This window comes from Pristiophorus japonicus, chromosome 1 (genome assembly GCF_044704955.1).
Source record: "Pristiophorus japonicus isolate sPriJap1 chromosome 1, sPriJap1.hap1, whole genome shotgun sequence".
NCBI lineage: Eukaryota > Metazoa > Chordata > Chondrichthyes > Pristiophoridae > Pristiophorus > Pristiophorus japonicus.
The window spans coordinates 108,351,627-108,928,342 of record NC_091977.1 but is presented as its reverse complement, the minus strand read 5'-3'; the positions used below and the strand labels follow the sequence as shown (position 1 = coordinate 108,928,342).

The following is a 576,716-nucleotide window of genomic DNA, read 5'->3' as shown; positions in this document are numbered from 1 at the left end:
GCAGCAGTGGCTGAAGTGGGGCGGTTTATATGCGTGCAGGAAGTTGCCGTGCCCTGAATAAGCATTTGCGCCCGGGATTTTTTTTACTGCACATGCGCAAAATGGCCACCTCCTTCTCCGCAGCAAGTTTTGCCTGAGGTAACACCAATGCTCCTCCAACTTACATTTTTGCCAAAACTTATAGTCGAAGGCACTAACTATTTTCAGGCGCTATCTTTAACCCCCCCCGCTGCGATTAACGTCCCGAAATCACAAAAGCCCAAAATCCAGCCCTTAGATTTAAGGGAAGCTTAAGTGTGAATGTGAATTGCGACCGGAATTCAATAAAATTCAAATTCAGATCACTGAATTATGTTAACCTAATGACGCACAGTTAAAGCTCAGATTTTTTAAATCAAAATGAAAGCTGTGCACAAGGGGAATCATATCAGACTGATGTAAACCCCTAGGAGCTCGAAATTCATCTTTTAATGAAAATGGAAGGATGTCTGTCTTTCTTTGTAATTAATGACTTGCTAGAGAAATCATGTCCTTAATTTAAAGCTCTGCATTCCTGAAATTTCATTAGTGAACAGTTAATTAAGGAAAAACTATCTTTCCCCTTTTTTGGGGGCCAAACAGCAACACCTGGTTGTAGCTAAAGTGAATGTCTTGCTACTTTCTGTTTCAAAGTACGGGGTTGGTATTTTAAAATATGAACAGTGAATTTTAGAGTAAATTATCCCAATCAGAACTGAGAAGTTTCCTATTCTGGCATCAGAAAAATCATTGCAATCTGATCTAAATATTGCACAGGCCACAGAACATTACTGGTTAGGTCTGGCTCTGATAATCACAATTGCAGTGAGATTAATGATGCCTGAGCTGCAGTATGAATTTTCAAAAATATGGGCTGCTGGCAAGGATAGTGCAGTTCAATCTTTCTTGGTCATATTTAGACAGATATCCATTCCTAGCTGACAGTTCACTAACATTTAAAATTTACTGCAAAATTCTCCATGGCCTCAGTTCATATTCAAAGACTTTCAGGAGTGAATACATAAACACCAAATTTTGACTCGCAAAATAACTTTTGGATAATTCTATCTGCAAGCAAGTCAAAGTATTACACTAACAGACAAATTCACTGCAATATTACATAATCTTTCATCTCTTTATAATTCCCTTCGCCTTCCTCCATCTTTTCTATGGGTATCACGTGAGCAACCAAAGCCAACACTCCACTCACAGGAAACATTTTAAACTCACAAATATGGTGCAGGAGTTGAGAATCTGGGCTGCAATACTTAGTCCTTTCTCTATTTTGACTAACAACAACAACTTGTATTTATACAGCACCTTTAACATAGTATAACATCCCAAGGTGCTTCACAGGAGTATTATTAGACAAAAAATTGACACTGAGCCACATAAGGAGAAATTAGGGCAGATGACCAAAAGAGGTAAGTTTTAAGAAGCGTCTAAAAGGAGGAAAGAGAGATGGACTGGCAGAGAAGTTTAGGCAGGGAGTTCCAGGGCTTAGGGTATGGGCAACAGAAGACATGGCCACCAATGGTTGAGCAATTATAATCAGGTATTCTCAAGACGGCAGTTAGAGGAGCACAGATATCTCGGGGGGGTTGTGAGGCTGGAGGAGATTAAAAAGATAGAGAGAGGTGAGACCAAGGAGGAATTTGAAAACAAGGATGAGCATTTTGAATTGGAGGCGTTGCTTAACCGGGAGCAAATGTAGGTCAGCGAGCACAGGGGTGATGGGTGAACGGGACTTGGTGCGAGTTTGGACACGAGCAGCTGAGTATTGGATGACTTCAAGTTTACGTAGGGTAGAACGTGGGAGGCCAGCCAGGAATTCATTGGAATAGTCAAGTCTGGAGGTAACAAAGGCATGATGAGGGCTTCAGCAGCAGATGAGCTGAGGCAAGGTCTGAGCTGAGCGATTTTACGGAGATGGAAATAGACGTTCTTAGTTATACCGCTGTTAGGTGGTCGAAAGCTCATTCCAGGGTCATATATGACACCAAGGTTGCGAACAGTATGGTTCAGCCTCAGACAGAAGTCGTGGAGAAGAATGGAGTCAATGGCTAGGGAATGGAGTTTGTGGCGGGGACTGAAAACAATGGCTTCGGTCTTCCCAACATTCAATTGGAGAAAATTTCTACTCATCCAGAACTGGATGTTGAACAAGCAGTCTGACAATTTAGAGACCGTGGAGGGGTCGAGAGAAGTGGTAGTGAGGTAAAGCTGGGTGTTATCAGCGTACATGTGGAAACTAACACTGTGTTTTTGGATGATGTACAGCATGATGTAGATGAGAAATTTAAGATGATTGGCAAAAGAATAAAAGGCGACATAAGAAAAAACGTTTTTCTCGCAGCGAGTGGTTAAGATTTGGAATGCACTGCCTGACAGGGTGGTGGAGGCAGACTCAATTTTATCTTTCAAAAGGGAGTTGGATAAGTATTTGAAGGAAAAACAATTGAAGGGCTATGGGGAAAGGACAGGGGAATGGGACGAGTTGAGAGACGGCACGGGCTCGATGGGCCAAATAGCCTTTTTCCGTGCTGTAACATTCTATGATTCTATGATTCTAAATAGGAGGTGGCCAAGGATAGATCCTTGGGGGAGTCCAGAGGTAACGATGCGGGGGTGGGAAGAGAAGCTGTTGCAGGTGATTCTCTGGCTACGATTAGATAGATAAATATGGAACCAGGCAGCCCCACCCAGCTGGAGAGACGTTGGTGAAGGATAGAGTGGTCAACCGTACCAAAGACTGCAGACAAGTCAAGAAGGATGAGGAGGGGTAGTTTGCCTTTGTCTGTCACTGGTACTGTGGCAGGCACAAAAACCGAATTGGAGGGATTCAAACATGGAGTTGCGGGAAAGATGAGCGTGGATTTCTGAGGCGATGTCATGTTCAAAGACTTTAGTGAGGAAAAGGAGATTGGAGATGGAGTGGTAGTTTGCAAGGACGGAGGGGTTGAGGGTTTTTTTTGAGGAGAGGGGTAAAGAAGACAGATTTGAGGGAATGGAGGACAGTACCTGAGGAGAGAGAACTGTTAAAAATTGACAGCTAACAAAGGAGCCAGAAAAGAAAGTTGGGTGGTCAGCAGTGTGGTGGGAATAGGTTCAAGGGAGCAGGAAGTGGGTCTAATGGACAGGATGAACTTGGAGAGGTCATGAGGGGAGATCGGAGAGCAATTGGAGAAAGATGTGAGGTCAGGGCTAGGGCAGGGGGGTCCTTAGAGGAAGTTTGGCACGGTGGACTAGGGGAAGGAAGGGAAAAGGCAGAGATGGCCGAACGGATGGTCTCAATCTTAGAAACAAAGAAGTCCATGAGCTCCTCACACTTTTTGTCAGAGGTGAACGTGGAGACTGGGAAGAGGGGTTTAAAAAGATGGTTAGCAGTGCAGAATAGAAGCCAGGGTTTATTTTTACATTCCAGAATGATTCTAGAATAGTGAGCAATTTTGGTAAATGAGAGCAGGATCCGATTGTGCTTTATGTGGTCCAACCAAATATGGCGGTGAATGGCTAAACCAGTTGTCTACCATATCCATTCAAGTCTGTGTCCCTTAGACTTAAGAGAGCAAAGATCAGGGTTGTACCAGGGGGTACAGCCAGGGTGAGCGAGAGTAATTGTTTTAACAGGGACTAGGGCATCAAAGGTGGTGGTGAGGATGTGATTGAGCAGATCGGTAGATGCAGAAATGTCACAGTGAATGGAGGGCCAAAGGCTGGTCAGTTGGGAGTTCATAAGTGCAGTTGTAAGAGAATTGGGATGAACACAGAAGGTTGGGGGTGGGGTTGTGGATGTGGGTGGGGAGCAATACAAGAAAGTGGTCAGAGATGGCATGATCTGCAATTGACGCAATGGGAGTAGCGAGGCCACGAGAGATGGCAAGGTCGAGGGGATGGCTGTGAATATGGATTGGGGGAGTTTACATGGAGGGAGAGATTAAGGGAGGATAGGAGGTGTTATGTATGTAAACCTGTAAATACCATGTCTAACCACTAGAGGGCTTATCGCCTGGAATCCCAAGGCATCCCACAATCCCTTGGGAGCACTTGTATATCAGGAGGCCTCACAGGCTGGAGAGGCACTCTGAGATCTGTAATAAAGGACTACGGTCACACCTTACTTTGAGCTTGCAGTGTAACTAGTCTGACTCTTTATTCAAGACGTAACAACTGGCAATGAGATACAAATGACGAACCCCACCGCAACAATGCAGAGAACCGTGGGCATCCTGGAGAAATTTTCGGAGGGAGATGATTGGGAAACCTTCGTGCAGCGACTCGACCAATACATGGTGGCCAACGAGTTGGAAGGAGAAGCGAACACTGCTAAACAAAGGGCGATCCTCCTCACCGTTTGCGGGGCACCAACGTATGGCCTCATGAAAAATCTGCTCGCTCCAGCGAAACCCACAGACAAGTCGTACGATGAGTTGTGCACACTGGCCCGGGAGCACGTAAACCCGAAGGAAAGCATTCTGATGGCGAGGTGTCGGTTCTACACATACAAGAGGTCTGAAGGCCAGGAACTGGCGAGCTACGTTGCCGAGCTAAGGCACCTTGCAGTACATTGCAAATTTGAAGGACACTTGGAGCACATGCTCAGAGACTTCTTTATACTTGGCATTGGCCAAAGAAACATAGAAACATAGAAAATCGGTGCAGGAGCGGGCCATTCGGCCCTTTGAGCCTACACCGCCATTCAATATGATCATGGCTGATCATGCAACTTCAGTACCCCACTCCTGCTTTCTCTCCATGTCCCCTGATCCCCTTAGCTGTAAGGGCCATGTCTAACTCCCTCTTGAGTGTTACCAACGAACTGGACTCAACAACTTTCTGTGGTAGAGAATTCCACAGGTTCACAATTCTCTGGGTGAAAAAGTTTCTCCTCGTAGAAACATAGAAAATAGGTGCAGGAGCAGGCCATTCGGCCCCTCGAACCTGCACTGCCATTCAATATGATCATGGCTGACCATGCAACTTCAGTACCCCACTCCTGCCTTCTCTCCATACCCCCGATCCCTTTAGCCGTAAGGGCCACATCTAACTCCCTTTTGAATATATCCAACGAACTGGACTCAACAACTTTCTGTGGTAGAGAATCCCACAGGTTCACCACTCTCTGGGTGAAAAAGTTTCTCCTCATCTCGGTCCTATATGGTTTACCCCTTATCCTTAGACTGTGACCCCTGGTTCTAGACTTCCCCAACATCGTGAACATTTTTCCTGCATCTAACCTGTCCAATCCCGTCATAATTTTATGTTTCTAAGAAATCCCCTCTTATTCTTCTAAATTCCAGTGAATATAAGCCTAGCCGATCCAGTCGTTCTTCATATGTCAGTCCGACCATCCAATGAATTAGTCTGGTGAACCTTCGCTGCACTCCCTCAATAACAAGCACGTCCTTCCTCAGATTAGGAGACCAAAACTGCACACAATACCCAAGGTGTGGTCTCACTACAACTGCAGTAAGACCTCCCTGCTCCTATACTCAAATCCTCTCGTTATGAAGGCCAGCATGCCATTTGCTTTCTTTACCGCCTGCTGTAACTGCATGCCTACCTTCAGTGACTGATGTACCATGACACCAAGGTCTCATTGCACCTCCCCTTTTACTAATCTGTCACCATTCCGATAATAATCTGAATTCCTGTTTTTGCCACCAAAGTGGATAACCTCACACTTATCCACATTATACTGCATCTGCCATGCATTTGCCCATTCACCTAACCTGTTCAAGTCACCATGCATGAAGTAATACTTAGCAAAGTTTTGACTGTAGAGACTCCAACCTTGAGTAAAGCCATGGCGATAGCCCAGACGTTTATCGCCACCAGTGAAAATATCAAACAAATTTTTCAGCTCACGAGTGCTGATGCAAGTAATGTGAACAAAGTAATGTTTTTTTCAAATCGAAATGTATAGGGCAGGACTTACACGCCTGCAGCTGCACGTCTGCAGATGACTCAGAGTCCACCATCAAGGGTGGTGAATACAAGACCATTAAACCTTGCTGGCGCTGTGGGCGTTATCATCGTTTCCATTCATGCCGCTTGAAAGGATACATTTGCAAGGACTGTGGAACACTGGGACACCTCCAACGTATGTGCAGGCGAGCTGCAAACCCTGCTAATCCGGCAAACCACCATGTTTCAGAGGAGAACAGATCCACAGTGGATCATGATGAACCAGAGTGAAGAGGCAGAGATATATGGGGTGCACACATTTACCACAAAGTGTCCCCTGAAGGTTGATTTAAATGGACTCCTGGTGTCCATGGAGCCGGTCCATAATGAGCAAAAAGACTTGATAAATAGTGGTGCAGCAAGGCCTTAAGGACAGTCCTGACTCCCATTCGTACGAAACTGAGAACGTACAGAAAGGAACTGATTCCCGTAATCGGCAGTGCTACCATAAAGGTCTCCTACGATGGAGCATTGCACGAGTTACCACTCTGGGTGGTACCGGACGATGGCCCCATGCTGTTCGGCAGGAGCTGACTGAGAAAGATATGCTGGAACTGGGACGACGTCTGAGCGCTTTCGTTCGTCGACTACACCTCATGTGCCCAGGTCCTAAACAAGTTCCCGTCGCTGTTCGAACCAGGCATCGGGAAATTCCATGAGCAAAAGTGCAGATCCATTTGATTCCGGGAGTGTGACCCATCCATCACAAGGCGAGAGCGGTACCTTACATGATGAGAGAGAGGATGGAGATTGAGTTGTACAGGCTGCAACGAGAGGGCATCATTTCGCCGATTGAATTCAATGAGTGGGCCAGTCCAATTGTTCCAGTCCTCAAGGGAGAAGGCACCGTCAGAATCTGTGGTGATTACAAAGTAACTATCAATCGTTTCTCAATACAGGATCAATACCCGCTACCAAAGGCAGATGATCTATTTGCGACGCTGGTGGGAGGGAAAACGTTCACGAAGCTGGACTTGACCTTGGCCTACATGACGCAGGAGTTGGAGGAATCATCGAAAGGTCTCACCTGCATCAACATGCACAAAGGTCTCTTCATTTACAACAGATGCCCGTTTGGGATTCGATCGGCCGCGGCGATATTCCAGAGGAACATGGAAAGCTTACTGAAGTCAGTCCCACGCACCGTGGTCTTCCAGGACGACATCTTGGTTACAGGTCGGGACACTGTCGAGCACCTGCAGAACCTGGAGGAGGTTCTTAGTCGGCTTAATCATGTGGGGCTCAGGCTAAAATGCTCGAAGTGCATTTTCTTTGCGCCTGAAGTGGAGTTCCCGAGGAGAAGAATCGCGGCAGATGGCATCAGGCCCACCGATTCGAAGACGGAGGCAATCAAAAACGCACCAAGACCACAGAACGTGATGGAGCTGCGGTTGTTTCTAGGACTCCTGAACTATTTTGGTAACTTCTTACCGGGTCTTAGCACATTGTTCGAACCCCTGCACTCTTTACTGCGTAAAGGAGATGAATGGGTATGGGGTAAAAGCCAAGAAAATGCCTTTGAGAAAGCTAGGACGCTGTTACGTTCAAACAAATTGCTTGTGTTGTACAATCCATGTAAGCGTTTGGTACTAGCATGTGATGTGTCTTTGTATGGGGTCGGGTGTGTATTGCAACAAGCTAATGAATTTGGGAAATTGCAACCGGTTGCTTATGCATCCAGAAGTCTGTCTAAGGCCGAGAGGGTCTACAGTATGATCGAAAAAGAAGCGTTAGTGTGTGTTTATGGGATAAAGAAAATGAATCAATATCTGTTCAGGCTCAAATTTGAATTGGAAACCGACCATAAGCCACTTATATCCCTCTTTTCTGAAAGCATCGGGCTAAATGCGAATGCATCAGCCCGCATCCAGAGATGGGAGCTCACGTTGTCTGCATACAACTACGCCATCCGCCACAGACCAGGCATAGAAAACTATGCCGATGCTCACAGCAGGCTGCCATTGCTCACTACAGGGGTGGAGATGGCACAGCCCGTAGATTTCGTCATGGTAATGGAAGCATTCGAGAGTGAGCAATCACCTGTTACCGTCCGATAGATTAGAACGTGGACGAGCCAGGAACCCTTACAGTCCTTAGTAAAAAACTGTGTGCTCCATGGGAATTGGTCTAGTGTCTCGTTAGAGATGCAGGAAATAATAAAGCCGTACCAGCGGCGCAAAGATGAAATGTCTATAGAGGCAGACTGCCTCCTATGGGGTAATCGGGTAGCGGTGCCAAAAAAGGGCAGGGACACTTTCATTAGTGACCTCCACAGCACCCACGCAGGCATTGTAATGATGAAAGAGATAGCCAGATCCCACGTGTGGTAGCCCGGTATCGATGCAGATATAGAGTCCTGCTTGCACAAATGTAATACATGTTCACAGTTAAGCAATGCACCCAGGGAGGCGCCACTAAGTTTATGGTCCTAGCCCTCCAAACCGTGGTCCAGGGTCCATGTCGACTATGCAGGTTTCAACAGAATACATATCATAATCGCGCAAATGTGTCACGCGAAATTCAGATAAATGATCCTGTATTTGTGTTGAACTATGGACAAGGTCCCAAGTGGCTTCCTGGCACTGTTCTGGCCAAAGAGGGATGTAGGGTGTTTGTGGTCAAACTCTCAAATGGACTTACCGACAGGAAACACTTGGATCAAACCAAACTCAGTGTAGTGTGTGGAGAAAGAGTCAGACTGAACACTTTGAGCTCAAAGTAAAGTGTGACCTTAGTCTTTTATAGCAGGTCTCCAGAGTGCCTCTCCAACCTGTGAAGCCTTCTTAAATACCTGTGATCCCAAGAGACTATGGGATCGCTTGGGACTCCGGGGAATGAGCCCTCTGGTGGCTGTACAGAGTAAATACTAGTCCACATATATAACAACATTCCCCCGCAAAGTCAATAGTGTAACTATTTACAATGTGAGTCGATCTGGGTCCCTTCTTGCCCTGGTTGATCGTCTCGGTGTGAAAGCTGGTGTTGTTGAATCATTTGTTGGGCCCTCGCTGGGCTGCTGTGCAGCTGGCCTGTTGTGTTGGGCCCTGCAGGGCTGCTGTAGATGATGGGTTCTGCTTCATGGTCAACCGTGGTGCCGGTTGCCACTGGTGTGTATGTTGGGGGATCAAAAAAGGTAGGGTCCGAGGTGGGTTGTTCAGAGTAGTCCGTGAATCTGATTTTGATTTGGTCCAAATGTTTCCGGTGAATGAGTCCATTTGAAAGTTTGACCCGAAACACCCTGCTCCCCTCTTTGGCCACGGCAGTGCCGGGAAGCCACTTGGGATCTTGTCCATAATTTAAAACAAATACAGGATCATTGATTTCAATCTCGCGTGACACATTTGTGCTATCATGGTATGCACTTTGTTGAAACCGCCTGCTCTCTACCTGTTCATGTAGATCAGGGTGAACTAAAGAGAGCCTTGTCTTGAGGGCTCTTTTCATGAGCAGTTCAGCGGGTGAGATCCCAGTGAATGAGTGGGGTCTCGTGCGGTAGCTAAGCAGGACTCGGGATAGGCGAGTTGCAGTGAGCCTTCAGTTACCATCTTCAAATCTTGCTTGATGGTTTGTGTTGTGTATCTGTAAAGCATCTCAGAGAGAGGAGGCAGATGCTGAAGTACGCGGGGTGCACACATTTTCGACGAAATGTCCACCTATAACGCTAAACGTAAAATTGAATGGCTTACCCGTAGCCATGGAACTGGACACTGGCACTAGCCAATCCATTATGAGTAAAAAGATGTTTGAGAGACTGTGGTGCAACAAGGCACTCAGACCAACCCTGAGCCTCATCCACACGTAACTGAGAACTTACACCAAAGAGCTTATCACTGTCCTGGGCAGCACCATGGTCAAGGTCACCTACGAGCGCGCGGTGCATGAACTGCCACTCTGGATTGTCCCGGGCGATGGCCCCACACTGCTTGGAAGGAGCTGGCTGAGCAAAATCCGCTGGAACTGGGATGACATCCGAGCGCTATCACATGTCGATGAGGCCTCATGTACCCAGGTTCTGAACAAATTTCCTTCCCTTTTTGAGCCAGGCATTGGAAACTTTTCTGGGGCAAAGGTGCGGATCCACTTGGTCCCAGAGGCACGCCCCTTTCACCACAAGGCGCGAGCGGTACCTCACATGATGAGGGAGAGAGTGGAAATCGAGCTGGACAGGCTGTAACGTGAGGGCATCATCTCCCCAGTGGAATTCAGCGAGTGGGCCAGCCCAATTATTACAGTACTCAAAAGTGATGGCACGGTCAGGATTTGCGGCGATTATAAAGTAACTATTAATCGCTTCTCACTACAGGACCAATACCCGTTACCTAAGGCAGACGACCTATTTGCGACACTGGCAGGAGGCAAGACGTTCACCAAGCTCGACCTGACTTCGGCCTACATGATGCAGGATCTGGAGGAGTCTTCAAAGGGCCTCACCTGCATCAACACGCACAAGGGACTGTTCATCTACAACAGATGCCCGTTTGGAATTCGGTCGGCTGCAGCGTTCTTCCAGAGAAACATGGAGAGCCTACTCAAGTCGGTACCATGCACGGTGGTTTTTCAGGATGACATATTGGTCATGGGTCGGGACACCGTCGAGCACCCACAAAACCTGGAGGAGGTCCTCCAGCGACTGGGTCGTGTAGGGCTGTGGCTGAAGAGGTCAAAATGCGTCTTCATGGCAACAGAAGTGGAGTTTTTGGGGAGAAAGGTCGCGGTAGATGGCATTCGGCCCACAGACGCCAAGACAGAGGCTATCAGGAAAGCGCCCAGGTCACAGAACGTCACGGAGCTGCGGTCATTCCTGGGACTCCTCAACTATTTTGGTAACTTCCTACCGGGGTTAAGCACCCTCTTAGAGCCCCCACATGTGTTATTGTGTAAAGGTGAGAAATGGGTATGGGGTAAAAACCAAGTAATTGCTTTTGAGAAAGCCAGAAACATTTTATGCTCCAACAAGCTGCTTGTATTGTATAACCCATGTAAAAGACTTGTGCTAGCATGTGGCGCGTCGTCGAACGGAGTTGGGTGTGTATTACAACAAGCTAATGTTGCAACCTGTCGCCTATGCTTCCAGGAGCTTGTCTAAGGCCAAGAGAGCCTACAGCATGATTGAGAAAGAGGCATTAGCGTGTGTGTCCGGAGTAAAGAAAATGCATCAGTACCTGTTTGGCCTCAAATTTGAGCTGGAAACCGATCACAAGCCCCTCATATCCCTGTTTGCTGAAAACAAGGGGATAAATACTGATGCCTCAGCCCGCATACAAAGGTGGACACTTGCGCTATCAGCGTATAACTATACCATCCGCCACAGACCAGGCACCGAGAACTGTGCGGATGCTCTCAGTCGGCTACCATTGCCCACCACGGGGGTGGAAATGGTGCAGCCTGCAAACTTGTTGATGGTGGCGCAGCCCGCAGACTTGTTGATGGTCATGGAAGCGTTTGTAAAATGATAAATCACCTGTCACAGCCCGCCAGATTAGGACTTGGACAAGCCAAGATCCTCTGCTGTCACCAGTGAAAAACTGTGTACTGCATGGGAGCTGGGCCAGCATCCCCGTTGAAATGCAAGAGCTAATCAAGCCGTTCCAGTGGCGAAAGGACGAGCTGTCCATTCAGGCAGACTGCCTGTTGTGGGCTAACTGCGTAGTGCTACCCAAAAAGGGTAGGGAGACGTTCATCTCCACAGTACACACCCGGGGATAGTAATGATGAAAGCGATAGCCAGATCCCACGTGTGGTGGCCTGGTATCAACTCTGACTTAGAGTCCTGTGTACGGCAATGCAGCGTGTGTGCTCAGTTGAGCAACGCATCCAGAGAGGCACCACTAAGTTTGTGGTCCTGGCCCTCTAGACCATGGTCGAGGATCCATGTCAACTATGCGGGCCCGTTTCTCGGTAAAATGTTCCTGGTGGTGGTGGATGCTTTTTCAAAATGGATTGAATGTGAAATAATGTCGGGAAGCACCGCCACTGCCATCATTGAAAGCCTGAGGGCCATGTTTGCCACCCACGGACTGCCTGACATACTGGTCCGTGACAACGGGCCATGTTTCACCAGTGCCGAATTTAAAGAATTCATGACCCGCAATGGGATCAAACATTTCACCTCGGCCCCGTTTAAACCAGCCTCCAATGGGCAGGCAGAGCGGGCAGTACAAACCATCAAACAGAGCCTTCAATGAGTCACAGAAGGCTCACTCCAAACCCGCCTGTCCCGAGTACTGCTCAGCTACTGCACGAGACCCCACTCGCTCACAGGGGTGCCCCCGGCTGAGCTACTCATGAAAAGGGCACTTAAAACCAGACTCTCGCTGGTTCACCCCAACCTGCATGATCAGGTAGAGAGCAGCCGACAGCAACAAAATGTAAACGATGGTTGCGCCACTGTGTCACGGGAAATTGATCAGATTGACCCTGTGTATGTGCTAAACTATGGACATGGTTCCAAGTGGATCGCGGGCACGGTGATAGCTAAAGAATGGAGTTGGGTGTTTGTAGTCAAACTAAACAATGGACAAATTTGCAGAAAGCACCTGGACCAAACGAGGCTGCGGTTCACAGACTGCCCTGAACAACCCACAGCAGACACCACCTTCTTCGAGCCCACAACACACAACCAAAGGATCAACGACACCACGCCGGACCAGAAAATCGAACCCATCACGCCCAACAGCCCAGCAAGGCCAGGCTCATCCAGCAGCCAATGCAGGGCTAACAACACGCCAGTCCAGCGAGTGCACAACCAACACACCAGAACAGACATTTGTACCGAGGTGGTCCACCAGGGAAAGAAAGGCCCCCGACCGCCTCACCTTGTAAATAGATTTAACTTTGACTTTGGGGGGGAGTGATGTTGTGTATCTGTAAAGCATGCACTCCCATGTTCCGCCACCAGGGAACACATCCCCTGAAGTCCCAAGGGATCCCAGCATCCCTTGGGAGCACTGTATGTAAGCTGGCCCCAAAGGCCTGTTCCTCACTCTGGAGTGTCTTAATAAAGACTGAGGTCACTGTTACTTTAATCTCCCTGTTTGCAGTCTCATCTGTGTTTGGAACATAATAGTTTGCACTGCTCTCTCTGCCTAACCATTGGATGCTGGTTTTAATGAGGCAGATGTGACATGATTGATCCCGTTATGGGTCATGAATTCTTTGAACTCAGCACTGGTAAAACATGGCCTGTTGTCGCTCACCAGGACATCAGGTAAGCCGTGTGTCGCAAACATGACCCGCAGGCTTTCAGTAGTGGCAGCGGATGTGCCAGCCGACATTATCTCACATTCAATCCACTTGGAGTATGTGTCTACAACCATAAGGAACATTTTACCCAAGAACGGGCCTGCATAGTCGACGTGTACCCTCGACCACGGTTTGGAGGGCCAAGACCATAAACTTAGCAGCGACTCCCTGGGTACGTTGCTTAACTGTGAGCATGTATTACATCTGTGAATGCAGGACTCTAAGTTCGCATCGATACCGGGCCACCACACGTGGGATCTAGCTATCGCTTTCATCATTACGATGCCTGTGTGGGTACTGTGGAGGTCATTGATGAAGGTGTCTCTGCCCTTCTTGGAGAGCACTACTCGATTGCCCCACAGAAGGCAGTCTGCCTGTATAGACATTTCATCTTTGCGCCACTGGAACGGCTTTATCTCTTCCTGCATTTCCAGTGGGACATTGGACCAGCTCCCGTGAAGCACACAGCTTTTGACTAGAGATAATAAGGGGTCCTGACTTGTCCAGGTTTTGATCTGCCGGGCAGTGACGGGTGATTGCTCACTCTCAAATGCTTCCATAACCATGGCTACATCTGCGGGCTGCACAATTTCTACCCCTGTGGTGGGCAATGGCAGCCTACTGAGAGCATCAGCGCAGTTTTCTGTGCCTGGCCTTGGCGGATGGCGTAGTTGTCTGCGGACAATGTGAACACCCATCTTTGGATATGGGCCAATGCATTAGTCTTTATCCCTTTACTCTCGGAGAACAGGGTTATAAGTGGCTTATGGTCAGTTTCCAATCGAATTTTAGCCCAAACAGGTATTGATGCATTTTCTTTATCCCATAGACACACGCTAACGTTTCTTTTTCAAACATGCTGTGGGCTCTCTCAGCATTAGACAGGTTTCTGGACGCATGAGCAACCGGTTGCAGTTTCCCGAAATTATTAGCTGGTTGCAATACACACACAACGCCATAGGATGATGCATCACATGCTAGTACCAAATGCTTACATGGATCATGCAACACAAGCAAATTGTTTGAGCATAACAATTTTCTCTCTTTTACAAAGGCATTTTCTTGGATTTTGTCCCAAACCCATTCGCCCCCTTTTCATAGTAAGACATGTAGTGGTTCTAACAGTGTGCTGAGACCTGGTAAGAAGTTCAAGAGTCCCAGAAACGACCGCAGCTCCGTCATATTCTGTGGCCTCGGTCCGTTCTCGATTGCCTCCGTCTTCGCACTGGTGGGCCTGATGCCGTCCGCCGCAATCCTCCTTCCCAGGAATTCCACTTCAGGCACCAGGAAAATGCACTTCAAGTGTTTTAACCTGAGCCCCACGTGGTTGAAGTTGACTAAGAACCTCCTCCAGGTTCTGCAGATGCTCGACTGTGTTCCGACCTGTGACCAAGATGTCGTCCTGGAAGACCACGGTGTGCGGGACCGACTTCAGTAAACTTTCCATGTGGAATATCGCTGCCGCTGATCGGATTTCAAACGGGCATCTGTTTGTGCGTGTTGATGCAGGTGAGGGCCTACGACGATTCCTCCAGTTCCTGCGACATGTAGGCTGAAGTCAGATCGAGCTTCGTGATCGTCTTTCCTCCCGCCAGCATTGCAAAGAGGTCGTCGGCTTTTGGTAGTGGGTATTGGTCCTGCAGGGAGAAATGATTGATAGTTACTTTGCAATCACCACAGATTCTGACGGTGCCGTCTCCCTTGAAGACTGGGACAATAGGACTGGCCCACTTGCTGAACTCGATTGATGAAATGATGCCTTCTCGTTGCAACCGGTCGAGCTCGATCTCTACCCTTTCTCTCATCATGTACTGCTCTCGCCTTGTGATGCATGGGTCGCGCCCCCGGAATTAGGTGGATCTGCACTTTTGCTCCTTGGAATTTCCCGATGCCTGGTTTGAATAGCGAGGAAAATTTGTTTCAGACCTGGGCACACGCAGTGTCGTCAGTGGGCGATAGCGCTTGGATGTCGTCCCAGTTCCAGTGTATCTTTCCCAGCCAGCTCCTGCCGAGCAGCGTGGGACCATCGCCCGGTACCACCCAGAGTGGTAGCTTGTGCACCGCTCCATCGTAGGAGACCTTTACGGTAGCACTGCCGATTACAGGAATCAGTTCTTTCGTGTAAGTTCTTAGTTTCGTGCGAACTGGAGTTAAGACTGGCCTTGAGGCCTTGTTGCACCACAACCTTTCAAAAGTCTTTTTGCCCATGATGGACTGGCTCGTGTCCGTGTCCAGCCCCATTGACACTGGAAGTCCATTTAATTCAACCTTCAGCTTTATTGGGGACAATTCGTGGTGAATGTGTGTACGCCATGTACCTCTGCCTCCTCTATCTGAGGCTCTGTTTCGTCGTGATCCTCTTCTGCAACATGGTGGTTTGCAGGTTTAACAGGCTTAGCAGCTCGCTTGCACACTCGTTGGAGGTGTCCCATTGTTCCACAGCCCTTGCAAATGTATCCTTTGAATCGGCATGAATGGAAACGATGATCACCCCCGCAGCGCCAACAAGGTTTTAATGGGCTTGCATTCATCACCCTTGATGGTGGACTCTGCGGCATTTGCGGACGTATAGCTGCAGGTATGTGTGACCTCTCTGTACGTTACGATTTGAAAACAATATGACTTTGTTCAGAGTACTTGTAGTAGCACTTGTGTGCTGAGAGATTTGCTTGGTATTGTCACTGATGGCAATGAACACCTCGGCTATCGCTATGGCCTTACTCAAGATTGGGGTCTCTACAGTCAAAAGTTTGCGAAGTATCATTTCATGGTCAATGCCAAGTACGAAAAAGTCTCTGAGCATGTGCTCCAAATGTCCTTCAGATTCGCAATGTCCTGCAAGGCATCTTAGCTCGGCGACATAACTCACCACTTCCTGACCTTCAGACCTTTTGTAGGCGTAAAACCGGTACCTCACCATCAGAACGTTTTCCTTTGGGTTCAAATGCTCTCGGACCAGTGTGCACAAATCGTCGTATGATTTCTCCGTGGATTTCGCTGAAGTGAGCAGATTCTTCATGAAGTCATATGTTGGTGCCCCACAGACGGTGAGGGGGATCGACCTTTATTTGGCAGCGCTCTCTTCCCCATTTAGCTTATTGGCCACGAAGTATTGGTCGAGTCGCTCCACAACAGTTTCCCAATCATCTCCCTCTGAAAATTTCTCCAGGATGCCCACTGTTCTCTGCATCTTTGTGTTCGCTATCTGTATCTCGTCACCAGTTGTAGTGTGTGGAGAAAGAGTCAGACTGTACACTGTGAGCTCAAAGTAAAGTGTGACCTTAGTCTTTTATTGCATGTTTCCAGAGTGCCTCTCCAACCTGTGAAGCCTTCTTAAATACCTGTGCTCCCAAGGGATTATAGGATCCCTTGGGACTCTGGGGAATGAGCCCCCTGATGGCTGTACAGAGTAAATACAAGTCTACATGTATAACACTCAGATTTACGGACTATCCAGAACAATCCACAATAGGCTCCACCTTTTTCAACCCTTCAACACACACACAAGTGGCAACTGACCCAGCGGTTGATCACGAAGGAGAACCTATCACCCGCAGCAGCCCAATAGGACTCAGCACCCCCAGCAGCCCAGCAAGGCCAGCTGCACAGCAGCCCAGCGAGGGCCCAACAAACGACTCACCAAAACCAGCATTTGTACCGACACGATCAACCAGGGAAAAGAAGGCCCCAGATCGACTCACATTGTAAATAGTTACACAATTGACTTTGGGGGAGGAGTGTTGTTATAGAAACATAGAAACATAGAAAATAGGTGCAAGAGTAGGCCATTTGGCCCTTCGAGCCCGCACCGCCATTCAATAAGATCATGGCTGATCATTCCCTCAGTACCCCTTTCCTGCTTTCTCTCCATACCCCTTGATCCCCTTAGCCATAAGGGCCATATCTAACTCCCTCTTGAATATATCCAATAAACTGGTATCAACAACTCTCTGCGGCAGGGAATTCTATAGATTAACAACTCTCTGAGTTTATGTATGTAAACCTGTAAATACCATGTCTAACCACCAGAGGGCTTATCCCCTGGAGTCCCAAGGGATCCCACAGTCCCTTGGGAGCACCTGTATATAAGGAGGCCTCACAGGCTGGAGAGGCACTCTGAGATCTGTAATAAAGGACTCTGGTCACACCTTACTTTGAGCTTGCAGTATCTAGTTTGACTCTTTATTCAAGACATAACAGGAGGCTAGTGAATTCAAAGAAGAGAGAGCATAATGAATTGAGATGGAGGTTGAAATCACCGAGGATGTGAAATTATTTGGTAAGAGACTGAGGGAGGAAAGTAGTGAAGAGAAAGCGGTACTTGGGTGGGCGTTAAAGAACGAGAATTTTAAATGAGAGGTGAGAGGGGTGGAATAAGATGAAATGGATTTAGGATTACATAGTATATACGGCACAGAAACAAGCCATTCGGCCCAACCAGTCCATGCCGGCGTTTAAGCTCCACTCGAGCCTACTCCCGTCTTTTCTCATCTAAATCTACCAGCGTAACCCTCTATTCCCTTCTCCCACATATGATTGTCTAGCCTCCCCTTAAATGCATCTATACTATTCGCTTCAACTACTCCCTGTGGTAGCGAATTCCACATTTTCACCACTCTTTGGGTAAAGTCGTTTCTTCTGAATTCCCTATTGGATTTCTTGGTGACTGTCTTATATTGATGGCACCTAGTTATGCTCTTCCCCACAAGTGGAAACATTCTCTCTGTATCTACTCTATCAAAAATTTTCATAATTTTAAAGATTTCTATTAGGTCACCCCTCAGCCTTCTTTTTTCAAGAGAAAAGATACCAAGCCTGTTCATCGTTTCATGATATTTTACCCTCGCATTTCTGGCATCATCCTTGTAAATCTCCTCTGCACCTACTCCAGTGTCTCTATATCTTTTTTATAATATGGTGACCAGAACTGCATGTAGTACACTACGTGTGGTCTAACCAAGGTTCGATACAGCTTTAACATAACTTCCCTACATTTCAATTCTGTCCCTCTAGAAATAAACCCTCGTGCTTTTTTGTGGCCTTGCTAACCTGTGTCGCAACTTTTAGTGATTTGTGTTTTTGTACTCCAAGATCTCTTTGTTCCTCTGCCCCACCTAGACTCTCACCTTCCAAGTAATAAGTGACCTCTCTATTCTTCCCACCAAAATGTACTACCTCGCATTTATCTGTGTTGAACTTCACTTGCCAATTATTTGCCCATTCTGCAAGTTTAGTAATGTCCTCCCATAGTTTGTTGCAGTCCTCCTCAGTTTTGACGATCTCCCCCCAATTCAGTATCATCCCCAAATTTAGAAATTGTATTTTTGATTCCAACATCTAAATCGTTAATGTAAATTGTGAACAGCAGTGGTTCCTTGTGGAACACCACTGCCCACCTTCTGCCACTGTGAATAGCTACCCTTTATCCCTGCTGTCTGTTTTCTGTCTTGAAGCCAGCTAGCTATCCATTCTGCTACTTGTCCCCTGACTCCGCATTCTCTGACCTTGTTCATCAGAGGTACCTTATTGAAGGCCTTTTAAAAATCTAGATAAATTACATCTACTGCATTACTATTGTCTACTCTCTCTGTTACCTCTTCAAAAAATTCCTTAAGGTTGGTCATGCAAGATTTTCCCTTTTGAAATCCATGCTGACTGTTCATTATTATACTTTATGTTTCTAGATGTTCTTCTATTATATTTCCTACCACCAATGTTAAGCTGACTGGCCCATAATTCCCTGGACATGTTCTATGCACCATCTTATATATAGGTATTAGGTTAGCTATCCGCCAGGCACTATGCCTTTTTCTGATGAATTATTAAATATGCGTAGTAATGCCTCTGCTATCTCTTCCCTCGAATCTTTTAAAATGCGTGGATGCAAACCACCAGGGCCAGGGGTTTTATCCTCTTTAAGTTTGATTCGTTTATTTGATATATCCCCTTTCTTTATTTTAAATGCACTTATCTCATTACTCATCGCATCATCCAATGTCATGTCCACCTGTTCTATCTCCGAATTGATACAATGATTTAATCTTTCTGCCTTCTCCCTATCGTTACTTGTGGTATTGTCCTGTCTATCCCTTAATGGCCCTATTCCCATCCCAATCTTTCTTTTTTCATTGATGTGCCTGTAAATTATTTTACTATTTTGTTTTATGTCGGTGCCGACCCCGCGGAGGTTGGTTCGACACAGCAAGACTGCTCCACGAGCAGCAGATCTAAGCGGGGACATGGTTAGTTTGTCCAGGAGGAATGTTGAAATAGGTCAGCAGATCCTCCAGACATATCCCAACAGCTGGCCACCATGTCCGCCACCATGACCGAGTACGTGCCGCGGATAGCGGAGGCCCTGGAGGTGATAGACAGGAATACTGGTGTCACAGGGCTACCAGTGGTCCCGAAGCACGACATTGCATCCCAAGGTGCGGCACCCCCATTGCCAACGACACATGCGAGACAGTCCTCGGGACTGTCCTCTCCAGTATCTGGCCAACCAGCGGATCTGCCGTCATCCCCCGCAATGAAGCAGCACCTGAAGAGCACTTTGGCAAGGCAGCTTGGAGTCGGGAGGGGAAGAGGAAGGAATAGAAGTGAGGAGGGGTAGCGGGGGGGAAAGGAAAGTGAGGTGCATGGCCGCAGGAGTTGTACTGGTGACAGTATTTTGATGTTGTTGGTGCTATTTTGTTGGGAGGTTTATGGGAAGGGGAGGGTTCTTTTGAAGTGTTGTTGGGAGTGTAAAAAATGTTACAGGTGATATAAATGTTTTAATTTTGTTGTGGGGTGGGGTTGGGGTGGGATGTTTTGTACAGTTTTCAGTATTACTTAATACAGATATTACATTTATTTTATTTGATATAACATTGTTGCGTATTTTCTCAGATAAGACCGCTTCTCCTGGTTGCGTTGGGTGTAAGTTCTCGTTCTCCTCCTCAGTCTGCCACCTCTTTGATTGGGCACATAATGCTCTTCAATAAACCTCTGCCATCTCTAGTCTGCAGCATGTGCGTAGTCATCAAGACAGGCTGAGAAATTACAGGCCCCATTACAATAACTACCTGTATTAGAACTATTGTTCACAAACAATAAATTTACCTACTAAAACAATTAAAATTAATTCAATTCGTCCACATTATGATAAGATGTTTGTTCAGATGTTCAAATCACCTTAAAATAACTCCAGATTACATCCAAACTCCCAGAAGTTGAAGAAACCTTTTTATGAAAACTCCTCCGATTTACAACAAGGCGTCCATACCACTGGGTTTAGTTCACGTGAGAGCAACCTTTTCTCAGCGTTTGTTTCAATGAACGATATTTTTGGCGATATGTGGTCGAGATGCCGAAAGTAACACTGGCCGATATTATGGGTGTTAGTCTCCATTTTTCTGACGTTTACAGCAGGAAAAAATGGGCGGGCGGTATTATTAATTCTCGGCATTAACTAAATGCCGAAAGTAACGCTGGGCAATAACTGAGCGATAAATGGGCGTTAGTTTCCATTTTTTAGCAAAATGGGCGATAGTTGGGTTGTATACCGGTTAAAATGGACGTTAAGTGGGTGGTAGCGATGCAAAACTAACGGAAAGTCTAGCCCATTATCTTTTATCTCTATTCACATGGATTCTATTTTTGTCTTGCTAATAGCTGCGTCCCTTTTTTCTGCTGCCATTATTTTATCCTAATTGTAGTGTATGGAGAAAGAGTCAGACTGAACAGTAAAATGTGATCTTAGTCTTTTATTGCAGGTCTCCAGAGTGCCTCTCCAACCTGTGAAGCCTTCTTAAATACCTGTACTCCGAAGGGATTATGGGATCCCTTGGGACTCCAGGGGATGAGCCCTCTGGTGGCTGTGCAGAGTAAATACAAGTTTACATATATAACAACACTCCCCCCCCCACCCAAAATCAATAGTGTAACTATTTAAAATGTGAGTCGATCTTCTTGCCCTGGTTGATTGTCTCGGTGTGGAGGCTGGTGTTGTTGAACCATTTGTTGGGCCCTCACTGGGCTGCTGTGCAGCTGGTCTTGCTGGGCTGTCTGGTGTGTTGGGCTCTGCTGGGCTGCTGTGGATGATGGGTTCTGCTTCGTGGTCAACTGGGGTGCCGGTTGCCACTGATGTGTATGTTGGAGGATCAAAAAAGGTAGGGTCCAAGGTGGGTTGCACAGGATAGTCCGTGAATCTGAGTTGATTTGGTCCAAGTGTTTCCGGTGAATGAGTCCATTTGAAAGATTGACCCGAAACACCCTGCTACCCTCTTTGGCCATGACAGTGCCGGGAAGCCACTTGGAACCTTGTCCATAATTTAATACAAATACAGGATCATTGATTTCAATCTCGCGTGATACATTTGTGCTATCATGGTATGCATTTTGTTGAAGCCGCCTGCTCTCTACCTGTTCATGTAGATCAGGGTGAACTAACGAGAGCCTTGTCTTAAGTGCCCTTTTCATGAGCAGTTCAGCAGGTGGGATCCCAGTGAGGGAATGGGGTCTCGTGCGATAGCGAAGCAGGACTCAGGATAGGCGAGTCTGCAGTGAGCCTTCAGTTACCCTCTTCAAGCCTTGCTTGATGGTTTGCACTGCTCTCTCTGCCTGACCATTGGACGCTGGTTTAAACAGGGCAGATGTTACATGTTTGATCCCGTTACGGGTCATGAATTTTTTTGAACTCAGCACTGGTAAAACATGGCCCGTTGTCGCTCACCAGGACATCGGGTAGGCCGTGTGTGGTAAACATGGTCCGCATGCTTTCAGTAGTGGCAGCGGATGTGCTTGCCGGCATTATTTCACATTCAATCCACTTGGAGTATGCGTCGATAACCATAAGGAACATTTTACCCAAGAACTGGCCTGCATAGTCCACGTGTACCCTAGACCACGGTTTGGAGGGCCAAGACAATAAAGTTAGCGGCGCCTCCCTGGGTACATTGCTTAACTGCGAGCATGTATTACATCTTTGAACGCAGGACTCTAAGTCCGCATCGATACCGGGCCACCACACATGGGATCTGGCTATCGCTTTCATCATTACGATGCCTGGGTGAGTACTGTGGAGGTCATTGATGAAGGTGTCTCTGTCCTTCTTGGGGACCACTACTCGATTACCCCACAGAAGGCAGTCTGCCTGTAGAGATATTTCATCTTTGCGCCGTTGGAACGGCTTTATCTCTTCCTGCATTTCCACTGGGACACTGGACCAGCTCCTGTGAAGCACACGGCTTTTGACTAGAGATAATAAGGGGTCCTGACTTGTCCAGGTTTTGATCTACCGGGCAGTGATGGGTGATTGCTCACTCTCAAATGCTTCCATAACCATGGCTACATTTGCGGGCTGCGCCATTTCCACCCCTGTGGTGGGCAATGGCAGCCCACTGAGAGCATCGGCGCAGTTTTCTGTGCCTGGCCTGTGGCGGATGGCGTAGTTGTATGCGGACAACATGAGCACCCATCTCTGGTTGCAGGCTGATGCGTTGGTATTTATCCCTTTACTCACGGAGAACAGGGATAGAAGTGGCTTATGGTAAGTTTCCAATTCGAATTTTAGCCCAAACAGGTATTGATGCATTTTCTTTACCCCGTAGACACACGCTAACGCTTCTTTCTCAATCATGCTGTAGGCTCTCTCAGTCTTAGACAGACTCCTGGATGCGTAAGCATCCTGTTGCAGTTTCCCAAAATCATTAGCTTGTTGCAATACACACACGACGCCATAGGACGATGCATCACATGCTGGTACCAAACGCTTACATGGATCATACAACACAAGAAACTTGTTTGAGCATAACAATTTTCTCTCTTTTACAAAGGCATTTTCTTGGCTTTTGCCCCAAACCCATTTGTCCCCTATTCGTAATAAGACATGCAGTGGTTCTAACAGTGTGCTGAGACCCAGTAAGACGTTACCAAAGTAGTTCAAGAGTCCCAGAAATGTCTGCAGCTCCGTCACGTTCTGTGGCCTTGGTGCGTTCTCGATTGCCTCCGTCTTCGCGTTGGTGGGCCTGATGCCATCCACCGCAATCCTCCTTCCCAGGAACTCCACTTCAGGTGCCAGGAAAACGCACTTCAAACGTTTTAACCTGAGCCCCACGTGGTTGAGTCGACTAAGAACCTCCTCCAGGTTCTGCAGATGCTCGACTGTGTTCCGACCTGTGGCCAAGATGTCATCCTGGAAAGCCACGGTGTGCGGGACTGACTTCAGTAAGCTTTCCATGTTTCTCTGGAATATCACCGCCGCCGATCGGATTCCAAATGGGCATCTGTTATAAACAAAAAGACCTTTGTGCATGTTGATGCAGGTGAGGGCCTTCGATGATTCCTCCAGTTCCTGTGTCATGTCGGCTGAAGTCAGATCCAGCTTCGTGAACGTCTTTCCTCCCGCCAGCGTTGCAAAGAGCAACGTCGGCCTTTGGTAGTGGGTATTAGTCCTGTAGGGAGAAACGATTGATAGTTACTTTGTAATCGCCACAGATTCTGACGGTGCTGTCTCCCTTGAGGACTGGGACAATAGGACTGGCTCACTCGTTGAACTCGATCAGGGAAATGATGCCCTCTCTTTGCAGCCGGTCGAGCTCGATCTCTATCCTTTCTCTCATCATGTACAGTATTGCTCTCGCCTTGTGATGGATGGATCGCGCCCTTGGAATTAGGTAGATCTGCACTTTTGCTCCTTGGAATTTCCCGATGCCTGGTTCGAACAGCGAAGGAAATTTGTTTAAGACCTGGGCACACGCAGTGTCGTCAGAGGGCGATAGCGCTCAGATGTCGTCCCAATTCCAGCGTATCTTTCCCAGCTAACTCCTGCCGAGCAGCATGGGACCATCGCCCGGTACCACCCAGAGTCATAGCTTGTGCACCGCTCCATCGTAGGAGACCTTTACGGTAGCACTGCCGATTACAGGAATCAGTTCTTTCGTGTAAGTTCTTAGTTTTGTGTGAACTGGAGTTAAGACTGGCCTTGAGGCCTTGTTGCACCACAACCTTTCAAAAGTCTTTTTGCCCATGATGGACTGGCTCGCGCCCGTGTCCAGCTCCATTGATACCGGAAGTCCATTTAATTCAACCTTCAGCTTTATTGGGGGACAATTCATGGTGAATATGTGCATCCTATGTACCTCTGCCTCCTCGGTCTGAGGCTCTGTTTCATCGTGATCCGCCGTGAATCTGTCCTCCTCTGCAACATGGTGGTTTGCAGGTTTAACAGGCTTTGCAGCTCGCCTGCACATACGTTGGAGGTGTCCCATTGTTCCACAGCCCTTGCAAACGTACTCTTTGAAGTGGCATGAATGGAAACGGTGATCACCCCCGCAGTGCCAACAAGGTGTTAATGGCCTTGCATTCGTCACCCTTGATGTTGGACTCTGAGACATCTGGGGATGTGTAGCTGCAGGCATGTGGGGCCTGTCATGTACGCTGCAATTTGAAAACAACATCACTTTGTTCACAGTACCTGTAGCAGCACCCCTGTGCTGAGAGATTTGCTTCGTATTGTCACAGGTGGCAATGAATGACTGGGCTATCGCAATGGCCTTACTCAAGGTTGGGGTCTCTGCAGTCAAAAGTTTGTGAAGTTGATTTCATGGCCAATGCCAAGTACGAAAAAGTCTCTGAGCATGTGCTCCAAATGTCCTTCAAATTCGCAATGTCCTGCAAGGCATCTTAGCTCGGTGACATAACTCGCCACTTCCTGGCCTTCAGACCTTTTGTAGGTGTAGAACCGGTACCTCATCATCAGAACGTTTTCCTTTGGGTTCAAATGCTCTCGGACCAATGTGTACAAATCGTTGTATGACTTCTCCATGGGTTTCGCTGGAGTGAGCAGATTCTTCATGAGGCGATACGTTGATGCCCCACAGACGGTGAGGAGGATCACCCTTCATTTGGCAGTGCTCTCTTCCCCATCTAGCTCGTTGGCCACGAAGTATTGGTCGAGTCGCTCCACAAAAGTTTCTCAATCATCTCCCTCTGAGAATTTCTCCAGGATGCCCACTGTTCTCTGCACCTTTGGGTGCGCTATCTGTATCTCGTTGCCAGTTGTAGTGTATGGAGAAAGAGTCAGACTGAACACTGTGAGCTCAAAGTAAAGTATGACTATAGTCTTTTAGTGCATGTCTCCAGAGTGCCTCTCCAATCTGTGAAGCCTCCTTAAATACCTGTGCTCCCAAGGGATTATGGGATCCCTTGGGACTCCAGGGGATGAGCCCTCTGGTGGCTGTATAGAGTAAATACAAGTTTCCATATATAACACGAATGTTATCACGAATATGTACAGCATCTTCTCAATGGCAATTAGCGATGGGCAATAAATGCTGGCCTTGTCTGCGATGCCCATATCCCATGAACAAATAAAATTGATGCTCACAGGAAGTGAAAGTGCTGGAGGAGTAGGGGGAGAGACAGATGGCTGGATTTTCTGGTCCTTTGCACTCCGGGTTTCGCCCCGGAGCGGCGCGAAAGGCACTGTTCAAGTCTCCTGTGCCCCTTCGCGATCTTCTGGTCCGTTTTTGCGGCGGCGCTCAGCAGCACTGCCGGGAAGAGCTGCGCCGGCTGTGCAACGCCTGTCCTTGTGACAGCAGCAGGAGTTTGGATTTTTCCCCGACCATCCGTCTGGGCAGTCAGTGTGGTCCAGCCATGCCGGCGATGGTGAGGAAGGTAAAGTACTCCGAAGGTAAGTGCGAGTGTGTGTTCTTTTCATTTTTTTTTTAGCGATTTGTGTTGTGCTGGCATGGCCAATGTTTTGGGAATGTTTTTGTGTTTTTTTTTTAAGGTTTCCCATCCCATGCCTCTCTCAGAGCGCACACGGCCCGGCAATTTAGTTCGCGAGTTTCCCATTTTTGGGGCTTAAAAAGTGTACAATGCCCCCCTTTGTGCTGCGCTTCCTGACGCAGGGCCCAGATGCTTACCAAAGCGCAGACTATTCCCAGTCAGTATTCCTGCCCCACCTCCGTTTTCGCCCTGAAAACAGAATAGCCTAAAATCCAGCCCCAAAGGTGTGATTTGCTGATGGGAGCCACACCGCTAACACGGCAGTCTGTTTTCACTTGTGGGGAAGAGCAAAACTAGAGGCCATTAATATAAGATAGTCACCAAGAAATCAAATAGGCAATTCAGAAGAAAACTTTCTCCACAGAAAGTGGTGAGAATGTGGAATTCGCTAACACAGGGAGTGGTTGAGGCGAATAGTATAGATGTATTTAAGGGGAGTCTAGATAAGCATATGAGGGAGAAAGGAATAGATGGTTACGCTGGTAGATTTAGATGAGGAAAGACGGGAGGAGGCTCGAGTGGAGCTTAAACGCCGGCATGGACTGGTTGGGCCGAATGGCCTGTTTCTGTGCCGTATATACTATGTCATTCTGTGTCGGTAATAGCTGAAATTCCCTTGATAGTAAGTTTCTGATAGCAGCGAGGCCAAAGACAGTACACCAACTGTATGATCACAGCGAGTGAGCAGAAACCAGATGGAATGCACTTCCTGTCTAACTGTAAAATGGCAGAAGCAAAGGCCTTGGCACAGCCAGAGTAGCTTACCCACTCAGGGAGTAGATCTGGGAGATCTAATCCATTACAAAGTTGGAGTTGGGGTGGAGGTTGGGGGACAAATGATGCAGCAGGGCTTCACAGTGTTATTATAAAAATTATTTCAATGATCAGGGTATGAATTATCGACAGACTTTAAGAAATTATCTACCTCATTGGTGAAGAAAATATTTTTCAGCAGAAACATTGAAATGTCAGGACCATTGCTTTATGGCAAATAAACTCAGCAAGGGCACTATAAATAGTGTAAGGAGCACTGGGGTAGGCAAAGGAAGATCAATGTGGGCTCTTTCTCACAGTGACTATTCAGTGACCTCTGCCGAAGGGCACGTGAGTCGATGTCAGATGAGAATCAGCTCTGGCTTGGCTATAATGCTCTTGGTAAAATAATCAAATTACACAGCATGTAAGTATTGGACATTTGGGTAAGTTACCAGAGAGTGATGGGTACCCTTTGCTCTATAGTTTAGCAAGGAGTTAATGTTTGAATATGAGGTAAAAGGTTCCTCTGCTGACTCTGTGACTGAAAGAAATAAAGTATAATGGACTAAAATCAATTCAGCACTGCGCACACATTTGTAATTTATTTCTGTCTCTCTGCATTCTCACTATATGAACTATCTATTAATACTTATTAATGGATGACTCATGGTCTGTGGGACACAGGACGGTGATACCAAGCAGGTAGTGGGAAAGCTGGGGCAATAGAAGGGTTGTGTATAGAATCAAGTTGGAAGCTAGAATGAAGCAACTGTGGGTGGTATGCAATGTTGTCACATCCAGTGCTGTGAGGAACAGTGAAAGTTGGATGAGGGCAAAACACAGGTAGATGCGTTATCAACAAAAAAAAGATTTTGTTTATTCATTTAGAAACAATAATGAAACATGGGTAAATAATGTTATAATTTATCTACTTAACTTCATCGAATTTTAAATTTGCTTTTGCAATTTTAAATGACAGATGGTGGCTACAAAATGCGAGGAAGAAAACCCCCCCAAGAAACATGTAACTGAAGAAAAATAATAAAAACAGTAGCTCAACATCACAATAGATACAGCAGAGCAGCAACATTGCAACAATAAGCAACAGTCAAACATCAGAGATTAATGGCGACATCAACCACTCAAATGAAACAACACAAGAGGCACTGTGCTGTCAGTATGGAGAAGCATTGAGCAAAATGAAACCTGTAAGAGCTATTCCAGGCCCATTACTGGCAAGAGAGGTTGGGACCATAAAAATCATGAGTGCTAGCATTAAGGAAGATCTTTAGCATGATCTCCAGGGGTCAAAAGGGAATGAGTATTTTGGGACAGACAAGAGGACATCACTCTATGGGAGGATAAAAATCAAAAGAAAATAAGCAGAAAATAATACAGAGAAAGGACGTAACAGAGTTAAGCAGGTCAGTACTGGGGTAGGGCTCCCTCCCTTTTAGCTACACACTAAGATGAATGGGGGTATGTACGAAAGGTTAGAATCAGAGGAACGGAGGGCATGGGGAGCTTTTTAATTTTTAAAAATTTATTCATTCACAGAATCCGGAAGTCATTGGCAAGGCCAGCATTTATTGCACATCCCGCATTACCCTTTAGAAGGTGGTGGTGAGCCGTCTTCTTGAACCGGTGCAGTTCTTGTGGTGAAGGTACTCCCACAGTGGTGCTGGGTAGGGAGTTCCAGGATTTTGACCCAATGACAATGAAGGAACAACAATATATTTCCAAGTCAGAATGGTGTGTGACTTGGAGGGGAACTTGGAGTTAGTGGTGTCACCATGTGCTTGCGGCCCTTGTCCTTCTAGATGGAAGAGGTTGTGGGTTTGGGAGGTGGGGTCGAAGAAGCCTTGGTGAGGTGCTGCAGTGCATCTTATAGATGGTACACACTACAGCCACTTTGCACCGCTGGTGGAGGGAGTGAATGTTTAATGTGGTGGATGGGAAAGCGATCAAGCAGATTGCCTTGTCCTGGATGGTGTCAAGCTTCTTGAGTTTTGTTGGAGCTTCACTCATCCAACCAAGTTCAGAGTATTTCATCACACTCCTAACTTGTGCCTTGTAGATGGTGGAAATACATTGGGAAGACAGGAGGAGAGTTATTCGCCGCAGAATATCCAGCCTCTGACCTGTTCTAATAGCCACAGTATTTATGTGGCTGATCCAGTTAAGTTTCTGGTCAATGGAGACCCCAAGGATGTTGCTGGTAGGGGATTCGATAATGGTAATATCATTGAATGTCAGGGGGCGGTGGTTAGACTCTCTCTTGTTGGAGATGGTCATTGCCTGGTGCAAATGTTACTTTCCACTTATCAATCCAACCCTGGGTGTTGTCCAGGTCTTATGGAATGTGGGCACGGGCTGCTTTATTTTCTGAGGAATTGTGAAGGGAGCTGAATACTGTGCAATCCTCAATGAACATCCCCACTTCTGACCTTATGATGGAGAGAAGGTCATTGATGAAGCAGCTGAAGATGGTTGGGCCGAGGATACTGCCCGGATGAACTCTTGCAGCAATATCCTGGGACTGGGATGATTGACGTCTAACAACAAAAAACATATTTCTTTGTGCTAGGTATGGCTCCATGGTGACTATGAACTCTGGTAGTTTCATAGTCACCATTACTGAGTCGAGCTTTTTATTCCAGATTTATTTAATTAACTGAATTTAAATTCCCCAGCTGCCATGGTAGGATTTGAACTCATGTCTCTGGATAATTAGGCCAGGCCTCTGGATTACTAGTTCAGTAATGCTACCGTACCCATTATTGGTGAGTAAGCAGTGCTTGATTGCATTTTCGACAAAACCTTCTGTAATATCTTTAGATGCTCTGATAATGACTCCACGAGGCAAAGTATTGCACTTGACCTGTAGTGACCTTGGTCCGTTTAATATAACTCCAGAGTGAGGATACCACATGGTGGATTCTCTTTTATACCTGGGTACCTGTGGTGTACAGGTGACCCCTAGGCTTCCACCAGTTGCACCCTCTGGTGGTGCCAGCATAGTGTATACGGTGTGAACCTTGTTGATGGTACCTCCGGTAAACAAGTCTCCATCTTATGCAACTATACAGTGACTACACAGAGAGTATATCTATAGTATGCATATATAACATTACTTTCCCCCAAGTCTTTAGTGCCAATACCTTTGCACTATGTGCTCTGGCTTGGCTCTCCCCAGACCTAAGTGCCAATAGCCCTTGCACCTTGGCTGTGCTTTGGCTTGGCACTCTTCCTGTTAACCCCCAAGTCCTTATTGCCACAATGTTGGGTAGTGATTACCAGTTGGGATGGTTCGATGATGCAGTGGGACTTCAGTGGGTTCTGGGTGTGATCCATGTGTGTGTCCATGGCTACATGCATCCATTCCCCCCCCCACATGTAGATCATGCTGGTGGCTCATCACATTCATATACATTCATATACATTCAAGTCCAGAAAAGGAAATTTGCATTTACATCATTGCATTTGTGGTACAGTTGTGAGGCAAGTACATTTGACTGGTGACATACATTGATGGTACAACTTTGGGATCAGTGCTGGGTTCAGCACTGGTGCGTGAGGACAAGCTAGTTCCAGAGCTGCTGGATGGTGTTCAGGCAGCCTGGTGGCGGCACGTTGCCCGGTGCTGGCAGTGGGAACCTGGTTGGCTCGAGTTGCCTGCTCTCGGGGCCTTTGTCATTGCTCCTAGCGTTGGGCAGGTTCACAGATACTTGTGACCTCCCTGTCCTCTCCTTGCATCCTGGGTCGCTGCTGCTCCCAGAGGAGCAGTTGTCTAGCGGTGCACAGAGAACTGCTAACTCACTTGCCTGGGCGTTATTTGGTTTGGGATCCTGGCTGGTCCCAGTCCCAGTTGGGAGAACCGCCGCGGGTGACCCCTCACTCCCGGGCGTAGCCTTGGCAGCGATGGGGTCTGGCGCCTTAGTGCAATTTGCTCTTTCAGGCTCGTGGTGGTTGGTACCATCAGGTGCCTGAGAGGTGGAGCCGATCAGGGGCAGGGTATTGATACTGGTGCCGTTGCCCTCCTGAGATCGCTTGCTCTACAGTTTGTCTATTTTAACTGCTTGTGGCCACACTCGGTGGTGCATCACCCTGGTCCCAGGGTCACAGGCTACAGCATCGGGTAGCCCGCTGGACCTGTGTGCTTCCGATGGGTGTTTGCCCGCTGCATAATCAGAATACAGTTGAAATCCTGCAAAGCACAACGTTTCATTGCTTATTGTAGATAAACTGTAGTTTCGATCACAATTGCCCGACTTTTCTTTGCTTATTACATGTAGAAAACTCTGATCATCAATTACAAGCTTTACATTTAGCTCACAGTTGTTACTACATTGTGTGAGAATGTGGGACTATCCCTTTAAGTGTGGTGGGTTGCTAACCTGCTTTAAGAGAGCCTTGCTATCTTTACCCCAATCCACTTCTTTGCTTGGTGCCACGTGTTGCTCCATCAGCGCTGCACCTCGTGGTCTGGCCGCCGCCATCTTTTCATTCAGCTCCTCACCTCGTGGTTTGGGCGGCATCTTTCTTCCATCCACGATGTCGGCTGCTGTGATCCTCTTCTCTCCAGGTTCTGCCACCGAAGCTGGGAAGTTGCCTTTGGATCCGATTTTCTTCCTCCGGAGTCCTGCCACTGGAGCCTGGAAGGTACGTTTGGGTCGTCTCAGCTGGATCATCTACACGCAGTCGTGCTGAGTGGTGTGTTCCTCGGGTGCTGTGCTGGTCTGCTCTCTGGTGCCGGATCCAACCTCAGGTTGGGGTTGCCTCTGAGCACTGGGGACGTCGATCGCTGGAGGGATGAAATCTTCCCAGCTCCAATTAATCTTCTCCGTCCACCTTCTTCCGAGTAGCGTTGGTCCATCACCTGCAACAATCCACAGTGATAACTTGTGCACTACCAACGACTGGGATGAGTTCATTGGTGTAGGTGAGTAGCTTTGCTTGAACCAGGACTAAATTGGGTCGTTCAGTTTGATTGTCCCATAGTCTCTCAAAGGATTCTTGATTCATTACTGACTGGCTCACCCCCGTGTCCACCTCCATGAAGACTGGAGTGCCATTTATCTCAACTTCCATTCTCAACGGGAACATTCTGTGGTACAGGTAAACATTCCGTACACTTCATCGTGGGGCTGAGCTGTCTCTCTGACCGTCTCTTTATAATCCGCGCTGTATTCATGACCCTCTGCAGACTCTTCATCAACACGGTGAGTCCTATTTCTTTTACACATTCGCTGGAGGTGGCCCTTTGTGCTGCACCCTTTGCGCACAAAGTCCTTAAAACGGCACTTTTGAGCCCGGTGATTTCCTCCGCAACACCAGCATGGTGCTAACCGATTAGCCCCCCTTGGCGGACTCAGAGATAAGGGACTCGGGGGCCTGTTCTCTCTCCCCTGAGAAGATTCACGTTCTACAGTCCAACCTCTAAAAGGCACCAGTCTGTATACAGTACTTGCCGGGTTTGAGTCCTGAGGATGAATCATCCGTTTAAAGCCGCAGGTCGAGGTCATGAATGCTTGGCTCATGGTGATGGCCTTCTGCAATGTGACTGTGCTATCCGCAGATAGTAGCCTGTGAAGAAGGCCCTCGTGGCCGATTCCGATGACAAAGATATCCTGCAGCGCTTCGGTGAGGTGTTCGCCGAAATCACACAGTGTCGCCAACCTCCTGAGGTCTGCAGCATATTTCGCGATTTCCTGGTCTTCGGGCCGTCGGTGGGTGTAAAACCGGTGTCTGGCTGTGAGGATGCTCTCTTTGGGCTTGAGCTACAAGCTCCTCGTATGTCTTGGTCATTGTCTTCGCTGGTGCCAGCAAGTCCCTGACGAGGCCATAGACAGTGGGCCCACAACTGGTGAGCAGGATAACTCTGCGCTTATCAGCCCGTGTGGTCGGGTCATCGCCTGCCAGGTCATTTGCTGTGAAGAAATAGTTGAGCCTCTCCACAAATCATCCCCATCGGCGAACTGCTGCAACGTACCAAAGTTAGCCATTTTCGCGTGGAAGTTCATAATCTCATCGCCAATTATTATGTTTTTAGATGCTCTGATAATGACTCCACGAGGCAAAGTATTGCATTTGAACTGTAGTGACCTTAGTCCATTTAATATAACTTCAGAGTGAGGATACCACATGGTGGACTCCCTTTTATACCTGGGTACCTGTGGTGTACAGGTGACCCCTGGGCCTCCACCAGTTGTGCTCTCTGGTGGTGCCAGCATAGTGTACATAGTGTGAACCTTGTTGATGGTACCTCTGGTAAACAAGTCTCCATCTTATGCAACTATACAGTGACTACACAGAGAGGATATCTATAGTGTACATATATAACACCTTCCATCACTTTGCTGCTGTTTGAGAGTTGCCTGATGGGCGGTAATTTGCCGGATTAGATTTTTCTTGCTTTTTGTAGACAGGACATAGCTGGGCAAATTTCCACTTTGTCAGGTAGATGCCAGTGTTGTAGCTCTCCTAGAACAGCTTGGCTAGAGGCACGGTTAGTTCTGGAGCACAGATCATCAGCACTACAGCTGGGATGATGTCGGGGCCCATAGCTTTTGCTGTATCCACTGCTCTCAGCCATTTCTTGATATGACGAGGAGTGAATCAAATTGGCTGAAGACTGGCAGCTGTGATGATGGGGACTTCACGAGGAGGCCAAGATGGATCATCCACTCGGCACTTCTGGTTGAAGGTGGTTGCGAATGCTTCAGCTTTTCTGTTGCACTCACGTGCTCTGCTCTGCCATCGTTGAGGATGGGGATGGTCATGGAGACTCCTCCTCCTGTTAGTTGTTTAATTGTCCACTATCATTCATGACTGAATGTGGCAGAAATGCAGAGCTTTGATCTTATCTGTTGATTGTGGGATCATTTACCTTTGTCTATAGTATGCTGCTTCCACTGCATAGCATGTAGTAGTCCTGTGTTGCTGCTCCGCCAGTATGACACCTCATTTTCAGTGTATGACTGGCGTTGCTCCTGGCTTGTACTTGTCCACTCCTAATTGGACAAGAGTTGGTTGCTTGGCTTGATGGTAATGGTAGAGTGAGGGATATGCCAGGCCATGAGATTACAGATTGTGGTGGAATACAATTCTGCTGCTGTTGATGGCCCACTGTGCCTCATGGATGCCTAGTGTTGAGCTGCTAGATTTGTTCTGAATCTATCCTATTTAGCACAGTCGTAGTGCCACACAACACGATGGAGGGTTTCCTCGGTATGAAGACGGACTTGGTCTCCACAAGGACCGTGTGGTGATAACTCCTAGCATTACTGTCACGGATAGATACATCTGCAACAAGTAGATTGGTGAGGATGAGGTCAAATAGGTTTTTCTCTCATGCTGGTTCTTTCACCATCTGCTGCAGGCCCAGTCTGGCAGCTATATACTTCAGGACTTGGCCAACTCCGTCAGTAGTGGTGCAACCGAGACACTCTCATGATGGACATTGAAGTCCCCTACCCAGAGTACTTTCTGTGCCCTTGCTACTCTCAATGCTTCTTCCAAGTGATGTTCAACATGGAGGAGTACTGATTCATCAGCTGAGCGAGGGCGGCAGGTGGTAATCAGCTGGAGGTTTCCTTGCCCATATTTGACCAGATGCTATGAGACATCATGGGGTCTGGAGCCAATGCTAAGGACTCCCAGTGCAACTCCCTCCTGACTGTAGACTACTTGGGTCTGTCCTGCCGATGGGACAGGACATACCCAGGGATGGTGATGGAGGAGTCTTGGATGTTGGCTTATAGGTATGATTCTGTAAGAGTGACTGTGTCAGGCTGTCCCAGTTTTGGCACAAGTCCCCAGATGTTAGCGAGGAGGACTTTGCAGGGTTGACTGGGCTACATGTGCCTTTGTCGTATCCTAATCTGATGTCTAGTTGTAGGGCTGGAGGAGGTTACAACGATAAGGAGGGTGAGGCAATGAATCATTTAAACATATGGATAAGAATTTTAAATTTGAGCTAGTGGGGGACTGGAAGCCAAAGTAGGTCCGTGAGGACAGGGGTGATGGTGAGCAAGATTCGGTGCAGGTTAGGAAATCAACATTAGAGTTACGATGAATCCTGGTAACTAGCAGTTCAATAGTCAATGCAAAAAGTAGGGCAGCAGAGGGAACCCCTGCATATTGCCTAACAATAATTTGAAGATGATACAATCTCGGTGGGAACAATTGTTGAGCAGAGGTGGGAATATAACAAGAAGGTCTATTGGGTAAAGATTTCTCCAAATGTCATGGACTCCAGTATCCATTGCATGAAAACCACTCTATTCTATCCATACCATTTGGGCTGAATGACCTGTTTCTGTGCTGTAGGTTCTATGGCCTTGATTTTTATGGGCAATGGGAGCGATGTGCAGGAGCCCGTTAATGGCCGGTGTTCCAGAGAGGTCGAGGCCATGGAGACCTTGCTGATCTTAACATTAGGGCTTAATATAAATATACATCTTGGAGACCTGCCTGACACTTGAACAGATTCACTATTTGGCTAGTGGGCGGGAGCGTGAATTTAGCCACAGGAGACTGCAACCGGGAACTCATGGGAATGTTCCCCGGCAGTCAGTGGGAAGAGAGGCTGTAGGGAAAACATGGTTGGCAATCAGGGGGGTGGGGCGCAGGTGCTTGGATTTCTTTCTGTTCGGTGATCGGGGTGGGGTGGGGGAAGGGCTGGGGATACCCTCATGTTCAGGGAGAAGCTAGGGCTGCAGAGGCCCAAGGACTCCATGTGGAGTCTGAAGGGAGCACTCCAGCTCCTCCTGGCACACAAGTACAAAGAGAAGGACATTTTAAAAATTTCCCTTGGACTCTTCTGGGCATTTGGCTTTTCTAGCTATGCTTTTGCTGCCAGGCAGCAGACATTGTGAGACTTCCCCAGGCTTGCCGTTAATATTACAGTGTGGCATGGACGACGTGATTGGGCTGTGACTTTTCCATCCTAAGTAGGTCTCCAACTACTTTTAGTGGGAGCCTCGTCGAAGTCCTGAATTGCTGCCATATTACAGTGGCTAGGAATGCTGTGGGTTGCACCAGGGTTTTCAATTTTCAAGAGGTTAGCCTCTCGCCCGATCCTTTTCTGCCCTTCTGGTGGGGTGATAGAAGGGGGCAGAGGCAATATTGAGGCCCATGGAATTCTATTTGACCCCCAAGTATTTCAAGAGAGAGGCAGAGTAGGTAAAACCCATTTGATCAGAGAGGAGCAATTTGGAAAGTGAAATGTTCAGACAAGTGGTAAGGATGTTTGTAATAATTTTGGACACACAATTTAAAAGAATAATAGTGTAGTGTAACAAAATTTTCAGATGACACAAAGATTAGTGGGAAAGCGGGTTGTGTAGAGGACACAAAGAGGCTGCAAAGAGATTTAGATAGGTTAAGCGAATGGGCGAAGGTTTGGCAGATGGAATACAATGTCGGAAAATGTGAGGTCATTCACCTTGGGAAAAAAAACAGTAAAAGGGAATATTATTTGAATGGGGAGAAATTACAACATGCTGCGGTGCAGAGGGACCTGGGGGTCCTTGTGCATGAATCCCAAAAAGTTAGTTTGCAGGTGAAGCAGGTAATCAGGAAGGCGAATGGAATGTTGGCCTTCATTGCGAGAGGGATGGAGTACAAAAGCAGGGAGGTCCTGCTGCAACTGTACAGGGTATTGGTGAGACCGCACCTGGAGTACTGCATGCAGTTTTGGTCACCTTACATAAGGAAGGATATACTAGCTTTGGAGGGGGTACAGAGACGATTCACTAGGCTGATTCCTGAGATGAGGGGGTTACCTTGTGATGATAGATTGAGTAGACTGGGCCTTTACTCGTTGGAGTTCAGAAGGATGAGGGGTGATCTTATAGAAACATTTAAAATAATGAAAGGGATAGACAAGATAGAGGCAGAGAGGTTGTTTCCACTGGTCGGGGAGACTAGAACTAGGGGGCACAGCCTCAAAATATGGGGGAGCCAATTTAAAACCGAGTTGAGAAGGAATTTCTTCTCCCAGAGGGTTGTGAATCTGTGGAATTCTCTGCCTAGGGAAGCGGTTGAGGCTAGCTCATTGAATGTATTCAAATCACAGATAGATAGATTTTTAACCAATAAGGGAATTAAGGGTTACGGGGAGCGGGCGGGTAAGTGGAGCTGAGTCCACGGCCAGATCAGCCATGATCTTGTTGAATGGCGGAGCAGGCTCGAGGGGCTAGATGGCCTACTCCTGTTACTAATTCTTATGTTCTTATGTTCTTATATCGGGAGGCACTGTATAAGGAAAATGAAAACATTTCTTGCGTTGGGTTGGAACTAGTATTAGTAACTTCATGAGACACTCTTAGGAGTGGGGAGTCAATTTGGGAGTCTTATTTTTCAAAGGTCAGCAATATTATTGCGTGGACCAGGACCCACATTAGCCTGAGGAGAGCTTATAGCTTGGAACAGTTTTTCCACATTGATGGGTCAATGCAGAGCCATACATTACACTTAATTCAGATTGATCAAAAGAAGCTTTTAGGTCGTCCTGAATTGCATCTGGGAGGATTTGGCATTTGACTCATACAAGTTAGTATAAACCTAATTTAATCTTGGTTAACATTCACATAACATCCCTGAGACTAGTGGCCACCAGTCCACTGCCAGGATGCAATGCTCATATTACTCACCTGCCCTACTACTTCCTCAAAATGTATGCCAGTAGATGGCCCATTTTATCCCTGTGACCATAGAAAGAAGCATTGGGAAGCCAATTTAATCATTCATTAGCGCTCCAGGAGAAAATCCAGTCCCGTCTGAGCTGGAAATGATTTTCAACACAATTTAACAGCTGATATTCCACTGCTATGGGAGGGAGAAAATGAAACAGTGAAAATTATATGGCTGAGTAGACAATGTGCATGACAACTCCTTCAATCTGTGACATATGGGTTTAAAAGCTGAAGTTGCTTCTCTGCTAAAAATAAAATGTAATTGTGAACAAGCAGGTGACTATGAAACATGGAGAAATAGTTAAACAATCCCCTGGACCTGATGGCTTGCATCCTAGGATCTTAAGAGAAGTAGCGGCAGGGATTGTGGATGCATTGGTTGTAATTTACCAAAGTTCCCTGGATTCTTGGGAGGTCCCAGCAGATTGGAAAACTGCAAATGTAACACCCTTATTTAAAAAAGGAGGCAGACAAAAAGCAGGAAACTATAGACCAGTTAGCCTAACATCTGTGGTTGGGAAAATGTTGGAGTCCATTATTAAAGAAGCAGTAGCAGGACATTTGGAAAAACAAAATTTGGTCAGGCAGAGTCAGCATGGATTTATGAAGGGGAAGTCATGTTTGACAAATTTGCTGGAGTTCTTTGAGGATGTAACGAACAGGGTGGATAAAGGAGAACCAGTGGATGTGGTGTATTTGGACTTCCAGAAGGCATTTGACAAGGTGCCACATGAAAGGTTACTGCACAAGATAAAAGTTCACGGGGTTGGGGGTAATATATTAGCATGGATAGAGGATTGGCTAACTAACAGAGATCAGAGAGTCGGGATAAATGGTTCATTCTCTGGTTGGCAACCAGTAACTAGCGGGGTGTCACAGGGATCAGTGCTGGGACCCCAACTATTTACAATCTTTATCAATGACTTGGAAGAAGGGACTGAGTGTAATGTAGCCAAGTTTGCTGACAATACAAAGATAGGAGAAAAAGCAATGTGTGAGGAGGACACAAACAATCTGCAAAAGGACATAGACAGGCTAAGTGAGTGGACAAAAATTTGGCAGATGGAGTATAATGTCGGAAAGTGTGAGGTCATGCACTTTGGCAGAAAAAAATGAAAGAGCAAGTTATTATTTAAATGAAGAAAGATTGCAAAGTGCCGCAGTACAGCGGGACCTGGGGGTACTTGTGCATGAAACACAAAAGGATAGTATGCAGGTACAGCAAGTGATCAGGAAGGCCAATGGTATTTTGGCGTTTATTGCAAAGGGGATGGAGTATAAAAGCAGGGACGTCTTACTACAGCTATATAAGGTTTTGGTGAGGCCACACCTGGAATACTGCGTGCAGTTTTGGTTTCCATATTTAAGAAAGGATATATTTGCTTTGGACGCAGTTCAGAGAAGGTTCACTCGGTTGATTCCGGGAATGAAGGGTTTTACTTCTGAGGAAAGGTTGAGTAGGTTGGGCCTCTACTCATTGAATTCAGAAGAATGAGAGGTGATCTTATCGAAACATACAAGATTATGAGGGGGTTTGACAAGGTGGATGCAGAGAGGATGTTTCCATTGATGGGGGAGACTAGAACTAGAGGGCACGATCTTAGAATAAGGGGCCGCCCATTTAAAACAGAGATGAGGAAAAATTTCTTCTCTCAGAGGGTTGTAAATCTGTGGAATTCGCTGCCTCAGAGAGCTGTGGAAGCTGGGACATTGAATAAATTTAAGACAGAAATAGACAGTTTCTCAAACGATAAGGTGATACGGGATTATGGGGAGCGGGTGGGGAAGTGGATCTGAGTCCATGATCAGATCAGCCATGATCTTATTGAATGGCGGAGCAGGCTCGAGGGGATGTATGGCCTACTCCTGTTCCCAGCAAAATCAAAGCACATGGTATTGGGGGTAATACACTGACATGGATAGAGAACTGGTTGGCAGACAGGAAGCAGAGAGTCGGGATAAACGGGTCCTTTTCAGAATGGCAGGCAGTGACTAGTGGAGTGCCGCAGGGCTCAGTGCTAGGACCCCAGCTCTTTACAATATACATCAATAATTTGGATGAAGGAATTGAGTGTAATATCTCCAAGATTGCAGATGACACTGAATTGGGTGGCGGTGTGAGCTGTGATGGGGACGCTAAGAGGCTGCAGGGTGACTTACACAGGTTAAGTGAGTGGGCAAATGCATGGCAGATGCAGTATACCATGGATAAATGTGAGGTTATCCACTTTGGGGGCAAAAACACGAAGACAGAATATTATCTGAATGGTGGCAGATTATGAAAAGGGGAGGTGCAATGAGACCTGGGTGTCATGGTTCATCAGTCATTGAAAATTGTCATACAGGTACAGCAGGCGGTGAAGAAGGCAAATGGTAGGTTGGCCTTCATAGCTAGGGGATTTGAATATAGAAGCAGGGAGGTCTTACTGCAGTTGTAAAGGGCCTTGGTGAGGCCTCGCCTGGAATATTGTGTTCAGTTTTGGTCTCCTAATCTGAGGAAGGACGTTCTTGCTATTGAGGGAGTGCAGCGAAGGTTCACCAGACTGATTCCTGGGATGGCTGGACTGACATATGAGGAGAGACTGGATCAATTGGGCCTTTATACATTGGAGTTTAGAAGGATGAGAGGGGATCTCATAGAAACATACAAGATTCTGACGGGACGGGACAGGTTAGATGCAGGTAGAATGTTCCCGATGTTGGGGAAGTCCAGAACCAGGGGACACAATCTTAGGATAAGGGCTAGGCCATTTAGGACTGAGATGAGGAAAAACTTCTTCACTCAGGAAGTTGTTAACCTGTGGAATTCCCTGCCGCAGAGAGTTGTTGATGCCAGTTCATTGGATATATTCAAGAGGGAGTTAGGTATGGCCCTTATGGCTAAGGGGATCAAGGGATATGGAGAGAAAGCAGGAAAGGGGTACTGAAGGAATGATCAGCCATGATCATATCGAATGTTGGTGCCGGCTCGAAGGGCCGAATGGCCTACTCTTGTACCTATTTTCTATGTTTCTATTTCTTATGTTCTTATGTTGATATGTATTAGCACAACACTGAAACTTCAGTGAAAGGATTACGTCAGTGGACTCTTGTCAGAAGAATGTCAGTTACTATAGCAACAAGTACACACACTTTTAATTGCAGTACAATAAGTGAGCTGCGTGGCAAACTGGGAAAATAAACGAACGTCAACGAAATGTAATACCCTCTTGTTTTTTTTGAGTATCTGATTATAAGCAAGGCTGATCTTTTCTGACAATGTCAAACGGCACCCTTATAGTAACCAAATATGAAAATAAAACAGCGATAATAACATTTGCCACGTTTTCACTATTTGACAAAAACATAGAATGTTCCTGCATCTTCAGCAAAAAATAATTTTGTTACTGCCAGCAACACAATGCAAATTGAACTGTTTTTCAGAGCCAGGAAACCACTCCGGAATAACAATAACAATGCTTGTTACTTTGTTGTTATGGCAAACATCTTTTTAAATTCCAAGAAAATACAAACAAAACATTTGTACAATTTTTGGAATATTACCATAATTACTTTTAATATATTCCTTGAATCTGGTTGCTATGAGGAAACATTTGTAATCTAGTTTGAAATGTTTTAATTTAGTAACTGAAATTACTCTTAGCACACATTGAATGGGTTAAATAATAGTTAATCTTTTGCATATCTTTACTGTGTGTGCTCCCACTAAGGTGGGGTCTGTTACAAAAGCTCAGCCGAGGAACCGATCAGAATCTAGCTGCAATAATAGCACCGATGGCCTATAAATTTGATTGCGCAGCCCCTGTTTTTCGGGCGCTAACCACCCTACTAAGTCTCCAATATGCCAGGCAGGAACCGCTTGCAAATGTTTAGCCAGATGTGCACCTCCCACCATATTGGGAAAGGAAATAAAATTGTGTAGTGCCATGCCTGAAACCAGCATTAGGCACTTTGCATATTCTTTTCATCCACTCTCTTATTTTCCCTCACTTTGGCCATGATTTTAATGCACCCTGATGGACTGGAGGGGATCAGAGGGGGTTAACTATCAGGATCGGGTAACCCGACTCCTTTCCCGCAAAAAATTAGGCCATGAATGAGGCTCCTGCAAAAGGCATGCAGGGCCTAATTAACATACCAAAGTCACGGCCTGAAGACATCATCAGTGCTGTGACTTAACTGTAACAGTTAGTGAGGGGAAAGCCCAACCTGTGGATTCCCGGGAGCTGTTAACTCCAGAAGGTAAGTGGCTGTTTTACCATTCCTTATGTGCCAGGAGGAGCAGGAGTGCTACCCCCAGATCCCTCAAGGAAGCTTTCAGCCTCCCCCAGCCTCAATTTCCAGCTTTCACCCCCCCTCCCAGCCCTCCCGATCGTGGCCCAGAGCTAATGTTCCCTAGCCAGTACTTGGGTCCATCCCCACAGATCCCTGGCTACGGCCTCCTGTCGCCAGTGTTTCCTTCCGTTGGCCAGGCTGTCAATTTGCCCAACTGCCGTGTGGGAGGCGGCCCTATACTATGCTAATCTTGCCACCTTGTTCAGATTGGCAGAGCCTCCACATTCTCCGCCTTGCCAGGTTTTCCCTGTGTGCTCCTGCACCCTCCCTGCCTCCCTGTAAATATCGCGGCCATTATTTCTTTTCATGCCCTATTTTGACTCCAGTTTACCCTATTTCTCCCTCTGTTATTTGCTCTATTTCTTTATCCTTTTCTTTCATTGGTTAAGGAAATAGACCATTGGGCATGACGTTCATGAGGTTCCAGATGTGACATGTACATCACTGCGCCATTATCATTTTGACACCCCAGCAATTTGCATCACAAACATAGCGCAATGTGAATGGTGAGGTTAAAGGTCAGATTAATGTTGTTCGCCGTAAGATGCGCCGTTGCAGCAATTTCTGGCCTATTAACTTGTCTTTTCTCTATAGAGATGCTGGCTGACCTGTTGTGTGATTCTAACATTTTCTGCTTCAATTTAATTTTTCCAGTTTTTTTAGTTTTGTTTATCTTTCTATTGATATAAATGGTATGCAGCGGCCAATCCAGGGGCGGAGTGCAGTACTTTGTTAAAAAATGGAAGGAAACATAGAAACATAGAAAATAGGTGCAGGAGTAGGCCATTCAGCCCTTCGAGCCTGCACCACCATTCAATAAGATCATGGCTGATCATTCACCTGAGTATCCCTTTCCTGTGCAGGAGTGCGCAGAACTTGCAAAATCCATGTCACTGAAGAAACCATAAAAGTTATGGCATGAGGGCCCAGCAAAGAGCTCTTTTGGGGCGCAGGGCCAACTCACCAACAAGAAGATACAACAGCCAAGTGGAGGAAATCAAGCTGGTAGTGAATGTAGCATTACCCAGCTGCTTCACATGGAGAATAAGATATGAAGTAAAGTGTAAAGGTGAGCAATGATACTGCACATGAGTAACCCGGGGCCAAGTATTAGTATTAAAGTAAATTGCAGATTTTCACCCAGAGGGTGGTGGGGGTCTGGAACTCACTGCCTGAAAGGGTGGTAGAGGCAGAAGCCCTCACCACATTTAAAAAGTACCTGGATGTGCACTTGAAGTGTCGTAACCTACAGGGCTGCGGACCAAGAGCTGGAAAGTGGGATTAGGCTGGATAGGTCTTGGTCGGCTGGCATGGACACGATGGGGCGAAATGGCCTCCTTCCGTGCTGTAAAATTTCTTTCTATGGTTGCATATGTCAGATGTGTTTTATTGAATGCCTTGACAAATAATGTAGAGTTAAATTCAATGGGGTAATTCTTGACATGGTGCTGACAGTTGATAGCAAGTCGGCAGCCTATTTTGTTTTATCTTTGGAGATGTAAAACAGCCTGCAGACTGGCTATGACCCGGTTTACACTATCGTCAAGATCTACCCCAATAAATATAGAAATTTGGTAGAATTGCAATATTGAGGGAACTAATGCCGACAGTTGCTGCACTTCATAAAGTAATTAATTGTGAAAAGTGCGTTGAGACATCTTGATATGAAAGGTTTTATATAAATTGAAGTATGATTATTGATAATATAGATTGTTTAGTATTGGAGTAAGCCAAAAAAATGGAAACCCAGGAAGATGAAGCAAAGAAAAGTTGATGATGGCCTATCATTACGTACATGTACAATTGACAATACCAATGCACTCCATCCACAGTTAGACGTTTTTCTTGAGACCGATGACCAACTTCTTGCAAAGGCAATAGTGCATGTGGCGCAAGGCAACGTGATCAGGCACAACATTGCTGCCAAAGCATGGCTGCGCAGCCTTGCAGCAGTCTGTAGGCCTCGCGCAGGTCATTCATGTGCTTTCACATGAGAGAAATGTGCGAAAATTTGAATGGGCCGCACAGCCATTTAAAGTGCACCAAAAAGAAATAAGAGGGAACATTGGTCAAGCATCCACAGAAGTAATGAGATAAGTGGACTCTCTCTGCTACTTCTCTCTGTATGGAAGATGTGTTGCTCACCTGCCTCCTCCAGGATACAGGATAGTGAGAACATCTTTCCTCTTCACACCACTCTTATATCCAATTGAAGGTATATGGCACATTTACAGCGGGGCACTGTTATACCTTTCATTTAGTACTTGCAAGTTGTATTCCAACTTAGTACTGCCACCACACGGATCATGTTCCAAAGTGTTAGCTCCAGGAGTACTGTGATCAAAACTGTGCTCTATGAGTTCCACTTTTTGTGTTCCTAACACAGATGAGGCTGCACACAGGGAGGTTAAAGTAAAAGTGCCCTCAGTGATAGAGAATTCAAGCAGGCTGCAAAGTTGAGAAAACACAGACCCCAGTCACAGACCCCTGCCTAGGTGAGAACCAGCACATTGCATTGAGCTATAACTCACGCTTGACATTTCAGGACTTTGGGCAGGGAGCCAATCATGGGCTAACAACACAGACTGTTGGATCAATTGAGCCAATAAGGTCAAAGGGGGCGAGCTCATGATTGTAAATTGATCCAGGATAAGTACAGCCATTTTTTGCCATGTGTTTCAGAAGGACAAAGGGTTGGCAATCAGCCAGCAGTTTGTTGTAGCTGCCAGAATAAAGTTAAATTAAACTACAACCGGATTCCGCACCTTATTGAAAATTAAGAGATCTAACACTCAGTCTTTAATAAGACACTCCAGAGTGAGGAACAGGACTTAGGGGCCAGCTTATATACAGTGCTCCAAGGGATGCTGGGATCCCTTTGGACTTCAGGGGATGAGCTCCCTGGTGGCAGAACATGGGAGTGCATGCTTTACAGATACACAACATCACTCCCCGCCTCAAAGTCAAAGTGAAAACTATTTACAAGGTGAGGCGGTCGGGAGCCTTTCTTTCCCTTGTGGACCGCCTCGGTACAAATGTCTGTTCTGGTGTGTTGGCTGTGCCCTCACTGGGCTGGCGTGTTGTTGGCCTTGCAGGGCTGCTAGGTGAGCCTGGCCTTGCTGGGCTGTTGGGCGTGATGGGTTCGATTTCCTGGTCCGGCATGGTGTCGTTGATCCTTTGGGTATGTGTTGTGGGCTCGAAAAATATGGTGTCTGCTGCGGGTTCAGTGCAGTCTGTGAACCGCAGCCTCGTTTGGTCCAGGTGCTTTCTGCAAATTTGTCCATTGTCTAGTTTGACTACAAACACCCTATTCCCTTCTTTAGCTATCACCGTGCCTGCGATCCACTTGGGACCATGTCCATAGTTTAGCACATACACGGGGTCATTCTGATCAATTTCCCGTGACGCAGTGGCGTGACCATCGTTTACATTTTGTTGCTGCCGCCTGCTCTCTAGATCATGCCAGGTTGGGGTGAACCAGCGAGAGTCTGGTTTTAAGTGTCCTTTTCATGAGTAGCTCAGCTGGGGGCACCCCTGCGAGCGAGTGGGGTCTTGTGTAGTAGCTGAGCAGTACTCTGGACAGACGGGTTTGGAGTGAGCCTTCTGTGACTCATTTAAGGCTCTGTTTGATTGTTTGGACTGCCCGCTCTGCCTGCCCATTGGAGGCTGGTTTAAATGGGGCCGAGGTGACATGTTTGATCCCATTGCGGGTCATGAATTCTTTAAATTCGGCACTGGTGAAACATGGCTTTCAATGGTGGCGGTGGCGGTGCTTCCCGACATTATTTCACATTCAATCCATTTTGAAAAAGCATCCACCACCACCAGGAACATTTTACCGAGAAACGGGTCTGCATAGTCGACATGGATCCTCGACCATGGTCTGGAAGGCCAGGACAACAAACTTAGTGGTGCCTCTCTGGGCGCATTGCTCAACTGAGCACATACGCTGCATTGCCGTACGCAGGTCTCGAAGTCAGAGTCGATACCGGGCCACCACACGTGGGATCTGGCTATTGCTTTCATCATTACTATACCTGGTGTGTACTGTGGAGATCCGAGATGGAAGTCTCCCTGCCTTTTTTGGGTAGCACTACGTAGTTACCCCACAACAGGCAGTCTGCCTGAATGGACAGCTCGTCCGTTCGCCGCTGGAACGGCTTGATTGGCTCTTGCATTTCAATGGAGATGCTGGCCCAGCTCCCATGCAGTACACAGTTTTTTTACGAGGGACAGCAGAGGATCTTGGCTGGTCCAAGTCCTAATCTGGCGGGCTGTGACAGGTGATTTATCATTTTTAAATGATTCCATGACCATCAACAAGTCTGTGGGCTGCGCCACCATCAACAAGTTTGCAGGCTGCGCCATTTCCACCGCCGTGGTGGGCAATCGTAGCTGACTGAGAGCACCCGCACAGTTCTCGATGCCTGGTCTGTGGTGGATGGTATAGTTATACACTGATAGCGTGAGTGCCTACCTTTGTAAGCGGGCTGAGGCATTAGTATTTATCCCCTTGTTTTCAGCGAACAGGGATATGAGGGGCTTGTGATCGGTTTCCAGCTCAAATTTGAGGCCAAACAGGTACTGATGTATTTTCTTTACCCCGAACACACACGCTAATGCCTCTTTCTCAATCATGCTATAGGCCCTCTTGGCTTTAGACAAGCTCCTGGAAGCATAGGCGATAGGTTGCAACTTCCCCGCAACGTTAGCTTGTTGTAATACACACCCGACTCCATACGACGACGCGTCACATGCTAGCACAAGTCTTTTACATGGGTTATACAATACAAGCAGCTTGTTGGAGCATAAAATGTTTCTGGCCTTCTCAAAAGCAATTACTTGGTTTTTTCCCCATACCCAGTTCTCACCTTTGCGCAATAACACATGTAGGGGCTCTAAAAGGGTACTTAACCCTGGTAGGAAGTTACCAAAATAGTTGAGGAGTCCCAGGAACGACCGCAGCTCCGTGACATTCTGTGGCCTGGGCGCGTTCCTGATAGCCTCTGTTTTGGCGTCTGTGGGCCGAATGCCATCCGCCGCAATCTTTCTCCCCAAAAACTCCACTTCTGTTGCCATGAAGATGCATTTCGATCTCTTCAGCCGCAGCCCCACGCGATCCAGTCGCTGGAGGACCTCCTCCAGGTTTTGTAGGTGCTCGGCGGTGTCCCGACCCATGACCAATATGTCGTCCTGAAAGACCACCGTGCGTGGTACCGACTTGAGTAGGCTCTCCATGTTTCTCTGGAAGATCGCTGCAGCCGACCGAATTCCAAATGGGCATCTGTTGTAGATGAACAGTCCCTTGTGCATATTGATGCAGGTGAGGCCCTTCGAAGACTCCTCCAGCTCCTGCGTCATGTAGGCCGAAGTCAGGTCAAGCTTGGCGAACGTCTTGCGTCTTGCCAGCGTCGCAAATAGGTCGTCTGCCTTAGGTAGTGGGTATTGGTCCTGTACTGAGAAACGATTAATAGTTACTTTATAATCGCCGCAAATTCTGACTGTGCCATTTCTTTTGAGTACTGGAACAATTGGGCTGGCCCACTCGCTGAATTCCACTGGGGAGATGATGCCCTCGCGTTGCAACCTGTCCAGATTGATTTCCACTCTCACCCTCATCATGTGAGGTACCGCTCGCACCTTGTTGTGAATGGGTCATGCCTCTGGGACAAAGTGGATCTGCACCTTCGTCCGGAAAAGTTTCCAATGCCTGGCTGAAAAAGAGAAGGAAATTTGTTCAGAACCTGGGTACATGAGGCCTCATCGACATGTGATAGCGCTCGGATGTCACCCCAGTTCCAGCAGATTTTGCCCAGCCAGCTCCTTCCAAGCAGTGTGGGGCCATCGCCTGGGACAATCCAGAGTGGCAGTTCATGCACCGTGTCCTCATAGGTGACCTTGCCCATGGCGCTGCCCAGGACAGTGATAAGCTCTTTGGTGTACATTCTCAGTTTCGTGTGGATGGGGCTCAGGGCTGGTCTGAATGCCTTGTTGCACCACAGTCTCTCAAACATCTCTTTTACTCATGATGGATTGGCTAGCGCCAGTGTCCAGTTCCATGGCTATGGGTAAGCCATTCAATTTTACGTTTAGCATTATCGGTGGACATTTCGTCGAAAATGTGTGCACCCCGTGTACTTCAGCATCTGCCTCCTCTCTCTGAGGCTCGATATTGCTTTGATCCACCATGGACCGATCTTCCTCTGCCACATTGTGGTTAGCAGGTTTTGCAGAGCTTGCAGCTCGTTTGCAAGCTCGTTGGAGGTGCCCCATTGTTCCACAGCTCTTGCAAACATACCCTTTGAAGTGGCATGAATAGGCTGAATGGAAGCCTCCACAACGCCAACAAGGTGTGAATTGCCTTGCATTCATCCTTTGTTGGGGACTCTGGGTCATCTGGGTCACCTGAGGCCTGCTGGCAGTTGCAGACTCGTGGGTTCTGCCCTGTACATTTCTGCTCGCAAACACAGTTCCATTTAATTTATGAACATTGCTAGCACTTGTGTGCTGAGAGATTTGTTTGGTGTTATCACTGGTGGACATAAACGCCTGTGCTATCGCAATGACCTTACTGAGGGTCGGTGTCTCCACAGTTAAAAGTTTTCGTAGGATGGTCTCGTGGCCAATGCCCAGTACAAAAAAGTCTCTGAGCATTTGCTCCAGGTAGCCATCAAACTCACATTGTCCTGCAAGTCGCCTCAGCTCGGCGACGTAGCTCACCACTTCCTGACCTTCAGATCGCTGGCACGTGTAGAACCGATACCTCGCCATCAACATGCTCTCCCTTGGGTTAAGATACTCCCGAACCAGTGTACACAGCTCCTCATACAACTTATCTATGGGTTTCACTGGAACCAGAAGATTCTTCATGAGGCTGTAGGTCAGTGCCCCGCAGACTGTGAGGAGGATCGCTCTCCTTTTTGCAACGCTTCCTTCTCCGTCCAGCTCGTTGGCTACAAAGTACTGATCTAGCCGTTCGACATAGGCTTCCCAGTCCTCACCCTCCGAGAACTTCTTCAGGATGCCCACAGTTTGCTGCATCTTTGCGTTGGATTCGTATTCTCGTCGCCAGTTTTTGAGTTCCTAACACAGATGAGGCTGCACACAGGGAGGTTGAAGTAACAGTGACCTCCAGAGTAAGGAACAGGCCTTAGGGGCCGGCTTATATACAGTGCTCCCAAGGGATGCTGGGATCCCTTGGGACTTCAGGGGATGAGCTCCCTGGTGGCAGAATATGGGAGTGCATGCTTTACAGATACACAACACCTATAATGTACGTTATCTTCTGCTTGCAGGCCAAGGCTGCTAAGAGTCACAAGGAGATGACAATGATTGACAGGCCTGCAATCCTACAGCAATTTACTTCACATGAGGAGATGTCCCCAGCTCTGTTCCTGAGACAAAAGGTTGAAAGCTAAATTTTAAGGCATATGACCATCATATTTCTTTCTAGCATCTTTTTCACAGTCATCGAATTCCTCCACCACTGAGTCCACACTTGCAAAGCAGCCCCATCACACACACAATAGGGGTGATTTTAACACTTCCCACATGGCAGAAACTGGGTGGACAGGCATTAACATCTCCCATAAGATCCACCGACTGACGTCCCACACTGATCCTGCAGGTTCTGATTTTAATCTATTCTTCTGAGCGGGCGAAAGGGACACCTGCCGACAACTGGTGGGGTCTTTCATTAAATATGCAGATCAGGCTTTTGATGATGTAATCGGGGCCTGACAGCTATTTTTGTTTTCTGAAGCATTTCCAAGGAAACATTGTGAAGTAGCCCCAGCCAGCTATGCAGACAGGAAGATGTGGGTACTAGCAGATAGGGACTTGAGGCTGCCTATGGTGCCTGATCAGCTTGGCATCTCTGCAGTTTCCTCTTGATATTTCTCTTCTTTCTCCTCAAAGCAGAGAAACTTGGAGAAGTAAAGCAAATGCCATTGTTTACTGAGGGCCAGATGTTAGCATTAATCACCTATGTTAAAAAAAAAGGCAATTTACTGCAGTTCCTGACATACTGGGGCCGAAATTTCCCACCGCCCGAAACGAGGCGCACCTATCACTTTTTGTCATGTATTACTGCTGCAATGGATGCAGCGTCCATTAAAGAGAAATTCAGCAATTTTGCTGAAAAAAGGTATGGAGCGGTATTGTTGATGGGAAGAGGCTGTTTGCTGTGGTGTGGGGGCGGATTGGTCGGTTGGGCCATGAAATTCAGCTGATGGCCATTTACTGTTCACGAGGCAGCTGCTCCCTGACCTCTCAGAGGGCAGGTTTTGCAGCCAGGCCCTGTGCATTGAGTTTGTCTCTGTTGCTTGCGAACAAATGGCAAATGCCAGAGTTTTAAAGAGGGCCAGCTGCTTTTCTGATGTGGAACTTGAGACGCTTGTCCGAGCTGTGGAGGGAGGGAGGCGTGTTCTGTACCCCGACACAGGCAGACCGACTCACACCGCCTTTGTGAATGCGTGGAGAGAGATCGCTGTGGAGGTGTCGGGGACCTCCATTCATGACCCCATCACCACCCAATGCCGCAAAAGGCTGAATGACATCATTCAACTGATGAAAGTGAGTACATGTTCCCCCAACTCCTGACCTTCCATCTCTGAGCCTCTCCTTCACCTTCTCTTATTTCCCAACTTCACTGTACAGTCACTGAAGCACCATTTGTTTGCTGAGGCATCTATATCTATGTGTACATACTCACAATGGAGGGTCCCTTTCATGTGAGAGTTACACCTGCATGTAATGGACCCACACTTGCACTAATTGCCAAGGCCTCATGACACTGCTACACAGCAACCCTTCTTTGCTTTGCAGGCCAAGGTCTCCCACAACCATTTGGAGCAACAGAGGTGAGGCTGATATCCAGCAGCTGACTAATCTAGCCGCCGGTCGTGTGGATCCCACTGGGGGCAGCATCGGTAAGTGAAGGCCTTCCCTTAATGCCATCTCTCCCTGAAAGTCCAAGTGCCTACCAGGCATTTGCTTATGAATGTATGCAAGTTGCAGGCTGTATCGTGCAATGCCCTACCTCACCATTTATGATTGCAGATGAGACCTCGAGTGTGAGCCAGAGCGAGACCAAGACCCTTGAGGCTGACTCCGAGCCAACGTCAGGACGAGACCCTAGAGCCCATTGCAGACATTGGTGGTGTATCCGATCAGGCTGAGGAAGAGGGGGAGACTGCTGCCAGCAGCACGTCACTGCTTCCTACACTTGCACGTGCCAGCTCAGATACTGGGAGTACGTGGTCGGGAATGTTGGATTTAGCAGAGGGGTCTGCACTGGGTGATGCACTGGGGCCTAGGGGGCTGCAGCTTGGTGACGGGCAAAGGCAAATTCGGGCACCATCTCTCCGGGGGGGCAAGTTCACACGCGAGTTCTGCTGCAGAGGACTCGGATGATCCCATCGATGTTGGGGCTTCTGAAAGAAGGGTGCAGGCCATGCATTCGCAGTTGTTGGGGGAAATGGCAAGGATGCCCGAGAACCTGTCACAAGTGATCAGGAGCATGGAGGAGTCCGCCTCCCTCATTGTGGACAGCTCTGCGCACACCATGGAGCTCATCATTGCCAGTGTGCAGACGATGGTGGACTCCCAGAGTGACCGTGTGGAACCAGCTATGATGACGCATGTCGTGGGCGATGTGACAGCTGCCATTACGGTATAGGCGCAAGGGAACGAACGTCTGAGTGCTGTCCTGAAAGCTCAGAATGCTCTCATGCACTCTCAGCAAAGACCACGGTGAGTCTTACTACTGTCGTCTCTGGTGGCATCGAGACTGTGTCTGCTCTCATGCAGTATCAGCTGGATGCCACACTAGATCTGACTGCTGCCATCACAGCTGGGTCCACCAGGGACCTTCCGGTGTCGCTCTACCCCACCGACCTGTGCTCCAGGAGATTGGTGGGGATGGTGAGGTGCTGCCCCGGGGGAGTGGCTCTGGCTCCTTGGATCAGGATCCTGATGTGGTCTCTCAGGATCACAGCAGTCCTGAGCCGAGACCTGCCACTCTGCCATTGCTGCCAACCATGGAATCGCCTCAGCCAATTCCGACTGAAGGCGCCAAGGAGGATGCGGCCCAGTCTGCGGCTGGCCCTTCCAGGGCCGGAGCTGGTCGAGGGCGTCCTGGAAGGACATCTGTAGCTTCTACATCTGAAACCTAGCAACCTTCCCAGAGCCATGATGCAGCCACAGGGGAGACACTGCGGCATAGTTCCAGAATAGGGATGCGTAAGAGGAGTTCTAAGGAAATGCCCAAGGGTGAAAACTGATAATGTATACGTTTTGTGCGTACATTATTTCTGGTGTAATAACTCTTTATTTTGTGTTTCAATATCTGTGCAGGTCTCTCATTTCACTGTAGGCAATGATGCGTGAAAGGGCTCATTGGTTTGGCCATGGAGATGCACAGATGAAGTAAAGTGGGCATGAACTCAGTGGAAACAGGCAGCAATGAGATGGTTTAGGACTTCCCTTGCAGGGTCGGGATGGCGATGATGCTTCCAGCGTTGCCACCGACCTGCATCCAGCTCCTCCTCCTGCACCACCTCCTCCTGCGCGTCATGCTCCTGCGCCTCCTCCTCCTCAGTTGGTACTGCTTCCATGTCCTCCAATGGTTGTACCCTCATGGTTGCCAGGTTGCAAAGCATGCACCAGATGACAATGAATAAGGACACCCACTCAGGCAAGTACTGCAGCACGCCTCCTGAGCGATCCAGGCATCGGAACCTCTGTTTAAGGATTCCGATGGACTGCTCAATGATGCACCTGGTGGCTGAATGAGAGTCATTGTACAATTGCTGCGCTGCAGTCCTGGGGTGACGAAGGGGAGTCAGCAGCCAAGTGCAGAGTGGGTAGCCCTTGTCTCCAAGGAGCCAGCCGCAATCTTAGTTTGGGCCAGCAAAGACACCGGACACACCGGTCTGCCGCAGGATGAAAGCATCGTGGCTGCTGCCAGGATACCGGGCATCAACGGCCATGATTTTGCGGTTGTGGTCACACACCAGCTGGACATTGAGGGAGTGGAATCCCTTGCAGTTACGGAAGATCTTGGGATTGTTTTGTGGCACCCTCAATGCGACGTGGGTGCAGTCTATGGCGCCCTGGACCATGGGGAAGCCTGCTATCCTCACTAATCCAGTCTGCCGCTTCAACTACTTCTTTCTGTTCATAGGAAAGGATATTTTGCCCCTCCTTCTCTTATACAGAGCATCTGTCACCTGATGGATGGAGCTATGTATGGCAAACTGGGAGATGTTGGAGATGTCTGCTGTTGCAGCTTAGAAAGATCAAGTCGCATAGAAATTGAGTGCGATGATGAGCGTCCTCCTCCGTTTCGGCTGCCCCCAAAAGTTAGTCACCATCCTCCGTCTGCTCCACGACGACATGCAAGCCGTGATCCTGACCAACGGATCCACCACAGACCCAATCCACGTCCGGACCCGGGTCAAGCAGGGCTGCATCATCGTGCCAATGCTCTTCTTGATCTTCCTCTCTGCAATGCTCCATCTCACGCTCAACAAGCTCGCCGCTGGAGTGGAACTAAACTATAGAACCAGTTCAACTTTCGCTGCCTCCAGGCTAGATCCAAGGTCATCCCATCCTCTGTCATCGAATTACAGTACGCAGATAATGCTTGCTTTTGCACACACACAGAGGCCGAACTCCAAGCCATCATCAACATCTTCACCAAGGCGTTCGAAAGCATGGGCCTTACGCTAAACATCTGTAAGACAAAGGTCCTCCACCAACCTGACCCCGCCACACAGCCAGTCATCAAAATCGGACAACGTGGACCATTTTCCATACCTCGGTAGCCTACTATTAGCAAGGATAGACATCGATGACGAGGTCCAACCCTGCCTCCAGTGCGTCAGCGCAGTCTTCGGTCACCTGAGGAAGAGAGTGTTTGAAGACCAGGCCCTCAAATCTGGCACCAAACTTATGGTCTACAGGGCAGTAGTGATACCCGCCCTCCTATATGGCTCAGAGACGTGGACTACACACAGCAGACATCTCAAAGCGCTGGAGAAGTACCAGCAACGCTGCCTCTGCAAGGTCCTGCAAATCCACTGGGATGACTGACGCACCAACGTCATTGTTCTCGCTCAGGCCAGCATCGAAGCACTGACCACGCTTGACCAGCTCCGTTGGGTGGGCCACATCATCCGCATGCCCAACACGAGGCTCCCTGAGCAAACGCTCTACTTGGAACTCCTACATGGCAAGTGAACCTGAGGTGGTCAGAGGAAATGTTTCAAGGATACTCTCAAAGCCTCCTTGATAAAGTGCAATATCCCCACCGGCACCTGGGAATCCCTGGACCAAGACCACCCAAACTGGAAGAAGAGCATCCGGGAGGGCGCTAAGCACCTCGAGTCTCCTCGCCGAGAGTATGCAGAAATCAAGCGCAGACAGCGGAAGGAGTGTGCGGCAAACCAGACTCCCCACTCACCCTTTCCTTCAACCACTGTCTGCCCCACCTGTGACTGAAGCTATAATTCCCGCATTGGACTGTACAGCCACCTGAGAACTCACTTTTAGATTGGAAGCAAGTCTTCCTCGATTTCAAGGTACTGCCTATAATGATGATGATGGATGCGACGGTCAGAGCTGTACTCAACCTTGTTTGAGGCTGCAGGTCTGGCTATAGGAGATTGCACAGCTCCGCCACGATGTCCTTGCGGAATGATAGTCTCTGGAGACACTGGTCATCTGTCAGATCCATGTATGAGAACTGCTGTCTGTAGAGCCTTTAACGATAAGACCTTCTGTCCCCACGTCTATGTTCGCGATTTCTCTGACAGCTGCATCATTGCCTTCTCCCTCCTGCTCTTGTTGGTCCTCACCCTCTGCAGCCTGGTGCTGGCAAGCATTTGCCTCCTGTGGATGCTGCCTCCTCTCTATCTGGACCACTATGTGGTACGGAGGGGTTCTGCATATCTGACCTTCCTCCTGAAGGCAGGCCCTTCCTGAGGTGTTTCCTGGTGCACCTCTCTGGGTTCAGCTCTGTCGCCATCTCCATGGCCTTCTGCATGTTGGGCAGCCATGTGTGTTGCGTCCCTTGCCCGCTGACCCTGGAGTTGTTGGAGCTGGTGCCGCCTTCTCCTCCATGCCTACCCGCTGCGCACAATGTGCAGGAGGTGTTCCGCTGCCAGCACGGACCCCATTTAGTTCTCCTCCGCAAGCCCAGCCTCCTCAATCACAGCTCTCTGTTGTAGAGTATGAAGAGCCAGAGCCATTATAACTCAATCCCGCTGTCAACAAGGCTACTCACAATGGTTGAAAAAGGCCGAAAAAGTCTCCCCAACAAGAATGCTGCTCGATGCAACACACCTTTAAAGGCTGCTGATGGTCTTGAGCAAGCAGTGTGTACCGATCCAAAAACCTGTTGTTGGCACCGACAGGTGCCGGAAGAAGATTTGAGGTGAATTTTGCATCCAGTGCGGCTCCGAAGCGTTGAGCGATCTGATGATGTCATTAACGATGCAGGAGCAGGGCGGAAGTGGGGTGGAGCGGGGCGGATATCTTCACCACCTGGAAAATCCATCAGGGCAATGCCGCGAACGTCGGCCATTCCGCCGCGACCCGACGGCCATTCTGCACCGACCTGTGGCCACTGCTTTCAGGCGGTCAGAGGCCTTATAGAAAGGGGCAATTATGGCCGCACTTAGTGATGGGCAGTTGTGTTCTGGAGCTAGCTCCAGTACCTTTCTGCCCGGGGTTCACCACAAGCATGCTCGAAAGTCTCTTAGAAATGAGCATACTTTCCCAGAGTCAGATCATGCACAGTAAGGGGGCAGGGGCTGGGCATTGTATTTGACACCAGTGATCATGGATGAAAATTGTTCTGCCAGTTTTTTGGGGCAGGGATTTGTCAGTAGGTCTGCTCACCTCGTTTTACACTGTTTTCTACCCTAGCTGTACCTGAAAGTGGATTATATCCCAGTTTTCACAGAGCAAATGGATATTAGTATTGCCGAACCACAGTTTAGACAGTTAATAAAGAAGATTAATCAGAGAGAAATGGTATCAAAGAAGCTACTCAGATTCAAGTCAAAGGGACCTGATAGTTTACATCTGAGGAACCTGAGGTAAGCTAATGAAAAATATGGAATGAAAAGAGAATAGATAAAAGAAATACAGTGGAGGTGGTTTATATGCATTTTCAAAAAACATTTATTAAGGTACCAGGTAATAGACTTGTGACAAAGATAATGGGACATGGAATTAACGGATCAAAAATCCCAAGATTTTCTTCTGGGCATAGCTGACAAGTGGGGCTCGCACTGGTAGCTCATGTTCATAAAATGATCCCGTATGTCTCATGTGGTGGAGTAGAGTGATGTTTGGCAGAAATAGACACACCTCTCTGACATAATGGGAGCATAATTGCATATTCATGCTCCTGCATATCATTTATTAACTGTTGCATTTTGAAGTGAAAAAGGGACTGATTTTTTTTCTTTCTTTCTATTGCTCCCCTGCCCAGATTATTGTCATGGACTTCTTTATCATCAGGATAAGACGATTTATGTTGTTTTTCTGGGTGTTCAGCAGTGTAGGGTTGGTGGAGGTATGCCAAGGAGACCAGTCATATCCTGCTGACAACCGGAGAAAGTGGGGCCCACCTGGGGTCCAGGCCAGGATCATGACATGGACCCCTGAGGTAATTAAAAAAAAAAAGATTGATATTAATGTGGTCCCCTGGATGACTCATGTCTCTTCTGAGGATCTGGGGAGTGGGGTGAGGGGGAGGGTGGGTGGGAGGGGAGAACTGGCAACCTCAGCCAGAAATTTCAGCCTCTCCATCATAGCAAGGGCCTCAGGTGCATCCTTTGTCATCCTAGTACATCCCTAGGAGTGTGTCAGCCTTAGGTCAGTAGTGGTACTCTTGTCTCTGAGGCAGAAGGTTGTGGGTTCGAGTCCCACTCCAGCAACTTGAGCTTAATAGGCTGACAACCCACTGTAGTACTGAGGAAGTGCTGCACTGTTGGAGATGCTGTCCTTCGGATGACACATTAAACCTAGGCCCATGTGCTGATGGTGCAATGTAAAAAATCCCATGACACTATTTCAAAGAAGAACATGGGAATTCTCCCCAGTGTCCTGGCCAAAATTTATCCCTCAACACCTAAAACAGAGATGTTCTAGTCATTATCACATTGCTGTTTGTGGGATCTTGCTGTGTGAAAATGGGTTGCCTTGGTTCCTACATTACAACAGTGACTACACCTCAAAAAGTACTTTGTTGACCGTAGCGCTTTGGGACATCCTGAGGTTGTGAAAGGCGCTATATAAATGCAAGTTCTTTCTTTCGAGTGGTGCAGGCGATCACCATAGCAGTGTGAAGTGTAGAACCTCTTCCTGACCTTAAAGTGCCTGAAGTTCCATTTTTTCTTTTCATACTGATTTGTATTTGTCTCTTTTATCAGTGTTACCCAATTTATTTTCTTGTTTGTGACAGTATATATGACAATATGTTCAGATCACACTAGGAATGTTAAATTGCCCTTCTTGTTCAACCTGTTATTATTTTATAGCATTTTCTGGTTTTATTATGCATTTCACTAGGCTTGTAGGTGGAGAGAAAACCAACTGGCGCACTCACGCATGATGCCTGGTGATGAACCTCGCAGCTTCATTGACTGTATCCATGGAGACATTTGTCTATTGGATTGTTCCACCTTCTTGACGGGGGATGGGCAGAAAATAAAAATAGATATCAGCAAAAATAATACATGGAAATTCAGTTTTAAAAATGTGCTATTTGGTGCTGCAACATATCTTTTTACAGAAGAATCCACTGTGGGAGTTGTATCCCAGCATAAGTGCCAGGACCTACCCTCCAGCCACTGGCCCTGCCAAAGTTGGCAGAGTCCGAGGGAGGTTCCCTAGGTTGCATGGCAACGGACAGTGCACCTTGTATGCATACTACAGTGCACTGAGCGGGACCAGGGATGAGGGGATGTCAGAGTCCTTGGAAAGGTTAAGCAAATGCTTTCTTGGCTTACTGTGTAACGTGGCTACTTTCAACAGTTAAAAAAGTGGTGCCATCTTGAAGTCTTTGAGAGTCCAGGCTACACTCCTCAGCCTGGGCTGCTATCATTTGGTGACCTGGTACACCTTCTTCCGATGATACATGGGGAGCTAAATTTGGCCGAGTAGTGCCCATTTTTTTAGGTGCTATGCAACCACATAAGTATTGAAAATGGGGACTGAGATGGGCACGCACACGTCCAATGGGAAGTGCGCAAGATGCCATTTGGTAAAAGGATTTGTGCACTCACCTAATGACCACCTGCAATATGTAGAGCAGCGAGATGATGACACAAATCAATGTGCAATGCTGATTTGATGCCAGTGTTGCCATACATGAACTCCAAACTCTATCCTACACCCTGTCTTAACCTCGCACAACTCAACTCGATGTTAAATGGAATGAAGGAACCCCCAGCAGTGCTATTTAAATGGATCATGAACTACTTACAGATCAGTTGCTGGTTTATTTCTTCCGGCTGCTGGTGCAATTGTACGGGCTCTTTGGTACTTTCCTGTCCTTGGTTAAAGTTTGAATATGTTACAGGTGCCTGGATTGCTCTAGAGGAGTCCTGCAGTACTCAACTGAGCGGGTATCAAGATTGTGGTAGTATGCTACACAACCTGGCCATCATGAGAGATCAGCCCTTGCCACCACCTATCAGGCGAGAAGCTGAGGAGCATGTGGAAGAGAAGGAGGAGGAGGAGGAAGTGGAATAACAGGAAGAAGAAGGGAGGCTACAATATAGACAGCCCCTTTCTGCCCGGGCTCTACATGATTAGATATTACATGAGTGATACCAGTAATGTCAACCACAGCTTCCCATTCACCAACAGTCCGACACTCCTCACCTTTCCTCTATCACCGACCAATACATTGTCCTCTTTCCGACGTCACATGAATAAAAACCACCATAAAATGCACATTCCAATCCAATCTTACAAATTTAATCATGACATAATGCATACAAAATTAAACTCATCACCCGATGTCTCCGCAAGATCCTGCAAATCCCCTGGGAGACAGACGCGCCAACATTAGTGTCCTCGACCAGGCCATCATCCCCAGCATTGAAGCACTGACCACACTCGATCAGTTCCGCTGGGCAGGCCACGTTGTCCGCATGCCAGACACGAGACTCCAAAAGCAAGCGCTCTACTCGGAACTCCTTCACGGCAAACGAGCCAAAGGTCGGCAGAGGAAACGTTACAAGGACGCTCTCAAAGCCTCCCTGATAAAGTGCAACATCCCCACTGACACCTGGAAATCCTTGGCCAAAGACTGCCCTAAGTGAAGGAAGTGCATCCGGGAAGGCGCTGAGCACCTCTAGTCTCTTCACCGAGAGAATGCAGAAATTAAGCGCAGGGTGCGGAAGGAGTGTGCGGCAAATCTGTCCCACCTGTGATAGGGACTGTGGTTCTCGTATTGGATTGTACAGTCACCTAAGGACTCATTTTAAGAGTGGCAGCAAGCCGAAGGACTGCCTATGATGATGGTGATGTTGATTTTACAAGGTGCTTCCCCACTGGCTGCAGCATGGCTGGTGGAAGGCTGCTAATCTTCAATTGATGGAACTGCAGATGGCCTTGGAGGACGATCTCGAGCAGCTCTGGGTCTAGAGGGCTCGGCTTCAGAATGCACCATCACCATAAAGCAGTCTGGGCTGGCTGGCCGACAGGCACTGGCGGAATGGCAGGGGTGGGAGCAGGAATGTTGTAAGAAAGTAAGAAGTACATGCTTACACTATCTGCAGCTTCTGAGTCAGAAGAGATTGTGGAATGAGGGAAAATTGGGTAGATGGCAGGAGGAATAAGTATGCAGATAGACTCATCATCAATCCCTTCAGCATTGCCAATGGCCATGGTCTCAGCGATGTCCCTTCCCATGATGGCTAGCACTGCCTCCTTCATAAGTGTTATAACATGCAGACGCGCTGTCCTCCTCCAGTTCTTTGCTGCTGCCTTCTGTTATGCGCCATCATTTCCTGTACAAAAGAGAGAAGTATGTCAGTGAGTGCCCAGCAATATGTTTGGGTGGTGTGGCTATCATGGTTGAATAGCTGCCAATGTCTGTAAGCTGTGAGTTGTGGGTGAGTGGCTTGCAACATTGCAAAGTGTTTGAGGGTGATGTAAAGCATATGAATTGAAGGGTTGAATAGTGATTGATAGGGATTGTTGGTAGGTGGGTGATTGGGGTGTAGTGAATTGAGCAGTGGATGAGGCAGTTGGTAGGATATGCCATTTGAAGATTGAGCTCACTGACCTTGACAACTCGTGCCAGATCATTCAACTTCTGGCATTGACATCCACCATTACTTCTTCCAACTGCCTCCTGAGCATATGTGTGGTGGGCCTTCTGGACCCCTGTGGCTACAGGCCATCTCTCCTTCTTGCCACTTCTTGCACGAAGGCCTTTAGTGCATTATCAGAAAACCTTGGTGCATGCACTCTCACATTTTTAGCTATTCTTTAATCCTTCACAGCACAGATTCACTTTTCAAAGGATTCACACCCCTTCATGCAGCCACAATTCACCTCCCCATTAAGTGGTGCAGGCTGCCTTTAAGTAGCGCTCGCCACTTCTACAAACCATCATCGTCATAGACAGTCCCTCGAAATCGAGGAAGACTTGCCTCCATTCTAAAAATGAGTTCCTAGGTGACTGAACAGTCCAATACGGGAATTACAGTCTCTGTCACAGGTGGGACAGACAGTCGTTGAGGTAAGAGGTGGGTGGGACAGATTTGCCGCACACTCCTTCTCCTGCCTGCGTTTGGTTTCTGCATTCTCTCGGCGATGAGACTCGAGGTGCTCAGCACCCTCCTGGATGCACTTCCTCCACTTAGGGCAGTCTTTGGCCAGGGACTCCCAGGTGTCGGTGGGGATGTTGCATTTTATCAAGGAGGCTTTGAGGGTGTCCTTGAAATGTTTCCTCTGTCCACCTGGAGTTCGCTTGCTGTGTAGGAGTTCCGAGTAGAGCGCTTGTTTTGGGAGTCTTGTGTCAGGCATGCGAACAATGTGGCCCGCCCAGTGGAGGTGGTCGAGTGTGGTCAGTGCTTCGATGCTGGCGATGTTGACCTGGACGAGGACACTAACGTTGGTGCGCCTGTCCTCTGAGGGGATTTGCAGGATCTTGCGGAGACTTCGTTGGTGATATTTCTCCAGCGACTTGAGGTGTCTATTTCTCTGAGCCATGCAGGAGGACGGGTATCACTACAGCCCTGTAGACCATGAGCTTGGTGGCAGATTTGAGGGCCTGATCTTTGAACACTCTTTTCCTCAGGTAGCTGAAGGCTGTGCTGGCGCACTGGAGGAGGTGTTGAATCTCGTCGTCAATGTCTGCCCTTGTTAATAAGAGGCTCCTGAGGGACGGAAAGTGGTCCACATTGTCCTGGGCCATGCCACGGACCTTGATGACTGGGGGGTAGTGCTGTGTGGCGAGGTCAGGCTGGTGAAGGACCTTTGTCTTACGGATCTTTAGTGTAAGGCCCATGCAGTGAAGATGTTGACTATGACTTGGAGTTCAGTCTCTGAATGTGCGCAGACGCATGTGTCATCCGCATACTGTAGTTCGACGACAGAGGCTGGGACTGTCTTGGATCTGGCCTGGAGACGACGAAGGTTGAATAGGTTCCCACTGGTCCTGTAGTTTAGTTCCACTCCAGCGGGGAGTTTGTTGAGTGTGAGGTGGAGCATGACAGTGAGGAAGATTGAGAAGAGGGTTGGCGCGATGATGCAGCCCTGTTTGACCCCGGTCCTGACATGGATTGGGTCTGTAATAGATCCGTTGGTAAGAATCACAGCTTGCATGTCGTCGTGGAGCAGGTGGAGGATTTTTGGAGGCAGCCGAAATGGAGGAGGACACTCCATAGTCCCTCACGGTTGACATTGTCAAAGGCCTTTGTAAGGTCAAAAAAGGCCATGTACAAAGGTTGGTGCTGTTCCCTGCATTTTTCTTGCAGCTGTCGCGCTGTGAAAATCATGTCCGTTGTACCCCGTAGAGGAAGAAATCTGCACTGTGACTCCGGGAGGAGCTCTTCAGCCACAGGGGGAAGACGGTTGAGGAGGATTTTAGCGACGACTTTCCCAGTGGCTGATAACAGGGAGATTACTCTGTAGTTGCCGCAGTCGGACTTGTCCCCTTTTTTAAAGATGGTCACGATTACGGCATCTCTGAGATCTCCCGGCATGCTCTCCTCCTTGCAGATGAGAGAGATGAGATCATGCATTCGTGCCAATAGTGCCTCTCCGTCATACTTTAGTGCCTCAGCAGGGATTCCATCTGCTCCCGTTGCCTTGTTGTTCTTAAGCTGTTTTATGACCTTTTCTACCTCATGCAGGGCTGAGGTTTTGCTGAGATGGTGGCGGGTAGCATGCTGTGGGATGGAGTCGAGGACACTTGAGTCAAAGGCAGAGTCTCTATTGAGGAGATCTTCAACGTGCTCCTCCCAGCGGGCCCTGGCTGCCTCGGTGTCCTTGATGAGTGTCTCCCCGTTCTTGGCCAGTAGTGGGGTGGGGCCTTGGGTGTTTGGGCTGTAGGTAGGCTGGACTGTGATGAAGAATCCTCACACATCATGGCTGTCGGCCAGCTGCTGAATCTCCTCTGCTTTCTCCACCCACTATCTGTTCTTTAGGTCACGTTTTTTTTTGTTAGACCTCTGCCTTAAGCCGTCTGTAATGCTGCCTTGCTGCTCCCGAGTTGGGTTGTTGTTTAAGGTTCAGAAATGACTTGCACTTGTGATTTCCTGGTCGTTCTCATCAAACCAGTCCTGGTGTTTCCTGGTTGAGTGACCGAGCGTCACTTCGTAGACATTGGTTATGGAGGCCTGGAGGGCAGACCAGGGTCATCAAGGGTCGCCAGGTTAGCAGTGAGGCATTGGCTATATAGGGCTCCCTTAGCTAGGTCTTTGAGTGCCCCGGCATTGACTTTTTTGCGGCACTGGTTCTGCTGCTGCCGCCGCTTTGGGGCTATGTTGATGTTGATGATGGATTGGATTAGGCGGTGGTCCTTCTAGCAGTTGTCAGCTCCTGTCATGGCGCAGGTGATGCACACATCCTTGCGATCCCTGGCTCGGACGATGACATAGTTGAGCAGGTGCCAGTGTTTGGAGTGAGGGTGTTGCCACGATGCCTTGTACTTGTCCCTCTGGTGAAACAAGGTGTTAATGATGACAAGGTCATGCTCTAGACATTTTGTCAGGAGCAGGGTACTGCTGGAATTGGTTTTCCCTACCCTCTCTCTGCCGATCACGCCTCCCCGGAGGGCTGTGCCCTTGCCGACCCTGGCGTTGAAGTCGCCGAGGAGGATCAGTTTGTCGTCCGTGGGGACGCGGGACAGGAATTTTTCGAGGCTGGAGTAAAAACCCTTTTTAGTCTCAACTGTTGCATCGAATGTTGTGGGGTACGCACTGATGACTGTGGCACATTGGTTCCGAGATAGGGTGAGTTGGAGAGTCATGAGACGTTCGTTAATCCCACAGGGGGAGTCTCTGCTGTTCTACAAACAGCAATGTGATAATGAACAGATAATCAGTTTTTTAGTGAATTTGATTGAGGGATAAATATTGGCCAAGGTGCTGGGAACCTAGAATAAAAACAGAAAATGCTGGAAATACTCAGCAGGTCAGGCAGCATCTGTGGAGAGAGAAACAGAGTTAATGTTTCAGGTCGATCACCTTTCGTCAGGACTGGAAAAATTTAGAGAGTAAGCAAGTACAGGGGCAGGGAAAGGGGGACGGGGAGGAAAGAACAAAAAGCAAGGTGTGTGATAGGATGGAAGGCAGGCTTGATTAAATGACAAAAGGGATGATAGTACAAAGCAAAAGAAGATGGTAATGGGACAAGTAAAGAAACAAAAGATGGGTCTAGAAGAGGTGTAAATGGGAATGGCAGAATCATCCACAGCTGCCATCTGAAAAAATAGGGGCAGAGGTTATGGTCTGAAATTGTTGAACTCTATGTTGAGTCTTCTAGTTCTGGTCTCCCCCACAAATGGAAACTTTTTCTCCACATTTACCCTCGCAAACCCTTTCATAGTCTTGAAGACTTCTATCAGGTCACCCCTCAGTCTTCTCTTTTCTAGAGAATAGAGTTCAAGCCTGTTCAATCTTTCCTGATCATTCTAGTAAAATGTTTTGCACCTTCTCCAGTGCCTTTATATCCTTTTTATAATATGGAGACCAGAAGTGTTCATAGTACTCTCAAGTGTGGTCTAACCAATGTTCTATACAAGTTTGACATCATTTCTCTGCTTTTCAATTCTATCCCTCTAGAAATGTACCTTAGTGCTTTGTTTGCTTTTTAGTTACAGCTTTATTAACCTGCGTTGCTACTGTTAGTGATCTGTACATCAGTACCTTTAGATCCTATTGTTCCTCTATCCAATTTAGACACTTATTTTCCAAGGAGTTTGTGGCCTCCTTATTTTTTTCTATCTGTCATAACATGTGGCAGAATGGATAGCAATCTAGCTACGAAACAGAAAACAGAGAGTAGAGATTAAAGGTAATTACTCGGATTGGCAAATGGTGGGAAGTGATGTTCCACAGGGATCGTTGCTGGCACCTCTGCTGTTCACCAATTACATAAATGATTTGGACTCAGGAATCGGAAGAAAAAAAGACTTACATTTATATAGCGTCTTTCACGACCACCGAAGTCTCAAAGCGCTTTACAGCCAAAAAGTACTTTTTGAAGTGTAGTCAGTGTTGTGATGTAGGAAACGCAGCAGCCAATTTGAGCACTGCAAGCTCCCACAAACAGCAATGTGATAATGACCAGATAATCTGTTTTTGTTTTTGTTATGTTGATTGAGGGATAAATATTGGAAGACATTAATAAACTTGCAGAATGGGCATGTAATTGGCAAAATAAACTTCAATATAGTTAAGCGTGAGGTAAATGCCCATTTTCAGTCATTTATGCTGGTTCTCTGGGGGATTCGCCTGTCGTTCACCAAAGATACAGCAGGCGATCAGGAGAACCTGGTGTAATTTCCATGCAAATGTTTACATGGGATCACATTTATGATTTTTAATCCTTTTTTTCTTCACTGAAAGAATTTTGAAGCTAGTTTAAAGTGTTGAGTTTTAAAATAAAGTGAATATGCACAGGTTTTTTTTTAAAGGGCCGCAGGCTGTAGGCCTGGAAGATGTGTATTAAAGCCAACATGTTGAATGTTGCAGCTCACAGTCTTTCTCAAATTGATACAATGAAGGCTAATTTTATCATTATAGACCCATTCAGTCAGGATTTCCTCTATTCATTCTGAGAATATCAGGGGATATTTACTTTAAACCTGCAACTCAAGGGGCAGCATGGGTAGCTGGTTTTACTGACATCATCATCATTGGCAGTCCCTCGGAATCGAGGAAGACTTGCTTCCACTCTTGGCATGAGTTCGTAGGTGGCTGTACAGTCCAATACAAGAACCACAGTCTCTGTAACAGGTGGGGCAGACAGTGGTTGAAGGGAACCAGGCTGACAGGCCGACTGTTGAATCACTGATTAGGGAAGAGGTCAGAGGAACAACCACCCAACAAGCTAGGTCAGGGAGGAAAGCCAGCCCTTTGAGGGGAAACTTGCTTTTCTCAAGCCCAGAGCAAAATGCGATCAGAATGTTGACCTGGAAGAAGTTAGGTCAGGCCAGATCAGAACATAAGAACAGGAGTGGGCCATTCAGCCCCTCCAACTAATGTGTTATATTTTTATTATTTTCTTGTTCTGGAGGAGGATTGTGTAGTTCGTTGAATCAAAGTGAGATTTAAGTATAAATGAGATGGTAGTGCCGCTAAAAAGGTGGGGAAAGACTTACAGCTTTGCTCCCGCCATCATTTCCGCTGGAAGTCAAGCAGTAGTCTCATTTAATATACAAATCAGGGTCTATGATGTACATAGGATCCTGATTGCCATTTCAGAACAGTTCTGGGTGGAGCATGCGGTGTGCACACTCTGCACAGTTGCAACCAGTGGTCCAACAGAAGAGAAGCTCAGCCAGAGCAAGGCAGAACATGGGCTGCTGCAGCACCGTGTCCCTTTCCCTCTCAAGAATGGAATTCCCTCCCCCAGCCCCATCACCCCATTCCCAACCCCTGGACCTACCTACCACTGGCCTGGAGGCTGGCTGGGTCGCCCACTATTGCAGGGCACTCGTTTTCCTTCCCACAGTCTCAAAGGGCTAGAACCTTCACTTTTTTGGTTATCGCCAAAAATGGGCATTATTTCCGGCGTGGGCGGTAAAAAAGGGTTTCAAATAGTTGGCTTCTCGCCCATTCTCAAAGCACCTAGTTTCCATTTTTGAAAATGGGCCTTACCGCGAGCGATATCAAATGGGCTGCAGCGTTAAATTTTTTTGACCTTCTGCCGTAAAGTGTGGCTGTCCTTAGCAATGGCATGGCAACACTCGATTCCCGCAATTCAGGAGGTCAAGGATCATCATGACATGCGCAGAAGAGGAGACAGAGAGAGAGGGAGCTCAGAGGCACTGAAAGCATGTGTAGCTGTGGTGTGTGCTTGTGTCGGCTGTTGTGGGAGGCACGAGAGAGATTCACCAGTAGCAAAAAGCCTACTAAGCACCAAGAACATAGTTGGCACTGAGTTTTTGTCCAACAAATAATATATAACATGGAAGGGATGGAGGAGGCCCTGGAGCTGGTAGCCAGGAACATTGGTGGCAGAGGGCTCCCAGTGGTCCCGGAGCGCGGCACTGCACCCCAAGGTGTCGCACCCCCATTGCCAACCACACATGAGAGCCAGCAGCAACATCTTGCTTCTGGCTCGGAGCACGTTCCCCACTTGGGACCATCCTTCGGCCGTCACCCCGCCCCCCCCCGCCCCCCCACCACCCAATTAACATCTCCTGAGGAGCTCCTCGGACAGGTGGCTTGGAGTCAGGAGCGGAAGGGGTAGAGGTGGGGAGGGGAAGCGGTGCGGGGGGGAGGGTTGGTTTGTACAGAAATACTGATGATTTCAGACTAATGTTTGGTTTAAATGTTTTTTATTTAACAAAACCTTGTAGCGCATTGGCTCAGATAGCTGGACCGTTACATGCAGGTGATTCCTTAACATCAAAGGGTATAATGACACTTAACTTCAATCAACTTAAACTTTAACTGTCACCAAGGTGATGCCCATCATTGATGTATGACCTGCATACCCAACAGTGTGTCAACCTTGTAAATAACACCAATGTTCTTTCAGGCAAAGCGATCATTGATGAGTACCTGACGTAAGGCTCTTGCAGCTATCATGCCACCACGGGCCTTTTCATGCAGTCTACAGGGGGGCATGGCTTTAGCATCAGCTTGATTGTCTGGGCCGATATCAGCGCCCGCCTCCTCGTCCTCTTTCTCTGGTGAGGTGGACTGTCAGACTCATCAGGCAATTCTTGTCCCCTCCTGATAGCCAAGTTGTGCAGCATGGAACACACAACCACGAATTGAGCTACCTGCTCAGAGTGGTATTGGAGCTCGCCTCCTGAGTGGTCTAGGCATCTAAAGTGCTGCTTCAGCACTCCAATGGTTTTCTCCACGATATTGCGAGTTGCTCTGTGGCTCTCGTTGTATCGCCTCTCGGCTTTCGGTTTGGGTGTCACGCAAGGAGGTCATCAGCCAGGTGGCGAGGCCATATCCTTTGTCACCAAGCATCCAACATTGACCTTGTGGCTGATTGTTAAACAAGTCAGATACAGTGCTCTCACGCAGGATCTGTGCATCATGGATGCTGCCCGGAAATTGAGTATTCACTGCCAATATAATTTGCTGGTGGTCGACAACCAGTTGGACGTTCAGGGAGTGGAATCCCTTGTGGTTCCTGAAAACCTCTGCATCCTGAAAAGGTGCCCGCATCACGATGTGTGTGCAGTCTATTGCTCCCTGCATCTTGGGGAAGTTTGTAATTCTGGAGAATCCTGGAGCCCTCTCAGTCTGTGCCTCCCTGGTCATAGGGAAGCTGATCAAGTCCCTCCTGTGTGCGTACAGGGCTTCAGTGACCTGTCTAATGCAGCGATGTCTGGCATGCTGAGAAAGTCCGCAAATGTCTCCAGCTGTGGCCTGAAAAGATCCTGAGGCATAGAACGACAGTGCCGCGGTGACTTTGACCTCGACGGACTGATGGTGCTGGCTGGCTGCAGATCTGCTTATGAGCCAACATACCTCAGTGATAACCTCTTTATGGAAGCGCAATCTCCGAAGGCAGGTGGTGTCGGGCAAGTCGAGGTAAGACTGCTTCTCCTTGTACTTGTGGGGGATGTAACGTCTGGTCCTCCTCATCAGTCTGTCACATCTTACATTGGGCACATAATGCAGTGGTGCATTCCTTCAGCGATGTTGTGTCTGCTGCATGTAATTGGTCACCAAGAGAGGGTGAGAAAGGACAGGCCCCATTGCAGTAGCTCTCTGTTTTCCGCCGATTGGTCACAACAAGGAATGTCCCGATGAGCACATCTATTCAATTCCAATCGGTCACTGTATGGTCAAGATGGTTGTAGAGATGTTCACATCAACTCCAACGACCTGCAGAGTACATCCGAACTCCGCCGAGGTTGAAGCATAGCAGCCTTTTAAAGGATACGACGTGATCTAGAACATGGCATCCATAATGCTGTGATTAGTTTCGGTTAGTTCCACTTTTTCTGGGCATTTTTTTGGGCGACTGATATTGTGGGCAATATGTGTGCAAGCTGGTGAAATTGATGCTGGGCGATCTCATGGTTTTTACGGCAAAAAAAAAAGTGGACGGGTGTTAATATTGAATCTCGGCGTTAAATCTGTGCGAAAAGTAAGGCTGGGCGATATGGGCGTTGATTTCGCCCATTCTGCTGATTCCGCCTAAAAAAAGTGGGCGAGCGGTAATATTTTTTCCCAGCGTTAAGCACATGCTTGCCGATAAATTTCCTAAAAATGCCCATCAGTTTCCATTTTGTGCCAAAATCGGCAATATATGGGCGTTATACGTCATTTCAGCGGTAAAATGGCCGTTAAGTGGACATTAAATATGCAAAAAAAGTGGAGGTTCTAGCCCCATAAATCTTTCAGTCCGCCTTCACAAAGATTGGAGAAGCGCACATGAGGGCACTTGTGAATGACACAGACCCTGAAATTTCATTGGTTCTTCTGGCCTCCCATTGTAACGCTGTTGGGAGGTCAGGAGAACCCTCAAAAATATCTTTCTCTAGTTTCTCTTTGATCTCCCCTCTTGATCTCTCCAAACTCATCTTGTCCATGAGACCAACTTCCTGCTCTCTTGACCCTATTCTTACTAAACTGCTGACCACCCAACTTCCTTTTTTGGCTCCCATGTTAGCCGACATTATTAACGGTTCTCTCTCCTCAGGTACTGTTCACCTCTCCTTCAAATCTGTTGTCATCACCCTTCTCCTCAAAAAACCAACCCTTGACCCCACTTTGCTTGCTAGCGATCGCCCCATCTCCAACCTCACTTTCCTATCCAAAGTAATTGAACGTGTTGTCGCTTGCCAAATCCGTGACCATCTTCCCATGAATTCAATGTATGAATCCCTTCAATCTGGTTTTTGCCCCTGCCACAGTACCGAAACGACTCTTATCAAAGTCACAAATTACATCCTTTGTGAGTGTGACAAAGGTAAACTATCCCTCCTCGTCCTTCTGGACCTGTCTGTAGCCTTTGACACAGTTCACCACTCCATCCTCTTCCAACGCCTCTCCACCAATATCCAGCTAGGTGGGACTTCACTTGCCTGGTTCCATTCTTATCTATCTAATCATAGCCAGAAACTCTCCTGCAATAGCTTCTCTTCCCACTTCCATATCATTAGCTCTAGTGTCTCCCAAGGACCTATCCTTGGCCCCTTCTTATTTCTCTTCCATATGCTGCCCCTTGGTGATATCATCCAAAAACACGGAGTCAGTTTCCACATGTACACTGACGACACCCAGCTCTACCTTTCTACCATTTCTCTCGATCCCTGCTTGGTATCTAAATAATCAGATTGCTTGTCCCTCATCAAGTACTGGATGAGCAGGAATGTTCTCCAATTAAATATTGGGAAGACCGAAGCCATTATCTTAACTACGGTCCCTAACCACTGACTCCATCCCTCTCCCGAGCATCAAGCTGAGGGTGAAGAAGACTGTTCGCAACCTAGGTGTCATATTTGACCCGGAAATGAGTTTCCAGCCACATATCTGCAGCATAACTTGTTATGGATGTAATAACTCGATAGACTGAATACTGTAAACTAACAAAGTTACAAACCTGGCTCTGCTTTATTAGGGCTCAAAGGGATTATATTACATGATGGCTTGCCTTTTATACCTGGGCCGCACATACGTGCGTACAGCCCAATGACCTCCAACAATGGCACCACCTGGTGGCTAGTAACCCCAAGCATACATACATAACAATATCCCCCCTTAAGATATTAGTAACAGTCTTTTTACTAATTGAGACAGTCCAGGGCTTTCCTCTCCTGAGTTGATCATCTCAGTTCAACTCCAGCCTTGGGCGAGTATTCTGAGTCTGTTATGACTGGGGGCTGGGTAGCCAATCTGATGGGAGTGGCAAAGACCATGTCAGGGATTGAAAGTCCAGATTCATTGATGACAGCGGAGTCCTCTGATGACTGAGGGTAGGTTGGTTGGTCACTGATTGTGTCTTCTTCAGACTGTTCCAGTTCATCCGTGTGCTGCAGCTTTATCTGATCAACATGTTTGCAACATTCTTGAGCTTGATGATAAACACTCTGTTACCCTCCATGGCCATAACAGTACCGGCGATCCACTTGGGACCCTGACCATAATTTAGTACATACACAGGATCGTTAACAGAAATGTTGCGTGACACGGCAGCGCGATCATGATACCACCGTTGACTTTGACGTCTGTATTCAACATGATCGTTCAAATCAGGGTGGACAAGAGAGAGCTTGGTTTTGAGACCTCTCTTCATCAATAGTTCAGCAGGGGGGATCCCGGTAAGCGTGTGCGGTCTTGTCCTGTAACTAAGCAATTTGCATGACAAGCGAGCCTGCAGTGAACTGTAGTGTATGAAATGATACAATGAACTCCGTACTGTGAGCCAGTGACCAGGTGTAACCTGGTCAGTTTTAATGGCTTCCAGAAGTGAAGATACAAAGGTGAAGTTCAGGTTATATACCCCGCCCAGCATGAGTGTACCTATGATCCTTGGACCTCCGACGGTAGTGCCCCCTGTTGGCATGCAGACCTTATGTACATACATTACATCATTCCCCCCCTAGTTCTTGGCACAAGTCCATATTACAAGTTCAGACAGTCCGGAACCTTTCGCTCCCTGGTTGACTGCCTCAGTACAATCCCAGTGCTTTCCGAGTTTCTCACAACTTAGGGCTGGGCATTGACCACAGTGGGTTCTTCTGATGGCTGGACGTGAGTTGGTTGGTCGTCTAAGCTCGCGTTGTCCTCTTCCAACTGTTCCGGTTCGTCAGTGTGTCTTAGCTTGATTTGATCAATATTTTTCCTGCATATCTGCCCATTCTTGAGCTTAATCATATACACCCGGTTACCCTCCTTATCTGTAACATTTTCCGGGAGCCACTAGGACCCTTGACCATGGTTAAGTATATACACTGTGTCATTTACAGATATGTCGTGTGACACTGCAGCGCAGTCGTGATACCACTGCTGGCGTTGACATCGGGTTTTGACATGATCATTAAGGTCAGGATGGACTAGAGACAGCCTGGTTTTGAGGCCTCTCTACATCAATAGTTCCACAGGCGGGACCCCGGTGAGCGTGTGTGGTCTTGTCCTGTAGCTGAGCAGTTTTCACGGCAGGAGTGTCGGCAAGGAACCGTGAGTTACGCACTTCAGGCTCTGCTTGATGGTTTGAACTGCCCACTCCGCTTGACCATTGGATGCGGGTTTGAACGGGGCTGACCTCACGTGTTTTATGCCGTTGCGTTTCATGAACTCTTGAAACTCCAGGTTTGTGAAACACGGTCCGTTGTCGCTGACAACGATGTCTGGCAGACCATGTGTGGCAAACATGGCTCTCAGGTTCTCAATGGTAGCAGTGGAAGTGCTGGATGACATGATCACACATTCTATTCATTTGGAGTATGCATCCACCATCACAAAAAACATCTGACCAAGGAAGGGGCCCACAAAGACCATGGTTTGGATGGCCATGACCACAGACTGGGCGGAGCTTCCTTTGGGGCATTGCTTAACTGTAAGCAAGTGCTGCACTAATGCACGCATGACTCTAAGTCCGAATCAATGAGCCACCAAACATGAGATCTGGCAATGGCCTTCATCATGACAATACCGGGATGCATACTATGTAACTCCTGTACAAATCTTTCCCTGACTTTCTTGGCATTACAACATGATTACCCCACAGTAAACAGTCGGACTGGAAGGAAAGCTTACCTTTGCGACGGCTGTACGGTTTGGTTTCATCACCTATTTCCTTGGGGATGGTCGACCAGTCCCCGTTAAGAACAGAATGTTTTACAGCCGATAGGATCCGGATCCTGGCTGGTCCAGGTCTTAACTTGTTGAGCATTGACAGGTGACCCTTCACTCTCAAAGGCATCCATGACTATGAGTAGCTCGGCGGGCATTGGCATTTCCACCTCCGGTGTGGGCAACGGTAACCGGCTCAATGCATCTGCGCAGTTGTCGGTGCCTGGTCTATGGCGAATGACATAATCATAGGCAGATAATGTCAGCGCCCACCTCTGGATGCGGAACGACGCGTTGGTATTGATACCTTAATGTTCCGAGAACAACGATATAAGGGCTTGTGATCGGTTTCCAGCTCGAAGCGAAGCCTCAATAGGTTACTGGTGCATTTCTTTTACCCCATAAAACATGCTAAAGCCTCTTTCTCTACCATGCCATAGGCTCTTTCCACCATGGACAGGCTTCGAGACGCGTATGCAACTGGTTGTAGTTTGCCTGACTCATTGGCTTGCTGGAGTACGCAGCTGACCCCATAGGACGACGCATCACAGGTCAAAACTAGACGCTTGCATGGGTCATACAGTACCAGTAGCTTGTGGGAACACAACAGATTTCTAGCCTTCTCAAAGGCTCTGTCTTAATGTTCACCCCATACCCAGTCATCTCCTTTCCTGATCATCTTGTGCAAAGGCTCTAATACTCTGCTGAATTTGGGTAAGAAGTTACCAAAGTAGTTGAGAAGACCCAGGAACGAACGCATCTCCGTCACATTCTGGGGCCAGCGCACATTTTTGCTAGAAACATACAAACATAGAAAATAGGTGCAGAAGTAGGCCATTCAGCCCTTTGAGCCTGCACCACCATTCAATAAGATCATGGCTGATCATTCCCTCAGTACCCCTTTTCTGCTTTCTCTCCATATCCCTTGATCCCCTCAGCCATAAGGCCATAACTCCCTCTTGAATATATCCAATGAACTGGCATCAACAACTCTCTGCGGCAGGGAATTCCACAGGTTAACAACTCTCTGAGTGAAGAGGTTTCTCCTCATCTCAGTCCTAAATAGCCTACCCCTTATCCTAAGACTGTGTCCCCTGGTTCTGGACTTCCCCAACATCGGGAACATTCTACCTGCATCTAACCTGTCCAGTCCCATCAGAATCTTATATGTTTCTATGAGATCCCCTCTCATCCTTCTAAACTCCAATGTATAAAGGGCCAGATGATCCAATCTCTCCTCATATGTCAGTCCAGCCATCCCGGGAATCAGTCTGGTGAACCTCCGCTGCACTCCCTCAATAGCAAGAACGTCCTTCCTCAGATTAGGAGACCAAAACTGACACAATATTCCAGGTGAGGCCTCACCAAGGCCCTGTACAACTGCAGTACAACCTCCCTGCTCCTATGCTCAAATCCCCTAGCTATGAAGGCCAACATACCATTTGCCTTCTTCATTGCCTGCTGTACCTGTATGCCAACTTTCAATGACTGATGAACCGTGACACCCAGGTCCCGTTGCACCTCCCCTTTTCCGAATCTGCCACCAATCAGATAATATTCTGTCTTCGCGTTTTTGCCCCAAAGTGGATAACCTCACATTTACCACATTATAATGCATCTGCCATGCATTTGCCCACTCACCTAACCTGTCCAAGTCACCCTACAGCCTCTTAGCGTCCCCCGCACAGCTCACACCGCCACCTAGTTTAGTGTCATCTGCAAACTTGGAGATACTACACTCAATTCCTTCATCTAAATCATTGATGTATATTGTAAAGAGCTGGGGTCCCAGCACTGAGCCTGCAGCACTCCACTAGTCACTGCCTGCCATTCTGAAAAGGACCTGTTTATCCCGACTCTCTGCTTCCTGTCTGCCAACCAGTTCTCTATCCATGTCAGTATATTACCCCCAATACCATGTGCTTTGATTTTGCACACCAATCTCGTGTGGGACCTTGTCAAAAGCCTTTTGAAAGTCCAAATACACCACATCCACTGGTTCTCCCTTGTCCACTCTACTAGTTACATCCTCAAAAAATTCATAAATCCATGCAGGCTTGGGCCGATCCTGTCACTGCTTTCCAAATGAGCTGCTATTTCATCCTTATTAATTGATTCCAACATTTTCCCCATGACTGATATCAGGCTAACCGGTCGATAATTACCCGCTTTCTCTCTCCCTCCCTTTTTAAAAAGTGGTGTTACGTTAGCTACCCTCCAGTCCATAGGAACTGATCCAGAGTCGATAAGACTGTTGGAAAATGATCACCAATGCATCCACTATTTCTAGGGCCACATCCTTAAGTACTCTGGGATGCAGACTATCAGGCCCCGGCGATTTATCGGCCTTCAATCCCATGAATTTCCCTAACACAATTTCCCGTCTAATAAGGATAACCTTCAGTTCCTCCTTCTCACTCGACCCTCGGTCCCCTAGTACTTCTGGAAGGTTATTTGTGTCTTCATTCGTGAAGACAGAACCAAAATATTTGTTCAATTGATCTGCCATTTCTTTGTTCCCCATTATAAATTCACCTGAATCCGACTGCAAGGGATCTATGTTCGTCCTCACTAATCTTTTTCTCTTCACATATCAAAAGAAGCTTTTGCAGTCAGTTTTTATGTTCCCGGCAAGCTTCTTTTCGTACTCTATTTTCCCCCTCTTAATTAAACCCTTTGTCTTCCTCAGTTGAATTCTAAATTTCTCCCAGTCCTCAGGTCTGCTTCTTTTTCTGGCCAATTTATATGCCTCTTCCTTGGATTTAACACTATCCTTAATTTCGCTTGTTAGCCACGGTTGAGCCACCTTCCCCGTTTTATTTTTACTCCAGACAGGGATGTACAATTGCTGAAGTTCATCCACATGATCTTTAAATGTTTGCCATTGCCTATCCACTGTCAACCCTTTAAGTATCATTTGCCAGTCTATCGTAGCCAATTCACGTCTCAAACCATCAAAGTTACCTTTCCTTAAGTTCAGGACCCTAGTTTCTGAATTAGATTCTGAGTCAGAGGCGGGAGTTCGTGGCGTTGGTGAAGCCCTCAAAAGGCCCAGCGACAGCGAGAGGTGGCGGTAGTCAGAGGCGGGAGTTCGTGGCGTTGGTGAGGCCTACAAAAGGCCCAGCTAGTGCAGCTCCAGCCGGGAGAAAAAGCAAAAAAGAAGTAGAAAGAAATCAAAAGGTGACGTCACAGCCAAAGGGGTAAGTGATTGGCTGGTGATTGGTGAGTAGATTTTCTTTTTCTTTTTTATATCACTACGTAACCTGTTAACATTGTTGTCACCAAATTAAGTGTATCGAAGGGTTAAGTCATGGCAGGAGAGCTTGGACACGTGATATGCTCCTCCTGTACTATGTGGGAACTCAGGGACACTTCTGGTGTCCCTGATGACTACATGTGCGGGAAGTGCATCCGCCTCCAGCTCCTGACGGACCACGTTGCGGAATTGGAGCTGAGGGTGGATTCACTCTGGAGCATCCACGATGCTGAGAATTACGTGATTAGCACGTGTAGCGAGTAGGTCTTACCGCAGGTAAAGGGTCCACAGTCAGACAGGGAATGGAAGACCAACAGGAAGAGCAGTGCAAGGAAGGTAGTGCAGGGGTCCCCTGCGGTCATCCCCCTGCAAAACAGATACACCGTTTTGAGTACTGTTGGGGGGGATGACTCATCAGGGGAGGGCAGCAGCAGCCAGGTTCAATGCACCGTGGCTGGTTCTGCTGCACAGGAGGGCAGGAAAAAGAGTGGGAGAGCTATAATGATAGGGGATTCTATTGTAAGGGGAATCGATAGGCGTTTCTGCGGCTGCAACCGAGACTCCAAGATGGTATGTTGCCTCCCTGGTGCAAGGGTCAAGGATGTCTCGGAGCGGGTGCAGGACATTCTGAAAAGGGAGGGTGAACAGCTAGTTGTTGTGGTGCACATTGGTACCAACGATATCGGTAAAAAACGGGATGAGGTCCTAAGAGACGAATTTAAGGAGCTAGGAGCTAAATTAAAAAGTAGGACCTCAAAAGTAGTAATCTCGGGATTGCTACCAGCGCCACGTGCTAATCAGAGTAGAGGGAGCAGGATACTTGGAATAAATACGTGGCTTGAGCAGTGGTGCAAGAGGGAGGGATTCAAATTCCTGGGGCATTGGAACCGGTTCTGGGGGAAGTGGGACCAGTACAAACTGGACGGTCTGCACTTGGGCAGGACCGGAACCAATGTCCAAGGGGGAGTGTTTGCAAATGCTGTTGGGGAGGAGTTAAACTAATATGGCAGGGGGATGGGAACCAATGCAGGGAGACAGAGGGAAGCAAAATGGAGACAGAAGCAAAAGACAGAAAGGAGATGAATAAAAGGGGAGGGCAGAGAAACCCAAGGCAAAAAACAAAAACAAAACTTGACAGCAAAATTCTAAAGGGTCAAAGTGTCTTAAAAAGGCAAGCCTGAAGGCTCTGTGCCTCAATGCAAGGAGTATTCAGAATAAGGTGGACAAATTAACTGCAGATAGCAGTTAACGGATACGATGTGGTTGACATCATGGAGACATGGCTCCAGGGTGACCAAGGCTGGGAACTCAACATCCAAGGGTATTCAACATTTCGGAAAGATAGACAGAAAGGAAAAGGAGGCAGGGTGGCGTTGCTGGTTAAAGAAGAAATTAATGCAATTGTAAGGAAAGACATTAGCTTGGATGATGTGGAATCGGTTATCGGTGGAGCTACGGAATACCAAAGGGCAGAAAACGCTAGTGGGAGTTGTGTACAGACCTCCAAACAGTACTAGTGATTTTGGAGAGGGCATCAAACAGGAAATTAGGGGTGCGTGCAATAAAGGTGCAGCAGTTATCATGGGTGACTTTAATATGCATATAGATTGGGCTAACCAAACTGGAAACAATACGGTGGAGGAGGATTTCCTGGTGTGCATAAGGGATGGTTTTCGAGACCAATATGTCGAGGAACCAACTAGGGTGGAGGCCATTTTAGACTGGGTGTTGTGTAATGAGAGAGGATTAATTAGCAATCTCGTTGTGTGAGGCCCCTTGGGGAAGAGTGACCATAATCTGGTGGAATTATACATTTGGATGGAGAAGGAAACAGTTAATTCAGAGACCATGGTCCAGAACTTAAAGAAGGGTAACTTTGAAGGTATGAGGCGTGAATTGGCTAGGATAGATTGGCGAATGATACTGAAGGGGTTGACAGTGGATGGGCAATGGCAGACATTTAGAGACCACATGGATGAACTACAACAATTGTACATCCCTGTCTGGCGTAAAAATAAAAAAGGGAAGGTGGCTCAACCGTGGCTATCAAGGGAAATCAGGGATAGTATTAAAGCCAAGGAAGTGGCATACAAATTGGCCAGAAATAGCAGCGAACCCGGGGACTGGGAGAAATTTAGAACTCAGCAGAGGAGGACAAAAGGTTTGATTAGGGCAGGGAAAATGGAGTACGAGAGGAAGCTTGCAGGGAACATTAAAATGGACTGCAAAAGCTTCTATAGATATGTAAAGAGAAAAAGGTTAGTAAAGACAAACGTAGGTCCCCTGCAGTCAGAATTAGGGGAAGTCATAACGGGGAACAAAGAAATGGCAGACCAATTGAACAAGTACTTTGGTTCGGTATTCACTGAGGAGGACACAAACAACCTTCCAGATATAAAAGGGGTCAGAGTGTCTCGTAAGAAGGAGGAACTGAGGAAAGTCCTTATTAGTCGGGAAATTGTGTTGGGGAAATTGATGGGATTGAAGGCCGATAAATCCCCAGGGTATCTGATGGTCTGCATCCCAGAGTACTTAAGGAGGTGGCCTTGGAAATAGCGGATGCATTGACAGTCATTTTCCAACATTCCATGGATTCTGGAACAATTCCTATGGAGTGGAGGGTAGCCAATGTAACCCCACTTTTTAAAAAAGGAGGGAGAGAGAAAACAGGGAATTATAGACCGGTCAGCCTGACATCGGTAGTGGGTAAAATGATGGAATCAATTATTAAGGATGTCATAGCAGCGCATTTGGAAAGAGGTGATATGATAGGTCCAAGTCAGCAGCATGGATTTGTGAAATGGAAATCATGCTTGACAAATCTTCTGGAATTTTTTGAGGATGTTTGCAGTCGAGTGGACAAGGGAGAACCAGTTGATGTGGTCTATTTGGACTTTCAGAAGGCTTTCGACAAGGTCCCTCACAAGAGATTAATGTGCAAAGTTAAAGCACATGGGATTGGGGGTAGTGTGCTGACGTGGATTGAGAACTGGTTGGCAAACAGGAAGCAAAGAGTAGGAGTAAATGGGTACTTTTCAGAATGGCAGGCAGTGACTAGTGGGGTACCGCAAGGTTCTGTGCTGGGGCCCCAGCTGTTTACATTGTACATTAATGATTTATAAGAACATAAGAACATAAGAATTCGGAACAGGAGTAGGCCATCTAGCCCCTTGAGCCTGCTCCGCCATTCAATAAGATCATGGCTGATCTGGTCGTGGACTCAGCTCCACTTACCCGCCCTCTCCCTGTAACCCTTAATTCCCTTATTGCTTAAAAATCTATCTATCTTTGACTTGAAAACATTCAATGAGCCAGCCTCAACTGCTTCCTTGGGCAGAAAATTCCACAGATTCACAACCCTCTGAGAGAAGAAATTCTTTCTCAACTCGGTTTTAAATTGGCTCCTCCGTATTTTGAGGCTGTGCCCCCTAGTTCTAGTCTCCCCCACCAATGGAAACAACCTCTCTGCCTCTATCTTGTCTATCCCTTTCATGATTTTAAATGTTTCTATAAGATCACCCCTCATCCTTCTGAACTCCAAGGAGTAAAGACCCAGTCTACTCAATCTATCATCATAAGGTAACCCCCTCATTTCTCGAATCAGCCGAGTGAATCGTCTCTGTACCCCTTCCAAAGCTAGTATATCCTTCCTTAAGTAAGGTGACCAAATCTGCACGCAGTACTCCAGGTGCAGCCTTACCAATACCTTATATAGTTGGAGCAACACCTCCCTGCTTGTGTACTCCATCCCTTTCGCAATGAAGGCCAACATTCTATTTGCCTTCCTGATTACCTGCTGCACCTGCAAACTAGCCTTTTGGGATTCATGCACAAGGAAAAACAAAAAAAAGGGGGAAAAAAAAAAAGGGCCTTGTAAATGTCTGCTGTGTCACCCAGGTCGGGTGGCACAGTTTTAATGTTTTATGTTTTGCAGGTGAACTCCAAAAAGAGTTTCATGCACAAGGACCCCCAGGTCCCTCTGCACCACAGCATGTTGTAATTTCTCCCCATTCAAATAATATTCCCTTTTATTGTTTTTTTCCCAAGGTGGATGACCTCACACTTTCCGACATTGTATTCCATCTGCCAAACCTTAGCCCATTCGCTTAACCTATCCAAATCTCCTTGCAGCCTCTCTGAGTCCTCTACACAACCCGCTTTCCCACTAATCTTAGTGTCATCTGCAAATTTTGTTGCACTACACTCTGTCCCCTCCTCTAGGTCATCTATGTATATTGCAAACAGTTGTGGTCCCAGCACTGATCCCTGTGGCACACCACTAACCACTGATTTCCAACCGGAAAAGGACCCATTTATCCCGACTCTCTGCTTTCTGTTCGCCAGCCAATTCTCTATCCATGCTAATACATTTCCTCTGACTCCGCGTACCTTTATCTTCTGCAGTAACCTTTTGTGTGGCACCTTCTCAAATGCCTTTTGGAAATCTAAATACACCACATCCATCGGTACACCTCTATCCACCATGCTCATTATATCCTCAAAGAATTCCAGTAAGTTAGTTAAACATGATTTCCCTTTCATGAATCCATGCTGCGTCTACTTGATTGCACTATTCCTATCCAGATGTCCCGCTATTTCTTCCTTAATGATAGTTTCAAGCATTTTCCCCACTACAGATGTTAAACTAACCGGCCTATAGTTACCTGTCTTTTGCCTGCCCCCCTTTTTAAACAGAGGCGTTACATTAGCTGCTCTCCAATCCGCTGGTACCTCCCCAGAGTCCAGAGAATTTTGGTAGATTATAACAAATGCATCTGCTATAACTTCCGCCATCTCTTTTAATACCCTGGGATGCATTTCATCAGGACCAGGGGACTTGTCTACCTTCAGTCCCATTAGTCTGTCCAGCACTACCTCCCTAGTGATAGTGATCATCTCAAGGTCCTCCCTTCCCACATTCCTATGACCAGCAATTTTTGGCATGGTTTTTGTGTCTTCCACTGTGAAGACGGAAGCAAAATAATTGTTTAAGGTCTCAGCCATTTCCACATTTCCCATTATTAAATCCCCCTTTTCATCTTCTAAGGGACCAACATTTACTTTAGTCACTCTTTTCCGTTTTATATATCTGTAAAAGCTTTTACTTTCTGTTTTTATGTTTTGCGCAAGTTTACCTTCGTAATCTATCTTCCCTTTTTTATTGCTTTTTTAGTCATTCTTTGCTGTTGCTTAAAATGTTCCCAATCCTCTAGTTTCCCACTAACCTTGGCCACCTTATACGCATTGGTCTTTGATTTGATACTTTCCTTTATTTCCTTGGTTATCCACGGCTGGTTATCTCTTCTCTTGCCGCCCTTCTTTTTCACTGGAATATATTATTGTTGTGCATTATGAAAGAGCTCCTTAAAAGTCCTCCACTGTTCCTCAATTGTGCCACCATTTAGTCCTTGTTTCCAGTCTACTTTAGCCAACTCTGCCCTCATCCCACTGTAGTCCCCTTTGTTTAAGCATAGTATGCTCATTTCTGACACAACTTCCTCATCCTCAATCTGTATTACAAATTCAACCATATTGTGATCACTCATTCCGAGAGGATCTTTTACGAGGAGATCGTTTATTTTTCCTGTCTCGTTACACAGGACCAGATCCAAAATGGCTTGCTCCCTTGTAGGCTCTGTTACATACTGTTCTAAGAAACAATCCCGTATGCATTCTATGAATTCCTCCTCCAGGCTACCCCCTGCGATTTGATTTGACCAATCGATATGTAGGTTAAAATCCCCCATAACTACTGCCGTTCCTTTTTCACATGCCTCCATTATTCCCTTGATTATTGCCTGCCCCACCATGAAGTTATTATTTCGGGGCCTATAAACTACGCCGACCAGTGACTTTTTCCTCTTACAATCTCTAATCTCCACCCACAATGATTCAACATTTTGTTCATTGGAGCCAATATCATCTCTCACAACTGCCCTGATATCATCCCTTATTAACCGAGCTACCCCACCTCCCTTCCCTTCCTGCCTATCTTTCCGAATCGTCAGATACCCCTGTACGTTTAATTCCCAGTCCTGGCCACCTTGCAACCATGTCTCTGTAATGGCCACCAAATCATACCCATTTGTAATGATTTGTGCCGTCAACTCATTTACTTTATTTCTAATGCTGCGTGCATTTAGGTAGAGTGTTTTCATCCTAGTTTTTAAACCATGATTTTTAGTTTTTACCCCTCCAGCAGCCCTTTGATATTCAGTGGCTCTTTTTGTTTCTTGCCTTTGGTTTTGCTGCCCTCTACCTTTACTCATCTCTTTTCTGTCTTTTGTTTTTGTCTCCTTTTTGTTTCCCTCTGTCTCCCTGTATTGGTTCCCATCCCCCTGCTATATTAGTTTAACTCCTCACCAACAGCACTAGCAAACACTCCCCCTAGGACATTGGTTCCGTTCCTGCCCAAGTGCAGACCGTCCGGTTTGTACTGGTCCAACCTCCCCCAGAACCTGTTCCAATGCCCCACGAATTTGAATTCCTCCCTGCTGCACCACTGCTCAAGCCACGTATTCATCTGTGCTATTCTGCGATTCCTACTCTGACTAGCACGTGGCACTGGTAGCAATCCCGAGATTACTACTTTTGAGGTCCTACTTTTTAATTTAACTCCTAGCTCCTTAAATTCGTCTCGTAGGACCTTATCCCTTTTTTTACTTATGTCGTTGGTACCAATGTACACCACGACAACTGGCTGTTCTCCCTCCCTTTTCAGAATGTCCTGCACTTGCTCGGAGACATCCTTGACCCTTGCACCAGGGAGGCAACATATCATCCTGGAGTCTCGATTGCGGCCGCAAAAACGCCTATCTATTCCCCTTATCATTGAATCCCCTATCACTATCGCTCTCCCACTCTTTTTTATGCCGTATTGTGCAACAGAGCCAGCCACGGTGCCATGAACTTGGCTGCTGTTGCTCTCCCCTAATGAGTCATCTCCCTCAACAGCACTCAAAACAGTGTATCTGTTTTGCAGGGGGATGACCAGATGGGACCCCTGCACTACCTTCCTTGCACTGCTCTTCCTGCTGGTCTTCCATTCCCTAGCTGGCTGTGGATCCTTCTCATGCGGTAAGACCAACTCACTACACGTGCCACTTATGTCATTCTTAGCATCGTGGATGCTCCAGAGTGAATCCACCCTCAGCTCCAATTCCGCAACGTGGTCCATCAAGAGATGGAGGTGGATACACTTCTCACACACGTAGTCGTAAGGGACACCGGAAGCGTCCCTGAGTTCCCACATGGCACAGGAGGAGCATATCACGTGACCGATCACTCCTGCCATGCCTTAACCCTTAGATACCCTTAAATTGGTAATAACAATGTTACAGTTTACTTACTGATATAAAAATAAAAAGAAAAGCTACTCACCAATCACCAGCCAATCACTTACCCCATTGGCTGTGACGTCACCTTTTAATTCCTTTCTACTTCTTTTTTGCTTTCTCTCCCGCTGTAGCTGCACAAGGACGCTTTTATAGGCTGCTCCGATGCTGCTCCCACCTCTCACCAACTGTCGCTGACTCTCGAGCTCCCGCTGAGCCTTTATAGGCCGCTCCGACGCTGCTCCCACCTCTCACCAACTGAGACGATTTAGACGAGGGGATTAAATGTAGTATCTCCAAATTTGCGGATGACACTAAGTTGGGTGGTAGTGTGAGCTGCGAGGAGGATGCTATGATGCTGCAGAGTGACTTGGATAGGTTAGGTGAGTGGGAAAATGCATGGCAGATGAAGTATAATGTGGATAAATGTGAGGTTATCCACTTTGGTTGTAAAAACAGAGAGACAGACTATTATCTGAATGGTGACAGATTAGAAAAAGGGGAGGTGCAACGAGACCTGGATGTCATGGTACATCAGTCATTGAAGGTTGGCATGCAGGTACAGCAGGCGGTTAAGAAGGCAAATGGCATGTTGTCCTTCATAGCGAAGGGATTTGAGTACAGGGGCAGGGATGTGTTACTACAGTTGTACAGGGCCTTGGTGAGGCCACACCTGGAATATTGTGTACATTTCTGGTCTTCTAACTTGAGGAAGGATATTCTTGCTATTGAGGGAGTGCAGCGAAGGTTCACCAGACTGATTCCCGGGATGGCGGGACTGACATATCAAGAAGGACTCGATCAACTGGGCTTGTATTCACTGGAGTTCTGACGAATGAAAGGGGATCTCATAGAAACGTTTAAAATTTTGACGGGTTTAGACAGGTTAGATGCTGGAAGAATATTCCCAATGTTGGGGAAGTCCAGAACCAGGGCTCACAGTCTAAGGATAAGGAGTAAGACATTTAGGACCGAGATGAGGAGAAACTTCTTCACCCAGAGAGTGGTGAACCTGTGGAATTCTCTACCACAGAAAGTTGTTGAGGTCAATTCACTAAATATATTCAAAAAGGAGTTAGATGTAGTCCTTACTACTCGGGGGATCAAGGGGTATGGCGAGAAAGCAGGAATGGGGTACTGAAGTTGCATGTTCAGCCATGAACTCATTGAATGGCGGTGCAAGCTCGAAGGGTCGAATGGCCTACTCCTGCACCTATTTTCTATGTTTCTATGTTTCTATATTTCTAACTGTGTCACTCTGCATCTTAATAAAGAATTCTACCATGTTATGGTCACACTTCCCCAAGGGGTCTTGCACAACAAGATTGCTCATTAGTCCTTTCTCATTGCACATCACCCAGTCTAGGATGGCCAGCTCCCTACTTGATTCCTCAACAGATTGGTCTAGAAAACCATCCCTAATACACTCCAGGAAATCTTCCTCCACCGCATTGCTACCAGTTTGGTTAGCCCAATCAATATGTAGATTAAAGTCACCCATGATAACTGCTGTACCTTTACTGCATGCATCCCTAATTTCTTGTTTAATGCTGTCCCCAACATTACTACTACTGTTTGGTGGTCTGTACACAACTCCCACTTGCGTTTTCTGCCCTTTCGTATTCCGCAGCTCCACCCATACCGATTTCACATTATCCAAGCTAATGACCTTTCTTACTATTGCATTAATTTCCTCTTTAACCAGCAATGCCACCCCGCCTCCTTTTCCTTTCTGTCTATCCTTCCTGAATGTTGAATACCCCTGGATGTTGAGTTCCCAGCCTTGGTCACCCTGGAGCCATGTCTCCATGATGTCAATTACATCATACCCATTAACTGCTATCTGCGCAGTTAATTCGTCCACCTTATTCCGAATACTCCCCGCATTGAGGCACAGAGCCTTCAAGCTTGTCTTTCTAACACACTTTGCCCCTTTAGAATTTTGCTGTAATGTGGCCGTTTTTGTTTTTTGCCTTGGGTTTCTCTGTCACCCACTTTTACTTTTCTTCTTTCTATTTTTTGCTTCTGCCTCCATTCTACTTCCCCCTGTCTCCCTGCATATGTTCCCATCCACCTGCCATATTAGTTTAACTCCTCCCCAACAGCACTAGCAAACACTCCCCCTCGAACATTGGTTCCAGTCCTGCCCAGGTGCAGACTGTTCGGTTTGTACTGGTCCCACCTCCCCCAGAACCGGTTCCAATGTCCCAGGAATTTGAATCCCTCCCCTCTACACCACTCCTCAAGCCACGTATTCATCTGAGCTATCCTGTGATTCCTACTCTGATTAGCATGTGGCACTGATAGCAATCCTGAGATTACTACTTTTGAGATCCTACTTTTTAATTTAGCTCCTAGTTCCCTAAATTCGTCTTGTAGGATCTCATCCCGCTGACTTCTGTTTTCACGTCTGTTGGCCTGATTCCGTCTGCAGCAATCTTTCGTCCAAGGAATTCGACCACTGATGCCATGAAAACGCACTTTGAACATTTCCGCCTGAATCCCACTTTGTCCAGACGACGCAGAACCTCTTCCAGATTGTGCAGGTGCTCAGTGGTGTCACGAGCTATGACTAGGATTTCATCTGGGGACGGCTTTCAATAGGTTCTCCATGTTTCTCTGAAATATGACTGCCGCCGAACGAATGCCAAAAGGGCACCTGTTGTAAATAAACAGTCCTTTTTGCGTGTTGATGCACGTAAGTTTCTTTGATGATTCAACCAGTTCCTGTGTCATGTAGGCTGACATTAGATCCAATTTTGTGAACGATTTTCCCCTGGCTAGTGTTGCAAACATGTCATCAGCTTTCGGTAGCGGGTACTGATCTTGTTTCGAAACTCGGTTGATCATGACCTAGTAGTCTCCACAAATCCTGACCGTGCCATCGCTCTTTAACACCAGAACAATTAAATTCGACTGGTGAGATGACCCTCTCGAGTTGTAGCCTGTCCAATTCAAGCTCGACCTTTTCTCTCATCATGTGTGGGACCGCCCTGGCTTTGTGATGGATGGGCCTTGCGTCTGGGCCTCGGTGAATCTGCACCTTGGCTCCCTTGAAGCTGCCAATTCCCGGTTCAAACAGTGAGGGAAATTTGCTCAGCACTTGAGCACACGAATCATCATCCACTGATGACAAAGCTTTGATATCGTACAATTTCCATTTTATTTTCTCGAGCCAACTCCTGCCGAATAACGATGGGACGTTGCCTGGGATAATCCATAATGGTAGATCATGAACCGCTTCCTCGTACGACACTCTTACTGCTGCACTACCGATCATTGGTATGAGCTCTTTCGTGTAGGTACGCAACTTCGCATTTATTGGACTCAGCTTCGGTCTCTCTGCCTTGGTCTCCCACAGCTTTTCGAAAGTCCTCTGGCTCATTATTGATTGACTTGCACCCATGTCTAATTCCATGGATACCGGCACGCCATTTAATTTTACCTCCATCATTATCGGTTGGCTCTTTGTTAGGAACGCACATACGCTAAACACTTCCTCCTCGGAACTCTCAAATGCCTTGGGCTGCATCGCCAGATCCACACTGGATTGATCATCATTCACGTGGTGTGTCGCAGCTCGCTTGCTCTGCTGTGGACACGTCTGCTGAAGATGCCCCGTCTTCACACACCCTCTGCTTACATACTGCCTGAAGCGGCACTGATGGGGTCGGTGATTGCCCCCGCAACACCAACACATTGAGCTCAGATTTGTGCACGATGGTGGGCTTTGAGTGGCTCCCGTTCTCGCATACGCAGTCGAGTAGGCCCTCGATGGCGAACTTTGAGCGGCTCCCGTTCTCGCATACGCAGTCAAGTAGGCCCTCAATGGCGAACTTTGAGTGTCTCCTGGTCTTGCAGACGCAGTCGAGTAGGCCCTGCCATGTGTAGCTCTGCTGGCCGTTAATACAATTTTGTACACAGTAGTTGCCGTGGAGTTCCTGTTTGTCGCGATATCTGCTTTGTGCTTTTCTGCATGGACATGCAAGCCTGGGCGATGGTGATGACCTTGCTGAGGTCCGGCGTCTCCGCATCCAGCAGCTTACTTAAGATCGCCTCGTGGTTGATCCCGATCACGAAACAGTCACGCAACATGTCTTCCAATGCAGGCCCAAATTTGCAAGGCCCTGCAAGACGTCTCAGGTCGGCAACAAATGCTGCTACGTCCTGGCCTTCTGGACGAACATGCGTATAGAAGCGATATCTGGATATGAGGATTTCTTCCGTGGGTTTAAGGTGTTCTCAAACTAGAGCACACAGTTCTTTGTAATCCTTTTCTGTAGGAAGATTGTGTGAGAGTAGATTCTTGATGAGTGCATAGGTCGTGGGGCCATAGATGTTGAGAAGAACTGCCCTGCGCTTCTCTGCATCCTTGTCTTTGTTTAGGTCGTTTGCCATGAAATACAAGTCAAGACAATCCGTGAAATCTCCCCAATCCTCTCCCTCAGTGAATCTCTCGAGAATTCCATCAGTACTCAATCGTGCTGTGCTAGCCATACTTTTGCATGGGTTCGTATTTGCCTCGTCGTCAGTTGTGGTGTATGATATGATACAATGAACTCCGTACTGTGAGCCAGTGACTAGGTGTAACCTGGTCAGTCTTTAATGGCTTCCAGAATTGAAGGTACAAAGGTGAAGTTCACGTTATATATCGGGCCCAGCACGCGTGTTCCTATGACCCGAGGATCTCCAATGGTAGTGCCCCCTGTTGGTGGGCAGACCTGATGTGAATACATGACATGAACTTTGAGTTACACGTTTCATACTCTGCTTGATGGTTTGGACAGCAGGCTCTGCTTGACCATTAGATGTGGGTTTGAACGGTGCTGACCTCATATGTTTGCTACCATTGAGTTTCATGAACTCTTGAAACTCCAGACTAGTGAAACAAGGTCCGTTGTCGCTTACAACGATGTTGAGCGGACCATAAGTGGCAAACATGACACAAAGGCCTTCAATGGTAGCTGTGGATGTACTGGATACACTCTATCCACTTGGAATATGCATCCACCACAACTAAAAATATCTTTCCCAGGAAGGGACCTGCAAAGTCGATGTGGATCCTGGACCATGGTTTAGATGGCCACGACCACAGACTCAGCAGCGATTCTGCTGGTGCTTTACTTAGCTGCATGCAAGTGTTGCACTTATGCACACGTGATTCCAGATCAGAGTCAATTCCAGGCCACCATATATAAGCCCTGGCAATGGCTTTCATCATGACAATACCAGGATGAGTGCTATGTAGATCATGTACAAATTGCTCTCTGCCTTTCTTAGGCATAACAACACGATTACCCCACAGTAAGCAATCTGATTGAATGGATAGTTCGTCTTTGCGATGGTTGTAAGGTTTGGTCTCATCACCCATTTGCTTGGGTATGGCAGACCAATCACCACTAAGGACACAATGTTTCACAACCGATAATATTGAGTCCTGGCTCATCCAGGTCTTAACTTGTTGGGCCGTGACAGGGGTTCCTTCACTTTCAAAAGCATCCATGACTAACAGTAGGTCTGCAGGTTGTGGCGTCTCCACCTCCGGTGTGAGTAACGGCAGACAGCTCAGTGCATCGGCACAATTCTCGGTACCAGGTCTATGGCGAATGACATAATCATAGGCAGATAATGTCAGTGCCCACCTCTGAATGTGGGAGGATGCATTGGTATTTATACCTTTGTTTTCTGAAAACAATGAAATGAGTGGCTTGTGATCTGTTTCCAGTTCAAGCCAACGACCAAACAGGTACTGATGCATCTTTTTAACCCCATACACACAGTCTAATGCTTCTTTTTCTACCATGCTGTCGGCTCTTTCTGCCTTTGACAAACTTTTAGAAGCATATGAAACAGATTGTACTTTACCCGACTCATTAGCTTGTTGGAGCACGCAACCAACTCCATATGACGAAGCATCACAGGCCAATACTAGACGCTTACATGGATCATAATGTACCAGCAGCTTGTTAGAGCAAAGCAGATTAGTAGCTTTCTCAAAAGCTCCATCTTGAGATGCACCACAAACCCAGTTGTTTCCTTTTCTTAGCAGCATGTGCAGTGGCTCCAATAAGGTGCTCAATCTAGGTCATAAATTACCGAAGTAATTGAGTAGACCAAGAAACGAATGCAGCTCCGTCACATTCTGAGGCTTGGGGGCATTTTTGATGGCTTTGGTTTTCGAGTCCATAGGCCTGATACTGTCAGCAGCAATTTCCCCCTCCAGGAATTCAACTTCCGGTGCCATGAAAACACACTTCGAGCATTTCAGTCTGAGTCCCACTTTGTCCAGATGATGTAGACCCTCTTCCAGGTTTGGCAGAGTCACGACCTATGTCATCTTGGAACACGACAGTTCTGGGGACGAACCTCAGTAGACTCTCCATGTTCCTCTGAAATATGGCTGCAGCCAAGCGAATTCCAAAGGGGCACCTGTTGTAGATAAACAGTCCTTTATGAGTATTGATGCACAAAAGTTTCTTCGACGTGTCGACCAGCTCCTGTGTCATGTAGACCGATGTCAGATCCAGTTTTGTGAACGACTTCCCCCCAGCTAGCATTGCAAACAGATCATCAGCCTTCAGTAACGGGTATTGATCCTGTTTCAAAACTCAGTTGATCGTAACCTTGTAGTCTCCACAAATCCTGACAGTGCAATCACTCTTCAACACAGGAACAATGGAGCTGGCCCATTCGTTAAATTCAACCCCTTCACGCTGGAGTCTGCCCAGTTCGATTTCGACTTGCTCCCTCATCATGTACGGAACCGCCCGAGCTTTATGATGGACGGGTCTTGCACCCGAGTCCACGTGGATCTGCACCTTGGCTCCCGTGAAATTGCCCTTGCCTGGTTCAAACAGTGAGGGGAACTTGCTCAGCACTTGAGCACATGGAGTATCATCCTCCGACGACAATGCTTTGATATCGTTCCAATTCCATTTGATTTTTTCTAGCCAATTCCTGCCGAACAGCATTGGACCATTGCCTGGAACAATCCATAACGGTAAATCACGAACCGCACCATCATACGACATCTTGACTACTGCACTGCCAATCACTGTTATGAGTTCTTTAGTGTACGTACACAACTTGGCATTGACTGGACTCAGCTTAGGCCTCACAGCCTTGGTATCCCACAGCTTGTCGAATGTCCCCTGGCTCATTATTGATTGACTCGCACCCGTGTCCAATTCCATCGATACTGGCACACCATTAAGTTTCACATTAATCATTATCGGTTGACTCTTTGTTAGGAATGAATACAGTCCATACACTTCCTCCTCTGGTATCTCGGATTGCATATCCGGATCCGCGCTATACTGGTCATCATCCTCCACGTGGTGTGTCGCAGCACGCTTCCTCAGTTGCGGACACATGCGCTGGAGATGCCCCAGTCCCGAACAGCCTTTACAAATGTACTGTATAAACCAATACTGATGAGGCCGATGATTGCCTCCACAACGCCAACACGATGAAATCGGATTCATTCCCATTGCCGGACTTTGGGCAGCCACAGGTTTCGCATACGCAGTCGAGTAGGTCCTGCCATATGCAGCTCTGCCAAACGATGATACAATCTTGTTTACAGTACTTGCAAAGTTCCGATTTTTCAATGATATCTGCTTTAAGTTATTGTCCGTCGTCATGCATGCCTGGGCAATTGTGATGGCCTTGCGCAAATCCAACGTCTCCGCTGCCAATAGCTTACACAGGATCACCTCGTGGTTGATGCCGATTACAATGAAGTCCCGCAGCATGTCTCCCAACGCGTTTTCGAACTTACACGGTCCAGCTAGAAGTCTTAGGTCGGCAACGAATTTCGATGCATCCTGGCGCTCAGAACGAAAGTGCTTGTAGAATCGATATCGTGAGATGATGATGCCTTCTTCTGGTTTGAGATGGTCATGTACCAGAGCACACAATTCGTCATGGTCCTTGTCCATTGGACTTGCAGGCGAGAGAAGATTCTTTATGAGTTCCTAGATTTTCGGACCGCAAACCGCGAGGAAGACCGCCCTGCGCCTAACTGCGTCAGTGCATTCCTCCATTTTGTTGGCCACGAAATACTGGTCCAGGCAAGCTACAAAATCTGCCCAGTCCTCTCCCTCCACGAATCTCTCCAGAATTCCGATTGTGTTCATTTTTGCATGCGAAGGTTCTTAAGTTACCTCGTCGCCAAATGTTATGTATGTAATAATTCGATAGACTGAATACTGTAAACTAACACAGGTATAAACCTGGCTCTGCTTTATTAGGGCCCAAAATGATTACATTATATGATGGCTTGCCTTTTATACCTGGGCCGCACACATGTGCGTACATCCCAATGACCTCCGACAGTGGCACCACCTGGTGGCTAGTAACCCCAAGCATACATACATGACATGACTAAAACTGCCTTTTTCCACCTTCGTAACATTGCCCGCCTCCGCCCTTGCCTCAGCTCATCTGCTGCTGAAACCCTGATCCATGCCTTTGTTACGTCTAGACTTGACTACTTCAACTCACTCTTGGCTGGCCTCCCACATTATACACTACGTTAACTAATGGTCATCTAAAACTCAGCAACCCGTATACTAACTCGAACCAAGTCACGATCACCAATCACCCCTGTGCTTTCTGACCTATATTGGTTCCCGGTTAAACAACACCTTGATTTCAAAATTCTCATTCTTGTTTTCAAACCACTCCATGTCCTTGCCCCTCCCTATCTCTGTAATCTTTTTCAGCCTCATACCCCATAAGATGTCTGCGCTCTTCAAATTCTGGCCTCTTGAACATCCCTCATTTTCACTGCTCAACCATTGGTGGCCGTGCCTTCAGCTGTTTGGGCTCTAAGCTCTGGGAACTCCCTCCCTAAACCTCTCCGCTTCTTTACCTCTCTTTCCTCCTTTAAGACGTTCCTTAAAGCCTACCTCTTTAAACAAGCTTTTGGTCATCTGCCTTCTTTTGTGGCTTGGTGTCAAATTTATCTGTTTTTTCTTGTAACACTGTTGTGAAGCGTCTTGGGACGTTTTACTACATTAAAGGCACTATATAAATAAAAGTTATTATTATTTTTATTAATAATAAATATAATGGAAATCCGGGTTTAATAAAATAAATATTGAAAATCAAACTGACTGCTGTCTTGCTTGTTGTACATGTTTAGTTATATTCTCATTTATTTTTGCTAATTTGTACTTTTTTGCCATAATTGTACAATAAGCAGTGATTTCTTATCATCATGGAGTATTGCTATAAGGCTAGTTGTCATAACGATTCCAGGAGACCAGAATCGTGAGGTATTTGTTTCATGTATTCCCCAAAGATCCGTGAAAACAAAAATTGCTGGCTGCAATGAAAAGAACCAGCAGATCAAACTACAGGTGCTGCTTCTCTACATTTCAATAAAGATTCATTTGAAAGTAATCTTTACTTAGGGGGTGAAATTGGGCTGCTGTGCGCCTGCCGTTAGCGTATCTAGGGGGTGCAAATAGGATATCGCCCGGGGGGGGGCGGGCGCTACCGGCTCCCGCAGAATTGCGTGGGAGTTAGCGGAGGCACAGCGGCAGAAATTGGCCAGCGCCTTGCGAGGCTGCGCGGGCAATGTCAGCGCCAGCCTCGTGGGCTACACACCACTGGCGGGGCGAAAGTTAAAGGGGAGGTACGCGGTGCCATTTTGCGTTGTCCTCCGACTTACTGGTCCGGCCTCCGTGTGGATTTTCGCGGGGTCTGCCACAGTACCGAACGGCTCTCATCAATGTCACAAATTACATCCTTTGTGACTGTGACAAAGGTAAACTATCCCTTTTCATCCTACTTGACTTGTCTGTAACCTTTGACATGGTTGATCACTCTATCCTCCTCCAATGCCTCTCCACTGTTGTCCAGCTGGGTGAGACTGCAGTTGCCTGACTCCATTCTTATCTATCTAATTGCAGCCAGAGAATCATCTGCAACGACTTCTCTTGCTGCTCCCACATCCTTGGCCCCCTCCTATTTCTCATCTACGTGCTGCCCCTTGGTGACATCATCTGAAAACACAGCATCAGTTTCCACATTCACATTGATGACATCCAACTCTACCTCACCACCACTTCTCTCAACCCCTCCATAGTCTCTAAATTGTCAGACTGTTTATCCAACATCCAGTTCTGGATGTGCAGAAATTTTGTCCAATTAAATACTGGGAAGTCCAAAGCCATTGTTTTCGGTCCCCGCCACCAACTCCGTTCCTGAACCACTGACTCCATCCCTCTGCATAACATCTGTCCGAGGTTGAACCACACTTTTCGCAACCTTGGTATTTTATTTGACCCTGAAATGAGCTTTCGCCACATATCTGCGGCATAACTAAGACCGCCTATTTCCACCTTTGTAACATCGTCCGTCTCTGCCCTTGCTTCAGCTCATCCTCTGCTGAAACCCTCACCCATGCCTTTGTTACCTCTAGACTTGACTATTCCAATGCATTCCTGGCTGGCCTCCCACAACCTACCCTGCGTAAACTTGAGATCATTCAAAACTCGGCTGCCCATGTCCTAACTCGCACCAAATCCCGCTCACCCATCACCCTTTTTCTCGCTGACATACATTGACTTCCAGTTAAGCAATGCCTCAATTTTAAAATTCTCATTGTTGTTTTCAAATCTCTCAATGGCCTCGCCCCTCCCTGTCTCTGTAATCGCCTCCAGCCCCACAACCTCCCGACATATCTGTGCTCCTCTAATTCTGCTCTCTTGAGTATCGTGATTATAATCACTCAACCATTGGTGGCCGTGCCTTTTGTTACTTGGGCCCTAAGCTCTGGAATTCCCTGTCTAAACATCTCTGCCTCTCTACCTCTCTTTCCTCTTTTAAGACGCTCCTTAGAATTAACCTCAATGATGAAGCTTTTTGTCATCTGCCCTAATCTCTTGTTATATGATTCAGTGTCAAATCTTTTGTCACATAATACTCCTGTGAAGTGTCTTGGGATGTTTTACTGTGTTAAAGGTGCTATATAAATACAAGTTGTTGTTGTTGTTGCCCGCCTCCCCCAATTTCCTGATGGTCAAACCCGGCAACCTAAAATGCACTTGCCTGTATGACTTGGGTGTAAATGATGTGCTCATCATGGCAGCACATGATTCGCATTATGTTGGGGAGTGGGATTAACTGTATAGCTCTACCAAAATCAAAGAGCCAACACAGGCACGATGTGCTGAATGGCCTTCTTCTGTGCTGTATCATTCTATGATTCCATGATTTTCAACAAGAAGGAGGAAGGAGAGATACATGGAAACTGAAAATACAGTGATATTGCAAAAGTTGCAAAATTATACTTTAAAAAATTGGGGTTCTGTGACAGAAAGTGATTCTGGATGGAAAACACAAGAACATAAGAACATAAGAAATAAGAGCAGGAGTAGGCCATACAGCCCCTTGAGCCTGCTCCGCATTTAATACGATCATGGCTGGTCCAATCATGGACTCAGGTCCACTTCCCTGCCCGCTCCCCATAACCCCTTAATTCCTTATCGGTTAAGAAACTGTCTATCTCTGTCTTAAATTTATTCAATGTCCCGGCTTCCACAGCTTTCAGAGGCAGCGAATTCCACAGATTTACAAACCTCTGAGAGAAGAAATTCCTCTTCATCTCAGTTTTAAATGGGGGCAGCCCTTATTCTAAGATTATGCCCCCTAGTTCTAGTCTCCCCTATCAATGGAAACATCCTCTCTGCATCCACCTTGTCAAGTTCCCTCATAATCTTATACGTTTTCATAAAATCACCTCTCATTCTTCTGAGTGAGTAGAGGCCCAACCTCCTCAACCTTTCCTCATAAGTCAACCCCCTCATCTCCGGAATAAACCTAGTGAACCTTCTCTGAACTGTCTCCAAAGCAAGTATATCCTTTCGTAAATATGGAAACCAAAACTGTACGCAGTATTCTAGGTGTGGCCTCATCAATACCCTGTATAAATGTAGCAAGATTTCCCTGCTTTTATACTCCATCCCCTTTGCAATAAAGGCCAAGATTCCATTGGCCTTTCTGATCACTTGCTGTACCTGCATTCTAACCTTTTGTGTTTCATGCACAAGTACCCCCAGGTCCCACTGTACTGCAGCATTTTGCAATTTTTCTCCATTTAAATAATAATTGCTCTATGATTTTTTCTGCCAAAGTGCATGACCTCACACTTTCCAACATTATATTCCATCTGCCCAATTTTTGCCCACTCACTTAGCCTGTTGCAGATGTTTTGTGTCCTCCTCACACATTGCTTTTCCTCCCATCTTTCTATCATCAGCAAACTTGGCTATGTTATACTAGGTCCTTTCTTCCAAGTCGGTAAAATAGATTGTAAATAGTTGCGGTCCCAGCACTGATCCCTGCGGCATCCCACTCGTTATTGATTGTCAACCCGAGAATGAACCATTTATCCTGACTCTCTGTTTTCTGTTAGTTAGCCAATCCTCTATCCATGCTAATATATTACCCCCAACCCCGTGAACTTTTATCTTGTGCAGTAACCTTTTATGTGGCACCTTGTCAAATGCCTTCTGGAAGTCCAAATACACCACATCCACTGGTTCCCCTTTATACACCCTGTTCGTTACATCCTCAACGAATTCCAGCAAATTTGTCAAAAATGACTTCCCCTTCATAAATCCATGCTGATTCTGCCTGATCGAATTATGCTTTTCCAAATGTCCTGCTACTGCTTCTTTAATAATGGACTCCAACATTTTCTCAACCACAGATGATAGGCTAACTGGTCTACAGTTTCCTGCTTTTTGTCTGCATCCTTTTTTAAATAGTGATGTTAAATTTGCAATTTTCCAATCTGCTGGGACCTCCCCAGAATCCAGGGAATGTTGGTAAATTACTGTCAATGCATCCACTATCCCTGCCGCTACTTCTCTTAAGACCCTAGGATGCAAGCCATCAGGACCAATTTATCTGCCTTTAGTCTCATTATCTTACTGAATACCACCTCCTTAGTGATTGTGATTATGTTAAGTTCCTCCCCCCCGTAGCCCTTTGACTATCCACTATTGGGATATTGGGATTTAGTAAGTAAATTAATTTAAGGGTTAAGTCATGGTAGGAGAGCTCAGGCCCATGTCATGCTCCTCCTGTGCTATGTGGGAAATCAGGGACACTTCCAGTGTCCCTGACTACTATGTGTGCGGGATGTGTCCAGCTGCAGCTCCTGACAGACTGCATGACGGCACTGGAGCTGCGGATGGACTCACTCTGGAGCATGCGCGATGCTGAGAATGTTGTGTGTTGGTCACACCGCAGGTAAGGGTCAGGACAGATAGTGAATGAGTGACCAAGAGACAAGGCAAGAGCAAGAAGGTAGTGCAGGAGTCCCCTGCGGTCATCTCCCTCCAAAACAGATATACCATTTTGGATACTGATGGGACAGATGACTGACTTATCAGGGGAAGGCAGCAGCAGCCAGGTTCATGGCACCATGGGTGGCTCTGCTGCACAGAAGGGCGGGAAAAAGAGTGGGAGAGCTATAGTGATAGGGGACTCTATTGTAAGGGGAATAGATAGGAGTTTCTGCGGCCGCAACCGAGACTCCAGGATGGTATGTTGCCTCCCTGGTGCAAGGGTCAAGGATGTCTCGGAGCGGCTGCAGAGCATTCTGGAGAGGGAGGGTGAACAGCCAGTTGTCGTGGTACATGTAGGTACCAACGATATAGGTAAGAAGCGGGAAGAGGTCCTACAAGCTGAATTTAGAGAGCTAGGAGTTAAATTAAAAAGTAGGACCTCAAAGGTAGTAATCTCTGGATTGCTACCAGTGCCATGTGCTAATCAGAGTAGAGGGAGCAGGATACTTGGAATAAATACGTGGCTTGAGCAGTGGTGCAAGAGGGAGGGATTCAAATTCCTGGGACATTGGAACCAGTTCTGGGGGAAGTGGGACCTGTACAAAAGGGACGGTCTGCACTTGGGCAGGACTGGAACTGATGTCCTGGGGGTAACATTTGCTAATGCAGTTCGGGAGTGTTTAAACTAATATGGCAGGGGGATGGGAACCTATGCAGCGAGACAGGGTGAAGTAATATGGAGTCAGAAACAGATGGTAGAAAGGTAAAAAGCAATAGTGGAAGGCTGAGTAAACAAAGACAAGAAACAAAAAGGGCCACACTATATCATAATTCTAAAAGGACGAAGGGTGTTAAAAAAAACAAGCCTGAAGGCTTTGTGTCTTAATTCAAGGAGTATCCGCAATAAGGTGGATGAATTAACTGTGCAAATAGATGTTAACAGATATGATGTGATTGGGATTACAGAGACGTGGCTTCAGGATGATCAGGGCTGGGAACTCAATCTCCAAGGGTATTCAACATTCAGGAAGGATAGAATAAAAGGAAAAGGAGGTGGGGTAGCATTGTTGGTTGAAGAGGAGATTAATGCAATAGTTAGGAAGGACATTAGCTTGGATGATGTGGAATCTATATGGGTAGAGCTGCAGAACACCAAAGGGCAAAAAACATTAGTGGGAGTTGTGTACAGACCTCCAAACAGTAGTAGTGATGTTGGGGAGGGCATCAAACAGGAAATTAGGGGTGCATGCAATTAAGGTGCAGCAGTTATCATGGGTGACTTTAATATGCATATAGATTGGGCTAACCAAACTGGAAGCAATACGGTGGAGGAGGATTTCCTGGAGTGCATAAGGGATGGTTTTCTAGACCAATATGTCGAGGAACCAACTGGGGGGAGGCCATTTTAGACTGGGTCTTGTGTAATGAGAGAGGATTAATTAGCAATCTCGTTGTGCGAGGCCCCTTGGAGAAGAGTGACCATAATATGGTGGAATTCTACATTAGGATGGAGAATGAAACAGTTAATTCAGAGACCATGGTCTTGAACTTAAAGAAGGGTAACTTTGAAGGTATGAGGCATGAATTGGCTAGGATAGATTGGTGAATGATACTTAAGGGGTTGACAGTGGATGGGCAATGGCAGACATTTAGAGACCGCATGGATGAACTACAACAATTGTACATCCCTGTCTAGCGTAAAAATAAAAAAGGGAAGGTGGCTCAAACGTGGCTATCAAGGGAAATCAGGGATAGTATTAAAGCCAAGGAAGTGGCATACAAATTGGCCAGAAATAGCAGCGAACCTGGGGACTGGGAGAAATTTAGAACTCAGCAGAGGAGGACAAAGGTTTTGATTAGGGCAGGGAAAATAGAATACGAGAGGAAGCTTGCAGGGAACATTAAAACAGACTGCAAAAGCTTCTATAGATATGTAAAGAGAAAAAGGTTAGTAAAGACAAACGTAGGTCCCCTGCAGTCAGAATTAGGGGAAGTCATAACTGGGAACAAAGAAATGGCAGATCAATTGAACAAGTACTTTGGTTCGGTATTCACTAAGGAGGACATAAACAACCTTCCGGATATAAAAGGGGTCAGAGGGTCTCGTAAGAAGGAGGAACTGAGCGAAATCCTTATTAGTCAGGAAATTCTGTTGGGGAAATTGATGGGATTGAAGGCCGATAAATCCCCAGGGCCTGATGGTCTGCATCCCAGAGTACTTAAGGAGGTGGCCTTGGAAATAGCGGATGCATTGACAGTCATTTTCCAGCATTCCATAGACTCTGGATCAGTTCCTATGGAGTGGAGGGTAGCCAAAGTAACCCCACTTTTTAAAAAAGGAGGGAGAGAGTAAACAGGGAATTATACACCGGTCAGCCTGACATCGGTAGTGGGTAAAATGATGGAATCAATTATTAAGGATGTCAGCATGGATTTGTGAAAGGGAAATCATGCTTGACAAATCTGCTGGAATTTTTTGAGGATGTTTCCAGTAGAGTGGACAAGAGAGAACCAGTTGATGTGATGTATTTGGACTTTCAGAAGGCTTTTGACAAGGTCCCACACAAGAGATTAATGTGCAAAGTTAAAGCACATGGGATTGGGGGTAGTATGCTGACGTGGATTGAGAACTGGTTGGCAGACAGGAAGCAAAGAGTAGGAGTAAATGGGTACTTTTCAGAATGGCAGGCAGTGACTAGTGGGGTACCGCAAGGTTCTGTGCTGGGGCCCCAGCTGTTTACATTGTACATTAATGATTTAGACGAGGGGATTAAATGTAGTATCTCCAAATTTGCGGATGACACTAAGTTTGGTGGCAGTGTGAGCTGCGAGGAGGATGCTATGAGACTGCAGAGTGACTTGGATAGGTTAGGTGAGTGGGCAAATGCATGGCAGATGAAGTATAATTTGGATAAATGTGAGGTTATCCACTTTGGTGGTAAAAACAGAGAGACAGACTATTATCTGAATGGTGACAGATTAGGAAAAGGGGAGTTGCAACAAGACCTGGGTGTCATGGTACATCAGTCATTGAAGGTTGGCATGCAGGTACAGCAGGCGGTTAAGAAAGCAAATGGCATGTTGGCCTTCATAGCGAAGGGATTTGAGTACAGGGGCAGGAATGTGTTACTACAGTTGTACAGGGCCTTGGTGAGGCCACACCTGGAGTATTGTGCACAGTTCTGGTCTCCTAACTTAAGGAAAGACATTCTTGCTCTTGAGGGAGTGCAGCGCAGATTCACCAGACTGATTCCCGGGATGGCGGAACTAACATCTCAAGAAAGACTGGATCAACCGGGTTTATATTCACTGGAGTTCAGAAGAATGAGAGGGGATCTCATAGAAACGTTTAAAATTCTGACGGGTTTAGACAAGTTAGATGCAGGAAGAATGTTCCCAATGTCGGGGAAGTCCAGAACCAGGAGTCACAGTCTAAGGATAAGGGGTAAATTTGGGACCGAGATGAGGAAAAACTTCTTCACCCAGAGAGTGGTGAACCTGTGGAATTCTCTACCACAGGAAGTTGTTGAGGCCAATTCACTAAATATATTTAAAAAGGAGTTAGATGTAGTCCTTACTACTATGGGGATCAAGGGGTATGGCGAGAAAGCAGGAATGGGGTACTGAAGTTGCATGTTCAGCCATGAACTAATTGAATGGCGGTGCAGGCTCGAGGGCCAAATGGCCTACTCCTGCACCTACTTTCTATGTTTCTATGTTTCTAACCCACAAAAAAGGTGTTGAAAGTGAGTGAGACATTTGCCAAAACATTTCTACCATCATCCCAAAATGTTGTAAGTACCATACATGGGATGATGATCGAGTAAATTTGGACTCTAGGATTGGATTTGTTTTTATTCGATACTCTGAATCAAATGTATGAACTTCAAGATAATATTGGGGAAGACGAAAGCTGCTTACTATGGCACTTTGGGGCTTCATTATGTACTCAAAATGCAATTCTAAATGCTAGACGTCCTTATCGGTAATTGTTAGTGTCGATAAAGACGTTGTGTAGGATTATCGTGCAGCTTCAGCTATACGAAGAGGTATAGTGTTGGAAAATGTGCTGTTTGAACTTGTAATCACAGAGTCTTCTTAATCGGGGCAGGGCTGGTGTTGAGAAGTATTTTAATTATGATCCATTTCACAGTTCTGATATCTCTGATCTAATAAACACTAAAATTCAACAATAAGTGGAAGAAAAGATTGGGACAAATGTTAATTCAGCGGAATGAAACTCAATTGCTCCAATTAGATTATGTCAGATTTAATCATCCATTTGGAACTTATCCCCAGGGTCACAACAACCAATTGCAGCTTTAGCTACACTGTGTTCTGTGCCACCAGAATGAAACCATTTCCTGAATATTTGTGGAGAAGGTAAAATACTCCCTCTGCCTGTCATACATATGCAATCCAGATCTGAGTTTATCCATGTAACAATGAACAGACACTGTATTTCTCAGTTGTTTATCACCATGGACTGATATAGTTGCAGTTTTGAGTCTTGTTTCCCACAAATGGGGATGGCAATATTGGATTTGTTTCACATTAGTTAATTAACTAGTGATCATTAATTTTAAAAGCTGAAATAGGGACAGAACAGATAATAAAAACTATTAAGAAACTGGTGGCTAAATTTTGCTTTGTGGAGGTGGGTCAAGGTTGGACTTTCAGCCGCTGCCTGAAAATCCTGTTACCCCAGCTGATCTTCCTTAGTAAGTGTAATGGCTGGCTGCAGTGTTTCACAGATAGTCTGTTTGGATTCTGGCGGCCACGGACCATCATGAACTATGCATAGTTCAAGGTGGTCCGGGACTGTGGTGGCTAAATGGTGTTGGGTGCTTTAAGCTGCCTTGTTAAGGTGAGGAGCGGTAAGTAAAGAAAATTGTTGGAAGAGAGGAAATGTGGAAGGATGATAAAGAGTCAAAAGAGAAGCATCCAATCTTGCTTTTAGCTGCAGCCAAGCAATTTGTCCAACCTGAGAGTGGAGTTTGATTTTTGTGTAATAGGTTTTGGAAGAAATTCTCACATTTGTTGCTCTAATAAGGTCATTATAGAGTCAAATCTTGGAATATTATTTCTTAACACTTATCAAGGCACAGGGGCTTAATGATACCATTGCGAGGAAATTCCTCGACACTTCTGAGTCAGAAGTTGTGTGTTCAAGTCCTACTCCAGAGACTTGAGCGCATAATTTAGGCTGGCACTTTTGAACAGTATGGAGGGCGTGATGCATCATCGGGGGTGCCGTCTTTCCGATGAGATCTTAAACCAAGGCCCATCTGCCCCCTCACGTGGACGTAAAAGATCCCACGGCCATATTTAAAAAAGAGTATGAGAGTCCTGGCCAATACTTAATCCTGAACCAACACCTAAAAAACAGATGATTGCTGTTTGTGGGAGCTTGCTATGCACAAATTTGCTGCCATGTTTCTTTCTTTCAAAAGTACTTCATGGCTGTAAAGTGCTCTCGGATATCCAGAGCACGGGAAAGGTGCTATATAAATATTTCGGAACAGGCTAAGTCCATTAGGTCAAGGAACTAAGCAAAACTATAGACACTTTTTGTTGTATCAGACTCTGAAAGTTATTTGTAAATTGAATTCTATCATACATTACATGTTTTTTTTTAAATAAACTGGTCAGAATAAAAGCCAACTCTGATTGGAAAATAAAATACATTTATTTTATGTGTAAAATGAAGGCTGTCAATGATGCAATGGTTCACCAACACAGAAGTTCATATAGTGGCAGGAGATGACCCCCTGCTAGGTGATAGGAAAATAGATCATAAAAAAGTTATTAACTGTAGCAACTATATGTAGTTTTATGTGACTAACAATATGCCACAGGGCACCTGACACGGCTTCCTGAGAAGTCAGATAGCAAGGCACACAGCTGTCACATAAATCCTGGCTTCCTGTTTTTCCCAGCTCCCTGTGAGTACAAGAGATGGTACTTCACCAAGCTATATTTGCACAGAGAATCAGAATAACACTCAGCTGGCTTTGTCTGCATTTACTAACTCCTTTACCGCTGTCTCCTTCATTTTCTGTGCCGGCAACATGACTGGTAACACTGGAGCAAAACAAGGCAGTCAGGGAGTATTCTCTTGCAGTTAGGGATGAGGAATTTTTACAACTCATGGAGGAGTCACGGCTGAAAGAGAAAAAAAATAAAAATCAGCTGAGGTATGATTGTAATTGTAGGGGGTATGATTAAGAAGTTTGCAGATGATACAAAAATTGGCTGTGTGATTGATAATGAAGAAGAAAGTTGTAGACTGCAGGAAGATATCAATGAACTGGTCAGGTGGGCAGAACAGTGGCAAATGGAATTCAATCCGGAGAAGTGTGAGGTAATGCATTTGGGGAGGGCTAACAAGGCAAGGGAATACACAATAAATGGTTGGACACTGAGAAGTGTAGAGGAATAAAGGGACCTTGGAGTGCATGTCCATAGATCCCTGAAGGTAGCAGGCCAGGTAGATAATGTGGTTAAGAAGGCATACGGAATACTTGCCTTTATTAGGCGAGGCATAGTATACAAGAGCAGGGAGGTTATGCTTGAACGGTATAAAACATTAGTTAGACCACAGCTGGAGTACTGCGTGCAGTTCTGGTCACCACATTACAGGAAAGATGTGATTGCACTAGAGAGGGTACAGAGGAGATTTACGAGGATGTTGCCTGGACTGAAGAATTTTAGCTACGAGGAAAGATTGGATACGCTGTGTTTTTTTTTCTTTGGGTCAGAGGAGGCTGAGGAGAGACCTATTTGAGGTATATAAAATGATGAGGGGCTTAGAGTGGAATTACCTATTTCCCTTAGCAGAGGGATCAACAACCAGGGGGCATAGATTTAACGTAATTGGTAGGAGGTTTAGCGGGGATTTGAGGGGATATCTTTTCACCCAGTGGTTGGTGGGGCATCAGGAACTCACTGCATGAAAGGATGGTAGAGGCAGAAATCCTCACCACATTTAAAAAGTACTTGGATGTGCACTTGAAGTGCTGTAACCTACAAAGCTCCGGACTGTTATATATGCAGACTATAGATATACTCTCTGTGTAGTCACTGTATAGTTGCATAAGATGGAGACTTGTTTACCTGATGTGACTGTCAATAAGGTTTACACTGTGTATATACTATGCTGGCACCACTAGAGGGTGCAACCGGTGGAGACCGGGGTTTCCTGCCCTGGTGGCAGGGGCTGTATAAAAGGGTAGCCACCATGTAGCTGCCTCATTCTGGAGTTACGAATAAAGGACCAAGGTCACTACAATTTGAGTACAACACATTGCCTCATGGAGTCATTAAGTACATTACAGACATAATACGGACCAAGAACTGGAAAGTGGGATTAGGCTAGTTAGCTCGGCTAGCGTGGACATGATGAGCCAAAATGGCCTCCTTTCGTGTTGTAAATTTCTATGATTCTATGAATTACTCTGCTCATTTTTATGCAGAGGAATAAATTTACTGTTGTATGACTGCATACGAGAATCTGAGATAACAAGCATCAGTCAACAAGCCATGCTGATCTATTTTAATGCTCAGGGAGCAGTAATATGTAATGTGTGATATACTCCACTCATAAATTCAGCCATACTCAAAATGAGAACCATGCACTTTGAAAAATACATTTAACCCATATCTTTTTATAGTATCAAACCACCTCCTTTTTGTGCCTTGTTGACTGCTAAAAAACAAAATCAAGCTATAATCTTTTTGTTAATTAGCAATCTCCAAACTGGTGTGCGAGTCTGGAGTCCAATCTCCTGTATGATACTTACTGCTCATTTTTGGGTATTGTTTGGCTATTTTCCATTTGTATTTGCCCCTAAATTTTCCGACTGACAGCAATTAATTATATCCAGGTTATACCTCAATTCCAGATGCAAAAAGTCCATTACAGATTTAATTAAGCCTCCCAAACTAATTGACGCTCCAATTGTGTATCTGAATATGGATGGTGATATTGGTGGGGTTATGCTGGGTTATGCCAGGTGCTGCAGAGAGAAAAAGGTGACATTACATCAGGTCTCTGCCCTCTTTATGTTGCTCTGAGATTTCCCCAAAGAGGAAGCCCTGGGCTTGTGCCTACATCTACAACAGGCGTAGGGCTATGGCAGCCATTGAAATTAGGTGAAAGGGGCACTTTATTTTCACTACAAAACTGAAGGGCACCCATTTTCAGATGTGCCCAAAGAAGCTGGTGGTGAGCCTTGCACTTGGGACCCCCTCAGAACTTCTAAACAGCTGCCAGAAGGCTTTGAGTTTGACAGTCAGTAATGCAGCAGCAGGCTTCTTGGGCCTGCAGCTATGCCTGTGTTCCTGTCCCCTTTTCCCAATGCAAGACCTATCTAGGATTTGGCTTGTACTGTGGGTGTCACTGGCACATGTTCATGATCTCATTCACTAAAATCGGACGCTCTGAGGCCTAGACTTGCATAGTACACTTTGGGTGAGCTGCAGCTGTCCAGCACATTTTGAAAGGAAGGAGAAGAATATCAGGGCTGTACTTAACTAATTTCCACCATTTAAAAGGAGTGTAACAATGGGCCAGTCATATACATAAGATAATAGTCACTGTCACTTGATTGTGGAAATAACAAAAGACAGTTACGCTCATTCAGGATCTGGCTGCTGCTGGAGAGTTTAGATTCAGAAGAAAGAGGGTGAAATACTACTTGCTTGACCCCTGAACAGATCTATACACTCCATAGGAACTATCTGTTACTCTTAGAACATTTAGATGTAGCAGAAATGTTACTGTCAGTGGTCATGACTTGCAAAAGGTTTGAAAATCTAAGTCAGTTGTCTCTATAGCTTTGAGCTCACAGCCGTAATCACTTTATTCATGACATGATCCCTTCAGATTTCAGATGTCAGTCAATTCACCATTTGTAGAGCTGCACAAACAAATGAAGTGCAATTGGGATCACAAAGGATATTGTTTATGTTTAACTTATCCATATACATGTTTAATATAAACACTGCTCCAGATATTAACGCAGTACAAATCATATCATCATAATCATAGGCAGTCCCTCGGAATCGAGGAAGACTTACAAGCTGCCGACTGACATATAACTTTTGTCATTTCTCCCGCCCCAAATAAAAAAAGTTTTGATTTTGTGAAGGTGCTTCCTCTCTCACACGTAACAAGAATATTTTGTAACTTTTGTCACATTTTATGCCACCTGATGCTCTGAATTTTTTTCCATATACTGTTGTACTCATAGTCATTGTAGTGTCTCTGCACTGTATTATAAAGTCACACAAGGCATATACTACAGACAAGGTCACTCATGACCTGCACCTTTATTCCCAGGACCAAGGAGTGCTGAGCCTGCGTGGAACCTCCCCTTAAGTACCTGGCTGACCAGATGAAGAGTGTTTCCCACAAGTTCACCCCTGTGGTCAAGGTGTGTATTTCACAGTTGTATACAGTGTACAGTGTTGTTACATATTGGTTACAGTTATGTGAAGGTTACAAACATGACATCACCATCCCCCTAATGTCTTTCGGTCAAAGATTGAGTCTTTCAGGTGGTCGACGCTCTCTCGTGGAGCGCCGCAGTTGTGGCTCTGGTGATTGAGCCTTGGCATGCGTCTCTGTTGCCTGAGTTGGTTCCGGCCTGTCCGGGCTGGCCGCAGGGACTGTGCATGCTGTTGACTGCCCTTGTTGCTCGTTCACTGGCAGTGGTGTGGTTGACATCCCATGGTCTATTTCAGGTTCCTCAGTGTCCATGCTGAACCTTTTCTTACCTGGTCCAGATGTTTGTGGCATATCAGCCCTTTGTTTAGTTTGACCACTATGACCCTGTTCACCTCTTTGCCTATTACAGTGCCCTCAAGCCACTTGGGACCCAATGCGTGATTGAGAACAAATACCGGGTCATTGATTTCTATGCATCTCCCCACTGATTGCAATCATGGCATTCGATTTGTGACTGGCGCTTGCCCTCAACAATGTCTGACAGAGCAGGATGAATGAGGGACAGCCGCGTTTTAAACGTGCGTTTCATGAGTAGTTCCGCGGGCGGGACTCCCGTGAGCGAATGCGGGCGGGACCTATAGGCCAGCAGGAGGTGTGATAGGTGGTACTGAAGAGAGGGTCCTTGAATCCGCAACAAGCATTGTTTTATGATTTGAACCACACGTTCCGCCTGGCCATTGGAAGCCGGCTTGAACGGCGCTGTCCTGACGTGTTTGATACCATTACCCGACATAAACTCCTGGAATTCATAGCTACTAAAGCACGGGCCATTGTCGCTAATTAGGCAAGCCGTGGGTCGCAAATACTGTGCGCAGACTCTCTACAGTGGTGGATGTCGTGCACGAATTCAATATGATGCACTCGATCCATTTCGAGTATACATCAACAACAATCAGGAACATTTTTCCCATAAACGGGCCCGCGTAGTCTACATGAATGCGTGACCATGGCTTGGTGGGCCAGGGGCTGAGTGGGGCCACCCTAGGGGCATTTCCCAGCTGAGCACACATTGTGCACCTGCGAACACAGTGTTCCAGGTCTGAGTCAATTCCCGGCCACCATACATGTGACCGGGCAATGGCCTTCATTAGCACAATGCTTGGGTGCTCGCTGTGGAGTTCCCTAATGAAAGCTTCCCTTCCTTTCTGGGACATGACTACCCGGCTGCCCCATAGTAGGCAGTCGGCTTGGAAGGAGAGCTCATCCATCCGTCTGTGAAACCGTCTAACCTCGTCGGGGCACGCTCCGTGTGTGGGCGCCCAATCCTCAGATAGGACACATTTCTTTATCAGTGACAGGAGAGGATCTCTGTTGGTCCAGATTTTGATCTGGCGGGCTGTGATGGGGGAGCCTGCGGTGTCGAAAGCCTCAACCATCTCCGCGCTTTGCTCCGACGCCCTCTCAGTGGTCGCTAGTGGGAGCCTGCTGAGCGCATCAGCGCAATTTTCGGTGCCAGGCCGGTGCCGTATGGTGTAGTCATATGCAGCCAGCGTGAGAGCCCATCGCTATATATGAGCTGACGCATTGGCATTGACAGCCTTGCTGTCGGACAACAGGGATGTTAATGGCTTGTGGTCCGTTTCTAACTCGAACCTTCTGCCAAAAAGGTACTGGTGCATCCTTTTTACCCCATAGCCACATGCGAGTGCTTACTTTTCAACCATCCCATATTCCCATTCTGCCTGGGAGAGCGATCTGGAGTCATAGGCCACAGGTTGAAGTTGGCCTTCATCAGTACTCTGCTGCAACACACACCCAATTCCATAGGATGATGCATCACACGTTAAAACCAGTTTCTTACAGGGGTTGTACAAGGTCAACAGCTTATTAGAACAAAACAGGTTCCGCGCCCAATTGAAAGTTCTTGACAGTCGCCCCAAAACCATTCGCAACCCTTACGCAACAGTACGTGTCGTGGCTCCAACAATGTGCTTAAGTTCGGCAGAAAGTTCCCGAAGTAGTTTAAGAGTCCCAGAAATGAATGCAACTCCGATGTGTTGCCGGGCCTGGGTGCACGACGAATCGCCTCCGTTTTGGATTCGGTGGGCCGGATCCCATCTGCGGCAACCCTCCTGCCCAAAAACTCGACCTCTGCGGCCAAAAACACATACTTGGACTTCTTTAGTCGCCGGTCCAGTCGGCGTAGCACCTCCTCCAGGTTGTGGAGGTGTTCCTCGGTGTCTCGACCCATGATTAGGATGTCATCTTGGAATACAATTGTGCCAGGAATGAATTTAAGCACGCTTTCCATGTTCCTCTGGAAGATAGCAGCCGCTGAACGAATGCCAAATGGACATCTGTTGTAAATGAATAGCCCCTTGTGCGTAGTGATGGTGGTTAGTAGCTTGGATTCTTCAGCCAGTACCTGGGTCATGTTGGCTGAAGTGAGGTCCAACTTGTGAACAGCTTCTCACCTGCCAGTGTGGCAAAAAGGTCCTCCACTCTCGGAAGTGGGTATTGGTCTTGTAGTGACACTCGGTTGATAGTGGCCTTGTAGTCGCCACAAATCCTGACCGAACCATCCGCTTTAAGGACAGGGACGATGGGGCTTGCCCAGTCACTGAATTCAACAGGCGATATTATGCCCTCACTTAGCAGCCTGTCCACCTCACTCTCAATTTTCTCACGCATCACATACGGCACGGCTCTGGCTTTGTGGTGCACTGGTCTGACGTCCGGGGTGATGCGTATCACTACTTTGGTGCCCTTGAAAATCCCGACCCCAGGTTGAAATAGTGATTCGAATTTCTGTAGGACCTGTGAGCGTGAACTTTGCTCCATGGATGAAATGGCGTGCACATCCCCCCATTTCCAGTTAATCTCGGCTAGCCAGCTCCTCTCCAAAAGCGCAGAACCATTCTCCAGGACAATCCAAAGTGGCAGCCGGTTCTCTGATCCATTATGTGTGACCACCGAGCACTGGGATGATCTCTTTGGTCTACGTTCGTAATTGCGTCTCAATGCATTCTAGTTTGGTTCTGCTAGCTTTGAGTGGCCATAGTCCTTCGAATTGTTGGACACTCATAAGTGACTGGCTAGCTCCTGTGTCCAATTCCATGCGTACCGGGATGCCATTTAATAGAACTTTCATCATCATAGGCGGCGTTTTAGTGTATGAGCTATGGATGTCTGCCACGTGAACCCTCTGGACTTCAGCGTCCATGGCTGTGCCCCAAGCATCCAACTGCCTTGTAGACTCTTCGCCTGGTTCCTCTGCCTCGTAAACTAACCTCGCTACGGGTTTTCTGCACATTCTGGCCAAATGTCCCTTGAAATGGCAGTTTCTGCAGATAAATTGTTGAACCCTGCAGGTTTTCGCATTGTGTCTGCCCTCGCATCTCCAGCATGAGCTGAGATTGTTGTGGACAAAGGGACTGTTACCAGGCATTCCTCTCTGATTGTCTCTTTGATTACTCCTGATCACTCTGTTGCTGTGTGTCAATGGTCCCATCCCGGGACACATTGTCCCTTGTGATGGTGTGAATTGTCGATCCTCCTGCCATTGTCTCTGTTGCTGTCCCACCCTGGAATCTGTTGCTGCCTGGGCGGTGTCGAATTGCCCTTGCCTGCCTGCCTGGGCTGGTGTCGCATTGCCCTTGCCTGCCTGCTTTTACAACATTAACTCCCTGGTTCATCGCCACGTTGAAACCAGGGCTGCGTGCGTAAATTATCTTGGTCTCCTCTTCCCCTGCCAAGAAAGTCTGAGCTATCAAAGCTGCCCTTTCCAAAGTCAAGTCCTTGGTCTCAATAAGCTTCCTGAAAATCCCGGCATGACCCCCAATGCTTTCAATGAAGAAATCCCTTAACATCTCCCCTCTGCAGGCATCTGTGAGCTTACAGAGGCTGGCCAAATGCCGAAGGTCTGCAACGAAGTCCAGTATGCTTGGCCCTCCCGACGTCTGTGTGAATAGAATCGGTGTGGGGCCATGTGTACGCTGCTCGCCGGTTTGAGGTGCTCACTGATCAGTTTACTGAGCTCCTCAAAGGTTTTGTCCGCTGGCTTCTCAGGTGCGAGCAGGTCTTTCAGCAGCGCGTACGTCTTAGGCCCACAGCTGGTCAGTAGGTGGGCCCTTCGCTTGTCGGCTGCTGCCTCTCCCAGCCAGTCCTTCGTTACAAAGCAGTGCTGAAGCCTCTCAACGAAATCGTCTGAGTCCTCACCAACACAGTACCTTTCATCTGTGCTACCGGTGGCCATTCTCGTGATTCGCTGATTCCCGTTTCCCGTCGCCAAATGTAGTGTCTCTGCACTGTATTATAAAGTCACATGAGGCATATACTGCAGACAAGGTCACTCATGACCTACACCTTTATTCCCAGGGCCAAGGAGTGCTGAGCCTGCATGGAACCTCCCTTTAAGTACCTGGCTGACCAGGTGAGGAGTGTCTCCCACAAGTTCACCCCCTGTGGTCAAGATGTGTATTTCACAGTTGTATACAGTGTACAGTGTTGTTACATATTGGTTACAGTTATGTGAAGGTTACAAACATGACAGTCATAGGCAGTCCCTCGAAACGAGGATGACTTGCTTCCACGCCAAAAAGGATAAGTTCACAGATGTTCCAATGAAGGACCTAAAATTCAAGGTCCTGAACTATATCCTGGAAGATGCCTGTGCGTGGATTTTTTTTAACATGTGCTGGCCGTTGCACACCAGCCACCACACGGCCTTGACAGAGCTGGATCTTGGTCCAGTGACAAGGATTACCCAAGACGACTGGAGACCTGCTATGCTGCACGGACCTAGTGCGCACACATATCGCAGTGTGGGCTGGCCCATGCTGCTCCTGGGCCCCTGGCCCCGAACTCACACCTCTCCTGGGCCCCGATCATGTCCTTCCACAATCTATTGCCACACCTTCGTCCCGACCTTGCCGCTCCTGCTGTATCTGCCCACGCTCCAATCACCGACCTGGATCTTGATGACATCACTCTTCGCTGCTATCGCAGCTCGTGCTGTTCCCTGAAGTGGTATGCCTCCAAGCTGCTCCCAGGCCGCTGCTCGTCCTGACTTATTGAAACTATTGTACCACATATTGAAGACGGAGAGCTGAGCCAGAGAAGCCAATTGCGATGGGGTAGGGAACAGAGAGAGAGCTAGAAAGAGAATATTGGGGCTAAATTGGGTTAGGCCCAAAAACAGCCGTGAGGATTGTGATGCGTGATCTGCCCACACCTGTTGAAAGTAGTGCAGGTAGCACGCAAAATTCGTGCTGCCCGCTCATTAGCATGATTGCAGTACTGAGCCCAGTGCTAAATGCGCTGCTGGTTAGCTCAGTGCTCAACAGGGAGACCAATATCGGGTGCAGTCTGCTGTCCAATTAAAGTTTGCCTGCAGAGTGAAAGGCTGTCTACACTTCTTAAAGGGGAGGTGCTTTGTTGCAGAAGTACCTCATTGTCATTGTAGCTGCACGATTGACACAACAGGGGAGAGAAAGGGCACCTTGCTTCTCTGATGCCGCACGGGAGGCCTTGGTCCAGGGAATGCATAGAAGGAGACAGGTCCTCTACCTGCAAGGGGGCAGGAGGCCTTTGAGACACACCATCAGAAGGCAGTGGGAGGAGATTGCGCCATCTGTCAGTGCCGCCAGTGTTGCCACTTGGTCCTGGATCCTGTGCCGGAAGAAGTTTAATAACTTCACATGAATAGTCAAGGCGAGTGAATTCATCGTCAAACTCTACCACTAACCTCACACGTTGCTCAATGCACCACACCCCCATTATTCACCTACCAACAATCTCTAGCAATCACGACTTATACCTCACAATCGTAGTTTGACCTCACAATGACACACTTATCACTGCTGAAAGCCTTACACCCACATCTCACACCTTGCACACAATGTCAGCTATTCAACCATGACAGGCACATCACCCAAACACATTGCATCACACTCACTGACACACTTCCCTATCTCTTGCAGGCCAAGATGGCTCACAACCAGATGAGCAGCAACAGACAGGCAGGGGACAAGCATGGCTGTACATTCTTACTGCGCTGGAGGAGATTGTGCTGGAGATAAATTGAAGGGCCATCATTGAGGCTGTGGCAAGCGGCGATGTTGAAAGCATTGATGATGATGGTATGCTCATACCTAATCCTTCTTCTCACATCCCACTTCTCCCTCATCACATAATCTCTTCTCACTTACAAGCTGCTGATGCTCACCACAACCTGACCTTAGTGCCTTTCTCCTTTCAGATACCCAAGAACTGTCAGCAACCCAGCCAGTGCATGAAGAACTAAAGGAGGGGAATGAAGGAGAAGAAGAGACATCGTCACTTGATCTGACATTCCCAGGGACCAGCTCAGAAAATGATATTGTGGAAACTTTAGAGGGTAAAATAGAGGCAGTATCCACACATGGTGTCACTGGGCATGAGTGGGCTGCAGCCAGGGCAAGGGGAAAGGGTAGCTCAGGTGCCAGCTCCCCGGAGGGCGAGTTCACGCATGAGTTCTGCTGCATAGGAATCAGATGAGGACCTCGATGCGGCAGCCTTCAGAAGGAGGGTGATGGGCATGCGCAAAGAATTGCTTGGTGCAATGGCAAGCCTGCTAGAGAGCCTCTTGTCACTGTCAAGGAGCATGGAGGAGTCCGGCTCTAACTTTGCACTGGGCTTTGCATGGAACTTGGAGCCCAAGATTTCCATAATGCTGGGTATGATGGGCGATGTCGCACCTTCCATGACAGCACAAGCGGAAGCGAACCAACGTCTGAGTGGTTTTATGAGTGTGGAAAGGGGCTTGCAGGGTCTAAAAACAGTCCAGCAATCCTAGTGGTCAAGGCAGCGGAACCATTGCTTGAACACCCTGATGATCTGCTCGATGAGGTTCCTCGGTAGTGGGGAAGCTTTTAGAAACAGTAATCAGGGACAAAATTAACAGTCACTTGGATAGATGTGGATTAATTAAGAAAAGTTAGCATGGATTTGTTAAAGACAAATTGTCTTTAACCAACTTGATTGAGTTTTTTGATGAGGTAACATATAGGGTTGATGAGGGTAATGCAGTTTACGTAGTGTACATGGATTTCCAAAAAGTGTTCGACAAAGTGCCACATAATAGGCTTGCAGCAAAGTTAAAGCCCATGGTATAAAAGTGGCAGTTGGATATGGAATTGGCTAAGTGATAGGAAACAGAGAGTAGTGGTGAACTGTTGTTTTTCGGACTGGAGGAAGGTATACCGAGGGGATCGGTTCAAGGACCACTGCTTTTCTTGATATATATTAATGACTTGGACATGGGTGTCCCCCATTTTTTGCAAAATTTGCATGTGACACAAAACTCAAACTCAAGTATAGACTTCAGGAAGACATACAGATGCTTGTGAAATAGGCAGACACATGGCAGATTAAATGTAATGCAGAAAAGTGTGAAGTGATACATTTTGGTAGAAATATTCAGGAGAGGACAAACTAAATGGTACAATCCTGAAGGGGTGCACGGACAGAGAGATCTGGGGGTATGTGTGCACAAGTCGTTGAACATGGCAGGGCAGGTTGAGAAAGCAATTTTAAAGGCTTACGGGATCCTGAGCTTCATAAATAGAGGCATAGAGTACAATAGTGTGGAAATTATGATGAACATGTATAAAACTTTGGTTCGGCCCCAACTGGAGTACTGTGTCCAATTCTGGGCACCACACTTTAGGAAGGATGTGAAGGCCTTAGAGAAGGTGTAGAAAAGATTTACGAGAATGATTCCAGGAATGTGGGACTTCAGTTACGTTGATAGGCTGGAGAAGCTGGGGTTGCTCTCCTTGGAGCAGAGAAGATTGAGAGGAGATTTGATAGAGGTGTTCAAGGGTAGATATAGGGAACCTGTTCCCATTGGCAGAAGGGTCGAGAACCAGAGGACACAGATTTAAGGTGATTGGCAAAAGAACCAAAAGCGATGTAAGAAAAAACTTTTTTACGCAGCAAGTGGTTAAGATCAGGAATGCACTGCCGAAAGGGCGGTGGAAGCAGACTCAATCTTATCTTTCAAAGGGGTGTTAGATAAGTATCTGAAGGAAAATAAATTGCTGGGCTACGGGGAAAGGGCAGGGGAGTGGGACTATCTGAGAGCCACAGGGGCTTGATGGGCTGAGTGGCCTTCTTCTGTGCTGTAGCCATTCTATGATTCTATGATTCCTCGTGGTAGCATGGCTGTCATTATATGATTACTGGCCACAAGTGAGGGTGGTTGTGAAGGGGAGTCATCAGCCAGGCGTAAAACAGATAGTCCTTGTCTCTGAGCAGCGACCCTTGGGTTTGGCGTGGAGGCTGGTAGATTGCTGGCACAATGGACTGGCACAGGATGAAGGTATCAGGCCTGCTGCCAGGATACCGGGCATTCACCATCATGATGTGCTGGGCATGGTCGCACACGAACTGCACATTAAGTGAGTGGTTGCCTTTGCAGCTGCGGTACATCTCAGGATTGATATGCGGCACCCACAAAGCCACATATGTGCAGTCAATGGTGCCCTGCACCATGGGGAAGCCCGATAACCTGGCAATGATACATGTGCGCTCCCCTCCTGCTTGACGGTGAACTGGGAGATGTTTGCTCTGTCACCTGCTCCAGCCTGCAAGGATCTGGTGGCAAAAAAATTGAGTGCCCGGAGTAACCTGGTAGGCTACTGGCAGCACCATCATTACCCTGCTCTGAGGCTGCAGGTCTGGTTCCAAGAGATGGCAGAGTTCTGTGACCATCTCCTTGGTGAAATGGAATCCCACAGATACCCTGCTCCTGGCTTAAGTGCAGGTAGGAACATGCTCCCTGAAGACCCTCGGTGAGTAAGACCAAATGCTGAGAGCCCTCCTCCTCCTCTCTCTGCGAGCAGCTTGTCTTTGCTGCCTCTGCTCCATCCCCCTTTCATGTGCAGCCTGAGGGGGACTGCAACTAGAGCCCCCGTGATTGGGAGCAAGTTGTGTAGTCAGAGGCCTTCCTTTAAGAGCCAAAGCCTTGCCATCGCCCAGCTGCACTCCCTGCGCACCAAGGCACTTCTTAAATAAACTGTACAGGAACCACTACAAAACCAAAAAGCAACTTGCCTGCAAGTTGGATGTATCCCTTTAAATAATGCTGGTGTGGGTCACTCATGCAATTGAACGCACGTTCGGCTGTGTGTGATTAGAAGAGGTCGTACAGCATCAACATCCAAAATGGCAGGTCGTACTTCAAATCAGCATTATACGCTGAGCGACGTCATTTGAATTCTTCCGCTGCACACAGACAACAGCCACGCTAACTACCTGCCCAAAATGGTGTCTACTGTGGCCTGCGCCTGAAGTGGGCAGAAGTGAGGTAGCCATAATTTTTTTGCCGGAACCGGCCTGAACTGCCGGTGCTAATTATTATGTTTTCAGTACGACATCACAAACACACAGGCTTTAAGATAGCTGATAACTTCAGGAAGCCAGTCAGGTGACTTCCTCTTTATTGTTATAAACGGCAATGGCTGCAATGCCACAGTAGTCCACTGGGTGGAGCTATATTATTACACTTCGTCCTCCTCAATGAAGAAGGAATTATAACAAACAATCATCATACATAACTTGCATGGTTATACATAACAAAAGATATGGGGCTAGATTTTATATTTTTGTGCAGATCGCCCAAAAATGGGTGTTATTTCCAGCGTGGGCGGTAAAAATGGGCTTTCAGATCGCCGACTTGTCGTCCATTCTCAAAGCCCCTCGTCTCCATTTTTGAAATTGGGCGTTACCACGAACAATATGAAATGGGCGTTAGCGTTAAATCTCTGACCTTCTGCCGTAAAGTGTCACCATCCTTAGCAACGGCATGGCAACGCTCACTTCCCGCGATTCAGGTCAGGGGTCATCATTACATGCGCAAAAGAGGAGATAGAGAGAGAGGGAGCAGACAGGACTTAAAGTGTGTGTGGGTGTGGGTGTGCTTTTTTGGCTGTTGTGGGAGGCATGAGCGAGATTCACCAGCAGCAAAAAGCCTACTAAGCACCAAGAACATAGTTGGCACCGGGTTTTTGTGCAACAAAGAATATATAACATGGAAGGGATGGAGGAGGCCCTGCAGCTGGTAACCAGGAAAACTGGTGGCAGAGGGTTCCCAGTGGTCCCAGAGAGCGGCACTGCACCCCAAGGTGCCATACCCCCATTGCCAACCACACATGAGAGCCAGGAGCAACATCTTGCTTCTGGCTTGAAGCACGTTCCCACCTTGGGACCATCTTCTCCTGTATCCATCCAAGCAGGGGTTTGGCCGTCATCCCCACCTCCCCGCCCCTCCCCCTCCCCCGCAATGAAGCATCGCCTGTGAAGCTCATTGGCCAGGCGGCTTGGAGTCAGGCTTGGAGGGAAGGGGAAGGGGTAGAGGTGGGGAGGAGAAGCAGTGGGGGTGGGGGGCTGGAGGGTTTGTTTTTACAGAAATACTTATGATTTCAGACAAATGTTTGGTTTAAGTGTTTTTTATTTAACAAAACCTTGTTGCGCATTGGCTCAGATAGTTGGTGATTCCTGAACATCAAAGGGTATAATGACACTTAACTTCAATCAACTTAAACTTTAACTGTCACCAAGGTGATGCCCACCATTGATGTATGACCTGCATACCCAGCAGTGTGTCAGCTTTGTAAATAACACCAATGTTCTTTTCAGGCAATGTGATCATTTATGAGCTCCTGACGTAAAAGTCTTGCAGCTATCATGACACCACGGGCCCTTTCATGTGGTCTACAGGGGGGCAGGGGCATGGCTTCAGTGTCAGCCTGATTGTCTGGCCCGATGTCAGCATCCGCCTCCTCGTCCTCCTCTTCCTCTCTCTGCTAAGGTGGACTGTCAGACCCTTCTGGCAATTCTTGTCCCCAAGTTGTGCAGCATGGAGCATACCACCACGAATTGAGCTACCTGCTCAGGGTGGTATTGGAGCTCACCTCCTGAGTGGTCCAGACATCTAAAGCGTTGCTTAAGCACTCCAATGGTTTTCTCCACGATATTGCGAGTGGCTCTGTGGCTCTCGTATCGCCTCTCGGCTTCGGTGTGGGTATCACACAGTGGTTCATCAGCCAGATGGCGATGCCATATCCTTTGTCACCAAGCATCCAGCATTGACCTTATGACTGATTGTTAAACAAGTCAGATACAGTGCTCTCACGCAGGATGTGAGCATCATGGATGCTGCCCGTAAATTGAGCATTCACTGCCAAATAATTTGCTGGCGGTTGACAATGAGTTGCACATTCAGGGAGTGGAATCCCTTGCGGTTCCTGAAAACCTCTGCATCCTGAAAAGGTGCCCGCATCGCGATGTGCGTAGTCTATTTCTCCCTGCACCTAGGGGAAGTTAGCAATTCGGTAGAATCCTAAAGCCCTCTCAATCTGAGCTTCCCTGGTCATAGGGAAGCTGATAAAGTCCCTCCTGCGTGCGTACAGGGCTTCAATGACCTGTCTAATGCAGCAATGTGTGGCATGCTGAGACAGACCGCAAATGTCGCCAGCTGAGGCCTGAAAAGAACCCGACGCGTAGAATGATAGTGCCGCGGTGACTTTGACCTCAACGGACAGTGCAGTATGATGCTGGCAGGCTGCAGATCTCCCCTTATGAGCTTGCAAACCTCAGTGATATCCTCTTTGTGGAAGTGCAGTCTCCGAAGGCATGTGTTATCGGACAAGTTGAGGTCAGACCGCTTCTCCCTATACTTGTGGGGAGTGTAACGTCTGGTCCTCCTCATCAGTCTGGCACATAATGCTGTGGAGCATACCTTCTGCCATCTCGAGTCTGCAGCATATAATTGGTCATCAAGAGAGGGTGAGAAAGGATAGGCCCCATTCCAATAGCTCTCTGTTTTCCACTGATTGGTCACAGACAAGGAATGTCCCGACGAAGACACCTCTCGGAATGAGTGATCACAGTATGGTTGAATTTGTAATACAGATTGAGGGTGAGGAAGTGGTGTCAGAAATGAGCGTACTATGCTTAAACAAAGGGGACTACAGTGGGATGAGGGCAGAGTTGGCTAAAGTAGACTGGAAACACAGACTAAACGGTGGCACAATTGAGGAACATTGGAGGACTTTTAAGGAGCTCTTTCATAGTGCGCAACAAAAATATATTCCAGTGAAAAAGAAGGGTGGTAAGAGAAGGGATAACCAGCCGTGAATAACCAAGGAAATAAAGGAGAGTATCAAATCAAAGACCAATGCGTATAAGGTGGCCAAGGTTAGTGGGAAAATAGAAGATTGGGAAAATTTTAAACAACAGCAAAGAATGACTAAAAAAGCAATAAAGAAAGAAAAGATAGATTACGAAGGTAAACTTGCGCAAAACATAAAAACAGATAGTAAAAGCCTTTACAGATATATAAAATGGAAAAGAATGACTAAAGTAAATGTTGGTCCCTTAGAAGATGAGAAGGGGGATTTAATAATGGGAAATGTGGAAATGGCTGAGACTTTAAACAATTATTTTGCTTCGGTCTTCACATTGGAAGACACAAAAATCATGCCAAAAATTGCTGGTCATAGGAATGTGGGAAGGGAGGTCCTTGAGACAATCACTATCACTCAGGGGTAGTGCTGGACAGACTAATGGGACTCAAGGTAGACAAGTCCCCTGGTTCTGATGAAATGCATCCCAGGGTATTAAAAGAGACGGCGGAAGTTATTGCAGATGCATTTGTTATAATCTACCAAAATTCTCTGGACTCTGGGGAGGTACCAGCGGATTGGAAAGCAGCTAATGTAACGCCTCTGTTTAAAAAAAGGGGCAGACAAAAGGAAGGTAACCATAGGCCGGTTAGTTTAACATCTGTAGTGGGGAAAATGCTTGAAACTACCATTAAGGAAGAAATAGCGGGACATCTAGATAGGAATAGTGCAATCAAGCAGACACTGCATGGTTTCATGAAGGGGAAATCATGTTTAACTAATTTCCCCTTCATGAATCCATGCTGCGTCTGCTTGATTTCACTATTCCTATCTAGCTGTCCCGCTATTTCTTCCTCAATGATAGTTTCAAGCATTTTCCCCACTACAGATGTTAAACTAACTAATTTACTGGAATTCTTTGAGGATATAACGAGCATGGTGGATAGAGGTGTACCGATGGATGTGGTGTATTTAGATTTCCAAAAGGCATTCGATAAGGTGCCACACAAAAGGTTACTGCAGAAGATAGAGGTACGCGGAGTCAGAGGAAATGTATTAGCATGGATAGAGAATTGGCTGGTGAACAGAAAGCAGAGAGTCAGGATAAATGGGTCCTTTTCGTGTTGGAAATCGGTGGTTAGTGGTGTGCCACAGGGATCGGTGCTGGGACCACAACTGTTTACAACATACATAGATGACCTGGAAGAGGGGACAGAGTGTAGTATTACAAAATTTGCAGATGACACAAAGATTAGTGGGAAAGCGGGTTGTGTAGAGAACACAGAGAGGCTGCAAAGAGATTTAGATAGGTTAAGCGAATGGGCTAAGGTTTGGCAGATGGAATACAATGTCGGAAAGTGTGAGGTCATCCACCTTGGGAAAAAAAACAGTAAAAGGGAATATTATTTGAATGGGGAGAAATTACAACATGCTGAGCTGCAGAGGGACCTGGGGGTCCTTGTGCATGAATCCCAAAAAGTTAGTTTGCAGGTGCAGCAGGTAATCAGGAAGGCGAATGGAATGTTGGCCTTCATTGCAAGAGGGATGGAGTACAAAAGCAGGGAGGTTCTGCTGCAACTGTATAGGGTATTGGTAAGGCCGCACCTGGAGTACTGCGTGCAGTGTTGGTCACCTTACTTAAGGAAGGATATACTGGCTTTGGAGGGGGTACAGAGACGATTCACTAGGCTGATTCCGGAGATGAGGGGGTTACCTTATGATGATAGATTGAGTAGACTGGGTCTTTACTCATTGGAATTCAGAAGGATGAGGGGTGATCTTATAGAAACATTTAAAATAATGAAAGGGATAGACAAGATAGAGGCGGAGAGGTTGTTTCCACTGGTCGGGGAGACTAGAACTAGGGGGTACAGCCTCAAAATACGGGGGAGCCAATTTAAAACCGAGTTGAGAAGGAATTTCTTCTCCCAGAGGTTTGTGAATCTGTGGAATTCTCTGCCCAAGGAAGCAGTTGAGGCTAGCTCATTGAATGTATTCAAGTCACAGTTAGTTAGATTTTTAACCAATAAGGGAATTAAGGGTAAGTGGAGCTGAGTCCACGGCCAGATCAGCCATGATCTTATTGAATGGCGGAGCAGGCTCGAGGGGCTAGATGGCCTACTCCTGTTCCTAATTCTTATGTTCTTATGTTCTTATTAAATTCCAATTGTTCACGGTATGATAAAGATGTTTGTTCAGATGTGCACATCACCTCTAAAGACCTCCAGAGTACATCCGAACTACCCCGAGGTTGAAGCAGAGCAGCCTTTTAAATGATGCGAACATGGTGTCCATAACGCTGTGTGTAGTTCCGGTAAATTCCACTTTTTCCCGGCAGTTTTTTGGGCGAGCGATATTGTGGGCGAGCTGTGTGAAACTGACGCTGTGCGATCTCCTGGGCGTTAGTTTCTGCAAATGTGATCTTTACGACAAAATAAAGTGGGCGATCGCTATTATTGAATCTCAGCTTTAATTACGTGCGGAAAGTAACGCTGGGCAATATTATGGGCGTTGGTTTCGCCCATTCTGATGATTCCGCCCAAAAAAAGTGGGCGGGTGGTATTGTTTTTTCCTGCCGTTACACACATGAGGAAAGTAACCCTCGGTGATAAGTGCCCGAAAAATGGGCGTCAGTTTCTATTTTGTGGCTAAATGGGCACTATCTGGGCGATATACCTCATTTCTGCAGTAAAATGGACATTAAGTGGGCGTTATGCATGCAAAAATAATGGAAAGTGTAGCCCATAGACTTATTTTGCCATATTTACAAATCAAGTTTAACCACTTGTTTTCTGTTTTGAAGAGGATATCTTCGCTCTCGAACAGAACTTTCCAAACATGGTGTCAAACTTAGACTCATTCTAGGCTGATCCTGAGGAAAGTTTTCCTCCAAGGGATGTCCTTGATTTACATTTGAACTCTCTACAACTTCAGACTGTTTGTCTGCCTGACTCAAACTCAGACTTAAATTCTGACTTCCCTTGGACTTGTTTCCAGTACATTTGATGTAGGATATGCTACTGGTACTTTACTTGTATCAAAATTATCTGATGAGTCAGAAATAATCAAATCATTCCAAACTTCAACTACTTCCACATCTGTAGGTAAAATATGGTCAATGTGAACTAAGCTATCCTGTCCATGATCAAACATCTTAACCAAATATGTGCGAGGACCACATATCTTCACCACTCTTGGTTAGAGAACCAACTTTCTCACCCTCCATCTGGATTTGAAATTCAATCATGCGATGATCACTCATTCCGAGGGGATCCTTTGCTAGGAGATTGTTTATTTATCCTGTCTCATTACACAGGACCAGATCTAAGATAACCTCACCCCTGGTTGGTTCTGTTGCATACTGCTCAAGGAACCCGTCCCTTATAGAAACATAGAAACATAGAAAATAGGTGCAGGAGTAGGCCATTCAGCCTTTCGAGCCTGCACCACCATTCAATAAGATCATGGCTGATCATTCACCTCAGTACCCCTTTCCCGCTTTCTCTCCATACCCCTTCATCCCTTTAGCCGTAAGGACCATATCTAACTCCCTCTTGAATATATCCAATGAACTGACATCAACAGCTCTCTGCGGTCGGGAATTCCACAGGTTAACAACTCTCTGAGTGAAGAAGTTTCTCCTCATCTCAGTCCTAAATGGCTTGCCCCTTATTCTTAGATTATGTCCCCTGGTTCTGGATTTCCCCAACATCGGGAACATTCTTCCCGCATCTAACTTGTCCAGTCCTGGCAGAATTTTGTATGTTTCCATGAGATCCCCTCTCACCCTTCTAAACTCCAGTGAATACAGGCCCAATAGATCCAGTCTCTCCTCAAGTGTCAGTCCTGCCATCCCGGGAATCAGTCTGATGAACCTTCGCTGCACTCCCTCAATAGCAAGAACGTCCTTCCTCAGATTAAGAGACCAAAACTGAACACAACATTCCAGGTGAGGCCTCACTAGGGCCCTGTACAGCTGCAGTAAGACCTCCCTGCTCCTATACTCAAATTCCCTAGCTATGAAGGCCAACATACCATTTGCCTTCTTCACCGCCTACTGTACCTGCATGCCAACTTTCAATGACTGATGTACCATGATACCCAGGTCTCGTTGCACCTCCCCTTTTCCTAATCTGCTGCCATTCAGATAATATTCTGCCTTCGTGTTTTTGCCGCCAAAGTGGATGACCTCACATTTATCCACATTACACTGCATCTGCTACGCATTTGCCCACTCACCTAACCTGTCCAAGTCACCCTGCAGCCTTTTAGTGTCCTCCTCACAGCTCACCCCGCCAGCCAGCTTAGTGTCATCTGCAAACTTGGAGATGTTACACTCAATTCCCTCATCAAAATGTATATTGTAAATAGCTGGGGTCCCAGCACTGAGCCCTGTGGCACCCCACTAGTCACTGCCTGCCATTCTGAAAAGGACCCGTTTATCCCGACTCTCTGCTTCCTGTCTGCCAACCAGTTCTCTATCCATGTCAGTACACTACCCCCAATACCATGCGCTTTAATTTTGCACACCAATCTCTTGTGTGGGACCTTGTCAAAAGCCTTTTGAAAGTCCAAATACACCACATCCACTGGTTCTCCCTTGTCCACTCTACTAGTCATCCTCAAAAAATTCTAGAAGATTGTCAAGCATGATTTCCCTTTCATAAATCCATGCTGACTTCGACCGATCCCGTCACTGCTTTCCAAATGTGCTGCTATTCCATCTTTAATAATTGATTCCAACATTTTCCCCACTACCGATGTCAGGCTCACTGGTCTATAAGTACCCGTTTTCACTCTCTCTCCTTTCTTAAAAAGTGGGTTACATTAGCTACCCTGCAATCCATAGAAACTGATCCAGAGTCGATAGACTGTTGGAAAATAATCACCAATGCATCCACTATTTCTAGGGCTACTTCCTTAAGTACTCTGGGATGCAGACTATCAGGCCCCGGTGATTTATCCGCCTTCAATCCCATCAATTTCCCCAACACAATTTCCCGCCTAATAAGTTCCTCCTTCTCGCTAGACCCTCGGTCCCCTAGTATTTCCGGAAGGTTATTTGTGTCTTCCTTCGTGAAGACAGAACCAAAGAATTTGTTTAACTGGTCCACCATTTCTTTGTTCCCCATTATAAATTCACCTGAATCTGACTGCAAGGGACCTATGTTTGTCTTCAATAATCTTTTTCTCTTCACATATCTATAGAAGCTTTTGCAGTCAGTTTTTATGTTCTCAGCAAGCTTCCTCTCATACTCCCCCTCCTAATTAAACCCTTTGTCCTCCTCTGCTGTAATATGAAATTCTTCCAGTCCTCAGATTTGCTGCTTTTACTGGCCAATTTATATGCCTGTTCCTTGGATTTAACACTATCCTTAATTTCCCTTGTTAGCCACGGTTGAGCCACCTTCCCCATTTTATTTTTACTCCAGACAGGGCACGCTACGCATTCTATGAACTCTTCCTCAAGGCTACCCTGACCAATTTGATTTGTCCAATCAATATGGAGTTTGAAATCAACCATGATTATTGCTGTTCCCTTTTTACAAGCCTCCACTATTTCCTGGTTTATGCTCCGACCAACAGAGTTGCTACTGTTAGGGGGGCTATAGACTACACTCACCAGTTACTTTTTCCCCTTATTGTTCCTTATCATTTGAGCCAATATCATTTCTTACTATTGCAGTGATTCCATCCTTTATCAGTAGGGCTACCTCACCTCCTTTTCCTTTCTGTCTGTCCTTCCAGATTGTCAAGTACCCCTGAATATTTAATTCCAAGTCCTGGTCACCTTGCAACCATGTCTCTGTAATGGCTATCAGATCATACCCATTTGTCTCAATTTGTGCCGTCAACTCATCTATTTTGTTACAAATGCTATGTGCATTTAGACAAAGTGCCTTCAAGTTTGTTTTTTTGCCCTTTTTTGCTGCTTGTTTCCTCTCTCCTTCAAACTCACTTTCTTTATTTTTGCTTTCTAATCCAGCTTTATTCCCCTCCCTACTGAATTTTCAGGTTTCCATCCCCCTGCCAAACCCTCCCCAACAGCACTAGCAAAACCCCCCGCGAGGATATTGGTCCCAGCTCTGTTGAGGTGCAACCCGTCCGGCTTGTACAGGTCCCACCTCCCCCAGAAGCAGTCCCAATGCCTCAGGAAACTAAAACCTTCCCGCCTGCACCATCTCTCCAGCCACGTATTTATCTGCTCTATCCTCCTATTTCTGTACTCACTAGCTCGTGGCACTGGGAGTAATCCGGAGATTATTACCTTCAAGGTCCTGCTTTTTAATCTCTTTCCTAGCTCCCTAAACTCTGCCTGCAGGACCTCATCCCTCTTCCTACCTATGTCATTGGTACCGATGTGGACCACGGCCTCTGGCTGTTCACCCTCTGCCCCCAGAATGCCCTGCAGCTGCTCAATGACATCCTTGACCCTGGCACCAGGGAGGCAACATACCATCCTAGAGTCACGTCTGCGGCCGCAAAATGCCTGTCTGCTCCCCTGACTAACGAATCCCCTATCACTATAGCTCTTCCATTCATTTCCTCCTCCCCTGTGCAGCTGAGCTACCCGTGGTACCGTGGACTTGGCTCTGGCTGCACTCCCCGGAGCCACCATCGCCCCCACCGGTACTCAGAACAGAGTAGCGGTTGGAGAGCGAGATGGACTCGGGTGACTCCTGCACTACCTGCCTAGTCCTCCTCTTCTATCCAGGGGTCACCCAAACCCTATCTGCCTGCACACTCTTAAGCTGTGGGGTGACCGCCTCTAGAAACGTGCTATCCACGTTGCTCTCAGTCTCACGGATGCACCGCAGTGACCCCAGCCACCACTCAAGTTCCAAAACACGGAGCTCGATTTGGTGCATCTGGAGTCACCTCCTGCACACGTGGTCGCCCCGGCTGCGCGAAGCATCCGGCACTTCCCACATGCCACAGGATGTGCAATCCACGGGACTAAGCTGCCCTGCCATCTCTCTAGTTAGACTCACAACTATCGAATAGAACTAAACTCTAAACCTTAGCACAACACATCCACCCACTACTCAGCAAACAGCCGATTTAATTAACTGGCTCTCCTTAGATAATAAAGATCACATATATTTACTGGCAAATGCTACTTACAACAATGCCAAAGGTTTCCTTCTGAAAGAAAAAAGAAAAATACTCACCAATCCACCAGCCAACCACTTACCCGCTTGGCTGTGACGTCACACTTCGATTTTGATTTTTGTACTTTTTGTCCCTGCACCTGCTGGTTCCTCCGACGGCCGTGCCCTTTTTATGTGCCCCTTGATCCTCCCACTCCCACTCCTGTGGCTCCTGCAGTGTCTGCGCCCTTTTTATGGGCCTCTCGATCCTTCCGCTCCTGCTCCTGTGGCTCCTCCCGACTCTCCGCGCCCTTTTTATGGGCCTGTCCATCCTCCCGCTCCCACTGCAGCATATATTTATCTTCTGCCCCCTTCAAACCCCAACCCCCACCATTCCATCCCAACTTGGAATTGAATGAAAGCAAAAGATTCTAGAGAATTTTGAAAACAGAAATGTCAGAGTCATGATCTCATTTCCACAAATTGCAGCCATCCATTTAAAACCTGATTGCAACAGATCTCCATAGTAACTCTGTCTACCAGCCATGTCAAATTGAACTGCAATAACAGTTTTTAAAAAAGCAACTGCAATGTTGCACTTCCCAAGGATGTGAGAGTCTACATATTTGTATATCCATAAACTGAGACCACTCTACAAAAAAGACACCATTCTATTACCCTGCCAAAAACATATGTATCCTACTGAAATCCCCAGGACCCTCTCAGGAATCTTTAATTTTATTGCAAGCCTGCCTCTTCAGGAAGTTTGATAAGGGCAGTAGCTGGCAAGGTAGCTGATGGGCAAAGGAGGGTAAAGCATGGCTGATAATCCCCTTGCCCTTTCTAAACCCACAGAATCCAGCAATAGAAAATTATAATCATCACAATGATGCTTCTAGATTCTAGGAATCATCTAGATTCAGTGGAATAAGAGCAGGAATTAAAGGATATCGTTATGGAAAAAGGTTTTGAAAATTAGGCCTTTGCTCATAGAAAAGATTACGGGATGATTTGATGGATGTTTTCAAGATTAGGAAAGGTTTTGAGGGGATAAATAATGAAAGTTTGTATCCACTGTTTAGAAAATTGGTAACAAAGAGGCATCAATTCACGAGAAGAATGAAGAGAGAATTTGGAAGATATTTTTTCATATATGTTTTAATCATAATGTTATTAGATCATGGTGGAGGTGAAATTGGGCTCGGTAGAACTTGTTTTTTGAGCGCTACGAGTCCCCTTCGGTTTCCAAATTGCTGTCCACGGCACAAGCGCACATTTCTGGCACGAAACATGCCAGATGCCTTCTTGGTAAAGGGGTTGGCGTGTGCACAATTAATGTCTGTTGAAAGTATGCAAAGCAGGCCCATCATAACCTCACACTGATTTGATGCCAGCACTGCCATTTTGGAGCTCCATGTTCCAGCCGCCGACCTCTCTTAACCTCATACAGCTGAACACACGTTAAGCAGAATGAAGGACCCCCACCAGTGCTATTTAAAGGGATCATCAACTACTTACAGCTTAGTTGGTGGTTTATTTCTTCTTGTAATAATTCTACACGTTTTTGATGCTATCCACAGTTATTTCAAGTTTCAAAAGTCTACAGGAAGTGGTGTGGCAGGTATTGAAGTATTTTTGCTGACTTCAAGGCTTCTGCACAACAAGTTGCTTCCAGACATGGGTGCACTAGTCGGCCTTCCTCTTGGAATCGAGCATGACTGGAAGAATGAGCAGAGACCATGCAGAGCAGGACAAGCTGCCAGAAGTGGGAGGAGGAAGAGAAGGACATGGAAGAGGAGGAGGTGGAAGAGAATGAAGAGGAAGGGGCTGCAACCGAGGTAGCCCTTTCTGCCTGGGTTGTACATGAAGAATAATTCAAGTGTGATGGCTGTAACCTCAACTCCAATTTCCCAATCACCAACAGTCCCACACACCTTACCTTCCCTGTGTCACTGCCTATCATGTCATCCTCTTGGCTACAATACAAAAATAAAAACCAACACAAAATACACATTCCAAACCAAATTTATAAATTAAATCATGCCATATTGCATTAAAAAATAAACAAATCACCATTGGGCAATCTCTTAGTGCCTGTCTTCCATGTGCCTTTGCCTGTCCGAATGCTCCTACAAAGTACTACCCCAGTGGCTGCAGCATGGTTTGTGGAAGGCTGCTGACTTTCAGTGGAGAAAACTGCAGATAGGAGGATGTTATGTCTATGGTGTACTTATGAATGACTCCACAAGGCAATGTGTTGTACTTGAACTGAAGTGACCTTGGTCCTTTATTCCAAACTCCAGAATGCTGTGCAAGCATGGTGTGCAGCCTTTCATACTGGACCCTGCCACCAGGGCAGGAACCCCCCGGTCTCCACCAGTTGCACCCTCTAGTGGTGCCAGCATGTATGTACATGGTGTGAACCTTATTGATAGTACATCAGGTAAACAAGTCTCCATCTTATACAATCTCACAGTGACTACACATAGAGTACATCCATGGTCAGCATACACATGACACTCCCCCAAGTCCTTTGTGCCAATTACCATTGCACTATGTGCTCCCCAGACTTAAGTGCCAATAACCCTTGCACCTTGGCTGTGCTTTGGTTTGGCCCTCTCTTTATTAACCCCCAATTCCTTTTGCCACAACATTGGGTAGTGGTTATCAAATTGGATGGTTCGATGATGCGCTGGAGATTCCTGTGGGTTCTGGGTGTGATCCATGTGTGTGTCCATGGCTACATACATCCATTCCCCCCGCCACCCACAGCAAGATCATGCAGGTGGCCCGTTATATTAACATACAGGATCAGACACAGTGCAAGTACAAAGAAAGGAAGAAAACATTTTTTTTTCAGTTTTTATCGTGGCACCTAGGTTCGGTGACTTACATTTGTTACGTTTTATGGTTGTGCGCCAGGATTGGGTAGATTGCATTCATGGTTTAGTCATGGTCAGTACTGAGGACGCTAGTTCCAGAGCAACCGGACGGGGTCCTAGTCGTCTGATGGTAGCGCTGCACCCCCTACTAGCAGGGTGGGCTTGGTTCGCTCACCGAGCCAGGACTCAGGGCCTTTGCCATTGCCTGGTGGTGGGCAGAGTCACAGATGTGTGTGGCCTCCCTATCCTCCTTTGAGGGCTGCAGAGTCTTCTGCCTGCTCTCTCACGGTGTTGGGAACCTGCTGTTCCAGGTCCTGTTTGGGGAACTCGTTGGTTCTGACCTTTCGCTCCCGGACATGGCTGAGATAGCGGCTGGGTCTGGGGGCTGCGCCGTCTCCACCCGGGTGGTGGGCAACGGCGACCGACTGCGCTTATTGGCGCCGTTTTAGTTTCCAGGTCCATGGCGAATGGTGCCATGACACCCTGCAGTGTGGGATAGACCTGGGGCAGGGTATCAGGCTCAGCGCCCTTACCCGCCCGAATTCGCTCGCTTGCTGCTCTTGGGGACACTCTATTCCCGACATCACACAACAACATTTGGCTCTCTACATTAGGACTAGTCCCGACATCTCCCAACAACATTCTGTTCACAATCTTACTCGGTTCATTACATTGATTGCCATGCATATGTAAGGAAGTTGGTCTCCATGAGGGGGTCAGGTTCCCTTCTGACTTCCCAACTTGAGCGGTTCGAATCGCTCCCACTCCCTTGGGTTCTGTACTCTGGATTTATTTGGGGGGTGTGAAAAAAGTGCAAAGGACACTGGTTTGATGCAAAGAACTTTGTTTTTATTACAGTCAAGGCAATACAGGCTTATTACTCCAGTAAGAAAATACAAGGCCAAACTTACAATCACTCGAATAAAGAACAATACAAGGAAAGGTACAAGGTCAAACTTAAAATCACAAATCACTCTAATAAAGAACCATGCATTACACATTCAAAGGGGGGGTCACAGTAAATTATACCTCCCACCTCCCAATACCTAATTCTAGCTAGGTTAGACTCCAGGGCATGCAGGGATTATGCTTACCAACCCTTTTGATAGTTAACGGTAGATAGCGGTTGTTTTTCCCTTGATATCACGTTGACTGTGCTCGGTCGCTGCTGCGATGGTGATGTTCTTCCTTCCTTCAGGACTTCAGAACTTCGAGGCTGTAAAAGTTAGTTTACAACTGTCGCATTGGTTTCTATCCTTGTCTTGATGACGCAGCGTAGTGTGGTCCTAGTCTGTCAGGCAAAGTGTCATCTGAGGTGGTAGCAGCCTTGTAGCTACCTAGCAACCGCCTAACCTCTGTTGAAAACAGGGGACAGTTATATGATTTCAGTGTTCTAATCTTGCCGCCAAATCTGTTCAAAATCCTTTGTATAGTTTTGGCGGGCTTGGTTCTTCTTTGTAATATTTTGTCGGGCTCGTTAAAAGTTGATATGTCTTGGGTGGGTTGATGTTCGAAAACTGTTTCCTGATGGAAATATTAGTTTGGTAATTGCAATGTACTTTTGTGCTTAGTCTTTCGCATACAGGCTGGATTGGGCCTCTTTGTGATGTATAGGCTGAAATCGTTGTCCAGACCCATGTTGATGGGGAGCTACCTCTGGGCGATTTTGTGATGTTAATGTCTCTTGTGGGGAAAGGATTTTCGATTACTCATTCTTCCAGACAGGTTAACTCAGTTCTCACACCCAGATAGCTTCACTAATTAGACTGTCTCTTGCTAATTCTGTAGGTCCGCCCACAGCCTTGAGTTTGTCTTTTAAAATCCAAAATTCTATTAAAGTTCATAGTTTCTTCCATAAGCACTTTAGAGTTTCAAACTTTTCGGTAGATAGTCCCAAATTAAATTTCCTTTCGAATGAGCCCAAACACAGGGCGGGGGTTTCTTGTGAATTTTGCATTCCTTCATTCCCCCCTGTTGACACTCCACACTCTTGAGTGTAAATAAAGGTAAGCAAAATTCCTGCTCCCGAGAGTCAACCTTCCCAGCATTTATACTATCTAAACATTACCCTGCATCCCCCATTGAAAAGCAAATGCAATATACAGGCAAATACAGTCATTACAATTCGGTTGCGGTATAGAGGGGGTATGATGTCCCTCTTTTACTCGGTTTTCACAGTAAAAAAACGGTATACAGTCATACACAACTTTAAGTAAAGTAAAATAAAAACACATAGTAACACATTCTCAAATAGCATAAAGGTCCATTGTCTAACACGTTTTAAGTTCAGTAAAATAAAGGTACATAGTCAAAACATTTAAGTAACACTCTTACAACACTCGCGATGTTGCAGTTTACAGCAGGTAAAATCAAACACAAATTAAACATGATAATATGGTGTCACCCCTCCCTGCGTGATTCCCAAGTTCGGCCAAGGAGCGTATAGCACCCTTTGGTGCCTGACCTGACGACCTCTGCATTTCACTCGGCAAGTGAGACACCATAAATAAAGTATAATCGCGAGTTGATAAATAACTAAAGTATGGGAAGTGATTTGGATCCAGACTGGGACCTCTATATTTCTGAAAAGGTCCCACCGAGGCGGAATGGTGATCTCAAGAATCTTTTTCCCTATCTCAATGGTTTTCTGTTCTAGAGTATGGAAATGTTTTTGTGAGATAATTACAGCTTTTAGCAGAGCAGTAAGATGTTCGGGTAGAGGGGTAAAAAAAATGCACCAGTACCTGTTTGGCAGGAAATTTGAGCTGGAGACAGATCACAAAGCCCTAACGTCGCTTTTGGCCGACAACAAGGCCATAAATGTGAATGCATTGGCCCGCATACAGAGGTGGGCACTCACGTTAGCTGCATATGACTAAAAAGAAGCAGCTCGTGCAGAGCACGGAGTGCAGCAGCAAAGAGTGGCATTCGTGAGTTTGGTAAGTGGGTGAGTTCGGGCAAGAAGGGGTGGAAGTTGCTGTTTTGTAGAGCAGATGATAAGGAGTGCGAGAGTAGGAGATGGAGGCCCAGAGGCCAGCCCAACCAACTGCAGAAAAAGATAGACGGGTGCGAAATCGAGAGATGACGACACAGCCAAGCTGGTAAGTGGTTGGCTGTTCGACTGGTAAGTATAACTCTCTTTTAGACTGACTTTTAGATTGGTTTAATTGGCAGTGAACTACTAAATAGCTATTTGGTGTTTAAGTAAATTTTAGTAAGTAAATTAATTTAAGGGTTAAGTCATGGCAGGAGAGCTCGGACCCGTATCATGCTCCTCCTGTTCTATGTGGCAAGTCAGGGACACTTCCAGTGTCATGCTCCTCCTGTTCTATGTGGTGCATTTTTTTTTACTGCATATACACATGCTAGCGCTTCCTTTTCTACAATCCCGTAAGCCCCTTTCTGCCTGGGACAGACTTCTGGAGGCATCAGCTACCGGCTGTAACTGACCATTGACATTCACATGTTGCAACACACTCCTGACCCCATAGGACGACGCATCGCACGTTAAAACAAGGTTTCTTACACGGATCATGTAACGTTAACAGTTTGTTGGAGCACAACAAATTGCGTGCTCTATCAAAAGCCCTTTTCTGGCTGTCCCCCGAGGCCCAATCGCGACCTTTGCATAGGAGCATGTGTAGCGGCTCTAACAGCGTGCTCAAGTGTCCCTGACTACTATGTGTGCTGGAAGTGTGTTCAGCTGCAGCTCCTGACAGACCGCATGACGGCACTGGAGCTGCGGATGGACTCACTCTGGAGCATGCGCGATGCTGAGAATGTTGTGGATAGCACATTTAGTGAGTTGGTCACACCGCAGGTAAGGGTTAGGACAGATAGTGAATGGGTGACTAAGAGACAAGGCAAGAGCAGGAAGGTAGTGCAGGAGTCCCCTGCGGTCATCTCCCTCCAAAACAGATATTCCATTTTGGATACTGTTGGAGGAGATGACTTACCAGGGGAAGGCACCAGCAGCCAGGTTCATGGCACCATGGGTGACTCTGCTGCACAGAAGGGTGGGAAAAAGAGTGGGAGAGCTATAGTGATAGGGAACTCGATTGTAAGGGGAATAGATAGGAGTTTCTGCGGCCGCAACCGAGACTCCAGGATGGTATGTTGCCTCCCTGGTGCAAGGGTCAAGGATGTCTCGGAGCGGCTGCAGAGCATTCTGGAGAGGGAGGGTGAACAGCCAGTTGTCGGGGTACATGTAGGTACCAACGATATAGGTAAGAAGCGGGAAGAGGTCCTACAAGCTGAATTTAGGGAGCTCGGAGTTAAATTAAAAGTAGGACCTCAAAGGTAGTAATCTCTAGATTGCTACCAGTGCCACGTGCGAATCAGAGTAGAGGGAGCAGGATAGTTAGATTAAATACGTGGCTTGAGCAGTGGTGCAAGAGGGAAGGATTCAAATTCCTGGGACATTGGAACCAGTTCTGGGGGAAGTGGGACCTGTACAAAAGGCGTGGTCTGCACTTGGGCAGGACTGGAACTGATGTCCTGGGTAACATTTGCTAATGCAGTTCAGGAGTGTTTAAACTAATATGGCAGGGGGATGGGAACCTATGCAGCGAGACAGGGTGAAGTAATATGGAGTCAGAAACAGATGGTAGAAAGGTAAAAAGCAACAGTGGAAGGCCAAGTAAACAAAGGCAAGAAACAAAAAGGGCCATACTACATCATAATTCTAAAAGGACAAAGGGTGTTAAAAAAACAAGCCTGAAGGCTTTGTGTCTTAATGCAAGGAGTATCCGTAATAAGGTGGATGAATTAACTGTGCAAATAGATGTTAACAGATATGATGTGATTGGGATTACAGAGACGTGGCTCCAGGATGATCAGGGCTGGGAACTCAACATCCAAGGGTATTCAACATTCAGGAAGGATAGAATAAAAGGAAAAGGAGGTGGGGTAGCATTGCTGGTTAAAGAGGAGATTAATGCAACAGTTAGGAAGGACATTAGCTTGGATGATGTGGAATCTATATGGGTAGAGCTGCAGAACACCAAAGGGCAAAAATCGTTAGTGGGAGTTGTGTACAGACCTCCAAACAGTAGTAGTGATATTGGGGAGGGCATCAAACAGGAAATTAGGGGTGCATGCAATAAAGGTGCAGCAGGTATCATGGGTGACTTTAATATGCATATAGATTGGGCTAACCAAACTGGAAGCAATACGGTGGAGGAGCATTTCCTGGAGTGCATAAGAGATGGTGTTCTGGAGCAATATGTCGAGGAACCAATTAGGGGGGAGGCCATTTTAGACTGGGTGTTGTGTGATGAGAGAGGATTAATTAGCAATCTCGTTGTGCGAGGCCCCTTGGGGAAGAGTGACAATAATATGGTGGAATTCTATATTAGGATGGAGAATGAAACAGTTAATTCAGTGACCATGGTCCAGAACTTAAAGAAGGGTAACTTTGAAGGTATGAGGCATGAATTGGCTAGGATAGATTGGCGAATGATACTTAAGGGGTTGACAGTGGATGGGCAATGGCAGACATTTAGAGACCGCATGGATGAACTACAACAATTGTACATCCCTGTCTGGCGTAAAAATAAAAAAGGGAAGGTGGCTCAACCGTGGCTATCAAGGGAAATCAGGGATAGTATTAAAACCAAGGAAGTGGCATACAAATTGGCCAGAAATAGCAGCGAACCCGGGGACTGGGAGAAATTTAGAACTCAGCAGAGGAGGACAAAGGGTTTGATTAGGGCAGGGAAAATAGAGTACGATTGCAAGCTTGCAGGGAACATTAAAACGGACTGCAAAAGCTTCTATAGATATGTAAAGAGAAAAAGGTTAGTAAAGACAAACGTAGGTCCCCTGCAGTCAGAATCAGGGGAAGTCATAGCGGGGAACAAAGAAATGGCAGACCAATTGAACAAGTACTTTGGTTTGGTATTCACTAAGGAGGACACAAACAACCTTCCGGATATAAAAGGGGTCATAGGGTCTCGTAAGAAGGAGGAACTGAGGGAAATTGTGTTGGGGAAATTGATGGGATTGATGGCCGATAAATCCCCAGGGCCTGATGGTCTGCATCCCAGAGTAATTAAGGAGGTGGCCTTGGAAATAACGGATGCATTGACAGTCATTTTCCAATATTCCATAGACTCTGGATCAATTCCTATGGAATGGAGGGTAGCCAATGTAACCCCACTTTTAAAAAAAGGATGGATAGCGAAAACAGGGAATTATAGACCGGTCAGCCTGACATCGGTAGTGGGTAAAATGATGGAATCAATTATTAAGGATGTCATAGCAGCGCATTTCGAAAGAGGTGACATGATAGGTCCAAGTCAGCATGGATTTGTGAAAGGGAAATCATGCTTGACAAATCTTTTGGAATTTTTAAAGAATGTAACTAGTCGAGTGGACAAGGGAGAACCAGTGGATGTGGTGTATTTGGACTTTCAAAAGATTTTTGACAAGGTCCCACACAAGAGATTGGTGTGCAAAATCAAAGCCCATGGAATTGGGGGTAATGTACTGACGTAGATAGAGAACTGGCTGGCAGACAGGAAGCAGACAGTCGGGATAAACGGGTCCTTTTCAGAATGGTAGGCAGTGACTCGTGGAGTGCCGCAGGGCTCGGTGCTGGAACCCCAGCTATTTACAATATATATTGATGATTCAGATGATGGAATTGAGTGTAATATCTCCAAGTTTGCAGATGACACTAAACTGGGTGGTGGTGTGAGCTGTGAGGAGGATGCTAAGAGGCTGCAGGGTGACTTGGACAGGTTAGGTGAATGGGCAAATACATGGCAAATGCAGTATAATGTGAATAAATGTGAGGTTATCCACTTTGATGGCAAAAATACGAAGGCAGAATATTAGCTGAATGGCGGCAGATTAAGAAAAGTGGAGGTGCAGCGGGACCTGGGTGTCATGGTTCATTAGTCCTTGAAAGTTGGCATGCAGGTACAGCAGGCGGTGAAGAAGGCAAATGGCTTTCATAGCAAGGGGATTTGAGTATAGGAGCAGGGAAGTCTTACTGCAGTTGTACAGGGCCTTGGTGAGGCCCCACCTTGTGTATTGTGTTCAGTTTTGGTCTCCTAATCTGAGGGAGTGCAGCGAAGGTTAACCAGACTGATTTCAGGGATGGCTGGACTGACATATGAGGAGAGACTGGATCAACTGGGCCTTTACACTCTGGAGTTTAGAAGGATGAGAGAGGATCTCATAGAAACATATCAGATTCTGACGGGACTGGACAGGTTAGATGCGGGAAAAATGTTCCCGATGTTGGGGAAGTCCAGAATCAGTGTACTCAGTCTTACGATAAGGTACAGGCCATTTAGGACTGAGATGAGGAGAAACTTCTTCACTCAGAGAGTTGTTAACCTGTGGAATTCCCTGCCGCAGAGAGTTGTTGATGCCCGTTCATTGGATATATTCAAGAGGGAGTTAGATATGGCCCTTACGCCTAAAGGGATGAAGGGGTATGAAGAGAAAGCAGGAAAGGGGTACTGAAGGAATGATCAGTCATGATCTTATTGAATGGTGGTGCAGGCTCGAAGGGCCGAATGGCCTACTCCTGCACCCATTTTCTATGTTTCTATGTTTCTATCCTTCCTGAATGTTGAATACCCCTGGATGTTGAGTTCCCAACCTTGGTCACCCTGGAGCCATGTCTCCATAATCCCAATTATGTCATATTCGTTAATAGCTGCCTACACAGTTAATTCGTCCACCTTATTACGAATACTCCTTGCATTGAGGCACAGAGCCTTCAGGCTTGTCTTTTTAACACACTTTGTCCCTTTTGACTTTTGCTGTAATGTGGCCCTTTTTGATTTTTGCCTTGGGTTTCTCTGCCCTCCAGTTTTACCTTTCTTCTTTTTATCTTTTGCTTCTGCCCCCATTCTACTTCCCTCTGTCTCCCTGCTTAGGTTCCCATCCCCCTGCCAAATTAGTTTAATCCCTCCTCAACAACACTAGCAAACACTCTCCCTAGGACATTGGTTCCGCTCCTGCCCAGGTACTGGTCCCACCTCCCCCAGAACTGGCTCCAATGTCCCAGGAATTTGAATCGCTCCCTCCTGCACCACTCATCAAGCCACATATTCATCTTAGCTATCCTGCAATTCCTACTCTGATAGCACGTGGCACTGGTCGCAATCCTGAGATTACTACCTTTGAGGTCCTGCTTTTTAATTTAACTCCTAGCTCCCTAAATTTAGCTTGTAGGACCTCATCCCATTTTTTACCTATATCGTTGGTACCTATATGCACCACGACAACTGGCTGTTCACCCTCCCCCTCCAAAATGTCCTGCAGCCGCTCCGAGACATCCTTCACCCTTGCACCAGGGAGGCAAGATACCATCCTGGAGTCTCGATTGCGGCCGCAGAAACGCCTATCTATTCCCCTTACAGTAGAATCTCCTACCACTATCGCTCTCCCACTCTTCTTCCTGCCCTTCTGTGCAGCAGAGCCACCCATGGTGCCATGAACTTGGCTGCTGCTGCCTTCCCCTGATGAGTCATCCCCCCAACAGTACCCAAAACGGTGTATCTGTTTTGGAGGGGGATGATCGGAGGGGACCCCTGCACTACCATCCTTCCACTGCTCTGCCTGATGGTCACCCATTCCTTATCTGCCTGAGTAACCTTTGCCTGTGGTGTGACCAACTCACTAAATGTGCTATTCACCACATCCTCAGCATTGCGGATGCTCCAGAATGAATCCATGCGCAGCTCCAGTGCTGCAATGCGGTCTGTCAGGTGCTGCAGCAGGATACACTTCCTGCACATGCAGTCGTCAGGGACACTGAAAGCGTCCCTGGCTCCCCACATAGCACAGGAGGAGCATGACATGGATCTGGGCTTTCCTGCCATGACTTAACCCTTAGATTAACTTAATTTGGCAACAATGTCAAAGGTTACCTACTGATAAGGAAATAAAAAGAAGAAAAAAAAAGAACATAAGAACATAAGAACATAAGAATTAGGAACAGGAGTAGGCCATCTAGCCCCTCGAGCCTACTCCGCCATTCAAAAGGATCATGGCTGATCTGGCCGTGGACTCAGCTCCATTTACCCGCCCGCTCCCCATACCCCTTAATTCCCTTATTGGTTAAAAATTTATCGATCTGTGATTTGAATACATTCAATGAGCTAGCCTCAACTGCTTCCCTGGGCAGAGAATTCCATAGATTCACAATCCTCTGGGAGAAGAAATTCCTTCTCAACTCGGTTTTAAATTGGCTCCCCCGTATTTTGAGGCTGTGCCCCCTAGTTCTAGTCTCCCCGACCAGTGGAAACAACCTCTCTGCCTCTATCTTGTCTATCCATTTCATTATTTTAAATGTTTCTATAAGATCACCCCTCATCCTTCTGAACTCCAACGAGTAAAGACCCAGTTTACTCAATCTATCATCATAAGGTAACCCCCTCATCTCCTAAATCAGCCTCGTGAATCGTCTCTGTACCCCCTCCAAAGCTAGTATATCCTTCCTTAAGTAAGGTGACCAAAACTGCATGCAGTACTCCAGGTGCGGCCTCACCAGTACCCTGTACAGTTGCAGCAGGACCTCCCTGCTTTTGCACTCCATCCCTCTTGCAATGAAGGCCAACATTCCATTCGCCTTCCTGATTTCCTGCTGTATCTGCAAACTAACTTTTTGGGATTCATGCACAAGGACCCCCAGGTCCCTCTGCACCGCAGCATGTTGTAATTTCTCCCCATTCAAATAATATTCCCTTTTACTGTTTTTTTTTCCAAGGTGGATGACCTCACATTTTCCGACATTGTATTCCATCTGCCAAACTTAGCCCATTCGCTTAACCTATCTAAATCTCTTTGCAGCCTCTCTAACCCGCTTCCCCACTAATCTTTGTGTCATCTGCAAATTTTGTTACACTACACTCTGTCCCCTCCTCCAGGTCATCTTTGTATATTGTAAACAGTTGTGGTCCCAGCACCGATCCCTGTGGCACATCACTAACCACCGATTTCCAACCTGAAAAGGACCCATTTATCCCAACTCGCTGCTTTCTGTTAGCCAGCCAATTCTCTATCCATGCTAATACATTTCCCCTGACTCTGCATACCTTTATCTTCTGCAGTAACCTTTTGTGTGGCACCTTATCGAATGCCTTTTAGAAATCTAAATACCCCTCCGGATTAAATACTCACCAATCCACCAGTCAATCACTTACCCCCTTGGCTGTGATGTACCCTTCGATTTCTTTCTACTTCTTTGTTTAGCTTCTGCCCCTGCACCAGCTAGCCTCCTCGAACTCCTGCTGCTCCCGAACTCCTGGGCCTTTTATCGGCCTCCTCGACTGCCGCCTCCTCGAACTCCCGCTGCTCCCGAATTACCGGGCCTTTTATAGGCCACCTTGACTGCTGCCTCCTCGAACTCCTGCTGCTCCCAATCTCCGAGGCCTTTTATAGGCCTCCTCGACTGCCGCCTCCTCGAACTCCCGCTGCTTCCGAACTCCTGGGCCTTTTATAGGCCTCCTCAACTGCCGCCTCCTCAAACTTGATATTGTTAGTGTCTTCTACTGTAAAGACTGATACAAAATATTTGTTCAGAGTTTCTGCCATCTCCATGTTCCCCATTACTAATTCTCTGTTTTACTGTTTAAAAACTATTTTGATTAAATATTCAATGTTGAACTTAAAAGAAATTATATTTACATCACGCCTTTCAGAGACTCCATGGACGTCCCAAATGCTTTACAGCCAATGAAGTAATTTTAAAGTGTAAACACAGTTGTAATTTTGTGAAATTATCAGGTGTTTTGGCTTGCATGAGTCAGTGAATCTGCGCAGTGTGAGAAAGTGGAACTAACCCGCAGTGTGAGGGAACTGAACTAACCCCCACAGTGTGAGGGAGCTGGACTAACCTACACAGTGTGAGGGAGTTGGACTAAACCACAGTGTGAGGGAGCTGGACTAACCCACACAGTGTGAGGGAGTTGGACTACCTGCACATTGTGAGGGAGCTGGACTAACCCCCACAGTGTGAGGGAGCTGGATTAACCCACAGTGTGAGGGAACTGGACTAACCCACAGTGTGAGGAAACTGAACTAACCCCCACTGTGTGAGGGAACTAAACTAACCCCCACAGTGTGAGGGAACTGGTCTAACCCACAGTGTGAGGGAGCTGGACTAACCCCCACAGTGTGAGGGAGCTGGACTAACCCACAGTGTGAGGGAGCTGGACTAACCCCCACAGTGTGAGGGAACTGAACTAACCCCCACAGTGTGAGGGAGGTGGACTAACCCCCACAGTGTGAGGGTGCTGGACTAACCCACAGTGTGAGGGAACTGAACTAACTCCCACAGTGTGAGGGAGGTGGACTAACCCACAGTGTGAGGGAGCCGGACCAACCCACAGTGTGAGGGAGCCGGACCAACCCACAGTGTGAGGGAGCTGGACTAACCCCCACAGTGTGAGGGAGCTGGACTAACCACCACAGTGTGAGGGAGCTGGTCTAACCCCCACAGTGCGAGGGAACTGAATTGCCCAGCTCAGTTAAAACTGAAATTAGCATAATGACTAATGTTAATGCAGCTCCCTTACTGATCCAGCATTTTTTTGTAATATAGATTGATACTGAACATAGTTGCATCTCGTGAATAGATCAATACTGTAGATAGATGGATGACATAGACAAGTAGTACTGAAAAATACGGAGGAGCAAAGTAGCTAGCTAGATAGATAAAATAGGTGTCAGCAAATGCAGATCTACCTGTTTAAAATAAAGCCTCTCCCTTTTGTTGTAATTTCAAGACCTGTATAATGCCTGCAAGTCATACATATGTGTAATTAGCTTAACTGAGTCTCTGCTGCCTGCTCACTAGGGATTTGTGTTAAACTGACAATCCTGCCTTGTTAGTCTGAGAACAGGTTGGAAGCACCTGCTGCACAGCCATGCGGGGGAAGGGAGGAGAAAGGGATGGGAAAGGGGAGGGAAAGAGGAATTTGCATTGAACCATCTGCTTGAGCATTTGAGAAGAAATTTATTTGAGGTAATTATTGACATCATACCCAGTATTGTCTTCAGGTCTCTAATGTTACATTTAAAAGAATTGCAATTATTTTGCAGTTGCATTATAACATGGAACATTACATTCAGTGTACTGCTTACATTTTTGATATGCATTATTATATGTGGCATCTTTTGTACAGTGGGTGACTTGCAGACGATCCTGGCAGCTTGCCCAGATATTTGCTGTGGTTCCTTGGGGTGGGGGTACTCACAAAGGCAATCTTCTGTGGACTGTTTGATCCATCTCCTCCCTCTGGTTGTCTTTCTGATGGCTGGCTTCCGCTGCGGTTTTCCACGTGATATTTGTTCACATTACATCTAAATGTTTTATACCTTGGGATATAACAGAAATGCTTCCCTTCAATTCCATCCCTCAATATAATTTGTTTACTTTCTCTTTAGTTTTACAATGTAGCTATTTCATTTGTAAAACCAAGGCAGATTTTTACAGGAATCAGTGACAGGAGGTTTCTGACACATACACCACTTCAGAAAGCTGCTATCCCTTCAAAGAGTACTGGAAATGCTACCAGTGACTGGAGGATTCGACCAACAGATGGCATTTTACTGCTTCAGTGAGAAATGTGTATTTTTATTTGAAGCTCTATAATGGAAAAATAATACAGGCACTGAAGCGGTTTGATCATTTGTATAGTGCTGTCTCCTTGTACCCTGCACACAGAAATAAAAGTACAGTACTGTAAATAGTGCAAGGATTAAATCTGACCCCTGACAAAGGGAATTCATCCTCTGTTTCTTTACTGCTCCTGCATCCATTAAAAATCGGCCAAATAGTTGCAGTCTCTAAATAGGACTGAGTTTAGCTGTGAGACAAACCAGAGTGGTTCCGGCAGATTCTATATTCAATTTTGAATCGACCGAGTGTTTAGTTCAGCCATTCTTTGTGGTCACTTTAAATTGACTCTTCACAGTTTACAAAAGAATGCTGGAGACAAATTGGTCTGCAATAAAAAATATGATGGGCCTAAAATTGAGGTCGGAGGCTTCCTTCGTACGAACACCTCCGACCCAAAAATGTTTTACGAAAATACCTGGTGGTCCTGGAGGTGCCCTCGATTCCGGTTGGAGGCCTTCATTCCATGTGTAGCGTGGAGTCACGTGGGGCTGGATCACCAATCACCCTGCAGTAATCGCATTGATAATAATGGGAACTCCGTTTTTACGGGTTCTCATTACTATCAATGAGAATAAACTCCTAAAACAAGAAACGCAGCATATTAAATATAAAAACTCCACCTCATATATTTAAAATTAATTGAAATTAAAGTTAATTAAATGTTTTAGAAAAAAAATATTTTTAGAATTTTTTTTGTGTGTTTTAATAGGGGTTTAAAATAAACTTACCTTAATGAACAGCGTTTTTAACACAAAAATATATGTTTAAATTTAATCTTTATATGTTTTAAAACTCTTACACTGGTAAAAGTAAGCTATGCACCTGCTTTTACTGGGTGTAAGAGTTTGAAGGACATTCGCTGGGCAAGAGTTGGGCATATAGACCAGCCTCACCCGTGCGAATGTCCTTCTTCTGGAGATACGGACAGATCAGAAAAGCCGGCTTTCAGCGCATGCGCATTACGCCCCAAAAACGGCCTTTGCAAAGCCTCGCCGGGTCCATGCGCACTTCATACAGACCCGGTGTGGCCGGAATTTTAGCCCGATGAATCAGTGAAGGGATTGTTTGTTCAGGCTGAAGTGGGTAACTGAAGGCGGTAGGGCTGACTGAAAGGACAATGACAGCTTAATAAGATGTGTACAGCTATTTGATCTGACGAAATAGTCAGTGCGTTTAATACGGTTAAAGGCGCCTTTGTCATTGAAGCCTATGGTGATAGCAATTGGTAGCTCTAGTTCTCTCTTCTTTATACAGAAATGTAGAAACATGTAAACTGCCAACTTTACAAAGTGCCTGTAGAGTAAACACAATGGTTGTCAGAATCCACAAAAACAGGAGTTCAGACCCTAAAGCAAATTACCCTGATTCCAACATTTTTCTCAAATACTAAACCTGCCATTTGTTGGTTGACCAAAAACAACTTTCGCGACTTGATAACGCTGCTTACAGTTTCTTTGAAAAAAAATAATGGCTTCTAACTTTTGGATCAAAGCTAAACGTCCCGACTTTCTATTCAGTGTCTTTCTCACCAAATTAAAACCGCTATTAATGAGTCAATTCTTTGTTACACATTTAACATGTACAACAGTGGATGTAAAGCCAACTACCAATAATAAGCACATTATTTACAGCTTGTTAAGCACTCATTAAGTAGTTAAATCTGCAACAATCATAGACTGGGGGTGCAGTACCGAGGGTGTTCTGCACTGTTGGAGGTGCTGTCTTTCAGATGAGACTTTAAACCATCTGCTCTCTCGGGTGGATGACCAATTAATCTGTTTTAGTAATATTGATTGAGGGATAAATATTGGCCAAGGCACTGAGGATAACTCTCCTGATCTCATTCGAAATAGTGCTGTGGGATCTTGTACGTCCGCCTGAGAGCAGATGTTTAACGTCTCATCCAAAAGACAGCACCTCTGACAATGTAGAGCTCCCTCAGTATTGTACTGGAGTGTCGGCCTAGATTTTTTGTGCTAAGTCTCTGGAGCGGGACTTGATCGCTTAACCTTGTGACTCAGAGGCAAGAGTGCTGCCAACTGAGCCACTGGCTGACACGGTTAGCAAAATCGATGCCCATTGGATAAAAGGGGCAGTAGCAGCATGGATACAAAATTGGCTGAGGGATAGAAAATAGAGAGTTGTGATGAATGGCTGGAGAGTGTTGTAATACAGATTGAGGGTGAGGAAGTAGTGTCTCAAACGAGCGTACTATGCTTAAACAAAGGGGACTACAGTGGAGTGAGGGCAGAGTTGGCTAAAGTAGACTGGGAACACAGACTAAATGGTGGCACAATTGAGGAACAGTGAAGGACTTTTAAGGAGCTCTTTCATAGTGCTCAACAAAAATATATTCCAATGAAAAAGAAGGGCGGTAAGAGAAGGGATAACCAGCCATGGATAACCAAGGACATAAAGGAGAGTATAAAATTAAAAACCAATGCGTATAAGGTGGCCAAGGTTAGTGGGAAACTAGAAGATTGGGAAAATTTTAAACGACATCGAAGAATGACTAAGAAAGCAATAAAGAAAGGAAAGATAGGTTACGAAAGTAAACTTGCGCAAAACATAAAAACAGATAGTAAAAGCTTTTATCGATATATAAAACGGAAAAGAGTGACTAAAGTAAATGTTAGTCCCTCAGAAGATGAGAAGGGGGATTTAATAATGGGAAATGTGGAATTGGCTGAGACCTTAAACAATTATTTTGCTTTGGTCTTCACAATGGAAGACACAAAAACCATGCCAAAAATTGATGGTCACGGGAATGTGGGAAGGGAGGATCTTGAGACAATCACTAGGGGGGTAGTGCTGGACAAGCTAATGGATCTCAAGGTGGACAAGTCCCCTGGTCCTGATGAAATGCATCCCATGGTATTAAAAGAGATGGCGGAAGTTATAGCAGATGCATTCGTTATAATCTACCAAAATTCTCTGGACTCTGGGGAGGGACCAGCGGATTGGAAAGCAGCTAATGTAATACCTCTGTTTAAAAAAGGGGGCAGACAAAAGGCAGGTAACTATAGGCCGGTTAGTTTAACATCTGTAGTGGGGAAAATGCTTGAAGCTATCATTAAGGAAGAAATAGCGGGACATCAAGATAGGAATAGTGCAATCAAGCAGACACAACATGGATTCATGAAGGGGAAATCATGTTTAACTAATTTACTGGAATTCTTTGAGGATATAACGAGCATGGTGGATAGAGGTGTACCGATGGATGTGGTGTATTTAGATTTTCAAAAGGCATTCGATAAGGTGCCACACAAAAGGTTACTGCAGAAGATAAAGGTACGCGGAGTCAGAGGAAATGTATTAGCATGGATCGAGAATTGGCTGGCTAACAGAAAGCAGAGAGTCGGGATAAATGGGTCCTTTTCGGGTTGGAAATCGATGGTTAGTGGTGTGCCACAGGGATCGGTGCTGGGACCACAACTGTTTACAATATACATAGATGACCTGGAAGAGGGGACAGAATGTAGTGCAACAAAATTTGCAGATGACACAAAGATTAGTGGGAAAGCGGGTTGTGTAGAGGACACAGAGAGGCTGCAAAGAGATTTAGATAGGTTAAGCGAATGGGCTAAGGTTTGGCAGATGGAATACAATGTCAGAAAATGTGAGGTCATCCACCTTGGAAAAAAAACCAGTAAAAGGGAATATTATTTGAATGGGGATAAATTACAACATGCTGCGATGCAGAGGGACCTGGGGGTCCTTGTGCATGAAACTCTTTTAGGAGTAAACAAAAAACATTAAACCGTGCCCCCCGATCTGGGGGGAAACACCAACATTTACAAGGCTCTTTTTTTATTTTTTGCGGGGTTTTTTTTGGGCACAGAATCAAATTTTTTTCCAAGTGCCCCCTATAAAAGGGGAGGGGGACACTAAAAGCACCGGCAATTAAAACAAATTAACTTAAAAACATAAATTCAAATTCAAATTTGGTTGCCGGGCGTGATGATGTACTCCAGTCCCTCCGGTGCCCACCTCTCAAGGAAGGCCACGAGCGTACCGGTGGACACCGCATGCTACATCTCCAAGGACACCCTGGACCGGATGTATGCGCGGAAGAGAGGCAGGCAGTCTGGCTGAATCCCAAAAAGTTAGTTTGCAGGTAATCAGGAAGGCGAATGGAATGTTGGCCTTCATTGCGAGAGGGATGGAGTATAAAAGCAGGGAGGTCCTGCTGCAACTGTACAGGGTATTGGTGAGGCCGCACCTGGTCACCTTATTTAAGGAAAGATATACTAGCTTTGGAGGGGGGTACAGAGACGATTCACGAGGTTGATTCCAGAGATGAGGGGGTTACCTTATGATGATAGATTGAGTAGACTGGGTCTTTACTCGTTGGAGTTTAGAAGGATGAGGGGTGATCTTATAGAAACATTTAAAATAATGAAAGGGATAGACAAGATAGAAGCAGAGAGGTTGTTTCCACTGGTCGGGGAGACTAGAACTAGGGGGCACAGCCTCAAAATACGGGGGAGCCAATTTAAAACTGAGTTGAGAAGGAATTTCTTCTCCCAGAGGGTTGTGAATCTGTGGAATTCTCTGCCCAGGGAAGCAGTTGAGGCTAGCTCATTGAGACATAGAAACATAGAAAATAGGTGCAGGAGTAGGCCATTCGGCCCTTCTAGCCTACACCGCCATTCAATGAGTTCATGGCTGAACATGCAACTTCAGTACCCCATTCCTGCTTTCTCGCCATACCCCTTGATCCCCCTAGTAGTAAGGACTTCATCTAACTCCTTTTTGAATATATTTAGTGAATTGGCCTCAACAACTTTCTGTGGTAGAGAATTCCACAGGTTCACCACTCTCTGGGTGAAGAAGTTTCTCCTCATCTCGGTCCTAAATGGCTTACCCCTTATCTTTAGACTGTGACCCCTGGTTCTGGACTTCCCCAACATTGGGAACATTCTTCCTGCATCTAACCTGTCTGAACCCATCAGAATTTTAAACGTTTCTATGAGGTCCCCTCACAGATAGATAGATGTTTAACCAATAAGGGAATTAAGGGTTATGGGGAGCGGGCGGGTAAGTGGAGCTGAGTCCATGGCCAGATCAGCCATGATCTTGTTGAGTGGCGGAGCAGGCTCGAGGGGCTAGATGGCCTGTTCCTAATTCTTATGTTCTTATGTTGTTTTTGATATATGTTAATAACTTGGACTTGGGGGTACAGGGCACAATTTTGAAATTTGCAGATGACATGAAACTTAAGAGTACAAAAGCCAGGAAGCTATGCTGAACCTATATAAAACATTAGTTCAGTTCCAGCTGGAGTATTCTGTCCAATTATGGGCACCACATTTTAGGAAGGAAATGAAGGCTTTGGAGAGGGTACAGAATGGTTCCAGGGATGAGGGATTAGTTATGTGGATAGATTAGAGAAGCTCAGGTTGTTCTCTTTACAGAAGAGAAGGCTAAGAGGAGATTTGATAGTGATGAAGGGTTTTGAGTAAATAAAGATAAACTATTTCCAGTGGCTGAAGGGTCAATAACCAGAGGACACAAATTTACGGTGAGTGGCAAAAGAACCAGAGGCGACATCAGGAAAACTTTTTTATGCGACACAAAAACCATGCCAAAAATTGCTGGTCATAGGAATGTGGGAAGGGAGGACCTTGAGATGATCACTATCACTAGGGAGGTAGTGCTGGACAGACTAATGGGATTGAAGGTAGACAAGTCCCCTGGTCCTGATGAAATGCATCCCAGGGTATTAAAAGAGATGGCGGACGTTATAGCAGATGCATTTGTTATAATCTACCAAAATTCTCTGGACTCTGGGGAGGTACCAGCGGATTGGAGAGCAGCTAATGTAATGCCTCTGTTTAAAAAAGGGGACAGGCAAAAGGCAGGTAACTATAGGCCGGTTAGTTTAACATCTGTAGTGGGGAAAATGCTTGAAACTATCATTAAGGAAGAAATAGCGGGACATCTGGATAGGAATAGTGCAATCAAGCAGACGCAGCATGGATTCATGAAAGGGAAATCATGTTTAACTAATTTACTGGAATTCTTTGAGGATATAACGAACATGGTGGATAGAGGTGTACCGATGGATGTGGTGTATTTAGATTTCCAAAAGGCATTCGATAAGGTGCCACACAAAAGGTTACTGCAGAAGATAAAGGTACGCGGAGTCAGAGGAAATGTATTAGCATGGATAGAGAATTGGCTGGCTAACAGAAAGCAGAGAGTCGGGATAAATGGGTCCTTTTCCGGTTGGAAGTCAGTGGTTAGTGGTGTGCCACAGGGATCAGTGCTGGGACCACAACTGTTTACAATATACATAGATGACCTAGAGGAGGGGACAGAGTGTAGTGCAACAAAATTTGCAAATGACACTAAGATTAGTGGGAAAGCGGGTTGTGTAGAGGACTCAGAGAGGCTACAAAGAGATTTGGATAGGTTAAGCGAATGGGCTAAGGTTTGGCAGATGGAATACAATGTCGGAAATGTGTGAGGTCATCCACCTTGGGAAAAAAAACAGTAAAAGGGAATATTATTTGAATGGGGAGAAATTACAACATGCTGTGGTGCAGAGGGACCTGGGGGTCCTTAATCCCAAAAGGTTAGTTTGCAGGTGCAGCAGGTAATCAGGAAGGCAAATGGGAGAGGGATGGAGTACAAAAGCAGGGAGGTGTTGCTGCAACTGTATAAGGTATTGGTAAGACCGCACCTGGAGTACTGCGTGCAGTTTTGGTCACCTTACTTAAGGAAGGATATACTGGCTTTGGAGGGGGTACAGAGACGATTCACAAGGCTGATTCAGGAAATGAGGGGGTTACCTTATGATGATAGATTGAATAGACTGGGTCTTTACTCCTTGGAGTTCAGAAGGATGAGGGGTGATCTTATAGAAACATTTAAAATCATGAATGGGATAGACAAGATAGAGGCAGAGAGGTTGTTTCCATTGGTGGGGGAGACTAGAACTAGGGGGCACAGCCTCAAAATACGGAGGAGCCAATTTAAAACCGAGTTGAGAAAAAATGTCTTCTCCCAGAGGGTTGTGAATCTGTTTAATTCTCTGCCCAAGGAAGCAGTTGAGACTAGCTCATTGAATGTTTTCAAGTCAAAGATAGATAGATTTTTAAGCAATAAGGGAATTAAGGGTTACGGGGAGAGAGCGCGTAAGTGGAGCTGAGTCCACGACCAGATCAGCCATGATCTTATTGAATGGCGGAGCAGGCTCGAGGGGCTAGATGGCCTACTCCTGTTCCTAATTCTTATGTTCTAAAGTGGTTGGGATTTGGAATGCACTGCCTGATAGGGTGGTGTAAACAGATTCAATACTAGCCACCAAATGGGAATTGGATAAATGCTTGAAGGAATATGTTGAAAGAGATGGTGAGTCGGACTAACTAGATTGTTCTTCAAATGAGGGCACACACGCAATGGGATGGCCTCCTTCTGTGCTGTACTATTCTATGATTCTTTGGCAAGATGAGCCGAATGGGATGTGAGAATATGTCCAGAAACAGTACAAACGTTTAGAGCCAGGGATACAGAATGGCAGGTCTGTATCTGGTTCCGAATTTTCATTCTGCCGCCTTTCAAATGTGCCAGTTATAACCGTTGCACGGGCTTTTGTCCACGCGCACTGCACGTTTCGCGGCGGAAGCAGCGCGATCTCCCGCTCGAATTCCATCTCCACCACCTGCCCGTCACGCTGTCAGGTAATGTCACTTGCGGTTCCTGAGCGGCACCATTGCAAACAGCCCGGGAGAGGACATTTTACAGTTAATTTCCTCAGGTTCGAGCAGCCCGTTTGAATTCACGTGTATCCCCCCCCCCCCCCCCCATGCTGTTCTGATGGAACTCCCAAGTGGTGACGAAACCGGCGCAGCGCGCGGTGCCTGAAGTTTCTGGAAGCCGTCGATCGACCGACCGTTGAGTAAATGGCCAATAAAGTAGGGGTGAGCTTGTTACTTTCTACATAAAACGGGGAGAGCACTTGTAATGCAAAGTACTCCTCAACTTCATCCCTTTTAACAGGTTCCTTCAGCGCGGTGCCCGTTCTGACCTGTTGGCGGTACCCATGCAGCCTGGAGGAAAGATCATGCCGGGGTGTGATCACCCTTACAGTGGGCGGACACCAACTGCCGGGAAGGGTGCCCACAATAACGGGATCATCATAGCAACCTTGAGCTGTAGGAGCTCGAGAGAGTGTGGAGTTCAGAATCAGCCGCAGTGAATGACATTTTCACTCATTTATTTTAGTGTTGTGCGTTTAATTTATTCAATTTTAGCGGATCAACGCCAGAATCTGTCCAAACTCGTTTACTTGTTGCCTTACCTGTGGGCAGGTTGTAACCGTCAGTCGGTGAATTACAAAAGGCGTGCTGGGCTGTGTCCTGATTGACTGACTGACTTAACTGTTTCTTCCCTGTGGCAGTTTAGCCTCAGTCAGAGTTCAACTTCAAGTTACATTTAGTCTATAATTAGACTAGAGGGATTTAATTATTTTGAGAGAAACAAGTTTAGTTTAGTATGAGAGTGAGGAACTAATGAATATTAGTGAAGAAAAATTACTTGGGAAACTAATGGGACTGAAAGCCAACAAATCTCTTGGACCCGATGATCTACATCCCAAGGTCTAAAAGAGGTGACTGTAGAGATAGTGGATGCATTGGTTGCGATCTTCCAAAATTCCCCAAATGGTCCCAGCGGATTGGAAGGTAGCAAATGTAACACCGCTATTCAAGAAAGGAGAGAGAAAACCAGTAACTACAGGCCAGTTAGCTTGACATCAGTTGCCGGTAAAATGCTGGAATTCATTATTAAGGAAGTGGTAACAGGGCACTTAGAAAATCATAATATGATTAGGCAGAGTCAACATGGTTTTATGAAATGGAAATTGTGTTTGACAAATTTAGTAGAGTTTTTTGAGGGTGTAACTAACAGGATAGATAAAGGGGAACCAGTGGATGTAGTATATTTGATTTCTAGAAGGCATTCGATAAGGTGGGCAAAAGAGGCTGTTACACAAGATTAGGAATCATGGGATTGGGGTTAATATATTCACATGGATTGAGGATTGGTTAACAAACAGAAAACAGAGAATAGTGATAAACGGGTCATTTTTGGGATGGCAGGGGGTAACTTATGGAGTGCTACAAGGATCTGTGCTTGGGCCAAAGCTATTTATAATCTATATCATTGACTTAGATGAGAGGACTGAGTGTCATATGTATCCAAGTTTGCTGATGATACAAAGCTAGGTGGGAAAGTAAGCTGTGAGGAGGATGCAAAGAGGCTGCAAAAGGGTATAGACTTAAAAGGTTAGGAGGTGGCAGATGGAATATAAAGTGAAGTATGAAATTAGCCACTTAGATCGGAATTATCAAAAAGCAGAATATTTATTAAAAGGTGAGAGACTAGTATTCAGAGGGATTTGGGGGTTCTTGTACATAAATCTGGTGGCTGGTGTGCAACGGCCACTCCACATTAAAATAATTCATGTACAGGCATCTTTTATCGTTTGAAATGAGTTCATCAGTCACCTGAGTACTCATTTTTAGTGTGGAAGCAAGTCATCATCGACCCCGAGGGACTGCCTATGATGATTATGTACATAAATCACAGTAAGTTAATATCTAGGTATAGCAAGCAATTAGGAAGGCAAATGATATAGGGGATGGAGTATAAGAGTAAGGATGTCTTGCTGCAGTTATATAGGGCTTTGGTAACACCACACCTGGAGTTGTGTGTACAGTTTTTGTCTCCTTATCTAAGGAAGGATATACTTGCCTGTATTCACTGGAGTTTAGAAGAATGAGAGGGGATCTCATAGAAACATATAAAATTCTGACGGGACTGGACAGGTTAGATGCAGGAAGAATGTTCCCGATGTTGGGGAAGTCCAGAACCAGGGGTCACAGTCTAAGGATAAGGGGTAAGCCATTTAGGACCGAGATGAGGAGAAACTTCTTCACTCAGAGAGTTGTTAACCTGTGGAATTCTCTACCGCAGAGAGTTGTTGAGGCCAGTTCGTTAGATATATTCAAGAGGGAGTTAGATATGGCCCTGCTGGCTAAAGGGATCAAGGGATATGGAGAGAAAGCAGGAAAGGGGTACTGAGGTGAATGATCAGCCATGATCTTATTGAATGATGGTTCATGCTCAAAGGGCCGAATGGCCTACTCCTGCACCTATTTTCTATGTTTCTGTTTGCCTTAGGGGGAGGTGCAACAAAGGTTCACTAGATTGATTCCTGAGATAAAAGGGTTGTCCTATGAGGAGAGATTGAGTAGAATGGGCCTGTACTCTGAAGTTTAGAAGAATGAGAGGTGATCTCATTGAAATGTATACAAGTCTTAGAGGGCGTGACAGGGTAGATGCTGAGAAGTTGTTTCCCCTGGCTGCAGAGTCACAGGCTAGAATTTTCTGGGGTCCATGCAGGGGCGATTGAAGGCGGGTCAAGTGGGAAATTTGAAATATCGTGCAGTGGGTCAGGAACCTGCCTTCATCCCTCCCCTATGTGCCTTTCTCTCAGGCATGTTTGTTGGTGCATCAGCGGCCTGAACGGCAGAGGCGGGCGAGCTAATTTAAATTATTATAAGGTACTTGTCAGACCCTAGAACAAGCACCCTTTTCACCCTACCTCTCAAATTTCCCTGGATAAATGAACCTGAGGTGGAAGTTGAGTGGCTAGCTCATTTCTGCATAGCATGAAAAGTGCAATTAAAAAACTTCCACCACACAGCTGATCACTTTCCTAATTCAGATGCTGTTGCCAGCTGCATTGTCGGTACAGATTTAGCTTTCTAGAGTTTGCAAATGTTTCCAGCAAAGTCGCCATCCACTGTCACCTCATTGGTAGAACCTATCACACCATTGACAGATTGTTTCTGTCATCTCTACTTGACCTTCCATCTATTCCATCAGTATGGTTGCCATTTATACTGTTTCACCTTGGACCTCAACATCAGAACACAATGAGCCCAAACACCAGCAGCACCAACAACAACACCACTAAACTTCTCCTCAACCACCTGATGCTACACAGGATGGAGAGCATCAGTGCAGGGCTGCACCGTGCCGGAGGCGATACTCTCAGCACAGGGTATACAGGCAGAGGATGGACTTCCTCAACATGATGGAGCAGCAGTGCCAAAGGCGCTTCAGCTATCGTGAGAGGTTGTCGCAGACATTTGCACATTGCTGGAGCAAGATCTGTAGCCCAGAGGAGCGGGTGGACATGCTTTGCCAGTGGCTGTCAAAGTCACCAGCGCCCTAAACTTCTTTGCTTCTGGCTCCTTCCAGGAACCTGCAGCAGACATTTGTGGCGTCTTGCAATCAGCCGCCCATAGATGCATCACACAGGTCACTGATTCCCTCTTTATCAAGTCAGCCAATTATATCAACCTTGCCGCCAATTAAGCCAGTGTTACTAAGCGGGTGCTCTGTCTTGCCACTCTGGCTGGCTTCCCATGGGTGCAGGGCATCATTGACTACACACCTGCCATCAGGGCACTCCATCACGCAGGAGTCTTTGTCAACCACAAGGGCTTCCACTCCCTCAATGTGCAGATCATTGTGCATATGTGCGCAAAATTTCCAGGCAACTGTCATGACTCTTTCGTCCTGCACCAGTCCAGCCTCCCTCAACTCTTCACTCCTCCAAACTTTCCGGCTGACTGCTTGGAGACCAGGGCTATCCACTAAAGACGTGGCTCATGACATCCTTGACGAAGCCAAGTACTGAGGCCCAGGCGAGATGTAATGAAAGCCACGTTTCCACCAGATGTGTCATAGAGCAGACAATAGGCATAGAAACATAGAAACATAGAACATAGGTGCAGGAGCAGGCCATTCGGCCCTTCGAGCCTGCACCGCCATTCAATAAGATCATGGCTGATCATGCAACTTCAGTACCCCACTCCCGCCTTCACTCCATACCCGCTGATCCCCTTAGCCGTAAGGGCCACATCTAACTCCCTCTTGAATATATCCAACGAACTGGACTCCACAACTTTCTGTGGTAGAGAATTCCACAGGTTCACCACTCTCTGGGTGAAAAAATTTCTCCTCATCTCGGTCCTATATGGCTTACCCCTTATCCTTAGACTGTGACCCCTGGTTCTGGACTTCCCCAACATCGGGAACATTCTTCCTGCATCTAACCTGTCCAGTCCGTCATAATTTTATGTTTCTATGAGATCCCCTCTCATTCTTCTAAATTCCAGTGAGTATAAGCGTAGCCGATCCAGTCTTCATATGTCAGTCCTGTCATCCCGGGAATTAGTCTGGTCAGTCTTCGCTGCACTTGCTCAATAGCAAGCACGTCCTTCCTCAGATTAGGAGACCAAAACTGCACACAATACTCAAGGTGTGGTCTCACCAAGGCCCTGTACAACTGCAATAAGGCCTCCCTCATTATGAAGGCCCGCATGCCATTTGCTTTCTTTACTGCCTGCTGTACCTGCATGCATACCTTCAGTGACTGATGTACCATGACACCCAGATCTCGTTGCACCTCCCCTTTTACTAATCTGTCACTATTCAGGTAATAATCTGCCTTCCTGTTTTGCCATCAAAGTGGACAACCTCACATTTATCCACATTGTACTGCATCTGCCATGCATTTGCCCATTCACCTAATCTGTCCAAGTCACCCTGCAGCCTCTTAGCACCCTCCTCACAGCTCACACTGCCACCCAGCTTAGTGTCATCTGCAAACTTGGAGATATTACATTCAATTCCTTTGTCTAAATCATTAATGTATATTGTAAATAGCTGGGGTCACAGCACTGAACCTTGCGGGACCAAACTAGTCACTGCCTGCCATTCTGAAAAGGACCCGTTTATTCCCACTCTTTGCTTCCTGTCTGCCAACCAGTTCTCTATCCACGTCAATACATTACCCCCAATACCATGTGCCTTCATTTTGCACAATAATCTCTTGTTTGGTACCTTGTCAAAAGCATTTTGAAAGTTCAAATACACCACATCCACTGATTCTCCCTTATCCACTCTACTAGTTACATCCTCAAAAAACTCGAGCAGATTTGTCAAGCATGATTTCCCTTTCATAAATCCATGCTGACTTGGACCGATCTTGTCACTGCTTTCCAAATGCGCTGCTATTACATCTTTAATAGTTGATTCCAGCATTTTCCCCACTACCGATGTCAGGCTAACCGATCTATAATTCCCTGTTTTCTCTCTCCCTCCTTTTTTAAAAAGTGGGATTAAATTAGCTACCCTCCAATCCATAGGTACTGATCCAGAGTCGATGGAATGTTGGAAAATGACTACCAATGCATCTACTATTTCTAGGGCCACTTCCTTAAGTACTCTGGGATGCAGACTATCAGGCCCTGGGGATTTATCGGCCTTCAGTCCCATCAGTTTCCCTAACACCATTTCCTGACTAATAAGGATTTCCCTCAGTTCCTCCTTCTTGCTAGATCCTCGGTCCACTAGTATTTTCGGGAGGTTATTCCTGTCTTCCTTAGTGAAGACAGAACCAAAGTATTTGTTCAATTGGTCTGCCATATCCTTGTTCCCCATTATTTTAATTCATCTGATTCTGACTGCAAGGGACCTACAGTAGTCTTCACTAATCTTTTTCTCTTCACATATCTATAGAAGCTTTTGCAGTCAGTTTTTATGTTCCCGGCAAGCTTCCTCCCGTACTCTATTTTCTCCCTCTTAATTAAACCCTTAGACCTCCTCTGCTGAATTCTAAATTTCTTCCAGTCCTCAGGTTTGCTGCTTTTTCTGGCCAATTTATATGCCTCTTCCTTGGATTTAACACTATCCCTAATTTCCCTTGTAGCCAGGGTTGAGCCACCTTTCCTGTTTTATTTTTACACCAGACAGGGATGTACAATAGTTGTAATTCATCCACATGATCTTTAAATGTCTGCCATTGCCTATCCACCGTCAACACTTTAGGTATCATTCGCCAGTCTATCCTAGCCAATTCATGTTTCATACCATCGAAGTTTCCTTTCTTTAAGTTCAGGACCCTAGTCTCTGAATTAACTGTCGCTCTCCATCTTAATGAAGAATTTTACCATATTATGGTCACTCTTCCCCAAGGGGCCATGCACGATCAGATTGCTAATTAGTCCTCTCTCGTTACACAAGACCCAGTCTAGGATCGCCTGCTCTCTAGTTGGTTCCTCGACATATTGGTCGAGAAAACCATCCCTTATACACTCCAGGAAATGCTCTTTCACAGTATTGCTACCAGTTTGGTTAGCCCAATCAATATGTAGGTTAAAGTCATCCATGATAACTGCTGTACCCTTATTGCACACGTTTCCTGTTTGATGCCATCGCCAACCACTCTACTACAGTTTGGTGGTCTGCACACAACTCGCACTAGCATTTTCTGCCCTTCGGTGTTTCGCAGCTCTACCCATATAGATTCCACATCATCCAAGCTCATGACCTTCCTTACTATTGCATTAACCTCCTCTTTAACCATTAACGCTACTTTTAACCATTAACCTTCTTTTCCTTCCTGTCTATCCTTCCTGAATATTGAATACCCCTGGATGTTGAGTTCCCAGCCTTGGTTACCCTGGAGCCATGTCTCCGTAATCCCAATTACATCATATCCATTAACAGCTATCTACGCAGTTAATTCGTCCACCTTATTACGAATGCTCCTCGCATTGAGACTCCGAGCCTTCAGGCTTGTTTTTTTAACACTTTTTGTCCTTTTAGAATTATGTTGTAATGTGGCCCTTTTTGTTTTTTGCCCTTGATTTCTCTACCCTCCACGCTTGCTTTTCTCCTTCCTACCTTTTGCTTCTGCCCCCATTTTACTTCCCTCTGCCTCCCTGCATTGGTTACCATCCCCCTGTCATATTAGTTTAACCCCTCCCCAACAGCACTAGCAAATACTCTGCCTAGGATATAGGTTCCAGTCTTGCCCAGGTGCAGACCGTCCAGTTTGTATTGGTCCCACCTCCCCCACAACCGGTTCCAGTGCCCCAGGAATTTGAATTCCTCCTCCTTGCACCATTCCTCAAGTCACGTATTCATCTGAACCATCCTGCAATTCCTACTCTGACTAGCATGCTGAATATGCACTTCAGGTGCCTTGACAGATCTGGATGAGCCCTTCAGTATGCACCAGCCAAGGTCTCCAGAATCCTCATGGTTTGTTGCATCCTGTACAACGTAGCGCAGCAGCAAGGATTAGCACTGCATGAAGAGAAAGGCACGGAGCGCACTGCTTCTTCTTCAGAGGAGGAGGAGCAGGAAGAACTTGTGGTCCAGATCCCACCAGTACCTAAGCACATTGTTGCCCAGGAGGCCAGGGATGGGTTCATCATGGCCAGATTTACTTAACTTTATGCGTTACACCCATATTGCTGCTATATGCTGTGCCAGGTTGGCACCAGCCCACAGCAACACCATAAAGCATCCCTACAATGACCAAGCCATTCCTTTCACACTGACCACCATTCCTGGAGGTATCAAAATGTCTCGCCATTCACTTCAACTCACTGAGCCAATTTCAAAGGTGCACAAATTTGTCCATGACCGGAAAGTGGTCAAGATAAAGATTTTTATGTGACATCACAGTCATGGAAAATTTCCAGAAACATTGAATAAAACACCCAAGTGGCCACTCTCTTACGTGTGCTTCTACGAGGTGCTACCCCTGAGGCTTCAGCAGAGGTAGCGTCAGCCTGCTCACTTCCCTTTTGGCGGCCGTTCTTTGGGTTTTGGAGCCTGCCACCAAAGTCTGCTCCTTGTGAGACTGTACAGGGGCAGACTTGGCCACCATGATGCGAGGAGGCATCTGGGGCTCTGACTGGGGGTGGGTGGGGAGCGGGGTGGAGTGAGGTAGAAGTGTGAGTGCTTTCAGAGAAGCCCCCAATTCCATGTCTCCTCTCACCATCATTCCTATCCTGGGTCACCTACACTCCCTGCAAGTAAGGAGCTGGAGAGCACCTTGCTGCACAGCAGTGGGGCCATGAGTACCCATTTTTATGTTGACATCCCTCCTAGAGCGGAGGTCTAAGAGCCTCTGCCATCTAATCTTCATAGCCATCTATTCTCCATAGACATTATGTGCTCCTGTGAATGGTGCACTGGCTGCTTCATGCAGGTGCCCATCCTATCCATGGAAGAGCATACAGTCGCCATCGCCTGCGATATAATGGTGCTCCTGATGGAGATTGACTCCTCCATTCTCTAGACATTTGCAGACATCGCGGTCGCAAAACCTGTCAAAGCCTCCTGCACTTCTTGCTGCAGCTCCAGGAGCGCCCTCTTTCTGGATTGCCTCTGAGGCTCAGCAACTGCATGCAGTTGAGCATTGCTGGGAGTGCTCTGCACCCTCTGGCAAGGAGTCTCCGCTGCTGTCCCTGTCTCCACCATCTGCTGTTGCTCACTTGTGAGTTGTGAGACACCAGGTGACAACACTACTCTATCTCACGTGGGATCCATCAAGGTGCAAGTATTTGCACTGGTGCTGGGTGCACTTATGTCTGGTGACAGTGTGCCCTCAGAGACTGGAGGCTGTTCTGAGGAGTTACCTTCCTCTTTATCCTGGGCAGTGGGGGAGGGGGTGTGCTATTGATTGACCTGTGGGAGAGCAAACAGATGAGTTAGATACGTCATATGAAGAATGGGTACAGATACCATTATGCTCATGTTAAACATTCACTGGCTGCTGACATCAGTCCCCATATGAGTGACAGCTGTATGCCATGTAGCTGTATGATATGTAATTCTGTCACCAAATTGCTGAGATGGCCCCCCTTTTTCCATCTCCCGATTCTCGCTGCTTGATTCCCTCTAGTCAAGCCTCGGACCACCTACCATCCAGCGAGTGTTCTCGACTCCATCCTGCAACATGCTACCCGCCACCACCTCAGTAAAACCCCAACACTGCACGAGGTAGAAAAAGCCATAAGACAGCTTAAGAACAACAAGGCTTCAGGAGCGGATGGAATCCCTGCTGAGGCACTGAAGTATGGCGGAGAGGCACTACTGGCGCGAATACATGACCTCATCTCTCCTTTCTGGAGGGAGGAGACCATGCCAGGAGATCTCAGCGATGCAGTGATCGTGACCATCTTTAAAAAAGGGGACAAGTTCGACTGCGGAAACTACAGAGGAATCTCTCTCTTATCAGCCACTGGGAAGGTCGTCGCTAGAGTCCTCCTCAACTGTCTTCTCCCTATGGCTGAGGAACTTCTCCCGGAGTCACAGTGCGGATTTCATCCCCGATGGGGCACAACGGACATGATTTTTGCAGCGGACAGTTGCAGGAAAAATGCAGGGAACAGCACCAGCCCTTGTACATGGCCTTCTTCGACCTTACAAAGGCCTTTGACACTGTCAACCGCGAGGGTCTATGGAACGTCCTCCTCCGTTTCGGATGCCCCCAAGAGTTCGTCACCATTTTTCTGCCTGCTCCACGACGACATGCAGGCCGTGATCCTTGCCAACGGATCCATTACAGACCCAATCCATATCTGGACCGGGGTCAAACAGGGCTGCGTCATTGCCCCAACCCCCTTCTCAATCTTCCTCGCTGCCATGCTCCACCTCACAGTCGACGAGCTGTCCGCTGGAATGGAACTAAACTACAGAACCAGTGGGAAGCTGTTCAACCTACGCCGTCTCCAGGCCAGGTCTAAGACCACCCCAAGCTCTGTTGTTGAGCTACAGTACGCGGACGATGCCTGCGTCTGCGCACATACAGAGACTGAACTCCAGGACATAGTCGACGTATTTACTGAGGCGTACGAAAGCATGGGCCTTACGCTAAACATCTGTAAGACAAAGGTCCTCCACCAGCCTGTCCTTACCGCACAGCACTGTCCCCGAGTCATCAAGATCCACGGCGCGGCCCTGGACAACGTGGACCACTTCCCATATCTCGGGAGCCTCCTATCAACATTGACGACGAGATCCAAAACCGCCTTCAGTGCGCCAGTGCAGCCTTCAGCCACCTGAGGAAAAGAGTGTTTGAAGACCAGGCCCTCAAAACTGCCACCAAGCTCATGGTCTACAGGGCTGTAGTAATACCCGCCCTCCTGTATGGCTCAGAAACATGGACCATGTACAGTAGACACCTCAAGTCGCTGAAGAAGTACCACCAACGATGTCTCTGCAAGATCCTACAAATCCCCTGGGAGGACAGACGTACCAAAATTAGCGTCCTCAACCAAGCCAATATCCCCAGCACTGACCACACTTGATCAGCTCTGCTGGGCAGGCAACATAGTTTGCATGCCAGACACGAGACTTCCAAAGCAAGCGCTCTACTCTGAACTCCTTCACTGCAAACGAGCCAAAGGTGGGCAGCGGAAGCATTACAATGACACCCTCAAAGCCTCCCTGATAAAGTGCAACAACATCCCCACTGACACCTGGGAGACCCTGGCCAAAGACTGCCCCAAGTGGAGGAAGCGCATCCGGGAGGGCGTTGAGCACATTGAGTCTCATCACCGAGAGCGTGTAGAAATCAAGTGCAGGCAGCGGAAAGAGCATGCGGCAAATCAGTCCTACCCACTCCTCCCCTCAACGACTATCTGCCCCAGCCCCACCTGTGACAGAGACTGTGGTTCTCGTATTGGACTGTACAGCTACCTAAGAACTCATGCTAAGAATGGAAGCAAGTCTTCCTCGATTCCAAGGGACTGCCTATGATGGTGATGATGTAATTCTGTCACCAAATTGCTGGGATGTCCCCCCTTTTTCCGTCTCCCGACTCCAGCTGCTTGGCGACTCCAGACACTTCCAAGGCAGCCTTCTCTGTTCATGTTTGGGTGGCCAATGATGGAGCGCCACTTCCGGTTCTCTCCCTCTTATTGTGTGCTCTCTTTTCTTGTAAGGAGGGAAAGAAGAGAAGGTCGAGTGAGAGTGATAGAATGAGTGTAAGGAATGAATGGGTTACATTTGTAAAGGGTGACTATGATGGCGTGGGGTGGCAATGCCAAGTGGCCTCCTTGTGTGTTAGTTGGTATGATTGCATTAGGATGAGGGTGAGCGTGATAAGTGATTAGTCAGATATAATGGAGATAGAAAGAGACGGGTGGGTGGGCATGCAAGGTATGTTGGTTTGAGTAGATGCATGCAGGAGCAGGGTTAGGAAGGCAGAGTGATGGGGATGTTATCAGAGGCACAGCAGGATGAAGTTGAGTGTGGCTCTGCACTCACCTTTCCTGATCTAATGAGATCATTCAAACGTTTCCGGCTCTGCACTCAGGTTCCCCCTGACCAGATCCCTGCTGTTGACCTCTTCTGCTATTTGGGGCCAGGCTCCTTTTATTTCCTGGGGAGGTCTCGTCTGACCACTAGAAGGCAAGAGAACCTCGCTGTGTGCTCTAATTCCCTCCACGACAATATGGAGGAAGGCATCGGAGAGCCTGAGTGTAGCCCTCTGTCTTGGCGCAATCATGTTTGGCACTCTTTGTAGCAGTCCAATTGTGCAGTGTGCTGCCTGCACACTCCTAGATAAACTTTCAAATGCATTGCGGCCATGGCTCCTTTAAATATCCCGGCTGAAAAGACATCATCGATGATGTCATCAGATCCGCACAATTTAGTAGTGCTGGGTAACGTGCTGAATAGCTTTAATAGGCGCCATTAATGGAAAGTGGATCTCAGGAGCTGCATAGTATGAAGAATGGGGTCATGACTGCCCGCTCCTGACCGACCCATATCAGGAAAATTCTGACCATAGTCTCAGGATAAGGGGTCAGCCATTTAGGACTGAGATGAGAGAAAACTTCTTCAGTCAGAGGAGATTGAATTCTTGGACTGGATGCTTAGTAGATGAGTAAATTGAAGACTGAAATCAATAGACTTTTGGGCACTAAGGGATGCAAGGGCTATTGGGATTGGGCGGGAAAGTGAAGTTAATGTATAAGTTCAGCCATGATCTCATTGAATAGCGGAGCAGGGTCAATGGGCTGCATGACCTACTCCTATTTCTTATGTTGTTATGGGAGGAACAGCTCAAGCCTGTGCCTCACTGCCCCCCATCCCCCCGCCAAACCATCCCCCTACACATCAACCACCCCCCACCCCCCCATATTGGTAATTGGATCACTAAAGTAAGAAACATTTTATTCTCTTGGTCTAATGTCTCTTACCTTGATAAGAAAATTTGAACAAAGAACTCTAAACTTTGCAATTAATTATTCATTATCAGATTGTTGTAATCGAAGCAATTTATTGCATTTTACTTTGAAATCCCTGAAAAATTACAATTGTTTTTTGTTTCTATGTATACTTTGGTGTTTGTTAAGGCTGAAAGTGATCAGAAAATGGAGATGGAATTGGGCGCAAAAGATGATAAACCAATCGGTTCAGAAAGGTAATGAAGCAACTTTAAGTGAAGATTGACTTTCATGTAAATTCTTGGAAGTATTGTTGCAGGTAATAAATATATTGTCTGTGAATAATGATTCAAAATTTTCTCGAGTTATTGTGGAATAACTGTAACCTTGATTGAAAGGAAGCTACAGATGACTTGAAAAGGTTTGGAGATCTGTGTATATTCTTATTCAAGTCAGTGTCTTCAGTGTGTCTAACAACCTGAGATGAGTGTGGTACATAAGAACATAAGAACATAAGAATTAGGAACAGGAGTAGGCCATCTAGCCCCTCGAGCCTGCTCCGCCATTCAACAAGATCATGGCTGATCTGGCCGTGGACTCAGCTCCACTTACCCGCCTGCTCCCCATAACCCTTAATTCCCTTATTGGTTAAAAATCTATCTATCTGTGATTTGAATACATTCAATGAGCTAGCCTCAACTGCTTCCTTGGGCAGAGAATTCCACAGATTCACAACCCTCTGGGAGAAGAAATTCCTTCTCAACTCGGTTTCAAATTGGCTCCCCCGTATTTTGAGGCTGTGCCCCCTAGTTCTAGTCTCCCCGACCAGTGGAAACAAAGGCCCCAAGTTTCGTCCCGCGGCGAAAACGGCGCACCTCCGAGATGGGCGCCTGTTTTTCGCGCCGAAAACTGCGCCTAAAAAAAATCCGATATTCTCGAGCTCCTTGGAGCTCGATGTCTGCTTGGCGCGGCGCGCTCTTCGCAGCAGAGGGCGGAGCCTAACGCTCGCGCCGATTTTCTAAGTAGCAGGGGGCGGGTACAATTTAAATTAGCCGCGCACGCGCAGTCTCACACAAACATTGGCACTCGGCCATTTTTAAAAATACTGCAGAAAAAGTGAAGATTTGTTTCTTGGACCCCTACAAAAGCTTGTAATTTAATTTTTTTAAATATTTCTGTGTGTGAGGGAGTGCTTTTAGCAGCAGTGCTGAATAAATCACCTGCTGAAATCAGTGAGTTCAGCTTTTCACTGCTAAACTTGCAGAACCGGTGCTGCATTGGTGTTTGGAGAAATAAGAGTGTCAATTCAACTTTGCAATGGATCAACGTCCACCAAGAACAGAGATGGCAAACCATTGCATAATACGTGGTGTTGACAATGCAGCACCCATTCTGCAAATTTAAATATAAAACTGTCGATGTGGCTGCCTCTCCCTGTCCAAATGGCCTCAGTCCCCCTCACAGCTCGAAGGCTGCTGCTGTATCTTCGGCTGCCATCGAGCCACTGACGCCGCCCCTAAAGCGTGGCCGAATGGCCTCAAGCACCATAAAGAGCTGCGTGTGTCAGGTGTTGATTCTTCGGCTGCCGGCCAGCCACTGACGCCGCTGATATCTCATGGACGAATGGCCTCGGGTCGGTCCGCTGCTGATTCTTCGGCTGCCGGCCAGCCACTGACGCCGCTGATATCTCATGGACGAATGGCCTTGGGTCCGTCCGGTGCTGCTTCTTCGCGGCCAGCCATGAAGAGAATGAAGGTCTGCCTCAAGCACTGCAGCTCAGCTCAAAGCTTGCTGCCGCTGCCGTCGAGACACTGACGCCACACCGCTGCCTGTCTCCAACGTGAAAGGCCTGCCTGAAGCACTTTCACACAGGTAGGAAGATGGTTTATTTAATCTTTTCTTTGCTTATAAATTTTTATTCAGGTTGGATTTATTTGTATAATATTTGTATAAGTATAACTAAGGATTGATTGTAGAATTTAATGACTTCCCTTCCCCCCCCTCCCCCCACACCTCGTTCCCTACGCCTAATTTGTAACCTACGCCTGATTTTCTAAAGTGTAGACAAGGTTTTTTCGAGTGTACAAAAATCTTCACTTACTCCATTCTAAGTTAGTTTGGAGTAAGTTTTCACTCACGAAACTTTGAAATCAGGCGTAAGTGGCCGGACACGCCCCCTTTTGAAAAAATTCTGTTCCAAAGTGAAACTGTTCTAACTGACTAGAACTGGAGCAAACTAAATGTGGAGAATTCCGATTTCTAAGATACTCCGTTCTCCACCAGTTGCTCCTAAAAATCAGGAGCAAATCATGTGGAAACTTGGGGCCAACGTCTCCACCTCTATCTTGTCTATCCCTTTCATTATTTTAAATGTTTCTATAAGATCATTCCTCATCCTTCTGAACTCCAACGAGTAAAGACCCAGTCTACTCAATCTATCATCATAAGGTAATCCCCTCATCTCCGGAATCAGCCTAGTGAATCGTCTTTGTACCCCCTCCAAAGCTAGTATATCCTTCCTTAAGTAAGGTGACCAAAACTGCACGCAGTACTCCAGTTGCGGCCTCCCCAATACCCTATACAGTTGCAGCAGGACCTCCCTGCTTTTGTACTCTATCCCTCTCGCAATGAAGGCCAACATTTATTCGCCTTTCTGATTAACCTGCTGCACCTGCAAACTAACTTTTTGGGATTCATGCACAAGGACCCCCAGGTCCCTCTGCACCACAGCATGTTGTAATTTCTCCCCATTCAAATAATATTCCATTTTACTGTTTTTTTTTCCAAGGTGGATGACCTCACACTTTCCGACATTGTATTCCATCTGCCAAACCTTAGCCCATTCGCTTAACCTATCTAAATCTCTTTGCAGCCTCTCTGTGTCCTCTACACAACCCGCTTTCCCACTAATCTTTGTGTCATCTGCAAATTTTGTTACACTACATTCTGTCCCCTCTTCCAGGTCATCTATGTATATTGTAAACAGTTGTGGTCCCAGCACCGATCCCTGTGGCACACCACTAACCACCGATTTCCAACACGAAAAGAACCTATTTATCCCGTCTCTCTGCTTTCTGTTCGCCGGCCACCAGCCAATTCTCGATCCATGCTAATACATTTCCTCTGACTCAGCGTACCTTTATCTTCTGCAGTACTCTTTTGTGTGGCACCTTATCAAATGCCTTTTGGAAATCTAAATACACCACATCCACCATGCTCGTTATATCTTCAAAGAATTCCAGTAAATTAGTTAAACATGATTTCCCCTTCATGAATCCATGTTGGGTCTGCTTGATTGCACTATTCCTATCTAGATGTCCCGCTATTTCTTCTTTAATGATAGCTTCAAGCATTTTCCCCACTACAGATGTTAAACTAACCGGCCTATAGTTACTTGCCTTTTTTCTGCCCCCTTTTTTAAACAGGCATTACATTAGCTGCTTTCTAATCCGCTGGTACCTCCCCAGAGTCCAGAGAATTTTGGTAGATTATAACGAATACATCTGCTATAACTTCCACCATCTCTTTTAATACCCTGGGATGCATTTCATCAGGACGAGGGGATTTGTCTACCTTGAGTCCCATTAGCCTGTCCAGCACTACCCCCCTAGTAATAGTGATTGTCTCAAGGTCCTCCCTTCCCACATTCCTGTGACCAGCAATTGTTGGCATGGTCTTTGTGTCTTCCACTGTGAAGACCAAAGCAAAATAATTGTTTAAGGTCTCAGCCATTTCCACATTTCCCATTATTAAATCCCCCTTCTCATCTTCTAAAGGACCAACATTTACTTTAGTCACTCTTTTCCATATTATATATCTGTAAAAGCTTTTACTATCTGTTTTTATGTTTTGCGCAAGTTTGCTTTCGTAATCTATCTTTCCTTTCTTTATTGCTTTCTTAGTCATTCTTTGCTGTCGTTTAAAATTTTCCCAATCTTCTAGTTTCCCACTAACCTTGGCCACCTTATACGCATTGGTTTTTAATTTGATACTCTCCTTTATTTCCTTGGTTATCCACGGCTGGTTATCCCTTCTCTTACCGCCCTTCTTTTTCACTGGAATATATTTTTGTTGAATACTATGAAAGAGCTCCTTAAAAGTCCTCCACTGTTCCTCAATTGTGCCACCGTTTAGTCTGTGTTTCCAATCTACTTTAGCCAACTCTGCCCTCATCCCACTGTAGTCCCCTTTGTTTAAGCATAGTACGCTCGTTTGAGACACTACTTCCTCACCCTCAATCTGTATTAAAAATTCAACCATACTGTGATCACTGATTCCGAGAGGATCTTTTACTAGGAGATCGTTTATTATTCCTGTCTCATTACACAGGACCAGATCTAAGATCGCTTGCTCCCTTGTAGGTTCTGTAACATACTGTTCTAAGAAATAATCTGTATGTATTCTATGAATTCCTCCTCAAGGTTACCCCGTGCGAATTGATTTGACCAATCGGTACGGAGCGGTAAGGGAGGTGTTTCACACCTCTCTTAGGGCACTAGGCCGGCTAAGCATGCGAAAATCCCGAGCTAAAGAATCAGCCTGGGAGCACTGAGGGAGAGGCCTGGGGAGAAAAAAAAACCTGAAAACACCCCTCACCAATACATTGCCCACGACTCCACCACATAAATCGACAAGAAAAAAGAAAAAAACAATCACACTTACCTGAGGTTGGCATTACTTACCTCACTACAGCTGCTACAGCTTGGAACTCCTGCTTTCACAGGCATTCCCACCAGGGAGCACTACACATCGCTACAGGTTGGGCGGGAGTCAAAAATCGAGTCGGTGTCACAACCAGGGACATTGCACATCGGTCCACCTCTTCGGGGTGGTAATGCTCTGCCTCCCGCCGAAACTCACCCTGAAAACCCCGGTGGAGTGCTGGGAGCTGACCGCCCACCCAGAAGAGCTCATTGCCGCCCCTCCAGGATTTGAGTATAGGAGCAGGGAGGTCTTACTGCAGTTGTACAGGGCCTTGGAAACATAGAAACATAGAAAATAGATGCAGGAGCAGGCCATTCGGCCCTTCAAGCCTGTACCGCCATTCAATATGATCATGGCTGATCATGCAACCTCAGTATTCCACCCCTGCCTTCTCTCCATACCCACTGCTCCCTTTAGCTGTAAGGGCCACATCTAACTCCCTTTTGAATATGTCCAATGAACTGAACTCAACAACTTTCAATGGCAGAGAATTTCACAGATTCATAACTCTCTGGGTGAAAAAGTTTCTCCTCATCTCGGTCTTATATGGCTTATCCGTTAGCTTTAGACTGTGACCCCTGGTTCTGGACTTCCCCAATATCAGGAACATTCTTCCTGCATCTAATCTGTCCAGTCCCGTCAGAATTTTATAAGTTTCTATGCGATCCCCTCTCATTCTTCTAAATTCCAGTGAGTATAAGCCTAGCCGATCCAGTCTTTCCTCATATGTCAGTCCTGCCATCCCAGGAATCAGACTGGTGAACCTTCGCTGCACTCCCTCAATAGCAAGCACGTCCTTCCTCAGATTGGGAGACCAAAACTGCACACAATACTCAAGGTGTGGTATCACCAAGGCCCTGTACAACTGCAGTAAGACCTCCCTGCTCCTATACTCAAGTCCCCTCGCTATGAAGGCCAGCATGCCATTTGCTTTCTTTACTACCTGCTGTACCTGCATGCCAACTTTCAATGACTGATGTATCATGACACCCAGGTCTCGTTGCACCTCCCCTTTTACTAATCTGTCACCATTCAGATAATAATCTGCCTTCCTGTTTTTGCCGCCAAAGTGGATAGCCTCACATTATACTGCATCTGCCATGCATTTGCCCATTCACCTAACCTGTCCAAGTCCCCCTGCAGTGTCTTAGCATCCTCCTCGCAGCTCGCAGTGCCACCTAGCATAGTGTTATCTGCAAACTTGGAGATATTACATTCAGTTTCTTTGTCTAAATCATTAATGATTATTGTAAATAGCTGGGGTCCCAACACTGAGCCCCACTAGTCACTGCCCGCCATTCTGAAAAGGACCCGTTTACTCCCACTCTTTGCTTCCTGTCTGCCAACCAGTTCTCTATCCACGTGAATACATTACCCCCAATACCATGTGCTTTAATTTTACACACTAATCTCTTTTGTGGGACCTTGTCAAAAGCATTTTGAAAGTCCAAATACACCACATCCACTGGTTCTCCCTTATCCACTCTACTAGTTACATCCTCAAAAAACTCGAGCAGATTTGTCAAGCATGATTTCCCTTTCATAAATCCATGCTGACTTGGACCGATCCTGTCACTGCTTTCCAAATGCGCTGCTATTACATCTTTAATAATTGATTCCAGCATTTTCCCCACCACCGATGTCAGGCTAACCGGTCTGTAATTCCTTGTTTTCTCTCTCCCTCCTTTTTCAAAAAATGGGGTTACATTAGCTACCCTCCAATCCATAGGAACTGAACCAGAGTTCATGGAATGTTGGAAAATGACCACCAATGCATCTACTATTTCTAGGGCCACTTCCTTAAGTACTCTGGGATGCAGACTATCAGGCCCTGGGGATGTATCGGCCTTCAGTCCCTTCAATTTCCCTTACACCATTTCCTGACTAATAAGGATTTCCCTCAGTTCCCCCTTCTCGCTAGACCCTCAGTCCCCCAGTATTTTCAGGAGCTTATTTGTGTCTTCCTTAGTGAAGACAGAACCAAAGTATTTGTTCAATTGTTCTGCCATTTCCTTTTTCCCCATTATGAATTCACATGATTCTGACTGCAAGGGACCTATTGGCAGACAGAAGCGGAAAATCCAGCCCCTTGTGTTGATCTATGAATAACCTTCCTTTATTAATCACAAATTGTCCTTATAAATCAGGAAAAGCATAATAGATTCTAGTCTGCCAGATAAATTTTCAGTTTTAATTTTATAATTTTGAGTTGTTAAAGGAGAGAGCGAACTTAAACAAGAGGTTCTTTTTTCTATTAAGGAATAACTATAGTGAAGGTATTTCTGAATGACACTAGCAGCGATCTACAAGTGAAGATATTATAATTTTTTAAGACGCAATGAGGCTAACCTGCTATCCCTTCATCTCTGCAACCTGGTTCCACTCAGTACAGGTTAAAATGATGTGATGGTTTTGATGCTCCTATCCATTGTTTCCTTTACATTTTGCAAGCTGGGAGAGATATTGAAATCCAGGGTCTGAATGGCAGTAGTCTGAGTTTCATTCAAAGCTGTCAGAGGTGTTACTAAAAGCTGTGCAGCTGACGGCCCCCATGCAGTGTGCATAGAGGTGATCATATACTGCATGGTTGACTGCATTGATTTGATATCATGCATGATGACCCCACACAAGTTGGATGTGGACTTCTCCATAGTGTCTGAGATTCTGTGCAGGCTCTCTGGCAGGTAGTCCAATGCATTGAGCAAGAGATGATGCACAATCACCAGGCCTTTTTTTTATAGGCTGGACCGTGGAGGTCTTCAACTGTGCCCTCTTCAGTAGGAGGGGAAGCTGGTTTCTGGGCCATCCTAGTATGCTACTCATGTTCCTGTGAACTTGTGTTCTGTCAATCTCCCAGTGCAGACCCCTCTAACTGACTGTCTAAAGTGTTATGTTCAGAATAACTCCACAAGACTGTATAGTGTAAGCTCAAACTGTTGTGACCTAGGACTCTTTAATGTAACTCCAGAGTGAGGAAGCAGAATGGCCGACTGGCTTTTATACCTGCTTGCTCAGGGTCTGCAGGTGGCCTTTGGGTTTCCCACAGGTGCGCCCCCTGGTGGCAAGTCTTACACATTGGTAATGTTTACATACATAACATCATTCCCCCCAAAGTCTTAGATACAAGTTATTTACAAGTTGAGGCGATCCGGAGCTCTGCGTACCCGGGTTGATCACCTGAGTTGAAATCCTGGCATGGGTGAGTCGGTGTGGCTGGTCTGATCGGACTGTCGGGCATGGTGTGTTCATCCTCGTGGTTGACTGCGAGGTCGATTGCTGGTTGGGTTTGTGTGGGTGGATCATTGACCCACACACTGTTCTTGGTTGTCAGTGAACCGCAGTTTGGTCAGATCCAAGTGCTTTCTGCACGTTTGTCCTTTCAAAAGTTTGACAACAAACACTCTATTCCCCTCCTTGGCTAACACAGTGCCAGCAACCTATTTGGGACCATGACCGTAATTAAGAACAAACACGGGGTCATTAACCTCAATGTCACGCGATACAGCCGCGCGATCGTGGTACACGTTATGTCGGTGACGCCGGGTTTTTACATGATCACTGAGATCTGGGTGGACTAAGGCAAGCCTGGTTTTGAGTGCTCTCTTCATTAGCAGTTCTGCAGGGGGAACCCCGGGAAGCGAGTGGGGTCGCGTGCGGTAGCTGAGCAGAATCCTGGATAACCGGGTCTGCAGGGAACCGTCCGTCACGCATTTGAAGCTCTGTTTGATGGTTTGGACTGCCTGTTCCGCTTGACCACTGGATGTGGGCTTAAACGGCGCAGACCTGACATGCTTGATGCCATTGAGGGTCATGAACTCGTTGAATTCCGAGCTGGTGAAACATGGTCCATTGTCACTAACAAGGACGTCGTGCAAACCATGGGTGGCGAACATGGCCCGGAGGCTTTCAATGGTGGCAGTGGACGTACATGACGACATTATTATACATTCAATCCATTTAGAGTAAGCGTCCACTGCTATTAGGAACATCTTTCCTAGAAATGGGCCAGCGAAACCTACGTGGATCCTAGACCACGTTTGGAAGGCCATGACCACAGACTCAGTGGGGCCTCCCTTGGTGCATTGCTCAACTGTGAGCAAGTGTTACATGAGCAAGTGTACGCATGACTCCAATTACGAGTCAATGCCGGGCCACCAAACGTGCGGCCTGGCGATAGCCTTCATCATGACTATGCCTGGGTGGGTACTGTGAAGGTCGCGTATAAACGTTTCCCTGCCTTTTTTTGGCAAAACTACACGATTCCCCCATAGGAGACAGTCCGAATGGATGGACATTTCATCCTTGCATCGGTGTAATGGCTTAATTTCGTCTTGCATTTCCCCGGGAACCGCCGACCAGCTTCCATTGAGGACACAGCCTTTTACTACTGATAGCACAGGGTTCTGGCTAGTCCAGGTCCTGATCTGGCGAGCTGTGACCGGTGACCCCTCGCTCTCAAAAGCATCCATTGCAAGAAGCAGGTCTGCGGATTGCGCCATTTCCACCTCGATGGTGGGCAATGGTAGCCAACTGAGGGCATCAGCACAGTTCTCAGTGCCTGGTCTGTGGCGGATTACATAGTCATACGCAGATAATGTTAGTGCCCATCTTTGGATGAGGGATGAAGCATTGGTGTTAATACCTTTGATTTCTGAGAACAACTAAATGAGCAGCTTGTGGTCGGTTTCGAGCTCGAACTGGAGTCCAAATAGGTATTGGTGCATTTTCTTAACCCCATATACGTATGCTAATGCTTCTTTCTCAACCATACTGTAGGCTCTTTCAGCCTTAGATAAGCTTCTGGACGCATATGCAATCGGTTGCAGTTTGCCTGACACATTAGCTTGCTGTAACACACAACCGACCCCGTACGAAGATGCATCACAAACTAGTACTAAACGTTTACACGGGTCATACAATACAAGTAACTTGTTAGAACATAGCAGGTTTCTGGCCTTGTTAAAGGCTGTCGCTTGAGATTTACCCCAAACCCAGTCATCACCCTTGCATAGCAATAAATGCAATGCTTGCAGCAAAGTGCTCAACCCCGGTAGAAAGTTACCAAAATAGTTGAGTCCCAGGAACGAACACAGCTTCGTCACATTCTGTGGTCTGGGTGCATTCTTGATGACCTCCGTCTTGGAGTCCGTGGGTCTGGTGCCGTCCACCGCAATCTTTCTCCCCAGAAATTCGACCTCTGGCGCCAGGAAAACACACTTGGAGCGTTTCAGCCTGAGTCCCACTCTGTCCAGTCGCTTTAGAACCTCTTCCAAGTTGTGCAAGTGTTCGGTGGTGTTGCGGCCAGTGATCAAGATGTCGTCTTGAAACATCACGGTGCGCGGAACCAATTTCAGCAGACTCGCCATGTTCGTCTGGAAGATGGCTGCAGCCGAGCGGATCCCAAAGGAGTATCAGTGGTATATGAACAGTCCTCTGTGTGTGTAGATGCACGTCAATTTTTTCAAAGATTCAGCCAGCTCCTGTGTCATGTAAGCAGAGGTTAGATCCAGCCTGGTGTATGACTTCCCCCCCCCCTGCTAGCGTTGCGAACAGGTCATCCACTTTGGGTAGTGGGTGCTGGTCCTGTAACGAGACTCGGTTGATCGTTACCTTGCAGTCCCCGCAGATTCTGACCATCCCATCGCTTTTCAATACCGGAACAATTGGACTGGCCCACTCGCTGAACTCGACTGGCGATATGATCCCCTCTCATTGAAGTCTGTCCATCTCGATCTCGTCTTTCTCTCGCATCATGTATGGAACCGCTCGGGCCTTGTGATGAACGGGTCGTGCATCAGGGACTAGATGGATCTGCACTTTGGCGCCTGTGAAGTTGCTGATGCCTGGCTCGAATAACGACGGGAATTTGTTTAGCACTTGGGCGCACGAGGCGTAATCCACCAAAGACAGTGCTTTGATGTCGTCCCAGTTCCATCGGATCTTTCCTAGCCAGCTTCTGCCGAACAATGTTGGGCCATCGCCTGGTACAATCCATAGTGGTAAATTATGCACAGCTCCATCGTACGATACATTCCCTGCTGCACTGCCAATGACTGGTATGAGCTCTTTGGTGTAAGTGTGCAACTTGGTGTGGATCGGGCTTAGTTTTGACCTTTGTGCCTTGTTGCCCCACAGTTTCTCAAAAGCCTTCTGGCTCATAATTGACTGACTCGCCCCCGTGTCCAATTCCATGGAAACTGGAATGCCGTTTAATTTGACTTTTAACATAATCGGAGGGTTTTGGTGGTGAAGGTGTGTACCCCATACACTTTCTCTTCAGCCTCGGGTTGAGTTGCCTCTCTTACTCGTTCAGCGTGATCTGCGCCGGATCGATCATCTTCTGCCAACTCTGCCATGTGGTGAGTTGCAGCACATTTGCACATTTGCTGGAGGTGCCCCATTGATCCACAGCCCTTGCACACATAGTGTTTGAATCGACATTGATGATTACCCCCGCAGCGCCAACATGGTGTTAATGGATTCGTATTCATGCCCCATGGCGGACTATGAGTCATTGTACGTGTCGTTTCTGCAGGCATGGAGGCCCTGCCATGTACACTTCTGCCTGCTGAAGGCGTTATTTTATGCACAGTACTTGCCGGTGAACTTTGATGCTGCAAAGATATCTGTTTAGTGTTATCGTTCATGGACATGAAAGCCTGGGCTATCGTGATGGACTTGCTCAGACCTAGGGATTTGGCAGACAGCAGTTTGCGAAGAATGACCTCATGACCGATCCCAAGCATGAAAAAGTCCCGCAACACTTCCCCCAAAAATCCAGCAAATATGCACGGTCCCACAACGCGTCTTAGGTCGGCAACATAGCTCGCCATGTCCTGGCCCTCGGAGTGATGGTACGTGTTGTTATATGTATACTTGTATTTACTCTGTACAGCTAACAGAGGGCTCATCCCCTGGAGTCCCACGGGATCCCATAATCCCTTGGGAGCACAGGCATTTAAGCAGGCTTCAGAGGTTGGAGATGCACTCTGGAGACCTGCAGTAAAAAGCTACGGTCACACTTTTTACTTTGAGCTCACAGTATTCAATCTGACTCTATCTCCACACACTACAACTGGCGACGAGATACAGCTCGCGAACCCAAAGATGCAAAGAACAGTGGGCATCCTGGAGAAATTCTCGGAGGGAGATGGTTGGGAAACTTTTGTGGAGCAGACTTCATGGCCAACCAGTTAGATGGGGAAGAGAGCACTGCCAAACGAAGGGCGATCCTCCTCACCGTCTGTGGGGCACCAACATATGGCCTCATGAAGAATCTGCTAACTCCAGCGAAACCCACAGAGAAATCGTACGATGATTTGTGCACACTGGTCCAAGAGCATTTGAACCCGAAGGAAAGCGTTCTGATGGCGAGGTACCGGTTCTGAAAGGTCTGAAGGCCAGGAAGTGGCGAGTTATGTCGCCGAGCTAAGACATTGCGAATTTGAAGGACTTTTGGAGCATGTGCTCAGAGACTTTTTTGTACTTGGCATTGGCCACAAAATCATACTTCGCAAACTTTTGACTGTAGAGACCCCAACCTTGAGTAAGGCCATCGTGATAACCCAGGTGTTCATTGCCACCAGTGACAATACGAAGCAAATCTCTCAGCACATAAGTGCTGCTACAAGTAATGTGAACAAAGTGATGTTGTTTTTGAATCATAACGTACAGGGCAGATCACACATCTGCAGATGTCTCAGAGTCCACCATCAAGGGTGATGAATGCAAGGCCATTAACACCTTGTTGGCGCTGCGGGGGGTGATCATCGTTTCCATTCATGCCGATTCAAAGAGTACGTTTGCAAGGACTGTGGAACAATGGGATACCTCCAACGAGCATGCAGGCGAGCAGGCGAGCTGCAAAGCCCGGGGAGATCGGAGGAGGTGGAGCAGCGGCGGAGAGGCCTACAAAAGGCCTGGGGCGAGTCGGGGAGGCAGCGGGGAGATCGGAGGAGGCGGAGCAGCATTGGAGAGGCCTATAAAGGGCCAGCGTCGAGTCGGGAAGGCAGCGGGGAGATCGGAGGAGGCAGAACAGCGTCGGAGAGACCTACAAAAGGCCTACGTTGAGTCGGGGAGGCAGCAGGGAGATCAGAGGAGGCGGAGCAGCATCAGAGAGGCCTACAAAAGGCCAGCGTCGAGTCGGGAAGGCAGCGGGGAAATCGGAGGAGGCGGAGCAGCGTCGGAGAGGCTTACAAAAGGCCAGCGTTGAGTCGGGGAGGCAGCGGGAAGTTTGAGGAGACGGAACAGCATCGGAGAGGCCTACAAGAGGCCAGCGTCGAGTCGGGGAGGTAGCGGGGAGTTCGAGGAGGCCAGCTGGTGCAGCTGCAGCAGGGAGGCAAAAAAGAAGTAGAAAGAAATTGAAAGGTGGCTTCACAGCCCAGGGGGTAAGTGATTGGCTTGTGATTGGTAAGAGTTTTTCTTTTTCTTTACCTTATCAGTAAGTAACCTTCAGCATTGTTGTTGCCAAATTAAGTTAATCTAGGGGTTCAGTCATAGCAGGAGAACTCGGACACGTGTTATGCTCCTCCTGTGCTATGTGGTAAGTCGGGGGCATTTCCAGTGTCCCTGATGACTTCGTGTGCGGGAAGTGTATCCGCCTGCAGCTCCTGACCGACCGCATTGCGGTACTGGAGCTGCAGGTGGATTTAGTCTGGAGCATCCACGATGCTGAGGATGACGTGACGAGCACGTTTAGCGAGTTGGTGTTACCGCAGGTAAAGGGTACACAGCCAGATCGGGAATGGGTGACCAACAGGAAGAGCAGTGCAAGGAAGGTAGTGCAGGGGTGCCCTGTGGTCACACCCCTGCAAAACAGATACACCGCTTTGGGTACTGTTGAGGGAGATGACTCATCAGGGGAGAGCAGCAGCAGCCAAGTTCATGGCACCGTGGGTGGCTCTGCTGCACAGGGGGACAGGAAAAAGAATGGGAGAGCTATAGTGATAGGGGATTCGATTGTAAGGGGAATAGATAGGCAGTTCTGCGGCCGCAGCGAAACTCCAAGATGGTATGTTGCCTCCCTGGTGCAAGGGTTAAGGATGTCTCGGAGCGGTTGCAGGACATTCTGAAAATGGAGGGTGAACAGCCAGTTGTCGTGGTGCATATAGGTACCAATGATATAGGTAAAAAACAGGATGAGGTCCTATGAGACGAATTTAGGGAGCTAGGAGCTAAATTAAAAAGTAGGACCTCAAAAGTAGTAATCTCAGGATTGCTACCAGTGCCAGATGCTAGTCAGAGTAGGAATCGCAGGATAGCTCAGATGAATATGTGGCTTGAGGAGTGGTGGAGAAGGGAGGGATTCAAATTCCTGGGACATTGGAACCGGTTCTGTGGGAAGTGGGACCAGTACAAACCGGACGGTCTGCACCTGGGAAGGACCAGAACCAATGTCCTGGGGGAGTGTTTGCTTGTGCTGTTGGGGAGGAGTTAAACTAATATGGCAGGGGGATGGGAACCAATGCAGGGAGACAGAGGGAAGCAAAATGGAGACAGAAGCAAAAGACAGAAAGGAGATGAATAAAAGGGGAGTGCAGAGAAACCCAAGGCAAAAAACAAAAAGGGCCACTTTACAGCAAAATTCTAAAGGGTCAAAGTGTCTTAAAAAGACAAGCCTGAAGGCTCTGTGCCTCAATGCGAGGAGCATTTGGAATAAGGTGGACGAATTAACTGTGCAGATAGCAGTTAATGGATACAATGTGGTTGGCATCATGGAGACATGGCTCCAGGGTAACCAAGACTGGGAACTCAACATCCAGGGGTATTCAACATTTAGGAAGGATAGACAGAAAGGAAAAGGAGGCGGGATGGCGTTGCTGGTTAAGGAGGAAATTAATGCAATAGTAAGGAAGGACATTAGCTTGGATGATGTGGAATCAGTATGGGTGGAGCTACGGAATACCAAAGGGCAGAAAACGCTAGTGGGAGTTATGTACAGATCACCAAACAGTAGTAGTGAGGTTGGGGACAGCATCAAACAAGATAAGGAAGAGGCATATAAATTGGCCAGAAAAAGCAGCAAACCTGAGGACTGGGAGAAATTTAGAATTCAGCAGAGGAGGACTAAGGGTTTAATTAAGAGGGGGAAAATAGAGTATGGGAGGAAGCTTGCCGGGAACATAAAAACTGACTACAGAAGCTTCTATAGATATGTAAAGAGAAAAAAATTAGTGGAGACAAACGTAGGTCCCTTGCAGTCGGATTCAGGTGAATTTATAATGGGGAACAAAGAAATGGCAGACCAATTGAACAAATACTTTGGTTCTGTCTTCACGAAGGAAGACACAAATAACCTTCCGGATGTTTTAGGGGAACGAGGGTCTAGTGTGAAGGAGGAACTGAAGGATATCCTTATTAGGCGGGAAATTGTGTTAGGGAAATTGATGGGATTGAAGGACGATAAATCCCTGGGGCCTGATAGTCTGCATCCCAGAGTACTTAAGGAAGTGGCCCTAGAAATAGTGGATGCATTTGTGATCATTTTCCAATAGTCTATCGACTCTGGATCAGTTCCTATGGACTGGAGGGTAGTTCATGTAACACCACTTTTTAAAAAAGGAGGGAGAGAGAAAACGGGTAATTATAGACCGGTTAGCCTGACATCAGTAGTGGGGAAAATGTTGGAATCAATTTTTGAGGATGAAAGAGCAGCGCATTTGGAAAGCAGTGACAGGATCGGTCCAAGTCAGCATGGATTTATGAAAGGGAAATCATGCTTGACGAATCTTCTGGAATTTTTTGAGGATGTAACTAGCAGAGTGGACAAGGGAGAACCAGTGAGTGTGGTGTATTTCAACTTTCAAAAGATTTTTGACATGGTCCCACACAAGAGATTGGTATGAAAAATCAAAGCACGTGGTATTGGGTGAAATGTACTGACGTGGATAGAGAACTGGTTGGCAGACAGGAAGCAGAGAGTCGGGATAAACTTGTCCTTTTCAGAATGGGAGGCAGTGACTAGTAGAGTGCCGCAGGGCTCAGTGCTGGGACCCCAGCTCTTTACAATATACATTAATGATTTGGATGAAGGAATTGAGTGTAATATCTCCAAGTTTGCAGATGACACTAACTGGGTGGCGGTTTGAGCTGTGAGGAGGACGCTAAGAGGCTGCAGGGTGACTTGGACAGGTTAGGTGAGTGGGCAAATGCATGGCAGATGCAGTATAATGTGGATAAATGTGAGGTTATCCACTTTGGGGGCAAAAACACGAAGGCAGAATATTATCTGAATGGCAGCAGATTAGGAAAAGTGGAGGTGCAACGAGACCTGGGTGTCATGGTTCATCAATCATTGAAAGTTGGCATGCAGGTGCAGCAGGCGGTAAAGAAGGCAAATGGTATGTTGGCCTTCATAGCTAGGGGATTTGAGTATAGGAGCAGGGTGGTCTCACTGCAGTTGTACAGGGCCTTGGTGAGACCTCACCTGGAATATTGTGTTCAGTTTTGGTCTCCTAATCTGAGGAAGGACGTTCTTGCTATTGAGGGAGTGCAGTGAACGTTCACCAGACTGATTCCACGGATGGCTGGACTGACATATGAGCAGAGACTGGATCAACTGGGCCTTTAAACACTGGAGTTTAGAAAGATGAGAGGGGATCTCATAGAAACGTATAAGATTCTGACGGGACTGGACAGGTTAGATGCGGGAAGAATGTTCTCGATGTTGGGCAAGTCCAGAACCAGGGGACACAGTCTTCGGATAAGGGATAGGTCATTTACGACTGAGACGAGGAGAAACTACTTCACTCTGAGAGTTGTTAACCTGTGGAATTCACTGCTACAGAGAGTTGTTGATGCCAGATCATTGGATACATTCAAGGGGGAGTTAGATATGGCCCTTACGGCTAAAGGGATCAAGGAGTATGGAGAGAAAGCAGGAAAGGGGTAAACATAAAAACATAGAAAATAGGTGCAGGAGTAGGCCATTCGGCCCTTCGAGCCTGCACCACCATTCAATGAGTTCATGGCTGAGCATGCAACTTCAGTACCCCATTCCTGCTTTCTCGCCATACCCCTTGATCCCCCTAGTAGTAAGGACGACATTTAACTCCTGAGGGTACTGAGGGAATGACTCAGTACCCTCAGTACTCCTGCACCTATTTTCTATGTTTCTATGTTTCTAAACCTGCAATCCACCATGTTGCAGAGGAGGATAGATCCACGGAGGATCACGACAAACCAAAGCCTCAGATCGAGGAGGCAGAGGTACATGGGGTGCACACATTCACCATGAATTGTCCCCCGATAATGCTGAATGTTGAACTAAATGGACCCCCGGTGCCAATGGAGCTGGACATGGGCGCGAGCCAGTCCACAACGGGCCAAAAGACTTTCGAGAGGTTGTGGTGCAACAAGGCCTCAAGGCCAGTCTTAACTCCAGTTCTCATGAAACTAAGAACTTGCACGAAAAAACTGATTCCTGTAATCGGCAGTGCTATCGTAAAGGTCTCCTACGATGGAGCGGTGCACAACCTACCATTCTGGGTGGCACCGGGCGATGGTCCCACGCTGCTCGGCAGGAGCCGGCTGGGAAAGATACGCTGGAACTGGGACGACATCCGAGCGCTATCGCCCGCTGATGACACTTCGTATGTCCAGGTCTTCAACAAATTTCCTTCGCTGTTCGAACCAGGCATCGGGAAATTCCAAGGAGCAAAAGTGCAGATCCACCTAATTCCGGGGGCGCGACCCATCCATCACAAGGCGAGAGCAGTACCATAAATGATGTGAGAAAGGGTAGAGATCGAGCTAGACCGGCTGCAAACAGAGGGCATAATTTCCCCGATCAAGTTCAACGAGTGGGCCAGTCCTATCGTCCCAGTCCTCAAGGGAGACGACACCGTCAGAATCTGTGGCGATTACAAAGTATTATCAATCGTTTCTCCCTGCAGGACCAATACCCACGAGCAAAGGCCGACGACCTCTTTGCAACGCTGGCGGGAGGAAAGATGTTCACGAAGCTGGATCTGACTTCAGCCTACATGACTCAGAAACTGGAGGAATCATCGAAGGCCCTCACCTGCATCAACACGCACAAAGGTCTTTTTGTTTATAACAGATGCCCGTTTGGAATCCGATCGGCGATGGCGATATTCCAGAGAAACATAGAAAGCTTACTGAAGTTGGTCCCGCACACCGTGGTCTTCCAGGATGACATCTTGGTCACAGGTCGGAACACAGTTGAGCATCTGCAGAACCTGGAGGAGGGTTCTTCGTCGACTCAACCGCGTGGGGCTCAGGTTAAAACGCTCGAAGTTCATTTTCCTGGCGCCTGACTTGGAGTTCCTGGGAAGAAGGATTGTGGCGGACGGCATCAGGCCCACCAACGCGAAGATGGAGGCAATTGAGAACGCACCGAGACCACAGAACGTGATGGAGCTGCGGTCGTTTCTGGGACTCCTGAACTACTTTGGTAACTTCTTACTGGGTCTCAGCACACTGTTAGAATCACTGCATATCTTCCTATGAAAAGGGGACAAATGGGTTTAGGGCAAAAGCCAAGGAAATGCCTTTGTAAAAGCAAGAAAATTGTTTTGCTCAAACAAATTGCTTGTGTTGTATGATCCATGTAAGCGCTTGGTACTAGCATGTGATGCGTCGTCATATGGCCTCGAGTGTGTATGGCAACAAGCTAATGATTTCGGGAAACTGCAACTGGTTGCTTATGCATCCAGGTGTCTGTCTAAGGCTGAGAGAGCCGACAGCATGATTGAGAAAGAAGCGTTAGCGTGTGTCTGTGGGGTAAAGAAAATGCATCAATACCTGTTTGGGCTAAAATTCAAATTGGAAACTGACCATAAGCCACTTATATCCCTGTTCTCCGAGAGTAAAGGGATAAATACCAACGCATCGGCCCGCATCCAGAGATGGGCGCTCACGTTGTCCGCATACAACTACACCATCCGCCACAGGCCAGATACAGAAAATTGCATCGATGCTCTCAGTAGGCTGCCATTGCCCACCACGGGAATGGAAATGGCGCAGCCCGCAGATCTAACCATGGTTATGGAAGCATTTGAGAGTGAGCAATCACCCGTCACTGCCTTGCAGACCAAATCCTGAACAAGCCAGGATCCCTTATTATCTCTAGTCAAAAGCTGTGTGCTTCACGAGAGCTGGTCCCCACTGTCCCAGTGGAAATGCAGGAAGAGATAAAGCCGTTCCAGCGGCGTAAAGGTGAAATGCTTATACAGGCAGACTGCCTTCTGTGGGGCAATCGAGTAGTAGTCCCCAAGAAGGGCAGAGACACCTTCATCAATGACCTCCACAATACCCACCCAGGCATCATAATGATGAAAGCGATAGCCAGATCCCACGTGTGGTGGCTGGGTATCGATGTGGACTTGGAGTCCTGCATTCACAGATGTAATACATGCTCGCAGTTAAGCAATGTACCCAGGGAGGCGCCGCTAAGTTTATGGTCTTGGCCCTCCAAACTGTGGTCTAGGGTATGCGTCGACCGTGCAGGCCCATTCTTGGGTAAAATGTTCCTTGTGGTTGTAGACGCGTACTCCAAGTGGATTGAATGTGAGATAATGTTGGCTAGCACGTCTGCTGAAAGCCTGTGGGCCATGTTTGCCACACAGGGCCTACCCGATGTCCTGGTGAGCGACAACGGGCCATGTCTGCACTCTTTCAATGGCAAGAATGTCCTTCCTCAGATTAGGAGACCAAAACTGAACACAATATCCCAGGTGAGACCTCACCAAGGCCCTGTACAACTGCAGTAAGACCTCCCTGCTCCGATACTCAAATCCCCTAGCCATGAAGGCCAACATGCCATTTGCCTTCTTCACCGCCTGCTGTACCTGCATGCCAACTTTCAATGACTGATCTCGTTGCACCTCCCCTTTTCCTAATCTGCCTCCATTCAGATAATATTCTGCCTTTGTGTTTTTGCCCCCAAAGTGGATAACCTCACATTTATCCACATTATACTGCATCTGCCATCCATTTGCCTACTCACCTAACCTGTCCAAGACACCCTGCAGCCTCTTAGCATCCTCCTCACAGCTCACACCGCCACCCAGTTTAGTGTCATCTGCAAACTTGGAGATATTACACTCAATTCCTTCATCTAAATCGTTAATGTAAAGAGCTGGGGTCCCAGCACTGAGCTCTGCGGCACTCCACGAGTCACTGCCTGCCATTCTGAAAAGGACCCGTTTATCACGACTCTCTGCTTCCTGTTTGCCAACCAGTTCTCTATCCACATTACCCCCAATACTATGTGCTTTAATTTTGCACACCAATCTCTTGTGTGGGATCTTGTCAAAAGCCTTTTGCAAGTCCAAATCAATCACATCCACTGGTTCTCCCTTGTCCACTCTGCTAGTTACATCCTCAAAAAATTCCAGAAGATTCATCAAGCATGATTTCCCTTTCATAAATCCATGCTGATTTGGACCGATCCTGTCACTGCTTTCCAAATGTGCTGCTATTTCATCCTTAATGATTGAATTCAACATTTTCCCCACTACTGATGTCAGGCTAACCAGTCTATAATTCCCTGTTTTCTCTCTCCCTCCTTTTTTAAAAAATGGTGTTACATTAGCTACCCTCCAGTCCATAGGAACTGATCCAGAGTCGATAGACTGTTGGAAAATGATCACCAATGCATCCACTATTTCTTGGGCCACTTCCTTAAGTACTATGGAATGCAGATAATCAGGCCCGAGGGCTTTATCGGCCTTCAATCCCAGCCATTTCCCTAACACAATTTCCCGCCTAATAAGGATATCCTTCAGTTCCTCCTTCTCACTCGACCCACTATCCCCTAGTACATTCGGAAGGTTGTTTATGTTTTCCTTCGTGAAGACAGAACTGAAATATTTGTTCAATTGGTCTGCCATTTCTTTGTTCCCCATTATAAATTCACCTGAATCCGACTGCAAGTGACCTACGTTTGTCTTCACTAATCTTTTTCTGTTCACATATTTATAGAAGCTTTTGCAGTCAGTTTTTATGTTCCTTGCAAGCTTCCTCTCATACTCTATTTTCCCCCTCTTAATTAAACCCTTAGTCCTCCTCTGTTGAATTCTAAATTTCTCCCAGTCCTCAGGTTTGTTGCTTTTTCTAGACAATTTATATGCCTCTTCCTTGGTTTTAACACTATCCTTAATTTCCCTTGTTAGCAATGGTTGAACCACCTTCCCCATTTTATTTTTTACTCCAGACAGGGATGTACAATTGCTGAAGTTCATCCATGTGATCTTTAAATGTTTGCCATTGCTTATCCACCGTCAACCCTTTAAGTATCCTTTGCCAGTCTATTCTAGCCAATTCACGCCTCATACCATCGAAGTTACCTTTCCTTGAGTTCAGGACCCTAGTTTCCGAATTAACTGTATCACTCTCCATCTTAATAAAGAATTCTACCATATTATGGTCACTCTTCCCCAAGGGGCCTCATACAACAAGATTGCTAATTAGTCCCTTCTCATTACACATCACCCAGTCTAGGATGGCCAGCTCTCTAGTTGGTTCCTCGACATATTGGTCTAGAAAACCATCCCTAATAAACTCCAGGAAATCCTCCTCCATCGCATTGCTGCCAGTTTGGACTCCGGGGGATAAGCCCTCTGGTGGTTAGACATGGTATTTACAGGTTGACATGCATAACAACACTCCCTCCCCAAAGTCAATAGTGGAACTATTTACAATGTGAGTCGAATTGGGGTCTTTTCCCTGGTTGATCGTCTCGGTGTAAATGCTGGTGTTGGTGAGTTGTTTGTTGGGCCTTCCTGGGCTGTTGGAGGTGGTGAGTCTTGCTGGGCTGCTGTGGGTGATGGGTTCTGCTTCGTGGTGTACCGCTGGGTAGATTGCCACTTGTGTGTGTGTTGGAGGGTCAAAAAAGGTAGAGTCTATTGTGGGTTGTTCTGGATAGTCCGTAAATCTGAGTTTGATTTGGTCCAACTGTTTTCTGCAGGTGAGTCCATTTGAGAGTTTGACCACAAACACTCTTCTCCCCTCTTTGGCCAAAACAGTGCCAGCAAGCCACTTGGGATCTTGTCCATAGTTCAACATAAATACAGGATCATTTATTTCAATTTCGCGTGACACATTTGTGTGATCATGATATGTATTCTATTGAAGCTGCCTGCTCTCTACCTGTTTGTGTCGATCAGGCTGGACTAACAAGAGCCTTATCTTAAATGCCCTTTTCATGAGCAGTTCAGTGGGAGGGAACCCCAGTGAGCGAGTGGGGTCTTATGTGGTAACTAAGCAGGACTCGGGATAAGCGAGTCTGTAGTGAGTCTTCAGTTACCCTTTTCAAGCTCTGCTTGATTGTTTGAACTGCTCGTTCTGCCTGACCGTTGGACGCTGGTTTAAACAGGGTAGACGTGACATGTTTGATCCCATTGCGGGTCATGAACTCCTTGAATTCGGCACTGGTAAAGCACGGCCCATTGTCACTTACAAGGACATCAGGCAGGCCGTGCGTGGCAAACATGGTCCGTAGGCTTTCAATGATGGCAGCGGACGTGCTTGCCGACATTATCACACATTGAATCCATTTGGAGTACGCATATCCAACCACAAAAAACATTTTTCCCAAGAATGGGCCTGCATAGTCGACATGGATCCTAGACCACGGTTTAGAGGGCCAGGACCATAAACTTAGTGGCACCTCCCTGGGTGTGTTGCTTAAGTGAGAACATGTGTTCTCTTTGAGCTTGCAGGACTCTAAGTCTGCCTCGACACCGGGCCACCACATGTGGGATCTGGCTGTTGCTTTCATCATTCTGATGCCTGGGTGAGTGCTGTGGAGATTACTAATGAAGGTGTCCCTGCCCTTTTTTGGCACCACTACCCGATTACCCAATAGGAGGCAATCTGCCTGTATAGACATTTCATCTTTGCGTTGTTGGTACGGCTTTATTTCTTCCTGCATCTCTAACGGGACACTAGACCAACTCCCGTGGAGCACAGTTTTTTTTTTACTAAGGACAGTAAGGGGTCCTGGCTCGTCCAGGTTCTAATCTGTCGGGCGGTAACAGGTGATTGCTCACTCTCGAATGCTTCCATCACCATATCTGAATCTGTGGGCTGTGCCATCTCCACCCCTGTGGTGGGCAATGGCAGCCTACTGAGAGCATCGGCAAGTTTTCTGTGCCTGGCCTGTGGCGGATGGCATAGTTGACAACGTGAGCGCCAATCTCTGGATGCGGGCCGATGCATTCGTATTTATCCCCTTACTTTCAGAAAAGAGGGATATAAGCGGCTTATGGTCGGTTTCCAATTCAAATTTGAGCCCGAACAGATATTGATGCATTTTCTTTACCCCGTAAACACACACTAACGTTTCTTTTTTGATCATACTGTAGGTCCTCTTGGCCTTCGACAGACTTCTGGATGCATAAGCAACCGGTTGCAATTTCCCAAATTCATTAGCTTGTTGCAATACACAACCAACCCCGTACGACGACGCATCACATGCTAGTGCCAAACGCTTACATGGATTGTACGACACAAGCAATTTGTTTGAACATAACAGCTTCCTAGCTTTCTCAAAGGCATTTTCTTGGCTTTTACCCCATACCCATTCATCTCCTTTACGCAGTAAAGAGTGCAGGGGTTCTAACAATGTGCTAAGACCTGGTAAGAAGTTACCAAAATAGTTCAGGAGTCCTAGAAACGACCGCAGCTCCGTCATGTTCTGTGGTCTCGGTGCGTTCTTGATCGCCTTCGTCTTCGAATCGGTGGGCCTGTTGCCGTCCGTCGTGATTCTTCTCCCCAGGAACTCCACTTCAGGCGCCAGGAAAATGCACTTCGAGCGTTTTAGCCTGAGCCCCACAGGATTAAGCCGATTAAGAACCTCTTCCAGGTTCTGCAGGTGCACGACCTGTAACCAAGATGTTGTCCTGGAAGACCACGGTGTGTGGGACCGACTTCAACAAGCTTTCCATGTTCCTCTGGAATATTGCCGCGGCCGATCGAATCCCAAACGGCATCTGTTGTAAATGAAGAGACCTTTGTGCATGTTGATGCAGGTGAGGCCTTTCAATGATTCCTCCAGCTCCTCTGTCATGTAGGCCGAGGTCAAGTCCAGCTTCGTGAACATTTTCCCTCCCGCTAGCATTGCAAATAGGTCGTCTGCCTTTGGTAGCGGGTATTATTCCTGCAGTGAGAAACGATTGATAGTTACTTTGTAATCACCACAGATTCTGCCGGTGCCGTCTTCCTTGAGGACTGGAACAATCGGACTGGCCCACTCATTGAATTCGATTGGCGAAATGATGCCCTCTTGTTGCAGCCTGTCCAGCTCGATCTCCACCCTCTCCCTCATCATGTAAGGTACCGCTCTAGCCTTGCGATGGATGGGTCGCGCCCCCGGAATCAGATGGATCTGCACTTTTGCTCCTTGGAACTTCCCGATGCCTGATTCGAACAGCGAGGGGAACTTGCTCAGGACCTGGGCACATGAGGTGTCATCAATGGACGAAAACGGTCGGACGTCGTCCCAGTTCCAGCATATCTTTCCCAGCCAGCTCCTGCCAAACAGTGTGGGGCCTTCGCCCGGTACCACGCAGAGTGGTAACTTGTGCACCGCTCCCTCGTAGGAGACCTTTACGGTAGCACTGCCAATTATGGGAATCAGTTCCTTTGTGTACGTTCTCAGTTTAGTACGAATGAGAGTCAGGACTTGCCTTGAAACCTTGCTGCACCACAATTTATCGAAAGTCTTTTTGCTCATTATGGACTGACTTGCACCCGAGAGTCCATTTAATTCAACATTCAGCATTATCGGGGGACACTTTGTGGTAAATGTGGGCACCCCATATACCTCGGTCTGAGGCTCTGGTTCACCGTGATCCCCCGTGGATCTGTCCTCCTCTGCAACATGGTGGTTTGCAGGATTAGTAAGGTTTGTAGCTCACCTGCACATGCGTTGGAGGTGCCCCATTGTTCCACAGCCCTTGCAAACGTATCCTTTGAAGTGGCATGAATGGAAACGATGATCACCTCCGCAGCGCCAACAAGGTGTTAATGGCCTTGTTTTCCCCATCCTTGATGGTGGACTCTGAGTCATCTGCGTACCTGCAGCTGCAGGCATGTAAGTCCGGCAATGTACATTTCGATTCGAAAACAACGTTACTTTGTTCACAGTACTTGCAGCGGCACTCGTGTGCTGAGAAATTTGTTTGGTATTGTCACTGGTGACGAAAAATGCCTGGGCTATCGCTATGGCTTTACTCAAGGTTGGGGTCTCTACAGTCAAACGTTTGCGAAGTATTACTTCATAGCCAATGTCAAGTACAAAGAAGTCCCTGAGCATGTGCTCCAAGTGTCCTTCAAATTCACAATGTCCTGCAAGGTGCCTTAGCTCGGTGACGTAACTCGTCACTTCCTGGCCTTCAGACCTCTTGTACATGTAGAACCGATACCTCGCCATCAGAACGCTTTCCTTCGGGTTTAGATGCTCCCGGACCAGTGTGCACAACTCATTGTATGACTTGTCTGTGGGTTTCGCTGGAGTGAGCAGGTTTTTCATGAGGCCATACGTTGGTGCCCCACAAACGGTGAGGAGGATCGGCATTCGTTGGGTAGCATTCGCTTCTCCTTCCAGCTCGTTGGTCACGAACTATTGGTCGAGTTGTTCCACAAAGATTTCCCAATCATCGCCCTCCGAAAATTTCTCCAGGATGCCCACAGTTCTCTGCATTGTTGCGGTGGGGTTTGTCATCTGTATCTCGTCGCCAGTTGTTATGTCTTGAATAAAGAGTCAGACTAGATACTGTAAGCTCAAAGTAAGGTGTGAACGTTGTCCTTTATTACAGATCTCAGCATGCCTCTCCAGCCTATGAGGCCTCCTTATATACAGGTGCTTCCAAGGGATTGTGGGATCCCTTGGGACTCCAGGGGATAAGCCCTCTGGTAGTTATCCATGGTATTTACAGGTTTACATACATAACAGAACTCATAATGGATCTTCCCTATTGGAAGCTGCAGCTGAAGTGAACCGTACCTCCCCTTTAAGACTGCCTTTAAATGGGTTACAGCTGCCTGAATTCCCCCACTCCACCCATCACCACAATGGACGAACTGCTAATAACCAGTTCACCCATCATATGGAAATGAGGCTCTAACCTGGTTTGGTTTGAGACTCTTGGTGTCATCGGGCAGGCACAGTGGATGCCCTGTTCATTTCACGCCTGTTGGACAGAAGTCAAATTTTCCCCTGTTGCCTCCAATTAGCGTAACTCCTCTGATTCACAAAATGAAACCATATATTAACAACTAGATGTTAACTTATGCAATGTAACAATGTTCAGTTTTATTTCATAATTAAAGCATTACAACATAACTTGATATTAATATTATGGAATTTTTTTATATCATGACAGTGACCTGCAGCCAGATACAGCTTTAAATGTTGAGCCAACAGAGCATGCATCTGAAGAGCCTCGAACTTTCTCTAAAGCAAAAAGGTTTGAAACTTGTATATGATTTTTTAGGCGTGTTTTGTTTTACCTTTAGAAACGGGAGTCCCGAATAAGTTAAAGCGCATCTTTCGGGGAGAAATTTTAAAACATCTCATAAGTTGGAAGCTGGGCTAATGTAACAAAGACAGATGTGTCACAAATTGATCCTAATGGTGCTGAGAGCACAAAAAGGTGCAGAGAAATGGTCAAGTCACTGGATTACTACAGCAACAATTATTAACTAAATATTTTATAATCCTACATTCAAATTTTTGCATATATGGAATAAAGCTTCAGGTGTCTTTACTGCTCCATAGATCATGTATGTGCAAATTATTTTTATTGATAATGTCAAGCTACAACTGTAGTTGCATGGTGTCCCTGGCATCAATGTGGAGCTCTGTGCTGAATGTAAAATAATAATTATTGGAATATTCAAATAATTTAATTCAGATGGAATTTCCCCATTCCAATCCCATTTTCTTCTGTGTCTGCCCCTGGAAAAACCTCTTCCCCAAGGAGGCACTTTCAAATTCCCAACTGTCTAGCCATTAGTCCTCCATTTGCCACATTTCTGCAGCTTCCGATCTACTCAGTCACAATCTCATCTCTATCTTTGATGCTCTTGTTCCCAGTAAAACCTTTACTCTCTCTTACCCTGGTCATCCCCGCCCTGACATGGTACCATGTCCGCTCTCAATAGTCCAAGGGACGCAGATTTGAACATTTATGGCAGACAACTGGTTTAGCCATTCAGCGCCAGATCTGGCTGGACCACATCAGATCCTGTTCTCTGTCAAAGCTGCTCACTATCCAGGTTTGCAATCACAATTGGCTTCTCTTTTCCACTACCAACCATCTTCTGAAACGTTGCTCCCCTGTCCCCTCCACTCACACCTTCAACAAATGCGAGGAGCTTATGTAGCTCTTTGTCATTAAGATTGAGACCATCCGTTCAGTTGCCTTTGCCGCTGATCTCCCGTCCACGGCCTACCAAGCCAAATTTACCCAAGGTTCCCTCCTGCACTAGCCCTGAATGTACATCTTTAATTTCTCTCCTATCTCCCCATATGCTCTCTTTGAGCTCAATTTGTCCAGGAGGCCCAATTTCTGCTCCCTAATCCCTATTCTCACCAAACTGCTAACCACCCAACTTCCCTTCCTTGCTCACATGTTAGCTGATACTGTTAACAGTTCGCCCTCCTCGGGTACTGTGTCCCTTCCCCTTCCAATCAGTTGTCATCACTCCCCTCCTCAAAAATAAATTCTTGACCCCTCTGTCCTTGCAAACTACTGCCCCATCTACAATCTCCCTTTTCTCTCCAAACTCCTTGAAAGTGTTGTCGCCTCCCAAATCTGTGCCCATCTTTCCCACAACTTCATGTTTGAACCCCTCCAATAGGTTTCCTGTCCCTGCCACAGCACTGAAACGGCCCTTATCCAAGACACAAATGACATTATTGTGACTGTAATGAACTATACCTCCTCATCCTTTTCGACCTGTCTGCAGTCTTTGACACATTTGATCACACTGTTGGGGAAAAACCCCGAGGTAGAAATAAATCTACTCCGAGACTACGTTAGAGAGTTTGAAAACACACACAGTTTATACATACAAGGTACCAGAGGAGTTGCAGGCAACAACTCAACTTGGGATTACAAAAATTGAGTATTTAAAGCCGTAAACTGCAAAGGTCACACGTCACTGCTTCTACATTTGTCATTGCAAAAAGAGTCTACACAACAGAATTTTTTTTCGGCTTTGTCTGGGCTTACTTCCTCATCTTCGGCCAGCGTCTGGTGTTACTGGTTTCTTTCTTGCTCATCGTCTTGTGACCTTTTTGCAATTGCTTATCTCATTCTGTCATAGTACATTAATACAAGCACAGCAATTTTGCACTAACGCAATTAACCCTTCAATCCCTCATTTGGCCGAAATTTTTCATATACATAATTCTAGGCCAATGCATACCCGGTCTTCATGCAGAAATTGGTGATGTGATGTGCCGGTTCCTGAGCCCCAGGGTCTCCACTCCGGGGTCCAGGTTCCCATCTCCTGTCGCATTTCATTCTGCTGCTTGTAAAACCTCATCATATAGGTGTTTTGGGCATGTGTACGCCACCTTCTGAGACACCGCTAGGTTCTCGTAGTTTGAGGGCGGTTGGGTTACAAGTCTGCTCGATAGTAAAGATGACAGTGCTTTGCTTATACAACATTTAAGTAACATACATAGGCAATACAGCATTATTACCACCACCCCAAAGGTAACCAGACCTTGGATTAGTGACGTTCCCATAGATCCTAACCACCCTGAGAACCAGTCCCACAATGTGGAGGCTGGTAGTTGCTTAAGCTTTTTGACCTCTTCTTGGATATGCTCTGCCAGATTGGTAATTTCTTCCAAGTTATCCGGGATGTATGTACAACATTCGGCCCCGATGAGGGCACAGGTTCCCCCTCTTTCTGCCAACACATAGTCAAGGGCCATCTGATTTTGCAGAGCTACTGTGCGGAGGACTACCATCTCTGCATTAACTTTAACTTCAGCTGTATCGTTGGCCACCTGTTCCAGGATGGAAGCCATGTTAATGGATTCCCTTGCCAATTTACCCGTTCCATACCAGGGAAACGCAATGGCCCAGAATCTTTCAGTCTCCGTGATGGCTCGTCTAGTTCTCCGATAGAGGTCCTTCAGAGAACCCAGGTGATACATGTAAGGTACGATATAAGCCAGATAACAAGAACCCGTCCATTCTCGGGGCAACCAGGGGTAGGCCCTGTGACCGCACACAAAATGAGTCCCGTTGTAGGGCGTATACTTATTTATCGCTGGGGGGTCCCATTGGACCAAAAAGTCACCGTTTCCGTTTAATGACAGGAATGTCACCCTACCCTCTTCGGCAGGTAAGGTAAGGCTATACGTGCAGTTACTGTACCCCACAATAGGATTTCCCTGCCTTGTGAGACATAGCCCCCCCCCTCCCTGTCCCTTCTTACACCTTGTTCTCAGGAACGGTAGATTGGAATCGTTATAGGTTGATCGTCTCCACCCACTACACTGTTCTGGATTATACCCATGACTATTAAGTTTTATTATGGTGCTGCCGTCTGCCTCTATGGCATAAGAGCCAAAGCGTGTGGATCCTGTTCTAACTCCAAACATCCAAACATCCAGCTGGCCGTCTCATCATCACTAAATGGGATTCATTGTAGGGGGATTCCTTCCTCCGAGTGTGTGGGGACATGGGCACAGACCCAACAGCTGGCAACATTGGCTTTCTTGGCATAGGTGTATGACATGTACAAAAAGATGTTCACATACAACTCTCTCTTGGTCCATGGGGGTACTCTGGTCTGAGTCCTCCCTCGGCTACATATTACAATTACACAAAAAAGCAAACTGCACATAATATCGCGTAACACATTCATCTTGGATCGTCTTTATTTCTTCCGGCGTTTTCTGCTGATGCGTCCGCCTTCAGTTTCCTAGAATGTGTATGAAGGCAGGGTTATTTGTTTTGTTCGCTTGTGCTGGGGTCGTTGGATTCATATTCTTTGAGCTGAGACCAATGTTTCCATCGGCCAACCCCACCCATATCTATGCAGGCGCACGTATCTCCGCTAATTAGGACTTCAAATGGGCCAGACCAACGGGGAGCAAACCCCGTTCATCCTGGCAGACATTTCACCATTACCTTTGCGCCTGCTTGCGGGACCTCCCCCTAGTCCTCCAATTCCTTCTGTTCGTCCCTGCCTGCTTGCCGTTCCCTCACTTCCTTCCTCAATTCCTTAAGTTGCTTACTCAGTTCCAAGACGTACTTTCTAATCCGATCCCTCAGGGGTCCTACGTCGGATCCCCCAGTTATGATTCCTTCCGGCAGGCGCATCGCCCTGCCTGTCATCAACTCATATGGAGTTAATCCCGTCACTCGGTTCGGAATTGCCCTTTGTCTCATCAAGATTGTGGGTAGTAAATCCGCCCAAGCTTGTCCCGTCTCTTGGATGGCCTTTGCTAGGGCTGTTTTAAGTGTCCTGTTTATAAGTTCTACCATCCCAGAGCTTTGCGGGTGGTAGGGGATATGAAACTTCTGTCTAATATCCAACATAGCACACACCTCTTTCATTATTTGTCCGGTAAAATGGGTTCCCTGGTCGGAATTGATTTGGATTGGGACGCCCCAACGTGGGGTTACTTCCTTTGCCAATATTCGGGCCACCATGATTGCGGTGCAGTTTCGCGTGGCGAACGCTTCTACCCACTGCGTAAACTGATCTATTATTACTAGACAGTATTTCTTGCCCCTTGAGGATGATAAAGGTCCCGTGAAGTCGATCTGTATACACTCCCACGGCCCCCTTGGTCGTGGTTGGTGAGCCATTCTAACCTTAACGGCCTTTCCTGGGTTGTGCTGGGCACACGTGACACATTGCTGACAGTACTTAGCTACGTCCCGTCCCATTCCTGGCCACCACCAATCCCCAGTTATGTTTGTTATCATGACGTTCCGTCCGATATGACTGATGCCGTGGTGTAGTTCCATGAGCATTTGTCTAATACAAGCCGGGGCTATCACCTTCCCACCTTTCCTCCATACGAAGTCGTCACCCTGGCTCCCTCCTTTTGTGCCCCAATCTTTCTTTTCTTCATCACTTACATTGGCATGTAATCTCACAATGTCTATATCTTCCCTGGTAATGATACTACATACAACTTCTTCCTGCACTTCTAAGGATATACTTGCTTCCTGTGCCGCTTTATCCGCTGTGTCATTGCCCCATTGGACATTGTTTACTACTTTCTGGTGAGCCTTAACCTTGATCACTGCTGCCTCTGCGGGTTTATTGGCGGCGTCTAATAGTAGTGTGATTCGGCCCTCATATTTGATAGCCTCCACTCCCGAAGTGACGAACCCTCTCCTTGCCCAGGCAGTCATGTAGTTATGAACTACCCCGAAGGCATAGCGGCTATCTGTATATATATTTGCCCGCCGGCCTTCGGCCAGTTGGAGGGCTTCAGTCAGGGCAGTGAGTTCAGCTACTTGGGCCGACAGTCCTCCGTCTAACCTTCCCTTTCAGACAGTGTTTAGCGCTTCGTCTACCACCGCCCATCCCGTATGCGGGGTCCCCTGAATGTATTTCTGGGACCCATCCACGTACAAGATCAGCTCGGGGTTTTCAAGGGGAATCTCACTTATGTGCCCCGGTGAGTCCTCCCATTCCTGTGACTGGCACTCATGAGGCTCACCCACGGATAAGAGGCGCTCTGCTAGGTTCTCCCCTGTGTCTCGTACAATTTTTACGGACCCATCTAAGGGAAGTAATACTGCTTCCCATTTGGCCGGGCCAAAGTTGGAGATGGAGCGCATTTTCCTGGTGTTGAGCATTTCCACCAAGGTATGTTTGGTATGCAGTATAACCTCCCCTGTCATTACTACTGGCTCATTAACTTTCACCGCCCATGTTGCGCAGTCCAAGGCTGCTACACATCTTGACAGACCTCCTGCCACGGGCGACTGTTGGGTGGAATAGTACGCTACTGGGCGGGCTCGGTCTCCATGCATTTGAGTAACTACTGCTCCATAAAACCCGCCCTTGTTTTCACAATGAATGTGAAACGGTACGTTCATGTTTGGCAGTCCTCGGCCTGGTGCCAACATCAGGGCTTCCTTTATCTGGCCGTATGCTGTTTCTTGTTCCAGGCCCCACTCCACACTTTCTAGAGCTGGTTTTCCTCCCTTAACTAGTCTCTGCATGGGTTCCGCGATTGCCGTGAAGTTGGCTATAAAGTTCCTACAGTAGTTCAAGAGTCCTAATACCTTACGCGCTCCTCGGACCGTTTTAGGTCGGGGCATAATGCGAATTGCTTTCTTTCTGGCGTGGGGCATTGTTTTTGTCCCCTGCGACAGTTGGTGTCCCAAGTACTGTACCTCCATCAATCTCATCTGAGCTTTCTTGGGGTTTACCTTAAATCCCGCTTTTTTTAAGGCTTCAAGGGTTTCTATTAGAGCCCCCACATGTCCTCTCTCATCCTCTGAGGCAATCAACAGATCGTTCACATATTGGAGGATGGTACTTCAGTAGGGGGCTAAATCTACGGTCTCCAAGGCTTGACTCATAGTTCGGTGTAATATGGCCGATCTGTTGTGAAAACCCTGGGGCACTCTTGTCCAAGTGTATTGCCTATCCCTGACTGTGAATGCAAATTTATCTTGGGACTCCTGGGCTAATGGTATGGACCAAAATCCATTAGCTATATCTAAGACCGTGAATATTTTATGTTCTGGTTTCAGTCCATTAAATATGGTTGCTGGGCTTGCTACGATGGGGTGCTGGCAGGGAGTTACTTTATTTAATGCCGTATAGTCTATGGTCAATCGGTATGACTCATCTGGTTTCTTTATGGGCCAAGTTGGCGAGGTCGTAGTGCTTTCGGCTTCCCGGAGGACACCGCTCCGCAAGAGGTCCTGCATTATTTGTTTTACGGCCTCTCGGACTTCAGGTTTAATGGGGTATTGCTTATGAGGAGGGTGTTCGGGCCCAGGAATGACCACAGACTTGGTTTTTAACCAGCCCACAATCCTGCTTTGATTGAGCCCACACTTCCCTCATTTGTTCGCATAATGGGCCGTAGTCTCCTGCTGTATCCCAATCTCGGGTGAGAAGTTGCACACTTCCGACCTTTGCGTGATTGTGCAAATTAGTCTGTTCCCCGTACATCGTGATTTTGCGTCCTCCCTTATTTCTCCAAACTATTCTCTTATTCTGTGGGTCTATTATTGCCCCTAACTGTTCCAGGAGATTAATCCCCAATATCGTCCCTTCTGCATTTGGGCATACATAAAATTGTGCCAGGATCAGAATACCGGCTATCTCCAATAGAATTACTTCACTCTGGTGGGCTTTGGTGGAAAATCCTCCCACGCCAGTTATATGGACTACATGTTTAGTTGTGGATAAGGGAATATCTGTCATAGATACCGATGCTGGTATCCACTAACATATCACACTGCCGGCCCCCTAACAGCGCTGCTATGTGAATATGCGGATTCTCTCCCTGCCCCACGGGGGCCGCTGGCCTTCAGTCTCTTCCTAAGTCCCTCAGCGCTGTGATTAGCTGCTGTCGGTTCATCTCCTCTACTCTAAGGCCTGACTGACTATTTCTTTTCTCCTTGGGCGCCCAACATTTATCAGTGGCATGTCCCTTTTTCCCGCAATTATCACATCGGACGGTTGGTCTTTTGGGGCTCTACAGTCACGGCAAAATGACCCGTCTTGCCACAGTTGTAGCATTCCCCTAGGTCCGCACTCATACTACTCTTAGCCGTGGCCACTTCTTGTTTTATCCCCCCAGAGTTAATGTGGCATGCCCACTGGACAGCTTGGTCATAGGTGTCCGCGACTACCACTCCCATTTTTAAGATCTTTTGATGGTCGGCCTAAAGGCCGTCCTTAAACATTTTCACGAAGACTGGGTCGTCTCTGTTCGGGGCCGCCTGTCCCGAGGATTCTTGTTATTGGACCCATAACCTCTCTCCATAGTCATTGGCGTTTTCTCCCTTTTTCTGGCGGGTCTGCATTATCAATCCTCAATTTGGAGTGGATGCTCCCATTAAGGCCTGTACAGCCTGGATGAACCCCGTTCTGGCAGCGTCCTGTTGTGCCCTTGTGGCACCCACGGCAGATATCCATGTGCCGTCACTGTGAAGGGGTGCTAGCCCTGTCCGCTGGTCCTTTGGACACTTAGCCCGAACTATTTGGTGGACATCTGGCTCATGCATATCATGGGTCTCATACAATTCTTCTAACTTTTGCCAAAATTTTACATTTCTCTTCCGTGGTTGTCGACTCCCCAAATCCTGATTCATCATTTGTTTTTCTGTGGGGGTGAAAGTGTAGTATTGATATCGGGGGTTCCCTCCCTGTACGCCCTGGGTTACCCTAAGAGGGGCTGCCCTTTCTGTATTTACTGAATTTGACCCTTCCATCTCGGTCTCCTCATCAAAGGGAGGAGCCGAGGCCGCTACTGCGGCAACATAAGTCTGAGAGAGGTCATAATCTGATCCCCCCCCGACTTGCCAGTTTGTTCATACCGCTCTCTCCATTTCTTATTCTCGGCTTCTGTCTCCTTACTTTTCTCTACTAATTGTTTGGTTTTACTTTGTAACACACATAACTGATATACTAAAAGTACTCCGGCTTTCTTTGCCTTTTTCTGTTTCTGTTTCTCCCACCAATTCTTTTGCTCCTTGGGGACAGCCGAGGGATCCCACCCATCTTTAATCATTTTATCTATTAAGCCCTTCTGGTCGTCTGCATAGAACCTACTAAGAGACCCTCCAGGCCCCCATTCAAGGTCTTCCCCGACGCCATTATGCGATCTGACCTTCCCTCGCTTCCTTTGCGAATGAGTCTCTTCAAGCAGGCCTACTTCTACTCCGTCACTTATTTATTGCGATGGGATTATCCCTCAACTCTCACTCCAGTTCATGCGTATCACACAGGTTTCCGCCGTCACTTTGTCCTCCCGGTGTTCCCTTCGACCTTAATCCTTGGCCATCACGTGGGGCATTTGCCCTCTTAATTCCAGCTCAAGTTAGGTGATTGAGATAGTTTGTGACAATTGAAGTGACGGGGACACTCGTTTCTCTTACACACCACTTATCTTACTTATATTCTACTTTATCTTAATTTCTACTCACTGTGTCTGTTATCAAACCTCTCCGAATCTCACTTGTTCGTTGGGTGTCCGACAGCCTCACATCTGCCAGTTCGACGTTCCAATTTCTGGGATGTCGTGAAATCCGACTTTATCCTCGTATGTTCGAGTCTCGGTCAGGAGGGCTTACCGGTACACCCTGCTCGCAGCGCCAAAACTGTTGGGGGAAAACCCCAAGGTAGAAATAAATCTACTCCGAGACTACGTTAGAGAGTTTGAAAACACACACAGTTTATACATACAAGGTACCAGGGGAGTTGCAGGCAACAACTCAACTTGGGATTACAAAAAATGAGTATTTAAAGCCGTAAACCGCAAAGGTCACACGTCACTGCTTCTACATCAGTCATTGCAAAAAGAGTCTGCACAACAGAATTTTTTTTCGTCTTTGTCCGGGCTTACTTCCTTATCTTCGGCCAGTGTCTGGTGTTATTGTTTTCTTTCTTGCTCGTCGTCTTGTGACCTTTTCGCAATTGCTTATCTCATTCTGTCATAGTACATGAATACAAGCACAGCAATTTTGCACTAACGTGATTAACCCTTCAACACCATCCTCCTCCAATGCCTCTTTTCTAGCGAGGTGGGACTACCCTTGGCTGATTCCATTTCTATTTATCGACTATCCAGAGAATTTCCTGCAATGGCTTCTCATCCCACACAATTACCTCTGGAGTCCCCCAAAGATCTATCCTTGGCCCACTCCTATGTCTCATCTGCATACTGCTCCTCGGCGAACATATCTTGAAAATGCAACGGCAGATTCCACATGTACGCTGATGACACTCAGCTCTACCTCACCACCCCCACCTCTCTACCCCTCCACTGCCTTTGATTTGTCATGCTGCTTATCCGACTTCCAATATTAGCTGAGCAGAAATATTCTCCAATTAAATATTGGGAGGAGTGAATCCATTGTTTTCGGTCCCCGCCACCAACTCCGTTCCCTAATCACTGAATCCATCCCCCTCCCTGGCTACTGGCTGAGGCTGAAGCAGACTGTTTGCAACCTCGGCGTCCTATTGGACTCTGAGTTGAGCATCCGACTACATATCTTCTCCATCACCATGACCGTCTACTTACACCTCCGTAACATTGCCCTTCTTTCCTCCTACCTCACCCATCTGCTGCTGAATCCCTTCCTCCCTCCAAACCTTTGTTACCTCTAGACTCTTTGGCATTCCAATGCTCTCCGAGCAGACCTCCCACCTACCACTCTCCGTAAACTTGAGCTGATCCAAAGCTCTGCTGCTCATATCCTAACTTGCACCAAATCCCTCTTGCCCATCACCCCTGTGCTTGCTGACCTACATTGGTTCCCAGTTCGGCAATGCCTCAATTTCAAAATTCTACTCGTGTTCAAATCTCTTCATGCCCTCGCCACTCCTCTGCTCTGAAACCTCCTTCATTCTGACAACCCTCTGAGATCTCCATGCTTCTCCAATTCTGGACTGTTGCGCAACACTGATTTCCTTCGCTTCAGGATTGGTGGCCATACCTTCAACTGCCTAGACATTAAAACTTTAGAATTCCTTCCCTAAACCTCCGACGCTCTACCTCTCTTTTGTCCTTTTAGGTTGCCCCTGAAACCTATTTTTTGACTAAGCTTTTATTCACCTGTCCAAATGTCTATTGTGGCTTCCTATCAAATCTTATCCGATGAGGTTCCTGTGAAGCATCTTGTGACATTTTACTATGTTAAAGGCGCTATGCAAATGCAAGTTGTATTGCTCATCAAATTTGATAACATTAAGCAACAAAGTATGGCCCCTCACAGCCCCTGCCCGTTCCCTGCACTGGCGCCCACCTGCTCCTGTCTGTCCTCTGTCTCCCCTCGCTCACAACCTTCCTCACTCCCTCCATCCCTCTCGCCCATTTGCTCACTTCATCCCTCCCGCTCGCTCCCTCTTGCTTCCTCCCGCTCGCTCGCTCCCTCTCGCTTCCTCCCGCTCGCTCGCTCCCTCTCGCTTCCTCCTGCTCTCACCCTCCCGCTCACTCCCTTCTGCTCACTCCCTCCCTCCCTCCCTCGCTCCCTCCTGCTCGTTCGCTCGCTCCCTCCCTCCTGCTCTCGCCCTCCCTCCCGCTCGCGCCCGCTCCCGCTCGCTCCCTCCCACTCGCGCTCGCTCCCTCCCGCTTGCACTCACTCCCGCCCTCCCTCGCTCCCTCCTGCTCGTTCGCTCACTCCCTTCCTCCCACTCGCTCCAACCCTCTCGCTCACTCCAACTCTCCCTCCCGCTCGCTCCCTCCCTCCAAAACGTGCCCGCTCCCTCCTTCCCTCCGGCTCGCTCCCTCCCTCCCTCCCGCTCGCGCTCGCTCCCTCCCTCCCACTCGCGTTCGCTCCCTCCCTCCCATTCGCGCTTGCTCCCTCCCTCCTGCTCATTCGCTCACTCTATTCCGCTTGCTCCGTCCATTCCGTTCGCTCCCATTGTCACGCTCGCTCGCTCACTCCCTCCCTCCCGCTCGTTCCCTTCCTCCTGCTCGATCCATTTCTCCCTCTCGCTTGCTCCCTCCATTCACTCGATTCTTCCCTCCTTCCCACCTGGTCGATCCCTCCCTCCTTCCCGTTCGCTCGCTCCCTTCCTCCATCTTGCTCCCTCCCGCTCTCCCGCCAGCTCAATCCCTCCCTCCTTGCCATTCGCTCGCTCCCTCCCTCCCACTCGCCCTTACCCACCCGCCCGCTCGATCCCTCTCTCCTCGCTCACCCATACACTCCCACCCAAACACTCCCTCCTTCCCTGTCTGCCCCATCCCATCTGTTTCCTCCCTCCTGTCCGCCCCATCCCTCCATCTTGCTCCCTTTCTCCCGTCTGTTTCCTCCCGTCCGCTCCCCTGCGCCCCTCACTTTCGCACGTTTCCCCATGCCCCTTCCCTCCCTCCTGCAGCCTCCCATCCATTCACTCCCTCCCTTGCTCCTTTCCTTCTCACCTTCGCAATCACTCCCTCCCTCCCACTTGTCCGACCCATCCCTCCCATCTGTTCCCTCCCGGTACTCACTCCTTTTCCCTACTCCCTCTCGCTCCCACTCGTCCTCTCACTCCCACCTGTCCTCTCGCTCCCACCCGTCCTCTTGCCGCATCCACCCCTCTTGCTCGCTCACTCCCTCCCTTCCTCCTGTCCTCCCTTTCTCTCCATCCTTCCCTCCCGCTCACTCCCTCCCGCCCGCTGGCTCGGTCGGTCAATCCTGCCCTCCCTCTCGCTCTTTCCCTCCCACCCACTCCTGCCTGCTCGCTCGCTCCCTACCCCTCTCCCACTTGCTTCCACTCTGCCTGTCCCCCGCTACCTTCCTCCCTCCCTCTCTCCCTCCCATCTATCTACTCACGCCCTTTCACCCTCCCTCTCGTTCCCATCCTCCCTCTTGCTCGCTCCCTCCCACCCTCTCAATCGCTCCCTCGCTCCCTCCCTCTCGCTCCTTCCCTCACTTCCTCTCGTTCCCTAACTCCCTTCCTCCAAGTCGTTCGCTCGGTCCCTCCCTTCGCTCTCTCTCTATCTCACTCTCTCACTCACTCTTACCCGTTCCCCGCTCATTTGCTCGCTCATCCCTTCCGCTCCCTCGTTCTCTCACACTCTCACACTCTCACTCTCACTCTCACTCCCTCCCGCTCGCTTGATCGCTTCCTCAATCCTTCACTCCCTCACTCCCGCTCTCTCCCTCACTCCCACTCTCTCTCCCTCTCTTGCTCTCTCCCTCTCGCTCTCTCCTCTCCCTCCCACACTCCCTCCCTCCCTCCCTCTCCCTTCCTCTCTCTCTCTCCCCTTCCATTTCCCCATTTGCCTGCTCGCTCGTCCCTCCGGCTCACTCGCTCTCTCTATCTCTCCCTCACTCTCTCCCTCACTCTCACTCTCTACCTCCTCTCTCCCTCACTCTCACTCTCTCCCTCACTCTCTCCATCTCTCCCTCCCATTCGTTTGATCGCTCCCTCCCTCCCTCACTCTCGCTCTCTCCCTCATTCCCACTCTCCCTCTCGTTCTCTCCCTCCCTCATCACTCGCTCCCTCCCACCCTCATCGCTCGCTCGTTCGCTCCCTCCCACTTGCTACTTCCTTCTCGCTCCCTCTCGCTCCCTCCCTCATCATTCGCTCCCTCCCTCCCTCGTCGCTCGTTTTCTCCCTCCCCCTCGCTCCCTTCCTTTCGCTCGCTCGCTCCCTCCTCCCTTCCTCTCGCTCGTTCCCTCCCTTTTGCTCCCTCCCTCCCTCTCGCTCCCTCCCTCTCTCTCGCTCTCTCCCTCCCGCTCGCTCCTTCACTCCGTCACTCCCTCATCGCTCGCTTGCTCCCTCCCTATTGCTCCCACCTTCCCTCCCTCCCTCATCGCTCGGCCCCTTCCTTCCCTCATCGCTCGCTCCCTTCCTCCTTCCATCCCTCCCACCTTCATCACTTGCTCCCTCCCTCCCTCACCTCACGTGCTCCCTCCCTCATTGTGTGTTCCTTCAACGCTCCCTCCCTCCCGCTCCCTCTCTCGCTTCCTCCCTCCATCTCACTCCTTTCCGCTCGCTCACTTGATCTCTCTCCCTCCCTCCCTCCCTCCCTCTCTCTTGCGCCCTCTCCCGCTCGCTCCCTCCCTCTCTACCTCCCATCCACTGGCTCGGTCGCTCACACCTGCCCTCCCTCTTGCTCCTTCCCTCCCATCCACTCCTGCCTGCTCGCTCGCTCCCACTTGCTTCCACTCTGCCTGTCACCCGCTACTTCCTTCCCTCCCTCTCGCGCTCTCCCTCCCTCCCGCCTGCTCACTCCCTTTCTTCCTCCCTCTCATCCCCGCTCTCCCGCTCTCTCGCTCGCTCTCTCCCTCTCACTCTCTCCCTCTTGCTCCCTCACTCCCTCCCTCCCTCATCACTTGCTCCCTCCCTCTCGCTCCTTCACTTCCTCCCTCTCGCTCCTTCGCTCCTTCACTCCCTCCCTCTCGCTCCTTCACTCCCTCCCTCTTGCTCCTTCACGCCCTCTTGTTCCCTCACTCCCTCATCGCTCACTTGCTCCCTCCCTATTGCTCCCTCCCTCCCTCTCGCTCCCTCCCTCCCTTTCGCTCACCCCTTTCGCTTGCTCTCTCCCTCCCTCTCCTTCCCTCCCTCTCACTCGTTCCATCGCTCCCGCTCGCTTGCTCGCTCTCTTGTTCTAGCTCCCTCACTCCCTCCCTCATCACTTGCTCCCTCCCTCCCTCGCCCTCCATCCCTCTCGCTCCCCCCGCCCTCCTTCATCGTTCTCTCCCTCCCGCTCGCTCCCTGCCTTTCGCTCTCTCCCTCCCCCTCGCTCTCTCCCATACCCTCGCTCTCTCCATCGCTCCCGCTCGCTTGCTCGCTCTCTCTCGCTCTCGCTCCCTCACTCCCTCCCTTTTGCTTGCTTCCTCCCTTTCGCTTCATCCCTCCCATCATTCTCTCCCTCCCTCCCTCACACTCCTGCTCGCTTGCTCGCTCCCTCTCGCTCTCTTGCTTTCACTCCCTCACTCCTTCCCTCCCTCATCGCTCCCTCCCTCCCTCCTTCAACGCTTGTTCGCTCCCTCCCGCTCCCTTCCTCCCTCGCTCTCTCACTCCTTCTCGCTCGCTCGCTCCCCCTCCCTCCCTCCCTCTCGCTCCCTCACCCACTCGCTCCCTCCCTCTCAACCTCCCGCCCGCTGGCTTGCTCGCTCACACCTGCCCTCCCTCTTGCTCCTTGCCTCCCACCCACTCCTGCCCGCTCGCTCGCTCCCTACCCCTCTCCCACTTGCTTCCACTCTGCCTGTCACCCGCTACCTCCCTCCCTCCCTCTCGCTCCCTCCGTCTCTCCCATCCGCCTGCTCACTCCCTTTCTTCCTCCCTCTCCTCCCCACCCACCTTGCTCGCTCCCTCCCTCCCTCCCACCCTCTCGCTCCCTTACTCGCTTCCTCTCTCCCTCTCGCTCACTCCCTCCCTCCATCCCTCTCGCTCGCTATTCCTCCCTCCCTATCCCTCGCTCCTTCCCTCCCTTCCTCCCAGTTGTTCGCTCCATCCCTCACTCCCTCTTGCTCGCTCGCTTCCTCCCTTCCTCTCTTTCACTCCCTCCCTACCACTCGTTCGCTCCCTCCCTCTCGCTTGCTCCCTCCCTCTTTCCCACTTGCTCACTCCCTCCCTCCCTCTCGCTCCTGCCCTCCCTCTCATTCCTGCCCTCCCTTCCTCTCGCTTCTGCCTGCCCTCCCATTCGCTCCCACCATCTCGCTCTCTCCCTCCATTCCTCATCGCTCACTCTTTCCCTCCTGCACCCTTGCGCCCTCCCTCTCGCTCCCTCCCTCTCTCATCGCTCGCTCTCTCCCTCGCTCGCTCCCTCCCTCATCACTCGCTCTCTCTCCCACTTGCTCACTCGCTCCCTCATTGCTCGCTCACTCCCTCTCTCATCGCTCGCTCTCTCCCCCGCTTACTCACTCGCTCCCTCCCTCATCGCTCGCTCGCTCCCTCCCTCATCGCTTGCTCTCTCCCCTGCTTGCTCACTCGCTACCTCCCTCATTGTTTGCTGACTCCCTCTCTCATCGCTCGCTCGCTCCCTCCCTCTCAGCACTCGCTCCTTACCTCCGGCACCCTCCCTACCTCCCTCTTGCTCGCTCGTTCCCTCTTACTCGCTTGCTCACTCCCTTTGTCACTCCCTCCCTCCCTCTCTCGCTCGCTTGCTCGTTCCCTCCCTCCCATACTCCCGCTCCCTCGCTCACTCATTCTCACTCCCTCCCTCCCTCTTGCTCCTGCCCTCCCTCTCGCTCCTGCCCTCCCTCCTACTCCTTCTCTCCCGCACCCTTGCTCGCTCCCTCCCTCCCTCTTGCTCCCTCCTGCCCTCTCGCTCCCTCCCTCTCTCTTGCTCCCACTCTCGCTCCCGCCCTTCCTCTCGCTCCTGCCCTCCCTCCCTCTCGCTCCGGCCCGCTCGCTCGCTCCCTCTCTCTCGCTACCTTCCCCCCTCCCTCCTCACTCCCTTCCTTCCTCCCTCTTGCTCCCTTCCTGCCTCATCGTTCGTTCCCTCCCTCTTATTTCCTCCCTCTCTCCCTCCCTCAGCACTCGCTCCGTCCCTTCCTTATCGCTCCTTACCTCCGGCACCCTTGCTCCCTCTGTCTCTCATTCACTCTTTCCCTACCTCCCTCTTGCTCGCTCGCTCTCACGCTTGCGTGCTCACTCTTGCACTCCCTACCTCACTCGCTCCCTCCCTCCCTCGCTCCTGCCCTCCCTCCTGCTCCCTCCCTCCCTCATTGGTTGCTCGCTCCTTCTCTCCCGCACCCTTGCTCCCTCCCTGTCGCTCCCTCTCTCCCTCCTCGCTCCCTTCCTCCCCTCCTCCTTGCTCCCTTCCTCCCTCCCTCTCGCTCCCTTCCTCCCTCCCTCTTGGTCCCTTCCGCCCTCATCGTCGCTCCCTCCCTCTTGCTCCCTCCCTCTCTCCCTCCCTCAGCGCTCGCTCAGTCACTCCCTCATCGCTCGCTCCCTTCCTACCTCCCTAAATGCTCGCTCCCTCCCTCCCTCCCTCATCGCACAATCGCTCGCTCACTCCCTCTTTCCCTCTTGCTCAACTGCTCTTTCTCTCTTGCTCGCTCCCTTTCTCACTCCCTCCCTCCTGTCATGTATGTAACTTTCATGTAACTGTAACCTTCATGTAACAACACTGCATACTGTATACACCTAAGAAATGCACACCTTGACCACAGCGGGTGAACTTGTGGGGAACACTCCTCACCTGGTCATCCAGGTATATAAATGGAGGTCCCACGCAGGGTCATCACTTCTTGGTCCTGTGACTAAAGGTTCGGGTCACAGAGTGACCTTGTCTGCAGAATGTGCCTCGTGTGAATTTATAGTAGTGTGTAAGGATACTACATTTGGCGACGAGAAACGGGAATCAATGACTCACGAGAATGGCCACTGGTAGCACAGAGGAACGGTACTATGTTGGTGAAGACTGGGATGATTTCGTTGAGAGGCTCCAGCAGAGCTTTGTCACGAAGGACTGGCTGGGAGAGGCAGCGGCTGACAAGCGAAGGGCGCATCTACTGACCAGCTGTGGACCTAAGACGTACGCGCTGATGAAAGACCTGCTCGCACCCGAGAAGCCGGCGGACAAAACCTTTGAAGAGCTCAGCAAACTGATCGGTGAGCACCTCAAACTGGCGAGCAGTATACACATGGCCCAACACCGATCCTATACACACCGACGTCGGGAAGGACAGAGCAAACCGGACTTCATTGCGGACCTTTGGCGCTTGGCCAGCCTCTGTAAGTTCACAGACGCCTGCAAGAGAGAGATTTGAAGGGATTTCTTCACTGAGGGCATTGGTCATGCCGGGATTTTAAGAAAGGTATTTGAGACCAAGGACTTGAACTTGGAAGTGGCGGCGTTGATGGCTCAGACCTTCATGGCGGGGGAGGAGGAAACCAAGATAATATACGCGCGCAACTCTGCTTCCAACGTGGTGATGGATCAGGGAGTTAACATTGTAAACGCGACTCAGAACCCCGCAGGCAGGCAAGGGCAATTCAACACCACCCAGGCAGCAACAGACTCTAGAGTGGGTCCTCAACAGAGACAATGACAGGGTAAATGGACATTTACACCATCACAGTGGACAATATGTCCCGGGATGGGGCTATTGACACCCACTAACAGAGTGCTCAAGAGTAATCAAAGAGACAATCAGAGAGGAATGCATGGTAACAGTTCTTTTCTTCACAACAATCTCAGCTCATGCTGGAGGTGCGGGGGCAGACATGCTGCAAAAACCTGTAGGTTTCAACAATTTATCTGTAGAAATTGTAACTTCAGTGGACATTTAGCCAGAATGTGCAGGAAGCCCGCAGCGAGGCTAATTTACAAGGCAGATGAACCACAAGAGGGGTCTGCAAGGCAGGTTGATGCTTGGGACAAACATCCACAGCTCATATACAAAAACGCCACCTATGATGATGAAAGTCCTATTAAACGGCATCCCGGTACGCATGGAGCTGGGACACAGGGGCCTGCCAGTCACTTATGAGTGTCCAACAATTCGAGAAACTATGGCCACTCAGAGCGAGCAGACCCAAACTAGAATGCATTGACACGCAATTACGGATGTACACCAAAGAGATCATCCCAGTGCGAGGCAGTGCAATGTTGATGGTCACGCATAATGGATCAGAGAACCGGCTGCCACTCTGGATTGTCCTGGGAAATGGTCCCGCGCTTTTGGGGAGGAGCTGGCTAGCCGAGAAGAACTGGAAATGGGGCGATGTGCACGCCATTTCATCTGTGGAGCGAAGTTTATGCTCACAGCTCCTACAGAAATTTGAGTCACTATTTCAACCTGGTGTCGGGACTTTCAAAGGCACCAAAATAGTGATACGCATCACCCCGGACGCCAGACCAGTGCACCACAAAGCCAGAGCTGTGCCGTTTGTGATGCGGGAGAAAATAGAGAGTGAGTTGGACAGGTTGCTAAGAGAGGGCATAGTTTTGCCCATTGAATTCAGCGATTGGGCAAGCCCCATCGTCCCTGTCCTAAAAACGGATGGCTCAGTCAGGATCTGTGGCGACTACAAGGCCACTATCAACCGAGTGTTACTACCAGACCAATACCCGCTTCCGAGAGCGGAGGATCTTTTTGCCACGCTGGCAGGCGGCAAGCTGTTCACCAAGTTGGACCTCACTTCAGCCTACATGACCCAGGAACTGGCCGAAGAATCCAAGCTACTGACCACCATCACCACGCACAAGGGGCTGTTTGTCTACAACAGGTGTCCATTTGGCATTCGATCAGCGGCCGCTATCTTTCAAAGGAACATGGAAAGCCTGCTCAAATCCATCCCTGGAACAATCGTAGTTCAGAACGACATCCTTATCACGGGTCGAAACACCGAGGAACACCTCCACAACCTGGAGGAGGTGCTACGCCGACTAAAGAAGTCCAAGAGTGTGTTTTTAGCCCCAGAGGTCGAGTTTTTGGGCAGGAGGGTTGCCGCAGATGGGAACCGGCCTACCAAATCCAAAACGGAGGCGATTCGTCGTGCGCCCAGGCCCGGCAACACATCGGAGTTGCGTTCATTTCTGGGACTCTTGAACTATTTCGGGAACTTTCTTCTGAACTTAAGCACATTGTTGGAGCCGCTACACGTGCTCCTGCGTAAGGGTTGCGATTGGTTTTGGGGGAACTGTCAGGAACGGGCTTTCAATCGGGCGCGGAACCTGTTTTGTTCTAATAAGCTGTTGACCCTGTACAACCCCTGTAAGAAATTGGTTTTGACATGCGATGCATCATCCTATGGGGTTGGGTGCATGTTGCAGCAGAGTAATGATGAGGGCCAACTCCAACCTGTGGCTTATGCCTCCAGGTCGCTCTCCCAAGCAGAAAGGGGACATGGGATGTTTGAAAAGGAAGCACTCGCATGTGTCTACGGGGCGAAAAAGATGCACCAGTACCTTTTTGGCAGAAGGTTCGTTAGAAACGGACCACAAGCCGTTAACATCCCTTCTGTCAGACAGCATACAGTGATAGGCTCTCACGCTGGCTGTGTATGACTACACCATACGGCACCGGCCAGGCACCGAAAATTGCGCTGACGCGCTCAGCAGGCTTCCACTGGCCACCACTGAGGGGGCAGCGGAGCAAAGTGCTGAGATGGTCATGGCTGTTGATGCCTTTGACAGCGCAGGCTCCCCCATCACAGCCCACCAGATCAAAATCTGGTCCAACAGAGATCCCCTCCTATCCTTGATTAAGAAATGTGTCCTGACTGGGGATTGGGCACCCGCACACGGAGCATGCCCCGAGGAGGTCAGACCGTTTCACAGACGGATGAATGAGCTCTCCATCCAAGCCGACTGCCTACTATGGGGCAGCCAGGTAGTCATGCCCCAGAAGGGAAGGGAAGCATTAATCAGGGAACTCCACAGCGATCACCCAGGCATCGTGCTAATGAAGGTCATGGCCCGGTCACATGTATGGTGGCCGGGAATTGACTCAGACTTGGAACACTGTTCGCAGGTGCACGACATGTGCCCAGCTGGGCAATGCCCTCAGGGAGGCCCCACTCAGCCCGGGGCCCTGGCCCACCAGGCCATGGTCACGTATTCACGTAGACTACGCAGGACCGTTCATGGGAAAAATGTTCCTCATTGTTGTTGATGTGTACTCGAAATGGATCGAGTGCAACATATTGAATTCGTGCACGACATCCACCACAGCGGAGAGTCTGTGTGCGGTCTTTGCGACCCACGGCTTGCCGGACATCCTGGTTAGCAACAACGGCCCATGTTTCACTTGCTATGAATTCCGGGAGTTCATGTCGGGTAATGGCATCAAACATGTCAGGACAGCACCGTTCAAGCCGGCTTCCAATGGCCAGGCGGAACGTGCGGTCCAAATCATAAAACAAGGCATGCTCCGGATTCAAGGACCCTCCCTTCAGTACCGCCTATCACGCCTCCTGCTGGCCTATAGGTCCCGACCGCATTCGCTCACGGGAGTCCCGCCCGCGGAACTACTCATGAAACGTACACTTAAAACTCGGCTGTCCCTCATTCATCCAGTCTTGTCAGACATTGTTGAGGGCAAGCGCTAGTCCCAAAATGAGTGCCATGACCGTAACTCATAGGGGAGATGTATAGAAATCGATGACCCTGTATTTGTTCTTAATCACGCTTTGGGGCCCAAGTGACTTGAGGATACTGTAATTGGCAAAGAGCGGAATAGGGTCATAGTGGCCAGACTTAACAATGGACAGATATGCCGCAAGCATCTGGACCAAGTAAAAAAAAGGTTCAGCATGGACACCGAGGAACCTGAGGAAGATCATGAGATGCTGCCCGCACTACCGCCAGTGAACGAGCAACAAGAACTTTCAGCAGCAAGCACAGTCCCTGCGGCCAGCCTGGACAAGCCGGAATCACCACAGGTGACAGAGACGCATGCCAAGGCTCAACAACCAGAGCCCCAACTGCGGCGCTCCACGAGAGAGCATCGACCGCCTGAAAGACTTCATCTTTGACCCCATAAGATGTTGGGGGGGGTGGCGGGGAGGTGATGTCATGTATGTAACCTTCATGTAACTGTAACCTTCATGTAACAACACTGCATACTGGAAACACCTAAGAAATGCACACCTTGACCACAGGGGATGAACTTGTGGGAGACACTCCTCACCTCATCATCCAGGTCTATAAAGAGAGGTCCCACGCAGGGTCATCACTTCTTGGTCCTGTGAATAAAGGTTCTGGTCACAGAGTGACCTTGTCTGCAGAATGTACCTCGTGTGAATTTATAGTAGTGTGTAAAGATACTACACCTCCCTCCCTCTCTCTCTCGTTCTCTCCGTCCCTCACTCCCGCTCTCTCCCTCCCTCTGGCTCCTGCCCTCACTCCCACTCATTTCTCATCTCTCACTCCCTCCCTCCCTCTCACTCTCTCCCTCTCTCTGGCTCGCTTGCTCACTCCCTCTCTCTCTCTCGCCTCTCACTCTCAATCTCTCCCTCTCGTTCCCTCAGTCTTCCTCCCTCCCTCATCACTCGCTCCCTCCCTCATCTCCCTCCCTCCCTCTCTCTCGCTCTCTCCTCCCGCTCGCTCCTTCGCTCCCTCCCTCTCGTTCTCCCTCCTCCTCTTATTCGCTCCCTCCTTCCCTCTCGCTCCCTTCATCCCTCCCTCTTGTTCCCTTTCTCCCTCATTGCTCGCTCCCTCCCTCTTGCTCCCTTCCTCTCTCCCTCCCTCAGCGCTTGCTCCTTTGCTCCCTCATTGCTCGATCGCTGGCTCACTCCCTCTTGCTCGCTCCATTCCTCCCTCCCTCTCTCACTCCTTGCCTCCCTCTCGCTTGCTCCCTTCCTCATTCCCTCTTGCTCAATTGCTTTTTCCCTCTTGCTCGCTCCCTTTCTCACTACCTCCCTCCCTCCCTCTCTCTCATTCTCTCCCTCCTCGCTCGCTCGCTCCCTCCCGCTTGCACACGCTCCCTCCCTCCGGCTCCCTCTCTCCCGTGCTTGCTCGCTCGCTCCCTCCCGCTCGTTCCCTCCCTCCCATTCCCGCTCGCTCCTTGCCTTCCTCCCTCTCGCTCCCTCCCTCCCTCCTGCTTGCTCCTGCCCTCCCTCCCACTCGCTCCTTCCCTCCCTCCTGCTCACACTCGCTCCCTCCCTCCTGCTTCTTCCCGCTCCCACTCGCGCTCGCTCCTTGTCTCCCACCCGCTCCCTCCTTCCCTCCCGCTCATTCCCTTCCGTTCACTTGCTCCCTCCCACTCGCTCCTTCCCTCCCTCCCGCTCGCACTCGCTGCCTCCCTCCCACTCACGCTTGCTCCCTCCCTCCCGCGCTCGCGCTCGCTCCCTCCAGCGCTCGCTCCCTCCAGCGCTCGCTCCCTCCCGCGCTTGTCCTCCCTCCCTCCTGCTCATTCGCTTGCTCCATTCCGCTCGCACCCTCCATTCCGTTCGCTCCCACCGTCATGCTCGCTCCCTCCCACCCGCTCGATTACTTCCTCTAGCTCCCTACCTCCCTCCTTTTCTCTCCATTTTTCCCTCCCGCTCGCTCGTTCCCTCGCTACCTCCTGCCCGCTGGCTCGGTCGCTCACACCTGCCCTCCCTCTCAATCCTTCCCTCCCACCCACTCCCGCCCGCGCGCTTGCTCCCTACCCCTCTCCCACTTGCTTGCCTGTCGCCCGCTACCTCCCTCCCTCCGTCTCACTCCCTCCCTCCCATCTGTCTGCTCACTCCTTTTCACTGTCCCTCTCATCCCCACCCTCCCTCTTGCTCGCTCCCCCCTCCCTCCCACCCTCTCGCTCCCTTACTCACTTCCTCTCTCTCTCTTGATGGCTCCCTCCCTACATCTCTCTCTCGCTCCCTCATTCCCTCCACTCACTTCCTCTCTCTCGCACCCTCCCTCACTTCCTCTCGCTCCTTAACTCCCTTCCTCCCTGTCGTTTCATCGCTCGCTCCCTCCCTTCCTCTCTCTCCCTCCTTCCCTCCCGCTCGCCCCCTCCATCCCTTCCTCCCTCTTGCTCGCTCCCTCCCTCTTTTCCTCTCTCTTGCTCTCTCGCTCCCATTCGCTCTCGCTCCTTCCCATTCCCCGCTCACTTCCTCGCTCCACCCTCCCACTCACACTCTCACTCTTTCATTTTCTCCCTCACTCCTTCTCTCTCTCCCTTACTCTCTCCCGCTCGCTTGATCGCTCCCTCCCTCACTCCCGCTCTGTCACTCTCTCTCTCCCTCTCACTCCCTCCCGCTCGCTCCCTCCCTCATCGCTCGTTCGTTTGCTCCATCCTTCCCTCTCGCTCCTTTCCTCTCGCTCCCTCCCTCTCGCTCCCTCCCTCATTGTTCGCTCCCTCTCTCCCTCCCTTTTTCCCTCCCTCACTCCCTTCCTTTTTCCCTCCCTCATCACTCACTCTCTCCTGCCCTCCCTCTTGCTCCTGCCCTCACTCCCGCTCCCTCTCTCCCTCCCGCTCGCGCTCTCCCTCCCGCTCACTCGCTCTCTCCCTCCTTCCTGCTCGCTCGTTCCCTCCTTCCCTCTTGCACGCTCGCTCCCTCCTTCCCTCTCGCTCCCTCCCTTCCCTCCCGCTTGCTCATTCCTTCCTTCCTGCTCGCTCCTTCCTTCCCGCTCGCTCCCTTCCTCTTGCACCCTCTCTCCCTTCCTTCCGCCTGCTCACTCCGTCTGTTCCTCCCACTTGCTTGCTCCGTCCCTCCCTCCTTCCTGCTCGCTTGCTCCCTCCCTTGCTATCTCCCACTCCATCGCTCTCTCACTCTTGCTCTCTCCCTCTCGCTCCCTCACACTCTTCCTCCATCCCTCCACTCGCTTACTCCCTCCCTCATCGCTCACTCTCTCCCTCCCTCCCTCATCGCTCGCTCCCTGTCGCTCGCTCCCTCCCTCCGTCTAACTCCCTCCCTCACTCTGTCGCTGCCTCCTTCCTTCTCGCTCGATCCTTCCCTCCCTCTCGCTCCCTCCCTCCCCGTTCGCCCCCTCCCTCCCTTCCTCTCGCTCCCTCTCTCCTTTCCTCTCGCTCCCTCTCTCCCTTCCTCTCACTCCTTCCCTGCTTTCCGCTCGCTCGCTCCCTCCTTCTCGCTCGCTCCCTCCCTCGCACCCTCTCACTTGCTCCCTTCCGCCTTCCCTGTCGATCCCGCCCTCCCGCTCAATCTCGCTCATTCGCTCCCTCCCTTTTGCTCACTCCCTTCCTCTTGCTCGCCCTCTCCCTCCTTCTTTCCCACTCGCTCACTCTCTCACTCTCGCTCTGTCCTTCTCGCTCCCTTTCGCTTCCCCATCCCTCTCGCTTTCCCTCTCCCTCTCGCTTCCCCTCTCCCTCTCGCTTCCTCTCTCCCTCTCGCCCCTCTTGTTCGCTCGCTACCTCCTCCCCCTCGCTCCCTCCCTACATCTCTCCCTCCCTCTCTCGCTCATTCTCTTTCCCACTCTCCCTTTCCGTCCCTCCTGCCCACTTGCTCGCTCCCTCCCTCTCGTACGCTTGCTCGCACCCTCCCTCCCTCATGCTCCTTCCCTCCTACCCACTCGCTCGCTTCTTCCCTCTTCCACTTCCTGCCTCCCTGTCGCCAGTTCCCTCACTCCCACCCTCACTATTGCTTCCATCCCAACCCTCCTTCCTCGCTCCCTCCTCCTGCTCGCTCCTTCCCACCCTCTCCCTCCTTCCCTCCCGCTCGCTCGCTCCCTCCCTCACGCTTGCTCCCACCTGCTCTCTCTCACACTCGCTCTCTCCCTATCGCTCCTTTACTTGCTTCCTCCCTCCCTCTCGCTCCCTCCCTCCCTCAAGCTCTCTTCTTCCCTCCCTCCCTCTCATTCTCCCCCTCCCTCTTCTTCGCTCCCTCCCTCCCTCTCGCTCCCTCCCTCCCTCCCTCCCTCTCTCTCTTGTTCTCTCCCTCCTCGCTCGCTCGCTCTCTCCCTCCCGCTCGCGCCCACTCCCTCCCTCCCGCTCCCTCGCTCCCGTGCTCGCTCGCTCGCTTCCGCTCGTTCCCTCACTCCCGCTCCCGCTCACTACTTGCCTCCCTCCCGCTCGCTCCCTCCCTCTCTCCCGCTTGCTCGCTCCCTCCCTACCCGCTCGCTCCTTCCCTCCCTCCTGCTCGCACTCGCTCCTTCCCTCCCGCTCCTTCCCGCTCCCACTCGTACTCGCTCCTTGCCTCCCACCTGCTCCCTCCTTCCCTCCCGCTCGCTCCCTCCCGCTCATTCGCTCCCTCCCGCTCGCTCCTTCCCTCCCTCCCACTCGCACTCGCTGCCTCCCTCCCACTCACACTTGCTCCCTCCCTCCCGCTCTTGCTCCCTCCCGCGCTCGCGCTCACTCCCTCCCGCGTTCGCTCCCTCCCGCGCTCGTCCTCCCTCCCTCCTGCTCATTCGCTTGCTCCATTCCGCTCGCACCCTCCATTCCGTTCGCTCCCACCGTCGCGCTTGCTCCCTCCCTTCCTCTCTCTCCCTCCTTCCCTCCCACTCGCTCCCTCCATCCCTTCCTCCCTCTTTCTCGCTCCCTCCCTCTTTCCCTCTCTCTTGCTCTCTCTCGATCCCGTTCGCTCTCACTCGCTCCTTCCCATTCCCCGCTCACTTGCTCACTCCTCCCTCCCACTCACTCACTCTCACCCTCTCATTCTCCCCCTCACTCCCTCCCTCTCTCCCTTACTCTCTCCCTCCCACTCGCTTGATCGCTCCCTCCCTCACTCTCTCCCTCCCGCTCCCTCCCTCCCTCCCTCATTGTTCGCTCCCTCCCTCTCGCTCCCTCCCTCTCGCTCGCTCCCTCCCTTCCTCATTGTTCGTTCCCTCCCTCCCTCTCGCTCCCTCCCTCATCGCTCGCTCCCTCCCTTCCTCAATGCTCGCTCCCTCCCTCCTCTCACTTCGTTGCTCCCTCCCTCCCTCATGCTCGCTCGCTCTTGTTTGCGCGCTTCCTCTCTCTCGCTCCCTTTCCCGCTTGATCCCTCCCTGTCTACCTCCCTCTCGCTCCTTCCCTACCACCCACTCCTGCCCGCTCGCTCCCTACCCCTCTCCCACTTGCTTCCACTCTGCCTGTCACCCGCTACCTCCCTCACTCCCTCCCATCCACCTGCTCACTCCCTTTCTCCCTCCCCCTCGTCCCCACTCCCCTTCTCGCTTGCTCCCTCCCTCCCTCTTTCCCTCTTGCTCACTCCATTTCCCTCTTGCTCCCTCTCCCTCCCTCTCTCCCTCTCTCTCCCTCACTCCCTCCCTCTCTCCCTCCTGCTTGCTTGCTCGCTACCTCCCTCACTCTCGCTCTCTCATTCACGCTCCCTCTCGCTCCCTCCCTCCCTCTTGCTCCTGCCCTCACTCCCACTCACTCCCTCTCGCTCCCTTCCTCCTACACTCTCCCTCCTTCCCTCCCGCTCGCTTCCTCCCTCCCGCTCGCTCCCTCCCTCCCTTCCTCTCTCACGTCCTCCCTCCCTCTTGCTCTCTCCTTCCCTGCGGCTCGCTTGCTCGCTCCCTCCCTCTCTCGCTCTCTCTCTCACTCTCAATCTCTCCCTCTCGCTCCCTCACTCTCTCCCTTCCTCCCTCATCACTTGCTGCCTTCCTCATCTCTCCCTCCCTCCCTCTCGTTTCCTTCCTCTTTCCCGCTCCCTCCCTCACTTTCGCTCTCTCTGTCTCGCTCTCTCCCTCCTGCTCGCTAGCTCCCTCCCTTGCTACCTTCCTCCCTCATCGCTCCCATTCTTCCCTCATCGCTCCCATCCTCTTCGCTCCCTCCCTCGCTCATCGCTCCCTCTCACTCCCTCCCTCTCGGTCGCTCCCTCCCTCATCGTTCGCTCCTTCTCGCTCGATTGCTCACTCCTTCCCTCTTGCTCGCTCGCTTCCTCTTTCCTTCTTGCTCGCTTTGTCCCTCTCTCCCTCTCCCTCTTCCTCGCTCGCTCCCTCTTGCTCACTCGCTTCCTCCTTCTCTCTCACTCGCTCTGTCCCTCCCTCTTCGCTCGCTCGCTCCCTCCCTCTTGCTCGCTCGCTCCCTCCTTCCCTCTCGCTCGCTCTCTCACTCCCTTTTCCACTCCCTCATCACTCACTCGCTCCTGCCCTCCCTCTTGCTCCTGCCCTCACTCCTGCTCCCTCTCTCCCTCCCGCTCGCGCTCTCCTTCCCGCTCGCTTGCTCGCTCCCTCCTTCCCGCTCGCTCGCTCCCTCCTTCCCTCTTACTCGCTCGCTCCCTCCTTCCATCTCGCTCATTCCTCTCACACCCTCTCTCCCTTCCTGCCGCCCGCTCGCTCCGTCTGTCCCTCCCACTCGCTTGCTCCGTCCCTCCCTCCTTCCTGCTCGCTTGCTTGCTCCCTCCCTCGCTCTCTCCCGCTCCATCGCTCTCTTTCTCTTGCTCTCTTCCTCTCGCTCCCTCACAGCCTTCCTCCGTCCCTCCGCTCGCTTACTCCCTCCCTCATCACTCACTCGCTCCCTCCCTTATCGCTCGCTCCCTGTCGCTCGCTCCCTCCCTCCGTCTAACTCCCTCCCTTCCTCACTTTGTCGCTGCCTCCTTCCTTCCTGCTCGATCCTTCCCTCCCTCTCGCTCCCTCCCTTTTCGTTCGCCGCCTCCCTCCCTTCCTCTCGCTCCCTCTCTCCCTTCTGTGGTGTCCCTGCACCGTACGACAAACTCACATGAGGCATGTACTGCAGACACAGTCACTACATGACCTTAACCTTTATTCCCAGGACCAAGGAGTGCTGACCCTGGGTGGGATCTCCCCTTTTATACCTGGAAACCCAGGTGAAGAGTGTCTCCCACAAGTTTACCCCCTGTGATCAGGGTGTGCATTTCTAGGGTATAAGTATAGTGTACATGAGTTGCATTAAAGTTACAGCTACATGAAGGTTACCGTTGCATGATGGTTACATACATGACACCTTCCTCTCATAGAAACATAGAAACATAGAAAATAGGTGCAGGAGCAGGCCATTCAGCCCTTCTAGCCTGCACCGCCATTCAATGAGTTCATGGCTGAACATGAAACTTCAGTACCCCCTTCCTGCTTTCTCGCCATACCCCTTGATCCCCCGAGTAGTAAGGACTTCATCTAACTCCCTTTTGAATATATTTAGTGAATTGGCCTCAACTACTTTCTGTGGTAGAGAATTCCACAGGTTCACCACTCTCTGGGTGAAGAAGTTTCTCCTCATCTCGGTCCTAAATGGCTTACCCCTTATCCTTAGACTGTGACCCCTGGTTCTGGACTTCCCCAACATTGGGAACATTCTTCCTGCATCCAACCTGTCCAAACCCGTCAGAATTTTAAACGTTTCTATGAGGTCCCCTCTCACTCTTCTGAACTCCAGTGAATACAAGCCCAGTTGATCCAGTCTTTCTTGATAGGTCAGTCCCACCATCCCGGGAATCAGTCTGGTGAATCTTCGCTGCACTCCCTCAATAGCAAGAATGTTCTTCCTCAAGTTAGGAGACCAAAACTGTACACAATACTCCAGGTGTGGCCTCACCAAGGCCCTGTACAACTGTAGCAACACCTCCCTGCCCCTGTACCCAAATCCCCTCGCTATGAAGGCCAACATGCCATTTGCTTTCTTAACCGCCTGCTGTACCTGCATGCCAACCTTCAGTGACTGATGTACCATGACACCCAGGTCTCGTTGCACCTCCACTTTTCCTAATCTGTCACCATTCAGATAATAGTCTGTCTCTCTGTTTTTACCACCAAAGTGGATAACCTCACATTTATCCACATTATACTTCATCTGCCACGCATGTGCCCACTCACCTAACCTATATGCAGTCCATCAGGCCCTGGGGATTTATCGGCCTTCAATCCCATCAATTTCCCTAACACAATTTCCCGACTAATAAAGATTTCCCTCAGTTCTTCCTCCTTACTAGACCCTCTGACCCCTTTTATATCCGGAAGGTTGTTTGTGTCCTCCTTAGTGAATACTGAACCAAAGTACTTGTTCAATTGGTCTGCCATTTCTTTGTTCCCCGTTATGACTTCCCCTGATTCTGACTGCAGGGGACCTACGTTTGTCTTTACTAACCTTTTTCTCTTTACATACCTATAGAAACTTTTGCAATCCGCCTTAATGTTCCCTGCAAGCTTCTTCTCGTACTCCATTTTCCCTGCCCTAATCAAACCCTTTGTCCTCCTCTGCTGAGTTCTAAATTTCTCCCAGTCCCCAGGTTCGCTGCTATTTCTGGCCAATTTGTATGCCACTTCCTTGGCTTTAATACTATCCCTGATTTCCCTAGATAACCATGGTTGAGCCACCTTCCCTTTTTTATTTTTACGCCAGACAGGAATGTACAATTGTTGTAATTCATCCATGCGGTCTCTAAATGTCTGCCATTGCCCATCCACAGTCAATCCCTTAAGTATCATTCGCCAATCTATCTTAGCCAATTCACGCCTCATACCTTCAAAGTTACCCTTCTTTAAGTTCTGGACCATGGTCTCTGAATTAACTGTTTCATTCTCCATCCTCATGCAGAATTCCACCATATTATGGTCACTCTTCCCCAAGGTGCCTCGCACAATGAGATTGCTAATTAATCCTCTCTCATTACACAACACCCAGTCTAAGATGGCCTCCCCCCTAGTTGGTTCCTCGACATATTGGTCTAGAAAACCATCCCTTATGCACTCCAGGAAATCCTTCTCCACCGTATTGCTTCCAGTTTGGCTAGCCCAATCTATGTGCATATTAAAGTCACCCATTATAACTGCTGCACCTTTATTGCATGCACTCCTAATTTCCTGTTTGATGCCCTCCCCAACATCACTACTACTGTTTGGAGGTCTGTACACAACTCCCACTAACGTTTTTTGCCCTTTAGTGTTCTGCAGCTCTACCCATATAGATTCCACATCATCCAAGCTAATGTCTTTCCTAACTATTGCATTAATCTCCTCTTTAACCAGCAATGCTACCCCACCTCCTTTTCCTTTTATTCTATCCTTCCTGAATGTTGAATACCCCTGGATGTTGAGTTCCCAGCCCTGATCATCCTGGAGCCAGGTCTCCGTAATCCCAACCACATCATATTTGTTAACATCTATTTGCACAGTTAATTCATCCACCTTATTGCGGATACTCCTTGCATTAAGACACAAAGCCTTCAGGCTTGTTTTTTTAACACCCTTTGTCCTTTTAGAATTTTGCTGTACAGTGGCCCTTTTTGTTCTTTACCTTGGGTTTCTTTGCCCTCCACTTTTCTTCATCTCCTTTCTGTCTTTTGCTTTTGCCTCCTTTTTGTCTCCCTCTGTCTCCCTGCATTGGTTCCCATCCCCCTGCCATATTAGTTTAACTCCTCCCCAACAGCACTAGCAAACACTCCCCCTAGGACATTGGTTCCGGTCCAGGTGCAGACCGTCCGGTTTGTACTGGTCCCACCACCCCAGAACCGGTTCCAATGCCCCAGGAATTTGAATCCCTCCCTGCTGCACCACTGCTCAAGCCACGTATTCATCTGCGCTATCCTGCGATTCCTACTCTGACTAGCACGTGGCACTGGTAGCAATCCCGAGATTACTACTTTTGAGGTCCTACTTTTTAATTTAGCTCCCCTCTCACCAACTGCCGCTGGCTCTCGATCTCCCACTGGGCCTTTTATAGGTCGCTCCCCTCTCACCAACTGCCGCTGGCTCTTGATCTCCCGCTGGCCTTTTGATAGGTCGCTCCCCTCTCACCAACTGCCGCTGGCTCTCGATCTCCCGCTGGGCTTTTGATAGGTCGCTCCCCTCTCTCCCTTCCTCTCGCTCCCTCTCTCCCTTCCTCTCACTCTCTCTCTCCCTTCCTCTCACTCCTTCCCTCCTTCCCGCTCGCTCGCTCCCTCATTCTCGCTCGCTCCCTCCCTCGCACCCTCTCACATGCTCCCTTCCACCTTCCCTGTCGATCTCGCCCTCCCTCTCAATCTCGCTCATTCGCTCCCTCCCTTTTGCTCGCTCCCTTCCTCTTGCTCGTCCTCTCCCTCCTTCTTTCCCGCTCGCTCGCTCTCTCACTCTCGTTCTGTCCTTCTCGCTCCCTCTCGCTTCCCCTCTCCCTTTCGCTTCCCCTCTCCCTCTCGCTTCCTCTCTCCCTCTCACTTCCTCACTTCCGCTCGCTCCCTCAATCCCTCTCGCCCCTCTTGTCCGCTCGCTACCTCCTCCCCATCACTCCCTCCCTCCATCTATCCTTCCCTCTCTCGCTCTCTCCCTTCCCCTCGCTCATTCTCTTTCCCACCCTCCCTTTCTGTTCCTCCTGCCCACTTGCCTCCCTCCCGCATGCTTGCTCGCACCCTCCCTCCCTCTTGCTCCTTCCCTCCTACCCACTCGCTCGCTCCTTCCCTCTCTTCCACTTCCTGCCTCCCTGTCGCCAGTTCCCTCACTCTCACCCTCACTATTGCTTCCATCCCAACCCTCCTTCCTCGCTCCCTCCTCCCGCTCGCTCCTTCCCACACTCTCCCTCCTTCCCTCCCTTACTTGCTTACTCCCTCTCTCTTGCTCGCTCCCTGTTGTTCATTTGCTCCCTCCCTCTCACTCACTCCCTCCATCCCTTTCGCTCCCTCCCTCCATCCCTCCCTCACGCTCGCTGCCTTCCTCCCTCCTGCTTGCTCGCTCATTCCCTCCCTCCCTCTCCCTCCCTCCCTCTCTCGCTCCCTCCCTTCCTCTCGCTTCCTCCCTCCCTCCCGCTTGCTCTCTCTGTCTCTCTCTCCCTCATCACTCGCACCCTCCCTCCTGCTCACTTGTTCCCTCTCGCTCGCTCCCTCCCTCTCGCTCTCCCCTCCCTCGCTCTCCCATTCGTTCGCTCCCTCCTACTCGCTCCCTCCCTCCCTCTCGCACCCACCACCTTGCTCCCTCCCACTCCCTCCCACCCACTCGCTCCCTCCCTCTCGATCACTCCCTTCCTCCCTCTTGCTCGCTCCCTCCTGTTCCATTGCTCTCTCTCTCTCTTGCTCCCTCCCTGCTGCTCTCTCTCTTCCTCCATCCCACTCGCTCGTTCCCTCATTCCCGCTCTCTTGCTCACTCCCTGCTGCTCTCTCCCTCCCTCCCGCTCTCTCTCTCCCTTCTGCTCCCCCTGTCTTGCTCGTTCGCTCGCTTGCTCCCTGGCATGCAGGTACAGCAGGCGGTGAAGAAGGCAAATGGTATGTTGGCCTTCATAGCTAGGGGATTTGAGTATAGGAGCAGGGAGGTCTTACTGCAGTTGTATAGGGCCTTGGTGAGGCCTCACCTGGAATATTGTGTTCAGTTTTGGTCTCCTAATCTGAGGAAGGACGTTCTTGCTGTTGAGGGAGTGCAGCGAAGGTTCACCAGACTGATTCCTGGGATGGCAGGACAGACCAATGAGGAGAGACTGGATCGACTGGGCCTGTATTCATTGAAGTTTAGAAGGATGAGAGGGGATCTGATAGAAACATATAAAATTCTGACGGGACTGGACAGGTTCGATGCAGAAAGAATGTTCCCGATGTTGGGAAAGTCCAGGACCAGGGGACATAGTCAAGGATAAGGGGTAAGCCATTTAGGACTGAGATGAGGAGAAACTTCTTCACTCAGAGAATTGTTAACCTGTGCAATTCCCTGCCGCAGAGAGTTGTTGATGCCAGTTCATTGGATATATTCAAGAGGGTTAGATATGGCCCTTATGGCTAAAGGGATCAAGGGGTATGGCGAGAAAGCAGAAAAGGGGTACTGAGGTGAATGATCAGCCATGATCTTATTGAATGGTGGTGCAGGCTCGAAGGGCCGAATGGCCTACTCCTGCACCTATTTTCTATGTTTCTATGTTTCCCTCCCTCCCTCCCTCACTCTCTCTCCAGTTCGCTCCTTCTATTTCCCTCCCTCCCTTTCTCTCCCTCCTGCCCACTTGCTTGCTTCCTCCTGTCCGCTTGCTTACCTCCTCTCTTCTGCCCATTTGCTCGCTCCCTCCCCTTCCACTCCTTTCCTCCCACCCACTCACTCACACCTGCTTGCTTGCTCACTCCCACTTCCTGCCTCCTTCCTCCGCCCGTTCCCTCACTCCCACCCTCAATATTGCTTCCATCCCAGCCGCCCGCTCCCTAGCTCCCTCATATCCGCCCGCTCCGTCCCTCCTTCCCTACCTCCTTGCCCCCCTCCCTCTGGCTCTCTTGCTCTCTTACTCTTGCCCCTCCCTCCCGCTCGCAGCCTCCTTTCCGCTCACCCCTCCCTCCTGCCCAGCTGCTCCCTTCTTTCCTTGCACCTGCTCACTCCCTCCTTCACCACTTCCCTCGCTCCCTCCTGCCCCCTCCCTCCTTCCCTCCCGTCCACCTGCCCGTACCCGTTGTCTTCCCCTTCCCCCACCCATTCCATGCTCACTCCCTCCTTCATTTCCTCTTGTCCCCTTCCTCCCTCCCTCCCTCCGGTCCTCGTGCCTGCTCACCCTATCCCTCACGCGCACTCGTGCCCGCTCACTGACCTACCCACCCCTGTTCGCACTCGAACCATCTCCATCTGCCCCCCACCGCCCCCCCGCCCCCATCTCGCAGCCTCCCTCCATCTCGCTCCCAATGGCCCTTTCCCTCCCGCTCGTTTGCTCCCTCAATACCGCCCCCTCTCCCTCCCTCCCCAATCTTTCTTGCTCATTCCCTCCCGCTCGCTTCTTCCCCCTCCACCCTCCACCTCTACTCCCTTCTCCCTCCCGCTCGCCCCTCCCTCCCTCTCTCTCCTGCTCCTTCTCGTTCCCTCCTCCCGATCGTCCACTCTCTCCCTCCCACTCCAACCCTCCCTGTCGCTCATTCCCTCCCGGCCCGCTTGAACCCTCCCGCCCCTTCCTCTCTCCCCGTCACTCCCTCCCGCCCAGCTGCTCCCTCCCACCCGCTTGCTCCCACCTGCCCCTTCCCTCCTTCACTCCTTCCCTCCCGTCCACCTGCCCGTGCCCACTCTTTTCCCCTACCCCGCTCCCTCCAGTCCATGCTCACTCCCTCCCGTCCCCTCTCTCCATCCTGCCCGCTCTCCCCATCCCTCCGGCTCCCTCCCTCCCGTCCTCTTGCCTGCTCACCCGCTCCTTCCCTCCCAGTATCTCCCTTCCGCCCACCCGTGCATCGCTTCCCCACCCCCTCCCTCCCACTCGTTCGCTCCCTCCCTACCTCCCCCTCTCCCACCCCCCAATCTTTCTTGCTCCTGCCCTCATGCTCGCTCTCTCCCTCCCTACCGCTCGCTCTCTTCCTCCCGTTTGCTCCTACTCTCCTTGCATCCTCTCGCTCTCTCCCTCCCTCTCGCTCGCCCCACCCCTGCCCCCTTCTTTCCTCCTGCCTGCCCACCCGCCCGCTCCCTCTCAATCGCTCGCTCGCTGCCTCCTCCTCCCTCCTTCCCACTTACTCACTTCCGCCCGCTGGCTCGCCTGCTCGCTCCCTCCTTCTCATTCCCTCCCACATGCGCGCTCCCTCCCTCCCCTTCACTCCCACCCTCCCTCTTGCACCCATTCTCCCTCTCGCTCCCTCCCTCTTCCTCGCTCCGTCCCTCGCTTTCCCTTCCACATGCTCGCTCCTTCGCTCTCCCTCTCTTACCCTCCATCTCTCCCTTGCTCCCTCCTGCTCATTCCCTCCCTTTTGCTCCATCCTATCCGCCCGTTTGCTCCCTCCCTCCATCCCATCCGTTGGCTACCTGCCTCTCTCCCTTTTGCTCCTCTCTCACTTGCTCCCTCCTTCCCTTTCAGCCATTCACTCACTCACTCCCTCCCTCCCTCTCGCTCCCTCCCAGCTGCCCACTCCCTACCTACCTCCTATCCGCCCTCCTTCCCACCCTGCCCACCCCCCTTCCCATCCTCACTAGCTCTGTCGCTCCCAACCTCCCGCTCGCCCCTTCCCTTCCTCTCGCCCCATCCTTCCCGCACGCTCGCACCCTTCCTCTCTCACTTGCTTACTTGCTTCTGTCATGTATTTAACTGTCATTGTAACCCATGTATAAACTGACCTAAGTTGAACACCGTGAGAACATTGACCACTAGGTGGTGAATTTTTGGGAGACACTCCTAACCTGGACTTTCAGGTATAAAAGGGGAAGCTCCACCCACCTTCATCACTTCAGTGCTGGCTAATAAAGGTTACTGGTAACAGAGTGACCTTCTCTCAAGTACGGGCTGTCATGTATCTTACATTATTATATATAACTGTATCCTAACATGCTATACATGACTGTAATAAGATATGACCTATAACCACCAGCATACCTTACCACCAGGGGTGCACTTGCAAGAGACAGGTATATAAGGGCAGGTATCAGGCAAGTGCAGCATTCCAGAGCTGTGAAATAAAGGTGCAGGTCCAGAGTGACATTGACTTCACTACATGCCTCATGTGAATCTGTACTGAGGGGACAGGACTTTACAGTGGCGACGGGTTACGGGATTACAGAATGGCGAACAACGGATCAGATGAAAAGTACAATGCGGGAGACAATTGGGAGGACTTTATAGAAAGGCTCCAGCAAAGCTTTGTAACCAAAGACTGGTTAGGCGACGATAAGGCAGACAAGAGAAGAGCCCATCTCTTGACAAGCTGTGGCTCGAAAACATACGCTTTAATGAAGGATCTGTTGGCACCCGAGAAACCAGCAAGCAAGTCGTTTGAAGAATTGAGCACACTGGTAAGAGACCACCTGAAGCCAGCGAGCAGCCTACACATGGTCAGACACAGGTTCTACAACGACAGACGCTGTGTGGGCCAGAGCATACCCGACTTCGTGGCGGAACTTCGGAGGTTGGCTAGTTTATGTGAGTTCTCCGATGAACTGAGGAGAGAAATGCTGAGAGACTTTTTCATTGAAGGAATAGGCCACGCAGGCATATTCCGAAAGGTCATAGAGACCAAGAACCTGACCTTAGAGGCAGCAGCACTGGTTGCACAGACATACTTGGCAGGGGAAGAAGAAATGAGGTTGATTTACAATGCAGGTACGACAACAAACGAAATATTGGAACAAGAAGTTCACAGCACTAAACAAGCTGCTACCCGCACACACAGACAAAACCGGGAGAACAGGTTCTCGACAGCAGGCAGAAGCCATCAAGGGCCACAGGAACGGCCGTTCACACCTCATCAACCCACAATGCGAGCAATCAACTACAAACTGAGAGAAGCTCAAGAGAGATCAGCCAGACGCAGCTCATTCTTTGGAAACTTTTTGAACAATGGAACAGGTCTGTGCTGGAGGTGTGGGGGTGGGCACTCGGCAAGGGGATGTCGATTTCAACAGGCTGTTTGCAGAAATTGTGAATATACAGGGCATTTGGCCCGCACGTGCAAAAAAACGGCAGCTCGGCTGGTATATGAATCGGATGGGTCGGAAAGCGGACGAGAAGATGGTGGGGACAGTACCCGGGACACACGGTGTCCAGCGGGTCAACACGATCAATGGGCGCTGCTCCTACAACAGGACGCCTCCTATAATGATGAGGGTCCTACTCAACGGGATATCTGTCAACATGGAGCTGGATACGGGAGCGAGTTAATCTCTCATGGGCGCTCAACAATTTGAACAACTGTGGCCGCATAAAAGAGACAGACCAAAACTCACAAGGATCGACACCACACTAAGGACCTATACCAAAGAAATCATACCAGTCCTCGGCAGCGCCATGCTCTCTGTCACACACAAAGGGACAGTGAACCGACTTCCCCTGTGGATTGTCCCCGGAGATCTCCCAGCACTGCTGGGGAGAAGCTGGCTGGCAAAACTAAACTGGAAATGAGATGATGTCCATGCCATGTCATTAGAGGAACAGACCTTCTGCTCAACAGTTATAAAGCGATTTGAACAGGTGTGGGCACTTTCAAAGGGGCCAAAGTCAAAATCTACATCACACAGGATGCTAGACCGGTCCATCACAAGGCCAGAGCTGTACCCTATGTGATGAGGGAAAAGATTGAACACGAACTAGACAGGCTTCTGCGGGAAGGCATTATATCACCTGTGGAATTTAGCGACTGGGCAAGTCCCATCGTCCCAGTCATGAAGCCTGATGGATCCGTACGAATCTGTGAGGACTACAAATCTACCATAAACAGAGTCTCCCTACAGGACCAGTACCCGCTGCCCAGAGCGGAGGACTTATTTGTCACATTGGCTGGAGGTAAACTTTTCTCAAAATTAGGTCTCACATCTGCGTATATGACGCAAGAATTAACCGAGGAATCCAAGCTACTCACCACCATCAACACACATCGAGGCCTTTTCATGTACAGTCGATGCCCATTCGGCATCAGGTCGGCAGCTGCCATATTCCAGCGCAACATGGAGAGTCTGCTCAAGTCCATCCCGGGGACGGTTGTATTTCAAGACGACATACTTATCACGGGCAGGGACACCGACTCCCATCTCCGTAATTTGGAGGAAGTACTAAAGCGGTTGGATCGGTTAGGCCTACGAGTCAAGAAATCCAAGTGCTTGTTTCTCGCACCCGAGGTTGAATTTTTGGGCAAAAGGATTGACGCTGATGTAATCCGCCCAACAGAGTCCAAAACAGAAGCAATTCACCTGGCACCCAGGCCCCGGAATGTCTCAGAACTGCGCGCCTTTCTCGGGCTACTCAATTACTTTGGGAACTTTATGCAGAACTTAAGCACGCTGCTGGAGCCTCTCCATGTGTTACTGAGAAAGGGGTGCGATTGGTTTTGGGGGGACGCCCAGCAACGCGCTTTCAATAAGGCACGCAACCTTCTGTGTTCCAACAGTGTTTTGACTTTCTTTGACCCAGGTAAAAAGCTAGATCTCACATGCGATGCGTCAGCGTATGGGGTCGGGTGCATTTTGCAACATGTCAATAGTGCGGGCAAATTACAACCCATTGTTTATGCCTCCAGGTCACTTTCGCGGGCGGAGCGCGGGTACGGAATGGTAGAGAAGGAGGCGCTCGCGTGCGTGTACGGTGTCAAAAAGATGCACCAATACCTTTTCGGGGCCAAGTTCGCGTTAGAAACCGACCACAAGCCCCTCACGTCCCTCCTATCGAGAGCAAGGCAATAAACGCCAACGCCTCGGCGCGAATTCAACGGTGGGCACTCATGCTGGCGTCCTACGACTATACCAGAAGGCACAGACCAGGCACAGACAACTGTGCTGACGCGCTCAGTAGGCTACCCCTGGTGACCACGGAAGGGTCTGACGAACAGGACTGTGAGATAGTCATGGCAATCAATGCCTTTGAGTCCACAGGTTCGCCCATGACGGCTCGCCAAATCAGAGCCTGGGCGGCCAGCGACCCCACGTTATCCTTAGTAAAAAGATGTGTCCTAACCGGTGACTGGGCAGAGGCTCGCGATGCCTGCCCCGAGGAATTAAAACCCTTTCACAGGCGCATGCATGAGCTATCACTACAAGCAGACTGCCTGATGTGGGGCAGCCGAGTAGTCATGCCTCTGCGAGGCAGAGAGGCATTTTTCCGGGAGCTCCACCGCGAGCACCCGGGGATCGTTCTCATGAAGGCCATAGCCAGATCCCACGTCTGGTGACCTGGTATTGACGCGGACCTGGAGCTCTGCGTCCGAAGGTGCACCATTTGTGCCCAACTCAACAATGCCCCCAGGGAGGCTCCACTGAGCCTCTGGCCCTGGCCTACCAAACCGTGGTCGCGGGTGCACGGAGACTATGCGGGCCCATTCATGGGCAAAATGTTCCTCGTAGTTGCAGATGCATTTTCAAAGTGGATCGAATACACCATTTTGAACTCGAGCACAACCTCCACCACTGTGGAGAGCCTCGCAACCATGTTTGCAACGCACGGAATCCCTGACATATTGGTCAGTGACAATGGTCCGTGCTTCACCAGCGCAGAATTCAAAGACTTTATAATTGACCACGGCATAAATCACGTCAAGACGGCACCGTTCAAGCCGGCCTCCAACGGCCAGGCGGAGAGAGCAGTGCAAATCATTAAACAAGGCATGCTTAAAATCCAAGGTCCCACGATGCAGGGTCGCCTGTCACGACTGCTGCTGGCATACAGATCTCGTCCGCACTCATTGACTGGGATTCCCCCCGCGCAACTGTTGATGAAAAGGACTTTAAAAGCAAGGCTCTCATTAATCCTCCCAGACGTGCACGAAATCGTTGAGGCAAAGCGCCGTAAGCTGACTGAGTACCATGACAGAAATTCGACGGGGAGATGGAATGAGATAGGGGACAAAGTGTTTGTACTAAACTATGGCAGGGGTCCCAAATGGCTTGCAGGGACAGTAATGGGCAAGGAAGGAAACAGGCTACTGGTAGTACAAATGGACAATGGCAAAACCTGCCGGAGGCATGTAGACCAAGTCAAAAGCAGATTTACCAACAACACTGCGGAACCAGAGGCAGACTACAATGTGGAACTCGCACCACACCTGGTGGACAGACAGAGAGAACAACCTGAGGAGAGGGCAGTCCCAACAGACAGCCCAGGCGAGTCAACAACAATCACACCAATCGAAACAGACAGCCCAGGCGAGATACCAGCAACCACACCCAAAGAAAAACAGGCACCAAGGCAAACAACTGAACCACAACTCAGACGCTCCACGCGAGAGTGTAGACCACCTGAGAGACTGAACTTATGAAGACAATAAGACCTTGGGGGAGGGTGATGTCATGTATCTTACATTATTATATATAACTGTATCCTAACATGCTATACATGACTGTAATAAGATATGACCTGTAACTACCAGCATACCTTACCACCGGGGGTGCACTTGCAAGAGACAGGTATATAAGGGCAGGTCTCAGGCAAGTGCAGCATTCCAGAGCTGTGAAATAAAGGTGCAGGTCCAGAGTGACCTTGACTTCACTACATGCCTCGTGTGAATCTATACTGAGGGGACAGGACTTTACACGGGCCTCATGTGCATTTATACTGTATAGTAAGGACATATTATTGGCGACGAGAAACTGGGATTTAAACCATGCGAGTATGGCTACTAGCAGCACAGACGAGAGGTACTGTGTTGGTGATGATTGGGACGATTTTATGGAGAGACTACAGCAAAGTTTTGTCACTAAGGAAGGGTTGGGACAGGACTTGGCCGACAAACGCAGGGCTCACCTCCTGACGGTTTGTGGATCCAGAACGTACTCCCTGATGAAGGACCTTCTAGCGCCAGAGAAGTCGGCAGACAAGACTTTTGAAGAGCTCAATAAGTTGATCAGGAAACACTTTAAACCGGCGAGCAGCATGCACATGGCGAGACACCGGTTTTACACGCATCGGCGGCAAGAAGGGCAAAGCATTCCAGACTTTGTGGCAGACCTCCGGCGACTGGTGAGCCTATGTAAGTTCCCAGATGCATGCAGAGCGGAGATGCTGCGAGACTTTTTTATTGAGGGCATCGGGCACGCTGGGGTTTTCAGGAAACTGATTGAGACCAAAGACTTGACCCTGGAAACGGCGGCTTTGATGGCCCAGACATTTATCTCAGGAGAGGAAGAGACCAGAATGATGTTTGACAAAAATCTTGGTTTAAATGCCGCAAATGGACAGGGAGTCAACATTGTTAACGCGGCACACAGTTCTCCAGGCAGACAGGGACAATCGGACATACCCGAGCATGTAGTTGAACCCAAAGGGGGAATTCAACAGAGACAATGGCTAGCTGAACTGCGATTCATGCCATCGCAAGGAACAATGCAGCCAGTAATGGGGCCATTAACACCTGTCAATGGTGCGCTTAAGGACAGTTACAGAGACAGTCAGAGACGATCGCCTGGTAATGGACCTTTTGTTTCCAACAATGGCTCATGTTGGAGGTGTGGAAGCAAACACACAGCCAGAGCTTGCAGGTATCAGCAATATACCTGCAGAAACTGCAATGTCAGCGGTCACTTGGCGCGTATGTGCAGGAAGCCTGCAGCCTGGTTGATGTACGAGGAGGACGGGGACGATGTAAGCCCTACGAGGCCAAATGGACACTGGGGGAAATCGCTGGAAGCTGAAGTTCAGCGAGTTCATGTGGAGCACATATACAGTTCATACACCAGGACGCCACCGATAATGATGAAAGTGCTCCTCAATGGCATCCTAGTATCAATGGAGCTAGACACAGGGGCCAGCCAGTTACTGATGAGTATCAAACAGTTCGACAAGTTGTGGACGTCCACGGCCAGGAGGCCAAAATTATTGTCAATTGACGCACAGCTACGGACATATACAAAGGAGATCATTCCGGTGCTAGGCAGCGCCACGGTAGTCGTGACCCACAAAGATTTGGAGAACAGGTTGCCACTCTGGATTGTCCCGGAGGACGGTCCTGCACTGGTGGGGAGGAATTGGCTGGCTGTCATGAACTGGAAATGGGGCGATGTCAATGCAATTTCTTCTGTGGAGCGAATATCATGCTCACAGGTCCTCACTATTTCAACCCGACATTGGCACTTTCATGGGGACCAAGTTAGTGATTCACATAAACCCGGAAGCCAGGCCAGTACACCACAAGGCCAGAGCGGTGCCGTACGTGGTGCGGGAAAAGATAGAAGACGAATTGGACCGCCTGCTGAGGGAAGGCATCATCTCGCCAGTCGAATTCAGTGACTGGGCGAGCCCGATTGTGCCGGTGCTCAAGGCGGATGGGTCGGTCAGGATATGTGGCGATTACAAGGCCACCATCAATCGGGTGTCACTCCAAGACCAGTACCCGCTACCGAGAGCGGAGGACCTCTTTGCGATGCTATCCGGTGGCAAAGCTTTTTCAAAATTGGACCTGACCTCAGCTTACATGGCCCAGGAGCTGGCGAGTGAGTCGAAGAAGCTGACCACCATCACGACACACAAGGGGTTGTTTGAGTACAACAGATGTCCGTTTGGGATTCGCTCGGCCGCCGCGATCTTTCAACGAAATATGGAAAGCCTCCTCATGTCGATTTCAAGGACAGTGGTTTTTCAAGACAACATCCTCATCACGGGTTGTGATATTGAAGAACACCTCCGCAACCTGGAGGAGGTGCTACGCAGACTGGACCGGGTAGGTCTGCGATTGAAAAAGGCGAAGTGCGTCTTCCTAGCTCCAGAGGTAGAATTCCTGGGGATGAGGGTAGCAGCAGACGGGATCAGACCTACTGCGTCCAAAACAGAAGCGATCCAGAGAGCACCCGGACCCCGTAACACGACGGAGCTGCGTTCGTTCCTGGGGCTCCTGAACTATTTTGGTAACTTTCTTCCCAAATTGAGCACGCTGTTATAGCCGCTACACGTGCTCCTGTGCAAAGGTCGCGAATGGGTCTGGGGGGACAGCCAGGAAAGGGCTTTTGATAGAGCACGAAATTTGTTATGCTCCAACAATCTGTTAACGCTATATAGATCCATGTAAGAAACTCGTTTTAATGTGCGACGCATCGTCCTATGGTGTCGGGTGGGTGTTGCAGCATGTTAATGCCAAAGGTCAGTTACAGCCGGTAGCTTATGCCTCCAGAAGTCTGTCCCAGGCAGAACGGGGCTACGGGATGGTAGAAAAGGAAGTCTTGCATGTGTATATGCAGTAAAAAAAATGCACCAGTATCTGTTTGGCAGGAAATTTGAGCTGGAGACAGATCACAAAACCCCTAACGTATCTTTTGGCCGACAACAAGGTCATAAATGCAAATGCATCGGACCGCATACAGAGGTGGGCACTCATGTTAGCCGCCTATGATTATGCAATTCGGCACAGACCGGGCACTGAAAACTGCGCCGATGTACTCAGCCGGCTCCCACTAGCCACCACCAAGGGGGCAACCGAGTAGGCTGCTGAGATGGTCATGGCTGTTGAAGCTTTCGAAAGCGAAGTGACAGCCCGTCAGATTAAAGTCTGGACAAATAGACACCCGCTACTGTCTTTAGTCAAGAAATGTGTCCTGAATCCGTACTGGGCAGCCACGTATGGGGCATGCCCTGAGGAATTCAAACCATTTCACAGGCACAAGGATGAACTCTCGATTCAGGCCGATTGCCTACTATGGGGAAACCGAGTAGTCATGCCCCAGATGGGCAGAGAGGTGTTCATCAGAGAACTCCACAATGAGCACCTGGGCATTGTCATGATGAAGGCAATTGCCAGGTCACACGTTTGGTGGCCAGGGATAGATGCAGACCTGGAACTTTGTGTTTGCAGGTGCAACATGTGTGCTCCGCTGGGCAATGCGCCCAGGGAAGCCACCCTTAGCCCCTGGTCCTGGTCCGCCAAGCCATGGTCATGCATCCATGTGCACTACGCAGGTCCTACGCAGAGCTGCTAATGCAAAGAACACTCAAAACCAGGTTATCCCTCACACCCCACCATGAAAGAAATTGTTGAGAGCATGACGGGAATGCGAGGGCACGATGTATTGATGTCAATGACCCTGTCTTTGTCCTCAACTACGCTACAGGGCCTAAATGGCTCGCAGGCATTGTGAGTGCCAAAGAGGGGAATAGGATTCTGGTAGTTAAACTTACCAATGGACAAATCTGCCGCAAACACGTGGATCAAACAAAAAGGAGGTTCAGCAGCCCCACAGAAAAAGCAGAGGAAGAACACGATGTAGAGTTCACTCCTCCACAGGTGACCGAACACCGGAACCAAGCCGAGGAGTGCCCAGTCACTGTGGGCAGTCCGGACAGGCCTGAGGCACTGCAAACAGCAGACAGTCAGGCCAGCACCCAACAACCGGAGCCCCAACTCAGGCGCTCTACAAGGGAGCGTAAACCACCAGAGAGACTCAACCTGTGATCCCAATAAGACTTTGGGGGGGAGGTGATGTCATGTATTTAACTGTCATTGTAACCCATGTATAAACTGATCTAAGTTGTACACTGTGATAACATTGACCACTAGGTGGTGAACTTGTGGGAGACACTCCGAACCTGGACTTTCAGGTATAAAAGGGGAAGCTCCACCCACCTTCATCACTTCAGTGCTGGCTAATAAAGGTTACTGGTCACAGAGTGACATTCTCTCAAGTATGGGCCTCGTGTGCATTTATACTGTATAGTAAGGACATATTAGCTTCAGTTCGTTCTTCTCCCTCCCTCTCGCTCCTTCCCCCCACTCACTCCCCCCCTCCTGCTCACTCCCTCCCTCCCTCCTTCGTTTCTTCCCTCCTGTGCTCCTACCCGTCCGCCCACCATCTTCCTCCCTTTCTTCTGCCTTTGCCCATTCACTTCCCCCCCCACTTCTATGCTCACTCCCTCCTTCACTCCCCTTCCCCTGCCCACTCCCTCTGTCCCTCCGGCTCCCTCTTTCCCGCTCACCTGCTCCCTCCCTCCATCCCGTCCGCTGGCTGGTTTGTTCCCTCCCTCCTTTCCTGTCTCCTTCCCGCTCGCTTGCTCCCTCCAGCCCTCCCTCCCGCCCGTGCCCACTCACTCCACCACCCCCGCTTGCTCCCTCCTTCATTCCCTCCCGTCAATTTCCTCTCTCCCTCTCGCTCGCTCCCTCCAGCTAGGTCCTTCCCTCCCTCTCACTCTATCGCTCCCTCCTTCTCTCGCACTCCCTCCCTTCTGCCCCCTTCCTTCAGCGAATCCTCCCGTCTGCTCACACGCTCCCACCTCGCTCCTCCCCTCGCTCCCTCCGTCTCTCCCTTGCTGCCTCTCACCCGCCCCCTCCCTCCTGCCCACCTGCTCCCTCCGTTTCTCATGCTAACTCCCTTCCTCCTTCCCGCTCGCCCACTAACTCCCTTGCTCCCTCCCGCTTGCTCCCTCCCTCCAGCCCTCTCCCTCCCTCCCGCCTGCTCTGTCCCTTCTGCCTACTCCCTGCCTCTTTTACCGAAGACTGGCAGTATGCCTGAGGACATTAATTTACATCATCATCATAGGCAGTCCCTCGGAATCGAGGAAGACTTGCTTCCACTCTTAGAATGAGTCCTTACGTGGCTGAACATTCCAATACGAGAGCCACAGCCCCTGTCACAGGTGGGACAGATAGTCGTTGAGAGTAAGGGAGGGTGGGACAGATTTGCCACACACTCTTTCTGCAGCCTGCGCTTGATTTCTGCATGCTCCCGGCGATCAGGTGCTCAGCGCCCTCCTGGATGCACTTCCTCCACTTAGGGTGGTCTTCGGCCATGGACTCCCAGGTGTCAGTGGGGATGTTGCACTTTATCAGGGAGGCTTTGAGTGTGTCCTTGTAATGTTTCCTCTGCCCACCTTTGGCTCGTTTGCCATGAAGGAGTTCCGAGTAGAGTGCTTGCTTTGAGAGTCTCGAGTCTGGCATGCGGACAATGTGGCTTGCCCAGCCGAGCTGATCAAGTGTGGTCACTGCTTCAATGCTGGGTATGTTGGCCTGGTCGAGGATGCTAATGTTGGTACGTCAGTCCTCCTAGGGGTTTTGTAGGATCTTGCGGAGACACCGTTGGTGGTATTTCTCCAGCGACTTGAGGTGTCTACTGTGCATGGTCCATGTCTCTGAGCCATACAGGAGGGCGGGTATTACTACAGCCCTGTAGACCATGAGCTTGGTGGTAGATTTTAGGGCCTGGTCTTTGAACACTCTTTTCCTCAGGCAGCCGAATGCTGCACTGGCGCACTTGAAGCGGTGTTGAATCTCATCATCAATGTCTGCTCTTGTTGATAAGAGGCTCCCGAAGTATGGGAAATGGTCCACGTTGTACAGGGCTGTGCCGAGGATCTTGATGACTGGGGGGCAGTGCTGTGCGGCGAGGACAGGCTGGTGGAGGACCTTTATCTTTCGGATTTTTAGGGTAAGGCCCATACTTTCATACGCCTCAGTAAATACGTCGACTTGCATCCTGGAGTTCAGCCTCTGTATGTGCGCAGACGCAGCTCGATGACAGAGATTGGGGTGGTCTTGGACTCGGCCTGGAGATGGCGAAGATTGAACAGCTTCCCACTGGTTCTGTAGTTTAGTTCCACTCCAGTGGAGAGCTTGTTGACCGTGAGGTGGAGCATGGCAGTGAAGAAGTTTGAGAAGAGGGTTGGGGTGATGACACAGCCCTGCTTGACCCCGGTCCGGACGTGGATTTGGGTCTGTAATGGATCCGTTGGTAAGGATCACGGCCTGCATGTCGTCGTGGTGCAGGCGGAGGATGTTGACGAACTCTTCGGGGCATCCGAAATGGAGGAGAGCGCTCCATAGACCCTCGTGGTGACAGTGACAAAGGCATTTGTAAGGTCGAAGAAGGCCATGTATAAGGGCTGGCGCTGTTCCCTGCATTTTTCCTGCAGCTGTCGTGCTGCCAAAATCATGTCCGTTGTGCCCCGTAGGGGACGACATCCGCACTGTGACTCCGGGAGGAGCTCCTCAGCCACAGGGAGAAGACAGTTGAAGAGGACTCTCGCAACAACTTTCCCAGTGGCTGATAGCAGGGAGATTCCTCTGTAGTTGCCGCAATCAGACTTGTCCCCTTTTTTAAAGATGGTCACGATTTACATGGTAATGGTAAATTACAATGTGATTACAAGGTAATTAATTTACATGGTAATGGTAAATTACAATGTGATCCTCATATGTATGTCCTTGAATGCTTCTATACAATTCTTCCCCATATTGTTACAATATGGATCACTACTACCACTGGTATTAATTTAAATGTTCTTCTCTCCTTTCCTTAATGTGCAGAGTTCTAGTTCCAAGTGAGCTAATTTCCAGCTAGTAGATTTTATCTTTCTGACGTGCATAGCTATTCACTTTCATTTGCAATAAACCCCCCCAACTACTAACTCCCTGTTCTTACAGCTTTGTCCTATGTCTCGACTTTTTCTTTGACGTCTTGCAAACCCTTTCTTTATATTCTGACTTGTACCTGCAGTGTCGGCCAGAGCCTAATATGTATTTATTCTACTAAACTCCTGAGTAACCAATCTGACCTTTCTTCTCTTGTCGCTTCCTTTTAACTATCCCTATTTTCTTTATTTCTGTCAACTTTAAGCTTTGCATCATTCCTGCGCTGTGGTGGCTCACCTATTGAGTCCATCACAACTCAGTCTATGTGATCTTCCTTCACAATTATGTGCCTTTTCACCAATTCACCTACCTTATCCATTACTCTATTATCTTAATCATTTAATTGACCTGAAGTGCCTCACCAATTGAGTCCATTTCATGCCATTTACCCTCTAAAATGCCTTCACATTTGTTATGTCTTTAGATGCTCTGATAATGACTCCACGAGGGAAGGTGTTGTACTTGAACTGCAGTGATCTTAGTCCTTTATTGATAACTCCAGAGTGAGGATCACACTGGTGGCCTGCCTTTTATACTCGACCTGGCACACCTGTACAGGTAACCTACATGTCTCCCACTGAGGTACCCCCTGGTGGCACGCCTTGTAATAGTACAAGCAGTAACCATGTAGGATACATGACATCACTCTCCCCCAAACCTTTAATACAAATCACCTTCATGCATTGACTGCTCTGGGCTTAGCTCTATCTGGTTGACCCTTGGAGGGTCATTCCCATCTTGGGTGAGTGAGTGATGTTTCGTTGGCAGCGGAGGTGCTGATGGTTTCTGTTTGTGCGTCCATGGCCATGCCATTCTCTCCCCCGCCACATATAGATTATGCCAGTGGTTCATTACATTCACATACAGTTAAGTTCAAAAAAAAAATTGCATTTGCATCATTACATTTGTGGTACAGTTGTGAGGCAAGTACATTTGGCTGGTGAGGTACATACTTGATATATACTTGGAATTGGTACTGGTGTGTGAGGACAAACTAGTACCAGAACTGCTGGATGGTGTCCAGGTAGTTTGGTGGTGGCGCGGTGCCCAGTGCTGGCAGTGGGAACCCGGTTGGCTCAAGTTGCCTGCTCTCGGGGCCTTTGCCATTGCTCGAGGACTATAAAAGGCCAGGAATTCGGGCAGTCGGAGCAGCAGTCGGGAGCAGCGGGAGGTCGAGGATCGAAGCCTATAAAAGGCCAGGAGTTCGGGCAGTCGGGAGAAGCTAGCTGGTGCAGGGACAAGAGTAAACAAAGAAGTAATAAGAAATCGAAGTGTGACGTCACAGCCAAACGGGCAAGTGATTGGCTGGTGGATTGGTGAGCATTTAATCTTTTTTGTTTTCTTTTTCTTTTCATATCAATAGGTAACCTTTGGCATTGTTGCCAAATTAAGTTAATTTAAGGGTTAAGTCATGGCCGGAGAGCCCAGACCCGTGTAATGCTCCTCCTGTGCTGTGGGAAGTCAGGGACGCTTCCAGTATCCCTGACTACTATGTGTGCAGGAAGTGTGTCCAGCTGCAGCTCCTGACAGACCGCATTGCGGCACTGGAGCTGCGCATGCACTCACTCTGAAGCATACGCGATGCTGAGGATGTCGTGAATAGCACGTTTAGTGAGTTGGTCACACTGCAGGTAAAGGTTACACAGGCAGATTGGGAATGGGTGACCATCAGGCAGAGCAGTGGAAGGAAGGTAGTGCAGGGGTCCCCTGCGATCATCTCCCTCCAAAACAGATATACCGTTTTGGATACTGTTGGGGAAGATGACGCATCAGGGGCAGGCAGCAGCAGCCAAGTTCATGGCACCATGGGTGGCTCTGCTGCACAGAAGGGCAGGAAAAAGAGTGGGAGAGCTAGAATGGTAGGGGATTCTATTATAAGGAGAATAGATAGGTGCTTCTGCAACCGCAATCGAGACCCCAGGATGGTATGTTGCCTCCCTGGTGCAAGGGTCAAGAATGTCTCGGAGTGGCTGCAGAGCATTCTGGATGAACAGCCAGTTGTCATGATGCATATAAGTACCAACGATATCGATAAAAAAACGGGATGAGGTCCTACAAGCTGAATTTAGTGAGCTAGGAGTTAAATTAAAAAGCAGGACCTCAAAGGTAGTAATCTCAGGATTGCTACCAGTGCCACATGCTAGTCAGAGTAGAAATAGCAGGATAGTTAAGATGAATACATGGCTTGCGGAATGGTGCAAGAGGGATGGATTCAAATTCCTGGGACATTGGAACCGGTTCTGGGGGAGGTGGGACCAATACAAACCAGACGGTCTGCACCTGGGCAGGACCGGAACCAATGTCCGAGGGGGAGAGTTTGCTAGTGCTGTTGGGGAGGGTTTCATCTAATATGGCAGGGGGTTGGGAATCTATGCAGGGAGACAGAGGGAAGTAAAATGGGGGCAGAAGCAAAAGGTAGAAAGGAGATAAGGAAAAGTGGAGGGCAGAGAAATCCAAGGCAAAAATCAAAAAGGGCCACATTACAACATAATTCTAAAAGGACAAAGAGTGTTAAAAAACAAGCCTGAAGGCTCCGTGTCTCAATGCGAGGAGCATTCGTAATAAGGTGGATGAATTAACTGCGCAGATAGTTGTTAAGGGATATGATGTAATTGGGATTACGGAGCCAAGGCTCCAGGGTGACCAAGGCTGGGAACTCAACATTCAGGGGTATTCAATATTCAGGAAGGATAGACAGAAAAGAAAAGGAGGTGGGGTAGCATTGCTAGTTAAAGAGGAGATTAACGCAATAGTAAGGAAGGACATTAGCTTGGATGATGTGGAATCTGTATGGGTAGAGCTGTGGAACACCAAAGGGCAGAAAACGCTAGTGGGGGTTGTGTACAGACCACCAAACAGTAGTCGTGAGGTTGGGGATGGCATCAAACAGGAAATTAGGGATGCATGCCATAAAGGTACAGCAGTTAACATGGGTGACTTTAATCTGCATATAGATTGGGCCAACCAAACTGGCAGCAATACAGTGGAGGAGGATTTTCTGGAGTGTATTAGGGATGGTTTTCTCGATCAATACGTCGAGGAATCAACTAGAGAGCTGGCCATCCTAGACTGTGTGTTCTGTAACGAGAGAAGATCAATTAGCAATCTTGTTGTGCAAGGCCCCATGGGGAAGAGTGACCATAATATGGTAGAATTCTCCATTAAGATAGAGAGTGATAGTTAATTCAGAAATTAGAGACCTGAACTTAAAGAAAGGTAATTTCGATGGTATGAAACGTGAATTGGCTAGGATAGACTGGTGAATGATACTTAAATGGGTTGACGGTGGATAGGCAATGGGAGACATTTAAAGATCACATGGATGAACTTCAATAATTGTACATCCCTGTCTGGCGTAAAAATAAAATGGGAAAGGTGGCTCAACGGTGGCTAACAAGGAAAATTAGAGATAGTGTTAAATCCAAGGAAGAGGCATATAAATTGGCCAGAAAAAGCAGCAAACCGAGTACTGGGAGAAATTTAGAATTCAGCAGAGGAGGACAAAGGGTTTAATTAGGAAGGGGAAAATGGAGTATGAGAGCAAGCTTGCAGGGAACATAAAAACTGACTGCGAAAGCTTCTATAGATATGTGAAGAGGAAAAGATAAGTGAAGACAAATGTAGGTCCCTTGCAGTCAGAATCAGGTGAATTTATAATGGGGAACAAAGAAATGGCAGACCAGTTGAACAAATACTTTGGTTCTGTCTTCAGTAAGGAAGACACAAATAACCTTCCGGAAATACTAGAGGACCGAGGGTCTAGCGAGAAGGAGTAACTGAAGGAAATCCTTATTAGTCAGGAACTTGTGTTAGGGAAATTGATGGGACTGAAGGCCGATAAATCCAGAGTACTTAAAGAAATGACCCGAGAAATAGTGGATGCATTGGTGGTCATTTTCCAACATTCTATCGACTCTGGATCAATTCCTATGGATTGGAGAGTAGCTAATGTAACCCCACTTTTTTAAAAAGGAGGGAGAGAAAAAACAGGGTTAGCCTGACATCGGTAGTGGAGAAAATGTTGGAATCAATTATTAACGATGTAATAGCAGCGCATTTAGAAAGCAGTGACAGGATCAGTCCAAATCAGCATGTATTTATGAAAGGAAAATCATGCTTGACAAATCTTCTAGAATTTTTTGAGGATGTAACTAGTAGAGTGGACAAGGGAGAACCAGTGCATATGGTGTATTTGGACTTTCAAAAGGCTTTTGAAAAGGTCCCACACAAGAGATTGGTGTGCAAAATTAAAGCACATGGTATTGGGGGTAATGTATTGATGTGGATAGAGAACTGGTTGGCAGACAGGAAGCAAAGAGTAGGAATAAACGGGTCCTTTTCAGAATGGCAGGCAGTGACTAATGGGGTACCGCAAGGCTCAGTGCTGGGACCCCAGCTATTTACAACATACATTAATAATTTAGACAAAGGAATTGAATGTAATATCTCCTAGTTTGTAGATGACACTAAGCTGGATGATGTTTGAGCTGTGAGGAGGATACTAAGAGGCTGCAGAATGACTTGGACAGGTTAGGTGAGTGGGCAAATGCATGGCAGATGCTGTATAATGTAGATAAATGTGAGGTTATCCACGTTGGTGGCAAAAACAGGAAGGCAGAATATTATCTGAGTGGTGACAGATTGGGAAAAGGGCATGTGCAAAGAGACATCAGTCATTGAAAATTGGCATGCAGGTACAGCAGGCAGTGAAGAAGGCAAATGGCATGTTGGCCTTCATAGCGAGAGGATTTGAGTATAGGAGCAGGGAGGGCTTACTGCAGTTGTACAGGGCCTTGGTGAGGCCACACGTTGAATATTGTGTACAGTTTTGGTCCCCTAATCTGAGGAAGGACATTCTTGCTATTGAGGGAGTGCAACGAAGTTTCACCAGACTGGTTCCCGGGAGGGCAGGACTGACATATGAAGAAAGACTGGATAGACTAGGCTTATATTCACTGGAATTTAGAAGAATGAGAAAGGATCTCATAGAAACATATAAAATTCTGAGAGGATTGGACAGGTTAGATGCAGGAAGAATGTTCCCGATGTTGGGGAAGTCCTGAACCAGGGGTCACAGTCTAAGGGTAAGGGCTAAGTCATTTTGGACCGAGATGAGGAGAAACTTCTTCACTCAGCGAATAGTGAACCTGTGGAATTCTCTACCACAGAAAGTTGTTCGTTAGATATATTCAAAAGGAAGTTAGATGTGGCCCTTATGGCTAAAGGACTCGAGGGATATGGAGAGAAAGCAGGAATGGGGTACTAAAGTTGCAAAAATGATCAGCCATGATCATATTGAACGGTGGTGCAGGCTCGAAGGGCCGAATGGTCTACTCCTGCACCTACTTTCAATGTTTCTATGTTTCTATGTTTCCTAGCGTCAGTCAGGTTCACAGATGCTTGTGACCTCTCTCTCCTTTCCTTGCGCCCTGGGTTGCTGCTGCTCCCTGAGGAGCAGTTGTCTGGCACTGCACAGGGAACTGCTGACTCGCTTGCCTGGGCATTATTTGGTTTGGGATCCTCGCTGGTCCCGGTCCCATTTAGGAGAACTGTTGCGGGTGACCCTTCGTTCCCGGGTGTAGCCTTGGTGGCAATAAGGTCTGGGGGCTGTGCCTTAGCGCAGTTTGCTCTTTTAGGCTCATGGCGGTTGGTGCCATCGGGTGCCTGAGAGGTGGAGCTGATCAGGGGCAAGGTATCGATATCAGTGCCGTTTCCCTCCTGAGATCGCTTGCTCTGCGGCTTCTATGTATTGGTTGCTTGTGGCCACACTCCATGGTGCATAACTCTGGTCCCAGGGATGCAGGCTACTTCATTGTTAGCTTGCTGGACCTGTGTGCTCCCGATGGGTGTCTGTCCGCTGCATTGACTGACTATATGCAGTTCAAATCCTACATCGCACAACGTTTCATTACTCATAGTAAATAACCTGTAGCTCTGATCGCAATCGCGCGACTTTTCTTTGCTTATTGCATGTATGCAACTCTGATCATCAGTTGCACATTTTACATCTAACTCACAGTTGCTCTTGCACTGATTGACTGTATGGAACTGTCCCTTTAAGTGTGGTGGGTTGCATGATTCCTTTAAGAGAGCCTTGCTATCTTTACCCCAATCCTCTTCTTCATTTGCTGCCACGTGTTGCTCCACCAGCGCTGCACCTCGTGGTCTGGCTGCCGCCATCTTTTTCTTCAGTGCATCACCTCGTGGTTTGGGCGCCATCTTTTCTCCATCCACAATGTCGACTGCGGTGATCCTCTTCTCCCCGGGTTCTGCCACTGAAGCTGGGAAGTCGCCTTTGGATCCGATTTTGTTCCTCCGGAGTCCTGCCACTGGAGCCTGGAAGGTCCATTCGGGTCGTTTCAGCTGGATCATCTCCATGCAGTGTGCTGAGTGGTCTGTGCCTCGGGTGCTGTGCTGGTCTGCTCTCTGGTGCTGGGTCCACCCTCAGGTGAGGGCTTGCTTTGCCTCTGAGCGTGGGGGACGTCGATCGCTGGAGGGATGAAATCTTCCCAACTCCAATGGATCTTCTCCATCCACTTTCTTCCAAGTAGCGTTGGTCCATCACCTGCAACAATCCACAGAGGTAACCTGTGCACCGCGCCATCATGGAGTATCTTTACATCTGCACCACCAACGACTGGGATAAGTTCATCGGTGTAGGTGCGCAGCTTTGCCTGAACCGGGACCAGCTTGGGTCGTTCAGCTTGATTGTCCCATAGCCTCTCAAAAACTTCTTCATTCATTACTGACTGGCTCACCCCCGTGTCCACTTCCACGAAGACTGGAACGCCATTTATCTCGACTTCCATCCTCAACGGGGAACGCTAGGTGGTGCAGGTAAACATGCTAAATACCTCATCGTGGGGCTGAGCTGCCTCTCTGGTGACTATCGTCTCATATTCCGCGCTGGATTCATGGCCATCTGCAGACTCTTCATTAACACAGTGAGTCATATTTCTTTTACACATTCGCTGGAGGTGGCCCTTTGTGCTGAAGCCTTTACATACATAGTCTTTAAAGCGGCACTGGTGAGCCCTGTGATTCCGTCCACAACGCCAGTATGGAGCTACTTGGTTAGCCCCCCTCGGCGGACTCTGAGTTAAGGAACTCGGGGGCCTGTTCTTTCTTCCCTGAGAAGGTCCACGTTCAACAGTCCAGCCTCTAAGCAGCACCACTTTGTGTACAGTACTTGCCGTGTTTGAGTCCTGAGGATGAGTCATCTGCCTAGAGCCACAGGTCGAGGTCATGAATGCCTGGCTCACGGAGATGGCCTTCTGCAGTGTGACTGTGGTGTCCGCAGACAGTAGCTTATGAAGAAGGCCCTCATGGCCGATTCCAATGACAAAGATATCCCGCAGCGTTTCGGTGAGGTGTTCGCCGAAATCACATGGTGCCGCCAGTCTCCTGAGGTCTGCAGCATATTTTGTGATTTCCTGGCCTTTGGGCCGTTGGTGGGTGTAAAACCGGTGTCTGGCTTTGAGGATGCTCTCTTTGGGCTTGAGTTGTTCTTGGATCAGCGTTACCAGCTCCTCGTAGATCTTGGTCGTTGTCTTCGCTGGTGCCAGCAAGTCCCTGATGAGGCCATAGACAGTGGACCCACAACTGGTGAGCAGGATAGCTCTGCGCTTATCAGCCAGTGTAGCCGGATTGTCGCCTGCCAGGTCGTTTGCTGTGAAGAAATGGTCGAGCTCTCCACAAAGGTGTCCCAATCATCACCATCAGTGAACTGCTGCAATGTACCAAGGGTAGCCATTTTTGCGTGTGTTATATATGTAAACTTGTATTTACTCTGTACAGCCACCAGAGGGCTCATCCCCTGGAGTCCCAAAGGATTCCACAATCCCTTGGGAGCACAGGTATTTAAGGAGGATTCACAGGTTGGAGAGGCACTCTGGAGACCTGCAATAAAAGACTAAGGTTACACTTTACTTTGAGCTCATAGTGTTCACTCTGACTCTTTCTCCATACAGAACAGCGTGAAGGTCCATAATCTCGTCGCCAATTGTTATGTCTTTAGATGCTCTGATGCCACTAGTCAATGTGTTGTACTTGAACTGTAGTGACAGTCCTTTATTGATAACTTCAGAGTGAGGATCACACCTGGTGGCCTGCCTTTTATACTCTGCCTGGCACACCTGTACAGGTAACCTACAAGTCTCCCACTGAGGTGCCCCCCGGTGGCACACCTTGTAATAGTACAAGCAGTAACCACGTAGGATACATGACAACATTCATTTCCTCTTAAGCTCCTTTACTCTCCTGTTCATGATCATGACCCATTCTTTTACATTCCTAATCAATATACATTTTTGCATCCATTCTCCAATCTATTATTCCTGTAACTATCATACATCCCAAAGCACTTACACATCATAGACAAAATTAAAATGACATAGAATTACATAGCTTATAGAGCACAGAAACAGGCCATAGAGCCCAACCAGTCCATAGCCGCGTTTATGTTCCACTCAAGCCTCCTTCCATCCTTCCTTATCTATCTCTAACAGCATTCCCTTCTGCTTCATATGCTTATCGGTCTTTCCTTTAAATGCATCGAAACTATTCGCCTCAACCACTCCCAGTGATAGCAAGTTCTAAATTCTCACCACTCTCTGGGTAAAGAAGTTTCTTCTGAATTCTGCCACAGCCTCAAAATTGCAGTTACCGCCCCTCAGAGGAAAGGAAGCGCAATCTTATGTGCTCCACTTCTTGGGTGGGTCCCGGGGCTGTGCTGGGGAGGGCCGCTGCGCACTCTATACAGCCTTTGATGGCCTCCACTAGGCCACAGGACAGTGTGGTGCCAAAGCCGCAGCCCAACACCCAAAAACGGAGTGCCGGGCTGCACGATGATGGCCTGGACCACGTAAGTGGGCAAAAACACCGAGATGGCAGCATGGAACGCTCCCGACCTCTTTAACTTTTACCCTGTAGGGTGTTCGTTTTCCACTCCACTTTGATTCATAGACATCGGGAATTACAGGAAGGACTCCACATGATGCAAAGTTTAGGCTTAAACCCAATTGTTAGTTTATTACACAAAAAACAACTAAAAATTACAGAACAAGACTTAGAGAATTGACCGAAGACATACAATCACCCATCCAGCCAGTTGCTGCTTTTGTCAACTGTAGGCTCGTGGTCATTGTGCCTTGACCTGCTATTCCTCTCTGATGTTCCCTCCTCCTCATCTGCTTGTCGATCTGATGTTCTCCTTCATGACCCATTTTTGTTGTTCTTCTTCTGAGCTGCTGTTCTCAGCTCTTGCATACATATCCATTTGGTGAATACATCTCCTGCTGGTCTGCTTTTCAGTTAATGCGCCTGGACCAGTCTTGATGGCTGTGATGATCTGTGTGGATGGCTGTGATGATGGCTTTGGATGGCCACAATTTACACACGGAGTCGACAGGGCAAAAGATAACTCCTTATCTTTTGTACCTTGTTATCCAAAAATGTATGCCTTGTGGGATCCTTTGTTGTCCTGGGTTTTCGCAGACTTGTAATCTCCATAGGGAACTGGTTTTTCCCCTCCGGCCAATCAATCCAGGGGCTCCTCTGCTTGATTGTATCAAACACTTTGTTTCGATGTTTAATCAGATCTAACTCCTGAGCGCAGGAATTGCAGTAATCAGTGATGAGTCACCACTTGCCCCAGGCTGGCACCCTTTTCTCCCACCCAAGCAGTTCCAAAGGTTTCTTTTCAACCATTTTAGTCCGTGGCCTCTTGCTGTGCCTCGATTGTGAGAATGTGTAAACCTTACAACACTGCGAGGGGATGTTAGGCCAATTCGTGATCCGTGAGACTGGTGCTGAAAACGCTCGCGGCAGCCTCTCGAGGCTCAGGGCAATATCTGCCGTGGGGCGGAAAGGGGTTGGCATGGGGCACTCGGGGGTCACTGTGCATGCCAGTGTCATCATCACCGATTGTGCAGCGGCCCGAGGTGTTACCGGCGGGATACAGCGCTACTGTGGCAGCGATTCCGCTAATACCCGTGCAAGCTGGTAGCATCCCCCCCCCCCCAGGCAAAAAGTGTTTTGCTCGCCATTCGAGCCCCCCGCCGGAGGTGCTAACAGAAGTCGCAAAAAGGGGCAATTTCGACCCCTTATTTTTTAATATGTGACGTCCTTACTTTTCTTACCAAATTGTAATACTCACACTTATCTATGCGGAAATTAATTTGCCAGTTATATGCCCAATCTACATTTTATTAATGTTGTAATTTGTTGCAGTCCTCCTCAATGTTGACCAACCCTCCCAACTAGGTGTCATCTTCAAGTTTAGAAATTGTATTTTTGATTCCAATGTCTAAATCGTTAATGTACATTGTATATTGTGAATAACAGAGGTTCCTGCACTGATCCTTGTGGAACCCCCCTTCCGACGTTCTGTCACTGTGAATATCTACCCTTTACTAATGTTGCTGAAATTAAAATGAAAAAAATCCCACCAGATTCCAAATGCATTGGATTGGATCAGATGATGTAATATTTATTTTTTATCCGTCCACTGACATAATGAAAACACGCACATACTGGGATGTACACATACACAACAGACACAAAAATTACATCTCATTGACCGTCCACTACAACTTTAATAAACCCGTAAACCATGCACCCATGTTTACTCAAATGCACATACAAAACACTCATCTCTCCATACAGATAAATGTATACATTTATCACTGCAGAAGTATAATTGAATCTCGCAACACTTATGCTGTATCAGACACACAATGTTACTCAATAATGGGATCCTATAAATGAAATCTTTTTATGATTGACCAATTGTCTTATGTGTTTAGCTTTCTCCGTACTGGTGGAAAGAAATATGAACAGCTACAAGAATTCTGTTCAGAGCACAGAAAAATTATTTATCGTGTATTCAAGATCATCATCCTGACAGGTAATGTTTAAGATATTCTGAAGAACTGAAAACAGCATGATTAATCTAATTATATATTAGAGGTACAACATCTGAAATCCGGCGACCGAGACCGTGACGGTTTTCGGATTTTGACGGATTTCAGACGTATTGATTTTCTTCTTCAAAATCTGGCAACCTTGGGACTGAGACCATGCTGGTTTTTGCATTTTTGGATTTCGAACCTCCTCGCTGTCCGCCAAACCTCCACTTATCACTTCCCACCGCTCCTTGCTGCCCACCGATTCTCGCCGCCCACGGACCTCCACCACTGCGTTTTTTACCAGGTTCCTTGTCCCTCGCCGCCTGATGTCGCTATTGTTATGTTCATAATAAAGGATGAAACTGAGTACTGTAAGCAATGAGTAAGTGTGACCTTAGCTCCTTTAATTAGACTCCAGAGTGCAGGTACCGCGTGGGAAGCCTGCTTATATACAGTGCTCCCAAGGGATGCTGGGATCCCTTTGGACTCCAACAGGTAGGCCCTCTGGGGGTGGTGTGATACAGGTTGCCAAGGGTTAAATACATAACATCACTCCCTCGTAAAGTCAATAGTGCACTTATTTACATGGCGCGTCGATCTGGGGCTTTTCGCTCCCTTGTCGATCGTCTTGGTACAAAAGCAGGTGCAGGTGAGTTGGTTGGTTCTTCACTGGACTGCTGGGCAGCTGGCCTTGCCGGGCTGCTGGGGATGGTGAGTTTGACTTCGTGGTCAACCATGATGTCGGTTGCCACTTGTGTGTATGTTAGAGGGTTGTTAGAGGGTTAATGGATGTTAGTCCATTGGCCAATTTGACCAGAAACACCCCACTCCCTTCTTTGGCTATGACTGTGCCAGCGAGCCATTTGGAACCATGTCCATAATTGAGTACAAACACAGGGTCGTTGACCTCAGTGTTGCGTGACAAGTTTGCGCGATCCTGGTACATGCTTTGTTGATGCCACCTGGCCTCAACATGATCATGGCGATCAGGGTGGACAAGAGAGAGCCTTGTTTGGAGCACTCTTTTCATGAGCAGCTCAGCTGTGGGAACCCCGGTGAGTGAGTAGAATCTGGTGCGGTAGCTGAGCATAACTCGGGACAGTCGGGTCTGCAAGGAGCCTTCAGACATGCGTTTCAAGCTTTGCATGATGGTTTGAACTGCCCGTTCTGCCTGGCCATTGGATGCGGGCTTGAACGGGGTAGATGTGACGTGCTTGATCCCATTGCGGGTCATGAATTCCTTGAATTCAGCACTGATGAAACACGGCCCATTGTCGCTGACTAGGACATCAGGCAGGCCATATGTGGCAAACATGGCTCCTAGGCTTTCGATGGTGGTGGTGGATGTGCTTACATACATTATCACACATTCAATCCATTTTGAATAAGCATCCACAACAACCAAGAACATTTTGCCTAGAAATGGACCCACACAGTCAATTTGGATCCTAGGCCATGGTTTGGAGGGCCACGACCACAAACTTAGCGGTGCCTCTCTGGGTGCATTGCTCAGTTGAGAGCAAGTGTTGCACTGGCGCACGCATGACTCTAAATCTAAGTCGATGCCGGGCCACCACACATGGGATCTGGCTATGGCTTTCATCATTACTATCCCTGGGTGGGTGTTGTGCAGGTCACGTATGAATGTTTCTCTGCCTTTCTTGGTCAAGACCATGCGATTACCCCACAAAAGACAGTCCGCTTGTAAGGACATTTCATCTTTGCACCTGTGGAATGGCTTAATCTCTTCCTGCATCTCCGCTGGGATGCTGGACCAGCTCCCATGGAGGACACAGTTTTTTTTACCAGGGACAGTAAAGGATCCTGGCTGGTCCAGGTCTTGATCTGGCAGGCCCTAACAGGTGACTTTTCATATTTTGAATGCATTCATTACCAAGAGCAAGTCTGCAGGCTGTGCCATTTCCATCCCGGTGGTGGGCAATGGTAGCCGACTGAGAGCATCAGCGCAATTCTCTGTGCCCGGTCTGTGGCAGGGTGTTTCAAGACAAATTGGCCAATGGACTAACATGCAGAAAGCATTTGGACCAAACCAAATTGCGGTTCACCAACAGCTGCGAACAAACCGAAAAGGACATCACCAACTTCGACCCTCCAACATACACACAAGTGGCAACTGACATCATGGTTGACCATGAAGTCGAACTCACCAGCCCCAGCAGCCCGGCAAGGCCAGCTGCCCAGCAGCCCAGTGAAGAACTAACCAACTCACCCACACCTGCTTTGGTACCGAGACGATCGACAAGGGAGCGAAAAGCCCCAGATCGTCTCACCTTGTAAATAAGTGCACTATTGACTTTACGAGGGAGTGATGTTATGTATTTAACCCTTGGCAACCTGTATCACACCACCACCAGAGGGCCTACTTGTTGGAGTCCCAAGGGATCCCAGCATTACTTGGGAGCACTGTATATAAGCAGGCCTCCCACACGGTACCTGCACTCTGGAGTCTAATTAAAGGAGCTAAGGTCACACTTACTCATTGCTTACAGTACTCAGTTTCATCCTTTATTATGAGCATAACAGTACCCATCAAACATTCCCAGGGCAGGTACAGCATAGTTAGCTACAGCGTAAAGCTCCACCTACACTGACCCATCAAACACTCCCAGGGCAGGTACAGCACGGATTCGATACAGAGTAAAGCTCCCTCTACACTGTCCTATCAAACACTCCCAGAGCAGGTACAGCATGGGTTAGATACACAGTAAAGCTCCCTCTACACTGTCCAATCAAAGACTAACAGGGCAGGTACAGCACGGGTTAGATACAGAGTAAAGCTCCCTCTACACTATCCCATCCTCATCACCAATTGTTATGCTCATAATAAAGGATGAAACTGAGTACTGTAAGCAATGAGTAAGTGTGACCTTAGCTCCTTTAATTAGACTCCAGAGTGCAGGTACCGTGTGGGAGGCCTGCTTATATACAGTGCTCCCAGGCGATGCTGGGATCCCTTGGGTCTCCCAACAGGTAAGCCCTCTGGTGGTGGTGTGATACAGGTTGCCAAGAGTTAAATACATAACAGCCATCTTGGCCGCCTCAAAAATGACTGGTTTTCGGACAATTCCGGTTTTCGGACAGCTGGATTCGGGATGTTGTACCTATATTAAAATCTAGTATGGCATAAATTTCCTGTCCACAAACATTACCTTGTTTAACATTTTTTATAAGGGAAACATTCCTATGTAAACATTTATAATGGGAAAAATGGTGTGTAAACATTTTGTTATTGCGGTTTGCGAATGAACCAATCAAATAACTAAAAATGCTTTTTGGAAAAAAATGTCATTGGCAATTTATTTTCTCAGCAACTGAAATTACCATGTTTAAAATAGGGATAGGGTTTCTGCAGGGGTTTTCCTGATCTCCATAACTTCAACTTGCAGGCTAGTCAGTGCTTCCAATGTAGAAGCACTGATTGCTCACCTTCAGTCTTGGGTGTCTGGTTGGAGACCTTCAAGCCACCATTTCCAGGTCACTGTCTCTCAAGACTTGCAGGTTATCTGTACTACCATTAGGTCTGTTTCCCACTTATTAATGTGCACCTAGACCCTGGGGTAAGTCATAAGAACATAAATAGGAGTAGGCCATTTGGCCCCTTGAGCCTGCTCCACCATTCATTAAGATTATAGCTGATCTAACGCAACTCCACTTTCCTGTACTAGCCCCATATCCCTTGATTCCCTTAATATCCAAAAATCTATCAATCTCTGTCTTGAATATACTCAACGACTGAGCCTCCATAGCCCACTGGGGTAGAAAATTCCAAAGATTCACCCCCCTCTGAGTGAAGAAATTTTTCCTCATCTCAGTCCTAAATGGCCGACCTCTTATTCTGAGGCTGTGACCCCTGGTTCTAGACTCCCCAGCCAGAGGAACCATCCTCCCTGCATCTACCCTGTCAAGCTCTGTAGGAATTTTGCATGTTTCAATGAGATCACCTCTCATTCTTCCATACTCGAGAGATTATAAGCCTACTCTACTCAATCTCTCCTCATAGGACAATCCCCCCATCCCAGGAATCAATCTGGTGAAACTTCCTTGCACTCTTCGTTGCAAGTATATCTGTCACTGGGTAAGGAGACCAAATCTGTATACAATACTCCAGGTGTAGTCTCACCAGGGCCCAAAATAATTGCAGTAAGACGTTTTTACTCTTGTACTCAAATCCTCTTGTAATGTAGGCGTATATATCATTTGCTTTCTGAATTGCTTGCTGTACCTGCATGTTAACTTTCCGTGATTCGTGTACAAGGACACCCAGGTCCCTCTGAACACCAAAATTTCCCAATGTCTCACCATTGAAAAAATACTCTTTTCTATTTTTTCTACCAAAGTGGGTAACTTCACATTTCTCCACATCATATTCCATTTGCCATGTTCTTGCCCACTCACTTCACCTGTCTATATCCCCTTGAAGTCTTTTTGCATCTTCCTCACAACTTACATTCAACCTAGCTTTGTATCATTAGCAAACTTGTATTTATTACATTTGGTCTCCTCATTCAAATCTTGACATAGATTGTGAATAGCAGAGGCCTAAGCACCGATCCTAAGCACCGATCATTTACAGCCTGCCAACCTGAAAATGACCCGTTTATTTCCACTCTTTGTTTTCTGTCCATTAACCAATCCTCAATCCATGCTAGTATATTACCCCCAATCCTATGAGCCCTAATTTTGTTTAATAACCTCGTGTGTGGCATCTTATCGAATGCCTTCTGAAAATCCAAATATACCACATCTACTGGTTCCCCCTTATTGATTCTGCTACTTACTGTTATGCTCATAATAAAGTGATACAACTGAGTACTGTATGCAATGAGTAAGTCTGACCTTAGCTCCTTTAATTAAACTTCAGAGTGCTGGTACCGCGTGGGAAGCCTGCTTATATACAGTGCTCCCAAGGGATTCTGGGATCCCTTGGGATTCCAGCAGGTAGGCCCTCTGGTGGTGGTGTGATACAGGTTGCCAAGGGTTACATACATAACACAATCTTAAAAAATTCTCCAACAGATTTGTCAAAGCTGATTTCCCATTTATAAATCCGTGTTGACTCTGCCCAAACCTATTATTATTTTCTAAGTGTCCTGTTACCACGTCCTGAATAATAATTTCTAGTATTTTCCTCACTACTGATGTCAGGGTATCTGGGCTGTAGTTCCCCGTTTTCTCTCTCCCTTCTATCTTAAATCATGGGATTACATTTGCTACCTTCCAATCCGTGGGAACTGTTCTAGAATCTATGGGGCTGGATTTTCGGCTTGCTCGCGCCTCTGTTAGTGCCCTGGAGGGGCGGTAAATGGTGTTTCTAGGCGTTAGGACAGGCGTCCAGTTGTTGCTGCTCGGCCGACAAATTCAGCTCATGGTTTGCAGCAGTGTAAAAAAACTTTGCAGCAGCGTAAAAAAGACATTTTTACTCTTGTACTCAAATCCGCCCTCGAGTTTCACTGAGATCATGACGTCAATCGTCGTGCAACACTCCACTAGTGTCCCGAATGCAAAATGAGGCCCTAATGCTCATTTAATGACCGCCCCAGGAAACATCTGAAAAACCAGGCATTCTCAGGATGCTGCAGGTGGTATTGGCAACGCATTTAAATGAAGAGATGAGGATCCTACATCGTAGGTCACATTGACTGCAATGATTGCGCACATCACGCTGCGTGAAGCTCCGACTTGCAAACGACGCTTTTATCTGCCATTATAGTGCCCTTACAAGGTAAGTGAGAAAATGTAATGGGGGCATTACTAGTTCGACAGCGCATCATGCTCGATGCTATTTCCAGGCGGCATCAAGCTAGAACAAGGGCTCTTGGCCAAGTCAGCCCACAGATGAGGGGAGGCCGAAGATGTCTGCAGAGGAGACGAATGCAGAAGGTGGACGAATTAACTGCGCAGGCAGCAATTAACGAATATGACATAATTGGCATCATGGAGACATGGCTCCAGGGTGACCAAGGCTGGGAACTCAACATCCAGGGGTATTCAACATTCAGGAAGGATAGACAGAAAGAAAAATGAGATGGGGTAGTGTTGCTGGTTAAAGAGGAAATTAACGCAATAGTAAGGAAGGACATTAGCTTGGATGATGTGGAATCTGTATGGGTGGAAATGCGGAATACCAAAGGGCAGAAAACGCTAGTGAGAGTTGTGTACAGACTACCAGACAGTAGTAGTGAAGTTGGGGACAGCATCAAACAAGAATTTAGAGATGCGTGCAATAAAGGTACAGCAGTTATCATGGGCGACTTTAATCTACATATAGATTGGGCCAACCAAACTGGTAGCAATGCGGTGGAGGAGGATTTCCTGGAGTATATTAGGGAAGGTTTTCTAGACCAATATGTCAAGGAACCAACTAGAGGGCTGGCCATCCTAGACTGGGTGATGTGTAATGAGACAGGACTAATTAACAATCTTGTTGTGCGAGACCCCTTGGGGAAGAGTGACCATAATATGGTAGAATTCTTTATTAAGGTGGAGAGTGACACAGTTAATTCAGAGACTAGGGTCCTGAACTTAAGGAAAGGTAACTTCGATGGTATGACACGTGAATTGGCTAGAATAGACTGGCGAATGATACTTAAAGGGTTGACGGTGGATGGGCAATGGCAAACATCCCTGGCTGGAATAAAAATGAAACGGGGAAGGTGGCTCAACGATGGCTAACAAGAGAAATTAAGGATAGTGTTAAATCCAAGGAAGAGGGATATAAATTGGCCAGAAAAAGCAGCAAACCTGAGAACTGGGAGAAATTTAGAATTCAGCAGAGGAGAACAAAGGGTTTAATTAGGAGAGTAAGCTTGCTGGGAACATAAAGACTGATTGCAAAAGCTTCTATAGATATGTGAAGAGAAAAAGATTAGTGAAGACAAACATAGATCCCTTGCGGTCAGATTCAGGTGAATTTATAATGGGGAACAAAGAAATGGCAAACCAGTTGAACAAATACTTTGGTTCTGTCTTCACGAAGGAAGACACAAATAACCTTCTGTAAATACTAGGGGACCGAGGGTCTAGTGAGAAGGAGGAACTGAAGAAAATCCTTACTAGACGGGAAATTGTGTTCGGGGAATTGATGGGATTGACGGCCGATAAATCCCCGGGGCCTGATAGTCTGCATCCCAGAGTACTTAAGGAAGTGTCCCTAGAAATAGTGGATGCATTGGTGATCATTTTCCAACAGCCTATCGACTCTGGATCAGTTGCTATGGACTGGAGGGTAGCTAATGTAACACCACTTTTTAAAAAAGGAGGGAGAGAAAAAACGGGTAATTATAGACTGGTTAGCCCGACATCAGTAATGTGGGAAATGTTGGAATCAATTATTAAAGATGAAATAGCAGCGTATTTGGAAAGCAGTGACAGGATCAGTCCAAGTCAGCATGGATTTATGAAAGGGAAATCATGCTTGACAAATCTTCTGGAATTTTTTGAGGATGTAACTAGTAGAGTGGACAAGGGAGAACCAGTGGATGTGGCGTATTTGGACTTTCAAAAGGCTTTTGACAAGGTCCCATACAAGAGATTGGTGTGCAAAATGAAAGCACGTGGTATTGGGGGTAATGTACTGACGTGGATAGAAAACTGCTTGGCAGACAGGAAGCAGAGAGTCGGGATAAATGGGTCTTTTTCAGAATGGCAGGCAGTGACTAGTGGGGTGCCGTAGGGCTCAGTGCTGGGACCCCAGTTATTTACAATATACATTAATGATTTAGATGAAGGAATTGAGTGTAATATCTCCAAGTTTGCAGATGACACTAAGCTGGGTGGCGGTGTGAGCTGTGAGGAGGATGCGAAGAGGCTGCAGGGTGACTTGGACAGGTTAGGTGAGTGGGCAAATGCATGGCAGATGCAGTATAATGTAGATAAATATGAGGTTATCCACTTTGGTGGCAAAACACAAAGGCAGAATATTATCTGAATGGCGGCAGATTAGGAAAAGGGGAGGTGCAACGAGACCTGGGTGTCATGGTACATCAGTCATTGAAAGTCGGCATGCAGGTACAGCAGGCAGTGAAGAAGGCAAATGGTATGTTGGCCTTCATAGCGAGGGGATTTGTGTATAGGATCAGGGAGGTCTTACTGCAGTTGTACAGGGCCTTGGTGAGGCCTCACCTGGAATATTGTCTTCAGTTTTGGTCTCCTAATCTGAGGAAGGACGTTCTTGCTATTGAGAGAGTGCAGCGAAGGTTCACCAGACTGATTCCCGGGATGGCAGGACTGACATATGAGGAGAGGCTGGATCGACTGGGCCTGTATTCACTGGAGTTTAGAAGGATGAGAGGGGATCTCATAGAAACATATACAATTCTGACGGGATTGGACAGGTTAGATGCAGGAAGAATGTTTCTGATGTTGGGGAAGTCCAGAACCAGGGACACAGTCTAAGGATAAGGGGGTAAGCCATTTAGGACTGAGATGAGGAGAAACTTCTTCACTCAGAGAGTTATTAACCTGTGGATTTCTCTACCGCAAAGAGTTGTTGATGCCAGTTCATTGGATATATTCAAGAGTGAGTTAGATATGGCCCTTACGGCTAAAGGGATCAAGGGTTATGGAGAGAACGCAGGAAACGGGTACTGAGGTGAAAGATCAGCCATGATCTTATTGAATGGTGGTGCAGGCTCGAAGGCCCGAATGGCCTACTCCTGCACCTATTTTCTATGTTTCTATATTACCCGCCATGGCGTTTACAGGCAGCAACGCTCATATCTCCAGCTCTATGATGAGCAGTGTGTGAGAAAGCTGTGCTGAAAGGAAGTGCTGATAGACATATGCCAGCTCCTACAGGCAGACTGATCCCTGGACTGCTCAGGAGGCAGCCTTCAATACTCCTCTCAACAGGCATCCAAATTAATTGTGATATGCGGCATGTTGCACAACTTGGCCATCATGCGGCGCCAGGTATTGCCAGTGGGGATTGCATTCCCATCTCAGGAGGAGGATGATGACGAAGAGGAACTGGCAAGGCCCCCAATTGGATAGCTACACCATCCACAGAGGAGGCAGCGTGAAGATGCTGCCGAACCAAGAGTCGCACGTTGTCAGCTCATAATGGACCAGCTCTCCTAAATAGAGGAACCTGAGGGATGGACACGCTATGCACCCTGCATAAAGGCATATCTCCGATGAACGTTGGAATGATACACGAGGACTCCAAAGGCAGAGGATGAATCATAAATTTTACTGCAAAAAGTAACAAAAACTCCCCCTACAAAAATAAAAGCATACAATTTGCAACGTTGAACAATGAAGTTCCTTAAATCAACAAAACTTTTTTAACACTGATTTTTGGCTGGGGCGCCAGAACTTTGTTGTGTAATGTCTGATTTTGCGCCTCCGTTCATGGAACCTCATTTTTTGCTTAATTTTGCAAACAAGGGTGCAAACTTCTTCCAGGCGGTATTAAGACTGCCCCGCCACCATTAATACCCCAAAATCTCAAAAGCTGAAAATCCAGCACATGGAATTTTGGAAGATGACAATCAATGTATCCACTATCTCTTTAGCCACCTCTTTCAAAGCCCTAGGATGTAGGCCATCATTCAGGTCCAGGGGATTTATAGGCTTTTAGTCCCATTAATTTCTTCAGCACTATTTTCTTTACTAATACTAATTTCTTTCAGTTCCTCATTCTCGCTGGACCCTTGACTCTCCACTATTTCCGGGACATTTTTTGTGTTTTCTTCCGTGAAGACAGACACAAAGTATTTGTTTAACTTCTCTGCCATTACCTTATTCCCTATTATAATTTCTCCCATCTCAGCCTTTTGACCCACATTTATTTTCGCTAATCTTTTCCTTTTTACATATGTATAGAAGCTTTTACAGTCTGTTTTTATGTCTCTTGCTAGTTTACACTCATTCTATTTTGCCTTTCTTTATCAATTTTGCTGAATTATAAAATTCTTCCAATCCTCAGGCTTAGTGCTCTTTTTGGCAACATTATAAGCCTCTTCCTTTGATCTAATACTATCTTTAACTTCTCTTGTTAGCCATGGTTTGATCAATTTTCGTGTGGAGTGTTTGTGCTTTAAAGGAATGTATGTTTTTTGTAAATCATGTATTAATTCTTTAAATGCAAGCCAATGCTTGTTCTACCGTCCTACCTTTTAATGGAGTTTCCCATGTACCTTGGCCAACTCGCCCCTCATACCTATGTAATTTGCTTTGTTTAGATTTAAGACCCTAGTTTTGGATTTAACTGAATCACTTTCAGACTGGTATAAAATTCTATCATATTATGGTCACTCTTCCCTTAAAGCCCCTTTTCTACAAGGTTATTAATTAACTCTTTCTTATTGCACAATACTAGATCTTAAAATAGCCTGTTCCCTAGTTGGTTCCTCAACATACTGATCGAGAAAACTATCTTGTATACATTCCATGAACTTGTCCTTCACACTATTAATGCAAATTTGGTTTGCCCAATCTATGTGTAGAATAAAGTCCCCCATGATTACTGTATTATCTTTGTTACATGCGCCTCTAATTTTCTGATTTATACTCTGCCCTACATTACAACTACTGTGTGTATCCTATAAACAACTCCCACCACTGTTTTCTGCTCCTTGCTGTTTCTTAGCTCCACTCAAACTGCTTCTACTTCTTGATTTTCGGAGCTAAGATCCTTTCTACTGTCTTTATCCCATTTTTATTATCAGGGCTACCCTTCCTCTTCTATTTTGCCAATCTCTTCTAAAAGTTAGGTATCCTGCAATATTTAGTTCCCAACCGTGGCCACTTTGCAAACACATCTCTGTAATGGCTATTAGATCAAACTTATCAGTTTCTATTTGTGTTATTAATTCATCTATTTTGTTACAAATGCTTTGCGCATTCAGATATAGTGCTTATAGGTGTAAGATGTTGCTTCCCTCAGGACAGCAACGCAGGCATGTGCTTTAGCTTGTACTCTAATACCTTCATGTGTGGCAGCAAGAAGGCACAGCCAAGCTATCTAGGCGACCAAAGCAGAGAAGCATCTTGGTCACAGGTTTGCCCCTAAATTCAATGGCTTAAATCCTTGAAGACTAATTCTAGTGTAGGAACCACTGGCCCTCAGGTGGCACCTAGAATCAGCACCATAATAGATCAAAAGGCAATACATACAGGTACTAGGGAAAACAATGCGTAGATAAAGATTAAAGTGTTTTTATCATGTTTACAATAAATGACTTGAAACTTTATTGGTCTGTTGGCTGAGTGTTAGGCCTACTTCTGGAAGCATGATATAAGATTATTATTGTGGCTCAGATTTGGCATTATGGTTGTGAAGTGGTTGGAGGTCCGTCATCACAGCCCCAGGACATTGCTGCAGGAGTTCCTCAGGGCAGTGTCCTAGGCCCAACCATCTTCAGCTGCTTAATCAATGACATTGCCCCCATCATAAGGTCAGAAGTGAGGATGTTCGCTGATGACTGCACAGTGTACAGTGCCATTTGCAACTCCTCAGATAATGGAGCAGTCCATGCCCGCATGCAGCAAGATCTGGACGACATTCAGACTTGGGCTGATAAGTGGCAAGTAACAGTCTAACCACCGCTCCATGACATTCAACAACATTACCATCGCTGAAACCCCACCATCACATAAATACTGCAGCAACAAGAGCAGGTCAGAGGCTAGGTATTCTGCGGCGAGTGTCTCAACTCCTGATTCTCAAAGCCTTTCCATCATCCACAAGGCACAAGTCAGGAGTGTGATGGAATACTCTCCACTTGCCTGAATAAATGCAGCTCCAACAACACTCAAGAAGCTCGACACTATCCAGGATAAAGCAGTCTGCTTGATTGGCACACCATCCGCCACCTTAAACATTCACTCCCTCTATCAGCGACGTACTATGGCTACAGTGTGTACCATCTACAAGATGCACTGCAGCAACTCGCCAAGGCTTCATCGGCAGCACCTCTCAAATCCGTGAGCTCTACCACCTAGAAGGACAGGGGAACACCATCACCTCCACGTTCCCCTCCAAGTCACACAACATCCTGACTTGGAAGTATATCGCCGTTCCTTCATCGTCGCTGAGTCAAAATCCTGGAACTCTCTCCCTAACAGTACTGTGGGAGTTCTTGCACCACATGGACTGCAGCGGTTCAAGAAGGTGGCTCACCACCATCTTCTCGAGAGCAATTAGTGAGGGGCAGTAAATGCTGGCCTTGTCAGTGATTCTCACATCTCATGAACGAATTTTTAAAAAAGTGTTGTGTGATAATATTGGACTGAAATTGATCATTGAACAGAGATGGTGTCTTGAATCAGGTTATCATACAATTCCTTGCTGTTCTTGGAGGATAAAAAAAGGCAACCAACATCAAAATCTGGTGGTCTTTATTTCTGAGCTGTGCAGCTGGTTCTCTTTCCTACTCCCGAGATTTCCATTTCTGAAGGGCAAAATTGTGAAGGACACAAAGTGCAAGCAGAATTCTGGAGACAAGCTGCAGGGCTTCTGTTGACCAATTCAGGCACTGGATCTATCCCTTCTACATTCCCATAGTTTGATGTATATTTGGATCCATGAAGCTCATTGCACCATTAATCTGCAACCATGAACATCCCAGCATTGAAGCACTGACCACACTTGATCAGCTCTGTTGGGCAGGCCACATTGTCCGCATTCCAGACACGAGACTCCCAAAGCAAGCGCTCTACTCGGAACTCCTTCACGGCAAACGAGCCAAAGGTGGGCAGAGGAGCATAAGTCGAGGAAGTGCATCCGGAAGGGTGCTGAGCACCTTGAGTCTCATCGCCGAGAGCATGAAGAAATCAAGCAGTGGAAAAATCGCACGGCAAATCTGTCCCACCGTCTCTTACCCTCAACGACTATCTGTCCCACCTGTGACAGGGATTGTGGCTCTTGTATTGAACTGTTCAACCACCTAAGGACTCATTTTAAAAGTGGAAGCAAGTGTTCCTCGATTCTGAGGGACTGCTTTTGATGATTGTTATAAATGTAAACCTGTATATATCTTGTGTAGCCACCAGGGGGCTCATCTGGAGTCCCAAGGGATCCCACAATCCTTTGGGAGCACAGGTACTTAAGGAGGCCTCACAGGCTGGAGAGACCTGCAATAAAAGACTAAGGTCAAACTTTACTTTGAGCTCACAGTATCCAGTCAGACTCTTTATTCATACATAACAACTGGCGACGAGATACAGATGACAAACCCAACAATGCAGAGCAGTGGGCATCCTGGAGAAATTCTCGGAGGGTGATGATTCGGAAACCTTCGTGGAGTGACTCGACCAATACTTCGCGGCCAATGAGCTGGAAGGAGAGGCGAACGCTGCCAAACGAAGGACGATTCTCCTCACCGTCTGTGGGGCACCAACATATGGCCTCATGAAAAATCTGCTCGCTCCAGCGAAACCCACAGAGAAATCGTATGATGATTTGTGCACACTGGTTTCGGAGCATCTGAACCTGAAGGAAAGCGTTCTGATGGCGAGGTACCGGTTCTACACCTACAAAAAGTCTGAAGGCCAGGAAGTGGCGAGTTATATCGCCGAGCTAAGACACCTTGCAGGACATTGCGAATTTGAAGGACATTTGGAGCACATGCTCAGAGACTTTTTCGTACTTGGCATTGGCCATGAAGTGATACTTCGCAAACTTTTGACTGTAGCGATCCCAACCTTGAGTAAAGCCATAGTGATAGCCCAGGCATTCATTGCCACCAGTGACAATACTAAGCAATCTCTCAGCACACGAGTGCTGCTACAATACTGTGCACAAAATGATGTTGTTTTCAAATCGCAAAGTACAGGGCAGGCCCCACATGCCTGCAGCTGCACGTCCGCAGATGTCTCGGAGTCCACCATTAAGGGTGATGAATGCAAGGCCATTAACACCTTGTTGGCGCTGCGGGGGTAGTCATTATTTCCATGCATGCCGCTTCAAAGGGTACGTTTGCAAGTGCTGTGGAACAATGGGACACCTTCAATGAGTGTGCAGGCGAGCTGCTAAACCTGTTAGACCTGCCAATCACCATGGTGCAGAGGAGGACAGATCCACGGCGGATCACGATGAACCAGAGCCTCAGACCAAGAAGGCAGAGGTATATGGGGTGCACACATTTACCACAAATTACCCCCGATAATGCTGAAGGTTGAATTAAATGGACTCCCGGTGGTAATGGAGCTGGACACAGGCACGAGCCAGTCCATTATGAGCAAAAAGACTTTCGATAAATTGTGGTGCAGCAAGGCCTCAAGACCAGCCTTGACTCCCATTCGCACGAAACTGAGAACTTACACGAAGGAACTGATTCCCGTAATCGGCAGTGCTACTGTAAAGGTCTCCTACGATGGAGCGGTGCACAAGCTACCACTCTGGGTGGTACCGGGCGATGGTCCCACGCTGCTCGGCAGGAGCTGGCTGGGAAAGATACGCTGGAACTGGGACGACGTCCGACTGCTCTCGTCCGCGGACGACTCTTCGTGTGCCCAGATCTTAAACAAGTTCCCTTTGCTGTTCGAACCAGGCACCGGGAAGTTCCAAGGAGCAAAAGTGCAGATCCACCTAATTCCAGGGGCATGACCCATCCATCACAAGGTGAGAGCAACACCGTACATGATGAGAGAAAGGGTAGAGATCGAGCTAGACCGACAGCAACGAGAGGGCATCATTTCGCCGATCGAATTCAATAAGTGGGTCAGTCCGATTGTTTCAGTCCTCAAGGAAGACGGCACCATCAGAATCTGTGGTGATTACAAAGAAACTATCAATCGTTTCTCCCTGCAGGATCAATAATACCCACTACCAAAGGCTGATGACCTTTTTGCTACGCTGGCGGGAGGAAAGACGTTAACGAAGCCGGATTTGACTTCGGCCTACATGACGCAGGAGCTGGAGGAATCATCGAAGGGCCTCACCTGCATCAACACAAAGGTCTCTTCATTTACAACAGATGCCCGTTTGGAATTCGATCAGCTGCGGTAATATTCCAGAGAAACATGGAAAGCTTACTGAAGTCGGTCCCGCGCATGGTGGTCTTCCAGGACGACATCTTGGTTACAGGTCGGGACACAGTCGAGCATCTGCAGAACCTGGAGGAGGTTCTTAATCGACTCAACCGCGTGGGGCTCAGATTAAAACGCTCGAAGTGTGTTTTCCTGGCGCCTGAAGTGGAGTTCCTGGGGAGAAGAATCGCAGTGGACGGCATCAGGCCCACCAATTCGAAAGCTGAGCCAATCGAGAACGCACCGAGGCCACAGAACGTGACGGATTGTTGCGGTCGTTTCTAGGACTCCTGAACTACTTTGGTAACTTCTTACTGGGTCTCAGCACACTGTTAGAACGACTGCACGCCTTACTGGGTAAAGGAGACGAATGGGTATGGGGCAAAAACCAAGAAAATGCCTTTGTAAAAGCTAGAAAATTGTTATGCTCAAACAAATTGCTTGTGTTGTATGATCCATGTAAGCGTTTGGTACTAACATGTGATGTGTCGTCGTACGGCGTCGGGTGTGTATTGCAACAAGCTAATGAATCTGGGAAATTGCAATTGCTTATGCATTCAGGAGTCTGTCTAAGGCTGAGAGAGCCTACAGCATGATTGAAAAAGAAGCGTTAGCGTGTGTTTATGGAGTAAAGAAAATGCATCAATATCTGTTTGAGCTCAAATTTGAATTGGAAACTGATCTTAAGCCACTGATATCCCTTTTTTCTGACAGTAAGGGGATAAATACAAAAGTATCAGCCCCCATCCAGAGATGGGCGCTGACGTTGTCTGCATACAACTACGCCATTCGCCACAGGCCAGGCACAAAAAACTGTGCTGATGTTCTCAGTAGGCTGCCATTGCCCACCACAGTGGTGGAAATGGCACAGCCCGCAGATTTAGTCATGGTATGGAAGCATTTGAGAGTGAGCAATCGCCCGTCACAGCCCGACAGATTAGAACCTGGACGAGCCAGGACCCCTTACTGTCCCAAGTAAAACATTGTGTGCTTCACGGGAGCTGGTCCAGTGTCCCAATGAAAATGCAGGAAGAGATAAAGCCGTACCAGCGGCACAAAGATGAAATGTCTATACAGGCAGACTGCCTTCTGTGGGGTAATCGGATAGTGGTCCCCAAGAAGGGCAGGGACACTTTCATCAGTGCACCTCCACAGTACCCACCCAGGCATCGTAATAATGAAAGCGATAGCCAGATCCCACGTGTGGTGGCCCGGTATCGATGCGGACTGAGAGTCCTGCGTGCACAAATGTAACACGTGCTCACAGTTAAGCAATGCACCCAGGGAGGTGCCACTAAGTTTATGGTCTTGGCCCTCCAAACTATGGTCCAGAGTCCATGTCGACTATGCAGGCCTGTTTTTGGGTAAAATGTTCCTTGTGGTTGTGGATGCGTACTCCAAATGGATTGAATGTGAGATAATGTCGGCAAGCACGTCCGCTGCCACCACTGAAAGCCTGCGGGCCATGTTTGCCACGCACGGACTGCCTGATGTCCTTGTGAGTGACAACGGGCCATGCTTCACCAATGCCAAGTTCAAAGAGTTCATGACCCGTAATGGGATCAAACATGTTACATCTGCCCCGTTCAAACCAGCATCCAATGGTCAGGCAGAGAGAGCAGTGCAAACTATCAAGCAGGGCTTGAAGAGGTTAACTGAAGGCTCACTGCAGACTCGCCTATCCCGAGACCTGCTTAGCTACTGCACAAGACCCAACTCGCTCACTGGGATACCACCCGCTGAACTGCTCATGAAAAGGGCACTTAAGACAAGGTTCTCATTCGTTCACCCTGATCTACATGAACAGGTAGAGAGCAAGCCAACAAAGTACATATCATGATAGCGCAAATGTGTCACGTGAAATTGAAATCAATGATCCTGTATTTGTGTTCAACTATGGACAAGGTCCCAAGTGGCTTCCCGGCACGATTGTGGCCAACAAAGGGAGCAGGGTCAAACTTTCAAATGGACTTATTCACCGTAAACACATGGACCAAATCAAATTCAGATTCACGGACTACCCTGAGCAACCCACTTTGGACCCTACCTTCTTTGACCCCCCAACACACACAGCAGTGGCAACCGACACCGCGGTTGGCCACGAAGCAGAACCCATCACCCGCAGCAGCCCAGCAGGACTCACCACACCAGGCAGCCCAGCAAGGCCAGCTGCACAGCAGCCCAGCGAGGGCCCAAGAAACGATTCACCAAAACCAGCGTTTGCACTGAGACGATCAACCAGGGAAAGAAAGGTCCCAGATCGACTCACCTTGTAAATAGTTACACTGTTGACTTTGCGGGGGAGTGTTGTTATATATGTAAACCTGTATATATCTTGTGTAGCCACCAGAGGACTCATCCCCTGGAGTCAGCACAGGTACTTAAGGAAGCTTCACAAGCTGGAGAGGCACTCGGGAGACCTGCAGTAAAACATAGAAACATAGACACATAGAAAATAGGTGCAGGAGTAGGCCATTCGGCCCTTCGAGCCTGCACCGCCATTCAATGAGTTCATGGCTGAACATGCAACTTCAGTACCCCATTCCTGCTTTCTCGCTATACCCCTTGATCCCCCTAGTAGTAAGGACTACATCTAACTCCTTTTTTGAATATATTTAGTGAATTGGCCTCAACAACTTTCTGTGGTAGAGAATTCCACAGGTTCACCACCCTCTGGGTGAAGAAGTTTCTCCTCATCTCGGTCCTAAATGGCTTACCCCTTATCCTTAAACTGTGACCCCTGGTTCTGGACTTCCCCAACATTGGGAACATTCTTCCTGCATCGAACCTGTCTAAACCCATCAGAATTTTAAACGTTTCTATGAGATATCCTCTCATTCTTCTGAACTCCAGTGAATACAAGCCCAGTTGATCCAGTCTTTCTTGATATGTCAGTCCCGCCATCCTGGGAATTAGTCTGGTGAACCTTCGCTGCACTCCCTCAATAGCGAGAATGTCCTTCCTCAAGTTAGGAGACCAAAACTGTACACAATACTCCAGGTGTGGCCTCACCAAGGCCCTGTACAACTGTAGTAACACCTCCCTGCTCCTGTACTCAAATCCCCTTGCTATGAAGGCCAACATGCCATTTGCTTTCTTAACCGCCTGCTGTACCTGCATGCCAACCTTCAATGACTGATGTACCATGACACCCAGGTCTCGTTGCACCTCCCCTTTTCCTAATCTGTCACCATTCAGATAGTAGTCTGTCTCTCTGTTTTTACCACCAAAGTGGATAACCTCACATTTATCGACATTATACTTCATCTGCCATGCATTTGCCCACTCACCTAACCTATCCAAGTCACTCTGCAGCCTCATACCATCCTCCTCGCAGCTCACACTGCCACCCAACTTAGTGTCATCCGCAAATTTGGAGATACTACATTTAATCCCCTCATCTAAATCATTAATGTACAATGTAAACAGCTGGGGCCCCAGCACAGAACCTTGTGGTACCCCACTAGTCATTGCCTGCCATTCTGAAAAGTCCCCATTTACTCCTACTTTTTGCTTCCTGTCTGCCAACCAGTTCTCAATCCACGTCAGCACACTACCCCCAATCCCGTGTGTTTTAACTTTTCACATTAATCTCTTGTGTGGGACCTTGTCGAAAGCCTTCTGAAAGTCCAAATATACCATATCAACTGGTTCTCCCTTGTCCACTCTACTGGAAACATCCTCAAAAAATTCCAGAAGATTTGTCAAGCATGATTTTCCTTTCACAAATCCATGCTTACTTGAACCTAACATGTCACCTCTTTCCAAATGCGCTGCTATGACATCCTTAATAATTGATTCCATCATTTTACCCATTATCGATGTCAGGCTGACAGGTCTATAATTCCCTGTTTTCTCTCTCCCTCCTTTTTTAAAAAGTGGGGATACATTGGCTACCCTCCACTCCAGATAGGGATGTACAATTGTTGTAGTTCATCCATGCGGTCTCTAAATGTCTGCCATTGCCCATCCACTGTCAACCCCTTAAGTATCATTCGCCAATCTATCCCAGCCAGTTCACGCCTCATACCTTCAAAGTTACCCTTCTTTAAGTTCTGGACCATGGTCTCTGAATTAACTGTTTCATTCTCCATCCAAATGTAGAATTCCACCATATTATGGTCACTCTTTCCCAAGGGGCCTCGCACAACGAGATTACTAATTAATCATCTCTCATTACACAACATCCAGTCTAAGATGGCCTCCCCCCTAGTTGGTTCCTCGACATATTGGTCTAGAAAACCATCCCTTATGTACTCCAGGAAATCCTCCTCCACCGCATTGCTTCCAGTTTGGTTATCCCAATCTATATGCATATTAAAGTCACCCATGATAACTGCTGCACCTTTATTGCATGCACCCCTAATTTCCTGTTTGATGCCCTCCCCAACATCACTACTACTGTTTGGAGGTCTGTACACAACTCCCACTAATGTTTTTTGCCCTTTAGTGTTCTGCAGCTCTACCCATATAGATTCCACATCATCCAAGCTAATGTCCTTCCTAACTATTGCATTAATCTCCTCTTTAACCAGCAATGCTATCCCACCTCCTAAGGTCACACTTTACTTTGAACTCACAGTATCTAGTCAGACTCTTTATTCATACATAACAATGATGATCTAATGTGTCATCAGCCATGGTAGGAGGGATAATGCTTTTCACCCAGGAACCATTCTCACACTTTCATTGCTGCTGGAAGAAAGCCGGGACAGCATGCGGAATATAAGTATGCAGTATTGGTCGTATACCAGTTGTATTGGACTTAGAGACTGGAATCTCTTCCTACTGATACAACTTTGTAGATTTACCTATAGGGTGCAGGTTGCCACAAGTAGCCCGTTAGTGACTGCGAGGACATTCAGACGGCTGGGTACACCATAAGTGAAATTTCATATGTTTGGGGCCCATATTGAATTTCATGAACAGCGCATGCCTGGCAAAAAGAGCATTGGTCACTTGACTGATGTACGTATGCACAGCTAACTTGACTGTTACTAAAGCTTCCTGTTGCTCCCAGGAAAGAGCCAATTACTTAACAGTTTGGTGCTTTGTTGGTCCTTTCTTCTCTGCCACATTTAGTGGTCTGAGCCATTGATGTATTGTACAGGTTTGCTTATTTTACTTCTTCATTCACGGGATGTGGGCATCACCGGCAAGCCCAGCATTTATTTCCTATCCCTAATGGCCCTTGAGAAGGTGATGGTAAGCCACCTAAGCTATTTCAGAGAGCAGTTTAGAGTCAACTAGTGTAGGAGGATTTCCTGGAGTGTGTAATGATGGTTTTCTAGACCAATATCTCGAGGAACCAACTAGAGAGCTGGCCATCCTAGACTGGTTGTTGTGTAATGAGAGAGAATTAATTAGCAATCTTGTTGTGTGAGGCCCCTTGGGGAAGAGTGACCATAATATGGTGGAATTCTTCATTAAGATGGAGAGTGACACAGTTAATTCAGAGACTAGAGTCCTGAGCTTAAAGAAAGGTAACTTCAATGGTATGAGACGCGAATTGGCTAGGATAGACTGGCGAATGATACTTAAAAGGTTGACAGTGGATAGGCAATGGCAGACATTTAAAGATCACACGGATGAACTTCAACAATTGTACATCCCTGTCTGGCGTAAAAATAAAATGGGGAAGGTGACTCAATCGTGGCTAACAGGGGAAATTAAGGATAGTGTTAAATCCAAGGAAGAGACATATAAATTGGCCAGAAAAAGCAGCAAACCTGAGGACTGGGAGAAATTTAGAATTCAGCAGAGGAGGACAAAGGGTTTATTTAGGAGGGGGAAAATAGAGTATGAGACTAAGCTTGCAGGGAACATAAAAACTGACTGCAAAAGCTTCTATAGAGAAAAAGATTAGTGAAGACAAATGTAGTCAGAATCAGGTGAATTTATAATGGGGAACAAAGAAATGGCAAACCAATTGAACAAATACTTTGTTTCTGTCTTCACTAAGGAAGACACAAATAACCTTCCAGATATATTAGGGGACCGAGGGTCTACCGAGAAGGAGGAACTGAAGGCAATCTTTATTAGTCAGGAAATTGTGTTAGGGAAATTGATGGGATTGAAGGCTGATAAGTCCCCAGGGCCTGATAGTCTGCATCCCAGAGAACTTAAAGAAGTGGCCCTAGAAATAGTGGATGCATTGGTAGTCATTTTCCAAGGTTCGATAGACTCTGGATCAGTTCCTATGGATTAGAGGGTAGCTAATGTAACCCCACTTTTTAAAAAAGGAGGGAGAGAGAAAACAGGGAATTATAGACCGGTTAGCCTAACATCAGTAGTGGGAAAAATATTGGAATCAGTTACTAAAGATGTAATAGCAGCGCATTTGGAAAGCAGTGACAGGATCGGTCCAAGACAGCATGGATTTATGAAAGGGAAATCATGCTTGACAAATCTAGAATTTTTTGAGGATGTAACTAGTAGAGTGGACAAGGGAGAACCAGTGGATGTGGTGTATTTGGACTTTCAAAAGGCTTTTGACAAGGTCCCACACAAGAGATTAATGTGCAAAATTAAAGCACATGGTATTGGGGTAATGTACTGACGTGGATAGAGAATTGGTTGGCAGACAGGAAGCAAAGAGTAGGAATAAACGGGTCCTTTTCAGAATGGCAGGCAGTGACTAGTGGGGTCCCGCAAGGTTCAGTGCTGGGACCCCAGGTATTTACAATATACATTAATGATTTAGATGAAGGAATTGAATGTAATATCTCCAAGTTTGTAGATGACACTGAGCTGGGTGGCAGTGTGAACTGTGAGGAGTATGCTTAGAGGCTGCAGGGTGACTTGGACAGGTTAGGTGAGTGGGCAAATGCATGGCAGATGCAGTATAATGTCGATAAATGTGACGTTATCCACTTTGGTGTCAAAAACAGGAAGGCAGAATATTATCTAAATGGTGACAGATTAGGAAAAGGGGAGGTGCAACGAGACCTGGATGTCATGGTACATCAGTCATTGAAAGTTCGCATGCAGGCACACCAGGCAGTAAAGAAGGCAAATGGCATGTTGGCCTTCATAGCGAGAGGATTTGAGTAAAGGAGCAGGGAGGTCTTACTGCAGTTGTTCAGGGCCTTGGTGAGGCCACACCTTGTGTACAGTCTTGGTCTCCTAATCTGAGGAAGGACATTCTTGCTATTGAGGGAGTGCAGCGAAAGTTCACCAGACTGATTCCCGGGATGGCAGGACTGACATATGAAGAAAGACTGGATCGACTAGGCTTATATTCACTGGAATTTAGAAGAATGGGAGGGGATCTCATAGAAACATATAAAATTCTGACGGGATTGGACAGGTTAGATGCAGGAAGGATTTTGAGGAAGTCCAGATCCAGGGGTCACAGTCTAAGGGTACGGGGTAAGTCATTTAGGACCGAGATGTGGAGAATCTTCTTCACTCAGAGAATTGTGAACCTGTGGAATTCTCTACCACAGAAAGTTGTTGAGGCCAGTTTGTTAGATATATTCAAAAGGGAGTTAGATATGGTCCTTATGGCTAAAGGGATCAAGGGGTATGGAGAGAAAGCAGGAATGGGGTACTGAAGTTGTATGTTCAGCCATGAACTCATTGAATGGTGGTGCAGGCTCGAAGGGCCAAATGGCCTACTCCTGCACCTATTTACTATGTTTCTACCACGTTGCTGTGGGTTTGGAATCACACATAGTCCAGTTTGCATAAGGACAGCAGGTTTCCTTCCCTAAACCAGATTTTTTGTTACGAAAATCAGTAGTTTCATGGTCACCATTACTGACACTAGCTTTTTATTCCAGATTCATTTAATTAACTGAATTTATATTGCCCAGATGCATGTGGTGGGATTTGAACTCATGTCTCTGGATTACTAGTCCAGTGACATAACCACTATGCTCCCGTATACATCTCCTTGGACTGCTTTTCTGAATTTCAATGTCCTGATTTAAAATTCCTGGCCAATAGTCTGGAACCGTTGTGTATTTTTCGGAAATTTCTTTGAGGGCCCACCCGCTCCAAGAGGAAGGCACGGTGTGGGCTCAGGCTTCTGCTGTCCAGCAAAAAGTAATTTTTCAAATCGCTGCGCAAAATCCAAGATATTGCAGGTAAAATAACAACTTCCCTTTTAAGAAGCGCCTTCTGCCTTGATCAGCTGGCCCTGGCAAGCACATTGACAGTGCGTTTGGGGAAGGCAATCATGACAGACTTAAAGACAGGTAACATAATTATGACATTAGCTAAGCTATGTTGGTTGGGGCCAAGCGCATGTTATGTCATCCACCATCTTTGGCAGAATTTTCCATGTATTGAGAATTGATCAGAAACCCTGTGGATCTAGGGTTGACCCCAAATCCCACCCCAGCATTTGGTACTTTACAGCCAATAAAGTACTTTTGAAGTGTAGTCACTGTTGTAATGCAGGGAAATACTAGGTCTTTCATTGAAATGTGAACACATCCCTTTTGGCGTAGAAGCAAGTCGTCCTTGATACGAGGGATCACCTATGAAGATAGATGATGTAGGGAAATACAGCAGCCAATTTACAGACAGTAAGGTCCCACAAACAGCAACGAGATAAATGATGAGATAGTCTGTTTTGATGATATTGGTTGAGGGATAAATGTCGGCCAGGACACCGGGAGAGCTCCCTTTGAATGTTCTTTTTTGAAAAGTGCAAAGGGATCTTTTATGTCTACCTGAGATGGCAGACAGTTTAATGTCTCATCCAAAAGTCAGAACTTCCAACACTGCAACAATGCCTCAGTATTACACTGAAATGTCAGCCCAGATCATGTGCTCAAGTTTCTGGACTTGATTCCATGATAGAGATGTATACATAAATTGAATCAGTATTTTATTTCTTTTGCAGGCTACTTTTGCATGGTGATCGCAGCGTGTATTTTAAACTTCAAAAGAGCCCTTGCACTACTTGTGCTAACCTTGCTTGCCATTTTTTTTTACTTTTGGGATATGCTCATGGAAAAGTATGAAGACACATTTGTTGAGTTCTTTGCTTCACATGGCCAAGTCTTCAAAAGGCACAATTCTTTTACCAAATTGTGAGTAAAGCATGCATTTTTACAAGTCCTAGAATTGGTCTAGAAATCCTTATCAACTCAACATACTTCCAAGTTTTATATAATATAGTGTAATTTTGTGCCCATCAATCTGAATGTGACAGTAGTGCAATGTTTTTTTTTACTTAAGCACCCTATATCTGCATCAAATATTCCCAGGGTCTTTGTGGGATCTCTGAAGGGGGGATTTAGACACCTCTTCTCAGTAACGGGCAGGTGCGAGATTTTCCAGTTGTATTTGTCTGGCAGACACTGGAGATGCGCCTCATAGAGACCCTATACCAGTGAGTGTCTTCTTGCTGACCTCGCAATTTCTGGTTGGATCAGTGATGGCGAGCATCCACAGGCGCAATCTTGGCATTTACGCCTATGTATCCAAGAGCTATATAGTGATAGGGGACTCTATTGTAAGGGGAATAGATAGGAGTTTCTGCGGCCGCAACCGAGACTCCAGGACGGTATGTTGCCTCCCTGGTGCAAGGGTCAAGGATGTCTCGGAGCGGCTGCAGAGCATTCTGGAGAAGGAGGGTGAACAACCAGTTGTCGTGGTACATGTAGGTACCAATGATATAGGTAAGAAGCGGGAAGAGGTCCTACAGGCTGAATTTAGGGAGCTAGGAGTTAAATTAAAAAGTAGGACCTCAAAGGTAGTAATCTCTGGATTGCTACGAGTGCCACATGCTAATCAGAGTAGAGGGAGCAGGATAGTTAGAATAAATACGTGGCTTGAGCAGTGGTGCAAGAGGGAGGGATTCAAATTCCTGGGACATTGGAACCAGTTCTGGGGGAAGTGGGACCTGTACAAAAGGGACGGTCTGCACTTGGGCAGGACTGGAACTGATGTCGTAGGGGTAACATTTGCTAATGCAGTTCGGGAGTGTTTAAACTAATATGGCAGGGGAATGGGAACCTATGCAGCAAGACAGGGCGAAGTAATATGGAGTCAGAAACAGATGGTAGAAAGGTAAAAAGCAATAGTGGAAGGCCGAGTAAACAAAAGCAAGAAACAAAAAAGGCCACACTACATCATAATTCTAAAAGGACAAAGGGTGTTAAAAAAACAAGCCTGAAGGCTTTGTGTCTTAATGCAATGAGTATCCGTAATAAGGTGGATGAATTAACTGTGCAAATAGATGTTAACAGATATGATGTGATTGGGATTACAGAGACGTGGCTCCAGAATGATCAGGGCTGGGAACTCAACATCCAAGGGTATTCAACATTCAGGAAGGATAGAATAAAAGGAAAAGGAGGTGGGGTAGTATTGCTGGTTAAAGAGGAGATTAATGCAATATTTAGGAAGGACATTAGCTTGGATGATATGGAATCTATATGGGTAGAGCTGCAGAACACTAAAGGGCAAAAAATGTTAGTGGGAGTTTTGTACAGACCTCCAAACAGTAGTAGTGATATTGGGGAGGGCATCAAACAGGAAATTAGGGGTGCATGCAATAAAGGTGCAGCAGTTATCATGGGTGACTTTAATATGCATATAGATTGGGCTAACCAAACTGGAAGCAATACGGTGGAGGAGGATTTCCTGGAGTGCATAAGGGATGGTTTTCTGGACCAATATGTCAAGGAACCAACTAGGGGGGAGGCCATCTTGGACTGGGTGTTGTGTAATGAGAGAGGATTAATTAGTAATCTCGTTGTGCGAGGCCCCTTGGGGAAGAGTGACCATAATATGGTGGAATTCTACATTAAGATGGAGAATGAAACAGTTAATTCAGAGACCATGGTCCAGAACTTAAAGAAGGGTAACTTTGAAGGTATGAGGCCTGAATTGGCAAGGATAGATTGGCGAATGATACTTAAGGGGTTGGCAGTGGATGGGCAATGGCAGACATTTAGAGACCGCATGGATGAACTACAACAATTGTACATCCCTGTCTGGCTTAAAAATAAAAAAGGGAAGGTGGCTCAACCGTGGCTATCAAGGGAAATCAGGGATAGTACTAAAGCCAAGGAAGTGGCATAAAAATTGGCCAGAAATAGCAGCGAACCCGGGGACTGGGAGAAATTTAGAACTCAGCAGAGGAGGACAAAGGTTTTGATTAGGGCAGGGAAAATAGAGTACGAGAGGAAGCTTGAAGGGAACATTAAAACGGACTGCAAAAGCTTCTATAGATATATAAAGAGAAAAAGGTTAGTAAAGACAAACGTAGGTCCCCTGCAGTCAGAATCAGGGGAAGTCATAACGGGGAACAAAGAAATGGCAGACCAATTGAACAAGTACTTTGGTTCGGTATTCACTAAGGAAGACACAAACAACCTTCCGGATATAAAAGGGGTCATAGGGTCTAGTAAGAAGGAGGAACTGAGGGAAACCCTTATTAGTCGGGAAATTGTGTTGGGGAAATTGATGGGATTGAAGGCCGATAAATCCCCAGGGCCTGATGGTCTGCGTCCCAGAGTACTTAAGGAGGTGGCCTTGGAAATAGCGGATGCATTGACAGTCATTTTCCAACATTCCATAGACTCTGGATCAGTTCCTATCGAGTGGAGGGTAGCCAATGTAACCCCACTTTTTAAAAAAGGAGGGAGAGAGTAAACAGGGAATTATAGACCGGTCAGCCTGACATCGGTAGTGGGTAAAATGATGGAATCAATTATTAAGGATGTCATAGCAGCGCATTTGGAAAGAGGTGACATGATAGGTCCAAGCCAGCATGGATTTGTGAAAGGGAAATCATGCTTGACAAATCTTCTGGAATTTTTTGAGGATGTTTCCAGTAGAGTGGACAAGGGAGAACCAGTTGATGTGGTGTATTTGGACTTTCAGAAGGCTTTCGACAAGGACCGACACAAGAGATTAATGTGCAAAGTTAAAGCACATGGGATTAGGGGTAGTGTGCTGACGTGGATTGAGAACTGGTTGTCAGACAGGAAGCAAAGAGTAGGAGTAAATGGGTACTTTTCAGAATGGCAGGCAGTGACTAGTGGGGTACTGCAAGGTTCTGTGCTGGGGCCCAAGCTGTTTACACTGTACATTAATGATTTAGACGAGGGATTAAATGTAGTATCTCCAAATTTGCGGATGACACTAAGTTGGGTGGCAGTGTGAGCTGCGAGGAGGATGCTTTGAGGCTGCAAAGTGACTTGGATAGGTTAGGTGAGTGGGCAAATGCATGGCAGATGAAGTATAATGTGGATAAATGTGAGGTTATCCACTTTGATGGTAAAAACAGAGAGATAGACTATTATCTGAATGGTGACAGATTAGGAAAAGGGGAAGTGCAACGAGACCTGGGTGTCATGGTACATCAGCCATTGAAGGTTGGCATGCAGGTAAACCAGGCGGTTAAGAAAGCAAATCGATTGTTGGCCTTCATAGCAAGGGGATTTGAGTACAGGGGCAGGGAGGTGTTACTACAGTTGTACAGGGCCTTGGTGAGGCCACACCTGGAGTATTGTGTACAGTTTTGGTTTCCTAACTTGTGGAAGGACATTCTTGCTATTGAGGGAGTGCAGCGAAGGTTCACCAGACTGATTCCCGGGATGGCGGAACTGACATATCAAGAAAGACTGGATCAACTGGGCTTGTATTCACTAGAATTCAGAAGAATGAGAGGAGATCTCATTGAAACGTTTAAAATTCTGATGGGTTTAGACAGGTTAGATACAGGAAGAATGTTCCCAATGTTGGGGAAGTCCAGAACCAGGGGTCACAGTCTAAGGATAAGGGGTAAGCCACTTAGGACCGAGATGAGGAGAAACTTCTTCATCTCGAGAGTGGTGAACCTGTGGAATTCTCTACCACAGAAAGTTGTTGAGGCCAATTCACTAAATATATTCAAAAAGGAGTTAGATGTAGTCCTTACTACTGGGGGGAATCAAGGGGTATGGCAAGAAAGTAGGAATGGGGTACTAAAGTTGCATGTTCAGCCATGAACTCATTGAATGGCGGTGCATACTCGAAGAGCCGAATGGCCTACTCCTGCACCTATTTTCTATGTTTCTATGGGCCCAAGTTTCCACATGATAAAAAACGGGCGCCCCTCCAAGCTGGGCGCCCGTTTTTCGCACCTAAAACGGCGCAGGAAAAAAAACGAGCGATTCTGGAGCGTTCTGCAGCTCCTTGTCTGCTTGGCGCGGCGCCCAGGTGGGCGGAGCCTACACTCGCGCCGATTTTGTAAGTGAGAGGGGGCGGGTACTATTTAAATTATTTTTTTCCTGCCGGCAACGCTGCACGTGCGCGTTGGAGCGTTCCCGCATGCTCAGTGTGTAAAAACATTGGCACTCGGCCATTTTTGTAGTTCTTTGTAGTTCTTTGTAGCTGATAAGTTTTTGAACATTCTTGTAGCAGTGAGAAGGCTGATGGAAGCCTCAGAAAGTTGAGGCAGCCGTTTCCCGATGACCTCCCCCTTTTGCCGTCGGGAAATGGCTCCTCAATTTCTGAGGCTTCCTGCAGCCTTCTCTCTTTCCCGCCAGCCGTCTGGAACGGCTCCATTCCCTTCCCCCCCCCGCGTTCGGTAAGGAATTCCTGGATTTTGACCATGTGATGATAAAGGAACAGTGAAAAATGTCCAAGTCAGAATGGTGTATTACTTGGAAAGGAACTTGGAGGTGATGCCAGTTATGACGATGTTTTGCAAAAATAGCTGCAGATTTTCGATTCCCTACAATGTAATTTAGTTGACTAAACTAAGACTTTGTCAAACTGTTATACTTTCTTTTACCTTAGAGCACTGCATTTGGCCATACTTGTATTTGTTATACTTTGGCTTGCACTGGACACAGCCAAGCAAGGCATCAACCAGATCATTTCCTTTTTCGGACTCATGGTGTATATTTTGCTCATGTTCATCTTCTCCAGATATCCAGGAAAGGTAAAGCCAGTACATTGTCTCCATTATTTTCATTCCTACCAAGTAAATAGAAAGTAGTTTTAACAAATAGTCTTTAATTATACCTTTTAGTTCTGTTCTTTATTTTGGTCATGTTTGTCCAAATCAGGTTAACCTGTGTAGTGAATAGAATAGAATGGTTACAGCACGGAAGACGGCCATTTGGCCCGTCGAGCCCGTGCCGACTCTCAGCTAGTCCCACTCCCCTGCCCTTTCCCTGTAGCCCTGCAAATTTTTTTCCTTCAGATACTTATCCAACTCCCTTTTAAAAGATAAAATTGAGTATGCCTCCATCACCCTTTCAGGCAGTGCATTCCAGATCTTAACCACTCGCTGCGTAAAAACATTTTTCCTTACGTCGCCTTTTGTTCTTTTGCCAATTACCTTAAATCTGTGTCTTCTGGTTCGTGAGTTTTGTTAAAAAATATGAAAGTTTCAAATTCAACCATTAAAAATGGTGAAGTTTTGCAGTTTAATCAAAATGAGGGATGTTAGTGCTGGGAACTGAAACATATTTTCCACCCAGTGTTAATACCAGTCACTTGGGGTAATATTTAACTTTGCCACCTGGCTGATAACTTGGCTGTTGTAGAACCCTTGCAATTTTCATTTGAAATTAATTGAGCAAAAATCTGCGCTGGAGAAAAAACATGCAGTTGTTAACATTTTGAAGAGTTCAAAGTGAGACCCCAGTGCCTAGCCTACATCCCATCATGACTGAATCAGCACGCAAGTACCATCAGGTGTCAGTTTGATTTGGTGCTATAATATACAAGATATATGATTGTAAAGAACAACAACTTTTATTTATATAATGCCTTTAATGGAGTAAAATGTCCCAAGGCGCTTCACAGAAGTGTTATAAAACAACATTTTTTGATACCGAGCCACAAATGGAGAAATTAGGGCAGATGATGAAAAGTTTGGTCAAAGAGGTAGTTCTGAAGGAGTATCTTAAAGGAGGAAGAGAGATGGAGAGGCGGAGAGGTTTAGGGAGGGAATTCCAGAGCTTAGGGCTTAGGCAACTGAAGGCACGGCCACCAATAATTGAGCGATTATAATCAGGGCTGCTCAAGAGGGCAGAGTTCGAGGAGTGCAGATATCTCGGTTTGTGGGGCTGAAGGAGATTGGAGATGGGGGGGTGGTGAGGCCATGGAAGGATTTGAAAACAAGGTTAATTTAAATTGAGGCGTTACTTAACTGGGAGCCAATATAGTGATGAGTGAACCGGACTTGCTGCGAGTTAGGACATGGTCAGCCAAGTTTTGGATGACCTCAAGTTTAGGTAGTGTGGGAGGCCGGCCAGGAGTGCGTTGGAATAGTCAAATCTAGAGGTAACAAATACACGGATGAGGGATCAGCAGCAGATGAGCTGAGGCAGGGGCGGAGGCAAGCGATGTTATGGAGGTGGAAATAGGCGGTCTTAGTTTTAAAAATTCTTTCCTGGGATGTGGGCGTTGGTGGCAAGGCCAGCATTTATTGCCCATCCCTAATTGCCCTTGAGAAGGTGGTGATGAACCACCTTCTTGAACCGCTGCAGTCTGTGTGGTAAAGGTACTCCCACAGTGCTGTTAGGGAGGGAGTTTCAGGAGTTTGACCCAGTGACGATGAAGGAATGGCAGTATATTTCCAAGTCAGTATGGTATGTAACTTGAAGGGGAACTTGCAGGTGATGGTGTTTCCATGCAGCTGCTGCCCTTGTTGTTCTAGGTGGGAGAACGTGCGGGTTTGGGAGGTGCTGTCGAAGTAGCCTTGGCGAATTGCTGTAGTGCATCTTGTAAATGCTATACACTGCAGTGGTGCACTGGTGGTGGAGGGAGTGAATGTTTAAGGTGGTGGATGGGGTGCCGATCAAGCGGTTGCTTTGTCCTGAATTGTGTTGAGCTTCTTGAGTGTTATTGGAGCTGCACTCATCCAGAAAACTGGAAGTATTCCATCACACTCCTGACTTGTGCCTTGTAGATGGTGGAAAGGCTTTGAGGAGTCAGGAGGTGAGACACTCGCCGCAGAATATCCAGCCTCTGTCTGGCTCTTGTAACCATAGCATTTATGTGGCTGGTCCAGTTAAGTTTCTGGTCAATGGTGACCCCCCCACCCCACCCCACTCCAGGATGTTGATGTTGGGAGATTTGGCGAAGGTAATGCCATTGAATGTTAAGGGGCAGTGTATGGACTCTCTCTTGTTGGAGATGGAACTCCTGCAGCAATGTCCTGGGGCTAAATGATTGACCTCCAACAATCACAACTATCTCCTTTGTGCTAGGTATGACACCAGCCAGTGGAGAGTTTTCCCGCTGATTCCCATTGACTTCAATTTTACTAGAGCTTCTTGATGTCACACTCGGTCAAATATCAAAGGCAGTCACTCTCACCTTACCTCTGGAATTCAGCTCTTGTGTCCACATTTGGACCGAGGCTGTAATGAGGTCTGGAGCCGAGTGGTTCTGACAGAACCCAAACTGAGCATTGGTGAGCAAGTTATTGGTAAGCAAGTGCCACTTGATTGCACTGATGATGACTCCTTCCATCACTTTGTTGATGATTGTGAATAGGCTGAAAGGGTGCTATGGCCGAGTTGGAATTTTACTTTTTGGGGACTGAACATAACTGGGCAATTTTCCACATTAAATGGTAAATACCATTGTTGTAGTTGTACTAGCACAGATTAGCCAAGGGTGTGACTAGATCTGGTTCAAAGGTCTTCACTACAGCTGGATATTGTCGTGGCCCATAACTTTTGCTGGGTCCAGTGCACTTAGCCATTTCTTGATGTCGCGATAAACGAATCAAATTAGCTGAAGACTGACATCTGTGATGATGGGGATCTCAGAAGGAGGCCGAGAAGGATCATCCACTTGGCATTTCTGGCTGAAGATGGTGGCAAACCCTTCAGCTTTGTCCTTTGCACTCACATGTTGGTCCCCACCATTACTGAGGATGGGGATGTTCATGGAGCCTCCCCTACCTATTAGTTGCTCAATTGTCCACCACCATTCATGACTAGATGTGCAGGGTTGCAGGTGTTTGACGTGATCTGTTGTGGGATCACTTAGCTCTGTCTATAACATGCTGATTTTGCTGCTTAGCATGTCATCCTGTGTTGTAGCACTATGAGGTTGGCACCCCATTTTCAGCTATGTCTGATGCTGCTCCTGGCATGTTTTTCTACATTCTTCATTGAGCCACGATTGGTCACCTGGCCTGATAATGATGGCGGATTGAAAGAATGCTAGGCCATGCGGTTACAGATTGTGTGGTATACAATTCTTCTGTTGTAGATGGCTCACAGTGCCTCATGGATGACTAGTTTTAAGCTGCTAGAGCTGTTAATTTATCCACTTAGCACAGTGATAGTGCCACATGACACGATGGAACGTGTCCTCAGTGTGAAGCCTGGACTAGATCTCCACAAGGACTATGCAGTGGTAATTTCTACCAGTGTTGTCATGAGGAAATGCAACTGCGACCGGTAGATTGGTGAGGACAAGATCACTAAGGTTATTCCCTCGTGTTAGTTCTCTCATTGCCTGCTGCAAGTTTGGTCTGGCAGCTATGCCCTTCAGGACTCGGCCAGCTTGGTACTATCAAGCCACTCATGGTGATAGATATTGAAGTCTCCTGCCTGAAGTACATTCTATGTCCTTGCTACCTTCAGTGCTTCTCCAAGTGGTCAACATAGAAGAATACTGATTCATCAACTGAGTGTGGGCAGTATGTGGTAATCAACAGCAGGTTTCCATGCCCATGATTGACCATGCGAGACACGATGTTGGAGTGAAATAAAGCTTCACTCGCGATCTCACGATGGAACGTCTAAATCTCACGTTTATTTGGAAGGGGGAAAATACAGCGATTTGCGCATGCACGAGAAAAAAAATACACCGATTTGTGCAGTTTTCTATCCAGATGTAAAAGCTCAAGGCCAAATTTATTACAAATGACTCCGAACGCTGGACAAACCCTTTAGCAGCATTAAAGAATAAATACATAATTATATAAATCTATTACAACCTGTGGCACAGCTCCAGGCTGTGATTGCACCATGCTTCCAGGACCCATTAATGCAGCTTCATCAGTGCCTGCTCACATTTGTCAAAACGCACGGATTAAAGAGATTTTTTTAAAAAGTCAGTTTGAAAGCTAGTACAAAAACAAAACAAAAACATAATTCTTGAAATGGATGATATTAATGTTAGATATTATTCCAGTTTGACATCTTGTTAAGTGACCAAGTCGCCTGTTGGGAATTAAGCACTTGGTGAAGGACCCAAGCGGAACTTTCAAAACCATTTTGAAAAGTAAATGTGCGGCTGGTTGCAAGGCTTGTATCAGTGTTCAAGTGGCACAGTCCATGTGTTCCATTGGAATTGGAAGGAAATGATCTCTCGGTTTGAATTGGAATATGAAGGCTCCGAGTAAAAGCAGTGTTTGTATTGCTGGCTTGTACAGGGATATGAAGGTGTTAAAGGTACCACAGCCCCCAGCATTAAGAACTTCGCTGTCAGCAAACCCTTTAGTCACGGCGTGTTCAGTAAAGTGTACCTGGCTCGGAAAAAACACGATGAAGAAGTCATAAACTGTCAAGGCAAGTAATAGACTCAATGGCCAGCTGAAGGGGAAAGTGCAATAGCCGAAGATTACTGCTAAATATAATCAAAACTCAAAATGGCATGTCATGTGGCACGATGGGTTCAAAAGTTATAATATTTTCTAGATGCTTTGGCCGGAATTTTTTTTACCTGGGCAGTTACCATGGTGGGTTGCGAGCCCATTGTTGATTCCATCCCACTCCAGAAATCGACTTTGCGTTGATGGGGGCTATTAAGGACGCCCTGCGAGTTTCCGGCCCTCTTAAATGGTGCGGGTCTGATGATGTCATTGATGACATGTTTTCAGCCAAGTTATTTAAAGTAGCCATGGCCACATTGCATTTGAAGGTTCATCTAGGAGTGTGCAGGCAGTACACTGCACCATTAGAGTGTTGCAAACATTTCCAGAGATAGAAATTGAGAAATAGAAATTTACAGCATGGAAGGAAGCAATTTCGGCCCATCGTATCCATGCTGGGGCTATCCAGCTGAATCCCACTTTCCAGCTTCAGGTCCGTAGCCTTGTAGGTTACAGCACTTCAAGTGCACATCCAAGTACTTTTTAAATATGGTGAGGGTTTCTGCCTCTACCACTCTTTCAAGCCGTGAGTTCCAGACCACCACAACCCTCTGGATGAAGAAATTTCCCCTCAAATCCCCTCTAAACCTTCTACCAATTACTTTAAATTTATGCCTCCTGGTTGTGGACCCCTCTGCTAAGTGAAATAGGCCCTTTCTATCCACTATATCTAAGTCCCTCATAATTTTATAAAACTCAATGAGTTCTCCGCTCAGCCTCCTCTGTTCCAAAGAAAACAACACAGCCTATCCAGTCTGTTCTCATAGCTAAGATTCTCCACTCCCAGCAACATCCTCATAAATCTCCTCTACCCTTTCCAGTGCAATCACATCCTTCCTGCAGAACTGCACGCAGTACTCTAGCTGTGGCCTAACTAGTGTTTTATACCGTTCAAGCATAACCTCCCTGCTCTTGTATTCTATGCCTCGGCTAATAAAGGCAAGCATTCGATATGCTTTCTTAACCACCTTATCTACCTGGCCTGCTACCTTCAGGGATCTGTGGACATGCACTCCAAGGTCCCTTTGTTCCTCTACACTTCTCAGTGTCTTACCATTTAATGTGTATTCCCTTTCCTTGTTAGCCCCCTCCCCCCGCCCCCAAATGCATTACTTCATACTTCTCCGGATTAAATTCCATTTGCCACTGTTCTGCCCACCTCACCAGTTGATTGATATCTTCCTGCAGTTTATAGCTTTCTTCTTCATTATCAACCACACAGCCGATTTTAGTACCATGCATGATTTTAGATCTTTGCACAAAGTCAGAGGGCTGTACCCAGGTTTTTCGATGACTCCCTCCATATGCTGTGGAGGGAGTTAGAGCAAGCAGGGAGGCCCGCTTCCCTTCTCATGGGCGGAAGAGATCTCCCAGGAGACCAAAAAAAGCTTGGCTCCAAATAACAGAGGAGGTAAACTTGTGAGGAGGAGCTGGGTGCAGTGCCGCAAATGTTTCAGTGATCTCATTAGATCAGGAAAGGCGAGTACAAAGTCACACTCAACTTCATCCTGCTGCACCTCTCATCACATCCCCATCACTCTGCCTTCCCAAACCTGCACATTCGAACTCTCACCAACATACCTTACATGTCCACCCTCCCCTCTATCTATCTATATACTCACATCTCTATCTGATTAGTCACCCCTCAGTCGGCCTCATCTAAAGGAGGAGGCAGCAGACCTTGGTGAGATCTGAGCGGGAGCAGAGCGAGAGCGAGAGTGGGAGCGACGATAAAAGAAGTGTGGAGTGCAGGCCCTAGACCAGAGGAGACAGTGGACCTGGGTGAGATCTGAGCGGGAGCAGAGCGAGAGTGGGAGTGGCGATAAAAGGAGCGTGGCGTGCAGGCCCCAGACCGGAGGAGGCAGCGGACCTGGGCGAGATCTGAGCAGGAGCAGAGTGGGAGCAATTCAACAGAGGCAGAATTTGAAAGAGTGCCGTCAGACTAGAAAAAGTGACGTTGGCACAAGGGAAAGTGCTGATTGGTGAGTAGCTGGTGAGTGTTTTTTGTGAAGTTTTAAGTTTATTGCTGCTGGATTAGTTTTTAGACTATTAAATAGATGCATGGCAGGGCAGCTCAGTCCCGTGGAGTGCAAGCCTGTGCCATGTGGGAAGCGTGGACAACAACCTGTGCGAGGATATTGGTCCTGGCTTTCTTGAGGTGCAACCAGTTCGGCTTGTACAGGTCCCACCTCCCCCAGAAATGGTCCCAATGCCTCAGGAATCTAAAGCCCTCCCTCCTGCACCATACTTCCAGCCATGCATTCATCTGTCCTATCCTCCTATTTCTGTATTCACGAGCACATGGCACCGGGAGTAATCCAGAGATTATGACTTTCGAGGTCCTGCTTTGTAAACTTTCCCCAAGCTCCCTAAAATCTGCCTGCAGAACCTCATCACTCTTTCTAACTATGTCATTGGTACCGATATGGACCACGACCTCAGGCAGTTCACCCTCCCCAAAATGCCCTGCAGCCGCTCGGTGACATCCTTGACCCTGGTAGCAGGGAGGCAACATACCATACTGGAGTCACGTCTGTGGCCACAAAAACACCTGTCCGCTCCCCTAACTATCGAATCCCCTACCACTATTGCTCTTCTACTCTTCTTCCTCCCGCATGCAGCTGAGCCACTTGAGGTGCCATGGACTTGGCTCTGGCTGCACCCCCCAGGGGAACCATCGCCCCCACCGGTACTCAGAACAGAATACTGGTTGGAGAGTGAAATGCACTCAGGGGACTCCTGCCTGGTTCTCCTCTTCTGTCTGGCAGTTACCCATTTTCTCTCTGCCTGCACACTCTTAAGCTGCGGGGCAGCCACCTCTAGAAATGCGCTACCCATGAAGTTCTCAGCCTTGTGGATGCACCGCAGTGGCTCCAAAACCCAGAGCTTGAGTTGCTTTAGCTGATAACACTTTCCTGCACATGTGATCATCTAGGCTTCCCACATGGCACAGGATGTGCACTCCACAAGACTGAGCTGCCCTGCCATGCCTCTATTTAACAGACTAGTACTGTTGACGAGAGTTTAAACTAGCTTGGCAGAAGGATGGGAACTTCCCAATAGAGATAGATGCATAGCTGGAATTGGAAAGCAAAAAAGTAGAAAGTGAATTTGGAAGACCGAGGAAACAAATGCTAGAAAATAGACAACAAGGAAGATTGGCAGTGCTAAATGGTATATACTTCAGTGCAAGGAGTATAGGAAATAAGGCAGATGAACTGAGAGCACTGAAAGACACGTGGGAGTGTGATATAGCTATTACTGAGACATGGCTGAAAGAAGGGCAGGTATGGCAGCTCAACATTCCTAGTTACAGGGTTTTTAGACGGGATAGAGAGGGGGTAAAAAGGGAGGGGGTGTTACAGTATTGATTAAAGAAACAATTAAAGCTGTGTTGAGGGATGATATGTTGGAATGATCATCAAATGAGGCCATATGGGTTGAATAAAAAAGAACAAAAAAGAGACTATCACACTGCTGGGAATGTACTATAGACCCGCAAACAGTCAGAGGGAGCTAGAAGAACAAATGTGTTGGCAAATTTCTGAGAAGTGCAAAAACTATAGGGCAGTACTAGTAGGGGATTTCAACTGCCTGAATATTAACTGGGATAAAATTAGTGTGAAAGGTATATAGGGTGCAGAATTCCTAAAATGCATTCAGGAGTACATTTTTAGCCAGTATGTCATCATCATCATAGGAAGTCCCTCAAAATCAAGGAAGACCAGTATGTAACCAGCCTAACAAGGGAGGGGAGCATTTGTGGACTTAGTTTTAGGGAATGAAATTGGGCAGGTGGAAGGGGTATCAGTGGGTGAGCATTTTGGTGCTAGTGATCATAATTTAGTTAGATTTAGGTTATTTATGGAAAAGGGCAAAGATAGACCAGGAATAAACGTTCTCAATTGGGGAAAAGACAATTTTGATAAGCTGAGAGGTGATTTAGCCATAAGTGGACTGGAAACAGCTACTTGAAGGTAAATCAGTGACAGAGCATTCAAGGAGGAGATCCTGAGGGCTCAGAGCAAGTATGTTCCCTTTAAGAAAAATGGTGGGACTAACAAATCTAGAGCCCCCTGGATGTCAAGGGACATACAGGCTAGGATAAAGAAAAAATACCAGGCTTATTACAAATACCGAGGGCTAAATATTGCAGAAACTCGAGAGGGGTGTTGAAAGTGCAGGGATGAAATTAAAAAGGAAATTAGGAAAGCAAAGAGATAGCATGAAAAAATGTTGGCAAGTAAAATTAAGGAAAACCCAAAGATGTTTTTTAAATACATTAAAAGCAAGATAACTAAAGACAGATTAGGGCCTATTGGAGACCACAACGGTAATCTGTGTGTGGAGTCGGAAGATGTGGATATGGTTCTTAATGAATACTTTGCATTTGTTTTCGCAAAAGAGAGGAGCAATACAGACATTGCAATCAGGGAGAAGGACTGTGAAATATTAGATAAAATAAACATAGTGAGAGAGGAAGAATTAAGGGGTAGCAGCTTTGAAAATGGATAAATCCCCAGGCCCGGATAAAATGTATCCCAGGCTGTTAAGAGAAGCAAAAGAGGAAATAGCAGAGCTCTGACCATAATTTTACAATCCTCTTGGAAGAAGGGACTGTGTATAACGTAGCCAAGTTTGCTGACGATACAAAGATGGGAGGAAAAGCAATGTGTGAGGAGGACACAAAAAACCTGCAAAAGGATATGGACAGACTAAGTGAGGGGGCAAAAATTTGGCAAATGGAGTATAATGTCGGAAAGTGTGAGGTCATGCATTTTGGCAGAAAAAAATCGAGCAAGTTATTATTTAAATGGAGAAAGATTGCAAAGTGCCGCAGTACAGCGGGACCTGGGGGTACTTGTGCATGAAACACAAAAGGATAGTATGCAGGTACAGCAAGTGATCAGGAAGGCCAATGGTATCTTTGCCTTTATTGCAAAGGAGATGCAGTATAAAAGCTGGGAAGTCTTGCTCCAGTTATATAAGGTATTGGTGAGGCCACATCTGGAATACTGCGTGCAGTTTTGGTTTCCATATTTACGAAAGAATATACTTGCTTTGGAGGCAATTCAGAGAAGGTTCACTAGGTAGATTCCGGGGATTGGAAAGGTTGAGTAGATTGGGCCTCTACTCATTGGAATTCAGAAGAATGAGAGGTGACCTTATCGAAACGTATAAGATTATGAGGGGGCTTGATAAGGTGGATGCAGAGAGGATGTTTCCACTGATGGGGGAGACTAGAACTAGAGGGCATGATCTTAGAATAAGGGGCCGCCCATTTAAAACAAAGATGAGGAGAAATTTCTTCTCTGAGAGGGTTGTAAATCTGTGGAATTTCCTGCCTCAGAGAGCTGTGGAAGCTGGGACATTGAATAAATTTAAGACAGAAGTACAGTTTCTTAAACGGTAAGGGGTTATGGGGAGCGGGTGGGGAAGAGGAGCTGAGTCCAAGATCAGATCAGCCATGATCTTATTGAATGGCGGAGCAGGCTCGAGGGGCAGTATGGCCTACTCCTGTTCCTATTTCTTATGTTCTTATGTTCTCTCTGGCTACAGGTGTGACGCTGGAGGACTATTAACTTGGTACCTTTGTTTAAAAATGTTTTGTATGCAATAAAGATACAAACTGTGTACTGTTTAACTGAACAAGGTACAACCTTGTTCCTGCTTTATTATGGCCCAAAGTGCCTGACTCATAAAATGGCTGGCTTTTTATACCAGAACAGCACCTTGTGCGTGCTGCTCAGTGGCCTCCAACATTGACACCATCTGTGGCTACAAACAGCATGTACAAAAAAAGGGAGAACGGGATTGATCAGGCCAGTCAGCCTAACCTAAGTGGTGGGAAAACTATTGGAAAATATTCTGAGGGACAGTTTAAATTTTCATTTCGAAATACACGGATTAATCAAGGACAGACAGCATGGATTTGTTAAGGGAAGGTCGTGTCTGACTAACTTGATTGAATTTTTTGCAGAGGTAACATGGAGGGTCAATGAGGGTATTGCGTTTGATGTGGTATTTTTGGATTTTCATAAGGCTTTTGATAAAGTTCCACATGGCAGACGAGTCATGAAAGTAAAAGCCCATAGGATCCAGGGCAAAGTGGCAAATTGGATCCAAAATTGGCTCAGAGGTAGGAAGCAAGGGGTAATGGTTCATGGATGTTTTTGTGACTGGAAGGCTGCTTCCAGTGGTGTTTCACAGGGCTCAGTACTAGGTCCCTTGCTTTTTGTGGTATATATCAATGACTTAGGCTTGAATGTAGGGGGTATGATTAAGAAGTTTGCAGATGATACTAAAATCGGCTCTGTGGTTGAAAATGAAAAAGAAAGCTACAGACTGCAGGAAGATATCAATGAGCTGGTCAGGTGGGCAGAACAGTGGCACATGGAATTTAATCCGGAGAAGGGTGAGGTAATGCATTTGGGGAGGGCTAACAGGCAAGAGAATACACATTAAATGGGAGGACACTGAGAAGTGTAGAGGAACAAAGGGACCTTGGAGTGCATGGCCACAGATCTCTGGTCGCAGGCCAGATCGATAAGTTGGTTAAGAAGGCATAGGGAATACTTGCATTTCTTAGCCAAGGCATAGAATACAGGAGCAGGGAGGTTATGCGTGAACTGCATAAAACACTAGTTAGGCCACAGCTAGAGTAATGCATGCAATTCTGGTCACCACTTTACAGGAAAGATGTGATTGCACTAGACAGGGTACAGAGGAGATTTACGAGGATGTTGCCTGGACTGGAGAATTTTAGCTTTGAGGAAAGATTGGATAGGCTGTGTTTGTTTTCTTTGGAACTGAGGAGGCTGAGGAGAGACCTTATTGAGGTGTATAAAATTATGAGGGGCCTAGATAGAGTGGTTAGGACATACCTATTTCCTTTAGCAGAGGGGTTAACAACTGAGTGGCATAGATTTAAAGTAACTGGTAGAAAGTTCAGAGGGGAATTGAGGGGAAATGTCTTCAACCAGAGGGTGATGGAGGTCTGGAACTCACTGCCTGAAAGGGTGGTAGAGGCAGAAACCCTCACCACATTTAAAAAGTACTTGGATGTGCACTTGAAGTGCTGTAACCTACAGGGCTACGCACCAAGAACTGGAACGTATGATTAGGTTGGATAGCTCTTTGTTGGCCAGCGTGGACACGATGGGCCGAAATTGCCTCCTTCCATGCTGTAAGTTTCTATGAATCTATGGGTCCAAATTTCCCCAGCCGCTTACAGCGGCGTAGTTAGACCTGGTGCGCCGACTTCGTGGTAGAAAAAACGCGCCGAAAACTTACCGGGATAATTTGGCTGCTCCTGGATCCCTGTGTTCCCATGGCGTGGCACTGCGAAACTTGCAGGGGGCGGAGCTTGGGTCACGCTTGCTCAGTGCAGCTGGCGGGGGGGCGGGGCTTTGGCCTAGCGTGTCTTCGAGTGCCGGCAGGGGGAGGCATGTCCGTTTGTGCGTGCGCGCATGTGCAATGCACATTGAAGCGTGCGCACATGCGCATTGGGCCAGGAACCTTGGCAATCGGCCATTTAAAGGGAGAGCGTCCTCAGTGCACCAGCAGCATTGGCAGTGGGCCGTATTCGAACATAAGAACATAAGAATTAGGAACAGGAGTAGGCCATCCAGCCCCTCGAGCCTGCTCCGCCATTCAACAAGATCATGGCTGATCTGGCCGTGGACTCAGCTCCACTTACCCGCCGCTCCCCGTAACCCTTAATTCCCTTATTGGTTAAAAATCTATCCATCTGTGATTTGAATACATTCAATGAGCTAGCCTCAACTGCTTCCTTGGGCAGAGAATTCCACAGATTCACAACCCTCTGGGAGAAGAAATTCCTTCTCAACTCGGTTTTAAATTGGCTGCCCCGTATTTTGAGGCTGTGCCCCCGAGTTCTAGTCTCCCCGACCAGTGGGAACAACCTCTCTGCCTCGATCTTGCCTATCCCTTTCATTATTTTAAATGTTTCTATAAGATCACCCCTCATCCTTCTGAACTCCAACGAGTAAAGACCCATTCTGCTCAGTCTATCATCATAAGGTAACCCTCTCATCTCCGGAATCAGCCTAGTGAATTGTCTCTGTACCCCCTCCAAAGCCAGTATATCCTTCCTTAAGTAAGGTGACCAAAACTGCATGCAGTACTCCAGGTGCGGCCTCACTAATACCCTATATAGTTGCAGCAGGACCTCCCTGCTTTTGTACTCCATCCCTCTCGCAATGAAGGCCAACATTCCATTCGCCTTTCTGATTACCTGCTGCACCTGCAAACTAACTTTTTGGGATCAAAAGAGTTTCAACTCAAAAGAGTTTCAGTTTCATGCACAAGGACCTCCAGGTCCCTCTGCACCGCAGCATGTTGTAATTTCTCCCCATTCAAATAATATTCCCTTTTACAGTTTTTTTTTCCAAGGTGGATGACCTCACATTTTCCGACATTGTATTCCATCTGCCAAACCTTAGCCCATTCGCTTAACCAATCTAAATCTCTTTGCAGCCTCTCTGTGTCCTCTCCACAACCCGCTTTCCCACTAATCTTTGTGTCATCTGCAAATTTTGTTGCACTACACTCTGTCCCCTCTTCCAGGTCATCTATGTATATTGTAAACAGTTGTGGTCCCAGCACCGATCCCTGTGGCACACCACTAACCACCGATTTCCAACCCGAAAAGGAACCATTTATCCCGACTCTCTGCTTTCTGTTCGCCAGCCAATTCTCGATCCATGCTAATACATTTCCTCTGACTCCGTGTACCTTTATCTTCTGCAGTAACCTTTTGTGTGGCACCTTATCGAATGCCTTTTGGAAATCTAAATGCACCACATCCATCGGTACACCCCTATCCACCATGCTCGTTATATCCTCAAAGAATTCCAGTAAATTAGTTAAACATGATTTCCCCTTCATGAATCCATGTTGCGTCTGCTTGATTGCACTATTCCTATCTAGATGTCCCGCTATTTCTTCCTTAATGATAGCTTTAAGCATTTTCCCCACTACAGATGTTAAACTAACCGGCCTATAGTTACCTGCCTTTTGTCTGCCCCCCTTTTTAAACAGAGGAGTTACATTAGCTGCTTTCTAATCCGCTGGTACCTCCCCAGAGTCCAGAGAATTTTGGTAGATTATAACGAATGCATCTGCTATAACTTCCGCCGTCTCTTTTAATACCCTGGGATGCATTTCATCTGGACCAGGGGACGTATCTACCTTGAGTCCCATTAGCCTATCCAGCACTACCCCCCTAGTGATAGTGATTGTCTCAAGGTCCTCCCTTCCCACATTCCCGTGACCAACAATTTTTGGCATGGTTTTTGTGTCTTCCACTGTGAAGACCGAAGCAAAATAATTGTTTAAGGTCTCAGCCATTTCCACATTTTTCATTATTAAATCCCCCTTCTCATCTTCTAAGGGACCAACATTTACTTTAGTCACTCTTTTCCGTTTTATATATCGGTAAAAGCTTTTACTATCTGTTTTTATGTTTTGCGCAAATTTACTTTCGTAATCTATCTTTCCTTTCTTTATTGCTTTCTTCGTCATTCTTTGCTGTCGTTTAAAATTTTCCCAATCTTCTAGTTTCCCACTAATCTTGGCCACCTTATACGCATTGGTTTTTAATTTGATACTCTCCCTTATTTCCTTGGTTATCCACGGCTGGTTATCTCTTCTCTTACCGCCCTTCTTTTTCACTGGAATATATTTTTGTTGAGCACTATGAAAGAGCTCCTTAAAAGTCCTTCACTGTTCCTCAATTGTGCCACCGTTTAGTCTGTGTTTCCAGTCTACTTTAGCCAACTCTGCCCTTATCACACTGTAGTCCCCTTTGTTTAAGCATGGTACGCTCGTTTGAGACACTACTTCCTCACCCTCAATCTGTATTACAAATTCAACCATACTGTGATCACTCATTCCGAGAGGATCTTTTACTTGGAGATCGTTTATTATTCCTGTCTCATTACACAGGAACAGATCTAAGATAGCTTGCTCCCTTGTAGGTTCTGTAATATACTGTTCTAAGAAACAATCCCGTATGCATTCTATGAATTCCTCCTCATGGCTACCCCGTGCGATTTGATTTGACCAATCGATATGTAGGTTAAAATCCCCCATGATTACTGCCGTTCCTTTTTCACATGCCTCCATTATTCCCTTGATGGAAGGCAAGGTGATTTTTGTGTGGCCGAGAGAATGGAAAGGAGTGCTGCATAGGTGCATGCAAGGTGAGAACTGTGTTTTTTCAACATTACCTGATTGTTAATCCGATACACCAATGACGCAAGAGCATGCAACAAGAACGAAGAACTTCTTGCATGAGGAAGTGGAGAAACTAGTCACTGTTATTGAGGACAGATGGCAGGAGCTGGATATCAGTAAGAGTTCCACCCAAAGAAATGAGGAGATACTGGAACCTAGTAGCAGAAGAATTCTCTACAGGGGTGAATACCGCAAGAACTGGAAGCCAGTGTAAAAAGAAATGGCAGGACGTTGGTCAAGTAGTGAGTGTGAGTATTATCTTGAATTTTAAATGAAATTGCAATTGTTACTGTGATCATTTGTATATGTCCCATCCATCAGAAGCTCACCATGTGGCAAAAATTATATTTTCATCTTTGTCGAAGAAGTTGGCTCACAACAAAAGGAAGAGAACAGGAGGAGGACCGCTAAATCTGCACCAACTATCACCACTGGAACAGAGGGTCGCTGCCTTGCTGAGTCGCACCTGCAGAAAAAGAATCAGCTCTGTACAAGCTGGGCCCACACGCGAGGGTGAGGGTCAATCATGAAAATGCATCGAGACCCTTCAAATCAACCTGCTGACTGGCCTGCTACGTGTGAGGCTACTCATTCCACCCATCGTGCCCCCTCCTTTCCTGCTAACCATTTGACTGATCTGTTGTATTTTGTAGAACAAGAAGATAATCCTGAATGTCCTGAAGATCAACAAGAAGATCCAATTGCGTCTGTTCCAGACCAAGATGGATGGGGGGAGGAGGGGTCCATGGATCTGTGTTCACGGGAGAATGCTGATCGTGATATGGATCAGTCCATGGTACAGGGCTTCACTTTGCCAGACACCTCCATCAGCTCTGCCACGACATTCCTTGGTTTCATACCTTCCGAGGTTGTGGCTCCCAGTGGTGGTGGAGGAATGCAGGTTGGAACACCCAGTGCCCCACCGTCCCAGCCTGCGCTTTGCACTGGAGGGGTGCCGCTAGGCAGACCCATGGCGAGGGGAAGGAGAAGCCGACCATTCTCTCCTGAGATGCAGCCTTCATCAGATGTACATCAGGTTATGTCATTGGGTGAGGAGACCAAGCCCTTACCGTCAGTGGAGTGCGTGATGAGGTTGCGACACTGTTGGGAGAAATATCAGCACTGAGATGGGAACTGAGGGCGGGCATGTCAAAGGGAGTGCAAATGACAGCAGAGGCCATGAATGAGCTAGCTGCTGCAATAAGGGCACACAGGCCTGACAATCAAATGCCACTCCGACTGCAATCCCCACACCAGCCTCTGTTGAGACTCAAGCCGGGCCCCCAACACCCCCCCCACCATCATCACTGCCCCTATGAGGAAGTGCACATTCCCCAATATGTGGGTGAGAGATGGGTGCAGCCTGTCTTTGCTATTGTTCTTGTTGTGGAAGTGCATTGTAAACTTTCCAATAAAAGATTTTTTGCATTAAAACTGAATCATGTTCCATTATCACCACATAATATTTAGGAACAACTGTAAAAAAAAACATCCCTCACCCCTACAGTCATGTGTGCCTGCCGCCCCTAGCTCTGGCCGAAGTGTGTTCTGCAGTTGGCAAGGCAGGACTACTCTATTTTCAGTAGCTGATTTATCTTTCATTTATTTTTGATGATGTCATGAAGATGTGCTGAAGTTGTTTTGATGTTGTGCTGATGCTGTGAAGGTGTTTAGTGCTTTAGAATCCTCTAACTCAACTCACCTCCCCCTGACCCCCACCCCCCATCTCTGGCTACTTACACTGATTTCTTAAATGTAAGTAAGGTTTTTCTGTGCCCACAAAAGTGGCCACATACACTGGCCTAAGTTAGTTTGGAGTAACTTTTAGCTGGCCAAATTTGCTTCTATGGCTAAAACAGGCATAAGTGGCTGGTCACGCTCCCTTTTGGAGAAAAAAGACAAAACTTAAAAAAAAACTAATTAACTGACTTACACTGGAGCAAGTTAAATGGGGAAATTTGCGATTTTTAAGTTACTCCAGAAGAAGCTACTTGCTCCAAAAAATGCGGGGCAACTCCTAGAGAAATTTGAACCCCATGATTCTATACCAATTAACAATACACAAGGAGGCCTACTTGGCTTTCTAACCCCACTCCATCATAGTCTCCCTCTAAAGATGCAACCCATCCATTCCTTACATTCATTCCATCACTCTCACTCAACCTCTTCTTTCCCTTCTTGCAGGAAAAGAGAACCCACAATGAAAGGGAGAAAACCGCAGGTGGATCACCATCATTGGCGATCCTAACCACAGTACAGGAGGCTGTCTTATAGTTTTGGGATTTGCTGACCAACTGGAGTTGAGAGACAAAGAGAAGGGGACATCTCAGCAACCTGGTGACAGAATTACATATCCTACAGCTCCATGGCATACATCATTCACTCATATGGGGACTGATGTCAGCAGCCAGTGAATGTGCATAATGGTATCTGTACCCATTCTTCATATGACATATCTTACTCATCTCTTTACTGTCCCACAGGTCTATCAAGAGCCCCCCGCATTGTGCAGGAGGAAGAGGCAGACGACTCCTCAGAGGAACCTCCAATCTCTGAGGGTACACCATCACCAGACATAAGCACACCCAGCACTAGCACACATATGCATACCTTGGTGGGTCCCATGTGAGATAGAGTAATGTTGTCAACTGGTGTCTCACAACTTGCAAGTGAGCAAGAGCAGATGGTGGAGAGAGGGACAGCAGAGGAGACTCCTCGCCGGAGGGCGCAGGATACTCCCAGATCTGCTCAGCTGCATGCAAATGCTGAGCCTCCGGAGCCATGCAGCAAGAAGTGCAGGAGGCTTTGACAGGTTTTGCGATTGCGATGTCTGCAAATGTCCAGAGAATGGATGAGTGCATCTCCAACATGGGCACCAATGTGCCACAGCCAATTTCGACTGTAGCCTCTTCCATGTATAGGATGGCCACCTGCATGGAGCAGCTAATGCGCCACTCATAGAAGCATACAGTCTCTATGAAGAATAGATGGCTATCTCTGGAGAATAAAATGCAGAGGCTCATAGACCTCCTCTCTCTAGGAGGTTGTCAACGTAGAAGAGGGTCCTTATGGCTGCAGTGATGTGCAGCAAGGTGGTCTCCAGTGCGGATGGCCCATGAGAGGAATGATGATGAGAGGGCACATGGAAGTGGTGGCTCCTCTCAAAGCGGTCACATTCCTCCCCCATTGCCACGCCCTCAGTCATAGAGCACTAGCTGCCTCCTCGGAAAGTGATGGTTGAGTCTGCTCCTGCACAGTTGTAGGAGAAGCAGACTTTGGCAGAGCCATCAGAAGCTTCAAACCCTAGAGAACATCAACCAAAAGTGTCAAACCAGCCGCAGCAGGGAGGTGAGCAGGCTACCTCTAACTGCTGAAGCCACAGGAGTAGCACCTCGTAGGAGCACGGAAAAGAGAAAGATGACGCACAAGCAGATTCACAAGGGTAGTCACTTTGGTGTTTTATTCATTGTTTCTATCAAGTTTCCTTTAGTGTGATGCCATACATAAAAATCTTTATTTTCACTACTTTTCTGGTGTTGGACATATTTGTGTGCACCTTTGGAAGTGGCTTCATGAGTTGGAGTGAATGGTGGGCAGGGCGATACCGTAATGGGTTATCGCCCGGGTGCAGCTATTTTAATGCTGCTTGGGAACTTCATTATGGTTTTACCGGCGACGCTAATACTTAGTGCTAGGCCCTGTAGTGCCCTGTAACGCCAATGAGACCGTGACGTCAATGAGTGTGCGGCGCCCTGTTCGCAATATTGATTTGCTTCGCTTCACTGCCACCTGCTTGGCGCCAATGACGCCAGAAAAACCAAGCCTTCATACCTGGGATTGCCAATACTGTGGCGATATTTAAAGGGATGAGCAACCGGGTCATTGGGAGGTAAGATTGATTGCTATCTTTTCAGATAGCGTTTTGACTACTTTCACATTGTGCACATCGTTGCTTTGTTGCTGTTCATAACAGTTTCTCTGAACATTTACACCTGGTGCTTTGTCTCATTTATGGACGCTGTGCTGGCAATGCACCTTGCCATCCGGCAACTACTTCTGAGGCGGCGGCTGCAGAGACCGATCATGCCAAATGTGGCCAGCGGCAGGGGGAGGGCACACAGATGTTGCAACAGGTGGCCTTACCCTCCCAGGGCTTTCTGGGAGCATTTCTCCTACATTAATCTGTCAGAGGAGCAGTGCCTTAGAAAGCTACGCTTCAGTAAGGAAGTGGTCACAGAGATGTGCCACCTGCTGGAGCCAGACCTCCAGCCTCATATCAGGAGGAGGACTTCACTCTCAGTGGCAGTTAAGGTCACAGTAGCTCTCAATTTCTACGCTGGTGGCTCCTTCCAGACTACACAGGGGATATAGCAAATATTTCCCAGTTCGTCGTTCATTGCTGCATCAGGATGTAACAGACGCTCTGTACAGCAGGAGGATGGAGTTTATCTCATTCTGCATGACCAGGGAGAAGCAGCAGGAATGCTTATGTGGATTTGCAAGGATAGCGGGCTTCCCCATAGTTCAGGGCACCATTGACTGCACACGCGTGGCATTGCGGGCGCCTCATCTCAATGCAGAGGTGTTCTGTAACCGCAAAGGCTACCACTCTCTGAATGTTCAGTTGGTGTGTGACCACAGGCAGTTCATCCTTGCCGTCAATGCCCGCTAAGCTGGCAGCACCCACGATTCATTCATCCTGCGACAGACCACTGTCCCAGCACTCTTCCAAGCACCATATGGAGCTCACGCCTGGCTGCTCAGGGACAAGGGTTATGCACTCACCACCTGCATGCTGCACAACCTGGCAATTCAGAGGGCCCAGCCATTACCACCAGGGATTTCAGGTCCACCTCAGGAGGACGAATAGGGAGCGGAGGAGCAGAAGGCGGACGGGGAGGAGGAGGAGGACGAAGGGGAGGAGTAGGATCAGCTGCAACAGAGGAGGGAGCGTGCCAATGTTGCTTCTGCAAGGGCCGTGCATGAGCACCTCATTATACAGCAGTTCCAATAAAGCACAGATCACATGCCAATTGCGCAGCAACAACACATCGCTATGTGCAGCGTACAGCCCCCATCACTCTGTAAAGTCCAAATGAAAACCTCCACAAAATGTAAAATGTCAAATTACCCATTTAATTTCACCCACTCCTCTGGGCTGCAGGTCTTGCTCAAGCAATGTACAAATGTCGGCGATGACCTAGCGCGATAGCCTCAGCCTCCTTTGGCACTGCTGCTCAATCTTGTTTAGGATGCTCATCCTCTGCCTGTATACCCTGTGTTGTGGGTGTTTTCTCTGGCATGGTGTGGCCCTGCACTGATGCCCTCTGTCCTGTGCAGCATCAGGTAATTGAGGAGAAGGTTAGTGGTGTTGTTGGTGCTGCTGATGTTTGACGCTCATTGTGATCCGATTCTGTGGACTGAGGTGAGACAGTATAGATGGCCCCCATGCTGGTAGAATAGATAGCAGGTCACATAGAGATGACAGAAGCGATCTGTCATGATGTGTTAGGTTCTAACAAAGAGGTGACGCGGGATGACGACTTTGCTGGAAACACTTGTAGCCTGTAGAAAGCTAAATCTGCTGGCAATGCTGTCAGCAACAGCTTCTGCCTGAGGAAAGTGATCAGCTGTGAGGTGGGAGTTTTTATTGTACTTTCCATGCTGTGCACTAATCAGCTGGATCAATGACCACTCAACTTCTGCCTCAGGTTGACAGACGTGGTTCCTGGGCTGCGCCAGGATAATTTGAAACGCCTTAAGGGTTTGACAACTACCAGATGATAATGATTTAAGTTAGCACACCCGCCTCTTCTGTTCAGGTCACTGCCGCACCGGCAAAAGTGCCAGAGGGAAAGGTGTGTGGGAGGGGGATGATGTCGAGTTTCCGACCTGCTCCAAGATATTGCAAATTTCCCAGCCAACCCACCTCTAATGCATGCTTGGACCAGAAAATTCCAGCCTTTAGGCATGCTTCCTGGGATTGGGGCAGAAAGAGCTTTAGATTTTAGTAAAAACTGGCTTTTCCTCCCCAGTTTTCTGTTGGATTATCAGATATATATTGTACGATTTGACTTTGACATAAAAAAAATCATTGTGACGTGATACATTGGGCCAGAAATTGTGGGCGGCTGCCTCTGACTGAAATTTTTTTTACGAACGTACCTGGTGGTCCCAGAGGAACGAACACTTCGGTTCCGAGGCCTAGATGCGCAGCCCAGCGCAGAGGCCCATGTATCTCAGGATCGTACGTGCATCCTGGGATCATGTGGGCCTGGACCACCAATGAACATGGAGGATTCTCATTGATAGCAATGGTGAGTTCCGTTTGTATTGAGCTCCCATTACTATTAATGGGAATACCTCCAAAAACACTATATATATATATATATAAAATAAACACCTCATATATTTAAAATGAATTGAAATTGAATTAAAGTAATTCAATTACTTTAGAAAAAGTTTCAGAAAAATTAATTAAAAAAAAAATGTTTTAATAGGATTAAAAATGAACTTACCTTAATGGATAGGATTTTTAATATAAAAATTTGTGAAAAAATTTAATTTTTCTACCTTTTTAAACTCTAGGCTAGAAATTCATTTTTTGGTGATCAAAAATACCTCTTTGACTCCGCTACAACTCCGCTACCGCTACGAGGCCTAAAATTCGAGCTTAAATACAGCCAGCGGTAAAAATCAGCGCTGCATGAGGATTTGTGGCGCAAACAGCAAATTTTCTGTAACTTTTCTCCAAGACTGATACCGCTGCAAGTTGGGCCTAGGGAGGAGGGAAAATACCCCCCAAAAAATTGCAAAAAATAAAAAATCACAAAACCTTCACAAGACACTTAACTATCGAATCGCTGCAAAAGAATTAAAAAATAAAAACTTTAACTTAGCTATTTTGCAGGTCTTTATATCTACTGCTGTTGCAAGGGCTGCAACGCAGGTTTTCTCAGGCATTTTTTCTTCCTAACTACGGGTGTGCTGTGAGCGGTCCTCTTCCCAGCGGTACTTAAAAACTGCTGCCGCAAGATTTCTCCAAATTTCCCGGTTTGCCCGTTTTTCACCAAAAATGGCGAAATATCGCCAAAGAAACGGGCGCAAGATAGGCGAATTTTTAGCCCTTACGCTTTTACCAGGTCTAAGTTTTAAGGACATTCGCTTGGCGGTAGCCCAACTCTCTGCCCACGAAGGCCCTTCTCCCAGGGATGTGTGCGATCAGTCAAAAGAAATTTTGACAGATCGCAAGTGCCGGGTTTAGGCGCATGCGCTTCGTGCGCCTCAACCCGGAACTTGCGGGGCCACCGAGCGCATGCGCACATCATACGCACCCAGAGAGGCTGCAATTTACAGCCCATTAAATCTTTTTCTCTGTTACTTTCAATGACCTTCTCTGGCCAGTGAGTGCACGTGCTTCCTGTCCGTAAGCAAAGGCCGCGGAATGCGTTTCCTGTCCGGGAACAAAGGTCAGTAAGGGGTCGTGTCGGGGAAAAAAATAGCAACCCATGATTTCTATACCAAATGATTTTTAGAGTTTGTCTCCTGATTTATAAAGCAGTGGGGCTGGAAGTACTAGCCTTTTGTTCTGAAATAATTAAACATTGTATCAAAATGGTAAATATTGTGTTCATAACTACAATCAAAAAACACATTATTTATTAAAAAGAAAAATAACAATCAGGAAGTGATGAAGGTGATTCCGTTTAAATGCATGTTCGTAACCACACTATTTAAATTCAAATCCAAACCCAGATAGGGTAATAAAAAGGTATTCAGAATCATTTTTCAGAGTTTGAAGGCTGTCATCACCATGAGAAATTCAACAAGGAATATGTCAGCAAGGTTACTGAATGAGTTCGAAGAAAAATGGGTCTGTCTATATGTAAATTAAATAACTTTCATTGCCAGAAGAAACATTTTTGAACCTGACTCTAGTGATTTTGGATTCAGTATCTGAAGCAGCTCGATTTTGGATTGATTCTGATTTTCTATTCAGTTTTGTTCGCGTTCCCAACAACATTTTCACTCAATGAGAGAAATGCTAAAATGATGGTTCTGTAATTAAGTTCACTTTCTTAAATAATTCTTGTCGGGTTTACACCTAGGTAAAATGGCGAACTGTTTCCTGGGGCTTAATCTTGCAGTTTTTATTTGGACTCCTCATTTTGAGAACAGATGCAGGATTGCGTGCCTTTGAATTTATGGGGAAACAAGTAGAGGTACGTGGAAGAACAGGAATTCTCTGAAAAATCTTTTAAGTGCGCTGTACCTTTAAGTATGTATGCAATAACAGTCAATCTCCTATGGCATTGCTCTTGGTGTGTTGGAGGATAGGTTATTTTATGCTACATAATATACAACATATCGGTGCCACTGAATTGTGGTGATTGAATATTGATTTTTATTGACATTTTATTTTTATTACGAAGTATTATGTGAGAATTAACAATATTTGGGTTTAAATTCTGTGATTATGTTTACATTTTTTGTGGAATTTGTAATCAATGTTACCTCTTCGCTTTTTTTAAAAGTCTAGGGGCTAGATTTTCTATTATTTTTGCATGCATATCGCCCACTTAACATCCATTTTAACGCTGAAATGACTTATAACGCCCATATATCGTCCATTTAGCCACAAAATGGAAACTAACGCCCATTTCTCAGTCACTTATCGCCGAGCATTACTTTTGGCATGTACATAATGCCGATAAAAAATAATACCGCTCGCCCACTTTTTTGGGGCGGAAAGATCAGAATGGGCGAAAAGATCAGAATGGGCGAAACCAATGCCCATAATATCGGCCAGCATTACTTTTGACACGTAATTAACACCGAGATTTAATAATATCGCCCGGCCACTGTTTTTTGCAGTAAAAATCACCTTTGCTGAAACTAACACCCAGAAAATTGGCCAGCGTTACTTTCGGCATCTTGCCGACAATATTGCTCACTGAAAAAACCGCTGTGAAAAAGTTGCTCTCACCTGAACTAATCACAGCGGTATGGATGCCATTTTCTAAATCGCAGGTTGCTTCATTTAAAAGGCTGCTCCTATTTAACTTAGGGGCAGTTTGGATGTACTCTGGAGGTCTTTTAAGGTGATGTGAACATCTGAATAAACATCTCATCATACTGTGGACGATTGGAATGAATTTACTTTCGGTGTCTTAGTGGGGACATTTATTGTTTGTGAACAATCGGTGTAATACTGATAATTATTGGAATGGGGCCTGTCATTTCGCAGCCTGACTTGATGAGTACGCATGTGCTGCAAACTAGAGATGGCAGAAGATATATTCGACAGCATTATGTGCCCAATCTAAGACGTGCCAGACTGGTGAGGATCAGACATTGCACCCCCTGCACTTGCAGGGAGAAGCAGTCTTACCTCAACTTGTCCGATAATACCTGCCTTAGGAGACTGCACTTCCACAAGGAAGTTATCAATGAGATATGCCAGCTCATCAGAGGAAATCTGCAGCCTGCCAGCACCATCAGGACCGCACTGTCCATCGAGGTCAAGGTCACCGTGGCACTTTCGTTCTACACATTGGGTTCCTTTCAGGCCTCAGCTGGCGACATTCACGCTATATCTCAGCATGCCATAAATTGCTGCATTAGACAGGTCACTGAAGCCCTTTACACACGCAGGATGGACTTTTATCAGCTTCCCCATGACCATGGAGGCTCAGACTAAGAGGGCTTTAGGCTTCTACCGAATTGCTAACTTCCCTAAGGTGCAGGGAGCAATAGATTGTACGCACATCACGATGCGGGCATCTTTTCAGGATGCAGAGGTTTTTCGGAACCACTAGGGATTCCACTCCCTGAATGAGCAGCTCGTCAACTACCAGCAAATTATTATGGCAGTGAATGCCAAATTCCAGGGCAGCATCCATGATGCTCACATCCTGCGTCAGAGCACTGTATCTGACATGTTTACCAATCAGCCACGAAGTCAATGCTGGATGCTTACTGACAAAGGATATGGTGTCGCCACCTGGCTGATGACGCCCCTGTGTGACACCCATACCGAAGCCAAGAAGTGCTACAACGAGAGCCACAGAGCCACTCGCAATATCGTCGAGAAAACCATTGGAGTGCTTAAACAGTGCTTTAGATGCCTGGACCACTCAGGAGAGCTCTGTTATGTATGCAAACCTCACCAATGTGTAAGACTTGCCACTAGGGGGCACACCTTTGGGAGACCGAAGGGTCACCTGTACACTCTGGACAAGCAGGTATAAAAGGCAATCCACCATGCTGCTTCCTCACTTTGGAGTTACATTAAAGAGACTAAGGTCACAATGGTTTGAGCTTACAACAGAGTCTTGTGGAGTTATTCTGAACATAATAATTGGCGATGAGTTACAGATCACGAATTTTCACGTGGTAATGGCTGCTGTTGGTATTCTTGAGAGATTTGTTGAGGGTGATGATTGGGAAGCCGTCGTTGAGCGTCTTGACCAGTACTTCGGGACCAATGAGCTGGACACGGCTGAGATGGTGGTTAAGCGCAGGGCGATTCTCCTCACTGTATGTGGGTCTTCGATATGTGGCCTCATCAAAAATCGGCTGGCACCGGTCAAACCAATGGACAAGACTTACACAGAGCTGGTTCGGGAACACCTGAAGCTGAAGGAGAACATCCTAATGGCCAGGTATCGCTTTTACACGCACCATCGCTCCGAGGGCCAGAACGTGGCGAGCTAAGTTGCCGACCTAAGACGCCTTGCGGGACAGTGCGAATTTGCCGGATCTTTGGGGGAAATGTTGTGGGACTTTTTCGTGCTTGGAATTGGCCACAAGGTCATCCTTCGCAAACTGCTGTCTGCCGAATCCCTAGATCTGAGCAAGGCTATCACGATAGCCCAGGCTTTTATATCCATGAGCAATAACACGAAACAGATATCTTCACAGCATCGAAGCTCACTGGCAAGTACTGTGCATAAAATAATGCCTTCAGCAGGCAGAATTGTACATGGCAGGGCCTACACGACCGCAGAGCCCAGGCCAAGGGTGACACAGAGACGGCTGTGGGATGTGAATGCATATTCATTAGCACCATGTTGGCACTGCGGGGGCGGTCATAGAGCCCATCAATGTCGATTCAAGCACTTTGTGTGCAAGGGCTGTGTAACAATGGGGCACCTCCAGCGAATGTGCCAATGACCTCTGACTCACCACGTGGCAGAGTCAGCAGAGGACGACTGATCCAGCGCAGATCACGCTGAACGAGCCGGTGAGGCAACTCAACCCGAGGATGAATAAGAAGTGTATGGGGTACACACCTTCACCACCAACAGCCCTCCGATAATGTTAAAAGTTTAACTTAATGGCATTCCAGTCTCCATGGAATTGGACATGGGGGCAAGTCAATCAATCATGAGCCAGAAGGTTTTTGAGAAACTGTGGGGCAACAAGGCACAGAGACCAAAACTGAGCCCGATTCACACAACGCTGCACACTTATACCAAAGAACTTATACCTGTTATCGGCAATGCAGCAGTGAAAGCATTGTACGATGGAATGGTGCATGATTTACCATTATGGATTGTACCAGGCGATGGCCCAACGCTGTTCGGCAAAAGTTGGCTAGGAAAGATCCAATGGAACTGGGATACATCAAAGCACTGTTTTTGGTGGATGACGCCTCATGTGCCCAGGTGCTAAACAAATTCCGGGCATTATTTGAGCCAGGCATCGGCAACTTCACAGGCGCCAAGGTGTAGATCCATCTTGTTCCTGCGGCACGGCCCGAGCAGTCCCATATATGATGCGAGAGAAAGTTGAGATCGAGCTGGACAGACTTCACCGAGAGGGAATCGTATCGCCAGTTGAGTTCAACGAGTGGGCCAGTCCAATCGTGCAGGTGCTAAAGAGCGATGGGACGGTCAGAATCTGTGGGGACAACAAGGTAGATGTTGTGTATCTGTAAAGCATGCACTCCAATGTTCCGCCACCAGGGAGCGCATCCCCTGAAGTTCCAAGGGATCCCAGTATCCCTTGGGAGCACTGTATATAAGCCAGCCCATAAGACCTGTTCCTCACTCTGGAGTGTCTTAATAAAGACTGAAGTCACTGTTACTTTAACCTCCCTGTGTGCAGTCTCATCTGTGTTAGGAACACAACAACTGGCAACGAATATACGAATCCAACGCAAAGATGCAGCAAACTGTGGGCATCCTGGAGAAGTTCTCAGAGGGTGAGGACTGGGAAGCTTATGTCGAACGGCTAGACCAGTACTTGGTAGCCAACAAGCTGGACGGAGAAGGAAGCGCTGCAAAAAGGAGAGTGGTCCTCCTCATGGTCTGTGGGGCACCGACCTACAGCCTCATGAAGAATCTTCTGGCTCCGGTGAATCCCACAGATAAGTCGTATGAGGAGCTGTGTACACTGGCTCGGGAGCATCTTAACCCGAGGGAGAGCGTGCTGATGGTGAGGTATCGGTTCGACACGTGCCAGCGATCTGAAGATCAGGAAGTGGCAAGCTACGTCACCAAGCTAAGGCAATTTGCAGGACAATGTGAGTTTGATGGCTACCTGGAGCAAATGCTCAGAGACTTTTTTGTACTGGGCATTGGCCAAGAGACCATTCTTCGAAAACTTTTGACTGTGGAGACACCGACCCTCAGTAAGTCCATTGCGATAGCACAGGCGTTTATGTCCACCAGTGATAACACCAAACAAATCTCTCAGCACACAAGTGCTAGCAATGTTCATAAATTAACGGGAACTGTGTTTGCGAACAGAAATGTACAGGGCAGAACCCACGAGACTGCAATTGCCAGCAGGCCTCAGGTGACCCAGATGACTCAGAGTCTGCTACAAAGGATGAATGCAAGGCAATTCACACCTTGTTGGCGTTGTGGAAGCTTCCATTCAGCCTATTCATGCCGCTTCAAAGGGTATGTCTGCAAGAGCTGTGGAACAATGGGGCACCTCCAACGAGCTTGCAGATGAGCTGCAAGCTCTGCAAAACCTGCTAACCACCACGTGGCAGAGGACGATCGGTCCATGGTGGATCAAAGCAATTTCGAGCCTCAGAGAGGAGGCAGATGCTGAAGTACATGGAGTGCACACATTTTTGACTAAATGTCCACCTATAATGCTAAATATAAAATTGAATGGCTTACCCGTAGCCATGGAACTGGACACTGGCGCTAGCCAATCCATCATGAGTAAAAAGATGTTTGAGAGTCTGTGGTGCAACAAGGCACTCAGACCAGCCTTGAGCCCCACCCACACAAAACTGGGAATGTACACCAAAGAGTTTATCACTGCCCTGGGCCACGACATGGTCAAGGGCACGATGCACGAACTGCCACTCTGGATTGTCCCGGGCGATGGCTCCACACTGCTTAGAAGGAATTGGCTGGGCAAAATCTGCTGGAACTGGGATGACATCCGAGCACGATCACATGTCGATGAGGCCTCATGTACCCAGGTTCTTAACAAATTTCCTTCCCTTTTTGAGCCAAGCATTGGAAACTTTTCCAGGGCGAAAGTGCGGATCCACTTCCCATTCACCACAAGGCGCAAGCGGTACCTCACATGATGAGGAAGAGAGTGGAAATCGAGCTGGACAAGCTGCAATGCAAGGGCATCATCTCCCCAGTGGAATTGAGTGAGTGGGCCAGCCTGATTGTTCCAGTGCTCAAAAGTGCTGGCACGGTCAGGATTTGCGGCGATTATAAAGTAACTATTAATCGTTTCTCGCTAGAGGACCAATACCCGCTACCTAAGGCAGACGACCTATTTGCGATGCTGGCAGGAGGCAAGACATTCGCCAAGCTCGACCTGACTTCGGCCGACATGACGCAGGAGCTGGAGGAGTCTTTGAAGGGCCTCACCTGCATCAACACGCACAAGGGACTGTTCATCTACAACAGATGCCTGTTTGAAATTCGGTCGGCTGCAGCGATCTTCCAGAGAAACATGGAGAGCCTACTCAAGTCGGTACCACGCACGGTAGTTTTTCAGTACGACATATTGGTCACGGCTCGGGACACTGTCGAGCACCTACATAACCTGGAGGAGGTCCTCCAGTGACTGGATCGCGTAGGGCTGCAGCTGAAGCGATCGAAATGCGTCTTCATTGTTAAACTGTTAAACTAATATTGCAGGGGGATGGGAACCTATACAGGGAGACAGAGGGAGACAAAAAGGAGGCAAAAGCAAAAGACAGAAAGGAGATGAGGAAAAGTGGAGGGCAGAGAAACCCAAGGCAAAGAACAAAAAGGGCCACTGTACAGCAAAATTCTAAAAGGACAAAGGGTGTTAAAAAAGCAAGCCTGAAGGCTTTGTGTCTTAATGCAAGGAGTATCCGCAATAAGGTGGATGAATTAATTGTGCAAATAGATGTTAACAAATATGATGTGATTGGGATTACGGAGACGTGGCTCCAGGATGATCAGGGCTGGGAACTCAACATCCAGGGGTATTCAACATTCAGGAAGGATAGAATAAAAGGAAAAGGAGGTGGGGTAGCATTGCTGGTTAAAGAGGAGATTAATGCAATAGTTAGGAAAGACATTAGCTTGGATGATGTGGAATCTATATGGGTAGAGCTGCAGAACACTAAAGGGCAAAAATCGTTAGTGGGAGTTGTGTACAGACCTCCAAACAGTAGTAGTGATGTTGGGGAGGGCATCAAACAGGAAATTAGGAGTGCATGCAATAAAGGTGCAGCAGTTATAATGGGTGACTTTAATATGCACATAGATTGGGCTAGCCAAACTGGAAGCAATACGGTGGAGGAGGATTTCCTGGAATGCATAAGGGATGGTTTTCTAGACCAATATGTCGAGGAACCAACTAGGGGGGAGGCCATCTTAGACTGGGTGTTGTGTAATGAGAGAGGATTAATTAGCAATCTCATTGTGCGAGGCCCCTTGGGGAAGAGTGACCATAATATGGTGGAATTCTGCATTAGGATGGAGAATGAAACAGTTAATTCAGAGACCATGGTCCAGAACTTAAAGAAGGGTAACTTTGAAGGTATGAGGCATGAATTGGCTAAGATAGATTGGCTAATGATACTTAAGGGGTAAGGTGGCTCAACCGTGGCTATCTAGGGAAATCAGGGATAGTATTAAAGCCAAGGAAGTGGCATACAAATTGGCCAGAAATAGCAGCGAACCTGGGGACTGGGAGAAATTTAGAACTCAGCAGAGGAGGACAAAGGGTTTGATTAGGGTAGGGAAAATGGAGTACGAGAAGAAGCTTGCAGGGAACATTAAGGCGGATTGCAAAAGTTTCTATAGGTATGTAAAGAGAAAGAGGTTAGTAAAGACAAACGTAGGTCCCCTGCAGTCAGAATCAGGGGAAGTCATAACGGGGAACAAAGAAATGGCAGACCAATTGAACAAGTACTTTGGTTCAGTATTCACTAAGGAGGACACAAACAACCTTCCGGATATAAAAGTGGTCAGAGGGTCTATTAAGGAGGAGGAACTGAGGGAAATCTTTATTAGTCGGGAAATTGTGTTGGGGAAATTGATGGGATTGAAGGCCGATAAATCCCCAGGGCCTGATGGACTGCATCCCAGAGTACTTAAGGAGGTGGCCTTGGAAATAGCGGATGCATTGACAGTCATTTTCCAACATTCCATTGACTCTGGATCAGTTCCTATCGAGTGGAGGGTAGCCAATGTAACCCCACTTTTTAAAAAAGGAGGGAGAGAGAAAGCAGGGAATTATAGACCGGTCAGCCTGACCTCAGTAGTGGGTAAAATGATGGAATCAATTATTAAGGATGTCATAGCAGCGCATTTGGAAAATGGTGACATGATAGGTCCAAGTCAGCATGGATTTGTAAAAGGGAGATCATGCTTGACAAATCTTCTGGAATTTTTTGAGGATGTTTCCAATAAAGTGGACAAAGGAGTACCAGTTGATGTGGTATATTTGGACTTTCAGAAGGCTTTCGACAAGGTCCCACACAGGAGATTAATGTGCAAAGTTAAAGCACATGGGATTGGGGGTAGTGTGCTGACGTGGATTGAGAACTGGTTGTCAGACAGGAAGCAAAGAGTAGGAGTAAATGGGTACTTTTCGGAATGGCAGGCAGTGACTAGTGGGGTACCGCAGGGTTCTGTGCTGGGGCCCCAGCTGTTTACATTGTACATTAATGATTTAGACGAGGGGATTAAATGTAGTATCTCCAAATTTGCGGATGACACTAAGTTGGGTGGCAGTGTGAGCTGCGAGGAGGATGCTATGAGGCTACAGAGTGACTTGGATAGGTTAGGTGAGTGGGCAAATGCATGGCAGATGAAGTATAATGTGGATAAATGTGAGGTTATCCACTTTGGTGGTAAAAACAGAGAGACAGACTATTATCTGAATGGTGACAGATTAGGAAAAGGGAAGGTGCAACGAGACCTGGGTGTCATGGTACATCAGTCATTGAAGGTTGGCATGCAGGTACAGCAGGCGGTTAAGAAAGCAAATGGCATGTTGGCCTTCATAGCGAGGGGATTTGAGTACAGGGGCAGGGAGGTGTTGCTACAGTTGTACAGGGCCTTGGTGAGGCCACACCTGGAGTATTGTGTACAGTTTTGGTCTCCTAACTTGAGGAAGGACATACTTGCTGTTGAGGGAGTGCAGCGAAGATTCACCAGACTGATTCCCGGGATGGTGGGACTGATCTATCAAGAAAGACTGAATCAACTGGGCTTGTATTCACTGGAGTTCAGAAGAGTGAGAGGGGACCTCATAGAAACGTTTAAAATTCTGACGGGTTTGGACAGGTTGGATGCAGGAAGAATGTTCCCAATGTTGGGGAAGTCCAGAACCAGGGGTCACAGTCTAAGGATAAGGGGTAAGCCATTTAGGACCGAGATAAGGAGAAACTTCTTCACCCAGAGAGTGGTGAACCTGTGGAATTCTCTACCACAGGAAGTAGTTGAGGCCAATTCACTAAATATATTCAAAAGGGAGTTAGATGAAGTCCTTACTACTCGGGGGATCAAGGGGTATGGCGTGAAAGCAGGAAGTGGGTACTGAAGTTTCATGTTCAGCCATGAACTCGTTGAATGGCGGTGCAGGCTAGAAGGGCTGAATGGCCTGCTCCTGCACCTATTTTCTATGTTTCTATGTTTCTATGTTTCATGGCAACAGAAATCGAGTTTTTGGGGAGAAAGATCGCGGCGGACGGCATTCGGCCCACAGACGCCAAGACAGAGGCTATCAGGAACGCGCCCGGGCCACAGAATGTCACGGAGCTGCGGTCGTTCCTGGGACTCCTCAACAATTTTAGTAACTTCCTACCGGGCTTAAGCACCCTCTTAGAGCCCCTACATGTGTTATTGCGTAAAGGTGAGAACTGGGTATGGGGGAAAAAACCAAGTAATTGCTTTTGAGAAAGCCAGAAAAATTTTATGCTCCAACAAGCTACTTGTATTGTATAACCTGTGTAAAAGACTTGTGCTAGCATGTGATGCGTCGTCGTACGGATTCAGGTGTGTATTACAACAAGCTAACATTGCGGGGAAGTTGCAACCTGTCGCCTATGCCCCCAGGAGCTTGTCTAAGGCCGAGAGGGCCTACAGCATGATTGAGAAAGAGGCATTAGCATGTGTGTTCGGGGTAAAGAAAATGCATCAGTATCTGTTTGGCCTCAAATTTGAGCTGGAAACCGATCACAAGCCCCTCATATCCCTGTTCGCTGAAAAAAAGGGGATAAATACAAATGTCTCAGCCCGCATACAAAGGTGGGCACTCGCGCTCTCAGCGTATAACAATACCATTCACCACTATGTGGTGGCCTGGTATAGACTCTGACTTAGAGTCCTCTGTATGGCAATGCGGCATGTGTGCTCAGTTGAGCAACGCGCCCAGAGAGGCACCACTAAGTCTGTGGTCCTGGCCCCCCAGACCATGGTTGAGGATTCATGTCGACTATGCGGACCCGTTTCTCGGTAAAATGTTCCTGTTGGTGGTGGATGCTTTTTCAAAATGGATTGAATGTGAAATAATTTCGGGAAGCACCGCCACCGCCACCATTGAAAGCCTGAGGGCCATGTTTGCCACCCATGGCCTGCCTGACATACTGGTCAGTGACAACGGGCCATGTTTCACCAGTGCTGAATTTAAAGAATTCATGACCTGCAATAGGATCAAACATGTCACCTCGGCCCCTTTTAAACCAGCCTCCAATGGGCAGGCAGAGCGGGCAGTCCAAACAATCAAACAGAACCTTAAACGAGTCACAGAAGGCTCACTCCAAACCCGCCTGTCCCGAGTACTGCTCAGCTACCGCACGAGACACCACTCGCTCACAGGGGTGCCCCCGGCTGAGCTACTCATGAAAAGGACACTTAAAACCAGACTCTCGCTGGTTCACCCCAACCGGCATGATCAGGTAGAAAGCAGGTGGCAGCAACAAAATGTAAACGATGGTTGCGCCACTGTGTCACGGGAAATTGATCTGAATGACCCAGTGTATGTGCTAAACTATGGACATGGTCCCAAGTGGATCGCGGGCACGATGATAACTAAAAAAGGGAGTAGGGTGTTTTTAGTCAAACCAGACAATGGACAAATTTGCAGAAAGCACCTGGACCAACCGAGGCTGTGGTTCACAGACTGCCCTGAACAACCCACAGCAAACACCACCTTTTTCGAGCCCAGAACACACACCCAAAGGATCAACGACACCACCCCGGACCAGGAAATCGAACCATCATGCCCAACAGCCCAGCAAGACTAGGCTCACCCAGCAGCCCGTCAGGGCCAACAACATGCCAGCCCAGCGAGGGCACAGCCAACATACCAGAACAGACATTTGTACCGAGGCGGTCCACCAGGGAAAGAAAGGCTCCCAACCTCCTCACCTTGTAAATAGTTTTCACTTTGACTTTGAGGAGAGTGATGTTGTGTATCTGTAAAGCATGCACTCCCATGTTCCGCCACCAGGGAGTGCATCCCCTGAAGTCCCAAGGGATCCCAGCATCCCTTGGGAGCACTGTATATAAGCCAGCCCCTAAGGCCTGTTCCTCACTCTGGAGTGTCTTAATAAAGACTGAGGTCACTGTTACTTTAACCTCCCCGTGTGCAGTCTCATCTGTGTTAGGAACACAATAGTAATGATCAACCGAGTCTCGTTACAGGACCAGTACCCACTACCTAAAATGGAGGACCTATTCGCAACGCTAACAGGGGGAATGTCGTTCACAAGCTAGATCTAACCTCTGCTTACATGACACAGGAGCTGGCTGAACCGTCAAAGAAATTGACGTGCATCAACATTCATGTGCCACAGATGCCCCTTTGGGATTCGCTCGGCGGCAGCCACATTCCAGAGGAACATGGAGAGTCTGCTGAAATCGGTTCCATGCACAGTGGTGTTCCAAGACGATGTCTTGATCACTGATCGCAACATCACCGAACAGTTGCACAATCTGGAAAGGTTCTAAAGCGACTGGACAGAGTGGGACTCAGGCTGAAATGCTCCAAGTGTGTTTTCCTAGCGCCAGAGGTCGAATTTCTGGAGAGAAAGATTGCGGCAGATGGCATCAGACCCACCGACTTCAAGACGGAGGCCATCAAGAATGTACCCAGACCACAGAATGTGACAGAGCTGCGTTCATTCCTGGGAATCCTCAACTATTTTGATAACCTTCGAGCGGGGTTGAGCACTTTGCTGGAACCCTTGCATTTATTGGTATGCAAGGGTGAAAACTGGGTTTGCGGTAAATCTCAAGAGACAGCCTTTAATAAGGCCAGAAACCTGCTATGCTCTAACAAGTTACTTGTATTGTATGACCCATGTAAACGTTTAGTACTAGCTTGTGATGCATCGTCGTATGGGGTCGGTTGTGTGTTACAGCAAGCCAATGTGTCAGGCAAACTGCAACCGGTTGCATATGCGTCCAGAAGTTTATCCAAGGTTGAAAGAGCTTACAGTATGGTTGAGAAAGAAGCGTTAGCATGTGTATACGGGGTTAAGAAAATGCACCAATACCTATTTGGTCTCCAGTTCGAGCTCAAAACCGACCACAAACCGCTTACTTCACTACTCTCAGAAAGCAAAGGTATCAACACCATTGCTTCGTCCCATATCCAAAGATGGGCACTAACATTGTTTACATACGACTATGTAATCCGCCACAGACCAGGCACTGAGAACTTCGCTGACGCCCTCAGTCGGCTACCATTGCCTACCACCGAGGTGGAAATGGCGCAACCCACAGACTTCCTTCTGGTAATGGATGCTTTTGAGAGCGAGGGGTCACCCATCACGGCTCGCCAGATCAGGACCTGGACCAGCCAAGACTCTGTGCTATCATTAGTAAAAAGCTGCATCCTTAATGGGAGTTGGTCGGCGGTTCTTGGGGAAATGCAAGATGAAATTAAGCCGTTCCACCGACTTAAGGATGAATTGTCCATCTAATCGGATTGTCTCCTATGGGGGAATCGCAAAGTTTTTCCAAAAAAGGGCAGAGAAACGTTTATACGTGACCTACACAGTACCTACGCAGGCATAGTTATGATGAAGGCTATTGCCAGTTCGCACGTTTGGTGGCCCGGCATTGACTCCGAATTGGAGTCATGCGTACACCAATGCAACACTTGCTCACAGTTGAGCAACGCACCCAGGGAGGCCCCACTGAGCCTATGGTCATGTCCCTCCAAATCGTGGTCCAGGGTCCACGTAGATTTTGCTGGCCCTTTTCCAGGAAAGATGTTTCTAGTAGCAGTGGACGCTTACTCTAAATGGATTGAATGCATAATAATGTCATCATGTATGTCCACTGCCACCATTGAAAGTCTCCGGGCCATGTTCGCCACCCATGGTTTGCCCGATGCCCTTGTTAGCCACAATGGACCGTGTTTCACCAGCTCGGAATTCAACAAGTTCATGACCCGCAATGGCATTAAGCATGTCAGGTCTGCCCCATTTAAGCCCGCATCCAATGGTCAAGTGGAACGGGCAGTCCAAACCATCAAGCAGAGCTTGAAACGCGTAACGGACGGCTCCTTGCAGACCCGGTTATCTCGGGTCCTGCTCAGCTACCGAACGCGCCCGCACTCGCTTACCGGGGTTCCCCCTGCAGAATTGTTAATGAAGAGAGCACTCAAAACCAGGCTCTCCTTAGTCCAACCAGATCTCAATGATCACGTAGAAACCCGGTAGCACCGGCATAACGTGTACTACGATTGCGTGGCTGTATCGCGTGACATTGAGGTTAATGATCCTGTGTTCATTCTTAGTTACGGTCATGGTCCCAAATGGATTGCTGGCACTGTTTTAGCCAAGGAGGGGAATAGAGTGTTTGTTGTTAAACTGTTGAATGGGCACACGTGCAGAAAGCACTTGGATCAGACCAAATTGAAATTCACTGACATTCAAGAACAGTTTGAAGAAGACTTTACCATCTATGATCCAGCAACATACACCCAACCAGCAATCCACTTCGCTGTCAACCACGAGGATGAATCCACCATACCCGACAGTCCGATCAGACCAGCCTCACTGCCGTGTAGCAATGATCCGACCAATTCATCCATGCCAGAACTTCAACTCAGGCAATCGACCCGGGAACGCAGAGCGCCAGATCACCTCAACCTGTAAATAACTTGTACTTTTGGTGGGGGGCGGGGGGGAAAGCGGGGGAGTGATGTTATGCATGCAAACCTCACCAATGTGTAAGACTTTCTACCAGGGGGCACACCTGTGGGAGACTTAAGGGTCACCTGTGCACCCTGGGCAAACAGGTATAAAAGGCAAACCAGCATGCTGCCTCCTCACTTTGGAGTTACATTAAAGAGACCAAGGTCACAATGGTTTGATCTTACAACACAGTCTTGTGGAGTTATTCTGAACATAATAAGCTCCAATACCACCCTGAGCAGGTAGCACAATTCGTGGTGGTGTGCTCAATGCTGCACAACTTGGCTATCAGGAGGGGACAAGAATTGCCAGAAGGGACTGATGGTCCACCTCAGGAGAGAGAGGAAGAGGAGGACGAAGAGGTGGACGTTGACCTCGGCCAGACAATCAGGTTGATGCTGAAACATAGCTGCAAGACTCTTACGTCAGCAGCTCATAAATGAGCGCTTTGCTTGTTATTTACAAAACTGCAACACTGCTGGGTGTGCAGGTCATACATCAATGGTGTGCATCACCTTGGTGACAATTAAAGTTTAAGTTGATTCAAGTGGAGTGTAATTATACCCTTTGATGTTAAGAAATCACCAACCAGTGTGTAACGGTGCAGCTATCTGAGACAATGCGCAACAAGGTTATGTTAAATAAAAAACATTTAATCCGACCATTTGTGTGAAATCATAATTATTACTGTAAAAAACACCCCACCCCTACCCCACCCCACAACAAATTTGTCACATTTACATCATTCGATTGGTCACCATTTCCAGCAACACAGAACACAAATGCAACCCAGCAAGGTAGCCCCCTCGCCCCTTCCCCCAACCCTCCCACCAAAATAGCACTAACAACATAAAAATATGCCCAAGACAACACCTGCAGCCATGCACCTCACTTTCCTTTCCCCCCCGCTTCTCCTCCCAACCTCTACCCCTTCCCCTCCTGACTCCAAACTGCCTGGTCGAGAAGCTCCTCAGGGCCTGCTTCATTGGGGGGATGACGGCAGAACTGCTGCTTGGACGGATATGGGAGAGGACAGTCCCGAGGTGGGAATGTTCTCCGGGCCAGAAGCAAGATCTTCCTCCTGGCTCTCATGTGTCATTGGCAATGGGGGTGTGGCACCTTGGGGTGACGTGCTGCGCTCTGAGACCACCGGAGGCCTCTGCCACCAATGTTCCTGGCTATCAGCTCCAGGGCCTCCGCCATCCGCGGAACGTACTCCATCATGATGGTGGACATGCTCGCCAGCTGGAGGGATATGCCCCCCATTGTCTGTTGGATCTGCTGACCTATGTCAACACTCCTCCTGAACAAGTGTACCATGTCCCCGCTCAGATCTGCCGCTCGTGGAACAGACCTGCCACGTTGAACCAACCTCCGCTTGGTCGGCGCCATCCTGGAGACACCTGGGGTGCCCTGTGGCAAGGTGCTTGGGCCAGGTACCTCCACGGTGGATGTGGGAATGGCCACAGGAGCATTAGATGTCATCGGTGTCAAATGGATTATGGAGGTTGGGGATGCAGGCTCCTCGAAGTCGACACTGTTATCCGTTGAGAAGGGACCCAGCAGATGCACAGGCGAGAATCGGTGCTCCTCAGCACCAGATGGAGGAGAGTCTGGCGAGTCCGTCCCCACGCCCCCAGCTTCTGGGCTCAGTGTTCTTGCATGGGACCGTGCTGCTGGCTGAGCTGCAAAACATAAATTAGGTTATTAGAGGAGAAGTGGGTGCTAGGGTCACAAGACTACACAGCATATGCACAACAAAAGTAACACCGCTATCAAGATCATCACAGACATCACATTTCATGACCATAACCAAATTCTGCATTGCAATGATTCTCATGAGGACATCATTATTTAAAGAAGAATTTTATGATTCATCTATCATATAATATTGGTCGCATATGAGTGGGTGTGGCATCTATTGACTTTACATCACGTAATGGTGTATACTTTACTCACGTGGCATCACATCAGGCTCTGCTGCTGCTTGCGTGGCCGACCGGGGGTGGGTCCCCACTAGTGCCAGCACCCGCTCCTCGATGTCGGTGAGGTCGATGATGACTGGTGACCCGCCACCCGTTCGCCTCTGCTCGGCCCTATTCCTCAAAAGCTTTTTCTGTAAAAGGTAACAACAGCACGACATGGCATGAGATCATTGCGTGATATCACTGCTAGGTACTGTCACAGAGACTGATACATTACATAACCGACAGATGTAATCATGATTTTAATGAAAATTATGATTCTTTACCTAAAGACATTCACCGTGACCACAGGCTTTGAGTACAACCTTCCCGGTATAAGTGCAAGACATCACATCTGATTTTAATCACTCATTACACTTACAATTCCAATTATATAAATATATAAGTACATGTAAATAACTGTAATACTTACTCTGGCGGATCTGACAAGGTCGTTCCATCGCTTGCGGCATTGGTTGCCCTCACGCACCTGGTCGCCGACGAGACCACCTCGGCTATCTCGGCCCATATCTTCTGGTAGGCCTTTGGGATGGGCTTCCCATGCCATCCCTGGGTCAATTGACCACAGCGTGATTCGACCTCCTGCATGAGGGAGGCATTTGCCTCGTCCGAGAACCTCTTTGCTCTTTTGCGTCCTCCCTATTGTTCCTCTCCCAGCTCACTGCTTTCGCCAGCTTCCTCAGTCTCCACGGCGTGCTGGGTCTCCTCCTCCATCCTTTCCATTTTAAATATTATTTTTTTCACCAAAACTTGGTGTCAACTACCTTCTTTGTGCTTAGTAGGCTTTTTGCTGCAGGTGAATCTCCCTCGTGCCTCCCACAACAGTCAAAGAAGCACACACCACACCCACACATGCGTTCAGTCCCTCTCTGCCCGCTCTCTCTCTGTCTCTTATGCGCATGTAATGATGACCCCTGATCTCCTGAAACGCAGGAAACGAGCGTTGCCATGCCATTGCTATGGTCGGCGACATTTTATGGCAGAAGTTCAAAAGAAATTTACGCTAACGCCCATTTCAGATCGCTCATGGTAACGCCCATTTTCAAAAATGGAAAGTTAGGGTTTTGAAAATGGGCGATAATCCGGCAATCTCAATACCCATTTTTACCGCCCACGCTGGAAATAATGCCCATTTTTGGTTGATCTGCGCAAAAGTGGAAAGTCGAGCCCTAGGATGCTATGGACGATGGTAGGGATGATGCTTCATATGCAGCTAGGTCGGTGTGTAGAAATATTGGGCCCAAGTTTCCACACGATAAAAACTGGGCGCCCCTCCGAGCTGGTCGCCCGTTTTTCGCGCCTAAAACGGCGCCTAAAAAAAAGGCGCTGTTCTCGAGCGCCTTGCAGCTCCATGTCTGCCTGGCGCGGCGTGCAGGGGGCGGAGCCTACCACTCGCGCCGATTTTGTAAGTGGGAGGGGGCGGGTACCATTTAAATGAGTTTTTTTCCTGCCGGAAACCCTGCGCGTGCGCATTGGAGCGTTTGCGCACGTGCAGTGTGAGGGAATGGCTGCTCAACTTCTGAGGCTTCCTGCAGCCTTCTCACTGTCTCCTTTCTGCCCGCTATCTGGAACGGCTTCCTCCCCCCCCCGCTGCGTTCAGTCGATCGGTCCCGCACTCCCGCCCGCCCGCCGTCTGGAACGGCTTCCTCCTCCCCCCCCGCTGCGGTCGGGCGGTCGGGCGGGCCCGCATTTCCTCCCTCCCGCCTGCCGTCTGGAACGGCTTTCTTCCCCCCCGCTGCGGTCGGTCGGTCGGTCCCGCACTTCCTTCCTCCCGCCCGCCCGCCGTCGGGAACGGCTTCCTCCTCCCCCCCGCCGTCAGGAACGAACGAACGAACTTGTGAGGCTGGCTGAAGCACTTTCACACAGGTAGGAAGATGGTTTATTTAATCTTTTCTTTGCTTATAAATTTTTATTCAGGTTGGATTTATTTGTATAATATTTGTAGAAGTATAAATAAGGATTTATTGTAGAATTTAATGACTTCCCTTCCCCCCCCTCCCCCCACACCTCGTTCTGGACGCCTAACTTTTAACCTGCGCCTGATTTTTTAATGTGTAGAACAGGTTTTTTCAGTTCTACAAAAATCTTCACTTGCTCCATTCTAACTTAGTTTGGAGTACGTTTTCACTGTGGAAACTTTGAAATCAGGCGTCAGTGGCCGGACACGCCCCCTTTTGAAGAAATAATTCTGTTCCAAAGTAGAACTGTTCTAGAACTGCAGAAAAAAAAATGTGGAGAATTGCGATTTCTAAGATAGTCCGTTCTCCACCAGTTGCTCCTAAAAATTAGGCGCAAATCATGTGGAAACTTGGGCCCATTGAGTGGAGGTAATTATCTAGTTTAGTAGTGTTGGGAGGGTGCCCTGCTGGTATATCTGGTCTCAGCAAGTATATCTGATCCAAAGCCATGAAAGTGAGGCCTACCTGCAGTCCAGCTGGGTTTTGGGCTTGGACCCCTGAAGCTTAAGGAGTGGGGTTCTACAGGAATGACCAGATTCCTTTTGTGGGAGGAAGAATCCAACTCCCTTTCCCAATCAGCCAGCTTATGGCATTTCCTGGTTCCTTAGCAGGAAGGAGTGCCCATCAAATTGCTGAAGGCTGCCTCATTGAAGTCCCTCCTTTGACCCCTGTATATTTTGGGAGGGTTAGCAGTAGAGTTCCACAGTGGAATGCTGAGGTTGAGCCATTGCTGATTTTCTCGGCTTTTGTTTGCATTTACTAATTTAGCAAAAAAGCAGTAGGCAATTTAATAAAAATTAAAGCTGATTCACAATTGGGGTGTAAAATCAGATAGATTGCAAAACATGAGCACTATTTTCTGCGCCCGATTATCCTTGATTAACATAAGAACATAAGAATTAGGAACTGGAGTAGGCCATCGAGCCCCTCGCGCCTGCTCCGCCATTCAAAAAGATCATGGCTGATCTAACTCTTGCTATGTGTTGCTGTGGATGGTGGCATTACCCATGTTGGTTATATATTTATATATTGCCCCAATTTTAAGTTTGTGATCTGGTGGTGGGAGTGGTGTCATGGTGGCGAAATCCAGAAGTAAGTTCAGCGTGTCCATCAGTGGCGCTTTAGCTCCGCCACGTCATTATAGTTTTACTTTCGGGTTTCCTGTCCAATCATCGGCAGCGGACGCATGCATGACTCTAAATCTGAGTCGATGCCAGGCCACCGCACGTGAGATCTGGCTATGACTTTCATCATTACAATGCCTGGTTTGGTGTTGTGCAGTTTGCAAATAAATGTGTCTCTGCCTTTCTTGGGCAAGACCACGCAGTTGCCCCACAAAAGACAGTCCACCTGCAGGGACAATTCGTCTTTGCGTCTGTGGAACGGCTTAATCGCTTCCTGCATCTCCACTGGGATACTGGACCAACTCCCATGGAGGACACAGTTTTTTACCAAGGACAGTAAAGGATCCTGGCTGGTCCAGGTCCTGATCTGTCGGACTGTAACGGGGCACTTCTCGTTCTCAAATGCCTTCATGACCATTAGCAAATCCGCTACTGTGCCATTCCCCCCGGTGGTGGGCAATGTTAGCCGACTGAGAGCATCTGCGCAGTTTTTTGTGCCCGGTCTGTGGCGGATTACATAGTTGTATGCCGACAGCGTGAGCACCCATCTTTGGATGCGGGCAGAGGCATTGTTATTAATCCCTTTGCTCTCTGAGATTAGCGATATGAGCGGCTTGTGGTCAATTTCAAGCTCGAACATGAGGCCAAGTAAGTACTGGTGCATTTTTTTTTACCCTGTAAACGCATGCCAGAGCCTCTTTTTCAACTATGCTGTAGGCCCTTCCGGCCTTGGACAAACTCCTGGATGCATACGCAACCGGTTGCAAAATCCCCGATTCATTAGCCTGTTGTAACACACACCCGACCCGATATGACGACGCATCGCAAGCTACCACTAATCGTTTATATGGGTTATACAGGACAAGCAGTTTGTTAGAACACAATAAATTTCTGGCTTTCTTAAAGGCAGCCTCTTGTGAATTCCCCCACACCCAGTCGTCTCCCTTGTGTAGGGGTTCTTGCAGAGTGCTTAACACAGGTAGAAAATGACCGAAATAGTTAAAAAGTCCCAGGAACATCCGCAGCTCCGTCACGTTTTGTGGTCGTCATGCGTTCTTGATGGCCTCCGTCTTGGCATCGGTGGGTCTGATGCTGTCTGCTGTGATTCTCCTTCCTAAGAATTTGACGTCCTGTACCAGGAAAACACACTTCGAGCCCCACGCAATCTAGCCAAGTTAGAACCTCTTCCAGGTTCTTCAAGTGTTCGATGGTGTCCCAACCTGTAACCAATATGTCGTCCTGGAAGAACACTGTGCAAGGAACTGACTTTAGCCGGCTCTCCATGATCTGCTGGAAGATCGCTGCGGCCGACCGAATCCCGAACGGGCACTGGTTGTAGATAAACAGACCTTTGTGCGTGTTGATGCAGGTGTGGCCTTTCGAAGACTCCTCCAGCTCCTGCGTCATGTAGGCCGAGGTCAGGTCTAGCTTGGTGAACGTCTTCCCTCCAGCCAGGGTCGCAAATAGGTCGTCTGCCTTGGGTAGCGGGTACTGGTCTTGCACGAAAAACGGTTAATCGTTACTTCATAGTCCCTGCAAATTCTAACCATACCGTCCTCCTTGAGTACCGGTACAATCGGACTGGCCCAGTCGTTGAATTCTACTAGCATGATGATGCAGCCTGTTCAGCTCGATTTCCACTTTTTCACACATCATGTACGGTACCGCCCGAGCCTTGTGGTGAATGGGTCGTGTACCGGAAACCAAATGGATCTGCACTTTTGCCCCCGAGATCTTTCCAATGCCTGGCTCAAATAATGATGGGAACTTGCTTCGAACCTGGGTACATGAGGTGTCGTCGACGGACGAAAGCGCTCGGATGTCGTCCCAGTTCCAGCGGATTTTCCCCAGCCAGCTTCTGCCAAACAACGTGGGGCCTTCCCCTGGCACAATCCACAGTGGGAATTCATGTACTGCTCCATCATAGGAGACTTTGACTTCAGCACTGCCAATTACAGGGATTAATTCCTTGGTGTAAGTCCTTAGTTTGGCATGAATGGGGCTGAGCCTGGGCCTGTGTGCCTTCTTTCCCCACAGTTTGTCGAAGGCCTTTTTACTCATTATGGACTGACTTGCCCCCGTGTCCGGCTCCATAGATACTGGAATGCTGTTCATTTCAACTCTCAACATTACTGGTGGGCATTTCATCATGAACGTGTTTACCCTGTACACTTCTGCCTCCTCAGTACGAGTTTCCAATTCAGTCTGATCCACTGTGGATCGATCTTCCTCTCCAATGTGGTGGTTTGCAGGGTTTGCAGCTCGCCTGCACATTCGTTGGAGGTGTCCCACTGTTCTGCAACCATTGCATGCATAGTGCTTAAAGCGGCATTGATGGGACCGATGATCACCTCCGCAGCGCCAACAGGGTGTTAACTGCCTCGCATTAACAGATGATGGCGGACTCTGGGCCAATTGAGGTCGGGCCACAGCAGCCGGCGTGTATGTTCTGCCATGTACATTTCTGCTTAAAACCGATGTTACTTTATGCACAGTACTGGCCAAAACTTATTTGTTCTGCAAAATCTACTTGGTGTTGTCGCTGGTGGACATAAATTCCTGGGCTATCGTCATGGCTTTACTCAGATTCGGAGTTTCTACAGTCAACAGTTTGCGAAGGATTGTCTCATGTCCAATGCCCAGTACAAAAAAGTCTCTGAGCATTTGTTCTAAGAATCCCTCAAACTCACAATGTCCTGCAAGGCGCCTTAGTTCGGCGACATAGCTCGCCACTTCCTGGACCTCCAATCGTTGACAGGTGTAGAACCAATATCTCGCTATCAAAACACTTTCCTTAGGATTTAGGTGCTCCCGGACCAGTGTACACAATTCTTCATAGGATTTCTCTATTGGTTTTGCCGGGGCCAGGAGATTCTTCATAAGGCCATAGGTTGTTGCTCCACAGACAGTTAGGAGGATCGCCCTTCATTTGCTGGCGTTCTCGTCCCCTTCTAGCTCGTTGGCCATAAAGTATTGGTTGAGTCTCTCCACGAAGACCTCCCAATTGTCCCCTTCTGAGAACTTCTCCAGGATGCCGACTGTTCTTTGCATTTTCGTGCGGTTGTTCATTACCTCGTCGCCAATTGTTACACTCATAATAAAGGTGGAGACTGAGTACTGTGTGTAATGAGCAAGTGTGACCTTAGCTCCTTTATTAAGATTCCAGAGTGCAGGTACCTCGTGGGTGGCCTGCTTATATACTGTGCTAACAAGGGATGCTGGGCTCCCTTGGGACTCCCAACGGGTGGGCCCTCTGGTGGTCAGGTGTGATGTAGGTTACAAAGGGTTAAATACATAACAATAAGAACATAAGAAGTTGGAGCAGGAGAAGACCTTACGGCCCCTCGAGCCTGCTCCCCCATTCATTAAGATCATGGGTGAACTTCTACATCGACTCCACTCTCCATATTCCTTGATTCCGTTCGTGCCCTATCCTTATGCAATGTCATGCCTCTCCCTCATAGTCAACTTCACCAAATGCAGTTCATCCATCGGATGAATACATGCCATTATACTTACTCATAGGCTTGTTCTTTCCTTCATTACAGCAGGAAATAGCGCAGAACACCAGGGAGAGGGAGAGAACTGGAGGGGGGGCCTCTGCAGATCACACAGCTCACAACTGCAGAGGAGGAGGCATCCCTGGCCGTCAATGGGGAAATGGGGAGTTCCCAGCTACCTGTTTACACAATTAAATAAAAGGCATCTATATCATATAGCACTCAATCGTGTTGGCTTCAAGCCAACAGCGAGAGAAATATGATCATCTTCATAATATCTTGCAATGTTCATACCGTGCGAAGACTACATTTTTTAAAGTTCATTCCTGCGATGTGGGCATCACTAACAAGTCCAGCATTTATTTCTCATCTCTACTTGGCCTTGAGAAGATTGTGGTAAGCGCTGGCTTGAACCGTTGCAGTCCCTGTGGTGAAGGTGCACCCATTGGGCCCAAGTTTCGAGCCGCGCCTAGAACGGCGCAGTCCCGACCTGGACGCCCGTTTTTCGCGCCACAAAGTGCGGCTAAAAAAACCCTCCGTATTCTCCACCTCCCTGCAGGTCCTCTGGCCCTCAGCGCAGCGCAGCAGGAGCTGTAGGGGGCGGAGCTAGGACCCAGCGCCGAAAACAGTGCCGGGAGCTCTGCACATGCGTGCTACAGTGGGCACGCAAGTGCAGTAGCTCCAGGCGCCCGAAACTGTGTGGGAGGGGCCCGAAGCACACAGCCCCTAGCCCTGGCCCAATGTCCTCACTGGGGCTGCGTGAATAAGGCTCCTCCCACGGCCAGCTCCTGCTTCCTCCCGACCCGACCCGACCCGACTCCCGCTTCCCGCCCCTGGACTGGACCCGACACCCGCTCCCCCCCCGCCCCCCCGCCCCCGGACCGGACCCGACACCCGCTCCCCCTTGCCCCCGGACCGAACCTGACAGCCGCTCCCCCCCACCCCGCCCCCGGCCTCTGGACTGGATCCGACCTGACCTCCCTCCCCCTGACCCGAACTAAACCGACCTCCCTCCCACCACCCCCCCGACCCGACCCAACGCCACCTACCTGTAAATCTGGCGCTGGGGACGGGCACGCTGTTGGAGGGCTCCCGGTGCTGCAGTCGGTAAGTAGAAAATGTTTTATTTATTGATTTAAAAAAAAAAATTATTTCTTATTAATTTTTTTTGATTGATTTATTGGTTGATTTATTGATGTATTTATCATTTATTATTGATGATGGCTCTTTATTTGTAGAACTGAAGTGTTTAATGTTTGTAAACTTCCCTTTAAACCGCCCCCCACCATTCCCTACGCCTGATTTGTAACCTACGCCTGATTTTCTAAAGTGTAGACAAGGTTTTTTCGAGCGTACAAAAATCTTCACTTACTCCATTCTAAGTTAGTTTGGAGTAAGTTTTCACTCACAAAACTTTGAAATCAGGCGCAAGTGGCCAGACACGCCCCCTTTTGAAAAAAAAATTCTGTTCCAAAGTGAAACTGTTCTAACTGACTAGAACTGGAGCAAACTAAATGTGGAGAATTCCAATTTCTAAGATACTCCGTTCTACACCAATTGCTCCTAAAAAAATCAGGAGCAAATCATGTGGAAACTTGGGGCCATTGTGCTGTTAGGGAGGGAGTTCCAGGATTTAGACCTCATGACATAAAGAACAGCAAAATATTTCCAAGTCAGGATGGTGTGTGACTTGAAGGGGGACTTGGAGGTGATGGTCTTCCCATGTGCTTGCTGCCCTTGTCCTTCAAGGGGGTAGGGGTCACGGGTTTGGGAGGTGCTATTGAAGAAGCCTGGGCGAGTTGCTGCATTGCATCTTGTAGATGGTACATACTGTAGTCCACCGGTAGTGGAGAGAGTGTGTGTTTAAGATGGTGGATGGGATGCCAAGCAAGCGGGCTGCATTGTCCTGGATGGTGAGGCACTTCTTGTGTGTTGTTGGAGCTACACTCATCCAGGCAAGTGGAAAGTTTTCCATCACACTCCTGAATTGTAGATGATGGAAAGGCTTTGGAAGTCAGAAAGTGAGACACTGATGTGCGGTAATTGGCTGGATTGGATTTGTCCTGCTTTTTGTGGACAGGACATACCATAGAATCATAGAATGGTTACAGCACAGAAGCAGGTGATTTGACCCGTCAAGCCTGTGCCAACTCTTTGCACAAGCACTTCAGCTAGTCCCACTCCCCTGCCCTTTCCCGTAGCCCTACAATTTTATTTCCTTTAGGTACTTATCCAATTCCCTTTTGAAAGCCACAATTGAATCTGCCTCTACCACCCACCCTTTCAGGCAGTGAATTCCAGATCCTAACCCCTCTGCGTAAAAAAGTTTTTCCTCATGTCGCCTTTGGTTCTTCTGCCAATCACCTTAAACCTGTGTCCTCTGGTGCTCGACCATTCTGCCAATGGGAACAGTTTCAATCTAATCTGTCTAGACCCCTCATGATTTTGAACACCACTATCAAATCTCCTTTCAATCTTCTCTGCCACAAGAAGAACAACCCCAGCTTCTCCAGTTTACCCATGTAACAGAAGGCCCTCTGGAACCATTCTTGTAAATCTTTTCTGCACCCCCTCTAAGACCGTCACATCCTTCCTAAAATGCAGTTTCCAGAATTGAACACAATACTCCAGTTGAGGCTGAACCAGTGTTTTATAAAGGTTCATCATAACTTCCTTGCTTTTGTACTCTATGCCTCTGTTTATGAAGCCCAGGACCCCGTATAATTTTTTTACCGTTTTCTCAAAAATGCCCTGCCATCTTCAACGATTTGTGCACATATACCCCCAGTTCTCTCTGTTCCTGCACCCCCTTTAGAATTGTATTGCCTCTCCTCGTTCTTCCTCCCAAAATATATCACTTCACACTTTCCTGCATTAAATTTAATCTCCCATGTGTCTGCCCATTTCTCCAGCCTGTCTGTGTCTTCTTGAAGTCTATCACTATTCTCCTCACTGTTCACTATACTTCCAAGTTTTGTGTCATCTGCAAATTTTGAAATTGTGCCCTGTACACCCAAGTCTAATCTATCAAGAAAAGCAGTGGTCCTAGTACCGACCCCGGGGAACATTACTGTATACCTTCCTCCTGTCCGAAAAACAACCGATTACCACTACTCTCTGTTTCCTGTCACTTAGCCAATTTTATATCCATGCTGCCACGGTCCCTTTTATTCCATGGGCTTCAACTTTGCTGACAAACCTATTAATGTGGCACTTTATCAAATGTCTTTTGGAAGTCCATGTACACCACATCAACTGCATTGTCCTAATCAACCCTCTCTGTTACCTCATCAAAAAACTCAATCAAGTTAGTTCAACACAATTTGCCTTTAACAAATCCATGCTGGCTTTCCTTAATTAATCCATACTTGTCCAAGTGGCTGTTAATTTTGCCCTGGTTTATCATTTCTAAAAGCTTCCCCGCTGCCGAGGCTACACTGACTGGCATGTAGTTGCTGGGTTTATCCTTACCCCCTTTTTTTGAACAAGTGTGCAACATTTGCAATTCTCCAGTCCTCTGGCACCAGCCTCGTATCCAAGGACAATTGGAAGATTGTGGCCAGTACCTCTGCGATTTCCACCTTTACTTCCCTCAACATCCGAGGATGCATCCCATAAGAACATAAGAAATAGGAGCAGGAGTAGGCCATTCGGTAACTTATCTATTTTAAGTACAGCCAACCTTTGTAATAGCTCATCTTCATCAATTTTATCCCATCCGATATCTCAACTACCTCCTCTTTCACTATGACTTTGCCAGCACCTTCTTCCTTGGTAAAGACAGATTTAAAGTACTCATTTAGTATGGATATGTAAAGAGAAAAAGGTTAGTAAAGACAAACATAGATCCCCTGCAGTCAGAATCAGGGGAAGTCATAACGGGGAACAAAGAAATGGCGGACTAATTGAACAAGTACTTTGGTTCGGTATTCACTGAGGAGGACACAAACAACCTTCCGGATATAAAAGGGGTCGGAGGGTCTAGTAAGGAGAAGGAACTGAGGGAAATCCTTATTAGTCGGGAAATTGTGTTGGGGAAATTGATGGGATTGAAGGCCGATAAATCCCCAGGGCTTGATGGACTGCATCCCAGAGTACTTAAGGAGGTGGCCTTGGAAATAGTGGATGCATTGACAGTCATTTTCCAACATTCCATTGACTCTGGATCAGTTCCTATGGAGTGGAGGGTAGCCAATGTAACCCCACTTTTTAAAAAAGGAGGGAGAGAGAAAACAGGGAATTATAGACCGGTCAGCCTGACATCGGTAGTGGGTAAAATGATGGAATCAGTTATTAAGGATGTCATAGCAGTGCATTTGGAAAGAGGTAATATGATAGGTCCAAGTCAGCATGGATTTGTGAAAGGGAAATCATGCTTGACAAATCTTCTGGAATTTTTTGAGGATGTTTCCAGTAGATTGGACAAGGGAGAACCAGTTGATGTGGTATATTTGGACTTTCAGAAGGCTTTCGACAAGGTCCCACACAAGAGATTAATGTGCAAAGTTAAAGCACATGGCATTGGGGGTAGTGTGCTGACATGGATTGAGAACTGGTTGTCAGACAGGAAGCAAAGAGTAGGAGTAAATGGGGACTTTTCAGAATGGCAGGCAGTGACGAGTGGGGTACCGCAAGGTTCTGTGCTGGGGCCCCAGCTGTTTACACTGTACATTAATGATTTAGACGAGGGGATTAAATGTAGTATCTCCAAATTTGCGGATGACACTAAGTTGGGTGGCAGTGTGAGCTGCGAGGAGGATGCTATGAGGCTGCAGAGTGACTTGGATAGGTTAGGTGAGTGGGCAAATGCATGGCAGATGAAGTATAATGTGGATAAATGTGAGGTGATCCATTTTTGGTGGTAAAAACAGAGAGACAGACTATTATCTGAATGGTGACAGATTAGGAAAAGGGGAGGTGCAAAGAGACTTGGGTGTCATGGTACATCAGTCATTGAAGGTTGGCATGCAGGTACAGCAGGCGGTTAAGAAAGCAAATGGCATGTTGGCCTTCATAGCGAGGGGATTTGAGTACAGGGGCAGGGAGGTGTTGCTACAATTGTACAGGGCCTTGGTGAGGCCACACCTTGAGTATTGTGTACAGTTTTGGTCTCCTAACCTGAGGAAGGACATTCTTGCTATTGAGGGAGTGCAGCGAAGGTTCACCAGACTGATTCCCGGGATGGCGGCACTGACCTATCAAGAAAGACTGGATCAACTGGGCTTGTATTCACTGGAGTTCAGAAGAATGAGAGGGGACCTCATAGAAACGTTTAAAATTCTGACGGGGTTAGACAGGTTAGATGCAGGAAGAATGTTCCCAATGTTGGGGAAGTCCAGAACCAGGGGACACAGTCTAAGGATAAGGGGGAAGCCATTTAGGACTGAGATGAGGAGGAATTTCTTCACCCAGAGAGTGGTGAACCTGTGGAATTCTCTACCACAGAAAGTTGTTGAGGCCAATTCACTAAATATATTCAAAAAGGAGTTAGATGAAGTCCTTACTACGAGGGGAATCAAGGGGTATGGTGAGAAAGCAGGAATGGGGTACTGAAGTTGCATGTTCAGCCATGAACTCATTGAATGGCGGTGCAGGCTAGACGGGCCGAATGGCCTACTCCTGCACCTAGTTTCTATGTTTCTATGTTTCTATCTCAGCCATGCCCTCTGCCTCCATGCGTAGGTCTCCATTTTGGTTTCTCATCGGCCCGACCCTTCCTCTTACTACCCGTTTACTATTTATACGCCTATATAAGACTTTTGGATTCCCTTTTATGTTAGCTGCCAATATATTCTCATACTCTCACTTTCGTCCCTCTTATTTCCTTTTTCACTTCCCCTCTGAACTTTTTATACTCAGCCTAGTTCTCATTTCGGTTCACAACCTGACATCTGTCATACACCCCCTTTTTCAGCTTCATCTTATTATCTATCTCTTTCGTCATCCAGGGAGCTCTGGCTTTGGTTTCCTACGTTGCCCCCTCATGGGAATGTACCTCGACTGTACCTGAACCATCTCCTCTTTAAAGTCAGCCCATTGTTCGATTACAGTTTTGCCAATCTTTGATTCCAGATCCATTCTCAATCCACTGAAATTGGCTTTCCTCCAATTATGTATTTTTTACTCTAGATTGCTCCCTGTCTTTTTCCATAGCTAGTCTAAACCTTATGATACTGTGATTACTGTCCTTGAAATGTTCCTCTACTGACACTTGCTCTACTTGACCCACCTCATTCCTTGAACCAGATCCAGCAATGACTGGGAGAAATTTAGAATTCAACAGAGGAGGACTAAGGGTTTAATTAAGAAGGGGAAAATAGAGTACGAGAGGAAGCTTGCAGGGAACATAAAAACTGACTGCCAAAGCTTCCATAAATATGTGAAAAGAAAAAGATTAGTAAAGACAAATGTAGGTCCCTTGCAGTCGGATTCAGGTGAATTTATAATGGGGAACAAAGAAATGGCAGACCAATTGAACCAATACTTTGGTTCTGTCTTCACAAAGGAAGATACAAATTATCTTCCGAATGTACTAGGGGACAGTGGGTCTCGTGAGAATGAGGAACTGAAAGATATCCTTATTAGGCGGGAAATTGTGTTAGGGAAATTGATGGGATTAAAGGCCGATAAATCCCCGGGTCCTGATAGTCTGCATCCCAGAGTACTTAAGGAAGTGGCCTGAGAAATAGTGGATGCATTGGTGATCATTTTCCAACAATCTATCGACTCTGGATCAGTTCCTATTGACTGGAGGGTAGCTAATGTAACGCCACTTTTTAAAAAAGGAGGGAGAGAGAAAGTGGGTAATTATAGACTGGTTAGCCTGACATCAATAGTGGGGAAAATGTTGGAATCAATCATTAAGAATGAAATAGCAGCCCATTTGGAAAGCAGTGACAGGATCGGACCGAGTCAGCATGAATTTATGAAAGGGAAATCATGCTTGACGAATCTTCTGGAATTGTTTGAGGATGTAACTAGCAGAGTGGACAAGGGAGAACCAGTGGATGTGGTGTATTTGGACTTTCAAAAGGCTTTTGACAAGGTCCCACACAAGAGATTGGTGTACAAAATCAAAGCACATGGTATTGGGGGTAATGTACTGGCGTGGATAGAGAACTGGTTGGCAGACAGGAAGCAGAGAGTTAGGATAAACGGGTCCTTTTCAGAATGGCTCTTTACAATATACATTAACGATTTGGATGAAGGAATAGAGTGTAATATCTCCAAGTTTGCGGATGACACTAAACTAGGTGGTGGTATGAGCTGTGAAGAGGACGCTAAGAGGCTGCAGGGTGACTTGGACGGCTTAGGTGAGTGGGCAAATACATGGCAGATGCAGTGTAATGTGGATAAATGTGAAGTTATCCATTTTGGGGACAAAAACACAAAGGCAGAATATTATCTGAATGACGGCAGACTAGAAAAAGGGGAGGTGCAACAAGACCTGGATGTCATGGTTCAACAGTCACTGAAAGTGGGCACGCAGGCACAGCAGGCAGTAAAGAAGGCAAATTGTATGTTGGCCTTCATAGCTAGGGGATTTGAATATAGAAGTAGGGAGGTCTTACTGCAGTTGTACAGGGCCTTAGTGAGGCCTCAGCTGGAATATTGTGTTCAGTTTTGGTCTCCTAATCTGAGGAAGGACGTTCTTGCTATTGAGGGAGTGCGGCGAAGGTTCACCAGACTGATTCCAGGGATGGCTGGGCTGTCATATGAGGAGAGACTGGATCAACTGGGCCTTTATTTACTGACGTTTAGAAGGATGAGAGGGGATCTCATAGAAACATATAAGATTCTGACGGGACTGGACAGGTTAGATGCGGGAAGAACGTTCCCGATGTTGGGGAAGTCCGGAACCAGGGGACATAGTCTTAGGATAAGGGGTAGGTCATTTAGGACTGAGATAAGGAGAAACTTCTTCACTCAGGGAACTGTTGACCTGTGGAATTCCCTGCCACAGAGAGTTGTTGATGCCAGTTGATTGGATATATTCAAGAGGGAGTTAGATATGGCCCTTACGGTTAAGGGGATCAAGAGGTATGGAGAGAAAGCAGTAAAGGGGTACGGAAGGAATGATCAGCCATGATCTTATTGAATGGCGGTGCAGGCTCGAAGGGCCGAATGGTCTACTCCTGCACCTATTTTCTATGTTTCTATGTTTACTCGTTGGGCCAGAAATGTACTGATTAAGAAAGCTCTCCTGTACACACCAGAAATTCTATCCCCTCTCTGTCCTTTATACTATTACTATCCCCGTCTATATTGGGATAGTTGAAGTCCCCCATTATTACTACTCTATAGTTCTTGCACCTCTCTAATTTCCCTGCAAATTTGCTCCTCTATATCCTTGCCACTAGTTGGCGGCCTGTAGAATACACCTGGTAGTGTAATGACACCTCTATTGTTTCTCAGTTTTCCACATTGTTGGGTAGATGCCAGTGTTGTAGTTGTACTAGAACAGCTGGGCTGGACGCATGGCTAGGATGAGAATGTTCATGGAGCTCCTCCTCCCGTTAGTTGTTCGATTGTCCACCACCATTCACGACTGGATGTGGCAGGATTGCAGAGCTTTGAGCTGATCCGTTGGTTGTAAAATCGCTTAGCTCAGTCAATAGTATGCTGTTTTCACTGTTTAGCATGCATGTAGTCCTGCTGTTTAGCATGCATGTAGTCCTGCTGTTTAGCATGCATGTAGTCCTGTGTTGCAGCTTCCCCAGGTTAGCACCTCATTTTTAGGTATGCCTGGTGCTGTTCCTGGCATGCTCTTCTATACTCCTCATTGAACCAGGGTTGGTCCTCTGGCTTTATGGTCATGGTAGAGTGAGGGATATGCCAGGCCATGAGGTTACAGATTGTTTTGGAATACAACTCTGCTGCTGTTGATGGTCCACAGCGCCGCATGAATGCCTAGTTTTGAGCTGCTGTATCTGTTCTGAATCTATCCCATTTCATCATCATAGGCAGTCCCTCGAAATCGAAAAGTGAGTTCCTAGGTGACTGAATAGTCCAATACGGGAATTACAGTCTCTGTCACAGTTGGGACAGACAGTCGTTGAAGGAACAGGTGGGTGGGAAGACTGGGTTGCCGCACGCTCCTTCCGCTGCCTGCGCTTGTTTTCTGCATGCTCTCGGTGACGAGACTCGAGGTGCTCAGCGCCCTCCCAGATGCTCTTCCTCCACTTGGGGTGGTCTTTGGCTTGGGACTCCCAGGTGTCGGTGGAGATGTTGCATTTTATCAAGGAGGCTTTGAGGGTGTTCTTGAAATGTTTCCTCTGCCCACCTGGGGCTCGCTTGCCGTGTAGGAGTTCCGAGTAGAGCGCTTGCTTTGGGAGTCTTGTGTCAGACATGCGAACGATGTGGCCTGCCCAATGGAGCTGGTCGAGTGTGGTCAGTGCTTCGATGCTGGGGATGTTGGCTTGATTGAGGACGTTAACATTGGTGTATCTGTCCTTCCAGCGGATTTGCAGGATCTTGCAGAGACATTGTTGATGGTATTTCCCCAACATGCTGGTAATGCCACGCAACACGATGGAGGGTGTTCTCAGTGTGAAGACGGGACTTCATCTCCACAAGGACTGTGCGGTTGTCACTCCTACCAATACTGTCATGGACTGATGCATTTGGGACAGATGGATTGGTGAGAATGAGGTCAAATCGTTTTTTCCTCATTCTGGCTTTCTCGCCACCTGCCACAGGCTCAGTCTGGCAGCTATGACCTTCAGGACTGGGCCAGCTCGGTCAGTAGTGGTGATAGACATTGAAGTCCCCCACCCAGAGTTGATTCTGTGCCTTGCTACCCTCAGTGCTTCTTCCAAGTGGTGTTCAACATGGAGGAGTACTGATTCATCACCTGAGGAAGGGCAGTAGATGATATCAGTGGGAGGTATCTGTTATGTATGCATGCTTGTATTGTTATACGATGTCTGTAACACTGAAGGTACCTTTCCATTGTACACAGCTTACCTGTAAACCAGAGGGTGCTGCTGCTGGAGACCTAAGGGTTATCTGCACACTGCACACTGCAGGTAACCCAGTATAAAAGGGAGCTCACAGCTTGGTGACCTCACTTGAGGGACTGAAAATAAAGGACTACAGTCTACACAGTTTGAGTACCATACCCCTGCCTTGTGGAGTCATTAACAAGGTGCCTACATATATAATAACTGGCAATGAGGTCACGAACTACACGCACAGCATGACGAATCTCAACAAACTTTCAACAATTCACTGATGGGGAAGATTCAGATGCTTTTGTAGAAAGATTGGAACATTTCTTCATAGCCAACGACCTGGATGGGGAGACACCGGCTACACTACCGCACAAGCGCAGGGCCATCCTGCTTAGCAGTTGTGGGCCCACCATCCATTGTCTCGTCAGGGACTTGCTAGCCCCGGAGAAGACAACAACCAAGAGCTATGAGGAACTTGTAACACTAATACAGGAGCAACTAAAACCAAAAGAAAGCATCCTCACAGCCAGGCACTGGTTCTACACTTACCGGCAATCTGAAGGCCAGGAAATTGCTAAGTATGCTGCACATTTAAGAAGATTGGCTGCACCGTGTGATTTTGGCGACCATCTTAACGAAGCACTAAGGGACATATTTGTCATCGGAATCGGCCACGAGGGCCTCCTCCACAAATTGCTCTCTGCAGACATCACAGTCACCCTGCAGAAAGCAGGCCTATATGATTTTGGTTGACGACTCCAGGCGTATACTGACCCAGGACTCTAAACCGGCAAACGCAGTGCACCAAATGGCTACTTCTAAAGGCAGAATTGCTGCCCCGAGCCCCGCAACCCTGAGTCCGCCACATGGGGCAAAGCGGCTGGCCCAGTGCTAGCACTGTGGAGGAAACCACAGGGCCCACCAGTGCTGCTACAAAGACTATACTTGCAAAGACTGCAAAGAGAAAGGGCACCTTCAGAGAATGTGCAGAAAAAGCTTTACTCACCATGTCACTGAAGAGTTGGCTGATCACCGGGGCTCCGACACAGTTGAAGAGTATGGAATTTATACCTGCTTCACCGAAAGTTCTCCGTGGAAGATGGAAGTAGACATCGACAGGAGTCCCAGTTTCAATGGAGATCGACACAGGGGCGAGCCAGTCTTTGATGAGCCAAACGACCTTTGAAAAAATTTGGATAAATCCCGCCAATTGACGAAAACTGTCTCCTGTCCAAGCGAAGTTGCTCACCTACACCAGTGGTAAAATCCCAGTCGTTGGCAGCGTAGATGTCCAGGTCTCCCAGGTGATGAACAAACTCCTCCTGTGGATCGTTGCTGGCGATGGTCCCACTCTGTTGGGAAGAAATTGGATGAAGCAGGTCCAAGTCGGTCGAAGTGGTGACAGTCTCCAGGCTCCAGCAATCGACATCCCACGCGGCCCCGAACATGGATCCATTGCTGCATCTAGAGATCCCACTGTCCAGCTCGACTGCACGGCGATGACTTCATTACACCAGGGCGAGATTTCTGGAACCTAAAATCCAAACTTCACCCTCCAGGCCGTGGCAGGACTCCAAGAGACGAATATCAGCGAGAAAAGTGAATTCCTGACGTCCATGGCCGAACCTGAGGAAGAAAAGTTCACCACAGCCTACCAAGAGGAGAGCCAGAAGATGGTGGCCACACCACGAGGAGAAGAACCTAAGATCAAAATGGCCGCGACCAGACCACGAGGGGCAGCGTTGGAGGAGCGACACATGACACCGAGCGGCGAATCGGATTGGAAGGCTCCCTTACAGGAGACCGATAACCAAAAAAATTTAAAGGGACAGTTCCAACTGAAAGATGCAAGGACTTTAAAGTTAAAAATGCAGTTAACGGTTGCAGGTATGATAATGTAATGAGGAATTGTCATGCTGGAGTAACTGATGTGAAAAATGAAATGAATGCCTATGTAAGTAAGGTTAAGAACAAGTTTGTAATGTCTGATGAATATGATAGAAAGTTCAAAATGACTTATGTAACCATGAATGGTGAGACCATGATACAAAAAAGTGATGCAAAAGCTGTAATTAACAATGTAAAGGAAGTTAATAATATTGACTCGACTATGTATGATCGGAGCCAACGTGTCATATATACAGGTAGGACACTGTTAAAGGACACTGGGTTCTACAGGGACAATGTAAATGCTAGAGGAATCCCCCCCCCCCCCCCCCCATGGTCAAGCGGGCTATCAAACCATGTAGCCTGGACCTTTGGAACAAATGTAATGCCCCAGGAAGGGCTCACACACACCCAGTGGGAGCAGACCCACTACAGGGACAATGTTCAATGGGCAACACAGCCACCACCACTGGCAATCTGCCTCAGACCGGCCTTACACCCCTTTGCCTCCAGGGCCAACACCAGGAGTGAGAGGCCAGAACCCTCCAGCTTTCCTGGCGAACCCTGGGATGCCCAGACTCCCATCACAAATGAAGGACCAAGAGTCCACACAGTCCTGTGGCCATGCCCACCACCACACACTTACCTACATCACAGAGTATGCACCCTACCCACTGCTGCACTGGCTACCCCACTCTGGAATCCCACAACAGTGACACCCACATGGTCTGTGTGTGAGGGTGGGGAAATGAATGAGGCCAGCCTCAAGTACAGGGATCACACCTGGCAACCACACAACTCTCAGCACAACCTCCCATAGCCCACTACTGATCACCTCCCCTGGTCATGACAATAAGGACTTGAAAAATGCTTAGGGGGGAGTGTTATGTATGCATGCTTGTATTATATGATGTCTGTAACACTGAATGTACCCTTACACTGTACACACCTTACCTGCACACCAGAGGGTGCTGCTGCTGAGGACCTAAGGGTTACCTGCACACTGCAGGTAACCTCAGTATAAAAGGGAGCTCACAGCTTGGTATCCTCACTCGAGGAACTGCAAATAAAGGACTTCAGTCTACACAGTTTGAGTACCATACCCCTGCCTCGAGGAGTTATTAAGAAGGTGCCTACATATATAATAGTATCCTTATCCATGCTTGATCTGAAGCCATGAGACTTCATGGTTTATGGAGTCAATATTAAGTACTCCCAGGGTCACTCCTTCCGAATTGTATATCACTGTGCCGCCACCTGTATACTACTGATGGGACAGGACATACCCAGCGATCTATGGACATGCACTCCAAGGTCTCTCTCTTTCTTTACACTTCTCAGTATCCTAACATTTATTGTGTATTCCCTTGCCTAGTTAGCCCTTCCCAAATGCATTCCATTTGCCACACTTTTGCCCACCTGACCAGTCCATTGATATCTTCCTGCAGTCTACAGCTTTCTGCTTCATGATCAACCAAAAGGACAATTTTTCTATAGGAACATAGGAACAGGAATAGGCAATTCAGCCTCTCCAGCCTGTTCCGCCATTCAATGAAATCAAGGCTGATCTGCGATCTAACTTCATATACCTGCCTTTGCTCTTAATACCTTTGGTTAACAAAAAGCTATCAATCTCCAATTTAAAATTAACAAGTTATATAGCACAAATACAGAAGAGAGTTCCAAACTTCTACCACCCTTTATGTGTAGAAGTGTTTCCTAATTTCACTCCTGAAAGGTCTGGTTCTTATCTTTAGATTATGCCCCCTAGTCCGAGAATCCTACAACCAGCAGAAATAGTTACTTTGTGTCTACTCTATCTGTTCCTCTTAATAGCCTGAAAACTTTGGTCAGATCACCTCTTAACCTTATAAATTCTAGGGAATACAATCCTGATTTGTGTAATCTCTCCTCGTAACTAAATCCTTGAAGTCCGGGTATCATTCTGGTAAACCTACGCTGTACTCCCTCCAAGGCCAATATATCCTTCTGAAGGTGTGGTGCCCAGAACTGCTCACAGTACTTCAGATGTGGTCTAACCAGGGTTTTGTACAGCTGCAGCATAACTGCTACTCATTGTACTCTACTCCTCTAGATATAAAGGTCAGCATTCCATTAGTCTTTTTGATTATTTTCTGTACCTGTTCATGACATTCTAATGATCTACGTACCTGAACCTCCAAGTCTCTTTGAACATCCACTGTCTTTAGGTTTTTACCATTTAGGAAGTACCCTGTTCTATCCTTTTTAGGTCCAAAAAGGATGACCTCACATTTGTTTACATTGAAATCCATTTGCCACTGTTTTGCCCATTCACTTAATCTATCAATAACGCTTTGTAATTTTATGCTTTAATTTACACTGCCTACATTGCCACCTATCTTTGTATCATCAGCAAATTTGGATATATGACTTTCTATGCCATCATCTAAGTCGTTAATAAATATTGTGAATAGTTGAGGCCCCAACACAGATCCCTGTGGGACTCCATTAGTCACATCCTGCCCATTATCCCTACTTTCTGTCTCCTGCTGCTCAGCTAATTTCCTAACCAGGTCAATAATTTACCGTCAATTCCATGGGCTTCTTAGATAACAGTCTCTTATGTGAGACTTTATCAAATGCCTTCTGGAAGTTCATATAAATAACATCCATAGACATTCCTCTGTCCACTACTTTAGTCACGTTTTCAAAAAATTCAGTCAAGTTTGTCAGGCATGACCTGCATTTCACATAGAAACATAGAAAATAGGAACAGTAGTAGGCCATTTGGCCCTTTGAGCCTGCACCGCCATTCAATATGATCATGGCTGGTCCTCCATCTCAACACCATATTCCTGCTTTCTCCCCATACCCCTTGATGCCTTTTCTGTCTAGAAATCTATCTATGTCCTTCTTAAATATATTCAGTGACTCAGCCTCCATAGCCTTCTGTGATAGAGAATTCCACAGGTTCACCACCCTCTGAATGAAGAAATTTCTCCTCATCTGAGTCTTAAATTTCCTCCCCCGTATCCTGAGACTGTGGCCTCTTGTTCTAGACTTCCCAGCCAGGGGAAACATCCTCCCCACATCCAGTGTGTCCAACCCCTTCAGAATTTTATACGTTTCAATGAGATCCCCTCTCATTCTTCTAAACTCTAGTGAATACAGGCCTAGTAGATCCAATCTCTCCTCATACGTCAGTCCTGCCATCCCAGGAATCAGTCTGGTGCACTCCCTCTATGGCAAATATATCCTTTCTTGGGTAAGGAGACCAAAACTGCACACAGTACTCCAGGAGTGGTCTCACCAAGGCCCTGTATAATTGTAGTAAGACATCCTTGCTCCTGTACTCAAATCCTCTTGCAATGAAGGCCATCATACCATTTGCCTTCCTAACAACTTGCTGCACCTGCATGTTTGCTTTCAATGACTGTATACAAGGACACCCAGGTCCCGTTCCAAAGCTATCACCATTTAAATAATACTTTGTGTTTATGTTTTTCCTACTAAAGTGGATAACTTCACATTTATCCACATTATACTGCATCTACCATGTGTTTGCCCATTCACTCAACCTATCTAAATCACCTTGCAGCATCTTTACATCCTCCTCATAACTCACAATCCCACCTAGTTTTGTGTCGTCAGCAAACTTGGAAATATTACATTTAGTTCCCTCATCCAAATCATTTATATATATATATATATTGTGGATAGCGAAGGCCCAAGCACTGATCCCTGTGGTCACTGCCCGCCACTCCGAAAAAGACCCATTTATTACTACTCTCTGTTTCCTGTTAGTTAACCAATTTTCAATCCATGCCAGTGTATATTACCCCCAATCCAATGTGCTTTAATTTTGCACGTTAACCTCTTATGTGGGACTTTATCAAAGGCTTTCTGAAAATCCAAATACACGACATCCACTGGTTCTCCCTTATCTATTCTATCAGTTACATCCTCAAAAAACTCCAGTAGGTTTGTCAAACACGATTTTCCTTTCATAAATCCACGTTGGCTTTGTCTAATCCTGTTGATATTATCAAAGTGTGTCTTTATCACATCCTTTATAATAGACGCTAGCATTTTCCCTACTACTGATATTAGGCTAACCGGTCTGTAGTTCACTGTTTTCTCTCTCCCTCCTTTTTTAAATAGTGGGGTTACATTTGCTATCCTCCAATCTGCAGGAACTGTTCCATAATCTATGGAATTTTGGAAGATGACAACCAATGCATCCACTATTTCCATGGCTATCTCTTTTAGCACTCTGGGATGCAGATTATCAGGCCCTGGGGATTTATCGGCTTTCAGTCCCATTAGTTTCTCCAGCACTATTTCTTACTAATAATCATTTCCTTTAATGCCTCTTGCTCACTCGACCCTTGCTTCCCTAGCATTTCTGGGATGTTATTTGTATCCTCTTCCGTGAAGACAGAACCAAAATATTTATTTAATTGTTCTGCCATTTCCTTGTTCCCCATTATAAATTCTCCCATTTCTGACTGTAAAGGACTTACATTTGTCTTCACTCATTTTTTTTTTACGTACTTGTAGAAACTTTTGCAGTTGTTCCTTGCAAGTTTACTCTCATACTCTATTTTTTCCCTCTTAATCAATCTCTTGATCCTTTTTGGTGAATTCTAAACTGCTCCCAATCCTCAGGCCTGCTACTTTTTCTGGCAATTTTGTATGACTCTTCTTTGGATCTTATACTATCCTTAATTTCTTTTGTTAGGCATAGTTGGGCCATTTTTCCGTTTGTATTTTTGCACCAGAAAGGAATATATAACTGTTGCAATTCATGCAGTCGTTCCTTAAATGTTAGCTATTGCCTATCTACTGTCATGCCTTTTAATGAATCTTTCCAATCTATTATAACCAATTCATTCCTCATACCTTCGTAGGTTCCTTTGTTTAGATTTAGGACCCTAGTTTTGGATTGGACTACTTCACTTTCCATCTTAATAAAGAACTCAATCATGTTATGGTCACTCTTCCCTAAAGGACCCTGCACAACAAGACTGTTAATTAACCCTTTCTCATTGCACAATCTAGAATAGCCTGTTCCCTAGTAGTGGTCCTCAATGTACTGGTCTAAAAAACCATCTCGTACACACTCCAGGAATTCATCTTCCACAGTATTATTGCTTATTTGGTTTGGCCAGTGTATACGTAAATTAAAGTCACCTACGATTACTGTGGTATCCTTGTTACATGCATATCTAATTTCCTGTTTGATGTCGTCCCCTATATTACCACTACTGTTTGGAGGCCTATAGACAACTCCTACTAATGTTTCTGCCCCTTGGTGCTCCTTAGCTCCACCCAGACTGATTCTACATCTTGATTTTCTGAGCCAATATTCTTTCTCATTATTGCTCTGATTTCATCCTTTACTAACAACGCCACACCACCCCCTTTCCCCTTTTCCTGTCCTTCCTAAATATCGAATATCCTTGGATATTCAGTTCCCAACCCTGGTCACCCTGTAATCATGTCTCCGTAATTGCAACTATATTGTATCCGTTTACATCTATTTGCGCTGTTAATTCGTCTACCTTATTATGGATGCTTCGTGCATTCAGATACAGTGCTTTTAGATTTGTCTTTTTCACATTATTAGACACCTTAACATTATTTTATACTATAGCCCTATTTGTCTTATCACTATTTTTTCTTACCTGGACCCTATTTGTTAGTGCACTCTTTTGTTTGTATGCTCTGTCCCTTCGTGACATAATCTGGTTATCCTTACCACAATCACTTTCCTGCATTGCTTCCTTTTCTTTTCTTTTTATCATTCTAGGTTTCTCTTCACTGGGACCCTCCTCTTACCCCCCCCCCCTCCCGCCCCCAACCCCTTATTTAGTTTAAAACCCTGTTTACCTCCCTAGTTATTCGATTCGCGAGAACTCTGGTCCTGGCATAGTTCAGGTGTCGCCTGTCCCCATGGAACAGCTCTCTCTTTTCCGAGTATTGATGCAAGTGTCCCATGAATTGAAAGCTATTTCTCCCACACCTACCTCTGAGCCATGCATTCATCTCCCTGATTCTATTGACCCGATGCCAATTTGCTCCTGGCTCAGGTAATAATGCAGAGATTATTACCTTTGTAGTTCTGCTTTTCAATTTAGTCCCCAGCTGCTCAAACTCTCTCAGCGGAACCTCTTTCTTAGTCCTACTTATGTAATTGGTACGTACGTGTACCACGCCAACTGGATCCTCTCCCTCCCACTCTAAGTTCTTCTCCAGCCCAGAGGAGATGTCCTTTACCCTGGCACCGGGTAGGCAACACAGCCTTTGGGACGCATGCTCTCGGCTGCAGAGAACCCTATCTATCCCCTTAACTATACTGTCCCCTACTACAACCACCTTCCTCTTTACTCCCCCCACTTGAATGGCTTTCTGCACCACAGTGCCTTGGTCAGTCTGCTCACAAATGTATGCTGGCTCTCTATGATCAACTGAAAATTTTTGAGGTGTTCAGTCACACTATCCTTAATTATAGACTCTAGCAATTTCCTGACAACAGATGTTAGACTAACTGGTCTATAATTCCCAGGTTTCCCTCTCTGGATGGAAAATGATGGTCAGATGGTCAGAGCCTCCGGTATTTCCTCCCTTGCTTCTCTTAACAGACTGGGATACATTTCATCCGGGCCTGGTGATTTATCTACTTTCAAAGATGCTAACCCTCTTAATATTTCCTCTCTATGTACATCTCATCTAATATTTCACACTCCTCTTCCTTAACTACAATGTCTGCACCATCCTCTTTTGTGAAGACAGACGCAAAGTATTCATTAAGAACCATATCCATGTTTTCCGTGTCCACACACAGATGACCTTTTTGGTCTCTTAATAGGCCCTTCTCTTTCTTTAGTTATCCTCTTGCTCTTTATGTATTTATAAAACTACTGTGGGTTTTCCATGATTTTACTTGCCAATATTTTTGCATGCCCTCTTTTTTTGCTTTCCTCGTGTTCTTTTTCATTTCACCTGTGCAATTTTTATACTCCTCTAGGATTTCTGCAATATTGAACTCTCGGTAACTGACAAAAGCCTCCCATTTTTTCTCCTTATCCTGCACTATATGCTCCTTTGATATCCTGGGGGCTCTAGACTTGGGAATCCCACCCTTTTTCTTTGTGGGAACATATTTGCTCTGGACTCTCACTGTCTCCTCCTTGAATGCCTCCCTCCTTGAATGCCTCCCACTGTCCTGACACCGATTTACCTTCAAGTAGCTGTTTCCAGTCCAATTTTGCTAAATCACATCTCAGCTTAGTAAAATTGGCCTTTCCAATGGAGAATTTTTACTCCTGGTCTATCTTTGTCCTTTTCCATAACTACGCTATTATTAGTAGCTACGATATCATACTTCCACGCGTCTCTTTGTTCTCAGCTCATCTGCCTTATTCACTAGACTGCTTGGATTGAAGTATATACCATTAAGCACTGCCAAACTCCTTTGTTGTCTATTTTCTAGCCGTCGTTTCCTCTGCTTTCCAAACTCGCTTACTAATTTCAAGCTTTCCATCTCCAGTTTTGCGTCTCTTCTGAATCTACACTCAGATTTCCATCCCCCATCAAGCTAATTTAAACCCTCCCCAACAGCAGAAGCAAACCCTCCCTCTCCTCCCTTCCCGCAAGGATATTGATCCACAGCTATCCACTCTCCTGCTATCCCAGGCATGAGTGTCCTTTTATGCAGTCTTGGTATCCTCCAAATTGCCCATGGAGGTATGCATCTTGCATCCTTACAAGCGGCAACCCCAACTGTACTATGTAGGGTGTTTCTTTTTCACTCTACTCTGATTCTTAGACCTCGGAACTTACAGTGGGAAAGGACAACACGTGGCACAAAGTTTAGGCTTAACCCAGTGTCAGTTTTATTACGCAACAAAAAGCGACTAAACTACAGGATGAGACTTCTGAGAGAAATCGACATAAGACATACAATCACCATTCCTGGCTGTAGCTATTGTAGGTTCGTGGTCATTGGTTCCATGACCGGTTGGTTCTTCTGTCCATTCTCTGCAGTGCTGTTCCTTTCGTGTCTTTCTGTCTCTCTGTTTGTCCTTCTTCGTGTTCTCCTTCCCGTCTTTCTGTGTTCGTATATTTATATCCATAGTATGAATAAGTTTCCCACTGGGCCGGGGTCTGATTAATGTGTCTGGATCGATGTGGTGATTTGTTTAACTGGCTGTGGTGATGAGTTTGAATGGTTACTAATTTGCACACGAAGTCGACAGTGCAAAAGATAACTCCTTATCCTTAATGCCATGTTATCCAAAAATGTGCATTTCGTAGGGTCCTTTGTAGTCCTGGTTTCTTGCAGACTTGTAGTCTCTGGGGTGAGCTTTTTTACCCACTGTGGCCAATCAACTCTGGGGCTCCTCGGGTAGATAGTATCAATCTCTGTCTGTATGCATAACCAAGTTTAGTCCTTGACCACAGAGATTTCTTTTAATGGGTGATGAGTCACCACTTGTCTCAGGCTAGTGCTTTTTCCCCTCCCAAGTAGTTTTTACTTTAAAACAGTTTGTTCATGGCCTCTTCCCGTATCTTGTTCCAAGAACAAAATAGGTGTATCCTTACACTCCCTCCTTTTAATGTCTCTTATAATAAACTCAGAGACATTACTCTGGGTTGCATCTTCTTTTCCATGAGCGTTTTGGGTGATTGCAGCCTCAGTCAAATCTCCCCATTACATTCCTTTTTACACACAAAAAAACAATGTTTTTATAACATAACAGTGTTTCTTACAACAAAACCATGTTTGGCCTTAATCTGACCAGTTTATATCTTTTTACAAACACTTAGGCCTGGGTTTACTTTAATAACCCTTCCAGATTCCCTTCCCTTATCCTTTTCTTTAATTTACAGGACAGGACAAGTAGATACAACACTATTATCGACTGTACAATTACTAATGAGTGTGATACAATTCGAACCCAGGGGGGGATTTCAACATTGAGTCCCAGATCCCATCGTGGAGGGGCCATCATTTCCTCGATTTCTCCTCTTACTTTATCATTCTCCTGGTGTAACGTGTAATCATGTTTGTGGGACAGCTCAATGTTCTTTAATAGTTCAGTCAAATGTTTGGGTAAGGGCGGGATATCGTATCCAAAACGCGATATGTATTCCTGGAGGTTCGGTAAAGTACCGTTGACTGTGATACTTATGTGTTTGTGGTCTGAAATAGGAATTATCCTTTCTTGTGCTACTTGTGTCTCTCTCTACCTGGGGTTTGAAATAAAAGGTAGAAACCCTCACTGGGCAGCAAGTGTCCTGGTGTATTCTATACCGACGTTCGCTGGTAGTGACACAGTATGTTCCGTTTCCCTTTTACGCAACCTGTGGAGGGACATGGTCGTGAGCCATCAGTTCCATGATACAGGCTGCCCGTCCTCACATTTGAACTCACATACCGGCCGGTCAAAAGGGTTCAGATGATAGGGGCACAATATCACTTGTGTACCTCCTCTCTGACATCCCTCCAGACTAGCACCGGTTATTGAATCTCCCAATTTTACCACATACTGTGGGGTTTTATGATGCTTCACATGTACCCCATTCCGAATTACCCCAATGTTTTCCACGCAGTATACCGCTATGGGTAATTGTGGCTGATCCAGCACCGGTATTCGAAGCATTATCCCTATTATGGACTATTTATTCTGACCACAGCTGATCGGTACTGGATACGTTTCGGAGGCTGACCGTAGCTGGCACAAATTCAGGAGGTTATAGACACTTAGTGCTTTTAGATGCTTGTTACTGACCCTCGACGGTACATGCCTTGTTTTAAATCCTCTAAATTACTACATCCTTCATTTAACAACCAAGCTCTGTCATTCTGAGCAGCTTGATCTGACGCGTTTCTATCCTCTTTGATTAAAGCAGTGATGGTCTGAGCGTGTGTTTCCACCTCAGCTACAATCTCTTTCAAATGGATTGTCATTGCCTGGTCCTCCTGTAGTTCATTACCCTCTATGTCACTACCCTCCTCCAGTATTTCCTTTAACTGGTCCCTTAAGGTATTCACTTGGGCTTGCAACTGTGTGGTGTCCTGTGATGTCCCAGTATTAAATGCTGTAGCTACATCACTCATTAGCTCCCTTTTCCGTCTCGGTTTGTACGCTTCCCCCTGACTCTCGTCCCCGTAATTCTTTTGATAGAATTGTTTGAACATTTTCTTTAACAATTTTTCATATAAATTTTCCGTTTCTGGCGGGCACCACCGGTGTAATTGTAACTCTGTTAATTTTAGAATAACTTCATAATATACAGAATGATACAACATTTTCCCTGTTGGGATCAACACCAGCCCATTCTTAGGCCCCGGTTTTAAGACAAGACATGGAATTTCTTGGTTTGGAATCTACAGCATTTTAGGGAGAGTTTTTAATTTGCTCGCGATCAACTCAGTAGCATTGACTGCTTTTGGCAGGTTTAAGGTTACACAGGAATCAAAACCCTGCATCCAATTGACCCAGAATCCTGCCTTTGCCTTTTAAAGAAAATCCCCACACCTCCCCTGCACTTGTGACTAGATCCAACCGCACAGACAGAAATCCTATGTTCCTCCTTCCACCAGTTTTCCCAACACAATTTCGCCCCTTCTTTGGCCCCAAGTTTCCACATGATTTGCTCCTGATTTTTAGGAGCAACTGGTGTAGAACGGAGTATCTTAGAAATCGGAATTCTCTACATTTAGTTTGCTCCAGTTCTAGTCAGGTAGAACAGTTTCACTTTGGAACAGAATTTGTTTTTCAAAAGGGGGCGTGTCCGGCCACTTACGCCTGATTTCAAAGTTTCGTGAGTGAAAACTTACTCCAAACTAACAGAATGGAGTAAGTGAAGATTTTTGTACGCTTGAAAAAACCTTGTCTACACTTTAGAAAATCAGGCGTAGGTTACAAATTAGGCGTAGGGAATGAGGTGGGGGTGGGGAGGGAGGGGGAAGGGAAGTCATTAAATTCTACAATCAATCCTTAGTTTTGCTTATACAAATATTATACAAATAAATCCAACCTGAATAAAAATTTATAAGCAAAGAAAAAATTTAATAAACCATGTTCCTACCTGTGTGAAAGTGCTTCAGGCAGGCCTTTCATGTTGGAGACAGGCAGGTGTGTGGCGTCAGTGTCTCGACGGCAGCGGCAGCAAGCTTCGAGCTGAGCTGCAGTGCTTGAGGCAGGCCTTCATTCTCTTCGTGGCTGGCCGCAAAGAAGCAGCACTGGACGGACCCGAGTCCATTCGGCCATGAGATATCAGCGGCGTCAGTGGCTGGCCGGCTGCCGAAGAATCAGCGGACCGATGTGAGGCCATTCGGCCATGAGATAGCAGTGGCGTCAGTGGCTGGCCGGCAGCCGAAGAATCAACGCAGGACACACGCAGCTCATTAAGGTTCTTGAGGGCATTCGGCCACGCTTTAGGGGCGGCGTCAATGGCTGGCCGGCAGCCAAAGATACAGCAGCAGCCTTCGAGCTGTGAGGGGGACTGAGGCCATTTGGACAGGGAAAGGCAGCCACATCGACAGTTTTATATTTAAATTTGCAGAATGGGTGCTGCATTGTCAACACCACATATTATGCAATGGTTTGCCATCAATTCACTGCATAGGAGAGAATTGATTAGAGCTCACCGCACCAGGAACGTCGTAGCCCGTAGGTTGATGGGCAGGAGACCTTACCCACGTCGACAATATCGAACCAGGCGCTCGTACCTGGACATGAGCGAGGCTGATTGTGTGAAAAGGCTGCATTTTCGCAGAGAAGTTGTCACTGAGATCTGTGATATGGTGAGAGCAGATTTGCAGCCCAGAAGCAGAAGGACAACTGCCTTGTCTGTTGAAGTGAAGGTAACAGCTGCACTTTCTTTATGCCTCGGGATCGTTTCAGGCTACAACTGGAGATGTGTGTGCTATCTCTCAACGTGCAATACATGCCTGCATTTATCAGGTCACGGCTGCACTTTATGTGCGAAGGAATGACTTCATCAATTTCCCAATGACCGCACAAGCGATCCATGAGAGGGCTGTGGGCTTCTTCAGGATTGCCGGCTTCCCAAAGTTACAGGACTGCATTGATTGTACCCACATAGCCTTGCGAGCACCTGTGGAGGAATCTGAGCAGTACTGAAATAGGAAAGGTTTCCACTCTATCAATGTGCAGCTCGTGTGTGACGACAAGCAGCGCATCATGTCAGTCGATGCGAGATACCCTGGCAGCACCCAAGATGCGTTCATCCTACGTGACAGCGTTCTATCTGACATGTTTGAGCAGCAGCCAGAAGGGCAGAGCTGGCTACTGGGAGACAAAGGGTACGGCCTGACCACCTGGCTCATGACGCCCATACGCGTGACACGGACAGAAGCTGACCGTCAATACAACATGGCGCACATTGCGACGTGCAGCATCATTGAGAGGACCATTGGCATATTGAAACAGCGATTCCGATGCCTGGACCATTCCGGAGGACAGTTGCAATACTCTCCTCAGATTGTCGGTCACTTCACTGTTGTGTGCTGCATGCTTCATAACTTAGCCATCATGAGGCAGCAGGAGCTGGTAGTGGAACCCGAAGACCGACGTGAGGGTCCAGTGCATGATGATAGTATTATGGAAGACCAGGATGTGGATGATAACGACAATCAGGAAAGTATGCAAGTGCCTGATGCCAGAGCACGAGGTCGGAGGAGGGCTGTCCATCGTGCCCCTTTAACGATTGCTCGAGACTTGCGCCAGCAGCTCATCCGTGAACGCTTCAACTACTGATGCCTGAGGGCTCTGCGACCACTTTTGCATATGGACATGTTTATTCTTTGCAGTTGTTCCTACGTTGTGTTGTGTTAATGGAACATGAAACAATTTTAATGAAAAAATATTTTATTGAAAAGTTAACGTCACTCTAATAAAATATTTGTTGTATCAAACTATACTTTTTACTATGACTCTTGAAGATCACTTAAAAACTTTAAGATCACTTATAAACTTGTAAAGTTACAAAAGTTACAAAACACTTTCTATGTGAAAAATTTTACACTCTAAGATCACTTACACTTCAAGATCACTTTTTAGATGCAAAATTAAATAATTTACAGAATGTGAGAGCATTTACACTATAAGATCACTTGAAAACCCTGAGATCACTTACATGTTGTAAAGTTACAAAACTTACAAAACAGTTTCATTGTGAAAAATCTTACACTCTGAAGAACACTTAAACTTCAGGATCACTTTTTAGGTGCAAAATTAAATAAGATACAAAAAAATGTGAGAGCATTTACACTATAAGATCACTTAAAAACCATAAGATCCCTTATAAGTTGTAAAGTTACAAAACTTACAAAACAATTTCAATTTGAAAAACGCTACTACAGCTACATCAAGAACAAGAACAAAAGCAGCAAAGAAAGGCTGCAACCATGTCTCATCCATATCTCAGTGAATGTTCACTTCCTCATGGGGGTGTCATTTGATTGGCTGGGCTGTGTGTCCTTATTGCAGTAGCTACCTCAACCAGGCCCTCCCTGACGGCCTGTGCCGACATTTGCATGCACTCCCTGATGGCCTGTGCCGTAATTTGAATGCCCTCCCTGATGGCCTGTGCCGTCGATTGCACTCCCTCGGACATTCCCTCCTTAAGTTCCCGTGTCATTACTGCTATTTCTCCCGTCAGGACCGTCAACTCTTCACCTACTGCATTGACGCCACCGATGAGTGATCGGGTAAGCTCATTGGTCTCCATACCCAATGCCACAACCTGAGTCGCATCTGTTGCACGCTGCATCTCAGGAGAGCGTGTCTCCAATCTCCTTCTCCTCTGCCTGGGTCTGCCTTGTGGCACCATTACACTGGGAGGCACGGGCACGGACGGTGGGATGCTCAGTGTTGCAAGCGGCACCACTACACAGGGAGGCGCAGGCTGGGACTGTGGGACGCTCTGTGTTCCAGACGGCTGAACTGGAGGGAGAGGCTCGGGCTGGAATGGTGGGATACTCTGTGTTGCAGACGGCAGAACTAGAGGGAGAGGCTTGGGCTGGAACGGTAGGACGCTCGGTGTTCCAGACGACAGCACTCGAGTGCGAGCCATGGGCTGGGATGTTGGACGAATGGGTGTAAACTGCTCCATGATATCAGCAGCAACACTGGGACCCGAAGCGTCGGAATCAAAACCATAGTAGGTGGAACCAGAACCTATGCGACAGGGAGGCGCAGGCTGGGACGGTAGTGCACTGACTGTAGAATGCTGCATTATACCAGCAGCACCACTGGGACCCGCAACATCGGAAGCGAAACCATGGAAGGTGGAACCAAGACCTATGCTAGGGGTTGAAACTCTGATGCCCCTTGATGGGGGCTCTTAAACATTAAATTGGAAGCTCTCCCCTGCAGACATTTCAGTCATCGCTGCCATCATCCAGTCTGGATTGTCCGCAGCTGGTTGTACTGGTTCTTGTTCTGTACCCTCAGGATCCTCAGGGTTGGCAGCAGCAGCATCGTCATCATCATCATCATCATCATCATCATGTTCTGCAAAATACATCAGAACAGTCAAATGCTTAACAGCAAGGGAGGGGGCCGGGTGGGTGGCATGAGTACTCTCACACATAGCAGGCCATGCAGCAGGTTGATTTAAAGGGCCATGATGCATTTTCAGGACTTACCCTCTTCCTCGCGTGCGGGCCCAGCTTGTGCTGTACCGATTGCTTTTCTCCATGTACGACTCATCATAGCAGCTACCCTTTGTTCCAAGGGTGTCAGTGGATGCAGATTGGGCACGCCTCCTCCTGTCCGAGTTGCCTCCCTTTTGTTGTGGGCCAATTTCTTCTGCAAAGAGTAAAATATAACTTTTTACAGAGTGTGTCAGTCTGCAAGGTGGGACATACAGATAGCCAGGTTACAATTACGATTAAATTAAAAATGGGAAATATTACTCACACTAACTACTTGACCAAGGTCGTGCCATTTCTTTTTACACTGACTTCCAGATCTCCTGGTATGCACCACTGCGCAGTAATCTTCTGCAATTTGGTTCCAGCGTTTCTTCATTTCTTTTGGTGGCACTTTTATGCGACCTCTGTTGCTGGTATCTAGCTCCTGCCATCTCTGCTCAATTACGTTGACTAATATCTCCACTTCCTCATGCAAGAAATTCTTTGTTCTTGGTGGACGTTGATCCATTGCAAAGTTGAATTGGCACTCTTATTTCTCCAAACACACAGTCCTTAATTTGCATGCATCAATGCAGCACCGGTTCTGCAAGTTTAGCAGTGAAAAGCTGAACTCACTGATTTCAGCAGGTGATTTATTCAGCAGTGCTGCTAAAAGCATTCCCTCACACACAGAAATATTAAAAAAAATTAAATTACAAGCCTTTGCAGGGGTCCAAGAAACAAATCTTCACTTTTTCTGCAGTATTTTTAAAAATGGCCAAGTGCCAATGTTTGTGTGAGACTGCGCGTGCGCGCACGCTCCAACGCGCACGCGCAGGGTTGTCGGCACCACGAAGGCTAATTTAAATTGTACCCGCCCCTGCTGCTTAGAAAATCGGTGCGAGTGTTAGGCTCCGCCCCCTGCTGTGAAGAGCGTGCCGCGCCAAGCAGACATCGCACTCCAAGGAGCTCGAGAATATCGGATTTTTTTTAGGCGCAGTTTTCGGCGCGAAAAACAGGCGCCCAGCTCGGAGGTGCGCCGTTTTTGCCGCGGCACGAAACTTGGGGCCTTTAGTTCCCGTGGTTCGCTTGTTAGAACTCTATGGATGCATTAGTTTTTCCCCTGTCTGTTTTCTGTAACTACCACCATGCTCCCATGGGGGTAATCCCTTTACATTCCAAACAAACACGTCTACCCTCTCTCACCTGTACCTCCCTGGTCGTGATGTTTAGCCTGGGGCAGGATACTGACATCTCCCCAAGTTTATTCTTGGTTTGTCTGGAGTACTTGGTCGAATTTGATCCTAACCACCCTGGCCAACTCCCAGTGTGAGCATAGGCGTTTGTGCCCTTGTTGCTCCGTATGGCTCCCCCTTGAGTTACAGTGGGGCCAGTTCCTTCCATACACCCGTATGTAAGGAATGTCTCGGTGTCTCCCTGATTTCCCAATCCTTTAATAATAATGGCCATCCACAGGCCTAGCCACAACGTCCACCTCATCGCGTATTCTTGGCTTGATTCGCTCCTATTAAGACAAAAAATGAAAGAAAATGATTTTGCTCTTTGGGGGCCCCTCCCTCACAGGTCCTTCTTCAGTTATTCACATATGTACATAACACCTTTTTACAATCACTGCTACCCTCTCCTCTTATCCCAATGCTTGGGCTTACGGAGAATTAGGGTTGGAGATGGAGGAGGCGTCCAGGGCACCCTAGGTCGCAGTACCCGACCACTCCGTCTTACTGCTCCGTCCCTTACTTCTCCATCCTCATCATCCCACCGCATTGGTGGAAGGCTTACACTGATCAAACTCATTACTGTTCCTTGGACCTTCGCCCGCTTTTTACTTTTCTCTCTGGAGTTGTATAGTTTACACTGCTTTATATGGAACCATTTTATACATTTTGGCAGCTGGATCGCGTACACCATAGAGCTTGCATTGTCTACAATGCTATATGATCCTTTGTACAAATGCCCCTATTCTAGCATAATTCCTGACCATTACCTGATCCCTACCTTCCATTCCTGTGTAACCAAGGGTTCCAGCAGCAGTTTATTCTCCAGCTCATATTGTTAGCTGCTTCCCAATGCAACCCCTTCAGAGTATCATGCAGATCTCTGACAAACCTGTCCCATGTGACCTCTTTGACCTGCTTTTCGGTCAGGACTGGTGCTAGGATATGGGTTGGGGTCCTCATAAGTCTCCTGTCATCAGTGCATGTCGGGAGTGTCCCGTACTCTTAGAGAGATTGGCTCGGTGACTCATCAGTATTAGGGGTAGGATCTCATCCCATTTCTTCGGGGTATTTCCTATCTCCTTTCTAAGCCTCTCTGTTAGGGTCCGGTTTGTCCTTTCGACTGGACCTGACGATTGGGGGTTATATGCCACATGCCATCTCCCCTGTATCCCTAACAGCTTTAGGGTGGCCTGCATTACCGCTCCGGTGAAATGACTCCCTTGATCTAATTCCACTATCAGGGGCAGTCCCCATCAAGAAAATACTTCTCGCACCAGAATCTTTGCAGTGACTACTGCGGTGGCTGCTCTACAAGGAAAAGCTTCTACCCATTTTGTAAAGAGATCTATTAACACCAAGCAATATTTATTGTCTCTGCCTGAGATGGGCAGTGGCTCCATGAAATCTATCTGTATAGACTGCCATGGCCCCTTTACCCTCCTTGTGTGTCCCAAAGGAGCCTTGCGCCGGTGGGGGTCTGGATTGTTTGCAGCACATACCAAACAATTCTGACAATAATCCCTTACATCACTTCTAAGCCCAGGCCACCATCCCATGGTTTCTACTTTATTCCACATCGTTTCTGGCCCTGGATGTCCAGCTCCTGAACCCCCATGCGCTAGCTGCAAGAATTCTTCCCTGCACTGCCCTGGCACAATCCAAACATCTCCCTTAAACAACATTCCCTGCTTTACTGCTATTGTCTGCAGCTCCCAAAGGTCCCACTACAAACTTCCTGTCTATCTTGTCCCTAATTGTGGCATCCCGTAACTGAGCTTGTTTTAAATCAGGCGGCAATGGCACTTCTTTGGGCCCCTCTCTGCCTGTTTAGTCATAATCTGTCCACAGTGATATGGATCCCAAGGTGTCCCTTCTCCTACCCCTGTTTTGGCCAGTATTTTCATTTCCTTTCAACTTGGGCTCCGTCTTAGTGTGTGCTTTGACCTTTTGGATGTCGTAATCCTTCTGGTCCCTACCCGTGACGTCCAAAATGACTTTTAACAATGGAGCTGTCACCAACGGTTTTCCGTCTTTTGAGTACCTAAACCCTCGCCGAGCCCATATGGTTAAATACTCTGTACAGGAGTTACAAGTGAACATGGAGTCCGAACATATATAGGGAGTTGGGAATTCGTTAGAGTGTGTGACTGTGTACGCTACCGCTGCTAGCTTGGCTTGTTGTGCACTTAAAGTGTTGGGGAGCCTTATGGCCTTTTTGATCTCTGCCTCTGGATCGTAAATCCCACAGCCTGTCTTTCTCTCTCCGTTTATTACTGATCTGGACCCATCTACATAGATGTCCCTTCCTGTCAGGTATTCTCTTGCTTAAAAGCATATCTACATCCCACACTCCTTCCACTGAACACACATGAGCTGCCCCCGGATAAACCAGGTTCGGGGCTAGCTTTGGTTCTCCTAGCCTCTTGACCTTCAGGTCTAACTGAGTAAGCAACAATGTCCAGTGAGCAATCCTGTTACTGCTCACTGTCCCATCTTTCATTCTACCGTTCAGTAACATCTGGGTCGGGGTGTGACACGTCAGCAAAGTTACTGTAGCTAACCCTGTGAGCGACCGAAAATGCTTTACTTCCCAATCGGTTGCTAACAGATGTTGTTCGCAATTTGAAAAGCTCTTTTCTACTTTGGTGAGAACCCGGGAGGCGTACGCCACCAGTCTCAGCTTGCCGTGTCATTCCTGGAGTAACACTGCACTCAAACTGTCCCCAGTCGCTGCTACCTCTAGATTAAAGCCCTGGTCCCCATTTACTGCTCCCAACACTCTGTCTGTAACACCTTTTAACCGGATGAATGTTTCTTGACAACTCTCACTCCATTCCCACTCTACTCCTTTCCTAAGAAGCCTCAACAAAGGAGCTGCCATGGCTGCATATCCCTCTATGAATTCCCTGCAGTAACCCGTTATTCCCAGGAAAGACCTTACTCCAGACACGTCCTTAGAAACAGGTAATTCCTGGACTGCCTTTCTCTTAGCTCCATCTATGGCTTTCTCTCCTGCCTTAATGGTCAAACCTTGAAACTGCATCTCCTCTTTGCCTATTTGAGCTTTCTTGGGATTTACTTTAAAACCTGCTTCTTTCAGCAAATGCAGTAACTCACTCAATAATGGCCCGTGGTCCTCCGCACTTTCGGAGAATAACAACAGGTCATCCACAGACTGGACCAACTGATCTGGCTGACTAAAACCTTTTAATGCCTCGGTCTTACTTTGGTGAAAAATCGAGGGACTATTGTGAAGCCCTTGTGGAAGACATGTCCACGTATACTGCTGATCCTTAAAGGTAAAGGCAAATTTATACTGGTCCTCCCGTCTTAGGGGTGTAGGACTAGAGGGTGCAATTGTGGGAGGCCCAGGCTGTGGCTGTATAAAAGGATGGGCACCACATTGCTGCCTCACTCTGGGTTACAATAAAGAGTTGAAGGTCACAGCAGTTCAAGCACAGCACTAGGCCTCGGGTTATTCTACAGATAAGTAGAGACATATTAACTGGCGACGAGAACAGATCATGAACTTACACACATAGATGGCTGCTGTTGGTAGTTTAGAAACGTTTACAGAGGATGAAGCCTTTACTCGGGTTTCACTGGCCAGGTATCGCTTCTACACACACCGCTGCACCGAGGGCCAGGATTTAGCGGAATATGTAGCAGACCTACGAAGGCTTGCGGAACCGTGTGAATTTGCCGAACTCAACAATGTATTGCGGGACGTTTTCGGGACAGGAGGTGAAGCGGACCATCACCTTAAGCCGGGCGTTCATGACCTCAACGTTGAAATTCTCCCAGAATCAAAACTCACTGGCAAGTACTGTGCAGAAAATAACTGTTAATCAAAGAATTAGTCCGACTCAGAGTCCGCCAAGGTGTGTAAGTGTGAATCGTTTAACATGCCGGCATTGCAGGGGTAACCATCGGGTCCATCTGTGTCAATTCAGATACTGTGTGCAAAAGCTGCGGCCAAAAGGGCCACCCACAGCTAATGTGCAGAAGAACTGCATCTCAAAACATGGCAGAGGAGTCGGCAGGAGGTTTCCGATCCTGCAAAGATCATAAAATACAAGCTAAAGAGGTGACTCAGCCTGAGGAAGCAGTGCACGGGGTGCATGCCTTCAGTACCAAAAGTTCCCCCATGATGATGAAAGTCAAGATAAATGGCATTCCTGTTTCCATGGAGTTGGACACAGGAGCGAGTCAGTCACTTATGAGCCAGAAGACATTTGAGAGACTGTGGGGCAACAAAGAACAGAGGCCCAAGCTGAGTCCGATTCAGACAAAGCTGCGCACTTACACCAAGGAACTGATCCCAGTTATCGGCAGTGCGAACGTAAAGGTATCCTATGATGGAGAGATACACAAATTGCCACTGTAGGTTGTACCAGGCGACAGGTCAAAGTTGCTTGTCAGAAGCTAGATGGGGAAGATTCGGTGGAACTGGGAAGACGTCAGAGCACTATCTTCAGTGGACGATGCTTCCTGTGCTCAAGTGTTGAGCAAGTTTCCACCCCTATTTGAACCAACTTTACAGGTGCCAAAGTGCAGATCCACTTGGTCCCTGAGGCATGGCCTGTTCATCACAAGGCTCGAGTGGTCCCTTACATGATAAGGGAGAAAGTGGAGATCGAATTGGACAGACTCCAACGCGAGAGAATATATCACCAACCGAATTCAACGAGTGGGCCAGCCTGATTGTTCCGGTACTTAAGAGCGATGGCACGGTCAGAATCTGCGGCGACTACAAGGTTACGATCAACCGAGTTTCATTACAGGGCCAGTACCTGCTACCTAAAGCCGATGATCTCTTTGCAACATTAGCAAGGGGAAAGGGATTCACCAAGCTGGAACGAACCTTTGCTTACATGACCCAGGAGCTGGCTGAGTCGTCGAAAAAATTAACGTGCATTAACACATACAAGGGACTGTTTTTGTATCACAGGTGCCCATTCGGGATCCGCTCGGCCAAAGGAACATGGAGAGTCTGTTGAAATCGGTTCCACGCACCGTTGTATTTCAGGATGACATCCTAATCACTGGTCGCGACACCACCGAACACCTGCACAACCTGCAAGAGGTTTTAAGTCGACTAAACAGAGTCGGACTCCGGTTGAAATGATCCAAGTGTGTCTTCCTGGCGCCAGAGGTAGAATTCCTGGGGAGGAAGATTGCGGCAGACAGCATCAGGTCCACGGTCTCAAAGACAGAGGCCATCAAGAATGCACCCAAACCACGAAATATAACAGAGCTGCGCTCGTTCCTGGGACTCCTCAACTATTTCAGTAACTTTCTTCCAGGGTTGCGCACCTTGATCGAACCGTTGCACAAGTTGCGACGCAAGGGAGATGACTGGGTTTGGGGTCAAAATCAAGAGGCTGCCTTCAAAAAGGCCAGAAACTTGCTGTGTTCAAACAAGTTGCTCGTATTGTATGACCCAAGCAAACGTCTAGTTTTAGCATGTGACACATCGTCGTACAGTGTCGGGTATGTTTTACAGCAAACAAATGTAGCGGGCAAACTCCAACTGGTTGCATATGCGTCTAGAAGTCTATCCAAGACCAAAAGAGCCTACAGTATCGTCGAGAAGGAGGCTTTGGCCTGTGTTTGTGGGGTAAAAAAAATGCACCAGTATTTGTTCGGACTTCGGTTCAAGTTAGAAACTGACCACAAACCCCTAATCTCACTGTTTTCGGAAAGCAGAGGCATAAACACCAATGCTTTGTCGCAAATCCAAAGATGGGCACTAACACTGTCGACCTATGATTATACGATCCGCCACAGGCCAGGCACTGAGAACTGCGCCAATGCCCTCAGCTGGCTACTGTTGCCCATCACCGGGGTGGAAATGGCACAGCCCGCAGAACTGTGCCTGGCTATGGACGTCTTCGAAAGCGAAGAGTCACCCATAACAGCCCGCCAGATCAAGACCTGGACCAACCAGCACCCAGTGTAATCTCTTGTAAAAAGTTGTATCCTCAATGGGGGCTGGTCAGCGGTCTCAAGAGAAATGCAAGAGGAGATAAAGCTGTTTCACCGTTGTAAAGACGAAATGTCCATCCAATCGGATTGCCTCTTATGGGGCAATCGTGTCGTCCTGCCAAAAAAAGGCAAGGCAACCTTCATACGCGACCAGTACAGTGCCCACCCAGGCATAGTCAAGATGAAGGCTGTCGCCAGGTCCCACATCTGGTGGCCCAGCATTGACTCGTATTTGGAGTCGTGCATGCGCCAGTGTAACACTTGCTCACAATTGAGCAATGCCCCCAGGGAGGCTCCACTTAGTCTGTGGTCCTGGCTCTCAAAACCATGGTCCAGGATCCACGTAGATTATGCGGGCCCCTTTCTAGGAAAAATGTTCTTCGTTGTGGTGGACCCCTAATCTAAGTGGATTGAATGTGTAATAATAGCATCCAGCACATCCACCGCCACCATTAAAAGCCTCAAGGCCATGTTCACCACCTATGGCTTGCCCGACATTCTGGCCAGCGATAATCGTATGTGTTTCACCAGCTCAGAATTCAATGAATTCATGACCCACAATGGCATTAAGCATGTCAGGTCAGCCCCCTTCAAGCCCGCATCCAACGGCCAAGCGGAGCAGGCAGTCCATACCATAAAGCAGAGAAGAAACATAGAAAATAGGTGCAGGAGTAGGCCATTTGGCCCTTCGAGGCTCCTTACAAACGCGCCTATCCTGGGTGCTGATCAATTACAGGACATACCCACTCGCTTACCGGGTTCCCCCCTGCAGAGTTACTAATGAAACGTGCACTCAAAACCAGGCTCTCCTTAGTCCACCCCGACCTCACTGATCAGGTGGAAACCAGGCGTTAACAGCAAAACATGTACCATGATCGCGTGGCTGTATCACGCGACATCAATGTAAACTACCTGGTGTTTTTGCTGAATCATGGTCATGGCCCCAAATGGGTCGCTGGCACGGTTTTAGCCAAGAAGGAAAAGAGAGTGTTTTTTGTCAAACTGCTTAACGGACAAATATACAGAAAGCATTTGGACTAGACCAAATTGCGATTTACAGGTAACCAGGAACTACCGGGAGAGGACCTTCAGGGATCCACCTACACACACCCAATCAGCAACAGACCTAGCTGCCAACCACGAGGATGATCCCATCATCTCCAACAGTCCAGTCAGACCAACAGCGCTGCAAGACAGCAGTGGCCCGACCAACTCACCCATGCCAGAAGTGACACTCAGACGATCAACCACGGAGCACAGAATTCCGGATCGCCTCAACCTAACTCACATCAAAGACTTTGGGGGGGGGGGAATGTTGTCATATATGTATACTCTGAACCTACTATGCTGGTACCACTAGAGGGTGCAACTGTGGAGGCCCAGGCAGTGGCTGTAGAAAAGGCTGGGCATCACATTGCTGCCTCACTCTGGGTTACAATAAAGAGCTGAAGGTCACAGCAGTTCAAGCACAGCACAAGGCCTTGTGGAGTTATTCTACAGATAAGTCGAAACATATGAAGGGGAATGGACCAAAACCCGTTTGAAATGTGTAGCACAGTGGAAGGTGTAGCAACTGCGGGGATACTTCCTATCAAATCTGCTACCATCGCTGCCGTGGGTTTACAGGCTGGAATATTTTTATTAGCCCTCCATGAGTTATCGGGCTTCTTTACTGGCCACAGGGGTGAGTTTACATGTGTGGCCATGGTCCTCAATACATCTTGATCCACCAGGGAATTTATAGCAGTTTTCAAATCCCTTTCTGCTTTAAGGGGAAAATTATACTGTTTCTGGGACCGTGTCATCAGATCCCTGTCTATCTTCACCTCTGCCCCAGTTACTCTCCCGCAATCATGCTTGTGCATGGCAATGCATCCATATTCTCCCATACATACCCTTGATACCTGGCTGGAATGTTATCGACTAATCCTTCTAAGTCATAACTCCCTTTCGGCTTCATTGTGCAGGTGCTGTCTTTGTCTGTACTGTCCCTGGGAATCACTACAATCTTTCCAATTCTATCTGCAGCAACTGCCCCCCATAGGCAATTGTTTTTCATATCCACTATAACATGGTCGGCCCCGAGAACTCCCAAACCGGGCTGTTCCCACTTCATTAAAATGCACTCCCACTCTGTTATGTTAGGTCCTAACTCTATGGTTAAAGGGTTCGACACTGCCCCAGACTGCTCATTACCCATAAAACCCGCTAGTGTAAATAGGACTCCGCTCGACCACGGAGAAGTGGTCGGATTCGGTGAGTGGACAACCGTGCTCGAGGCTAGTGTATCGACTAAATATCTTTCCCGAACTGTTTCCACCCTCACATCCACACATGGCCTGTCCCACTCATCATATATGAGTGGACACAGGTATTCTGGCTGGGCGCACCGTCACAGTGGGAGTGCCGATGCATTGGGTCCATTTTCTCCCACTGCTGCGTCCAGCTTTCCTCCACCTGTGCCCATAACCTGCTGTAACATTTAGGAAGGATAGACAGAGAGGAAAAGGAGGCGAGGTGGCGTTGCTGGTTAAAGAGGAAATTAGCGCAATAGTAAGGAGGGACATTAGCCTGGATGATGTGGAATCGGTATGGGTGGAGCTGCGGAATACCAAAGGGCAGAAAACGCTAGTGGGAGTTGTGTACAGACCACCAAACAGTAGTAGTGAGGTTGGGGACAGCATCAAACAATAAATAAGGGATGTATACAATAAAGGTACAGCAGTTATCATGGGCAACTTTAATCTACATATTGATTGGGCTAACCAAACTGGTAGCAATGCGGTGGAGGAGGATTTCCTGGATTGTATTAGGGATGGTTTTCTAGACGAATATGTCGAGGAACCAACTAGAGGGCTGGCGATCCAAGACTGGGTGATGTGTAATGAGAAGGAACTAATGTGCAATCTTGTTGTGCGAAGCCCCTTAGGGTAGAGTGACCGTAATATGATAGAATTCTTTATTAAGATGGAGAGTGACACAGTTAATCCAGAAACTAGAGTCCTGAACTTAAGGAAAGATAACTTCGACGGTATGAGGCGTGATTTGGCTAGAATAGACTGGCAAAAGATACTCAAAGGGTTGACGGTGGATAAGCAATGGCAAACATTTAAAGATCACATGGATGAACTTCAACAATTGTACATCCCTGTCTGGAGTAAAAATAAAACGGGGAAGGTGGCTCAACCGTGGCGAACAAGGGAAATTAAGGATAGTGTTAGAACCAAGGAAGAGGATTATAAATTGGCTAGAAAAAGCAACAAACCTTAGGACTGTGAGAAATTTAGAATTCAACAGAGGAGGACTAAGGGTTTAATTAGGAGGGGGAAAATAGAGTACGAAATGAAGCTTGCAGGGAACATAAAAACTGACTGCAAAAGCTTCTGTAAATATGTGAAGAGAAAAAGATTAGTGAAGACAAACGTAGGTCCCTTGCAGTCAGGTGAATTCATAAAGAAATGGCAGACCAATTGAACAAATACTTCGGTTCTGTCTTCACGAAGGAAGATATAAATAACCTTCTGGATGTACTAGGGGACAGTGGGTCGAGTGAGAAGGAGGAACTGAAGGATATCCTTATTAGGCAGGAAATTGTGTTGGGGAAATTGATGGGATTGAAGGCTGATAATCCCCGGGGCCTGATAGTCTGCATCCCAGAGTACTTAAGGAAGTGGTCCGAGAAATAGTGGATGCATTGGTGATCATTTTCCAACAGTCTATTGACTCTGGATCAGTTCCTATGGACTGGAAGGTAGCTAATGTAACACCACTTTTGAAAAAAGGAGGGAGAGAGAAAGTGGGTAATTATAGACCGGTTAGCCTGACATCAGTAGTGGGGAAAATGTTGAAATCAATCATTAAGGATGAAATAGCAACGCATTTGGAAAGCAGTGACAGGATCGGTCCAAGTCAGCATGGATTTATGAAAGGGAAATCATGCTTGATGAATCTCCTGGAATTTTTTGAGGATGTAACTAGTAGAGTGGACAATGGAGAACCAGTGGATGTGGTGTATTTGGACTTTCAAAAGGCTTTTGACACGGTCCCGCACAAGAGATTGGTGTGCAATATCAAAGCACATGGTATTGGGGGTAATGTACTGACGTGGATAGAGACCTGGTTGGCAGACAGGAAGCAGAGAGTTCGGATAAACATGTCCTTTTCTTAGTGGAATGCCGCAGGGTTCAGTGCTGGGACCCCAGCTCTTTACAATATACATTAACAATTTTAGATGAAGGAATTGAGTGTATTATCTCCAAGTTTGCAGATGACACTAAACTGGGTGGCTGTGCTGTGAGGAGGGTGACATGGACAGGTTAGGTGAGTGGGCAAATGCATGGCAGATGCAGTATAATGTGGATAAATGTGAGGTTATCCATTTTGGGGGCAAAAACACAAAGGCAGAATATTACCTGAATGGTGGCAGATTAGGAAAAGGGGAGGTGGAACGAGACCTGGGTGTCATGGTTCATCAGTCATTGAAAGTTGGCATGCAGGTACAGCAGGCAGTGAAGAAGGCAAATGGTATGTTGGCCTTCATAGCTAGGGGATTTTTGAGTATAGGAGCAGGGAGGTCTTACTGCAGTTGTACAGGGCCTTGGTGATGCCTCAGCTGGAATATTGTGTTCAGTTTTGGTGTTCTAATCTGAGGAAGGACATTCTTGCTATTGAGGGAGTGCAGCGAAGGTTCACCAGATTGATTCCAGGGATGGCTGGACTGACATATGAGGAGAGACTAGATCAACTGGGCCTTTATTGACTGGAGTTTAGAAGGATGAAGGGGATCTCATAGAAACTTATAAGATTCTGACGGGACTGGATAGGTTAAATGCGGGAAGAATGTTCCCGATGTTGGGGAAGTCCAGAACCAGGGGACATAGTCTTAGGATAAGGGGTAGGCCATTTAGGACTGAGATGAGGAGAAACTTCTTCACTCAGAGAGTTGTTAACCTATGGAATTCCCTGCCGCAGAGAGTTGTTGATGCCAGTTCATTGGATATATTCAAGAGGGAGTTAGATATGGCCCTTATGGCTAAAGTGATCATGGGGTATGGCGAGAAAGCAGGAAAGGGGTACTGAGGGAATGATCTGCCATGATCTTATTGAATGGCGGTGCAGGCTCGAAGGGCCGAATGGCCTACTCCTGTACCTATTTTCCATGTTTCTATGTTTCTATGTAATGCGGCCACCAAAATCTGTACTGGGTCATTGGCTGCCTTGCTGTGGCTCTGTTTTGCCTCAGCACCCTCATAACCTGGCTTCCCATTTCGGGAGCCTACAATCCCTGCTCCAGTGTCCCAACTTCCCACAGTTATAACACTCTTGGGATCGACCCGCATTTCCTCCCTCTTGTCTGCATTCTTTCTTTTGCTTAACCTCTTCTTTAACTTCGTGCACCTTCCCTTTTAGTTTCTCCTCCTCCACTTGCCTAGACTTAAAAGCTAGAGTTAATCTTCGCAACACCCCTGCCTCTGTATTCTGGAGGTTGTCTGGGTCAAACCATGCTTCGACCTTTTCCCTGAGCCATGGCAAACTGTTAGCCATTATGGTTCTCAGCCAATGGTTCCTGGATTCCCCTATTAAGTCTGCCCGTACCATATTCCCTCCAGTGGCCCTTAAATAAGTCGGCTACAGTCTATCTTCAAACGTATTGGGTGATTCGTTTACTTGCTGCCTAGTCTGTTCTACCTGCCAGAACGGACTACCCTGACTGTACCCTAGCGCTGCCATGGTTTCCTCCTTTAAGCTCTGTGGGGTTCCACCACCTAACTTGGTGGCTGTTGACAAGCTCTGATAAAGCTTCCCCTCCAGCGAGAGCAGTGTTAGCTTCACTTTCTCCTCCTCGCTGCAGTTATTGATACCCCCTATTTGCTCTATATTAGCAAAATGAACAGAGACATCTCCTTGTTTTAACTTGACTACACCCGTCAGCATCTCCTGTAGCTGAAGCTACGTGTATGGGATCACATAATCGTTCTATAATTGAGCCGGACCATCATTTGGTGGGGGTGGGCCGAATTTCTGCTGTCTCAAAGGATACATCGGTTTCGTGGGTTCCGGTGCCTCGGGAGCCGGCCGATGCTCGCTATATTCGGGCCCATCATTTGACTCTTTCCCTTCTGGATCCTAATCTTCCTCGCCTGTTCCGGGTGCCATGAGACAAACCATCTCTTTGGCCCCATCTAACTCTGCTGTTAACTTGCGGATCTTTTCCTCACAAGGTCCGTGATCTGCCCCCTCGTAACCCTGTTTCTGCGCTACCTGATCGGCTATCTTGATTCTCCTGAGCTGTTCTTCTGCCTCTTTGGCTTTTTCTAAGTGCCTTTCACGTTGTTCAATGTAGGTCTGCTGCTGACTTTTGTACTCGGTCACCTGGCATTGTAAATATTCTTAAGTGATTCCGCACCGTTTCTTCCTTCCTACCCTGCTCCTGCCATTCTTTCTCGAAACTGACTACCTCGTCTTTTAACTTTTTATACTCCTCCTCCAGCTTTCCTATCCTTTCTCTTAACAGTTGAACCAAACCGCCTTCTCTTTTGACCCTCTGTGGTTGCTACTGACTGTCCACTCTGCCACTTTTTCCTGCGAATCTCCAGAGTGCAGCATTTCCCGTGCCTGTCATGTATGTACTTTTGGTATCACTAGCCACTAGATGGCGTCACTGTTGGAGGCCATTGGACTGCACGCACCTGTGTGCTGCCCCAGTATAAAAGGCCAGCCATTTTGTAAATTAGTCACTTTGCATAAAGCAGAGCCAAGGTCATACCTCTTGGAGTTAAACAGTACTCAGTCTAACAGTTATTGCATACACAACATTTGGCGACGAGGCAACAAGAACTTTTGCATGCAAAAATGAGCACAATTGGATTGTTGGAGCAATTTTTGGAAGGAGAAGATTGGGCAGACTTTGTGAGCCATTTGAGACAGTTCTTCGTGACGAACAAAATGGAGGAGGTCGGCAACGCAGATTGGCGCCGGGCGGTGTTCCTCACGGTTTGCGGTCCAAAGATTTATAGTCTGATAAAGAATCTACTCATGCCTGTGAGTACAACAGAGAAGACATATGAAGAATTGTGTACACTGGTACAGGACGATCTTAAGCCAGAAGAAGGCATCTCGAGATACAGATTTTACATGCATGTTCGCTCAGAGGGCCAGAATGCGGCGGAATTCGTTGATGACCTGAGACATCTAGCGGGACCATGTAAGTTCGGGGCTGTGTTGGCAGACATGCTGCGGGACTTCATTGTAATCGGCATCAACCACGAGGTGATCCTGCGTAAACTACTGCCGGTGGAGACGTCGGACTTGAACAGGGCCATCACAATCGCTCAGTCATGCATGACAACAGATAGAAATCTAAAGCAGATATCAGTTAAAAATCGAAACTTGGCAAGTACTGTAAATATGATTGATTTGGCGTTCGGCAGAGCGGCACATTGCAGGGCCTACCCGACTGCGTACGCGAAACCTGTGGATGCCCAAAGTTGGCCAGCGGGAATGCATCCGATTTCTCCGTGTTGGCGTTGTGGGGAAATCACCGGCACCAAAAGTGCCGATTTAAGCAATATAGTTGCAACGGCTGTCTGAGAGTGGGGCATCTCCAGCGCAAGTGTCCGCAGATGAGCAAGCGTGCTGCGAAACACCACGTGGAGGATGATGGTCAGACTAACGCGGATCCAGATACGCAATCTGAGGTACCAGAGGAGGAAGTGTATGGACTGTACTCGTCCCTAACTAAGAGCAAACCGATAATGATCAACGTGAAATTTAATGGGGTGCTGGTATTGATGGAACTGGACACGGGGGCGAGTCAATCGATAATGAGCCAGAGGGCATTCGACAAGCTGTGGGATACTAAGGCTGTGAAGCCCAGGCTGAGTCCAGTCAATGCCAAGTTGTGCACGTTCACCAAAGAACTCATAAAGGTGATTGACAGTGCCACAATTAAAGTGTCATATGACGGTGCGGTTCACGAGTTACCGCTATGGATTGTCCCAGGCAATGGCCCAACGCTGTTCGGCAGGAACTGGCTTGAAAAAAATCAGATGCGATTGGAACGCCATCAAGGCATTGTCATCAGCGAAAGATACATGTGCCCAAGTACTGAGCAACTTCCCCTCGCTGTTCAAACCAGGCATCGGCAACTTCACGGGAGCCAAGGTACAGATCCACGTGGACTTGGATGCAAGACCCGTCCATCATAAAGCTCGGGCAGTTCCGTATATAGTGAGGGAGAAGGTCAAAATCGAACTGGACAGACTCCAGCGTGAAGGGATCATATCACCGGTTGAATTTAATGATTGGGCCAGACCCATTGTTCCTGTGCTGAAAAGTGATGGCACAGTCAGAATCTGTGGAGACTACAAGGCTACGATCAACAGGGTTTCGAAACAATATCAATACCCATTACCGAAGCCTGATGACTTGTTTGCAATGCTAGCAGGGCTGAAGTCGTTCACCAAACTGGACTTGACGTCGGCCTACATGACACAGGAGCTGGTCGAGACGTCAAAGAGACTTACGTTTGTTAACACACAGAAAGGACTGTTTATTTAACACAGGTTCCCCTTTTGAAATTCGCTCGGCTGCAGCAATATTTCAGAGGAACATGGAGAGTCTACTGAAGTCCGTTGCCAGATCCATCGTGTTCCAAGATGACATCCTGATCACAGGTCGTGACTCCGAGGAACATCTGAACAACCTGGAAGAGGTTCTATATCGTCTGGACAAAGTGGGACTCAGACTGAAATGCTCGAAGTGCGTCTTTATGGCACCAGGGGAGGAAAATTGCTGCTGGCGGCATCAGGCCCATGGACGTGAAAACCAAGGCCATCAAGAATGCACCCAAGCTGCAGAATGTGATGGAGCTGCGTTCGTTCCTGGGTCTACTCAACTACTTCAGTAACTTCCTACCTAAATTGAGCACCTTTTTAGAACTGCTGCTAAGAAAACGCGACAACTAGGTGTGGGGTGAGTCTCAAGACAGAGCTTTTGAGAAAGCCACTAATCTGCTTTGCTCTAACAAGCTGCTGGTACATTATGACCCATGCAAACATTTAGTTTTGGCCTGTGATGCTTTGTCGCTTTGTCATATGGAATTGGTTGTGCACTCCAACAAGCTAATGAGTCGGGTAAACTTCAACCAGTCGTGTATGCTTCAAAAAGTTTGTCTAAAGCGGAAGGAGCCTACAGCATGGTAGAGAAAGAAGCACTAGCCTGTGTATATGGGGTTAAAAAGATGCATCAGTACCTGTTTGGTCTTCGGTTTGAACTGGAGACAGATCAGAAGCCACTCATTTCACTGTTCTCTGAAAAGAAAAGTATGAATACCAATGCTTCATCCCGCATCCAGAGGTGGGCGCCGACATTATCCACGTATGATTATGTCATTCGCCATAGACCTGGCACTGAGAATTGTGCCGATGCTTTGAATCGTCTGCCGTTGCCGGAGGTGGAAGCGTCACAACCGGCGGACCTATTGTTAGTTATGGATGCTTTTGAGAGTGAAGGAACCCTTGTCATGGCTCAACAAGTTAAGACCTGGACCAGCCAGGACCCGATTTTATCGGTGATGAAGAGTTGCATCCTCAAAGGTGATTGGTCTGCCATACCCAAGCAAATGTGCGAGAAGACCAAACCTTACATTCTTCGCAAAGATGAACTGTCTATTCAGCCAGATTGTATACTGTGGGGCAATTGTGTTGTTATGCCCAAGAAAGGGAGAGAGAAATTTGTACGTGTGCTACATAGCACACATCCTGCCATTGTAATGATGAAAGCCATCGCCAGGTCTCATGTATGGTGGGCGGGAATTGACTCTGAGCTGGAATCATGTGTGCATCAGTGCAACACTTGCATGCAGCTCAGTAAAGCACCAGCAGAATCGCCGCTGAGTCTGTGGTCGTGGCCGTCCAAACCATGGCCCAGGATCTACATAGACTTTGCCGGTCCCTTCCTGGGGAAGATGTTTTTAGTTGTGGTGGATGCATATTCGAAGTGGATAGAGTGTACAATATTATCCAGCACATCCACAGCTACAATTGAGAATCTCAGTGTCATGTTGCCTGACATCGTTGTTAGCGACAATGGATCGTGCTTCGCCAGTCAGCAGTTTCAAGAGTTCATGAAACTCAATGGTATCAAACATGTAAGATCAGCACCGTTCAAACCTGCATCCAGTGGACAAGCAGAACGTGCTGTTCAAATCATAAAGCAGAGTATGAAGCGAGTAACCCAAGGGTCACTGCAGACCCGCCTGTCATGCATACTGCTGAGTTACAGGACAAGACCACACATGCTTACCAGGATCTCGCCTGTTGAACTAATGATGAAGAGAGGTCTTAAGACCAAGCTATCTCTTGTACACCCTAACTTGAATAATCATGTTGAATATAGAAGACGAAGTCAGCAAAGATATCACGATCGCGCAGCTGTGTCACGCTACATTTCTGTAAATTATCCTATATATGTGCTGAATTATGGTCAGGGTCCCAAGTGGATCGCTGGTACTGTCATGGCCAAGGATGGCAACAGAGTATTTAGTGTCAAGCTCAAAAATGGGTAAACATGCAGGAAATATATGGATCAGATAAAGCTGTGGCACACAGATGAACCGGAACAGTCGGAGGAAGAGACAATCGATGATCAACAAACCTACCCCCAGTCATCAGAGGACTCAGTGGTCATCAGTGAATCGGGACCTTCAATCACTGACATGTTCAATGAAAATGGACTTTCAATCCCTGACATGGCCATTGCCACTCCCACCAGGTCAGCCACCCAGCCACCAGTTACAACAGACTCTGAACACTCACCCAAGGCTGGAGTTGAACTGAGATGGTCAAGCGTAACTGACCGGGAGTGTAAAACACCAAACCGTCTCAATTTGTAAAAGAGTGTTAATATCTCAGAGGGGGGTATTGTCATGTATGTACTTTTGGGATCACTAGCCACAAGATGGTGTCACTGTTGGAGGCCATTGGGTTGCACGCATGTGTATGCAGCCCAAGTATAAAAGGCCAGCCATTTTGTATATTAGTCACTTTGGGCCTTAATAAAGCAGAGCTAAAGTCATACCTCTTGGAGTTAAACAGTACTCAATCTAAGTTATTGCATACACAACAGTGCCCACGGTGCTGAAATGTCCAATTTGTTGCATATATATGCAGCTACCTTAGCCTCCATGGACTTTCTATGACTGCTGTTAGCCGCGGGCTGTATCGCATTTTGCTGCGGTGAGATCATTTCCAGTGCCTCTAGCTGAGAAATTCACCCTGACTACTTTGGTCTCCCCTGAGACCAACTCGCAGTAACCTGCGATTCCTGTTACTCAGGCTTCTCTCTTTGGCCACCCTATTTGACCCGAGACTACTCCGGTCTGTCAGAGCCTGTTTCTCTCCTGGTCCCCTAGTCGCCTTTGAGATCACCCTTGGCCTCCCTGAGACCCCCTTTTTTCACAGACTACCCCCGACTACTGCCCTAGTCAGCCAGAGCTCTTCGGCTACCCTAGTCGACCTTGGGAGTACTTGGATCTCCCTGAGACCCCTTTGCAGACTACCTGCGGCTTTCTCGGTGGCTACTCTTAATCAACTACTTTTCGATCCTTTTCGACTACGTTAGCCGACCTTAGACTTAACCAAGCCTCCCTCAGGGTTCTTGCCCTGGTTTTCTATTCCCAATGCCGAGGTCCTGCCGCCGGTTGCCAATTTCTGCAGGGTGTTTGTTTTTCACTTTACTCTGATTCTTAGACCTCGGAACTGACAGTGGGAAAGGACAACACGTGGCACAAAATTTAGGCTTAACCCAGTGTCAGTTTTATTATGCAACAAAAACCGACTAAAACTACAGAAACTACAGGACTAGGCTTCTGAGAAAATCGACATAAGACATACAATCACCATTCCTGGCTGTAGCTATTGTAGGTTAGTGGTCATTGGTTCCATAACCGGTTGACTCCTCTGTCCGTTCTCTGCAGTGCTGTTTCTTTCATGCCCTTCTGTCTCTCTGTTTGTCCTTCTTTGCGTTCTTCTTCCCGTCTTTCTGTGTTTCTGTGTTCGTATATTTATATCCATAGTATGAGTAAGTTTCCCGCTGAGCCGGGGTCCAATTAATGCATCTAGATCGATGTGGTGATTTGTTTAATTGGCTGTGGTGATGAATTTGAATGGTTACTAATTTGCACACAGAGTCGACAGTGCAATAGATAACTCCTTATCCTTAATGCCCTGTTATCCAAAAATGTGCATTTCGTAGGGTCCTTTGTAGTCCTGGTTTCTTGCAGACTTGTAGGGCCCAAGTTTCGGCCTCAATTACTCCTGATTTTTTGGAGCAACTGGTGTAGAACGGAGTATCTTAGAAATTCAAATTCTCGGCATTTAGTTTGCTCCAGTTCTACTCAGTTAGAACAGTTTCACTTTGGTACAGAATTTTCTTTTCAAAAGGGGGTGTGTCCGGCCACTTACGCCTGTTTTCAAAGTTTCGGCAGTGAAAACTTACTCCAAACTAACTTAGAATGGAGTAAGTGAAGATTTTTGTACGCTGGAAAAAACCTTGTCTACACTTTAGAAAATCAGGCGTAGGTTACAAATCAGGCGTAGGGAATGGGGGGTGGGGGGGAGGGTGTTTAAAGGGAAGTTTACAAACATTAAACACTTCAGTTTTACAAATAAGAAATAATAAAAAAAAAATCAATAAATAAAACATTTTCTACTTACCGACTGCAGCACCGGGAGCCCTCCAACAGCATGCTGGGATGCCCCCCCAGCCCCCCCCCCCCCCCCCGCAGTGTGTCTCTGTCAGCGTCTCAATCTCTCTGTTTGTCTGTCTGTCTGTGTGTGTCTCTCACTCTCTGTGTTTCTGACAGCGAGGGGAAGGGGAGGAGGGGAGTAGAGGGAGAGGGGGGGCAGGGGGAGGGGAGGGAGGGAGGCAGAGGGGGAGGGAGAGAAGGGGGAGGGGGGAGAAGGGGAGGAGAGAAGGGGGGAAGGAGGACAAGGGGAAAGGGGGGGAAGAGGAGAAGGGGAAAGGGGGAGAGGAGAAGGGGAAAGGGAAGTGAGAGGAAGGAGAAGGGGGGAAAGGAGAAGGGGGGGAAGGAGGGGGTGGGATGGGGAAGGAGGGAGGGGATGGAGGGGGGGGAAAGGAAAATGGGGGGGAAGGAGAAGGGGGGGGAGGCTGAATGGGCCGGGCCCGGCCAGGCCCAAGACTTTGGGCTGGGCCCATCCCCAGCACCAGATTTACAGGTAGGTGGCGTTGGGTTGGGTCGGGACCGCGTGTCGGGTCGGGGGGGTGGTGGGAGGGAGGTGAGGTCGGTTCGGTTTAGGTCGGGGGGAAGGAGGGAGGAAGAGGGAGGTCAGGTCGGGGGGGGGGGAGCGCGGGTCTGGTCCAGTCCGGGGGGTCAGGTCCGGTCCGGTCTGAGGGGGGTGGGGCAGCGGAGCGGGAGTCGGGTCGGGGTCGGGTCCAGTCCGGAGGCGGGGGGAAGCAGGAGTTGAGTCGGGTCGGGAGGAAGCAGGAGCTGGGCGTAGGAGGAGCCTTATCCACGCAGCCCGAGTGAGGCCATTCGTCCAGGGCTAGGGGCTGCGTGCTTTGGGCCCCTCCCACAGTTTTGGGCGCCTGGAGCTACTGCACATGCGCGCCCACTGTAGCGCGCATGTGCAGAGGTCCCGGCACTGTTTTCAGCGCAGGGACCTAGCTCCGCCCCCTACAGCTCGTACTGCGCCGCGCCGAGGGCCAGAGGACCAGCAGGGAGCCGGAGAATACGGAAGTTTTTTTTAGGCGCACTTTGTGGCGCGAAAAACAGGCGTCCAGGTCGGGGCTGCGCCGTTCTAGGCGCGGTCCGAAACTTGGGCACGTAGTCTCTGGGGGAACTGTTTTACCTCCTGATCTAACTTGTCTTTTCCTGTAGGATATTTGTGTCTTAAAGTAGATTATTCCAAAACTCTCCCAAGTAGCCTCCCATAAACGTCACCACCCATAAACACCAGCTCATCCAAAACTGTTGCTTGTGTCCTGTCCCACACCATGATCTGTTTACCCATCATCATTGCCTTCTTGACTTGCATTAGCTCCCAGTCCCAAATATTTAATATTTTCATCCTTTAGTTGAAATTCCATCATGGTTTTGCCTCTCCTTATCTTTGTAACCTCCTACAAACTCTTTCTCTGACTCTATCCTCTTGTGCATTTCCCCCTCCCTTGGCCCCACCATTGACGGTTATGTCTTCAGCTGCTTTGGCCACATTCTTTGAAAATCATTCCCTTAACTTCTCTGCCTTTCCACCTACCTCTCCTCCTTTAAGACCTTCCTTAAAACCTTCCTTGACCAAGCTTTGTTCACTCTTCCTAATATTCCTTTTTTTTGCTCAGCATCGAATTTTTTGATGGCTCTATGAAGTGGCTTCAAAAGATTTTCTACATTAAAGTCACTATATAAATGCTTGTTGTTGATTTACATCACTGCATTATGCATTTGTAAGTGAACAATTAAGATTTGCCAAACATTTCTTGATGAAGATGGTGTTCTTTTAAACATTTCTTTTGCGGTGTCATATATATGTTAGCTATGCAACTCTAATGTATAATTATGACGCTTGATAATTAGTCATATTATTTTGAACAAACATTTACACAATTTAATTATTATGTTACAGATTTTTTTAAATTATACGGATGCCGGTTCAAGATTTATATTTGGTGAAGCGTACACACAACACTTCTTTGCTTTTAAGGTCAGTTTAAAATGCACCTTGCACTTGTGTGATGCCTAAAAAGAGCTGGTGATGCCACAATTTAAATGCTAACATTCTAATTTCTTTCACTTTATCACTAGGTTCTACCAATTGTGATTTTTTTCAGCACAGTAATTTCCATATTATATCATCTTGGATTTATACAGTGGCTCATTTTGAAGGTATGTAAATGAATACACTTTTCAATTATTTTAAAGTTTGGTTGTTTGTCCTCTGTTGGTCAGAGGGAAAAATGAACTAAAACTTGTAGCATTAGCTATGGGCCAATAGGCAGGTCATATATCAGTGTAGATAATCTCAACACTGGGAGAACCATAAATGAGGTATTCAAAATAATATCTACCTGACCTTGATAGAGGCCTACAGCCAAAAATGGGGTGAGAATCAAGCAATGTTTGAGGCCTAAGGCGTGCAGATATGGGAATGGCTACTGTTTGCAGGGACCTTACTATTTCCCCAAAACAGCACCAAAAATGTCTCCAGGTCTAATCCACATCTTGCTGACTTTGAAAACCACAACTTTTGGATGGTGGTACCCAGACTGCTCAGATCTAAGTGGGGCTGGGCTCAAGGCTTAGTGCCTGCTTCTTCTGGATACACTTGCTAATGGGTGCCTGTCTGATGTACCAGAAGGAAAATTAGTTAGAAGGCTCCGTTAAATCCTTCTCATCTCATTTGCATGACTGCCTTATGCTTTTGCCTGCTTCAGGTGCAAGCACTCCACTCCACCTTGAGGATCCCAGGAAATCCCTGGGAAATGTAAAGGAGATAACCTGGTGTTACAATTCTTCATCCCTTTTTCATCTCCTTGGCGCCTGGGAACTAATGCTATTGTTGGAGTTGTGGCGTTAATTGTGCTGGAAAGGCTGAAGATTTTTATCCCCACTATTTCATTGGTGCTTATGTTTTCTTTCCTCTATCATTCCCTCAAAGCTCCAAATACCCTGTCCTACCCGCCCTTCCTACTCCTTCCATTCGTGTTGAGATCAAGACTTAGCCATAGTTAAGCTCTTAACTTATTCTTTCTTTGGACCTCAAACTGTTATTTTCTTCCCTTTCTTTCCGTCTTCCTACAATCTTCAAACCTGATCTAGATGCCACCCAGTTACTAGATAATGGCTTATTTTGTCTTTTTATTCCTTATAACCTTGGTACCTAGCAATTTTGAACCTATACTTTCCCAAAAAGTACAAAACAAATTTTTTAAAATATCACTATAAATTTCTTTGTAATAATATTCCATGTGATACTTTAGACTGTTTTCCATTGTTCAGATTGGCTGGATAATGCAAATTACCATGGGTACATCTCCCACAGAGTCAATGGTGACAGCAGGCAACATATTTTTGGGGCAGGTGAGTACTACTCAGATGGATAAGATTAGTAGAGCTTAGATCGGTTATCTTCCAGTTTTAAACATTGCAGGACCAAGTTTTTTTCCCCCTCTACCTGGGCACCAGGCAGACAGAGCCCATCTGATTTGTGTTCCATCTGCAGTGACCTGAACTTTCCTGTATTTCCAATTCAGGTCATCATCATACCTCCTTCATGCTTCTGGTGCTCCCGGCAGGGCCTTATGTCTAGAAATGGTGTTGGAAATACAGCTCTGCCTTAGGCCAGAGAGGACTTGCCCCCCCCCTGGCCTTGCTGCCTGCCCTTCTCAGATCTGAAGGGCAGCAGGCACAAAGCTTATCGTCAACTGCTTCTGGTGCCTAAATTTGGACGACCATCTGGCATATCAGTAATGAGAGACCCTGTTAGATGAATCCCACCTGATGACCATTGCTGCGTCTTGCTTGTGCCTCTTCCAATTACTGCTGCCTCTCATCCCCAGTGACTAATTTCCATGCTATGACTGCTGACCTGCCTTGAAGTCTGACAGGGTGTCCTCATCGGAACACATGACACCACTTTCTTAGTAATATTATAGGAGCTGACTTCAAGTTCTTCAGCACTTTTAACTCAACACCTGGGGTCGAATAGCCCTCAGAATACTAGGTAATTTAGAGTTGGGTTGGTTACAGCGGGCCGGGGTGCCTGTGATATTAGGGAATTTGTTGGAAGAGTTTTCCAAGCAGTGGAGAAACCTATAATAGTTAAAATAAATATTCAGCTATGTTTTCAGTAATGCAAGTTTCACCTCTGTCCTCTTTCGAACCCTGAACACCCACTCCTCCCCTCCCAAACTCCTCTTCCCATCACTCACTGAAACTGGATATCATCCACTGCAACTGGATTACTCCCACCCCATCCTCATTATGACCCCTGATCCACCATTGTAGCTCCCTTTGAAGAACCAAAAGCCAGGCTCCCCAGCACTTTTATGAGCTGTTTTTTCCCCTCCTGCTCTCTCCTTCCACCTTTCGCTCCATGCACCTTCCATACCAACCACCAATGGTGTTTCTCCCCATTACAGACCCCTTAAGAGGATGAAACATTTTATTTACAATTTGGTTCCCAAATAATAGAAAATAATATAATGGGACAAGTGATGAGTGTTCCTACGGGGCAAAAAATCCTTTTCTAGTGCTCAAAACCTAAGAACAGTAGTAGGGCATTTATTCCTTCCAGCCTGTTCCACCACTCAATGAGATCATGGCTGATCTGTGACCCAACTCCCTATACCTGCCTTTGCCCCATATCCCTTAATACCTTTGGTTAACAAAAATCTATGGGCTAGACTTTCCACTTCACATCGCTGGCCTAGTGCCCATATATTGCCCAAAACAGCCTGCTATCATCAACTTTGACTGAAAAGTGGAAAGTTAGGCTGGTACATCGCCGGAAAATTCTCCTCCCAACTTTCGGCCCACATCGCCGAGGTGATCGCTGAGGTGATCATCCACACATCGCCCAGCCCAACTTTCAGCACATCGCCCACACATTGCCGGGCTGATCACTCGCTGAGAACATCGCTGGAGAATAGTTGCTTTTCCCAGGCCTTCCTCACAGAACTATGCACTACGGACACCATTTTGAATGTCGGAGGAAGGGAGAAGACTAAAATAGAAGAGCTTATAATTTATGAGTTATTTAAGAGTCTTTTGCAGATAGATCCACTCACGTTTATACTTATATTTAATAATTATAATAATATTCACTTTTATTTTAGTAGATTAGGCATTTTATTACTAAAAAGGGCATTTATAGCAAGTGATAATATTAGTGTTAGTGACGGGGCCTATAGCTTCTCTGCCATTACTTGTAACTGCTCACACGCTGGTGTCTAAAAGGATCAATCAAAGAGGTAGCAGAGTAATATGGAGGCAGAGAAGGCAAACGTACAGCTGACGAATATACAGGGAAAAGCAATCTTACCTCAACTTGAGTGAAACCATGTATCTTAGGAAGCTGTGCTTCCAGAAGGGGGTCATCGTTGAGATATGCCAGCTCATCAAGGGGGATCTGCAGTCTACCAGCACCATCAGGACTGCACTGCCCTTTGAGGTAAAGGTTACTGTGGCACTATCCTTCTACGCATCTGGATCCTTTCAGGCTTCAGCTGGCGACATCAGCACGCCACACACTGCTCCATTCGACAGGTGACTGAAGCCCTTTACGCTCGCAGGATGGACTTTATAAGCTTCCCTATGACCAGGGAGGCACAAACTGGGAGGGCTTTGGGTTTCTCGAGAATAGCAAACTTCCCCAAGGTGCAGAGAGCAATAGACTGCATGCATATCACCCTGAAAGCCCCTTTACAGAACCTGGAGGTGTTTCGTAACAGAAAGGGATTCCACTCCCTGAATGTGCAGCTCGTTGTCAGCCACAACCAAATAATCATGGCAGTAAATGCTAAATTTCCAGGCAGCATCCATGATGCGCATATCCTGCGTGAGAGTGCTATCACTGACCTGTTTGTCAATCAGCCAGAAGGTCACTGTTGGATGCTGGGGCATAAAGGATATGGCCTTGCCAGTTGGCTCATGATCCCCCTGCGTAATCCCCTGACAGAAGCCGAGAAGCGTTACAACGAAAGCCACATAACTACATGCAACATCATTGAAAAGACATTTGGAGTGCTCAAGCAGTGCTTCAGATGCCTGGACACTCCGGTGGCAGCCTACAATACCACCCTGACCAGATCGCTGAGTTTATTGTGGTATGTTGCATGTTGCATAAACTAGCTTTAAGGAGAGGACAACAAATGCCAGATGGGATTGCTGGTCCACTTCCAGAAGGAGTAGAGGCGGAAAAGGCAGACGACGAGGAGCAGGAGGAAGAGGAGGAGGAGGCTGGTAAGGACCTTGGGGAGGACAAACAGCCTGACGATGAATCCATGGTCCCACCAACCCCTCCAGAAGACTGGAGAAACCCCGTGGGAATTACGCGGCTGCAAAGCTGTTGCGCCAGCAGCTCATAAATGAACGCTTTGCATGAACTTATATTGGGGACAGTCACAGTTACAGTTACAGTTAGACAACAGTTGCATTTGCGTTGAGTTATATTTTAATCTTGCCTGCTCTCGCCTGGCCTGGTCATTGTTGTACAACAGTTGCATTAATGTTTTAGCTTAACTTAACTTACGTTATTATGAAACGATGCACAACAATTGTTAAATTCAATAAAAAATGTTAGTAATGTAACAAGACTTTTACATTTTTAACAACACCCCCCCCGACCCACCCACCGTGCCCCCCTCAACTATAAACCAACAGTAACAATAAGATAAAATGAACACAACATTAACAGTAATAACAACAATAAAAATAACAACAATAACACCAACCATCCCTACCTGCAGCCACGTTTCCTTCCAGATCCATTTCCCCCCTGTATCTTAACCCCACCCGCCCATTTTGGTCCCCAGAGACCGAGACGACGCTGGCATGCAGCAGGCAACGGAAAGACTTCTTGCCGTGATGGGGGTGATGGTGGCACATTTGGCTGTTGGGGGGGGTGGGGTGTTGGAGGGGAAGACGAAGTGGGGGAATCGTCTTCTGAGTAAGAAGGAAGTTCTTCCTCCCGGCTCGCTTGAGTGCTTGGGCTGGTACTCGGACCAAGCACGACACTTTGGGGTGCAGCACCGTGCGCAGCCAGCAACACATGCTGCAAGGCATTGGTGACGGCGGTCTGTGCACGCAACTGTGCAAGTGTCTGCCTCGCTACCTCCGTATGCTCAGCAGACACCTGTGCAAAGTCCCGTGTGAACTTGGTAAAGGCCTGGAGATGCTCGCGACTTATCGCGACCGTCTCCTCGCACAGGGAGATCAAGCCATCCAACCGATCGTCCATGGGAGATGATGCAGACCTCGCTGACCCAACCTCCGTGGGGTCGGCGTGTGCACTATAATGCGCCTTGGCGTTGTCGGCTGCACGCCGCTTGGTCCCGGTGCCTCTTCTGTCTCAATAGGGACGTCAAAGGTGGCCACAGGTCCCTGCCGCTTTGTGCAATCCAGCAAATGTTCCTCCTCCTCCTCCTCTGGTTCGGTGGTGGTAGAAACCTCTTTATCCTCCTCCTGCTCCTCCTGTCCAGGTGCAACCACCACTGGCGCCTCTGGTTGACCTTCAAAGCACATTTCAGCTTATTGAGCTCATTAGAACATAAGTGTACACATTACCGAGAGATGTTACATATTAATGCACCATGTGGATTCCACTGCCCCAGAAAGCTGTCGCGGCTGCATTAGTCGCAGTTGAACAGAATAAGGAGTGAGGGTTTATGGGGAGCGAACAGAGAAGGGGACAGATCGCCAGATGACCATCCCCTGCTCTTATTGCTTCTTATGTTGTCAACCTGAGAGTAGCACAGAGGCTGCATGCATGACACCAACATGACATCATTCGTATATTGCATTATAATTACAGGACGTTACATTACTTTTTAAAACTGTTTGACAAATTACTCACGAGATGCATAGCAGGGTTCCGCAAGACCACGGGTGGTGGCCAAACGGCTTCGTTGGCACACAAGCGCGGCAGCATACTCCTCCAGGTCTGTCACCTGAGCAGTGCCCCGTCTGGTGCGCCTCTGCTCCGAACGGTTGTTAGATATCTCATTCTGCAAACGTGAAAAGAGCGTGGCATAAGCTAATTGACGAGGTAGTATCATGGAAACACAACAGTTTCAAACGTTACATGCAAATAGGATCAACAATTGATGCATGGTTGTAACATAGCTCAGCGTGTTTAGGAGCTAAAGCTTGACACATACATCTCTCTACACTGCAGCAGCCAGAGAGACTTAAAAAGGGCACAGGTTCAGAGCCCTGTCCAGACACGAGCAGGTAATATATATATATATATTATATATATGTATATGCATGTATGTATGCATTTATGTATGTGTTATATATGTAAACTTGTATTTACATTTTGAAGAGGGAGGGTGAACATCCAGTTGTGGTGGTACATATAGGTACCAACGATATACGTAAACAATGGGATGAGGTCCTACAAGTTGAAATTAGGGAGCTAGGAGTTAAATTTAAAAGTAGGACCTCAAAGGTAGTAATCTCAGGATTGCTACCAGTGCCACGTGCTAGTCAGAGTAGGAATTGCAGGAGAGCTCAGATGAATAGGTGGCTTGAGGAGTGGTGCAGAAGGGAGGGATTCAAATTCCTGGGACATTGGAACCGGTTCTGGGGGAGTGGGACCAGTATAAACCGGACGGTCTACACATGGGCAGGACCGGAACCAATGTCCTAGGGGGAGTGTTTGCTAGTGCTGTTGGGGTGGGGTTAAACTAATATGGCAGGGGGATGGGAACCTATGCAGGAAGACAGAGGGAAGTAAAATAGGGGCAGAAGCAAAAGATAGAAAGAAGAAAAGTAAAAGTGGAGGGCAGAGAAACCCAAAGCAAAAATCAAAAAGGGCCACATTACAGCAAAATTCTAAAGGGGCAAAGTGTGTTAAAAAGACAAGCCTGAAGGCTCTGTGCCTCAATGTGAGGAGTATTCATAATAAGGTGGACGAATTAACTGCACAGGCAGCAATTAATGAATATGATATAATTGGCATCACAGAGACATGGCTCCAGGGTGACCAAGGCTGGGAACTTAACATCCAGGGGTATTCAACTTTCAGGAAGGATAGACAGAAAGGAAAAGGAAGTGGGTAGCGTTGCTGGTTAAAGAGGAAATTAACGCAATAGTAAGGAAAGACATTAGCTTGGATGATGTGGAATCTGTATGGGTGGAGCTGCGGAATACCAAATGGCAGAAAACGCTAGTGGGAGTTGTGTACAGACCATCAAACAATAGGAGTGAGGTTGGGGACAGCATCAAACAAGAAATTAGGGATGCGTGCAATAAAGGTACAGCAGTTATCATGGGTGACTTTAATCTACATATAGATTAGGTTAACCAAACTGGTAGCAATACAATGGAGGAGGATTTCCTGTTGTGTATTTGGGATGGTTTTCGAGACCAATATGTCGAGGAACCAACTAGGGGGGAGGCCATCTTAGAATGGGTGTTGTGTAATGAGAGAGGATTAATTAGCAATCTCGCTGTGCGAGGCCCCTTGGGGAAGAGTGACCATAATATGGTGGAATTCTGCATTAGGATGGAGAATGAAACAGTTAATTCAGAGACCATGGTCCAGCACTTAAAGAAGGGTAACTTTGAAGGTATGAGGCGTGAATTGGCTAGAATAGATTGGCGAATGATACTGAAGGGGTTGACTGTGGATGGGCAATGGCAGACATTTAGAGACCACATGGATGAACTACAACAATTGTACATTCCTGTCTGGCGTAAAAATAAAAAAGGGAAGGTGGCTCAACCGTGGCTATCAAGGGGAATCAGGGATAGTATTAAAGCCAAGGAAGTGGCATACAAATTGGCCAGAAATAGCAGCGAACCCGGGGACTGGGAGAAATTTAGAACTCAGCAGAGGAGGACAAAGGGTTTGATTAGGGCAGGGAAAATGGAGTACGAGAAGAAGCTTGCAGGGAACATTCAGACGGATTGCAAAAGTTTCTATCGATATGTAAAGAGAAAAAGGTTAGTAAAGACAAACGTAGGTCCCCTGCAGTCAGAATCAGGGGAAGTCATAACGGGGAACAAAGAAATGGCAGACCAATTGAACAAATACTTTGGTTCGGTATTCACTAAGGAGGACACAAACAACCTTCAGGATATAAAAGGGGTCAGAGGGTCTAGTAAGGAGGAGGAACTGAGGGAAATCCTTATTAGTCGGGAAATTGTGTTGGGGAAATTCTTGGGATTGAAGGCCGATAAATCCCCAGGGCCTGATGGACTGCATCCCAGAGTACTTAAGGAGGTGGCCTTGGAAATAGTGGATGCATTGACAGTCATTTTCCAACATTCCATTGACTCTGGATCAGTTCCTATGGAGTGGAGGGTAGCCAAAGTAACCCCACTTTTTAAAAAAGGAGGGAGAGAGAAAACAGGGAATTATAGACCGGTCAGCCTGACCTCAGTAGTGGGTAAAATGATGGAATCAATTATTAAGGATGTCATAGCAGTGCATTTGGAAAGAGGTGACATGATAGGTCCAAGTCAGCATGGATTTGTGAAAGGGAAATCATGCATGACAAATCTTCTGGAATTTTTTGAGGATGTTTCCAGTAGAGTGGACAAGGAAGAACCAGTTGATGTGGTATATTTGGACTTTCAGAAGGCTTTCGACAAGGTCCCACACAAGAGATTAATGTGCAAAGTTAAAGCACATGGGATTGGGGGTAGTGTGCTGACATGGATTGAGAACTGGTTGTCAGACAGGAAGCAAAGAGTAGGAGTAAATGGGGACTTTTCAGAATGGCAGGCAGTGACTAGTGGGGTACCGCAGGGTTCTGTGCTGGGGCCTCAGCTGTTTACACTGTACATTAATGATTTAGACGAGGGGATTAAATGTAGTATCTCCAAATTTGCGGATGACACTAAGTTGGGTGCAGTGTGAGCTGCGAGGAGGATACTATGAGGCTGCAGAGTGACTTGGATAGGTTAGGTGAGTGGGCAAATGCATGGCAGATGAAGTATAATGTGGATACATGTGAGGTTATCCACTTTGGTGGTAAAAACAGAGAGACAGACTATTATCTGAATGGTGACAGATTAGGAAAAGGAGAGCTGCAACGAGACCTGGGTGTCATGGTACATCAGTCATTGAAGGTTGGCATGCAGGTACAGCAAGCGGTTAAGAAAGCAAATGGCATGTTGGCCTTCATAGCAAGGGGATTTGAGTACAGGGGCAGGGAGGTGTTGCTACAGTTGTACAGGGCCTTGGTGAGGCCACACCTGGAGTATTGTGTACAGCTTTGGTCTCCTAACTTGAGGAAGGACATTCTTGCTATTGAGGGAGTGCAGCGAAGGTTCACCAGACTGATTCCCGGGATGGTGGGACTGACCTATCAAGAAAGACTGGATCAACTGGGCTTGTATTACTGGAGTTCAGAAGAATGAGAGGGGACCTCATAGAAACGTTTAAAATTCTGATGGGTTTAGACAGGTTGGATGCAGGAAGAATGTTCCCAATGTTGGGGAAGTCCAGAACCAGGGGTCACAGTCTAAGGATAAGGGGTAGCCATTTAGGACCGAGATGAGGAGAAACTTCTTCACCCAGAGAGTGGTGAACCTGTGGAATTCTCTACCACAGAAAGTAGTTGAGGCCAATTCACTAAATATATTCAAAAGGGAGTTAGATGAAGTCCTTACTACTCGGGGGATCAAGGGGTATGGCGATAAAGCAGGAATGGGGTAATGAAGTTGCATGTTCAGCCATGAACTCATTGAATGGCGGTGCAGGCTAGAAGGGCCTACTCCTGCACCTATTTTCCATGTTTCTATGTTTCTATGTTAACAATTGTACATCCCTGTCTGGAGTAAAAATAAAACAGGGAAGGTGGCTCAACCGTGGCGAACAAGGGAAATTAAGGATAGCGTTAAATCCAAGGAAGAGGCATATAAATTGGCCAGAACAAGCAGCAAACCTGAGGACTGGGAGAAATTTAGAATTCAGCAGAGGAGGACAAAGGATTTAATTAAGAGGGGGAAAATAGAGTATGAGAGGAAGCTTGCAGGGAACATAAAAACTGGCTGCAAAAGTTTCTACAGATATGTGAAGAGAAAAAGATTAGTGAAGACAAATGCAGGTCCCTTGCAGTCAGATTCAGGTGAATTTATAATGGGGAACAAAGAAATGGCAGAGAAATTGAACAAATACTTTGGTTTTGTCTTCACGAAGGAAGACACAAAAAACCTTCCGGAAGTACTAGTGGACCGAGGGGTTAGTGAGAAGGAGGAACTGAAGGATATCCTTATTTGGCGGAAAATTGTGTTAGGGAAATTGATGGGATTGAAGGCCAATAAATCCCCGGGGCCTGATAGTCTGCATTCCAGAGTACTTAAGGAAATGGCCCTAGAAGTAGTGGACGCATTGGTGATCGTTTTCCAACAGTCTATCGACTCTGGATCAGTTCCTATGGACTGGAGGGTAGCTAATGTAACAGCACTTTTTAAAAAAGGAGGGAGAGAGAAAACAGGTAATTATAGACCGGTTAGCCTGACATCAGTAGTGGGGAAAATGTTGGAATCAATTATTAAAGATGAAATAGCAGCGCATTTGGAAAGCAGTGACAGGATCGGTCCAAGTCAGCATGATTTATGAAAGGGAAATCATGCTTGACAAATCTTCTGGAATTTTTTGAGGATGTAACTAGTAGAGTGGATAAGGGAGAACCAGTGGATGTGGTGCGTTTAGACTTTCAAAAGGCTTTTGACAAGGTCCCATACATGAGATTGGTGTGCAAAATTAAAGCACATGGTATTGGAGGTAATGTACTGACGTGGATAGAAAACTGGTTGGCAGACAGGAAGCAGAGAGTTGGGATAAATGGGTTCTTTTCAGAATGGCAGGCAGTGACTAGTGGGGTGCCGCAGGGCTCAGTGCTGGGACCCCAGCTATACACTAATGATTTGGATGAAGGAATTGAGTGTAATATCTCCAAGTTTGCAGATGACACTAAACTGGGTGGCGGTGTGAGCTGTGAGGAGGATGCTAAAAGGCTGCAGGGTGACTTGGACAGGTTAGGTGTGTGGGCAAATGCATGGCAGATGTAGTATAATGTGGAGAAATGTGAGGTTATTCACTTTGGTGGCAAAAACACGAAGGCAGAATATTATCTGAATGGTGGCAGATTAGGAAAAGGGGAGGTGCAACAAGACCTGGGTGTCATGGTACATCAGTCATTGAAAGTTGGCATGCAGGTACAGCAGGTGGTGAAGAAGGCAAATGGTATGTTGGCCTTCATAGCTAGGGAATTTGAGTACAGGAACTGGGAGGTCTTATTGCAGTTGTACAGGGCCTTGGTGAGACCTCACCTGGAATATTATGTTCCGTTTTGGTCTCCTAATCTGAGGAAGGACGTTCTTGCTATTGAGGGAGTGCAGCGAAGGTTCATCAGACTGATTCCCTGGATGGCAGGACTGACATATGAGGAGAGACTGGATCGACTGGGCCTTTATTCACTGGAGTTTGGAAGGATGACAGGGAATCTCATTATAACATATAAAATTCTGACTGGACTGGACAGGTTAGATGCAGGAAGAATGTTCCTGATGTTGGGCAAGTCCAGAACCAGGGGACAGTCTAAGGATAAACGGTAAGCCATTTAGGACTGAGATGAGAAGAAACTTCTTCACTCAGAGAGTTGTTAACCTGTGGAATTCCCTACTGCAGAGAGTTGTTGATGCCAGTTCATTGGATATATTAAAGAGGGAGTTAGAAACATAGAAACATAGAAAATAGGTGCAGGAGTAGGCCATTCGGCCCTTCTAGCCTGCACCGCCATTCAATGAGTTCATGGCTGAACATGCAACTTCAGTACCCCATTCCTGCTTTCTCACCATACCCCTTGATTCCCCTAGTAGTAAGGACTTCATCTAACTCCTTTTTGAATATATTTAGTGAATTGGCCTCAACAACTTTCTGTGGTAGAGAATTCCACAGGTTCACCACTCTCTGGGTGAAGAAATTCCTCCTCATCTCGGTCCTAAATGGCTTCCCCCTTATCCTTAGACTGTGTCCCCTGGTTCTGGACTTCCCCAACATTGGGAACATTCTTCCTGCATCTAACCTGTCTAACCCCGTCAGAATTTTAAACGTTTCTATGAGGTCCCCTCTCATTCTTCTGAACTCCAGTGAATACAAGCCCAGTTGATCCAGTCTTTCTTGATAGCCTTCTGAAAGTCCAAATATACCACATCAACTGGTTCTCCCTTGTCCACTTTACTGGAAACATCCTCAAAAAATTCCAGAAGATTTGTCAAGCATGATTTCCCTTTCACAAATCCATGCTGACTTGGACCTATCATATTACCTCTTTCCAAATGCACTGCTATGACATTCTTAATAATTGATTCCATCATTTTACCCACTACCGATGTCAGGCTGACCGGTCTGTAATTCCCTCTTTTCTCTCTCCCTCCTTTTTTAAAAAGTGGGGTTACATTGGCTACCCTCCACTCCATAGGAACTGATCCAGAGTCAATGGAATGTTGGAAAATGACTGTCAATGCATCCACTATTTCCAAGGCCACCTCCTTAAGTACTCTGGGATGCAGTCCATCAGGCCCTGGGGATTTATCGGCCTTCAATCCCATCAATTTCCCCAACACAATTTCCCGACTAATAAGGATTTCCCTCAGTTCCTCCTCCTTACTAGACCCTCCGACCCCTTTTATATCCGGAAGGTTGTTTGTGTCCTCCTCAGTGAATACCGAACCAAAGTACTTGTTCAATTTGTCCACCATTTCTTTGTTCCCCGTTATGACTTCCCCTGATTCTGACTGCAGGGGACCTACGTTTGTCTTTACTAACCTTTTTCTCTTTACATATCTATAGAAACTTTTGCAATCCGTCTTAATGTTCCCTGCAAGCTTCTTCTCATACTCCATTTTCCCTGCCCTAATCAAACCCTTTGTCCTCCTCTGCTGAGTTCTAAATTTCTCCCAGTCCCCGGGTTCTCTGCTATTTCTGGCCAATTTGTATGCCACTTCCTTGGCTTTAATGCTATCCCTGATTTCCCTTGATAGCCACGGTTGAGCCACCTTCCCTTTTTTATTTTTACGCCAGACAGGAATGTACAATTGTTGTAGTTCATCCATGTGGTCTCTAAATGTCTGCCATTGCCCATCCACAGTCAACCCCTTCAGTATCATTCGCCAATCTATCCTAGCCAATTCACGCCTCATACCTTCAAAGTTACCCTTCTTTAAGTTCTGGACCATGGTCTCTGAATTAACTGTTTCATTCTCCATCCTAATGCAGAATTCCACCATATTATGGTCACTCTTCCCCAAGGGGCCTCGCACAACGAGATTGCTAATTAATCCTCTCTCATTACACAACACCCAGTCTAAGATGGCCTCCCCCCTAGTTGGTTCCTCGACATATTGGTCTAAAAAACCATCCCTTATGCACTCCAGGAAATCCTCCTCTACCGTATTGCTTCCAGTTTGGTTAACCCAATCTATGTGCATATTAAAGTCACCCATTATAACTGCTGCACCTTTATTGCACGCACCCCTAATTTCATGTTTGATGCCCTCCCCAACATCACTACTACTGTTTGGAGGTCTGTACACAACTCCCACTAACGTTTTTTGTCCTTTGGTATTCTGCAGCTCTACCCATATAGATTCCACATCATCCAAGCTAATGTCCTTCCGAACTATTGCCTTAATTTGCTCCTTAACCAGCAATGCTACCCCACCTCCTTTTCCTTTTATTCTATCTTTCCTGAATGTTGAATACCCCTGGATGTTGAGTTCCCAGCCCTGATCACCCTGGAGCCACGTCTCCGTAATCCCAATCACATTATATTTGTTAACATCTATTTGCACAGTTAATTCATCCACTTTATTGCGGATACTCCTTGCATTAAGACACAAAGCCTTCAGGCTTGTTCTTTTAACACCCTTTGTCCTTTTAGAATTTTGCTGTACAGTGGCCCTTTTTGTTCTTTGCCTTGGGTTTCTCTGCCCTCCACTTTTCCTCATCTCCTTTCTGTCTTTTGCTTTTGCCTCCTTTTTGTTTCCCTCTGTCTCCCTGCATTGGTTCCCATCCCCCTGCCATATCAGTTTAAATCCTCCCCAACAGCACTAGCAAACACTCCCCCTAGGATATGGCTCTTATGGCTAAAGGGATCAAGGGGTATGGAGCGATAGCAGAAAACGGGTACTGATGTGAATGCTCAGCCATGATCTTATTGAATGGTGGTGCAGGCTCGAAGGGCCGAATGGCCTACTCCTGCACCTATTTTCTATGTTTCTATTTTTGTTGTTTTTACTCTGTACAGCCACCAGAGGGCTCATCCCCTGGAGTCCCAAGGATCCCATAATCCCTGAGAAGCACAGGTATTTAAAAAGGCCTCACAGGTTGGAGAGGCACTCTGGAGACCTGAAATAAAAGACTAAGGTCACACTTTACTTTGAGCTCACAGTGACTCTTTCTCCATACACAACAACTGGCGTTGAGATACAGATAGCGAACCCAAAGATGCAGAGAACATTGGGCATTCTGGAGAAATTCTCAGAGGGAGATGATTGGGAAACTTTTGTGGAGCGACTCGACCAATACTTCGTGGCCAACGAGCATGATGGGGAAGAGAACACTGCCAAACGAAGGGCGATCCTCCTCACCGTCTGTGGGGCACCAACGTATGGCCTCATGAAGAATCTGCTCACTCCAGCGAAACCCACGGAGAAATTGTACGATGATTTTTGCACACTGGTCCGAGAGCATTTGAACTGAAAGGAAAGCATTCTGATGGCGAGGTACCGGTTCTACATCGACAAAAGGTCTGAAGGCCAGGAAGTGCCGAGTTATGTCGCTGAGCTAAGATGCCTTGCAGGACATTGCGAATTTAAAGGACACTTCGAGCACATGCTCAGAGACTTTTTCGTACTTGGCATTGGCCACGAAACCATACTTCGCAAACTTTTGACTGTAGAGACCCCAACCTTGAGTAAGGCCATAGTGATGGCCCAGGCGTTCAATGCCACCAGTCACAATACTCAGCAAATCTCTCAGCACAAAGTGCTGCTACAAGTACTGTGAACAAAGTGATGTTGTTTTCGAATTGCAACTGACAGGGCAGGTCACACATGCCTGCAGCTGCACGTTTGCAGATGCCTCAGAGTCCACCATCAAGGGTGATGAGTGCAAGGCCATTAACACCTTGTTGGCACTGCAGGGGTGATCATCGTTTCCATTCATGCTGATTCAAAGAGTATGTTTGCAAGGACTATGGAACAATAGGACACCTCCAACGTATTTGCAGGCGAACTGCTAATCCTGTTAAACCTGCAAACCGCCATGTTGCAGAAGAGGACAGATCCACGGAGGATCATGACGAACCAGAGCCTCAGACCGAGGAGGCAGAGGTACATGGGGTGCACACATTCACCACGAATTGTCCCCCGATAATGCTGAATGTTGAACTAAATGGACTTCCAGTTTGAATGGAACTGGACACGGGTGCGAGCCAGTCCATCATGGGCAGAAAGACTTTCGAAAGATTGACGTGCAACAAGGCCTCAATGCCAGTCTTAACTCCAATTTGTTCGAAAGTAAGAAGGGGACTCTGAACTCTACCTCACTTTGTTGGAGGAGCGCGTCTCGGCCCTGATGGGCGTTCAGGTTGGTGTCTTGGCGGCGGGTGAGGCTGAGCCCACTCGGGACAGTGATGGTATGTTGAGTTCTTTTGTAGCGTCCGGCAGGCCACTTAGGCCTGAAAGCACAATCCTTCAGCTCTTTCCATGAGATTGACATTCTCAAATGCCTTTGCTGCACCTGGCCCCCTCCCATGCAGGTAGCCAGTCTTCTATGTGTTTGTGCTTTCATATGATCAACCAGACGCACTGGGGCCTTCACGTCAGCCTTCCACTGATGCAGATGCTGCCGAGGAGGATGAGGACACCTCCTTTTATGTCACGCAGGAGCCAGTGGCATCTGAGAACGGGGCCAGCACCTTTATTGACGAAGAGGTGGTCGGGGAATTGGAGGTGGGTGTTGCTCCGGGACCCAAAGGCCTGCAGCAATGCCATGGGGAAGGGGAAGCCCAGAGGCCAGCTCCCTGGAGGGTGAGTGCGCACCTGAGTGATGCTCAGCACCAATCTGATGATGAGCCAGAACTAGAGGTTGTTGCAAGACAATCCCTGCAGTTGCACAGAAATCTGCTGGCTGCACGAGCAAGGGTGTCACCGACTCTTGATGCACTAGCTGTGAGGATGGAGGAGTCCACCTCAACTGTTGCTCATGCCTCTCAGCAGCCCACTGAGCCCATCCTTGGTAGATACCAATGGATGTTGGATGCAAACAGTGACTATGAGGTCCCAGACATGGTGACATGGGCTATGGGTGATGTTGCAGTGTACCTTGAGCACCATGCCGATGTTATTGTACGCCTGCAGACTGTAATGTCACCAGTGTGTGGTGGCATCAATCAGCTCAGTACTGTGTTGCAGACACAGTCAGTCTAAATGCAGAGGCAACTTGATTCCACAGACACACTGATCGCTGCCATCCTGTCTGAGACCTCATCAGTTCAATGGGGACCCAACCTTGCCCAACCAGGGCAGCAATCTGTGCTTACCCACATTGCTGCAGATGATGAGGCTCTGCCCTGGGGGAGTAGCACTGTGTTGGGCCTGTTGGAACGTGTTGTCGTCTCTCAGGATGACATAATTCCACCTTTGCACGTGCCGCTCTCTGCTACCCATCCACAACAGAGTTCTGCCACCCATGCTGAGATGAGGAAGTCTGCAGCCGGGCCTTCCTGGGCCCGAGGTGGTCGTGGATTTCCTACTAGGCCATCATGTGTGGCTGTGGCTCTAAGTCAGCAACTGACTTACCAGCCTTGCTGCAGGCCCTGAGACCTCATTGAGGAGGAGCAGTAGGCGTTGGAGGGGAGAGAAGGGAAGGGGTGGTAAAGCACTGTACAAGAGAAAATAAAGACCTGTGGGATGGTGGCCACATATCCTCACTTTGTTAAGATATGGGGCTAGAGTTTCCTCGTTTTTTGCATGCTTAACATCCACTTAACGTCCATTTTACCGCTGAAATGATGTATTACACCCATATATTGCCCATTTAGCCACAAAATGGAAACTGTCGGGCATTTTTCGGAAACTTATCGCCGAGCGTTACTTTCCCCATGTGCATAACACCAAGAAAAAATAATACCGCCCGCCCACTTTTTTGGGGCGGAATCATCAGAATGGGTGAAATCAACGCCCATGCTAATCGGCCAGCGTTACTTTCCGCGTGGAATGAATGCTGAGATTCAATAATACCGACCGCCCATTTTTTTTTGTTGTAAAGAGCACATTTGGCGAAACTAATGCCCAGGAGATCGCCCACCATCACTTTCATCATCTCACACACATATCGGCCACAATATCGCTCACCCAAAAAAACGCCCAGAATAAGTGGAACAGTTCTGAACTAAAGCCAGCGGTGTGGCTGCCATTTTTAAATTCGCAGTTCGCTTCATTCAGAAGGCTGCTTCAACTTCAGGGGAGTTTGCATTGACTCTGGAGTTCCTCTCAGATGAAGTGACCATCAACAGACATATTTTCAGACTCTGGACTATTGGGGGTTTACTCTAGGTATATTTTAGTGAGGAAATGATTACTTCTGATCAATCGCTATTAAACTTTCATTGCAATGGGGCCAGCCATTTCTCAGCCTGCATCAATTAATATGCAGATGCTGCAGAGTGCAGATGGCTCAATATGTGATGCACATCATTATGTCTCCACTTAAGACGTGCAAGAATGAGGAGGAGGACCAGACCATACACACCCCGCACGTACAGGGAAAAGAGGTTTTACCTCAACGTGTCCAACTACACCTGCCTTCGGAGACTGCGCTTCCACAAGGTGGTGATAAATTAAATATGTGAGCTCATCAGGCCACATATGCAGGCTGCCATCAGGACATCAGTGTCGGTCGAGGTCAAGGTCACCGTGGCACTGTCTTTCTACGTGTCCGGTTCATTTCGAGCCTCCGTGGTCGAGATTTGCCCTCTGTCTCACCATGCAACCCATCACTGCATTAGACAGGTCACGGAGGCCCTGTATTCGAGAAGGATGGACTTTATCAGCTTCCCCATGACCACAGAGGCTCAGATTGACAGGGCTGGAGCATTCTACCAAATTGCTAAGTTCCCCAGGGTGCAGGGAGCTATAAAGTGCACTCACATCGTTATGCGGCCACCTTCTCAGGACCCGGAGCGTTTTCATAACAGAAAAGGATTTCACTCCCTGAAGGTCCAACTAGTTGTCGACCACAACCAGATCATCATGGCAGTGAATGCCAAATGTCCGGGCACCTTCGATGAAGCTCACATCCTGTGTGAGAGCACTGTCTCTGACATCTTTAAGAGTCAGCCACAAGGACAATGCTGGATGCTTGGTGATAACTGATATGGCCTAGCCACCTGGCTGATGACCCCCTGCGTGACACCCACACCGAGGCTGAGAAGCGATACAACCAGAGCCACAAAGACACATGCAATGTGGTCCAGAAAACAATAACTGTGCTTAAGCAGCGCTTCAGATGTCTAGACCACTCAGAATGGGAGCTACAATACAATCCTGAGCAAGTAGGTAAATTCGTGGTCGTGTGCTCCATGTTGCACAACCTGGCTATCAGGAGGAGCCAAGAATTGCCAGAAGGGACTGATGCTCCACCTCAAGAGAGAGGAAGAGAACGACGAAAGGCTGGCCACTGATATAGGGCCAGATAATCAGCCTGGCTATGCAACCATGCGCACGTCCCCCTCCAGACCGCAGAAAAGGGCCCGTGGTGGCTACATAGCTTCAAGACTCCTATGTGAGGAGCAGATATCTGAACGATTTGCCTGAAAGAACATTGCTGTGAGTGTGCAGCTCAAACATGAATGGTGCCCATCATCTTGGTGCCAATTAAAGTTTACGTTGATTGAAGTTAAGTTTTTTTTAAACTCTTTCATGTTAAGGAATCACCTGTGTGTAACAGTCCAGCAATCTGAGACAATGCGCAACAAGGCTATGTTCAATACAAAAATTTTTATATCAACATTGGTCTGAAATCATAAGTATCACAGGCAAAAACATCCAACCCCCGCCCACACCCCACTTTTTCTACCATTGACATCAATCAAATGTTCAACATGTCCAGCAACACAGAATACAAATGCAAAGCAGGCGGGTGGTCTCCTCCCCCATACATTACAACAAATTGCATACATCCAAATGGAGATATAACACAGCCATTGCCTGCAGACATGCACCTCACTTTCCTTCCCTCCTCCCCTTCTTCTCCCCACCTCTACCCGTTCCCCTCCTCGCTCCATAGCGCCTGACCGAGGTGCTCCTCAGGCGGCGCCTCATTGGGAGGGGTGAGGCGGTGGTTGTACGGGTACGGGAGCTGGTGGTGCCGAGGGGTCAACATTCTCTGATGCAGAAGCAGCATCTTGGTCCTTGCTCTCATCTGTCATTCGCAGTGGTGGTCGGAACCTAGGGGTGCTGCGCTTTGGGACCACTGAGAGGCCTGTGCCAGCAGTGTTCCTGGCTATCGCATCCAGGGCCTCCGCCATCTGCAGAATGTAATAAGCCATGGTGGCCAGCTGTCGGGATATGCCCCCCAATGCTTCGATGAGCTGGTCACCAATGTCTACAGTCCTCCTGGACAACTGGACCATCTCTCCGGTCTCATGTGGCGCTCGTGGACCAGACCTGCTGCGTCCACGAGGCCTCCGTGGGGTCGGCGCCATCCTGGGGATAAATTGGGTGCCCTGTGGCGAGGTGCTTGGGGTCGGTACCTCCAGAGTGGAGGTAGGAATGACCGGAGGACCACTAGATGGCCTTGGAGTGGAATGGTTTCTGGAGTGTGGCGATGCAGGTTCCTCGAAGTCCGTGCTCTCATCTGTGGAGAACAGACCCAGTGGATTGACAGGCGAGAATCAGAGCTCCTCAGCATGAAATGTAGGATCGTGCGGAGAGTCGGGCCCCGCGCCCCCATTTTCTGACCTCTGTGGTCTTGCCTGGGGCCACGCTGTTGGCTGAGCTACAAAACACAAATGAGATTATTAGAAGAGAAGGGAGTGCTAGGGTCACAAGGTGAGTCCAGCGCTACACACAGCATATGCATTACAAAAGCACCACCACTATCAAAATCATCACAGACATCACATTTCATGACCATCAACACATTTGCATTGTAATGATTTTCATTAGGCCAGCATTATTTCTAGGACAATTTTAGAAATCATCTGTCATGTATGATTGTTCGGATATGCGTGGGACTTTACATCACACAATGGTGTAAGCTTTACTGACATGGCATCACTTCAGGGTCTGCAGATGCTTCCGTGGCTGTCCGGGTGTGCTTCCCCACGAGTGCGAGCACCCGCTCCTCCATGTCGCTGGAGACTAGTGGCCCCCCCACCCATTCGTCTCTGTATGGACCCCATCGTCGATAGCTTCTTCTGTAAAAGGTGACAGGACGACATGGCATGAGATCATTGCATGATATCATTGCTAGGCACTGTCACAGAGACTGATACAACACAGATGTAAACATGTTTATTATGCTAATTATCATTCTTTACCTAAAGGCATGCACCGTGACCGCAGGCTTTGAGTAAAACATTCCCGGTAAAAGTGAAAGACCTCACATCTGCTGATAGTCACTCATGACTGTTACAAATCAAATTATATAAATACATAAGTACATGTAAATAAATGTAATACTTACTCTTGCGGATCCCACAAGGTCATTCCATCGTTTGCGGCATTGGTTGCCCTCACGCACCTCGTTGGTCGCCGATGAGCCCACCTCTGCTATCTCGGTCCATAACTTCTGGTAGGCCTTTGGGGTGGGCTTCCCACGCCCTCCCTGTGTCAAATCACCCCAGTGTAACTCGACCTCCTGCAGGAGGGAGGCATTTGCCTCATTCGAGAACCTCCTCGCTCTTTTGCGCCCTCCAATGTACTCCTCTACCACCTCACTGCACTCTCCAGCGTCAGTCTCCACAGGGTGCTGTGAAGCCTCCTCCTCTTCCTCCATTATAGGCCAAATTCAGGAAAATATGTGGCTGGTAACAGCTAATTTTTGTTTCCCTATTTGCTGTAAAGCTCTAAAGTCACCCTCTTTCCTCCCAAAGCAGCCACACCACACCCACACACGCCTTCAGTCCCTCACTGCTCCCTCTCTCTCTGTCTCCTCTTCTGCACATGTCATGATGACCCTTGATCTCCAGAATCGCGGGAATCGAGCGTTGCTATGCCATTGCTAAGGACAGCGACAGAAGGTCAGCGAGATTTAACACTACCTCCCATTTCATATCGCTCGCGGTAAAACCCAATTTCAAAAATGGAGACTAGCTGCTTTGAGAATGGGCGAGAAGTCGGCGATCTGAAAACCCATTTTTATCACCACACCGGAAATAACGCCCATTTTTGGGCGATAAGCATAAAAGTGTAAAATCTAGCCCATGAACTCATATAACTCGTTGCACTTGTATGTCCCATCAAAAAATTGCTTGATAGTCAACAGAGATGGATACCTTGTTGGAAAATGAACTGATATCAGTAGTTGCACTTGGATGTCATTGAGAATGTTTGAAGGGGTCTTGTGGGTATGATTATTGTTTGGGGATGAAGGCGTTGTCTTGTGCTTGTTTTCAGCACACCATGGTTTATGTGTTAAATAAACAAAGTTTACATTCTTCACATTATTGTGCTGCAATTGATACACATGGAGATTTGCAGGGTGGGGAGTGATGTGTATTTAGTAGATTCCAAGGTGTACAGACTGGCAAATTGGCATGTCTTGAGTCATTCACTGGAAGCGACGGGCGATGAGTCTCTGACAAGCAGCCTTCCAGCCGCTGCATTGTCAGGCTGACTCCTCCTTTGCTGAAGCTTCTTGTCTTCCTCCTCGCCGTCTTTGTCTTCCTGAGTTGGGTTATCCATCCCTAGTGGTAATGGCTGGCCCCTCATAATGGCCAGGTTGTGCAGCATGCAGCATACAATGGTGAAAATGGAAACTCTATCAGGTGAGTACTAAAATGCCCCTCCAGAGCGGTCAAGGCAGCAGAAACGCTGCTTCATGACCTCGATAGTTTGCTCTATAATGATCCTAGTTGCAATCTGGCTGCTGTTATAGCGCTGCTCGGCAGGGGTGGTGGGATTGCGGAGGGCTGTCATGAGCCAGATGGCAACACCATATCCTTTGTCGTCAAGGAGCCAGCTATGGATTTCATGCGGTGGCTGGAAGAGGGTTGGCACAATGCTCTCCCGCAGGATGAAGGCATCGTGGCAGCTGCCAGGATAGCAGGCATTGACAGTAAGGAACATCTGCCTGTGATTGTAGACCAGCTGAACGTTGAGCGAATGTTATCCCTTGCGATTTTTAAACTGCTCTCCATCTTGGGGCAGTGCCCTCAATGCCATATGCATACAATCAATGGCCCCCTGAACACTGGGGAAGCCCGCTATCCTGGCGAAGCCACGGAAGCGCTCATCCAGGTTTTCCCTGGACATGCTGAACTTGATGTAGTCCATTCGTTTGGTCTATAGAACATCGATCACCTGGCGAATGTAGCAATGAACTGCAAACTACATGATGTTGCATCATCATTATCATTGGCAGTCCCTCGAAACAAGGATGACTTGCTTCCATGCCAAAAAATGATGAATTCACAGGTGTTTCAATGAAGGACCTAATATTCCAGGTCCTGAACTACATCTTGAAGGGTGGAAGAAGCCTGTGCGTGGATTTTTTTAACATGTGGTGGCCATTGCACACCAGCCACCACACGGGCCTGACAGAGCTAGGTCTTGGTCTAGTGGCAAGGATTAACCAAGATGACTGGAGACCAGCTTTGCTGAACAGACCTAGTGCGCACACATATCACAGTGTGGGCTGGCCTGTGCTGCCCCTGGGCCCTTACCTCTTCTTGGTCCCAAACTCTCGCCTCTCCTGGGCCCGGATCACATCCCTCTACGATCTCTTACCGCTTCTTTGCCCCAACCTCGTCACATAAAAACCGCCTGCAAAAGTTTATCTTTGAGGCCTGTTCAGCCGGAGAAGCAGGCTCACGGAGGAGAACCCGTGGAGCAACATCCTGCCATCGGCCCCCTCCCGCTGCCATCGGGCTCAGACCCGCCACCATCGGCTCCCTCCCACCGCCATTGGGCTCAGACCGGCCGGGAGGGAGAGAGTCAGGGCCTCAGGCTTTCTCTGGTATCACTGTTGGATGTCAGTGTGGCCACTTAGTACGATGTTGCATATATCACCTACAGGAGACTGGAAGGAGCCGGTAGCATAAATGTTGAGGTCTTCTGTCACTTTCACAGCTATTGATAGCGAGGTCCTGGTGCCGATGCCAGCTGCCAGGTATGTCTGCAGGAGGTGGCAGAGCTCCATCACCACCTCCTTGCGGAACCTCAGCCTTCTTAGGCACAGCACCTCGGCCATTTCAAGGTAAGAATAATGCGCACGGTAAACCCTGCGATTGTGCAGTCTCCTGCCCCGCTGCCTGGGGTCTCTCCTCTGGCGAGCATCCACATTTGCCATGAGCCGTCGCTGCAGCTGGTGCCTTTCAAGTCTTCGCCGCAGGACAATGTGGTGTGCATTCACTGCTCCCATAACTTTGCAGAGGTAACAGCAATATGCAAGTTCCAAATGTATCTGGTATTGAACCCACCAATGTATCCGAGTACTGAAGCTTCGGAGTCAGTAGCCGCTGGACGCCAGCACCTTTGAACTGTGCAAGCAGCCAACGCAGCACAGACCGCGAGTTTTCTGGGTTGGCAGCAACTCTCTTTAAATAACGCCCCAGACTCGTTTCCCTGCCTTGTGCATGCCAACTTTTTCAGGCGTCATCACTACCAGGCGGTAAGAGCGGCGGCCAAAGTGAATTTGGCAAAATCGGCACCAAGGAGGTGTTGCACGTGTACTGACGTCATGGTTTCGATAGCGATAGTCAGCGGGACGGAAAATCTTTATATCCTTGAAAAAGGACAATCGAATTTGGCAACAGGTGGCACCCACATATTACGCTGATGGCCAGCCATTTATGCCCCATTGCTGTCTCACTCAGACGGTAGCAACCGAATTGTGACCCCTTAGACTTTGTCCCCTAGTCCTAGGCACCCGAGCCCTAAGTGCCCAAAGCAGCGGAAATAGTTTCTCTCTATCTACCTTATCAGTTCACCTTAATTTCTTAAATTTCGATCAAATCAACCCTGAATCTTCTAAATTCCAGGAATTACAATTCTAGTTTTTTTAATCTCTCCTCGTAATTTAATCCTTGGAGCCCAGGTATCATTCTAGTAAACCTATGCTGCAGTCCTTCCAAGGCCAATATATCCTTCCTTAGGTGTGGTTCCCAGAATTGAACACAGTACGCCAGGTGTGGTCTAACCAGGGCTTTATATTGCTGCAGCATGACTTCTAACCCCTTGTATTATCTCTGTCTCTGTAATCTCCTCCAGCCCCACAACCCTCCTGAGATGTCTGTTCTCCTTAATTCTTCCCTCTTGAGCATCCATGATTATAATCGCTCAACCATTGGTGGCCGTACCTTCTGTTGCCTAGACCCCAAGCTCTGGAACTCTCTGCCTAAACCTCTCTGCCTCTCTTTCCTCCTTCAAGACGCTCCTTAAAACATACCCCTTTGCTCTAGCTTTTGGTCACCTGCGCTAATTTCTACTTATGCCTACCTGTCCACCTGTCCTTCGTGGAAAAGTTTTTCACAAAAAACCCATTTGACCACTAAGCCATAAAACAGTGGTCAGCACATAAGGTTCTAGACGCCCTACGAAAGAAGGAGAGGATGGACCCTGTCGGGTGGTTCCCTGAGCAGACTGTCGAACTCGTTTGGCAGAACGTTTCATCGCCAGAGCTTTCACACAAGCACCAAGATGTAGCTTGGTTGGCGGAGAGGAGGGCCCTATCCGTCAGAGTGTTCATGCACAGCCGGCGTCTCAGCAGCACGGCACGGTGCCCCCAAGTCGGCTGCGGGGCGGACGAGACTGTCACTCACCTCCTTCAAGATTGCGCCTTTGCAAGGCAGGTCTGGAAAGAGATGCAGTGGTTGCTGTCGAGGTTCATCCCGAGCAGCTCCGTAATACAGGACTCTGTGCTCTACGGACTGTTCCCAGGGACACACACCAAGACAGACATCACCTGCTGCTGGAGGGCCATCAACTCGGTGAAAGACGCACTTTGGTCTTGCCGAAACTTGCTGGTCTTCCAGAGCAAGGAGATGTCCATGTCTGCGTGTTGCAGACTGGCGCAATCCAAGATCCAGGACTACGTGCTGAGGGACGCACTAAAAATTGGTGCAGCCGCCGCAAAGGCACGGTGGGGAAGAGCCACAGTTTAAAGCCCTTCCGCCACGGAAAACCCAGGGGCAGGAATCAGTACAAAACTCCCCTCGGGACGTACTTGTAATTTCTTTTTTGCATACATGGAGCACCATGATCTGTAAACATCTATGTAGTGCCATGTACAATGCAAGGTCTGTTTCGTAATGCATGTTGAAAAGAAAAAATGGAAATGTACCGTCACCCATTCCGTGTACTGTAATTTGTTGAACGTACTACAACGTATCCCGTATTGTACCAAATTGTACTTGAACCGAAAAGCAAGGAAATGTATCGAACGGAACTGCCGTCAGCACCCAAATGTAGTGTATGGGATTGCTGACCGCAGCTAAATGTACAAAACTGCTTTTGAATGTACTGTACAAATTTTTATATGAATAAAGTATATTTTGAAAAAAAAAAATTCCCACAATCAACAGATCAGTTCAGCTCTGTAGTCCTGCCACATCCAGTTGTGAATGGTGGTGAACAATTAAACAACTAACGGGAGGATGAGGCTGCATGAATATCCCCATCCTCAATGTGGTGGAGCCCAGCACGCGAGTACAAAAGACAAGGCTGAAGCATTTGCAATCATCTTCGGCCAGAAGTGTTGAGTGGATCATCCATATCGGCCCCCTCATGAGGCCCCAAATTACAGATACCAGTTTTCAGCCAATTCGATTCACCCGACATGATATCAAGAAATGGCTGAGCGCACTAGATACAACAAAGGCCATGGGCCCTAACAAAATCCCGGCTGTCGTGCTGAAGACTTATACTCCTCTTGCCGCGCTTCTAGCCAAGCTTTTCCAGTACAGCTACAACACTGGCATCTACCTGACAATGTGGAAAACTGCCCAAGTAGGGTCCTGTCCACAAAATGCAGGACAAATCCAACCGTACAATTACCACCCCATCAGTCTACTCTCAGTCATCAGCAAAGTGATGGAAGGTGTCATCAACAGTGCTATCAACAACAACTTGTATTTATATAGTGACTTTAATGTAGTGAAATGTCCCAAGGCGCTTCACAGGAGTATTATGAGATAAAAATTTGACACTGAGCCGCATAAGTAGAAATTAGCGCAGGTGACCAAAAGCTAGAGCAAAGGAGTATGTTTTAAGGAGCGTCTTGAAGGAGGAAAGAGAGGCAGAGAGGTTTAGGCAGGGAGTTCCAGAGCTTGGGGTCTAGGCAACAGAAGGTACGGCCACCAAGCGATTATAATCAGGGATGCTCAAGAGGGAAGAATTAAGGAGAACAGACATCTCAGGAGGGTTGTGGGGCTGGAGGAGATTACAGAGATAGGGAGGGGTGAGGCCATGAAGGGATTTGAAAATAAGGATTAGAATTTCGAAATCGAGGCGTTGCTTAACCGGAAGCCAATGTAGGTCAGCGAGCACAGTGGTGATGGGTGAGTGGGACTTGGTGCGAGTTAGGACATAAGGAGCGGAGTTTTGTATCACCTCTAGTTTACATAGTGTAGAATGTGGGAGGCCAGCCTGGAGTGCGTTGGAATAATCAAATCTAAAGGTAACAAAGACATGGATGAGGGCTTCAGCAGCGGATGAGCTGAGGCAAGGGAGGAGATGGGTGATGTTACAGAGGTGGAAATAGGCGGTTTTAGTTATGCTGTGGATATGTGGCCGAAAGCTCATTTCAAGGTCAAATATGACACCAAGGTTGCAAAAAGCCTGGTTCAGCCTCAGACAGAAGTTGGGAAGAGGGATGGAGTCAGTGGCTAGGGAACGGAGTTTGTGGTGGGGACCATAAACAATGGCTTCTGTCTTCCGAACATTCAATTGGATAAAATTTCTGCTCGTCCAGAACTGGATGTCGGACAGGCAGTCTGACAATTTAGAGACCGTGGAGGGGTCGAAAGAGATGGTAGTGAGGTAGAGCTGGGTGTCATCAGCATACATGTGGAAACTGATGCTGTGATTTCGGATGATGTCGCCAAGGGGCAACATATAGATGAGAAATAGGAGGGGGCCAAGGATAGATCCTTGGGAGACACCAGAGAATGATACATGTGTGGTAGGAGAAGCAGGTGATTCTCTGGCTACGATTAGATATATAAGAATGGAACCAGGCAGGTGCAATCCCACCCAGCTGGAATATGGTGGAGAGGCGATGGAGAAGAATAGAGTGGTCAACCATGTCAAAGGCTGCTGACAAGTCAAGAAGGACGAGACGGGATAGTTTGCCTTTGTCACAGTCACAAAGTATGTGATTTGTGACTTTGATGTTTCGGTACTGTGGCAAGCGCGGAAACCGGATTGGAGGGATTAAAAAGTGGAATTGCGGGAAAGATAAGTACGGATTTAGGAGGTGACAACATGTTCAAGGACTTTGGAGAGGAAAAGGAGGTTGGAGATGGGGCGGTAGTTTGCAAGAAAGGACAGGTCGAGGGTTGGTTTTTTGAAGAGAGGGGTGATGACGGCAGATTTGAGGGAGAGGGGGACAGTATTTGAGGAGAGAGAACAGTTAACAATGTCAGCTAATATGGGAGACAGAAAATTAAGTTGGGTGGTCAGTAGTTTGTGGGGAATAGGGTCAAGGGAGCAGAAAGTGGGCCAGGATGAGCTTGGAGAGGTCATTCGGGGAGATTGGAGAGAAACTGGAGAAGAATGTGAGGTCAGGGCGAGGGCAGGGGGCTTCCTTTGACCAAGTTTGGCCCAGTGGGCTAGGGGAAGAAAGGGAAGAGGCAGCGGCGGCCGAACGGAAGGACTCACTTTTAGAAACAAAGAAGTCACACTTATTTGGAAAGAGTGGGAATTCGGAGAAGAGGAAAGGAGTTGCAGCTTTTTGCCCACACTATTGGCTCAAGTTTCGCGGCATGCCTAGAATGGTGCAGCCCCGACACCCACGCCTGTTTTCTGCGCTCAAAAGCACGTCAGAAACTTACGGAGCAATTCTCGGCTTCACAGCAGCTTCCTTCCAGCTTGGCGTGGCGTGCAGAGATCAGCGGGAGACGGGGCCAAAGCGTTGTGCCGAATTTGAGACTGCAGCGGGGTGGGGCTAGGTCAGAGAAGAAGATGTCGTGCCGGCAGCCCTACGCGTGCGCGCTGGAGCGTGCGCGCATGCGCAGTGGGAGACAAACATTGGCACTCGGCCATTTTTAAAGGTACATGAGGAAAAGTGCTAATTTGTTTTGTGGAGCTGTGGACAGGCTTGTAAGTGAATTTTGGTGATTTTTTGTGCCTGAAGGAGTGCTTTTAGCAGCACTGTTGAAGAAACCACCTGCTGAAATCAGTGAGTGCTGCTTTTTGCTGCTAAATTTCCAGAACAAGTGCTGCATAGGTGCATGCAAAATAAGGACTGTATGTCAATTCAATACAGCAATGGAACAACGTCCACCAAGAACAAAGAATTTCTTGCATGAGGAAGTGGAGATATTAATTAACGTCATTGAGTAGAGATGGCAGGAGCTGGATACCAGCAACAGAGGTTGCATAAAAGTGCCACCCAAAGAAATGAAGAAACGCTGGAACCAAGTTGTAGAAGATTACTGCACAGTGGTGCATACCATGAGATCTGAAAGCTAGTGTAAAAAGAAATGGCATGACCTTGGTCAAGTAGTTAGTGTAAGTAATATTTTCATTTTTTAATGGAATCGTAATTGTAAATGTGACTATCTGTAAGTCCCACCCTGCAGAAAGACGCACTCTGTAAAAAGTTATACTTTAATCTTTGCAGAAGAAATTGGCCCACAACAAAAGGGAAAGTACTTGAGCAGGAGGAGACCCGCCAAATCTGCATCCACTGACACCCTTGGAACAGAGGGTAGCTGCTATGATGAGTCGTACATGGAGAAAAGCAATCAGTACAGCATAAGCTGGGCCCGCCCGCGAGGGAGAGGGTAAGTCCTAAAAATGCATCGTGGCCCTTCAAATCAACCTGTTGCCTGGCCTGCTATGTGTGAGAGTACTCATGCCACCCATCTTTACCCCTCCTCTGCTGCTAAACATTTGACTGTTCTGATATATTTTGCAGAAGATGATGATGATGATGCCAACCCTGAAGATCCTGAAGATCCAGAACAAGAACCAGAAGAACTAGATGCGGACGATTCAGACTGGCTGCAGGCGGCGATGACTGAAATGTCTTCAGGAGAGACCTTCCAAATTAATATTTATGAGCCCACATTAGTGGGCATCAGAGTTTCAACCCCTTGCATAGGTTCTGGTTCCACCTTCCATGGTTTTGATTCCGATGTTGCGGGTTCCAGTGGTGCTGCTGATATAATGGAGCAATTTACACCCACTGACCCACCGTCCCAGCCCGCGGCTCCCACTCTCGTGCTGCCGTTTGGAACACCGAGCATCCCACCGTCCCAGCCCGTGGCTCCCACACTAGTGCTGCTGTTTGGAACACCGAGCGTCCCACCGTCCCAGCCCGCGGCTCCCAGTGTAGTGGTGCCGTGAGGCAGACCCAGGCAGAGGAGAAGGAGATTGGAGACACGCTCTCCTGAGATGCAGCGTGCAACAGATGTGGCTCAGGTTATGGCATTGGGTGTGGAGACCAATGAGCTTACCCGATCATTTGTGGGCAGCGTCAGTGCAGTGGGTGAAGAGGTGACGGTACTGACGGGAGAAATAGCAGTAATGACACGGGAAATGAGGGAGGGAATGTCCGAGGGAATGCAATCGACGGCACAGGCCGTCAGGGAGGTGATGCAAATGACGGCATAGGCCCTCATGGAGATAGCTGCTGCAATAAGGGCACACAGCCCCTCCAATCAAATTACACCCCCATGAAGAAGTGAACATTCACCGAGATGTGGATGAGAGATGGTTGCAGTCTTTCTTTGCTGCTTTTGTTCTTGTTATTAATGTAACTGTAGTAACGTTTTACAAATTGAAATTGTTTTGTAAGTTTTGTAACTTTACAACTTATAAGTGATCTTAGGGTTTTTAAGTGATCTTATAGTGTAAATGCTCTCACGTAACTTATTTAATTTTGCACCTAAAAAGTGATCTTGAAGTTTAAGTGATCTTAAAAGTCATATTAAAAAGTAAAGTTTGATACAACAAATATTTTATTACACTAACGTTAACTTTTCAGTAAAATATTTTTTCATTAAAACTGAATCATGTTCCATTAACACAACACAGCATAGGAACAACTCCAAAAAATAAACATGTCCATGCTCAACAGTTGTCGCAGAGCCCTCAGGCATCAGTAATTGAAGTGTTCACGGATGAACTGCTGGTGCAGGGCTCGAGCAATCGTTAAAGGAGCACGATGGACCGCCCTCCTCCGACCTCGTGCTCCGGCATCAGGCACTTGCATGGTTTCCTGATCGTCGTCATCATCCTCATCCTGCTCTTCCAAATTACTATCATCAGGCACTCGCCCCTCATGTGGGTCTTCTGGTTCCACTATCAGCTCCTGCTGCCTCATGATGGCTAAGTTATGCAGCATGCAGCACACAACAGTGAACTGACTGACAATCTGGGGAGAGTATTGCAAGTGGCCTCCGGAATGGTCCAGGCATCTCATAGAAACGTACAAGATTCTGATGGGACAGGACAGGTTAGATGCTGGAAGAATGTTCCTGATGTTGGGGAAGTCCAGAACCAGGGGACAATGTCTTAGGATAAGGGGTAGGCCATTTAGGACTGAGCTGAGGAGAAACTTCTTCACTCAGAGAGTTGTTAACCTGTGGAATTCCCTGCCGCAGAGAATTGTTGATGCCAGTTCATTGGATATATTCAAGAGGGAGTTAGATATGGCCCTTACGGCTAAGGGGATCAAGGGGTATGGAGAGAAAGCAGGAAAGGAATACTGAGGGAATGATCAGCCATGATCTTATTGAATGGTGGTGCAGGCTCGAAGGGCCAAATGGCCCACTCCTGCACCTATTTTCTATGTTTCTATGTAAACGCTGTTTCAAGATGCCAATGGTCCTCTCTATGATGCTGCGCGTCGCAATGTGCGCCATGTTGTATTGATGGTCAGCTTCCGTCCGTGTTACGCGTAGGGGCGTCATGAGCCATGTGGCCAGGCCGTACCCTTTGTCCCCCAGTAGCCAGCTCTGCCCTTCTGGCTGCTGCTCAAACATGTCAGATATAACGCTGTCACGTAGGATGAATGCATTATGGGTGTTGCCAGAGTATCTCGCATCGATTGACATGATGCGCTGCTTGTCGTCACACATGAGCTACACATTAATGGAGTGGAAACCTTTTCTATTCCTGTACTGCTCGGAATCCTGCACAGGTGCTCGCAAGGCGATGTGGGTACAATCAATGTAGCCCTGTACCTTTGGGAATCCAGCAATCCTGGAGAAGCCCACAGCCCTGTCATGCATTGCTTGTGCGGTCATTGGGAACTTGATGAAGTTATTTCTCCGCGCATACAGTGCAACCATGACCTGGTAAACGCAGGCATGTATTGCACGGTGAGAGATGGCGCACACATTTCCAGTTGTAGCTTGAAACGATCCTGAGGCATAGAAGGCAAGTGCAGCTGTTACCTTCAGTTCAACAGACAAGGCAGTCGGCGTTCTGCTTCTGGGCTGCAAATCTGCTCTCAGCATATCACAGATCTCAACGACAACTTCTCTGTGGAAACGCAGCCTTTTGACACAATCAACCTCGCTCATGTCCAGGTACGAACACCTGGCTCGATATTGCTGACGTGGGTAAGGTCTCCTGCCATCAGCCTACGGGCTATGATGTTCCTGGTGCGGTGAACTCTAATCAATTCTCTCCTATGCAGTGAATTGATGGCAAACCATTGCATAATCCGTGGTGTTGATAATGCAGCACCCATAATTGAATAACAAATTTAACTTTTAAACTTGCTGGCTGGCTGGCTCTCCCTCTTTTACACTTTGTACACTTCCCCTATGTCCTGGCCGAATGGCCGAAGTCACAGCGCAGCTTGGGAGGCATTGCCTCTGTGTGTGGCCCCAACCGTGTCCCGCCGCTGTCTCCTGGCCGAACAGCCGAAGTCACAGCGCAGCTCGGGAGGCTGCTGCGTTGCCTCTGTGTGTGGCCCCAACTGTGTCCCGCCCCTGTCTCCTGGCCGAACGGCCGAAGTCACAGCGCAGCTCGGGAGGCTGCTGCGTTGCCTCTGGGTGTGGCCCCAACCATGTCCCGCCCCTGCCTCCTGGCCGAACGGCCCAAGTCACAGCGCAGCTCGGGAGGCTACTACGTTGCCTCTGTGTGTGGCCCCAACCGTGTCCCGCCCCTGCCTCCTGGCCGAACGACCCAAGTCACATCGCAGCTTGGGAGACTGCTGTTCTGCTGCTTCAGACAGGTAGGAAAATTCAATTTTTTAATTATTTGCTTTATCATTTATTATTCAGGATTGCTCTTTATTTGTATAAGTGAGACTGTTGAATGCTTGTAAAATTTAATTACTTCCCTTCCGCCGCCCCCCACCACCCATCTCTCGTTCCCTACGCCTGATTTGTAATCTACGCCTGATTTGTAAGTGCAGGCAAGGTTTATCTGAGTGTACAAAAATCTACACTTACTCCATTCTAGGTTGGTTTGGAGTAAATTTTCGCTGCCTAAACTTGCAAAATTGGCGTAAGTGGCTGGACACGCTCCCTTTTGAAAAAAATAATCTGTTTTAAAATGAAACTGTTCTAACTGACTAGAACCGGAGCAAACTAAATGCCGAAAATCGCAATTTCTAACATGCTCCATTCTAAACTAGTTGCTCCAAAAAAATAGGAGCAACTCAGGCCGAAATTTAACCCCTATTTGTGTAATACTTTTTATTACAGGTAGATATTTTATTTAATTACACATTACTCCACTGTCGGAGATGCCGACTTTCGGATGAGACGTTAAACCGAGGTACCGTTTGCTCTCTCAAGTGGAGGTAAAAGATCCCATGGCACTATTTCGAAGAAGAAAAAGGGAGTTATCCCTGGTGTTTTGGCCAATATCCCTCAAACAACATAACAAAAAAAAACAGATTATCTGGTCATTATCACATTGCTGTTTGCGGGAACTTACTTGTGCGCAAATTGGCTGCCGCCTTTCCAACGGTGCAACAGTGACCACACTCCAAAAATTACTTAATTGGCTGTAAAGCGCTTTGAGACGTCCGGTGGTCGTAAAAGGCACCATATAAATCCAAGTCTTTTTTTCTTTTACTTAATCGAGATCAATTCAGAAGTCAAGGAAGTAAACTGTAAACAAAGTTACTTAAATACAAATTTAATTACATTTAATTAAGTAGAACAACGTTTCTAAAATTGGGAATTAGTTTAAATTAAGAGCCATGGTACAGATTAAAAACTCTACCTAGATAACCTAATTAGTTAAATAAAATACTATAGAATGCAGGGCAGGCGATGTGTTGCAGCTGTAGCATGTGGGAGCTGGTAGTCAGTAGTGTGACCACATCTGCTGTAAGTGTTGGCGACTCAAGGAATTTCAGCTCAGAGTTGATGAGCTGGAGTCCGAGCTTCAGATACTGTGATACATCAGGAAGGGGGAGAGTTACCTGGATGCTGTGTTCCAGGAGACAGTCACACCTCTTAGGTTAAATAATTCAAATTTGATCCATGGTCAGAGACAGGAGGGTGTGATCCAGAAGGTAGCATTGGAGGAGCCTCAGCCCTTGCACGTGTTGAACAGGTATGAGGTTCTTGCTCCCTGTGTGGACGAGAGCATGGACTGCAGGGAAGGATGAGCAAACTGACCACAGCACCATGATACAAGAGGCCATTCAAGTTGGGGGAGTATAAAGAAATGTAGTAATGGTAGGGGACTATAGTTAGGGGGATAGATACTGTTCTCTGCAGCCGAGAGCGTGAGTCCCGAAGGCTGTTGCCAGGGTTAAGGACATCTCCTCTGGGCTGGAGAGGAACTTGGAGTGGGAGGGGAAAGATCCAGTTGTCGTGGTCCACGTAGGTACCAATGACATAGGTAGGACAAAGAAAGAGGTTCTGTTGAGGAAGTATGAACAGCTAGGGACTAAATTAAAAAGCAGAACCACAAAGGTAATAATCACTGGATTACTACCTGAGCCACGAGCAAATTTGCATAGGGTAAATAAGATCAGAGAGATGAATGCATGGCTCAAAGATGTGGGAGAAATGGGTTTCGATTCATGGGGCACTGGCACCAGTGCTGGAAAAAGAGGGAGCTGTTCCGTTGGGATGGGCTTCACTTGAACCATTCAGGGACCAGTGTCCTGGCGAATCGAATAACTAGGGCTGTAGATAGGGCTTTAAATTAAATACTTAGAGGGAGGGGGGAAGTTCAGGTGAGGGAAAATTTAAAAAGTCAGAGATAGGAGAAAACAATAGTGCAAGGTAGCAATAGGGGTAATGATAACCAGAGTGTGATAGGAAGGGACAGAGCATATAAACATAAGAGTGCATCAGAAAGTGTGGTCAGAGTAGGGAAAAATGGTAAAAAGACAAAATTAACAGCTCTTTATCTGAATGCATGCAGCATTCGTAACAAGATAGATGACTTGATGGCACAAATAGAAATAAATAGGTATGATCAGATATCCATTGCAGAGATGTGGTTGCAAGATGACCACGGATGAGAACTGAATATAAGAGGCATTTGACATTTTGGAAGGCTAGGCAGAAAGAAAAAGGAGGTGGGGTAGCTCTGTTAATAAAGGATGAGATCAGTGCAGTAGTGAGAAATGATATTGGATCAGAAGATTAAGGTGTAGAATCAGTTTGGGTGGAGATAAGAAATAAGGGAAAGAAGTCACTGGTGGGATTAGTCTATAGTCCCCTAACAGTAGTTACACTGTAGGACAGAATATAAATCAAGAAATAATGGAAGCTTGTAAGAAAGATCCGGCAATAATCATGGGTGATTTTAATCTTCATATAGATTGGACAAATCAAATTGGCAAAGATAGCCTTAAAGATGAGTTCATAGAATGTATTTGGGATGGTTTCTTAGAACAATACGTTATGGAACCAACCAGGGAGCAGGCTATTTTAGATCTGGTGATGTGTAATGTAATAGGATTAATTAATGATCTTAAAGTAAAGGATCCTTGAGGGAAGAGTGTTTATAGCATGTTAGAATTTCAAATTCAATTTGAGGGTCAGAAACTTAGGTCTGAAATTAGTGTCCTGAATTTAAGTAAAGGCAATTACAAAGGTATGAAGACAAAGTTAGTTATAGTGGACAGGGGAAATAGATTAAAGGGTAAGATGGCAGAAAAGCAGTGGCAGACATTTAAGGCGATATTTCATAACTCTCAGCAAAGATATATTCCAATGAGAAAGAAAAACTTTTAAGAGAAGGATGAACAATCTGTGGCTAACTAAGGAAGTTAAGGATGGTATCAAATTGAAAACAAAAGCAGACAATGTTGCGAAGATTAGTGGTATTTTTTAGAAATCAGCAAAAGACGACGAAAAAAAATTGAGAGAGAAGATAGATTATGAGAGTAAACTCGCAAGAACTTTAAAATCAGACAAAAAGAGCTTCTACAGGTGTATAAAAAGGAAGAGAGTAGCTAAAGTAAACGTTGATCCCTGAGAGGATGAGACTGGGAAATTAATAATGGGAAACAGGGAAATGGCAGACTTTGAACAAATATTTTGTATCGGTCTTCATGGTAGAAGACACTAAAAGCATCCCAATAGTAATAGATAAGCAAGGGGCTAGAGGGAGAAGGGAACTTAAAACAATCACTATCACTAGAGAAAAAGTACTGGACAAACTAATGGAACTAAAGGTGGACAAGTCCCCTGAACCTGATGGCCTGTATCCTAGGGTCTTAAAAGAAGTGATTGTGGAGATAGTGGATGCATTGGTTGTAATCTACCAAAATTCCCTGGAGAGGTCCCAGCAGATTGGAAAACCACAAATGTGGTGCCTTATTCAAGAAAGGAGGGAGACAGAAAGCAGGAAACTGTAGACCAGTTAGCCTGGGAAAATGCTGGAGACCATTATTAAGGAAGTAGTAGCAGGACATTTAGAAAATCATAATACAGTCAAGCAGAGAAAGTACGGTTTTATGAAAGGGAAATCATGTTTGACAAATTTGCTGGAATTCTTTGAGGATGGAACGTGGATAAGGAGCTACCGGTGGGTGTGGTGTATTTGGATAACATTTCACGGGGTTGGGGGTAATATATTAGCTAACTAACAGAAAACAGAGTCGGGATAAATAGATCATTTTCCGGTTGGCAAGCCATGAGTAGTGGGGTGCCGCAGGGATCGGTGCTTGGTCCTCATCGATTAACAATCTATATTAATGACTTGGATGAAGTGACCGAGTATAATGTAGCCAAGTTTGCTGATGATACAAAGATGGATGGGAAAGAAAATTGTGAGGAGGACACAAAAAATCTGCAAAGAAATATAGACAGGCTAAGTGAGTGGGCAAAAATTTGGCAGATGGATTATAATGTGGGAAAATGTGAGGTCATCCACTTGGGCAGAAAAAATAGAAAAGCAAATTATAATTTAAGTGGAGAAAAATTGCAAAGTGGTGCAATACAGAGGGACCTGAGGGTCCTTGTGCATGAAACACAAAAAGTTAGTGTGCAGGTACAGTAAGTAATCAGGAAGGCAAATGGAATATTGGCCTTTATTGCAAGGAGGATAGAGTATAAAAGCAGAGACAGGAACGGACTGAGTCAGCATGGATTTATGAAAGGGAAATCATGCTTGACGAATCTTCTGGAATTTTTTGAGGCTGTAACTAGTAGAGTAGACAAGGGAGAACCAGTGGATGTGGTGTATTTGGACTTTCAAAAGGCTTTTGACAAGGTCCCGCACAAGAGATTGATGTACAAAATCAAAGCGCATGATATTGGGGGTAATGTACTGACGTGGATAGAGAACTGGTTGGCAGACAGGAAGCAGAGAGTCAGGATAAATGGGTCCTTTTCAGAATGGCAGGCAGTGACTAGTGCGGTGCCGCAGGGCTCAGTGCTGGGACCCCAGCTATTTACAATATACATTAATGATTTGGCTGAGGGAATTGAGTGTAATATCTTCAAGTTTGCAGATGACATTAAGCTGGGGGGGGGCGGTATGAACTGGGAGGAGGATGCTAAAGGGTAACTTGGACAGGTTAGGTGAGTGGGCAAACAAGTGGCAGATGCAGTATAATGTGGATAAATGTGAGATTATCCACTTTGATGGCAAAAACACGAGGGCAGAATATTATCTGAATGGCAGCAGATTAGGAAAAATGGAGGTGCAACGAGACCTGGGTGTCATGATACATCAGTCATTGAAAGTTGACATGCAGGAACAGCAGGCGGTGAAGAAGGAAAATGGTATGTTGGCCTTCATAGCTAGGGGATTTGAATATAGGAGCAGGGAGGTCTTACTGCAGTTATACAGGGCCTTAGTGAGGCCTCACCTGGAATATTGTGTTCAGTTTTGGTCTTCTAAGCCGAGGAAGGACGTTCTTGCTATTGAGGGAGTGCAGCGAAAGTTCACCAGACTGATTCCCGGGATGGCAGGACTGACATAAGAGGAGAGACTGGATCGACTGGGCCTGTATTCACTGGAGTTTAGAAGGATGAGAGAGGATCTCATAGAAACATATAATATTCTGACGGGACTGGACAGGTTAGATGCAGGAAGAATGTTCCTGATGTTGGGGAAGTCCAGAACCGGAGACATAGTCTAAGGATAAGGGGTAAGCCATTTAGGACTGAGATGAGGAGAAACTTCTTCATGCAGAGATTTGTTAACCGGTGGAATTCCCTGCCGCAGAGAGTTGTTGATGTCAGTTGATTGGATATATTCAAGAGGGAGTTAGATATGGCCCTTACTGCTAAAGGGATCAAGGGGTATGGAGAGAAAGCAGGAAAGGGGTACTGAGGTGAATGATCAGCCATGAATGGTGGTGCAGGCTCGAAGGACGGAATGGCCTACTCCTGCACCTATTTTCTATGTTTCTATGTTTCTATGTTTAAACTATACTCGGGCATAGTCTCAGAATAAGGGACTGCCCATTTAAAATTGAGATGTGGAGGAATTTCTTCTCTCAGGGTTTTAATCTGTGGAATTCTCTGCCGCAGAGACCTGTGGAGGCTAGGTCATTGAATATATTTAAGGCAGAGGTAGATAGATTTTTGAGCATTAAGGGAATAAAGAATTTTTGGGAAGCGGACAGAGAAGTGGAGCTGAGTCCATGGTCAGATCAGCCATGATCATGTTAAATGGCGGAACCGGCTCGAGGGGCCAAATGGCCTACTCCTGCTCCTATTTCTTATGGTCTTATGTTATTATGTCCTTATTCTCAGGGGGCTGAACAGAGTAGGTGTAGAGAGGATGTAGAGAGTATAAAAGCAGGGAAATCTTGCTACAGTTATACAGGGTATTGGTGAGGCCACACTTGGAATACTGCGTGCAGTTTTGGTTTCCATATTTACGAAAGGATATACTTGCTTTGGAGGCAGTTCAGAGAAGGTTCACTAGATTGATTCCGGAGATGAGGGGGTTGACTTATGAGGCAAGATTGAGTAGGTTGGGCCTCTATTCATTGGAATTCAGAAGAATGAAAGGTGATCTTATCAAAACGTATAAGATTATGAGGGGGCTTGACAAGGTGGATGCAGAGAGGATGTTTCCGCTGATAGGGGAGACTAGAACAAGAGGGCATGATCTTAGAATAAGGGGCCGCCCATTTAAAACTGAGATGAGGAGAAATTTCTTCTCTCAGAGAGCTGTGGAAGCTGGGACATTGAATAAATGTAAGACAGAAATAGACAGTTTCTTAAACAATAAGGGGTTATGGGGAGCGGGCAGGGAAGTGGACCTGAGTCCATGATCGGATCAGCCATGATTGTACTGAATGGCGGAGCAGGCTCCAGGGGCCGTATGGCCTACTCCTGCTCCTATTTCTTATGTTCTTATGTTTCCCCTTATGGGGGAATCTAGAACTCGGGGGCGTAGTTTCAGAATAAGATGTCGCACATTTAAAATGTAGATGAGGAAGAATTTCTTCTCTCTGATGGTAGTGAATCTTTGAAATTCTCTACCCAAGAGTGTTGTTGAGGCTGAGTCATTGAATGTATTTAATGTAGAGATGGATGGATTTTTGAACGATATGGGAGTCAAAGGTTATGGAGAGCCGTCAGGAAAGTGGAGTTGAGGCCAAGATTAGATCAGCCATGCTCTTATTGAATGGTGGAGCAGGCTCGAGGGACCAAATGACCTACTCCTGTTCCTATTTCTTATATTCTTATGTTCTTATTGTCAGAGGTGAGGGTGAAGACTGAGGAGAGGGGTTTCTAAAGATGGTTAGCTGTGGAGAATAGAAGCTGGGGTTTATCTTTACATTCCAGAATGTTTCTGGAATAGTGAGCGATTTTGACAGATGACAGCAGGACTAAACTGGCTAAACCTGTTGTCTGCCATTTCTGTTCAAGTCTGCTTCCCTTGGACTTAAGGGAGCGAAGTTCAGCGCTTTACCTGGAGGAATGGCCAGCATGAGATAGAGTAATTGTTTTAATAGGGACTAAGGCATCAAAGCTGGTGGTGAGATTGTGATTGAGCAGAGCGATGGCAGCTGAAATGTCATGGTGAATGGAGGGCTAAAGGCTGGACTGTTGGGAGTTGATAAGTGCAGTTGTAAGAGAATCGAGAAGAGAGTTTTCACCTGGGGCAGACACAGAAGGAGGTAGGGTTGGGGGTTGCTGGAAGGGGGTTGTGGGTGGACAGCGATATGAGGAAATGGTCAGAGATGGCCTTATCTGCGATTGACACTGTCATGTACGTAGACCATGTATACTAACTGTATAGTCACATAAGGTGTGCCACCAGAGGGCACTGCAGTGGGAGACCTGAGGGTCACCTGCACAGGTGTGCAGGGCCCAGTATAAAAGGCTGCCCACCATGCTTGAGTCTCACTCTGGAGTTACAATAAATGGGACTAAGGTCACAACAGCTCAAGTACAATACTAGACCTCGTGGAGTCATTCATAAGAGTATTAAAGACATAACAGACACGATGGGAGTAGCGAGGCCATGAGAGATGGCACGGTCGAGGGGCTAGCCGTGAATATGGGTTGGGGAGTTTATATGGAGGGAGAGATTAAGGGAGGATAGGAGGCTAGAGAACTCCGAGGAGGGAGAATATGATGAATTAAGATGGAGATTGAAATCACCGAGGATGAGAAGTCGTTCGGTGCAGAGGCAGAGGGAAGAAAGTAGTGAAGAGATATCGGTAATAACATTTTTATGGTTCTTGGGTGGGTGGTAGAGAACCAGAATTTTAAATGAGAGGTGAGAGGAATGGAATAGGGTGAGATGCTCAAAGGGAGAAAAAGCGCTGGAGGAGTAGTGGGACAGACCAAGGTGTGATTTGCTGATGAGAGCCACACCGCCACCATGGCAGTCTGAGCTGGGCAAGTGGTAGAAGGTTTCGCCATGCGAGGAGACTTCATTTAGAGGTAAGGTGTCATCGCATCACCCCTCAACCAAGTTTTCGTCAATGACATGATGTTGATGCCATCATCCACAATAAGCTCATGGATGGGAAGGGCCTTGTTCGCAAGCGAATGGACTTTCTGGAAGGAGATGCGGAGCGGGTCAGTGAAAGCTGCCCCACTACCGGCATCCAAAGGGTCAGTGCTGGGGGCAGGGGGGAGGCGGGAGAATTGGGCAGGAAGAAGATTGCAAGATTAGCCCCTAGTGGGCATGCTAGGTGGGAATGTCAGCGAGAGAATAGGATGGGACAGTTGGGGTTGCTACTCGTAAGGAGGCAGCGACTAGTGCCTCGATGGGACATTCGTAGAATGCCAAGAGAGGCACAGAGGGAAGCAGTAGGCTTATTTAGGAGGGAGTCAAGCCTGGGTGGCAGCAGGAGAGTAGGAAGGTCGAAGAGTAATGAAGGATTTAGGTAGGGTTTTGGGAGGGCAGAGTATCCAAGAGAGGAGAGATGAAAGGAGGCATGTTGACCGGAGAGAACGGTCAAGGAGGAATAAAGAGAAAAGGAATGGGGGGCAAAAGTGGAAAAGTATTGAATGTCTCAGGTCCGAAGCAGCAGCCAAAGTGTGCATACGAATGGACAGGGGAAAAGCTCAGGTTACATAGGCCTGTTTAAATGTAGTAGTTAATCGGATACAATAATAGGGAGACCAGGGTCAAAGTCCAAGATCCCATGGAAGGACAGTGTCGACATGAACAGGATTGGCCAGCATGGAGCATTGACGAACCACTGTCCAAAGCAGGTGAATGAAGTCCAGAAGCTATTTGAAGTATAGAGAGATCGAGGATGTGCTATAAGAAGGAGAGTCGGTAGCGGTGCAGAGAGATGATGGCGACGTTGACACAAGTTTGTGGATCGCCATAAAAACTGCAGCCAGCAACCAGCAAAGTTGAAAACCGGTAGAACGAGTGAACCAGCAGCTGCTCTCAAGAAGCCAGCAGAGCTGAAAAACCAGTAGAAAGAGTTCAGCAGAGGCACAGCCGCAGTTAAAAGGAAAAAAAAATATTTTTGCAGCAGAGATGGAGAAGTAACAGGTAGTCTTACAGTATAATCCAGTGTAGTCCAGCACAGAAACATACGTTGTAAGCCAGTGTAGTTCAAAGCAGAAACGTAGTCTAGCAATGTCCATCAAAGTCCAGGAGAGCGAAAACCAATTTGACAGAAGAATTCAGAGCGAAGACTTGAAGAAACTAAAGCAGAGCAAAGCCACAGCTGATGAATCAAACAGTGTGATCATTAAGCATCAAAGTCATGTTCGCAGGTGAAGGAAATCAAGTTTTTTCAGATCTCCAGCCGGTGCAAGCTCTGAGGCAAAGAACAAAGGCTTGCTGGGACTTACCGATAACCTGCTCACCGACGCTCAGTTTGGGTTCCACCAGCACCACTCGGCTCCAAACCTCATTACAGCCTTGGTCCAAACATGAACAAAAGAGCTGAATTCCAGAGGTGAGGTGAGAGTGACTGCCCTTGACATCAAGGCAGTATTTGACTGAGAGTGGCATCAAGGAGCCCTAGTAAAATTGAAGTCAAAGGGAATCTGGGAAACCTCACGCTGGAGTCATACCTAGCTCAAAGGAAGATGGTTGTGGTTGTTGGAGGTCAATCATCTCAGCCCCAGGACATCACAGCGGGAGTTCCTCAGGCAGCGTCCTAGGCCCAATCATCTTCAGCTGCTTCATCATGTTCGTTGATGATTGCACAGTGTTCAGTTCCATTTGCAACTCCTCAGATAATGAAGCAGTCCATGCCCGCATGCAGCAAGAGAACATTCAGGCTTGGGCTGATAAGTGGCAAGTAATATTTATGGCACACAAGCGGTAGGAAATGACTATATCCAACGAGCAAGAGTCTAACCACCGCCCCATGACATTTAAAGGCATTACCTTCACCAAATCCCTCACCATCAACATCCTGTAGGTCACCATTGACCAGACACTTAACTGGACCATCCACATAAATACAGTGGCTACATGAGCAGGTCAGAGGCTGGGTATTCTGCGGTGAATGTCTCACTTCCTGACTCCCAAAAGCCTTTCCACCCTCTGCAAGGTACAAGTCAGGGGTGTGATGGAATACTCTCCACTTGCCTGGATGAGTGCAGCTCCAACAACACTCAAGAAGCTTGACACCATCCAGGACAAAGAATCCACTTGATTTTCACCCCATCTACCATCTTAAACACAGACTGCCTCCACCTGCGGTACACCGTGGCTGCACTGTGTACCATCTACAAGATGCACTGCAGCAACTCACCACAGGCTTCTTCAACAGTTCCTCCCAAACCTGCAATCTCTACCACCTAGAAAGGCCAAGTGCAGCAGGAGCATGGGAACATTATCACCTGCAAGTTCCACTCCAAGTCACACAGCATCCTGACTTGGAATTATTACACTGTCCCCCTTCATCGTTGCTGGGCCAAAATCCTGGAACTCCCTCCCTAACAGCACTATGGGAGTACCTTCACCACAAGGACTGCAGCGGTTCAAGAAGATGGCTTACCACCATCTTTTCAAGGGCATTTTGGGATGGGCAATAAATGCTGGCTATGTCCATGTCCCATGAAGGAATATATTAAAAATGGTTAACTGGTCTATAATTACCTGGTTTTCCTCTCTTTTCTTAAATAGCGGAGTGATATGCGCAATTTTCCAATCTAACGGAACAGTTCCTGAATCGAGAAAACTTTGAAAGATCATAGTTAGTGCATATGCAATGTTCTGACCTACTTCCTATAAAATCCTGGGATGAAAACTATCTGGTCCTGACGATTTGTCACTCTTTACTGTCATTATTTTCTTCAATACTGTTAATTTTCCTAGGTTGGCCCAGAATTTGCGCTGGGTAAAAACAGCAAACTAACATGAAAACTTGAAGTTGCGATCAGTCATTCACTGCTTCGACACTGGCTGAGCAGTGACTCCCACCCATGGACATGTTGCCACAGAGATAACAAGATCTTTGTGGGAAGCCTACTTCGGGGCCAGCGGTGAACATCTTTGCTTCGTCGCTGATCGGAAATTACGGGCCATTAATTTTGGTGAGTCTCTGTCCATGATTCAGTATTAATTTCCTTGGGATGTCCGTCATGCTATCCTCTTCCTCTACTGTAAATTCTGCCACAAAATAGTTATTCAACATATCCACCATTCCTTATTTTCATTTATATTGTTAGCAATGTTCCCCGTAATTTTCTTTTTGGGTGTGCAGACCCTTTAAGGGTGCGCGGCCCATTCATGAAACTTAACATTGGAAAAAGCTGGTCCTGGGCTGCACGGGAGCAGCATAGAATTGTGCAACTTGGAGGGAACATTGATTATCAGTATCTCACGAGATACTTGGACTCTTCTATGGAAAGAAAATGGGTAGGTTCCTCTTCAGGCGTGCAATCCAACTTGCCCGATATTCTGATATTCGCTTTGCCTATACAGTCCTGTCCGTTTGGGTACAGACCCAGGAAAAGCTCCCCTCATTCCTCATATCTATGGAGTTATGTGTCAGTGGTCTCTGTGTTCTGCGGGTGTTTTTACAAGTTCCTGGAGCTTCCAGTGTACTGGGCACTTTAGAGTATTTCTCTCTGATTATTGCCACACAGACTGTTGCCATCCCTGTCAGCTGCTGCACATTTTAGACAGACTTTACAGTGCCTTCTTATGAGCTTGATCCTCTGCTAGAAGTCCTCTTTTCATAGCAAGACCGCTGTTATTTTCATCCGAATGCCTTTCTACCATGGGCTGCCTTTTCTTTAGATTCTGCTTAGGTGTATCATTGTCCACTTCCACTACCACTTCTTCTGGCTTCCTTGTGTGTTGTGTATCACCTAATGGCCACTGCTCATCTAAACTATGTCTATCAGCCTGCCTATAGATTGACTCTTTCTGGGCTGATGAGTGCAAATGAGTGTATGAATTACAGCGTGGGCAAAGTTCTTGTGATGCCCAATGTTGAGACTCTTGGTAAAGTTGATCTCCAGCGCCCTCTTCCAGTGATTTTTTTGCAGCATTAACTCCATATTAACTATGGGGTTAATAACTAAGAGTTTCAGATAAATACGGTTACTGCACATGTTTCCTTTGATGCTTCATTGGAGTTCTCTACACAATAATAACTACAGATGTAATATGCATGAAGGGATAGAATTTTCACTGTGGCACCCCAGGGGCATACTTTTTCCATGCTTCTCATCTTTGTTTACATATCCCTCCATGGCCTTGCCCTTTCCTATCTCTGTAATCTCCTTCAGCCTCACAACCCCCGAGATAGCCGCACTCCTCAAATTCTGCTCTTTTCAGCATCCCTGATTATAATCGCTCAACCATCAAATGCCGTGCCTTCAGCTACCTAGACCCTAAGCTCTGGAACTCCCTCCGTAAACCTTTCTGCCTCTTTATCTTCTTTAAGACGCTCCTTAAAACTTACCTCTTTGATCAAGCTTTTTAATTTCTTCTTATGTGGCTCGGTGTCAAATTTTTGTCTTATAACACTCCTGTGAAGCGCCTTGGGATGTTTTACTACATTAAAGGCACTATATAAATACAAATTGTTGTTGCTTCTGTGATACAAATCAGACTTGGCATTAATTGCTGTAACACAGTGGCGGCCAAAATACAGCCCCTGGGCTGTACCGGTCCACCAATGGATTCTATCTGGCCCATCAAGGCCTGACTTCGATGTTTGAACGTCTGCATCTGACCCCGCTCCACCTGACAACAAGAGGCAGGTCATTTGTCTCTGAGACAGCAGAGGAGTCAGCATAGAAACTGGCTTTAGAGAAAGGAGGCAAGATATGGAGATCGGCAGCTAAGGTGGACAGGAGGCAGCTGGGAGTCGCAGATTGGGCCACGGCCCCCCCGAAGGAGTGCCTTTTACCGGCGGCACCTAAACTGGTGGTGAGTGCAGCAGCAGAGAGGGCACAGGCTCGTCTCTCCCCCCCCCACTCCCGTCCCCTATCCCCGCAACCCAAGCCCAACCTTCAGTGATGGGGAGCCTGATTGATGATACTTGTTAACCTACTATTAACTATCATCTAACTAATTAATGCAAAACTGATTTGTGTTTACTAATTAGCATCTTAATTATCTAATTATTTAATACTGATTATTTATACTAACTGATAATTAGTAAATTAGTTAACAGATTTATTTGCTATTTTAACACCCTCTGCTCATAAGGCAATTGGTGAGCAATTAAAATTGTGCTTATTAATTTACTAATTACATGACTATTGTTCCCTAATTTTGTAACCTCATACTGATATATTTATTAATGTGACACAAATTCTCTGCTCATATTCAATCAGTTGAATGATTATTACTTTAATGACAATGTTTAACAGTTCACCCATATAATAATCAAAGACTTATTTTTTTACCAATTAATTACTAATTGGCTGAGGGTGAAATTTTGCAAGAAAAAAAAATCTCTACTAGGATTTTGTAAAGTGATAGTGCATATTCTGGAATATGCTCAGGATCGAGCACATTCGGGGATCATTGTGGTTAATGGACTGTCGTATAATCCAAGCTTTCATCTTGACTATACATCTTGTGTGAAAGACCAGTTGATGTTAAATCTTTCGTGCTTGTGAATGACAAGTTTCAGCACCAGCCAGTTATAGTCAAGTTTCGACAGAAGCAAGTGGAGTAAATATTTTTTGCTTGCTAGAATGTACAGCACAAAAACAGGTCATTTAGCCCAATTGTTCTATGGCGGTGTTTATAAGAACATAAGGCACAGGAGCATAAGTAGGTCATATGGCCCCTTGAACCTGCTCCTCCATTCAATAAGATCATGGCTGATCTTGTCGAGTAACCAGTTTTACAGTTTTAATTATGATATAATAACACCAATGGCTAAGATAAGTTTTGAGTAAACCTGTATCATGTTAGCATGTAAATAAGTGTTATTTTTATTGTGTGGAAACACCATGAAAGGTTCTTTATGCAATAAATGCCATTATAAATTTTAATGGTAGCTGTTGTTGACAATTCATTTTATGTGTGTAGCCCTCAACAGCTCACCAAAACTTGTTAAGTGACTCTCCAGCCCAAATAATTGCTGAACCCTGCTGATGCACCTACCCTTGCTGCTCTTGTCAGATCATTGATTTTTTTCCTATGTTGCAGGGGTATCTGGGAATCACAGAGATTCCAACTATTATCATTACCACGTCCTTCCAAAATGCTCGAGCAGCAGAGTTTGCAGTCTTTTTCCTTCCTGTCCCCAAAATGATATCCATTCTCTGATAGAAGCTCCAACTCAGTTTCAATAAAGTTTTCAGTTCTTCTTTTTCTTCTGTTTACTGGTGAAATTTCTTCTTTCTATTTAGTTACCTTGTGAGCTGACTTAGATTTCTGACTGGGTCAACATCAGGGTCATAGGGTGGTGGGAGCTGGGAACGTCACCTTGAAAACTTACCCCTTATGTTATGCCAGATTCCAATTTACTGTGTTTTTATCATAAGTAATTCCTATTCATTCAGAGAGAGCAATGTACTTTTGACAAACTGGTGTGTTGGTGTGAGGTTCTGAAATGTTTACTCTTGTATGTTCTGCAGACTGAGGCTCCACTACTAATTCGTCCATTTATAATCGATCTCACAAAGTCTGAATTACATTCTGTAATGACTAGTGGATTTGCTACCATTGCAGGCAGTGTCCTGGGAGCATATGTTTCATTTGGGGTAAGTGATTGACAATAGGCTGTTACTAAATGTGATAAAAGTAGAAGCTTTTTTGTTCTGTTATGATTGTGCATATTTTTTATTTCTAAGGTAACCAGGAGGAAGATAACTTTTTCTTAATTTTAATACGGCTGAAAGACTCCAAGGGCTGAATTATTCTCCGCGCATTAGAGAAGGATCAGAGCAGAATTTCGGCCTACTGCCTCAACCTAGTTTCCTGAATTGAGGGTCTTTATCTGAACGGCACAGAGAGGAAGCTACCTACTACTGAAGAGGAAGATGTGGCAATGGATAAACAGGACACTTGTTGCAGCGGCATGAAGAGATTAGGCTGATGTTAAAGGGGCAGATGTACCCTGAAAATCTAGGGAAAACTTTGACTGGAGGCTATGATCTAGATTGAGGTCTTCAGAAGTTGAGGGAAAGTTGACCACTACTAGACCCTCTTCCTCCAATCAATGAACTGGTGGTCCTTCTGCCACTGTTCTGCCCATCAGGTGCGGGGAAATCACCGACGCCTGCTGTCATGTATTTAACTGTCATTGTAACTCATGTATAAACTGACCTAAGTTGTACATCGTGAGAACATTGACCACTAGGTGGTGAACTTGTGGGAGACACTCCTAACCTGGACTTTCAGGTGTAAAAGGGGAAGCTCCACCCACCTTCATCATTTCAGTGCTAGCTAATAAAGGTTACTGGTCACAGAGTGACCTTCTCTCAAGTATGGGCCTTGTGTGCATTTATACTGTATAGTAAGGACATATTATTGACGACGAGAAACTGGGATTTACACCACGCGAGCATGGACACTAGCAGCACAGACGAGAGGTACTGTGTTGGTGATGATTGGGACGATTTTATTGAGAGACTACAGCAAAGTTTTGTCACTAAGGAATGGCTGGGACAGGATTCGGCTGACAAACGCAGGGCTCATCTCCTGACAGTTTGTGGATCCAGAACGTACTCCCTGATGAAGGACCTTCTAGCGCCAGAGAAGCCGGCGGACAAGACTTTTGAAGAACTCAGTAGGTTGATCGGAAAACACTTTAAACCGGCGAGCAGCATGCACATGGCAAGACACCAGTTTTACATGCACCGGCGGCGAGAAAGGCAAAGCGTTCCAGACTTCGTGGCAGACCTCCGGCGACTGGTGAGCCTATGTAAGTTCCCAGATGCATGCAGAGCGGAGATGCTGCGAAACTTTTTTATTGAGGCATCAGGCACGCTGGGGTTTTCAGGAAGCTGATTGAGACCAAAGACTTGACCCTGGAAACGACGGCTTTGATGGCGCAGACACTTATATCAGGGGAGGAAGAGACCAGAATTTTGTTTGACAAAAATCTGGGCTCAAATGTAGCTAATGGACAGGGAGTCAACATTGTTAACGCGGCACACAGTTCTCCAGGCAGATGGGCAATCGGACATACCCGAGCATGTAGTTGAACCCAAAGGGGGAATTCAACAGAGACAATGGCTAGCTGAATGGCGATTCATGCCATCGCAGGGGACAATGGGGCCATCAACACCTGTCAATGGTGCGCTTAAGGACAGTTACAGAGACAGAGACGATCAACTGGTAATGGACCTTTTGTTTCCAACAACGGCTCATGTTGGAGATGTGGAGGCAAACACACAGCCAAAGCTTGCAGGTATCAGCAATATACCTGCAGAAACTGCAATGTCAGCGGTCACTTGGCGCGTATGTGCAGGAAGCCTGCAGGCAGGTTGATGTACGAGGAGGACGGGGACGATGTAAGCCCTACGAGGCCAAATGGACACTGGGGGAAATCGCTGGAAGCTGAAGTTCAGCGAGTTCATGTGGAGCACATATACAGTTCATACACCAGGACGCCACCGATAATGGTGAAAGTGCTCCTCAATGGCATCCTAGTATCAATGGAGCGAGACACAGGGGCCAGCCAGTCCCTGATGAGTATCAAACAGTTCGACAAGTTGTGAACATCCAAGGCCAGGAGGCCAGAATTATTGCCAATTGACGCACAGCTACAGACATATACAAAGGAGATCATTCCGGTGCTAGGCAGCGCCACGGTAGTCGTGACCCACAAAGATTCGGAGAACAGGTTGCCACTCTGGATTGTCCCGGGGGATGGTCCCGTACTACTGGGGAGGAGTTAGCTTGCTGTCATGAACTGGAAATGGGGCGATGTCAATGCAATTTCTTCTGTGGAGCGAATATCATGCTCACAGGTCCTGGACAAATTTGACTCACTATTTCAACCCGGCATTGGCACTTTCATGGGGACCAAGGTAGTGATTCACATAAATCCGGACGCCAGGCCAGTACACCACAAGGCCAGAGCGGTGCCGTACGTGATACAGGAAAAGATAGAAGGCGAATTGGACTGCCTGCTGAGGGAAGGCATCATCTCGCCAGTCGAATTCAGCGACTAGGCGAGCCCGATTGTGCCGGTGCTCAAGGCAGATGGGCCGGTCAGGATATGTGGTGATTACAAGGCCACCATCAATCGGGTGTCACTCCAAGACCAGTACCCGCTACCGAGAGCGGAGGACTTCTTTGCGACGCTATCCGGTGGCAAACTGTTTTCAAAATTGGACCTGACCTCAGCTTACATGACCTAGGAACTGGCGAGTGAGTCGAAGAAGCTGACCGCCATCACAACACACAAGGGGTTGGTTGAGTACAACAGATGTCCGTTTGGGATTCACTCGGCCGCCGCGATCTTTCAACGAAATATGGAAAGCCTCCTCAAGTCGATTCCAAGGACAGTGGTTTTTCAAGATGACATCCTCATCACGGGTTGTGATACTGAAGAACACCTCCGCAACCTGGAGGAGGTGCTACGCAGGTCCTTTCATGGGAAAAATATTTTTGGTTGTAGTAGATGCCAACTCTAAATGGATCAAGTGTGACATTCTCAATTCAAGCACATCCTCTGCCACAGTAGAAAGTCTACGGGCAATGTTCGCCACCCATGGTCTACCGGACATCTTGGTTAGCAACAATGGCCCGTGCTTTACAAGCATTGAATTCCAGGACTTCATGGCAGGAAATGATATCAACCATGTCAGAATGGCACCGTTCAAGCCGGCCTCAAATGGCCAGGTGGAACGAGCAGTGCAGATAATCAAACAGGGGATGCTCAGAATCCAAGGGGGTTCCCTACAAAGCTGCTTATCATGTCTCCTGTTGGCCAGCAGATCCCAACCACACTCGCTCACAGGGATCCCACCTGCAGAGCTGCTAATGAAAAGGATGCTCAAAACCAGGTTATCCCTTATACACCCCACCATGAAAGAAATTGCTGAGAGCAGGCACCAGTCGCAATGTGACTACCATGACGGGAATGCAAGGGCGCGATGTATTGATGTCAATGACCCTGTCTTTGTCCGCAACTACGCTGCAGGGCCTAAATGGCTCGCAGGTATTGTGATTGCCAAAAAGGGGAATAGGATTCTGGTAGTTAAACTTACCAATGGACAAATCTGCTGCAAACATGTAGATCATAGAAAAAGGAGGTTCAGCAAACCCATCGAAGAAGCAGAGGAAGAACACGATGTAGAGTTCACTCCTCCACAGGTGACCGAACACCGGAACCAAGCGGAGGAGAGCCCAATCACTGTGGGCAGTCCGGACAGGCCTGAGGTACCGCAAGCAGCAGACACTCAGGCCAGCGCCCAACAACCGGAGCCCTAACTCAGATGCTCTACAAGGGAGTGTAAAGCACCAGAGAGACTTAACCTGTGATCCCAATAAGACTTTGGGGGGGTGGTGATGTCATGTATTTAACTGTCATTGTATAAACTGACCTAAGTTGTATACCGTGAGAACATTGACCACTAGGTGGTGAACTTGTGGGAGACATTCCTAACCTGGACTTTCAGGTATAAAAGGGGAAGCTCCACCCACCTTCATCACTTCAGTGCTGGCTAATAAAGGACTGGTCACAGAGTGATCTTCTCTCAAGTATGGGCCTCGTGTGCATTTATACTGTATAGTGAGGACATATTACCTGCAAACATCCCTGGTAGTTTTGCACTGGTGCTAACACTTGCCGGCTCGATCTCTTACGCCCCATTAGATTGATGCGCAGTGCCCTATTACCACTCAGGATGTAATAGTTGCTCTCGCCCCCTGCAGCATTGCGTCAACAACGGCAGCTGCAGGAGGCATTGTCACCTTGGCTGGTCGCTTGGGGAGCAATATTTAAAGGCAGTGGTGGTCAGGTAGGGCAAAATGTATTTATCTCCTCATTCTGATGCCTATTGATTTATTTTGCCCCTGCAAATGCTCAGCCCTGCACTCTCTTCAAAAAATCTCTTAGAACAGTTTATGTTGGCGGGGGGCGGTGTGGGGGGGGGGCGGTGGTGGCTCCCATGAAATTGCCCCAAGAGGCTGCCATGAGTGGTGCCAGCATCGCGGGTGGTGAATTGGGCCGGCCTCTGCTCGCGGGACGAAAGTTAAAAGGGAGGTGAGGAGCGCCCCACACTGCTATCTTACCTTTATGCTGTTACTTCTCTGGAGTAGTCTGGGTCACCATCATGCAGCCAGTAACTCCGTGTAGGCCACCAGAGGTCCGGCAGAGTGCGCAGCAGCTCTCCCCTTTAGCCGAAGGGGTGGAGCATTGAACTGCGTCAGCGCTATGCAGACAGCCGCATAGCGCTGCTGATCGTGCCCCTGTATTGCCCCAGAACTCACCCCATCAGGAAGTGGAGCGCGCGAGATTGCGCTCCACTTCCTCTGAGGGACAGTAACCACAATTTCGCAGCCGGGGTAAGGAAGTTCCGACCCGAGCCAGTTATCTCCCGCAATCGGAGCGATGGGGAATTTCTTCCCCTCTGTTCTATTTTGCTACGCCAAGAGTCGAACAATGCACAAGCCCATCACTATATATATGCTCTAAAACAAATTACTCGGAAGTCCACATGAATAGAATTTCTGTTTGTCCGATGTGGAGTATGTAATCTCTTCCTGTTGGGACACACCAACTTGTTTAAACCCAGAAAGCTTCCGAATAGGTTGGCAAGTGCCAAGGCTGAAGAGATCCCCGAGTATATGCATGGGAAGTGCTGGAGTTGAACCTAAAATTGTGTAATTTACCAACACGGAGGACTAATAAACTTAGTAATCCTTGCCAGCTAGAACAAACCTACCTGTTTTAGCAATGGCTTACAGATGTACCTGGAGCTGTGAGGAAAGAATCCAAACCTCTGGAAGAAGTTTATTATTCCAGAATCCATCAAGAAGCCAGACAGGCTGGTCAATCATCAAAAATACTCTGGAATACAATAGATCTAACTGGTTCAAGTAGATAGAATTATATAGGATATACGGCACAGAAACAGGCCATTCGGCCCAACCAGTCCATGCTGGCATTTATGCTCCACTCGAGCCTCCTCCCATCTTTCCTCATCTAAATCTATTAACATAACCCTCTATTCCCTTCTCCCTCATATGCTTGTCTCGCCTCCCCTGAAATGGATCTATACTATTCGCTTCAACCACTCCCTGTGGTAGCGAGTTCCACATTCTCACCACTCATTGGGTAAAGAAGTTTCTTCTGAATTCCCTAATGGATTTCTTGGTGACTATCTTATATTGATGGCCTCCATTTGTGCTCTTCCCCACAAGTGGAAACATTCTCTCTATATCCACTCTATCAAAACCTTTCATAATTTTAAAGATCTCTATTAGGTCACTCTTGATCCTTCATTTTCAAGAGAAAAGAGACACAGCCTGTTCATCCTTTCCGAAAATGTATACCCTCACATTTCTGGTATCATCCTTGTAAATCATCTCTGCACGCTCTCCAGTGCTTCTATAGCCTTTTTATAGAAGTACTGCTTACAGTTCTGGCGACCAGAACTGTAAGCAGTACTTTAAGCTTGGTCTAATCAAGATTCGATACAGATTTAGCATAACTTCTCTACTTTTCAATTCTATCCTTCTAGAAATAAACCCTAGTGCTTGGTTTGCTTTTTTATGGCCTTGCTAACCTGTGTCGCTACTTTTAGTGATTTGTGTATTTGTACTCCAAGATTCCTTTGTTCCTCTACACCACCGAGATTCGCACCCTCCAAATAATAAGTGACCTCCCTATTCTTCCTACCAAAATGTAATAGCTCACATTTATCTATGCTGAACTTTATTTGCCAATTTTATGCCCATTCTGCAAGTTTATTAATGCCCTCCTGTAAGTTGTTGCAGTCCTCCTCAGTATTGACTATCCCCCCAATTTGGTGTCATCTACAAATTTAGAAATTGTGTTTTTGATTCCAAAGTCTAAATTGTTAATATAAATTGTGAACAACAATGGTCTCAGCACTAATCCCTGTGAAACACCACTACCCACCTTCTCCACTTTGAATAGCTACCTTTTACCCCTATTTTCTGCCTTGAAGCCAGCTAGCTATCCATTCTGCTACTTGTCTCCTGACTCCACATTCTCTGACCTTGTTCATTAGTCTATTATGGGGTATCTTATCGAAGGCCTTTTGAAAATCATAGAATCATAGGAAAATTACGACTCAGAAGGAGGCCGTTCGGCCCACTGTGTGCAAGTCAGTCAAAAGCCTAATCCTACCTTTCAGCACTAGGGCCATAGCCCTGTAGGTCATGGCTCTTTAAGTGCGCATCCAAGTACTTTTTAAATGTGATGAGGGTTTCTGCCTCTACCACCTGTTCAGGCAATGAGTTCCAGACCCCCCACCATCCGCTGGATGATTTTTTTTTCCTCAGCTCCCTTCTAAGCCTTCTACTAATGATTTTAAATCTATCCTTGGTTAATGACTCCTCTGCTGAGGGAAAAAGGTCCTTCTTATTCACTCTATCTAGGCCCGTCATAATTTTATACACCGCAATTAAATCTCTCCTCAGCCTCCTCTGTTCTAAATAAAACAACTCCAGCCTATCCAATCTTTCCTCATAGCTAAAATTTTCCAGTCCTGGCAACATCCTCATAAATCTCCTCTGTGCCATCTCTAGTGTAATCACATTATTCCTGTAATCTGGTGACCAGAACTGTATGTAGTACTCATGATGTGGCCAAATTAGTGTTGGATACAGTTCCAGCATAACCTCCCTGCTCTTATATTCCATGCCTCGGCGAATAAAGGAAAGCATTCCGTATGCCTTTTTAACTACCTTATCAACTTGTCCTGCTAACTTTAAGGATCTGTGGACATACACTCCAAGGTCCTTCTGTTCCTCCACACCTCTCAGTATCCTTCCATTTATTGTGTATTCCCTTGCCTTGTTGCACCTCCCCAAAGCTTTTGATAAGGTCCCACATGGCAGACTGGTCACAAAAGTAATATCCCATGGGATCCAGGGCAAGTGGCAAGTTGGATCCAAAATTGGCTCGGAGACAGTAAGCAAAGGGTAATGGTTGATGGGTATTTTTGTGACTGGAAGACTGTTTCCAGTGGGGTTATGTAGGGCTCAGTACTAGGCCCCTTGCTTTTTGTGGTATGTATCAGTGACTTGGACTTAAATGTTGGGGGTATGATTAAGAAGTTTGCAGATGACACTAAAATAGACTGTGTGGTTGATAATGAAGAAGAAAGCTGCAGACTGCAGGAAGATATCAATGCACTGGTCAGGTGGGCAGAACAGTGGCAAATGGAATTCAGTCTGAATAAGTGTGAGATAATGCATTTGGGGAGGTCTAACCAAGGCAAGGGAATACACATTAAATGGTACAACACTGAAAAGTGTAGAGGAACTGTTGTGTATGTAAACTTTATAATAGTGCAAGACTTGCCACCAGGGAACGCACTTGTTGGAGACCCAAGGATCACCTGCACACCTCGTGCAAGCAAGTATAAAAGGTTGTCTGCCATGCTGCTTCGGCACTCTGGAGTTTGATTAAAGAGAGTAAGGTCACACCAGTTTGAGCTTACAGCATACAGTCTTGTGGAGTTATTCTGAACATAACAATTGGTGACGAGTAACAGATCATGAAATTTCACGCGGTTATGGCTGCCATTGGTATTCTTGAGAGATTGTTGAGGGTGATGATTGGGAAGCCTTCGTTCAGCGTCTTGACCAGTACTTCGTGGCCAATGAGCTGGATATGGAGAGTAACGCGGTCAAGCGCAGGGCGATTCTCCTCACCGTTTGTGGGTACATGATATATGGCCTCATCAAAAATCTGCTAGCACCAACGAAACCAACGGACAAGACATATGCAGAGTTGTGCACGCTGGTTCGCGAACACCTAAAGCTGAAGGAGAGCAGCTTAATGGCCAGGTATTGCTTTTATACGCACCATCGCTCCAAGGGCCAGGACATGGCGAGCTATGTCGCTGACCTAAGACGCCTTGTGGGACTGTGCGAATTTGCTGGATTTTTGGGGAAAATGTTGCGGGACTTTTTCCTACTTAGAATCGACCACGAGGTCATTCTTCGCAAACTGCTGTCTGTTGAATCCCTAGATCTGAGCAAGGCCATCACGATGGCCCAGGCTTTCATGTCCACGAACGATAACACTAAGCAGATATCTTCTCAGCATCGAAGCTCACCGGCAAGTACTATGCATAAAATAACGCCTTCAGCAGGCAGAACTGTACATGGCTGGGCCTTCACGCCTGCAGAGGCCAGACCTAGGATGACTCAGAGTCCGCCGTGTGGCGTGAATGCGAATCCATTAATACCATGTTGGTGCTGTGGAGGTAATCATAGAGCCTATCAATGTCGATTCAAACACTACGTGTGCAAAGGCTGCGGAACAAAGGAACACCTCTAACGAATGTGCAAATGTGCTGCAACTCACCATGTGGCAGAGTCGGCAGAAGATGATCGATCCGGCACAGATCACGCTGAACGAGTAAGAGAGGCAACTCAACCCGAGGCTGAAGAGGAAGTGTATGGGGTACACACCTTCACCACCAAAAGCCTTCTGATAATGTTGAAAGTCAATTTAAATGGCATTCCAGTTTCCATGGAATTGGACACGAGGGTGAGTCAGTCAATTATGAGCCAGAAGGCTTTTGAGAAACTGTGGGGGAACAAGGCACAAAGGCCAAAACTAAGCCCGATTCATACAAAGCTGCGCACTTACACAAAAGAGCTCATACCAGTCATTGGCAGTGTGGCAGTGAACGTATCGTACGCTGGAGCTGTGCATGATTTATCACTATGGATTGTACCAAGCGATGGTCCAACACTGTTCGGCAGAAGCTGGCTTGGAAAGATCCGATGGAACTGGGACGACATCAAAGCACTGTCTTCGGTGGATGTTGCCTTGTGTGCTCAAGTGCTAAACAAATTTCTGTTGCTATTTGAGCCAGGCATCGGCAACTTCACAGGTGCCAAAGTACAGATCCATCTAGTCCCTGATGCATGGCCCATTCATCACAAAGCCCGACTGGTTCCATATATGTTGCGAGATAAAGTCGAGCTCGACCTGGACAGACTTCAACGAGAGGGAATTATATCGCCAGTCGAGTTCAACGAATGGGCCAGTCCAATTGTTCCGGTGTTGAAAAGTGATGGCACGGTCAGAATCTGCAGAGACTACAAAATAACGATCAACTGAGTCTCGTTACAGGACCAGTACCCATGACTCAAAGCGGAGGACCTGTTCGTAACGTTCGCGGGGGGGAAGTCGTTCACCAGGCTGGATCTAACCTCTGCTTACATGACACAGGAGCTGGCTGAATCTACGAAAAGATTGACGTGCATCAACACGCACAAAGGATTGTTTATATACCACAGATGCCCTTTTAGGATTCGCTCGGCTGCTGCCATCTTCCAGAGTGTTAAGTCCTGACTCTGATGTACTGACTTACACGAGACACATACTGAAGTCAAGGTCACTCAGGACCTGCACCTTTAATTCACAGCTCTCCACTGCTGCACTTGCCTGAGACCTCCCTTTATATACCTCAGTGGAACATGTGTGGAGTGTCTCCTGCAAGTGCACCCCTGGTGGTAAGGTATGCTTATTGTTACAGGTCATATCCAGTTACAGTCATGTATAGCATGGTAAGATACAGTTGTATACAGTAATGTGAGATACATGACATCACCCTCCCCCAAAGTCTTATTGCCTTTATAGATTCAGTCTCTCAGGTGGTCTGTGTTCTCGAGTGGAGTGTCTTAGTTATAGTTCAGTTGTTTGCCTTGGTGCTTGTGTTTCGTTCTGTGCGATTGCTGGTATCTCGCCTGGGCTGTCTGTTGAGACTGCCCTTTCCTCAGGTTGTTCCACCTGCCTGTTCACCAGGTGTGGTGTGAGTTCCACATTGTAGTCTGCCTCTGGTTCTTCAGTGTTATCAGTGAATCTACTTTTTACTTGGTCTACATGCCTCCAGCAAGTTTGGCCATTGTCCATTTGTACAACCAGTAGCCTGTTTCCCGCTTTGTCTGTTACTGTCCCTGCAAGCCATGTGGGACCCCAGCCATAGTTTAGCACAAACACTTTGTCCCCGATCTCATTCCACCTCCCCCTCGAATTTCGGTCATGGCGGTGGTGGAGGTGGTGCTCGAGTTTAAAATGGTGCACTCGATCCATTTTGAAAATGCATCAACGACTACGAGGAACATTTTGCCCATGAATGGACCCACATAGTCTACATGCACCCGCGACCACAGTTTGGTGGGCCAGGGCCAGGGGCTTAGGGGGGCCTCCATGGGGGCATTATGAGTTGGGCACAAATGGTGCACAGACGGACGCAGAGCTCCAAGTCTGCATCAATGCCAGGCCACCAGACATGAGATCTGGCTATGGCCTTCATAAGGACGATCCCTGGGTGCTCGCAATGGAGCTCCCGGACAAACGCCTCCCTACCTCGTAAGGGCATAACTACTCGGCTGCCCCACATCAGGCAGTCTGCCGATAGTGAGAGTTCATGCATGCGTTTATGGAAGGGTTTGACCTCCTCGGGGCAGGCATCGTGAGTTTCTGTGCAGTCACTGGTTAAAACGCATCTTTTAACTAGAAATAACGTGGGGTCGCTGGTCGTCCAGGCTCTGATTTGGCGAGTCGTCATGGGCGAACCTGTGGATTCAAAGGCATTGATTGCCATGACCATCTCACAGTCCTGTTCGTCAGACCCTTCTGTGGTCGCCAGGGGTAGCCTGCTAAGCGCGTCGGCACAGTTGTCTGTGCCTGGTCTGTGCCTTATCGTGTAGTCGTAGGCTGCCAGCATGAGTGCTCACCGCTGAATGCGTGCTGAGGCATTGGCGTTGATTGCCTTGCACTCGGATAGTAGGGACGTGAGAGGTTTGTGGTCAGTTTCTAACGCAAACTTGGCCCCAAAAAGGTATTGGTGCATCTTTTTGACACCGTACACGCACGCGAGCGCCTCCTTCTCAACCATACCGTACCCGCGCTCCGCCCGCGAAAGTGACCTGGAGGCATAAGCAACGGGCTGCAATTTACCCGCCTCATTGACGTGCTGTAAAACGCACCCGATCCCATACGCTGACGCATCACACGTAAGGACTAACTTTTTACCTGGGTCAAAAAAGGTTAAAACACTCTTGGAACATAGAAGGTTACGTGCCTTATTGAAGGCACGTTCTTGGTCGTCCCCCCAAAACCAATCGCACCCCTTTCTGAGTAGCACGTGGAGAGGCTCCAGCAGCGTGCTCAAGTTCTGCATAAAGTTCCCAAAGTAATTGAGTAGCCCGAGAAAGGCGCGCAGTTCTGAGACATTCCGGGGCCTGGGTGCCAGGCGAATCACTTCGGTTTTGGATTCGGTTGGGCGGATTCCATCAGCGGCAATCCTTCTGCCCAAAAATTCAACCTCAGGCGCGAGAAACAGACACTTGGATTTCATAACTCTTAGGCCTATCCGATCCAATCGATTTAGTACTTCCCAAGATTGCGGAGATGAGAGTCGGTGTCCCTGCCCGTGATAAGTATGTCATCTTGAAACACAACCGTCCCCGGGATGGACTTGAGCAGACTCTCCATGTTGCGCTGGAATATAGCAGCTGCCGACCTGATGCCGAATGGGCATCGATTGTACACAAATAGGCCTCGATGTGTGTTGATGGTGGTAAGCAGCTTAGACTCTTCGGTCAGTTCTTGCATCATATACGTAGATGTGAGGTCAATTTTCGAGAAAAGTTTTCCTCCAGCCAACGTGGAAAATAGGTCCTCTGCTCTGGACAGCGGGTATTGGTCCTGTAGGGAGACTCTGTTTATGGTAGACTTGTAATCCCCACAGATTCGTACGGATCCATCAGGCTTCATGACGGGGACGATGGGGCTTGCCCAGTCGCTGAATTCCACGGGAGAAATTATGCCTTCCCGCAGAAGCCGGTCCAGTTCGTTTTCAATCTTTTCCCTCATCACATAAGGCACAGCTCTAGCCTTGTGATGGACCGGTCTGGCATTCTGTGTGATGTAGATCCTAACTTTAGCTCCTTTGAAGGTGCCCACACCTGGCTGAAAGAGATGTTCAAAACGGCTTAGAACTGTTGAGCAGGAAGTCCATCCCTCTGACGACATGGCGTGAACATCATCCCATTTCCAATTAAGTTCTGCTAGCCAGCTTCTCCCCAACAGGGCTGGGAGATCCCCAGGGACAATCCACAGGGAAAGTCGGTTCACCATCCCTTTGTGTGTGACCGAGAGCATGGTGCTGCCAAGGACTGGGACGATTTTGTTAGTATAGGTCCTTAGTTGGTGTCGACCTTTGTGAGTTTTGGTCTGTTGCTTTTGTGCGGCCACAGCTGTTCAAATTGTTGAATGCTCATGAGGGATTGACTGGCCCCCGTGTCCAGTTCCATGTTGACGGGTATCCCGTTGAGTAGAACCCTCATCATAATTGGAGGCGTCTTGGTGTAAGAACAGTGGACATTGATCGTGTTACCCCGCTGTACCTCGGCGTCCCGTGCACTGTTCCAACCGTCTTCTGGTTCGCTTTCTGACCCTTCCGATTCGTATACCAGCCGAGCTGCTGTTTTTCTGCACATGCGAGCCAGATGCCCTGTGTAGTTGCAGTTTCTGCAAACGGCATGCTGAAATCGACACACCCTGTTTGAGTGCCTTCCCCCACATCTCCAACACAGATCGTTTCCATTGTTTCCGAAGGATGAGCTGCGACTGGCTGATCTCCCTTGAGCTTCTCTCAATCTGTTGTTGATTGCTCGCATTTTGGGTTGATGAGGTGTGATTGGCCGTTCATGTGGCCCTTGATTTTGATGGCTTCTGGCGCCACTGTCTGCTGTTGAAGGCCTGCTCTCCTGCCTTTGTCTGTGTGTGGGGGTACTGGTTTGTTTCACAATGTGAACCCCTTGTTCCGATGCCTCATTGGTTGTCGTACCCGAAGTATAGATCAGCCTCGTTTCTTCTTCGCCTGCCAAGAACGTCTGTGCGACCAGTGCTGCTGCCTCGAGAGTCAAGTTCTTAGTCTCTATAAGCTTTCGGAATATGCCTGCGTGGCCTATTCCTTCAGTAAAAAAGTCTCTCAGTACTTCTCTCCTTAGTTCATCAGGGAACTCACATGAACTAGCCAGCCTTCGAAGTTCCGCCATGAAGTCGGGTATGCTTTGGCCCACACAGCGTCTGTAGTTGTAGAACCTGTGTCTGGCCATGTGTAGGCTGCTCGCTGGGTTCAGGTGGTCTCTCACCAGTGTGCTCAACTCCTCAAATGACTTGCTTGCTGGTTTCTTGGGTGCCAGCAGGTCTTTCATTAAAGCGTATGCTTTCGAGCCGCAGCTGGTCAAGAGATGGGCTCGTCTCTTGTCTGCCTTATCGTCGCCCAGCCAGTCTTTGGTCACAAAGCTTTGCTGGAACCTTTCTATAAAGTCGTCCCAATTGTCTCCAGCATTGTATTTCTCATCTGAGCTGTTGGTAGCCATTCTGTGGATTCTGTGATCCCGTAACTCGTCACCACTGTTAAGTCCTGACTCTAATGTACTGACTTACACGAGATACATGCTGAAGTCAAGGTCACTCAGGACCTGCACCTTTACTTCACAGCTCTCCACTGCTGCGCTTGCCTGAGACCTCCCTTTATATACCTCAGTGGGACAGGTATGGAGTGTCTCCTGCAAGTGCACCCCTGGTGGTAAGGTATGCTTATTGTTACAGGTCATATCCAGTTACAGTCATGTATAGCACGGTAAGATACAGATGTATACAGTAATGTGAGATACATGACACAGAGGAACATGGAGAGTCTGCTGAAATTGGTTCCGCGCACCGTTGTGTTTCAAGACGACATCCTGATCACTGGTCGTGATACCACCAAACACTTGCACAACCTGGAAGAGGTTCTAAAGCAACAAGACAGAGTGGGACTCAGGCTGAAACTCTCAAAGTGTGTTTTCTAGGCGCCAGAGGTCGAATTTTTGGGGAAAAAAATTGCGGCAGACGGCATCAGACTCACGGACTCGAAGATGGAGGCCATCAAGAATGCACCCAGACCACAGAATGTGACGGAGCTGCATTCGTTCCTGGGACTCCTCAACTATTTTGGTAACTTTCTACCCGGGTTAAGCACCTTGCTGGAACCTTTGCATTTATTGCTACGTAAGGGTTTAGGGTAAATCTCAAGAGACAGCCTTTGATAAGGCCAGAAACCTGCTATGTCCTAACAAGTTACTTTTATTGTATAATCCGTATAATCGTTTAGTACTAGCTTGTGATGCATCTTCGTATGGGATCGGTTGTGTGTTACAGCAAGCCAATATGTCAGGCAAACTGCAACCAGTTGCATATGCATCCAGGAATTTATCTAAGGCTGGAAGAGCCTACAGTATGGTTGAGAAAGAAGCATGAGCATGCATATATACGGGGTTAAGAAAATGCACCAATACCTGTTTGGACTCCGGTTCGAGCTTGAAACCGACCTCAAACTGCTCATTTCACTGTTTTCGGAAAGCAAAGGTATTAACACCAATGCTTCGTCCCGCATCCAAAGATGGGCATTAACATTATCTGCATATGACTATGTAATCCGCCACAGACTTGGCACTGAGAACTGTGCTGATGCCCTCAGTCGGCTACCATTGCCCACCACCAGGGTGGAAATGGTGCAAGCCGCAGACTTGCTTCTTGTAATGGATATTTTTGAGAGCGAGGGGTCACCCGTCCCGACTCGCCAGGTCAGGACCTGGACTAGCCAGGACCCCGTGCTATCACTAGTAAAAAATTGCGACCTTAGTGGGAGCTGGTCGACTGTTCCCGGGGAAATGCAAGACGCAATTAAGCAGTTTTACCGACGCAAGGATGAAATGTCCATCCAATCGGATTGTCTGCTATGGGGGAATCGCGTGGTTTTGCCAAAAAAACAGGCAGGGAAACGTTTATCCGCAACCTACATAGTACCCACTCAGGCATATTCATGATGAAGGCTATTGCTAGGTCGCACATTTGGTGGCCCGGCATTGACTTGGAATTGGAGTCATGTGTACACCAATATAACACAGTTGAGCAATACACCTACGGAGACCCTACTGAGTCTGTGGTCATGGCCCTCCAAACCGTGGTCCAGGGTCCACTTAGATTTCGCTGGGCCCTTTCCAGGAAAGATATTCCTAGTAACAGTGGACGCTTACTCTAAATGAATTGAATGTATAATAATGTCGTCATGTACGTCCACTGCCAGCATTGAAAGCCTCCGGGCCATGTTCACCACCCATGGTTTGCCCGATGTCCTTGTTAGTGACAATGGACCATGTTTCACCAGCTCGGAATTCAACGAGTTCTTGACCCGCAATGGCATCAAACATGTCAGGTCTGCCCCGTTTAAGCTTGCATCCAATGGTCAAGCGGAACGGGCAGTCCAAACTGTTGTGTATGGAGAAAGAGTCAGACTGAACACTGTGAGCTCAAAAGTAAAGTGTGACCTTAGCCTTTTATTGCAGGTCTCCAGAGTGCCTCTCCAACCTGTGAAACCTCCTTAAATACCTGTGCTCCGAAGGGATTGTGGGATCCCTTGGGACTCCAGGGGATGAGCCTTCTGGTGGCTGTACAGAGTAAATACAAGTTCACATACATAACAACACCCCGCCTCCCGCAAAGTCAATAGTGTTAACTATTTACAATGTGAGTCGATCTGGGGACCTTCTTGCCCTGGTTGATCATCTTGGTGTGAAAGCTGGTGTTTTGAATCATTTGTTGGGCCCTTGCTGGGCTGCTGTGCAACTGGCCTTGCTGGGCTGCCTGGTGTGTTGGACCCTGCAGGGTTGCTGTGGATGATGGGTTCTGCTTCATGGTCAGCCGTGGTGCCGGCTGCCACTGGTGTGTATGTTGGGGGATCAAAAAAGATAGGGTCCAAGGTGGGTTGCTCAGGATAGTCCGTGAAACTGAGTTTGATTTGGTCCAAGTGTTTCCGGTGAATGAGTCCATTTGAAAGTTTGACCCGAAACACCCTGCTCTCCTCTTTGGCTATGACAGTGCCGGGAAGCCACTTGGGACCTTGTCCATAATTTAATACAAATACAGGATCATTGATTTCAATCTCGCGTGACACATTTGCGCTATCATGGTATGTACTTTTTTGAAGCCGCCTGCTCTCTACCTGTTCATGTAGATCAGGGTGAACTAACGAGAGCCTTGTCTTAAGTGCTCTTTTCATGAGCAGTTCAGCAGGTGGGATCCCAGTGAGTGAGTGGAGTCTCGTGCGGTAGCTAAGCAGGACTCGGGATAGTCTGCACTGAGCATTCAGTTACCCTCTTCAAGCCTTGCTTGATGGTTTGCACTGCTCTCTCTGCCTAACTATTGGACGCTGGTTTAAACGGGGCAGATGTGACATGTTTGATCCCATTACAGCTCATGAATTCTTTGAACTTAGCACTGGTAAAGCATGGCCCGTTGTCGCTCACCAGGACATCGGGTAGGCCGTGTGTGGCAAACATGGCCCGCAGACTTTCAGTAGTGGCAGCGGACGTGCTAGCAGACATTATCTCACATTCAATCCATTTGGAGTACGCGTCTACAACCACAAGGTCCTGGAAGATCACGGTGTGTGGGACCGACTTCAGTAAACTTTGCATGTTTCTCTGGAATATCGCCGCCGCTGATCAAATTCCAAATGAGCATCTGTTATATACAAAAAGGCCCTTGTGTGTGTTGATGCAGGTGAGAGCCTTCGATGATTGCTCCAGTTCCTGCGTCATGTAGGCTGAAGTCAGATCCAACTTTGTGAACGTCTTTCCTCCCGTCAGCGTTGCAAAGAGGTCGTCGGCCTTTGGTAGTGGGCATTGGTCCTGCAGGGAGAAACGATTGATAGTTACTTTGTAATCGCCACAGATTCTGACGGTGCCATCTCCCTTCAGGACTGGGACAATAGGACTGGCCCTCTCGCTGAACTCGATCGGTGAAATGATGCCCTCTCTTTGCAGCTGGTCTAGCTCGATCTCTACCCTTTCTCTCATCATGTACGGTACTGCTCTCGCTTTGTGATGGATGTGCCGCGCTCCCGGAATTAGGTGGATCTGCACTTTTGCTCTTTGGAATTTCCCGATGCCTGGTTCGAACTGCGAAGGAAATTTGTTTAAGACCTGGGCACACGAAGTGTCGTCAGCGGGCGATAGCGGTCGGACGTCGTCCCAGTTCCAGCATATCTTTCCCAGCCAGCTCCTGCTGAGCACGTGGGACCATCGCCCGGTACCACCCAGAGTGGTAGCTTGTGCACCGCTCCATCGTAGGAGACCTTTAATGTAGCACTGCCAATTACAGGAATCAATTCTTTCGTATAAGTTGTTAGTTTCGTGCGAATTGGAGTTAATACTGGCCTTGAGGCCTTGTTGCACCACAACCTTTCGAAAGCCTTTTTGCCCATGATGGACTGGCTCGCGCCCGTGTCCAGCTTCATTGACACCGGGAGTCCATTTAGTTCAACATTCAACATTATCGGGAAACAATTCGTGGTGAATGTGTGCACCCCATGTACCTCTGCCAACTCTCTCTGAGGCTCTGGTTAGTCGTGATCCTCCGTGGACCTGTCCTTCTCTGCAGCATGGTGGTTTGCAGGTTTAACAGGCTTAGCAGCGTGCCTGCACACTCGTTGGAGGTGTCCCATTGTTCCACAGCCCTTGCAAACTTACTCTTTGAATCGGCTGAATGGAAACGATGATCACCCCCGCAGCACCAACAAGGTGTTAATGGCCTTGCATTCATCATCCTTGATGGTGGATTCTGAGTCATCTGCAGACGTGCAGTTGCAGGTATGTATGACCTGCTCTGTACGTTACGATTCGAAAACAACATCACTTTGTTCACAGTACTTGTAGCAGCACTTGTGTGGTTAGAGATTTGCTTAGTATTGCCACTGGTGGCAATGAACGCCTGGGCTATCGCTATGGCCTTACTCAAGGTTGGGGTCTCTACAGTCAAAAGTTTGCAAAGTATGGTTTCGTGGCCAATGCCAAGTACAAAAAAGTCTGAACATATGCTCCAAATGTCCTTCAGATTCGCAATGTCCTGCAAGGCGTCTTAGCTCGGTGACATAATTCGCCACTTCCTGGCCTTCAGACCTTTTGTAGGTGTAGAACCGGTACCCCGCCATCAGAACGCTTTCCTTCCGGTTCAAATGCTGTCGGACCAGTGTGCACAAATCATCGTATGATTTCTCCGTGGGTTTCACAGGAGTGAGCAGATTCTTCATGAGGCCATATGTTGGTGCCCCACAGATGGTGAGGAGGATCACCCTTCGTTTGGCGGTGTTCTCTTCCCCATCTAACTCATTGGCCACGAAGTATTGGTCGAGTCGCTCCATAAATGTTTACCAATCATCTCCCTCCAAAAATTTCTCCAGGATGCCCACTGTTCCCTGCATCTTTGGGTTCGCTATCTGTATCTCATCGCCAGTTGCTGTGTATGGAGAAAGAGTCAGATTGAACACTGTGAGCTCAAAGTAAAGTGTGACCTTAGTCTTTTATTGCAGGTTACCAGAGTGCTTCTCCAACCTGTGAAGCCTCCTTAAATACCTGTGCTCCCAAGGGATTATGGGAATCCCTTGGGACTCCAGGGGATGAGCCCTCTGGTGGCCATACAGAGTAAATACAAGTCCACATATATAACACAAACTATCAAGCAGAGCTTGAAATGCGTGACGGACGGTTCCCTGCAGACCCGGTTATCCCGGGTTCTACTCAGCTACCGGGCGCGACCACACGTTTATCGGGGTTGCCCCGGCAGAATTGCTAATGAAGAAAGCACTCAAAACCAGGCTCTCCTTAATCCCCCCGGATCTCAATGATCATGTAGCAACTCGGCGTTACCGTCATAAGGTGTACCACGATCGCGTGGCTGTATCGCGTGACATTGAGGTTAATGACCCTGTATTTGTTCTTAATTACGGTCATTGTCCCATATGTGTTGCTGGCACTGGTGTACCCAAGGACGGGAATAGAGTGTTTGTTGCCAAACTTCTGAATGGACAAATGTGCAGAAAGCATTTGCATCAGACCAAACTGCGATTTACTGACAACCAAGAACAGTTTGAAGAGGACTTTACCATCATTGATCCATCAACACACACCCAACCAGCAATCGACCTCGCTGTCAATCACGAGGATGCACCCATAATGCCCGACAGTCTGATCAGACTAGCCGCGCTGCAGTGCAGCAATGATCCGACCAACTCACCCATGCCAGGACTTCAACTTAGGTGATCAACCCGGGAACAAAGAGCCCCTGATCACCTCAACTTGTAAATAACTTGTATTTAAAACTTGCCACCAGGGGGCGCACCTGTTGACAACCCAAGGTCACCTGCACACCTCGTGCAAGCAAGTATAAAAGATTGTCTGCCATGCTGCTTCGCCACTCAGGGGTTTGATTAAAGAGACTAAGGTCACACCAGTTTGAGCTTACAGCATACAGTCTTGGAGTTATTCTGAATATAACAGGAACAAAGGAACCTTGGAGAACAGGTCCACAGAACGCTGAAGGTAGCAGGCCAAATAGACAAGGTGGTTATGTAGGCATATGGAATACTTGCCTTTATTCGTCGAGGCATGGAATACAAGAGGAAGGAGATTATGCTTGAACTGTATAAAACACTGGTTAGGCCGCAGCTGGATTATTGTGTGCCATTCTGGTCACCACCTTGCAGGAAAGATGTGATTGCACTGGAAAGGGTGCAGAGGAGATTTATAAGAATGTTGCCTGGACTGGAGAGTTTTGGATCTGTGGACATACACTCCAAGGTCCTTCTGTTCCTCCACACCTCTCAGTATCCTCCCATTTATTGTGTATTCCCTTGCCTTGTTGCACCTCTCCAAAGCTTTTGATAAGGTCCCACATAGCAGACTGGTCACAAAAGTAATATCCCATGGGATCCAGGGCAAAGTGGCAAATTGAATCCAAAATTGACTCGGAGGCAGTAAGCAAAGGGTAATGGTTGATGGATATTTTTGTGACTGGAAGACAGTTTCCAGTGGGGTTCAGCAGGGCTCAGTACTAGGCCCCTTGCTTTCTGTGGTATGTATTAGTGACTTGGAGTTAAATGTTGAGGGTATGATTAAGAAGTTTGCAGATGACACTAAAATAGGCTGTGTGGTTGATAATGAAGATGAAAGCTATGGACTGCAGGAAGATATCAATGCACTGGTCAGATTGGAGATGCTGGGTCTAATTTCTTTGGAACAGAGGTTGCTAAGGAGAGACCTGATTGAAGTGTATAAAATTATGAGGGGCCTGGATAGAGTGGATAGGAAGGCCCTGTTTCCCTTGGTAGAGGGGTCAACAACCAGGGAGCATAGATTTAAAGTAATTGGGGGGAGGTTTAAAAGAGATATGAGGGAAAATGTCTGTACCCAGAGGGTGGTGGGGGTCTGGAACTCACTGCCTGAAAGGGTGGTAGAGGCAGGAACTCTCACCACATTTAAAAGATACTTGGATGTGCACTTAAAGTGCCATAACCTACAGGCCTCTGGACCAAGAGCTGGAAAGTGGGATTACACTGGGTAGCTCTTGGTTGGCCGGTGCGGACACGATGGCCAGAAATGTCCTCCTTCCGTGCTGTAAATTTCTATGGGCTGGATTTTCCATTATTTTGCCATGCATAACGCCCACTTAACATCCATTTTAATGCTGAAATGAGGTGTAACGTCCAGATAGCGCCCATTTAGCCACAAAATGGAAACTGACGCCCATTTTTTGGACACTTATTGCCGAGCGTTACTTTCGCCATGTACATAACGCCGGGAAAAAATAATACTGCCCGGCCACTTTTTTGGTCGGAATCATCAGAATGGGCGAATCCAACGGCCATAATATTGCCCAGCCTTACTTTAGTAATTAACACCGAGATTTAATAATACCGACCGCCCACTATTTTTTGTCATAAAGATCATATTTGCTGAAACTAACGCCCAGTATATTGCCCATCCTTACTTTCAGCACCTCGCACACATCTCTCTGGCAATATCACTCGCCGAAAAAACCGCTGGGAAAATGTTGAACTAACCGGAACTACTCACAGAGGTATGGACGCCATGTTCTAAATCTCAGGTTGCATCATTTAAAAGGCTGCTCTGCTTCAACCTCGGGGGAGTTCGGATGTACTCTGGAGGTGTTTGGAGGTGATGTGAACATATGAACAAACATCTTTTCATACTGTGGATGATTGGAATTTACTCGGTGTCTTAGTGGGGACCTTCATTCTTTGTGAACAATCGGTGGAAAACAGATAGCTGTTGGCACCCTCTCTTGATGACCACTCACATGCTGCAGACTCGAGATGGCAAAAGGTACACTCGACAGCATCATGTGCCCAATGTAAAACGTGACAGACTGTTGAGGAGGACCAGACGTTACACCCCCCACAAGTACAGGGAGAAGCGATCTTACCTCAACTTGTCCGAGAACACCTGCCTTTGGATACTGCGCTTCCACAAAGAGGTTATCAGTGAGATATGCCAGCTCAGAAGGAGAGATCTGCAGCCTGCCAGCACCATCAGGACTGCACTGTCCATCGAGGTACTGTCGTTCTACGCGTCTGGTTCCTTTCATGCCTCAGCTGGCGACATTTGCGGTATATCTCAGCATGCCACACATTGTTGCATTAGACAGGTCACTGAAGCCCTGTACGCAGGATGGACTTTATCAGCTTCCCTAGGCTCAGACTGAGAGGGCTCTAGGATTCTACCGAATTGCTAACTTTCCCAAGGTGTGGGGAGCAATAGACTTTACGCACATCGCGATGCGGGCACCTTTTCAGGCTGCAGAGGTTTTCAGGAACCGCAAGGGTTTCCACTCCCTGAATGTGCAACTCATTGTCGACCACCAGCAAATTATTATGGCAGTGAGTGCTAAATTTCTGGGCAGCATTCATGATGCTCACATCCTGCGTGAGAGCACTGTATCTGACTTGTTTACCAATCAGCCAAAAGATCAATGCTGGATGCATGATGACAAAGGATATGGCCTCGTCACCGCGAGAAACGATATAACGAAAGACACAGAGCCACTCTCAATATAGTCGAGAAAAGCATTGGAGTGCTTAAGCAGCGCTTTAGATGCCTGGACCACTCAGGAGGCGAGCTCCAATACCACCCTGAGCAGGTAGCTCAATTCATGGTGGTGTGCTCCATGCTGCACAACTTGGCTATTTGGAGGAGACAAGAATTGCCAGAAGGGTCTGACGGTCCACCTCAGGAGAGAGAGGAAGAGGAGGATGAGGAGGTGGATGCTGACATTGGGCCAGACAATCAGGCTGATGCTAAAGCCATGCCCTCGCCCCCCCCTGTTGACCGCAGGAAAGGGCCAGTGGTGGCTACATAGCTGCAAGACTTTTACGTCAGGAGCTCATAAATGAGCTCTTTGTCTGAAAGAACGTTGGTGGTATTTACAAAGCTGATACACTGCTGGGTGTGCAGGTCATACATCAATGGTGGGCATCATCTTGGTGACAGTTAAAGTTTAAGTTGATTCAAGTTAAGTGTAATTATACCCTTTGATGTTAAGGAATCACCAGTGCGTAACGGTGCAGCTATATGAGCCAATGCGCAACAAGGTTATATTAAATAAAAAACATTTAATCCGACCATTTGTCTGAAATCATAAGTCTATCTGTAAAAACCACCCCACCCCAACCCCGCCCCAGTCCACAACAAATTTATCACATTTACATCATTACAATGGTCCCCATTTCCAGAAAAACAGAACACAAATGCAAAACAACAAGGTAGCCCTCTCGCTCCTTGCCCCGACCCTCTCACCAAAATAGCAGCAGCAACCTAAAAATGTGTCCCAGTCAACACCTGCGGCCATGCACCTCACTTTCCTTCCCCCACTTCTCCTCCCCGCTTCCCCTCCTGACTCCAAGCCACCTGGCCAAGGAGCTCCTCAGGCGATGCTTCATTGTGGGGGGATGACGGCAGAACCGCTGCTTGGACGGATACGGGCGAGAACGGTCCCGAGGTGCGAACGTGCTCCGAGCCAGAAGCAAGATGTTGCTCCTGGCTCTCATGTGTCATTAGCAATGGGAGTGCGGCACCTTGGGGTGCAGTGCCGTGCTTCGGGACCACTGGGAGCCCTCAGCCACCAATGTTCCTGGCTAACAGCTCCAGGGCCTCCTCCATCCCTTTCAAGTTATTTATTATTAGTTGGACAAAAACTCGGTGCCAACTATGTTCTTGGTGCTTAGTAGGCTTTTTGTTGCTGGTGAATCTTCCTTGTGTCTCCCACAACAGCCAAACAAGCATACACCACACCCACACACGCTTTCAGTCCCTCTCTGCTCCCTCTCTCTCTGTCTCCTCTTCTGCGTCTGTAATGATGACCCCTGACCACCTGAATTATGGGAATCAAGCGTTGCCATGCCGTTGCTGAGGACGGTGACACTTTATGGCAGAAAGTCAGAGAGATTTAGCACTACCGCCCATTTCATATTGCTCGCGGTAACACCCAATTTTTAAAATGAAGACTAGGGGCTTTGAAAATGGGCGACAGGCCGGTGATCTGAAAACCCATTTTTACTGCCCACGCCGGAAATAATGCCCATTTTTGGGTGATTTGCACAAAAGTGTAAAATCTAGCCCCTGGATTCTATGAAACGCATTACCTCACACTTCTCTGGTATGAATTCCATTTTCCACTTTACTAGCCAACTAACCAGTCCATCGATAATTTGCTGCAGTCTAAAGCTTCCTTCCTCACTGTCAACCACATGGCCAATTTTTGTATCATCTGCAAACTTCTTAATCATGCCCCCAACATTGAAGTTTAAATCATTAATATATGCTACAAAAACTTAAGTGACCATGTGAAGCCCTACTGGAAACAGCCTTCCAGTTGTAAATACACCCGTCAACCATGACCCTTTGCTTCCTGCCACTGAGCTGCTTTAGGATCCAATTTGCCACTCTCCCTTGGATCCCATGGTTTTTAACTTTCTGATCAGCCTGCCAGGTGGGACCTTGTCAAAAGCCTTGCTAAAATCCATGTAGACTACATCAAAAGCACTGCCCTCATCGACCCTCCTTGTTACCTCCTCAAAAAATTCAATCAAGTTAACAAATCCATGCTGACTGTCCTTAATTAATCTGTGACTTTCTAAATGAAGGTTTATACTGTCCCCCAGAATTGATTCCAATAATTTGCCCACCACCGAGGTTAAACTAACTGGCCTGTAATTACTCAGTTTATCCCTTCCTCCCTTTTTAAACAATGTACAACGTTAGCAGTTCTCCAGTCCTCTGGCACCACTCCTATAGCCAGGGAGGATTGGAAAATGATGGTCAGAGCCTCTGCAATTTCATAAGAACATAAGAAATAGGAACAGGAGTAGGCTATATGGCCCCTCGAGCCTGCTCCGCCATTCAATAAGATCATGGCTGATCTGATCATGGACTCAGCTCCACTTCCCTGCCCGCTCCCCATAATCCCTTATCCCCTTATCATTTAAGAAACTGTCTATTTCTGTCTTATATTTAAATGTCCCAGCTTCCACAGCTCTCTGAGGCAGCGAATTCCACAGATTTACAACCCTTTGGGAGAAGAAATTTCTCCTTATCTCACTTTTAAATGGGCGGCCCCTTATTCTAAGATTTTGCCCTCTAGTTCTCGTCTCCCCCATCAGTGGAAACATCCACTCTGCATCCACCTTGTCAAACTCCCTCATAATCTTATACGTTTCGATAAGATCACCTCTCATTCTTCTGAATTCCAATGAGTAGAGGCCCAACCTACTCAACCTTTCCTCATAAGTCAACCCCCTCATCTCCGGAATCAACCTAGAGAACCTTCTCTGAACTGCCTCCAAATCAAGTATATCCTTTCGCAAATATGGAAACCAAAACTGCATGCAGTAGTCCAGATGTGGCCTCACTAATACAGGTGTAACAAGACTTCCCTGCTTTTATACTCCATCGCCTTTGCAATAAAGGCCAAGATTCCATTGGCCTTCCTGATCACTTGCTGTACCTGCATACTATCCTTTTGTGTTTCATGCACAAGTACCCTCAGGTGCCATTGTACTGCAGCACTTTGCAATCTTTCTCCATTTAAATAATAACTTGCTCTTTGTTTTTTTTGCCAAAGTGCATGACCTCACACTTTCCAACATTATACTCCATCTGCCAAATGTTTGCCCACTCACGTAGCCTATCTATGTCCTTTTGCAGATTTGTGGTGTCCTCCTCACACATTGCTTTCCCTCCCATCTTTGTATCGTCAGCAAACTTAGCTACGTTACACTCAGTCCCTTCTTCCAAGTTGTTAATATAGAATGTAAATAGTTGGGGTTGCAGCACTGATCCCTGTGGCACCCCACTAGTTACTGGTTGCCAACCAGAGAATGAACCATTTATCCTGACTCTTTGTTTTCTGTTAGTTAGCCAATCCTCTATCCATGCTAATATATTACCCCCAACCCCATGAGCTTTTATCTTGTGCAGTAACCTTTTATGTGGCACTTTATCGAATGCCTCTGGAAGTCCAAATACACCACATCCACTGGTTCCCCTTTATCCACCCTGTTTGTTACATCCTCAAAGAATTCCAGCACATTTGTCAAACATGACTTCCCCTTCATAAATCCATGCTCACTCTGCCTGACCGAATTTTGCTTTTCCAAATGTCTTGCTACTGCTTCTTTAATAACGGACTCCAATATTTTTCCAACCACAGATGTTAGGCTAATTGGTCTATAGTTTCCTGCTTTTTGTCTGTCTCCTTTTTTCAAAGGGGCGTTTCATTGGCAATTTTCCAATTTGCTGTGACCTCCCCAGAATCCAGGGAATTTTGGTAAATTACAACCAATGCATCCACAATCCCTACTTAAGATCCTAGGATGCAAGCCATGAGGATTCATCTGCCTTTATTCCCATTATCTTACTGAGTACCACCTCCTTAGTAATTGTGATCGTGTTAAGTTCCTCCCCCCCACCACCATATAGCCCTTGACTGTCCACTGTTGGAATATTGTTAGTGTCCTCTACCATAAAGACTGATACAAAATATTTGTTCAGCGTTTCTGCCATCTCCATGTTCCCCATTACTAATGCCCCGGTCTCATCCTCTAAGGGATCAACATTTACTTTAGCCACTCTTTTCCTTTTTATGTACCTATAGAAACTCTTGCTATCTGTTTTTATATTTTGCGCTAGTTTACTTTCATAGTCTATCTTCCCTTTCTTGCTCATTTTTTTTAGTCATTCTTTGCTGGCTTTTAAAAGCTTCCCAGTCTTCTGTCCTTCTACTAGTTTTGGCCACTTTGTATGCCCTTGTCTTTAATTGGATACCGTCCTTTATTTCTTTAGTTAGCCACAGATGGCTATCGTTTCTCTTACACCCTTTCCTCCTCACTGGAATATATTTTTCTTGAGAGTTGTAAAATATCTCCTTAAATGTACACCATTATTCATCAACCGTCCTACACTTTAATCTATTTTCCCAGTCCACTTTAGCCAACTCAGCCCTCAAACCGTCATAGTTTCCTTTATTTAAGCTTAGTACACTAATTAGAGATCCAACTTTCTCACCCTCCATCTGAATTTGAAATTCAATCATGCTATGATCACTCATTCCAAGGGGATCCTTTATGAGGAGACTGTTTATTAATTCTGTCTCATTACACAGGACCAGGTCTAAAATAGCCTTCCCCCTGGTTGGTTCCATTACATACTGCTCAAGGAACCCGTCTCTTAGGCACTCTATGAACTCCTCCTCAAGGCTACCCTGACCAATTTGATTTGTCCAATCAATATTGAGGTTAAAATCATCAATGATTATTGCTGTTCCCTTTTTACAAGCCCCCACTATTTCCTGGTTTATGCTCCAACCAACAGAGTTGCTACTGTTAGGGGGCCTATAGACTACGCCCACCAGTGACTTTTTCCCCTTATTATTCCTTATCTCCACCCAAACTGTTTCAACATCCATATCATTTGAGCCAATATCGTTTCTCACTATTGCAGTGATTCCATCTTTTATCAATAGAGCTACCCCACCTCCTTTTCCTTTCTGTCTGTCCTTCCGGATTGTCAAATACCTCTGAATATTTAATTCCTAATCATGGTCACCTTGCAACCACGTCTCACTTTGTGCCGTCAACGCATCTGTTTTGTTACAAATGATACGCTTTCAGATAAAGCGTCTTTAAGTTTTTTTTAATTCTTTTGTCCTGCTTGTTTCCTCTCTCAAACTCACTTTCTTTATTTTTGTTTTCAAATTCCAGCTTTACTCCCCTCCCTACTGAATCTATTTTCGGGTTCCCATCCCCCTGCCAAGCTAGTTTAAACCCTCCCCAACAGCTCTAGCAACCGCCCCCCCCCCCTTCCCCATGAGGGTATTGGTCCCGGCTCTGTTGAGTTGCAACCCGCCCGGCTTGTACAGGTCCCACCTCCCCGAGAAGGGCAAATTTCCTCTCTTGTTTCTTTTACTAGCCTAAGATATATTTCATCCAGTCCTGCTGATTTATCTACTGTCAAACATGCTAAAGCCCTTAATACGTCCTCTCTTAATTTGTTTCTCTGTCCAATATTTCACTCTCTTCCTCCTTAACTTCAACATCGGCATCTTCCTTCTCTTTTGTGAAGTATCCATTGAGTACCTTACCCACATCCTCCGCCTCCACACATAGGTCACCATTTTGGTCCTTAGTAGGCCCTACTCTTTCCTTAGTTATCCTCTTGCCCTTTATGTAATTATAAAACATCTTTGGGTTTTCTTTGATTCTACTTGCCAATCATTTTTCATGCCCTTTATGTGCTTTCTAATTTCCTTTTTAATTTCACCCCTACACTTTCTATACTCTTCTAGGCTTTCTGCTGTATTAAGCTCTCGATGTCTGATATAAGCTTCCTGTTTTGCCCTCTCTTACCCTGTATGCACCTTGTCATCTGTAATGTCTGTAACTCCACCCGGTGGACGTATTGTGTTACTGCAACTAAAGATTGAATAAACGAGTCAGCTGACAAGAAGCTTCTGAGACTTCTGAGACCTGCTGTGTGTGCTTGTGTTCTGTGAAGAATATCATATTGGTGGCGAGAATGGGATATTTTGGATGATATAAAGCTGACATTTTTGTTGGTGAAGGATTCAGTCAGCCGACAGAGAGACTTTGGCGGCTTCGCTGTTTTTGGAAACAGCAAAAAATTCGAGGTAAATTACGAGCACACTGTCTGAACTGTTACAGTCAAAATGGCTGCACCCATAGGAGTCATGGGGCATTTAGGTGAATATAGACACGATCGGGAAAGGTTCAAAGCGTATGTGGATTTGCTAGAAATGTATTTCACTGCAAATAACATAATTGAAGTTCCAGACGATGCTGACCAGAACCGAACAGTGTTGGAATGAAAATAACTATTTTCTTATCTGAAGCTGGCCCTGAGTTGTATGAAACGCTGATAAATTTGCTTGTGCCTGCCGAGCTAAAGGACACAATGCTTAAGGAGATTTTAACTAAGCTGGAGCAGCATTACAACCTCATACCCTTAGAAATTGCTGAAAGCTATTGTTGCGGTACACAAAATCAAAAGGCTGATGAAAAGGGGTTTTGGCATTTGGGAAGGATTCTGACGGGACGGGGCGGGTTGGGTGCGGGGGGAGTGTTCCCGGTGTTGGCTGGGTCCGGAGCTGGGGGATGGCACGCTCTTGGGATGGGGGGGTGGGCTGTTTGGGGCTGGGATTGGGAGAGACTTCTTCACTCGGGGAGTTGTTGGCCTGTGGGGTTCCCTGCCGCGGAGAGTTGTTGATGCCAGTTCATTGGATGTGTTCGGGAGGGAGTTGGATGTGGTCCTTGCGGCTGGGGGGGTCGGGGGGTGTGGGGGGGAGGTGCTGGGGTGGGTGATCAGCCATGATCTTGTTGAATGGCGGTGCAGGCTCGAAGGGCCGAATGGCCTACTCCTGCACCTATTTTCTATGTTTCTATGAAAATATCAGTGAGTACATTGTAGCATTAAAAAAGCTATCTATTCACTGTAATTTTGGAACTTTTTGAAACCGAGCATTGCGGGACTGTTTTGTTTGTGGGATGAAAAATGATGTGATCAGAAGAAAGTTATTGACAACGCATGACTTGACTTTTGATATAGCTTGTCAGATGGCGAGGTCGATGGGTATGGCCAACCAATATTTCCGAGAATTTTATAATAATTACAGTCGTCACACAACCGAGCTGAATCGCCTGCTGGTTCAAAGTAAAAGGCGGTGGGGGCCCAAAGTCTCAGATACTGGAAATTGTAACAAAACATTGAAGTCGTGCAATCGGTGCTTGGGAAAAAACATTACTCAAAGTTGTCCATATGTGAAGGCAGAGTGTTTCTTCTGCAGAAAGACTGGGCATCTTGCGAAGGCATGTCGATTGAAGGGTAAACGAGCTTTCAAAGCTATGAGTCCAGCTTTCAAAGCTATGTAGAAATTCCTAGAGACTACAAAACATGAAAGAACAACAACAGACGTGGAGATGTTAGAGTTACACGTCATCAGAAGCACGAGGTTAACAGACAGTGATTCTAAAAGTCTTAAAATCCACATAGATGTTGCGGGATTCAAGATACCGATGGAAATCGATACTGGTGCATCTGTGAGTGTAGTACCAGAGTCATTATACCTCGACAAATTGCGTGATTTCCCACTGGAGAAATCCAAGATGGAGCTGCGAGGCTACTCAGGAGAGAACATTCCTGTGGTAGGTCGTATCACCGTACCGGTGAAATACAAGGGTCAATTTCAGAACTTGCCTCTAATAGTAGTGAAAGGAGACAAGCCTGCCTTACTAGGAAGAAATTGGTTGAGATCACTGAAGCTGGATTGGCCTGAGATTTTCCGTGTTGAAACGAGATTTGCATCAACGGATGATGTTATCAAGAGTTATCCGAAGGTGTTCTGTGAAATGGGTGGTCCGATCTAAGGCTTCAAGGCGAGTGTCAGGGTACAGGACGCTAGATCGGTTTACTGCAAGCCACGTTCCATGCCATATGCATTCAAGGAGCAAGTTGAGCAAGAACTCAAAAGACTAGAGCCTGACAACATTATCTCTAAAATAGATCTATGTAATTGGGCTACACCCATTGTTGTTGTATCTAAGTCTGATGGTAAGGTAAGATTGTGTGGAGATTATAAAGTAACTGTAAACGAGGTTCTGGAGGGTAATGTCCCCAATACATTGCCAAATAGAGAAGATTTGTTCACAACACTGACAGGTGGTCAGATCTTCTCAAAACTGGATCTTATGAATGCCTACTTACAGCTTGAACTAGATGAGGAGTCCAAGTCATGCTTGACTATAAATACTCATCTAGGCCTATATCAATTTAATAGGCTATCGTTTGGCGTGTCTTCCACCCCTGCCATGTTCAAAGGGGTGATGAACCAGATTTTGCAAGGTATTGAAGGGGTAGTATGTTATTTGGAAGACATACTCATTTCAGCACCAAATAGGCAAATTCACAATAACATATTGAATGAAGTCCTCAAACGGCTAGGGAAGCACAGAGTCTGCTCGTAAGTGTGAGTTATTTAAAAACTCCGTGGAGTACTTAGGGTACAGAGTAGACAAAGATGGTTTACATCCAAGCATTGGAAAACTGGATGCAATCAGGAATGCACCCACTCCCAGGAATGTCACTGAACTTCTTTCATTCTTGGGCATGTGAATTATTATGGGAAGTTCCTACCAAATTTGGCTGAAGTATTACATCCACTGAATGAACTATTGAAGAAACAGGTCCATTGGAAGTGGTCAAAAGAATGTGATACAGCATTTAAGGAGTGCAAAAGCGAATTGGTAGAGGGCACTATACTAGTTCACTATGACGTATCTAAGGAGTTTAAGCTAGCATGTGATGCCTCTCCATATGGAGTTGGGGCAGTGATCTGTCATGTATCACATAGTGGGGAGGAGAGACTAATTGTTTTTGCTTCATGCACTCTCAGTGCCAGTGAGAGTAATTATGCGCAAATCGAAAGGGAAGCTTTGGCATTAATTTTTGGGATCAAGAAGTTCCACAAATACTTGTGTGGTCGTAAGTTTACCATCGTTATGGACCAGAAGCCCCTGACAGCAATCCTCCATCCAAAATCCCCAGTTCCAACATTAGCTGCAGTCTGATGCAGGGAAGGGCTTTGATTTTGTCAGCATATACATACATATACATATACATATGCCAAGTTCATGGCACCGTGGCTGGCTCTGCTGCACAGGAGGGCAAGAAAAAGAGTGGGAGAGTGATAGCTATAGGGGATTCAATTGTAAGGGGAATAGATAGGCGTTTCTGCGGCCGCAACCGAGACTCGAGGATGGTATGTTGCCTCCCTGGTGCAAGGATCAAGGATGTCTCGGAGCGGGTGCAGGAAATTCTGAAAAGGGAGGGTGAACAGCCAGTTGTTGTGATGCATATAGGTACCAACGATATAGGTAAAAAACAGGATGAGGTCTTACGAGACGAATTTATGGAGCTAGGAGTTAAATTAAAAGGTAGGACCTCAAAAGTAGTAATCTCAGGATTGCTAGCAGTGCCACGTGCTAGTCAGAGTAGGAATCACAGGATAGCTCAGATGAATACGTGGCTTGAGAAATGGTGCAGAAGGGAGGGATTCAAATTCCTGGGACATTGGAACCGGTTCTAGGGGAGGTGGGACCAGTACAAACTGGACGGTCTGCACCTGGGCAGGATCGGAACCAATGTCTGAGGGGGAGTGTTTGCTAGTGCTGTTGGGGAGGAGTTAAACTAATATGGCAGGGGGATGGGAACCTATGCAGGGAGACAGAGGGAAATAGAAGGGGGGCAAAAGCAAAAGATAGAAAGGAGAATAGTAAAAGTGGAGGGCAGAGAAACCCAAGGCAAAAAGCAAAAAGGGTCACATTACAGCAAGATTCAAAAGGGGCAAAATGTGTTAAAAAAACAAGCCTGAAGGCTCTGTGCCTCAATGCAAGGAGTATTCGGAATAAGGTGAATGAATTAACTGCGCAGACAGCAGTTAACGAATACGATGTGATTGGCATCACGGAGACATGGCTCCAGGGTGACCAAGGCTGGGAATTCAACATCCAAGGGTATTCAGCATTTAGGAAGGATAGACAGAAAGGAAAAGGAGGCAGGGAGGCGTTGCTGGTTAAAAAGGAAATCAATGCAATTGTAAGGAAGGACATTAGCCTGGTTGATGTGGAATCAGTGTGGGTGGAGCTGCAGAATTCCAAAGGGCAGAAAATGCAAGTGGGAGTTGTGTATAGACCACCAAATATTAATAGTGAGGTTGGGGACAGCATCAAACAAGAAATAAGGTATGTGTGCAATAAAGATACAGCAATAATCATGGGCGACTTTAATCTACATATAGATTGGGCTAACCTAACTGGTAGCAATGCGGTGGAGGAGGATTTCCTGGAGTGTATTAGGGATGGTTTTCTCGACCAATATGTCGAGGAACCAACCAGGGAGCTGGCCATCCTAGACTGGATGATGTGTAATGAGATGGGACGAATTAGCAATCTTGTTGTGCGAGGCCCTTTGGGGAAAAATGACCATAATATAGTAGAATTACTTATTAAGATAGAGAGTGACAAAGTTAATTCGGAAACTAGGGTCCTGAACTTAAGGAAAGGTAACTTCGACGGTATGAGGTGTGAATTGGCTAGAATAGACTGACAGAGGATACTTAAAGGGTTGATGGTGGATAAGCAATGGCAAACGATCACATGGATGAACATCAACAATTGTACATCCCTGTCTGGAGTAAAAATAAAACTGGGAAGGTGGCTCAACCATGGCTAACAAGGGAAATTAAGGATAGAGTTAAAACCAAGGAAGAGGCATATAAATTGGCCAGAAAAAGCAATAAACCTGAGGACTGGGAGAAATTTAGAATTCAACAGAGGAGGACTAAGGGTTCATTTCGGAAGGGGAAAATAGAGTATGAGAGGAAGCTTGCAGGGAACATAAAAACTGACTGCAAAAGCTTCTATAAATATGTGAAGAGAAAAAGATTAGTAAAGACAAACGTAGGTCCCTTGCAGTCGGATTCAGGTGAATTTATAATGGGGAACAAAGAAATGGCACACCAATTGAACCAATACTTCGGTTCTGTCTTCACAAAGGAAGATACAAATAACCTTCCGAATGTACTAGGGGACAGTGGGTCTCGTGAGAATGAGGAACTGAAAGATATCCTTATTAGGCGGGAAATTGTGTTAGGGAAATTGATGGGATTAAAGGCTGATAAATCCCCGGGTCCTGATAGTCTGCATCCCAGAATACTTAAGGAAGTGGCCCTAGAAATAGTGGATGCATTGGTGATCATTTTCCAACAGTCTATCGACTCTGGATCAGTTGCTATGGATTGGAGGGTAGCTAATGTAACATCACTTTTTAAAAAAGGAGGGAGAGAGAAAGCGGGTAATTATAGACCGGTTAGCCTGACATCAGTAGTGGGGAAAATGTTGGAATCAATCATTAAGGATGAAATAAGCCCACTTGGAAAGCAGTGATAGGAACGGACTTAGTAGGCATGGGTTTATGAAAGGGAAATCATGCTTGACGAATCTTCTGGAATTTTTTGAGGCTGTAACTAGTAGAGTGGACAAGGGAGAACCAGTGGATGTGGTGTATTTGGGCTTTCAAAAGGCTTTTGACAAGGTCCCGCACAAGAGATTGATGTACAAAATCAAAGCGCATGATATTGGGGGTAATGTACTGATGTGGATAGAGAACTGGTTGGAAGACAGGAAGCAGAGAGTCAGGATAAACGGCTCCTTTTCAGAATGACAGGCAGTTACTAGTGGGGTGCCACAGGGCTCAGTGCTGGGACCCCAGCTCTTTACAATATACATTAACGATTTGGATGAAGGAATAGAGTGTAATATCTCCAAGTTTGTGGATGACACTAAACTGGGTGGCGGTGTGAGCTGTGAGGAGGACGCTAAGAGGCTGCAGGGTGACTTGGACAGATTAGGTGAGTGGGCAAATACATGGCAGATGCAGTATAATGTGGATAAATGTGAGGTTATCCATTTTGGGGGCAAAAACACGAAGGCAGAATATTTTCTGAATGGCGGCAGACTAGAAAAAGGGGAGGTGCAACGAGACCTGGGTGTCATGGTTCATCAGTCACTGAAAGTGGACACGCAGATACAGCAGGCGGTAAAGAAGGCAAATGGTATGTTGGCCTTCATAGCTAGGGGATTTGAATATCGGAGCAGGGAAGTCTTACTGCAGTTGTACAGGACCTTAGTGAGGCCTCACCTGGAATATTGTGTTCAGTTTTGGTCTCCTAGTCTGAGGAAGGACGTTCTTGCTATTGAGAGAGTGCAGCGAAGATTCACCAGACTGATTCCAGTGATCGCTGGGATGTTATATGAGAGACTGGATCAACTGGGCCTTTATTCACTGGCATTTATAAAGATGAGAGGGGATCTCATAGAAACATATAAGATTCTGACGGGACTGGACAGGTTAGATGCGGGAAGAATGTTCTCGATGTTGGGGAGGTTTAGAACAAGGGGACATAGTCTTAGGATAAGGGGTAGGCCATTTAGGATGGAGATGAGGAGAAACTTCTTCACTCAGAGAGTTATTGACCTGTGGAATTCCCTGCCGCAGAGAGTTCATTGGATATATTCAAGAGGGAGTTAGATATGGCCCTTATGGTTAAGGGGATCAAGCGGTATGGAGAGAAAGCAGGAAAGGGCTACTGAAGGAATGATCAGCCATGATCTTATTGAATGGCAATGCAGGCTCGAAGGGCCGAATGGCCTACTCCTGCACCTATTTTCTATGCTTCTATGTTTCTATGATATTGAATACAGACGATCAGCTCATCATAGTAATGCTGATGCTATGTCTAGATTGCCTTCCCCATCAAAGTTACACCCGATAGGGAAGAAGTGTTCTAGTTTTTACACATTGATGAACTGCCAGTCACAGCTGAAGAGATTGGTAGAGCAACCAAACATGACCCAGTTATGTCAAAGGTGTATGATTATATTGCAAATGGATGACCTAAACAGGTAATAGACAATGATATTCATCCATTCTTCATTCGTAGGAATGAATTATCAGTCGATAAAGATTGTATCATGTGGGGTACATGAATGGTTCTACCAAATAAATTCAGGTCCAAATTATTAGAAGACCTCCATGACCAGCACTTGGGAATGTGCTTGACCAAGAGTTTTGTACGTGGTTATTTATGGTGGCCAGGTCTTGATAAAGATATAGAGTGCATTGTGAGTCAGTATACGACATGTCAATCGGTAAGCAAGCAACCACCATCAGTACCATTACAGCCATGGAAATGGCCTCCCAGGGTGTGGCAAAGGCTTTTGCTGAGCTAGAAGGACAACAATTGTTCATTGTGATTGATAGCCATTCGAAGTGGGTCGAAGTGTTTCCAATGTGGAAAATAACAACAAGTAAAACATTGGACATTTTGCGAAGTTTGGCCACCCAGAAGAAATTGTTTCTGATAATGTTCCACAATTTTGTTCAGAAGAATTTGCACAGTTCACGAGCAAAAATGGTGTGAAACATACCAAGGTTCCACCGTACCACCCTGCTTCAAATGGTGCAGCAGAGCGCACAGTACAAATTGTAAAACGTGCCCTCATAAAACAGATGTTGGATCCAAATCCAAAGAAATGACAGTTGTCATTGGATCACAAATCGGCTCATTTTCTAATTACGTATCGTAATACTCCTCATACAACTACTGGTAGAACACCAGTAGAGTTGTTTCTCAAATGACAGCCACGAACCAGATTCTCGATGTTAAAACCAAACTTGGCACAGTACGTGGAAGAGACACAATTAAGACAGAAAGAGAATCATGATAGAGGTAGAGTAAAAGAGAAAAGTGTGAAATTAAATCAGAAAGTGAGAGTGAAGAAGCATCACCATAAATTGGTAAAGTGGTTACTTGGAAGAGTGGTGAAGATATGTGGTCCTTGCACATATTTGGTCAAAATGTTTGATAATGGACAGGTTAGTTTGTTCACATTGATCATATTTTACCTACAGACATGGAAGGAGTCGAAGGTGAAAATGATTCAATTATTTCTGACTCAACAGATGGTTTTAATACACCAGTAGCATATCCTACATCTTAAGTACTGAAAACAAGTTCAAGAGAAAATCAAAACTTAATCTGAGTCCGAGACAGGAAACCCAACAGTCTGAAGTTAGAGTGAGTTCAAATGAAAATCAAGGGAATCCCTTGGAGGAAAACTTTCCTCAGGATCAGCCTTGAATGAGTTTAAATTTGACACCATGTTTGGAAGGTTCTGTTCGAGAGCGAAGGTATCCTCTTCGAAACAGAAAACAAGTGGTTGAGCTTAATTTGTAAATATGGCAAAATAAGTTCATATCCTTTGTTATGTATAATCATGCAAGTTATGTATGATGATTGTTGTTATAATAACTTCCTCATTAAGGAGGGAGAAGTGTAATGTCTGTAACTCCACCCGGTGAACGTATTGTGTTACTGCAACTAAAGGTTGAATAAACAAGTCAGCTGACAAGAAGCTTCAAGAGACTTCTGAGAGCTGCTGCCATTTTAGGAAGCTGTGCGTGCTTGTGTTCTGTGAAGAATGCCACATCATCCATGGGGCTCTACATTTGGAAGTTCTACCCTTTTTCTTTGTGGGAACATGTTTACCCTGAACCCCTTGTATCTCCCTCTTGAATGCCTCCCAATGCTCTGATACTGATTTGCCTTCATGTAGCTGTTTCCAGTCTACTCTTGCTCAATCACTTCTCAACCTAGTAAAATTGCCCTTCCCCCAATTTAGAACCTTAACTCCTTTTTTATCTTTGTCCTTATCCATAACTCATCATCATCATCATAGGAAGTCCCTCGAAATAGAGGAAGACTTGCTTCCACTCTAAAAGTGAGTTCTCAGGTGGCTGTACAGTCCAATGCAGAAATTACAGTCTCTGTCACAGGTGGGGCAGACAGTGGTTGAAGGAAAGGATGGGTGTGGAGCCTGGTTTGCCGCACGCTCCTTCCGCTATCTGTGCTTGTTTTCTGCATGCTCTCGGCAATGAGATGCGAGGTGCTCAGTGCCCTCTCGGATGCTCTTCCTCCATTTTTGGCGATCTTGTGCAAGGAATTCCCGGGTGCTGGTAGGGATGTTACACTTTATCAAAGAGGCTTTGAGGGTATTCTTGAAATGTTTCCTCTGCCCACCTGGGGCTCGCTTGCCATGTAGGAGTTCCGAGTAGAGTGCTTGCTTAGGGAGTCTCGTGTCAGGCATGCAGACGATGTGGCCCGCCCAACCGAACTGGTCGAACGTGGTCAGTGCTTTGATGCTGGGGATGTTGGCCTGAGCGAGAACACTGACATTGATACGTTTATCCTCCCAGTGGATTTGCAGGATCTTGCAAATCCATTGGGAGTGATGACGGAGCATCCTCCTCCATTTCGGCTGCCTCCAAATGTTTATCATCATCCTCCGCTTGCTCCACGATGACATGCAAGCCGTGATCCTGACCAACGGATCCACCACAGACCCAATCTACGTCCAGATAGGGGTCAAGCAGGGTTGAATCGTCGCACCAACACTTTTCTCGATTTTCCTCGCTGCAATGCTCCATCTCACTCACAACAAGCTCCCCGCTGGAGTGGAACTAAACTATAGAACCAATGGGAACCTGTTCAACCTTCGTCGCCTCCAGGCTAGATCCAAGGTCGTCCCATCCTTTGTCATTGAACTACAGTACGCGGATGACGCTTGCGTCTGTGCACCCTCAGAGGCCGAACTCCAAACCATTGTAAACACCTTCACCGAGGCGTACGAAAGCATGGGCCTTACGCTAAACATCCATAAGACAAAGGTCCTCCACCAACCTGACCCCGCCACACAGCACTGCCCCCCAGTCATCAACATCCATGGCACGGCCTTGCGCAACATGGACCACTTCCCATACCTCGGGAGCCTAATATCAGCAAGGACAGACGTTGATGATGAGGTCCAACACCGCCTCCAGTGTGCCAGCGCAGCCTTCAGTCGCCTGAGGAAGAGAGTGTTTGAAGATCAGGACCTCAAATCTGGCACCAAGCTTATGGTCTACAGGGCAGTAGTGATGCCCACCCTCTTATATAGCTCAGAGACATGGACCATATACAGCAGACATCTCTTATCCATAATTATGCTAAAACTATGCTAAAAATCTAGATAAATTACATCTATTTCATTATCCTGGTCTACACTCTCTGTTAACCTCTTCAAAAAATTCAATGAGATTGGTCACCAAGACTTTCCCTTTTGAAATCTATGCTGACTATTTATTACATTTTGGTTTCTAGATGTTCTTCTACTTTCTCTTTTTGTAGTGATTCCTTTATTTTTCCTACTGCCGATGTTAAACTGACTGGTCTATAATTCCCTGGACATGTTCTAGTCCCCTTTTTTAAAAATAGGTATTACGTTAGCTATCCAACAATCCTCTGGCACTACACCTTTTTCGAACAAATTATTAAATATGTGCAGTACTGCCTTGACTATCTCTTCCCTAGATTATTTTAAAATGCCTGGATGCAGTCCATCAGGACCAGGGGTTTGATTCTGATTGAGTTTGATTAGTTTATTTAATATATCCCCTCTTTTTATTTTAAATGCTCTTCTCTCATTACTAATCTCACTATCCAATGTCATGTCCACCTGTTCTGTCTTCCTGGTAAATACTGAAGCAAAATAATTATATAATATTTCTGCCATCTCTCTATTCACTACCTGTGGTATTACCCTGTCTATCCCATAATGGCCCTATTGGGCATTATTAGATTATTAAGACTACCACATAAGACTGACTTGCTTCTAATCACCAAGCTTTGGACCCAACTTTGGACTGAACCCAACATGTCTGCCATTCGGTTGACTTCTCCAAAGTGCTCAACAACAGATCAATATTGGCTCAATGATTTCCTCTTTTCACTGCAAAGTCTGGAGTATCTTGGAAAAATACTGCAAGACTGTCTCAGGAATTACTGGTGAAGACATCGAATAGGATGATGACTGTAGACAGTTATCCCTCACTTCTCTTTTGAGAAGGATACTTAGCAGGGGGTTTACTTTCATGTGCAGCCAGGAGGAGCAGGAGTGCTCTTCCCGTTACCATTATGGTGGTCAGTGCACTTTTAGCACGTAATGAGCATGCAGACGCAGGTCATCAAATTTCTAGGCCTTAGAATCAATGAAATCATTGCAAGTGGGTTTCTTTGAACTTAGTGACATTTTGCATTGCTGTATAAAGACAAAACCCTGCTAATTACATTCCTGAAGAGAGAGAGAGAGAGAGTGAAGTCCAGCTGTTGCTGAAAAGATTTGTAATAACATTGGTAATAGGGTAAATTATTTGGTTTGTTCAGTAAACAACAACAACTTGTATTTATATAGTGCATTTAATATAGCAAAATGTCCCAAGGTGCTTGACAGGAACATTATCAAAACAAAATTTGACACCGAGCCACATAAAGTGATATTAGGGCAGATGAGGTAGGTTTTAAGGAATGTCTTAAAGGAGAAAAGAGAGGTAACGAGACAGAGAGGTTTTGAGGGGGAATTCCAGAGCTTAGGGCCTTGGCAGCTGAAGACACAGCCGCAGTGGAGGAGTGATTAAAATTGGGGATGAGCAAGAGACCAGAACTGGAGGAGAACAGATATCTCGGCAGGTTGTAGGGCTGGAAGAGATTACAGAGATAGGGAGAGGTGAGGCCAAGGAGGGATTTGAAAACAAGGATGAGAATTTTAAAATCGAAGCATTGCTCAACCTGGTGCCAGTATAAGTCAGCGAGCACAGTGGTGATGGGTGAATGGGGACATGGTGTGAGTTAAGACATGGGCAGACAAGTTTTGGATGAGCTCAAGTTTATGGATGGTGGAAAATAGGAGGCCAGCCAGGCATGCGTTGGAATAGTCAAGTTTAGAGATAACAAAGGCACGGATGTTCAACTTGATATTTGATTTGATGAAGCTTGATTGACAGTTCTAACATCAAAGTGTAACATAGTTTTAAAGAACCTTGATTTAGGTGTTGTGGAATGTCATCTGAAAGTTGACTTGAGAAAGCTGTGTAGGAGGACAGCTCACAAACGTGGAAGCAAAGGAAAAAATGTTTTGCTGAGACAGTACTGTTTTTTCTATGACTTTTTGCGTATTGCAGCTAGAAGAATATTCAGGATGACAAGGAACCTGAAAATAAAATTTAACTCTTTATTGTACACTGATCCTAAGGGAATTTTATTCTATTATAATTATTTTCTATTTCTGCTGCCTCATTTATTGAATTTGTAATTACTGTTGTCAGTTTTATTGTATATGACTCTGGTCTTGCAATTAATATTTTTGCATTCCAAGTAGTTTGATGACATAAGGGAATATTTTACAAATTAATATTCCTGGTGCAGAGCTTTGCATACGTAGAAATATGTAGCTGTTACAATGTGGAAATAGGCCATTTGGCCCAACCTGTCCCTGTTGCTGATTACCCTCCATGCAAGCAAATAGTTCCAATCACATTTACCCCCCTGTTCCCATATTCCTTCAATCTTCATCCACCTATCAAAACTAATCCTGACAGTTGATGTAGTTTCCACTGACCTTGAAGTGAATATTATAGCCTCAAAATTCTGTGTAAAGTAGTTTCTTCTATCCTCCATTCTAAATCTATTATATTTAATCTTGTATCTATGGTTCTTTGTTCTTGATCCCTCAACTACAGGAAATAATATGCTTCAATTTAGCCTGTTCCATTCTTTCATAATGTGAAACACGTCTATCATATTGTACTCTGTATTCTAAAAAATACACAATTTTTCAAATTTTTTGTGGTATTTATATTCCCTCATACCAGACAGCATCATGAATCTGGGGAAGTTAGGGAACCCTGCATGACTTCTTCAATATTCCCCTAATGCCGCAAATGACAATTCACAAAATATACTTTACTAGGGTACTGCTGCTGCAGATAATGTTAAAGTGTTGAGCTTGGCCATTAGATCCTGCCAGGCATGATCCACTGCCATTTGTGGGGCGAGTGCCCTGGAAAACAAAACAGGACAAATGTCACTTGTGCCCATCTCACGCAGTGCTGCAGCTACTTCCCCAGGAATCAAATAAGGTTGGGGTGTTGTGCTGCTTCACCACTTGCCCAAGGCTGTTTGATGCATCAACATTGAGCTTGCCTTCCCTTAATATTGGCTTGCTATTTTTTGGGAGTTTCTTCCCCAATGCAACCTTTAGAAATGCTGACAATTATTAAAAAAATATTTTCAGCCTTTCTCTTCTATGTGGCCATTTTAAGTAGGCCACCTGAAACATAGAAACATAGTAAATAGGTGCAGGAATAGGTCATTCGGCCCTTCAAGCCTGCACCACCATTCAATAAGATCATGGCTGATCATTCACCTTATTACCCCTTTCCTGCTTTTTCTCCATACCCCTTGATCCCTTTAGCTGTAAGGGCCATATCTAACTCCCTCTTGAATATATCCAATGAACTGGCATCAACAACTCTCTGCGGTAAAGAATTCCACAGGTTAACAACTCTCTGAGTGAAGAAGTTTCTCCTCCTCTCAGTCCTAAATGGCTTACCCCTTATCCTTAGACTATGTCCCCTGGTTCTGGACTTCCCCAATATCGGGAACATTTTTCCTGCGTCTAATCTGTCCAGTCCCATCAGAATTTTATATGTTTCTATGAGATCCCCTCTCATCCTTCTAAACTCCAGTAAATACAGGCCCAGTTGATCCAGTCTCTCCTCATATGTCAGTCCTGCCATCCTGGGAATCAGTCTGGTGAACATTCGCTGCACTCCCTCAATAGCAAGAACATCCTTCCTCAGATTAGGAGAGCAAAACTGAACACAATATTCCAGATGAGACCTCACTAAGGCCCTGTACAACTGCAGTAAGACCTCCCTGTTCCTATACTCAAATTCCCTCGCAATGAAGGCCAACATACCATTTTCCTTCTTCACCGCCTGCTGTACCTGCATGCCAACTTTCAATGACTGATGTACCATGACACCCAGGTCTCGTTGCACCTCCACTTTTCCTAATCTGCCGCCATTCAGATAATATTCTGCCTTCGTGTTTTTGCCACCAAAGTAAATAACCTCACATTTATCCACATTATACTGCATCTGCCACGCATTTGCCCACTGACCTAACCTGTTCAAGTCACCCTGCAGCCTTTTAGTGTCCTCCTCACAGCTCACACCGCCACCCAGCTTAGTGTCATCTGCAAACTTGGAGATATTACACTCAATTCCTTCATCCAAATCATTAATGTATATTGTAAATAGCTGGGGTCCCAGCACTGAGCCCTGCGGCATCCCACTAGTCACTGCCTGCCATTCTGAAAAGGACCCGTTTATCCCGACTCTCTGCTTCCTGTCTGCCAACCAGTTCTCTACCCACATCAGTACATTACCCCCAATACCATGTGCTTTAATTTTGCACACCAACCTCTTTTGTGGGACCTTGTCAAAAGCCTTTTGAAAATCCAAATACACCACATCCACTGGTTCTCCCTTGTCCACTCTACCAGTTACATCCTCAAAAAATTCTAGAAGATTTGTCAAGCTTGATTTCCCTTTCATAAATCCATGCTGACTTGGACCGATCCTGTCACTGCTTTCCAAATGTGCTGCTATTTCATCTTTAATAATTGATTCCAACATTTTCCCCACTACAGATGTTAGGCTAACCGGTCTATAATTACCCATTTTCTCTCTCCCTCCTTTCTTAAAAAGTGGTGTTACATTAGCTACCCTCCAGTCCATTGGAACCGATCCAGAGTCGATAGACTATTGGAAAATGATCATCAATGCATCCACTATTTCTAGGGTACTTCCTAGGATGCAGACTATCTGGCCCTAGGGATTTATCGGCCTTCAATCCCATCAATTTCCCTAACACAATTTCCCGCCTAATAAGGGATTTCCTTCAGTTCCTCCTTTTCACTAGACTCTCGGTCCCCTAGTATTTTCAGAAGGTTATTTGTGTCTTCCTTCGTGAAGCCAGAACCAAAGTATTTGTTCAACTAGTCCGCCATTTCTTTGTTCCCCATTATAAATTCACCTGAGTCTGACTGCAAGTGACCTACATTTGTTTTCACTAATCTTTTTCTCTTCATATATCTATGGAAGCTTTTGCAGTCAGTTTTTATGTTCCCAGCAAGCTTCCTCTCATACTCTATTTTCCCCCTCCTAATTAAACCCTTTGTCCTCCTCTGCTGTATTACAAAATTCTCCCTGTCCTCAGGTTTGCTGCTTTTTCTGGTCAATTTATATGCCTCTTCCTTAATTAACACTATCCTTAATTTCCTTTGTTAGCCACGGTTGAGCCACCTTCCCAGTTTTATTTTTACTCCAGACAGGGATGTACAATTGTTGAAGTTCATCCATGTGATCTTTAAATGTTTGCCATTGCCTGTCCACCGTCAACCCTTTAAGTATCACTCACCAGTCTATTCTAGCCAATTCATATCTCATACCCATCGAAGTTACCTTTTCTTAAGTTCAGGACCCTAGTCGCTGAATTAACTGTGTCACTCTCCATCTTAATAAAGAATTCTACTATATGATGGTCATTCTTCCCCAAGGGACCTCGCACAACAAGATTGCTAATTAGTCCTTTCTCATTACACATCACCCAGTCTAGGATGGTCAGCCCTTTAGTTGATTCCTCGACATATTGGTCTAGAAAACCATCCCTAATACACTCCAGGAAATCCTCCTCCACCGCATTGCTACTAGTTTGGTTAGCTCAATCAATATGTAGATTAACGTGACCACATTCCTTTCATTTGCCCAGCAGTTTTTTAAGGTTTACAGTATCCCCTTCGCTTCTATCTTCTCCCATTAGCACACCTTGGGCTAGATTTTCAGCTCATTTGTGCCTCTGTTTGTGCCCTGGAGGGGCGGTAAATGGTGTTTATAGATGTACCGGTGGACGTCCAGCTTTTAGCAACTGGCCGGTAAATTCGGCTCATGGTTTGAAGCGGCGCAAAAGCTTACCACACCACCCTCTAGTTTCAAGGAGGGAAACACATTTTAATTGTTTGAAAGATGCAACCCCATGAGCTTTGAGTGGTCAGGTTTGTGCTCTCGTGGCCATGCTATGCTCAAGCAGAAGCTGTCCTGCCACCACTGTGACAAGATTACAAAATTAATCCTAATATCATCTGTAGTTTCTTACAAAAGGACTATATTTGACACAATTTAGACAGCTACAATTGACATGGCCCTCGATCGTGTCCATTCCATTTCCTGCATTTCTGCTCTCACCCCTTCCCCTCCTTCCCAGGACCACGATAGGGTTCCTCTTGTCCTCAGCTTTCACATCACCAGCCTCCACATTCAACAAATCAGCCTCCACCATTTCCGCTACCTCCAGCGTGATCACACCACCAAACACATTTGCCCCTTCCCTCTCCTTTCAGCATTCCGAAGGGACCGCTCCCTCGGCGACAAATTGGTCCACTCCTCAATCACCTCCAATAGCCCCTCCCCTTCCCATGACACCTTCCTGTGCAAGCGCAGGAGATGCAACACTGGTATTTTTACCTCCTATCTTTCCACTGTCCAGGGACCCAATCACTCCTTCCAGGTGAAACAGCAAATTACTTGTACTTCTTGCAATTTAGTATACTGTATTTGCTGTTCACTATGCGGTCTCTACCCTCCAGTCGTCTTGGTTAATCCTTTCCATTGGACCAAGACCTAGCTCTGTCAAGACCGTGTGGTGGCTGGTGCACAACGGCCACCACATGTTAAAAAAGTCCACGTACAGGCATCTTCCACCCTTCAGGATGTAGTTCAGGATCTAGAATATTAGGTCCTTCATTGAAACACCTGTGAACTCATCCTTTTTTGGCGTGGAAGCAAGTCATCCTCACTTCGAGGGACTGCCTATGATGATGATGATCTACATTGGGCGACTGCTTTGCAGAACACCTCCATTCAGCCTGTAAGCGTGACCCTGAGCTTCAGGTGGCCTGTCACTTTGATTCTCTACTCCACTCCTACTCTGACCTCTCGGTCCTTGGCCTCTTACACTGTTCCAACGAAGCTCAATGTAAGCTCGAGGAACAGCACCTCATCTTTCAATTAGGCACCTTACAGCCTTCTGGACTCAACATCAAGTTCAACAATTTCAGACCATGACCTCGCCCCTATTTTTTTCACGTGGCAGCTGTTGATGTTTCTGCCATTCCCATTTACACCTCTTCTTGACTCATCTTTTGCTTCTTTAGTTGTCCCATTACCATTTCCTTTTGCTTTGTACTATCATCCCTTTTGTCGTTAAATCTTTCCTGCCTTCCACCCTATGACAGACCTTCCATTTTGTTCTTTCTTCCATTCCCACCTTTCTCTGCCTCAGCACCTGCTTAAAATCTGTTACATCTCTAACGTTTTCCAGTTTTGACGAAAGGTCATTGACCTGAAACGTTAACTCTGCTTCTCTCTCCACAGATGCTGTCTGACCTGCTGAGTATTTCCAGCATTTTGTGTTTTATTTAAATTTCCTGCACCTGCAGTAATTTGCTTTTGTATTACAATTTACACAGCTGTTTGAAAAGCAAATTTAGTACTTTTTAAGTTCTCTATGTAGATTTTTAAACAGCTGAATGTCTATATGAATTATTGCTGGTGTTATTATTGCAGCATCTACTTTGTGCTTTTATTTGAGTGAAGTACAATGCCATATATTGTGCAGATTGATATCATCCTTTGTTGATTTTGTTCAGCTCTACACAAAGGTTCATGTGCAATTTAAATTGAATTACTCAGACATGGGCTATTATGTGTTTCAAATACAGGTTCCAGCTGCCCATTTGCTAACCGCTTCAGTGATGTCTGCTCCTGCTGCTCTGGCTGTTGCCAAATTGTTTTGGCCCGAAACAGAAACTCCTAAAATAACAATGAAGAGTAACCTCAAATTGGAGAAAGGGTAAGTTTCATTGCTATGTGAAGATGAAAATCATAAAATGTATTTGGTATTCTGTACTGACAGCAAAAGTAATGAAAGTGGAAAAAATCCTAAAGGCCAAATCTTGCTGGAACATGGTATCGCGAGTTAGACTTTTTTTTTACACCCTTCAACTCGAATATAATTTGCTTGTAACTTGCTGGAAGTGTGAGGTGAGGACAATGTGGCATCTGGGACCTTTTTGAATAAATTGACCAACTGTATGGGCCCAAGTTTCCACATGATTTGCACCGGATTTTTAGGAGCAACTGGTGGAGAATGGACTATCTTAGAATTTGCAATTCTCCACATTTTTTTTTCTGCAGTTCCAGTCAGGTAGAACAGTTCTACTTTGGAACAGAATTTTTTCTTCAAAAGGGGGCGTGTCCGGCCACTGATGCCTGATTTGAAAGTTTCCACAGTGAAAATGTACTCCAAACTAAAGTAGAATGGAGCAAGTGAAGATTTTTGTAGAACTGAAAAAACCTGTTCTACACATTAAAAAATCAGGCTCAGGTTACAAATCAGGCGTCCAGAACGAGGTGGGGGGGGGGGGAGGGGGGGGGAAGGGAACTCATTAAATTCTACAATAAATCCTTATTTATACTTATACAAATATTATACAAATAAATCCAACTTGAATAAACATTTATAAGCAAAGAAAAGATTAAATAAACCATCTTCCTACCTGTGTGAAAGTGCTTCAGCCAGGAAGAATGGTGCAGCAAGCCTCACAAAACGAGGGAGCCGACCGAACGCGGGGGGGGGGGGGGGGAGGAGGGAGCCGACCGAACGCGGAGCGGGGGGAGGGAATTGAAGGGAGCCGATGAACGCACGGGGGGGGGGGGAGGGAAGGGAAGGGAGCCAACGAACGCGGGGGGGGGGGGGGGAAGGGAAGGGAGCCGCCGAACGTGGGGGGGGGGAGGGGAGGGAAGGGAGCCGACCGAACGCGGAGTGGGGGGAGGGAGGGAGGGAGCCGACCGAACGCGGGCGGGAGGGAGGGAGCCGACCGAACGCGGGGGGGGGGGGTGCGGGGGGGGAGGGAGGGAGCCGACCGAACGCGGCGGGGGGGGGGGGGGGGAGGGAATGGAGCCGTTCCAGACGGCTGGCGGGAAAGAGAGAAGGCTGCAGGAAGCCTCAGAAATTGAGGAGCCATTTCCCGACGGCAAAAGGGGGAGGTCATCGGGAAACGGCTGCCTCAACTTTCTGAGGCTTCCTGCACCCTTCTCACTGCTACAAGAAGCCTCTGTGCTGATGGCAATGTACTTTTATTAAAAAATTTTCAAAAACTAAACAGCTACAAAGAACTACAAAAATGGCCAAGTGCCAATGTTTTTTTCACACTGAGCATGCGCGAACGCTCCAACGCGCACGTGCAGCGTTGCCGGCAGGAAAAGAACTAATTTAAATAGTACCCGCCCCCTCCCACTTACAAAATCGGCGCGAGTGTAGGCTCCACCCCCCTGGGCGCCGCGCCAAGCAGACAAGGAGCTGCAGAACGCTCCAGAATCGCTCGTTTTTTTTCTGGCGCCGTTTTAGGTGCGAAAAACAGGCGCCCAGCTCGGAGGGGCGCCCGTTTTTTATCATGTGGAAACTTGGGCCCTATATCTCCTTAACCAATGAGATTTAAGGTTTGAGAAAGAAACAGAGGAATGGCGGAGAAGGAGGGTAAATTGGAGTCAAATTAGGTACAGAAAAAGAAAAAAGAGGGAAAGGAAGATTGGATTAAGAGAGAGAGAAAAAAGAAACACAAAGGAAAAGTAACAAAAATGTAAAAATTTGACATTTTTTAAATCTCTTAACAACAATTTACTACGTGCAGGAATGAAACTCTACAGGTTAATTTGTACCCTTTCTGAGAGATTGATTGGCATCGCATTAACAATTGTCACGTCATTAAAAAGGTACTTGCGCTGTTAATTACCAACTCTAACTTTCTGCCGTGAGTTTAATTGCCAATTAATGAGAAAATCTCGCAAGTTCTGAAAAATAATTGGGAGGTTAAGGACAAGATGCTACTTATGCAATGCAAACGGCGGAGCGGCGTAAATTGACCAGCAAGTTGTGGGGATTCGCAAATCACGGCATATCTCATCTTCCCCAGAATTGCTGGCTGACTTGCGCATTAATAATGGTGTGCAACATGAACTCGCCATTATTTTTCCAGGGAGATTTGAAACTAGTCGTTTTTATCTATCGACATACACAATGGATAGTCTTAGACATTTTCTTTTTCATTCTGCAGCAATGCGAGAAACTTAATAGAAGCTGCCTGTGCAGGAGCTAGTGCCTCAATCGCTCTGGTGGCAAACATTGCTGTTAATCTCATTGCATTTCTGGCACTCTTGGCTTTTCTTAATGCTGTGCTTTCCTGGTTGGGAAACATGTTTAATGAGCCTGGGCTCAGCTTTGAGGTAATTTTTTTATTATATCATCTTTTTCTTGTGGAAGTTTGTGTTTATGAAGGGCTGGATTCTCTTCCAAGAAACTAATTCATATTTTCAAAACACAGATTATTGTTTTAGGAATAAAAATAACGAATTGAATTTTAATAAATTACCTCCATTACTAAATGGGCTTTCATTCTGAATTTTGTTTGGTGATGCAATGTTCAGATAGTCATCAGATATTTAGGTTATCCTTAGTTCAAATATTGGCAGAGATATCTGTTATATATGTGGACTTGTATTTACTCTGTACAGCCACCAGAGGGCTCATTCTCCGGAGTCCCAAGGGATCCCATAATTCCTTGGGAGCACAGGTATTTAAGAAGGCTTCACAGGTTGGAGAGGCACTCTGGAGACCTGCAATAAAAGACTAAGATCACACTTTACTTTCAGCTCACAGTGTTCAGTCTGACTCTTTCTCCATACATTACAAATAACGACGAGATACAGGTAGCGAACTTAAAGATGCAGAGAACAGTGGGCATCCTGGAGAAATTTTTGGAGGGAGATGATTGGGAAACTTTTGTGGAGCAAATTGACCAATACTTCGTGGCCAATGAGCTAGATGGGGAAGAGAGTGCTGCCAAACACAGAGCGATCCCCCTCACTGACTGTGGAGCACCAACGTATGGCCTCATGAAGAATCTGCTCACTCAAGCGAAACCCATGGAGAAATCGTACGACGATTTGTGCACACTGGTCCGAGAGCATTTGAACCTGAAAGAAAGCAGTCTGATGGTGAGGTACCAGTTCTACACCTACAAAAGGTCTGAAGGCCAGGAAGTGGCGAGTTATGTAGCCGAGCTGAGACGCCTTGCAGGACATTGCGAATTTGAAGGAATTTTGGAGCACATGCTCAGAGACTTTTTCGTACTTGGCATTGACCACGAAACCATATTTCGCAAGCATTTGACTGTAGAGACCCCAACCTTGAGTAAGGCCCTAGCGATAGCCCAGGCGTTCATTGCCACCAGTGACAAATCTAAGCAAATCTCTCAGTACACAACTGCTGCTACAAGTACTGTGAACAAAGTGATGTTGTTTTCGAATCGTATCATCCAGGACAGGTCACACATACCTGCAGCTACACGTCCACAGATGCCTCAGAGTCCACCATCAAGAGTGATGAATGCAAGGCCATTAACACCTTGTTGGCGCTGCGGGGATGATCATCATTTCCATTCATGCTGATTCAAAGGATTCACTTGCAAGGGCTGTGGAACAATGGGACACCTCCAATGAGTGTGCAGGTGAGCTGCTAAGCCTGTTAAACCTGCAAACCACCATGTTGCAGAGGAGCACAGATCTACGGAGGATCACTATGAACCAGAGCCTCAGATAGAGGAGGCAGAGGTACATGGGGTGCACTGATTCACCACGAATTGTCCCCCAATAATGCTGAATGTTGAACTAAATGGACTCCCGGTGTCAATGGAGCTGGACACGGGCGTGAGCCAGTCCATCATGGGCAAAAAGACTTTCGAAAGGTTGCGGTGCAACAGGCCTCAAGGCCAGTCTTAACTCAAATTCGCACGAACTTACACTAAAGAACTGATTCCTGTCATCGGCAGTGCTACTGTTAAGGTCTCCTTTGATGGAGCAGTGCACAAGCTACCACTCTGGGTGGTACCGGGCGATGGTCCCACACTGCTTGGCAGGAGCTGGCTGGGAAAGATACACTGGAACTGGGACGACGTCCGAGCACTATTGCCTACTGACAACACTTCCTGTGCCCAGGTCTTAAACAAATTTCCTTTGCTGTTCAAACCAGGCATCGGGAAATTCCAAGGAGCAAAAGTGCAGATCCACCTAATTCCGGGGGCGTGACCCATCCATCACAAGGCGAGAGCAGTACCGTACATGATGAGAGAAAGAATAAAGATCGAGCTAGACCGGCTGCAACGAGAGGGCATCATTTTACCGATCGAGTTCAGCGAGTGGGCCAGTCCTATTGTCCCAGTCCTCAAGGGAGACGGCACCATCAGAATCTGTGGCGATTACAAAGTAACTATCAATCGTTTCTCCCTGCAGGACCAATACCCACTACCAAAAGCCGACGACCACTTTGCAATGCCGGCGGGAGGAAAGACGTTCATGAAGCTGGATCTGACTTCAGCCTACATGACACAGGAACTGGAGGAATCATAGAAGGCCCTCACCTACATCAACATGCACAATGGTATTTTTGTTTATAACAGATGCCCATTTGGAAACCGATCAGCGGCGTCGATATACCAGAGAAACATGGAAAATTTACTGAAGTTGGTCCCGCACACCGTGGTCTTCCAGACGACATCTTGGTCACAGGTCGGAACACAGTCGAGCACCTGCAGAACCTAGAGGAGGTTCTTAGTCGACTGAACTGCATGGGGCTCAGGTTAAAACGCTCGAAGTGCGTTTTCCTGGCGGCTGAAGTGGAGTTTCCGGGAAGGAGGATTGCGGCGGACGGCATCAGGCCCACCAACGTGAAGATGGAGGCAATCGAGAATGCACCGAGGCCACAGAACATGACGGAGCTGCGGTCGTTTCTGGGACTCTTGAACTACTTTGGTAACTTCTTACCAGATCTCAGCACCCTGCTAGAACCACTACATGTCTTACTACGAAAAGGGAGTGAATGGGTTTGGGGCAAAAACCAAGAAAATGCCTTTGTAAAAGCAAGAAAACTGTTATGCTCAAACAAATTGTTTGTGTTGTATGATTCATGTAAGTGTTTGGTACTAGCATGTGATGCGTCGTCATATGGCGTCGGATGTGTATTGCAACAAGCTAATGATTTCGGGAAACAGCAACCAGTTGCTTATGCATCCAGGAGTCTGTCTACGGCCAAGAGAGCCGACAGCATGATTGAAAAAGAAGCATTAGCATGTGCCTATGGGGTAAAGAAAATGCATCAATACCTGTTTGGGCTAAAATTCGAATTAGAAACTGACCATAAGCCACTTATATCCCTGTTTTCCGAGAGTAAAGGGATAAATACCAACGCATCAGCCCGCATCCAGAGATGGGCACTCACGTTGTCTGCATACAACTACACCATCCGCCACAGGCCAGCCACAGAAAACAGCACCGATGCTCTCAGTAGGCTGCCATTACCCACCACCTGGGTGGAAATGGTGCAGTCCGCAGATCTAGCCATGGTTATGGAAGCATTTGAGAGTGAGCAATCACCCGTCACTGCCCAGCAGATCAAAACCTGGACAAGCCAGGACCCCTTATTATCTCTAGTCAAAAGCTGTGTGCTTTACGGGAGCTGGAAATATAGGAAGAGATAAAGCCGTTCCAGCGGCGCAATGATGAAATGTCTGTACAGGCAGACTGCCTTCTGTGGGGCAATCGAGTAGTGGTCCCCAAGAAGGCCAGAGACACCTTCATCAATGACCTCCACAGTATCCACCCAGGCATCGTAATGATGAAAGCGATAGCAAGATCACATTTGTGGTGGCCCGGTATCGATGCGGACTTAGAGTCCTGCGTTCACAGATGTAATACATGCTCGGAGTTAAGCAATGTACCCAGGGATGCGCCGCTAAGTTTATGGTCTTGGCCCTCCAAACCATGGTCTAAGTTACACATCGACTATGCAGGCCCGTTCTTGGGTAAAATGTTCCTTGTGGTTGTAGACGCGTACTCCAAGTGGATTGAATGTGAGATAATGTCGGCTAGCACGTCCGTTGCCACCACTGAAAGCCTGCGGGCCATGTTTGCCACACACGGCTTACCCGATGTCCTGGTGAGCGACAACGGTCCATGTTTTACCAATGCTGAGTTCAAAGAATTCATGACCCATAATGGGATCAAACATGTCACATCTGCCCCGTTTAAACCAGCGTCCAATGGTTAGGCAGGGAGAGCAGTGCAAACCATCAAGCAGGGCTTGAAGAGGGTAACTGAAGGCTCACTGCAGTCTCGCTATTCCCGAGTCCTGCTTCGCTACCACACGAGACCGCACTCACTCACTGGGATCCCACCTGCTGAGCTGCTCATGAAAAAAGCACTTATGACAAGGCTGTCGTTAGTTCACCCCGATCTACATGAACAGGTAGAGAGCAGGCGGCTTCAACAAACTGCATACCATGATAGCGCATATGTGTCACGCGAGATTGACGTCAATGATCCTGTATTTGTATTAAATTATGGACAAGGCCCCAAGTAGCTTCCCAGCACTGTCGTGGCCAAAGAGGGGAGCAGAGTGTTTCAGGTCAAACTTTCAAATGGACTCATTCACCGGAAACACTTGGACCAAATCAAACTCAAATTCACAGACTGCCCTGAACAACCCACCTTGGACCCTACCTTTTTTGATCCCCCAACACACACACCAGTGGCAACCGACACCACAGTTGACCATGAAGCAGAACCCATCATCCACAGCAACCCTGCAGGGCCCAACACACCAGACAGCCCAGCAAGGCCAGCTGCACAGCAGCCCAGCGAGGGCCCAACAAATGGTTCAACAACACCAGCTTTCACACCGAGACGATCAACCAGGACAAGAAGGGCCCCAGATGGACTCACATTGTCAATAGTTACACTATTGACTTTGGGGGGAGAATGTTGTTATATATGTGGACTTGTATTTACTCTGTACAGCCGCCAGAGGGCTCATTCCCCAGAGTCCCAAAGGATCCCATATTTAAGAAGGCTTCACTGGTTGGAGAGGCACTCTGGAGACCTGCAATAAAAGACTAAGGTCACACTTTACTTTCAGCTCACGGTGTTCAGTCTGACTCTTTCTCCATACACTACAATATCGTTCATTTGAGAATCACTAGAATCCCATTGAATATAGATTTGATAACTCTGCTTTGACAGTCTATAGAACATTAGACCTCATATTCAAATCTATAGAAGAAGAAAAAGCTACTTTGCCCATTGAGTATGAAAGAAAGAAAAGAAAGATTTGCAATTGTATTGCGCCTTTCACAACCAGCGGATGACCCAAAGCACTTTACAGCCAATGAAGTACCTTTTGAAGTGTAGTCACTTTGTAATGTGGGAAGCACAGCCAACGACAACGCCAATTTGCACACCGTAAGCTCCCACGAACAGCAATGTGATAATGGCAAGATAATCCGTTTTTTTTGTGATGTAGATTAAACATAGAAACATTGGCCCCAAGTTTCCACATGATTTGCTCCTGATTTTTAGGAGCAACTGGTGGAGAACGGAGTATCTTAGAAATCGAAATTCTCCACATTTAAGTTTTCTGCAGTTCTAGTCAGGTAGAACAGTTTCACTTTTGAACAGAATTTGTTTTTCAAAAGGGGGCGTGTCCGGCCACTGACGCCTGATTTGAAAGTTTCCACAGTGAAAACGTACTCCAAACTAACTTAGAATGGAGCAAGTGAAGATTTTTGTACGCTTGAAAAAACCTTGTCTACACATTAAAAAATCAGGCGCAGGTTACAAATTAGGCGTAGGGAACGAGGTGGGGGGGGAGGGGGGGAAGGGAAATCATTAAATTCTACAATCAATCCTTAGTTATACTTATACAAATATTATACAAATAAATCCAACCTGAATAAAAATTTATAAGCAAAGAAAAGATTAAATAAACCATGTTCCTACCTGTGTGAAAGTGCTTCAGGCAGGCCTTTCAGGCAGCGGTGTGGCGTCGGTCCCGACGGCAGGGGCAAGAAGCAGCAAGCAGCCTCAGTGCTTGAGGCAGCGGTGTGCCGTGACGTCGGTCCCGATGGCAGGGGCAAGAAGCAGCAAGCAGCCTCAGTGCTTGAGGCAGCGGTGTGCCGTGGTGTCGGTCCCGACGGCAGGGGCAAGAAGCAGCAAGCAGCCTCAGTGCTGATCATGGAAGGGCAATGTTGTTTTATTAAAAAATGTTAAAAATTGAACAGCTACAAAGAATTTGAATAGTCTCAAACAAGTGCATGTGTCCCGTTTATCACAGTCTATCTTTAATTACAGAATGAGAGGTGGAGATTGAAATGGTAACGGGTTGTAAAGGCTGAATTAAAATGCACAGTTGCTGCAGTAACACTGGTTAAAGAGCCAACATTAATTCAGCAGGTGATTTATTCAGCAGTGCTGCTAAAAGCACTCCCTCACACACAGAAATATCAAGAAAATTAAAATGCAAGCCTTTGCAAGGGTTCAATAAACAAATTTTCACTTTTTCTGCAGCACTTTTAAAAATGGCCGAGTGCCAATGTTTACTCCAGACTGCGCATGCGCGAACGCTCCAACGCGCACGCGCAGGGTTGCCGACACCAAAAAAACTCATTTAAATTGTACCCGCCCACTCCTACTTACAAAATCGGCGCGAGTGGGTGGCTCCGCCCCCTGTGCGCCGCGCCAAGCAGACATCGAGCTGCAAGGAGCTTGAGAATACCGCGTTTTTTTTCAGGCGCCGTTTTCAGCGCGAAAAACAGGCGCCCAGCTCTGAGGGGCGCCTTTTTCGCCGCGTGTGGAAACTTGGGGCCATAGAAACATTGAAAATAGGTGCAGGAGTAGGCCATTCGGCCCTTCGAGCCTGCAGCACCATTCAATAAAATCATGGCTGATCATTCACCTCAGTACCCCTTTCCTGCTTTCTCTCCATATCTCTTGACCCCTTTAGCCGTAAGTGCCATATCTAACTCCCTCTTGAATATATCCAACGAACTGGCATCAACAACTCTCTGCAATAGGGAATTCCACAGGTTAACAACTCTCTAAGTGAAGAGGTTTCTCCTCATCTCAGTCCTAAATGGATTACCCCTTATCCTTAGACTATGTCCCCTGGTTCTGCATCGGGAACATTCTTCCTGCATCTAACCTGTCCAGTCCCGTCAGAATTTTATATGTTTCTACGAGATCCCCTCTCATCCTTCTAAACTCCAGTGAATACAGGCCCAGTCAATCCAGTCTCTCCTCATATGTCAGTCCAGCCATCTCGGGAATCAGTCTGGTGAATCTTCGCTGCACTCCCTCAATAGCAAGAACGTCCTTCCTCAGATTATGAGAGCAAAACTGAACACAATATTCCAGGTGAGGCCTCACTAAAGCCCTGTACAACTGCAGTAAGACCTCGCTGCTCCTATACTCAAATCCCCTAACTATGAAGGCCAATATGCCATTTGCTTTCTTAACCGCCTGCTGTACCTGCATGCCAACTTTCAATGACTGATGCACCATGACACCCAGGTCTCGATGCACCTCCCCTTTTCCTAATCTGCCACCATTCAGATAATATTCTGCCTTTGTGTTTTTGCCTCCAAAGTGGATAACCTCACATTTATCCATATTATACTGCATCTGCCATGCGTTTTCCCACTCACCGAACCTGTCCAAATCACCCTGCAGCCTCTTAGCGTCCTCCTCACAGCTCACACCGCCGCCCAGCTTAGTGTCATCTGCAAACTTGGAGATATTACATTCAATTCCTTCATCTAAATCATTAATGTATATTGTAAATAGCTGGGGTCCCAGCACTGAGCCCTGCGGCACCCCACTAGTCACTGTCTGCCATTCTGAAAAGGACATGTTTATCCGGACTCTCTGCTTCTGTCTGCCAACCAGTTCTTTATCCACGTCAGTACATTACCCCCAATACCATGTGCTTTAATTTTGCACACCAACCTCTTGCGTGGGACCTTGTCAAAAGCCTTTTGAAGGTCCAAATACACCACATCTACTGGTTCTCCCTTGTACACTCTACCAGTGACATCCTCAAAAAATTCTAGAAGATTTGTCAAGCATGATTTCCCTTTCATACATCCATGCTGACTTGGACCAATCCCTTCACTGCTTTCGAAATGCACTGCTATTTCATCTTTGATAATTGATTCCAACATTTTCCCCACTACTGATGTCAGGCTAACCGATCTATAATTCTGGGTTTTCTCTCCCTCCTTTTTTAAAAAGTGGGGTTACATTAGCTAACCTCCAGTCTATAGGAACTGATCCAGAGTTGATAGACTGTTGGAAAATGATCACCAATGCATCCACTATTTCTAGGGCTACTTCCTTAAGTACTCTGGGATGCAGACTATCAGGCCCCGGGGATTTATCAATTTCCCCAACACAATTTCCTGCCTAATAAAGATTTCCTTCAGTTCCTTCTTCTCAGTAGACCCTCGATCCCATAGTATTTCCAGAAAGTTATTTGTGTGTTCCTTCGTGAAGACAGAACCAAAGTATTTGTTTAAGTGGTCCGCCATTTCTTTGTTCCCCATTATAAATTCACCTGAATCTGACTGAAGATGTTTGTCTTCACTAATCTTTTTCTCTTCACATAGCTATAGAAGCTTTTGCAGTCAGTTTTTATGTTCCCAGCAAGCTTCCTCTCATACTCTATTTCCCCCCTCCGAATTAAACCCTTTGTCCTCCTCTGCTGAATTCTAAATTTCTCCCAGTCCTCAGGTTTGCTGCTTTTCCTGGCCAATTTATATGCCTCTTCCTTGGATTTAACAGTATCCTTAATTTTCCTTGTTAGCCACAGTTGAGCCACCTTCCCCATTTTATTTTTACTCCAGACAGGGATGTACAATTGTTGAAGTTCATCCATGTGATCTTTAAATGTTTGCCATTGCCTATCCACCGTCAACCCTTTAAGTATCACTCGCCAGATTATTCTAGCCAATTAACGTCTCATACCATCAAAGTTACCTTTCTTTAAGTTCAGGACCCTAGTCTCTGAATTAACTGTGTCACTCTCCATCTTAATAACGAATTCTACCATGTTATGGTCACTCTTCCCCAAGGGGCCTCGCACAACAAGATTGCTAATTAGTCCTTTCTCATTACACATCACCCAGTCTAGGATGGTCAGCCCTCTAGTTGGTTCTTCGACATATTGATCTAGAAAACCATCCCTAATACACTCCAGGAAATCCTCCTCCACCGCATTGCTACCAGTTTGGTTAGCCCAATCAATATGTAGATTAAAGTCGCCCATGATAACTGCTGTACCTTTATTGCACGCGTCCCTAATTTCTTCTTTGATGCTGCCCCCAACCTCACTACTACTGTTTGGTGGTCTGTACACAACTCCCACTCGCATTTTCTGCCCTTTGGTATTCCATAGTTCCACCCATATCGATTTCACATCATCCAAGCTAATGTCCTTCCTTACCATTGCATTAATTTAGACGAGAGGATTAACTGTAGTATCTCCAAATTTGCGGATGACACTAAGTTGGGTGGCAGTGTGAGCTGCGAGGAGGATGCTATGAGGCTGCAGAGTGACTTGGATAGGTTAGGTGAGTGGGCAAATGCATGACAGATGAAGTATAATGTGGATAAATGTGAGGTTATCCACTTTGGTGGTAAAAATAAATAGACAGACTATTATCTAAATGGAGAAAAGATTAGGAAAAGGGGAGGTGCAACGAGACCTGGGTGTCATGGTACATCAGTCATTGAAGGTTGGCATGCAGGTACAGCAGCCGGTTAAGAAAGCAAATGGCATGTTGGCCTTCATAGCGAGGGGATTTGAGTACAGGGGCAGGGAGGTGTTACTACAGTTGTACAGGGCCTTGGTGAGGCCACACCTGGAGTATTATGTACAGTTTTGGTCTCCTAAATTGAGGAAGGACATTCTTGCTATTGAGGGAGTGCAGCGAAGGTTCACCAGACTGATTACCGGGGATGGTGGGACTGACATATCAAGAAAGACTGGATCAACCGGTCTTGTATTCACTGGAGTTCAGAAGAATGATAGGGGATCTCATAGAAACGTTTAAAATTCTGATGGGTTTAGACAGCTTAGATGCAGGAAGAATGTTCCCAATGTTGGTGAAGTCCAGAACCAGGGGTCACAGTCTAAGGATAAGGGGTAAGCCATTTAGGACCGAGATGAGGAGAAACTTCTTCATCCAGAGAGTGGTGAACCTGTGGAATTCTCTACCACAGGAAGTTGTTGAGGCCAATTCACTAAATATATTCAAAAAGGAGTTAGATGTAGTCCTCACTACTAGGGGGATCAAGGGGTAAGGCGAGAAAGCAGGAATGGGGTACTGAAGTTGCACATTCAGCCACGAACTCATTGAATGGCGGTGCAGGCTCGAAGGGCCGAATGACCTACTCCTGCACCTATTTTCTATATTTCTATGTAATTTCCTCTTTAACCAGCAACGCCACCCCACCTCCTTTTCCTTTCTGTCTATCCTTCCTGAATGTTGAATACCCCTGGATGTTGAGTTCCCAGCCTTGGTCACCCTGGAGTCATGTATCCGTGGTGCCAATTACATCATATCCGTTAACTGCTATCTGCGCAGTTAATTTGTCCACCTTATTATGAATACTCCTTGCATTGAGGCATAGAGCCTTCAGGCTTGTCTTTTTAACACACTTTGCCTCTTTTGAATTTTGCTGTAATGTGGCCCTTTTTGCTTTTTGCCTTAGACTTCTCTGCCCTCCACTTTTACTTTTCTTCTTTCTATCTTTTGCTTCTGCCCCCATTCTACTTCCCTCTGTCTCCCTGCATAGGTTCCCATCCCCCTCCCATATTAGTTTAACTCCTCCCCAACAGCACTAGCAAACACTCCCCCTAGGACATTGGATCTGGTCCTGCCCATGTGCAGACCGTCCGGTTTGTACTGGTCCAGCCTCCCCCAGAACCGGTTCCAATGTCCCAGGAATTTGAATCCCTCCCTTTTGCACCACTCCTCAAGCCACGTAGTCATCTGAGCTATCCTGCGATTCCTACTCTGACTATCCTGAGATTACTACTTTTGAGGTCCTAATTTTTAATTTAGCTCCTAGCTCCCTAAATCCATCTTGTAGGAACTCATCCTGTTTTTTGCCTATATCGTTGGTACCTATATGCACCACGACAACTGGCTGTTCACCCTCCCCCTTCAAAATGAACTGCAGCTGCTCAGAGACATCCTTGACCCTTGCACCAGGGAGGCAACACACCATCCTGGAGTCTCGATTGCGGCCGCCAAAACGTCTGTCTATTCTCCTTACAATAGAATCCCCTACCACTATAGCTCTCGCACTCTTTTTCCTGCCCTCCTGCGCCGCAGAGCCACCATGGTGCCATGAACTTAGCTGCTGCTGCCCTCCCCTGATGAGTCATCCCCCCCAAAAGTACCCAAAATGGTGTATGTGTTTTGGAGGAGGATGACCGCAGGGGATTCCTGCACTACCTTCATTCCACTGCTCTTCCTGCTGGCCACCCATTCCCTATCTGCCTGTGTAACCTTTACCTGCAGTGTGTCCAACTCACTAAACGTGCTATTCACGACATCCTCAGCATCGCGGATGCTCCAGAGTGAATCAATGCGTAGCTCCAGTGCCGTAATGCGGTCTGTCAGGTGCTGCAGCAGGATACGCTTCCTGCACATACAGTCGTCAGGGACACTGGAAGCGTCCCTGAGTTCCCATATAGCACAGGAGGAACATGACACGTGTCCGAGCTCTCCTGCCATGACTTAACCATTAGATTAATTTAATTTGGCAACAATGATAAAGGTTACCTACTGATAAAGGAAATGAAAAAGAAAAAAAACTACTCACCAATCACCAGCCAATCACTTACCCCTTTGGCTGTGAAGTCACCCTTCGATTTCCTTCTACTTGTTTTTTGTCTTCTCTCCCTGCACCATCTGGCCTCCTCCTCGACTCACCGTTCCCCAACTGTTGGGCCTTTATAGGCCTCCCGTACTGGCTAAAAAGGTTCTCCTGAATACATTTTAAGAATTCTGGTCCCTCTATTCCTTTCATACTAATTCTATCCCAGTTAATATTAGGGTAGTTGAAATTCCCTACTATTACTACCCTATTGTTTTTGCATTTCTCAGACATTTGCGTACATATTTGCTCTTCTATCTCCCTCTAATTGTTTGGAAGTCTATATTACACTACCAGCAGTCTGATTGCCCCTTTTTTGTTTTTCAGCTCTGTAATGTCTGTAAGCTTGTAATGTTTATAGCTCCACACTATGGATGTGGACATATTGTGTTACTGCAACTAAAGGGAATAAGCTTACAAGAACCAGGAACTTCCGAAGACTTCTGAGAGCTGCCTGCCATTTTAGAAAGCTGTGTTGTGTGCTGTGCCTGTGAATATACCACATTTGGCAACGAAATGGGATTTTTCGGATGATATAAGTTGCAATTTTTGTTGGTGAAGGATTCTGCCAGCTGACGGAGAGACTTTGGAAGCTTCTCTGTCTTTGGAAATAGCTACAAAAATCCGATGCAAAAAATGAGCACACTGTCTGCACTGCAGAGACAAAATGGCAACACCCGCAGGTGTAATGGGACATTTGGGTGAATATAGACACGGCCGGGAACATTTTAAAGAATATGTGGATCGGCTAGAAATGTATTTCACTGAAAATAATATAATCAAAGTTCCAGGGAATGCAGATCAGAACCGGACTGTGTTGGAATGGAAGCGAGCTATCTTCTTATCGGAAGTGGGTCCTGAATTGTATGAAACGCTGATAAATCTGCTTGTGCCTGACGAGCCAAAGGACACAATGCTTAAAGAGATTTTAACAAAGCTGGTGCAACACTACAACCCCAAACCATTAGAAATTGCTGAAAGCTATCATTTCGGGATTCGGAATCAAAAGGCTGATGAGAGTAACAGTGATTATATTGTAGCATTAAAAAAGCTATCTATTCACTGTAATTTTGGAAACTTTCAAAACCGAGCATTGCGGGACTGTTTTGTTTGTAGGGTGAAAAATGATGCGATCAGAAAAAAGTTATTGATGACGGATGACTTGACTTTTGAAATTGCTTGTCAGACAGTGAGGTCGATGGGCATGGCCGATCAATATTCCCGAGAATTTCATAATAATTACGGTCATCAGTCAACTGAGGTGAATCGCCTGCAGGTTCAAAGTAAAAGGCGGTGGGGGCCCAAAGTCTCAGAAACTGGAAATTCTAACAGAGCACCAAAGTTGTGCTATAGGTGCCTGCGACAACACATTGCTAAAAGTTGTCCATATGTGAAGGCAGAGTGTTTCTTCTGCAGAAAGACTGGGCCTCTTGTGAAGGCATGCCGACTGAAGGGTAAACCAACTTTCAAAGCTATGAGTCCAGCTTTCAAAGCTATGAGTAGAAATCCCCAGAAACTACAAAGCATGGAAGAACACTAACAGGACATGGAGATATTAAAGTTACACGTCATCAGGAGCATGAGGTTAACGGACAGCGATTCGGAAAGTAGCAAAATCCACATAGATGTTGCAGGATGCAAGATACCGATGGAAATCGACACGTGTGCATCCGTGATTGTAGTACCTGAGTCGCTAAACCTCGACAAATTGGAGAAATCCAAGATGGAGCTGTGAGGCTACTCGTGAGAGAAAATTTCTGTGGTAGGTCGTATCACCATACCAGTGAAATACAAGGATCAATTTCAGAACTTGCCTCTAATCGTAGTGCAAGAAGACAAGCCTGCCTTACTAGGAAGAAATTGGTTGAGATCACTAAAGCTGGATTGGAGTGAGATTTTCTGTGTTGGAATGAGATTTGCATCAACGGATGATGTTATCAAGAGTTATCCGAAGGTGTTCTGTGAAACGGGCAGTCCGTTCCAAGGCTTCAAGGCGAGTGTCAGGGTACAGAAGGACACTAGATTGCTTTACTGCAAGCCATGTTCCGTGCCATATGCACTCAAGGAGAAAGTTGAGCAAGAACTCAAAAGATTAGCAACTGAGAACATTATTTCTCAGATAGATCGATGTAATTGGGCTACACCCATTGTTGTTGTACCTAAGTCTGATGGTAAGGTAAGATTGTGTGATGATTATAAAGTAACCGTATACCAGGTTCTGGAGGGTAGTGTCCCCAATACATTGCCGAATATAGAAGATTTGTTCACAACACTGACAGGTGGTCAAATTTTCTCAAAACTGGATCTTACGAATGCCTACTTACAGCTTGAACTAGATGAGGAGTCCAAGTCATGTTTGACTATAAATACTCATCTAGGCCTATATCAATTTAATAGGCTACCATTTGGAGTGTCGTCCGCCCCGCCATGTTCCAAGGGGTGATGAACCAGATTTTGCAAGGTATTGAAGGGGTAGTATGTTATTTGGATGACATATTAATTTCAGCATCAAATAGGCAAATTCATAATAACATATTGAATGAAGTTCTCAAACGGCTAGAGAAGCACAGAGTACGAGTGTCTGCTCATAAGTGCAAGTTATTTCAAAACTCAGTGGAGTACTTAGGGTACAGAGTAGACAAAGATAGTTTACATCCAACCATGAGAAAGCTGGATGCAATCAGAAATGCACCTACTCCCAGGAATGTCACCGATCTTCAATCATTTTTGTGTCTTTTGAACTATTATGGGAAGTTCCTACCAAATTTGGCTACAGTATTACATCCACTGAATGAACTATTGAAAAAACAGGTCCATTGGAAGTGGTCAAAAAAATGTGATTCAACATTCAAAGAGTGTAAAAGCAAATTGGTAGAGAGCACCATGTTAGCTCACTATGATGTATCTAAGGAGAATAAGCTAGCATGTGATGCCTCTCCGTATGGAGTTGGGGCAGTAATCTCTCATGTATCACGTCGTGGGGAGGAGAGACCAATTGCTTTTGCTTCAGGCACTTTCAGTGCCAGTGAGAGTAATTATGCGCAAATCGAAAGGGAAGCTTTGGCATTAATTTTTGGGGTGAAGAAATTTCAAAAATGCTAGTATAGTCATAAGTTTACCATCGTTACAGACCATAAGCCCCTAACAGCAATCTTCCATCCAAGGTCCCCAATTCCAACATTAGCTGCAGCCCGAATGCAGAGACAGGCTTTGATTTTATCAGCATATACATATGATATTGAATACAGACGATCAGCTTTCACAGCAGTGGGGATGCTATGTCTAGATTGCCTTCACCATCACAAGTTACACTGGATAGGGAAGGTGTTCTATTTTTTCATACATTGATGAACTGCCAGTCACAGCTGAAGAGATTGGTAGAGAAACCAAACGTGATCCAGTGATGTCAAAGGTGTATGATTATATTGCAAATGGATGGCCAAACCATGTAACAGACAAAGATATTCATCCATGCTTCATTCGTAGGAATGAATTATCAGTCGATAAAGATTGTATCATGTGGGGTGCAAGAATGGTTGCACCAAATAAATTCAGGTCCAAATTATTAGAAGACCTCCATGACCAGCACTTGGGAATGTGCTTGACCAAGAGTTTTGTACGTGGTTATTTATGGTGGCCAGGTCTTGATAAAGATATAGAGTGCATTGTGAGTCAGTATACAACATGTCAATCGGTAAGCAAGCAACCACCATCAGTACCATTACAGCCATGGAAATGGCCTCCCAGGGTGTGGCAAAGGCTACATATTGATTTTGCTGAGCTAGAAGGACAACAATTGTTCATTGTGATTGATAGCCATTCGAAGTGGGTTGAGATGTTTCCAATGTGGAAAATAACAGCAAGTAAAACATTAGACATTTTACGAAGTTTATTTTCTTCATTTGGCCTCCAGAAGAAATTGTTTCAGATAATGGACCCCAATTATGTTCAAAAGAATTTGCACAGTTCACGAGCAAAAATGGTGTGAAGCATACTAAGGTTCCACCATACCACCCTGCTTCGAATGGTGCAGCAGAGCGCACTGTACATATTGTAAAACGTGCCCTCATAAAACAAATGTTAGATCCAAATCCAAAGAAATTACAGTTGTCATTGGATCACAAATTGGCTAATTTTCTAATTACGTATCGTAATACTCCTCATACAACTACTGATAGAACACCAGCTGTGTTGTTTCTCAAATGACAGTCACGAACCAGATTCTCGTTGTTAAAACCAAACTTGGAACAGTCCGTAGAAGAGACACAATTAAGACAGAAAGAGAATCATGATAGAGGTAGAGTAAAAGAGAGAAGTGTGAAATTAAATCAGAAGGTGAGAGTGAAGAACCATCACCATAAATGGGGTAAAGTGGTTACTAGGAAGAGTAATGAAGATATGTGGTCCTCGCACATATTTGGTAAAGATGTTTGATAATAGACAGGTTAGGTTTGTTCACATTGACCATATTTTACCTATAGACATGGAAGGAGTTGAAGGTGGGAATGATTCAATTATTTCTGACTCATCAGGTAGTTTTGATACACCAGTAGCAAATCCTACATCCAATGAACTGGAAACAAATCCAAGGGAAAATCAGAATTTAATTCTGAGTCAGGAAAACATGTAGCCTGAAGTTAGAGTGAGTTCAAATGAAAATCAAGGAAATTCCTAGGAGGAAAACGTTCCGCCGTGTTATGTATTCAACCCTTTGTAACCTGCATGACACCTGACCACCAGAGGGCCCACCTGTTGGAGTCCCAAAGGATCCCAGCATCTCTTGGGAGCACAGTATATAAGCAGGCCACTCACGAGGTGCATGCAGTCTGGAATCTTATTAAAGGAGCTAAGGTCACACTTGCTCATTGTATGCAGTACTCAGTCTCCACTTTTATTATGAGTGTACTAATTGGCGATGAGGTAACGAACAACCGCGCGAAAATGCAAAGAACAGTCAGCCTCCTGGAGAAGTTATCAGAAGGGGACGCTTGGGAGGCCTTTGCGGAGAGACTTGACCAATACTTTGTGGTCAACGAGCTGGAAGGGGACGAGAATGCTACCAAACAAAGGGCGATCCTCCTAACTGTCTGTGAGGCAACAACCTATGGCCTCATAAAGAATCTCCTGGCCCCGACAAAACCAACAGAGAAATTATACGAAGAATTGTGTATGCTGGTCCAGGAGCACCTAATTCCTAAGGAAAGCATTCTGATGGCGAGATATGGGTTCTACACATGTCGATGATCGGAGGGCCAGGAAGTGGCGAACTATGTCGCCGAACTAAGGTGCCTCGCAGGACATTGTGAGTTTGGGGGACTTCTAGAACAAATGTTCAGAGACTTTTTTGGGCATTGGACATGAGACAATCCTCCGCAAACTGTTGACTGTAGAAACTCCAAATCTAAGTGAAGCCATAACGATAGCCCAGGCATTTATGTCCACCAGTGACAACACCAAGCAGATTTCGCAGAATAAAGAAGTTTCGGCCAGTACTGTGCATAAAGTAACGTCGGTCTCGAGCAGAAATGTACATGGCAGAACGTACCCGCCTGCTGCTGCACAACCTCAGATAACCCAGAGTCCGCCATTAATTGTTAATGCGAGGCGGTTAACACCCTGTTGGCACAGCGGAGGTGATCATCGGCCCCATCAATGTCACTTTAAGCACTATACATGCAATGGTTGCAGAACAATGGGACATCTCCAACGAATGTGCAAGCGAGCTGCAAATTCTGCAAACCACCACGCTGCAGAGGAAGATTGATCTACTATGGATCAGGCTGAATTGGAGACTGGTACTGAGGAGGCAGAAATGTACATTCACTACGAATTGCCCACCAATAATGTTGAAAGTTGAACTGAACCTATTCCCGTATCTATGGAGCTGGACACGGGGGCAAGTCAGTCCATAATGAGTAAAAAGGCCTTCGACAAGCTGTGGGGCAAAAAGGCACACAGGCCCAAGCTCAGCCCCATTCACACAAAACTAAGGACTTACCCAAGGAACTAATCCCTGTAATTGGCAGTGCAGAAATCAAAGTCTCCTGTGACGGAGCAGTACACGAACTCCCACTGTGGATTGTACCAGGGAATGGCCCCATGTTGTTTGGCAGAAGCTGGCTGGGAAAAATCCGCTGGAACTGGGACGACATCTGAGCGTTTTCGTCCGTCGGTTATGCCTCATGTACCCAGGTTCTGAGCAAGTTCCCATCGTTGTTCAAGTTCGGCATCGGAAGCTTCTTGGGGGCGAAAATACAGATCCATTTGGTTCCCGGTACGCAACCCATCCACCACAAGGCACGGGCGGTACTGTACATGACGCGTGAAAAAGTAGAAATTGAGCTGGACAGGCTGCAACATGAAGGCATCATCGCCCCGGTGGAATTCAACGACTGGGCCAGTCCGATAGTCCTGGTACTCAAGGAGGACGGCACGGTTAGAATTTGTGGGGACTATAAAGTAACAATCAACCGTTTTTCACGGCAGGACCAGTACTCGCTACCCAAGACAGACAACTTATTTGCGACCCTGGCTGGAGGGAAGACATTCACCAAGCTGGACCTGACCTCGGCCTGCATGACGCAGGAACTGGAGGAGTCTTCAAAAGGCCTCACCTGCATCAACACGCACAAAGGTCTGTTTATCTCCACAGGTGCCCATTCGGGATTCGGTCGGCCACGGCGATCTTCCATGGGAACATGGAGAGCCTGCTAAAGTTGGTTCCTTGCATAATGGTCTTCTAGGACGACATATTGATTACAGGTCGGAACACCATGGAGCATTTGAAGAATCTGGAGGAGATTCTTAGTTGGTTGGATCATGTGGGGCTCAGGTTGAAACGCTCGAAGTGTGTTTTCCTGGCACAGGACATCGAGTTCTTGGGAAGGAGAATCACAGCTGACGGCATCAGACCCACTGACGCCAAGACGGAGGCCATCAAGAAAGCGCCGCGACCACAGAACGTGACGGAGCTGTGGTCATTCCTGGTACTCCTTAACTATTTTGGTAATTTCCTGGCTGGGTTAAGCACCCTGCTAGAACCCCTACATGCGCTACTGTGCAAGGGAGACGACTGGGTATGGGAAAATTCACAGGAGGCTGCCTTTAAGAAAGCCAGAAATCTGTTGTGTTCCAACAAACTGCTTGTCCTGTACAACCCTTGTAAACGATTAGTGCTAGCTTGCGATACGGGGTCGGGTGTGTGATACAACAGGCTAATGAACGAATCGGGGATTTTGCAAACGGTCGCTTATGCGTCCAGGAGTTTGTCCAAAGCCGAAAAGGCCTACAGCATGATTGAAAAAGAGGCTCTGGTGTGCGTCTACGGGGTAAAAAAAATGCACCAGTACTTATTTGGCCTCAAGTTTGAGCTTGAAACTGACCACAAGCCACTCATATCGCTGTTCTCTGAGAGCAAAAGGATTAATACCAATGCCTCTGCCCGCATCCAAAGATGGGCACTCACACTGTCGCCATACAACTATGTAATCCGCCACAGACCGGGCACAGAGAACTGCGCAGATGCTCTCAGTCAGCTAACATTGCCCACCACCGGGGTGGAAATGGCACAACCAGCAGACTTGCTCATCGTCATGGAGGCATTCGAGAATGAAAAGTCCCCCGTTACGGCCCATCAGATCAGGACCTGGACCAGCCAGGATCCTTTACTGTCCTTGATAAAAAAACTGTATCCTCCATGGGAGCTGGTCCGGTGACCCAGTGGAGATGCAGGAGACGATTAAGCCGTTCCACAGACGCAAAGACGAGTTATCCCTGCAGGCGGACTGCCTATTGTGGGACAATCGCACGGTCTTGCCCAAAAAAGGCAGAGACACACTCATATGTGTCCATGGCCACCATTGAAAGCCTACGAGCCATGTTTGCTATGCATGGCTTGCCCGATGTCCTAGTCAGCGACAATGGGCCGTGCTTCACCAGTGCTGAATTCAAGGAATTCATGACTTGCAACAGGATCAAACACGTCACATCTGCCCCGTTCAAGCCTGCATCCAATGGCCAGGCAGAACGGGCAGTTCAGACCATCAAGCAAAGCTTGAAATGTGTGTCGGAAGGCTCCCTGCAGACCCGCCTGTCCCAGGTCATGCTCAGCTACCGCACCAGACCCCACTCACTCATCGGGATTCCCCCAGCCGAGCTGCTCATGAAAAGCAGCTCGGCTCCATGATCACGTAGAGGGCAAGCGGCATCAATAAAGTATATACCATGACCGCGCAAATTTGTCACGCGATATTGAGATCAATGATCGTGTGTTTGTGCTCAATTATGGACATGGTCCCAAATGGCTCGCTGGCACGATCACAGCCAAAGAGGGGAGTAGGGTATTTCAGGTCAAATTGGCCAGTGGACAAACATACAGAAAACATTTGGACCAAATCAAATTGCGGTTCACCAGCAGCTACGAACAACCCGAAGAGGACACCACCAACTTTGACCCTCCAACGCACACACAAGTGGCAACTGATATCATGGTTGACCACGAAACCGAACTCATCATCCCCAGCAGCCCGGCAAGGCCGGCTGCCCAACAGCCCAGTGAAGAAATGATCAACCCACCCACACCCGCATTTGTACCGAGACGATCGACAAGGGAGCGTAAAGCCCCAGATCATCTCACCTTGTAAATAAGAGTACTGTTGACTTCACGGAAGAGTGATGTTATGTATTCAACCCTTTGTAACCTGCATGACACCTGATCATCAGAGGGCCCACCTGTTGAAGTCCCAAAGGATCCAAGCATCCCTTGGGAGCACAGTATATAAGCAGGCCACCCACGAGGTACCTGCACTCTGGAATCTTATTAAAGGAGCTAAGGTCACACTTGCTCATTGTACACAGTACTCAATCTCCATCTTTATTATGAGTGTACCACTGAGGAGGAGCCTCGAATAAGTTTAAATTCAACACCATGTTTGGAAGGTTCTGTTCGAGAGCAAAAGTATCCTCTTTGAAACAGAAAACAAGTGGTTAAGTTAAATTTGTAAATATGGAAAAAATAAGTCTATATATCTAAACATGCAAGTTATATATGATGTTATTATAATAACGTCTTCATTAAGGAGGGAGAAGTGTAACGTCTGTAAGCTTGTAATGTTTGTAGCTCCACACTGTTTATTCCCTTTAGTTGCAGTAACACAATACATAGTCAGCTTACAAGAACCAGGAAGTTCCGGAGACTTCCGAAGCTGCATTCATTTTAGGAAGCTGTGTGTGCTTGTGCTCTGTGAATATATCACAAGTTCAATCCATATGGCCTCATTTGATGCTCCTTCTAAAATATCATCCCCCTCTTTAATCGATATTGCAACCCCCCTTCTTTTTTATTCCCCCCTCAACCTTGTCTAAAAACCCTGTAACCAGGAATGTTGAGTTGCCATTCCTGCCCTTCTTTCAGCCATGTCTCAGTAATAGCTATAATATCATACTCCCATGTGTCTCTGTGTGCCCTCAGCTCATCTGCCTTATTCCCTGGACTTCTTGCGTTGAAGTACATACCATTTCGCTCTGCCACACTCCCTTGTTGTCTAGATTCTAGCCTTTGTTTCCTCTGCCTTCCAAACTTGCTTACTAATTTTCTGCCTTCCATTTCCAGCTTTTCTTCTCTCCCTTCTGAATCTACTTTCAGGTTCTCATCCCCCTACCACACTAGTTTAAACTCTCACTAACAGCTCCAACAATCGTCCTTAACAGCTCTAGCAATCGCCTCTGCGAGGATATTGGTACCGGCTCTGTTGAGGTGCAACCCGTCCAGCTTGAACAGGTACCACCTCCCCCAGAAATGGTCCCAATACTTCAGGAATCTAAAGCCTTCCCTTCTGCACCATCTCTCCAGCCAGACATTCATCTGCTCTATCCTCCTATTTCTGTACTCACTAACATATGACACCATTACTACCCTTGCGGTCCTGCTTTTTAATCTCTTTCCTAGCTCCCTAAAATCTGCCTGCAGGACCTCATCCTTCTTTCTACCTGCATCATTGGTGCCGATATGGACCACGACCCTCACCATGTCGAGCAGCCGTTCAGTGACATCCTTGACCTTGGCACCAGGGAGGCAACATACCATCCTGGAGTCACGTCTGTGGCAGTGTTATGGATCATCTTGTGTTTGTGATGGGTGAACAAGGGAGATTGGGGAAGAGAGCATTCAAGATCCCTATTCTAGAGATGACAAAGGCATTATTGAGGGTTTCAGCAATGGAGATAAGTCGCGTACCAACGGGAAATATTTGGAGGTGGAAAAGTACAGTTTGGTGACTCAGTGGAAGCAGCGTTAGGTGGTCAGGTCATGATCAAGCAAGATGTGGAAGGTGCACACCATCTATTTCAGTCTAAGTCGACCTCTGGGCAGGTTAATGGAGTTGAAGCTGGATGCACATAAGTGCTGATGGGAACAAAAATGGTTAATGAGGTTTGAGCCTATCCAAGATTTGATGCTAGATAATAGAGCAACATCTTTGGAGTTGATGATGGCCTCAGTGAGGGAAATGAGAGAGAGATATTCAACAGTTGATCCTCTAATGGATAGAGATATAGTGTACAAAAGCGTGGAAATTATAATGAACCTGTATAAAACACAGGTTCGGCCTCAACTAGAATTGTGTCCAATTCTGGGCATTGCACTTTTGGAAGGATGTGAAGACCTTAGAGAGGGTGCAGAAAAGATTTACGAGAATGATTCCAGGAATGAGGGACTTCAGTTACGTGGATATACGGGAGAAGCTGGGCTTGTTCTCCTTAGAGCAGAGAAGGTTGAGAGGAGATTTGACAGAGATGTTCAAAATCATGAGGGGTCTGGACAGAGTGGATAGAGAGAAACTGTTCCCATTGGCAGAAGGGTCGAGAACGAGAGGACACAGATTTAAGGTGATTGGCAAAAGAACCAAAGGTGACATAAGAAAAAACTTTTTTATGCAGCAAGTGGTTAGGATCTCGAATGCGTTGCCTGAAAGGGTGGTGGAGGCAGGATCAGATTAGACAGTGGTCTGTCCAGCAGTCGTCAGCTCCAGTCATGGCGCGGGTGATGCGCACATCCTTGCGATCCCTGGCTCGGATGATGACATAGTCAAGCAGATGCCAGTGTTTGGAGCGAGGGTGTTGCCACGATGCCTTGTATTTGTCCCTCTGGCGGAACAGGGTGTTGGTGATGAGGAGTCCATGTTCTAGACATTTTGTCAGGAGTAGGGTACCACTGGAGTTGGCTTTCCCTACCCTCTCTCTGCCAGTCATGCCTCCCCAGAGGGCTGTGTCTTTGCCGACCCTGGCATTAAAGTCACCCAGGAGGATCAATTTGTCGCCCGTGGGGACGCGGGACAAGGATGTCTCGAGGTTGGAATAAAAACCCTCTTTCGCCTCATCCGTTGCATCGAGTGTAGGAGCGTACGCACAGATGACTCCTGGCCAAAAACGGGGAGACACTAATCACGGACACCGAGGCTGTCAGGGCCTGATGGAAAGAGCACTTTGAAGATCTCCTCAATCGAGACTCTGCCTTTGACCTGAGTACTCGCGACTCCATCCCGCAGCATGCGACCCGCCACCAACTCAGTGAAACTCCAACGTTGCACGAGGTAGGCAAAGCCATAAAACAGCTCAAGAATAACAAGGCTACGGGTACGGATGGAATCCCTGCTGAGGCGCTAAAGTATGGCGGAGAGGCGTTGTTGGTGCGGATACGTGACCTCATCTCTATCATCTGGAGGGAGGAGAGCATGCCGGGAGATCTCAGAGATGCAGTAATTGTGACTATTTTTTAAAAAGGCGGACAAGTGCGACTGCGGCAACTACAGGGGAATCTCCCTGCTATCAACCACCTCAACCATCTTCTCCCTGTGGCTGAGGAGCTCCTTCCGAATCACAGTGCATATTTCGTCCCCTACGGGACACAATGGACATGATCTTTGCAGCGCGACAGCTGCAGGAAAAATGCAGGGAGCAGTGCCAGCCCTTATATATGGCCTTCGATCTTACAAAGGTCTTTGACACTGTCAACCGTGAGCGTCTATGGAGCATCCTCCTCCGTTTCAGATGCCCCCAAAAGTTTGTCAACATCCTTCGCCTGCTTCACGACGACATGCAGGCCGTGATCCTTACCAACGGATCCATTACAGACCCAATTCACATCCGGACCGTGGTCAAACAAGGCTGTGTCATCGCTCCAACCCTCTTCTCAATTTTCCTCGCCGCCATGTTCCACCTCACAATCAACAAGCTCCCCGCTAGAGTGGACCTAAACTACAGAACCAGTGGGAAGCTGTTTAACCTACGCCACCTCCAGGCCAAGTCCAAAGTCACCTCAACCCCTGTCGTTGAGCTGCAGTACGCGGACGATGCCTGCGTCTGCGCACATTCTGAGGCTGAACTCCAGGATATAGTCAATGTTTTCACTGAGGCATATGAAAGCACGGGTCTTACGCTTAACATCCATAAGACATGTCAAAGTTACCATCACCCTCAATTTCTACGCCAGTGGATCCTTCCAGTTTGCAACAGGAGACATATCTAACATATCTCAGTTCGCCGTCCATTGCTGCCATTGCAAGGTCACAAATATCTCCACAGAAGGAGAAGGGACTACTTTTCCTTCCCCTTGACCAGAGAGAAGCAGCATGAGCGTGCATGTGGCTTTGCCAGGATAGCAGGCTTCCCCATGTTGCTTTGTGGGCACTGCATAACAATTCTGAGCTATTCACTAACAGCAAAGGCTATCACTCACTTAATGTGCATTTGGTGTGCGATCACACACAGCGAATCCTCACCATTAATGCTTGCTATCCTCACAGCAGCCACGATGCCTTCACCCTGTGCCAGCTCTGTTCCAGCCACTACATCAATCTCGTGGCTGGCTGCAGGGAGACAAGGGCTATCCACTCTCCACCTGGCTCATGATTCCCCTCCACAACCGCAACACTCGTGCCCAATACTGCCACCAGGAACATCATTGAGCAGGCTGTCAGAGTGCCCAAGCAATGGTTCCGCTGCCTTGACCATTCGGGAGGAGCCCTCCAGTACTCGGCTGAGTGGGTGTCCCTTTTAGTCATCATCTGCTGCATGCTGCACAACTTGGCCATGATGAGGGCACAGCCATCTCCACCAGGCATAGCCACATCACCTCAGGAGAAGGAAGAGGGAGGAGGAGAATGTTATGTATGTATGTAAATCTCACCAATATGTAAGACTTGCCACTAGGGGGCACTCCTGTGGGAGACCTAAGGGTCACCTGTGAACCCTGGGGCAAGCAGGTATAAAAAGTGATCCACCATGCTGCTTCCCCACTCTGGAGTCTGAATAAAGAGACCAATGTCACAACAATTTGAGCTTACAATACAGTTTTGTGGATTTATTCTGAACATAACAAATTGGCGACAAGTAACGATCAGGAACTTTTGCTCAGTAATGGCTGCCGTCGGTATTCTTGAGAGATTTGTTGAGGGTGATAATTGGGAAGCCTTCGTTGAGCGTCTCGACCAGTACTTCGTGGCCAGCGAATTGGACAAGGCTGAGACGGTGATCAGGCGCAGGGCGATTCTCCTCACCGTATGTGGGTCTTCCATATATGGCCTCGTCAAAAATCTGCTGGCACCGGTCAAACCAACGGGGACAAGACTTACACAGAGCTGTGTACGCTGGTGCAGGAACACCTCAAACCGAAGGAGAGCATCTTAATGGCTAGGTATCGCTTTTACGCGCACCATTGCTCCGAGGGCCAAAACGTGGCGAGTTTTGTCGCCGACCTAAGACGCCTTGCGGGACAGTGTGAATTTGCAGGCTCTTTGGGGGAAATGTTGTGGGACTTTTTCGTGCTTGGAATCGACCACAAGGTCATTCTTCGCAAACTGGTATCTGACGAATCTCTAGATTTGAACAAGGCCATCACGATAGCCCAAGCCTTCATATCCACGAGCGATAACACGAAACAAATATCTTAACAGAATCGAAGCTCACCGGCAAGTAATGTGCATAAAATAATGTTTTCAGCAGGCAGAACTGTACAGGGGAGGGCCCACACGACCGCAGAGGCCAGACCTAGGCTTAGAGTGACTCAGAGTCCGCCGTGGGGCGTGAATGCATAGACATTAGCGCCATGTTGGCGCTGCGGGGGCAGTCATAGTGCTCATCAATGTCGATTAAGCCCTATGTGTGCAAGGGCTGTGGAATAATGGGGCACCTCCAGCGAATGTGATAATGACCTGTGACTCACCATATGGCAAAGTCAGGAGAGGACGACCGATCCAGCGAGGATCACGCTGAACGAGCAGGGGAGGCAACTCAACCTGAGGATGAAGAGGAAGTATATGGGATACACACCTTCACCACCAAAAGCACTCCAGTAATGTTAAAAGTTAAACTCAACGGCACTCCAGTCTCCATGGAATTGGACACGGGGGCAAGTCAATCAGTAATGAGCCAGAGGCTGTGGGGCGACAGAGCACAACGACCCAAGCTGATCCCGATTCAGGCAAAGTTGCGCACCTACACCAAGGAACTGATACCAGTTATTGGTAGTGTGGACATAAGAGTATCCCATGAGGGAGAGGTGCACGATTTACCACTGTGGATTGTTTCAGGTGATGGGCCAACGCTGCTTGGTAGAAGGTGGATTGGGAAGATTCGATGGAACTGGTAAGACCTCTGCGTACCTTCTACGGCAAACGACGTCTCCCTTGCTCAAAGGCTGAGCAAAGCTCCACCTTCAGCTGAGCCAGGCATTGAAATGCCGATCCATTTGCAGATCCCCAAGGCACAGGCCGCTCATCACGACCACGAGGAGGTGAAAATCAAACGAGCAGCGGTACAGGCGCGGTACCCACCACCCAAAGCTGACGACTTCTTCGTGACGATGGATGAGGCGCCAGGTCGACCAAGCAGAGTGGGACTCCGGCCAAAATGATCCGAATGCATCTTCCCGACACCAGAGGCAAAATCTCTGGGGAGGAAGATCGCAGCAGTCGACATCACGGACACAGACAAGAGTGCATCCAGACCACAGAATGAAAGAGCATCCAGACCACGGAACGAGAGTGCTTCCAGACCATAGGACGAAAGTGAGTCCAGACCCCGGAACGAAAGAGCATCCAGACCACGGAACGAGAATATGTCCTGACCACAGGACGAAAGTGAGTCCAGACCACGGGACGAGAGAGCGTCCAGATCACGGGATGTTGCTGCAACGAAACAGAGGCATGTGATGCCCAGCAAGGAAGACAACTGGGTTTGGGGCAAAGGTAAAGGGGCGGCCGCTGAGAAGGCCAGGAACCCATTACATTCCAATAAGTTGTTTGCACTGTGTAACCCATGTGAGCGTTCTTTCACGGCCAATGATGTACTATCATATGGGGTCGGGGGTTCCTTACAGCATGCCAAAGTAGTGGGCAAACACCAACCAGTCGTATATTTATCTGACAAAGTACGTGTAACAAGTGATGTGTTACCACACGGGATCGGGCGTGTTGTGCAGCACGCCAATGTAGCAGGCAAGCCCCAACCGATTGTACATGTATCCAATAAGTTAACCAAGGTGTTGTCATGGAAGTGCTAGAAAGCGAGGGGTCAACCGTAACAGCCCCCCAGTTTAGGACCTGGACCAGCCAGGATCCCATGTTACCACCTGCCAACAGCGAACCGCTACACGGGATGTTGCAGCTTATCCGTCGCAAAGATGAAAGGCTCATCCCATCAGACCTGCAACGTTGCAAAGAGAGGCAGGGAGGCTACACACAGTCGGTGGTCCGGGGCCTCCATACCATGGCCCAGGATCCACAGGGACCACGCGGCCTCCCACCACTACTGAAAGTCTCAAGGCCACATCGGACATCCTGGACTTGCCAGACCTTAGGGTCAGCGACAATAGTCCAGAGCGGGCAGCCCAAATCATAAAGCCAAACACCACACGTGTCACAGTAGACTCCCTACAGACCCGGCTATCCTGGGTGCTACGCAGTCATCAGACAGAATCACTCAGAACCAAGCCTTCCATATGCTATCAGCAGAGAATGTACCATAATCGCACGGCTCCTCCACGCGACATCAGAATAAGTGATGTAGACCATGTTCAGGGCCCCAGATGGGCTGCTAGCACTGTATTAGCCAAAGAGTGGAATGGAGTGTTTGTGATGAAAATGGAGCATTTGTTGTGAAACCATGTACTGAGCAAATGCAGAAAGCATTTGGACCAGACCAAACCACGAACTACAGATAACTAGGAACCACTGTGAAAGGACCTGGCCCCCAGCGACTCAATAACACAATCAACCTCGCCGTCAACCACGAGGATGAACCCACCATGCCCGTCAGTCCGATCAGACCAGCCGCACGGCCATGCAGCAACGATCCGACCAACTCACCCATGCCAGGACTTCAACTCAGGCGATTGTCCCGGGGACGCAGGGCGCCAAATTGCCTCAACTTGCAAATAACTTGTAAATAAGACTTTGGGGGGGAGGGGGGGGAGTGATGTTATGTATGTATGTAAACCTCACCACTATGTAAGACTTGCCACTAGGGGGCACACCTGTGGGAGACCGAAGGGTCACCTGTGCACCCTGGGGCAAGTAGATATAAAAGGTGATCAACCATGCTGATTCCCCACTCTGGAGTCTGAATAAAGAGACCAATGTCACAACAGTTTGAGCTTACAATACAGTCTTGTGGATTTATTCAAAGGAGGAGGATGAGGAACAGAGCAGGAACAGCAGTGAGGGAGGAGGCAGAGGGAGGAGGCAGTCACTCAATTGGCTTTGTGGAAGAGCAGTCCGTGCCTGCTTCATCAGACTTCGGTTCCAATGAATTGGAGACCACTTCCAGGTTTCTGAGAACGTCCCCATCATTCGATCAATTTCTCATTCCATACCACACCCCAAAGCTGAGATGAAAGGCAGCACCAAATCTGCAACCTTTGAATAATAAATTTATCCAAATTCAGTAACCACATATATACAACAATATTAACTAATCACCCTTGTGTAAACCTTTACCTCCCCTCTTTACAGTGCCTTTTCCAAATCTACTGCTCCTACGTAGTTCTCCCCAATGGCTGCAGAAGGACTGGTGGAAGGCTGCTGACTGTCGGTGCCACAGAATACAGATGGCCTTGCAGGACACCCTCGACCAGCTCTGGGCCTGGAAAGCCCGACTGTATACTACGCCACCTCAGGGTGGGCGCCAGTAGTCTGGGATGGCTGGATGACAGGCAGCGACAAGTGCAATGGTGGAGTGGCAGTGGTGGGATCAGGAATGCTGTCATCCAGAGACAGAATAGCAGGTTCCTGCTCCACTGACCCACTGCCACTCCCCCAGGGCAGCACCTCAGCATTGTTACTAATCTGCTGGAGCACAGATTGGCGGCCTGCTGTGACACCGTGAGATCCCTGGTGAACTGTGGTGGGCCCAGCGATGACGACAGCAGTCAGAGCTTGCATGGCATCCAGCTGAGACTGCACAAGAGCATTTTGAGATTCGATGGCGCCAATCATTGACTGCATGACAGCACTAAGATGCTGCATGGCATCCAGCTGAAGCTGCATGTGAGCAGTCTGAGACTTGATGCCAAGAATCATTGTCTGCATTACGGCTACGTTGCATCGCTTCCACCTGTGCCGCATTGGAAACTGCCGCATCGCCCATGACACTCATCATCAGGCCTGGATTCACACGGTCTCTCTGGGAGTCCATCTGTGGAAATGATTGGCTCCATGGTGTACGCGGAGCTCTGTGCAATGTTGAAGGCAGATACCTCCACGCTCCTTACCATTGCCGAGATGCTCTCGGGCACCCTTGCCATTGCACCCATCATCTCAGAGTGCATGCCCATCACCCTTCTTGTGAACAACTCCCCATCGAGGTCCTCCTCTATACAGCAGAACTTATGCATGAACTCACCCACCAGGGAGCTGGTGAGAGATGCAGTGATGCGGTGCTTTTCTCCTTCTCTTCTCCTTCCTCACTCTCAGTGGGAGGCTCAGGGACAGGCTGCTCATCTGGTTGCTGATTATTTGAAAGCATAAATCACAAGACTCGGGTTAAAATGAGGGCAGTGGGGGCAAGGAGGAAAGGAGCAAGGAATGCAGACATTGTCAGGAGCTGGAAAGTGAGAAAGGATTGTTCTGTGAGAGGAAAGTTGGATGAGAGGAGAGGGAATTAAGTTACAGTTGTTGCCTCCAACGGGGTTGATGTTGCCAACGGCTATGGTGCCCACCTGTTGCCCAATGAGTCGCAGTAATCGCTCCTCAAGGTCTGTAAGCTGTTGGAGCTGCACATCGCCTCCCCCCCACCCCCGCCCCGCCCGTTCTCTGCTGTTCCCTCCTTTTGTGGGCCATCTTGGCCTGCAAGAGAAACGAATGTGAGTGAGTGAGAGTCCAGCTATGTGTTTGAACATAAGAAATAGACGCAGGAGTAGGCCATTTGGCCCCTCGAGCCTGCTATGCCATTCAATAAGATCTTGGCTGATCTGATCATGGGCTCAGCTCCACTTCCCCGCCTGCTCCTCTTCACTCCCTTAATCGCTCAAAAATCTGTCTATCGCTGCCTTGAATGTATTCAATGACCTAGCCTCCACATCTCTCTGGGGCAGAGCATTCCAAAGATTTACAACCCTCAGACAATAAATTCCTCCTCATCTCAGTTTTAAATGGACAATCCCTTATTCTGAAACAATGCCTCCAAGTTCTAGATTCCCCCATGAGTGGAAACATCCTCTCTGCATCCACCTTGTTGAGCCCCCTCATTATTTTATATATTTCAATAAGATCACCTCTCATTCTTCTAAACTCCAATGAGTATAGGCCCAACCTACTCAACCTTTCTTTATAAGTCAAACCCTTCATCTCAGGAACCAATCTAGTGAACCTTCTCTGAACTGCCTGCATTGCCAATTGGGTGATATGCATGCCATAGTTGAATAACTGTAATTATAGGTAAGACATGAGAGGTGGATGGGAGTTTGGGTAGGTGCAGATGCTTGTTGGATGAGTGGTTGGGGTGTAGTGCTTTGTGCAGTGTGCACAGACTGAGTTTCAGATGCTGGTATGTAGGACCTGTTGAAGAATGTAGGTCGTTGAATTTCTTCCGGCACTGTGTCAGGCTGCGTACGATCACACTATTGGCTGAGACCTCCAAGGCCACTTCCCTCCACGCTGCCCTGAAGACCTGGAGCAATGGCCTCCTTCCAGTGGCCAGGAACAGCACTGCACTCCTTCACTCCATTCCCGCAACCATTGGCTCCAATGCCTGGTCTGTGAAACGATGAGCTCTCTCCCTGGGAGTGGATGAGTCATTACAATCAGGGAATTGAGTTGGTTGCAGAGAGCGTTCACAGACAGCAACACTGATAATGAGGATCTGCACAATGATGCTATCTCCCCTTTAAGAACTGGAAGGAGCCAATGTGAAGGATCATTGCCGATTGTATTACATCTAAAATTCATTATATCTCAATTGAGGTCATTAGCCCTTTATTTTAAAAAAAGCCTTCCTATTGGCAATCAATCAGAATTTTGGGCCTCACATCGGCATCATCTAGGCTTACTTTGCACTGGTAGCAGAGGAAGCAGAACCTGCATAATTTCTGGCAGGGATCATTCATCCCATTAGTCCCACCTCTTCTAATATCAGCATGGGAAATTTTTCATCATGCAAAAAAAAAGTGGCAGAAATTGGTCCTGGTCCAAATTATAGACTCGTCCGCCACCTGGTTAGAATGAGTAATTAGTACTGCCAAGAATGATTTTCTCTTAAGTGTACATTCTTGTACCACCATTAATGTACATTGCTTCACCAGTGGTAAGGGCAGGTAATCACACTTGTGATTCTCTTCCCCACCCAGCCAATTGTGTTAACATTACATGTTAAATACTATATAATGAAAGGAATCCTGTGTCATTGATTATAGATTATTGATTAAGGAACAAGGCCTTTTGGCCCATCGAGCCCATGCCGGCTCTCTGCAAGAGCAGCGTTGTTAGTCCCACTCCCCCGTCCTTTCCCCGTAGCCCTGCAGTTTTTTTTTCAGGAACCTATCCAACTCTCTTTTGAAATCTGTGATTGAGTCTGCCTCCACCATCATCATCATCATCATAGACAGTCCCTCGGAATCAAGGAAGGCTTGCTTCCACTCCCAAAGTGAGTTCTCTGGTGACTGAATAGTCCAATACGAGAGCCACAGACCCTGTCTCAGGTGGGACAGACATTCGTTGAGGGAAGGGTGAGTGGGGCTGATTTGCTGCGCGCTCCTTCCGCTGTCTGCGCTTGAACTCTTCACGCTCTTTGCGTTGAGACTCGAAGAACTTAATGCCCTCCCGGATGTACTTTCTCCACGTCGGGTGGTCTTCGGCCAGGGGCTCCCAGACATCAGTGGTGATGTCGCACTTTACCAGGGAGGCATTGAGGATGTCCTTGTAACGCTTCCGCTGCCCACCTTTGGCTCGTTTACCATGATGGAGCTCCGCATAAAGCATTTGCTTAAGGAGTCTCGTATCTGGCATGTGAACTATGTGGCCTGCCCAGCGAAGCTGATCGAGTGTGGTCAGTGCTTCAAAACTGGGGATGTTAGCCTGGTCGAGGACACTAATGTTGGTGCACCTGTCCTCCCAGGGGGTTTGCAGGATCTTGCAGAGACCTCGTTGGTGATATATCTCCAGCGACTTGAGGTGCCTTCTATACATTGTCCATGCCTCAGATCCATACAGGAGGGCGGGTATTAGTACAGCCCTGTAGACCATGAGCTTGGTGGTAGATTTGAGGGCCAGGTCTTCAAGCACTCTTTTCCTCAGACGGCCGAAGGCTGCACTGGCGCACTGGAGGCGATGTTGAATCTTCGCATCAATGTCTGCCTTTGCTGATAAGAGGCTCCCAAGATATGCGAAATGGTCCACGTTGTTGAGGGCTGCGCTGTGAATCTTGATGATTGGAGGGCAGTGCTGTGCGACGGGGACAGGCTGGTGGATGACCTTTGTCTGCCACTGAAACAGCCGTGGTCACCCTGGTCTCAGGCTGGAGATCTGGTTGTAGGAGCTGGCAGAGCTCTGTGACCATGTCCTTGGTCAAGCAGAGCCTTCTAAGACACTGTTCCTCAGTGAAATTGATGTAGGAAAACAGCTGCTGGAATATCCTGGGTGGGTAAGGCCTCCTGTTTATAGCCCTGTTGCCCCTCCTCCCTCTGGACACATTTTGCAATCTTTTTCTCTGCCTCCGCTGCCTCCGACGTTGATGCTGGAAGGCGAAGTCCAGTGCCAGTAAAGCCCCCAATACTCAAGAACAGAACATAGGAAATAGGAGAAGAAGTAGGCTATTTGGCCTCTCGAGCCTGCTCCGCCATTCAATAAGATCATGGCTGATCTGATCTTGGCCTCAACTCCACTTTCCTGCCTGCTCCCCATAACCCTTGACACCCGTGTCATTCAAAAATCTGTCTTATCTCCACTTTAAATATATTCAATTATCTAGCCTCCACAGCTCTCTAGGGTAGAGAATTAGAAAGATTCGCGACCCTCTGAGAGAAGAAATGCCTTCTCATCTCAATTTTAAATGGGCGACCCAGTATGGAAATGTTGCAGTTTGAAATCTGACCTAAATCTTTGAGGCAGAAAATTCCTTAAAGTGAAAAACACTGAAATTGCTCAAAACGCCTGATTGCCTATGTCAAACAGAGAAGGCAGCATTCTTTGTTGAATAAAATAATCTGGAAGTTGACGCCTTTAAATACCACTTCTCCAGCAGTCATTCGACTGCATACCACCTCCTCTACCTGCCGTTATTACCAGCAGGTGCTCATGCAGGGGGTGAGAAGGAATTTCTGATTCGGGGCGCTAAGGGCGATGTCACGATATTCGGGGCGCTAGGGACCGAGGTGCTAAGTTTTAGCGCCAGGGAATTTTGTGGGCATAGTTCAATCAGGCGCGCCCGATCTCTAACCCATTTGCACCCCGTTGTTGCCGCTCCACCTCCCCGCCCCCCCAGAGGCGCTAACTGGAGGCGCAAAGGAGGCCAATTTCTCCTCCAAAATCTACACTCTTCAGCCAGAACAGCTTACCCCCATTAGAGCATTAAGGCATCAAAGTGTCAGTGTGTTGTGTATGCAATAACTGTTAGACTGAGTAATGTTTAACTCCAAGAGGTATGACCTTGGCTCTGCTTTATTAAGGCCCAAAGTAGCTAATATACAAAATGGCTGGCTTTTTATACTTGGGTTGCACACATGTGCGTGCAGCCCAATGGTCTCCAACAGTGACGCCATCTAGTGGCTAGTGATTCCAAAAGTATATGCATGACACATGGTCGCACTATCTCCTCTGAGTCAGAAGGATGTGGGTTAAGTCCTACTTGAGCACATGATGTAGGCTGACATTTCAGTGTAGTACTCCACGAGCGCTGCACTGTCGGAGTCACTGTCTTTCGGATGAGAAACTAAAGCTAGATCCCGTCTGCTCTTTCGCGTGAACGTAAAATATCCCAAAGCACTATTCAAAGAAGAGCAGGGGAATTTTCCCATTAGCCAATATTTATCCCTCATCCAACATTACAAACAGATTATCTGGTCATTCATCTCACTGCTGTTTCTTAGACATCACAACGTGCAAATTGGCTGCAGCGCTTCCTAAATTAGAACAGTGACCGTACTTCAAAAAGCACGTACTTGGCTGTAACATACTTTGAGAGGTCCTGATGTTGTGAAAGCTGCAATATAAATACAAATCTTTCTTTTCATTAACATGCTGCTCTGAAATTACTGTCTCCATTGATAGACGCCCAGGGAGCATCAGAGATGACACAGACATTCACCCCTTCAGGCAAGTGCTACTATCCCTCGGGTTTTGGATTAGGTGAGGTTGGCAGGCAATGGAGTGAGGCTCCAAGAATTTTGGCCCGAGATTGTTTCCAAGGTATTGAAATTGAATTGCAGCAACATTGTTTGGACTAGAATTTGGGAGTGAAAGCAGATGATTATTTAATTAAGTTGTAACAATTCTTGTAAAGATGTCTATATAATGAGGAATCTGGATCTTCTTGGGTTCACCAGCAAAAAAAGTTAATTCCTTGTTTTATGATGTTTCAGCTAATTTGTTCCTATCTCTTTATGCCGTTTGCCTTCATGATGGGAGTGGACTGGAATGACACCTTTATGGTAGCCGAGCTTCTTGGAATAAAAACTTTCTTCAACGAGTTTGTAGCTTATGAAAAGTTATCTATGCTGATTACCAGAAGAGTTGAAGGCAAACCTGAGTACATCGATGGTTTGAAGCAGTATTTGTCAGTAAGCAAATATAATTGTTTCTGCATGAAGAACCTTGATATTATACCTGTACTTCTAAAGCAAGCCGCATCATATATATTTTGATCTAATTAATCAGAAGGTTACGCTCGTTCATTACACAAAACTTAGTTTCTATTAAGTAGTACAGAATTGTAGTGCACTCCAGGGCTGATGCCCTCTCTTAACCAATTACAAAATACATTGAAATGATTCCAATGCTACAAAGATCAGCCAGTGTCAGGGATGCTTCTTTATGGTGGGAGGAAGTCCAGCCATGCTGGAAAGGCGTCCCAATTCATAAAAGCTTGTGATTCCTATCACGGCAAGCAGATTGAAATCGTCGACAACAGAATGACCAATACCACACTTATAAATGTGAATTAGTGAACCTAAAAATATTTTATACTTCCCTCTTTTAGTATTAAATCTTTTCCTCAAATAAGTTTGTTTTGTATACTCAAATCTAATTTGCTCTGTATGACCTTATTCAAATATCGAAAATTATGGCTTTTTTACAGGATAATCAAGTATTCAGTCTCTTTACTCTATGGCTCTTTTTTATAGGTCCGTTCTGAAGCTATTGCTACATATGCCCTGTGTGGATTTGCTAACTTTGGTTCTGTTGGTATTTTGATGGGAGGACTAGGTAAGTTTTTACTTGCTGTGTTTGCTAGTTGAAGGATGTAATGGGGCCGAAATTCAGCCTCCCAAAAAGGCCGCTTACTGCTAGAAAGTGGCGGCCAAGCCGCGGAGTTCAGTGGCGGCCCCCGCTGCTGCCGACCCCTCCTAAGTGCGTCATTAAAGGGCACACCACCAATCTCCCGCATCTCAATTGATATTCAGCACAAAAACTCTTCGGGCCACCAAGCGGTGCCCCCAAAGCTTTTTCTGTCGGTGCACCTTGTTTTCAGTGTGTGGGACCTGGCTGCGCGTGGCCATTCACGGGGAGGGCGCACTGCTGCAGCCGTCATTTTATTTTTTTTGCCGGCCAACTTCCAGATCGGCCGGACAATTATGCCCCCGGGTTCAGCTGGGCCGCCAACAGGCAGGCTGGCACCTTCTCTTGGAAGCCAGGCTGCTGGCCCAGCTGAAACCCTCCCTGATGGCCCAGTGGACCTAACTTGGGCTGCAAAATCACATGGAGATGAAGCAGAGCCAGCGAAAGGGAACAAGCTGCTCTCAGAGGGAAGAGGAGGAGGCGGAAGAGGAGGAAGCAACCCATACAGCCTCTTTCTGGCTGGAATATCCAGGATCAAATCATCCGCCTGCAGTGCCAGTGACCACAAGACCAGTTCCCCTTTCAACATTTGTCCCATATCTTACCTGCCCTCTGTTACTGACTATCATAGCGTTTTCTTGGCCACAAGGCTGAAATAAATGCCACCATAAAGCAAGCTTTCCAATCCAATTTTATCCATATATACATCCAATATTACATCAAAAATCAAATAATCATCCTTGTTGATTCCCTTAGTGACTGTTTTGCATGTGCCTTTGCCTATCCTAATGATGCTACACTGTGCTGCAGATTGGCTGGTGGAAAACTGTTGACTTTCAGTGGGGGTCACTGCAGATGGCCTTGCAAGATGACCTCGAGAACCTGGTCAACCACTGGCTGGGCAGGCTGGATGTCTGAAATGAGGAAGACTGAAGGATTAAGTTGTGGTGAGGGGATGGGGGTAAAGCAAGAGATGTGAAAAGGAGGATAACGTATGAGGATACCGGTATCTTGTATTCATTCAGCCCCACCACTGGCCAAGGGCTCAGCCATGCCCCCGCCAAGAATGCCCAGAACCATCTCCTCCACGGGGGTGAAATGAAGCTAGGAACGTGAGGTATGCCTCGTGTTTGGTATTGTTAGTAGGTAAGTAATGGTGGGTGGGGGCGTCGGGGTTGTGCATTGAGCAGTTGTGAGGCTAGTGGTGCAGTTGGTAGGAGATGGCTTTTGAAGATGCATTCACTGACCTTGACCACTCGTCTGAGATCATGAAATCTCTTTGGACACTGGAGCCAGGTCCTGGGGGCAACACTGCTGGCAGTGATGGCCTCGGTGATCTGGTGCCATATCCTTCTTTATGTGGGTAAAGAATCTCCCAGTTTTGACCCTATGCACAAAGCTGGACTGCTGCGTCTGAGACCAGGTGTGACCTTTCCCTGGCCTATTGAACCATTTGTGTTGGGGCTAGACTTTGAATTAGTCTCCAGATCGCCCAAAAGTGGGCGATATTTCCAGCGTTAGCGATTATATTGTTTTTTGTGATCACCGGAATATCGCCCATTTTCAAACCCATTATAGTTTCCACTTTTTAATTTGGGTGTTAGCCGTAGCGATGTGAAATGGACGTTAGCAATTTATTCAGTCATACAAGGCCGGCATCCATTGCAACGGTCTTCCCACGTTTCGGGAAATTAGGGGATCTGCACATACGCAGAAGAGAGTGAAAGTGAAAGAGGAGAGAGAGAGAGATAGTGGAGAAAGTTGGTGAGGGAATGTAGTGCTGGTATTGTGGATTGATTATTTGTGATATTCTTGAGATTATTTGCTAAAAAAAATGGATGCAATTGAAATGAGGAAAAGAAGGATGAGCGAGGAGGAGGAGGAAATGGTAGAAGCGGGAGAGATAGGAGGACTTAGGCGCGCAAAGCACTTTATTGAGGAGGCCAATGCTGCCTTAGTGGCAGAGGTTGAAAATAGGTGGGCACAATTGACCCAGGGTGGTTGTGGGAAACCATCCCACCCACGCCCGGGTTTATCAAAGGAATTGGGCGGAGATAGCCGAGTTGATATCTGCGAGCATGCTTGAGGTGAAGGAGCCCAACCAGTGCTGGAAGCACTGGAATGATCTGGTTGGAGTAATTATTAAATTTACTTATATAATAAATTGCAATGATGCAATGACGGTAGATATAACCATGCTTCCAAAGTGTAATAGCATAAAACGTTAATGGTGACGATGATTAGCATGGGATGACTAATTGTGGATTGTCTGTGTGTTGTGTCGTGTAATAGTAATAATAATATGATATCTGTCGGTAATCTGCGATCTGTTTTATCTGTAAAAGTACCTAGCAATGATCTTATGCCATGCCATGCTCTTGTCACCTTTGCTGGCACCGACCCCACGGAGGTTGGTTCGGCGCAGTCGGACTACTCCGGGAGTGGTGGATCTGAGTGTGGACATGGTTAACTTGTCCAGGACAAGCGTCGACATTGGTCGGGAGCTCCTCTAAGCAATGGGTGGATTATCTGGCCAGGTTGCCGCTCTGTCCGCGATCGTCGCAGAGAAGGTGATGCAGATAGCAATGGCACTGGAGAGAATAGCCGGGAACACTGATGCCAGAGAGCAGCCAGTGGTCCCGTAATATGGCACTGCACCCCCAAGGTGCCATACCCCCATTGCTAGAGACACATGCGAGTCAGGAGGAACATCAGAAAAGTCCTCTCAATCGACTTCCCAATCTATGTATCTGCCGTCATCCCCCCACCCCACCGAAGCAACGCTCTAGGTGCCCTACTGCAATGTGACTTGGAGTTGGTAGGGGGAGAGGAAGAGATTGGGTACAGAAGACTCGTAGGGGGGTGGGGGGTGGTGTGGAAAGGAAAGGAGGGGCGTGCCCGCAGGGAGGGAGGGAGGGTTATTGTTAGAAACATAAATACATAGAAAATAGGTGCAGGAGTAGGCCATTCGGCCCTTTGAGCCTGCACCACCATTCAATATGATCATGGCTGATCATGCAACTTCAGTACCCCATTCCTGCTTTCTCTCCATACCCCTTGATCCCTTCAGACATAGGGCCACATCTAACTCACTTTTGAAAATATCTAACGAAGTGGTCTCAACAACTTTCTGTGGTAGAGAATACCACAGGTTGACAATTCTCTAAGTGAAGAAGTTTCTCCTCATCTCGGTCCTAAATGGCTTATCCGTTATCCTTAGACTGTGAACCCTGGTTCTGGACTTCGCCAACATCGGGAACATTCTTCCTGCATCTAACCTGTCCACTCCGGTCAGAATTTTATATGTTTCTATGAGATCCCCTCTCATTCTTCTAAATTCCAGTGAATATAAGCCTAGTCGATTCAGTCTTTCTTCATATGTCAGTCCTGCCATCACGGGAAACAATCTGGTGAACCTTCGCTGTACTCGCTCAATAGCAAAAATGTCCTTCCTCAGATTAGGAGACCAAAACTGTACACAGTATTCAAGGTGTGGCCTCACCAAGGCCCTGTACAACTGCAGTAAGACCTCCCTGTTCCTATAGTCAAATCCTCTTATAAAAATCCAGTAAGCCATTTGCTTTCTTCATCGCCTGCAGTACCTGCATGCCAACTTTCAATGACTGATGTACCATGACACCCAGGTCTTGTTGCACCTCCCCTTTTCCTAATCTGTCACCATTCAGATAATATTCTGCCTTCCTATTTTTGCCACCAAAGTGGATAACCTCACATTTATCTACATTATACTGCATCTGCCATGCATTTGCCCACTCACCTAAACTGTTCAAGTCACCCTGCAGCCTCTTAGCATTCTCCTCACAGCTCACACTACCACCCAGCTTAGTGTCATCTGCAAACTTGGAGATATTACATTCAATTCCTTCGTCTAAATCATTAATGTATATTGTAAATAGCTGGGGTCCCAGCACTGAACGTTGTGGTACCCCACTAGTCACTGCCTGCCATTCTGAAAATTACCTGTTTATTCCTACTGTTTGCTTCCTGTCTGCCAACCAGTTCTCTATCCACGTCAATACATTACCCCCAATACCATGTGCTTTAATTTTACACTAATCTCTTGTGTGGGACCTTGTCAAAAGACTTTTGAAGGTCCAAATACACCACTTCCACTGGTTCTCCCTTGTCCACTCTACTAGTTACATCCTCAAAGAATTCGAGAAGATTAGTCAAGCATGATTTCCCTTTCATAAATCCATGCTAACTTGGACCGATCCTGTCACTGCTTTCCAAATGCGCTGCTATTACAGCTTTACTAATTGATTCCAACATTTTCCCCACTACCGATGTCAGGCTAACCGGTCTATAATTCCCTGTTTTCTCTCTCCCTCCTTTTTTTATAAAGTGGGATTATATTACCTACCCTCCAATCCATAGGAACTGATCCAGAGTCTATAGAATGTTGGAAAATGACCACCAATGCATCCACTATTTCGAGGGCCACTTCCTTAAGTACTCTGGGATGCAGACTATCAGACCCTGGGGATTTATCGGCCTTCAATCCCATCAATTTCCCAAACACAATTTCCTGACTAATCAGGATTTCCTTCAGTTCCTCCTTCTCACTAGACCCTCGGTCCCCTAGTATTTCCGGAAGGTTATTTGTGTCTTCCTTCGTGAAGACAGAACCAAAGTATTTGTTCAATTGGGTTGCCAGTTCTTTGTTTCCCATTATAAATTCACCTGATTCTGACTGCAAGGGACCTACGTTTGTCTTCACTAATCTTTATCTCTTCACATAGCTATAGAAGCTTTTGCAGTCAGTTTTTATGTTCCCTGCAAGCTTACTCTCATACTCTATTTTCCCCCTCCTAATTAAACCCTTTGTCCTCCTCTGCTAAATTCTAAATTCCTCTCAGTCCTCAGGATTGCTGCTTTTTCTGGCCAATTTATATGCCTCTTCCTTGGATTTAACATTATCTCTAATTTCCCTTGTTAGCCTCGGTTGAGCCACTTTCCCCGTTTTATTTTTACGCCAGACAGCGATGTACAATTGTTGTAGTTCATCCATGTGATCTTTAAATGTCTGCCATTGCCTATCCATCATCAACCCTTTAAATATCATTCGCCAGTCTATCCTAGCCAATTCACGTCTCATACCATCAACATAAGAACATAAGAACATAAGAATTAGGAACAGGAGTAGGCCATCTAGCCCCTCGAGCCTGCTCCGCCATTCAACAAGATCATGGCTGATCTGGCCGTGGACTCAGCTCCACTTACCCGCCCGCTCCCCATAACCCTTAATTCCCTTATTGGTTAAAAATCTATCCATCTGTGATTTGAATACATTCAATGAGCTAGCCTCAACTGCTTCCTTGGGCAGAGAATTCTACAGATTCACAACCATCTGGGAGAAGAAATTCCTTCTCAACTCAGTTTTAAATTGGCTCCCCCATTTTTTGAGGCTGTGCCCCCTAGTTCCAGTTTCCCCAACCAGTGGAAACAACCTCTCTGCCTCTATCTTGTCTATCCCTTTCATTATTTTAAATGTTTCTATAAGATCACCCCTCATCCTTCTGAACTCCAAGGAGTAAAGACCCAGTCTACTCAATCTATCATCATAAGGTAACCCCCTCATCTCCGGAATCAGCCTAGTGAATCGTCTCTGTACCCCCTCCAAAGCTAGTATATCTTCCTTAAGTAAGGTGACCAAAACTGCACGCAGTACTCCAGGTGCGGCCTCACCAATACCCTGTACAGTTGCAGCAGGACCTCCCTGCTTTTGTACTCCATCCCTCTTGAAATGAAGGCCAACATTCCATTCGCCTTCCTGATTACCTGCTGCACCTGCAAACTAACTTTTTGGGATTTCATGCACAAGGACACCCAGGTCCCTCTGCACCGCAGCATGTTGTAATTTCTCCCCATTCAAATAATATTCCCTTTTACTGTTTTTTTTTTCCAAGGTGGATGGCCTCACATTTTCCGACATTGTATTCCATCTGCCAAACCTTAGCCCATTTGCTTAACCTATCTAAATCTCTTTGCAGCCTCTCTGTGTCCTCTACACAACCTGCTTTCCCACTAATCTTTGTGTCATCTGCAAATTTTGTTGCACTACACTCTGTCCCCTCTTCCAGGTCAACTATGTATATTGTAAACAGTTGTGGTCCCAGCATTAACCACCGATTTCCAACCCGAAAAGGACCCATTTATCCCGACTCTCTGCTTTCTGTTAGCCAGCCAATTCTCGATACATGCTAATACATTTCCTCTGACTCCAGTACTCTTTTGTGTGGCACCTTATTGAATGCCTTTTGGAAATCTAATTACACCACATCCATCGGTACACCTCTATCCGCCATGTCAAAGAATTCCAGTAAATTAGTTAAACATGATTTTCCCTTCATGAATCCATGTTGCGTCTGCTTGATTGCACTATTCCTATCCAGATGTCCCGCTATTTCTTCCTTAATGATAGCTTCAAGCATTTTCACCACTACAGATGTTAAACTAACCGTCCTATAGTTACCTGCCTTTTGTCTACCCCCTTTTTTAAACAGAGGTGTTACATTAGCTGCTTTCTAATCCGCTGGTACCTCCCCAGAGTCCAGAGAATTTTGGTAGATTATAACGAATGCATCTGCTATAACTTCCGCCATCTCTTTTAATACCCTGGGATGCATTTCATCAGGACAAGGGGACTTGTCTACCTTGAGTCCCATTAGCCTGTCCAGCACTACCCCCCAAGTGATAGTGATTATCTCAAGGTCCTCCCTTCTCACATTCCCGTGACCAGCAATTTTTGGCATGGTTTTTGTGTCTTCCACAGTGAAGACTGAAGCAAAATAAGGTCTGAGCCATTTCCACATTTCCCATTATTAAATCTCCCTTCTCATCTTCTAAGGGACCAACATTTACTTTCGTCACTCTTTTCCGTTTTATATATCGGTAAAAGCTTTTTCTATCTGTGTTTATGTTTTGCGCAAGTTTACTTTTGTAATCTATCTTTCCTTTCTTTATTGCTTTCTTAGTCATTCTTTGCTGTCGTTTAAAATTTTCCCAATCTGCTACTTTCCCATTAACCTTGGCCACCTTATACGCATTGGTTTTTAATTTGATACTCTCCTTTATTTCCTTGTTTATCCACGGCTGGTTATCCCTTCTCTTACCGCCCTTCTTTTTCACTGGAATATGTTTTTGTTGAGCACGATGAAAGAGCTCCTTAAAAGTCCTCCCTCAATTGTGCCACCGTTTAGTCTGTGTTTCCAGTCTACTTTAGCTAACTCTGCCCTCATCCCACTGTAGTCCCCTTTGTTTAAGCATAGTACGCTCGTTTGAGACACTACTTCCTTACCCTCAATCTGTATTCCAAATTCAACCGTACTGTGATCACTCATTCCGAGAGGATCTTTTACTCGGAGATCGTATATTATTCCTGTCTCATTACACAGGACCAGATCTAAGATAGCTTGCTTCCTTGTAGGTTCTGTAACATACTGTTCTAAGAAACAATTCCCGTATGCATTCTATGAATTCCTCCTCAAGGCTACCCCGTGCGATTTGATTTGACCAATCGATATGTAGGTTAAAATCCCCCATGATTACTGCCGTTCCTTTTTCACATGCTTCCATTATTCCCTTGATTATTGTCCGCCCCACCGTGAAGTTATTATTTGGGGGCCTATAAACTACACCCACCAGTGACTTTTTCCCCTTACTATCTCTAATCTCCACCCACAATGATTCAACATTTTGTTCATTAGAGCCAATATCGTCTCTCACAACTGCCCTGATATCATCCTTTATTAAAAGAGCTGCCCCACCTCCTTTCCCTTCTTGTCTATCTTTCCGAATTGTCAGATACCCCTGTATGTTTAATTCCCAGTCTTGTCCACTCTGCAACCACGTTTCTGTAATGGCCACCAAATCATACCCATTTGTAATGATTTGTGCCGTCAACTCATTTACTTTATTTCGAATGCTGTGTGCGTTTAGGTAGAGTGTTTTAATACTAGTTTTTAAACCATGATTTTTAGTTTTGACCCCTCCTGCAGCCCCTTTATATTCATACATATTGTCCCTTCCTATCCCCTTGTGGTTTACACTTACCCCAGTGCTACTCTGCTCTGTTGCCTCCTGCCTTTTGCATTCTTTCTTGGGGTCCTGTTCAGCTGAGCTCTCACCCACTCTATCTAGCTCAGAGCCCTCTCCTGGGTCCCGAATATTCCTCGCATTGAGGCACCTATCTTTAAGTTCATGACCCTAGTCTCTGAATTAACTGTGTCACTCTCCATCTTAATGAAGAATATTATGGTCACTGTTCCCCAAGGGGCCTCACACAACAAGATTACTAATTAATCCTCTCATTACACAACACCCAATCTAGGATGGCCAGCTCTCCAGTTGGTTCCTCGATATATTGGTCTGGAAAACCATCCCTTATACACTCCAGGAAATCCTCCTCCACTGTATTGCTACCAGTTTGGTTTGCCCAATCTATATGTCGATTATTTTGGCTATTTTTTTTTTAATTGTTGAATTTTGGATGGTTGGTGTTTGAATTGTTTAAATTATGTTGATGTTGCTGTCGTTCATTTTTTAATTAAAACATGTTAAACTTTTTCACTATTGGGGTGGGGTGGGTGGCGGGGGACATGCATATATGTTTATAAAAATCGTTGTTGTTTTTAAAATGTATTATTTATAAATGTTTCACTGTTGGAGTGGGTACATGGGTTTTAACAGTTGTGTTGTGTTTGTTCAAAAAAATAATTTAATAATATATATTTAATTGTGCAGTATCTTCAGATAGCAGAAATGTTAAGCCTATACAAAGTTTGCAAACACTGGTGAGGCCAGGCCAGGAAAGGCAAAGATTAAACTTTACGTAAATCTACTGTAACTGAAACTGTCACAAACATAACGCAAACCGTTCATTTATGAGCTGCAGACAGAACAATCTTGCAGCTGCATAACTACCACCAACGTTAGTTCAAGCAAAGCGTTCATTTATGAGCTGCTGACGCAACAGTCTTACAGCTGCGTAACCACCACAGGCCCTTTCCTGCAGTCTAGAGTGGGATGGGGGCATGGTTTCAACGCCAACCTGATTGTTCTCCCTGAGGTCCTCATCCACCTCCTCGTCCTCTTCTTCCTCCTCCCCTACTGAGGTGGACCAGCAGTCCCATCTGGCAATTCTTGTCTCCTCCTGATAGCCAAGTTATGCAACATGCAGCACACCACAATGAACTGAGCAACCTGCTCAGGGTGGTATTGTATTTCACCTCCTGAGTGGTCCAGGCGTCTGAAGCGCTGCTTAAGCACTCCAATTGTCATTTTGACAATATTGCGTGTGGCTATGTGGCTTTCGTTGTATCGCTTTTCGGCTTCTGTCTAGGGCTTACGCAGGGGGGGTCATCAGCCAGGTGGCAAGGCCATATCCTTTATCCCCCAGCATCCAACCGTGACCTTGTGGCTGACTCTTAAACAGGTCAGATATAGTGCTCTCACTCAAGACATGTGCATCATGGATGCTCCCTGGAAATTTTGTATTGACTGCCATTATTATTTGGTTGTGGTCGACAATGAGTTGCACATTCAGGGAATGGAATCCCTTTTGGTTCCGAAACACCTCTGCATCCTGAAAAGGTGCTTGCATGGTGATGTGCGTGAAGTCTATTGCACCCTGCGATTTGGGGAAGTTTTCTATTCTGGAGAAACCCAAAGCATTCTCAATCTATGCCTCCCTGGTCATAGGGAAGCTTATAAAGTCCATCCTGAGAGCGTAAAGCGCTTTAGTCACCTGTCGAATGCAGCAATGCATGGTGAGCTGAGCGATACTGCAAATGTCGCCAGCTGAGGCCTGAAAGGAGCCCGATGCATAGAAGGAAAGTGCCGCAGTAACCTTGACCTCAACGGGCAGTGCGGTCCTGATGGTGCTGTTAGGCTGCAGATCTCCCTTAATGAGCTGGCATCATCATCATCATAGGCAGTCTCTCGGAATCGAGGAAGACTTGCTTCCACTCTTAAAATGAGTTCTTAGGTGGCTGAACAGTCCAATACGAGAGCCACAGACTCTGTCACAGGTGGGACAGATAGTTGTTGAGGGAAGGGGTGGGTGGGACAGGTTTGCCGCACGCTCTTTCCGCTGCCTGCGCTTGATTTCTGCATGCTTTCAGTGATGAGACTCAAGGGCTCAGCGCCTTCCCGGATGCACTTCCTCCACTTAGGGCGGTCTTTGGCTCGGGACTCCCAGATGTCAGTGAGGATGTCGCACTTTATCAGGGAGGCTTCGAGGATGTCCTTGTAACACTTCTGCTGCCCACCTTTGGCTCGTTTGCTGTGAAGGAGTTCCGAGTAGAGCACTTGCTTTGGGAGATTCGTGTCAGGCATGCGAACTATGTGGCTTGCCCAGCGGAGCTGATCAAGTGTGGTCAGTACTTCAATGCTGGGGATGTTGGCCTGGCATATCTCACTGATAACCTTCTTTTGGAAGCGCAGCCTCCTAAGCCACATGTTCTCGGACAAGTTCAGGTTTGACCGCTTATCCCTGTAAGTGCGTCGGGTGTAAGTTCTCCTAATCCTCATCAGTCTGCCACCTCATTGCTTGGGCATATAACGCTCTTCAGTATGTATATCTTCTCCCACCTCTAGTCTGCAGCATGTGAGTAGTCATCAATACTGGCTGAGAAGTTACAGGCCCTATTATTATTATGTATTCAGAATTAATAAATTGTCCTCCAAAAACTCATTAAAAATTCAAATTGGCCACAATATGATTAGATGGTTGCTCAGATTTTACAAACATCTTAAAAGCACTTACAAATTAATTAAATACTCCAAGAACTTGAAGCAGCATTTTATATGAAAAGTCCTCCAATTTACAAAATGGCTTCCATACCACTGGGTTAAGGTCAGGTGAGTGCAGCTTTTTTTCAACAATTTTTTAAGCCGAGCGATCTTTTGGGTGATATATGGGCGAGATGCTGAAAGTAAAACTCAGTGATTTTCTGGGCGTTAGTTTCCATTCTAAACAGTATTCTGGGTGGTGCACGATTGTTGACGTCATATTTTGAAAAAAAAATATGGGCGGGCGGTTTAACTAATTCTCGGCGTTAACTTTATGTCAAAACTAACACAGGCAATAAATGGGGATTTATCGACCTTCAATTCTGCCAATTTCCCTAACACAATCTCCTGCTTTATAAGGATATCCTTCAGTTCCTCCTTCTCACTGGACCTACTGTCCCCTAGTACATTCGGAAGGTTATTTGTGTCTTCCTTCGTGAAGACAGAACCGAAGTATTTGTTCAATTGGTCTGACATTTCTTTGTTCCCCATTATAAATTCACCTGAATCTGACTGCAAGGGACCTATGTTTGTCTTCACTAATCTTTTTCTCTTCACATATTTATGGAAGCTTTTGCAGTCAGTTTTTATGTTCCCTGCAAGCTTCCTCTCGTACTCTATTTTCCCCCTCTTAATTAAACCCTTCGTTCTCCTCTGTTGAATTCTAAATTTCTCCCAGTCCTCAGGTTTATTGCTTTTTCTAGCCAATTTATATGCCTCCTACTTGGTTTTAACACTATCCTTAATTTCCCTTGTTAGCCATGGTTGAGCCACCTTCCCCGTTTTATTTTTACTCCAGACAGGGATGTACAATTGCTGAAGTTCATCCATGTGATCTTCCTTTGATTTTCATGTGATTTGCCATTGCCTATCCACCGTCAACCCTTTAAGTATCCTTTGCCAATCTATTCTAGCCATTTCATGCCTCATACCCTCGAAGTTAGCTTTCCTTAAGTTCAGGACCCTAGTTTCCGAATTAACTGTGTCATTCTCCATCTTAATAAAGAATTCTACCATATTATGGTCACTCTTCCCCAAGGGGCCTCGCACAACAAGATTGCTAATTAGTCCCTTCTCATTACACATCACCCAGTCTAGGATGGCCAGCTCTCTAGTTGGTTCCTCGACATATTGGTCTAGAAAACCATCCCTAATACACTCCAGGAAATCCTCCTCCACCGCATTGCTACCAGTTTGCTTAGCCCAGTCAATATTTAAGTCGCCCATGATAACTGCTGTACCTTTATTGTACACATCCCTTATTTCTTGTTTGATGCTGTCCCCAACCTCACTTCTACTGTTTGGTGGTCTGTACACAACTCCCACTAGCGTTTTCTGCCCTTTGGTATTCCACAGCTCCACCCATACCGATTCCACATCATCCAGGCTAATGTCCCTCCTTACTCATACTATTGCATTAATTTCCTCTTTAACCAGCAGCGCCACCCCGCCTCTTTTTCCTCTCTGTCTATCCTTCCTAAATGTTGATTACCCCTGGATGTTGAGTTCCCAGCCTTGGTCACTCTGGAACCATGTCTCCATGATGCCAATTACATCATATCCGTTAATGGAAAGTCTAGCCCTTGGTGTTGAAGCACTTTTACCATTTTTTTTACATGTAGAAGGTAGTTCAGCTTTAAGACTGCCTAGTTTGGAATGATTTTCAATGTTTTTTTTCCAGAGGGTAGTTGAGCTTTTAAAGGGCGAGATACTGTTTTCAGAAGTGACAGCTTTGCTTTAAGAAAATGCATCATTGCGTCAGCAGCGTGACATTGTGCCTCCTGCTGAGCACACAGCCGGAAGTAGCACATTCAGTGCTAAAATTGTTCAAATTGGGTGCTGCCTGCACTTTCTAAATGGGAGCAAGAAAATCTCATCCCGTGGTGTCCCCACCCATTTTTGGGCCTTAATGAATTTTATTATTGAAAACAACTTGGCTTGTTAGAAACTAATAGAAACATAGAAAATAGGTGCAGGAGTAGGCCATTCAGCCCTTCGAGCCTGCACCACCATTCGATAAGATCATGGCTGATCATTCACCTCAGTACCCCTTTCCTGCTTTCTCTCCATACCCCTTGATCCCTTTAGCCATAAGGGCCATATCTAACTCCCTCTTGAATCTATCCAATGAACTGGCATCAACAACTCTCTGAGGTAAGGAATTCCACAGGTTAACAACTCTCTGAGTGAAGAAGTTTCTCTTCATCTCAGTCCTAGATGGCTTAACCCTTATCCTTAAACTGTATCCCCTAGTTCTGGATTTCCCCAACATCGGGAACATTCTTCCTGCATCTAACCTGTCCAGTCCCGTCAGAATTTTATATGTTTCTATGAGATCCCCTCTCATCCTTCTAAACTCCAGTGAATAAAGGCCCCGTCGATCCAGTCTCTCCTCATATGTCAGTCCAGCCATCCTGGGAATCAGTCTGGTGAACCTTCGCTGCACTCCCTCAATAGCAAGAACATCCTTCCTCAGATTAGGAGACCAAAACTGAACACAATATTCCAGGTGAGGCCTCACCAATGCTTTGTACAACTGCTAATATACTCAACTCCCAAGCACCATGTTATAATGGATATCAAAATGAACTTATTTACTATACATGATATTTTGATTAAAATATTGGTGCTATGGTATGCTTATACTTTAGCTGGTTTGTGATGGGGAGGCATGGAGCAAATATATTTTCTACAGGGAGATGGAGAAAAAACAGAAAGTGGAGCACATGAGTTGCTCAGATGCATCTCTAATGGCCAATGGCCAGTTCTGCAATGACTCATTTGATTAAGACAGCAAGCAATTGAGCTATACAGATCAGAAGGTCCCAACTGTGATTTCTCGTCAGAGCTGAGTTAGCTGAACACAGTCTGTGTGGCAATGGGTACTACAGCTAACCTTCGTGCTTTTGGGCTGGAAGAGGAAAATCAACATGGTTCCCATTGCTAACGAATGACTATTGCTGGAAAGCATACATATGTTTAATGTCAGGTGAGAATAGGATTGCTCTTGGCTTTGATACTCTGCTGGTTGACTATTCTTCCAACACTCACTATCTCTGGCTAAAGTCGAGACTCATACATAAAGAAAAACACTGCAAGATACTGGAGGCCCGTGGAACTATACTTCAACAGGAATTCTGTCTTCAGGAGAGGATTAAAAAAAAATGTTACCAGAAAAAAATAAGCCATTGAAAGTAGTTCACAGTCAGAGAATTTTGTTTTTAAAATGAGATGGGGTAGAAATATAAGAACATAAGAACATAAGAATATAAGAATTAGGAACAGGAGTAGGCCATCCAGCCCCTCGAGCCTGCTCCTCCATTCAACAAGATTATGGCTGATCTGGCCGTGGACTCAGCTCCACTTACCCGCCCACTCCCCGTAACCCTTAATTCCATTATTGGTTAAAAATCTATCTATCTGTGATTTGAATACATTCAATGAGCTAGTCTCAACTGCTTCCTTGGGCAGAAAATTCCACAGATTCACAACCCTCTGGGAGAAGAAATTCCTTCTCAACTCGGTTTTAAATTGGCTCCTCCGTATTTTGAGGCTGTGCCCCCTAGTTCTAGTCTCCCCGACCAGTGGAAACAACCTCTCTGCCTTGATCTTGTCCATCCCTTTCATTATTTTAAATGTTTCTATAAGATCACCCCTCATCCTTCTGAACTCCAATGAGTAAAGACCCAGTCTACGCAATCTATCATCATAAGGTAACCCCCTCATCTCCAGAATCAGCCTAGTGAATCGTCTCTGTACCCCATCCAAAGCTAGTATATCCTTCCTTAAGTAAGGTGACCAAAACTGCACGCAGTACTCCAGGTGAGGCCTCACCAATACCCTATACAGTTGCAGCAGGACCTCCCTGCTTTTGTACTCTATCCCTCTCGCAATGAAGGTCAACATTCCATTTGCCTTCCTGATTACTTGCTGCACCTGCAAACTAACTTTTTGAGATTCATGCACAAGGACTCAAAAGAGTTTCACTCAAAAGAGTTTCATGCACAAGGAAGAGGTGGGCACCGGAGGGACTGGAGTGCATCATCACGCCCGGCAACCAAATTTTAATTTGATTTTACGTTTTTAAGTTTAATTTGTTTTAATTGCTGGTGCTTTTAGTGTCCCCCTTCCCTTTTATAGGGGGCACTGGGGAAAATTGTGATTTTAGTGCCCAAAAAAAAAACCAAAAAAAGAAAAACAAAAAAAAAAACAAAAAAAAGGGGGAAAAAAAAAAAAAGGGCCTTGTAAATGTCTGGAGTGTCACCCAGGTCGGGTGGCACCGTTTAATGTTTTATGTTTTGCAGGTGAACTCCAAAAAGAGTTTCATGCACAAGGAAGAGGTGGGCACCGGAGGGACTGGAGTGCATCATCACGCCCGGCAACCAAATTTTAATTTGATTTTACGTTTTTAAGTTTAATTTGTTTTAATTGCCGGTGCTTTTAGTGTCCCCCTTCCCTTTTATAGGGGGCACTGGGGAAAATTGTGATTTTAGTGCCCAAAAAAAAAAACAAAAAAAGAAAAACACAAAAAAAAAAGGGGGGGAAAAAAAAGGGGCCTTGTAAATGTCTGGAGTGTCACCCAGGTCGGGTGGCACCGTTTAATGTTTTATGTTTTTGCAGGTGAACTCCAAAAAGAGTTTCATGCACAAGGACCCCCAGGTCCCTCTGCACCGCAGCATGTTGTAATTTCTCACCATTCAAATAATATTCCCTTTTACTGTTTTTTTTCCAAGGTGGATGGCCTCACACTTTCCGACATTGTATTCCATCTGCCAAACCTTAGCCCATTTGCTTAACCTATCTAAATCTCTTTGCAGCCTCTCTGTGTCCTCTACACAACCTGCTTTCCCACTAATCTTTGTGTCATCTGCAAATTTTGTTACACTACACTCTGTCCCCTCTTCCAGGTCATCTATGTACATTGTAAACAGTTGTGGTCCCAGCACCGATCCCTGTGGCACATCACTAACCACCGATTTCCAACCCGAAAAGGACCCATTTATCCCGTCTCTCTGCTTTCTGTTAGCCAGCCAATTCTCGATCCATGCAAATACATTTCCTCTGACTCCGCGTACATTTATCTTCTGAAGTAACCTTTCGTGTGGCACCTTATCGAATGCCTTTTGGAACTCTAAATACACCACATCCATCGGTACACCTCTATCCACCATGCTCGTTATATCTTCAAAGAATTCCAGTAAATTAGTTAAACATGATTTCCCCTTCATGAATCCATGTTGCGTCTGCTTGATTGCACTATTCCTGTCTAGATGTCCCGCTATTTCTTCCTTAATGATAGCTTTAAGCATTTTCCCCACTACAGATGTTAAACTAACCGGCCTATAGTTACCTGCCTTTTGTCTGCCCCCTTTTTTAAACAGAGGCGTTACATTAGCTGCTTTCCAATCCGATGGTACCTCCCCAGAGTCCAGAGAATTTTGGTAGATTATAACGAATCTACTATAACTTCCACCATCTCTTTTAATACCCTGGGATGCATTTCATCAGGACCAGGGGACTTGTCTACCTTCAGTCCCATTAGCGTGTTCAGCACTACCCGCCTAGTGATAGTGATTGTCTCAAGGTCCTCCCTTCCCACATTCCCGTGACCAGCAATTTTTGGCATGGTTTTTGTGTCTTCCACTGTGAAGACCGAAGCAAAATAATTGTTTAAGGTCTCAGCCATTTCCACATTTCCCATTATTAAATCCCCTTTCTCATCTTCTAAGGGACCAACATTTACTTTAGTCACTCTTTTCCGTTTTATATATCTGTAAAAGCTTTTACTATCTGTTTTTATGTTTTGCGCAAGTTTACTTTCGTAATCTATTTTTCCCTTCTTTATTGCTTTCTTAGTCATTCTTTGCTGTTGTTTAAAATTTTCCCAATCTTCTAGTTTCCCACTAACCTTGGCCACCTTATACGCATTGGTTTTTAATTTGATACTCTCCTTTATTTCCTTGGTTATCCATGGCTGGTTATCCCTTCTCTTACCGCCCTTCTTATTCACTGGAATATCTTTTGGTTGAGCACTATGAAAGAGCTCCTTAAAAGTCCTCCACTGTTCCTCAATTGTGCCACCGTTTAGTCTGTGTTTCCAGTCTACTTTAGCCAACTCTGCCCTCATCCCACTGTAGTCCCCTTTGTTTAAGCATAGTACGCTCGTTTGAGACACTCATTCCTTACCCTCAATCTGTATTACAAATTCAACCATACTGTGATCACTCATTCCGAGAGGATCTTTTACTCGGAGATCGTATATTATTCCTGTCTCATTACACAGAACCAGATCTAAGATAGCTTGCTCCCTTGTCGGTTCTGTAACATACTGTTCGAAGAAACAATCCCGTATGCAATCTATGAATTCCTCCTCCAGGCTACCTCGTGCGATTTGATTTGACCAATCGATATGTAGGTTAAAATCCCCCATGATTACTGCCGTTCCTTTTTCACGTCTCCATTATTCCCTTGATTATTGCCCGCCCCACCGTGAAGTTATTATTTGGGGTCTGTAAACTACGCCCGCCAGTGACTTTTTCCCCTTACTATCTCTAATCTCCACCCACAATGATTCAACATTTTGTTCATTAGAGCCAATATCATCTCTCACAACTGCCCTGATATCATTCTTTATTAACAGAGCTACCCCACCTCCTTTCCCTTCTTGTCTATCTTTCCGAATTGTCAGATACCCCTGTATGTTTAATTCCCAGTCTTGGCCACCCTGCAACCACGTTTCTGTAATGGCCACCAAATCATACCCATTTGTAATGATTTGTGCCGTCAACTCATTTACTTTATTTCGAATGCTGCGTCCGTTTAGGTAGAGTTTTTTAATACTAGTTTTCAATAAAACTCTTCTAACGATTTCCAGTAGCCATGTATTGTGAAATGCGTTGAGTTATAAAACACTTGTAGATATTTTAGGACCTCATTATACGACAAGTACTGGTACCTACTGAAAGCAACCTCAGAGTGATTTGACCAGCCTAAATTATACTCTGGCTCTTGCATTGCTCTCAGGCCAGGAATAAAGGCATGTTTGCCTCACTTTGTCCAAATTATAGTATATATCAATTTATATAATATATATCAAAGTTAAATGTTAATCAATTTGATTTTTTTTACAGTATCTATGGCTCCATCAAGATTGCCTGACATAGCAAGTGTCAGTGTTAGGGCTCTCATTGCTGGTACTGTTGCGAGCTTCATGACCGCCTGCGTAGCAGGTAAGATTTTCATATTATTATTAAAACACTATGGCCCATAATTTGCTCTAGAAGAGCAATGGATGGTGTCTGCCATTAGCTAGGCTTACCCTTGCCAGTTTAATTGCAATGATATTTTGTGCCGCAAGTGGCTGAAAGAGCAAGCTGATAACTTCGCAATGAAGGAAACTGAGCATTTGGGACTTAAGTGAATAGGATAAGCTGTTACATTGAGAATAACTCCACAAGACTGTGTTTTAAGCTCAAACCATTGTGACCTTGGTCTCTTTAATGTAACTCTAAAGTGAGGAAGCAGCATGGTGGATTGCCTTTTATACCTGCTTGCCCAGGGTGCACAGGTGACCCTTAGGTCTTCCACAGGTGTGCCCCCTGGTGGTAAGGCGTACACATTGGTGAGGTTTGCATACATAACATCACTCTGCCGCCCCCCCCCCCCCGCCAAAGTCTTATATACAAATTATTTACAGGTTGAGGCGATCTGGCGCTCTGCATTCCCGGGTCGATCGCCTGAGTTGAAGTCCTGGCATGGGTGAGTTGGTCGGATCAGTGCTGCAAGGCAGCGTGGCTGGTCTGATCGGACTGTTGGGCATGGTGGGTTCATCCTCGTAGTTGACAGCGAGGTCGATTGCTGGTTGGGTGTGTGTTGGTGGATCATAGATGGTAAAGTCTTCTTCAAACTGTTCTTGGTTGTCAGTGAATCGCAGTTTGGTCTAATCCAAGTGCTTTCTGCACATTTGCCCATTCAACAGTTTAACAACAAACACTCTATTCCGCTCCTTGGCTAAAATAGTGGCAACAATCCATTTGGGACCATGACCGTAATTGAGAACAAACACAGGATCATTAAACTCAATGTCACGCGATACAGCCGCGCGATTGTGGTACACGTTATGCCGGTGCTGCCGGGTTTCTACGTGATCATTGAGATCCAGGTGGACTAAGGAGAGCCTGGTTTTGAGTGCTTTCTTCATTAACAATTCTGCAGGGGGACCCCGGTGAACGAGTGGGGACGCATCCGGTAGCTGAACAGTACTCGAGATAACCGGATCTACAAGGAGCCGTCCGTTACGCATTTCAAGCTCTGCTTGATGGTTTGGACTGCCTGTTCCACTTGACCATTGGATGCGGGCTTAAATGGGGCAGACCTGACATGCTTAATGGCATTGCGGGTCATGAACTCGTTGAATTTCAAGCTGGTGAAACACGGTCCATTGTCATTAACAAGGGCGTCAGACAAACCATGGGTGGCGAACATGGCCCGGAGGCTTTCAATGGTGGCAGTGGACATAATAAGAACATAAGACCATAAGAATTAGGAACAGGAGTAGGCCATCTAGCCCCTCAAGCCTGCTCCGCTATTCAATAAGATCATGGCTGATCTGGTTGTGGACTCAGCTCCACTTACCCGCCCTCTCCCCGTAACCCTTAATTCCCTTATTGCTTAAAAATCTATCTATCTTTGACTTGAAAACATTCAATGAGCCAGCCTCAACTGCTTCCTTGGGCAGAAAATTCCACAGATTCACAACCCTCTGGGAGAAGAAATTCTTTCTCAACTCGGTTTTAAATTGGCTCCTCCGTATTTTGAGGCTGTGCCCCCTAGTTCTAGTCTCCCCCACCAATGGAAACAACCTCTCTGCCTCTATCTTGTCTATCCCTTTCATTATTTTAAATATTTCTATAAGATCACCCCTCATCCTTCTGAACTACAAGGAGTAAAGACCCAGTCTACTCAATCTATCATCATAAGGTAACCCCCTCATCTCCAGAATCAGCCTAGTGAATCGTCTCTGTACCCTATCCAAAGCTAGTATATCCTTCCTTAAGTAAGGTGACCAAAACTGCACGCAGTACTCCAGGTGAGGCCTCACCAATACCCTTTACAGTTGCAGCAGGACCTCCCTGCTTTTGTACTCCATCCCTTTCGCAATGAAGGCCAACATTCCATTTGCCTTCCTGATTACCTGCTGCACCTGCAAACTAATCTTTTGGGATTCATGCACAAGGACCCCCAGGTCCCTCTGCACCACAGCATGTTGTAATTTCTCCCCATTCAAATAATATTCCCTTTTACTGTTTTTTTTCCCAAGGTGGATGATCTCACACTTTCCGACATTGTATTCCATCTGCCAAACCTTAGCCCATTCGCTTAACCTATCCAAATCTCCTTGCAGCCTCTCTGAGTCTTCTACACAACCCACTTTCCCACTAATCTTAGTGTCATCTGCAAATTTTGTTGCACTACACTCTGTCCCCTCTTCTAGGTCATCTATGTATATTGTAAACAGTTGAAGTCCCAGTACTGATCCCTGTGGCACACCACTAACCACTGATTTCAACTGGAAAAGGACCCATTTATCCCGACTCTCTGCTTTCTGCTCGCCAGCCAATTCTCTATCCATGTTAATACATTTCCTCTGACTCCGCGTACCTTTATCTTCTGCAGTAACCTTTTGTGTGGCACCTTATCGAATGCCTTTTGGAAATCTAAATACACCACATCAATCGGTACACCTCTATCCACCATGCTCGTTATATCCTCAAAGAATTCCAGTAAGTTAGTTAAACATGATTTCCCTTTCATGAATCCATGCTGCGTCTGCTTGATTGCACTATTCCTATCCAGATGTCCTGCTATTTCTTCCTTAATGATAGTTTCAAGCATTTTCCCCACTACAGATGTTAAACTAAACGGCCTATAGTTACCTGCCTTTTGCCTGCCCCCTTTTTTAAACAGAGGCGTTACATTAGCTGCTCTCCAATCCACTGGTACCTCCCCAGAGTCCAGATAATTTTGGTAGATTATAACAAATGCATCTGCTATAACTTCCGCCATCTCTTTTAATACCCTGGAATGCATTTCATCAGGACCAGGGGACTTGTCTACCTTCAGTCCCATTAGTCTGTCCAGCACTACCTCCCTAGTGATAGTGATCATCTCAAGGTCCTCCCTTCCCACATTCCTATGACCAGCAATTTTTGGCATGGTTTTTGTGTCTTCCACTGTGAAGACCGAAGCAAAATAATTGTTTAAGGTCTCAGCCATTTCCACATTTCCCATTATTGAATCCCCCTTTTCATCTTCTAAGGGACCAACATTTACTTTAGTCACTCTTTTCCGTTTTATATATCTGTAAAAGCTTTTACTATCTGTTTTTATGTTTTGCGCAAGTTTACCTTCGAAATCTATCTTCCCTTTCTTTATTGCTTTTTTAGTCATTCTTTGCTGTTGCTTTAAATGTTCCCAATCCTCTAGTTTCCCACTAACCTTGGCCACCTTATACGCATTGGTCTTTGATTTGATACTTTCCTTTATTTCCTTGGTTATCCACGGCTGGTTATCTCTTCTCTTGCCGCCCTTTTTCACTGGAATATATTTTTGTTGTGCATTCTGAAAGAGCTCCTTAAAATTCCTCCACTGTTCCTCAATTGTTCCACCGTTTAGTCCTTGTTTCCAGTCTACTTTAGCCAACTCTGCCCTCATCCCACTGTAGTCCCCTTTGTTTAAGCATAGTACGCTCGTTTCTGACACAACTTCCTCATCCTCAACCTGTATTACAAATTCAACCATATTGTCATCACTCATTCCGAGAGGATCTTTTACGAGGAGATCGTTTATTTTTCCTGTCTCGTTACACAGGACCAGATCCAAAATGGCTTGCTCCCTTGTAGGCTCTGTTACATACTGTTCTAAGAAACAATCCCGTATGCATTCTATGAATTCCTCCTCCAGGCTACCCCCTGCGATTTGATTTGACCAATCGATATGTAGGTTAAAATCCCCCATAACTACTGCCGTTCCTTTTTCACATGCCTCCATTATTCCCTTGATTATTGCCCGCCCCACCATGAAGTTATTATTTGGGGGCCTATAAACTACACCGACCAGTGACTTTTTCCCCTTACTATCTCTAATCTCCACCCACAATGATTCAACATTTTGTTCATTGGAGCCAATATCATCCCTCACAACTGCCCTGATATCATCCTTTATTAACAGAGCTACCGCACCTCCTTTCCCTTCTTGCCTATCTTTCTGAATCGTCAGATATCCCTGTATGTTTAATTCCCAGTCTTGGCCACCTTGCAACCATGTTTCTGTAATGGCCACCAAATCATACCCATTTGTAATGATTTGTGCCGTCAACTCATTTACTTTATTTCTGCTGCGTGCATTTAGGTAGAGTGTTTTCATCCTAGTTTTTAAACCATGATTTTTAGTTTTTACCCCTCCTGCAGCCCTTTTATATACATGATGACATTATTATATATTCAATCCATTTAGAGTAAGCATCCACTGCTACTAGAAACATCTTTCCTAGAAAAGGGCCAGCAAAATTTACGTGGATCCTGGACCACAGGCTCAACGGGGCCTCCCTTGGTGCGTTGCTCAACTGTGTGCAAGTGTTGCATTGGTGTATGCATGACTTCAATTCGGAGTCAATGCCGGGCCACCAAACGTGCGACCTAGCGATAGCCTTCATCATGACTATGCCTGGGTGGGTACTGTGTAGGTCGCGTATAAACGTTTTCCTGCCTTTTTTGGCAAAACCGCGCAATTCCCCCATAGGAGACAATCCGATTGGATGGATCATTTATCCTTACGTCGGTGGAATGGCTTAATTTCATCTTGCATTTCCCCAGGAACCACCGACCAGCTCCCATTAAGCATGCAGCTTTTTGCTAGTGATAGCACAGGTCTTGGCTGGTCTGGGTCCTGATCTGGCGAGCTATGGTGGGTGACCCCTCGCTCTCAAAAGCATCCATTACCAGAAACAAGTCTGCGGGTTGCACCATTTCCACCCCGGTGGTGGGCAATGGTAGCCGACTGAGGGCGTCAGCGCAGTTCTCAGTGCCTGGTCTGTGGCGGATTACATAGTCATATGCAGATAATGTTAGTGCCCATCTTTGGATGCGGGCCGAAGCATTGGTGTTGATACCTTTGCTTTCTGAGAGCAGTGAAGTAAGCAGTTTGTGGTCGGTTTCGAGCTCGAGCCGGAGACCAAATAGGTATTGGTGCATTTTCTTAACCCCGTTTACACATGCTAACGCTTCTTTTTCAACCATACTGTAGGCTCTTTCAGCCTTGGATAAACTTCTGGACGCATATGCAACCGGTTGCAGTTTGCCTGACACATTTGCTTGCTATAACACACAACCAACCCTGTACGATGATGCATCACAAGCTAGTACTAAACGTTTACATGGGTCATACAATACAAGTAACTTGTTAGAGCAAACAGGTTTCTGGCCTTATTAAAGGCTGTCTCTTGAGATTTACCCCAAACCTAGTCATCACCCTTGTATAACAATAAATGCAAGGGTTCCAGCAAAGTGCTCAACCCCGGTAGAAAGTTACCAAAATAGTTGAGGAGTCCCAGGAACGAACGCAGCTCTGTCACATTCTGTGATCTGGGTGCATTCTTGATGGCCTCCGTCTTGGAGTCCATGGGTCTGATGCCGTCTGCCGCAATCTTTCTCTCCAGAAATTCGACCTCTAGTGCCAGGAAAACACACTTGGAGCGTTTCAGCCTGAGTCCCACTCTGTCCAGTCACTTTAAAACCTCTTCCAGGTTGTGCAAGTGTTCGGTGCTGTTGTGACCAGTGATCAAGATGTCGTCTTGGAATACCACGGTGCATGGAACCGATTTCAGCAGACTCTCCATATTCCTCTGGAGGATGGCCAACGCCACATGGCAGAGTCAGAGGTCATTTGCGCATTCACTGGAGGTGCCCCATTGTTCCAGAGCCCTTGCACACCTAGTGCTTGAATCGACATTGATGGGCTCTATGACTGCCCCCGCAGCGCCAACATGGTGCTACTGGATACGCATTCACACCCCACAGCGGCCTCTGAGTCACCCTAGGCCTGACCTCTGTGGTCATGTTGGCCCTACCATGTACAGTTCTGCCTGCTGAAGGCATTATTTTATGCACAGTACTTATCAGTGAGCTTCGATGCTGTGAAGATATCTGTTTCGTGTTGTCGCTCATGGATATGAAAGCCTGGGCTATCGTGATGGCCTTGCTCAGATATAGGGTTTTGGCAGACAGCAGTTTGTGAAGGATGACCTCGTGGCCGATTCCAAGCACGAAAATATCCCGCAACATTTCCCCCAAAGATCCGTCAAATTCGCACTGTCCCGTAAGGCGTCTTAGGTTGGCGACAAAGCTCGCCAATGTTCTGGCCCTCGGAACGATGGTGCCTGTAAAAGCGATACCTGGCCATTAAGATGCTCTCCTTCAGCTTGAGGGATTGCCGAACCAGCGTGCACAGCTCCGTATAAGTCTTGTCTGTTAGTTTGACTGGTGCCCGCAGATTTTTGACGAGGCCGTATAGCGAAGACCCACATATGGTGAGGAGAATCGCCTTGCGCTTGACAGCTGTCTCAGCCGTATTCAGTTCGTTGGCCCCGAAGTACTGGTCGAGATGCTCAATGAAGGCTTCCCAATCATCACCCTCAACAAATCTCTCAAGAATACCAATGGCAGCTATTACCGTGTGAAAGATCTTGATCTATAACTTGTCGCCAATTCTTATGTTCAGAATAACTCCACAAGACCGTGTTGTAAGCTCAAACCATTGTGACCTTGGTCTCTTTAATGTAACTCCAAAGTGAGGAAGCAGCATGGTGGATTGCCTTTTATACCTGCTTGCCCAGGGTGCACAGGTAACCCTTAGATCTCCCACAGGTGTGCCCCCTGGTGGCAAGGCTTACACATTGGTGAGATTTGCATACATAACATAAGCAACTGCGTATCTCCTTAGCCAATCAGATTGAAGGATTGTGAAATAAACAGCACAAGGACTGAGAAGGAAGTGTAAATAAGAATGGTGAATTCAATGCTAAATCAGGTACAGAAAGAGAAATAAAGAGAGGGAAAGAAAGATTGGGTGAAGGGAGAGAGAGAAAAGAGACTGAAAGGAAAGCGAAACATTTATTAAAAAAAAAAAATGTTTTCTTATAAATATCCTACAACAATTAAAACTTGAAGGAATGAGACTCCATTGTAATAGTTAATTTTCCATGCCAGAGAGATTCATTGGCAGTAATTATTACTTAGCACATAGGTAAAAGAATCTCTGACAGCAAATCCAGGCTTAGTTAAATATGAACGGACTTTAAATGGCTCCAAGACAGGCTCCTTGCTTCAGACCAGCTCTAACTTTCCGTGGTGAGTTTAATTTGTATCTACCATGCAAATACAGCAACGGCACACCATTCAGTGCATTTCAATGGTGAGCCAGTGTGCTAGATGCCCTTTTCGTGAAGCTAACAGTGGTGCGACGCATCTCAGGCAGCAACTTTTGTATTTCTGCGTTTAACATCTGCTCCTTGCCTGAAGTTTGCTGTAGCATTTGAGCATAAATAACGGCGAATGGTATTAGTCTCGCCATCATTTTGACAGCAAATTATAGGCCATTGAAATGCTCATCTAGATTTATTTGCACACACAATTGTCATGGGCTTAGTTTTACAATATTTCTGAAGGATAAGTAAGTATAACAAATTCAGCTCATTTGTAGTTATGTTTTCAGTTTATTGGCATCATTTGATCCTGTAAGCTTTCTGTTGTCTTACTTTTATGGCAGTTGAATCACACTGCCTTTTACCTACTTAGACAATTACATAACCCAAGGCTGTAACTATATCATCCCTTTGTGATTTGGACCAGACATTTGCATCTTCCGTTTGTGTATCTCTTCAGCATCTCTGATGCTGGACCGAATTAACTCTAGATGAGGTGAAGTTTGGTTCAAATCGTAAGCTGCGTTATTCCACAGAAAGATGAAATATACAGAGCAATGATCAGTGTCACTTAGTTCAGTCGATACAACTTGGCTTCACTTAATGATATCAAAATAATGAAATGCAACACTACTTGACTTTGGTGGTTAATTTGAATAGAATAACTCCTTTTCATTCTGTCTTATAGTCAAGGGCAGAGCTTCCTCTCCCTGCTTTCTCCTATCTTTTCAACTTTGCAACACTTTGCTTTCTGACTAACCTGTTGGTGTCTTTTTTTTTGAACACCTAATTCCAATGTGTGCTTTTAATCAATACTGACTAACAACCCCTCCCCTCCCCACATGAGCCCTCCCCAAGAGAGGATTCCACCACAGCCTAACTAGGTAATTCCCTCTAATAGAAACAGAAAATGCTAGAAATACTCATCAGGTCAGGCAGCATCTGTGGGGAGAGAAACAGAGTTAACGTTTCAGGTCGTTGACCTTTCGTCAGAACTGGAAAAAGTTAGAGATGCAATAGATTTTAAGCAGGTGCAGAGGCAGGGAAAGGTGAGAGGGGAGGAAAGGACAAAAGGGATGGACTGTGATAAGGTGGAAGGCAGGAAAGATTTAATGTCAAAATGGATGATAGTACAAAGCAAAAGGAAATGGTAATGGGACAAGTAAAGAAGCAAAAGATGAGTCCAGAAGAGGTGTAAATGGGAATGGCAGAAACATCAACAGCTGCCATGTGTAAAAAATTGGGGCAGAGGTTATGGTCTGAAATTGTTGAACTTGATGTTGAGTTCAGAAGGCTGTAAAGTGCCTAATCGAAAGATGACGTGCTGTCCCTCGAGTTTACGCTGAGTTTTGTTGGAACAGTTTAAGAGGCCGAGATCAGAGCGGGAATGGAGCGGAGAATTAAGATGACAGGTGACTGGAAGCTCAGGGTCACATTTATGGACTGAATGGAGGCATTCCGCAAAGTGGTCACCCAATCTGCATTTAGTCTCCCTAATGTAGAGGAGACCACGTCATGAGCAGCAAATACAGTACACTAAATTGCAAGATATATAAGTAATCGCTGCTTCACCTGCTTGGAGTGTTTGGGGCCCTGGACGGTGGAAAGGGAGGAGGTAAAAAGGCAGGTATTGCATCTCTTGTGCATGCACGGGAAGGTGCTGTGGGAAGGAGAGGGGCTGTTGGGGGTGATTGAGGAGTGGACGAGAGTGTCTCGGAAGGAACGGTCCCTTCGGAATGCTGAAAGGGGAGGGATGGGGAAGTGTGGGAAATGGAACGGACACGGCTGAGGGCTATGTCACCCACGGTAGAGGGGAATCCTTGGTTGAGGAAAAAGGAAAACATTCTGGAAGCAAGGTGGCATCTTTAGAACAGATGCGACAGATGGAGAAATTGGGAGAATGGAGTAGAGTCCCTACAGGAAGTGAAGTGGGAGGAATTGTAGTTCAGGTAGCTGTGGGAGTCAATGGGCTTATAGTGGATGTTTGTCGATAGCCTAGCCCCATAAATGGTGACCGAGAAGTCGAGGATGGGAAGAGTCAGAGATGGACAATGTAAAGGTGAGGGAAGGGTGGAAATTTGAAGCACAGTGAATTAAATTTTCTATTTCAGGACAAGAACAGGAAATGGCACCGATGCAATCATCAATGTACCAGAAAAAGAGGTGAGGGAGGGGATCTGAGTAGGACTGGAACAAAGAAAGTGACACATATCCCATGAAAGGCATAGCCAGATCCCATGCGGGTTCCCATAGCAACAACTTTAATTTGGAGGAAGTGAGTGGAGATAAAGAAGAAGTTGTACAATGTGAGAACAAGTTCAGCCAGGCGGATGAGGATGGTGGTGGTGGATGGGGACTGGCTGGGCCTCTGTTCAAGGAAGAAGCAGAGTGCCCTCAGGCCGTCCTAGTCGGGATGGAGTTGTAGAGGGATTGGACATCCATAGTGAAAAGGAGACGGTTGGGACCAGGAAACTGAAAAATGCTAAAGTGGCGAAGGGCGACGGAAGAGTTCACAGATGTAGGTGGGAAGGGACTGGACAGGAGGAGAGAAGATCGAGTCAAGATAAGAAGAAATCAGTTCCGTGGGACAAGAACATGCTCAAATGATGGGTCTACCAGGGCAGCCCTGTTTGTGGATCTTGGGAAGGAGGTAAAAGCGGGTTGTGCAATGTTGGGGGACTATGAGGTTGGTGGCTGTGGAGGGAAGATCTCCAGGGGAGATGAAGTCAGTGACAGTCTTGGAAATTATGGCTTGATGTTTGGTAGTGGGGTCATGGTCCAGGGTGAGGTAGTCCAGGGTATCAGAGAGGTGGAGTTCAGCCTCAGCAAGGAAAAGGTTGGTTCGCCAAAAAACAATAGCGCCACCCTTGTCAGCAGGTTTAATGACAATACTGGGGTTGGATCTAAGAGGACATAGGGCTGCAGGTTCAGAGAGACGTAGGTTGGAGTGAATGAGGGGAGCAGAGAAATTGAGACGGCTGATGTCACGCCAGCAATTCGCAATGAAAAGATCTAGAGAGGGTAAGAGGCCAGTGGGGGGGGTGGTACAGGTCGAACGAGAATTCTGAAAATGAGAGAAAGGGTCTGCTGTGCGGGAGGAAGACTCCTGGCCAAAGAAGTGGGCACGGAGACAAAGGTGACGGAAAAAGCATTATGTTGTGCCGAGCTCGAAATTCATTGAGCTGGGGGCATAAGGGGCTGAAGCTCAGGCCTTTGCTGAGGACTGATCGTTCGGGTCCGAGATAGGAAGGTTAGAGGGTTAGTGAAAACACGCCAGGGGTGAGATTGGAAGAGGGGATGGGGGTCAGAGGAAAGTGAAGGAGAAGAAGGTCCCGCAGGGCCGTTTATATGCAAAAGTTGTTGAAGCTTACGATACTTGATGCCTGAAAGGAAGAAAAATGTTTTTTGTTAAAGAGCTGGATAAGTCGAAGAATGAAATGGAACTGCGGACCAGGACAGTTTTGAGAGAGTGAGTTGGTGCTGCTGAAGAGAGAGGTCGAGAGCGTTCATGTGTTGGCGCATGGCGTTGAGTTGTGGATCTCAGGATGCGGTGACAGCAATGGTTCGAGGAACGCTGAATAACTTGGTGATATCTGTAATCCTGGGTGGATCCGAAACATGAAGAGTGGAACTTCAGTGGGAATCCACGTGGAATAAGTCCAAGCTGGACACAGTTGCTGCGAAAAGACATGTGGCTGTGAAAGCGGGTTTTAGTAGATACCTGATCAAACACGAGAAGGGAAACAGAAAGCAATGAAGATGAACAAGGTAAAACAGACAAACGGAAATCCCGTCAGAAAGAAAAGCAGAACTTCTTCAAGGTGGGCATTCCAAGCAGAGAAGTGGCAGTGAATTAAACACTAATACAAAAATAAAGTACTGTGGGTGCTGGAAATCAGAAATAGAAACAAAAAATGCTGGAAATACTCATCGGGTCAGGCAGCATCTGTGGAGAGAGAAACAGAGTTAAAGTTTCAGGTCAATGATCTTTTGTCAATGCAGATTTTAAGCAGGTGCAGAGACAAGGAAAGGTGGGGAGGGAAGAAAAGAACAAAAAGGAAGGTCCGTGATAGGGTGGGAGGTAGGAAAGATTAAACAGCAAAAGGGATGATAGTATAAAGCAAAAGGAGATGGTAATAGGGCAAGTAAAGAAACAAAACATGAGTCAAGAAGAGGTATAAATGGGAATGGCAGAATCATCAACAGCTGCCATGTGAAAAAATAGGGGCAGAGGTTATGGTCTGAAATTGTTGAAATCGATATTGAGTCCAGAAGGCTGAAGATGAGGTGCTGTTTCTTGAGTTTGCGTTGAGCTTTATTGGAACAGCGGAAGAGGCCGAGGACAGAGTGATCAAAGTAGGAGTGGAGTGGAGAATTAAATTCGCAGGTGACCGAAAACTCAGGGTCACGCTTACAGACTGAACAGAGGTGTTCCGCAAAGTGGTTGCCCAATCTGTGTTTAGTCCCCCCAATGTAGAGGAGACTATATCGTGAGCAGCGAATACAATATACAAAATTGCAAGAAGTACAAATAAATCGCTGTTTCACCTGGAAGGAGTGTTTGGGGCCCGGGACGGTGGGAAAGGAGTAGATTAAAAGGCAGTTGTTGCATCTCCTGCGCTTGCATGGGAAGGTGCCGTGGGAAGGGGAGGGGCTGTTGCAGGTAATTGAGGAGTTGAACAGTGTTATGTATGCAATAAAGGTACAAACTGAGTACTGTTTAACTGAACAAGGTACAACCTTGTTCCTGCTTTATTACGGCCCAAAGCGCCTGACTCACAAAATGGCTGGCCTTTTATACCAGAGCAGCACCATGTGCGTACTGCTCAGTGGCCTGCAACAATGACACCATCTGGTGGCTCCAAACAGAATGTACATACTTGACAAACAGGTTGTGTCAAAGAGGGAACAGCCCCTTCGGATTGCTGAAAGGGGAGGGGAAGATGTGTTTGGTGGTGGGATCACGCTGGAGGTGGCAGAAATGGTGGAGGCTGATTTGTTGAATTTGGAGGCTGGTGGGCTGAAAGGTTTGGACAAGGGGAACTGTATCGTGCTTTTGGGAGGGAGAGGAAGGGGTGAGAGCAGAATTGCAGGAAATGGAATGGACACGGTCGAGGGCCATGTCAACCACAGTAGAGGAGAATCCTCAGTTGATGAAAAAGGAAGACATATCAGAAGTACTAGTATGGAAGGTGACATCATCAGAACAGATGGGATGAAGAAACTGGGAGAATGGAATTGCATCCTTACAGGAAGCAGTGTGGGAGGAATTGTAGTCCAGGTAGCTGTGGGAGTCAGTGGGCTTATAGTGGATGTTTGTCGATAACTTATCCCCATAAATGGTGAGAAGTCGAGAGTCGGAGATGGACCATGTGACGGTGAGGGAAGGGTGGAAATTGGAAGCAAAGTGAATGAAATTTTCTATTGCAGGATGGAGCAGGAAATGGTACTGATACAGGCATCAATGTACCAGAAAAAGAGGTGAGGGACAGGACCTGACTAAGTCTGGAACAAAGAATGTTCCAGATAATGTGTCTCTACTTAGCTGTAGAATAACTCCACGAGGCCTAGTGCTGTGCTTGAACAACTGTGACCTTAGTCTCTTTATTGTAACCCAGAGTGAGGCAGCAATGTGGTGACCAGCCTTTTATACAGCCGCTGCCTGGGCCTCCCACAGTTGCACCCTCTAGTGGTACCAGCATAGTACGTACAGAGTATACATATATGACAACATTCCCTCCCCAAAGTCTTTGATGCGAGTTAGTTACAGGTTGAGGCGATCCGGAACTCTGCGCTCTCTGGTTGATCATCTGAGTGTCACTTCAAACATGGGGTGAGTTGGTCGGGCCACTGCTGTCTTGCAGCGCTGTTGATCTGACTGGACTATTGGAAATGGTGGGATCATCCTCGTGGTTGGCAGTTAGGTCTGTTGCTGATTGGGTGTGTGTAGGTGGATCGCTGAAGGTAAGATCCTCTTCCGGTAGTTCCTGGTTACCTGTAAATCGCAATTTGGTCTGATCCAAAGGGTTTCTGCACATTTGTCCGTTCAGCAGTTTGAAAAAAACATTCTATTCCCCTCCTTGGCTAAAACCGTGCCAGTGACCCATTTGGGGCCATGACCATGATTCAGCACAAACACCAGGTCGTTTACATTGATGTCGCATGATATAGCCGCGCGATCATGGTACATGTTTTGCCGATAACGTCTGGTTTCCACCTGATCATTGAGGTCAGGGTGGACTAAAGAGAGCCTGGTATTGAGCGCACGTTTCATCCGTGGGGGGACCCCGGTAAGTGAGTGGTGTCGTGTCCTGTAATTGATCAGCACCCAAGATAGGTGGGTTTGTAAGGATGCGTTTCAAGCTCTGCTTTATGGTTTGGGCTGCCTGCTTTGCTTGGCCATTGGATGCGGGCTTGAACAGGACAGACCTGACATGCTTGATGCCATTCATGAATTCATCGAATTCCGAGCTGGTGAAACACGGACCATTGTCGCTGACCAGAATGTCGGGCAAGCCATGGGTGGCGAACATGGCCCTGAGGCTTTCAATGGTGGTGGTGGACGTGCTGGATGCCATTATTACACATTCGATCCAATTAGAGTAGACGTCCACTACAACGAAGAACATTTTTCCTAGAAAGGGGCCCGCATAATCTACGTGGATCCTGGGCCATGGTTTTGAGAGCTAGGACCACAGACTATGTGGAGCCTCCCTGGAGGCATTGCTCAATTGTGAGCAAGTGTTACACTGGCGCATGCACGACTCCAAGTACGAGTCAATGCCGGGCCACCAGATGTGTGACCTGGCAATAGCCTTCATCATGACTATGCCTGGATGGGCACTGTGTAGGTCGTGTATGAAGGTTGCCCTGCCTTTTTTTGGCAGGACGACGCGGTTGCCCCATAAGAGGAAATCCGATTGGATAGACATTTTGTCTTTACGACGGTGAAATGGCTTTATCTCATCTTGCATTTCTCTTGGGACCGCTGACCAGCCCCCATTGAGGACACAACTTTTTACAAGAGATAACACGGGGTCCTGGTTGGTCCAGGTCCTGATGGTCCGTTCCAGGTGACCCTTCGCTTTCGAAGATGTCCATGACCAGGCACAGGTCTGCGGGCTACGCCATTTCCACCCCGGTGGTGGGCAACAGTAGCCGGCTGAGGGCATTGGCGCAGTTCTCAGTGCCTGGCCTGTGGCAGATCGTATATAGGCCGACAGTGTTAGTGCCCATCTTTGGAGTCGCGATGAAGCATTGGTGTTTATGCCTTTGCTTTCCGAAAACAGTGAGATTAGGGGCTTGTGGTCGGTTTCTAACTCGAACCTGAGTCCGAACAAATACTGGTGCATTTTTTTTACCCCATAGACACAGGCCAAAGCCTCCTTCTCGACCATACTGTAGGCTCTTTCGGCCTTGGATAGACTTCTAGATGCATATGCAACCAGTTGGAGTTTGCCCGCTACATTTGTTTGCTGTAAAACACACCCGACACCATACAACGACGCGTCACATGTTAAAACTAGATGTTTGCTTGGGTCATACAATACAAGCAACTTATTCAAACACAGCAAGTTTCTGGCCTTTTGAAGGCGACCTCTTGATTTTGACCCCAAACCCAGTTGTCTCCCTTGCATAGCAACTTGTGCAATGGTTCAAGCAAGGTGCTTAACCCTGGAAGAAAGTTACCAAAATAGTTGAGGAGTCCCAGGAACGAGCGCAGCTCCATTACATTTCATGGTCTGGGTGCATTCTTGATGGCCTCTGTCTTCGAGTCCGTGGGCCTGATGCCGTCTGCCGCAATTTTCCTCCCCAGGAATTCTCCCTCTGGCACCAGGAAGACACGCTTGGATCGTTTCAACCGGAGTCTGACTCTGTTTAGTCGACTTAAACCCTCTTGCAGGTTGTGCAGGTGTTCGGTGGTGTCGCGACCAGTGATTTGGATGTCATCCTGAGATGCAACGGTGTGTGGAATCAATTTCAACAGACTCTCCATGTTCCTTTGGAAGATGGTTACAGCCGAGCGGATCCCAAACAGGCACTTTTGATACAATAACAGTCCCTTGTGTGTGTTAATGCACGTTAATTTTTTTTGACGACTCAGCCAGCTCCTGGGTCATGTAAGCGGAGGTTAGATCCAGCTTGGTGAATGCCTTTCTCCCTGCTAATGTTGCAAAGAGATCACGGCTTTGGGTAGCGGGTACTGGCCCTGTAATGAAACTTGGTTGATCGTTACCTTGTAGTCGCCGCATATTCTGACCGTGCCATCGCTCTTAAGTACCAGACCAATCGGGCTGGCCCACTCGTTGAATTTGACTGGTGATATGATTCCCTCGCGTTGAAGTCTGTCCAATTCGATCTCCACTTTCTCCCTCATCATGTAAGGGACCGCTCAAGCCTTGTGATGAACAGGCAGTGCCTCGGGGACCAAGTGGATCTGCACTTTGGCGCCTGTGAATTTGCCGATGTCTGGTTCAAAAAGGGATGGGAACTTGCTCGGCACTTGAGCAAGGAAGCATCGTCCACTGAAGATAGTGCTCTGACGCCTTCCCAGTTCCACCGAATCTTCCCCATCCAGCTTTTGCCAAGCAGCGTTGGCCCGTTGCCTGGTACAACCCACAGTGGCAATTCGTGTATCTCTCCATCATAAGATACCTTTACGTTCGCACTGCCGATAACTGGGATCAGTTCCTTGGTGTAAGTGCACAGCTTTGTCTGAATCGGGCTCAGCTTGGGTCTTTGTTCTTTGTTGCCCCACAGCCTCTCAAATGCCTTCTGGCTCATAAACGACTGACTCGCTCCCGTGTCCAACTCCATGGAAGCAGGAATGCCATTTATCTTGACTTTCATCATCATGGGGGGACTTCTGGTAGTGAAGGTGTGCACCCCGTGCACTGCTTCCTCGGGCTGTCTCCTCTCTAGCTTGTACTTTATGATCCTTGCAGGATCGGAAACCTCCTGCCGATTCCTCTGCCACGTTTTGAGCCTCAGTTCTTCTGCACATTCGCTGTGGGTGGCCCTTTTGGCCGCAGCCTTTGCACACATAGTGTCTGAATCGACACAGATGGACCTGATGGTTATCCCTGCAACGCCAGCCTGTTAAGCGATTCACATTTACATCCCTTGGCAGACTCTGAGTTGGACTAATTCTTTGATCAACAGTTATTTTCTGCACAGTACTTGCCAGTGAGTTTTGATTCTGGGAGAATCTGAACATTGAGGTCGTGAACGCCTAGCTTAAGGTAATGGTCCACTTCACGTCCCATCCCGTCACGAAAACGTCCCGTAACACATTGTTGAGGAGTTCGCCAAATTCGCATGGTTCCACGAGCCTTCGTAGGTCTTCGACACATTCTGCTAAATCCTGGCCCTCAGTGCGGCGGTGTGTGTAGAAGCGATACCTGGCCAGTGAAACCTGAGTAAAGGCTTCACCCTCTGTAAACTTTTCTAAACTATCAATGGCAGCCATCTCTGCGTGTAAGTCCGTGATCTGTTCTCGTCGCCAGTTAATGTGTCTCTACTTAGCTGTAGAATAACTCCACAAGGCCTAGTGCTGTGCTTGAACTGCTGTGATCTTAGTCTCTTTATTGTAAGCCAGAGTGAGGCAGCAATGTGGTGACCAGCCTTTTATACAGCTGCTGCCTGGGCCTCCCACAGTTGCACCCTCTAGTGGTACCAGCATAGTATGTGCAGAGTTTACATATATGACACCAGATATCTCACAAAAAGGCAGGCATGGCTAGAACCCATGCAAATTCCCATAGCAACACCTTTAATTTGGAGGAAATGAGTGGAGTTAAAGGAGAAGTTGTTCAATGTGAGAACAATTTAGCCAGGCAGAAGAGGGTGGTAGTGGATGGGGACTGGTTGGGCCACCAATGATTGAGCAATTATAATCAGGGATGCTCAAGAGGGCAGAATAAGAGGAGCACAGATATCTTGGGGGGGTGGGGGGGGGCGGGGTTGTGCGGCTGAAGGAGATTATAGAGATAGGGAGGGGCAAGGCCATGGAGGGATTTAAAGGCGCGGTTAAAATTTAGAAATTTAGGTGTAGTTTAATCAAGAGCCAATGTAGGTCAGTGAACACAGTGATGATGGGTGAACGGGAGTTGGTGCGAGTTAGGACACGGGCAGCCGAGTTTTGGATGATCTCAAGTTTATGTAGGGTAGAACGTGGGAGGCCAGCCAGCAGTGCGTTGGAATAGTCATGTCTAGAGGTAACAAAGACATGGATGAGGGTATCAGCAGCATATGAGCTGATGCAAGGGCAGAGACGTATGGAGGTGGAAATAGGCGGTCTTAGTTATGCCGCAGATACGTGGTTGGAAATTCATTTCAGGATCAAATATGATACCAAGGTTGGGACCAATGTGGTTCAACCTCAGACAAATGTTGGGGAGAGGGTTGAGTGGCTAAGAAATGGACTTTGTGGCAGGGACAGAAGACAATGGCTTCGGTCTTCCCAATATTTAATTTGCAGAAAATTTCTGCTCATCCAGAACTGGATGTCTGACAAGCAGTCTGATGATTTAAAGACCGTGTATGCGTCGAAATAAGTGGTGTTGAGGTAGAGCTTGGTGTCATCAGCGTACATGAGGAAACTGATGCTGTGTTTTCGGATGATGTCGCCAAGGGGCAGCATGTAGATGAGAAATAGTAGGGGGCCAAGAATAGATCCTTTGGGGACACCGGAGGTAATGATGCGGGAGCAGGAAGAGAAGCTATTGAATGTGATTCTCTGGCTACGATTATATAGATAAGAATTGAACCAGGCAAGTGCAGTCCCACACAGCTGGACAGCGTTGGAGAAGGATGGAGTGGTCAACCATGTCAAAGATTGCAGACAAGTCAAGGAGGACGAGGAGGGATAGTTTACCTTTGTTCTACATCACTGTGCTTGGTCCTTTTCTTCTTCTTCTTGCCTGTTACAAATTTCGGGGATCCCATAGGTATTCTTGGCTTTAACTGGGTTGGTCACACTCATAAGTGGTCCACATCTCTATTCAGAAGTTTGCTTATCCTGCCAAATATCTAATTATATGATAGTTTACTTTGCGTGTAAAAGTAGGACCTCCTTGTGATCTGTGCTGGATATGCTGTTGCATGTGCCGTTGTGTGCACTTCTCCAATCATTTGGTAAGTTAACTAATTAACACTTTAGTTAGATGAACCTAGATGCAAATCGCTAAGCTGCTTTATTTTATAGATAGCAAATGAGTGTGTACAAAAACAGTTGTAACTAAATCTCACTACAACTAAATTCAGTTCCCTTCTCGTGAACAAAAAATGTCATGTAGCCCTATATCCCAGTGGGTTAAATATACTTGCTTTTGGTCCAATTTAGCAGTAAATCAGAAAGGTGTACACTGGCCCTTTTTAAGGTAACTTGCCAGGTGCTTGCCCACCTCTCTCTCAGCACACCTCACCAACTGAGTTTTTGTTCCATTGTTTCCTGCCCCATAGAAAGTTGGGGCTTGGCTCATGACCCTCTTGTCTGTGGGTTGGTTAGATGAGTTTGACAAAGGGATCCATATCCGAAACACCAATTTGTCTGTTCTCTCCATAGATACTGTCTGACCTGTTTAGTGTTTTCAGCAATTTTTGGTTTTGTTTCAAATTTCCAGCTTCTGTAGTATTTGGATGTTTGTTCCAGCTGCTATTCAAATCTGCTATCACTCCATCTCCCTTTGAAACTAGCTTCTTGCAAAGCTAAATAGGATAGGATATTCCAACCCTCCAAAGTGTGACTGTTTGCTGGGAGAGCTTGAGTTGAGATATTGGCCCGGAATTTGCGGTCAGCAGCGAAGTGAAGGAGTTTGCTGCTGGCCCCGAAGTACACTTCACACAAGAATCTCGCAATCCCTGTGTTCAGAACTTGGGGTTTTCCGACCTTTAATTCAAATCAATGGAAGTTAATGAGGATTCCTTGTGTGAAGTGCTGTGATATAGAACATAGGTAACAAGGAGAGTCGATGAGGGTAATGCATTTGATGTAGTATATATGGATTTTAGCAAAGCTTTTGATAAGGTCCCACATGGCAGACTGGTCACAAAAGTAAAAGCCCGTGGGATTCAGAGTAAAGTGGCAAGTTGGATCCAAATTTGGCTCAGAGGCAAAGGGAAATGGCTGATGGGTGTTTTTGTGACTGGAAGGCTGTTTCCAGTGGGGACCACCAATACCCTGTACAGTTGTAGCAGGACTTCTCTGATTTTATACTCTATCCCCCTTGTAATAAAGGCCAACATTCAATTTGCCTTCCTGATTACTTTGCTGTACCTGCATACTAACTGTTATGTCTTGAATAAAGAATCTGATCAAATACTGTAAGCTCAAAGTAATGTGTGACCGTCGTCCTTTATTACAGGTCTCCAGAGTGCCTCTCCAGCCTGTGAGGCCTCCTTATGTACAGGTGCTCCCAAGGGATTGTGGGATCCCTTGGGACTCCAAGGGATGAGTCCTCTGTGGTTAAACAAGGTATTTACAAGTTTACATATATAACAACACTCCCCCTCCCCCCGCCCTCCCCCACCCCCCCAAGTCAAAAGTATAACTATTTACAATGTGAGTCGATCTGAGGCCTTCCTTTCCCTGGTTGATCGTCTCGGTGCAAATGCTGGTTTTGGTGAGTCGTTTGTTGGGCCCTCGCTGGGCTGCTGCGCAGCTGGCCTTGCAGGGCTGCTGGGTGTGGTGAGTCCTGCTGGGCTGCTGCAGGTGATGGGTTCTGCTTCGTGGTCAACCGCTGGGTCGGTTGCCACTTGTGTGTGTGTTGGGGGGGTCAAAAAAGGGAGAGTCGATTGTGGGTTGTTCTGGATAGTCCGTGAACCTGAGTTTGGTTTGGTCCAAGTGTTTTCTGCAGGTGAGTCCATTTGAAAGTTTGACCAGAAGCACCCTATTCTCCTCTTTGGCCACGACAGTGCCGGGAAGCCACTTGGGACCTTGTCCATAGTTCAACACAAATACAGGATCATTAATCTCGATTTCGCATGACACATTTGCGCGATCATGATATGTATTCTGTTGAAGCTGCCTGCTCTCCACCTGTTCGTATAGATCAGGGTGGACTAACGAGAGCCTAGTCTTAAGTGTCCTTTTCATGAGCAGTTCAGTGGGGGGAACCCCAGTGAGCGAGTGGGGTCTTGTGCGGTAACTAAGCAAGACTCGGGATAGGCGAGTCTGCAGTGAGCCTTCAGTTACTTTCTTCAAGTTCTGCTTGATTGTTTGCACTGCTCGCTCTGCCTGACCATTGGACGCTGGTTTAAATGGGGCTGATGTGACATGTTTGATCCCATTGCGGGTCATGAACTCTTTGAACTCGGCACTGGTGAAGCATGACCCATTGTCATTTACAAGGACATCAGGCAGGCCGTGCGTGGCAAACATGGCCCACAGGCTTTCAATGGTGGCAGCGGACGTGCTTGCCGACATTATCTCACATTCAATCTATTTGGAGTATGCATCAACAACCACAAGGAACATTTTTCTCAAGAATGGGCCTGCATTATCGACATGGATCCTGGACCACGGTTTGGCGGGCCAAGACATAAACTTAGTGGCGTCTCCCTGGGTGCATTGCTTAACTGTGAACATGTGTTACATTTGTGCATGCAGGACTCTAAATCTGCATTGTTACCGGGCCACCACACATGAGATCTTGCTATCGCTTTCATCATTACAATGCCTGGTGGGTACTGTGGAGGTCACTAATGAAAGTGTCCCTGCCCATTTTTGGCATCACTACCCGATTACCCCATATGAGGCAGTCTGCCTGTATGGACATTTCATCTCTACATTGCTGGTACGGCTTTATTTCTTCCTGCATCTTTAACGGGGCACTAGACCAACTCCCGTGGAGCACACAGTTTTTTACGAAGGACAGTAAGGGGTCCTGGCTCATCCAGGTTCTAATCTGTCGGGCGGTAACAGGTGATTGCTCACTCTCGAATGCTTCCATTACCATAACTAAATCTGCGGGCTGAGACATCTCCACCCCTGTGGTGGGCAGTGGCAGCCTACTGAGAGCATTGGCACAGTTTACTGTGCCTGGCCTGTGGCAGATGGCGTAGTTGTATGTGGACAACGTGAGTGCCCATCTCTGGATGTGGGCCGATGCATTCGTATTTATCCCCTTACTATCAGAAAAGAGGGATTTAAGTGGCTTATGATCGGTTTCCAATTCAAATTTGAGCCCAAACAGATATTGATGCATTTTTTTTACCCCATAAACACACGCTAACGCTTCTTTTTTGATCATGCTATAGGCCCTCTCAGCCTTAGACAGACTTCTGGATGCATAAGCAACCGGTTGCAATTTTCCAGATTCATTAGCTTGTTGTAATACACCGACACCATAAGACGATGCATCACATGCTAGTACCAAACGCTTACATGGATCATACAACACAAGCAATTTGTTTGAGCATAACAGTTTCCTAGCTTTCTCAAAGGCATTTTCTTGGCTTTTACCCCATACCCAGTCATCTCCTTTATGCAGTAAAGAGTGCAGTGGTTCTAACAGTGTGCTAAGACCCGGTAAGAAGTTACCAAAGTAGTTCAGGAGCCCTAGAAACGACCGCAGCTCCGTCACGTTCTGTGGTCTCGGTGCATTCTTGATTGCCTCTGTCTTCGAATCGGTGGGCCTGATGCCATCCGCCGCGATTCTTCTCCGCAGGAACTCTACTTCAGCGTCATGAAAACGCATTTCGAGCATTTTAACCTGAGCCCCACACGATTAAGCTGACTAAGAACCTCCTCCAGGTTCTGCAGGTGCTGACAGTGTCCCGACCTGTAACCAAGATGTCATCCTGGAAGACCACGGTGCGCGGAATCGACTTCAGCAAGCTTTCCATGTTCCTCTGAAATATCGCCGCGGCTGATCGAATCCCAAATGAGCATCTGTTGTATGTGAAGAGATCTTTGTGTGTGTTGATGCAGGTGAGGTCCTTCGATGATTCCTCCAGCTCCTGCGTCATGTAGGGCGAGGTCAAGTCCAGCTTCGTGAACGTTTTTCCTCCCGCCAGCGTTGCAAATGGGTCACCTGTCTTTGGTAGTGGGTATTGATCCTGCAGGGAGAAACGATTGATCGTTACTTTGTAGTCACCACAGATTCTGACGGTGCTGTCTTCCTTGAGGACTGGAACAATCAGACTGGCCCACTCATTGAATTCGATTGCCGAAATGATGCCCTCTCGTTGCAACCGATCCAGCTTGATCTCCACCCTCTCATCATGTACGGTACCATTCTCACCTTGTGATGGATGGGTCGCGCCCCCAGAATCAAGTGGATCTGCACTTTTGCCCCTTTGAACTTCCCGATGCCCGGTTCGAACAGCGAGGGGAACTTGTTTAGGACCTGGGCACATGAAGTGTTGTCGACGGACGAGAGCACTTGGATGCCATCCCAATTCCAGCGAATCTTTCCCAGCCAGCTTCTGCCAAATAGCGTGGGGCCATCTCCCGGTACCACCCAGAGTGGTAAATGGTGCACCGCTCCATCGTAGGAGACCTTTACGGTAGCACTGCCGATTACGCGAATCAGTTCCTTTGTATACGTTCTCAGTTTAGTACGAATGGGAGTCAGGACTCGCCTTGAGGCCTTGCTGCACCACAATTTATCGAAAGTCTTGTTACTCATTATGGACTGGCTTGCACCCGTGTCCAGTTCCATTGATACCGGAAGTCCATTTAATTCAACCTTTAGCATTATCGGGGGACACTTTGTGGTAAATGTGTGCACCCTATACTTCTGCCTCCTCAGTCTGAGGCTCTGGTTTGTCGTGATCCCCCGTGGATCTGTCCTCCTCTGCAACATAGTGGTTTGCAGGATTAGCAGGGTTTGCAGCTCGCCTGCACATATGTTGGAGGTATCCCATTGTTCCACAGCCCTTGCAAACGTATCCTTTGAAGCGGCATGAATGGAAACGATGATCACCTCCACAGCGCCAGCTAGGTGTTAATGGCCTTGCATTCACCACCCTTGACAGTGGACTCTGAGACATCTGCGGACGTGCAGCTGCAGACATGTGAGCCCTGCCCTTTACGTTAAGATTCGAAAACAACGTTACTTTGTTCATAGTACTTGCAGCAGCACTCGTGTGCTCAGAGATTCGTTTGGTATTGTCACTGGTGGCGATGAATGCCTGGGCTATCGCTATGGCTTTACTCAAGGTTTGGGTCTCTACAGTCAAAAGTTTGCGAAGTATTACTTCATGGCCAATGCTAATTACAAAGAAGTCCCTGAGCATGTGCTCCAAGTGCCCTTCAAATTTGCAATGTCCTGCAAGATGCCTTAGCTCGGTGACGTAGCTCGCCACTTCCTGGCCTTCAGACCGCTTGTACATGTAGAACCGGTACCTCACCATCAGAATGCTTTCCTCCGGGTTTAGATGCTCCCGGACCAGAGCGCCTTTCCAGTCTGTGAGGCCTCCTTATGTACCGGTGCTCCCAAGGGATTGTGGGATCCCTTGGGACTCCAGGGGATGAGCCCTCTTGTGGTCAAACAAGGTATTTACAGGCTTACATATATAACACTAGCTTTTTGTGTTTCATGCACGAGGACCTCCAGGTCCCTCTATACTGCAGCACTTGCAATTTTTCTCCATTTAAGTTAAAATTTACTTTTCTATTTTTTCTGCCAAAGTGGATAACCTCCATCTGTCAAATTTTTGCCCACTCACTTAGCCTATCAATATCTCTTTGCAGATTTTTTGTGTCCTCCTCTCAATTTGCCTTCCCACCAATCTTTGTATCATCAGCAAACTTGGCTACATTACACTCAGTCCCTTCATCCAAATCATTAATATAGATTGTAAATAGTTGCGGCACCAGCACCGATCTCTACGGCACCCCACTAGTTACTGTTTGCCAACTGGAAAATGACCCATTTATCGCGACTCTCTTCTGTTAAGTTAGCCAATCCTCTATCCATGCTAATATATGATGATGATGATTACCCCCAACCCCGTGAACTTTTATCTTGTGCAGTAACCTTTTACGTCGCACCTTATCGAATGCCGTCTGGAAATCCAAATGCACCACATCCATTGGTCTGATAAAAACTGAGCTGATGTTTAGCCTGGCCCTGCCTATGTTTTTGCCCATGTGCAGTCATTGGAGTGAGGTTGCTGGAGGTGTGTTATCAGCAACATTATCCAGACCTGTTTCACACATGGCCTTTCTACTGGGTGCAGCCTCAGCATATCCATTAATCTGCATGACAACTGACCAGATATCAGCAATGAGATTGTAGAGCACCGTATCAATGGCTCTCTGCCCAAGGAAAAGAAGAGGACTTGTTGCAACTTGCAGCCATAAATGGTGTGGGTGCTGCATGCAATAGGCAAATGCCCCTGAGATGGAGTCATGAGCAGATACTTGGACAGGCAAAAATTGCACCCCACACTGACCCATCCCCAAATTTTGGTCTAATATCTCTGCAGACTTCAGAGCCCCACATTTAACTCCGCTCGCTGGTAGAAACGGGGCAGTTAAAATGATGAAGTAATTTACCCCCTCTAATTCTGATGCCTTTCTGCTGTGTCGCAACATTAACCTACCCACAGGAACAAAGCGCAATCCTTCTTGAAATATGCAGATTGGGACCCAATGATGTCATCAGGACGCGGCTGCAATATTAGTTGGCGCTTGAGCGGGAGAGCAGTGATGGCTTTCCTGTCTGGCCAGACCTGCCAGGAGATGGATCATAGGCAATATGAAGCCCAAAAAGGTAAGTTTTGAAATTTAATTTCAGGTTTCCTAGTGGGCCAGGAGTGCTTCTCAAAGCCTCATGAGGAAGCCTTGAGTCTCCCTTCCCCCAGCCTCCCACTCATGCTAATTGCTTCCAGAGCCCACACACCAATTGACTCCCATAGGTCCCTGGCTGCAAACTCCTCATTGAATTCCTGCTGCCATCTGCCATCCAGGTAGTGGATCTGACCAGGTTCAGGTTGGACAATCTTTGGAAATGAGGCCTGGCCTTTAATATCGGTTGGGCCACCACGTCAGCTTTTGGAATTTGCCGCCTGCTTCGGGCCTCATGTACTCCGTCCCCTTCCCCAAGGGACCTAATGTTTGTGTCATGTATGTAGACCATGTATACTAACTGTATAGTTACATAAGGTGTGCCACCAGAGGGCACTGTGGTGGGAGACTTGAGGGTCACCTGCATAGGTGTGCAGGGCCCAGTATAAAAGGCTGCCCACCATGCTTGTGCCTCATTCTAGAGTTACAATAAAGTCACGTACAAGTACAGCATCAAGTACAATACTAGACCTCGTGGAGTCATTCATAAGAGTATTAAAGACATTAATGGTGACGAGATTATGAACTTTCATTCAAAAATGACTAATGTTGGTGCATTAGAAAAGTTCTCAGAGGGTGAAGATTGGGAAACCTTTATGGAGTGGCTCCACCAATATTTCGTAGCAAACGACCTGGTAGGCGATGATCCAACCACGCTGGCAGATAAGCGCAAAGCTATCCTGTTGACCAGTTGTGGGCCCGCGGTCTACGTCTTCATCAGGGACTCGCTTGCACCAGAGAAAACAACGACCAAGTCATACGAGGAGCTGAAAGTGCTAATTCAGGACCAACTCAAACTGAAGGAGAGCATCCTAACGGCCAGCCATCGATTTTATACACACCGCCACCCAGAGGGCCAGGAAACCGCAAAGTACGCTGCCGACCTCAGGAGGCTGGCAGGACCGTGTGAATTCGGCGCATCCCTCGCCGATGCGTTGCGGAATATCTTTATAATTGGCATCGGTCATGAGGCCCTTCTTCACAGGCTACCATCTGCCGAAACCATTGTCACTCTGCAGAAGGCCATCAGCATCAGCCAGGCATTCATGACCTCAAGCTGTAGCTCCAAGCAGATGACGACTCACTCTCAGGACTGAAACCCGGCAAGTACTATAGCTAGAATGGCACCTTTCACAGGCAGAACTGTTGAACGTGAATCAGCCCAGGGCAGAGCATACAGGTCCCCAAGTCCTTCAACCCAGAGTCTGCCGAGGGTGCAAACGTAAGTCGAGTAGCACCATGTTGGCGTTGCAGAGGTAATCACAGGGCTTATCAGTGTCGGTTCAGAGACTATGTGTGCAAAGGCTGCAGCACAAAGGGCCACCTCCAGCGAATGTGCAAAGGAGCTGCGACTCACCACGTGGAAGAGGAGTCAGCAGAGGGCTGTGAACCCAGCGCGGATTACGAGGAGGTGGCTAGAGAGGCAGCTCAGTCCCAGGACGAATTGTATGGAGTATAAACCTACACCACAGATTGTCCTCCAGTGATAATGGAAGTCGAGATAAATGGTGTTCCAGTCTTTATAGAAGTGGATACGGGGGCGAGTCAGTCAGTAATGACCCAAGCTGATCCCGGTTCAGGTAAAGCTGCGCACCTACACCAACAAAACTAATATCAGTTGTTGGTAGTGCAGATGTAAGTGTATCCCATGATGGTGCGGTGCATAATTTACCATTGTGGATTGTTTCAAGTGATGGACCAACGCTACTTGGAAGAAGATGGATGGGGAAGATTCATTGGAACTGGGAAGACTTCATAAGAACATAAGAACATAAGAATTAGGAACAGGAGTAGGCCATCTAGCCCCTCGAGCCTGCTCCGCCATTCAATAAGATCATGGCAGATCTGGCCGTGGACTCAGCTCCATTTACCCGCCCGCTCCCCGTAACCCTTAATTCCCTTATTGGTTAAAAATCTATCTATCTGTGACTTGAATACATTCAATGAGCTAGCCTCAACTGCTTCCTTGGGCAGAGAATTCCACAGATTCACAACCCTCTGGGAGAAGAAATTCCTTCTCAACTCGGTTTTAAATTGGCTCCCCCGTATTTTGAGGCTGTGCCCCCTAGTTCTAGTCTCCCCTACCAGTGGAAACAACCTCTCTGCCTTTATCTTGTCTATCCCTTTCATTATTTTAAATGTTTCCATAAGATCACCCCTCATCCTTCTGAACTCCAACGAGTAAAGACCCAGTCTACTCAATCTATCATCATAAGGTAACCCCCTCATCTCCAGAATCAGCCTAGTGAATCGTCTCTGTACCCCCTCCAAAGCCAGTATATCCTTCCTTAAGTAAGGTGACCAAAACTGCACGCAGTACTCCAGGTGCGGCCTTACCAATACCCTATACAGTTGCAGCAGGACCTCCCTGCTTTTGTACTCCATCCCTCTCGCAATGAAGGCCAACATTCCATTCGCCTTCCTGATTACCTGCTGCACCTGCAAACTAACATTTTGGGATTCATGCACAAGGACCCCCAGATCCCTCTGCACCTCAGCATGTTGTAATTTCTCCCCATTCAAATAATATTCCCTTTTACTGTTTTTTTTCCCAAGGTGGATGACCTCACACTTTCCGACATTGTATTCCATCTGACGAACCTTAGCCCATTCGCTTAACCTATCTAAATCTCTTTGCAGCCTCTCTGTGTCCTCTACACAACCCACTTTCCCACTAATCTTTGTGTCATCTGCAAATTTTGTTACACTACACTCTGTCCCCTCTTCCAGGTCATCTATGTATATTGTAAACAGTTGTGGTCCCAGCACCAATCCCTGTGGCACACCACTAATCACCGATTTCCAACACGAAAAGGACCCATTTATCCCGACTCTCTGCTTTCTGTGACCAGCAATTGCTGGCATGGTTTTTGTGTCTTCCACTGTGAAGACCGAAGCAAAATAATTGTTTAAGGTCTGAGCCATTTCCACATTTCCCATTATTAAATCCCCCTTCTCATCTTCTAAGGGACCAACATTTACTTTAGTCACTCTTTTCCGTTTTATATACCTGCAAAAGCTTTTACTATCCGTTTTTATGTTTTGCGCAAGTTTACCTTCGTAATCTATCTTTCCTTTCTTTATTGATTTCTTAGTCATTCTTTGCTGTCGTTTAAAATTTTCCCAATCTTCTATTTTCCCACTAACCTTGGCCATCTTTTACGCATTGGTTTTTAATTTGATACTCTCCTTAATTTCCCTGGTTATCCACGGCTGGTTATCTCTTCTCTTACCGCCCTTCTTTTTCATTGGAATATATTTTTGTTGAGCACTATGAAAGAGCTCCTTAAAAGTCCTCCACTGTTCCTCAATTGTGCCACCGTTTAGTCTGTGTTTCCAGTCTACTTTAGCCAACTCAGCCCTCATCCCACGGTAGTCCCCTTTGTTTAAGCATAGTACGCTCGTTTGAGACACTACTTCCTCACCCTTGATCTGTATTACAAATTCAACCATACTGTGATCACTCATTACTAGGAGATCGTTTATTATTCCTGTCTCATTGCACAGGACCAGATCTAAGATAGCTTGCTCCCTTGTAGGTTCTGCAACATACTGTTCTAAGAAACAATCCCGTATGCATTCTATGAATTACTCCTCCAGGCTACCCCGTGCGATTTGAGTTGACCAATCGATATGTAGGTTAAAATCCCCCATGATTACTGCCGTTCCTTTTTCACATGCCTCCATTATTTCCTTGATTATTGCCCGCCCCACCATGAAGTTGTTATTTGGGGGCCTATAAACTATGCCCACCAGTGACTTTTTCCCCTTACTATCTCTAATCTCCACCCACAATGATTCAACATTTTGTTCATTAGAGCCAATATCGTCTCTCACAACTGCTCTGATATCATCCTTTATTAACAGAGCTACCCCACCTCCTTTCCCTTCTTGCCTATCTTTCCGAATCGTCAGATACCCCTGTATGTTTAATTCCCAGTCTTGGCCACCCTGCAACCACGTTTCTTGAATGGCCACCAAATCATACCCATTTGTAATGATTTGTGCCGTCAACTCATTTACTTTATTTCAAATGCTGCGTGCGTTTAGGTACAGTGTTTTAATACGAGTTTTTAATCCATGATTTTTAGTTTTGACCCCTCCTGCAGCCCCTTTACATTCAGTGGCCCTTTTTATTTTTTGCCTTGGGTTTCTCTGCCCTCCACTTTTATTCATCTCCTTTCTGTCTTTTGCTTTTGTCTCCTTTTTGTTTCCCTCTGTCTCCCTGCATTGGTTCCCATCCCTCTGCCACATTAGTTTAACTCCTCCCCAACAGCACTAGCAAACACTCCCCCTAGGACATTGGTTCCGGTCCTGCCAAGGTGCAGACCGTCCGGTTTGTACTGGTCCCACCTCCCCCAGAACCGGTTCCAATGCCCCAGGAACTTGAATCTCTCCCTGCTGCACCACTGCTCAAGCCACGTATTCATCTGAGCTATCCTGCGATTCCTACTCTGACTAGCACATGGCACTGGTAGCAATCCTGAGATTACTACTTTTGAGGTCCTACCTTTGAATCTAGCTCCTAGCTCCTTAAATTCATCTCGTAGGACCGCATCCCTTTTTTTACCTATATCGTTGGTACCAATGTGCACCATGACAACTGGCTGTTCACCCTCCCTTTTCAGAATGTCCTGCACCCGCTCTGAGACATCCTTGACCCTTGCACCAGGGAGGCAACATACCATCCTGGAGTCTCGGTTGCGGCCGCAGAAATGCCTATCTATTCCCCTTACAATTGAATCCCCTATCACTATCGCTCTCCCACTCTTTTTCCTGCCCTCCTGTGCAGCAGAGCCAGCCACGGTGCCATGAACTTGGCTGCTGCTGCCCTCCCCTGATGAGTCATCCCCCTCAACAGTACTCAAAACGGTGTATCTGTTTTACAGGGGGATGACCGCAGGGGACCCCTGCACTACCTTCCTTGCACTGCTCTTCCTGCTGGTCTTCCATTCCCTAGCTGGCTGTGGACCCTTCACCTGCGGTATGACCAACTCACTTAACGTGCTATTCATGTCATTCTCAGCATCGTGGATGCTCCAGAGTGAATCCACCCTCAGCTCCAACTCCGCAATGCGGTCTGTCAGGAGCTGGAGGTGGATACACTTCCCGCACCCGTATGGTGGACCCTTGGTATGTTTCACACCATTTTTGCTCGTGAATTGTGCAAATTCTTCTGAACGAAATTGTGGTCCAAATTTCTTCTGGGAGGCCAAATGAAGAAAATAATCTTCGTAAAATGTCCAATGGCTATCAATCACAATGAACAATTGTTGCCCTTCCAACTCAGCAAAATCAATATGTAGCCTTTGCCACACCCTGGGAGGCCATTTCCATGGCTATAATGGTACTGATGGTGGTTGCTTGCTTATCGATTGACATGTCGCACACTGATTCATGATGTACTCTATATCTTTATCAAGACCTGGCCACCATAAATAACTACGTGTAAAACTCTTGGTCAAGCACATTCCCAGGTGCTGGTCATGGAGGTCTCCTAATAATCTGGACCTGAATTTATTTGGTATAACCACTCTTGCATCCCACATGATACAATCTTTAGCGACTGATAATTCATTCCTACGAATGAAGAATGGATGAATATCTTTGTCTGTTACCTGGTTTGGCCATCCATTTACAATATAATTAGACATCCTTGACATCACTGGGTTGCTCTACCAATCTCTTCAGCTGTGACTGGCAGTTCATCAATGTATGAAAAATAGAACACTTCTTCCCTATCGGGTGTAACTTGTGATGGGGAAGGCAATCTAGTCATAGCATCAGCATTACTTTGATCAGCTGATCATCTGTATTCAATATCATATGTATATGCTGACAAAATAAAAGCCCATCTCTGCATTCGGGCTGCAGCTAATGTTGGAACTGGGTACTTTGGATGGAGGATTGCTGTTAAGGGCTTATGGTCCGTAACGATGGTAAACTTACGACCATACAAGTATTTGTGAAACTTCTTGACCCCAAAAATTAATGCCAAAGCTTCCCTTTCAATTTGCGCATAATTACTCTCACTGAAAGTGCGTGAAGCAAAAGCAATTGGTCTCTCCTCCCCACTACGTAATACATGAGAGATTACTGCCCCAACTCCATACGGAGAGGCATCACATGCTAGCTTAATCTCCTTAGATATGTCATAGTGAACTAACATGGTGCTCTCCACCAATTCGCTTTTACACTCTTTGAATGCTATATTGCATTCATTTGACCACTTCCAATGGACCTGTTTTTTCAAAAGGTCATTCAGTGGATGTAATACTGTCGCCATATTTGGTCGGAACTTCCCATAATAGTTCAAAAGACCCAAGAATGAACGAAGTTCAGTGACATTCTTGGGAGTGGGTGCATTTCTAATTGCATCCAGCTTTCCCATGGTTGGATGTAAACCATCTTTATCTACTCTGTACCCTAAGTATTCCACTGAGTTTTTAAATAACTCACACTGACGAGCAGACAATCGTACTCTGTGCTTCTCTAGCCGTTTGAGGACTTCATTCAATATGTTATTATGAATTTGCCTATTTGGTGCTGAAATTAGTATGTCATCCAAATAACATACTACCCCTTCAATACCTTGCAAAATCTGGTTCATCACCCCTTGGAATATGGCAGGGGCGGACGACACTCCAAACGGTAGCCTATTAAATTGATATAGGCGTAGATGAATATTTATAGTCAAGCATGACTTGGACTCCTCATCCAGTTCAAGCTGTAAGTAGGCATTTGTAAGATCCAGTTTTGAGAAGATCTGACCACCTGTCAGTGCTGTGAACAAATCTTCTATATTTGGCAATGTATTGGGGACATTACCCTCTAGAACCTGGTTTACGGTTACCTTATAATCACCACACAATCTTTCCTTTCCATCAGACTTAGGTACAACAACAATGGGTGTAGCCCAATTACATCAATCAATCTTACAAATAATGTTCTCATTCTCTAGTCTTTTGAGTTCTTGCTCATCTTTCTTTTTGAGTGCATATTGTACGGAACGTGGCTTGTAGTAAACCGATCTCGTGCCCTTCTGTACCCTGACACTCGCCTTGAAGCGTTGGATCGGACTGCACATTTCGCAAAACATCCTTGGATACTTCTTGATAACATCATCCGTTGATGCAAATCTCGCTTCCACACGGAAAATCTCACTCCAATCCAACTTCAGTGATCTCAACCAATTTCTTCCTAGTAAGGCAGGCTTGTCTCCTTTCACTACTATTAGAGGCAAGTTCTGAAATTGATCCTTGTATTTCACCAGTACGGTGATACGACCTACCACAGGAATTTTCTCTCCCAAGTAGCCTTGCAGCTCTATCTTGGATTTCTCCAATGAGAAATCCCGCAATTTATCGAGGTATAGCGACTCCAGTACTACACTCACGGATGCAGCCGTGTCGATTTCCATTGGTATCTTAAATCCCGCAACCTCTAAGTGGATTTTGATAAGTTCCAAATCGCTATCTGTTAACCTTGTGCTCCTGATGACATATAACTCTAACATCTCCATGTCCTGTTGTTGTTCTTCCATGCTATGTAGTCTCTGGGGATTTCTACTCATAGTTTTGAATGCTGGACTCGTGGCTTTGAAAACTGCTTTACCCTTCAGTCGGCATGCCTTCGCAAGATGCCCAGTCTTTCTGCAGAAGAAACACTCTGCCTTCACATATAGACAACTTTGAGCAATGTGTTGTCCCAGGCACCTATAGCATGACTTCGGCGCTCTGTTAGAATTTCCAGTTTCTGAGACTTTTGGTGCCCACCGCCTTTTATTTTAATCTGCAGGCAATTTACCTCGGTTGACTGACGACCGTAATTATTATGCAATTCTCGGGAATATTGATCGGCCATGTCCATCGACCTTGCTGTCTGACAAGCAAGCTCAAAAGTCAAGTCATCCATCATCAATAACTTTCTTCTGATTGCATCATTTTTCACCCCACAAACAAAACAATCCCGCAATGCTCGGTTTTGAAAGTTTCTGAAATTACAGTGAATCGATAGCTTTTTTAATGCTACAATGTAATCACTGTTACCTTCATCAGCCTTTTGATTCCGAATCCCGAAACGATAGCTTTCAGCAATTTCTAACGGTTTGGGGTTATACTGCTGCTCCAGCTTCGTTAAAATCTCTTTAAGCATTGTGTCCTTTGGCTCGTCAGGCACAAGCAGATTTATTAATGTTTCATACAATGCCGGTCCAGCTTCCGATAAGAAGATCGCTCTCTTACGTTCCAATATTGCCTGATTCTGGACTGCATTCTCTGGAACTTCGATTATGTTATTTGCAGTGAAATACATTTCTAGCCAATCCACATATGCTTTAAAACGTTCACGGTCGTGTCTATATTCACCCAAATGTCCCATTACACCATTTTACTTTCTAGCTGTTCACACAGTGTGCTGTATTTTACCTCGGATTTTGTAGCTTTTTCCAAAGGCAGAGAAGCTCCCAAAGTCTCTCGGTCGACTGACTGAATCTTTCACCAACAAAATTTCAGCTTTAAATCATCTGAAAAATCCCATCTTGCCGCCAAATGTGATATATTCACAGAGCACAAGCACACACAGCTTCTAACATGGCAGGCAGCTCTGTCGGAAATCTCTGGAATATGCCTGGTTCTGTTTATTATTAACTCTGTAGTTGCAGTTCACAATACGTCCACATCTACCGTGTGGAGCTACAAACATTACAAGCTTACAGACATTACAGTGGAGTCATTCACAAGAGTATTACAGACAGAACAGTTTGTTTCAGACCCCCACTGGAAGATTGGTTTGCCCAGAGGCCACTGGTGCCAGCGCTGGCAACACTCTGGAAAACCAGGTCCAGGCGCCCTTTAAAGGGACTGCTGGTTAGGCCACAACCAACAAGAAAATATTTTAAAGCCTACCTACCTGAATGTGGTACCAGGTGGAGCATGAGCCGGACACCGATTTCCCCTCCCCACCGCCTATTGCCATCGCTACTCCTCCATGATCACTGCTGCTCCCTCTCGAACTGGTCATTTCCTGTCCCCTTTCCCTGTCTCACTTACCTGCGGGTTGCTGCGATGCTAATCTTCAATTGCACCTTACCTGTGAGCGACCTGTTGCTCTTGGTACACCGGCTTGATGTGATTGAGGCCTTTGGCCCAATATTAGGAGTGTTTCAAGTCTCATCATTCAGGTGCAGGATTGTTAGAAAAGTTGACACGCCTGACTTTCAAGGCCCTCACCAGCATTAATTAACTGGACAAATATACTCACAGCATGTGACATTTAACATTTTGGGGAAATAATAATATCTTTGAGCTTTGATGTTTTTCCATCCTATTCCACATCTATTTTTGTCAACCCTTTTTACACTTTTTATTTGTCATCTGCCTTAATCTTTCTGTAGTAAATTTTTGATCTTGATGTGCCTGGCGCAGAACTTTGCGCACCGGGAGTTCATATCTGCCACAATCTTCTATTTGTCCTGTCCACGAGTATGCAAAGCTCTGTGCCAAGAGTGCCCATCATTAATCGTTATTCCTCAGTAACCAATGTCTATTTCAGTAACAAATTTGCTGCTTCCCATGAAAACTTTTTACTGTTTTTGCTGTTCAACATCAACAAATGCTTCTTAAGTTTTTTTAAAAGCAAAGGTTTGTTACCTCTGAAACTAATGCATTGTGAATATATCTGAATGCATGAAGCATTTGTAACAAGATAGATAGATGAGTTGACAGCTCAAATAGAAATAAATGGGTATGATCTGATTGCCATTGCAGAGATGTGGTTGCAGGGTAACCAAGACAGGGACATTTGCCATTTCGTAAGGATAGGCAGAAAGGAAAAAGAGGTGGGGTAGCTCTGTTATTAAAGGATGAGATCAGTGCAGTAGTAAGAAGATCAAGATGTAGAATCAGTTTGGGTGGAGATAAGAAGTAATGAGGGAAATAAGTCACTGGTGGGAGTGGTCTACAGGCCCCCAAACAGTAGCCACTCTGTGGCACAGAGCATAAATCAAGAAATAATGGTACAGCAATAATCATGGGTGATTTTTGTTATGTATGTAAACATTGTAACTGTGTAAGACTGGATGTCTGCCATGCTGCTTAGGCACTCTGGAGTTGTATTAAAGAGACTAAGGTCACATCAGTTTTAGCTCACAGTACTCAGTCTTGTGGAGTTCTTCCATACTTGGCGACCAGTAACAGATTACGAACTTTCACGCGGTCATGGCTGCCGTTGGTATTTTAGAGAGATTTGTCGAGGGTGATGATTGGGAAGCCTTCATTGAGCGTCTCGACCAGTACTTCGTGACCAACGAGTTGGATTGGGATGACAAAGCGATCAAGCGCAGGGCGATTCTCCTCACTGTGTGTGGGTCCACAACAATTCTCCTCATCAAGAATCGGCTAGCGCCAGAGAAACCAATGGAGAAGACATATACAGAGTTGTGTACGCTGGTTCGGAACCACCTCAAGCCGAAGGAGAGCATCTTAATGGCCAGGTATCGCTTCTACACGCACCACCGCTCTGAGGGTCAGGACATGGCGAGTTATGTCGCCGACCTGAGACGCCTTGCGGGAACTTGCGAATTTGCTGGATTTTTGGGGGAAATGCTGCGGGATGTGTTTGTGCTTGGCATTGGCCACGAGGTCATTCTTCGCAAGCTGCTGTCCGCCGAATCCCTAGACCTGAGCAAGGCCATCACGATAGCCCAAGCTTTCATGTCCACGAGCAATGATACCAGACAGATATCTTCTCAGCATCGAAGCTCACCGGCAAGTACCGTGCATAAAATAACGTCGCTAGCAGGCAGAACTGCATATGGCAGGGCCTACACGTCTGCAGCTGCAAGACCTAGGATGACTCAGAGTCCACCATCGGGCGTGAATGCAAATCCATTAGCACCATATTGGTGCTGCGGGGGTAATTAACGAGCCCATCAATGTCGATTCAAGCACTATGTGTGTAAAGGCTGCGAAACAATGGGGCAACTCCAGCGAATGTGCAAGAGTGCTGCGACTCACCACGTGGCAGAGTCGTCAGAGGATGATCGATCTGGCGAGGATCACGCAGAACAAACAAGAGAGGCAACTCTGCCCGTGGAAGAAGTATATGGGGTACACACCTTCACCAGCAAGAGCCCTCCTATCATGCTGAAAGTCAAATTGAACGGTATTCCGGTATCAATGGAGTTGGACACGGGGGCGAGTCAGTCAATTATGAGCCAGAAGGCTTTTGAGAAACTGTGGGGCAACAAGGCACAAAGGCCCAAACTAAGCCCAATTCACACAAAGCTGCGCACTTGCACCAAAGAGCTCATACCAGTCATTGGCAGTGCAACAGTTAAGGTATCGTATGATGGAGCTGTGCATGATTTATCACTGTGGATTGTACCAGGCGATGGCCCAACGCTATTCGACAGAAGCTGGCTGGGAAAGATTCAGTGGAACTGGGACAACATCAAAGTACTATCTTCAGTGGATGATGCCTCGTGCGCCCAAGTGCTGAGCAAGTTTCCATCACTATTTCAACCAGGCATCGGCAACTTCACAGGTGCCAAGGTGCAGATCCATCTAGTCCCCGATGCAAGGCCCATTTATCACAAGGCTCGAGCAGTTCCATATATGATGAGGGAGAAAGTCGTGATCGAACTGGACAGACTTCAACGAGTGGGAATCATATCGCTAGTCGAGTTCAACGAGTGGGCCAGTCCGATTGTACAGGTGTTGAAAAGCGATGGCACGGTCAGAATCTGTGGAGACTATAAGGTAACGATCAACAGAATCTCATTACAGGACCAGTACCCACTACACAAGGCAGATGGCCTGTTCGCAACATTAACAGGGGGGAAGTCGTTCATCAAGTTGGACCTAATCTCTGCCTGCATGACACAGGAGTTGGCTGAATCTTCAAAAATATTGACGTGCATCAACACGCACAAAGGACTGTTTATATACCACAGGTGTCCTTTTGGGATTCGCTCAGCTGCTGCCATCTTCCAGAGGAACATGGAAAGTCTGCTAAAATCGGTTCCGCGCACCGTTGTGTTTCCAGATGACATCCTGATCACCGGTTGTGACACCACCGAACTCCTGTACAACCTGGAAGAGGTTCTAAGTCGACTAGACAGTGGGACTCAGGCTGAAACGCTCCAGGTGTGTTTTCCTGGCGCCAGAGGTCGAACTTTTGAGGAGAAAGATTGCGGCAGATGGCATCAGACCCATGGACTCAAAGACAGAGGCCATCAAGAATGTGACGGAGCTGTGTTCGTTCCTGGGACTCCTCAACTATTTTGGTAACTTTCTACCGGGGCTAAGCACTTTGCTGGAATCGTTGCACATGTTGCTACGTAAGATGAAGACTGGGTTTGGGGTAAATCTCAAGAGACAGCCTTTGAGAAGGCCAGAAACCTTCTTTGTACAAATAAGTTACTTGTACTGTATGACCCGTGTAAACGATTAGTGCTAGCTTGTGATGCATCTTCGTACGGGGTTGGCTGTGTGTTACAGCTAACCAATGTATCGGGCAAATTTCAACCGGTTGGATACATGTCTAGAGGTCTGTCTAAGGCTGAAAGAGCCTACAGTATGGTCGAGAAAGAGGCATTAGCATGTGTATATGGGGTTAAGAAAATGCAACCAATGCCTATTTGGACTTCCAACAAATACCGGTTTGAGCTTGAAACCGACCACAAACCGCTCATTTCGCTGTTTTCAGAAAGCAAAGGTATAAACACTAATGCTTCATCCCGCATCCAAAGATGGGCACTAACATTGTCCGCCTATGACTATGTTATCTGTCACAGGCCAGGCAGGGAGAACTGTGCTGATGCCCTCAGTCGGCTACCATTGCCCACTACTGGGGTGGAAATGGTGCAGCCCGCAGACTTGCTTCTGGTCATGGATGCTTTTGAGAGCGAGGGATCACCAGTCACTACTCGCCAGATCAGGACCTAGACCAGCCAGGATCCTGTGCTATCACTTGTAAAAAGTTGCATCCTCAATGGGAGCTGGTCAGCCATTCCTGGAGAAATGCAAGATGAAATTAAGCCTTTTCACCGACGCAAAGATGAAATGTCCATCCAGTCGGATTGTCTCTTATGGGTAATCGCATGGTTTTGCCAAAAAGAGGCAGGGAAAACTTTATACGCCACCTGCACAATACCCACCCAGGCATAGTCATGATGAAGGCTATAGCCAGGTTGCATGTTTGGTGGCCCGGCATTGAATTGGACATAGAGTCATGCATACATAGAAACATAGAAACATAGAAAATATGTGCAGGAGTAGGCCATTCGGCCCTTCGAGTCTGCACCACCATTCAATAAGATCATGGCTGATCATTCTCTCAGTACCCCTTTCCTGCTTTCTCTCCATACCCCTTGATACCTTTAGCCGTAAGGGCCATATCTAACTCCCTCTTGAATATATCCAATAAACTGGCATCAACAACTCTCTGCAGTAGGGAAGTCCACAGGTTAACAACTCTCTGAGTGAAGAAGTTTCTCCTCATCTCAGTCCTAAATGGCCTGCCCCTTATCCTAAGACTGTGTCCCCTGGTTCTGGACTTCCCCAACATTGGGAACATTCTTCCCGCATCTAACCTGTCCAATCCCGTCAGAATCTTATATGTTTCTATGAGATCCCCTTTCATCCTTCTAAACTCCAGTGTATAAAGGCCCAGTTGATTCAGTCTCTCCTCAAATGTCAGTCCAGCCATCCCAGAAATCAGTCTGGTGAACCTTCGCTGCACTCCCTCAGTAGCAAGAACGTCCTTCCTCAGATTAGGAGACCAAAACTGAACACAATATTCCAGGTGAGGCCTCACCAAGGCCCTGTACAACTGCAGTAAGACCTCCCTGCTCCTATACCAAATCCCCGAGCTATGAAGGCCAACATACCATTTGCCTTCTTCACCGCCTGCTGTACCTGCATGCCAACTTTCAATGACTGATGAACTATGACACCCAGGTCTCGTTGTATCTCTCCTTTTCCTAATTTGCCGCCATTCAGATAATTTTGTTCGTTCGTGTTTTTGCCACCAAAATGGATAACCTCACATTTATCCACATTATACTGCATCTGCCATGCATTTGCCCACTTACCTAACCTGTCCAAGTCACCCTGCAGCCTCTTAGCATCCTCCTCACAATTCACACGGCCAACCAGTTTAGTATCATCTCCAAAATTGGAGATATTACACTCAATTCCTTCATCTAAAATCATTAATGTATATTGTAAAGAGCTAGGGTCCCAGCACTGAGCCCTGCGGCACCCCACTAGTCACTGCCTGCCATTCTGAAAAGGACCCGTTTATCTGGACTCTCGGCTTCCTGTCTGCCAACCAGTTCTCTATCTACGTCAGTACATTACACCCAATACCACATGCTTTGTGCACACCAATCTCTTGTGTGGGACTTTTTGAAGGTCCAAATATACCACATCCACTGGTTCTCCCTTGTCCACTCTACTAGTTACATCCTCAAGAAATTCCAGAAGATTTGTCAAGCATGATTTCCCTTTCATAAATCCATGCTGACTTGGACTGATCCTGTCATTGCTTTCCAAATGCGCTGCTATTTCATCTTTAATAATTGATTCCAACATTTTCCCCACTACTGATGTCAGGCTAACTGGTCTATAATTCCCCGTTTTCTCTCTCCCCCTTTTTTAAAAAGTGGGGTTACATTAGCTACCCTCCAGTCCATAGGAACTGATCCAGATTAGATAGACTGTTGGAAAATGATCACGAATGCATCCACTCTTTCTAGGGCCATTTCCTTAAGTACTGTGGGATGCAGACTATCAGGCCCTTGGGATTTATCGGCCTTCATTCCGCTCAATTTCCCTAACATAATTTCCTGCCTAATAAGGATATCCTTCAGACCCTCGATCCCCTAGTACTTCTGGAAGGTTATTTGTGTCTTCCTTCGTGAAGACAGAACCGAAGTATTTGTTCAATTAGTCTGCCATTTCTTTGTTCCCCATTATAAATTCACCTGAATCTGACTGCAAGAGACCTACGTTTGTCTTCACTAATCTTTTTCTCTTCACATATCTATAGAAGCTTTTGCAGTCAGTTTTTATGTTCCCGGCAAGCTTCCTCTCATACTCTATTTTCCCCCTCCTAATTAAACCCTTTGTCCTCCTCTGCTGAATTCTAAATTTCTCCCAGTCCTCAGGTTTGCTGCTTTTTCTGGCCAATTTATATGCCTATTCCTTGGATTTAACACTATCCTTAATTTCCCTTGTTAGCCATGGTTGAGCCACCTTCCCCGTTTTAATTTTACTTCAGACAGGGATGTACAATTGTTGAAGTTCATCCATGTGATCTTTAAATGTTTGCCATTGCTTATCCGCCGTCAACCATTTAAGTATCCTTTGCCAGTCTATTGTAACCAATTCACGCCTCATACCTCGAAGTTATCTTTCCTTAAGTTCAGGGCCCTAGTCTCTGAATTAACTGTGTCACTCTCCATCTTAATAAAGAATTCTACCATATTATGGTCACTCTTCCCCAAGGAGCTACGCACAACAAGATTGATAATTAGTCCTTTCTCATTACACATTCCTCGACATATTGGTCTAGAAAACCATCCCTAATACACTCCAGGAAATCCTTCTCCATGCATTGCTACCAGTTTGGTTATCCCAATCTATATGTAGATTAAAGTCACCCATGATAACTGCTATACCTTTATTGCACGCATCCCTAATTTCTTGTTTGATGCTGTCCCCAACCTCACTACTACTGTTTGGTGGTCTGTGCACAACTCCCACAAGCATATTATGCCCTTTGGTATTCCACAGCTCCACCCATACAGATTCCACATCATCCAAGCTAATGTCCTCCCTTACTGTTGCGTTAATTTCCTCTTTAACCAGCAATGCTACCCCACCTCCTTTTCCTTTCCGTCTATCCTTCCTGAATGTTGAATACCCCTGGATGTTGAGTTCCCAGCCTTGGTCACCCTGGAGCCATGTCTCCGTGATGCCAATTATATCATATTCATTCATTGCTGCCTGTGCAGTTAATTCGTCCACCTTATTCCGAATACTCCTTGCATTGAGGCACAGAGCCTTCAGGCTTGTCTTTTTAACACATTTTGCCCTTTTGGAATTTTGCTGTAATGTGGCTCTTTTTCATTTTTACCTTGGGTTTCTCTGCCTCCACTTTTACTTTTCTTCATTCCATCTTTTGCTTCTGCCCCCATTCTACTTACCTCTGTCTCCCTGCATGGGTTCCCATCCCCCTGCCATATTAGTTAACTCCTTTCCAACAGCACTAGCAAACACTCCCCCTAGGACATTGGTTCCGGTCTGCCCAGGTACAGGCCGTCCGGTTTGTACTGGTCCCACCTCCCCCAGAGCCGGTTCCAATGTCCCAGGAATTTGAATCTCTCCCTTCTGCACCACTCGTTAAGCCACGTATTCATCTGAGCTATCCTGCGATTCTTACTCTGACTAGCACGTGGCACTGGTAGCAATCCTGAGATTACTACCTTTGAGATCCAACTTTTTAATTTAACTCCTAACTCCCTAAATTCATCTTGTAGGACCTCATCCCATCTTTTACGTGTATCATTGGTACTTATATGCACCACGACAACTGTCTGTTCACCCTCCCGCTACAAAATGTCCTGCAACCGCTCCGAGACATCCTTGACCCTTGCACAAGGGAGGCAACATTCCATCCTGGAGCCTCAATTGCGGCCGCAGAAACGTCTATCTATTTCCCTTACAATAGAATCCCCTACCACTATAGCTCTCCCACTCTTTTTCATGCCCTCCTATGCAGCAGATCCACCCACGGTGCCATGGACTTGGTTGCTGCTGCCTTCCCCTGATGAGTTATCCCCCAACAATACACAAAATGGTGCATCTGTTTTGGAGGGGGGTGACCGCAGGGGACCTCTACACTAACTGCCTTCCACTGCTCTTCCTGTTGGTCATCCATTCCCTATCGGTCTGTGTAACCCTTACCTGCCGTCTGACCAACTCACTAAACGTGCTATTCACAATATCTTCAGCATCACGGATGCTCCAGAGTGAATCCACCCGCAGCTCCAGTGTCGCAATGTGGTCTGTCAGGAGCTACAGCAGGACACACTTCCCGCACATTTAGTCGTCAGGGACACTGGAAGCATCCCTGAGTTCTCACATTGTGCAGGAGGAGCTCTCCTGCCATGATTTAACCCCGAGATTAACTTAATTTGACAACAACAATGATAAAGGTTACCTACCGATAAGGAAAAGAAAAACTACTCATCAATCACCAGCCAGTCACTTACCCCCTTGGCTGTGATGTCACCTTTCGATTTCTTTCTACTTCTTTGTTTACCTTCTGCCCCTGCTGCAGCTGCACCGACTGCCTCCTCGATCTCCTGCTGGGCCTTTTTATAGATCTCTGACACTGTCCCGTACTCCCGCCTCACCGACTGCCTCCTCAATCTCCTGTTGGGCCTTTTTATAGGTCTCCGACACTGCCCCGTACTCCCAACTCACCGACTGCCTCCTCGATCTCCTGCTGGGCCTTTTTATAGGCCTCCGATGCTGCCCCGGACTCCCGCCTCACCGACGGCCTCCTCGATCTCCTGCTGGGCCTTTTTATAGGCTTCCGCTCTGCCCCGGACTCCCGCCTCATCGACTGTAACACGTGCTCAGAATTGAGCAATGCACCAAAGGAGGCTCCATTGACTCTGTGGTCATGGCCCTCCAAACCGTAGTCCAGGATCCGCGTAAATTTTGCTGGCCCCTTTCTTGGAAAGATGTTTTTAGTTGTAGTGGACGCTTACTCTAAATGGATTGAATGCGTAATCATGTCATCCAGCACATCCACTGCCACCATTGAAAGCCTCCGGGCTATGTTCCCACCCATGGCTTGCCTGCGTCCTTGTCAGTGACCTTGTTTCACCAGCTCGGACCTTGTTTCACCAGCTCGGAATTCAACGAGTTTATGACCCGCAGTGATATCAAGCATGTCAGGTCTGCCTCGTTTAAGCCCACATCCAATGGTCAAGCGGAACGGGCAGTCCAAAGTATCAAGCAGAGCTTGAAACGTGTGACGAAAGGCTCCTTGCAGACCCACTTATCTCGGGTTCTGCTCAGCTACCGGACGCGACTCCACTCGCTCACTGGGGTTCCCCCTGCAGAATTGTTAATGAAGAGAGCACTCAAAACCAGGCTCTCCCTAGTCCACCTGGTTCTAAATGATCATGTGGAAACCCGGCGTAACCGGCAAAACATGTACCACGATTGCGCGGCTGTATCGCGTGACATTGATGTTAACAATCCTCTGTTTGTCCTTAAGTACGGTCGTAGTCCTAAATGGGTTGCTGGCACTGTCTTGGCCAAGGAGGGGAATAGAGTGTTTATAGTCAAATTAGTGAATGGACAAATGTGCAGAAAGTATTTCGATCAGGCCAAACTGCGGTTCACCGACAACCAGGAACTACCTGAAGAGGACATCACCATCATCGATCCACCAACACGCACCCAACCAGCAATTGACCTCACTGTCAATCAAGAGGATGAACCCACCATTCCCAACAATCCTGTCAGACCAGCCACGCCGCAGTGCAGCAATGGTCCGACCAACTCACCCATGCCAGAGTTTGAACTCAGACGATCAACCAGGGAGCGTAGGGCCCCGGATCATCTCAACTTGTAAATAATTTGTATCAAAGACTTTGGGGGGAGGAGTGATGTTACGTATGTAAACATTGTAACTGTGTAAGACTTGCCACAAGAGGGCGCAACTGTTGGAGGCCCAAGGGTCACTTGCACACCTTGTGCAAGGGAGTATAAAAGGTTGTCTGCCATGCTGGTTAGGCACTCTGGAGTTGTATTGAAGAGACTAAGGTCACATCAGTTTTAGCTCACAGTACTCAGTCTTGTGGAGTTCTTCCATAACCAACAATTGTAATCTTCATATTGATTGGACAAATCAAATTGGCAATAATAACCTTGAGGAAGAGCTCATAGAGTATATGCGGGATGGTTTCTTGGAACAATATGTTGTGGAACCAACAGGGAGCAAACTATTTCAGATCTGGTAATATGTAACGAGTTTGGATTAATTATTGATCTTGTAGTGAAGGACGAGTGATCATAACATGGTTGAATTTCAAATTCAGTTTGAGGGTGAGAAAACTAGCCTCCTGAACTTAAATAAAGGTAATTACAAAGGTATGAAGGCAGAGTTGGTTAAAGTGGATTGGGAAAATATATTAAAGGGTAAGACTGTAGAAATGCAGTGGCAAACATTTAAGGAGATATTTCATAGATTTATTCCAGTGAGAGGATCAGTGAGAAGATGCTCAGAGGAGGATTTACCATCCCCGGCTAACAAAGGAAGTAAAGGCTGGTATCAAATTGAAAACAAAGGCATACAGTGTTTTGAAGGACAATGGAAGGCCAGAGGATTAGGACATTTTTAGAAATCAGCAAAGGACAACAAAAAAATGATAAAGACAGAGAAGATAACATATGACAGTAAACTAGCAAGAAATATAAAAACAGACAGTAAGAGCTTCTATAGGTACACGTTGAACCTCGCTTATCCAGAGCCATCCCTCGTCCAGAATCATTCCCGGCCACCGAGTGGCGCATGCGCAGAACATTGACATGAACAAATTGAAGTTCTTCCTCGCTGCTGACTCCTGTAATCGATGGCCTGACCCCGTGATCCACTGCCACCGCCACCCCCCCTCATGATCTCTTTGCTGCACCTCCAGCCCCAAGCCTGCCAGCCCCGATATCCCCATGCTCGGTATCTGTACCATCTAATGTAACATGACCACCCCTCGTCCAGAAAAATCCCTTATCCAGAATAGGCCAGGTCCCAAGGGTTCCGGATAAGGGAGGTTCAACCTGTATATAAAAAGGAAACGAGTAGCTAAAGTAAACGTTGGTCCCTTAGCGGACGAGACTGGTGAATTAATAATGGGAAAAAGGGAAATGGCAGAGACTTTGAACGAATATTTTGTATTGGTCTTCACGGTAGAGGACACTAAAAACATTCCAAAAATTGATAATCAAGGAGCTATTGCGGGGGGTGGGGGGGGTGGGGAACTGGCTCATGGTCTACAGGGCTGTAGTAATACCTGCCCTCCTGCATGGCTCAGAGACATGGACCATGTACAGTAGACACCTCAAGTCACTGGAGAAATATCACCAACGATGTCTCCGCAAGATCCTACAAATTCCCTAGGAGGAGCACCAACATCAGCATCTGAAGCACTGAAGCACTGGCCACACTCGATCAGCTCCTCTAGGCCAGACATGAGACTCCCAAAGCAAGTGCTCTGCGTGGAGCTCCTTCATGGCAAATGAGCCAAAGTTGGGCAGCAGAAACATTACAAGGACACCCTCAAAGCCTCCCTGATAAAGTACGACATCTCCACTGACACCTAGGAGTCCTTGGCCAAAGACCGCCCTAAGTGGAAAACGTGCATCCGGGAGGGCACTGAGTAATTCGAGTCTCAATGCGAGAGTGTGCAGAAATCAAGCGCAGCCAGCGGAAGTAATGTACGGCAAACCAGTCCACCAGTGACAGACTATGTGGCGCGCGTATTGGACTGTTCAGCCACCAAAAAACTCACTTCAGGAGTGGAAGCAATTCTTCCTCGATTCCGAGGGACTGCCTATTATGATGACTAGGCAAACTAATGGGACTAAAGGTGGACAAGTCCACTGGACCTGATGGCATGCATTCTAGGGTCATAAAGGAAATGGCTGCAGAGATAGTGGATGCATTGGTTGTAATCTACCAAAATTCCCTGAATTCTGGAGAGGTTCCAGAGGACTGGAAAACGACAAATGTAACACCCCTATTTAAGAAAGGAGGGAGACAGAAAACAGGGCCCCAAGTTTCCACATGATTTGCTCCTGATTTTTAGGAGCAACTGGTGGAGAACGGACTATCTTAGAAATCGCAATTCTCCACATTTAAGTTTTCTGCAGTTCTAGTCAGTTAGAACAGTTTCACTTTGGAACAGAATTTTTTTTTCAAAAGGGGGCGTGTCCGGCCACTGCCGCCTGATTTGAAAGTTTCCACAGTGAAAACATACTCCAAACTAACTTAGAATGGAGTAAGTGAAGATTTTTGTAGGCCTGAAAAAACCTTGTCTACACATTAAAAAATCAGGCGCAGGTTACAAATTAGGCGTCCGGAACGAGGTGGAGGGGGGGGGGGTGGGGAAGGGAAGTCATTACATTCTACAATAAATCCTTAGTTATACTTATACAAATATTATACAAATAATTCCAACCTGAATAAAAATTTATAAGCAAAGAAAAGATTAAATAAACCATGTTCCTACCTGTGTGAAAGTTCTTCAGGCAGGGAGAAGGTTGCAGGAAGCCTCAGAAGTTGAGGCAGCCATTCCCGACGGTCGGGCCCGTCGGGAAACGGCTGCCTCAACTTCTGAGGCTTCCTGCAGCCTTCTCACTGCTGCAAGAAGCCTCAGTGCTGATCATGGAAGGGCGATGTGCTTTTATTAAAAAATGATAAAAAATGAACAGCTGCAAAGAACTACAAAAATGGCCGCGTGCCAATGTTTCCTTCACACTGTGCGTGCGCGAACGCTCCAACGCGCACGCACAGGGTTGCCGGCACGAAAAAAACTCATTTAAATGGTACCTGCCCCCTCCTACTTACAAAATCGGCGCGAGTGGTAGGCTCCGCCCCCTGGGCGCCGCGCCAAGCTGACATCGAGCTGCAAAGCGCTCGAGAATAGCGTGTTTTTTTTCAGGCGCTGTTTTCGCCGCGAAAAACGGGCGCCCAGCTCGGAGGGGCGCCTGTTTTGCCGCGTGTGGAAACTTGGGGCCCAGGAAACTATTGACCATTTAGCCGAACATCTGTCATTGGGAAAATGCTGGAGTCCATGATTAAGGAAATATTAGCAGGACATTTATAAAATCTTAATGCCATCAAGCAGTCAGCATGGTTTTATGAAAGGGAAGTCATGTTTGACAAATTTGCTGGAGTTCTTTGAGGATGTAACGAACAGAGTGGATAAAGGAGAACCAATGGTGTCGTTCATTTGGATTTCCTAAAGCATTCGATAAGATGCCACACGAAAGGTTACTGCACAAGATAAGAGCTCATGTGGCTGGGGATAATATATTAGCGTGGATAGAGGATTGACTAACTAACAGAAAACAGAGAGTTAGGATAAATGGGTCATTTTTCATTTGGCAAACTTTAATTAGTGGGGTGCCACAGGGATCAGTGCAGGGGCCTCAACTATTTACAATTTATATTAATGACTTGGATGAAGGGAGCAAGTATAACGTAGCCAAATTTGCTGATGATACAAAGATAGGTGGGAAAGCAACTTGTGAGGAGGACGCTAAAAACATCCCAAAAATTGAAGTAAAAATAAAAAGGGGAAGGCGGCTCAACCGTAGCGAACAAGGGAATTTAGGGATAGTGTTAAATCCAAGGAAGAGGCATATAAATTGGCGAGAAAAAGCAGCAAACCTGAGGACTGGGAGAAATTTAGAATTCAGCAGAGGAGGACAAAGGGTTTAATTAGGAGGGGGAAAATAAAGTATGAGAGGAAGCTTGCAGGGAACATAAAACTGACTGCAAAAGCTTCTATATGTATGTGAAGAGAAAAAGATTAGTGAAGACCAACGTAGGTTCTTTGCAGACAGAATCAGGTGAATTTATAATGGGGAACAAAAAAATGGCAGAGCAACTGAACAAATTCTTTGGATCTGTCTTCACTAAGGAAGACACAATAACCTTCCCGATGTTCTAGGGGTCCGAAGGTCTCGTGACAAGGAGGAACTGAAGGATATCCTTATCAGGCGGCAAATTGTGTTAGGGAAATTGACGGGTTTGAAGGCCGATAAATTTCCAGGGCCGGATAGGCTGCATCCCAGAGTACTTAAGGAAGTGGCCCAAGAAATAGTAGATGCATTGGTGATCATTTTCCAACATTCCATTGACTCTGGTCAGTTGCTATGGACTGGAGGGTAGCTAATGTAACCCCACTTTTTAAAAAAGGAGGGAGAGAGAAAACAGGGAATTATAGACTGGTTAGCCTGACATCAGTGGTGGGGAAAATGTTGGAATCAATTATTAAAGATGAAATCGCAGCACATTTGGAAAGCAGTGACAGGATCGGTCCAAGTCAGCATGGATTTATGAAAGAGAAATCATGCTTGACTAAATCTACTGGAATTTTTTGAGGATGTAACGAGTAGAGTGGACAAGGGAGAACCAGTGGATGTGGTGTATTTCGACTTTCAAAAGACTTTTGACAAGGTCCCACACAAGAGATTAGTGTGCAAAATTAAAGCACATGGTATTGGGGGTAATGTATTGACGTGGATAGAGAACTGCTTGGCAGACAGGAAGCAAAGAGTAGGAATAAACGGGTCCTTTTCAGAATGGCAGGCAGTGACCAGTGGGGTGCCGCAGGGTTCAGTGCTGGGATCTCAGCAATTTACAACATACATCAATGATTTAGATGAAGGAATTGAGTGTAATATCTCCAAGTTTGCAGATGGCACTAAGCTGGGTGGCAGTGTGAGCTGTGAGGAGGATGCTAAGAGACTGCAGGGTGACTTGGACAGGTTAGGTGAGTGGGCAAGTGCATGGCAGATGCAGTATAATGTGGATAAATGTGAGGTTATCCATTTTGGTGGCAAAAACAGGAAGACAGAATATTATCTGAATGGTGACAGATTAGGAAAAGGGGAGGTGCAACAAGACCTGGGTGTCATGGTACATCAGTCATTGAAGTTTGGCATGCAGGTACAGCAGGCGGTGAAGAAGGCAAATGGCATGTTGGCCTTCATAGCGAGAGGATTTGAGTATAGGAGCAGGGAGGTCTTACTGCAGTTGTACAGAGTCTTGGTGAGGCCACACCTGGAATATTGTGTTCAATTTTGGCCCCCTAATCTGAGGAAGGACTTTCTTGCTATTGAGGGAGTGCAGCTTGATTCCTGACATATGAGGAGAGACTGGATCAACTGGGCTTGTATCCATTGGAGTTTAGAAGAATGAGAGGGGACCTCATAGAAACATATAAAATTCTGACGGGATTGGACAGGTTATAAGAACATAAGAACATAAGAATTAGGAACAGAAGTAGGCCATCTAGCCCCTCGAGCCTGCTCCGCCATTCAAAAAGATCATGGCTGATCTTGCCGTGGACTCAGCTCCACTTACCTGCCTGCTCCCCATAACCCTTAATTCCCTTATTGGTTAAAAATCTATCTATCTGTGATTTGAATACATTCAATGAACTAGCCTCAACTGCTTCCTTGGGCAGAGAATTCCACAGATTCACAACCCTCTGGGAGAAGAAATTCCTTCTCAACTCAGTTTTAAATTGGCTCCCCCGTATTTTGAGGCTGTGCCCCCTAGTTCTAGTCTCCCCGACCAGTGGAAACAACCTCTCTGCCTCTATCTTGTCTATCCCTTTCATTATTTTAAATGTTTCTATAAGATCACCCCTCATCCTTCTGAACTCCAACGAGTAAAGACCCAGTCTACTCAATCTATCATCATAAGGTAACCCCCTCATCTTCGGAATCAGCCTAGTGAATCGTCTCTGTACCCCCTCCAAGGCTAGTATATCCTTCCTTAAGTAAGGTGACCAAAACTGCATGCAGTACTCCAGGTGCGGCCTCACCAATACCCTGTACAGTTGCAGCAGGACCTCCCTGCTTTTGTATTCCATCCCTCTCGCAATGAAGGCCAACATTCCATTCGCCTTCCTGATTACCTGCTGCACCTGCAAACTAACTTTTTGGGATTCATGTACAAGGACCCCCAGGTCCCTCTGCACTGCAGCATGTTGTAATTTATCCCCATTCAAATAATATTCCCTTTTACTGTTTTTTTTTCCAAGGTGGATGACCTCACATTTTCCGACATTGTATTCCATCTGCCAAACCTTAGCCCATTCGCTTAACCTAACTAAATCTCTTTGCAGCCTCTCTGTGTCTTCTACACAACGCGCTTTCCACTAATCTTTGTGTCATCTGCAAATTTTGTTACACTACACTCTGTCCCCTCTTCCAGGTCAACTATGTATATTGTAAACAGTTGTGGTCCCAGCACTGATCCCTGTGGCACACCACTAACCACCGATTTCTAACCTGAAAAGGACCCATTTATCCCGACTCTCTGCTTTCTGTTAGCCAGCCAATTCTCGATCCATGCTAATACATTTCCTCTGACTCCGTGTACCTTTATCTTCTGCAGTAACCTTTTGTGTGGCACCTTATCGAATGCCTTTTGGAAATCTAAATACACCACATCCATCGGTACACCTCTATCCACCATGCTCGTTATATCCTCAAAGAATTCCAGTAAATTAGTTAAACATGATTTCCCCTTCATGAATCCATGTTGCGTCTGCTTGATTGCACTATTCTTATCTAGATGTCCCGCTATTTCTTCCTTAATGATAGCTTTAAGCATTTTCCCCACTACAGATGTTAAACTAACCGGCCTATAGTTACCTGCCTTTTGTCTGCCCCCTTTTTTAAACAGAGGCGTTACATTAGCTGCTTTCCAATCTGCAGGTACCTCCCCAGAATCCAGAGAATTTTGGTAGATTATAACGAATGCATCTGCTATAACTTCTGCCATCTCTTTTAATGCCCTGGGATGCATTTCATCAGGACCAGGGGACTTGTCTACCTTGAGTCCCATTAGCCTGTCCAGCACTACCTCCCTAGTGACAGTGATTGTCTCAAGGTCCTCCCTTCCCACATCCAAGTGATAGTGATTGTCTCAAGGTCCTCCCTTCCCTCATTCCCGTGACCAGCAATTTATGGCATGGTTTTTGTGTCTTCCACTGTGAAGACCGAAGCAAAATAATTGTTTAAGGTCTCAGCCATTTCCACATTTCCCGTTATTAAATCCCCCTTCTCATCTTCTAAGGGACCAACATTTACTTTAGTTGCTCTCTTCCGTTTTATATATCGGTAAAAGCTTTTACGATCTGTTTTTATGTTTTGCGCAAGTTTACTTTCGTAATCTATCTTTCCTTTCTTTTTTGCTTTCTTAGTCATTCTTTGCTGTCATTTAAAATTTTCCCAATCTTCTAGTTTCCCACTAAGCTTGGCCACCTTATACGCATTGGTTTTTAATTTGATACTCTCATTTATTTCCTTGGTTATTCACGGTTGGTTATCCCTTCTCTTACCGCCCTTCTTTTTCACTGGAATATATTTTCATTGAGCACTATGAAAGAGCTCCTTAAAAGTCCTGCACTGTTCCTCAATTGTGCCACCGTTTAGTCTGTGTTTCCAATCTACTTTAGCCAACTCTGCCCTCATCCCACTGTAATCCCCTTTGTTTAAGCATAGTACGCTCGTTTGAGACACTACTTCCTCACCCTCAATCTGTATTACAAATTCAACCATACTGTGATCACTCATTCCGAGAGGATCTTTTACTAGGAGATCGTTTATTATTCCTGACTCATTACACAGGACCAGATCTAAGATAGCTTGCTCCCTTGTAGGTTCTGTAACATACTGTTCTAAGAAACAATCCCGTATGCATTCTATGAATTCCTCCTCCAGGCTACCCCGTGCGATTTGATTTGACCAATCGATATGTTGGTTAAAATCCCCCATGATTACTGCCGTTCCTTTTTCACATGCCTCCATTATTCCCTTGATTATTGTCCGCCCCACCGTGAAGTTATTATTTGGAGGCCTATAAACTACGGCCACCAGTTACTTTTTCCCCTTACTATCTCTAATCTCCACCCACAGTGATTCAACAGTTTGTTCATTCGAGCCAATATCATCTCTCACAACTGCCTTGATATCATCCTTTATTAACAGAGCTACCCCACCTCCTTTCCCTTCTTGTCTATCCTTCCGAATTGTCAGATACCCCTGTATATTTAATTCCCAGTCTTGGCCACCCTGCAACCACGTTTCTGTAATGGCCATCAAATCATACCCATTTGTAATGATTTGTGCCGTCAACTCATTTACTTTATTTCGAATGCTGTGTGCGTTTAGGTCGAGTGTTTTAATACTAGTTTTTAAACCATGATTTTAGTTTTGACCCCTCCTGCAGCCCCTTTATATTCATACATATTGTCCCTTCCTATCACCTTGTGGTTTACACTTACCCCAGTGCTACTCTACTCTGTTGCCTCCTGCCTTTTGCATTCTTTCTGTTTATCTGAGCTCTCTGGGTTCCAAATACTCCTCGCATTGAGGCACCGAGCTTTCAGGCTTGCCTTTTTATTAGACTTTGACCCTTTAGAATTTTGATGTACAGTGGCCCTTTTTGTTTTTTGCTTTGGGTTTCTCTGCCCTCCACTTTTACTCATCTCCTTTCTGTCTTTTGCTTCTGTCTCCATTTTGTTTCCCTCTGTCTCCCTGCATTGGTTCCCATCCCCCTGCCATATTAATTTAACTCCTCCCCAACAGCACTAGCAAACACTCCCCCCAGGACATTGGTTCCGGTCCTGCCCAGGTGCAGACCATCCGGTTTGTACTGGTCCCACCTCCCCCACAACCGGTTCCAATGTCCCAGGAATTTGAATCCCTCCCTGCTGCACCACTGCTCAAGCCACATATTCATCTGAGCTATCCTGCGATTCCTACTCTGACTAGCACGTGGCAGTGGTAGCAATCCCGAGATTACTACTTTTGAAGTCCTACTTTTTAATTTAGCTCCGAGCTCCTTAAATTCGTCTCGTAGGACCTCATCCCTTTTTTACCTATATCATTGGTACCTATATGCACCACGACAACTGGCTGTTCACCCTCCCTTTTCAGAATGTCCTGCACCCGCTCAGAGACATCCTTGACCCTTGCACCAGGGAGGCAACATACCATCCTGGAGTCTCGGTTGCAGCCACAGAAACGCCTATCTATTCCCCTTACAATCGAATCCCCTATCACTATCGCTCTGCCACTCTTTTTCCTGCCCTCCTGTGCAGCAGAGCCCGCCACGGTGCCATGAACCTGGCTGCTGCTGCTCTCCCCTGATGAGTCATCCCCCTCAACAGTACCCAAAGCGGTGTATCTGTTTTGCAGGGGGATGACCGCAGGGGACCCCTGCACTATCTTTCTTGCACTGCTCATCCTTTTGGTCTTCCATTCCCTATCTGGCTGTGTACCCTTTACCTGCGGTAAGACCAACTCGCTAAATGTGCTATTCACATCATTCTCAGCATCGTGGATGCTCCAGAGTGAATCCACCCTCAGCTCCAATTCCGCAACACGGACCGTCAGGAGCTGGAGGCGGATACACTTCCCGCACACGTAGTCATCAGGGACACCGGAGGCGTCCCTGGTTTCCCACATAGTACAGGAGGAGCATAACATGTGTCCGAGCTCTCCTCCCGTTGCTGGGGAGTTCCAGAACCAGGGGTCACAATCTAAGAATAAGGGATAAGCCATTTAGGACCGAGATGAGGAGAAACATCTTCACTCAGAGAGTGGTTAACCTGTGGAATTCTCTACCGCAGAAAGTTGTTGAGGCCAGTTCATTAGATATATTCAAAAGGGAGATAGATATGGCCCTTATGGCCAAAGGGATGAAGGGATATGGAGAAAAGCAGGAAAGAGGTACTGAGGTTGAATGATCAGCCATGATCTCATTGAATGGCGGTGCAGGCTCGAAGGGCCGAATGACCTACTTCTGCACCTAATTTCTATGTTTCTATGTTTCTATGTTTGATACAAAGAGAGATATAGATACGCTCAGTGAGTGGGCAAAGATTTGGCAGATGGACTATAATGTGGGAAAATGTGAGGTTATCCACTTTGGTAGGAGAAATAAAAAAGCAAATTATTATTTAAATGGGGAGCGATTAGTAAATGCTGTAGTACAGAGGAATCTGGGGGTTCTTGTACATGAACTACAAAAAGTTAGCATGTAGATACAGCAAGTAATCAGGAAGGCAGATGAACTGCTGGCCTTTATTGCAAGGAGAATGGAGTATAAAAGTAGGGAAGTTCTTCTCCATCTGTGCAGCATACAGTTTTGGTCTCCTTATTTAAGGAAGGGGGTACTTGCATTGGAGGCAGTTCAGAGGAGTGTCATGTATCTTATATTATTATATATAACTGTATCCTAACATGCTATACATGACTGTAATAAGATATGACCTGTAACCACCAGCATACCTTACCACCAGGGGTGCACTTGCAAGAGACAGGTATATAAGGACAGGTCTCAGGCTGCATTCCAGAGCTGTGAAATAAAGGTGCAGGTCCAGAGTGACCTTGACTTTACTACATGCCTCGTGTGAATCTGTACTGAGGGGACAGGACATTACAGTGGCGACGAGTTCTGGGATTACAGAATCCACAGAATGGCGAACAACGGATCAGATGAAAAGTACAATGCGGGAGACAATTGGGAGGACCTTATAGAAAGGCTCCAGCAAAGCTTTGTAACCAAAGACTGGTTAGGCAATGATAAGGCAGACAAGAGAAGAACATATCTCTTGACCAGCTGTGGCTCGAAAACATACGCTTTAATGAAGGATCTGTTGGCACCCGAGAAACCAGCAAGCAAGTCGTTTGAAGAATTGAGCACACTGGTAAGAGACCACCTGAAGCCAGCGAGCAACCTACACATGGCCAGACACAGGTTCTACAACTACAGACGCTGTGTGGGCCAGAGCGTACCCGACTTCGAGGCGGAACTTCGGAGGTTGGCTAGTTTATATGAGTTCTCCGATGAACTGAGGATAGAAATGCTGAGAGACTTTTTCAGTGAAGGAATAGGCCACACAGGCATATTCCGAAAGCTCACAGAGACCAAGAACCTGACCTTAGAGGCAGCAGCACTGGTTGCACGGACATTCTTGGCATGGGAAGAAGAAACGAGGTTGATTAACAATGCAGGTACAACAACTAACGGAATATCGGAACAAGAAGTTCACAGCAGTAAACAACCTGCTACCCCCACACACAGACAAAACCGGGAGAACAGGCTCTCGACAGCAGACAGAAGCCATCAAGGGCCACAGGAACGGCCGTTCACACCTCATCAACCCACAATGCGAGCAATCAACTACAAACTGAGAGAAGCTCAAGAGAGATCAGCCAGATGTAGCTCATTCTTTGGGAACACTTTGAACAATGGAACAGGTCTGTGCTGGTGGTGTGGGGGTGGGCACTCGTCAAGGGGATGTCGATTTCTGCAGGCTATTTGCAGAAATTGTGAATATACAGGGCATTTGGCCCGCATGTGCAAAAAAACGGTAGCTCAGCTGGTATACGAATCGGATGGGTCAGAAAGCAGACCAGAAGATGGTGGTGACAGTACCCGGGACACCGATGTACAGCAGGTCAACATGATCAATGGCCGCTGCTCCGACAACAGGACGCCTCCTATAATGATGTGGGTCCTACTCAACGGGATATCTGTCAACATGCAGCTGGATACGGGTGCGAGTCAATCTCTCATGGGCGCTCAACAATTTGAACAACTGTGGCCGCATAAAAGAGACAGACCAAAACTCACAAGGGTCGACACCACACTAAGGACCTATACCAAAGAAATCGAACAAGTCCTCGGCAGCACCATGCTCTCTGTCACACACAAAGGGACAGTGAACCGACTTCCCCTGTGGATTGTCCCCGGAGACCCCCCAGCACTGCTGGGAAGAAGCTGGCTGGTAAAACTAAACTGGAAATGGGATGATGTCCATGCCATGTCATTAGAGGAACGGACCTCCTGCTCAACAGTTATAAAGCGATTTGAACATCTCTTTCAGCCAGGTGTGGGCACTTTCAAAGGGGCCAAAGTCAAAATCTACATCACACAGGATGCTAGACCGGTTCATCACAAGGCCAGAGCTGTACCCTACGTGATGAGGGAAAAGATTGAACACGAACTAGACAGGCTTTTGCGGGAAGGCATTATATCACCTGTGGAATTTAGCGACTGGGCAAGTCCCATCATCCCAGTCATGAAGCCTGATGGATCCGTACGAATCTGTGGGGACTACAAATCTACCATAAACAGAGTCTCCCTACAGGACCAGTACCCGCTGCCCAGAGCGGAGAACTTATTTGCCACATTGGCTGGAGGTAAACTTTTCTCAAAATTAGACCTCACATCTGCGTATATGACGCAAGAATTGACCGAGGAATCCAAGCTACTCACCACCATCTTTTCATGTACAATCGATGCCCATTTGGCATCAGGTCGGCAGCTGCCATATTCCAGCGCAACATGGAGAGTCTGCTCAAGTCCATCCCGGGGACGGTTGTATTTCAAGACGACATACTTATCACGGACAGGGACACCGACTCCCATCTCCGTAATTTGGAGGAAGTACTAAAGCGTTTGGATCGGGTAGGCCTACGAGTCAAGAAATCCAAGTGCCTGTTTCTCACACCCGAGGTTGAAATTTTGGGCAGAAGGATTGCCGCTGATGGAATCCGCCCAACAGAGTCCAAAACAGAAGCAATTCGCCTGGCACCCAGGCCCCGGAATGTCTCAGAACTGCGCGCCTTTCTCGGGCTACTCCATTACTTTGGGAACTTTATGCAGAACTTAAGCACGCTGCTGGAGCCTCTCCATGTGCTACTCAGGAAGGGGTGCAATTGGTTTTGGGGGAGGCCCAGGAATGCGCCTTCAATAAGGCACGCAACCTTCTGTGTTCCAACAGTGTTTTGACTTTCTTCGACCCAGGTAAAAAGCTAATTCTCACATGCAATGCGTCAGCATATGGGGTCGGGTGCGTTTTGCAACATGTCAATAGTGCGGGCAAATTACAACCCATAGCTCATGCCTCCAGGTCACTTTCGCGGGCGGAGCGCAGGTACGGAATGGTGGAGAAGGAGGCGCTCGCGTGCGTGTATGGTGCCAGAAAGATACACCAATACCTTTTCGGGGCCATATTCGCATTAGAAACCGACCACAAGCCCCTCACGTCCCTCCTATCCGAGAGCAAGGCAATAAACGGCAACGCTTTGGCGCGAATTCAACGGTGGGCACTCATTCTGTCGTCCTACGACTACGCAATAAGGCACAGACCAGGCATAGACAACTGTGCCGACGCACTCAGCAGGTTACCCCTGGCGACCACGGAAGGGTCTGACGAACAGGACTATTAGATAGCCATGGCAATCCATGCCTTTGAGTCCACAGGTTCGCCCATGACGGCTCGCCAAATCAGAGCCTGGACGGCCAGCGACCCCAAGTTATCCTTAGTAAAAAGATGTGTCCTAACCGGTGACTGGGCAGAGGCTCGCGATGCCTGCGCCGAGGAATTAAAACCCTTTCACAGGCGCATGCATGGGCTATCACTACAAGCAGACTGCCTGATGCGGGGCAGCTGAGTAGTCATGCCTCTGCGAGGCAGAGAGGCATTTGTCCGGCAGCTCTACCGCGAGCACCCAGGGATCGTTCTCATGAAGGCCATAGCCAGATCCCACGTCTGGTGACCTGGTATTGACGCGGACTTGGAGCTCTTGCATCCGAAGGTGCACCATTTGTGCCCAACTCAGCAATGCCCCCAGGGAGGCTCCACTGAGCTCCTGGCTCTGACCTACCAAACCGTGGTCGCGGGTGCACGTAGGCTATGCGGGCCCATTCATGGGCAAAATTTCCTCGTAGTTGTAGATGCATTTTCAAAATGGATCGAATGCACCATTTTAAACTCGAGCACAACCTCCACCACTGTGAAGAGCCTTGCAACCATGTTTGCAACGCACGGAATCCCTGACATATTGGTCAGTGACAATGGTCCGTGCTTCACCAGCGCAGAATTCCAAGACTTTATAATTGACCACGGCATAAATCACGTCAAGATGGCACCGTTCAAGCCGGCCTCCAACGGCCAGGTGGAGAGAGCAGTGCAAATCATTAAACAAGGCATGCTTAAAATCCAAGGTCCCATGCTGCAGGGTCGCCTGTCGCGACTGCTGCTGGCATACAGATCTCGCCCGCGCTCATTGACTGGGATCCCCCCCGCGCAATTGTTGATGAAAAGGACTTTCAAAACAAGGCTCTCATTAATCCTCCCAGACATGCACGAAATCGTTGAGGCAAAGTGCCGTAAACTGACTGAGTACCATGACAGAAATTCGAGGGGGAGATGGAATGAGATAGGGGACAAAGTGTTTGTACTAAACTATGGCAGAGGTCCCAAATGGCTTGCAGGGACAGTAACGGGCAAGGAAGGAAACAGGCTACTGGTAGTACAAATGGACAATGGCAAAACCTGCCGGAGGCATGTAAACCAAGTCAAAAGCAGACTTACCAACAACACTGCGGAACCAGAGGCAGACTACAATGTGGAACTTGCTCCACACCTGGTGGACAGACAGAGGGAACAACCTGAGGAAAGGGCAATCCCAACAGACAGCCCAGGTGAGTCAACAACAATCACACCAATCGAAACAGACAGCCCAGGTGAGATACCAGCAACCACACCCAAAGAAAAACAGACACCAAGGCAAACAACTGAACCACAACTCAGACGCTCCACGCGAGAGCGTAGACCACCTGAGAGACTGAACCTATAAAGACAATAAGACCTTGGGGGAGGGTGATGTCATGTATCTTACATTATTATATATAACTGTATCCTAACATGCTATACATGACTGTAGTAAGATATGACCTGTAACCACCAGCATACCTTACCACCAGGGGTGCACTTTCAAGAGACAGGTATATAAGGACAGGTTTCAGGCAAGTGCAGCATTCCAGAGCTGTGAAATAAAGGTGCAGGTCCAAAGTGACCTTGACTTCACTACATGCCTCGTGTGAATCTGTACTGAGGGGACAGGACTTTACAAGGAGTTTCACGAGGTTGATTCCTGAGATGAAGTGGTTGTCATATGAAGAAAGGTTGAGCAGTTTGGGCCTATACTTCTTGGAGTTTAGAAGAATGAGTGCTATCTTATTGAAACGTAAGATTCTGAGGGGGCTTGACAAGGTGCAGAGAGGATGTTCCCCTCATGGGGGAATCTCGAACGAGGGGGCATAGTTTCAGACTAAGGGGTCGCCCATTTAAAACAGAAATGAGGAGGAATTTCTTCTCACTGAGAGTTGTGAATCTTTGGAATTCTCTGCCCCAGGGAACTGTGGAAGCTGGGTCATTGAATATATTTAAGGTAGAGATAGACAGATTTTTGAATGATCAGGGAGTCAAGGTTTATGGGGAGCAGGCAGGGAAATGGAGCTGAGTCCAGGATCTGATCAGCCTTGATCTTATTGAATGATGGAGCAGGCTCGAGAGGCCACATGGCCACTCCTCCTCCTGTTACTTATGTTCTTATGTGATGTAATTGTTCGGTTAATTGATTCTGGGAAATGAGTTCCACTCGGCATTGAAGGATGGGCAGTTGTGCGTTGTTAATTGAGAATTGTTCAAAAACTACCCAAAATAATTTTTCATAGGATCCTTACAGCCAGCAGAGGGGCAGTCTATTTTGAATTAGAAAATGTGAAAGAGAAATGTGCAAGTGTGCAAATTATTTATGGGAATTAAAAAACTATTTTTTAATTACATAGGATTCTGGCATTTTTATGGGGTTTTGAGGATTCTGTCATGCCTTGGAGTTGTGTTAATCAACTGGAGTGTAAATTGGTCAAGACCTGTTTTCTGGCCCAGAAGAAGCAGTGCACCAGTAATGGGTGACCCATTGGGAGGTCTGTGACTGGACATACGGGAGAAGCTTGGATGTTTTACTAAGATAAATATCTGGCCACTTGCTTCGTAGGATTTTAAACTTTATTGTAATTTAAACTTAACTTTTTGAGGAAGCCACTTCTGAGGCTACATTGGCTGGCACCTGCTCCACTCATCGAAAACCAGTTTTCTAAATGGATCCTTAAACAGGGGTGCCCCTCATTAAGATATACAAGGAGTTGAATGCCTGTTTTAGGTGGTTGCCTGGAATGCCTAAAAAAAATGGTGTTTACGAATGTACAAATTCAGTGCGGGCCATTCCAATGCTAAATTTGTCATTGTTGCAACTGTTTTACACCCCAAAAATTGGTGCAATGCATATCAATTTGTACCCTACTGTGTCTTGATTGATATTTAATGGTGTAAAGGATGCTTCACTAAGACTTACAGGCTTTGTTTATTGTAAACAGGAATATTATATACAAGTCCCACAGACCACTTGATGACTTGCCCCACATTTCTGGAGAATTCCTTTAATACTTCAAGCGGGCCAATGAAGACTCCGCTTCTCATTGATTGCTGCACAGATCTTTACCACAAGTATGTGAGCTATTTACCAATTTCACGATGCTGAATGTCTAAACCTTTACAAATCCATTTAGTTGTGCAAGAAATAGCCAGTTCTACAGTTAACAACAAGGGAAGTTAGAATACATTTGGGGGATCAAGGTGAAGGAATCATTTGGGTGAGAATTGAGGTATTGAATTGAATGCAGAGAGGGAACAAAACCTTTGGCCTGGATGTTATTGTTCAGAGGCTCTGGCAGCAAGATGGGCCCCAAGAATGCTTGGGAAATTCAGAAGTATTTGAAGCGTGTCAGTCAGTTGACTGGCAACTGAGGAAGTTAAATTTAGTTAATTAAATAAATCTGGAATAAAAAGCTAGTATCAGTAATGGTGACCATGAAACTACCAGATTGTCATTAAAAACCCATCTGGTTCACGAATGTCCTTTAGGGAAGGAAATCTGCCGTCCTTACCTGGTCTGGCCTCGATGTGACTCCAGACCTACAGCAATATGGTTGACTCTTAATTACCCTCTGAAATGGCCCACAGCAAGTAACAAACTGCTACAAGAAAAAATAATCATAAGAAAACTGGACAGATAAGTGGATAAGTCACTAGGCCCGGATGAAATGTATCCCAGGCTGTTAAGCGAAGCAAAAGAGGAAATAGCGGAG

General features: G+C 47.0%; 1 protein-coding gene across 1 annotated transcript; it reads left to right on the top strand.

The window, feature by feature from the left end:
• The first annotated feature begins 266,800 nt into the window (after window positions 1-266,800).
• On the top strand, window positions 266,801-515,872 carry LOC139229975 (solute carrier family 28 member 3-like). The gene is made up of 13 exons (XM_070862064.1): window positions 266,801-266,819; window positions 267,473-267,662; window positions 272,368-272,512; window positions 295,567-295,680; window positions 366,015-366,092; window positions 366,194-366,274; window positions 367,388-367,468; window positions 413,407-413,532; window positions 459,697-459,827; window positions 462,091-462,259; window positions 496,872-497,069; window positions 497,634-497,715; window positions 515,733-515,872. Exons 1-13 carry the CDS (start codon window positions 266,801-266,803, stop codon window positions 515,870-515,872), a joined length of 1,554 nt encoding a protein of 517 aa, XP_070718165.1.
• The last annotated feature ends 60,844 nt before the right edge of the window (window positions 515,873-576,716 follow it).

Coding starts and splice junctions, on each gene's coding strand:
- LOC139229975 (XM_070862064.1), top strand. Junction 295,681..366,014: donor TTATGGGGAAACAAGTAGAG/GTACGTGGAAGA, acceptor ATTATGTTACAG/ATTTTTTTAAATTATACGGA. Junction 366,275..367,387: donor TACAGTGGCTCATTTTGAAG/GTATGTAAATGA, acceptor TCCATTGTTCAG/ATTGGCTGGATAATGCAAAT.